General features: G+C 38.9%; 6 protein-coding genes and 1 long non-coding RNA gene across 13 annotated transcripts; 2 read left to right on the forward strand and 5 right to left on the reverse strand.

Moving 5' to 3' along the window:
• Window positions 1–1,321: 1,321 nt before the first annotated feature.
• LOC114664831 (uncharacterized) lies at window positions 1,322–46,462 on the reverse strand. The gene is made up of 8 exons (XM_028819118.2): window positions 45,746–46,462; window positions 44,067–44,114; window positions 34,001–34,120; window positions 27,466–27,601; window positions 26,071–26,089; window positions 25,693–25,852; window positions 11,286–11,456; window positions 1,322–3,032 (listed from the first exon to the last, which is right to left on the reverse strand). The coding sequence occupies exons 1-8, from the start codon at window positions 45,752–45,754 to the stop codon at window positions 2,184–2,186; spliced, it is 1,512 nt and encodes a 503-aa protein (XP_028674951.2). The 5' UTR covers window positions 45,755–46,462; the 3' UTR covers window positions 1,322–2,183.
• Window positions 46,463–58,574: 12,112 nt separating this feature from the next.
• On the reverse strand, window positions 58,575–63,002 carry LOC114664832 (uncharacterized). The gene is made up of 5 exons (XM_028819119.2): window positions 62,836–63,002; window positions 61,405–61,517; window positions 60,193–60,284; window positions 59,640–60,019; window positions 58,575–58,824 (listed from the first exon to the last, which is right to left on the reverse strand). The coding sequence occupies exons 2-5, from the start codon at window positions 61,452–61,454 to the stop codon at window positions 58,696–58,698; spliced, it is 651 nt and encodes a 216-aa protein (XP_028674952.1). The 5' UTR covers window positions 61,455–61,517; window positions 62,836–63,002; the 3' UTR covers window positions 58,575–58,695.
• A 3,628-nt stretch (window positions 63,003–66,630) lies between these two features.
• On the reverse strand, window positions 66,631–73,130 carry LOC127530145 (uncharacterized). 2 transcript variants are annotated; one of them, XR_007936653.1, is made up of 6 exons: window positions 72,960–73,130; window positions 72,396–72,558; window positions 71,067–71,268; window positions 70,894–70,969; window positions 70,498–70,562; window positions 66,631–68,846 (listed from the first exon to the last, which is right to left on the reverse strand). It is a non-coding gene; the product is annotated as an uncharacterized LOC127530145 (long non-coding RNA). The 2 variants fall into 2 exon arrangements; XR_007936652.1 differs by having other exon boundaries at window positions 70,894–71,268.
• A 22,647-nt stretch (window positions 73,131–95,777) lies between these two features.
• On the reverse strand, window positions 95,778–173,334 carry LOC114664845 (cAMP-dependent protein kinase type I-alpha regulatory subunit). Its single transcript, XM_028819130.2, has 11 exons — window positions 173,174–173,334; window positions 134,012–134,199; window positions 131,973–132,146; window positions 129,990–130,081; window positions 129,386–129,447; window positions 125,835–125,881; window positions 122,786–122,944; window positions 119,046–119,106; window positions 108,309–108,430; window positions 102,890–102,971; window positions 95,778–98,481 (listed from the first exon to the last, which is right to left on the reverse strand). Exons 2-11 carry the CDS (start codon window positions 134,183–134,185, stop codon window positions 98,309–98,311), a joined length of 1,146 nt encoding a protein of 381 aa, XP_028674963.1. The 5' UTR covers window positions 134,186–134,199; window positions 173,174–173,334; the 3' UTR covers window positions 95,778–98,308.
• A 99-nt stretch (window positions 173,335–173,433) lies between these two features.
• zgc:86896 (uncharacterized protein LOC415190 homolog) lies at window positions 173,434–228,785 on the forward strand. 2 transcript variants are annotated; one of them, XM_051936252.1, is made up of 12 exons: window positions 173,447–173,554; window positions 186,741–186,800; window positions 190,590–190,691; window positions 191,484–191,602; window positions 196,928–197,032; window positions 207,307–207,529; window positions 208,350–208,457; window positions 208,652–208,858; window positions 220,868–220,943; window positions 224,622–224,815; window positions 227,813–227,903; window positions 228,065–228,785. In XM_051936252.1, exons 4-12 carry the CDS (start codon window positions 191,539–191,541, stop codon window positions 228,068–228,070), a joined length of 1,074 nt encoding a protein of 357 aa, XP_051792212.1. In that variant the 5' UTR covers window positions 173,447–173,554; window positions 186,741–186,800; window positions 190,590–190,691; window positions 191,484–191,538; the 3' UTR covers window positions 228,071–228,785. The 2 variants fall into 2 exon arrangements, with proteins under 2 accessions (XP_028674962.2, XP_051792212.1); XM_028819129.2 differs by lacking the exon at window positions 186,741–186,800 and having other exon boundaries at window positions 173,434–173,554.
• Window positions 228,786–237,623: 8,838 nt separating this feature from the next.
• On the forward strand, window positions 237,624–324,798 carry wipi1 (WD repeat domain, phosphoinositide interacting 1). 4 transcript variants are annotated; one of them, XM_028819140.2, is made up of 13 exons: window positions 237,624–237,977; window positions 251,631–251,713; window positions 251,889–252,058; window positions 261,308–261,404; window positions 288,732–288,829; window positions 290,668–290,760; window positions 295,300–295,370; window positions 296,684–296,791; window positions 309,403–309,570; window positions 311,726–311,833; window positions 319,701–319,828; window positions 322,675–322,775; window positions 324,258–324,798. In XM_028819140.2, exons 1-13 carry the CDS (start codon window positions 237,901–237,903, stop codon window positions 324,306–324,308), a joined length of 1,353 nt encoding a protein of 450 aa, XP_028674973.1. In that variant the 5' UTR covers window positions 237,624–237,900; the 3' UTR covers window positions 324,309–324,798. The 4 variants fall into 4 exon arrangements, with proteins under 4 accessions (XP_028674973.1, XP_028674974.1, XP_028674975.1 ...); XM_028819141.2 differs by having other exon boundaries at window positions 251,892–252,058; XM_028819142.2 differs by lacking the exon at window positions 237,624–237,977 and having other exon boundaries at window positions 251,681–251,754; window positions 251,892–252,058.
• A 5,773-nt stretch (window positions 324,799–330,571) lies between these two features.
• On the reverse strand, window positions 330,572–493,105 carry arsg (arylsulfatase G). 2 transcript variants are annotated; one of them, XM_051936241.1, is made up of 13 exons: window positions 492,933–493,105; window positions 450,542–450,784; window positions 448,896–449,083; window positions 433,733–433,780; window positions 433,473–433,584; window positions 428,040–428,177; window positions 405,302–405,495; window positions 397,051–397,131; window positions 395,753–395,861; window positions 389,767–389,887; window positions 358,678–358,768; window positions 348,638–348,754; window positions 333,471–333,563 (listed from the first exon to the last, which is right to left on the reverse strand). In XM_051936241.1, exons 2-12 carry the CDS (start codon window positions 450,760–450,762, stop codon window positions 348,663–348,665), a joined length of 1,395 nt encoding a protein of 464 aa, XP_051792201.1. In that variant the 5' UTR covers window positions 450,763–450,784; window positions 492,933–493,105; the 3' UTR covers window positions 333,471–333,563; window positions 348,638–348,662. The 2 variants fall into 2 exon arrangements, with proteins under 2 accessions (XP_028674965.2, XP_051792201.1); XM_028819132.2 differs by lacking the exon at window positions 348,638–348,754 and having other exon boundaries at window positions 330,572–333,563; window positions 492,933–493,098.
• Window positions 493,106–517,779: the final 24,674 nt, after the last annotated feature.

Raw genomic sequence — 517,779 nt, forward strand, 5'->3', positions numbered from 1 at the left:
CATTTTATCCATTGCAACCTGCACATGTGATTCCCTCCACTTACATATCAATCCCTTACCCCATTCACTATTACTAAAGAGTTGTACAACTGGCAAAAGAGCTAATGTATTGAAAAGGGCTTAAATATAGTAAATAATTGTTCCATGTTCTCTAATTGTATACTTGAATTGGGTACTTATGCATTTCCATTGAGAATTATAACAGGGGTTTCGGTTAAAATTAAGTTGGTTCTTTAGTAGCAAGTGTCGGGAGCCACTTTTGTTGTAGGGGAGCGTGTGGCACACTAAAAAAAAAAAAAAAAAAAAAGAGTGGCCACAATAGTTTATCTTATTAATGTAATCACCAAAAATGAATACTGTTTGGTAAACAAAGGGTCCCTGTTGTCGACTGGACCATGAAAACGAACTGTGGCATGAGCAGTACTTGGTAGGAACGTGTTTCACACTGAAGTGGTTCCGTCAGGGTTGCAGTAAAGGGACGAACTTCGGCCCGCCCCTCAGACGCAACTTGGACAACAAACTGAAAGCGGTGTGTTCTCATTGCTGCTCCACTATTTCACAGGGCCAAAGACTTAGATTACGTCACCATTGAGGGCCAGTGGAGTTCAGTTCCGGACCTCGTTGATGTAGCTCATCCTCTGGTGGAGGCAAAGTTCGCGTACACTTTGGGATTTGCTACTTTTGTCATTTCTGTTTCTGTGGCCCACTAGTGGGGCCCGTAACATTCAGTATCCATGATTTGGATTCAAAATTTGAAAAGCTTTATCGTAGGCAGGTATCTCAGTGTTTTTGGTTCCCATCCCTTACTGTTCTTTTCAAGTATGATTTCTGGACAGGGTTTTGACTTCTGGTTTCTGACTTTATGGTTTCAACCTCATTCAGTTTTCTGAAAACATATAAGTTTTATTTCCCAGTCCCAGGTATCCCAAAATTTCTCTTTGCTCAGTTCCCTGGTAGAACACATGTTCACATAATCCCATATGAACCCAAAACTCCTTCACCTACTGTTTCGCCACAAGTTTACAAAGTATACAAATTGTAAAAGGTAAAACAAAACAAAAAAGAAAAATTCCAGCAAAATGAATAATTTACATGTTTATCTTGTCGTGGAAAAGGGATTTTGGCCTATGGGGAAAATTTCAGCCCTCATTTCTTCCCATATTATCTACTGCATCTAAAAATAAAACAATTATAAATAATAACAATGTTCTTCAAAATATCTAGAAGCTCAAATGTTGGTACTTCTTTGTAAAGACACTCAGATTTTTGTCACACTGAGGCATACTCCTCACGGAGAAAAAACACAAAACAAAACTTCAAACTCCTTTTAGTAGGGCTTTATTTTTATTTGTTGTTTGTTCCAGTACAGTTAACTTTAACAGTAAATAATGAACAGCGAGAGAAGGATGCTACATTTTCATAGCATGTATACTTTAATTTTTGGCGTGCATATGAACACAAATAAAATTATGTTTATAGCATAACAGAAGTCAATACTGACAAGTACTGTACAACTCCAAACAAGGTGAAAGAAAACAAAATCTTGAGTTACTTGTGTCGCAAAATCCACATGTCTGTTATCGAGTCACTTGCTCAAAATGTGTACAACAAATGTTTTTTTGCTAAAATATTGGTAAATGGTTACTTCTGGAATTATCAGTGTGTATATAAACAGGAAAGCTAAAGACTCACAGTGGAAGGACTTTTTGAATTGAGGACAGGAATCTTGACCAATGAGTGACTAAGAGAGGCAGGTCCTCAAGTCAAACAGTCTCTTCTGTGTATCTTTTTAGGTTCCTTGCTTAGATGTGCATTGATAAATCTATATTTTGCTAAAAAAAACCAAAAACTTAAGTTTTGAGCAAGCGACTGCATAACAGATTATCATTTTCTATGGACGTTTTTCACATCATTTGCAGCACAAGCCACTATTGAATTATCTTGTATCATAATCTTCCTGCTCTCCAATCTGCATGAAAATTACCACTACAAAGTACATGGGGTAAATAACATATATAAAATATATATATAAATTTTGGGTGGCGTATTCATTTAGTGCTTTAGCTATGTGTACTAAAAGACACAGTTTTCTACATTACAGTATGTCTAAATATGTAAATTCAAATACATTAAGTTAAATAACACATTTGAAGATTAAAAAGCTCTGTTCATCACCAATGCTGTTAGCTGACAGGCTGCACTGGGACAAGAGCAGCACTGTTATTGCAAAAGGATGGATCAAAACAAAGAAGAGGTACTCCCAACTCAAATTTAGTCTTTTTCAGATTAGTAATTAACCTCATTGATCTTTCATACATTAACTCCTCAAACAATCTTCCAAACCAGACTTCTGGGTAACCAGTCAACGATGTGTGAAAATATACCACATCAGGCATTGCCACTCTCATATCAAGGATCCTGTCGGCATTTAGCAGTTTACTTACAGATTCACATTCGGCACAATTTCCATGCTCCCATTTTGGAGGATGATTGTCTTCCATTCTTTCTGGATTAAATGTGATATTAGGAAATATTTCAAGACATCTGTCACAAGGAGGCATTGGCAAATAGCCCTTCATTGGTCTCAACTCCAAATCTGCCTGTTCAGAGGAACTTGTTTCCAATGACCGCACTACCTCTTTTCCATTTCTCCACAAAGGGTTGTTTATCATGCGATATGCAGTAGAATGGACAGTTGGAGGCAACCGCAGGGGCTTGTTTCCCTTAATGGTAGCAGTAGTTACACCAATAGCCACCTTCTGATTCCATGTCTTCATACATGACACATCAATGAGGATCTCTCTTTGGACTTTACCTTTGCAGGCGATTGAAGCTCCAAAATACTTTTTGGTTCTGTTATTCGTAACCACATCTTGAAAATAACAATAACTGATGACGCGAGAGGCAAAAGCAAAGTCATTTCCACACATCTGCTCTTCATTTTTCACCCTTGGTATAAGCATTTTCTCATTTAGTCCCCAAAGGCAGTTAAGGATGTCCATTTCTTCATCCTGGTTGAAGCTTTCAACAACCTTAATAGAGAATAAAATACATATGTGAATTTGAGTCTTGTTTTTGCTAAAAAAAAAAAAAAAAAAGTACTTCTGTTAGTCAACATGTTTTATGTGAACACAGTTTCAGCCATTATGATTGACAGAGTGTGTAAATTTTTTATTTACATTTTTTCAACACCACTGTTCTTAATTACTTTTATTTTGAATACCGTTATATTAAGTACTGTTAAAGCCATATTCCAGGAGCAGTTATGTTCATTTGCAGTGCACCGTAGGCAGCAGTCTAATACACAAGACAATCAGAGATTATCCTCACTTCGAACTCCCTTTGCACTGAATAACTAAATGAAATCAAAACTAAGATTAGCCATGTTGTGAACGGACATGCTGGAAGCTGCTGTACATGTACAACTGCTTGTTTACTGAGACACAATGGAAAACAGGGGTCTTGTGGTCTCATTTAAATGAGAACTTTTGAAGGGCAGTACGTTTTCTTCTAACATCTACATATCATTAAAAATAGAAATAAAAGAGTCATTAATATTAAAAGAAGATTTATTAGGTACAGTGTTGCATTGGTGTATATACTGCTCTGTGTAAGCTAACGTATTTCAGGGGTCAGGGCCGGATTTACACATATCTATGCCGTAGGCCAAAGCACATAATTCTGCGCCAAAAAACAAGTTGATTTATAGTTTTCAATTTAATATGTAATACTTTATTTTTGAAATATATAAGCACTTAATACAATCTTTATAATCTTTGAACCAGATTATATTTTTAATTCAAAACTACACTACTACACTACTTATGGAATTGCATAACATTAACACCTACAAAAAAACTTTCCATTGAATTTCTTCAAGTCATCTTAAATACCTACTAGAATTTCTTCCTCTGCGGTTTTGTCCATGAAAAGGCTTCACTTGTTTCATTGAAGTCGACGGATCTTGTTAAATCTGCTTCATTGCAAAGAAGTGCAAGGGCATTCAGCTTATTTTGCTGCATTGTAGATCTTAAATGATCCTTGATGCTTTTCAGAAAAGAAAAAGACCTTTCAGCCGAGGAATTCATCACTGGCATGCAGACAAAAATACTTAATAAAATGTCAACGTTTGGATAAACTGTTTGTAGTCGTTTTTCTTGTAGCCACTTGCAAAGTGCTAAGGGGTTTTTAGTCCCAATGTTGCAATCAGTTATGTGAGATTTCAGATGGACAAGTTCATCGCATAGAGCGGGTTCCAGATCATCTTTGAAAATCAAAAGCAGGTTTCTTCCCTCTTCTTCAAGTTCAGGAGAAGTCAGCGACCAGAATTTTGTATTAGCACCAAATCTTTTGGCAAACTCTTTGTAAGCAACTGACTATTTCTCAAGTTCTGTATTAAGGTTGTCAGCTATATGGGTGTACATTTAAAAACAGCATTTTATATGGCCTTTCAAACTAGTACTAAAAAATTTGTAAATATTTGGTTGATATTTCTTTTGTATATATGCCCCCCCCCCCCCCAAACTGCTGCGCCCTAGGCCATGGCCTAGGTTGGCCTTATGGGAAATCCAACCCTATCAGGGGTTATTCATAGGCTTTAGCACTGCAAAAATATGCATTCACTAGATTAGAAAGAGAATATTTGTTAACATTACTTTTAGTTTTTAAGCATTGTTTAGCCAATAGTAGAATAAGTAGTAGAATATCTGGAGTCTAAATTTTTCTTTAATTGAGGAAGACAAATTTATTAGGAAACACTGTCTGTTGGAAGTAAGAAACAAAGAAATACAGATTTTAAGAAACATAGTAACAAAAGATAATATCAACAGTAAACATGTTAGATTTATATGTTATTATATTATGTTATATATTTATATGTTAGATTTTAAATTTACGCCTGGACAAACTGGTGAGGAAGGCAGGCTCTGTAGTTGGCATGGAGCTAGACAGTTTGACATCTGTGGCAGAGCGACGGGTGCTCAGCAGGCTCCTATCAATTATGGAAAATCCACTGCATCCACTAAACAGTGTCATCTCTAGACAGAGGAGCAGCTTAATATTGTTTTTTGTATCAGTAAGGTGCTGCTGGAGTATGTGAATTTCCCTTTGGGATTAATAAAGTATCTATCTATCTATCTCATCAAGTTGTACAGGAACATACGTGTTATTGCCAGTTGTTTGACTATTACATTCAAAATGCCTTATTTTCAAGGAAATTCTCAGTACATGCATTTGACACATGTAAGGGTCAGTTTATACTTTACACTCAGGGTGGCTGCCCTTGTTTCCAATATGGCATTCCCCAGGCACCTGCACTCTGCATCTGTCTCAGCTTGTGTTTTGTTAAAATCCTAACCTCAACTTTTTGACACTCAAAAGCCACATACCAGTTAATTACGTCAGGTTTTTTCATGTGAAACATTCTCACAGTGTGTGGCTCCCTTGTCACATTTTATTTATTTCACGATGTTAGACAAAAGCATTGCTGATGATTTTATCATATTTAACTAACAGACATATTTAAATAAACATGTTTTAATTGTTGCTGAGAGGGAAAGTAGTACTACACGCATCTACCCCACTTAATCAAGAAACTTTAACTTTTACTCTTTGGTTGTATATGTCCCTCAGTAAATTTTGCACTGTTTATATCACCTGTAGTGTACACACATAACCAATTACTGTAATAGCTGGATTGGGGGGATCTACAACTGTATTTTAGTTCATGGCAGCATTTTTGGCAGTGGTTTATTTAACAATATTTTAGTAAACATACATGTGTTTAGGGCATTGTAAGCATACAACTGGTTGACTATTTGGATTATGTGACACAAGTAACATGAGATGTTTTCTTGATCATTTTTGACATTGTTTGCTGTTGCCCAGAGAGAGTCTCCATAGTCACCTATTCCACCAGAAAGGTAGTTTTCTCCATTCTAAGTGAAAACATGAGGTTAAGCATTTTTCTTGGCTCACTATAAACTACATAGAGTAAATAACAAATAAAAAAATCATTTTGGGTGGAGGATTCCTTTAATTCAAAATATTGTACAGAAACTGCACATAACAAGGATTGCCTGTAATAAAGTCAGCAACTACTTTCACGGTTTGGCCAGGGCTCTGTCCTTGACTTTAGGTTCTTTTTTTATGTTTGTGTTTTGTTATTTTGTCCTTTTTTATGGATTTTATGCTTTATGTTTCTAAATATACTTGTTTGTCTTGAATGTCCTTTGGATCATTAATCATTGTGTGTTTTCTTTTTGTTATCTTATGGTTATCATGCTCATTATGCTCCTTGTGCTTTGTATAATTGAGCCCAGGGGTGGCCTACTGTATATAAGGACTGAAATGCCTCAGCCTTATGCTGAGGTATTATCTTTGTGTTGTTCAGTTCTATTTTTACATTTTGTAAGTTCTCAATTTGATTTTTTGCTTTATGGATTTGGATTGTTAATTTTGGAGGCAACATTATTCTCATTTTTAACTTCTTGTTTAGATTTTTGATTGTTATTAAATAATCTTATTATTATTACAGTAATCCCTCTCTATATCGCGCTTCGCCTTTCGCGGCTTCACTCCATCGCGGATTTTATATGTAAGCATATTTAAATATATATCGCGGATTTTTTGCTGGTTCGCGGATTTCTGCGGACAATGGGTCTTTTAATTTCTGGTACATGCTTCCTCAGTTGGTTTGCCCAGTTGATTTCATACAAGGGACGCTATTGGCAGATGGCTGAGAAGCTACCCAACTTACTTTTCTCTCTCTCTCTCTTGCGCTGACTTTCTCTGATCCTGACGTAGGGGGATTGAGCAGGGGGGCTGTTCGCACACCTAGACGATACGGACGCTTGTCTAAAAATGCTGAAAGATTATCTTCACGTTGCTATCTTTTGTGCAGCTGCTTCCTGAAACAACATGCTGCACAGTGCTTCGCATACTTAAAAGTTCGAAGGGCACGTATTGATTTTTGCTTGAAAAACAAACTCTGTCTGTCTCTCTCTCTTTGTCTGCTCCTGACGGAGGGGGTGTGAGCTGCCGCCTTCAACAGCTTTGTGCCGCGGTGCTTCGCATACTTAAGCCAAACAGCCCTATTGATTTGTTTGCTTTTCTCTATCTCTGTGACATGATCTGCTCCTGATGCGCACTCCTTTGAAGAGGAAGATATGTTTGCATTCTTTTAATTGTGAGACGGAACTGTCATCTCTGTCTTGTCATGAAGCACAGTTTAAACTTTTGAAAAAGAGACAAATGTTTGTTTGCAGTGTTTGAATAACGTTCCTGTCTCTCTACAACGTCCTGTGTTTCTGCGCAAATCTGTGACCCAAGCATGACAATATAAAAATAACCATATAAACATATGGTTTCTACTTCGCGGATTTTCTTATTTCGCGGGTGGCTCTGGAACACAACCCCGGCGATGGAGGAGGGATTACTGTATAATAGGGAATATTTTGTTTTTTGAGCTTGGTGTTTTTACAGTTCACCTCTAATTTTTACATTGTGTACACTTGGGTGTACTGTGTATACTTTCTAACTCATTCGTAAGCACCCATAAAAGTCTGATTATGGAGTTTTACAGAATGGTTCAATAGGAAATCGTGATGCATCTAAGAATTGATTTTACCCCCCAGCTCCTAATACACAAGTAGCCTTTTAGCCATTATGTAAGATATACCTGGAATGTACATTATATTCTAAATGTGCCTCTATATGTATTGTCACACACGGCTATTGTGCAGACCAGACATCCGAGCCGCTTCCGTATTATTCCTAAAACCCCCCTGATGATGTCACCTCCAGTCACTTACAGATAACGTCACCACCGTCCCAAGATCCTCAACGTCATCTTCCCAGCATTCCTACTTCCGTTCTCCATCACATAAGTTCTTCCATGTTACTACCATTCTCTGTCAATTATATATTACAAACCTGATCGTTATAGAGAAATGTCAAGTTCTTACTGTGGTTTACAGTATATGGGGACGTCATCCCCAACCCTTAAACTGCGTTTCTTCACTATATATATAATGCAAAGCTGACTCACCCACTCACTTAGTCATCAACAAAAACACTATTTCCAGTTAACCTACAAAGCTGAAATTCAGCAGAATGGAACATCTAGGGCAGTAGGTATCCACTATGAAAGGACACTTTGATATATCAATATTTAGGGGTAAAAAAACTACACAACAGAAAAACTATTTACCACAAAAACTCAAAAATACTTTTATTGATTTGGTTGAAATATGATGACATTGTACAAAAATGAAAATTAGCCATGAAGTCTTTATTTTTTTTTTTTACCTATTTATATTTCTTGTCAATAACACACTTGTAAATGGGGCATGCTGGTTTATGCAAATGAAGACCATCTGCAGAAACAAAGTTAAAGGAGGAAAGTTGGGCGAAGTTCAAAGAAGACATGTTTAGCAAATGTTTGCCAGGCACTGCTTCTGTGAGCATAGTCAGTTTTACACAGCTGATCTTGTAAGAAAGGTATTAAATATATACTGTATTACCCTCCCTTCATCTTTCCTGCAAACCTTGTGAAAATGCTGACATGGGGACTACAATTTCCATCAGTCAGTTCACTGCTCCAGAAGATTTCATCAGCGTTCACAAAGTTTAAATATGAGCATCACTAAAAGCAGCATGTCATTAAAGGTTTTTTTCCTTAACCACTTTATGATAACGATTTAACTGTCTCACTTGACACCTAGTTTTACCTATTTAAGTTCCTTGACGAACCACAGACAGCATCTGAAAAGCAGGGTGCTTTCTCCCTTTATTAATCAAGCACAACTAGAAGACCATAAGGAGGGAGGTCCCCTTGGTAAAACGAGCGCATTAGGAAAAGGGAAAAAAAAAAACATGCAGCGCTGCCAATCACTTCAGTGTGTCACAGCAACTCCAAGTGTGTTTGCAACCTAAAGCCAGACATTTGTGATCCTCCGGTGAGAACCTGTCCAATCCGGTGGTTGAGAAACACTGTCCTAGAGTACTTCATTTTACCTCATCTTGGATTGTGTTTAGACATATTGCTTTTACAAAAGACACTTTTTCCTGTTTATCTGGACCCTGTGTTGTGTTTGTTTCTACACCCCCCTCCCAAAAAAACTTAAACTCCCAAACCCAAATACCATTTAGTAAGTTCCATTATTGCAAACTAGCATGAGAAGCATAACATATTCAAAATGAATCTAAACTGTGTTGCTTATCATCATTGATTATTGTTATATCTGATAATCTACAAAGCGAGATTTGGCCAACTGGACAACGGTGGCATGATGCTCTTGGACAAGCACGCTCTTTATTGTACTATGTCTATCATATGTGACAATAAATCTGAGATAAACTGAGTACTGTATACCACATTTTTATTAGTGCATACATAGCCTTGTGTTTCTGAAAAGGCCAAAACTGTTGCCCATCTGCATATAATCATTAATTTCATAATACTAATATATGATCAGCATTAAGCACTTTTTGAAGATAAAAAAACAAGAAGGAAATAAAAAATGAAAAACATAAATCACAGCAAATTAACTGATGGAGCCAAACCATGACTGAACAGAATGAAGCATGATTTCTTTTGATGGAGAATCTGTTTTTAAGCATTTAAGCAAGAAGAGAACAAGAAGTGCTTTTAAGTGAGTAAAAGTAAGTAGTAACTTTTTTTCTTTTTTTTTTTTGTTGGTCGACATTTATTCTAACCCACTGCATACTAAGGCAGAACTAATTTTAGGCTGTAATGACTATGCAGAGTTGTGATTTTGAGCAGTTTTGAGCATTAAATGAATCACCTTTAAATTACCTTAGTAGCATACCACTATTGGTGATGTTCTTAAAGTTTTGTTGCAGTATCTTTCACACCAACACCACCAAGGACTGTATGTAGCATGTTCTACAATGAGCATCTCAAGTCAACTAAAAATATTAGCCCCGGTAAAAAAAAAAAAATGTAGTTGGCCCTCTGTATCTGCAAGTTCCACATCTGCACATTCACTCTGTAAATCAATTAATTCCATTCTCTGGCAATCGCTGACTTTATATAAGAAAAGCTCTTTCTGAGTCAAAGACATTGTCTGGAAACAGCTTGGACATAGACATGCTGCCTGTAGGTAATCAGTATAATGTAAATTAAATAGTAAAGTTTCAACCAACAATACTGTTATTATTGACAGGAATAAACACGCACATAGCCGCAAGCGCAATCCCGACTGTAAGGCTCTGCAAGGCCCTTGGCTTCACATTGTGGGCACCCTTTATTTCTGTGAAAAAATGGCTCCTAAAAAGCAATTATATGGTCAATGCAAATTCACAAAGGCTAAGAAGGAGCATAAAGGCTATAAAATAAAAATCTCAGATTTTTTCAAACGTGGCATGTTGCATGCCAAGTCTTTATTCCCTAAAAAGTACAGAATAACAAATATGTACATACTAATTACTATTGTATTAGGCATTATAAGTAATCTTGCAATGATTTAAAGTATACAGGAGGATGTGTGTATGCTATATGTAAATACTACATCATTTTATATAAGGGACATGAGCATCCATAGACTTTTGGAACCAATCACCTGGATACGGAGTGCCAATTGTATTGTATACATAAAAGTACATAATCACACAGTACTTGTGATAAATCTGATTAACCAAAGGCACTATAACTGCGCCCAATGACTTAGAACATTTTCCAGGTGAAACTGGGTAACACAGCTGGTAAAGAAATAAAACTCTCATTCATTTTCTAATCCTGTTTTATTCTTAGCAGGGTCTCAGGGAAGCTGCACCCGATCCCAGCAAGCACAGGGTGCAAAGCAGGAACAATCGCTGGATAGGGCACCAGCCCATCACAGGCTGAATACATATACATACACATACACACACACATGCACATACATTGGGGGCAGTTTGGCAAAGCCAATCCACCTAGCCTGCATATCTTAGGACAGTGGAAGGAAACCAGAGCAAACTGAGGAAACCCACGCATACATGGCAAGAACATGCAAACTCCTTGCAGGGAGGATCCAGGACCGGAACTCTGGCTTCCTTCTTGTGAGGCAAGAGCTACCACTGCACTACTGTGCCACCCCCAAAATAAATATTTTAAGCCATTTTGTTCTCTGTTGTTAACCATCAAATGAAATTATTTTTTAAACTACACTTATCAGTTTCAGGTTGATTATTTGAGAACCAGATGCTGACTGGAAACTGATCCTAGTGTCACACTATGCCCAGGGGCTGCTTAAACTGTACAACAGAAAAGAAGAAAAACTTACCAAATCTAGCAGGACTGAATATGGCGACCTCAAAGGAAGATGAGTCTTATACATGTAAAACACATCATAGTAAAGTTTGGTCAAAGTCTCCAGCATTTTCCCTGGCATGACGTCATTGGGCTGAATGGATGGCATGTTGATATGTAATAAAAACAAAACTGCATGCATCATCTGTAGGTAAAAAAAAAAATTATTATATATATAAAACACAATAGGCTGGGATTTGCATATTTATACACAATTACTGTTTTACACCTACATAGCATCTTCTAATTAAGGTTGCAACTATGCTTATTTACATTACTATGTTTAGGATACAGATACGGATGCTCCGATCGTTCAGCCACTGATCTAAATCACTAAAAACAGCTTGATCGGTGATTGGTAAATTGGCTGATCACAAAAAATGATCTTTTCAGCACCTGCTTTTCTAAGCTTTACTCCAAATTAATTGCTGTGCTTCTTTACACAAGGTATTACAGTAGTTTTTTTATATTTTTTTTTGTGCAGATATATGTTCAGCTTTTTTAAACATTTGTACTGTGTTTATTGTTTATTGCTGTGTGTCATACAGCATACGTTTTCGTAAGAAACAAGTACTACATAATTAAAATGATAATCCATATTTATAATTACACCTCAAGAATTGCTGATACATAAAGAAAAAAAAACACTTGTATAAACATAGTAAATGTATATTTTAACAGCAAAAATCTGTAGTGCAATTAATAGTTTAAAGTGATTAAATCCTATAATTGCAGGTATATTTACAATTAAGCAGTGTTTAATTGCCAATATCAATTAATTAATTGTGTGAGTATATATATTGTCACATACGTGCGAGTAGGGGGACGTTGTGTGGACCAAGTAAAGGTAATTCCATGCCAGGCCAGGGGAGGGCGGGGTGCACTAAACCTTCTCCTGTTGTCTCTACAGACCAGCCGCGGAAAAACCTACCTGAGTCAGTGATGTCCAGTTTGGCGCCCAGAAGAACGTCACTTCCGGTTATCTGACATCACTTCCGGTCTGATCATTTAAAGCCGCCATCTTTCCTAACTCTCATCAGTTCGATCTTGGACTCAGTGCTATCAACAGCTCGTTATAACTTAATTTAACTTAATTAAAAACATTTGCAGCCAGGAATATTATATGGGTGGCTGCCCCAAACCTTTTTACGTGTGTCGAGTCTGTTCATTTACACTATATATATATGTTAGAGAAATTGTGAAAACTACTTTTTTTAAATTAAGCCTTGTTTCAGAAAGGTACTTTACAGAAAAAAATTAAACAGTATGACAGCTTGTAATTATGAGAAACATTTTATTTTTCTTTTAAACCATATGTATTATGGATACATATTTGTGTACATATTTTATTAGTATGCATTTTAAGGAAATGTTATTTAGTATTTTGATGGTTACTGAACAATAAGCCTGCAGAATTTAATTTTGTTAGTAAAAATGAACAGTTAACACCTGTAGTCTATAGTTTAATTATAAAAATACACTTTAATATAAGACTTAAGGCTTCTATGCATCTGGTTATGCAGGAGCTTGGGGTAAAAAATGTTTTAAAGGGATAAAGGAAAAAAATCTAAATCAAAATCAGCCAATCAAGCAAAATGAAATTGGTGATTGGTATTGGTCTTAAAAACCTGATCGGACCATCCCTGGATACAAACTGCCGAGTTTTGTCTTCTGGACATTTATTATATATTTCTGCCAATTTTGAGTAATTTTCAAGTGGCAATAGGTTTTTAAAGGCTGATTGGGCATGGAAATTGTAACCAACAACAGGCACAGTGGGGTCTGTATTTTAAAAGATGATCCCATATTGGTGAATGGAGAGCTAATCCAAGTACCATTGTGAAAAACGAGAATATACGCTTTGGAAAAGTTCAGCCTCTCTTCACTTTATAGAGGGTGGGTTATCAGAGAGCAACAACGCGAGTCAAGCCTTTTAATTATAAGAAATGCAGGGATACCTGGGGCACCACAAAGAGGGTGAATGGTCCTAGGTGTTGATGACCCCATTACTAAACTCCTGAGTGTAGCTTAAACATCACTCTTTGCCAGTGACCCCTTCAGCTTAGAGTCAGTAGCAAGAGATAAACTGGCATGGAGGAAGTCTGACTAGATTCTGGAGAGGGAGAGACAGAGCCATTAGGGAGTGAGTGAAAACTTGAAGCATTGTATTTGAGGGCATTGAGCAAGCCACCTAAACCGACAGACAAAGAACTGAGCTTTTAAAGTCAGGACCCCGAGCCAGGTTTCTGTTTATTGGATTTGTTGATGTTCCTCCTGTGATAATCCCTTGCAGTGTGTATTTTTTGTGTGATGAGCAAAAATATTATTAATGAAGATTTCAATTTCTGTTTGTTTTGTTCCATGTTATAGAGTCTCTCAGAAATGCTCACATCACATTTAAGTAGTTGCAGGATAAATCATAGAGAGTATCAAAAGCTATGTATCACTGTTAGAAGTGAATAAGAAATGTTGTCTTTAGCCAAACAACTTTCTCAAAAGAGAACAGGAAAGAGTCACCACACTGTCTAGTACCAACAGGAATCTGAGCTACTGTGTGTTCAAACTTAACCAATATAACACCTTATCCAGCACCCCCATCACCAACAACAAGAAAAACAACTATTAACAGAATAAAAGTAATGAGATGTCTAGCAAAATGACACCTTTTATTGGCAAACTGAACAGATTACAATATGCAAACTTTCAAAGCAGCTCAGGCCCGTTCTTCAGGCAAGCTGTAGTCTACCTACTATTACCATACTATTACAGAATAAAAGTAGAAAACAGGGAATATATTAAATTAAGCAAAGGATGAGGCAATAAACAATGCACAAAACAAACTGTATTCCCCACCAAAACCCTATCATCCACACACGCATAAAACAAATAAATCACAAAGTCCACAGTTGACACACAAGAAAGACAGTACGGGTTTTTAAACAGTTAATGAAAGAAGGACAGTAGAGTTGATACATTGTAAAGACAGAATAAACCTGTCTTTAACTAAACTGGTGGTAACTGTGTAAAAATGAATGGCAGACAGCATAATATTCAAGAATAGCATCTGGAATGATCTTGTTGTGCAGATGCAGCAAGCCATAGAGTACTGTGGGAAACAATAATTCAGGAGGCCACCTTCCTGGCTGCTTGAGGTAAATGTGTAGCAACAATGAGATAACAAGAGTTGATTCACAGGCTGTTGTTATTCTGATGTGTGGATATAACGGGGGTCATCATACTTTGCTGGAAGACATTTTAAATCCTAATAACCAGTACAGACATAAGAAGCAAAACAGAAGCTTCATCATAAAGCAGGTAAAAATGCTGTGAGTACTGCCATCCCATTCCATCTCCTGTTAATGGGCATAACAGCCCCCACAACAGCCACAAACAATTTAAAAACTGGACATAAACAGACAGTTATATTTAAGTAGCAGTGCTATAACACTGCAATGCAATTTACTCCCATGAAATGAATAGCAACATCAATGAGACATATTTAACCTTTGTTTCAATGGTTTTTCGGAAATTAAATATGCATGGCAAAGGCGCATATGTGTAGCTGCCAAACAGGAACAAGAAAAACAGTAATGAATAGTATGACCTGGAATAAAGTACTGAAGAGATGTGTAAGAGTAGTTACAATGTTTGGCCACTAGATGACACACTTGATCAAGAAAAGGACTTTCAGACACCATATAATACTTCCAGGTTTTTAAAAAAATCTAAAATATAAATAATCACTTTCTGACACTGAACACAAACATATATTACTAAGATGTGCAATGAATTACTCAATACTAGGCTCTGACATCTTTTATGATTTTTGTCTAGTTTTGTTTTGGAAAAACAGGCAAGAACATTAAACAGTGAAATTGCATTCATTTACTTTATGTGATTTTAGTGCAGATCTTATTTGTTTCACTTACTCCATCCTTCAACTCTTTTTTCTCTTCCCATCACAATTTGTAATCCCCTATTGAGTACATTTTCATTTCCCATACTCTTGTTCTGTTGGTTTTAGATGCATCATTAGTGTCATATGTGTTATCAGACTACAACATTTAACCACTTGCAATTGCAGGTGCCACTACTTACATCCCACACACTCAAACTAGATGAATCTCTGGTGTTTAACTGCCTCTGAAATTAATGCCAGTGCTACTTGCATGGCAGTGAAAGGCTTTAATTCAGGGTGTTATTCGAAGTTTTTCCTTCCAATTGGCACACTCATCTCACATCCCTGGAAAGGGAATGCCCTCCTGTTGTTAATAAAGATTACAAACTTTGAAGTGCCAGCACTAGAACTGCTCTTAAAAGCCTTTTAGTTTGCTCTGCTCTTTCTTCACCATACTAGCCAAATAAGCTACTTGTTTTCAGAATTAAAAATGCCTCTTTTGCCTTCATACCATCCGTCTATATTAAATCTCTCTATTTCATATGATTTACAGATAATCAATAATTCATTTTTTGATTACTATTCCAAACCACAGTATTTACTGACACCTCCAGTACCCCTCCCTCAAATATCAAATTATTACAGGTAAAATTCCGTTACAACGAACTGCCAGGGACCTAAAAAATATTTAGTTGTAATGAGATTCTGTATTTGTTGCTATAGTTCTTTCTTTTACTTGCGTCCAGGCGTTTGCAATCATTTCAATAGCTTCTTTCGCGTTAGTTTTAATCTTCTCCTGTCTACAAGTTATGCTGACGAGAATTTTTCTCAGCATTTCCTTGCGATAATACACTTTCAGGGTGCGAATGATGCCCAGACCCAATGGCTGAAGCACTGTTGTGCAATTGGATGGGAGGAATTCAACACGAACATTATCTAAAAGTGGAAGCATGTTGTGGGCAGCACAGTTATCAATTAGAAGCCGAATCATCCTTTTCTTTTTCTTCATATTGTGAAGTTTATGAACTCTTTTGGGACCCCCTTCTCCCCACCCAACGGGAACGTCACGCTGAAGTGCGTCCCGAAGTGTGATTACCTCATCTGTGGAAGATTGTTTGTCCGTTGCTGGGGCAGGGCAACAGCAGACTCACAGTGCTGCAGTGAAGCACCACAGAAACGAATCCTAAAAGATCGTGGGTGTGCTATAAGTCTCTGTCTTACACCCCAAAACACGAGGCTGAGTCTCAGTACTTTAGCAAAACCAGCTTTATTAAGCTTGAAACAGGAACAGCAGGGTTATTTATTGTAGCGTGATCTGCCACTCTCCTATACTCAGACACAGCAGTCAGTCAGGGTCGTGGCCAGGTTAGTGGCCAAGTAATCCTGTTCCCTGCAATTGCAATGTTCCATGCATCACCCATCGAGATCTTTTCTGTTTGTTTCGGTGAAGAGACACAGCTGAGCTGTGAACCTGCTGTTGCCCCGGCAACATATTAAACAGTCTTCCAAAGACGCGGTGATCACACTTCGGCATTTGTCCAGTTGTGGGAGGTCCCAAGAGAGTTTAGTTTAGTGAATGAGTGCCTCATTAGTAGGAATGTTTCTTGAACGAGCATCACTGAACCACATAGAAATTGCTTTTTCTACGTCTTCAAATGCAGTAGTGCGCATAAATTTGCAACCCGAGATTTTTCTTCTTTTTTTGCTTGGTCTTTCAAGAAAGCTGACAGTGTTGATGGCGAAATTCTGAATTCACTGGCAATGTCTTTTTTCTTTTTGCCACAATCGAGAGCTGCAAAAATTTAAAGTTTTTTTTCTAATATGAACTGTTATCATTTTTCGTGTCTGCCGTTTCTATAGCAGGGTGACAATGAGTTAAATTCCAATGGATGTTTTTCAAATGTTGATGAGCAATAAGTAAAAGGTATCACTGAAAACCACAGAAAACAAAAACAGCAAAAAAAGTACAAGGAAAGTTAGAATTATTTTTTTTTTAACAATGTTTCTGATTGGGGATCATTGTGCAAATGTGCACAACTGAGCTGTGACCACAGAACTAACTGCTCTGTGGATGATTCATTCAAGCATTTCAAGGTCACTGCGTTGTAATGAAAGTATCTGCTGAATATACTTTGTAGTAACGAGATTTCTATACACTCATGTCATACAGTGGTGTGAAAAACTATTTGCCCCCTTCCTGATTTCTTATTCTTTTGCATGTTTGTCACACAAAATGTTTCTGATCATCAAACACATTTAACCATTAGTCAAATATAACACAAGTAAACACAAAATGCAGTTTGTAAATGGTGGTTTTTATATTTAGGGAGAAAAAAAAAATCCAAACCTACATTGGCCCTGTGTGAAAAAGTAATTGCCCCCTGAACCTAATAACTGGTTGGGCCACCCTTAGCAGCAATAACTGCAATCAAGCGTTTGCGATAACTTGCAATGAGTCTTTTACAGCGCTCTGGAGAATTTTGGCCCACTCATCTTTGCAAAATTGTTGTAATTCAGCTTTATTTGAGGGTTTTCTAGCATGAACCGCCTTTTTAAGGTCATGCCAGCATCTCAATTGGATTCAGGTCAGGACTTTGACTAGGCCACTCCAAAGTCTTCATTTTGTTTTTCTTCAGCCATTCAGAGGTGGATTTGCTGGTGTGTTTTGGGTCATTGTCCTGTTGCAGCACCCAAGATCGCTTCAGCTTGAGTTGACGAACAGATGGCCGGACATTCTCCTTCAGGATTTTTTGGTAGACAGTAGAATTCATGGTTCCATCTATCACAGCAAGCCTTCCAGGTCCTGAAGCAGCAAAACAACCCCAGACCATCACACTACCACCACCATATTTTACTGTTGGTATGATGTTCTTTTTCTGAAATGCTGTGTTCCTTTTACGCCAGATGTAACGGGACATTTGCCTTCCAAAAAGTTCAACTTTTGACTCATCAGTCCACAAGGTATTTTCCCAAAAGTCTTGGCAATCATTGAGATGTTTCTTAGCAAAATTGAGACGAGCCCTAATGTTCTTTTTGCTTAACAGTGGTTTGCGTCTTGGAAATCTGCCATGCAGGCCATTTTTGCCCAGTCTCTTTCTTATGGTGGAGTCGTGAACACTGACCTTAATTGAGGCAAGTGAGGCCTGCAGTTCTTTAGACGTTGTCCTGGGGTCTTTTGTGACCTCTCGGATGAGTCGTCTCTGCGCTCTTGGGGTAATTTTGGTCGGCCGGCCACTCCTGGGAAGGTTCACCACTGTTCCATGTTTTTGCCATTTGTGGATAATGGCTCTCACTGTGGTTCGCTGGAGTCCCAAAGCTTTAGAAATGGCTTTATAACCTTTACCAGACTGATAGATCTCAATTACTTCTGTTCTCATTTGTTCCTGAATTTCTTTGGATCTTGGCATGATGTCTAGCTTTTGAGGTGCTTTTGGTCTACTTCTCTGTGTCAGGCAGCTCCTATTTAAGTGATTTCTTGATTGAAACAGGTGTGGCAGTAATCAGGCCTGGGGGTGGCTATGGAAATTGAACTCCGGTGTGATACACCACAGTTAGGTTATTTTTTAACAAGGGGGCAATTACTTTTTCACACAGGGCCATGTAGGTTTGGATTTTTTTTCTCCCTAAATAATAAACACCATCATTTAAAAACTACATTTTGTGTTTACTTGTGTTATATTTGACTAATGGTTAAATGTGTTTGATGATCAGAAACATTTTGTGTGACAAACATGCAAAAGAATAAGAAATCAGGAAGGGGGCAAATAGTTTTTCACACCACTGTATGTGGAAACTGTTGGGACCATAAAAATACTTCGTTGTAATGAAATTTTCATTGTAAGGATATTCGTTGTAACGGAATTTTACCTGTACTTGATAACCTTCCTAATTTCAGAGTGAAAGAGGATTCACTTTCAGATACTTCCAATTCTTTGCCCAAATGTAAATAGTCTTTGGACTCTATGAGTCCTGGAAGAGGTTCCTGGAATGGACTGGCTCCCATCTGAGCTAGTTTTCCTTATTCTGGAAACAATTATCCATTCTATTTTTTCACATAATCAAAGAAGCCAACTCTTCTGCCTATTCAAACTCTATGCTGTTATTAACATGGCAGTTATCACTTTATTTTAAAAACATGGTGAGAACCCTCTCTTATTAACACAGACACAAAATTATTACGTAAATTTCAAGTACTGGCCCATCACTTACAGAAAGCCATTAGAAAGTTAATCAATACCGATTACCCTGTCTTCATACACTTATAATTAGCTTCTGATGTGTAGACTTATGTACATCACTGATTCTGTTCTTTCACTTTCAAGGGTTGCTGCTCATCCTTTCCTTGATGCTGAGAAGGCATTTAACTACATGAGCTGCCATTTTTTTATGGAAAGTAATGGACAGAATGGCTTTGGTGTGTGTTTTGTAAATTTAAGAATCTTTACTCTCCCCCTCCTCAGTCCTTCTGTCCAATTTAAATATCTCACATCCTTTCACCATTAGTTGATGAGCCAGGCAAATGTGTTATCTGTCTCTCCTGCTCTTAAATGTATCTCTTGAACAACTTGCAATTGTCATACATATATAACAAAACAATCTTGAAAGAAAAGGTGTACACTACATAACAAAGAATGAAAATGACCAAGGAATGAAAAACAAAAGCAGTAGTTCTAGTCATGGTTCTAAACACAAGCTGGTAGGTCCATTACCAGAAAGCTAAAAATACTAACATCGAAGAAAAAGTAAAGTCAGAATATGTTGTAAAAGATTAACCCTTAACAAAAATTTATTTTGAAATATTTTAAAGTTAGGATACTGACCCTAATGTGTCAATTCTGTTATAAGTCAGCCTGATAACATAATTTTTTCACATTTCTACCTCACTTGCATTTTCACTTGTAGCATGTGTCACATGTATAATCAACCTTCTGTCAGGTTTTGCAGTCTTTAATGTTTATAGAATAGATCGATCTGTGTGGTATTACCCAATACCATAATAAATGGGTAGGTATGGAAGGGAAAGTGAAACAGCAATAAATGTCCTGTCCAACAAATATAAAGTATATTTCATTATGAATCTAATTTTGTCTGATTTTAAGAAAAACAGCATATCCAGCTGTGTTATGATAGGTAGGTTAGGATTTATCCTATTGAATAAGACAAAGCATCTTCCTAAAAACATAATGCAATTTAACAAAATCGGTTGTTCATTAAGCAGTAATGCTCCAAAGAATATTACTCTGACTTCAAAAGGTGCTCATAAAAATTAGGAATTACTGTAAATCAAAAACTGTCTGATAAACAAGTGAAAAGAAGATGTGAGTGTGTGACATTCCTAAAACATGTGGCTTAATAAGGCAAACAATAGAATTATCAGTTAGATTACTTAACCAGGAAAATTTAGAAGCAGAAATGTGTGTGATTTGCAATATTGAGCTGGGTCATTACTTGAAATTGAAAGTTCCCATTCCCAAATAGACACATATCACCTAAAGATGGTCTCCTGAAAAAAACTGCTGAAGTTTGGATATATCTTCACCTCTGCTAGACAGCACTGTCTTCCATAGCAGATACTGGGGAAAAATAATGAAGTTCGGCAATTAAGTTGTCTATGTTGCATGTACTAATGAAGTTATAATTGAGGCACAGTTGTTCAAAGGATGCAAATATACTGTCAATATAAAAATTCATAAAGGTCCCAATATTAAATCTACAGCTTTCCTACCTTATGGGAATTTCAAAGTCTTCAATCTCAGGAAGTCTTAAAGCTCAATTTAGTTCATTTGTTGTATATTTGATTCTTGAACTTGGTGTAATTTTATTTTATCACAACATATCCATTTAGAACCATACTTTAATTATATTCTGATGTATCGAGTATGTATAGCATTCCTTAAATTTCCTTATTTGCCTGTGTACGATGACTTCCAACTGAATTATTAATTTCTAAGATGATGCTCTGAACTTCCTTCTGACTAGCATCTTATTAGCCTCTTCCCCATGTTCAAACTAAAAATTAAGTGATAGCTGCTCTGTTTGTATAACCAGTCCTTATCGTGAAATCCAAGAGGGGAGATTCTGCACTGATTTTGAAAATATCACTGATCAGTTCTGCTGCTTTTGTGGGTTTGCATTTTATTTTTGTGTGAAATGTAAAACATTATTTGTCTCCTCAAATAAGTATTTTCCAGAGGGCCCCAGCAAAAGTCTCTATAGACACACTTTCTATATATATCTATATACAGTGGTGTGAAAAACTATTTGCCCCCTTCCTGATTTCTTATTCTTTTGCATGTTTGTCACACAAAATGTTTCTGATCATCAAACACATTTAACCATTAGTCAAATATAACACAAGTAAACACAAAATGCAGTTTTTAAATGATGGTGTTTATTATTTAGGGAGAAAAAAAATCCAAACCTACATGGCCCTGTGTGAAAAAGTAATTGCCCCCTTGTTAAAAAATAACCTAACTGTGGTGTATCACACCTGAGTTCAATTTCCGTAGCCACCCCCAGGCCTGATTACTGCCACACCTGTTTCAATCAAGAAATCACTTAAATAGGAGCTGCCTGACACAGAGAAGTAGACCAAAAGCACCTCAAAAGCTAGACATCATGCCAAGATCCAAAGAAATTCAGGAACAAATGAGAACAGAAGTAATTGAGATCTATCAGTCTGGTAAAGGTTATAAAGCCATTTCTAAAGCTTTGGGACTCCAGCGAACCACAGTGAGAGCCATTATCCACAAATGGCAAAAACATGGAACAGTGGTGAACCTTCCCAGGAGTGGCCGGCCGACCAAAATTACCCCAAGAGCGCAGAGACGACTCATCCGAGAGGTCACAAAAGACCCCAGGACAACGTCTAAAGAACTGCAGGCCTCACTTGCCTCAATTAAGGTCAGTGTTCACGACTCCACCATAAGAAAGAGACTGGGCAAAAACGGCCTGCATGGCAGATTTCCAAGACGCAAACCACTGTTAAGCAAAAAGAACATTAGGGCTCGTCTCAATTTTGCTAAGAAACATCTCAATGATTGCCAAGACTTTTGGGAAAATACCTTGTGGACTGATGAGTCAAAAGTTGAACTTTTTGGAAGGCAAATGTCCCGTTACATCTGACGTAAAAGGAACACAGCATTTCAGAAAAAGAACATCATACCAGCAGTAAAATATGGTGGTGGTAGTGTGATGGTCTGGGGTTGTTTTGCTGCTTCAGGACCTGGAAGGCTTGCTGTGATAGATGGAACCATGAATTCTACTGTCTACCAAAAAATCCTGAAGGAGAATGTCTGGCCATCTGTTCGTCAACTCAAGCTGAAGCGATCTTGGGTGCTGCAACAGGACAATGACCCAAAACACACCAGCAAATCCACCTCTGAATGGCTGAAGAAAAACAAAATGAAGACTTTGGAGTGGCCTAGTCAAAGTCCTGACCTGAATCCAATTGAGATGCTATGGCATGACCTTAAAAAGGCGGTTCATGCTAGAAAACCCTCAAATAAAGCTGAATTACAACAATTTTGCAAAGATGAGTGGGCCAAAATTCCTCCAGAGCGCTGTAACAGACTCATTGCAAGTTATCGCAAACGCTTGATTGCAGTTATTGCTGCTAAGGGTGGCCCAACCAGTTATTAGGTTCAGGGGGCAATTACTTTTTCACACAGGGCCATGTAGGTTTGGATTTTTTTTTCTCCCTAAATAATAAAAACCACCATTTACAAACTGCATTTTGTGTTTACTTGTGTTATATTTGACTAATGGTTAAATGTGTTTGATGATCAGAAACATTTTGTGTGACAAACATGCAAAAGAATAAGAAATCAGGAAGGGGGCAAATAGTTTTTCACACCACTGTATATATATATATATATAAATTTCTTCTCACATTTCAAATGGAAATTACGTATGACCACGCAATATGGAAATTACGTATGAAACGGAAATTACGTATGACCATGCAATATGAAAATTACGTATGATCACAGAACATATTATACAGCAACTAATCACTTTGTTTGTGGACGCCATTTTTATATCGTCTTTACGAATTATTATTTGTGTGAGAGTTATTTTACTGATATTGAAAAGAAGTAAACACAAACTCGCCGATCTATCCCATAGAAGTGCGCCCCGCGTCGTCCTCTGCCAGCCCTCCTCTCTGGACTACAGTGCTGAGCCGTCCGCCACCAGGCGCGTTCTGACAGAGAAGTTTTATTTATTCGTCCATGTGACTGTCGCGGAAACTGCCACATTGTAACTTTTTTTTAGTTGACAGTACTTGATAGTAGAAGAGATGAGGAAAACAGCTTTGCGTCTTTCTGCTTTTTAACTGTGCCGAGCTGTAAACAATGTCAAGACGAGACCGCCTTCAGTGGCCAGGGGTCGTGAGAACAATGTGGACGCTGGGAGATGCGGAATGTCAGGCTGCTCCGTCGGGTCGAGAGCTTCGCATTTTCGGGCAGCGTCCTCTCTTCTCGCGTTGTTTGTGACACTTCCAAGTGCCCTGTCGGCTCCTGGGAGAGTGGAAATCTTTGCGAATGAGTGTAATCGGCACCATCAAAGCAGGACTCTGTCTGTAAATTGCCCTGCACAACTACTTACTGTCCCTTAAGGTGAGTTTGGGTCACTAAAACCCCGCAACATTCAAGGTTGCTTTTGTGATCAGTTATTATAAGAAGTAAATCACAGGCACGTAGTGCAAGGTTGTCAGGCAGAAATTTGGATGATCACATAGAAAATGTAATTTCTATACCACAGCGGTCGTGTAGCGCCTTTCACAAGGGATCTACTACCGAGAAATGATCCAAATACATTTTAGCTGCTGTTAGTACTACTTACCTGTTGTGTTATAGCGCCTTTAAAATGTAGTTTACCCGAAACCACTCCAGTGATGCTCAATGTATCTTTACTTCTTAAATGTTAATGTTTTACTGTTTAATAACTTATAGACTACACTTTATTTTTTTCCCTTGCACTCAGTGAGCGAAGCCACTGGGTAATCAGCTAGTTTTCCATAAAAATATCACCTTGTCTAGAGCTATTTAATAAAATCTTCATCTGCTAGTAATAATGGGCAAAGTCAATGACTGTAAATTACTTGTGCTTAATATTCTAAGTTCCAGGGTAAGTGGAGCTTGATCAGGAATAGCAATCACATCTTAATTGAAAAGCTAGAGCTGTCATTAAAAAACAGTCATTCCATGATTAACTATGACACATTGATGAAAAAATGTCTTCATGAGAGGACAAACCTCCAAAAGGTCCAATAATTTACTATCCTTCATGCAACAATAAATTGTTGAGGCAATTGTAAATAAGACAGCAGAATTTTAATTCAATCTCATTCTCTATATCAAGCAAAAGAATTATCAGCATCTGTTATCAGCTTTACCAATTTCTTGGTTGACCTGAAGGCTTCAGATTCTATGATTCAAGTTTGCTATTAAAGTCTATGACTGAGCTCACAAGCAACTATGTAATCTCTCTTGCTGTGCACCAATTACTAACAGATCCATTCTTTAAAGCACTCTGTTTTTGTGATTTATCCCAGTACACCTTTGCTCCAATCTTTTAAATCAAGAGTGAAGACATTCTGAAAGTGACATTTTAGTGTATTTCAATTTCCTCTGTCAGATCTGTTTTCACTTTGATAGTAAAGAGTCATTCTCTGTTTATCAGTGTTAAAAAAGCCTAATTATAACCACTGTGATTCAAAGTTGTATAACGATAAAATGTGAAAATGGAATAAATACTTTTATAGACACTGTATATTCTTCCTATCTATATGTTTTCATCCATTTCCTCTAGTTTTCCCAGCGGTATAGGTTAGTGTAACAACATTTCTCATTCTTTTGTATGCAGGATGCAATTTTCAGTTATTCAGATTGTAGTATTGATTTGACACGAGTCATCTTCTAACACTTCAACAACTTTATTTTGAACAACAACAAAATAATCTTATAACTCAGTTAATGTAAATGTTAAGACATGGTCAAAGTCTGCATCACTTCATTTCCTTCTGACCCCAAACTTCCCACCTTCCACATCCAGAAACACATAACACCTTTCTCACATTCTCACAAGAACTCTCATTGAAACATCTGAAATTTAACAATGCTGAATTTACAAAAGCAAAGCTACACTTGTTTAAATGAAAAGGTTCACTTACATTACAGCTCTTACAGTTAGATTAACTGGTGATTTTAAATTAGCCCTGCATGAATGTGTATGTGGGTGTGCAGGAGTAGCCCCTGTAGTAGACTGATGCCCTGTCTAGGTCTGATTCCTTCCTTGTACTCAATGCTGCTGGCTCCTGTGAAGTTAAATTGGATTTAGCGAGTTTGAGAATGTAGTTATAACATTACTTGCTTTGCAACATGTTTTTATAATAGCCACTGTGAAAAATGCTATATAAAGTAAAGATTCATTCAGCTGTGCAAAAATATAATCAGGCAAAAAAAATTTAAAAATGCCTTACCTCTTTTATATACATTTTTGCTCTTTCAGAACTGAGCTTTCCATCGTTGACAACAGAACGAACAAATATCAAAGTCTCAGTAATAAACTGGGATGCACTTCTCACCAAATTCTGTGTCATAATGTGATTTGTTTTTGAAAATTCTGTTTTACCCCTCTGGCTAAAAACAAGAACAAAAACATATTCAGCACCAGCAAATACTACTTTAATTGATTGATCAATTTAATTTTCCTTTGCATATGTATCATAATTTTTAAGTGATTATAAATTAGTATATAGTAACTAAGATAAAGACTAAAATAAATTATAAGAAAACAATTATTAAAGCTACCATTTTGGATATTTTATTTCCTTCAACTTAAATTTTATTTTCCTTACCTTTTAGCTTTTCTTGGAACTAAATTGTAAAAAAAGAACAGAGATAAGTAAATTAAAATAAGCAAATACTATTAAATATTTCTTCTAATATGAATAACTTTTGTTTGTAAATTTTTTTAAGGATGGGAAAGTGATAATGTAATTGGAAAATTCATATTTTATTATTCTAGCATGTGTAAACAGTTTGGGTGAGGAATAGAAGAAGAAATAAAAACTGTAAGTGCACATCTAAATTGTGACTTTGGCATATTTAATTGCATATATCTATTATATGAATAATATGACTTCTTGTCTTTCAAAAACAATTACTTTGACTCATCTGTACAGTACCTAGAATCTACATCATATTTCCTGCATAAAGTAAAACAAATGACTAGTAGTAGGTAGGGTGCCAATTTAACCTGCATTTTCATAATGAGAACCATATAGTCATGCTGATAACCTTTCTATTTGAAAAGCATAGTTTAGTTAACATCTGACATCTAATTTAGGAATCTTTATTTACTTACATTATCATTGAAAACTTTGGAATCATCCAGAAACTTTCATGTTTTTAAGAAAAACAACTGATATTGTTTTTACCAAATATCTGTGTCATCTGCAACAGTGAAAAGGTATCTTCAAAATGCTGGCCTTGCAAACCCAGGAAAGACAGTTTACTTGGTATATTGAACAGAAAAATTGGTTTCAGCTCTGCTAACACGATTACAATGATTTATCTAATAACAAGTTAGCATTTAAACATTGTTAATTAAGGATGAGCTATGTGACTTTACCACTAGGATGCTGGAGAAATGGCTGCTGAAAAAAGGTTTTGCAGTCATATATGAAAAAGAAATTGTAAATCAGTCATTTTAAGCAGTACTGGCCATTTGCAACATTATTAATGTATTGGGTATCTTTTTAAATCAATTTATTGGTATGTTGATGAAAAAGTATCAATTCCTAAGAAAAACATGAACATTTCTGTATGATTCCAAACTCCTGAATGATGTATGTTACTGTATCAAAGATACAAATAATTTGTTTGGTAAGCCAGGACTTGATCAAAATTCAGCGTAGACTGTAGACTGGAAAATCATGCTAAATGCCAGTGTGGGAAAATAAGAGGTTATATTTAAGTCCTGTAAGTTTAGAGAGCAATCAATTGGAATTTTTCTGTACCACTAATATGTAGTCAGCATTTGTTTTCCAATACCAAAAGATGACAAAGAGAAAGCTCAACAACAACAAAGAAAAAACATCCACGCTTGCCAACTAGAATTTGACCAATGTGTCACATTGACAAAGCTAAAATGAAACTTTCTCAGAAAATTGGTAAGAACTAAAGTGACCTATTAACACAGTGAAGTTCACTCTGGATTTTAAAATTAATGATGAAAATGATCCAACCACCTGGGTTAGGAGGTAAAGTTATACTTGAACCACCGTCATCATAAATGGTACGATGCTTTTCATGATATTGTAGACAGTTTGTGATTTTACACTCCCCATTCTTCTCCAATCGACACAGGAAAAATCTTCTTAAGGCCTACAAAAAACATGTTAGATTTTTACCTGTCAGAATAGCCTGGTAAATTGGTATACTCAAGCCTGAATAATAAAAAGCACAGATACAATAGTTTTGTAACACTTGAAGTATACTAAAATTACAGCAGACTATACAAAGCACTATTCAGTGGTGTAATAAGCAGCAGTTTACAATCCATGAAAACTAAACTAAAAACATATGTAGTTTGTAGTGATAACCAGGAAAACATTTTAATCCCATGTTTCCATGCAGAATGGAAATAACACATTTTCTGTTAGAATAGGTATTTATGGTGACCAATGCTGGACAACAGCAAACAGTATCAAACATCCATGAAAAAAACTCTCATGTTACTCATACAATGTAATCCACAATACACAATTCACAATATCCAAAACATAACATTTTACAAAAATGTTTGTTAAATGATAAAAATGTAAATTTTGCAATAATAAATGTTACAAACTTAACAGAGTTGGTGTCTGACAAACCATTAGAACAATCTGGACAAGAACAGGCCATTCAGACCAACAAAGCTATCCACCTAATTCTTCCAAAAGAACACTTAGTCACATTTTGAAAGTCCCTAAAGTACTACCGTCTACCATACAAATTGGAAACTTATTCTGTAGTATTTGTCTATGGTTCTTTGTATGAAGGAAAACTTCCTACTGTTTGTGTGAAATTTACCTTTAACAAGTTTCCAACTCTGTCCCCCTGTTCTTATTGAGCTCATTTTAAAGTAACAGTCTCAATCCACTGTACTAATTCCCTTCATAATTTTAAATACTTCAATCATGTCTCCTCTTAATATCTTTTAGGTTAAACTGAAAAGGCTCGGGCTACAGTGCTGGAATTAGCCTAGTCGCTCTTCTCTGGACTTTTTCTAGTGCTTTTATGTCAGTACTCCACATGAGGCCTTACCAGTGCGTTATAAAGCTTTAGCATAAACTCCTTGGACTTGTGCTCCACACATTGTGCTAAATAATCTAACATTCTGTTAGCCTTCTTAATGGCTTCTGAACATTGTCTGGAAGTTGATAGTGATGAGTCAACTATAAGTCCTGAGTACTTCTCATTAGCAATTTTTTCAAGTGTCAGTCTTCTCACTGTGTATTCAAATCTCACATTTTTACCTCCTACATGTAATATGTTACATTTACTTATATTCAGTTTCATCCACCACAAATCTGCCCAAGCCTGTATGCTGCACAGGCGCCTCTGTAATGATTCGACGGATTCTAGATTATGTAACAATCCACCTACTGTAGCTTGGTATCACCTGCAAACTCAAGCAGGTTGTTATTTATATTTCTATACAAACCATTAATATATTAAACATTTCAGTGACCCTAGCGCTGACCCCTGTGGGATACCATTTTTAACATCAGCCAATTTTAGATAAGTTTCCTGTGTTTTAGCCATTTTCTGCCCTCATCTACACACCACACCCTGAACTCCCATTTCTTTTTGTTTGATGTCCAACCTCTAACGTGGCACCTTATCAGATGTGTTTTGAAAGTCAAGATAAATAACATTATATGCACCACTTTGATCATATCCTTTTGTTGCTTCCTCATAAAATATGACCTCTGAACCCTTGCTGACTATTCAGTAAACCTCCTCTTCTTACCACATGTTGTTCAGTCTTTTCCTTAATAATTTCTTCTATTAATTTAACTGTTGTAAAAGTTAAGTGACCTATAACTGCTTGGATCTGATCTATCACTTTTATATATAACAAGATCATATTTGCCATTTTTCAGTCATTTTGAATTGCCCCAGTCCACAGTAACTTCCTAAAAATATGCATCAAGGGTTTATACTGTATATGTACTAACCTCTTTAAGCCATCAACGATAAATATTATCTGGTCCTGGTGATTTATTTGATTTCAGATTATTTAATCTGAGTAGTACTTCTCCTTCTACAATTTCCAAATCACCCAGTATCTCCTTACTAGTCCCAGTTATAGCTGGAAGGTTACCTACTTCCTCACATGTGAAGATGTCAGAAAAGGTTTAGAGCATAAGATCAGCATTGGAGTTGTTAGTCTTAAAAGTCTTATACAGCTGTTTTTTTCCTTTGCATCTTCTTTTTCAACCCCTTATTTTCCCACTGCTCAGTATTTTTCAATTTCCTACTAATTGTAAATTTTGGGACTCACCTGTCCTGTATTATATGTGAAATGTTTTAAAACCTGTTCAATTGTTTCTTAACTGTCTCCACACTTAAAAGCTTATCCCAGTTTATCCCTTTTATAATTTGTCGCATCTGTTCAAAATTTGCCGTACCAAAGTCAAACATAACAGTTTTGGTCTTTGCAATTGTGCTTTTCCAAAACAATGAGAATTGTATTGCGGTATATTATGGTCACTTGCCCCTAAAGGTTCAATCACCTCTACAACCTAAATTATATCCTATTTATTATAAAAAACGAAATCTAGACAGGCCTCCCCCCCAAATTGGTTCTTTAACATACTGTGTTAAAAAGCAGTCGCTGATACATTTAAAAACTCCTGCTCTTGTACTCCACTATTTGCAAAGTTAGTCCAGTTAATATTAAAGTATTTAATGTCCCCATGACTAAAATATCCCTCTGCAAATTTGCCATTTTAATATTACAAAAAACATGCATACTGAAATTACTGCCTGCATTGGGGGGTCTACAGCATACTGTATATAAGGCCTCTTTTCTTATTGCTTTCCAGACAAATCCAGACATCCTCACTAAGATGTGGCTCATCATCCAAATGAAGAATACTTGCATTTAAATTCTGCTTGTCATGAATGGCAACCCCTCAGTCTTTTCTGTTATGACCGTCTTTCCTAAAAAATTGTAACCATCTATGTTATATTCATAGCCACCTTTGTTATTTAGCCGGGTTTCAATTATTGCTATAATATCATAATTATGCTCAGCTACATACAACTCCAACTCCCTTGCTTTATTTTTAATACTTCTAGCATTAGTGCAAGTGCTTTTTTAAAGTGTTAACTTATTTACTTTTGCACTTAAATGTTTGATTAGAATTTACATTACTATGCATATTTATTTTTACATTCTTGTTTGTCACTTTATGTTCAATTGCAAACCTGGCCTGTCTTAAATTCTCTGCCCCCCATTTCATAGTTTAAACAATCCTCAATTAACACAGTCATATGCCTCCCCAATACATAGGTGACCCTCTGATTCAAATGTACTATAACTTGTCACAGCGGAACAGATCCCAATTATTCCAAAAGGAGTCCCTTTGCCCCATACACATATACCCTTATACCCTACACCAAGATTTGAACCACACATTAATAATAATAATAATAATAATTCATTACATTTATATAGTGCTTTTCTCACAACGACAACTGGATCCCCCACCCCTACGGCCATGAGCCTATCAACCCTTCCAGGGAGGTCTCCCATATGTGTTCGAGGTGCACCCATATGTCAAGACATTGCATGAGATTCTCAATTGTGATCCCTGCCTTTAAAAAAAGACTACAGTTTTTGCCAAACTTTTTTTATTTCCTCGATCTATTTTTCAGTTTCTTTTGCTCTCTGTCTCATCTGAACACAACTATTTTAAAGGTAAAAGGAACCAAAACAGAATGTAGAATAACAAAATATTAAAAAGTCAAAAAGATTATATTTTTAGTTTTCTACCTAGAGTAATTAATGTGGAAATACAAGAACTTAATAGAGACATTTTTCACTCTAACTATGGGAAGAAGAAAATTTTGATTCATAAAACTATTAAGACAACATCAGCCACTAATGGGCACTACAATAGGGGTGGCCAGGAAAATTAATTAACTTAAACTATTTTTGGCTAAAATATATACACTAAAAATGTTTGGTCAGTCCTCTCTCTTCAAATCCCAATAGGTGCTCTCATTGAGGCATTGGGAGGGGTTCTAAAATTGATATACACATAAAAGTATAGGATGTACGATTGAATGTGTCCTTGAAATGTATTTTTTATTTCAAATGATGTCACAAATCTCTCTATTATAAAAAAAATCCTGGAGAGAAACAGTAGGGCGTCGAGACGTGATCTTAACGTTAAGATCACGGAAAACAGTTAAAAGACCCGCGAGGACCTTAAACATCAGACATTGTGCCAAGAGATTGACCAAGGACCGTCTCGCGATGACGTAGAACATGAGATTCTTGCAAGACATGCCCTACTTAATCAATATCAAATAAGACAACGGGGCAGCAAAACATTCAGTCTTGTGAAGGATTTGAGCACACACAGATCCAGGATCTCAGCGCATATAAAGCGTAAAAGGACAATACGTTATAAATAAAACGTCGACTAGGCGAAGAAGAAAGCAGCGCGGAGAAAACAGACTCAAAAGTGTTGGAGAGAAAAATGAGCAAAAAAAGAAAACATAATCTAGGTGCAAATTCAGAAAATAAGGAAAGTAATTATCAGCCCGCAAGAAGCGGAATTGAAACAAAGCACTTCATAAATACGTTCACAAACTTTGGTGCTATACACATGCAGAGCAGATTATGAAAGCAGTGGAATTCGAAAGGCTCAAAAAAAAAAAAGTATGCACAATACATATGTGGAGAAAGTTAAAGAATATGAAAGTAGAAAAATTAGAAAGTATTAAAAAAAAAAAATAAAAATAAAGATCGCAATAGTGCAAAAAAACGGAAATTATTACTCGAAAAAGGGAAAATAATCACCACGGACCAGGTGTCATTGAAAAAAAAGCAGGACAAAGCGAGGTCAGAAATAAAAGACAGAGTAGAAAACAAAGTAAAACGTCTTAAATTGGTTACAAAACAAAGGGGCCAGACACATGCAGAGCAGATTAGAGATAATGAAAACTTGAATTCAAAAGACTCAAAAAAAAAAAATGTAGGGCGAAACACATGCAGAGCAAGATACAGAATATGAAAGCAGAAAAAAACCACAGTGTCAAAAAAAGAAAGTAAACATCGCATTAGTGCAAAAAAAGAGAAATTATTACTCGGAGAAATAACTAAAAGGCAAATAGAGATCGAATATATGGACATAGGTGATATGTCAGAAGTATGTAGGTATTGTAAGGCTTTGAAGTTTAAGTCAGAGAATTTCAAAAACGGAGTTTACCTCACATGCATTTATTGGTTACTTTACAAAAAAAATTATTAACTGCTGATGATGTGGATCGTTTTATCTGTGCTGAAATTCCAAACAGAGAAACCTATCCTGAATTATGGTACAAAGTCATTAAACACAGGTCTCACTGACCTCATTTAAAAGATTCAGCATACTGGAACTCAAAAGATTCCAAATATTGTTTTTACATAAGTTCTGAAATAAAAGTGAAACTAATGAAATAGCAACAATTCAAAGAAAAAAAAAATCTTAAAAGTGTGTATCTGGAAAACCAAACACGGGGGTTGGCGAGCGAAGCCCCCTAGTCTCTAATAAAGATAACAAAAGTGCAACAGCAATACTATTTTGTGCATGTGTGTCTTTTGGTTGTTACTGTATGAATGTCAATATTCTGAGGAGACATGCAAGTTGCAAAATTCCATTATACAATGCACACATAACAATAAATTTGAACTTGAACTTTCATTTTGAAAAAGCTGAGAAAATATTTTAAAATGAAAATGTTCTAATGTACAACAGATTACAACAAAATACAAAAAAGTTATCCTTAAGCACACTTACCAAAGAGACTGCATGTAATGTGGACACATTAGTCAAAAAAATATATAATGGTCAAAAGACAGAAAATCACTGAATGAAGTGGACCTAAATGAAAATACTACTTATTTTTTAATCCTTTAATTACCATATACAATTTCTCGTATTTGGAATTTCTTATTTTACACATACCCCAACTTTGTCTCCAGAGACACACACTGAGGTTTTTTTAATTTTAGGCATCCGAGTGCAGGGTCAGCTATTTGTACAGTGCCCCTGGGTCAATTGCAGATTAAAGGCCTTGCTCAAAGGCCCAATGGAGTAGAATTCCTTGTGTCACTGCTGGGATTCAAACTAGCAAAGTTATCAGCCCAGATCCTTTAGCCAGAGATTATTACACTGTTATGCAAGAACAAAAAAAGCATCCAAGAAACACCCATCAATTTTCTTAATTTGCTTTTTTTGTTGCACCACTATTATGTGCTGAATCACAGAAAGCATAGTCCAGAAGCAGTGAGTTCAAAGCAGAAAGATCATCTCTGGAAAGGACGTACTTATGTTTATTATATAGTTTACAATAAAACATCTATCACATTGTTAGAAACTTTATGCCTAAACCCCAATGTCACATCCAGCTAATTATACACAAAATAATTGGACAACAGCAAACAACATCAAAACGATTTTTCATTTTTATCCTAAGAACATTCATGTTTTCAACATCTGCTTTATTGAATCATCATACCTCCTGGTCGTAATGTATGTTGGTGCACTGTTTATTCCGGCAATTCTTTGTTCGCCTCCAGTTTTCACATATTTCACTGGTATTCAAAGCGAGATCACGGTGCTGAAACCTGCATTTTTTCTGTAATAATAAACATAATAGTAACTGAACCTGAAACTGAAAGGTACATCCTCATGTACTACAAACATTTGTAATTCATTACACTATTTTGTAACATTATCTTCTCAACTTTAGTTGAAGATGTTATTCAAAAGCATTACCCTTTCATAAAATTTCTAACAATACAATATCAAATTCTCTATCATGTGTGGCATACTGAAATAAAAGCTTTTCTCCCCTTTTCCTGTTTTAATTGTGATATTCTAAACCAAGGTTGTTAAAAGGTTGCCCAAGTGATACTGTAGTAAGGCCTAAGGCTCACAACACTGATTCATTTTCATACAGTACAGTAACATTTTTTAAGAAGTGTTGGAAAGTGTCATAATATACATTATTTTTTCTATTTGTTATTGTTTGGAAGTCATTTGGGAGCAATTTGAATGCATTTTCCCCATTTATTACTTCCGCAATGTGAATTACAAGTCATGTGGCTGTAAACAAACCCTGGACATGTAACCAGCCCATCGAAGGGCAATCAGACACACCAGGGCCAATTTACCACCACTAATTCACCAAACATACATGTCTTTGGACAGTAAGAGAAAAGTGGAACAAATCCACACAGACATAAACAGGCAAACTCCATGCAGGGAGGACCAGGGACGTGAGTTCTGGTCTCTTTACTGTGAAGCAACAGCACTACAACTGCACCACCATGCCACCCAATTTTCCTTGACTTTGGTTTCAAAATATTTTTTGCCAGTGACTTTGATTTTTGGGTTGCCCTGGTGCTTTGGTAACTCAATATATTTTTGATCTCTTGGTACTGGCCTTGCCTGGCTCTGACTACCAATCTCGTTCATGTTATTATCTCCTGGTCCTTTCTCCACTTATATTAAATTCAGTGATTCTGTCTCATCACAGAAAATAACGATACACAAATCTCACAAAACAATACTTATGTATTTTGGATCCATAACATTGTATGTTTTGAACATGACTTTGTCCATTAATAATAATAATAATAGAAATAATTTCAATTATGTAGCACTTTAAATAATGGAGTTATCTTTAAGTGCTTAACAAAAGATAGTAAAAAAATAGCAACACAATACAGTTCATAAAATTACAGAAGCATATTAGGGCCATGGAGAAGAAAAAAAAATATGGACACATTTTTAATATATGCTTTAATGCATTTCATCATGAAAATGATATCAAGTATTTATCTTAGGATTCTAAATGTTTAGAGAGCAGGAATATCATGAAATTAGTGTATGCTGCGTGGCATAAGGTCAGTAGGAACAAGACAGAATACATGTGTGTAAATGAGAGGGAGGTCAGTAGAATGGTGAGGATGAAGTGAGAAGAGTTGGCGAAGGTGGATGAGTTTAAATACTTGGGATCAACAGTACAGAGTATTGGGGATTGTGGAAGAGAAGTGAAAAAGAGAGTGCAGACAGGGTGGAATGGGTGGAGAAGAGTGTCAGGAGTGATTTGTGACAGACAGATATCAGCAAGAGTGAAAGGGAAGGTCTACAGGACGGTAGTGAGACCAGCTATATTATATGGGTTGGAGACGGTGGCACTGACCAGAAAGCAGGAGACAGAGCTGGAGGTAGCAGAGTTAAAGATGCTAAGATTTGCATTGGGTGTGACGAGGATGGATAGGATTAGAAATGAGTACATTAGAGGGTCAGCTCAAGTTGGACGGTTGGGAGACAAAGTCAGAGAGGCGAGATTGCGTTGGTTTGGTCATGTGCAGAGGAGAGATGCTGGGTATATTGGGAGAAGGATATTAAGGATAGAGGTAAGAGAAGAGGAAAAGAGGAAGGCCTAATAGGAGGTTTATGGATGTGGAGAGAGAAGACATGCAGGTGATGGGTGTAACAGAACAAGATGCAGAGGACAGAAAGATATGGAAGACCACTTTTCAACACCATTCCCTGGGTTTATTATCTTAATACTTTAAGACTGCTGAAGATTATACTTTATTCTTATAGTTGGTTAATGATTATATTTTAGGAATATAGTATTTAGACTTTATTGGTAATAGATATCACTACTTTTTAATCATCAAACACCGCTGTGGGGGGGCTTGTTTTGTTTTGGACGTGCTCTGTCTCTAGGTATGTCAGAGGACCAGGACTTTGTGAAGTGGGGTTCAGCCTCACGTGGGGAGGCAAAAGGGGGGGTGGGGGATAAGGGGGAGAAAGAAAGAGAGCTGGCTATATCTAATCTATACTTTTAATTCTTATAATTATAGCTACCAATGTAACAATAGGCTGCATGGCAATAACTCGTGGGGAAATTGGAAATTAAGGTTAAAGCTGTCTCACTTCCAGTTAAGACTATAAAATGGCATCAAAAATTCAGTCTCCATGTCTCTATGATGGGACAGTTAACTTTGTGAGCTGGAATGTTAAAGGCCTGAATAACGAATTAAAGAGAAAGAAAGTATTCTCTCACCTAACAGGTTTAAACGCTAAAATAGTATTTTTATAGGCGACCCACTTACTAAGCAAGGATCAGTTCCGGCTACAAAAAGACTGGACTGACCAAATGTTCAATTCTCATACATAGAACAGTCTCATTTGTAGCATCAGATGTAGCATCTGATCCTGAAGGAAGATATGTGATTGTCATGGGCAACTTATTTAACTGTAAGATGATTTTGATAAATTTTTATGCACCTAATTTCGATGATAAGGAAATCATGCAAAATGTATTTGCATCCATTCCCAATGTGAACACTCATAAAATTATAATGGCTGGGGACTTTAATTGTGTTTTAAATCCACTCTTAGTTAGGTCTCCTGTCACAGGGGGGATGACATCTAACACTGCAAAGACAATTACACAGTTTGTAACTGACCACAACTTATCAGACCCCTGGAGGTTTCTAAACCCAAACTCAAGAACATATTCATTCTACTCACCAGTACATCATTGCTACTCAAGAATTGACTATTTCTTTATAGATAATAATTTCTTGCCTACGATTAAATCTTGCAAGTACAACGCTATTGTTATTTCCGACCATACACCTCTGATCTTGGAGCTAAAGTCATTATACCCCACACACTCACCTCGCAGATGGCGTCTTAACCCGCTTCTATTAGCAGACGAGAACTGTACAGAATTTATATCCAAACAAATCAGTTTCTTCCTAGAGACAAATATATCCTCAAAGGTTTCTGCAGGAATACTCAGGGAAACTCTAAAGGCCTCCTTAAGAGGACAGATTATTTCATATCTTTCCCACAGGAATAAATTAGAAACCAAGAAAGTATCAGAACTAAGAAGTGAAATTACTAGAATAGATGAAGAACATGCCAGGCGTCCAAACGAGGCTCTGCATAGGAAAGGGCAGGCTCTGCATTCAGAACTCAACCTCTTGACAACTAAAGAAACTGAACAACTAATATATAAATTAAGACATCATTACTATGAACATGGAGAGAAAGCTAATAAGCTTTTAGCTCAACAAATCCACAAGCAAGAAGTTCGCAATGTAATCCCAGTAATCACCAACACGAACAGAGATGAAATCATTGACCATAAAAATATAACACACACATTTAGAGACTACTATAAATCCTTATATTCTACTGAGTTTAAAGAAGACAACACACAATCTAATGAATTTCTGGATACATTACAGACACCTTCGGCCACCACCCAACTCACACTGCACCCGACCTCCTTGGCCCCTCCCATAGGCGAAGCTCTCAATTTACCAGTCGATCTATGTTCCTACCCTCACCTATGGTCATGAGCTATGGGTAGTGACCGAAAGAACGAGATCGCGAATACAAGCGGCTGAAATGAGTTTCCTCCGCAGGGTGTCTGGGCTTTCCCTTAAAGATAGGGTGAGAAGCTCAGTCATCCGGGAGGGGCTCAGAGTAGAGCCGCTGCTCCTCCGCATCGAGAGGAGTCAGATGAGGTGGCTCGGGCATCTGATCAGGATGCCTCCTGGACGCCTCCCTGGTGAGGTGTTCCGGGCACGTCCAACCGGGAGGAGGCCCCGGGGAAGACCCAGGACACGCTGGAGGGACTATGTCTCTCGACTGGCCTGGGAACGCCTTGGGATTCTCCCGGAAGAGCTAGAAGAAGTGGCCGGGGAGAGGGAAGTCTGGGCATCTCTGCTCAAGCTGCTGCCCCCGCGACCCGACCTCGGATAAGCGGGAGACAATGGATGGATGGATGGATTACAGACACACAAATAGATACTTTTAGTGCGGAGGAACTGGATAAACCTCTGGCACTATCAGAATTACTAGATGCTATAAAGTCACTTCAAGGCGGGAAATCAGCAGGTCCTGATGACTACCCTGTAGAATTTTATAAGAAATTCTCCACTCAGCTAGATCCCCTCCTATTAGCAACATTTACAGAAGCTAGAGACAATCAAATTCTACCTCAAACGTTTCGCCAAGCATTAATCACCGTCTTTCCTAAACAAAATAAGGACTTATTACAATGTGCATCATACAGACCAATTTCACTTCTGAATAATGATGTTAAGATACTCTCAAAAATCATAGCTAGAAGGATGGAGAAAGTGCTGCCTTCGGTAATATCACAAGATCAAACAGGATTTATCAAGGGTCGACACTTATCTTCCAATCTTCTACGCCTGTTTAATGTAATATACTCACCAACAAAGTCAAACACCCCAGAAATATTATTATCACTGGATGCAGAAAAAGCATTTGACATGATTGAATGGAAATCCCTTTTCACTACATTAGAGAAATTTGGGTTTGGCCCGAACATTTCTGCATGGATCAAACTACTGTATACCAATCCAGAAGCTTCAGTTTGTATTAACATTTGTTCAGACTACTTTAAACTAGAACGTGGTACCAGACAAGGATGCCCCTTGTCACCACTACGATTTGCAATCGCCATTGAACCACTGGCGGTTCACTGTCGAAATGCTTATCAGATAAAGGGGATTATCAGAGAAGGACTGGAACAAAAAAATTCTCTATATGCAGATGATATGGTACTGTAATATATCAGACCCACAAAATTCTGTGCCTGTGGTCTTACAGAATTTCAAAAGATCTCTGATCTCAGAATTAATCTGAATAAAAGTGTACTCTTTCCAGTGAATTCTCAAGCATATAATATTAGATTGGACACCCTACCTTTTATCATTGCAAATCAGTTTAAATACCTAGGGGTAAATATCACAAGTAAACACAAAGCTCTTTATCAACAAAATTTTGCCGTCTGTATGGAATAAATTAAGCAAGACTTGCATAGATGGTCAACCCTTCATCTCACTCTAGCTGGAAGAATTAACGTTGTTAAGATGAATATTCTTCCTAAGCTTCTTTTTTTACTGCGGTGGGTTGGCACCCTGCCCGGGATTGGTTCCTGCCCTGTGCCCTGTGTTAGCTGGGATTGGCTCCAGCAGACCCCCGTGACCCTGTGTTCGGATTCAGCGGGTTGGAAAATGGATGGATGGATGGCTTCTTTTTTTATTTCAAAACATTCCAATATACATTAATAAATCATTTTTAAGCAATTAGATTCAACAATAACTTCATTTATTTGGAACTAAAAACATCCGCTTATCCAAAGTGCGACCCTACAAAGACCTAAGGCAGAAGGTGGCATGGCTCTACCCAACTTTCAGTTTTATTACTGGGCAGCAAACATACAAGCTATAAAAACCTGGACACAAATAGATGAACATACACAGGCTTGGTCCACAATAGAAGTAAAATCCTGCAGTACTTCTTTATATTCCCCACTTTGTGCCCCAATAAATGCAAGTTATCGCCAATATACTAATAACCCAATTGTGCTTCACTCATTCAGAACATGGAACCAATGTAGAAAACATTTTAAGATGGAGAATCTTTTATCTGTGGCACCTCTGCAAGAGAACCACCTCTTTCAACCCTCGCAAACATATGCAGTTTTTAATATCTAGAAAAGTTGCTTAGAGATCTTTATATAGACAATATATTTGCATCCTATGAACAATTACATTCCAAATTTAACTTTCCAGCAACACATTTCTTTCACTATCTTCAAATTAGGAACTTTGTTAAACAGAACCTGCCCGATTTTCCTCATCTTGCACCCTCCTCCATGCCAGAAAAAATATTGCTCAATTTCAAGGACTTAAACACCATCTCTGCAACATATAAAATTATTTTACAGTCCCTCCCTTTTAAAGATCCAAGAGGACAATGGGAAAAAGATCTCTTAATCAATATAGCAGAAAAGGAGTGGAAAGTAGCAATACAGAGAATTCACTCGAGTTCCATATGCGCAAAGCATACAATTATTCAATTCAAAAAGTTATATATTGAGCACATCTGTCTCACTTAAAACTGTCCAAAATGTTTCTAGGGCAAGATCCAACCTGCAAACGCTTCAATCAAGTCCCATCCTCACTGGGTCACATATTTTGGGCCTGCACCAAATTAACATCATTTTGGACCAAAATTCTTAAGTGCCTTCGTGTCACAATCCCTCCTAACCCATTAACAGCTGTGTTTGGTGTTCTTCCAGATGAATTTCAAGTGGAGAAGGACAAACATACCGTGATTGCATTCACTACACTTTTGGCACGCAGACTTATTTTGCTAAATTGGAAGAATCCTAATTCTCCTCTTTTAAATCAGTGGGAAACCAATGTTTTATACTATTTGAAATTGGAAAAAATCAAATTGTCAGTTAGAGGATCTGTACAGAACTTTTTCAAAACCTGGCACGATCTAATCAATAATATTTTAGAATAAGCTCTTAAAGCAGTGAGGAAGCAATTCTCTCAAGACATCTCCACATTTCTTTCTCTTCTCCATTCATCTCTACTGACCTATTAAACTCATCAATTTAGGTATGTTTACAAGCTTTAAGGTTTACCCCATTGGCCATGCTCTCTTTCTCAGGGGTGGGGTTGATTTGTTTTCAATCCTATTTTTTGTAAAAACTGATCTATTTGTATGGAATGATTATAATAAAACTAATAAAATTAAAAAAAAAAAAAGAAAGATATGGAAGAAGATGACCTGTTGTGGCAACCCTTAACGGGAGCAGCTGAAAGAAGAAGAAGAAGAAGAAGAATGTATGCTGCGTGGTGATCGCTGCCCGTGCCTCCTCTCAGTCAGTTTAAAAAGCACGTATCGATTAACATGGGTCGGGTAACACTTAACACAAAGCATTTAATGTGCTACATTAAACTTATGACAGGGTTTGAGAAAATCTAGTAAATTAACATTGATTTTAAGATTAAATTTACGATGTTCTACTTTAATGACAAAATAAACTATGAGAATAAAGTCAACATGTCGATTTTAATCTTGACATAAGCGTTGAGATTAAAGTGGAAATGTCGAAACAATAAAATTAAAAACTCTACATTTCTTTTAAAAGCAGCCACTGTTGTGTATGCCGGGATAGATTGTGGAGGTTTGCTTCAAAGATGTGGGCCAATAGAACTGAAAGCATTATCACATATAGTTCACTGCCTTGTCTGCAGGCCAGCCAAAAGATTCCTCTCAGATTCAGCCTTTCGTAGTTCAGGATCAGGAATTGTGAGGTGGTCATTGACGGCATTGTCTTCATGGACGGGATCTGGAAGGCCCGACAAAAAAAGAGCCAGTTGACAACCAATGAAGGGTCTGCGCGCCAAAATTAAAACCAGCGAGAAGGAAGTAAATAGGAATAGTTGCTTTGCATCGCAAGGGAAATAAGACAGACACTAATCGACGATGAGGGAAAAAGGTAGAAACGTCTTGTCCCGATGCTGGGACAAGGTTACTGAGGTGGCCACCTGCACGCCTTTTTTCTTTCTTTCTTAAGACTGTCCCTAGGCCTTAGATTGCCGATTTCGGAGGATGAGATCAGTGGCCTTTTTTTTTTTCACTTTCGGTATAGTGCCATCATCCGTCTTCCCTCGATCTGTCCTAATCTGATTGCCATCTTCGCACAGTTCTCCTTCTTTCATGGACAATAACCCTTTTGGACTGGATTTGTATGAATATATTGTGGCACCCGGCTGGGGTTGTCGCCCGGCCGGGATGCCCAGGAGGACCGGAGGAGGGCTCATGCCTCCTCCAGAACACCGCCAGGGGGCGCCCCGATGCCTTGGGAGACCTGGACCTCAGCACTTCCGCCACACCCAGAAGTGCTGGGGGGGAAAGAAATTGGGGACACCCGGAGGACTTCCGGATACGCCGCCAGAGCTTCCGCCACACAGGGGTGTGGCTATAGAAGCTCCTCCGGATACACCTCGAGTCCATCCAGGGTGGATAAAAGGGGCCACCTCCCTCCAGTCGTGGGCAAGAGTCGGGTAGAAGAAGGACGAAGCTTGGTAGAGAGGAGTGGAGGCAGTCCAGAGACTGAGAAGGCATTGTGTTGTGGCCAAGGACTTGAGGGGTGATTGGTGCTGCAGCACTGGGATTGTGCACTTCAGTAATTGTAAATAGGAATAATAAACGTGTGTGTGGTGAAACTATCTTGTCTACCTGTCTGTGTCCGGGCTGTTCCCCACAATATATATCTGTCTCTAGTGTTTTGTTTATATTTGTGTGTGTATATATATATATATATATATATATGTGTGTGTGTGTGTGCCTCACCTGAACAGAGGCATCTTTTGTTTCTTCAAGTTGCATTGAGAGTTTTGTGTATATTTATGTATAAAGATGGGGAGTTTGTTGGGACTGTCCATCCTTTCTAACGAAAAGTGGGAATTTGTTGTGTTTTAAGAGAGTGTCTGTGTTATGGGATGTACATTTGCTTGAGAAACAGTTAACAGAAACTTTATTTTGTTTTTGCTGTTGTAGTAAGAGTGTGTAATTGTTTAGTTAAAATACTGTATATCTATGTATGTAACATTTTCTCTTGTATTGTTCCATAAATGGTTCTTTTTGTTTGTGTCTTTACTAAGCTTTGATGGGAGAAGTAGAAGAACAGCCAAGTTCAATGTGTTAATAAGAGCTTGACTAATTTATTGTTAATGTAGCATTACCCTCTTTGAGCCTAGGGTAATCATTACAAAATAATTAAAATTAAATAATGAATAGTGTAGACAAGGGTGTAAGTTACACTGAATGTTAAAGGGGGCAGCTTTTTCAGTGTCATGTACATGTTTGTGCTAATTAGAAAGAAAAGACTTGACTCCTTGATTCTCAAGTTCAGTCTCATGGACCAACTTGACTTCATTAACAAAACTGTTATTTCCTGATTTGTCCTGAATGCAGAAATTATAAAAAAAAAAAAAAAGGTTTGCTAAATTTTTATTGGAATGCAGCAAACAATTGTGTGTGTTATATTGCCATGCATTATACTTTTCTTTCATGCTTTTTAAGATTTTTCTCTTTTTTAATGTACTGGTTATTTCATCCTTTTTCTTACTAATAAGCATGCAAGTCAATATGACTTTAAAGTTGCTACGTTGCCTTAGAGTTCTGTGTCATTTGCTACTATGTCTGCACTGTTTGTCACTAAAAGTCAGTTTGTATATACAATTAAGAGAGCAATCTCATCAGAAAAAAGTGAATTAAAACAAACATGATAAATGAAAGTTAAGTATTTAAATCTACAGCAAAAACAAACATTTCTGAATTTTTAGGTATTTACATATAAATATCATTCTAGCATACTTTGCTCAATGTAAAATAAGAGAAAATGGGCTAACTAATTAAACAATGAGATCAATTAGAAGTAAGAACCATTGATACAGAAAATTGCCTGGAATGAATACCAGCAGCCGCAGTGGTAGCCCAGGACTGAGCCTGAGAACTCCTGGTCTAGACATTTACAGTATTTATGCACAGGGTATCCAAAAAAAAGTAATTCAAAGTTTATATTTTTTATATTCTTGCATATCAGTTAGCAATTATGAGTTCATTTGGAACAATCTTTAATGCTGCATAAGTCACCATTGTAAGACTGCTGGGTATCCATATGGACCTGAACTTAGTATAACACATACCTGCTTACATTGTCCTTGGAGAAAGTAGAAACAGTCAACATTCTGTGGCTGTAAAAATGCATTAATTGAAAAGTTATGTCAAACATAGAAATGCATCAAATACAAAATTTGCAAATATAAGACTGTATTTGTGTTATTCACATTCTTAATTGTTTAAAGAGGAAAAGGGACATGTTAAAGAAAAAGTACTATGTAGGTGAGTATCTGCCCTGAGCTGACAGCCCTCGGTTGTAATGTACCTTGTTTTATTGCAGTTTAATTGAGATTTACCTTCTGCCTCCAATCATCTTAAAAGGGACCCCAGTGACCCTGAACTCTATTAAGCTGGCTTGAGATTTATGTGCTATATGTTACATAACTTGAGAATGTCTCACGTTGTTTTTTTTTAAAACTGTATCCATTTTCTGCCTTTAAAATGTAGTCTACATTACATTTATTTCCTGGCTTAATGAACATAATAATATAAATAAAATAGCTGCTTACGCATACATCATTTCTGTATATTTTCAGCCAATATGAAACTAAAATAATCATCTTTCCCCTTGACTTTGTTGTATATTACTGCTTTACTTAGGCATTTAATAATTTTAAAATCTTTTCTTCTCATTGCCACAAGTTCATTTTAACTTTCTCCATCCAGATGTCATTATCAACACCAAAGAACTACTGCATAGTAGTAAGCTTTGTGAGGACTGTCACTTTCCCTTGTCAAAGGTGCTATACTAAACAAATAAATGGGACAGCTGCGATCAAGAGTCTGACAGTAGGAGAAAACGGCTAGTCAAGCAATATGTTCAACTTCCCATCTCTGTACAGCTTGGCTCACTGTCGCTAATAGCTGCCGTGTCAATATGCAACCTTGGGGTGGTGGCTGATGAGCAGCTATCTTTTTCTGACCACATTTCTTCTGTTTCTCGTTCATCATGCAGGTTCACTCTGCATAACATCTGTAAGATCAGAGCTTATCTGACAGAGGATGCAGAACAACTTCTGGTCCAGATGTACCTGCGCGTGCTATCAAGCTGCTGCAGATGGTCCAGAATACAGCAGCCCTTAGTTAACAAGCCGAGTCGGGCATATGTTACTCCTCTCTTCAGGCTGCTACACTGGATCACCTTAACAGAACGCATTAAGTTCAGATCCCTGATGTTTGCCTACAGAGCAGCAGTAGATCAGCACCTGCATATATGGAGACACTGGGGAGATGCTATACTCCTTCTCGCACCACTCAGGTCTGTCAGCGAACAGTGTCTATTGATGGTACAAAGTCTCAATCCAACTTTCCTGTGTAGTTCCTAGTTGATAAAATGAGCAGCCCACCGCCATTCATACTGTTGACTCCCTCAATGTATTTAAGAAGCAACTGAAGACCCGTTTGTTCTGTGAAAATCTGACTACTTGAATGAAGAAAAAAATATATGCTCTGTGATCTTTTATATTGTTCGTTATTTGTTGTTTAACTTTAACTGTTGTATCGATTGTTAATCTATGATTGTAAATTATTAGTTATTACATCTTTTCACTTGTAGCAATCAACTTTTGTTACCTTTCCTTTACATTTGCTGAACAAACAGGCTCTAGCCTAATGTTACTGGATTATGTTTACCTCTGTTGTAAGTCACTTTGGATAAAAGTGTCTGCCAAGCAAATAAATGTAAATGTAAAACAAAATAACTTACCTGGGCCATCCTGCAGAGTTTTACTTTGACTAAAAGTAAAAGAAATCAACAAAAAAAAAGGTCGGGTTCCAGTTTCTTACAGGAAAAAAAAATCCAGGAATCAGCGATGGCTTTTCTAGTATTAAAAGTCTCACTACAGTATCGCCGTAATATAAAATAACGACAATGTATTGTTTGTTCGCTGTCGCTTGGTGTTCAAATTCAAAAAGATTGTCTTAAGTCTAATTAAACTTAAAAATAAAAAACATTGTTTCAAGCGGAGACAGAAAACCTCCTCTTAGGAGCGTATCATCCTACACTGTAACTGTATAGCCCCGCCCATAAGGTCAGGCGGGAACTGAACACAAACAAAAACCGGGAAACGAAACCGAAAGTTAAACGATAAGGGGCGGCTAGTAATGGAAGGAAAAAGAGCAATCAAAGCTGACCAAATTCTCAAATTCCGAGCCTATTTCGCTCAGTTCGTCCAATTCCGCTATGGCGCAGAGTCACAGCTCGTGCCAGCAGCTGCTCAGTTTGGTATTCGTTACTTTTTGCAACATGTCTTCCTGCTCTTCAGGTAGTTTAAGAGACTTCAGCCCTCCTCAGTTAACCTTTTTATTTTTTAAATCTGTTGCTAGCCTCGATTTGTTTCAATAGACAGACGCGACGTTTGTTCATTGTTAAGTGAAATTAAGTCGTTGGCCATGTGAAATGTGCCACAAAATCATCAGCTTTCCGCCCAGTGGTATGCAGGGCGGGGCGGCGCCGTCCGAGTCTTCCGTGATGGCGCGCGCCCGTCTGACTGAGTGTCCCCCAATAATATCCACTTGCAGAGCCAGATTCCTGCCTTACGTCTGCTGCTATTTTCACATACCATGATTTGGTGTTTAAAAAGTAATCATTAATAATAGTAATGATTATTATTCAGCCAGTTTTTATCGTAAGTTGTTTCTCAATCAACTATGTAGTTATTGTATTGTACCATACAAGGGCTCTGTACACCAATGGTGCTCAGGTTCAGTTCTGGGGCCCCCTGTGGCTGTAAGTTTTTGCCTCAGACAGTTTCTCAGTCAATTTGACTTTTTTAATTTTAATTGATCTCATAGTTCAATTAGCTGACCATTTAGTTCTATTACCTAGAAAACAAGCTGATATTGGGCCAGCGTGGGCAAAACATATTGGCCCTCTGTAAGCAGGCAAGGATATCCAATCAAGAAAACATTGGCCACAAAACAGTGGACCAGAGTAGGAGCCCAAATTTGGACATGAACTTGAAAAAAGTCCATAGTCCATTAGTCCATCCATCCATTTTCTATACCCACTTTTCCAGGATAGGGTTGCCAGAGCTAGGTTATTTTGCGCCGTGGGTGAAGCTTACTAGTGCACCAACCAACTGTTCGGTAGCTAACCTGTGCAGCTGTGTTTTTCCCCACACTTATGATCTACACCCTAGGCCAATACCTAATTTGCCTTAATGGTGGTGCCAGCCCTGCCCAGAGCCAATCCAGACAAGCAATGGACAGGCAGGAACAACCCATACACAGAACACCAGACCATCACTGCACAGGGCCAGTTTAGCAACACCAGTCCACATAACCTGCATGATTTTAACCAGAAAACCCAGAGGAAAGTAATATGGACACAGGGAAAACATGCAAACTCCACACATGGAGGACCCAGAATGTGAACCCCAGTCTACTTTGTATAAGACAGCAGTGCTAACAGTGCACCACTCTTTACCTGTCTGTTTCATGAAACTTTTTTATAGCATTGGTATTTTCTTATCAATTACATTGTAGGTAATTATGAAGATTTTTAATTTATTAATAAGAAAAGGAAAAAAACACAGGACTAATGTGGCTTTAAACTATTTATTCTTGCAAAACACAAATAGCTCTTTACATTTATTGGTATTAGCCCAGCTTTTTTTCTTTTTTCTGTGGCGTTACAACCCTAAAAACAAAAACATTACCAACAATATATTAAAAATTGTACAATGATGCTTTTTGCAGTAGTTCAAACAGTTATTTATGGTACTACAATCAAAATTTAAAACCCACTGAAAATACACATTCACTGGGCTACTTCCACTGTGACAAAGTTAAACAGTAGGAAACTAATGGAGTAGTGATTGCAATGGCCAGTGTTACCAAACTATCACTGGGACGACGAGGGACTTTCTGAACTTGTATTGTCAGCCATTTGGGGCCATTTGGGAAACTTTGCTAAGGGGTCCCTTGTAGCAGCCCCCACATTGGGCCAGTGCGGTATTTAATTGTTTTTTTCCCTGAGCCCACATTGCCCATGGTCTGCCCACAGTAGGCCACGGTGTGTATTTTACATTTAGAAAAGTGCAGTGGTGTGAAATGCACCTTTGTGAAAATTTACAAAATATTGATGTTTTGTAATATCTTTAAATGCTTAACATCTTTTGTATTTTGTTATTTCACTTCTTCTGTGATTAATGATAAGCAGAGCTGACACCAGTGCACAACGACAGTGATGCTAGAGGGAAGTTATTTCTGTAAATTTAATGTTCACTCTCCACAATCTTGTAATGGGATTGAACAATATCATTGTACTTGTATATATACATACTCGTTTGTCCAGTCTTTGAAGAAATGTGGTTCAAGCGCTTTTTTCTCTTGCTTATTCTCACTGAGTCGTTCTGAAAGATGCTCTTTAAATTCATGCCATGCACTGTGAAGTGTGGAGGCTGTCTGGCGAGACGATGGGCCACAGTGTTAGTGAGCTGCACAACACCTCCATATTCAGGCTGACATCTCTCTTTGGTAGTGTCCTACAGTGTCATCGCTTGTCATTCTTCGTCAGTGAAACGGCCACTGCTTTTGGATTGATGCTGAGGTGAGCATGTGAAATTTTGTTTTTTCATGGCATAGCAATGTGCATAACTGTGTTTTGCAATCAGAGTGTATGACAACCAGTCTGCTGTAAAGACCTGAACAGGTGTCAGTGTGCAGAGGCCTGTGCAATATGCTTCACTCTCAGCAGATGTCACCTCTGCTCTTTTCATGTCAGCTATATGTCATAACTGTGCCATGGCACAGTGCACATGGTAGAGATAGCCTGCACCTCCACTTCTTTGGTTGTGTATAGCTTTATTTTGCACTCAAAATGCATGATCTGTGTTTGCTATGAAAATGATCAGTTGGCCTGTGAAACATGGTTTAGTGTCAGTAGATGTGGCAGTGGCTCTTTCCCTGTCAGATATGCCATGTTCCCGTGCCACTGTCCTTCTCTTGTCAGCCATGGTGTGCAGCCACACCTTCTGCTTAACCCAAAGCCCAATTGCATGTCCACAGTTGCGCTACAAGCATTACATCATCAAACTCTCAATTAAGATCAAGAACAAAGTTTGAGGCCCAGTAGCTCCCAAGTTTTTGTGTGGCAGATGGACAACCCTTGCCATTCTTTTATATATATCCAGATTACAAGCCCACTGAGTGTCTGTGTTGATTTGCAGGAAAAACAAGTCTGATCCATGGAAGCCCACCTTGGAACTTACAGGACTTAAATGATCTGTTGCTAACATCTTGGCACCAGATGCCACAGGACAGCTTCAGATGTCTTCTGGAGTCTTTTTCTGTTGATCAGTGTCAGCAAAGACAAATTAAATTCATTGTGGTTTAATGTTGCATAGTAATAAAATGTAAAAATTTCCAAGGGGTGAAAACTTTTTAGAGGCACTGTACAGTGGTTTCTCTCAAAGGGAACCTCCTTCCCACTGAGAGGAAGGCAGGTGGTGATGTTTGCCTCAATTAAATTATCTCTGAACAAAATCAAAAAGATCCCACGGTGATAAAATTGGCATAGTTGGCAGGATTCAGATACACGGATTTGTGCCCGTATTTATCAAGAGTCTCAGAGTAGGTAAACCATTCAAACTGGCTCAAAAATCTCAGACACAAAATTGGTCAAAATTTTAAGAGTAAGAGTAAAAACTGCTTTTCAATTTTCCCAACTTCGAAAACTACTTCTAACTTCACTAGGATTTAGGAGAGTTTGTGAGCTGTCCAAGCTAACTAGGAGCACCCAGCAGATGCCATTTGGACAGAGCTCAGCATGCACAGTCCAGGAAGGGCTGTTTTGTAAACACTGGACAACAATAAACTTTTGAAAATATATTGATTTGACAGAGATTGAAGAATACTTGTAACATTAATTTACGTTAATTGTAATTTTGAGTGATCAACCCATATATATGGAGAAACCAAGTGCTGTCAGCCAAAATTAAAGCACTGGAAACAGGGAAAAGGCAGCTTTGAAATAAGTAATGCTGGAATTTTGCACCAAACATTAAATGCCCTTAAAACATGTGGGGTAATGTGCAGATTATATATTTATTCTCCACCTGAGATAATATTAAAGCAAGCAGCATTCATTCAAATTCGCATGCACGTAAGACCACTTCCCTAAGCGTGGATGAACATGCATATGTGAATCGCAAACGGTAGCACAGCGCCATCGCAGAGGTGCTCATGGATTGTAGTAGCCAGCTTAGCCAGCTCTAAAGATAAGCAGGGCTGGATGGGAGATTGACATCAAAATGTCACACACATACACTGAGCTCTGCATTCCACAAACCGTTGGATCATTTGTGTTACACTTTACAAACTAGAAAGGTTCAAAAAGGCAGGCGGAGACTTCCTGGGCATTGGATAATTACAGCCTCACTGAGACACAGGATCGTGCAAGCTGCCAACTCATTTGCCCCATTTAATATAATGAATAACCCCAAAGTCACCCGATGGCTGACAAAACAGATAAGAAATTCAAGTTACAATCATGATATGGCCACCGCAGCTCACAAAGGATTTAAGATTTGCTGGAGCTCCATCCTGCGGTTCAACCAGATCACCAAGTAACGACTCCTTCCATTGCAGTCAGGTTTTATGGCGCTCTGACTGGAAGGAGCGTAAGTCAGGTCCGTCAAAGGATTTCTTCTCAGCACTATCAGTAGAGGAGATGACAATGTTAGTGATAGCGCCCCTTCTCACCCCGGGGCGGTACTACATACCTTGGATAAGCCCGGAAGGTGATCCTCTGAAGCCCATGCATGATATATATTTTCGTACTTCTTTTTCAACTTTAAATATTATAACTATTAATATTTTTTGTGGTGAAGCCTTGGGATTATCAGAAAACTAAAATACGTAATCAGGAGTGTTAAGCTGTGGCGAGTGTGACATAAAATTGTGATGTCATTCATACTCGGATGTGGCCTTCTATTTCTTGCTAGGACTGGCAGTAGGATACTTTGTAACTTCTTCTCTTCTCCTACTCTGAGGTAGGACCAATTCTTATCCTAATCAAACTTAAAGTGGAATTACTTGGAGTAATTCTGAGACAATCGACAAATACAGCCCCTGGTCATGGCGTTAAGTATGGATGCAGAAGAAATTGTGGAAAAATTTAATTTGCACCCCAGGTTTCCCATTGTCTGGAAGATGGCATCCTATAGCTGATTGTTTCTCTCACTTTTCTCTAATGGTAGCAGCTATGCCTGTGCGTCAGGTGATGGACTCTGCAGCTACAAGGTAGGGAGAGATGTGTTGACAGCTAATTTGTCTCTTAGCTACGGAGAGCTTTAGATAACTCTTTGAGTAGTTCTTCCAGCTTAAGACACTGTAACGGCCGACCCCTTTACCCAGCCAGCAGCTACACCTCCAAGACCTGTGGCCTGGATAATTTACTGAGAAATAATCTAACTATCAAGCTGTACTTCTAACCAATTAAACTTCTCCCCACAATCGACGGTGAAAAGATAAGTACACAAAAGCAGGATGTAAAATTAAATGGATTAAATGTATTAAATGAAACAAGACATGCAAAAAATAGAAAACAGATATAAATATACCTCCACCCCAGCAACAACAAGACACCACCAAATATAAATACAACAAAAAACCCTCCCTTGTCCCTGTAACATATAAACACACAACACGAATAACAAGAATTGAATGATATATGGAAATGAATGTGAATGTGAGTCCGGTAATAAAAAAAACTGTCCTGAATGCGGTTGACTGAATTAGTGAAAATGAGTCGTTTGGTTTTCCCCGGAAAAAATGGAGCAGCCTCACCGTGAATCCTCGGTGCGTGGTGGATGATTAACTCCGACCCCGGGGTCTCCCGTGATGAGGTTCTTGAAGCAAGTCCGGTGGATAGAAAAACAAACTGGATGGAAATGCGCGATGTGGAATATAACAGGTACAGATGGCTCGTGGTCGTGAATGTGGAAAAAAAAATCTCCTTCTCTTCTCTCCTCTCTTTCCCTTCTCCTCCTGCTGGCTTAAATAGTCCTGTGACGGCTGTGATTGATTAATTAAGGACAGGTGTTTTCCAGGTTTGCGGATGTGGTCTCCTTCCATCATCCGTCCCCCTTCACAGGGACGGCATTAACTGATACACATACAAACAGCAAACGGGACAATGAAACGAGACGCACTCAGAACTGACATTTACAACACTAACTATGTGGCCCCGCTACAACACTTTAGAGAAGAAAGAAGAGGACAATAATTGAATTGACCCTTTTTAGTCATCCAGTACCATGCAAGACATGAAAGTTAAGTGCCACAAAATAAAAGATAAAGGAAGGGGTGTACATATTGCCAAAATAACAATTCTGATGGCAGGAAATGTCACACTTAAGAGGGACACCTCCAAGTCCAAGGTCACGATCCTCTCCTAGAAGAGTGTGTCTTATTCCCTGCAGGTAAGGAGTGAACTGCTAACCAAAGTGAAGCTCTTCAGGTACCTTGTTCATATATTAGAAAATACAGTGATCATATTGATCAAAGAAAAAAATACAGTATCAGCAGTTTTACAAAGCTCCTTCTAATCATGGTCGAAGCTGTTGACTTACTGCTCAGAGTATATCCCCATCAGCGCCTTTGGTCACTAGCTCTTGGTAGTGCCTGAAAGCACAAGCACAGGTGGCATTTAGATGGTGGAAGACAATGGAGAACTGGAGGTGATTTAAATGTATCTGTAGTATATCCATTTCTTGCACACCTTACCCTTAATTGTATTTCAAGTGCCATAACTGGATGTCACGCAAAAAAGTAAACTAAAAAAATAAAGAACACAAAGAACAACCTTGAAGAAAAACACAAATAAAGTTAATATTCTTCCCCATAGTCATGAAGTGTGCCAGTGCCATTAACAGTTTGAGAACACTAACAAGTGGGAATAGCACTTAAATAGGCGAACATTGCAAGTGTTATCACTCAAAATACATGCTAATCTTACAGACACTGCATAAAAGCATCCACACACAATGTCTCTGGATAACTCAAAATTTGTCAAAATTCATTCTAAATAAACTTGGTTTCTTATGAAATCATTGCATTTTCCTCCACAATTCGCTTTTACCTAATAGGAAACATCTTGTCTCAACCATTTTCCCCACTTTAAATGCTGTGTGAAATAAATGACTGGACACACAAAAAAGGTTTGGGGCAGCCACCCATATAGTTTCCCTGGCTCCAAAAGGGTTTAAGTTTTAGTACGTGTACCGTTTCGAGTCTAAAGTAGAACTGCTCAAGTATGGAGGACGAGGGGTTTTCATAGTCGGTTCCCAGGAAGTGACATCCTCAGGGCCAGGACAGGTATGATTTCTCACATTTGGTCTCCTGAGGAAAAAAAAAAGGGGTTTAGCGCAACCTGCCGCCCCCCGGCCTGGTGTGGAATTGCCGTTTTCTGGTCCCTTTGGTTGACTCCCAAGTGCACGTGTGAGACAGCTGAAATGCTAATGCAATGGTTTTACCACTTCAATTTCTGCAAGTGAAAATTGTTGTGGTATGCAGTAGGCCGCACCAGGATTCAGAATGCCATTGCCCAAACTTAAACAGTCCAACTACATTACTTCTCAGCTAGCTTGTCTACTTTGAACCACAGAGCAAGTGAATCTGTCCCTTTAACCTATTTTTCCAGTTCAGAGTTGCAGGTAGCCAGTGCTTACACCAAAAATGGATGTTAACACACCAGAATACCTACCTGCAATGCCATCTATAACTCAGTTTCAAAAACCAAATACTTAATCATTGTCAAACACTAGTTAAGCTTTGTGGGATCAGCTACATAGAAATCTCTTCTCATTTTTGTTCACAGAGTCGTGAGACGCACAACAGATGTGCTAAGCCACAAGGGGTCCCATCACACTTTTCATTTGAACCAAAAAGTTTCAGTTTTGCTACTGGCTCAAAACAACATGTCAGTTTACTTCACTGCAGGCTGATAATCTATTTTGACACAATTACCAGTTTATCTAGAACAAACGACAACCATTAGAAGGGAGATCCTCAATAAGCATTATGCAATTTAAGAGTAATTGCACAGAAGCACACATGTGAACTACACTATGGGGTCTTTTTATATTTTTTGGACAGAAATCTATAATAGCCAGCAGGGTGATGCCCTTCTGACATTAATAAAAAGCTAATGGTGCCTCACTGAATTTTTACTTCTACCTTGTAGCATCATTGCAGAGCGTTGCAGGTTATTTTCCCATTCTATCTGCATATTTCTAAACTAGGTGCTCCCAGACAATGTTTTGGACAGCCTTTGTACACACAGAACTTACCATTTCCCAGTCTTTTGGCATTCTTCCAAATATTTGCTGGCTGTATCCGTTTTTATCTTCAACGACACAATTGGCTACCAAGGCATCTTCTTTATAGCCTGCTCTCCACTCCAGGTAGCACTGCCAAATCTGTTATGAGAGCTGCGAAAGAACTGTTGACCTATTACTCTTTAATGTCCTCAAAGATTCAGGCCTTTGGCACACACATTGGTTTAAAGTTTAAATGGCCCTTAAGTCACTTAAAATGGGATTAACACGACCAAACCCTTCAGGACTGCCACTGTTTATTTTCAGTACATACACGGATAATGTTATCCTGTAACCCAGACTCAGAAATCTGGTAAAATACACCATAGCAATTCAAATACTTACATGCAACTCTTAATTGCTTACACTTTTGGGCACCTGTGGCCAAATTATGTATTTTGTTTTCCGTCATGTCCACGAAATTCAGCCTTGACCACGCCCCTCCACACTGCTAGCCCAATCATTACTTCTGCTGTGCGCATCCTTTCTCCGTACCACCCCATGAAACTCTCAGTGCTGCTAACTGGCACTTCAATGCAGTTGCTTATAATGGCAAGGCAGAAAAGCAACTTATCTATTCAAGAAATTCTAAATTGAATTTTAGATTGTGATAGAAAAAACAAGGCAACAGCCGATGATTGTCAAAAAAAAAAAAATGAATGAAAAAGAGGTGCATATAATAAAAATGAAAAACAAAGATGACTGTTCAATAAATGACAGGGAAAAATATCCCGAACAATAAGTAAACAGAAATGCAAAAAAAGCCATGTTTACAGAATGTAAGTTAGAGGATAAAGTACTTCATATTATTTTTGATGTGGCATTAAATGTAATTTTTTATTTACTTTTTATTGTGTTTTACTATGTTTTATTATTCATTCGTATTTAAAATAGTTGTGGTGAAATACTCAAGTAACTGTTTTTCTATCTATAGTAACTAATGAGTGATGTGGGCAGGGGATGGAGCCCCCTTGATAAGTATTAAAAATAAATACTTAAAACTTCCAACAGCAAACTAGCAATTTTATAAAAAGGCCATCAAGATTATGAACAGTTCTGTAATTTGGTGAGTTGAGTCTGCATCAAACTCTTTCAGCCAGGTCAAAAGAAAAAAACATTCTGAGACATAGCACCTAAGCCATACTGTAAATTAATGCTACTGTACTCCCCAATGTAAAAATTTGCAAGAAATGTAATGAGTTTGGGTTTTGGATTCAGCTTAGTTAAATAAACATCTCCTCAAGAGTAAGAACACCAGGGGGTATTTTTCATACGTGGATTACTCGTTTAGCCAGATGTAATTGTTGATGATTTGGCATGATCCTGGATCTGTCAGTTTTTCAAAACTCTTGCTGGAAGTGTCATAGCAACACATCCTAATCCTCAAACCTGCTCGGAACAGGTTTGTTCTACGTAAACAAGGATTAGCTCACACACTTAAATCAGTGTCCGTGCGTGGAATTCATTCAGTCATGGCTTCATCGTTCATGAATGAGCAACCAATTGATATCGGTACGCAACTTATAAGAAGAGAATTTCATAAAGAGAGGGGATTGCGTGATCGGCAAGATCCTTTATTGCTCCCAGAGGAAATTCTTTTCAAAAGATACCGCTTTAGCTAAGGGGGAATATTGTACCTCAAAAATGTATTCGGACCTTATACTCGAAGTCAAACTCAGCGACGTCAGGCTCTCACAACCACACAGACAGTAGTCATTGCTTTGAGGTTTTTTGCAAGCTGCACTTTTTTAATACCAAAAAAGAGGGCTATATGGAACATACCTATGGCACACATTGAGGACAAATATATGCAATGACCATCCATTACCTGAAATGAAGTGACCACTGCATCCTGCCACTGGTTCTGAGGAGGAGCTTCCCCCTGGAATGCTGTCAGAAACAGGGCGATGAGCATTTTGCTGGAGAGCCAACTCTTCTGCACCATGTGGACCTCCACCTGTTTTTTGCTTGTCTGCCTTATTAGCTTTAAAATTAATGTTCCTTAAATTATATATGATTATTTATGTCAACAATTCTTTCAACAGTTATATACCAATATTTACTAGTTTGAAGTATATTCTTGTACTTCACTTTAACCTGTTCCCATGTTCTCCTTGTGCTCACGTTTGATCTGGAATTATGACATATTAAATAATAATCTGACACATAGGAAACGAAACGCTGCTTTCAGTAAGTACAATGCACACGCGTTTAATTTGTCGGCCACTTTTTGCCAGCCGCCTTGTGCATATTAAAATCTTGAAATTTTTCATGTCCTTCGAATAAAAGGTCTTGCTCCACTTGTGTGAGAGAAAAAACATGCGCCCGTTCTTTTGTCATTTTGTTACAGCCTATCAAAGACTTGCTGATCATGTTTTCTAGACTCAATATATATGGGCTTTTCAATCAGCGTGGGCGCGCGCATTCATCTTGGATAATTAGATCCAGCTCGACTAATCTAATACACGGCTGCGTTCGAAAAACTGACTTATCTGGATGAGTTTCACCGGCATTAACTCATCCAAGATGAGGCATCTGATCTCGGAAGATTTAAGCGACGTACGGAAAATACCCCCCAGGGACTGATCTGATGGGCTTTAAAAAGGTGAACAATCATGCTTTTCTATCATTTAATAGCCAAAAAATACTCTTTCACGTGGTAAGCTTTAGGAAAGAAAAAGCATAAAGCAAAAGAGACATTTTTGTAAAAATGATCTACAAAGAGCAGCTGGTATTGAGTGAGCCTAGGTAAGAGCTGAAATCTTGGAATTCCATGTAGCACCCATAAAGTGCCTTCTACCTAACAGCTGCAATGACTTTTGGCATTTGAGTTGTTCCTCAAGATAAATGTTAGAAGTGACTACACTGGTCTGCTCTTATCAGGTGACATACAGAAATGACTATCATTTCATGCTGCAATTTTTTTAAAAGCTCCTACATAAAAAAATGTTTCTACTATTAAAAGATATAAAAATATTACTGATCCACTTTAACAATAGAACACAAGCTCTTACGACAGGCACAGTGGGCTAAATGTGTAATTTTTTAAAATAAAAATATTTCTTAATTAAATTTAAATCATTAACATTTTATAGTCATAGAGCTATGAAGTTTTTTTTTTTCCTCCTTTTTACTGAACCGGTTTTTTATGATTTGATCTCAAAAATCAATTTCACACCTCACAGGCTCCCACTAGCTGTTGTCTGCATTTGATCTCTAGTGGCAAATTGCAGCTTATGCTGAAGCTGTGGGCAAACTTATCCGAAAAACCTTAATTAGAACAAAAAGGCTGGAAAAGAAAGCTAACAAAATGCACACACAGTACACCCTTTAAAAGGGTAAGTTTGGTCATTTTCAAGCCAAAGTCATTTTTTTCACTATTATGCATTCTATTGTTCTTATCGTACAATTGTATGCAAAATTCATGGATTTTTTGCTAAAATACTGTTAAATAAATGCTTCCTGAAAAAAAATCAGCACTAGGTATAAGCAAGAAATAATATTCACATAGGACTGATACGCCTCTCCTCCTTCACATTCATGGGTTAAGTGTCCTATCTTCAAGTGTCCTTCAATTTAAAAGCTCAATTCCATGACAACAGTGTTTCCAGTTTATGACCAACACTGGTTTTTCTGGAAGCATTAACCTGCTTAGTGTTAGACCCAAGCATCACTCAAGCAACAGAGTAGACACGTCCTGCAGAAAACCCAAGGTTTTCCAAAAAGCGTGCCAAAAGCGTTAGCGCCAAATGTTTCCCAGGCAACGGTATAGGTGTGTCTTGTGGAAGCATCAGACCCGAACGTTACCTGGGCAGACATCTTCTCCTAGCCTAGTTTATCTTTAAACTAAATATTCTTAAGGGCTTCTTGTGGTCTGTTTTGTCGATTCTGTAGTTATTTCTCTCACAATTATTTGACTTAAGTGTTCTTTTTCAGGATTTAGACAAATACGCTTGTCATTTTACATCAGTGTGGCCAACTATGAAGACTCATCACTGAACCATACTTTGTAATCCTGAGTTTATGCCTCATTTCCAATTTAGAAAAGCCACCCTTTTTTTTTTTTTAAACTGAGAATATATATGCTTCACTTAAAAATAATTTATTACAGCAAGTTATTGTATACCATATTGTGAAAAAAAAAAGTCAGGGGAGAGCGGGAGATAAAAACAAAAACTTACCCTTAAAATCAGGCTGCAATAATTCTACCTATTAGATTTGATTAACTTTATTAATTCCACTGTACAATGTTCATATTTACAAATATGAAACAAAGGATTTTTTTTTAATCCATTTTCTTGAAACTGACTTAACCAAAATGACACCATGGCAATTAAAGATTTCCCAAGAAATCAATCAGTTCACAAAATTCCTTCTCTTTGCTTTCAACAAATACTCTGGTACTTTCATCAATCTTGGACAGTCCTTGTTCCTGGAGAATGTTTAGATACTCCTCTTCTGACTAAAAAAAATAAAGGAACAACTAGTTAAAAAAAAAAAAAAAAATTTACTGCACCTTTTTGTTAATTATGAAAAAAAATAGAAATTAGCATCTTAAATGATCAGTTTTTGTTTTATAAAAGATGTCTTGTGGATTTGGTTTCTATCTGTACCTAATATCAATATACTTTCAGACAGACTGTTCATCTGCATAGACAAATAAGAATAGTCTGCAGTTCCTATCATATCAGCAAGATTACGGGGATGATGTGATAACCAGTGATTACAGGAAATTTAAAATACATATAACGATGACAAAACACATGTTGGCAATCTGTATGCTTTCTGCAGCTAGTGATTTGAGGCCAGATATCACATTCCAACAGGAGACACTTTCTGCAGTTACACCAAAAATAAACAGCCAAAGCAAAAAAAAAAAAGGTAGGGATGATCCGATCAGGTTTTTAAAGACAGATACCATTCACAGATTTCATGTTACTTGATCAGCCCATTCCAATGTTTTTCTTTATGCTTTTAAAAAACTTTTTACACTGATCTCTTGCATAACCAGGCAAATTCCAGGTTTATGTCCTTTATTATTTTTGATCTGTGGTTCGTTAAATCCGTGGATACGAAAGGTGACTGTAGTACTTCTGTGATATATACAAAGTACAGTGAAATTAGATTTTTTTCCTAAATATAATCATGGTTACCATCATCATTTATAATAAAAAATATTCAAACTCATTTACTACATTCTTTTCCCCAATTAATATAGATTACTATATATTAACTGAAGAGAAGTTAAAAATGGGATGATAAAAACCACACACTTACTTCTGGCTCTGTAAATTGCCCATAAGCATAACTTTTAATTGGAGGAGAAGGTAGCACATCAGTAAATAAATCCTTCAAGCTCTTTGCAAAAAGATGCAATTCTTCATTGTCATATACATAAACTGAACCATTAGAACAAGCCAATACTATACACTGCAGTCCTAGAGCTAAGGATGGAATGTTGTCAACAAAACCAAGCACTGCCATCTTCACTTGCTGTTGTAGGTATAAACGACTCCAAGCTTCCTGCATCTCTTCTCGTCCAAAAAGCACAGTGTCATCAAGAATACCTATTTCCAGTGGTAATCCTCCGAAAATCTTCAAGGGCACTTGTTTTCCTCTATGTTTCAGCACAAGTTGAGATACTTGGTCAAGATATTCTATAAAAGGAAAAACACTTCACTATTTCTAGTTTAGAAAAAGTTCAGAATTACTCAAAATATATTAAAAATATATGCAGCAAAAGCAACAGTTCATTAAAACTTTAGTAGGTGCTTACAAATGTCAAAATTGAAAAGTTTTCTGATATTTAAGATTATACTTTAAAACTTACCAGGGCATTCTGTAAGCTTACAGAAATCATTTTTCACTTGTTTGGAATCTCTGTCATCATTGTAGTGGTCATCAAAATCACTCCTCTTTCCCCTTTAAGGCAAATGCAGTACAAACAATACCATAAAACATGAGGCATTAAGTAAAACTAATCTATAACATGCTGTCCTTTTTGTCACACCAGCATTCATCAGCATGTCATTATAATTTTGGGGGGAAAAAAAGCTTAAAAACAGGTGATATTTCAGATAAAAATCAATTCTGTCAATCTGCATGTAAATGATTTGGGGATTTTTTTTTTAATTCTTTAAGTTTCAAAAAGAAATACAAGAAGAAAACCCATGTAGGCCTACCTTTAAATCCTGTGTTAATAAACAATAGTGGAAGGCAAGACTAACAAACAGATTAAATGCAAAGTATTTTTGGCTTTACCATTTCAAGGGAAAAAAGATTTTGCAATTCAAAAATCAGAAATTAAAACGAGAAGCATATTGATTTATATTAAATTCAAACTGGACATTAGTGTTAATAATAATAATAAAAAAATAATAATTTATTATTATTATTTTAACTTCACCTGTTTGTTGTCTGGTACAAATCATGTAATCGATATTTAACCCACTTCCTATTGTCCAAATGACTTGAAATTTTGCACACTTACTCATTTCCAATGACAATAAATGAATCAATAATGAGTTTCACTAATTGATCAATTAATGCATGTTAAGAAATGAAATTTTCATATTAAGAATAGTTAAAGATTTCACCAATAGATGGCGCTAGTAACAGACAGAAATATTAAATGAAGTGTTAGAATATTGATTACAAAATTATACTAAAACAAACCCAAGACTAAAAAGTTGAAAATATATATTTAAAAAAATACTTTTTAAAAACCATGCTTATATTAAGTCAAAAAGTGTACTAAAAAGTAAAAAAATAAGTCTCATACATCACTCGTAAAATAAAAGCGTGGGTGCTTTTCATCAATCAACATTCAAAAAACACTTAAAATCTTGGCAAAAGCACCCACGCTTTTATTTTACGACTGATGTATGAGAGACTTATTTTTTACTATTTAGTACACTTTTTAACTTACTTGAAATTGCTGAATAATGACATTAAATAAAAACAGACGACCTTTTCTTGGAATAAAAATAAATTGCCTCATTCAAAAAAAAAAAAAAAATTCTGAAGAGATAACTGAACTCACCTTGTTAGGATAGTCCGACAGATGTCTTTCTGAATGTAAGCTACAGACATGTTCTTCAATGTGTTAAAACAAAAGTATATCGGGATATAAACAAAAGTGCTTCCTGGTGCAACCTAAGAGACACAAAATTGTATTTCCATTAGTACATTTTGAACTAAATACTGATAGGAGTATGTTAAAAATGCTAGATAAAACTTAATTTGTCCATCATGAAGGAAATCTTGGCTTTTTACAAAAGCTCATTAAAGAAATACCTATAAACGTCTGATAATCTATCAAATCAAACAACTGTTTAAAATGTTTATTTTCAACTGTACATTTGTTGTAAATTATACAATAACATAACTGTGGCATTACATTCAATCTCAGTACAAATTCGAATCACAGTGGCAACAGTCACTTGCATTGTCTCAAAATTAAACCTATCACGCATTACAGAACACGGCAAAGAGTGCAAAGAATTCCAACGTATTCTGTAAATACAAGTATGAGGACCATACCACTGGCGCATCGAACATACCACAGTGGAAGCAAGTCACGAGAATACCGAACTGCCTGAACATTACTAGATGTGTAGTCAGTGTGCTCGGAGACAGACTGTAAACTTAAGCTTTCTGGTGGGAAGTTTGTCGAGGCGCCCTTGGGATGGGTGGTTCCCTGCGAGGAAATTCGTAAAAAAATCAAAGCTACCCGGGTTGCGACGTGATGCTAACCTAAAAACAGCGTTCTAGTATGTCAGATATTACGCCGTTATCGATTTGCTGTTAAATTTACAAAAAAACGAGAAAAGGGATTTGTCAAGCAAACTAAACATGAGTCAAAATGGGAATACAACAGTGACATTGTTGTCTGACATCCCGTCTCATGCTTTTTCTTTCTTTTTTTTTTTATTCATAATAACGAAGCAAGAGATAACAAACGACAGTCGTTTAGCATGCACATCTATTCAAAATGTCGGCCAGACTAAAGAACTGTCACATGATTGGATGTTGAGTATCCACCAATCACTGTCTGCTGTCTTCCTAATGTCATACACAAGGGCGTGTTAAGTTTCGTTATGAATAATCTGGTCCACTGCCAAAGTCGCCATTATGTTTGTTTCCGCGCAACGTCCCGATTACAAAAAAACATAAAAATAATTAGAGAAAACTAATTTAAGAAAGTAAGGCAATCGTTTACAACAACATTAAAACAAATACATATAGCGTGAATGTTAAACATTCTATAACAAAATAGTGGGCTCTGGCTACATTATATGACGACAGTCCTTCGCAGGAATATATATAAAAATACGCCCTGATAAACCCCGTTCTTTTTCACGATAAATACTTTTAAGTCACGATAGTATAACCTTGTTACCAAGTAAAAAGATTAAAAATAATAATCTTACCTTTACAAATATTTTACTTATAGAAATAAAAATAATCTTACCTTTAAGAATATTTTACTTATAAATATAGACAGATATAGCTATCTATCTATATTTTTATTTATCAATATAGACAGATAGATGTATCTATCTATATTGATAAATAAAACATTCTTCTCGACTGCGAGCAGGTCTTTTTACAAAATGTCTACTTTACGGAAGTTGACGCAGCTAAATTTCTGAGAAGGGTATTGCTGCAGACCGGAGACATTATGGGCGGATCTGAAGGCGGGATAACTGTAAATGGAAGTGGATAGTATTGGCTAATTCAGAATTTCAACGAATGAGATTGTTGTTAAAGTATGACAATCAAAAACTCACTCAACGTTTGAAGTTGTCTATCAAGTGTAACTTCCACCAATCTTTTCACAGTTAGTGATCCCTACCGCTTTGAGGTTCCGCCTCATAGAGTTTCTTTTGAAATAGCAGCAGCGAAGAAACTCTATTAGACCAAAGAACAAGCGACGAAACGAATTGTTATTTCTGACAATGGAAGTAAATTTGCTTCTAAATTAAAACGTATGAAATTTGCAATTGCTAAGTTTTCTTCGTGTTTTTCAAATAACTTTTTGTTTCGTTGTTGTGATTGTACGTTTGTATAAATATTAATAAATATTGTATTCACGTTTGTATTAATAATCATTTTCGCTGTAGTAATTGATGCATATTCAGTGCTTGAAGTGGTCCGGCACTCAGCGGTGCCGGCAAATCTTCAAACGACGCAAAGCAAGTTTCACGGGCAACATCCACCCATACCCACCCCCTCTCTGGTGCTCAGTGGAATGCTAGTAGATCACCACCAGTAGTTTGGTTCCCTATTAACTCTGTGCATATTTACATTTGTGAGATGTTCGATTAAAACGCTGTAATGTTATTTTACATTTTTTTAAACAGGATCATATCACGATCAAAAATACCACAGACATTCCGTCCATACTTCAATCTTCAGATGTGTTTTTGTGCCCTTTCTGTCATCCGCGACTGTATTCTTCACGCTCATATATACGAGCAAATGAACACTTGCGAGATCACCGCAGAACAGCAGTTTCCTACGGAGGTACATGTATCCCACTTTTCCCATTAACTCAGGCTGAGTATGGGTGGTAAATATTCAGTGTTTCCTTTTTGTTTTGTTAACAATTTATCCCATAATTTTATGTGGCCATCTCCTATGGTCTGGTTTGGTGGGTGCCAAATGACCTGTGCCTTGTTAGAATAATTTACAGATACTGGTAGGCCTACTTGCTCTGAGTGTACCATTGCTGAGTGCCGGTGCGGGTACCCAGCTTTTGGAGACGCGCCTTTTTGGGATGCTTGGACAATCAAAGGTGACACCTCACATCCAACCAGGGGAAAATAGTTTAAATAAGCTTGGAATTTTACATTTTTTAATGTCTAAATAAGTTCATATAGTGTTACTTTAAATACACCAGTGTGTGTTTTGGTGTATACAGGTAAACTTTTACTGGCACTCTTTTTTTTTTCTGTTAAATGAATAACATCAATATTTTAATGTCTAAAAGTCAGGACCAAGAAGATCATGGCAGCAGTGAACTCATTGAGGAATATACTGATACAGCCACACCAAGGTATTAATGTAGAACTTAGTCTACCACTGTGGTTTGATACTTGGTTCAACTTGAGTAAAAACCTTAAAATTGAACATGGTATGAAGGATTGTCATAAGCTTTTTGACCTGTTGTCACATGGGGAGTGTTAGTTTGGTTATTTTGATGGTTAGAATAAAAATATCTTCAAAGCTTTTCTGTGACTTGCATATTACTTTAGCCAGTGTCCGGACTGGTGCAATCATACTACTCTGAAGTAATGGATGTATTCAGAAAAGCTAATGAGATCACATCCAACAGGAGTTTTTGTAGTGATCCACAGAGTAATCCTCAGTTTCAACTGTCTTCCAATGTGTCCACTTTTCCGAGAAAACACAACTGTTCAGACCAAAACCAGACAGCTTGCATACGACAAATACTACATGTGACAGTCTGGTGCATTTATTTGTGTGTGTCCACAGTGTAGGAGAGCAGGCTGGCTGTGTGGCTGCAGAAGGGCAGCTGACTGAAGAACAAGTGGCTCAGATTTTTGCAGCTGCAGAGATCAGCAGGGCCTACAGGAGGACTCATCATGAAAAACAGTTAGAGTTCATAATAAAGGACCATGGAGCAGATGATCACTTGCTGGTAACTTAGTTCAGATGACAAGTAAAACTTTGGTATTGTAATCTATCTGGCAGCAAAGAGCTATGATGACTTTATAGTGCCAAACACTTGTATTTTCTTGTCCAACAGGCTGTTGTATCTCGTAAGGTATCGTCCAAATGGTTAAAAAATTATGAAAATCCTAAAGGTCACCTGTAATGACTTATATAGAAGATGAGGAGCTGATAGATGGCCTCTACAACTTCTTGGATGAAGTGCTGTGAAGAGCTGTAGGCACTTTTGAGAGGATTGACAGAGTTCACATCATTCTGGATGTGCTGATGCCAGAGGTTAATTAGCCTTCAGTAAATCTCTAATGAGTACAGAAAGTGTGTCTATGAGTAACATCCTCTATTTTTCTGTGTTTTTGATGGGCTCTTATTAAAGCTGTACAAACAGTTGAGAGGACTTCTCTGCCAGAGGCAGAAAATCTGTTCATGGATGGACCAGTAGACAGTGAGTGGTACGTCATGTGGAAAATAAACAGTCCTTTCTTTTTCTTTTCAGCGCCATTATTCTGATAAACAGAATACCCTATAGTTGTTGTGAATTTAGACAAGAATATAAACTAAATATATATAAATGTGAATATATATGTTTAAACTGACATTTAAACTGTACATTAGTACATTTTTAGTATTGGTAAAATTACATTTAGAAGTATGCCATATGTAGCATTTATTCTAAACTTTACAAGGTCAAGAATTGTGGTTTCAAATGACAAATGCAGAAGTGTTTCTGGTTGGTATGATTAGAATTTGTTCATTTGTGTGCTTGTTTTTGTTTTGTTTTTTTAGTGAGAGGGAAGAGTTTGACAAACTTGTTTTACAACAGTTGGAAGTAAAAGGAAAGCAACACTGAGGTATTTAAACTCAGGATTACATCTCAACCCTACTCAAATAAATGTGTCTCTTTACTTCTCTTTTGCCTTTTTTATTTCTGTGTGTTAAAATGACTGTGCATAATAGAGTTGTATATATTTAATGTAACTATTGATGTAAATAATAAAGGACACTTTCTGTTATTGTTAAAGATTGTTGATTAAGTTCTGTATATTTGAAATTGCTTGTCTGTTTTTAGACAATTGATGTCATCTGGAGTTTTTTCTTTAATTGTTATAACTGCTTTGTACAGTTGTTATGAATTTTACATTGTTGTTTTATTTATATATAATATATAGAAGCGGGCATGCTGTTGTTTTAATACTTCAGTATATTCCTTGATCAATTTGTTTGTTAAATTTAATCTTTGTGCATTCTTTCTTTCAATTCAACTGACCAATCATTATTGATAATTGTAAATATTTCTTGAAATTGTTGCACAATTTTTATATTGAATAATTATTAATAAAATCTTGTTTTTGGTAGTGATAATACTGAGTGTTCTGTTTAAGAGGTGCTGGTCCAATCACCTTGCGTATTAACACTGTTAGAACTGATAGATATGACCAGAGCCTCCACTTGTATCCACATGGTTACAAATGGTGTGCGCTTTGCTAGTAATCCCACAAGATAAAAGAGCTTGGAAACTGAGCATCCTGATCAAGGCTTTGCTGTTCACTTACAAACTTACTCTAGAATAATATGGTTCTTACTTATCTTTTATTAGGAGTCACATTTTCAATAACACTTGCATTTTTAACTTAAAATACAGGTTTTACATATGGGAACAAAATTAAAAGAAAAGGATTGTATACACCTGATAAATAGTCAAAACTTTTGAAGATCAGTATTTTAAAACCATGACTCACAGCTAGGACCTTGTTATTCTAAGGTCTTGACATTATATATATATAGATATATATAGATAGATATTTCTTCTCAAAAAATGAAAGGAACCCTTTTTAATGAGAGTATAGCATCAAGTCAGTGACACTTGTGGGCTATTGATCTGCTCAGTTAAGTAGCAGTGGGGCTTGTTCATCAGTTTCAGCTGCTTTGGGGCACTGGGGGGGGGGGGGGGGTTAGAGCAACAATGAGACGACCCCCAAAACAGGAATGAATGGTTTAACAGGTGGAGGGAGGCCACTGACATTTTTCCCTCCTCATCTATTTTGTCACTCGTTTTGCATTTGGCTACAGTCAGTGTCACTACTGGTTGCATGAGGCCATACCTGGACCCTACAGAGCTTGCACAGGTAGTCCAACTTCTCCAGGATGGCACATCAACATGTGCCATTGCCAGAAGGTTTGCCATGTCTCCCAGCACAGTCTCAAGGGCGTGGAGGAGATTCCAGGAGACAGGCAGGCAGTTACTTCAGGAGAACTGGACAGGGCCCCTCGTAGAAGGTCCTTAACCCATCAGCAGGACTCACCAGTTTCTGCTCCTTTGGCCAAGGAGGAACAGGATGAGCACTGCCAGAGCCCATAGAATGACCACCAGCAGGGAGGCCACTGGTGTGAATGTCTCTGACCAAACAATCACAAACAGACTTGAGGAGGATGGCCTGACCTCCTCTAGTGAGCACCATGGAGCTCGATTGGCATTTGCCATAGAATACCAGAATTGGCAGGTCTTCCACTGGTGGGCACCCTGTGCTTTTCACAGATGAGAGCAGGTTCACCCTGAGCACATGTGTCAGATGTGAAAGGGTCTGGAGAAGCCATGGAGAATGTTATTCTGCCTGTGGCGTAGTTCAGCATAACCGGTTTGGTGGTGGGTCAGTGATGGTCTATGGAGGCATATCCATGGAGGGACACACAGACCTCTACAGATTAGACAACAGTGGGCACCTTGACTGCTATTAGGTATCTGGATGAAATCCTTGGACCCATTGGCAGACCCTATGCTGGTGCAGTTCCTCCTGGTGCACCACAACGGCCGGCCTCATGTGGTCAGAGGATGAAGGAATTGATCCCATTGACTGCCCCAAAAACACCTCTGGGTGGGATATTATGTTTCAGTCCATCCGACGCCACCAGGTTGCACCTCAGACTGTCCAGGAGCTCAGTGATGCCCTGGTCCAGATCTGGGAAGAGATCCCCCAGGACATCATCCTTCATCTCATTAGCAGCATGCCCATACCCCCCCCCCCACACACACAATATTGTCAGGCATGCACACAAGCACATGGGGGCCATACAAATTACTGAGTGCTATTTGGAGTTGCTGCAATGAAATTTCGGCAAAATGGACTCGCCTGCCTGCCTGCCGCATCGTTTTTTCCCTTTGATTTTCGGGGTGTCTTTGAATTCAGCCCTCTGTAGGTTCATCATTTTCATTTCCAACAAATGATGTGCCATCCTGTTGTTTCTAACACATCAGTCCATAGCAGCAGAGACAGCCAGCAAGATTTTTTCCCATTAAGATCTCATGTGCTTTCAAAGTGCTCCTTTAATTTTTTAATATACTATATATGTAATACATACTATTGAAAACTACATTGATGTAAACCACATTTTCAGTATAAACCAATGAGAAACGACAATATAAAAATGCCTTACCAGAAATATCATTGCCAAAATAAATTTCCAGGTGTTCAGATTGAATTATTTAATGGCTATGACTTGACAGACTCAGTGCAGTGTGTGCTAAATGACCAGTTAAGTGGAGTCGTTTACAGCTGTACAGGTGGTTATGTCAGGGCCATACTGGAGTATACAGACTCGGTGTGCTCTGAATATGCTGTTTGCTTGGATACTCATATAGGATTATGTCCAGCTCAAATATCTGCCATCTCTATCTTGTTACCAGTCGTGATGCTGATGCTCATCAGTGCCTGCTGTACAGTTGGACTCCTGGCCTCCTCCAGTCTCAGAGACCCTAAAGACAGGCTGACGTGTTCAGCACACCAGTAGGACCTGATGGAGTCAAATGGAGGAAAAATGAGATATGAACAAACATCTGTCATGTTTTAATCTCTAAATGTAACTTTTGCTTAAGTAGTATGTATTATAATAAACACATATTTGATGATCTTAAAGAGGTATTTAAAATCCAAAAGTAATAAAGGTCCAATTACGTCAAATAATTGAATACCCTGATTAACAGGTGCACAGTCACAAAAACTGCAAAATTATTACTCTTTTAAAAGGCATAATATTTGCTCTTCACAGATCGTTTAACATAGTAAACTTCATTGTAAAAATAATAATTGAAAGGTGACTATTAGCACTATGACAACTGTGTTTCTTACATTTAACATTGATAACACAGAGACAGCCAATGGATTCTTTAAAGTCACAATTTTTTTAGGGTCCAGGTATGGCCTCATGCCACCAGTAGTGACACTGACTGTAGCCAAATGCAAAACGAGTGACAAAACAGATGAGGAGGGAAAAATGTCAGTGGCCTCCCTCCACCTGTTAAATCATTCATTTCTGTTTTGGGGGTCGTCTCATTGTTGCTCCCCCCCCCAGTGCCCCAAAGCAGCTGAAACTGATGAACAAGCCCCACTGCTACTTAACTGAGCAGATCAATAGCCCACAAGTGTCACTGACTTGATGCTGTACTCTCATTAAAAAGGGTTCCTTTCATTTTTTGAGAAGAAATATCTATCTATATATATATCTATATCTATATCTATATATATATAATGTCAAGACCTTAGAATAACAAGGTCCTAGCTGTGAGTCATGGTTTTAAAATACTGATCTTCAAAAGTTTTGACTATTTATCAGGTGTATACAATCCTTTTCTTTTAATTTTGTTCCCATATGTAAAACCTGTATTTTAAGTTAAAAATGCAAGTGTTATTGAAAATGTGACTCCTAATAAAAGATAAGTAAGAACCATATTATTCTAGAGTAAGTTTGTAAGTGAACAGCAAAGCCTTGATCAGGACGCTCAGTTTCCAAGCTCTTTTATCTTGTGGGATTACTAGCAAAGCGCACACCATTTGTAACCATGTGGATACAAGTGGAGGCTCTGGTCATATCTATCAGTTCTAACAGTGTTAATACGCAAGGTGATTGGACCAGCACCTCTTAAACAGAACACTCAGTATTATCACTACCAAAAACAAGATTTTATTAATAATTATTCAATATAAATTGTTCAACAATTTCAAGAAATATTTACAATTATCAATAATGATTGGTCAGTTGAATTGAAAGAAAGAATTCACAAAGATTAAATTTAACAAACAGACTGATCAAGAAATACACTGAAGTGTTAAAACAGCAGCATGCCCGCTTCTATATATTATATATAAATAAAACAACAATGCTAAATGCATAACAACTGCACAAAGCAGTTATAACAATTAAAGAAAAAATCCAGATGACATCAATTGTCTAAAAACAGACAAGCAATTTCAAATATACAGAACTTAATCAACAATCTTTAACAATAACAGAAAGTGTCCTTTATTATTTACATCAATAGTTACATTAAATATATACAACTTTATTATGCACAGTCATTTTAACACACAGAAATAAAAAAGGCAAAAGTAAAGAAAGAGACACATTTATTTGAGTAGAGTTGAGATGTAATCCTGAGTTTAAATACCTCAGTGTTGCTTTCCTTTTACTTCCAACTGTTGTAAAACAAGTTTGTCAAACTCTTCCCTCTCACTAAAAAAACAAAACAAAAACAAGCACACAAATGAACAAATTCTAATCATTCCAACCAGAAACACTTCTGCATTTGTCATTTGAAACCACAATTCTTGACCTTGTACAGTTTAGAATAAATGCTACATATGGCATACTTCTAAATGTAATTTTACCAATACTACAAATGTACTAATGTATAGTTTAAAAGTCACTTTAAACATATATATTCACATTTATATATATATTTATTTTCTTGTCTAAATTCACAACAACTATAGTGTATTCTGTTTAACAGAATAATGGCGCTGAAAAGAAAAAGAAAGGACTGTTTATTTTCCACATGACGTACCACTCACTGTATTCTGGTCCATCCATGAACAGATTTTCTGCCTCTGGCAGAGAAGTCCTCTCAACTGTTTGTACAGCTTTAATAAGAGCCCATCAAAAACACAGAAAAAGAGAGGATGTTACTCATAGACACACTTTCTGTACTCATTAGAGATTTACTGAAGGCTAATTAACCTCTGGCATCAGCACATCCAGAATGATGTGAACTCTGTCAATCCTCTCAAAAGTGCCTACAGCTCTTCACAGCACTTCATCCAAGAAGTTGTAGAGGCCATCTATCAGCTCCTCATCTTCTACATAAGTCATTACCCGGTGACCTTTAGGATTTTCATAATTTTGTAAACCATTTGGATGATACCTTATGAGATACAACAGCCTGTTGGACAAGAAAATACAAGTGTTTGGCACTATAAAGTTATCATAGCTCTTTGCTGCCAGATAGATTACAATACCAAAGTTTTACTTTTTAGTTAGCCAATAAAAGGTGTCATTTTGCTTGACTACTCATTTCTTCATCAGAATAATCTATGTTAAAACACTAATAAAACCACTAGTTCTGTGCATAACTGAGTAAACATTGTACATATATACACATCTGTGATAAATTAGCTTTCTGTTTTAGACTTTACCCATCTAATATCCATGGTATCTGGTGCTCATCTGTGACCCTAACCAGACTACCAGGCCAGGGCAAACAGCAATTACTGAAATAGCAAACCTATTTTTAAAAACACTTTAACTGTTTTAACAGTTTACTGAAAATAGACATGGATCTTTGTACAGACATGAAGTTTAACCTATATACTCTTTAGCCAACTTACATCTTAAAATAAAACTGAAAATACTAATTTATATTGAGCTAATGTAGGTTGCAGGTTTGTTCTCCTAATGTTGTCTGTTGTCATTAACAGCACAGCAAACTACATCAACCACTGCAGTGTTTTACATACAACAGAAAAACATAGGCATTTGACCTGTATATGAAAAATATGACACTACAGCTGGTTAAAGTGCTGCAAGTGCCAAACAATTTCTTCTTCATCATCATCACTTCCCACTTCTATGTGGGGTCAATGTGCTTGATCAGCACTCTCCATACAGCTTAGCCCTGAACTTACTCCCCTCAGACCCTTGCCCTTCAGATATTCTTTTACTTTATCCATCCATCTCTGCTTATGGCCTCACTAGCTTTCTCTTCCCCTGTACTTCCATTTTTATCATCTTTTTACCCACATACACATTATCTCTACTCATTACAAATTCAAACCACCTCAGTCTACTTTCCAGTATTTTCTTAAGATACCTCTCATTTGTGTTGCTCCTGGGATTGTCTCATTTCTTATTCTGTGCATAAATAAAGTAGGTGAAAAAAGTCCAAATGAGATTAAAAGAAAGGACTGGATACCATACGTGGTAATTATCAATACAGAAAAATTAATTCATTGATAAATTGGTTTAAAGATTACTCAGCCTGAGTTAATTTAAAAAGTGAGATACACGTACCTCCGTAGGAAACTGCTGTTCTGCGGTGATCTCGCAAGTGTTCATTTGCTCGTATATACGAGCGTGAAGAATACAGTCGCGGATGACAGAAAGGGCACAAAAACACATCTGAAGATTGAAGTATGGACGGAATGTCTGTGGTATTTTTGATCGTGATATGATCCTGTTTAAAAAAATGTAAAATAACATTACAGCGTTTTAATCAAACATCTCACAAATGTAAATATGCACAGAGTTAATAGGGAACCAAACTACTGGTGGTGATCTACTAGCATTCCACTGAGCACCGGAGAGGGGGTGGGTATGGGTGGATGTTCCCCGTGAAACTTGCTTTGAGGTGTTTGAAGAGTTGCCGGCACCGCTGAGTGCCGGACCACTTCAAGCACTGAATATGCATCAATTACTACAGCGAAAATGATTATTAATACAAACATGAATACAATATATATATTAATATTTATACAAACGTACAATCACAACAAAGAAACAAAAAGTTATTTGAAAAACACGAAGAAAACTTAGCAATTGCAAATTTCATACGTTTTAATTTAGAAGCAAACTTACTTCCATTGTCAGAAATAAACAATTCGTTTCGTCGCTTCTTCTTTGGTCTAATAGAGTTTCTTCGCTGCTGCTTTGTCTTCTTTACTTTAACAGAGTTTCGTTGCTTAGTACAGAGCAAGGCTATTTCAAAAGAAACTCTATGAGGCGGAACCTCAAAGCGGTAGGGATCACTAACTGAAAAGATTGGGGGAAGTTACACTTGATAAACAACTTCAAACGTTGAGTGAGTTTTTGATTGTCATATTTTAACAACAATCTCATTCGTTGAAATTCTGAATTAGCCAATACTATCCACTTCCATATACAGTTATCCCGCCTTCAGATCCGCCCATAAAGTCTCCGGTCTGCAGCAATACCCTTCTCGAAATTTCTGAGCGTCTCACATGTAGCCGCCTGCGCGAGGGTTTTGCGTGTACGTCAATCATTTTTATTCACCAATTACATTTTAGGATGGGGGTGGGATCGTGGTATAACAGGTTTGATTTACCAATCATTTTAAAGGCGTATCATCCATTATTTTGTTATTGTCTTAGAAACTAATCGTCTTTGTATCTTCCTGCAAATTAAATTTAACTTAACCAATCTGTGTCATTCACGGTTTAATTTTCCATGAGAAGAACAAACCCGTGTAACGCTACTTGCTTTCTATAAGTAACACAAATATAAATCACAATACACAAACAGGAGTCAATGCATTGTTAGGTCATATAAGAATAATTGCAATAACAAAACGCATCAGTTGCTTTAAGTGATTACTGTTTTATATATGTGGTGGCTCTGAGGCTAGGGATCTGCACTGGCAATCAGAAGGTTGACGGTTCGAATCCCGTAAATGCCAAAAAGGGACTCTGCTCTGTTGGGCCCTTGGGCAAGGCCCTTAACCTGCAGTTGCTGAGCGCTTTGAGTAGTGAGAAAAGCGCTATATAAAGAATTATTATTATTATATGTATGTATATATACACTTACAAAATTACTAGGTAAACTATAGTACTAGGGTGTTGTACCGTGTTAGCCATTATGAATGTAGAGAAAAGCCAAGCAAAATGACACCTTTTATTGGCTAACTAGAAAGATTACAATATGCAAGCTTTCGAGGCAACTCAGGCCCCTTCTTCAGGCAAGATGTAATACAGAAACTGAAGTTTCCTATGTTTATATACACACTCTAGGACAAGAAACAACATTGGTAAATCTTTAAATGAGAGATTTTGTATGTATACTAATACCATGTAGGGCCTCCTTTTACTCTCGAAACAGCCTCAGTTCTACATGGCTTGGATGCCATAGGACGTTGGAAACATTCCTCTGAGGTTATGGTCCAAGTTAACATTATTGATTTGCGCAGTTTCTGCAGATTTGCCAGCTGCACATTCATGCATATTTTTTACATTCCAAAGGTGTTCTATTGGATTCAGAGCCAGTCACTGCAAAGCACTGAACTCATCATCATGTTCATGAAACCAGTGTGAGCCGACTTTTGCTTTGTGACATGGCACATTATTAATTTGCTGGAAGCAGCAATTAGACGATGGCTAAATTGTGGCCATGAAGGGGTGCACATGGTCAGCAACAACACTCAAAACAGGCTGTGGCATTCAAGTGATGATAGGCTCAAAGTGTGAGAAGAAACATTCCTCACACAGTTACCAGCAGAGAACATTATTGGGTTGCCTCTCCCTTCACTACAGGACATATTTCACAAGTGTCCACAAGGCCTGCAGCATTGTGCAGGACCCCTTACACCCCTCACATGGACCTTTCACACTTCTGCCATCCAAGAGAAGATACTGCAGCATCAAAGCCAGCTCTGCCAGGCTGCAGGAGAGTTTTTACCCCCAAGCTGTCAGACTCCTTAACACCAGGCTGCCCCCTGGGATCTTCCACATGGGCTCAACTACCTCTAAAAACAGAACTTTTATACATGTGAGCCACTTTCCTGCAAGGATGAGTGTGCATGTAGAGAAGGACTGAAAATCTCCTACTGACCTTTAAGTATTTTGACATTCTTGATATCCTTCTGCTGTGAAACGTTCTGACCTGTCATTGTTTACACGTCTTAAACAACTATTACCATACACTGATAATTTCTGTATTATCTATATCTATTATTTATTTATTATATTACATATTTATTGACTATATTTATGCATCTAGATTGCATAATACCATACATTGCATCAATGTTCATATTGCTTACTACACGTCAGTATTGCTGCTACTTCTTTGTCTTGTTTTTGCACAATGTCTTGACTTGTTTGTGTTTTAATTTTAAATTCTATTTTTAATTTAATTTTAATTTTTTATTTGCACTTCATGTTGTTACACTGTGGACCCTGAGCTTTACAATTTTGTCTATCTGTATACTTGTACATGGTTGAGATGACAATAACGTTCGCTTTGGCTTTGACTTGGCTTGACCACCACCACCAGCCAAGACACTTTGAGTACATGGAATAATGCTGTCGGTGCCAAATTCTGACCTTGCTGTATGTGCAGAAATTGAGGTTCATCAGACCGGGCTTCATTTTTCCAGGTCTCCAGCTGTTCAGTTTTGGTGAGCCTGTGCCCACTGCAGCCTCAGCTTTCTGCTCTTGGCAGGAAGGAGTAGAATCCAATGTGGTCTTCAGTCTCAAGGTTTGATGTGTTGTACATTCTGAAACATTTTTCTGCTCACCATATTTGGACAGAGCAGTTATCTGAGTAAGCATAGCCTTTCTGTCAGCTGTCAGCTCAAACCCGTCTGGCCATTCTTTTCTGATCTTTCTAATCAACAAAGATTTTCTGCCTGCAGAATTGCTGCTCACTGGATTTTTCTTCTTTTTTTTTTTTGCATCATTCTGTGTAAACTCAAAAGACTGCTATGTGTGAAAATCCAAAAAAATGAGCAGTTATAGAAATACTCAAAGCCACCCATCTGGTGCCAACAATTATGCCACAGTTGAAGTCACTGAGGTCACATTTTTCCTGTTCTGGTGTTTGATGTTAACATTAAGTGAAGCCCCTGACCTGTATTTGCCTGCTTTTATGTATTGTGCTGCTGCCACGATTGGCTAATTAGATAACTGCATGGATAGGCAGGTGTACAGGTGTTCCTAATAAAGACCGCACATAATAACCATCAATCCATTAATTCCTTCATTTGCTAAACCCATTTATTCCAGTATAGGACTGCACTTGTCAAAAAAGAAGCTCACAGGGCACACTGGTAAGTGCATTTATCCTTATTGTTTAACCAGACTAGCTAGTTCAGAGTTCCCAGTCAACCTAATCCCTGGGGAATATGGGAAAAGATCCAACACAGAGACAACAGGGAAACAGACAAACACCTCATAGGTAGTGACAGGGTCTGTTGGAGCTGTGAGACAATAACACGTCATCACACATGCTTAACATTAAAGTTGTCTTTTATAGGAATTTTTATATATACTATAGAAGAACTGAAAGAAATTATCAAATTTAAAAAAAAAATAACACTCTACAGAATTACCTGAAACATAAAGAACAAGAAAGTTAAAAGTTTTAAAGGAAAAAAAGTATTAGCTGACTCTTTCGTTTTAGTTTGTGTATTGTTGTAAGCATAGTGGCACATGTTTACTGACATACTTTCTCAAATATGCATAAACATAAATAATAACATAAAAAATTAACAGTCTTTAGCAGGCACATAATAACAGTTTACATAACAGCAACAAAGCTCACAACACTCAAGCATTTTCAACAAAATGTTTGTGTCAAGGATCGAATGGATTGAAGAATAATACTGTTGAAAAGTAAGGAAGAGTTTTCTTTTATATCCATGTACTGATCAACTGAAGCCTGCAGGAGGATAGTGGTCCTCAATTATGGGGGAGGCAGCTTGAAGGATGAGGCCTCCAGGACTACACAAATCCAAATCTTATTATGGGATATATCATCTACTGTTAAATTCTGCTCTGTACTTCTAAAATTTTTATTTTTATACTGTATTGAGGATTTGTTCTGTTCTGTGAATTGTATTGTATTGACCCCCTTCTTTTGACACCCACTGCACGCCCAACCTACCTGGAAAGGGGTCTCTCTTTGAACTGCCTTTCCCAAGGTTTCTTCCATTTTTTCCCTACAAGGTTTTTTTGGGAGTTTTTCCTTGTCTTCTTAGAGAGTCAAGGCTGGGGGGGCTGTCAAGAGGCAGGGCCTGTTAAAGCCCATTGCGGCACTTCCTGTGTGATTTTGGGCTATACAAAAATAAATTGTATTGTATTGTATTGTAATTATGATGTCTGTCTTCAGGTATAGCATTCTGTAAAAAGGAAGTTCTGCTCTGGTTACGGCTCGTGTGGTCTCTCCAGCCAGTCTGCAATGCCTCCATTAGTATTTGAGCATTGAGTGTACAAGACTGTCATTCATCCAGAAAAACGGTGTGTTGTATACCCGCATTAAATTAACACGTGTAAAGACATGACGGACTTTCCTAGTCAACAACTTCTTTAGCTTCTTTTTTACCCTATAAGAGAGAAGTTGCTCATTTTCATTGTTATCAGATAGATAGATAGATAGATAGATAGATAGATAGATAGATAGATAGATAGATAGATAGATAGATAGATACTTTATTAATCCCAAGGGGAAATTCACATTCTCCAGCAGCAGCATACTGATACAAAAAACAATATTAAATTAAAGATTGATAGTAATGCAGGTAAAAACAGACAATAACTTTGTATAATGTTAACGTTTACCCCCCCCCGGGTGGAATTGAAGAGTCACATAGTTTGGGGGAGGAACAATCTCCTCAGTCTGTCAGTGGAGCAGGACAGTGACAGCAGTCTGTCGCTGAAGCTGCTCTTCTGTCTGGAGATGATACTGTTTAGTGGATGCAGTGGATTCTCCATAATTGATAGGAGCCTGCTGAGCGCCCGTCTCTCTAGTATTCAAGCAAATGATGATAATGTTCAAAGAAAATGTATTTTTATTGATTAAACTGGTGATGTGATCCATCATAAAGTCACAGGTAAATAGACAGGAGTACAAGTTGAGTGCAAACACAGAAAAGATAAGACCACCACCTTTCATCTCTAGATACTATATAGTAGCTCTTTATTTTTAAACCAGTACCTGTCATGATGTGTATTGTCCTCTTTCTCCACTTCTCTTTATTCTCTCCTTAGCTTCTCTGGCAATAGCTCTCCACAATTCATATTGATTTAAGATATACCTCAAAGAGGTTCATTGTATGCTGATGAAGTTCTACTCTACTTTGGTAATGCCACTGCTGATCGTCCCCATGACCCTGACCTTTTTAACATGCATGAGGCCCTGCTCAGCTTTCAGTTTCACCAGTTTAAATCTGTTCTTTTCCAAATGAATTCTTTCTGTCATCTCTCAACATTCCTGAGATGGTGTCTTTCAGAAATCTGGCAATGGACATCTATGCCAAGTTCTGAAGGATGTTAGAGACTCCCTTTCCTCTTGGTCTCACCTCCCCATCTCATTCTAGTCCAGACTGGCAATTATTAAAATTAATTTGCTCTTCAGAATGAATTTTGTAAGCTCAATGCTATTCCATTCTTCTACTCCTTCCAACCACTGATAATCTGTGAGGTCTCTGGTGTCTTCATTTCTTTGGAATCACAAGAAGCCATCTATTCCACTCTGATCCAGGACAGGGGTCTGATGAAAATATCTCCATCCCAGATTTTACACTAAATATATATACCACTTTGTTTTTACTCTAAAGCCAGTATGGACCTGGGTCTACCCTTCAAAGCATTCTCCTTCTAGGCTTCCCATAAAAACATACTGTATTATATTTTCCCTTATTTCTCAACTTCATTTCTATTTCTTTCTCTTACTGTTGGCCCCATTCTATCAAATCCCCTTCAGATGAGGAGTAGTGCTGAAACATAGATGAATTCTGGGTTCGCTGCTGAGATGGCACCTCCACACTCCTTTATCACTCCTGTATTCGACTATTCTGTCCTAAATATCAGAGGCAATGCTAATTCCTCCTGCCCTTGGTGTAAGTGTAGCATATTTGTGCTGTGAGATATATTTAATAAGACAGGGCTGGAGATGTTCCTTTCTCTTCGATCTAAGCATCCAATCCTTCCCATTTCCTCCTTTTTCTATTTGAAGTTGAGATCCGGGCTGAGGAAATGTGGAGCCTCCTCTCTCTTCCCCTCTTCCATTTTATCCCCTGTATTCATTTGCTTCAACTTCCTTCTGCTAAGTCCAAACCTGTGTTTGGTCTCCACTCCTCCCTCTGCAATGCTTCCCTCAAACCTCTCCCAATTATGTGTGATTGGCTAACAGACCTTTCACCATTCTCTTTGTTGTTTTCACAAACCATCCATTTAATATCAAAAATTGCTCTAAAAATCCAAATCACAAACACACACAACTTAAAAGTGTCCATAGACAATTGCCTACCCTCTGAAGATGTTACGTAATGGGACTCAAACTAGATCCTCCATGTCATCTTTGCTCTCTTAAAGTCCCTGGAACCTTCCTCTACATGTTCTGGAAATGGCTTTCGGCTGCAGCTGAGCTCTCTGGCACTAGGCTGTTGTCACCTCAAGTTCTTCTCCTCCTGGACCATAAAGTCGTGCAGCAGAGCTTTTAATGACTGTAACCATTGCAGCTACAAATCATCCATTCTGCTGTTGCTAAACTGCAAACACAGCACCCCGAGGCACTTGTGCTAATTGCTGGAGACTTTAACCATGTGATGCTGGACAAAACATTACCTGCCTTCTCCCAGTACTGTATGTGGATTGTAACACCCAAGGAAATAAGACTATTGATTTACTGTATGCAAACGTTAAAGACGCATACAGCGCCACCCCGCTGCCTGCGCTTGGGAAAGCAGATCATAACCTGGTTCTGCTTCAGCCTCACTACAAACCAAGAGTGAGAGTCCTACCTGTAACCACACGCTCATTCAGGAAGTGGTCCCCTGAGGCACAGCAGGCTCTGAGGGACTGCTTTGGAACTACGGACTGGGATATCATGCAGGGCTCATATAGTGAGAACATTGAGGAGGTTGTTGACTGCACTACTGACTACATCAACTTCTGTATGGACATTGTAGTTCCAGTAAGAACAGTATGCTGTTATACTAACAACAAGCCATGGATTAAAAGTGACATCAAGGGCCTTTTGAACCAGAAGAAAAGGGCATGAGCTCAAGTGTGTGCAGAAGGAACTCGGAGTCCAGCTCAGGGTGGCGAAGGAGCAGTACAGGAGAAAGCTGGAGCAGAAGTTGCAGAATAACAGCATGAAGGAAGTGTGGGATGGGATGAAGATCATCACTGGCTGCAGCTCGAACCGGGGTGCCACCATCGAAAGAGACGTGGAGAGAGCAAACCTGATGAACAACTTCTTTAACAGGTTTGACCACCCTAACCCACTCTCACCTCAGAGTACTGCACCCTCCACCCATCCATCTGCTGATGCCAGCATAGGAGAGAGTTTCCACCAACCCACAATTACAGCAGCCCAGGTAAGCAGAGAGCTGAGGAGACTTTGTGCCAGCAAAGCAGCGGGTCCAGATGGAGTATCGCCACGACTGCTGAAGGCCTGTGCGTTGGAGCTGGGAAGTCCTCTACAGTGTATCTTCAACCTGAGCCTGGAACAGGGGAGAGTCCCAAGGCTTTGGAAAACATCTTGCATCACCACAGTCCCAAAGGTATCACTTCCTATTGAGCTGAATGACTTCAGGCCTGTCGCTCTGATGTCATGTGATGAAGACCATGGAGCGGCTGCTGCTTCATCACCTGAGGCCACAGGTCCGCCACGCCCTCGACCCTCTGCAGTTCGCATACCAGGAGAAGGTGGGAGCGGAGGATGCCATCATCTATATGCTACACCGATCCCTCTCCCACTTGGACAGAGGCAGTGGTGCTGTAAGAATTATGTTTCTAGACTTCTCTAGCACCTTCAACACCATCCAACCTCTGCTCCTTAGGGACAAGCTGACAGACATGGGAGTAGATTCATACCTGGTGGCATGGATCGTGGACTATCTTACAGAAAGAACTCAGTATGTGCATCTTGGGAACTGCAGGTCTGACATTGTGGTCAGCAGCACATGAGCGCCGCAGGGGACTGTACTTTCTCTGGTCCTGTTTAGCCTATATACATCAGTCTTCCAATACAACTCGGAGTCCTGCCACGTGCAAAGGTTCACTGACGACACTGCTATCGTGGGCTGCATCAGGAGTGGGCAGGAGGAGGAGTATAGGAACCTAATCAAGGACTTTGTTAAATGGTGTGACTCAAACCACCTACACCTGAACACCAGCAAAACCAAGGAGCTGGTGGTGGATTTTAGGAGGCCCAGGCCCCTCATGGACTCCGTGATCATCAGAGGTGACTGTGTGCACATGGTGCAGACCTATAAATACCTGGGAGTGCAGCTGGATGATAAATTGGACTGGACTGCCAATACTGATGCTCTGTGCAAGAGAGGACAGAGCCAACTATACTTCCTTAGAAGGCTGGCGTCCTTCAACATCTGCAATAAGATGCTGCAGATATTCTATCAAACAGTTGTGGTGAGTGCCCTCTTCTACGCAGTGGTGTGCTGGGGAGGCAGCATAAAGAAGAAGGATGCCTCATGCCTGGACAAACTGGTGAGGAAGGCAGGCTCTATTGTTGGCATGGAGCTGGACAGTTTGACATCTGTGGCAGAGCGACGGGTGCTGAGCAGGCTCCTGTCAGTCATGGAGAATCCACTGCTTCCACTGAACAGTATCATCTCCAGACAGAGGAGCAGCTTCAGCGACAGACTGCTGTCAATGTCCTGCTCCACTGACAGACTGAGGAGATCGTTCCTCCCCCACACTATGCGACTCTTCAATTCCACCCCAAGAGGAACGTTAACATTGTTCAAAGTTACTGTTTGTTATACCTGCATTGTTATCACTCTTTAATTTAACACTGTTTTTATCAGTATGCTGCTGCTGGAGTATGTGAATTTCCCCTTGGGATTAATAAAGTATCTATCTATCTAACTATCTATGTAAGTTGCTTTTAGCCTCTCACTGGAAGCCTCCTGCCCTTAATCAGCTTCATGCTGTTCAGTTAGTAAACAGCTGGTTAGGTTTCGCTCCGTGTAGCAGTTCCACTTTTTCTTGTTTTCTTTTCCTTACTTTGCTGTGTGCTCCTACATGGAGTGTGTAAGTGCCAATTTACCTCTCACCTCTTTTTATTGTGTTTCTGTTTAGGTAGCTCTCTCAGGTGGGTTAGGTGGTTATTGTTGTTTTTGTTCTTACATAACCCAAAAAAGCAGTTATTGTTGAATTTCCTTTTATTGTGCTCCTTTTTCATTTTATCATAAAAAAATTGATCACAAAAAAAACACAAGAGAGACGACATATATGAAGGTTTGCTGATAAATGAACCTTCACGATTTTGTTGTATCACTTAAACATGGACGATTTTTTCCATAGAATTCCAGTGAGGCTGGGTGTCTCTGTGCTTCAGAGGGTGTGGCGGTCTACAGCAGACAGGCAGGCTGCAGTGCCATTTCTGTATCAGGAACTCGGTAGTCATACAAAAAAAACAAAGTGCCCTTGTTAAAAACCGGAAATATTTCTATACGGCATAGCAAGCAGAAGCCTCAGTAGCTTTAACAAGGCACATTGCTTACTGCTGATTTTTCTTGGTTTCTTACTATGCAAGGGAGGCATGCATTCCTAACAGGAGATAAGGGTACTTTCGCCAACAAAGGAAAAGGGGCAGAAGCTTGAGCCCACCACATTCACCCCTTTGTGCATGTCCCTGATTAATGAGATTTTAGTGATTGGCAAAAATGTATATAATGAGGGTATTAGAAATAAACTTGATCCATTAGGATTAAAAGTCAAGACAAAGGTAAAGAATTTAGGGGTAACTATTGACTCTGACCTAAATTTTAAATCACATATTAATCAGATTACTAGGACAGGAAATATATATATATATATATACTATAGAAATATAGCAAAAGTTAGATCTCTTATAACATTGCAAGATGCTGAGAAATTAGTTCACGCTTTTGTTTTCAGTCGGCTAGATTACTGTAACGCACTCCTCTCAGGACCACCCAAAAAAGACATAAATCGATTGCAACTCATGCAGAATGGAGCTGCTAGAATCTTAACTAGGAAAAGAAAATCCGAGCACATCTCTCCAGTTTTGATGTCACTACACTGGTTACCTGTGTCATTTAAAATTGACTTTAAAATACTGCTTATGGTTTACAATAATTTCACTCCATCCTATATTTGAAAATGTCTTTCACCTTACACTCCAAATCGTAACCTTAGATCTTCAAATGAGTATCTGCTTAGAATTCCAAGAGCTAATCTTAAAAGAAGTGATCTTTTTCTGGTTTTCTCTGCTGTTCGATCTGCGCCATCACCACCTGATCAAAGCACCCTGATGTCCCTCCATTGATGGATTGCAGGTCAGAGGTCCACATGACCGTCATCATCAAGTTCTTCCACGTGAAGCCTGAAAACCATGAGGACTGATTGAGATCAATTATGTTAGGTAGAATGCCTAGAGGGGGCTGGGTGGTCTTGTGGCCTCGGAACCCCTGCAGATTTTTTTTTCTCCAGCCGTCTGGAGTATTTTTTGTTTTTGTTTTGTTTTTTCTGTCCTCCCTGGCCATTACTTTTATTATATGTTAATTAGAATTGCCTAATTTTATTTATTTATTTTATTTCTCTTCCTTCTTCCTGTGAAGCACTTTGAGCTACATTATTTGTATGAAAATGTGCTATAGAAATAAATGTTGTTGTTGTAAAAACCTAACATAACCCAAAAGCACAGCTGACATGTGAAATAATACAAATGTGAAGCCAGCCAGGGGCATTTCTAGGGAATGGTCGCGGTCTCAGCCCCAATCTTTCACTCGCTGTGTTACACATTTTTACACGTTTTTAAGAGCTGGGTTGAGAGCTTGTCGAGGGGGTGTTTCCCCTTGGGGTTTTGTGTGAGTTATACGTGTATATAAAATTGAAGAGTGGTGTTCGTTGGGGTTTCAAGCTTGTTCTAGTAGTAGAATTTCATTTCTAATCTTATACCCAAGATCAGCCCAAGATCAAAAAGATCAGGAGCCGGGGTGGTCTTTAAGCCCTATTTGTAAGCAACAAGTTTGCGGAATAGACTGCACAACCATGGAAAAGATGATTCAGACCCTAATTCAAGCTTTGTGCAGAGACTCCAGAATCCTCCAAGTCTGTTCAGAAATAGTGGATTCCATGCCAAATCGCATTCAGATGCTTCTCAAGAGCAGAGGAGGTCATATCATGTACGGATTTGAATAGGGTTGCCAGATTAGAAAATTAGAAGGAGACGATACGTGATCTTCTCGGAAGACAACGTGAGACAAGGCAGTGAGATAAAAGGCCAGCTGCTGCACAGGATTTTAAATGATCAACACACAGCTCAACAAGCAGAACATGCAGCAAGGCAGCAGCAGCAAAAAGACAGCAGCTGATCAGACCGCATCTCCTCAGGGTGCGTTCAGCCCCCTCTACCCCCCCACCCCCCTCCATTTGATTATGCGAGTGGCAGAGACACGAATTGGCTATGCCCCCTACACACCCAGACCAATATATTATATAAGAGTAGAGACATAAGTTAAAAACAAAAAGCAAGGATTTTAATGGGTTATGAGGAAAACAAAAGTAAAATCATTTGAAAATTATTTAATACAAGCTAAAAAATTCTGTAAAAGTGAAATTATTTGAAAATATTTATTTAATACAGACAACAGAGAAATATTATTATTTAATACAGGCAGTTAGAAAAAAGTGGGCGTGGCAAGTAGTAAGAACACACTTTGTTGACAGTCAACTGAACAAGTTGCAAACAGGCAGCTAACACTATTAGTTTCCTCGTTACATTTGGGTTATTTTCATCAAGATAATCTAAGAAAAAAAAAAAGTATAATTGCTTATAAAGGTACAACTAAGTACTGTAAGAAGGTAGTAAAAATATATTTTTATTACGAAATTTGAAAATGAACCAAATACGGGAAATTTGGGTGTCCCTGAAAGGTCAGTACTGGACAGGGGACAAAATTATCAAATATTGGGCATGTCCCGTATATAAGGGACGTCTGGCAACCCTAGATGTGAGTATATATTATTCATAATAAAAAAACTGAGCAAAACTGATTTTTGTTGTTTTGTTTGTTTCAATTGATTTGCTTATTAATTTATATTTAATTCGTTACCTATAAATATATGATTAATTATATACAGTGGAACCTCTAGATACGAGTTTAATTCGTTCCAGCACTGAGCTTGTATAGCGAATTTCTCGTATCTAGAACAAACTTCTCCATTGAAAATAATGGAAATCCAGTTAATCCGTTCCGCACCCCAAATATATTAACATAAAAATCCATTTTCCTAACAAATAACACTGATAAATTATATATACTGTAGTCTACCTTTAATAAATAACACTGGTAAATAATAACTGATTATTAAAAGAATCAGAACAGGTGTCCAAAGTGCAGTAGAGCATTCAATAAATCTTTAAATAAATAATCCTTAAAACAGTTGTGAAGTGGAGGTTTAAAATACACAAGAATAACAATCCTTTAACACGAGGTTAAAACGTCAAAAGGATGCAGTCTTTAAAAAACAGATGACAATCCCCGGTGCTTCTTCTCTGTTAGCGTCTCACCTGCGGGCTCTGCAACAGGCGAGACACTCTTAATGCAGCTGACCTTCTCTACACCGTCCTGCTTCAGCTGTTTGGCTCGCCTGTTCAGCTACACGCGAGCCTGCGCAGGCTCGCTCTCCCGCACCGACTTCCTGCCCGCCCCCTCCCTCTCTCTCTCTCTCTCTCTCTCTCTCTCTCCCTCTCCTTTTACTTTTTCTCCCCCTTAACCGGCTCGCGCTTCTCTATATATGCGGGGAGGACATGGCAGCTGCAGCCCATCAGCCACAGGAACAATCATGGATGTGGGCAGTTTCCCACCTGTGCACTTAAGTGAGAAACGCAGACACCGCAGATCGCGGCTCGCAACTGCTACCACGCCCCCTCGCTAAGCCGCGAGCTATACCCACAGCCTGGCTCGTGGCTCGTTACGCGAGCCAATGCTCGCATTTAGATCTGAATTTTTCGCTCATACTTTCCTCGTATTTTGAATTTCTCGTATACAGAGGTGATCGTATCTCGAGGTTCCACTGTATAAACATTTAATTCACTATGTATTTAACATGATAATTCATATGCCATTGCCCTATTTCCGTTCACAAAGCCTAATAACACATTTAAAATACACAGTTAAAATAAAATGTTATATTACAGAATCACAAATGAATGCAAATTGTGCAACTCATAAACGTGAATGATGAATCAAATGGCTCGTGACTCAGGCGGTTCTTGCGCATCCGGTTTACACTTCCGCTAGCTGACAAATCACGACGTCACGCAGGACACGTATGCGCCTTAGCACTAGTGCCTTTGAGCGCCACTGAACCGAGTCGTTCTCCCTCACGGTTCATATGGTTCACTGAAAAGAATCGTTCAAAAAGAACGAATCGTTCATCACCATTTAACAGCACAAATCCCGCCACTCTCTCTGTGTGCTGCGCTTTCATATTACTGGCTGTCAGCAGCACAGAGAGAGAGAGAGAGGTGACGTAAGTGGCCCTCTTTGCGCATGTCCAATCACATGATCGTACTAATTCTCGACACAGCTGCCCTGCTTCGATGCAACAAGAAAAAGGAGCGAGACAAGCGAACTGATGGAAATATTTTTTTAATTTAATAAACGAATTAGCGGTTTATGTATAAGGGACTCCAGCAGAGTCAGCGTGTAGAAGTGGCCACCACAATGAAGTTTGTACTTTAACGTCACCTCTAAACGCTAGACGAAAGTACAATACAAAATTATTAGCATGTATAGACGTTAAGTAATTTATTAATCAGCAACCGTAGTTGTAAAAGGTAACATGAAAGATTATGGATGTACTGTACGCTGTTAACAACACAATGTCATCATAGTCAGAAGATTTCTCTTAGAATTCATGCACCTGCATTGTTTAAGCTTTTTTTTTCGGGATGCCAACGCTGACAAATCGCGAACAGACGTTTATAAAACTTCACTTCGTCCATGTTAATGTTAGACCGTCACACATTTTAAGTTTTTTTGTAAGGCCTAGTGCAGCAGAGCTGGGAAGAGGCAGGAGGACAAAGCAGCTCCTGTAGGAGAAGGTGGCATCTGCACATCCTGGGTGTGTCTTAATGGCAATGAGCCAATAGTAATAATAATAAATGTTATTTATATAGCGCCTTTCTCATGCTGAAGGCACTTATTTAAACAGCAGGATATATGTTACACTGGAGCTGCATACAACAAAAAACAGGTAAACACAGGATATATCCATCCATCCATTTTCCAACCCGCTGAATCCGAACACAGGGTCACGGGGGTCTGCTGGAGCCAATCCCAGCCAACACAGGGCACAAGGCAGGAACCAATCCCGGGCAGGGTGCCAACCCACCGCAGACACAGGATATACACAGCATTAAATAGAATACAGGAAAAAAGAGACCAGAGTATAATACTAAAAGTAATGCCTGAACAAATCACATCATTTGTGATATAACACACGCACACACACATTATCCTGAGCTTCTGCATAGAGAAATAAAGTGAAAAAGGGTCAGAGTGTCAGGTTAAGTTAAATGCCTTCCTGAACAGATGGCTTTTAAGTTGTTTTTTAAAAGAATGAATGGAGTCAGCTGATCTCATTAATTCAGGAAGGTCATTCTAAAGTCTGGGTGCTTTACAGCGAAAGGCCCGGTCACCCATAGAGGGCAGGTTAGTGTGGGGCACAACAGAATCAGAGGACCTTAGTGGGTGAACAGGAGTGGAGTGATGGAGAAGGTCACTGATGCAGTCCGGTGTGAGGTCATTTAAAGATTTGTGGGTTAATAATACAATTTTATACTCAACCCTCTAAGACACAGGCAGCCAGTGAAGGTGAAGCAGGATGGGTGTGATGTGCTTGCTGTTGCTGGTTTGTTTAAGGACTCTTACAGCAGAGTTTTGAAGGAACTGGAGGTGTGATATAAGATTTGAAGGGGCACCTGCCAGTAGGGATTTACAATAATGTGATAAGAGCAGGGACAAGTTTTTCAGCATTAGAAAAAGGAGAGGTAAGAGCGAACACAGTATATGTTATGGAGGTGGAATTAAAGTTTCTTAATGTAGTTTTTGTGGTTGGAATAAGAAACTGAGGAAATCAAAAATGACACCGAGATTCCTTGCATCAGAAGTTCTGAGGAGATCACCGTCAAGAGTGACTGAGATAGAGCTCATTTTCTTAAGTTGTGCTTTAGTGCCATTTAGCAGGAGTTCAGTTTTGTTGCAATTTAATTCCAAAAACTTCTGCTCCATCCAGGTTTTAATTTCACTGAGGCAAGTTGTGAGCTGAGAAAGCTCTGATGAAGTTTCACTTTTAACATTGAAATAGAGATGAGTGTCATCTGCATAAAAATAATAACCAAGTCCAATGCTACGAATAATATGGCCAAGGGGAAGCATATAAATACAGAACTGCAGAGGGCTGAGGACAGAGCCCTGAAGAACTTGTGTGACTGGTGCTGAGCTGGACCTGCTGTTGCCAGAGCTAAGAAACACTTGCCTGTCAGATAGGATTTAAACCACTGGAGGGCAGAGCCAGAGCTACCCAGCATGTTCTCCATTCCAGACAGTAGAATGTCATATCTCAGTGTCAAAAGCTGCACTAAGATCTAACAGAATTAATATACTGGGTTTGTCCAGAGTCTGCTGCCATAAGCAAATTATTGGTTACTCAAAGCAGAGCAGTTTTATAGTTGTGCTGTGCTCTGAAACCAGACTGAAAGGGTTCCATCAAATTAGTAGAATTTAAGTAATTGGCGAGTTGGGAGGCTAAAATACACTCAAGAACCGTTGATAGAAGTGGTAAGTGAGAAATAGGCCAAGAATTGTTAAGATTTGTCAGCATCAAGTCCAGACTTTTTTTTTTTTTAACATTGGGGTTACAGAAGCGATTTTAAAAGTGGCTTTCACAAAACCAGTGTCAAGGGTTGTATTTATTATTGATGTAACAGTCTGGATCAGGGCATAAAGGCAGGATTTAAGAAGTGTGGTGGTGATGGGGTCCAGTACACAGGTAGTCGGCCTCATCTTACAAAGCAGGTCATAAACAAATGTAGATGTTAAGGTGAGAGTTTAGAAAAGGTGCTGGATTGAGTGGGAAGAAAGGGAAAGATATAAATGGATTTAAGTTAGTTGAATTATGTAGATCTTAAATTGTATGAGGAGTGGACATTTTCCACTTTTTCACAGGCTTAGGTAGAGGAGATAATTGGGCCAGATGAAGGTTAAAGCAGTTTATGAACTACAGACAACAAAACCCCCAGGTTATCATGACCACTTTCTTTTATTCTGCCATAATGTGTTCTTGGCTACAGTGGTGCAACCCTGTAAGCCCTTTGATGGGCAGAGAAAGCCTGGATTGGCACAGTGAGGTCAGCCTTACGTGACCTTATCAGTGGTCCCAAGTTCAGTCCTTGGTTGGCTCCCTGTGGCTGCAGGATTTCCTCTAAAACATCTTTTTTTTTTTTTACCACGCTTATATTAACTTCACCCGTTTGTCTGGTACAAACCTTGTTATTGATATTTAACCCACTTCCTACTGTCCAAATGACTTGACATTTTGCACAATTACTCACTTCCGATGACAATACATAATCAATAATCAGTTTCACTAATTGATCAATTAAGCCATGTTAATTAAAAAATGAAATTTTCATATGAAGAATAGTTCCAAGATTTCACCAATAGATGGCGCTAGTAACAGATAGAAATATTAAAGGAAGTGTTACAATAGTGATTACACAAGTATAATAAAACAAACCCAAGACTAAAAAGTTATATATATATATATATATATATATATATATATATATATATATATATATATATATATATATATATATATATATATAAACACTTTTAAAAAGCCACACTTATATTAAGTTCTGAAGTGTATTAAAAAGTAAAAAATAAGTCTCTCATACATGACTCGTAAAATAAAAAATGAGACTTATTTTTTACTTTTTAGTACACTTTTGAACTTAATATAAGCTTGGTTTTTAAAAAGTATTATATAAATATAAAATTTAATCAGACTCTTAACTCAAAGTTTCTATCTTTTTTGGTACAAATTCAAAAAGTACAAACTGATTTTTGCTTTATATTATTTTGTTCGTTTTAATGTTCTGGTTATTTAAGCCACTATTTACTAATAAGAATTTGGATACAATTAAGAGAACAAACCCACAAAGTTAAAAAGAAAATGACAGAACAAAGTTAAACATTTAAAATTTGGCAAAAACACTTATTATTTCTTTATTTATCAGATGCCTGTAGGCAAAGGCGACTGAAAGCAAGTTGCAATATATAAAAGAATGAAGGGGTACTGTATGCATTTAAGCAACAGAGAACAAGATAAACAAAGCAAACACAAGGGAGTAGACGCACTGTTACATAATTGTACCTACAACTAGACTGTGACAAAATCAGTATCCCCCACTCTTTGTCCTGTCGGAGAGAAGCTAAGCTGACTCCAGGTCACTTTTATTAATGTTGAGTTCAGATATTTTTTCCAGCCTACACGGTGAATGTTTGAATGATGTATTCAATATGTATGAGAACAATACTCCCATAGACATCATTAAAATTACCTGTGATCTAAAGCCCTCCTGTTGGTTCGTACCAGATGAGATGGCCTTCACTGACCTCCTCCAGTAATACGTTGTTTGTGGTTGTTTTCAATTTGGCCCTTATCAAAGTCATCCAGAGGTTTATACCTGCCCATTTCTTCTTGATCTATTGACTAATGTCAGCTTACCATCTAATTCAACCCTGACTTGACAGGAGCCATTTTTATGAGGCATTCAACGTTATTCGCTTCATATGGGAGAGGTCAAATTTTAGTGATTGGCAATAATGGATACAATGAGGCTATAAGAAATAAACTGGTTGCATTAGGATTAAAAGTCAAGACGGAGGTAAAAAGCTTAGGGGTAACTGTTACTGTAATCTGAATTTTAAATCGCATATTAATCAGATCACTAGGACAGCATTTTTTTCACTTAAGAAACATAGCAAAAGTTAGACCTCTTATATCATTGAAAGATGCTGAGAAATTAGTTCACGCTTTTGTTTTCAGTCGGCTAGATTACTGTAACGCACTCCTTTCAGGACTACCCAAAAAAGACATAAATCGTTTGCAACTAGTGCAAAATGCAGCTGCTAGAATCCTAACTAGGAAAAGAAAATCTGAGCACATTTCTCCAATTTTGATGTCACTACACTGGTTACCTGTGTCATTCAGGATTGACTTTAAAATTCTGCTGATGGTTTATAAAGCCTTAAGTAATCTCGCCCCATCTTATATTCCAAATCGCAACCTCAGATCCTCAAGTGAGTGTCTCCTTAGAATTTCCTTCTGCTGTTATGCACCTAAAATCTGGAATAGCCTGCCAATAGGAATTCGCCAGGCTAATAGAGTGGAGCACTTTAAAAAAACTGCTGAAAACACAGTATTTTAACTTGGCTTTCTCATAACTTCATTTCAATTTAATCCTGATACTCTGTATATCCAGTTCATTATAATAACTATCCATGGTGGCTCTAAAATCCGTACTAACCCCTACTCTCTCTTCTGTTTCTTTTTCCGGTTTCTTTGTGGTGGTGACTTGCGCCATCTACTCAAAGCACCGTGATGTTCCAGCATTGATGGATTAAAAGCCAGAAGTATGCATGACCACCATCATCATCAAGTCCTTCCATGATAACCCTAAATACAAAGAGGACTATTTCATTTATGTTAGGTAGAATGCCCAGAGGGGACTGGGCGGTCCTGTGGCCTGGAACCCCTACAGATTTTATTTTTTTCTCCAGCCGTCTGGAGTTTTTTTTGTTTTTTTCTGTCCTCCCTGGTCATCGGACCTTACTCTTATTCTATGTTAACTAATATTGTCTTATTTTAATTTCGTACTTTATCTTTTATTTTTCTGTTCTTCATTATGTAAAGCACTTTGAGCTACTTTTCTGTATGAAAATGTGCTATATACAGTGGGGCAAAAAAGTATTTAGTCAGCCACCAATTGTGCAAGTTCTCCCACTTAAAAAGATGAGAGAGGCCTGTAATTTTCATCATAGGTATACCTCAACTATGAGAGACAAAATGAGAAAAAAAAATCCAGAAAATCACAGTGTCTGATTTTTGAAGAATTTATTTGCAAATTATGGTGGAAAAAAAGTATTTGGTCAATAACAAAAGTTCATCTCAATACTTTGTTATATACACTTTGTTGACAATGACAGAGGTCAAACGTTTTCTGTAAGTCTTCACAAGGTTTTCACACACTGTTGCTGGTATTTTGGCCCATTCCTCCATGCAGATCTCCTCTAGAGCAGTGATGTTTTGGGGCTGTCGCTGGGCAACACGGACTTTCAACTCCCTGCAAAGATTTTCTATGGGGTTGAGATCTGGAGACTCGCTAGGCCACTCCAGGACCTTGAAATGCTTCTTACGAAGCCACTCCTTTGTTACCCGGGCGATGTGTTTGGGATCATTGTCATGCTGAAAGACCCAGCCACGTTTCATCTTCAATGCCCTTGCTGATGGAAGGAGGTTTTCACTCAAAATCTGATGATACATGGCCCCATTCATTCTTTCCTTTACACGGATCAGTCGTCCTGGTCTCTTTGCAGAAAAACAGCCCCAAAGCATGATGTTTCCACCCCCATGCTTTACAGTAGGTATGGTGTTCTTTGGATGCAACTCAGCATTCTTTCTCCTCCAAACACGACGAGTAGAGTTTTTACCAAAAACTTTTTTGGTTTCATCTGACCATATGACATTCCCCCAGTCCTCTTCTGGATCATCCAAATGCTCTCTAGCAAACTTCAGACGGGCCTGCACATGTACTGGCTTAAGCATGGGGACACGTCTGGCACTGCAGGATTTGAGTCCCTGGCGGCGTAGTGTGTTACTGATGGTAGCCTTTGTTACTTTGGTCCCAGCTCTCTTGCAGGTCATTCACTAGGTCCCCCCCGTGTGGTTCTGGGATTTTTGCTAACCGTTCTTGTGATCATTTTGACCAGATCTTGCATGGAGCCCCAGATTGAGGGAGATTATCAGTGGTCTTGTATGTCTTCCATTTTCTAATAATTGCTCCCACAGTTGATTTCTTCACACCAAGCTGCTTACCTATTGCAGATTCAGTCTTCCCAGCCTGGTGCAGGTCTACAATTTTGTTTCTGGTGTCCTTTGACAGCTCTTTGGTCTTGGCCATAGTGGAGTTTGGAGTGTGACTGAGGTTGTGGACAGGTGTCTTTTATAATAACGAGTTCAAACAGGTGCCATTAATACAGGTAATGAGTGGAGGACAGAGGAGCCTCTTACAGAAGAAGTTACAGGTCTGTGAGAGCCAGAAATCTTGCTTGTTTGTAGGTGACCAAATACTTATTTTCCACCATAATTTGCAAGTAAATTCTTTAAAAATCAGACAATGTGATTTTCTGGATTTTTTTCTCATTTTGTCACTCATAGTTGAGGTATACCTATGACGAAAATTACAGGCCTCTCTCATCTTATTAAGTGGGAGAACTTGCACAATTGGCGGCTGACTAAATACTTTTTTGCCCCACTGTAAATAAATGTTGTCGTTATTGTCATTAATGTTGTAAAATAACTTGGCTGAATGTTAATTTTTATACAGTCTACAACATTCCCAGGTCATTTTGAACTAAAATATTATACAGGCCTCTTTCAGGCAAGTAATATTAATGTGTTAACAATGGAAAACAAAGCAAACACGTCAGAGTAATCAATGAGGAAGAGTGTGTCATCCCACACAACACCAAAAAGCAAGTGAGGGTGGAAAGACTTCTGATGACAACATAAAAATGGAAATCCAGCAATGGCTCAACTGAAGGCAAAACTTGTGTGTAAGGGAGGCCTATGCTCAATAGCACCTCAGGCAGATGGGACATAATCCTGAGCAGGTTTTTACAGAGGTAGGCCCAGTGTAAGGGTTTTTATTGGATAAAAATACACATGTAAAAAATTCAACTGCAAAAGTATTTGAAGAATGTTTGTCTGCTCATCATCTGTTGCTCATGCAGTGTATACAATATTTGCTTAAGGACAGTAAAGGTGAGTTATCTTGGTTGTTTAATGGAGGTGTTTATATAATTGGAAAGCTAAAGCGTACCACAATGAACAAAACCTAATTTACAATTAAAGGGAAGAGTGTCCTTGCAGACCATTGCATTGAGTTGTTTGAATGACACAAAATATTATTGAATATTCAATTCTATAAAGATCTTGGTGCTCTTGCAGGAAGACTAAATGCAGAATTCCAAATTTCACCTATGGGATTAACAAAGTTTGCTCTAATATTTCCACAAAGGGTGAAACAATTTACTTTTAAGTTCGCCACTACGGATAATGAAATCCAATTTCTGACTATAATGGTACCAGTCTCTCAATGTTTTTCAAACTTTTATATTTTGTGGATATTAAAACACACAGGAGAGCACGCACAAACAGAGTGGTTGAAATTGATATGGAAGAGAGAGAAATGATTAAGGTCTGGATCTTAAGGCCAGAATATCAACGTGCCTCAAGTGAATCAGTTTCACGTTTCATAGTTAAGGAGAATATTCCTCACTCCAAGCATTACATTTATCTAATGATGCAAGCAGGAATAAGGACTAAAAAAATATGCCTTTTAATTGAGATTTTCCTACAAGTGATTTGGTTTGTTAGTTGAATTGAATATAACAGTCACATCCAGCCATTTCTGGACCAAAGTTGACACTACCAAGTCGAACAGTCCTATGTCATGCTGATTATAAATGGATTTAGGCGATATGATGTCAGTCGGGTATTGAAAGGCAGACTTTAGAGCCAAAGGACAATTGCTTTTGAAAAAAGCTTTGAGTGAAAAATCTAAGTGTTTATAAGGGTCTTTAAGATTCACAGTTTTGAATGGTTTCTATGTTTTGGAAAAAGAAATCTGATACAATATTCTCTTATTTTAAAAATGTAAGCACATTATCGTGCTAATGTATTTGTGCATGCAAAATTATTCTCAGGCTCTCTCTCTTTACAAGTAGACATAGTCATTTTTTGCTGAAACCAGTTTTGCATATAGCGCAACTGCCACTATTTTTTTTTTTTCTAAATTCAATTTGCACAAACTTTATTTTGTGTCACAAATTAGCAAGGATATGTAGAGATTAACAAACAGCCTTATAGTTGCATAATTTCATGCTCTCCTCAGTGAGTTCAAATTAGAGGTTAACTTGTGTCAATCAGGAGCAGGCAGGAATAGTTACATGGAGCAATAAATTGTTATTTGCACTTGTATGCTGTGCTGTATGTGTAACACCTACTTGAAGATTAGACTCTTGGGATATTTGAATTCACAGCCTATAACTTGGTTATTAATTTGATGAGTTAAATTTATACATTGAGACATTTGCCAATATCACACTGCTACTAAAGAGAACCACATGGCTGACCTGCATATTTAAATAAATACCAGGAGTCTCTCTGCAGTTGTAAGACAGCTATTCAATTGATCTTGCATATATAAAGAGGACATTAAATTTTAAACACATTAAAAGGTTCAGTGTAGTTTTTTCTAGTACAGCGTAAACACCAAAAAGTAACATGTTGGTTAAGAGTCTAAAATAAAGAAAACTGACATACACGATAAAGCAAACATTCATAGTAAAAAAAAAATGGAAAAGTCTTTTTGTTAAGAATTTAAATTTTTTATTGCTTGATCTGCCATTAGGACAATCTATAACAAAAGGATTATCATTTTAGCACATAAAATAAATCAAATCGTATACAGTCATTGAATAACAATAAAAAAATGGTCCATTGCTGATCTACAGCTCATAGAGAACTGTAAATACATGCTTGCTGAAGACTGGGCCAGAAGTAATAATTTTTAAAGCCCCGACCACATAAGCTAAGGCAAACTATGTCAACTGTGTTTTCCAAACATACATACTTATGATTTCACACACTGGTAAAGCTATAATTTTAATAAATGCTTAAATTAAAGCAACAGATTGACGCATCATAAAATAAACTGACTAAATAAAACCTGGGAGTGAAAAGCAAGTCAAAAGGATGGGGAGTTGTGGACATTAAAAAATGATTTTTTTTTCATTTTTTTTTTTTAAAATAATGCTCAGAGTAAAATTTGATTCAGATTTTTTTTTCCAGGTATTGCCTCTTTTTAATACTAACTATTGAATCACATCAATTTCAGGTGTCATATTATACTAAGAAAAATTTGCCACATAAAAATCCTAGGAAGATCAAGTCAAAATATTTCATGTAACATGGCACCTAAAAAGTTGTCCATACTGGTAAAACAAACATATCAAGGGTGGTGCAAGTACAAGAATTTTACGGGGATTTCAAGGTTTTATTTAGAGAAATACATTTTTTTTTTGTAAAGACATACTTTGTCCTTAAAAATAGTAGTAACTGTTTTAAAATTAAAACTATGTTTTGAAAAATAAACTGCCAGCACCAGATTTGAAATGCATGGCTTTTTAGTCTCCAAAAGACAAAAAATAGCACACAAATCTGTTGGAATTTCTAAACTGTACATGTTAACAGGAAAACGCACGTACACTTTGGTCAACAGAAGGATTAAGGTTTCACAATATGTATGCTGTAACTAAATAAATGTCAACTATGTATGATGTTAAACAAATCCATATTTAAACAATGACAAGTGCAGTAGACATGCGATTCTGTTCGTCTCATGAAATGTGACCTAATAGTTTTAGTAAACCATGATGATACCCTGTAAATAACACGTATAAAGACATACATTTAATGAGTTTTTTCTCCTTAAACGTCTTATGGGATTATCTTAAGAGCTTGCTGCCACTCCCACCTACAGTACTGTCCTACTTTACCTCATTCTGTACAAGAAATAATTATATATTTTGATTAAATACATCAATAAACTGTGACGTTTCATAAAAAATAGCATTGGTACACATGAAGTAATTAACACTTAACTGTAAAAATACTGTAATATCTTTAAGACCTTCTGAATAATTCTTGGTAAAAGAGGGATGAAATAAATCATCTTGATAAGCTATAACAGAAACCTGACAAGTCAGTCTTCACACTTCTATAATAAGAATATTTGTTGAGCAGTTATGGTATTAACATTTTTTGAACTGATCATTAAGCAAGTGTCTCCACCTTGTCTTTCAAACCATAACTGAGAAAAATTCACTTCTGTTCTCTTTTGATCTGCCTCATGTCCACAACAGCACTTATAAAACTGCAATGCATTACACAGATACTGTACAGTCTTTACGGCAAATATATAAAGTTAGAAAAGTAAATATTTTTATGAGAAGCACCATCCGCCAATTGAACTCTTCACCCAGGCACAAAAAAATCAAAATTACTAGCACAAATCCTTGGTGATATCAATCATCAATGTAAAAAAATTTCATGAAGTGACATTATTTCAACGAAATAAATGCATATACTATTTAAACTTCTGGCTTATAATGGTTCTTATAATGGTACTTATAACCATTAGTTACTGTTTGGCACTAGATTTATAGTCAAAATATTAAGTCTGTTAAAATGGACATTTCTCCAACAATCAGTGAACATTTATGACATTTTGAAGTTACAGTGTAAGGTACACTAGCTTTTTATCAAACTCAAACTCCTTTCTTAAAGAATAATTCAAGGAAAAAAATGTTTCAAGCTACGTATGTGGTGGTGGGATGGGTGCAAGTGTGTATGTGTGGTGGGTGGCACTAAACCAAATGGGAATGGATGGGGATCTGTCAGAAGATTTTGAAACGTTATAATTTTCAATCCTTTTTTTTTTTTTTTTTTTTAAAACAAAATGCAGAATAATTAAAATCAAGTGGCTTCATTATTCAATTGATATAAAGTGATAAAGTATACACTTTATACCTGTTAGCTTTGTTAATAATTCAAATTGTATTTTCACACGTAGCAAGTCTGAACTACAGACAACTTGAATAGTTTTATTTTTTGTGTATATGTGTTATGTATGTACACACACACATGCACACACGCACACAACTGAATAATAAAAAAAGTAATGCATTGGAAACCTGATTCGAAGCACTGAGCTGGACACACAGAAACCAACACTTAAGAAAGCATAATGCTGGTGGACCAGTAGATGTCATAAAAATGATAAACTAAGCAAACTGCATTTCTGGACCTTGCAATCAGAGAAAGGGTAAAGATTCTTTAGACAGACAGGGATACAAAGCTGTTATACTGTTGAATGTTTCGTTTGAGAATATCTGAACATGGCCCCAGCACACGTTCAAAGCGAGGTCTGTCAAGTTTTACGCACTTCAGGGGACCACGAGCTACCACAGTGGCTGCCCGAGGGCGATTCATTAGAAGAGCTATTTCACCTGAAGGAAAAAGAAAAGGTTGATAATAGGTAAACAGGTGAAAACAAAACAAGGCATTTTAAAAAACAGAATTACAAAAGTCTTAAAATACTCAAAAATTAGATTATCAAAAATAAGAACAGAGTTTCATAAATACAATTTAAATATGTTAAGATAATTTGCAATACTTTGTTAGGCACACAGATTTTACATAGGAATGTAAATGCATGATTGTTACTGTCATGTAGTTTATGAACACTAAAGGTGACAGCAGATCAACTGCTGGATATTCAGAGAGAGTGGTTATGGTACATTTTTCAAATATTAATGGGGTATTAAACTCAATTTTTTTTAAATTCATAGTCCTATTGGAAGACATATTAAACAAAAAACTTAAAATTTAGTCAAATTAGTATTATAATCCACATGTGAGTTTCCCTTTTGGGTTTGCTGTTTCACTACATAAGAACCTCTGAACAGTATCCTGCAGTCATCACTCGTGACACTCTAATACAACATATGAGTAAATGTGCATTCACTGCGGAAAACAGTATGCCTATTATCTCAGGCTTAACAGATGATATGCCTGCCATAAAATAGTCTGTGTGTGACATAGCTGTAACATAAAGCTCTCTTTTGCCAGGTCCAAAATGCCAGAGAGATATACAACAGTAGACAACCGACTATCTTTCACTGCTTTCCTGATGCCATTCTTCATTAATTTATCATGGCATCATCATTTCCCATTGTGTTTCTACCACTGTCACTGTTGGCATAAACATCAATTAAACTTGAATTATTTACATTCCAAGTTTTACATTTACCACAGACTAAAGTGGCCTTTAATAGCAAATTAACTTTATCTTAGATTTTTTAATAGTGAGAAAAATTACAATAGTTGAACAGGCACATTACAATTTAAAATACTCTACGAAATATTAATGAACTCACACTACGAGTGATTAGTTGTGCAAATTTCAGTCACGTCTGTGACGAGAAACAGTTTTTCTCATATTATATGATCAGACAGATTTATGACATAAATAATGTGATTCAAGTATACAGTCCGTTAGAATGTGACAGTTTGGATCTGTGGGATAGCAGAACATTCATTATGGCGCACAGATTCCTTTTCCTGATGCCTTGCCAATTGAATCAGCCTCTCCAAGACCCATTTCTGTCAGAAGTAGCCCTGTGCTAGTTATATACTGTACAAGCTGTATGCTAAGATCTAAATAAATGGAAGCTTCTGTAAAGAGGAAGAGCAGAGGATGGCAGGCTATCTTGTAACCCTTTTGGAGGGAAAGTCACAAGCAGATTAGGTAAAAGAAAAAAAAGCACTAAGAAAAGGGCAGTCCTTGTTTAACATTTACCACAGACTTAAAACGGCTTTTAATAGCAAATACACTGTATTTTAGATTTTGTTTATTGTAGTGTAAAAAGTTTTGATAGTGATTGATTTAGGCACATTATGTAAATTCACACAATTTATACAAAACTCAATTAAGACTGCGATCAGAAACTGTTTTTACTCATCATATGTGATCAGCCAGTGTAAATGACTGATTGTTCTATAAGTTTGAGATAAACAATGTGAGCCAAGTAATAGACCAAATGCCTTTAAATCTTTCAAATGTTCTTTGATAGTCTATAAAGTAAATGTAGAAAATGGCCTACTGAAAGCTTTCTCTTGTTGAAATTGAATTAGTTAAGCTTTTGTTTGGTAGTACAGTGGAACCTCGGGTCACGACCGCAATTCGTTCCAAAACTCTGATCGCAACCCGATTTGGTCGTGACCCGAAGTAATTTCCCCTATAGGATTGATTGTATGTAAATACAATTAATCCGTTCCAGACCGTACAAGCTGTATGTAAATATATATATTTTTTTTTAAAGATTTTTAAGCACAAAATTAGTTAATTATACCATAGAATGCACAGTGTAATAGTAAACTAAATGTTTGCTTACTTCTTCTGCTTGGGCTCTCTCGCTCGCTCTCTCCCTCTCTCGTTCACACTCTCTCTCTCTCCCTCTCTCACTCTCTCTCTCTCGCTACACAGGGAGAAACTGAACACGTGCGGAAATCAGCGAGTACGAACCGGAAGGGAAACTGGCTTGTTTGTCACCCGAGTGTGTGGTCGTGAACAGATGCAAAAGTTTGGCAAACTTTTTGGTCGTAACCTGATTTGTACGTGGTCCGAGACGTTCATGACCCGAGGTTCCACTGTATATAGTATAAGAGCACATCATCAACAAATTCCAAAAAGTTTCAATAACTTGTAATCCCTTATCTATTATATAAAGATTTTCTGTTTCCTCTAGATCAGGGGTAGGCAACGTCGGTCCTGGAGTGCCACAGTATGTGCAGGTTTTTGTTCCAACCCAGTTCCTTAACGAGAACTCAATTATTGCTGATGAAGCACATATTGCTTAAGTGACATTTTAATGCTTCATTTTAGTGGTCTCGCTTGTTAAGGTTCTCCAACCTTAATTGCTTATTTCAATCTTAAACTGCTGCATTCAGTGTTTTAATTGCTCCTTATTAGCAATAAGATGTAAAAGACAAAGCAGCCAGCAGTTCTCCAGTTAGCTTTTTTCCAATTACATCTGTGTGTGTTCATCATGCACGGTTTGATTTAATAAAACACTTAATAGAAAAATGTGACAGACTGAAAATGATCTGTTTTAGGCTTCAAATCATTTGGATGATATCCTTGGAAAGGAAAAAAATCTACGATATAAAAGCCTTACATTGCACAGACTAACAAGCCATAAAATTAAATAAGGTCTGAGATTGGCAATGATTGGTTTCTAATTAAGCAATTGGGTTGAATGAAAACCTGTAGCCACTGCGGCTCACCAGGACCGACATTGCCTACCCCTGTTTTACATCTTATTGCTAATAAGGAGCAATTAAAACACTGAATGCAGCAGTTTAAGATTGAAATAAGCAATTAAGGTTGGAGAACCTTAACAAGCGAGACCACTAAAATGAAGCATTAAAATGTCACTTAAGCAATATGTGCTTCATCAGCAATAATTGAGTTCTCGTTAATGAACTGGGTTGGAACAAAAACCTGCACATACTGTGGCACTCCAGGACCGACGTTGCCTACCCCTGCTCTAGATTATATGTACAATGAAACAACCATCCACTGCTGGAGCAAAAGTAGTTATTTGTTAAACATGTAATTTCTGAATTTGTCTTGAATTATGAAGATAACCAACAAACAATCCACTAAAGGAACATTGTTAGTTATCACTGAAGTATGTGATTCCTGTATTGTTGCTTCATGATCATTACACATCATAGCTATTATGTGAAATAATTGCACGGTTGACTTGACAAACCACATTTTCACAATTCTAGGGCTACCAATTATTATTCAGATTCTACTGAATAACTCTTGGGCGGCACGGTGGCGCAGTGGGTAGTGCTGCTGCCTCGCAGTTGGGAGATCTGGGGACCTGGGTTCGCTTCCCGGGTCCTCCCTGCGTGGAGTTTGCTTGTTCTCCCCGTGTCTGCGTGGGTTTCCTCCAGGCGCTCCGGTTTCCTCCCACAGTCCAAAGACATGCAGGTTAGATGGATTGGTGATTCTAAATTGGCCCTGGTGTGTGCTTGGTGTGTGGGTGTGTTGGCACCCTGCCTGGGATTGGTTCCTGCCTTGTGCCCTGTGTTGGCTGGGATTGGCTCCAGCAGACCCCCCGTGACCCTGTGTTTGGATTCAGCGGGTTGGAAAATGGATGGATGGATGAATAACTCTTCCTGACTATTGTGTATAATGTATGAAAACATAATATTGCTTGTTCCTACTACTAAATCTTAAGTGTCAACCTGTGAATATTTTACTTAATGAGAATAATCAATGACACTGAAGTCTGCTCTGAAATGATGGACATAGAGCTCACTTGATAGAAACAAAAACATGCAGGCACCGCTACACTGTAGAAACAGAGTGCAAGACTTAGGTCAGACACTTTTATTAGTTCTATTTGTTTTATCACTAACACGATGCTGTTAATTTTTGGTATTACATGTTTTTCTGGTGGATCTTTAAACATTTTTGAGTTTATGTTTATTCTGAATTTTAAATTGTGGCTTTATTTGAACAAATAAAATGACAAATAGTTGAATTAAAAAAATCTTTGACAAAAAGCTCTACAATTAAATAGTTTAGCACTACTTAAACCAAATCTAATGTATCATTTACCTTAATGTCTCCAACAAAACTATTTTTAGCATAAAAATGCAAACATTCTGAAAGTACTGTATGTAACACTGCAAAAGCTCAGTAAATGTTTTAATTGGGCATTATTATGAAGTTTAACTTCATTTCATTCTGTCAGTCATCTCAGCTTCTTACTTATAGAACATTCTAACCCATGCATGTGTAAAGCACAATATAATCAATATTTAATGAAAATTCACCAAAGTAATCAGATGGTCCCAACCGTCCAACTTCTACAAACTCTTCATTTTCTGACCTACGCTGCAGTACAGCTGCTGTACCCTGCAACAGGAAAAAAAAAAAATATTTGTACTTGCCATATTTATAAAAAAACATTATTTTAAATTCAAACACATGCAATTTAAATATCTAAAATATGCAACTGATTTTATAAACACAAACATGCGTAAATACCTGTCAGATATATATATATATATATATATATATATATATATATATATATATATATATATATATATACACACACACACACACAGCCATATGAAGTAAAAGTCACCAGGAGATCACAGAGGTGTTGTTTTCACTGTGTTTGTTAAACTTTAGGCCATGGCACTAATATTAAACAAGCTAAATATATTGAACACTGTTTGGTTCTAATTACTATAATCATTAATCAGAAAAGAGAAAAAATACCCTGTGATGCTCCTTTTAGATTATTTGGGTACGTGGAGGAAAATATACTTTTTTTCTCTTTATGCAGGTTTATATAGTCACTGTGCAAGGGTTTATACCATTTATGATTTTTCCAATTTCTTAATCTCAACCATATACAGTAATTCCACCAAACAGGTGGAACTGTAGTGTGTAAGAAATATAAATCTTAACTATGATGTAAAAAAAAAAAAAAAAAAAAAAAAAAAAAAAATCAGCACATGCATTTTAGTGAAAACGAGATAATGGGGACCAAATATACTTTTTTTCCCCTCTCTTTTAAAAGTGAAAAACACTCTTTCATGTGGGAGCTTTAAGGTAAAAAAAAAATCACAAGTTGAAATTATGTTTATAAATTGCAAGAGAAGAACAGAATGCTGACATCACTGTTCTAGTACTGATTTGGTAATCTATGTGGTGGTGTGAGCTATGCTGTGCGCGGCTAGCCTGTACTCGAACAGTCATGTCACCAGTCCAATTTTTTTTTTGGATATGGATTTGATATACTTTGTTAATCCCCAAAGGGAAATTGTCTTTTTATCCGATTTTTGGGGGTCAGAGCGCAGGGTCAGCCACTGTAGAGCGCCCATGGAACAACTTTCAGCTTAAGGGCCTTTCTCAAGGGCCCAGTGGAGTAGGATCCCTTTTGGCCATAATGGGATTTCAAGCAGCACCCTTCCAGATATCAGCGCAAATCCTTACTTTTTTACATAATTTTTCAGGAATCATGTGTAGCTTACATGCATCAATCCATCCACAAAATGCCTTGGAATTTGAGGGATGGTTAACATATTAAACAGTTCCTTTCCAAAACAATTGAAGAATGGCACATTTTCTAAATTCATTATTGTTATTTTGGCAGTGGCAAATTGATATTTAAATTAACACTGGGTGTCCACTGACAAAGACTGAACCTTGCAAAACATGTACTTTTGCCCTTACAAGATACTAGAATCTATCCTTTCCCCTGTTCTTATTTTCTAACTTCAAAGCATGACTATATAACACCAATACACACAAAAACCTTTTGCAGTTGAAAGTCATTACGGTAAAATAACAAAAACTAACAATAGGATACTGGACCTTTTGTGGAAAATAAAAGAGTTCTATGCAATAAGTTTATGAACAACGCAAGTCAAAGTTATGAATAAGTATTGCAAAGAAAATGGCAAGAATAGTTTGATTACTCTCTGAGGAAGGCAGAACATATTGAATTTTAAAATAAAAGGTTATAGCAGAATGACACATGAATAAACAGACAAGAGACTTAAGAAACCTGCTGATGTCTTAATAAACTCACATTACACAACTTTTCCAGGAATTGTCAGACAGACCTAATCTACATAATCTGAGTGTGAACCCAAAAACTCCCCCCACCCAGTCCTGAAGTCTGACACACCCAGTAACTCAACCGAAATAGTCTGCCTATTGCCCCAACAAAATCAAGCAGGTTTAAGTCTGCCTTATGTGTAGGGGCAGGCTTGGGTATGTGCGAGAGCTGACAATGAGTGCTCACCTCGAAGTAAAATGCATATAATACAGCTACATGGAACAACTAACATGGGTGTTTTGGACTGATGTCGTGTTACTGGTTGTCAGAAAAAGGGGTAAGCTTGTGATACTCTAAGAATGTGAAAATATGCTAGAAAGATGTTTTGCGATTATCTAAGATGACATACCCTGCAATTTCCTGTTGTGTAATCTGACATTCTTAGATGAGGAGATAAGCAAGTTTGACATCCCCTTTGACTAGAAGTTGTGTAATGCGACATTGGCTTAAGAAAAGGAGAGGAATAATTTGATTAACTTCTGGGATAAACAGACTACTTCTTCTTCTTTCGGCTGCTCCCGTTAGGAGTCACCACAGCGGATCATCTTCTTCCATATCTTTCTGTCCTCTGCATCTTGTTCTGTTACACCCATCACCTGCACGTCCTCTCTTACCACATCCATAAACCTTCGCTTAGGCCTTCCTCTTTTCCTCTTCCCTGGCAGCTCTATCCTTAGCATCCTTCTCCCAATATATCCAGCATCTCTCCTCTTCACCTGTCCAAACCAACACAATCTCGCCTCTCTGACTTTGTCTCCCAACTGTCCAACTTGAACTGACCCTCTAATGTACTCATTTTTTAATCCTGTTCATCCTCGTCACACCCAGTGCGAATCTTAGCATCTTCAACTCTGCTACCTCCAGCTCCATCTCCTGCCTTCTGGTCAATGCCACCATCTCCAACCCATATAACATAGCTGGTCTCACTACCATCCTTTAGACCTTCCCTTTCACTCTTGCTGATACCCGTTTGTCACAAATTACTCCTGACACTCTTCTTCACCTCTCTTCCACAATCCCCATTTCTCTGTACTGTTGATCCCAAGTATTTAAACTTATCCACCTTCGCCAACTCTACTCCCTGCATCCTCACCATTCCACTGACCTCCCTCTCATTTACACACATGTACAGTATTCTGTCTTGTTCCTACTGACCTTCATTCATCTCCTCTCTGCTCCCTACTATCGCTACAGATCACAATGTCATCAGCAAACATCATAGTCCACGGTGACTCCTGTCTAATCTCATCTGTCAACCTGTCCATCACCAATGCAAATAAGAAAGGGCTCAGAGCTGATCTCTGATGTAATCCCACCTCCAACTTCAATGCATCCGTCACTCCTACTGCAGACCTCACCACTGTCACACTTCCCTCATACATATCCTGTACAACTATTACATACTTCTCTGCCACTCCCGACTTCCTCATACAATACCACAGCTCCTCTCGAGGCACCCTGTCATATGCTTTCTCCAGGTCCACAAAGACGCAATGCAACTCCTTCTGGCCTTCTCTAAACTTCTCCATCAACATCCTCAGAGTAAACATTGCATCTGTGGTGCTCTTTCTTGGCATGAAACCATACTGCTGCTCACTAATCATCACCTCACTTCTTAACCTAGCTTCCACTACTCTTTCCCATAACTTCATGTTGTGGCTCATCAATTTTCTTCCACTGTAGTTACTGCAGTCCTGCACATCCCCCTTATTCTTAAATATCGGCACCGGTACACTGCTTCTCCACTTCTCATGCATCCTCTCACTTTCCAAGATTCCATTAAACAATCTGGTTAAAAACTGCCATCTATCCTAAACACCTCCATGCTTCCATAGGTATGTCATCTGGACCAATGGCTTTTCTATTCTTCATCCTCTTCATAGCTGTCCTTACTTCCTCCTTGCTAATCCGTTGCACTTCCTGATTCACTATCTCCATATCATCCAACCTCTTCTCTCTCTCGTTCTCTTCATTCATCAGCCTCTCAAAGTACTCTTTCCATCTGCTCAACACACTCTCCTTGCTTGTGAGTACGTTTCCAACTTTATCCTTTATCACCCTAACCTGCTGCTCATCTTTCCCAGCTCGTTCCCTCTGTCTAGCCAGTCGGTACAGGCCCTTTTCTCCCTCCTTAGTGTCCAACCACTCATACAACTCATCAAACGCCTTTTCTTTAGCCTTCGCCACCCCTCTCTTCACCTTGCGCCTTATCTCCTTGTACTCTTGTCTACTTTGAGTCTCTGACTATCCCACTTCTTTGCCATCCTCTTCCTCTGTATACTCTCCTGTACTTCCTCATTCCACCACCAGGTTTCCTTTTCCTCCTTCCAGGTGTCACACCAAGCACCCTTCTTGCTGTCACCCTTACTACATCTGCAGTAGTTTCCCAACTGTCTAGTAACTCTTCACTGCCACCCTGTGCCTGTCTCACCTCCTCCCTAAACTCAACCTTGCAGTCTTCCTTTTTCAACTTCCACCATTTGATTCTTGGCTCTGCCCTCACTCTCTTCCTCTTCTTGATCTCCAACGTCATCCTACAGACCACCATCCTATGCTGCTTAACTACACTTTTCCCTGCCACCACTTTGCAGTCTTCAATCTCCTTCAGATTGACTCTTCTGCATAGGATGTAATCTACCTGTGTACATCTTCCTCCACTCTTGTACGTAACCCTATGTTCCTCCCTCTTCTTAAAATACGTATTCACCACAACCATGTCCATCCTTTTGGCAAAATCCACTATCCTCTGACCTTCTTCATTCCTCTCCTTGACACCGTACCTACCCATCACCTCCTCGTCTCCACTGTTCCCTTCACCAACATGCCCACTGAAATCCGCTCCAATCACCACTTTCTGTCCCTTGGGTACACTGTTCATCATTTGATCCAACTCACTCCAAAAATCTTCTCTCTCACCAATTGCACACCCAACTTGCGGTGCATATGCACTAACAACATTCATCATCACACCTCCAGTTTCCGGCTTCATAATCATTACTCTGCCTGGCACTCTTTTCACCTCCAAAACACTCTTGACATACTGTTCCTTCAGAATAACTCCTACCCCATTTCTCCTCACACTGTCACCATGATAGAACAATTTGAATCCACCTCCAATCCACCTGGCCTTACTCCCCTTCCATTTAGTCTCTTGCACGCACAATATATCAGCCTTCCTTTTCTCCATCATATCTGCTAACTCTCTCCCCTTATCAGTCATACTACCAACATTCAAAGTTCCTACCCTCAGTTCCACTCTCTTTACCTTCCTCCAATCCTCCGGACAAGTCTCTCCCCCCCTCTTCTTCTCCTTCTTCGGCCAACAGTAGCCCAATTTCCACCAGCACCCTGTTGGCTAACAGTACTGGTGGCGGTCGTTGTTAACCCGGGACTCAACTGATCTGGTATGAAAAATTCCCTAAAATGTCCACAAAATTTGGGCTTTACAGTAATATGACAGTCCAAAAGGAAAGCGGATTGATTTTGGAAAACTCGATGAAAAATAAGTGCACATCAGAAACAATTTTATTTTTGGAATTGTATTTGTTTCAATAGACAGATCATTAAGCAAAACACTACTGGTCAAAAATCACAAAAAGAAATACTGTAAATAATACCTCAAGAATAATAAAGAATTCATCTCCAGGTTCTCCCTGCACCACAATCTTTTGTCCATCCTCAAACTGCACAGGTTCCAGGGCATCAGCAACTGTCAAGCGTTCCCACTTATCCAAAGATTCTGTTTAAAAACGGCAAAGAATTGTTCAACAAAGCACTTTTTTTAAATACAAGCATTTTAATCAGTTTAAGAAACAAGGCAACTTTAAGTGTGTCATTACAAAGTAATGGTTCTTAAAAGAAGTAAATATCATAGCTAAAATGTGGTATCTAATAAACAAGATTTATAGGACACTGTTTTAATGTTGGAAGGATTTCATCCTATTCATACAGACGAAGACCCAGTTTGATGTGGAAAAAAGGCAGGAGGAGGTCTGGACATAAATGTGAATGAGGAATGAAGAAAAAGGGAGCACATTACAGCTAAAGCTAATATTCTACAACTCTGTGATGCAAGCGATGACGTAGTGTGCTGGGCTGAGAACATCACTTCAGGAGAGACCCACAGAACAAACAATCTAATTAAAAGGCATGTTCAGTTATGGGATGCACTCTCTACCCAGGTAGTAGCAGATGAGGAAGAGAAGACAAAACAGAGTCATTATGAACAATGCTGCACACACTCTCTTTGACACACTAGCATCAAATACTTTTAGCAAAGTAATTATTGAGAAGTGTGCTAAGGAACGCTACTGGTACTCCTTTATACCAATAACATTTTTTTTTAAAAATTCTTGACTGTTACCGTCAGTAGTTTTTCTTTTTAACAAAATCTTGTATGTACTTGTTATAATATTTATGCATTTATTTAATGAATTTCAGTAAAAAAAAAATAAAGCCAAAATTTCCTCCTTGGGACAAATAATGTTTTGTTTATTTCTCGACTAAAATCTAACACCTATGTCCTTAACCCAGTCTGAACAAGGTTTTTCAAAGAAATCTCAGATGTGCTAATTATGGTGTACTTGCAATAGTGAATGTATCATTACATACCAGTGTCTTCCCAGATAAATTTCATTTAGGTTTTAGAACATATACAGTGCATCCAGGAAAGTATTTACAGCACATCACTTTTTCCACATTTTGTTATGTTACAGCCTTGTTCAAAATTGATTAAATTCATTTTTTTCCTCAGAATTCTACACATAACACCCCACAATGACAACGTGAAAAAAGTTTGAGGTTTTTGCAAATTTATTAAAAATAAAAAAACTATTTAAGACATTGCCAGAGTGGCCCACCAATTGACTATAGCGATTTATTGGAATACTGTGGTCTAAGATGTCAAATGCTATGCTAAGATCTGGTTGAACAATAAAAGATACATGGCCTCTGTCTGTATTAACTGGTACGTCATCTGCTACTTTAAGCAGTGCAGTTTCTGTTCAACGATTTACAGTGCATCCAGAAAGTATTCACAACGCATCACTTTTTCCATCTTTTGTTATGTTACAGCCTTATTCCAAAATGGATTAAATTCATTTTTTTCCTCAGAATTCTGCACAGAACACCCCATAATGACAACGAGAAAAAAGTTTACTTGAGGTTTTTGCAAAATTATTTAAAATAAAAAAATTGAGAAAGCACATGTACATAAGTATTCACAGCCTTTGCCGTGAAGCTCGAAATTGAGCTCAGGTGCATCCTGTTTCCCCTGATCATCCTTGAGATGTTTCTGCAGCTTAATTGGAGCCCACCTGTGGTAAATTCAGTTGACTGGACATGATTTGGAAAGGCACACACTTGTCTATATAAGATCCCACAGTTGACAGTTCATGTCAGAGCACAAACCAAGCATGAAGTCAAAGGAATTGTCTGTAGACCTCCGAGACAGGATTGTCTCAAGGCACAAATCTGGGGAAGGTTACAGAAGATTACAGAAAAATTTCTGCTGCTTTGAAGGTCCCAATGAGCACAGTGGCCTCCATCATCCGTAAGTGGAAGAAGTTCGAAACCATCAGGACTCTTCCTAGAGCTGGCCGGCCATCTAAACTGAGCGATCTGGGGAGAAGGTCCTTAGTCAGGGAGGTGACCAAGAACCCGATGGTCACTCTGTCAGAGCTCCAGAGGTCCTCTGTGGAGAGAGGAGAACCTTCCAGAAGGACAACCATCTCTGCAGCAATCCACCAATCAGGTCTGTATGGTAGAGTGGCCAGACGGAAGCCACTCCTTAGTAAAAGGCACATGGCAGCCCGCCTGGAGTTTGCCAAAAGGCACCTGAAGGACTCTCAGACCATGAGAAAGAAAATTCTCTGGTCTGATGAGACAAAGATTGAAGTCTTTGGTGTGAATGCCAGGCGTCACGTTTGGAGGAAACCTGGCACCATCCCTACAGTGAAGCACGGTGGTGGCAGCATCATGTTGTGGGGATGTTTTTCAGCTGCAGGAACTGGGAGACTAGTCAGGATAAAGGGAAAGATGACTGCAGCAATGTACAGAGACATCTTGGATGAAAACCTGCTCCAGAGCGCTCTTGAGCTCAGACTGGGGCAATGGTTCATCTTTCAGCAGGACAACCCTAAGCACACAGCCAAGATATCAAAGGAGTGGCTTCAGGACAACTCTGTGAATGTCCTCGAGTGGCCCAGCCAGAGCCTAGACTTGAATCCGATTGAACATCTCTGGAGAGATCTTAAAATGGCTGTGCACCGACACTTCCCATCCAACCTGATGGAGCTTGAGAGGTGCAGCAAAGAGGAATGGGCGAAACTGGCCAAGGATAGGTGTGCCAAGCTTGTGGCATAAAATATTCAAAAAGACTTGAGGCTGTAATTGCTGCCAAAGGTGCATCAACAAAGTGTTGAGCAAAGGCTGTGAATACTTATGTACATGTGATTTCTCAGTTTTTTTATTTTTAATAAATTTGCAAAAACCTCAAGTAAACTTTTTTCACGTTGTCATTATGGGGTGTTGTGTGCAGAATTCTGAGGAAAAAAATGAATTTAATCCATTTTGGAATAAGGCTGTAACATAACAAAAGATGGAAAAAGTGATGCGCTGTGAATACTTTCTGGATACACTGTAAATCGTAGAACAGAAACTGCACTGCTTAAAGTAGCAGATGACGTACCAGTTTATACAGACAGAGGCCATGTATCTTTTATTGTTCAACCAGACCTTAGCATAGCATTTGACATCTTAGACCACAGTATTCCAATAAATCGCTATAGTCAATTGGTGGGCCACTCTGGCAATGTCTTAAATTGGTTTCAGTCTTATTTAACAGGTTGAAAATTCTGTTATTTATTGTGATTGTAGTTCAGACATCCATGATCGGGCATATTGCATACCATAAGGATCTATTTTAGGCCCGCTGTTATTTTCAATCTGTTTGTTCCCATTAGGCCAGATTATTTCAAAACACAAGGTGAACTACCACAGCTATGCAGATGACAGACAGCTTTACCCATCTATAACACGTAATGACCCCAACACTCTGGGCTTTCCGACCCAATGTCTGTTCTGTATTTTTGAGTGTATAATAGTAAGAACATTTAAGACAGCCAGAATGCCCAGTGGGGGCTGGGTGGTCTTTTGGCCTGGAACCCCGACAGATTTAGTTTTTTTTTTTTCCCCCTGTAGCTTAACTGGAGGTTGTTTTTTTTTTTTTTTTTTTGTCGACACTGGTCAATTGATCTGATTATTGCACTGTCATTTAGTGACTTAAAAAAAATCCATGTTTAATTATTTCTCTTTATTATATACCTATATTATGTAGCTGTGCATTATTTTTTGTGTACTATTTATGCATTGTTTATCAAATTTTAAATCTGTTTTTCTTTGCATGTAACTACTTCTTTATCATCTTGTACAACACTTTGAGCTACATCATTTGCATGAAAATGTGCTATTTAAATAAATGCTGTTGCTGTTGTTATACATCTATCCATCCTTACACATTTACTTTCCAGAACAAATGCAATATCTATCTTTTGCCACAATAGTAATCAGGTACACTACATCCTTTGCTATTGAGACCCAGACACTGCACATTCCAAGAGACTATTGATTGGTTGGGCATTACAGGAATGGGGAGTACTAAAAAGTGTAAAAGATCACACAAGACAGTATTAACTGGTTACAGTGATCCCTCGCTATATCGCGATTCGCCTTTCGCGGCTTCACTCTTTCGCGGATTTTATATGTAAGCATATTTAAATATATATCGCGGATTTTTCGCTGGTTCGCGGATTTCTGAGGACAATGGGTCTTTTAATTTCTGGTACATGCTTCCTCTGTTGGTTTGCCCAGTTGATTTCATACAAGGGACGCTATTGGCAGATGGCTGAGAAGCTACCCAACTTACTTTTCTCTGTGTCTCTTGCGCTGACTTTCTCTGATCCTGACGTAGGGGTTGTGAGCAGGGGGGCTGTTCGCACACCTAGACGATACGGACGCTTGTCTAAAAATGCTGAAAGATTATCTTCACGTTGCTATAGGGCTGCACGATAACAGAAAAAATGATTATCACGATTATTTTGCTCAAAATTTTTATCACGATTAATAATGACGATTATTCCTTTGGTAAATGAAGTCTGTGACCAAAGCAGTGTAGCCTCGGCCAGTTATTCACAGACGCTGCCCTAATCATATTAGCTGCGTTGTCCGTTGTGATGCACACAAGTCTTTCTTCCACCAAGCCCCAAGCGGACATCGCTTCTTTGAGGCCCACTGCAATAAACTCCGCTGTATGGTCTTGTGGGAAAAACGAAGTTTGCAAAAGCTTGCTTTTCATCTCAAACTCGCTGTCAATAAAATGAATTGTCAAGCTCAAATACGGTTCCGCAGTTCTGCTTGACCATAAGTCGGTCGTGGCAGCAAAATATTCAAGGCTGAGCCTGAGAATTTCTCTTTCTATTTCTTTTCGGCATTTCGCATACAGCGAGGGCAGCGCAACATTGGAAAAATGGTTGCGTGAGGGAATGCTATATCTTTTATCAAGTGTTTTGTTAAACCCCTCACTGCTCACGGTGGTTATTGGACACATATCCTTGGCTATATGGTACGTGATCGCCTCTGTTATTTCCCGGTGTCTTTGCGAGCTAGGCAGATATGGTATTGCGTTGAACAATGTCCCTGATATTGTTGTCTGTGTTGTGGATGGCTGGTAATTTTTTGTTGTTGCCGTTTGTGCCTTCAGTCGTTGAAATTCTTGATAGTGTACTTTGTGGTGGCTTTTAAGGTGGTTGATGAGGTTTGTTGTGTTACCTTGGGACGTTTGGATGGAACAGGAGCAAAGTTTGCACAAGACTCGTACCTGATCACATCATATTCCTCGAAATCGAAATAGTTCCAGACAACTGAGTATGACCCCTTTTTAGGAACTAACGATCGCACTTCTGCACCTTCCTCACGTTGCTCCGTCATCATATGTTTATTCTGACTAACTGTTATTGCTGCTATTGACTTCTACTGCTTCAGAAAGCGCTTGCAATCTAGACGCAGTAACGTCATAGTGACGCAGTCCAATCCGTAAACTCAGCCCATAAAAAACAGTTTTGTCTTTATACTGTAAAATCGCGACGATATTTATTAACTGATCGTGGGTCATAAATATCGTTATCATGAGAAAAAAAGATTAATCGTGCAGCCCTACGTTGCTACCTTCTGTGTGCAGCTGCTTAGTGAAGCAACATGCTGCACGGTGCTTCACATACTTAAAAGCTCAAAGGGCACGTATTGATTTTTCACTCTTTGTTTTTATCTGTCTCTATCTCTCTCTCTCTCTCTCTCCCTGCTCCTGACGGAGGGGGTGTGAGCTGCCGCCTTCAACAGCTTTGTGCCGCATACTTAAGCCAAACAGCCCTATTGATTTGTTTGCTCTGCTCTCTGTTTCTGACAGCCTGTGCTCCTGACACGCACTCCTTTGAAGAGGAAGATATGTTTGCATTCTTTTAATTGTGAGACAGAACTGTCATCTCTGTCTTGTCATGGAGCACAGTTTAAACTTTTGAAAAAGAGACAAATGTTTGTTTGCAGTGTTTGAATAACGTTCCTGTCTCTCTACAACCTCCTGTGTTTCTGCGCAAATCTGTGACCCAAGCATGACAATATAAAAATAACCATATAAATATATGGTTTCTACTTCGCGGGTGGCTCTGGAACGCAACCCCCGCGATGGAGGAGGGATTACTGTATTTGGAAATATTGGATGGGAGAGATGGCTGGGGAGTACTTATCCAGGTGGGCTCGTGTTTGTATCGTTGAGCTGTATTGTGAATTTGGTGTAAAGCGTTCAGCAGTTTGTACAATCCCAAGCAGCACATTATTCCTAACATCACTCCGCAGTAGTGCCACACACAATATGGCGGTGATGCCTGCGCCTTCACTCCGCAGTAGTGCCAATCACAATATGGCGGTGACGCCTGCGCCCTATCTTTGTGGACCTGTGGGGCCTCCGTAGCCTCTTCCGTTTGAATCTGGGCTGCAGCGCAGAATCCTCTTTTTTGTGTGGATGTGTCGTTAGTCATTAGCTATGGGCGCGTTGTTGCTTCATTTCTCATTCACGTCAGTTGAGCTCTTTCGTTTTTGGGCCGTGACTCCTTCGTTCGCGGTGGATACGACTTCGCGTGCGGTTTATGAGACGCGCGCTGTACGCGCCTGCGCAGTATGTCTCATGGTCCCATTGCTGTGTACCTGCGTCCATTCCATCCGGTTTTCGCCATGTGCCTGCGTCCATGCCATCCAGTTTACTATTCTCGGTTAGTAATATGGATAAAAGCGTATTTGTTTTGTTACGCCTTTGGTGAAAGTGTTTCTTGGATATTTGGGCTTCATACATCCTACATTTCACATCAAAATGATGTCATTACTATAACACATGAAAACATTTTCTGTTTCAGCTGTGTGTTCAGCATTTCTTGTACTGCATTTCTTCTCTCATGCTATATTTACACATTGTTGTAGACATGGAATACAAATGAAATATATATATTTCAATTCATGGCATTTCATTACCTATATAATTCCTTACAAACACAGGGCAATGCTTTCATCTGACTGAATGGGGGGGTAGGTTATAGCAGGCTGCATTCTGCTAATCACATTTGCAAAACAAAAGTGGGCTATTAGTGCAGTGTATAAGCAGCTTCGAGGTTCTTGGCGTATGTCAGGAAAATTTAAGGTGGTCAGGGACAATGAAAAAAATCATAAGCTTCAGGAATTCTAGTGTTAATTCACTTCAGACAGTCAAGTTCCATCTAAAAAAATACCTGCAGAGTATCACACATGGTTGTTAACTCCTCTGCAATAAATTGAGTCTTATGTTAACTAGTAACACATCCATATCTGTTGTAGTGGATCACTTTGCGTCAAAATATACTTCTTTGCTGGAGAAGAGGCAGCAGGATATAGTCTGTTTGAACAAGATGGCATAGCCAAAGTTCAAGGGGTAAGATATGTTCTGGAACTTGAATTGAGAGTTTCTGCATATTTAAAAATGTAAAAAAAAAGTGAATGGCACCACTGAGCGAAACTGGCAAAAAGCCTTCAAGGGTCACATGATCTCTGCCATTAATAGACCTAATAGAATCCAAGAATAAGACTGAATAAAAATATGGTTCAAATTCAGTTTTATTCAAAAACACAAGAAAACTGAATAAAAAAAAAATGTTCAAATGACATGTTGATGTGAATGTCCACGTGCGAGGAAAACTAACTAACATACACCATAGACTTTGCGGTGTCTGTTTGCTCAACAAGACACCAAGAAGAAATGACTGAGCTGCATTTGCATGTCTGCTTTTATCCCTTCAGCTGTAACTATTACAATTACCATAAATTTACACAGGATGTTACAGACTCACATCAAATGTATGTTTTTATTATGTAATAATAATAACAGCAGCTCACTACTCAAAGCTCTAAATGCTACGACGACACGAGATTCAAACCTGTGACCTTGAGGTTGTTAAGCAGTACCTCTTCCACTGTACCATCTGAGACGGAACAGTGTTATCACTCTGACAACTGGTTGAAAATGAAAAGTTCAAACTTCTCTTACATTGTACCGACTTACAGTTGGGATTCAGCAACATGTCTATTGAGCAATTTCTTTTTCTTCAGTTTTATTCTTGAAAAAAAGCATACTTATTTTGTTGCATCTTTTGTGAAAGTGGCTGCATTCTGCTAATCCACACATTTGCAAAACAAAAGCTTTTCGCGCAGTGATAAGGAGCTACAGCTTCTTGTTGTATGTTGGGAAAATTTAAGGAGGTCAGGGACAACGAAAAAAATCGTAAGTAGTGCTGGGCGGTATACCGGTTCATACCGAAAACCGTTTTTTATTTTTTTTATGATATGGATTTTTCTTATACCGCAACACCAGTTTAAATTGTCTAAACATTCGGAATGTGGCGCAGCGGGAAACTGTTCAAGTGGGGACCTTTTTCACTGCTACACCGCTAAACACAGATTTGTTGCACTAGGGCTCTTTTTCACTGCTACACCACCAAATAGTGGGCGGCAGCATAGGTATGCCGCACGGTGAAAATGGACAGAGAGCCGAAAAAAAGCAGTCACGTCTGTCGCCTGGAGATGCTTTAGTTTTAAAAGGTCAGATGTGTAAATACTGTTTCTATACTACTGGATAATACTGCAAGCCAAGTTGTACTTGTTTTATTTGTTTTCAATACAGTGTAATGTACCTGGGTACTGTGTAATAGTGTGACGACATTTTGACTTTATTCTCGACATTTCCACTTTATTCTCGTCATAAGCGTCAAGATTAAAGTCGACATGTTGACTTTATTCTCGTAATTTGTCATTAAAGTAGAACATCGTAAAATAAACTTCATCATAAAATGAATATTTAATTTACTAGATTTTCTCAAACCCCGTCATAAGTTATATAGCACATTAAATGCTTTGTGTTAAGTGATTCGTTCAGAGATGGGCGCAACTCTGAATGGATGGCATAATTAAACATGTATAACGAAGATATTTTTAAAGTTCTGAACACTCCATGGGCTAAGTTTATAACTAGTTTTAATTTCACAAAGACGTTTATCGTATGGTGTTTGGTCATGTGGTGAAAGAAAAAGGAAGGATAGGAACTGGAGTTTTGGTAGCCTACATCAGATAAAGACAGCATGCATGCAATAAAGATAGCCCGCTCAGAAGAACATGCATTGAATTCTGTGTTCGTGTCTCCAACCAGCAGATCACAAACCCAACATTTACACAATATTTAAGTTAAACATGTGCGATAGCTATTCATACATCCAGTTTTTTGGAGCCTCGTCACAGCTGCCATAAAGTTCTCTACACTGAACATACACCTGGGGACCCCTTACTGCGAGGGAGCAGCACTACCGCCTCACTACCGTGCATGTGTAATACCTGCTTTAATGCATTTCATCATGAAAATGATATCAAGTATTTATCTTAGCATTCTAAATTTTCAGAAAGCAGGAATATCATGAAGTGAATGGATTCTGTATGGTGATCACTGTCTTCTCTTAGTGCGAAGGAAGTCAGTTTAAGAAGTGTAGTGATTAACCACTGGGTCGGGGAACGTAACACAAAGCATTTAATGTGCTGCATTAATTTATGACGGGGTAAATTAAGTAATTGATTAAACATTGATTTTAGGAAGAAGTTTAGTTTACGACATTCTACTTTAATTATGAAGTAAACTATGAGAATAACATTGATTTTAGGAAGAAGTTTAGTTTACGACATTCTACTTTAATTATGAAGTAAACTATGAGAATAAAGTGGAAATGTCGACTTTAATCTCAACATAAACGGCGAGAATAAAGTGGAAATGTCGACTTTTATCTCGACATAAACGACAAGAATATAGTAGAAATGTTGACTTTGTTCTCGACATATAGTTTGTTTTTTTCTTTCCAGTATAGCTTAGCTTGAAGCAAGGTCCATATTAATGCAGTTTGCCTAAATGATGGTTCAGCTGGTAAAGATGTCATCACCAAGTTGCACTTGTTGTATTTTATTTTAATTTGGTGAATACTGCGTAATGCACCTGGGCTTGAAGTCTTGAAGTAATAGTGCAACTATCAGTAATAATACTATTATTTATTTTATTGTTATTATTTATTAGTTTAAATATTATGCAGTTTAATGATGATAAAGTTGTTTAAAAAGTCACTTTAACGTGTCAGTGGACAGAGATTGTTAACATTAACAGAAAGTGTAGTTGGTTTACAAAAAATATTTACTATTTATTCCTTTTCTAAGACATATTCGGTGCAATACAATTTTTGACAAGCACTTCTGGATATTTTACTAAGTCTAAATGCCTCTTTGTATGGTTGAAAATATGTTGTCAAAATTATAGTTTGATTTTGCAAAATTTGTTCAATAAAAAGGTTCTATATTTTGACTGCATCTGTCATGCAATGTGATACCTTCTCCATTAGTGCCACCCCCTTGGAAACTTTCACTTTATGGGGCAATGCAAAACTATATTAATACTTGTGTGCACATTAAAATGTTTTTTTTTTTTGTACAATGTACAATACTCTTGACAGTGGAATAGGTTATTCTTAGCCAGTAATTGCAGTGGAAAATGTGGTTAACATCCACTCATGCATGGGGAAAAAAATACCGTCGAATACCGTGAAACCGGGATAATTTAGAAAAATACCGTGATATAGAATTTTGGTCATACCGCCCACCCCTAATCGTAAGCTTCAGGGATTCTACTCTTAATAGGACACAGTGAAAAATTGCACTTTGCAAGTATCCAATCAGTTACTTAAAAATATTCTTACCCAAAATCGACACTTTGCTGAGAAATTCTTCATACATTTTTCTCTTTCTCAACGTACTTCCCTACAAAAAAAAAAAAAGTTTTAAGTTAGATTGCATTATCTATAATATCAAAATTTAATAAAATTTACAAATATAAATCTTAAAATGAGTGAATAGTAGTTTCTGATACAATGTACATTTTGGGTTTAGTTACTTTCTCCAAGAATCTAGATTTATTGTTAAAGGCAGATAAAAATCTGACAGAAATGTTGAAAACTAACATCTTTAATTTTTTATTTATTTTTAATTTTTATTGATTTTAATGAAATCACACGACATTCCATACAAATACATCAATTTTACAATAGGATTGAAAACAAATCAACCCCCACCCCTGAGAAAGAGAGCATGGCCAGCAGAATAAAATTTAAACCTAGTAAAAATAAGCAAATAAATAGAGTAATAAGTGAATATAGATAAATGGAGAAGACAAAAAAAAAGGGAGACAATCTGCTTCCTCAGTGCTTTAAAAGCTTACTTTAAAATGTTATTGATTAGATCCTGCCAGGTTTGGAAAAATTTCTGCACAAATCCTCTAAGTGAGAATTTTATTTTTTCCAATTGCAAATAATATATAACATCAGTTACCCATTGACTTAGAAGGGGAGAGTTAGGATTCTTCCAGTTGAGCAAGATAAGTCTACGTGCCAATAGTGTAGTAAAGGCAATTACAGTTTGTTTGTCCTTCTCCACTTTAAGCCCCTCTGGAAGTACACCAAACACAGCTGTTAGTGGATTAGGAGGGATTGGGACACCAAGGCTGTCTGAAAGTCATTTAAAAATCTTGGTCCAAAATGATGTTATTTAGTTCAGGCCCAGAACATGTGACCCAGTGAGGCTAGAACTTGATTGCAGCGTTAGCAGGTTGGATCTTGCCCTGGAAACATTTTGAATAATTTTAAGCAAGACAGATGTGTTCGATATATAATTTTTAGATGAATAATTGTATGCTTTGCACATATGGAGCACGAGTGAATTCTCTGCATTGCTACCTTCCACTTCTTTTCTGATATGTTGAGGGAGAGATCCTTTTCCCATTGTCCACTTGGATTTTTGAAAGGGAGGGACTGTAAAATGGTTTTATATATTGCTGAAATTCTAAGTCCTTGAAACTGATGAGTATTTTTTCCAGCATAGAGGGAGGTGGGAGATGAGGGAAATTGGGCAAGTTCTGTTTAACAAAGTTTCTAATTTGAAGATAATGAAAGAAATGTGTTGCTGGAAAGTTAAATTTAGAATGTAATTGTTCATAGGATGCAAATACGTTGTCTATGTACAGATCTCTAAGGGATTTAATCGCAAATGTTTTCCAGACATTAAAAATTACATATGTTTGCGATGGTTGAAAAAGGTGGTTCTTGTGCAGTGGTGCCACCAATAAAAGATTCTCTATCTTAAAATGTTTCCTACATTGGTTCCATATTCTGAGTGAGTGAAGCACTATTGGGTTATCAGTATATTGGCGATAATTTGCAATTATTAGGGCGCAAAGCAAGGAATATAAAGATGAACTGCAGGATTCTATTTCTATTGCAGACAAAGCCTGCATATGTTCATCATATGTCCAGGTTTTTATATGTTGTATGTTTGCTGCCCAGTAGTAAAACTGAAAGTTAGGCAGAGCCGTGCCACCTTCTGCCTTTGGCCTTTGTAGGGTTGCTCTTTGGATACGTGGATGTTTTGAATTCCAAATAAATGTGGTTATGGTTGAATCTAATTTCTTAAAGAACGATTTATTGATGTATATTGGAATATTTTGAAATAAAAAGAGAAGATTAGGGAGGATATTCATCTTAACAATGTTAATTCTTCCAGCTAAACTGAGATGAAGGGTTGACCATCTATGCAAGTCTTGCTTGATTTTTTCCATACAGACAGCAAAATTTTGTTGATAAAGAGCTTTATGTTTACTTGTGATGTTTACCCCTAGAAATCTGAACTGATCTGCGATGATAAAAGGGAAGCTGTCCAATCTAATATTGTGTGCTTGAGAATTCACTGGAAAGAGCACACTTTTAGTCAAATTAATTTTGAGACCAGAAATTTTTTGGAATTCTGTGAGTGCTTTTAGGACTGTAGGCACAGTATTTTGTGGGTCTACTAACATCTTTAATAATGAAACAACAAACTTAAAATACTGTGATAGCTTGCCTACAATACAGCCTTAATTTCTGAAGTTTTTACATTGTTATGCTGGTGTAATGCACTTACCAGCTCAGTTCAAAAAGTTAACTATAGCTATTCAATTATATTTTCAAAAAACCACCACTGAAAAAATAGCACACAACTGCTTTGATCACTGCACACATCACTCTTAAAACATTTTATAACTGAAATTGAAATCCGGCTCTAATGTTCCAAGGATCTCAAACTTCTTGCAATCCACTGTCAAGCTGAAGTAGCAGACTGGATATGCTTTGTACATTCACTTGTATTTTAAAAGAGTAACAATTATGGAACTACCCCTGAATTTGGTAGTTCTGCAATGGTGATAATCCTTTTGGCTTACACTTTAGGAAATACACAGATTTCATGCATTTGGAAAATATATTTTAGTACTAAATAAACCTACTCCTGGACTAACGCAGTAACCAGTCATCTGTTATGTAGGTAAGGTCTACATGAGTCATTGTTACAAATTGCATTTTGTAAATTGCTACATTATCAACATATTTTTCTGATGCTACAATATTTGTTTAATTTTAATTATTGAGTGTTTTTTCTCGGAATAAATTATTGTTTATGAGCAGCTAATCTTTTAGTTGCCCTCAAATATGACGACCTGCCTAGCAAGCAAGGTGGTGATGATGAGGTTTAGAAGTGGCCCCTTGCATCAGTCTCCACAAGTATAGTAGATAAGCTTTTAGCCCTTGAACAAATAAATTATAGAAATGCCTCTATAGGTTCTAATTCATTCCAAAAAACTCAGACAGGAAATAAAGGTAATAAGGACATATAATTCATTATGAAAACAGACCTGAAGTTTTATTTATTTATTTATTTTTTTATAAATGTGTACTTACCATTATGTAAATAATTTTAAATGTGTGGGGCACAACACCAAACAAAGTCTTAAAACTTAACTGGTGCATGCAATTTGAAGTAGCAATGTTTTAAATTCACAAAATTACTTTTCTGTGTTTCGGAAGGTGAAATTGAATTTGAGTAGATTTCTTTGCAGAAATCCGCAAACGTCCTACAGCCATTGCTGAACTAAAAAGGAGGATTGAAGAGGAAATCGCCTTTTGACAAGTTACGTCAAGCAATGCAGAATTTCCATAACAAGCTGCCAGAATGTGTACGGAGAAATGGACAAGACCTTCATGATGTTTTCTTCAAAACATAAAATGAATATTGAATTAATATACAGTACACTTCATCATTAAATATATTTTGTAATGTGCATATTCGTGTATTTAACGTCAATTGAAAATTTCCCATGTCCCTGTGCCACCATGTACATTTAAGGAATGTATCATTTAAACATAAACCTTAACTGTATACAAGTTATTCAGCAATGGAACCAATATTAAAATTTAAAATGTTCAATCCCAAAAAGTAAAAGCTGTAAGAGTGATTTTGGCCAAAGCCAAAAATAAGACATTTTAAATTTTTAATTCAATACAATCTACCAGATACCGTATACAGTACATTTGTTAACAGAAGAAGAAAATAAATAAACACGAAATTATTACCGTACCATTAATATTCTCCTGTAGCTGTCTCTGTCGATTCCCCATAGTTTCACATTTGTCTTTGCTTTAACAGTAGCAGCTCTTGGTGTCCCATATATCAAAGCAAGCTCCCCAAAACTGCCACCCTCACCAATGCTGGTAACCCATTCATTGTTCACATACACCTAAAAATGAAAATATACATTGAACAGTGACAAAATGTAAAACAGCATGTTAATGAAAAGTTAACATTTTAATAATAATAATAATACATTTTATTTATATAGCGCCTTTCCCATGCTCAAGGCACTTACAGAATATAATAAAGAACGGCAGCGTATACAGTATATAGCATTGTACAAACCAGATAAATAAATAAAGAAGATTAAGACAGTGAGTTCTGAAAAAAAGAAACAGACAACATAATTGATGGTCTAGCACACACACACAGGTTACATTAGCATCTTGACAGAGAAGTAAACTGAGAGAAGGGTAATAAAGTCAGATAGAGCTAAAAGCCTTCCTGAACAGATGAGTTTTGAGTTGTTTTTTAAAAAATTCATGGAGTCAGCTGACCTGATTAATTTTGGTAGGTCATTCCAGAGTCTGGGCGCTATACAGCTGAAGGCCCTGTCACCCATGGAGTGAGGGGCACAACAAGATTGCCAGAATCAGAGGATCTTAGTGGGCGGACAGGCACATAGTGATGGAGAAGGTCACTGATGTAGCTTGGCGCAAGGTTATTTAAGGCTTTGTAAGTTATTAGTAGGATTTTATATTCGATTCTGTAAGACACAGGGAGCCAGTGGAGACGGAGCAGGATGGGTGTGATGTGCTCGCTGCTGCTGGTTCGAGTAAGGACTCTTGCAGCTGAGTTTTGAATAAGCTGGAGCTGTGATATAAGATTAGAAGGGGCATCTGCCAGTAGGGAATTACAATAATCGATGCGGGATGTGATAAAGCATGGACAAGTTTCTCAGCGTTAGAAAAGGAGAGGAAGGAGCGAACACGGGATATGTTATGGAGGTGAAAGTAAGAAAGTTTCTTAATGTGATTTATGTGGGCGGAATAAGAGAGGGAGGAATCAAAAATGACACCAAGATTTTTTACAGTAGAGGCAGGTCTGATGAGATCACCGCCAAGATAGACTGGGAAGGAGCTCATTTTATTAAGTCGCATTTTAGTCCCAATTTGCAGGAGTTCAGTTTTATTGCAATTTAATTTTAAAGAGTTCTGCTCCATCCAGGTTTTAATTTCACTAAGGCAGGTTGTGAGCTGAGAAAGCTCTGATGAAGTTCCACTTTTAACATTGAAATAGAGTTGAGTATCACCTGCATAAAAATGACAACCCAGTCCATAGCTACGGATAATATGGCCAAGGGGAAGCATATAAATACAGAAGAGAAGAGGACCGAGGACAGAGCCTTGAGGGACTCCTTGTGTGACTGGCGCTGAGCTGGATCTGCTCTTGCCAAGACTAACAAACTCTTGCCTATCAGTCAGATAGGACTTGAACCACTGGAGGGCAGTGCCAGAGATACCCAGCATGTTCTCCATTCTGGACAGTAGGATGTCATGTCTGACAGTGTCAAATGCTGCACTGAGGTCTAACAGAATTAATATGCTGGTTTGTCCAGAGTCTGCTGTCATAAGCAAATCATTGGTTACCCGTAGCAGAGCAGTTTCACAGTTGTGCCACGCCCTGAAACCAGACTGAAAGGGTTCCATCAAATTATTAGAGGTTAGGTAATTGGTGAGTTGGGAAGCTACAACACGCTCAAGAACTTTTGACAGGAAAGGTAAGTGGGAAATAGGCCGGAAATTGTTAAGATTGTCAGCATCAAGACCAGACTTTTTTTAACTTTGGGGTTACAGAAGCAATTTTAAAAGTGAGCGGCACAGAGCCAGTGTCAAGGGATGAGTTTATTATTGTTGTAACAGTCGGATTATGGCATGAAGGCAGGATTTAAGTAGTGTGGTGGGGATGGGGTCCAGTACACAAGTAGTCGGCCTCATCTTACAAAGCAGGTTATTAACAGACGCAGATGTGACTGGTGAGAACTTAGAGAAGGAGCTGGATGGAGTGGGAAAACACAGAGAGATATAAACAGATGATGTATTTATGTTAGTTGAATTATTTAGATCATTAATTTTGTTTACGGAAAAAGTGGAGGAATTCCTCACAGACTTCAGTAGAAGAGGTAGTTGGGCCAGATGTGGGTTCGAGTAGTTTATGAACTACAGAGAACAGAACCCTTGGGTTATCGTGGACACTTTCTATTATTCTGCCGTAATGGGTGTTCTTGGCAGAAGTTAGTGCTTCTTTGTAAGCTCTTTGGTGGTCAGAGAAAGCCTGGATGTGCACGGTGAGGCCAGTCTTACGTGACATTCTCTCAAGGCGTTGGTCAGCTGCTTTCATAGATCGCAATTCTGAGTTATACCAAGGAGCTGAACGTTTAAAGGAAACCTCGTTATGTTTTAAAGGAGCTGTTTTATCTAATGCTGAATGAAAGGCTGAGTTATAGTGGTCAACAAGACTATCTAGTGTTGGTGGAATAGGTGAAGACAGTAAAAGATCAGAAATGGATCCACAAAGGATAGAGGGACAGATATTTTTAAGGTTTCTGTAAGAAATTTGTTGTTTACAGGTAAGAGGAGGGAAAGGCAGGGAAACAGTGAAAAATACTGCTTTATGGTCAGAGAGTCCCAAATCGGTGCTGTAAATGTTGGCAACAGATAGTCCAGAAGTGCAGATCAGATCCAATATATGACCGCCAGAGTGGGTTGGAAAATCAACATGTTGTGTCAAGTCAAAGCAGTCCAGTAAGGATAGGAATTCATTCCTCAGTTTAGATGTGAGGATGTCAATATGGATGTTGAAATCACCAAGAAGGATAATTCTCTGAGAGTAAGAGCTTAGATGGGTCAAAAGTTCAATCAGATCGGATAAGAAGGATGCATTGTATTTTGGGGGACAATAACGAACAATGAGTGAGACAGGACCTGATTTCGTTATTAGTTGAAGAGCCATTTTCCAACAAGAATATTTGGGTTAGATAAGTCTGTTACACTTACATCCATTTCACCTTGGTCAATTACATAGAAATTATCGCCTTCATCACCTGCACAAAAAAAAAAAAAAATTACTTAAACCTTGCAAAAATATAAAAAAATATTTTTCTGACATGCTTTATTATTTTTATAGTTCATTCCTGTATTCATCTGCAGCATCCTTGGGTATTGAAGCCTCATAGTCCACTAGCCAACACACTGTAGCTCTATGGTGTCAACAGATGATGTGCACAAAGTTTTTTTACCAATATCTACCCAGCTCTTATCTATTACATATAAACTATTATTTGGTTTTATTTTTTTTCTTAGGTAAATCAATATTTCTTCTTTTGCTGTTATAACCTTAACACTCTCTGATATTTCTGTATTTTTAACCCATGTATTTAAATAAGGTTTATTAATGTTAAAAAAGGTATATACATGAAATACTAGTGTACTGTTCATGGAAGCAGCACCTATGTTTCCCAGCATTATACAAGGCTCTCTGGATATTCTCCCTGATCAAATTAATTAAACGTTATTGATGTTATGGCACTTGTAATTGTTTATAAGATTTCTGGCAACCAGAAAGAATCATGGAGCAGTAAAATTGTGTTAACAAATAAAAAAAAAAGAGAGGACAGCATGAAAGACAAAAAGCTAAGCATCAGAATCACTATGTTTAAAAAGAGACTTTGTATTTACAACTTTAAGATAAGCAAGACTAGACAATTGTTTCTTTTTCTTACCGTATCATAAATAATATCTTCTTAGTAATAGCAAATAAAGTAACAACCCACATTAATACAATTAGCTCCTAACTTTTCATCTCCTAAACAGTGTGATTTTTTAATATTAAAATTATTAGACTAGTTATAAATACTTCTTCTGACAAATGAATGAAAAACACTGGAGGAAAAAATGAAGCATCATAAATCTTCTACCTGTTGGCCTGCCAGCTTTCCAAAAAATAAACAGAGGTACTGTTTTCTGCTGCTTGGAAAGGGATCTGAAAATAGCGAATGTCTCACCTTTATTGGGCATTTTTCCCCAAAGTTCCTGAAAATTGCTGTTATTAAGCCCCTCCTGAAGAAACAGCAAGTTGGATGCTTCCATGCTTATTAATTATAGACCTCTAGGCCAAGGTTGTGAACTTCAAATTATTTTTATTGACTAGCTTTAAAAAGATTTTAAAAAAAAATGACACTGTATCCATTGAGCCCCTGAAGTTAGATAGTAAAAGTGAATCAAGCAGATTCACATTCAAATCTATGGAGTGCCTCCTTTTACATAAACGGTTTTCATTTTTACTTTCATTTGTATATACTCCTACTCTTGCCAATAAATGTTTATTTAAAAACCAGAACTGTAAACAAATGTAGAGTCCTATAAAGTTCAAAATGACAAATTACATGGCTACCCTAGGATTTACTGTATATGATATAACATACCAAGCTGAAATTTTAACTTCATTGTATGCTTCTCTACATATCTCTAAAACAGATTACACTAACGCTGGATATATAGTTCACGTGACGTGACACATGTGCCTGCAGATACTACTGCTATGCAAGAGGTGTACGGTTTATACTTGCGCATGTACTTTATGTAAATCTGCAGGATTCCAGCAGGTGGCAGAGCGAGACATCAGCATGATGAGAAAACACGTTCGGCTTCGCTGTGTTGTGAATTGCCTGAAACATCCATTAAATTCTCAGGACACCTTGCCACAATATCGCTTTAAAGGATGGATGTTTAATGATTACATCAATCTGGGGACATGCCCATTTCAGCAAACATCGGGCACGAAGAAGAAACTGTCCCTGGACGGGGCATTAGCTCATCGCAAGGAGAATATAAGCACATACATACATTAGCGTCATTTTAGCGTCATCAAATCCCCACACCTGCATGTCCTTGGAAGCACATAGCGATTAACAATCAGTTTTAAGAGGATGTTTAAAATGTTTTACTTTAATGACAAAATAAACTACAAGATTAAAGTTGAATTTTCTACTTTAATCACAAAATAAACATTTTATCGCTACTCGTGTCCCTAATTTTTTCTCTCTGTGGTCACAAATATTCTTCTGTACATTTGGATGCTGTTGCGAAGGTGCCAAAAAAAAAAAAAAAATAAATAAAAAGACCGCACAGAAGGTGGTATGTGAGATCTTTAAAATGTATAGTGTCATTACGATGGGGAATATGCAATGCTTGTATTGCCTATGCAAGAAATAGATGAAGAAAAGCACCACAAATACATTTGTATGTCAGCATTTAAGTCTGATTATTTGCTTGACCGGATCGAGCCATTCATCAAACATTGAAGCACGCAGCAGCTTGCTGGCACAAGCTGGCAGTAAACAGAGACTCTGACATCACATTCCGACCACATCACACTGTGACTCCCAATTTTTTGCTGGTACTGCAACTCACACACGTCACGTTAATTTTTGAGGACGTGCTCAGAGGATATGTCAAATGAAAGCTGGGAACACGTGGCAGCCATGATGAGTGCATATATGCGTTCTGAGCATGAAGTACAAACTGGCCCTAATTAATCCATTGTGTCTTTAAATGGAAAAGAGTACATTATATCAGCTACAGGAACATACAGTATATATTATACACTATATGATGTATAAGTATACATATAAACCTTTTAAACAGTAAAACTAACCAAACAGGCACAGGCAGATATTTTATTATACAAGCACATGCAAAATGTGAAAAGTGAACAAAAACATTAAATGGAATTATAATGTATATATATTTAATCACGATAAACAGTGGTTATTACAAAATCAAAACTGTAATGAGCTGACCTAAAGTAAAAATCTGATAATTTACGATTTATGTTGTCATCTACAAATTTAATCTAGATGATATATTTTAAATACTTCAAAACGATACAATTGGAAAATAAACTACAACTACGATTGAAAGCAGAAATAATTTGTTCCACCTAGGATAAAGGAAATTAGGACCAAACTTTCCTTGCATGTTGCAGATCAGTTAATGATTCAACCTATGCTGAAAACAATATTACTTATTGCCTGGCTGACACCTTTATCTAGGGCAACTTAGAACATTTGAGAGATAGAGCAGGTAACATTTCTTTTAGGTCTCCAGTATTGGCTCATTCAGGAGAAGCGGCTTGATCATTATCACATACTATGTCAGTAGCTGAATATGAACCCACAACATCAGGGTTTGAAGTCCAAAGCCTTATCCACAACACCACAATGCCTGCATTATATTGCCTTATTTTTTTAAACTTTGCTTAGACTATTATTAAGGCTTACTGCTATTTTCATATATAACACTGTCATTTAAATGAAACATCAATTACTTCATGCAATCAACACAATTTATCTGAAATTAATGTTAATTAATATTAGGAAATAAATGTTTTCTACTGTACCACAATAACTTTGTCTGTACTCAAACAACACATTGTACCACAATAGCGTTGTCTGTGCTCAAACAGTGGAAACAGATATAGCAATTTCTGAAACAGCACCTGCTTAGACCAATTATGAAATTAAAATAAATTATGAAAAAAAAATTACCTTGCTGAATAACAGTTTCACCAGCAATATAAGTAACTGGAAACATAGCATCAAAAATATCACTAGAAGAAAAAGGTTTACAATAAAACAAACAGTGAATAAATAATCTGTGGTAGACATAGTTAGGAAAAAATAAAATATTGGTAAAATAGCAGATATATACATTTTCAAGAATACTTTTCAAACAATATTCAAAATATACAAGTATTGCAATCAAATAGTAAGGCAGAATGGTAATATGAATGGTCATCAAAACACAAGCATTTTTGTGAGACACAATGCGCAATACAAAATTAATACCACTAATAAAATATCAGATTATTCAGATAGGGGTAAAAATTTTACATAAATTTGTTGAAAATTCTTTACATATATACATATACATACATATATATACACATACAGTACATATATACACATATATATATACATACATATACACACACACACACACATACATATATATACATATGTACATCTATTTTTTAAATTTTTGATATGAACATTCATTATCAGTAATACCTTAAATTATCTGTTTAGCATTATATTTTCAAGGACTGTGATCAGTACTAAATTGTAACAAATGCAAACATCCCTTAATTACCTTCTTTCGTTATCATCAAGATGTGCAAATAACACATTTTTTTCAATGGCTTTAGCCAGAGCTGCCATTGTTTTATAATCCTTAGGAATAACCTGAAAGAAATTAAGGGGAAAAATATGCCAAAGAACATTATTAATGTCAATAACAATGTCATTTCAAATATTAAAGTTAACATGAATTAATAATTATTTCCCTTTATTCATCTTCATTGTATATTTTGTGATAAACCAGTCAAAACAACACATTTAATGTGCCAATTAAACTAAGAGAATGTTAGGCTATTTATATCCAAAAAATGTTCAGGTTCAGGAAAGTAAAACTTTATGTTAATGAAAATCCATTTCCAAAAAAGTTGGTGCTATATAGAGTCAAATGAAAAAATAATGGAGTGGGTGTTAGGGCATATGAATGTATTACCAAAGCATTATCTCTCCATGTATAGCATGTATAGTACACTATATTGTCAGAGAATACTATTTGATTTTCATCTGGCCATAAAATTTTACTTGAACAGCTAAGTGATACCTTTCTTGGACTTTAAATTGAATGGCTGCATCTTGGATTTTTTTTAAACAACAGAACACAGCATGTGCTTGGATGACTGCTTTTCCAGCTGAATTGTATCACAAGCAGGTTAAAGAGATGACAACTTATTTCTGTCAGAGAGCTGTCATTCTCTGTTTCCAAAGTTTCACTTGTTGCAGTGAACTGTTAGAGTTCAGTCTTCTTAAAGTATGAAACCTAGGTATGTGTACTGGTTGGTAAGAAAAGAAAATGGACAGAGTCAACTTTTTTTATCCATGGGAGTTACATTTCTGAAAAACCCCGCAGACATGGCAAATGTGGATACTGAAACATTGACCATGTGGGAAAAATGGGGTTAGTTTCCAGACGAACACCAGTTTTGAGAGAGAACTGACAGTCACTCTGATGCTTGATAATGATCCTTCTGCAGATTCACCTATGGAAATCTTCTAAAGAATTTTACTCCCTTTATTGTTAAGTTTGATTTGTCAACTAGGTACTCCTTCAGAGGCTGTGAGCAACCACAGCAGAGCCAATGAGACAACCTCACTAAACCATTAATTGGTAGTACCGATGAGTGGTGGTGTATATAAAGGGCAGAGACTTAATCAGTGTGAACTTATTACTTGCACTTAGGGGGAATTCCTTATTTGTGGGGAAAAAAATCGCAAGCCCCAGTCCCCATCATGAACATGGTTCAACAACTTACCAACACCTTATGGCGCTGGTTAGACACATGTTGATCCATCAAGAGTAATGTAGTTTTGGACATCTACAAGCATCATGAACCGGTTATTGCTCAATATCATTTGTCACTCATGTGTGATAGTCCTCTTCTGTTGAGCATAGCCATCAAATACAAACCCCTGGTTGTTCATCCCTGCCCCATCTTGAGGCCTGTAGCAAGGACCTCATCCATCAATAGGCACAATTAGGCCACTGATGTTGTGAAATGGATAAGTGGATAAGCAAATCACGGGCAATGGAATCCATGGAGAGTGAGGATTTATGGTACTATTTTTTCCTCTTGGCTTGTTTCTTTTATATATGGAACAAATTTTTAGGTTTGTGGATTTCCATTTGCAAACAAATGTTTCCTTAAGATAACAGTGTTTACCCAAACAGCCTAACAAAATTTCAGTCCTTTGTGGGCTTGTTAGTTGGAATGTGTGGAGATTTCTGGATTTTTTATTTTCTCAGCTGTTCATGCAAAAAATAAATAAGTTCATAAATAAATAGAAAATGGTTGCATAGCCAACTAAGAAATAAATTATCAGCCCAGCGCCTAAATAGTAGTAAACTGATATGTTCAACCACTAATCACTGCATTGTAAATGACATTATTTAAAGCAAGAAAACACAATCTATAGGATAACTTCTAATTAAATAAAAATACTTGTACTATTGTGAAATAAAAAAAAAGAGAATTCTTCACATAGGTACCAAAAAGAGACTTACTTTTCTAACATAGGATGCAGCATCCTCTTCAGTATATACCTCAGCACTAATGGCTCCACGTCGCCGACGCCCCTTTACAACCGGATTCATTGGTGGAGGTGGGGAGATTTCATCTTCCCGAGAATCTGAGCGAAAGCTTGATTTTTGTTGATTTATTATCTGTTTGGCCTCCTCCTGGTAAAACACACACATTAAAGCGAAAACAGTATTGAAAGCAACTCACTGAACTAAAAGATAAATTATTCAGAATTAACAGGTAATGTGTAACTAATTATGAATTAATAAGTCCTCTAGCATTATTTGCATCCACAATCTGACCTAGGCTAAAATATAATATATATATTTTTTTTAATCGTTAAAAGTACTATAAATAAAGTACTATAACAACTAAAATAACATTACACAGTGGTTTACATAAATATAGGTTTAATACACATTTCATTTTTGGAGTAGTTCATTCTTTTCATGTTGAAACAGCAACAAATTCCATTATTCATGTCCTTGCCGTGACCAAAGGTACATATATTCCTGCTGTTCAGTACAGGTTCTTCTCAATGATGCACCTTTTGAAATGAACACATCTATAGAATTTTTCTTAATTTTATCTGCAAGAACATCAGTGAATATACTACAAATGATGTCTAATTCTTTCTTGAGCTATGGAATTGTGAATGTTTACCCAAAATGGAAATAGGTGGAAATAAAAAGAGTAAGTATGCATGACAGGAGAATAACACATTCACAGATCCTGCATAAAAAATACAGGAGGATAGAGAGTGGCAGCATTAAGGGGTGTATATATGGCTTTTCAGCTTTCAACAAAATAAGAATTGAGGAAATTCTCCTAGTTACTTGTTCTAACATGTAAAAATGATGAAGTGAAGCCTCTACACATATAATGCAACTACAGTAGAAAAAGTGAGCCTTTTGTAAGATAAACACGAATAATCACAAGCAGGACATAAATGGGAATTTCTCTTTGCCTTGACTAGCTAAACATTGTGTCCAGAGAACTGTGAGCAACTCGTAGCTACTTGCTGGCTGTGTGAGGCACGCACAGGGTTCCCAGGTACCAGTCTACTTTCCCTTTGTAGGATTTTGTAAATGACTAGTGTGTTTGTGTTGGTTTACTGCAGAGACTGTTATCATCATAAATGCTTAAGGACCTAACTGGCCTATTGCACATGAGCTTAATGAATTGTGATGGCATTATATTTAGAGGAAGTTTCTGATTTACTTCACCTGCGCACCATGAAAAGAAAAACAGATAAATTGCTTTCATTATGTCTGCTACAGATATTTTACCAAGTAGTAAAATATAACACAACTATGAAGTATACAGCCACTCATTAAACAATAACAAGTGTGCAGGTAGTCGATGCTAGGAAAGTAGTCAGAAATAGTAAGTGAAAAGCTCCAGCTCAAGCTAGAACATTCCAAATATTCCAAAATCAAAATCAGCCCATATTTACACTAATCTCTTAATTGATAACATCATTATTTTCTTGGTAATTACAATACTAATGGGCTAAAATGTATCAAAAATGTAATGCGTGAAAAATCGGCAGTTAATAATTACCCTAAAGTAAATCTCCTACAGTAAAATAAGCAGTCATACATTGTATACTATATTTCACAATGCATCTCTGTTTTTTGGCATTTTTTCATCAGTATTTCTAATTGGTAGATAACTTACCAGGATCATAAAAAAAAAAAAGATTCTCATGACCTTAAACTGGGTAAGCAGGTCATAAAATGGTAGTTAGGTATTAAGACTCTACTTTAAAATAAGTTAAGTTGCATTCCCTTAAAAATGTTTCAATAACTTATTTTCACTATTAAACTTACTGAAGGCATACTGTATTCACAGTAGTACAGCGTTGTTCAATAGTGAATACAATAGGTGTAGAAAAGAAGAATATTACAGTTGAAACATTTCAAAGGGATTTTCAAAAGCAATAATAAAACAGAAAAAAATACTTTAAGAGAATATTAAATTCTTAAGAATGTGCCAAAAAACTAGTCAGACAGCACTTTACCTTTTCCAGTCTTTCAAAATACTCTCTAAGAAATGCCATTGGCCTTTCTGGTCGGGCTGTACACAGCTGAACAATGCAGTCCTTCAGAAGTTGCTGAATGTTGTGTTTCTGTACATACTGCTCACACTCCCGCAAACTTCTTTCCTCGTCGCTGCTAGAACTACCTGATGCCATTTTCACCTTACAATCTACATGGTTAAAAAAAACAAAAACAAAAAAAAAACAAAAAAAAAAACATAAAATGACATTTATTTATATTCATCAATTATACATGTTATTATTTTTGTGGCAACTTGACATTTCTTGAGGATTTCTTTTTATCCTTCAAGAGAATTCCCACTGTAAATTACTGGTGTACAGTGTAATGTGAAATTTAAACACAGAAGCAATATTAATTTTCAGACAGTTGTCCATTCAATATACCACCCAGAGCATATTTTTCTCCCCACTTTGTCTTCTTACAACTTAAAAGTCCTCTTTGGTGTTGTGCTCTATGGAACTCCATGCTCAGTGTTCAGTGTTCAATCTAACCTGTTGAACACTGTTGACCCATTGAGTAATTTTCCTTCACTGGAAGATCTAGTTGTATTGTTTAAAACAATCTTTCAAGAATCAAAACAACTACTTTAGAAAGTATGAAGGGCATTCTTGGAAGCAACTAACTACCGACTCATTTTATATTAAACACCATAACCTCTTGTGTTTTGCAAAGCATGCTGCAGAATAAGGAAAAAAAATAATAATGTGAGTGCCATTAAAGAACCTATAAGACGAGCACCAGGGAGACAGTACAAGTAAACAGTTTAAGGAAATTAAATTTCAGAGATCTGCTAATTAGGTGGACAACCTCAGGCACAAAGACACACTGTTCTACACTATGCAATGAAACACCTTGTATTATATCATAAAACAGTACATTATCAGGCACCATCACTTTTAGAAGCATGGCATATTTGGTTAATCTTACCCTCGTACACTGAGGCCCAATACAAGAAAATCAAAGTCTTGGAAGCAAGAAAAAATGATAGCATGAAAAGACTCATCCGTTCACTAACTCAACAAGAATGAGCAACAAGATAGATACTTCCCATGCTAATTGTGTTGAATGTGCTTCCACTGCATTCATTAGTTGTTACATTAATGAACATCACTTTGGCTTCAATGCCCAGCAAATGACAAAAATGCAGCACCCAGTAAAGTATGCTATCTATCTGTCTGTCTTGGTAATTATATGCTTCTGGTAATACATTTAAGATTGTATCAGAGTGGTCTGCTTTGTGCTTCAAAGTATTAAAAGCTGAGCCATATAAACACCAGCCAATGGAAGTGTAGTGTTGCAGGCAGTGTGGTGTAGTGGTTAAGGCTTTGGACTTCAAACCTTGAGGCTGTGGGTTCAAATCCTGCTACTGACACTGACCATAAGCAAGTCATATGACCTGCATGTACTCCAATTGGAAAACCAACAACTCACAAGTGATGAGTCACAGATTCACATCACCTAACTCTCAAAGAAGGAACAACTCATGTATTTTTTATTTCTAAACTAAACTAATTCAGAAAGGGATAAATGTGGAAATAACAAAAGCCTTTTTGCCTTGAAAGAAAGCATAATTGCAGGATTTTTTTTTTTTTTTTTTTAATAGGTGCAACACCTGCAATTGCACACTGAAATTAATGTGAAGCAAAGCTAAAGCTAAATTCTGATGCTCTGTATATTCAAATAATTATCATTATTATTCATGGTGGCTCCAAAACCCAGCCACAGGGGATGCACAAACCAGTGCGTTTCTTTGTGCCAGTCCCAATCCCAGATAAATAGGGAGCGTTACGTCAGGAAGGGCATCCAGTGTAAAAGTTTGTCAAATCAATATGCGGACAACAATACAAATTTCCATACTGGATCGGTTGAGCCCTGGGTTAACAACGACCGCCACCAGTAATGTTAGCCAACAGGGTGCTGGCGGAAATTGGGCTACTGTTGGCCGAAGAAGAGGGGGGAGACGTGTCTGGAGGCAGGAGGAGATGTGAGGAGAGAGGACATGCAGGTGATGGGTGTAACAGAAGAAGATGCAGAGGACAGAAAGATATGGAAGAAGATGAGATCCGCTGTGGCAATCCCTAACGGGAGCAGCCGAAAGAAGAAGAAGAAGATTCAAGGTGGCTCCAAAATCCGTACTAACCCTTACTTTCTCTTCTGTTCTTTTTCCGGTTTACTGTGGTGGCGACCTGCGCCACCACCACCTAATCAAAGTACCGTGATGTCCTTACATTGATGGATTAAAGGCCAGAAGTACACATGACCATCCTCATCAAATTCTTCCATGAGAACCCTGAATACAATGAGGACTGATTGAGGTCATTTATGTTGAGTAGAACGCTTAGATAGGGCTGGGCGGTCTCGTGGCCTGGAACCCCTGCAGATTGTTTTTTGTTTTTCTCCAGCCGTCTGGAGTTTTTTTTTTTTTTTCCCTGTCCTCCCTTGCCATCGGACCTTACTTTTATTCTATGTTAATTAATGTTCCCTAATTTTAATTATTTATTTTGTCTTTTTTTCTCTTTCTTCGTCATGTAAAGCACTTTGAGCTACATTGTTTGTATGAAAATGTGCTATATAAATAAATGTTGTTGTTGTTGTAAACCTGGAATTACTTAACTTTTCACATGAGTTGAGAAACTGTCTTTCAAACCCTCTGCAAACTTAATTTTACAGAGTCCTGGGGCCTCATGTATAAACGGTGCATACGCACAGAAATGTTGCGTTCTAATGTTTTCATGCTCAAATCACGATGTATAAAACCGCTCGGTTTTGCAGACTGGCGGTACCCAGCGTCAAAACAGTGCTACTGTTCCAGTGTGGTTTCCCTTTCTTTTTCAGATCCACATCCCTGACGTGGCTTCATAAATACACTGAAATTAACCGTATATTGCTTATTAGTTTAATGCATCTGATTGTAATTAACCAGTAACAATATAATGGTCCACGGAATGGTCAAACTATTCCAAATACCATAACTGCTTTAGTGTTGTTACTCTCACTGCACCCTCTTCTTCTGCTTTCAGCTGCTCCCGTTAGGGATTGCCGCAGCGGATCATCTTTTTCCATATTACTCTCACTGCACCACTCGGAGCAGCTGATGGGTAAGAGAATTATCGGTATACAGCATCAAGCACATGCTGCCTCAGCCATGCTTCCTATTGGAACTGCTTCTCACACAGTAAACGCTTCAAAAACTTTCTTGTACGGACCTCGCGGTTCAGAAAGAGTTTCATCCCAAGAGCTCTAAATGCAATCAATCAGTCCATCAAGTGCTCCTTGTAGAACTGTTTGGACTTATAAGTACAATTACCTCACTGTAAACTTGCGATACAGTTATAATATTGTACAACCTGAGCCACTTTATAAAGCGCGTATTTACATATGATGACGATATCATTTTTAAGATGAAATGCAGCAAAATATGTTTATTATATTATACAGATAAAACTTTAACTTCATTTAAATAATCTATATTGTTAATAATTAAAGGACACTGTGTCACTACGGTAGAAAGGATCTGGCGCTCCGTTCATGGATTGTTCCTGCCTCGCACTGTATGCTTCACTGGGACTGACTGACGATGCAGGTTCGGCTCCACGCTCCCATCGGTTGAGAAACGCCCTGCGGCTTGCTACAGCTACCACACCCAATCGCTAAGGTGCAAGCGCAGTGATTACATATTTTAAACAAACTGGCCTTTGCTGGGAGAGCTATGGACCCATACCACCACACTGGTGTAAAGGATAGAATAGTTAAACATGTACTACGAAGATATTTCAACGTTTATTAAAAGTTTTGAAGAATCGGCGTTCTAAGCTTACAGATGGCTTAACGTCTATTACAGAGCTGATTGTGTATTTGGAGAAAGAAAAGTAAGGACAGGAATTGGGGGTAAGTACGTTTGAAAGAGACAGTACTGCTGTAATAAATTATTTCATTGAAGGTCACGCACAATCACTGCGCCACCGTGTTCCCATGTTTAATAACATGCTTTAACTCCTATCATCATGAAAATTATATCACGTATACATCTCAGTATTTAAACTATTCAGAGAGCTGTAATATTACGAATGTAATGGATTTTGTGTCCGGTTGGAGGAAGAGAAAGCCGGTGATTCATACACATAGAGCACAAAGAAGATCAAATACAAAACAAAGCATTTAACGTGCTACTTTAGTTACAATGGTATTTGAGAAACTAGTAAATTAAATGATTTTAAGATGAAGTTTATGATGTTCTACTTTAATGACAAATAAACTACGTGATTAAAGTGGAAATTTCGAGATTAAAATTGACATTTCGTGCTTTTTCCCCACTTTGTGCCTATTTTTTTTTCTCTGTACCCTAATAAGCTTTCATATGACACTCAGACGGTGGGCTATGACTCGGCTTTTCACGGCGACTTTGATATCTGACAACTTTTTTTATTTCGGGCACTGTGCGACTTTGTGAACTTGAGCTTTCGAGTTTCTCCGACATGCTATGTCACTTGATCAACTTCCATTTCTTGTTTATACCACTGTTTAAACCAACAAATAGTACGTTTTTCTTTGCCTCCACTTAGTATTCACTGAAATTCTTATATTTTCCCCCCATGCTTTTTCCATTGTTTTTTCACAGAAGGCTGAGTTTAAGGGCTATTTATATTGATTTGCATATTTAAAGAGGCTTAATTCTGGGAGGAGTTGGGGCGGGACAGCAGGCGCGTGCACGTGCGTTACTTTTCACGCTGATCGGGATTTATGTAGCAGAAGAACGTGGAAGTTTGCGCACGTACAGATTCCTGCATCTGGATTTTTCTGTGCGTATGCACAGTCCTGCTTTTGCCATGTTATAGTGTGAGTTCTACGCACGGCGTTATACATGAGGCCCCTGATGTTTACAGATTTTACACAATTAGATTAATAAATAGTAACAGTACATTAAGAGCAGTTCTAAGATAATTCTGGATGAGAATCAATAGCTAATATTGGCCTGCTTGCTGCATAATAAAGTTAACATTATTTAAAATTTAGCCACTCTTCAAGTTATTAAAAAAAATACTGATGTTGACTCATGTACAAAGACTTCAAACCTTTCTGAATGAGAATTTGGTGCTAACAAAAGTGCCATGTTCAAGAAACCTTTATATAAATTTCATTTTTATTAAAAATAGGCTTACTGTATCAAATTCTTCAATTCTTACCAAAGATTCCTACATTAGTCTATGTGCTGTGTCATTGCAGAGAAATCCTTTCAACAAATTAGTCTTTATTCCCTGGCAACGGATTGCACTATATAGACTAAACTTATGCTGGCTTAATTTATTTCAGTAAGATCACTATGATATCGAAAGGTTTCACTTTTTACAAAATAGTAAATTTGTTTTCCAAAGACATATGACATTTGCCTGTGTGCTGTGTCACAGAAAGGGTGAGAGGATCTGTGCTAAAACCAGTTTCCCCATTTGCCTTTCAGCATGTTAACAATCAACTTTATTTATTACAGATAGCCTTAATAGATGATTCATATTTCATGTAAAAGCCAACATTTTGAAACTTGCATTGAAGCTTAGCAGCTCCCTGTGACAACTACCCATTGTTGGTATGGCTCTCATATTCTCGGGAAACCTTTGTATGTTTAATGATGTCATTATCAACTATTCAAAGTAGTCAAGTCAAGTCAACTTTATTTATAAAGCACTTTACATACAACAGCCGCTGACCAAAGTGCTGAACATAGGCTAAAATAAATTTTAAACAAAAACAAAAAAATAAATAAGTAAATAAAATACAATAAATGAAACTAATTAAAACATAGTAAACACAACTAAACAGAGTAAAATCAACTGCTCACACAGGATCAAACGCCAAACCAAAAAGGTAAGTCTTAAGAGCAGACTTAAAAATGGGCAGTGAGGAGGCCTGTCTAACGTGGATCGGCAGTGAATTCCAGAGCCTTGGAGCCACAACGGAAAAAGCCCTATCTATGTTTATTTTACTGTGTGGGATATGGCCGGCCTTTCATCCCAGCCAATACCCCCAGGCCGCCAGATGGAGCCCTCCCTGCAGCATGGAGGTGCCCCGAATGCCAGCAGGGAATTATGGACATTGGAGTTTTCATCCACAACCCTGCTGGATAACACAGGGGCCCCTAGAAGGCACTGCAGGGAGGAGCAGCAAGACTTTCGCATACAACCCGGAAGTGCGTCATAATCATATGAACAAAAAGACAGACGTACGTCCGGGATGAAAAGAAGACTTTTGGATCTGACCCGGAAGTGCTAAGAAGTCACATGGACAGGGGTTCAGGAGCACTTCCGGGTCACGGACTATATAAAGGACTGTGGGAGATCCCAGAGTTGAACTGAGCTGGGTGGAAGGGTGGCAACGCGTCTGGGAGAGTGGAGGATTGTGTATTGTTTATGAGTATTGTGGAGAGGAGGGTGTCTCTCTTTATATAAAAGAAAATCCTGAAATGGAAAGCAAATGCAAGGCTACAATATGTGATCCTCTCGGAAGACAATTTTAAAGACCCGCAAGACCAAAGACACTTGCCACGGTGCAAGACACGCCCTACTTACAAGATAAGACCATGGGCAGAAAAAAAAAATCAGTAGTGTAAAGGCAGTCAGGCAGCACACACAGCTCCATGGCTAAGTGCATATAAAGTGTATAAGGTCAATAGGGTAGAAATGAAATGAATAGGGTAGAAATGAAACGTTGACGACTAAACGAAGACGAAAGAAAAGCGCGGAGAAAAGGCACCCAAATATGGTGGAGAGAAAAAAAATGCTAAAAAGAAAAACAATAATCTAGGTGCAAATTTAGAAAATAAGGAAAGTGATAATCAGCCCAGAACAAGTGGAATTGAAAACAAAGCACGTCCAATAGGGCTCAGAATTAAAAGATTAGAACTTCATAAACGGGAGCAGCGTTATATGTCCTGCAAGAAAGAGATTTAAACACGCCCGGGCCGGAAATAAAGGACAATTATTGTTTTTACAACGTCATGCGAGATAAGTCAGTGAGCCATCATTTAAAACAAGTCCACAGACCTCTAACTAAGCAGTTGTTGGATTGCTTTTGGCAGACATGCACAATGTGCTCCCGGCTCTTAAAACAACGACATGCGACAAGCAGAACAGGCAGCTCGCCAGCAGGTTGAAGCCTTTTTTGTTTTAAGTGACTGATAGGTCCGATTGATGGGGGCGGAGTACAGCATGGAAGACTGATAGCGGGGTACTGATTGATTCAGTAAGGGGGAGGCGAGGTCGGAGAGGGTGCTAGACAGTTGTGTTTGGGTTACGAAGTCGGCGATTGTTCAAGTAAAACTTTTGTGACACTTTATTACGTCGTCGCTACAGTATCAAAAAAAAAAAAAAAAAAAAAAAAAAAAAAGATAGTAAAGATCTCATTAGCGCAAACAAAAGGTGATTGATCATCAGAGCCAGGTGTAATTGAAAAAATAGCAGGACAAAGCAAAGTCGTCCCACAACAGTTAAAGCAACAACAAGTTTAATTTCAAAGAACACACAATTTGGTCAGGTGTATATTTATGATGACGGAGAAGCGATGCAAATATTAACAGGCGACAAGTAAGGTGATATATATATTCCGCGAATAACATTAGACACCAAAGGAGATCGTGATATGCCATTCGTATTAAAATATTTACAGTTTACCATGAGAATAGCTTTTGCTACGACAATTAAATCAAAGGGACAACCATTAGAAAATGTCGGATTATTTATTAGAGAAACAGAAACAATATTCACTCACTGGCGATTATATGTTGCGTTGTCACAATGTATTTCCAAAAACGGATTCAAAATTCAATATGATCTTGAAGAAAAGGTAATTCCATATATTGTTTTTAAAAAAACCTTTAAAAGTAAAAAGTGCAACTAATGAAATTGAAACAATTCCAAAGAAAAAAAGCTTTTAAAATTGTATATCCGATTAACCACACAGCAGCACGGTGGTGCAATTAGGATATAGGATATAGCAGGTTGGATGATGGATGGATGGATTAAGCAAACAAAGGGGTTGGCGAGCGAAGCCCCCTAGTTTATTAATAATAAAGTCAACTATTGGACTTTTACCTGGTGTCTGGCATATAGTCTGAGGGGTCAAGGGAGCGATAGCGCCCCCTATCTGTCACAACTGTTTTTCTTTTAGTCTATCAACATATGAAGTACTCACTTTTTTCAACCTTCCAGATATAAATTAAGACTTTGGGAAATAACCTGAGGTTGGGCACAGAAAATGTCAACAACAGTAACAAACCAAGAAATGCTTTTGCCATGCAGTAATGAGTTGAAAGCATCTTTTTACCAGCACTGTATTGTGATTTGTGAGGAACTGCTTACAGAAATTGCAGGGCAAGACAAAAGATGCACATGAATGAGATTGTCAAACTACACAATGTACTCCAAAAAAGTAAGTCAAATAGTCCAAAATACCTTTCCTTAGTACCTGAAGCAAAAAATAAAGGGTTTTATCTTTGGTCAATAAATGGATGCTTGAAACTGTGTGTTAGGTTTAAAAAAAAAAAAAAAATGACAAAAAAATGTTAAAAGTCAGAAATAAAATTGTTCCCATAGTAGCAACCGTGCACAGTACCAAACAACAATATACCCATGGCCAAGTCAAAAGAGAAAATAACTGTGCCAGCAAAGCAAATGAATAAGGGGGTACTTAAAAGAAGTTACTGTTACAACAGCTAAGATATTTAAATAAAATATACAAAACACCACACTGTTGTCTTGGTGACAGCTGCAATCTAAAAACACAGGTTATATGCAAGTTGTTTTTAAGTTAATGCATCTTTTATCTACTTGCAATTTTCATGCATATTTCATTTTATTTCTGTATGCAAAGAATACAATGCTCTGTGGCTGTGCCAGTCATGCAGGGTTGGTAAAGTACTTTGCTTGATGAGTCATCATCCTCTGTTGCGCCCTTGGGCACATGACAAGTGTGGTTGCTGTGCATAATTACATTAATATATGTTTAGTCAAGATCCTATCATGTTCTAATCAACAAATTGACAAATCCAGACATGGACCCCAAGGTTTTGCTCCACCCAATTTCTCAAACAGTGAATAATTTTACCTTTAATAGATCTCATTTAATTGGGTGACTTTTTTCTTATTTGGCATTCAGAACGGGTATCAGTGTGAGATTTAAATTTGAAGAAATTAAGAATTACTTGTCATAGCTTTAAATGATTAACTTTGTTTTGACATTTTAAATCACATTTTTTCTAAACATGGATGCAATTAATACTAACGGGCAACAGCAACTTCAGTGTAATCCACTTATGTACTTACTAGCAAATAATGGCTGCAAAAGCCGAACATTAACAAAGAACAAAATGCTTAAGACAGCAAGATATAAAGATCTCTGCCTAAAGCACACACAGTAGATGCTTGCCTTATCCAGTAATCAAAGCACCTTGTAATTTCTGTAGTAGCAGAAGAAAACAGAAACTGACAAACGATAACCTTCATAATTAACAGGAGTCCACTTAAAAGAAGACATTACTTGAAACATAATGTCAAGTAATTATGTTACTGGAGTCAAAAAGGCATGCCAGGACTAAACTTGAAAAAAAAAACCCTGTTGTAATCTAACAGTGGTGACAGTGCTACAAAGAAGTGGATGTATACTGCATATACTGTACTGGGAAATAAGTTTGTCATAGATTGAATTAAAACTGAAAAAGTTAAAGTCAATGTTTTTCCCCTCTCATTCATTCTGTCTACATTGTCTGTCTATATATAAAAGGAAATCGTGGAATGGAAAGCAAATGCAAGGCTACGATACGTGATAATCTCGAAAGACATTTAAAAGACCTGCGAGAACAATGACACTTGCCACGGTACATCTTGCGGGGACCGTAAATATGAGACTTGGTGCCAAGAGATTGTCCCAGGGCTGTAGCAAAAAGGACAGTGGCTGTACAGGGTTTAATGAGATCGAAGGGCAGCGCGACAGAGAAACCTGTCCTGACCTCATTAAAACGATTCAGCATATTGGGACTGGCAAGATTACAAATATTGTTTTTACAGAAGTTCTGAAATAAAAGTGAAACTAATGAAATAGCAACAATTCAAAGAAAAAAAAAATCTTAATAGTGTGTATCTAGAAAACCAAACACAGGGGTTGGCGAGCGAAGCCCCCTAGTTTCTATAATGTGTGAAAAATTATATTTTTGTCTTTATTGACTCTTTGCACTTTAATATTTTATAGCAATGTATATAGCCTAACTCTTACATAATGTCTGACATGAATAATATGCTGAATTTGTTCTGAATTACAGGGCATAAAATACTTGATGATAGATACACTATTTCTGCGTTACATTCAAATATAAAGATATTCTTCATTTTACTTTGATTTCATTCATTCTGTGTACTTTTATTGTTCTTGCAATGAAAATGAGAAGGAAAAAAAAAAAAGTCTTTTTAAGCAACAGTTACACGTTTTGTAAGAGGGATAGACAGAGAGAACAGACTGTCATCCACCACAACTGAGAGTGGTGTCAATATTGTAACACTAGTTCAGCTGAATGACTGGAGGAGACTTCCAAGCTTTGGGTAGAGGCTTCAGTTAGCTTTGGATGAACTTGGATTTTCACATGGATTTAAGTGAAATATAGCCTACATGTCCTAAAACTAACAATGTTTTTATTTTAGAGACTGAATTTAAATAACCACACTGTAATGCACAAAATGCATACCATAATAATAATAATAATCACTAATCATGAACTATGTAACTGAATGGCATTAGGGTCAAGGCTACTTTTGCTTTATTAATAATTTTTATTCTGTAGTGTTACGTTTTGTATGCATTATGACATGATGATGCCACATTACATTTTTTCGTATCAAAACTTGTAACTAATTTCTGAAGGTTCAAATCTGGCTATGGTTACTTCGCACTACCAATTAATGCAATTTATGCAGAATGCTCAAGTATTCAGATTTACATGCAAATTAAACATATTTTGGAATTTCTTCATTTTATTAAAACGGTCCTAATGAAAAGTAAAGAAACATCACAGTACAGTCACCCACTGTTACCATATAAAGCTTCTAATAACCAGTTACAGAACAGACAAAACAAGGTATAAAAGTAAACAATTTAAATTACCATATCCTATAATACTGGATATTTTCGTATACCAGCTTTTCAAAGACCAAGAAAATGGCCTATTTAATACCATATTTCAGCATTTTATCAAAATTATTAAATCAGTGAAAGAATACTAAATTTTGTAACTTTGATTGATACCTGGGTCAGTACAGCTACAAAGCTTATGCTTACTAAAGTGGAACCCATGAATATAATTTCTTTTATTCGGTTCAACAAAATGGAAGCCAGTTCTCTAGCCAGTTTACTGTTCTGTATTTTTACTTCATTTGAATATCTCATCATCACCTTTTTGCGTATTATCCATCTAAATCAGTACTTCTCAACCTTTATTCCTCAAATATCCCCCAGAAATGGAGAAAATTGTGTGTGTGTTTGTGGGGCTACACAACCCATGACATTTTTCACCCTTGTATATTTGCTGAAGTCTTGATAAAGGTGCTTGTTTTTGAACTTGCATTTCTTAAAAAAGAATGTTTGCTGCTAGTGCTATTACATTGCCTGTATTTTTCAAATTATAATACAAAATTAAGAAACCATTTCAAAAACAAGCATGTGTTTTTATTAAATAAAAGTTCTTTCTGGTGCCTGAATTTCTTAATTATAACTTAAAACAAGACTACGTATTTCTGAAAGAAAAAAAAAGTAAATTTTAAAATATAGAATTAAGTCACTGCAGACATTTTAGCAAATTTGAACATAAATGGAAATGCAAATGTGTTTTCTATCAACATATAGCAATCAAGCCAGTGGAAATGGGAAAAGAATTGCACAGGGCTGGGGTAGAAGTTAGGTAAGCCACAGAAGGGTAGCTAGCCCCAACACCAGTGAAGTTTTAAAAGCGAGTACAGCAGTAGCAGCAGCGCATGTCAGGCTGGTTTTAAAACACAAAATTTCATTATGATATCGTAACTTGTTATAGTTTGACTATTTCTTGCTGAGTATCGTAAAGCAGCCCTTTCCCATTCTAACTATATCCAGGACAGGATTTAATGATTTGGGAGCCTAAAGCACATATAGGAATGGGGACTAAATCAATCCCATTACTCACCCTTTTCTATACTTATTAACCTAACGCAGAGGTGGGTAAACTTTTTGGAGGCAGGCCAAATCGATAATAATGACACATGAAATGGGCAGTATATAAAAACTGTGTGTACCTATCAACTCTGGAAAACTAGTACATATGCTAATGAAAAACTTCATTTCATCTCATGAACAACTTTTCCTGGTAAGGGTCACGGCTTAATGGCAAACATTAACTTTAAAAATATTTGTTCTAACAAATGATTTAATTGCAAAATGTTTTATTAAAAGCTATTATGAGCAATGCTCAAACACCAATATATGGTCTGGTTTATACTTCATACGACGCGATGCATACGCCTGTGGAAGGAAGAATGCATCATTAAGAAAAGCTGCTGAATTTTTTGTCATTTTAAATTAACTACAAGTCAGTACTGCTATCAGTACCACAAGCAATTTACATGACAAGTTTAACATATTTAAATGCTAAGCTTTAGATTGATGTTGATACTGTTGTTCCAGAAAGACTCAAAAAGAATTTGACAAATCCTCTTGTTGCATGATTAGGAGCATAATCAGAGAAAAAACAAGTTTATAATAGACTGTAAAATTCCTTAGACACAAACTTAACTATAACGATGTAGTCTGAGCTGAATGAATCATACTTCTGATGAACTTTAAATGAAAACCGAGTGCATTTACATGCACTTTAATAACCTGCTTATTAACAGAAAACCAGTTTATAAAATGCTGCGTAAACACTTAGTACTAAATGGGATATTGGTCTCTGAGAAACTAGTTTAACACACAGATTTCTTCATGAGTAATCCAGTTATTTGGCCATACACCGTGTTCCAAATTATTATGCAAATTGTATTTAAGTGTTATAAAGATTAAATATTTTGTTTTCAATTAAACTCATGGATGGTATTGTGTGTCAGGGCTCTGTTGATCACTGAAATCAATCTCGTGATAAATCGTGTGATAAATAGTGTGCCAGGTGAGCCCAATTAAAGGAAAAACTACTAAAGAAGGATGTTCCACATTATTAAGCAGACCACCATTTTCAAGCAATATGGGAAAGAAAAGGGATCTCTCTGCTGCCGAAAAGCGTGAAATGGTTGAATGCCTTGGACAAGGTATGAAAACCTTAGATATTTCACGAAAACTTAAAGTGTGATCATCATACTGTCAAAAGATTTGTGGCTGACTCCGAGCACACACGGGTTTGTGCAGATAAAGGCAAAATGAGGAAGGTTTCTGCCAGACAAATACATCGGATTAAGACAGCAGCTGCTAAAATGCCATTACAAAGCAGCAAACAGGTATTTGAAGCTGCTGGTGCCTCTGGAGTCCCGCGAACATCAAGGAGCAGGATCCTCCAGAGGATTGCAGTTATGTATAAACCTTCTATTCGGCCACCCCTAACTAATGCTCACAAGCAGAAACGGCTGCAGTGGGCCCAGAACTACATTAAGACTAATTTTCAAACAGTCTTGTTTACAGATAAGTGCCGTGCAACCCTGGATGGTCCAGATGGATGGAGTGGTGGATGGTTGGTGGACGGCCACCATGTCCCAACAAGGCTGCGACGTCAGCAAGGAGGTGGCAGAGTCATGTTTTGGGCAGGAATCATGTGGGGAGAGCTGGTCAGCCCCTTTAGGGTCCCTGAAGGTGTGAAAATGACCTCTGAAAAGTATGGAGTTTCTGACTGACCACTTTCTTCCATGGGACAAAAAGAAGATCCGTGCTTTCCGTAACAAAATCATCTTCATGCATGACAATGCACCATCTCATGCTGTAAGGAATATCTCTGCATCATTGGCTGCTAATCGGCATAAAAGGAGAGAAACTCATGGTGTGGCCCCCATCCTCCCCTGACCTCAATCCTATTGAGAACCTTTGGAGCATCCTCAAGCAAAAGATCTATGAGGGTGGGAGGCAGTTTACATCCAAACAGCAGCTCTGGGAGGCTATTCTGACATCCTACAAAGAAATTCAAGCAGAGACTCTCCAAAAACTCACAAGTTCAATGGATGCAAGAATTGTGAAGCTGCTATCAAATAAGGGGTCCTATGGTAATATGTAACTTGACCTATTAAGATGTTTTGATTAAAATAGCTTTTGATTTCAGTAAATATGACCTCCTAATGCTGCAAATTCAACAAATGACAATTTTCAGTTCTTTACAACCTATAAAATGTTTTGAAACTCTGTTGTGCGTAATAATTTGGAACAGTGCATTTTAAGTTTTTTATTTTTGAAAAACATACTGTTATCATTAGGAGGTTTGTTCAGTAACATTCAAATCATACTCTAATGGTTGATGACTCAAAAATTATGCTGACTGCCACTTGCTTCGACTATTTAGGAAAATCAGAGGAAAATATCGTTTGCATAATAATTTGGAATGCAGTGTATAAACCCATATCCTGGTCACAGCTAAGGACTTATACTTTGTTCATGTCTGTTGTACTTTGTTCACATGTGTATATGTTATCTTTCCACATGATTTCAGAAGCCACATGTGGAAAATGGTGGAAGCGTTGACAAGATAAATTTGCTCGGGTAATCACATTATTTCCAACTTCGTAATTTTTTCTTTATTACTACAAAATTCTGAACACTTAATGTTTTCAGATCTTCAACCGATAACCATATAAAAGAGAAGGTAAATGTAAACTGAGTGAACAAACACCTCCCCCCCCCCCCCCCTAAATTTACTGGGTGAGAAAAGTAATCCAACAATTTCTCCCCTGCACTAGACTGGTGGTGCCACCTTCTGGAGACTGAAACCAGAAGCTTTCCTTAATGTTACATTAGTCTTTCATACTACTGTGGAGGAATTTTAGCCCAGTTTTCCTTGCAGACCTACCTTAACGTATATTTGATATACTTTATTAATCCCCAAGAGCAAACTGTCTTTTCACATGATCTTTGGGGATAACAGCACAGCCATCAAACAGCACTAGTGGAGCAATTTTCAGGTCAAGAGCCTTGCTCAGGCACCCAGCAGAGTAGGATCCCCACTGGCTAGAATGGGATTTGAACCAAGAACCATATTCTCTTGCATCTTATGTGACCAAAAAGGTTTCTAAACTCTAATCAAAAGTGTATAATAAGTAAATCAAGAAGAGGTCAAATCCATTTTTTTTATAGCACTGCAGAAATATTCTTATTCATCATCTAAAATGTTGTTTTTGCCTCTCTGGCACTGTCAAATTTATAATCCAATGTATCTGGAGAAAAAAATCTTTGTAAGTTTAGACAAGTGTCAATCAGAAACACAACACAGTTTAAGGTAAACCTTAGGGATCAATCCTTATTCTATTATTACTTGCTATACATGCTGTCCTTGTGTAAATTATCCAAAATACATGAGAATTTTCACAACTATGGCGATGATACAGTACAGTAGACCCCCGCAAAGTCACGGTTCAGGGTTCGTGGACTCAGTCGTTCGTGGATTTTTCCTTAGAACCTAACTATTAATTGTTAGTGGAAAGCGCAAATATCCTCCGCAATTGTTTATGGCTTTTTTCGTGGCAATACTGTGCTGTAGAGAGAACAGGAAGCAACCGCTGAAGGAAACGCGGTTTGGGATGGTGAAAGTAGCCAATCCAAGAGCGTTATTCATTTCTCCTTGCTGCTGATTGATTGCTGCCCTGTGATGCGTCTCCAGGTGAGTGGGTTTACCACTGCGGAGGGAAAAGCGGTTTGGGATGGTGAAAGTAGCCATTTCAAGAGCGTTATTCATTTCTCCTTGCTGCTGATTGATTGCTGCCCTGTGACGCGACTCCAGCTGAGTGTCCTCATGTTTTCCATTTCCATGTTATTGTATTCATTTTGTTATTCTTAAAACACACAAGATGTCGCTGAATCGCCCTGCACCTTCTAAGGCTTCTGGCACTGAGCCTAAGCGCCAGAAGAAGTTTAAAACACTGCAGGAGAAGGTTGAAGTACTGGATTTGCTCCGGGAACTAAAAAGTTATGCTGCAGTAGCACGCCACTATAGCATTAATGAAAGCACTGCACACTACATAAAGAAGAACGAAGCAGCGATCTGGAGTACCGTATCTGTAAGTTTCTGTGATAGTGCCAAAAAGGTAACAACTGTAAGGAATAAAAATATCATCAGGATGGAATCTGCCTTGGCATTGTGGATCACCGATTGCTGGAAGAAGAACATCCCCGTGGACGGTAACATCATCCGTGAGAAAGCACGGAAATCGTACCAGCAGTTAGCTACAGGAGACAAAGTAGCAACTTTCCATCACAATGTTCCTGAAACCTATAAAGAAAAGCCAGCACAAAACCCCACCAGAAGAAGACCCCGTTCAAAGATACGACTCCTCCTGAAGAAGAGGCGCCACCCTAGGAGTTTTAAATCCTCTGCATCGTACTGCACAGCTACTTCATCATCATCAATATCATTCATCATCGGTGAGTACCTGTACATTTTACTGTATTTTAATTAAATGAAATTATGTATTTACTCTACATAAAATAGCAAACGACAGCGTATACCAAAGAAAACGCACTTGCATGTATTACAGTATGTATTGAGGTAACATCGGTATTTTACATTCTAGCACCATGGGAGACACAGTAGTACAGTACTGCACAGTAGAGAGGTTTACCTTTACATTCTGTTTTTAGGTAATGTATTAAGCTGAGTTTGCAACAAAATTAAAGTGCTTTGGGGGCATACTGTATTTAAGGTTTAAACTATAAAAGTAGGCATTTAAAAGGCATTTTTTAACCACATACAAAAGTCGCGGTTTTTCACAATTCGCGGGTGCTCTAGGAACGTAACCCCCGCGAACTTTGGAGGTGTACTGTAATACATATTAGTCATTCATATGACCCAGATGTTGTTAATCTCTGCATCACTCTGTGATTCTGAACAAAGTTATTTTTTGCACTTAACATTTAACATGGAAACAGGTGAAAAATTATTTTCATTGTATATAGTGGGGACTAGAGGAACTGGGGAGTCTGGGGAACTAGAAACAAATTAGGAAACATTTTACAGATAAAAAAGGAATTTAGGTGTCATAATTGATAACCAAACTAAATTTTAAATTCCTCACTTCCCAAGTTATAAAGACGGTGGTTTTCCAGTTACAAAACATAGCATGAGTTAGTCTGTTTCTGTCATTGCAAGACCTTAAGATGTTGAAACATGCTTTTGCTTTAGTCAACTAGATTATTGTAATGTACTTTACAGGACTGCGAAAGACAGACATAAATATGTTACAGCTGGTTCACACTGTAGCAGCATGATTTCCAATCAAAAAATGAGCTTCTAAACATATAAAAAGAATTTATTCTTATTTCTTTGGCTTGCCTTTGTTGGGAAAACACTGCCAGGGCTTGCTAGCAATTTTACAAAATATAGTGAGTTGGAAAAGTATTCAACCCCTCTGGAAAGCCACCATATTACTATCTTACATCATCACAACCTATAAATATCAGAAATACAGAGTTTTACAGTGAACATTTATTTCTCTGTGTACATATTTTGAAACATTTAGAGTTTGGTGAACTAAACAAATGCAAATTGGCAGTCATTTTGTGAAAAATGCTGTTGAAAAAGTAATTGACCCCTTCACATGATACACACTCAATACTTGGTAGCAGCACCCTTTGCGGCAATAACTGCTTGCAATTGCTTTGGATAGCCATCTACAAGCTTAGCACATCTGGATGGAGGCAATTTTTCACATTCTTCCTTGCAGAACTGCTTCAACTGGGCAAAGTTTGAAGGCTTTTGTTTGTGAACTGCAATTTTGAGATCATACCACAAATTTCTCAGTTGGATTCAGATCCATACTCTGGCTAGGCCACTGCAAAACCTGGATCTTCTTTTTGTCAAACCATGCTTTGGTTACTTTTACACAGTGTTTCGGGTCATTGTCCTGCTGAAAAAGTGGTAGCGTTGTCAGAGTCCCAATTCCACGGCTGACATTTAAAGGTTTCTTCCAAAATTTGGATATACTTCTTAACATCCATTCTTCCTTCAATACGGACAAGGGACCCAGTGCCTGCCCTAGAGAAGCAGTCCCAAAGCATGATCATCCCCCCACCAAGCTTGATGGTAGGTATGGTATTTGCCAGATCATTGGCAGTCCCTTCCATCCGCCAGACAAACACCTTTGTGTGGAGGCCAAAAAGTTCAAATTTTGGTCTCATCAGACCAAAGTACATGACTCCAGAATGCAGGACTCTTGTCAAGATATCTATTAGCGAATTCTAATCGAGCTGTCAGACGACAATTTTTTAGTAGTGGCTTTTTTCTGGCAACTCTGCCATATAGCCCCTCTCTGTGCAAATCCTTCAATATTGTAGTCTTGTGCACATTACTCCAGCAGCAGAGACTGAGCTTTGGAGGTCACTGAGAGTCACCTTAGGATTGCGCTTACTTCTCTGACTAGTTTTCTTGACATTTTCTTTGTTATGTTAACAGGGCAGCCTGACCTAGGCCGGTTCACTATGCTTCCAGTTGTCTTCCACTTTGCTACGATGGCATTCTCAGTGGACACACAGAGGCTAAGGATCTGGGCAATCTTCTTGGCACAACTGCCATCTTTAAATTTCTTAATCACAGTGGTTCTCAAGTCATTAGAAAGTTCCCTTGTTTTCATTTTTGTCAGTTTTTGAGGTTTCACCAAATAAGCCACTTGTACTGACTTCTTAGTTGTATGTTCCTAAGAATTGGCCTAAATAATCACTTCTAGACCAGTCACAATGCTAAAGGATTAATAGCTTGATTGCTTATACCTGTTTTCATTACCCTTATTGCATTAACAATCATATAGTCTCTAAGCTATTAGGGGTCGAATACTTATTTGACAGCAGATTTCACTGATATGTTCTTTATCGTTGCAGCATAATTTGATTTTCAGGATTTTTTAGTGAAAATTTATTACCCAAGAGGCCCTCATTTATATGTAACAGTATGAAACTAAAGATGCATTTTCAAAGAAAATTATGACAAGAAATTTAAACTTTGTCTAGGGGGTCGAATACTTTTTCAACCCACTGTAGGTCATCATCAGACGTTAATGATTTCATGTCAGACAAGGACTTAGATAATGCAAATGTAGAATGCCCAGCAGGAGCAAGGTGGTCATTTGGCCTAGGTGAACAAAACTTGATTTCTTGAAGTAGTGATGTAGAAGGGCTACATAATCATAGTTGTTATAGTTTTATTCATTGTTGCTTCACTGCAATGTACCTGAGGGTACCCACAAATATCTGGAATAGGTCAATACCATGGTAGTATGGTGTGGTTATCGACTATGACACTAAATATAGTATGTTTACAGTCTTATTAATCACTCTGCCGACTGGTACCGTGCACAGCTGATAGAGTGCATATATCTAATATTTTACTCTACAATCGCACATGTGACTTTGCCATTTTTTTTCCTCCAAGATGAAAAAAGAATGTCCAGTCATATCAAGCAACAAGACAATGATAATCACATTTTTCAAAATTTTCAGATTTTTAATAAAGAGTTTTTCTGTGAACACACTGTTAACCAGCAACATTACACTGAATTGTTGAATTTTCTTTTGGAAAACATCAGGAAAAAAAATATCAAGAGCAGTGGCATACGTGCCATGACAACATATTTGCAAATATCAGCTTGTCAGTGAAGCAGTTTTCAATCAAAAATAATGTAGTTGTTGCTTTGTGTCCCCTGAATTTGCCAGGTCTTACTTCTTGTGATTTCCCTTTTGCTCCTGAAATTAAAATGGAGACTGAAGGGAAGACAATTTGCTGCTAAGGAGGAAATCTACAGTAGAGAAAGAGAAAAAAAAATCATTGCAGTGAGCCCCAGACATGGTAAGAAAAGACAAGTAAAGGAAAGGTTTCCAGGAATGGAAGGAGGGCTGGGGCATGTGTATTTCATCTCAAGGATAATATTTTGACAGTGATTAAAATTGAACTGCTGTAAGTTACAAAATTTTTTAAACAATTCCAGGGATGTTTGGGTACCCCCTTGAATACATATGCAAGATACTGCAGATGAAACTGAACAACAAACTGATCTGCCTCACTAGCAGATCTTTGAACTGCTCGTCATTGATGACGTGTATGATTTAATTAGTTATTCATGGGAACATCAATCTCAGATGTCTAAATCCTTCACCTTCCTCATTCACTGCTTTTGCATTTTTTTTTTTTTTTAATTAGTCCAAGTTTCAGAGGAGCCAAGAATATCTTTGCCGAGTTGACAAGTGGTTTATGGGCTACACTTCTCTGCCCAAGTACTTATAGAATTGCCAGTTCTTTTTAACAAGGCTCTTTAGCATTGCTGCCCCATTCACAAATGAAATAACAATACTTGGTATATCTGAGCTGCATTCCTAGTAGCAGTGCCACTAATTTTAGATCACCACTGATGTTCCAATTGCAGCTGTTGTTCTATACTGTATATGTATACCTATGACTGGTGAATGCAATAAATGGTATGTTATAAGGAAACCTAAAGATGAACTTTGCCAATAGCAGGCCAAAATACAGAAGATTCACCCACCCATGTTCAGGAAGCAAAATCTGTCTCCAGGCCATCCACCACCATTTAGGCAAACAGACTGTCAGCATAACAAATTTAATGTTGCTGATGACCAACACTAATTTTCAGTGTTTACAATATTGCCTTTTCTGCTTTACTGATTTCTCAGAGATTTATTACCAGAGACTCATTTGTTCACAACTGGATTCCTACCACAATAAGATCTGTTGTCACCAGAAGCACGATAGTCATCATGTTTCTAGTTCATAAAATTCCACTAATAAAGACAGTGATGAGATCATTTTAGTATTTCATCCTTAGCCAAAGTATTGTCTTTCCACTTTTTCATTAGTGTTTTTATTCTTGGACAGTTTATATGCTGGTAATGCATTTAACCATTCATTATTCTATCCAATAAATGATCATTATGAAATAGGCTGTTTTAAGGTAGTTGGTATTTTATTTTTTTGTAAAGCACACTGAACTAATTTTAATGTGCTGTACAAGATGGATTACAAAAATGTATTTTAATTTTTGTTCTATTTCTGGGAGTGGATGTACCTGACGTATCTGGCAACTAAGAGATATATTTAATCTTCATCCCTCAAAATAATTTTAAAAAGTACACACAAAAATATTAAATTACACTTGAAAGAAGATTTTCTGAACATTATAGTTAGAGGCAAACAGGGAAAAAATACATGCCAATAACACTGCACTTTATTTTACATAAAAAAAATACAGGAATCCAGTCTCAATGCTATCTTTTCTTCCAAGGCAAACAATGAGGAATTACATCTTTCAAGCTAAAATTCATTGTATACCCATCTTCAAATAAAAGTAAACTCAGATTTCTCAGTCTTATGGTCTGAAAGAAACTGAAAGAAATTATGTTTTAATTTCTAAAAACGTCACATAAAGCAAGTGTTTTATCTTGTGACAAAATGTACTTTAACCTCTAAGGTTCTTTTTATATTGGTGGGAAAGTTAATAATGGAAAGACTTAAATTGCTATCCTTAATTTACAAGTACACTCCATAGTTCTTACCTACTTGGCATTAATATGAATATACACTGTGACTGACACAGTCTATCAGTTAAGTGTCATTTAATCTGCTTCTGTACAATACTAAATAAGGCATTAAAAAGCAGCATCAAAAATGAATGAATGACAGGAGGCGTGACTGTGTATACTTTTTCAGATACAACAAAGCTCAAAGACGACTGTTTCTTTATAAAACCATGGGGGTGCTACTTAATATTTCGGATATTTCTGTATACGTATCATGAAGTGTTTTGTGTGTGATGCAAATAATCTTTTCTTTTATATAAAACTAGGGGGCTCCGCCCCCTGCTCGCTTCGCTCGCCAACCCCTGGTGTTGGGAATGACAAAGAGCGTGATGTATGAATGAGATATAGAATAGTGTGAAGGTGTAGATGATGCAAATAGAAAGCAAACAATAAAGTGTGTGGCACAGTGTAAAGGTTTATTTGAAAACTTCTTTGTACACGCCGTTTAAGTGTAAAAGGTAATTCCAGGTCAGAACTTGTAATGTCAATGAAGATGGTTATTGTTGTGATCAGAGTCAAGTTTGTCAGAGCTTAGAAAGAGTTGTGTCTCTCCAGGAAGTAATGGAATGACTTGGGTATTTATGTTTTCCACATTAATATTTTTTGGACATAATATAGCGCGTTGTGTTAAAAGGGGCATTTGGTCTAATGAGATTGCTGTTCCAAATCTGTCTGTAACTAAGTCGTCGCAGATAAAGGCTTCAGGAATTGTAATAATATGTGGGTGAAGTCCATCTGTATTGGTGAGTGTACCATCTCCCAGTTGTAATAAGCAATTGTTATGATCTGGTTCTGGACATCGTATCTTTTTTACTAACTGTATCTTTTGAAAGCAATGCCAATTGTCTGCGTATTTTAAGGTGCACTGAACAATTGCTGAGCGCATGGCATGTGTAAGAATAGCTAAGCACTGTCTAAAATCTCCTCCTAATAAAAGTACCTTTCCTCCAAAGCGAATATTATTATTCATAAACGTTTGTAGAAGTTTATGAATGGTGTTGAGTAAGTGACTGGATGCCATTGTACATTCATCAATAATTAACATTTTTGCAAGACGGATGTCACGTGCAGTGCCACCGTTAATGTTCATAGTGGATACCGATTTGTAGGATCTAATGCAGTTGATAAAGATTTCACTTTCAGGTACATCGTTAGTTAGAAGCTTCTGTAGATATTCAGGATATGAATGTAAAGGAGGCAGTCTAATTTGACCCTTTTGACAACAACGTGTAAATGTATTACTTGTATTGCCAGTTGTTTCTTCAGGGAAGTGAACTGAATGACAATGATTGCAAATGACATTCATTAATCCGAATGAATTTTCCTGGTGTATGTTTTGCTTGTGCCGTTTGAGAGGCGCGTTGTTGCATGTGTAGTATTTGGGACGTGTTGTTTTGGAGCTGTAATCGATTTGCCTGTGCTGTGTGAAAAGCCCGTTGTAGCCTTCCTTGCCGTTAACGTATGTCTGAGACGGGAGGTGTTTCGTTTTGAATCCGTGCCTGTTGCGATGCAGCACTTTGATTGATAGATTGCGTCATATGGATCTAGGATGTAGATTTGTGCATATTTGCGTTGTTGATTTGTTTCAGGGTGCACTGTTCCAATGCGATGCAGTATTTGTGCACATATGCGAAAGCAGTATGGGCCATTGCCTTTTGGTGGCCTGATATTTACTCCGGTAGATGCAAAAGCAAATGAACTATTGTAGGATCTAATGCAGTTCATAAAGTTTTTACTTTTAGGTACATCGTTAGTTAGAAGCTTTAGTTGAGCTTTGCGTTTTTGGAGCCGAGACATTTTTTCTTCTAGAAATATGGATAAGTAATAAGGAGTATTGCACTCACTCTTAATATGGAGCCTTTTCTGCGGTTGAACGGTTAATAGTGCCTTATTGTAATGAGATCCACCTATGCTGCATAGTGTGAATTGTGTTTGGTCCCGTTATCCGAGCGGTATCGTTTTGTACCTGTGATCGTGAATTCATGACTTGTTTGTTCTTGAGCGTGAGAAATATGGATAAGTACTAAGGACGATCGCACTCACTGTTAATATGGATCCTTTTCTGCGGTTGAACGGTTAATAGTGCCTCATTGTAATGAGATCTACCTATGCTGCATATTGTGAACGTGTTGAGATGACGTATGTTTAATATGGACGGTTCATTTAGAAATGGGGCTTTGTGTGTCATTTGTTATTTATGTTACTGTGGTCCTGGGTCTGAATCGTCGTTTTTGTGTACGTTTCGTGTGCTATGTCCGTAGTCTGTCCCGTTTCGTGTCCAATGGGCTTTGTGTGGTGCTCGCGGCTTGTTTTTTTTTGTGTGCTTGTGGCTTGTTGAATCCTCCTCTTTGTGTGCGTCCCGTTTCGTGTGCAATGGGATTAAATCCTCCTCTTTGTGTGTGTCCCGTCCGTTGCTTGTGTGTGTGTGTGGGGGGGTTTTGCGGTCTCTTTTTTTTTTGTGTGCCAGGGGCTTGTTGAATAGTCCTCTTTGTGTGTGTCCCGTCCGTTGCTTGTGTGTGTGTGTGTGGGGGGGTGTTTTGCTCGTGCGGCGCTGTGTGCGTCGCCTGCGTTTGACTCCTTTTTTCTGTGCTCACTCCTTTTTTCTGTGGTCTTGTCCACCTCTCGCGGCGCCTCATTTCTTGGGGCGCCTGCGCAGTATGTCTTTTTGCGGCCATGGCCCATGGCCGGATGTCCCTGCGTCCATCCGGTTTAGCATTCTCGGTTAGTAATATGGATTACACATTTTCTCAGGTTCAGACTGGCCAATTTCCAATTAAAAAGACCGGTGATCAGAACCAGCCTCAAAAATCTCGATTGGTGAATCTCTATGGTCAAGAATGATTGTGATTGGTGGATCGCTGTGCATGCACAGCCTGCATGTCACTTACTAGCATCAAACTCAGTGTATCTAAGTGCCCTTAAATTGGAGTAAATTATAATAGACAGAATTCTCATGTAGTTTAGTCATGGAAAGTGAGAACAGTGAGTTTTCCCTTTTCTGCAGCAAAAAAAAAAAAAAAAACCAAAACTGTTGCATTGCATATTTGATTTAATTTCCCTTACTTGACATTGCACGATCTGCTATGAGACTACTGTACATGTGCACATTGCACGAATGATAGTAAAATAATATACACTGCAGGCTTAATGGCTACCTCAGCATCAATACATCTAAGCAAGGACCAGAAGTCGTTCTATTTACAAACCTGTCAGGACACACAAACCTCTACCCCTGAAAGGGAAACATTTTCAAACCATCATTACAAAATCCAAGAACTGCACTCCACCTGGGACTTGCCAAATACTACATTTGAAAGGGTTGCACAGATCTAACAGAACAAGCACATATCACACTTGAACAAACATGATTCACATGCTCTAAAAGGGCTAGAAGGTTCTCCTGCAAGATTACCTTTATTCTTTGGTTTCCTGGTCACTACTTTGAAATTGCTAAACAAGTAACAAATCATTACAGCAAGTACACTAGGGTAGACTATACCAATAAACAGGACAGGTTTCAATAAAGTAATATTCAAACTTTAATTTAATCATTACTTATATTTATTTGCAGAGAAACCAAATAAGTCAAAAACATACAACCTGAGTGATTCAAATCAATGTCTATACTGCAAGCTTTGTTTCAGTATAACGGAGAAAGAATCCATTCTTCTTAATACAACTAGGACATTCTTTAAAAGTATACATCACATTGGCATAACCTTCTTTTCATTTAGTGAGGTGCATTTTCATTTTGTAGGTGGTGCTGTACTTTTGTCCTCAGATAGCATGTTGTTACAGTGGGGTGTCAAAACTGCCTACAGCCCCACTCCCATACCAATGCTTCATTTTCATTTAAAAATCTTAGTGTCATCCCTCCATTGTAAAAGCTATCTATCATCTGCCTAACTCACAAACTCTATAGCATCTGCCTCATGCCAACAAAGGTGCTTTCTGCTTTCTTTTATACTGTGGCTTGATGGTTATTTTTTTTAGTAAGTTACATCAGTCAAAAAATATCTGGTAGTTGAGTCATGGCAACTGGACTTCTTTCTTGTTAGGTAGATACGTTTCACTGCTCATCCAAGCAGCTTCGTCGAAAAACACCCCCCCCCCAGGAAAAAATATCATGCTGGGTATTTGTATACCTCTGTATTTTGGACAATGATTAAGTGGAAGACTTCTTGAACATGATGAACAGTTTATGCATTGAAGGATACGTTTCAAATAGCTGAGTATACAACAGAAGACAAGCTATGCTAAAGGTGCTTCAATTTTATGACAGTAGTCTTATCATGTAATTTTCATTTAGCTGTATGTTTCTGATTTACTCTCCAGTAGCCACAATATGAACGTAACCTCAGTTTAGTTTATCTCAAAGCACACGTCTACTGACTTGTACATTTGTTATTAATGTTTGCTTAGCATTGACAAACAATGTTAGTGTGCAAATTCAGAGGATGCCCAACCTGTGCGCAGGGTGTACTGTGTTCTTGGTGTAAGTTTAGGACATCTGATTAGCAGTCTGACAGGGCAGTGCTGTTCGTTTCTTGCCTCTGTATGTGTTCTAATTGAGCTGATCACAAGTAATTTTACACCAATTTTTTTTTTTTTTTTTTTTAGAAACTTCTGTTCAATCATGTAACCATGAGGCACAGACACTAAATCTGGTGCTGCTTTGATTGAGCATGTAACCAAGTTATTTTATGTGAATGGTCTTATCTTTGTACCTTCGTGCGTTTTTTAACCTTTTTACTGTTTTTAATGTACTGTACCATGTTAATCCTTGACTCATTATGCTATGAGTAAGACTCCCCAACTACTGACTGCAGACACTCAGCGAGACTACAGTATGGCAAGCATATAATACAGACTATTTCATGTAATTAAATCAGTCCCATGTCAAATCACATTCAGACCTCATAAGAACTGCTCCAGGGTTTACTTGGAACTGAACCAAGACCACCCTTTCCATAGGGTCTTGGTACGGTTGTTAAAATCCAGACCAGAGTGTAACTGGTGTATTCAAATCTTCCTAATCGAACCGGATTTTCAGGAAAATCTTGCGAGAGTTCTGGTCAAACAAACTAAACATGAAAATGCCTTACAACCTTTAGTTCTTTGTAAGACTATATTTTCTCCCTCATCTAGAAAGATGGCATTTGCAGCTGATCTCCTGTCACTGACAACATGATTTCATTACCTGCCTGTCAGGTCCTTATTGCTAAAATCTCATTAAATACACACAATTACAAGTAATAGATGTTTTCTCTTATGAACTGTATAAAATACTGTAATTTTAGAAATGGCCACAGAGTTTATTCACTATATCTCATCTACAAAATCTTGAAATAAAACACAACATAAATATTATAAGTCTTATTTATTAAACTGAAATAATAAACTGTAAAAGAAAAAAAAATAGCCCCCATTACAGCAAAGGACAAAACACACAGTCCAAAAAAACTCAATACTGGGGGTCATTGGGTTACGACACAGTTCTGCTCCTACAACAGTAATGTAACCTGAATTTTGGTTCAAGTTAAAACACACCCTGGCCTAAGTCACTTACCTATCCTAACACATTTGAAATATCATAATCTAGAACATAAAAACACAACTAAGCCACAGAAAAAGAACATAAATATACTGTACTGTACACTGTACTGTAGTAACATAAAAAATGGCAAAAAATGAGTGTAAAAAAATTATTTTCTTTTTATTCCTTCTCATCTCTTTACAATGTCTAACTTCACTTCCATTGTGACGGCTTTCCTCTTCTTCGAAGCAACACAAATGGTACACTTGTGCCTACTGGAACCAAACTAGTTCGCCAACTCCCTCAATCAAACGCCACATACTTCCGCCCTGCGCAACCAAACTAGTTCGCCCACATAATCTGTAAGTATGACACTAACGGTGTCAGCCGAAACACTCACGTCTCAATTTTTTTTAAAGTTTTTATATGGGAGTGAGCGTTGTAAACTCGAAACTTTTTATGAATTTCGTGTTGTAACCCGAGGACCCCCTGTACACAGTGACATGATTGGCAGAGATTCACAAAAATCCCATAAAAAAACAAGGTGCCATTTTCCAAATGCTTTAGTATTTTCACATATGTATCTTTGGTGAATTCACTGAAAATCTGAGTAAAATTTGAAATCTCTCTCTAAAGGTCGTCTTCTGCTGCAACAAGTGATTCACTGACTAACAGCAATGAGAAAAAATCTCCAATGTTGACAAAAGTTAAAGAATTCAAACATGTCCTTGTTTACTTTCTGTGCACTGATTTACATCTATCAAACTAACTGTAATGTTTAACAAATGCAACAAGATTGCTACTGATATAACTGATTGCTGCAAATATATAGGAAAAAATATTGTACACAGGTGTAATCTATATATATAATTCACTAAGCCGACAGACCAAGCAAGACAACCATGGGATATGCAAGTAAGACAACCATGGGATATGCACGGCATAGCCACGCCTGCCAACTCACACAGACCCGCCCTCCAACGCTAAGACCATGGGATACGATGACAACTCACAGAGCCCCGCCCACCAACAATTCACTAAGCAGCCGACCATGGCACACGCCTGACAAGAATTCGAGCGAGAGCGAAAGCATTTGCCAAGAATGTTTTCATTAATCAAGAACGAAAGTCGGAGGTTCGAAGACGGTTGCATACTGTCTTAGTTCCGACCATAAACGATGCCGACAGGCGATTCGGCGGCGTCATTCCCATGACTCACCGGGCGGCCAACCGGGTAACCAAAGTTTTTTGGTTCTGGCGGTGGGGTGGGGGAGTATGGTTGCAAAGCTGAAACATACAGGAATTGACGGAAGGGCACCACCAGGTGTGGAGCCTTTCGCTTAATTTGACTCAACACGGGAAACCTCACCCGGCTCAGACACGGAGAGGATTGACAGATTGATAGCTGTTTCTCGATTCTGTGGGTGGTGGTGCATGGCCGTTCTTAGTTGGTGGAGCAATTTGTCTGGTTAATTCAGAAAACGAAAGAGACTCACGCCTGCTAAATAGTTACATGACCCAAGAGCGGTCAGCGTCCAACTTCTTAGAGGGACAAGTGGCTTTCAGCCACCTGAGATTGAGCATTAACAGGTCTGTGATGCCCTTGGATGTCCAGTACTGCACGCGTGCTACACTAAATGGATCAACGTGTGTCTACCTGGCGCAGAGAGACGTGGGTAAGCCGTTGAACCCCATTCGTGATGGAGACCGGGGCTTGCAATTATTCCCCACGAACGAGGAATTCCCAGTACGTACGGGGCATATGCTCACACTGATTACATCCCTGCCTTTTGTAACCCCACCTCCCCCCACCCCGACTACTACCATGGTCGGGTGACTTGGTGGATTATATATAGAAAAGCAGCCGGAACCGCAAAGAACAATGAAAACTCAACGTGGCTCAGAGGTGCATGTGGACTGTAGTGGAGACAAAAACGACTCAGGTGAGGAGTTGGGGGTGGGCACATGAGCAGGCAATGCGTACTGAACGATGATTAAGTGATGACTAAGAAATCAGCAAACTAGAATTGCGGGGGGGCCAGGACGGAGGGGGCAGAATGGGTGTCCTTCCCCTCTCCCCCCCGTTCCGCCCTCCGCGCCTGAGCGTCGTCCAGCCCCGTCCCTCGCTCTGGGAGGTGGATGCGCGACGGCGGTCCTCCAGTTTTCAGTCATTGACAATTGTATGTTGGTTCGTAGCGTGCATTGTTGCAATGTTACTTTTCTTGGTGGTTTATTAAATTACGGATTTTTCAAATGTTCATTTTTTTCCCAGTGCTTAAAAATCATTAAATAGGCGGCGTGATTATGCAGCGTAGCATGTGGCTAGTATAATAATAATCAGCTTCCAAAGATGCCATTTAGTATGGCAACTCCAGATTTCCTCAAAAAAAAAAAAATTACAGGATTTGTACATTCAGCCACTATCAGTTTAAATATAAATTGAAAATGGTTTCAAAAATTCAAGAAGTTGGAACCATGCAGTTTTCTTAAAAATAATTAATTTAGAGGGTATAAATGCTCATGTCCTTTATCATTCTAACCAATAAAATCTAAGACCACCAAGAAAAAGGACTTTGAAAGAAGAATTCATAACTGAAACTGCTGCAATATGAAATACGGTAGTTCCTTTCAAAATATTGGGTCAACATTGAAAAAAATTACACAGCAGGGCACTGCAAGAATTAGACATTGAAGATGTGCACTGTGTGGTAAAGGCAAAGATATAAACAAAACAATTAAATGCAGTCCCTATATTCAACTTTTTGTAACAAATATTATTAATAAAAATGTTTGTTATAATTATGAATTGAGTTAAATCAGAATTTAATGCATGTTCATAAAGAACAAATCAATGGAAGCCACTGTTAAAAATACGAATATATAATTTTGTAAAATTAAACTAACAATTCTTTTAAATATAAAAGTTATATTACAAAAAAAGTGTCATTAATAAAATACACTACAATCTCAGTCAACTGACAAACAATGATATGCCACTTGCAGGCTTTTTTTTAAAATTTTTTTTTTTTAAGTGACCCCACCTTATTCTAAGGATGTTCTCCAAAGTGCTGTGTGATTTGAAGCATTAAGTGTTTTGATGGATACAGAGGTGCAACTGTATGCACAATTAATTATTAACTTGTGTTATTTAATAAATAAACATATTTCAGTCTGAAACTACATATACAAATACATTATGCCATTATCAGTTAAAAAAACATCTTAAGTTTTAATTATATCCTGACATGGATTTTTGGCCATACCACCTACTTCTACATTCAAATCAAGATATATCCAACTAAACTGCCACCTACAACAGTTAATATTAACATATGGATGGGTTCAGCTTTTAGAGTTCTTGCAAAGGATAATAAAGTATAATAGCCCTTTTATTTACAAGTGTTTCTGCGCGCTTTCGTTTGTGTTATTTGCATAGCATTTCTCCTTATGTTACACGTTTTGTTATACTACATATACATTTTATTTACATTTTTTTTATAAAAAAATCTTTTCAGTAAATAAAACTTACCCCAGAAGAATCACTAGCTACAGTCATTTGCTGCTTTGTATGTTATTGCCTTTTTGTCCGACGTGGTTTTTTTGTGCCACTTTGATTAGTAGCACTTCCACTGATACAATAAGACAAGGCTGATATGGGTTCACTTCTACATTTAAAACGGAGGACAAAATACAGTTCCTCGCTGCATTCTCCCTTCTCACTTTAAAAACAAAGACCACAACACATTTTTTCACCTCTTTTATTTGCTGTTTTTTATATTTCTTTATAGAAAACACCCCATTCCCAAAAAGGCCTTATTCCATTAAAAACCGTGTGCTACTCTCTAATCATTGTTGAGGTAACTCATTAAACTTTACTTTTAAATGCACTGCTATATCCTCATTTTTTACAGACTTTATTTCTCTACCTAAGTGCCAAGTGTCAATTTCCTATTTAAAAAGTAGAGGATCCATCCATCCATCCATCCATTGTCTCCCGCTTATCCGAGGTCGGGTCGCGGGGGCAGCAGCTTGAGCAGAGATGCCCAGATTTCCCTCTCCCCGGCCACTTCTTCTAGCTCTTCCGGGAGAATCCCAAGGCGTTCCCAGGCCAGTCGAGAGACATAGTCCCTCCAACATGTCCTGGGTCTTCCCCGGGGCCTCCTCCAGGTTAGACGTGCCCGGAACACCTCACCAGGGAGGCGTCCAGGAGGCATCCTGATCAGATGCCCGAACCACCTTATCTGACTCCTCTCAATGCAGAGGAGCAGCGGCTCTACTCTGAGACCCTCCCGGATGACTGAGCTTCTCACCCTATCTTTAAGGGAAAGCCCAGACACCCTGCGGAGGAAACTCATTTCAGCCGCTTGTATTCGCGATCTCATTCTTTCGGTCACTACCCATAGTTCATGACCATAGGTGAGGGTAGGAACATAGATCGACTGGTAAATTGAGAGCTGAGCCTTGCGGCTCAGCTCCTTTTTCACCACGACTGACCGATGCAGTGCCCGCATTACTGCGGATGCCGCACCGATCCGCCTGTCGATCTCACGCTCCATTCTTCCCTCACTCGTGAACAAGACCCCGAGATACTTGAACTCCTCCACTTGGGGCAGGATCTAATTTACAATCTTGTGCACAAATCCGATTTAATTAATTGAACAACACTGAAAAATGACACCTCACACAATAAGTCAAAGTAGGAACACTGAAAGCTTGCTCATCTTATCAGCATTTAAATTCATGATCAACTTGCAGAAAAATTATTCAAAACATTAAAGATGCCAGAAAGGGGCCAACTTACTCTCTGTACCATTTGGTATAAAAATCTCAATATTAAAATCAATATTTACTCCAATTCCCTCAATCAAAAGCATGGCTGCAAAAGTTTTGCACAACTGTTAAATCTCCAATATTTCCTGCTGATTAGAAGAGGTCCTATTTAGGATATGCTAAAACAGTGATATGAACACTCCCTTGCTCATAAAATACCAATATTTCTCTATTACAGATGTTTAAGAGAGATGGTATATCAATAATATACCATGACTATGCAATCAGAGTGTTAGTTGTTAACAAAGACTTGTACCTACCATCAACAACAAACTTACTAAACAACAGTTTACAGAAAAGAATAAGGTTTTGTGAACAAAACAGATTTTAAGACAGCATATACAGGTATAATGGTAAACAAGTACAAAAGTAGGTTCACTCAAAATTATACAGTGTACGCTTTAGGTTTTATTCTGCACTTAACAGCTGTTTACACATTTTTGCTTCAAGTTATTTTCTGTGCACTCTGACTCTTGATGTTTAATGACTTTGGGGACCTTGCTAGTATGGGAAATAAGGGTCTGCAAAGAAATGGTTTATCCAGTTAACAATATGATCATTCATTAGGTGTTACCTAAAACCCTTAGGACAACATTCATGCCAATACCTACTTTCTATTAATATTAAAAAAGGTAAGCATTATATTTTTATGGTACATATTTTTCATTAACTGTATAATTCCACTGTAATTTATCCATGGGTTCCTTGTAAAGAGCTTTTACAAAAATGTATTATTAATTTTAGCAACTATTAAGATGTGCAAATTGCACAATAAGATGCCTAAAACAGAACATAACTTAAAACGGTGGTATCCAAATTTTCCATTAAGTGAATAACAAAATTAAATAGCAATCCAAAGGTTAACATACAACACAAATATGCTGCCTGTATTTAGCAATTATCTCCTGATATTATATATCAATAAATATTACATATTTACAGTCCATCAGTATTTCTTAATAAAGGGGAATCTTATATGGCAGAAAACAGCACCTGACCCCTCAACTGGCAAAAAAGGGGTCTTAAATACTTTGAACATGTCTCCATAGGAAGTCCATAGCAAATGCACATACAACATTTGTCAGGGTCAACCAGACAATCAAAACTCTCTATTATCCCCCAAAATAAAAAATGCTCCTATGTCTTTATTGCCCAAAATTAAAAATATAAATAAAGTTTAAAATTAGTTTTATTCAATGATCAAAATTTTAAAATTAGATATAATGTAGTTTTTACTAGATGAAACAAAATGGAAGGTGACATACTTTCTGTAAATGTGTAGCATGGTATTAGGGCAATACACTGAAGAGTATACTTGGTCTACTACATTGCTCAAAAAAATGATGGGAACACTTAATCATCACAGTCCAACACCAACTCAGTTAAGCTTCAGAGATATCAATCTGTCCAGTTCGAAAGTATAAGCGATTGTGAATCAACTTCTTCTGCTTTGGTGCAAATGAGAGTGACAACAGGTGCAACAGAGAGGCAACAGCAAGACAACCCCCAAATAAGGGAAGGTTTTTAAAGGTGGTGGCCTCAGACAGTTGCTCTCTCCTAATGCTTCCTGACTGATTCTTCTCTAGCCTGGAGTTTTGCTGGTGTCCTTGTCACTACTGACAGCATAAGGAGGTACCTGCAGCCGATTCAGTTTGCACAGGTAGTCCAACTTCTCCAGGATAGCACATCCATATGTGCCATCGCAATAAGATTTGCTGTCTCCCAGCACAGTCTCAAAAGCAAGACAGAAGCCACGAGATGGGCTGTTACACAAGGAGAGCAGGACAGGGCTGGAGAAGGTCATCAGCAGGACCGGTATCTGCTCCTTTGTGTGAGGAAGAACATGAGGAGCCCTACAAAATGACCTCCAGCTGGCTACTGGTGTGCATGTTTCTAACAAAAAACTGTCATTTAGTTACAAACGGTCTGTGTAGTTAAACAAGAGAGCAGCAGTTCTCACATTGCAGTACATAAACAACTGTCAGGTTGTAAGTGAAGGGAAAACAAGAAAGTGGATAAAAAATGGGAATGAAGACAACTGTTTCAGGCGACTGCTGTGTTTTTCACCTGCTCCATTAGAACAAGAAGTCTGCACAGCGTGTCTGTCTGTTTTTAATGTGCTGCTCCAACATTACAAGATTTTTAGTTTTGGTGAACTTGTTTTTGTATGTTTATTTTTCAAACAACTTTCCAAATTGGCAGACTAAGGAAGAGGGATATATAATGAAGAACAAAGATGGATTTTAACAAATATTAATAAAATACACATGCCTAACATTGCATTTTAGGACTATTACTATTAATCAACAGAAGAAAGCAACTGTTTCAGACTTAGTTGTCAATATTTGGTAACATTTATTCTTCCTTTAAAAATAAATAAAAGAACAGGCTGAAGCTAGAAGTAGAACTGTGCTTAAAGTTATTATAACTGGAACCCAACATCGACAATAATGACCCTATAAAACAAACACGAATTTATAGGTCTGTTTTGATACAGCAATCTCATTGTCAAAGCAACACACAGAAGCTATAAAAAAGGAATACAAAATGTTGTTATATTATAAAAAGTCTTAAATATAAATCAAGGCTATATAATACACTAGAGAGATCGTATTTTTAGTACTGTGTTCAGTTCTTGCCACCATGCTACAAGAAAGACATAGCAGCACTTGAAGCTGTGCAGAATGGACAACCAATTGCATCACAGAACTTAAGGACAAGTCGTACTCTAACATGCTCAGAGATTCAAACACATTTAGCAAAACGCAGAGGGACCTACTTCAGGTTTTCAAAATTCTCAAAGGGACTTAAAGTTGATGCAGCTGGATTCTTTCAACTTAATGGTGATTCACATACTTGAGGATATCAGTGAAAATTAAGGGGAACAGCATGTAGGACTGAAGCCAGGAAGCAGTTATTTATGCAAAGAGTTGTGGGAATCTGGAACAAGCTATCTAGACATGTACTTGAAGCAGAAACCTTCAAGGATGGAATAGTCTCCTTTTGCTTGTCAGCTTTCTTATGTAAAGACATTCATCCATCATCACTGACCGAGTTATTTTTGTCCCTTAATCATATTTATTGTACTTCTTTTGATCTGGATTCATACGCAACTGTATAATTTTTGTAAATTAAAAATATGGAAATCTCATGCATTCAAATTTTTATTCCTTATCAAACCACTTTTAATACATTAAAATAATTAACAAAGCATTTGATGTAGATAAGAAAAACTAAAAGACGTACATACCCACATAAACAACCATTTGCAACCACTTGTAAAAATAACTAAGAACAATATTAGGGGGAGGGGATGGTGTTAAGAAAAATCCTTTTAGTTGTGCTTGGTAAGAGTTCAATACTTAAAAAATTAATACTGGAAAAAAAATGAGGATGCTTCAAAACATTTTAATTCATGGAGGTGGAACACCAATGAAAAAGGCTGCAAACTCCTGGTCTAGAAATACTATGCGACATTTAATCACATATGTATCAAATGTCTGCTGTAGTTAAGCATTTGCTTTTATTACTATTATACAAAGTCTTGCAGTGCAAGTACTGTTAGCAGTAACCAAGACACAAGATTGTTCTCTGCTTTGCAGCATTGTCTTTATATTAGCAGGGGATCTGAACAGATGGTGCAAAATCTTTGAGGCCTTGACTTAAAGTTTGAGAACTACTGCTCAAAGTGTTACCAATGCCTAAGAAACATGAAATTTATTATGGTTGGTTTTGATCTAAAACTTTCCCAGATGGTTTAAAGAACAAAAATTGTCAATGCTTGTTAACTTACTGCAGGCAAAGTTAAATATCACAAAAGTAGAACTTATTTGGTTTGTTACTTAGGAGCAAAACATGCATGGTGGTGCTGTTAAAAAATCTAATATTAGGCTGCAAAATATGCAGCAGACTACAATCCATTAATGTACAACTGAACTTATGTCAAAGAATGAAACAAAATCTAAAAACTACTGCCATTTATTGCAAAATGGATCACATCAGACTGCAGACCTCTAAAAATAACTGAAGATACAGAACTGAGAGACGTCATTCAGCAAGGTCAGACAATTCTTACATATTACCTTCTTATTTGTCTATTGTGTCACATATTAAGATTTTATACGTGCAGTGTGGCGTAGTGGTTAAGGCTTTTGACTTCAAACCCTGAGGTTGTGTGTTCAAATCCTGGTACTGACACTGTGTGACCATGAGCAAATCAAGAGACCTGTCTGTGCTCCAATTGGAAAAGTAAAAGAAATGTAACCAATTGTATCATAAGTATTTTAGATAAAGGCGTCAGCCGAATAAGTAAAGGTAAATATGAAAAGCACACATCTTGGCAGTTTGAACAGCTAAGACATCGTACAACAATCACATTCTTGGGACTACTGTGACATTTCTGAACTCCTTTGGTTAAACATTCAAATAACTAAGATTGAGTGATATTTTGACCATGATTTAAAATGTGAATTATCTGACAACCCTAATATAACATTTTGTTCTGCTACAGCTCTATCAGAAAGTGCAGATTAACAGCTTAGTAATTCTGTATACTAAAACATTCCTTAGCAAACGTGATGAAAGACACATGTCTACATGCTGACAGCTCAGGCTACCAAACATTGATAAGGCTCTCTATTTAAATGGGGCATTCATTTGGGCACTTTCAAAAGCTGATGGGCTGAGGACAGATTTGAAATATTTGACTGAAGAATGACACATCACTTTAACACAAAAAAGTTTTCGAAAAGCTAAAGCTGATGGGCACTTAATCACAAAACTACACAAACAATTAATTTTACATGGAACTTTTTTATTGGTTAAAAGTCTTCAGAAGAAATTCCTCCTTTCCTTCCTACCCGGTCATAGTCAGCTGTTATGGCATTAAAACAAATAAGGGTTGCGGAAAAGCATGGAATATTGTGTTTTACTTAGATTCACTTTGAATGTATAATTTAAAAAAAAAAAAAAAAAAAAAAGAAGATCACTAGATTTATCATAAAAATAATCTGTACATTACCCAATTTACAATACAGCTATTAACCATAGCACTAATTGAGTTGTCTACCTAATATATATTTGCAATGCTTCCCACCACCGAGTGCAAAAAGTAGTAGTTTTAAAAGTGAGTGAAGGAATGTTGTATTTTTACCATGTCAACAACAATCACTTATACAGAAGACTGAAACAGTGGTATCAGGACTAAGAGAATGTTATGACCCACTAAAACCCTAACTCTGGATTAAGCAGGTTTGACAATAGAAACAAAGTATAAACATTTTAGGTTATTTTGCTATTCCAAATAAACAAAAAAGCCACAGTGCAAAAATGTGTGTACCCAAAATGTTAACAGTCATTAGGTTAGTGGAAGCCTTTTAGGTTTTCTGATCTTATTAAAAATTTCACAGAAAATGCAAAGAAATACAGAATGAAGTGGTGGCCAAAAAACCTAAAAAACTGGTAGCAAACTAAAGAAATGCTACTATGTGAAAGTATTTACCACTACAAGATTAAGCAGCAGTTAAAAGCAAACCTTTAAGGTAGTGCCACTGGTCCAGGACACCCTTCATTTCCTCTCAGTTCTATTGCTATTTTGTCGTAGGTGTGTAATGTGCAAAACTGACTTCAGAAAGTATTAAAAAAAAGCTTCACATTCTATATTTAACTATGCAACCTTTGTAAGTTAACAGCTGAAGTTGGGTTCTAAGGAATTCCTGTTAACAATGATTAAAGTGATGTTTGCTTCAAAAAATATGTCATAACATAAGAAATGTGAAAAACAAGAAAAGACCAATCAGTCATCAGGCTCATTTCTTTATTTACCTAAATGTCTAAGCTGTCCCAACATCTCATTCTGGTACTTCTTAACGGCTGTCAAGGTTTCGGCTTCAATTAGGTGTCTCGTGGTTTCTTCCAGATTCCCACAACTCTTTGCGTAAAGAACTGCTTCCTAAATTTTGTCGTAAATGTACTTTCGCTTAAAATATTTCTTTTAACCCACTGACAGATCATAAGCACTGACATGCAAAGATTTCAACAGTTCAGGTCTAATGTTCTTCTGGTAAATTAGAGATTGCCCACGACAAATTCACAGGCCACAATGGCAACATTAGCAATATTTCATCAAAAAGACATTTAAACATCTAAAAAATGTGTATCCGATAAACTTTGTTGGACGAGGTTTTGAAATGCTTGCAATTGTTAATGTCAGAGTGAAAAAAATGCAGAAAGAAGCTAAAACGGGTACAATTAGAAATAGTGTGCATATCGATACAGTCTGCCCCTTGCAGAAATGCAGAGACTAACACTTGATGACAGAAACAAGATGCGATAGAACCTCTGCAGTATCAACTTGACTGGTACCACATAAATAAAATACAAGTTGAAAATAATAATAATAATAACCGGGGTCATACCTGAAATGACACACCGTTAGCTGACCATAACATTACAGAAGATTGACGACCCTCTCCTTGCTTTTCTTAAAAGAAGAGTCAACAACCTTACATAATCACATTCTTATAAAAGCGCAGTCCACAATACATCTGTGAATTGGGTATAGAACATTATTTTACAGGTCTTTAGCAGTCTTAACAACAAAGCAAAATGCATATTTAAGACTATTCAGTAAACATACTGTCAAAACGTTTCCATTTTGGTTCTGATGTTTTATGGTAAACAGAGGGAGTACAGCAGATCTTTTACAAAATAAAACAGAACAGAAGCGAGGAAAAACAAACATCTGTAAGTTCAAAGCAGAACCAATGAAAAGAAGAGGTCGTTATTAACGTGCAACCTCAGGTAAAGTAAACAGAGCCAGCACCGCAGCTGCAGAGCTCACTCTTCCTAGTGACGCCATCTTGGAAATTACAATAACAACAAACAGGAATCGTCGGCTTATGAAGCTATGGTTTCCCTACTTTAGCTCCCCTTAAAGCACAGTGCTCACTGTTTCATTCAGTTCTTGTTAAAGAAGAACACGACACACTTACTGGTGTTTTCAGATGACTCTTTGCTGTTTTTTCGTTCTCTGTTGCTCGTCACAAAACTACAGGCTTGTCTTTCCCAGTCCTTGGTGGCCGCTGCACCGGAAACAAGACGAAGAGCCAATCACAGCCGTGAATTGACGTCAATTGGCCTCGTTCTGACACGATGAGCGTAGCCCCTGGAAACCTTAAAGGGCAAGTTTACGGGATTTCGTGACGTCAGAGGCTGGAGTGCTGCGTAGCCTTGGCATTCCTCTTCTTGGGATGGCAGATCCCTCCCCGTCACTCCCCCGTTACCCTCCGGGCACAGCGAACGAACAAGGAGCGCGCCTGAGCGTTTGTCTTTGCTCAGCATATCACATATGACCTGAGGGCGCTGAAGTCAAGGTAAGAATTTCTGATTCATTTCTCAATGTACTCAGTAGAATAGACTTATCTTAAAAATAGTGGTCGGGAAGCATGAATACTTTTGCAAGCCCTTTGAAAAGGGTGCGGTTGAAAAAGTTGGGAGTAGCATCCTGCCAGCTTTCGTTCAAAACGACTGGCACCATTTCCAGTCCTAAAAAAAGTTAACGATACACACAAACAGGGTTACCATTTAGACACGAGGACCGTGCAGTTAGATTGATAATTTCTTCTGCCAGGTGATCCAATAAAACTTACACGAATTATTTTTAAAAATACCTGAAATTCATGCGACGTGAAGTACTGAAATAAGAATTGTGGAAAACTAAGCAACGAGAACCACCTGCAGTACAACATCGCAAGACAGAAGAGTTGATGGTAGACTTCCAGCATGGCTAGAGCCTCAGAGACCAGTCACCATTCAGGATGAGGAGGTGGAACTGGTACAGAGCTACAAGTCCGTGGAAGTTCACATAAACAACAAATTGGACTGGTTTGAGAGCACAGTGACAATGTACAAGAAGGGCCAGAGCAAATTGTACTTGCTAAGGAGACTCAAGTCGTTTGATGTGTGCAGCAAGCTGCTGGAAATGTACTAAAAGTCCATAGTGGCCAGTGTATCGCTCTACAATGCAGTCTCTTGGGGAAACAACATGAGTTTAAAAGACACACAATGTTTGAACAAACTTATCAGGAAAGCCTGCGCCATCACAGAGCAAACCCTGTACACAGTGGAAGCTGTTGGATGCCATCATGAAAAATCCTCTCCATCCCCTACAGGTGGTCCTCTCTTGGAACATTTTTGGCCTCAGACTCATTCCTTCACAGTGTTTTAAGAAGTGCCCCTGGGGACCTTTTCTGCCCACTTTGATTAGGCAATTCATTGCTTCCTCTGGATGCCCCAGACTAAATACTTGCACCCTAAGTTTACTTGTATGAGTTTTGCTATTTTACAATATCTATCTATCTATCTATCTATCTATCTATCTATCTATCTATCTATCTATCTATCTATCTATCTATCTATCTATTAATGGATTGTATTATTTGCTCTGTGCATCTGTATGTTTGTTTTTTATGTTTCTGCTGCAGAATGCACTTATATTTCCCAAAGGTATTAATACAGTTTAGGTAATCTAATCTGAATGCAAGACCGCAATTAACTGTAGTTATCTTCCTACAAATGTAGATTTATAGACTTAAATATTTCTTATGGAAGTACTGCTACAGTTGTTTTTGATGAGGACCACCTGGAAAAAAGATAATAAAATAATAATGCATTTTATTTACTGTATATAGCACCTTTCTCAAGGTCAAAGTGCTTCACAAAAAATTAAAAATGAACAACATCAAATATAAATTTTAGATAAACAGAACTTTATTTATCCATCCATCCATTATCCAACCCGCTATATCCTAACTACAAGGTCACGGGGTCTGCTGGAGCTAATCCCAGCCAACACAGGGCGCAATACAGGAAACAAACCCCGGACAGGGTGGCAGCACACCGCAGGGCACACACACACCCACCCACACACCAAGCACACACTAGGGACAATTTAGAATCGCCAATAGACTTAACCTGCATGTCTTTGGACTGTGGGAGGAAACCGGAGTACCCGGAGGAAACCCATGCAGACACGGGGAGAACATGCAAACTCCACGCAGGGAGGACCGGGGAAGTGAACCCGGGTCTCCTAACTGCGAGGCAGCAGCATTACCCACTGACTTGATTTATCAACGGGGGAAATTTGATGTTTTACAGAAGCTCAGTCAATCAATCAGTAATATTATATTATGGTAAAAAACACATTCTTTCATACAGTATATCAACAAGAATGACTAAAAAGAAAAAGTTTCAGTCGCAGTTTTGCCATTGGTATATAGGAGCCCCAGTAGCGTTTTTTGACACACTTCTGCTTAATGATTTATTGGTTGAAAGTCCTTGGTGTTAATGTGTCAGATTGAGGATGTGCAGCATTGCTAATACTGGCTCTCAGTTTTGATATCATTCTCTCCTTCATTTCTACCACTGGCAGGTTGGAGAGTGCATCCTAGTAACAAAGCTTGTCCTTTTAATTAGTTTATTGATTCAATGGCCGTCTCCTCAAGTGACGTTACTGGCAAAGCACACCACAACACAGAAAATCATACTGGCCATCACTGAGTTGAAGAAGGTGTGAAGGATGTCACTACCCCCATTAAAGGAATGCAATCTCCTAAGAAAAAGCCTGCTCTGCCCTTTCTTACATAGTTCCTCTGTGGTACAAGCTATGGTACAAGACCAGACCAGCCTCTCATTAATGTGAACACCCAAGTACTTGTTGCAGTACACCACCCCTATATCCACTCCTTGAAAGTGACCTGGTGTAGAGACTGTTTGATAAGGTGAAAGTCAATAATCAGTTCCTTGGTTTAGCTTATATAAAGTTGCAGACAATTCTTTCTGCCCCAAGAAACAAAGTTCTCCACCTGATTCCTCCACTCACTATGCTGTCTCTCATCCCCCTTATCGATACATCCTGTAAGAACAGAATAATCAGAAAATTTGTGCAAGTGACATGACCTGATGTTATATTTATAGTCTGAGGTATAGGAGAGAGAAGAGAAAAGGAGACAAAATTACTCCTTGCGGTGTTCCAGTGTTGCTCACTTTCATAACAGAGACACAGTCCTTGAGTCTCACAAACTGCAGTTTGCCTCACAAATTGCCCATTATTCAGGACCATATTCCTGCATAACAGGGATGGTTGGACAGTACTAAAGGAACTGTAAAAATCAAAAACAAAATCTTTACAGTGCTACCAGCTTTGATAGATAGATAGATAGATAGATAGATAGATAGATAGATAGATAGATAGATAGATACTTTATTAATCCCAGGGGGAAATTCACATATTCCAGCAGCAAAAATATTAAATTAAAAAGTAATAAAAAAAAAAAAAAAAAAAAAAAAATGCAGATAAAAAAACAGACAATAACTTGAATAATGTTCAACGTTTACCCCCTCTGGTGGAATTGAAGAGTCGCATAGTTTGGGGGAGGAATGATCTTCTCAGTCTGTCAGTGGAGCAGGACAGTGACAGCAGTCTGTCACTGAAACTGCTCCTCTGTCTGGAGATGACACTGTTTAATGGATGTAGTGGATTCTCCATAATTGATAGGAGCCTGCTGAGTGCCCGTTGCTCTGCTACGGATGTCAGACCGTCCAGCTCTATGCCAACAATAGAGCCTGCCTTCCTCACCAGTTTGTCCAGGCGTGAGGCATCCTTCTTCTTAATGCTGCCTCCCCAGCACACCACTGCGTAGAAGAGGGCACTCGCCACAACCATCTGATAGAACATCTGCAGCATCTTACTGCAGATGTTGAAGGATGCCAGTCTTCTAAGGAAGTACAGGCGGCTCTGTCCTTTCTTGCACAGAGAATCAGTATTGGCAGTCCAGTCTAATTTATCGTCCAGCTGCACTCCTAGGTATTTATAGGTCTGCACCCTCTGCACACAGTCACCTCTGATGATCACGGGGTCCATGAGGGGCCTGGGTCTTCTAAAATCCACCACCAGTTCCTTGGTTTTGCTGGTGTTCAGTTGTAGGTGGTTTAAGTCGCACCATTTAACAAAGATAGATAGATAGATAGATAGATAGATAGATAGATAGATAGATAGATAGATAGATAGATACTTTATTAATCCCCAAGGGGAAATTCACATACTCCAGCAGCAGCATACTGATAAGAAAAATATTAAATTAAAGAGTGATAACAATGCAGGTATAACAGACAGTAACTTTGTATAATGTTAACATTTAACCCCCCGGGTGGAATTGAAGAGTCGCATAGTGTTGGGGAAGAACAATCTCCTCAGTCTGTCAGTGGGGCAGGACAGTGACAGCAGTCTGTCGCTGAAGCTGCTCCTCTGTCTGGAGATGACACTGTTCAGTGGATGCAGTGGATTCTCCATGATTGACAGGAGCCTGCTCAGCGCCCATCGCTCTGCCACAGATGTCAAACTGTCCAGCTCTGTGCCTACAATAGAGTCTGCCTTCTTCACCAGTTTGTCCAGGCGTGAGGCGTCCCTCTTCTTTATGCTGCCTCCCCAGCACACCACCGCGTAGAAGAGGGCGCTCGCCACAACCGTCTGATAGAACATCTGCAGCATCTTATTGCAGATGTTGAAGGACGCCAGCCTTTCTTGCACAGAGCACTAGTATTGGCAGTCCAGTCCAATTTATCATCCAGCTGCACTCCCAGGTATTTATAGGTCTGCACCCTCTGCACACAGTCACCTCTGATGATCACGGAGTCCAGGAGGGGCCTGGGCCGCCTAATATCCACCACCAGCTCCTTGGTTTTGCTAGTGTTCAGTTGTAGGTGGCTTGAGTTGCACCATTTAACAGAGTCCTTCATTAGGTTCCTATACTCCTCCTCCTGCCCACTCCTGATGCAGCCCATGATAGCAGTTTCGTCAGCGAACGTTTGCACGTGGCAGGACTCCAAATTGTATTGGAAGTCTGATGTATATAGTCTGATCAGGACCGGAGAAAGTACAGTCCCCTGCGGCGCTCCTGTGCTGCTGACCACAATGTCAGACCTGCAGTTCCCGAGACGCACATACTGAGGTCTGTCTGTAAGATAGTCCACGATCCATGCCACCAGGTATGAATCTACTCCCATCTCTGTCACCTTGTCCCTGAGGAGCAGAGGTTGGATGGTGTTGAAGGCGCTAGAGAAGTCCAGAAACATAATTCCAACTGCACCACTGCCTCTGTCCAAGTTGGGAGAGGGATCGGTGTAGCATATAGATGATGGCATCCTCCGCTCTCACCTTCTCCTGATATGCGAAATGCAGAGGGTCGATGGCGTGGCGGACCTGTGGCCTCAGTCGCTCCATGGTCTTCATCACATGTGACGTCAAAGCCTGTTCAGATGAGAGTAGGCCTTGTGGAGCAGGAAGATAATTGAATCCTCCATTTCAGTTCTTGTTCAATAGGCAAACTGTAGTGGGTTCATGTGGTCTTCCAAAAGTGGACTTATATTTTCCAGGTCCAGCCTCTCAAAGGTCTTCATGATGTAAGACGTAAGTGCCAGTGGTCTGTAGTCATTAGGTGAAGAGGTGTCTGCCTGATATGAAGCAGGAACAAAGCAAGATTTTTTCCATAGCAGCAGCATTTTTTGCAGTCTTAATGACCAGATTGAACAGGTCATAAGATAACAGAAAGTTGGTCAACTTAATAATATGTGTATAAAACACTAAATAAAGATAAATACAGGAAACATAAAGCTTAGAATTAGAATAAGAGATAACAGACCAGAATAAAATACAAAAAATACAAAATTCTACAAGAAAATGCTGAACAAATAACATCATTTTTGAAAAGGAAATTAAATCATCCTGTGTACCTGGACAGATAAAGTGAAAGAAAAGTCAGAATGTCAAGGTAAGTTAAATGCCTTCCTGAATAAATGCGTTTGAAGTTGTTTTTAAAAGAATGAATTGAATGAACATATCAAATTAATTTACAGAGGGCATTCCAAAGGTTGGGTTTAATAGAGCTGAAGGGTCTGTTACCCATAGACCTCAGGTTAGTTTAGGGCACAATGAGATTACTAGAATTGGTGAATCTTATTGGGCAAATAAGAGGATAGGGATGGAGTAGGGTACTGATGTAGTCTGGTGCAAAGCCAGCTAAAGCTTTGCAGGTTAGTAGTAGAATTTTATATTCAGTGCTGTAAGACACAAGGGGCCAGTGAAGATGGAGCAGGGTGAGTATTATGTGCTACTCACTAATGCAGGTGTTTGTATGGACTCTTGCAGCAGAGTTTGGAACCAATTGGAGCTGTGATAATAGATTAGAAGAGGCACCGGCCAGTAGAGTGTTGCAGTAGTTGGTGCAGTATGTAATAAAATCATGGACAAGTTTCTCAGCATCAGAAAAGGAGAGAAATGAATGAACATAGGATATTTTATAAATAGAAGTACAAAAGTTTCTTAATGTGATTTATGTGGTTAGAATAAGAAAGGAAGGAATCAAAAACAACACCAAAATTCTTTGCAGAAGAAGAAGGTCTAATGAAATCACCAAGAATGATTGAAAAGAAGACTGAAAAGATGGCACTGTGCACACAGTTTTGGTCTTCGAATTTTTTAGTGCTTAAATTGCGTTTGCATTTTAAGTTTAAAAACATTACTGCAAGTCCCTCTAGATATTAAAAATGACACTACAGTACAACAAAACAAAAAATATCTCCAAAATGGTGCTTTTGGAAATCCACTTCAAATGTATTTATAAATCTGAAATACTGTATATCAATGTCTTGTTAACTTTAGCAGCACAACTGGCAAGAGCTTTTTAAATTGCTGGACAACTTGGATTTGAAGGTTCAACATGAATCCGATTGTAGACAAGTAACCTGTTGATGGATTAGTGTTCATGCATAAAATGAGAACAAACAAAATAATGAAACAGAAATGTATGAATTCAGCATGTCAACAGTTGCCCCTCCAGATTTAAAAAAAAAACAAAAAACTTTAATGTTTTTGAGTAAACAGCCCTTTTAAAGAATTTCTCTTTTAAAGGAAACTGGTGATTAACTATTGAGTGCTGTACATTTTGCATAGCAATCAGCTAATGTAGTTAAAACCTTAAAAACACAGTAGATATGATTTTGTTTTTCTGGCTTATTTTTTAATAATTTATTATGGTTGGGGGGCATGTTGTTACATTATTAGCACATCTGCCTTGCAATAAGTAGACAGGGGTTTGCTTCCTGGGTACTCCCTACATGGAGCCTGCATGTTCAGCTTGTGCCTGTTATTGTTTCCTTGTTTTCTCCCACATTCCAAAGACATGCAGGATAGACGAATTGGCATTGCTAAATTTGTCCTAGTGTGTATGTGTGTTCATCCTGTGATGGACTGGCACGGTGTCCAGGTGTTGTCCCTGATTGATAAGACTGGCTCCAGCTGCCACTTGACCTTTCCTCAGATAACCAGGGTTAGGGTTGGATGGATGGATGGATGGATAGGAAGGCTGAAAATATTTTTACTTCTGTGAAACACAGTCATGTTGGTTTTTGTGAATAACATATTGTATATATTAAAAGACAGTTATATTTGTTGGAATGCAGAAAAATATTTTGTATTCTAGAATAAAAATTAAGAAAAACTAGAGTTGATAGTTTATGAGGAATTATTTCAATTAAGTGTCACTTGCAAATTTGGAAGTTTTTGAAAGTGTCAGTTTTCCTACATCTGTATATAACTGAAGAATATGCTCAAAAGTTTTGTATTATTATGTATTTCCCTCTTTCATACAAAGTTTTGACAAATCATATGTACTTTTCGTAGCTAAATTATCATGATTTTCTCAAACTGCACAGTCTTCTTCTTCTTGTTCTGTAGCTGTTTTCATTTTTATATAGTGTCACTATTTTTTTGCCTAAACCAGTCCAGTAGAGGTTTCTGTGTGATTTTTACAGCTGGATGCCTTTCCTGACACCAGTCCTCCCATATGCGGGGTTGGCACTGGTTCCAAAATGGAGGCTGTGTTCTCATGCTGCATAGTATCTTACTGAATTTTCTTGTTTCTTCTAGTTATTTCATATAACCTCCAGGGCTGCACTGAAAATGCTTGAAATTAATATTTGGGTGTAATGTTACAGACAAAAATGTTAGTAACCCCTTTCTCCTTTCACCTGCTAGAAAATGAAAATATTTTTTCCTGCAATTTGGCATGACTATAAAACTTTTTATGTGCTTTGACACTTACTGTACAAGATAGGAAAAGCAATATTAGTTGCCATAGCAAGTGAATGCAAATGGACTGAATGTAACAATGTGTAGTAAAGCGTAATGGCCTACCTAACAGTGTATGAAATGTATCACTGGGGTGTTCCACTTGAGGTGCAAGTCAGAATATGTCTGCTTGTCAATAATGGGTCGTTTATTTTGTAAGCTGCATAGCACACTATTTCTTAACAGATAAAGCCATGCCTTCATTGACAATTATTCTCCATACTGTTTAGTAATGGACTTTAGAGAGAGTATGATCAGTATTTACCCAACAGATATCTGTAAGTATGTTACACAGCTCATTTTTATAATCAGTGAAAAAAACATTTTTAATCTATTTTTTAATGTGCACAAATGTATATATGCACTATCAATCAAAAGTTATCAATAGAAAATAAAAAATAGGTTAAGGAATCATAAAGTGTACAAAATTTTATTCAAATTTTTGATTCATCAAAGTGCCCATCTTGTGCTAATATAACAGCCAAACACATATGTGACATTCTTTCTATAAGGAAAATCAAATATTGGTCAGAAAGATCTTCCCAACACTGTTGCAAAAACTTCCACAAATGTGTTGCACTTGTATGTTGCTTTCCTTTTACCCTTCTGTCCATTTCATCCCAAACTAATTCAATGGGGTTTAAGTCTGGAAACTGTGCTGGCCAGTCCATGTTTTGAAGTGTACCTTCTTGTTCTTTTTTTTCATCGTAGTTCTGACATAGCCTGGAGGTATGTTTTGGGACATTGTCTTGCTTTAGAATGAACCCCGATCTACTAGATGCAGACCAGAAAGTATTGCGTGGTGCTACAGAATGCTGTGGTAACCCTTTTGATTCAGAATGCCAGTCACTCTGTGCATCTCACCAACTCTGCTTCCATCAAGAGAACCTCAGACCATCACACTTTCTCTTCCATGTTTGACAGTTGGTCTCACACACTGAGGAACCATCTTTTCACCAACTCAACGGTGTACAGACAACCTGTGTGATGAACCAAGGATTTCAAATTTTTATTCATCGGTCCATAAGACTTTCTTCCAGTCTGCAGTTGTCCACAGCTGGTATTTCTAGGCCCTTAAGAAATGTGTTTCTTATTGCCACTTCCCTGTGAAATCTGCAGCACAAAGTCATCTCTTCACAGTAGAAAGTGAGACTTGATTTTTCCTCCAATGTTAAGCTGTGCTTGAAGCTGTTGTGCTGTGAGGAGTCTATCATGCAAGCTGGTGACCATCAGAAACTTGCCTTCTGATTGGGTTGTGAATTTGGGGCTACCAGATCTCTTCCTATCAGAGTTTCTTCCAATTGCCTTTGGATTGTGTAGGTCAGGGGCGGCACGGTGGCGCAGTGGGTAGCGCTGCTGCCTCGCAGTTGGGACATCTGGGGTCCTGGGTTCGATTCCCGGGTCCTCCCTGTGTGGAGTTTGCATGTTCTCCCCGTGTCTGCGTGGGTTTCCTCCGGGCGCTCCGGTTTCCTCCCACAGTCCAAAGACATGCAGGTTAGGTGGATTGGTGATTCTAAATTGGCCCTAGTGTGTGCTTGGTGTGTGGGTGTGTTTGTGTGTGTCCTGTGGTGGGTTGGCACCCTGCCCAGGATTGGTTCCTGCCTTGTGCCCTGTGTTGGCTGGGATTGGCTCCAGCAGACCCCCGTGACCTTGTGTTCGGATTCAGCGGGTTGGAAAATGGATGGATGGATGGATTGTGTAGGTCACCACTATACTCACTGACACTTTGATATTTTTTGCAGTTCCTCTAAATAAAACTTCCACACTTCTATGAGTAATAATGCTCTGTCTCTTTTCATTTGTTAATTGCCATTTTCTTGCCATTATTATTGTAATATTTCCCAAGTAGTACTTCAGAGGGTGTAGTAACACAGTTTGTTCCAACTCTGCTTTAAGACAGACATAGGGGTTTTAAATAATCAACATAAATTGGGACACCTGTGCAAATTGTTTGCTTTAACTTGCAAGGTTTAATTTACTTTAATTGCTATAGAACATCTGTAGGTTGTAACCTGATCAGTTGTTCCCTGAAGAAGGCCCATTTGTAATATTCAGAAATTTTCTTTTTTTTCAGTTTTTGCTAACCTAAACTTTACATTTAAACCTCTGGCAGCTTACTGCTTACCTTTTTACCATTATAGATCATTCATTGCATTTCAACTAATTAAATTTGAAGAAAAAGTGAAAAAAGTGTGGTGTTCTAAAACTTTTGACCGGTAGTGTATGTGCTGCAGAATTGCGAGCTAAACACTGCATTTTCTGAATTAATGAACATTACTAATTTAGAATTATATATGTCCATATTTAACACATAAACACCGAAATTCACAAAACCTTGACACTAAGCATAGTTAGATTAGATTATTTATTTATAAAAGCACATTTAAAACAACAGAGGTTGTGCCAAAGTGCTGTACAAAGAAGCATTAAAATAAACACAATACAAACAATCATGCAAAAGCAGATTAAATTAAGTTAAAAATTAAAATTAAAAAATGTAAGTAATTTGGTACATTTCTTGTATAACAGAAAGCTTTATAATAAATTTGTTTCTTTTTAATAGTTCATCTTTTGCACAAATAGTGTAACACATAAAAGTTCTCATATTTAACTCAATGCTCATTAAAATAGTTACCACAGTAGAGGCTAATGTCTATATGAAGTATGAATACTTATATTCCATATCATTTATAGCTTCTTTGTGCATTAATTACAAGGGCTGTTAAGTTTATCTAACATTGCAGTTTTAAAAAATATAGCTACTTAAGTCTTCAATATGATAGATATTCCAAAGTAAAAAAAAATCCAAGGTATATTACAATGTATTATTTATATTATGTACAGTATTATGTATATAGAGGAACCTGTTATAAGAAACTCAGATTTTGAGCATTTTGCAAAAGTATTCAGTGTCTAATTTTACTGCATGACATATAATTACAGTGACATTTCATGCTTTGTGATATTGTTATTTGAAATCACTTACTCAAAATTAGTTTTTATGTGACATTGTTTAAAAAAATAAGATCATGCTGTTGACATTAAATGAGCGATAAAAGTATTAAATTATGATTTTTTATATTGGTGTAATTATTTCATTTTGCTAGATAAAATATTTAGACATTGGAAAATTTCAATATAAATGTATCTACTGTTTTTTGTTTTCTGTTTAATATGAACTGTTTGGGGAAATAAAATTATCCATAGTGTTAAGGCTGCGGTGGGTTGGCACCCTGCCCAGGATTGGTTCCTGCCTTGTGCCCTGTGTTGGCTGGGATTGGCTCCAGCAGACCCCCGTGACCCTGTGTTCGGATTCAGTGGGTTGGAAAATGGATGGATGGATAGAGTTAAGGCTATAGACACCCCCGGCACTGCATTAATATGTAATTGAGTGTGATTACACAACTGATTTGGAGAATAGCTGCATATGTATATCTTGCATTCTATGTATCATTTCTATATTTTTAAACACAGACATACACACACACTGGTGTCTTTTACTCATTTCTTGTATCTGTGATTCTTTGTTTTAAGAAAAAATTGGTAACATTTGCAGAACATCTACTCTTAAACAGGGATAAAGGGGAAAACATCAATATGAAGCTGATTAATAGGAAGTTCAGTTACCATGTGCCACCAGAACTGTATGCAAGTCACTTGGCACAGACTCCACCAACATGTGGAATTAATCACATTTTTCCATAAGGAAGTCACGTCAATTCATTGTTTGTTAATGAAGAAGGAAAGCAATGTTTCAGATGTTGTTGGAGGATTTCCTGTAAATTCTAGGTTGGGTTCTGATCTGATGACTGAGAAAGTCTAGCATGTGCAGTTTTGTTATAAAACTCATTAAGGCCTTACTGTCTTGAAAGATTCTGCTATTTGCAAGATAAGGTAAACATGATTACAGAGAATCAGCACTGACCTTTCCTCACACAAGCATGATATAAAAAATAAATCCGATTCTACAGCATAACCATTCCTGTTTAGCCTTACTCCCCAGACTAATTCAGTCAGTCAGTCATTTTATACCCAGCTTAGTCCTGAACAGGGTCACATAGATGCTTGAGCCTATCTCAGCTAGCATAGGACGTAAGGCAAGAACAAACCCTGCACAGGGCGCCAGTCTGTCGGAGGGCAGAGGCACACACACACATTAGGGCAAATTTAGTATTACCAATCCACCTAACCTGCATATCTTTGGACGGTGGGAGGAAACCCATGCAGATGCATGGAGAACATGAAAACTCCACGCAGGGATGACCCAGGACGCAAACACTAGTCTCCTTACTGTGAGACAGCAGCACTACCACTGCGCCACCATGCTTCCTCAGACTCATTCACAACATTAATATTGTATATTTCTGGCTTCAACTGCTAGTGACATCACTTTAAATACTGTTCCTTATGAAAATAAGCAAGTATTGCTGTCTTGGTCACTAAAGCCCTTGTCATATATGTGCTTTAATAAAAGCCTCACCCCCCCGATTAACTAATGTCTTCTTTTCAAGCCTTGATAACCATTTTAGTCAACATTTATCTACACAATGTGCTCTAACATATTCTCCTGCAGATGATAGCTTTGACTGTACAGTACATTCTTCACAGGTAGCTGGACTAGTCCCCATCATATACTACAGTTATTAATGTAGATGCCACTGTCAAGAGAATGATAATGCAGAATTGTAAAATGATAATGCATGAGATATTGTACAAAGATACTACAGGAATTAGGCTTTGGTAGGCTGAATCTATCAAAGAGGATTTATACTGTACATGAGTACGGTCCGTACAGGTTGTGTGCCTAGAATATTTCTTCAGAAAATGAACACTCGGTGGATCCAATGTCATTAGGAGAATCCTGAGCCAATTTAAGAAGCGTTTCATAACCAGGGATGAAACAGTCAAAACAATGGAAGTATCGTGATTGTCCAACACCAGAAATGAAATGTTTAAGCCAGTGCCAGGAGGATCATGTGCACAATGTTTTAGGGTGTAGACCATACTGATTATGTACCGCAAAGGGAAGAGTTGCAAGAAAATGTCAGTCATTCTGTTCTACTTCATGACATTGCCTCTGCTTCGACTGCAGAAGCTGAAAATTCTACCTAACAGAGCTTTATTCAAAGAGATGCCACACCTGCCTTATTCTCCAGACTTAGCCTACTAACTATTCTCCATATGAAGAGCTAACCCTGTGGTATGCCAGTATTAAAGATGTTATGTCAGCTACAGAAGTTTGGCTGCACAATCTAATCATTTTATCTGATTGGCACAGAAGAGGTTTATGACTGTTTTAACAAGCCTAATACTGCTTATGGGGAATGTATTGAAAAATGAAATGTGTTTGGTTTAAATGATGTTTCTCTTGATAGGTCAGGCTCAAAACATTTTGATGACCCCTCATGTATAACCACACTGCTTCAGTTATTCAGGTATGTCTGGAATACACAAAATGTTGTGCTCAATTTCAAGATCAATTTTATTGTCACATGTACACAGTACAATATAGTACAATATGATCCTTACATTAACGTCTCTCTCAGTTTACAGAAGTTACAATAGTACACCACAAAACAACTCACAATGAATACAATGCTACATATTAAATACAACAAATCTTACATAAAAGAAGCACATGTCAGGTATGCTTATGAAGTCCAAAGACCTGATGATAAAGAGATATACTTCCCATAACTTAGTGGGAAAACTAATGGTCTGGAACTGTTTGCTAGACAGGTTGGAGGTGAAAAATGGCCGTGCCAGATGGCTTACATATTTAATTACACTGTTTGCCTTGAATATGTTGTATTGGCCTGAACAGAAAATACCTCTGTACCAGTAATATTCTGAATTCACTTCATCACATTCTGCAGTGCTTTGTGCTTGTGAGCTGAGCAGGTGCAATTCTTGGATTTAATTTAGCCAGTTGGAATATATTCCAGTGTGAATGTTTAGAAGGTTGTAAGCATATATTGACTTTTCTCAGGCATCTGAGGAAGGCGTGGTAACCTGTTTTGATAACTGAGACGTGCTGTACCCGCTTTTGGTTAAATATTTTGGAAATCTTAGAACGCTAAAGCTGCAAATCTTTTTCATAGTATCACTGATTTAAAAGGGAATATGGTTTTCTTCCTGCAGTCTAAGACAAGCTTACATTTAACACATTTAATTAAAGAAGAGACTGACAGTGGTGTTAATTAATTTAAATTTGTGGTGCTAATTTAATGAGGAGTTGGAGCTTTGTAAAACCACATGGTCATAAATGAAAAGTAGTACAGGAGGGGGTTATCTAAATAATGTGTGTAGTGACAGATTATGACTTCCAAAATCCAGCTGCAGAAGGTGGCAGTTAGTCCAAGTCTAGCATCTTGGAGATCAGCTAGGATGAAGTAACACTGTTAAATGATAAGCTATAAGACGGTACTCTGGCACAGCAGTTTTTATTATTCAGGTGTGCCAGAATGGTATGAAGTGCATAAGATATGAAGCCAGATATGAATGGGCTGCATTGATAAAACAAGCTAGAGATTGTCCAAAGTATCTGTAATATAATGTGTCTCAGTATAGGCCTCTCAAAGCATTTAATCACAAATGAAGTGCCAGTGATCAGAAATCTTTTTTAAGACCACAATCCTCCAGTGAAGAAAAAGTGAGAAAAAGCCTACTGTGTGAATATTTTAGGTCAGAGAAAGTGAGCTCTTCAGTCAAGGAAAAGACATACAACCTTTCCACGTTTTCAATGTTCTGTGACAATCCACATAATTATTCAGTGGTTTTTAAAGTGAATTAATTCAATGTTAACTTTATTAAGTGCAGGTGACAGTTTGGATATTGGACATCTCAGCATGCCTTAATTTTGACTAGATGTGTTTAGTCATTCAGTAGTATCCAACTTTTCATGACTTCATGAATTCTTTTATGCCAGTACTATCTGTCATCCACTGCTTTTTTAAGCTCTCTCAAAGTTATTTTCTTTGTTTGAATAATATCCTTTATCCATGTCCACCTTTGATGTCCCCCTTCTCCCCTTGTCTTCGATCTTTTTCAGCATCAGAGTCCTCTCTAGTGAATCCTGTATTGTCATTATACAGTATGAGTTTTAGCTTCATTATCAGATTGTCCAGTGAGCAGGTTTTATTTCTTCCAGTATCAAATGATTTGATCTTTTAGCAGTCCAGGGAATTCCCAGCAGTTTTCAATAGCACTACAATTCAAAAATATCAATTCTTTGTTGCTCAGCCTTCCATATATTCCAGCTTTCACAGTCATATACTACCATTGGAATGACCATAGCTTTGACTGTACAGAACTTTGTCAAGAAACTGAAGTCTTTGCTCAGATCCAGAGAAACATAAACTGGTTATCTTTAGTAAAGGATAAAATAATTCTTTATTCAATTTTATACAGGCTAGAATCTATGACCTTGGCAGAATACAATGAAAATCTGACACTACTGGGTCTGTCACTATCCTCCAAGGACAGATTCCAAGGCCATAAAGGATTATTTAGTCAAGGCAGCAGCACAATGAATCATAATCAAGAGAAGAAAGATAATCACAAAGACTGCAGGCAGCAGGCGATCACTACGGTTATCACAACTATTACACAACTATTAAAATAACATAAGGCGGCACGGCGGCGCAGTGATAGCACTGCTGCCCCGCAGTAAGGAGACCTGGGTTCGCTTCCCAGGTCCTCCCTGCATGGAGTTTGCATGTTCTCCCCGTGTCTGCATGGGTTTCCTCCGGGTGCTCCGGTTACCTCCCACAGTCCAAAGACATGCAGGTTAGGTGCATTAGTGATCCTAAATTGTCCCTAGTGTGTGCTTGGTGTGTGTGTGTGCCCTGCGGTGGGCTGGCGCCCTGCCCGGGGTTTGTTTCCTGACTTGCGCCCTGTGTTGGCTGGGATTGGCTCCAGCAGACCCCCGTGACCCTGTGTTATGATATAGTGGGTTGGAGAGTGACTGACTGATGACTAAAATAACATAAAAAATGGCCACACCAGCAATTTTAAGAGGAGCATGCTATACCAATAAAATGGTTCTTCAGGTTTGATTTAAACATTAAGTTTGATGGGGCATCTTTTTATATTTTATAGATAAATGCCTGAGAATTCTACTGTGCTCTTACATTATGAAACATTTACAGTTTATGATACTGAGGTAAACCATTCATCCATCCATTTTCCAACCCGCTGAATCCGAACACAGGGTCACGGGGGTCTGCTGGAGCCAATCCCAGCCAACACAGGGCACAAGGCAGGAACCAATCCAGGGCAGGGTGCCAACCCACCACAGACTGAGGTAAACACAAAAGTATATTTTTCAGTAATTTATTGTGAATTATTAGACATAAATATGCAAAAGCATTTTTAAACACCATTTTTCATTTGTGTATAAAATGAAAAATATGATCAGAAACTTCTGCGGTGGGTTGACACCCTGCCTGGGATTGTTTCCTGCCTTGTGCCCTGTGTTGGCTGGGATTGGCTCCAGCAGACCCCCGTGACCCTGTGTTCGGATTCAGCGGGTTGAATAATGGATGGATGGATGATCAGAAACTTTTACAGTTCTTACATTGTGTTTTATTTCATATGACTTATGCTGTAGTTACCTGGAAAATATATTTTGTGTATGCTACATATTCATGTGGGAAACACAGTGATTAGCAATACTGATTCACAGGTCCAGGGTCTTGGAATCAAATCCTTTGTAAAGGCATTACTTGTAGGGAAACTGATTTTGAATAAAAAATTGTAAAATGCCATCTCTCTATCCATACATCCATCCATTTTCATATCCCCTTTTTTGGGCAGATAAAGTTTACAAGGCAGAATCAATGGGCTGGATCCCACTCCATCATACAGTACCCTCACACTTGTTAACCCAATTTAGTTTTAACAGGTAACATTTTGAAAACTAGATTACCCAGAGGAAACCAGCAGTGTCTCGGGGAGTGCATGCAAATTGCAGAGAGACAACAATTGGGCTGAAAACCTAACTAAGTGCTAACCATGGTGCTTCCCTGTGCTGAAATACTCTCAATAAAAAAGGTGAAATTACCATATGATAATTGATGCCAAAGTGAATTTGAACAGCTATTAGTGCCACACTGCTTGTCTTCTTATTAAGGTAAATCCCGCCTTCTTTGCATTTCTCCCATATAAGCACAGTCTAGCTAATCATCTCTCTCCCTCCCTCCTCTGTTATCTACACACCCCAGCACAACAAGCCCTTTCCTGCTGCTCTGACTTTATTCGTGTAGACTGTCCAGAGTCCATGATCTTCTACAATTTCTCCAAGCTCACCTGCCAAAACAAGAAAGGTATGTAGAACAGAAAATGTCAGTTGTCAGAAAGTAACTGTTATTACAAACATTTGTATCAAAACATGTACTTTGTTTTTAGTAATTAATTAATAGTAATGAACAATTTATACAGGGGTGGGCAAAAATAGGTTTACAATTGTTTGTTTGGAAAAGGACTTGTAGGTTATGATTATTACAATAGCTTTATTAACTTTATTAACTCAAAAGAATGTCACAGTGGCACAGTGCACTTAGGTACAGTCTTGTAAGTGCTCAAATTACCCAAAAAAAGATAAATTATACCTGTAAAACTACTTTTGCCCACCCTATATAATCTCATGGGTAGAAAGCAGATGCACATGATTTCCTATTTAAAATATGTATGTATATATTGAAAATGTTTTAACTGTATAATTAAATGCATCTGCACTGTGTAAATGTTTATTTGTTTCCTGTCATTTCTGCAGCTGATCAATGCATATTCTTAAGATTGGTTTGGTACTTATCCAGATATATTTGAATAAATTAATTTAATGACATGAATAGGTAATGAACAGTTGATCTCTTTATTCTTGATATAAATGATGTTTATGTTTATTAAATTTTACAAAAGTTAGTGGTGAAATCGTCCTATTTATGCTTATTAGATTTTATAAACTGTATTCAGCTGAAACGACATAATGAGTTTTCCAGTAACAAGTTTGCTTTATATAAAGCATTTTGGTTATTAAAAAAACTGCATTTTGTCAAAATGCAAGTGTGAGTCCAAATAATCAATGTTTTTTAGCCTAACCAAATTTTTCTTTGTAGGATTTACATTCCAAGAGACAAGTTCAAACACATCTCCTTCCCTGTATGTTCAAACATGTCTCTTTACAGCTTTGGGCTTGATCCTATATCCTGCCATTCTTGGAACAAAGATCGAACTCGTAAGTAGTGATGGGTTTGTCCAGCTGTCTTTACAGAAATTCTGACTATGTGGGTTTAGCATTCAGCCTTTCAGGTTGATGGCTTAATTTCATGGTGTCTTGGGGACAAGATGTCTGGAACTGTTTGCGAACAGTCAGGCATATGCGGGTTATGCTGCCTTGTGTCAGAAATTAGTTTGTCAAACAGGTTAAGATCATATTAACAAAGGATGTGACAACTCATCTAAAATGTAGGCTGCAATATAAGTATACAGGAGCACTGACCCCCAGCTCAGTACATGCTGTAAAAGTCAGGCATTAAAATCCTTCTATGACAAAAGGCAAAGTATAGTAAAGAGGCTAGTGAAAGTAAAAAATACACCTTAGAGCAAATGTGTTATAACAAGTAAGTGGAAGAATTCAAGAGAAAAATGTGAGATGATGCTTGTTGTTTGGGTGTCGTGGTTTATTCTCTACCCCAGTGAAACTCTCTGCAGAATGTCAGATACATTTAATAAGAAATCTTATTTATTATTAATGAGATGAGAAGCATTCTGCCATGCTAAACTGTTCTATAATATACATGAAGAGTTACAAGTACTTAGTGCTAAGCATCTGTTTTGTTTGGTAAAATATATGCTGTGTTCCAAATGATTTAACATAATGCCTGTTTCATGAATGTGTGATTCATGTGTACCTCATACTGCATGCACAAAAATAATGTTGTGGTTTAAAAGCAGGCTGAAATTGGAATTAATAGCTAAATGAGGATCATTTGATACTCTATTAAATCTTTTGAAACTTCAAAGATTATTTTTTTCTTTTTATAGTGGTGCCCAATCCTGGTTAAGAGAGCACTGTAACTTCAACATATCAGGCCAACCAGCTTGTAAATCAGAATTTTTTTCTGCCTAATGGAAAAATCCACGTATAATTAAATATTGAATTTTTATATTTCCCCACCATGCAGTTTGACTATTGTATAGAGAATGGGGATGAATACCATAGGAATAATTGGAGTAATTCTATGAGGGGAGTTGTGCTCCTTGTGGAGTACTCTAATGAAAGAACCGGGTAGAGTGATTTAAACAGCATTACCATTTTCACTCACATAAAATCAAACTTTGTTCCAGAAAAGGGACACAATATCTTTATTTGGAACACAAAGAAGCCATACATAAGAAAGCACATTTTTCAGAGACTAAGATGGCGGATGGGGTGGGATTTAGCTTTTAATTCTTTTATTGAGCTGCAAATGTACACACTGGATTTTGATATCATATGAGGAATCATAAAGAAATCTGAAATTGTATTGTCAGTGACAGTCATATATTTCCACCATTACTACAGTATAGAATATTTAACTGTATGGAATGTTTTGGTATTGAGACCTTTAAATACTAACAATAGATTTGAATCCTTTGAAAAATTATGTCTCAAGTATAACATTTCATTTCATCATACACATTACACAGATAAGCAATATTGAATTATATGGCCAAATTAGAATTCTAATCAAATAAAATCTGGGAATTTCAGTGCACAGCTCAAAAACTTACCACAAAGCAGATCCACAGGACAGCCAGTAAACCTTTATGTGCAAAAACAGTCCTTGATGATCATCACCCATTACAGCACAGTGAACTGAAAGTATGCAGCTGTTCTTGACTTTACTTTTCTTAATGAAGTATCCAATTGTACCAACTGAGAGCAACACTTAATTCAAAGCTGGGCATAGTTTTGTTTGATGCAAGTGCTTCTCTGTATGTAATGGAATGTTTTTGTTTACATTAATCCCTTCATAGAGCCTGTCATTACACTTGCTCCTTTTGTACAGATCCCAATATAGTTTGTCCAAAGATGTCTCCTTGATGTGATGTATGCATCTAGTGTTTCAAAAATGTAGTTGTTTGTGTCAAACTAATATAAACAAAAAAAAAATCATTAACCTTGCTCTGCCAGGTGTAACAAATAAAAAAATAGAAGTTGGGTTTGGCTGAAATTGTCAACCAACTCCTCAACCCGCATTGTGTATGCTGTTCACGTTCTCAGTTTATCAGCTATCTTTGCTTATATGTCAAGTGACATTTTCAATATTTTCCTCAAGAAGTATTATTGGTGAGAGTGGTATTTTCTGTACATCTCTCTATTATAATAAAAAAATCTTGGGAAGAGAGACGAGACATGATTTTCTCAGAGAGACACTTTCACGTCCCACGAGACAAGACTTTGTGCCAAGAGATTTAACCATGCCCAGGGCTCGAAATAAAAGACAAAGAGTAGATGACAAAATAGAACGTCATAAAGAATTCAAAAACGTTGGCATGATACACATGCAGAGCAGGTTAGAGATAATGGAAGTACAAAAAATCGAAAGTCTCAAAAAAATGATAGTAAAGATCACATTAGCGCAAACAAATGGAAATTATTACTCTGTGAAATAACAGAACAGCGAGAAGAGATCGAATATATTGTTCGGATTTAAACTTTAAGTCGGAGACTTGTAGATTGTCTAATTCGTGTTGCCATCAGGGAAAAGTAGTGTTTCTTCCCAATGAAGAGGTGTATCCGCAAGAATTAAAAGATTTGTTGTTTGGTGAAAGTGAAATCCCACGAGAGAAAATTTCAAGCTCCGCGAGACAAGACTTTGTGCAAAGAGATTTGGAAAAGTCCTGCCCACATCTAAAACATTTGCAACCATGCACATGGTTCAATCATTTCTCATTTGTGTAAATGCTATTGTCAGACACAGTTTGTGTAGAGAGAAAGAATCAATATTCACTCACGGGCAGTTACATGTTGCGTTGTCATGATGTAATTCCAAATACGGACTCAAAATTCAATGCGATATTGACGAAAAGGTAAAAGCATAAAGAGATATATATGGACATAGGTGATTTGACATAAGTATGTAGATATTGTTTGGAGACTTGTAGATCATCTAATTTGTATTGCCATCCGGGAAAAGTAGTGTTTCTTCCCAACGAAGAGGCCTATCTGCAAGAATTAAAAGTTTTGTTGTTTGGTGAAAGTGAAATCCACGTACGTAAGTGGCAGAGACGAGAAGTTGCTGACGCGTAGCTCAGGCAGAGGGGATTGTCGAGCAAAGCGAGCAGGGGGCGAAGCCCCCTAGTCTTTCATAATTTTGTGTTTGTCAAGTGCAGCAGTCAGAATTGGAGTTTAATTGATTGTGTGGACCTTTTACCTTTCACAATGTGCAGAGGCCCCACATAAATATATATGTTGTATCACCAGGCTATACCAGTGCTTTCAAAAGAGTGCACCTCTTGATAATCGTAAAAAATGAGAACAAGAAATCTTCAAATGATCAATAGAAGTCAGCCCTTGATAAAACACACTCATCAAATTGTGTGAAATATGGTCTAATTTAATTGAAATTGTAAAATGTATACATTTGTTGTCTATTCAAAATGCACCCAGGTTAATATCCTAACCGTGAGCTGTGGGATCAGACATCTGTTTCACCAGGTTACATGTTTCTGTAAAGACCCATTGCTTAGACTTTATCGGAATAACATCTTTGCTTATTATCACACAGTTTTGCATGTACAATAATCCCTAACCAAATAAAGCATTGTATGTGACAGCATCCAATGGGACGTTACTGCTTACTGTTTATGATAATGTTCATGATGCTGTTACCTCTTTGCCTTATATTGCTCAACTAGAAGAACCCTAAACTACCCATCATAGAAAAGTTGGGAAAAAGATGCCATATCTTAATACATAATTCGCCTGCCTCCTCACTCACTCACGTCCGTCCAAAGCCAAATGCGCACGTCCAAAGCTGAATGCGTAGTTGCCTTCTGCGCAGTTGCCCGAAAAACCTTACGGGACCGACATCCAACCCCAACATTGTGGCAGGCGGCGGATTTACGGCTGCAAAAATTCAAAGAGAAAGGCGACTTCGATTAAAGCTCTAGAGGCCTGAAAGGCGATTTCGACTACAGCTCAAGGCTTAATTACGCATTCTGATTCAATTACGCATTCATTCAATACACCTATATCAGGTTTGTGGTGCTTATACTTATTACTATTCCATATTGTACTGGAACATTCATCATTCATATTATACTATAGGCCTGGAAAATTCATCAACTAACAGTACAAGCCTGTACAGTAATGAGTAAAGCGGACTACAATCATTACAAAACAACTTCTTTGTTACATATCATCTGTTCTTCATACACTGCTGACACAAACTCGTGCCCGTTTCATCTTACGTTGTTGAAACGGGCTCTTTGTCTAGTTTAACATAAAATTGGAAACTTTAAAATAGTTTTACAAAGAACAGTATAAAACTTGAGAATCTGGAAGGTATTTATTGGTGATCTCCTCAATTAATTAGCATGATGAACTTCTGGCAACCATTTGTAATGTGTGAATATCTCTGACTGATTACTTCATATTAAATCTTCATTCACTTTCATCCAGATAGGATAGGATATGGGTATCTGATCTGATTTGAAAAAAGATGTAGTACTGTATTCCTAAATGATCTATTATAATTCAATCATTAAATAAACAGAAAAGTAGTAAAAAAAATTTTTTATTGTATGTGCACTGAAGAGTGCCTTGATATAAATCAATTTTACTAAATCAGCTTTACTTTTCCTGAATTCCTTTTATAAATCTGATGGCTAAGTTTACTATTGCCTCACATTTTAATTACCAGCATATGGACATTTACTTATCTTTAAACATGCTTTTAATTATCCATGCATCTTAGGTGACATTAAATCCACACTCATATCCTGTAATATTTTTGCCTGTCTTTTCTGGTCCACATTGCAGATGTCAAGATGACTAGTTTGCTGATGTACAGTGTTGTTTTTGTAAATTCCATGATCTTTCTTCCACCTTCAACTAATTACTGGCCCAGGACTGAAGTGATTATTTATGAATATGTGACAAATAGTGTAACTTTGTGAAAAGTAAAATATTATCCACTTACCCACTCCAATACAATCTGCTTTATTTAATACTATTTCACTTCTAGGGGGTCCTCTTCTAAAATCCTTCCAAGGTTCATGGAATTGTATTCTATTTTCTTGGCACTTGGATGGACATGACACCTTCACCTACTTTCCTCCTTTTAATATACCATTTCTGTTCCTTTTTACAGATTCCTTATAATCTATTTTTTTTATTCTATTCTATTCAATTTTTCACAAAATTACCCTGGGACTAATATGGGGCAGGTGTCATCTCTTTTTATTTTTCCTTCTGGTTCTTTTTCATTAAATATATTTTATTGTTTGTATAAATACAAAATGACCACAAAAATACCTGTAAACATACTATTGCATTTTTTTTATTTCCTAGAAATTGCCATCAGTCCTAACAACCATGAAGTCCACATTTATCAGAAAAATGGGAAGGAATGGGTAAAAATCCATGAACTAAGAGAACATAATGGTCGCATAACTGGTAATCTATGTTTTATTTTTGTATAATATGTTTAATGTATATACAGTGGGTACGGAAAGTATTCAGACCCCTTCAATTTTTCACTCTTTGTTATATTGCAGCCATTTGCTAAAATCATTTAAATTAGTTTTTTTCCTCATTAATGTACACACAGCACCCCATATTGACAGACAAAAAAAAGAATTTTTGAAATAGTTGCAGATTTATTAAAAAAGAAAAATTGAAATATCACATGGTCCTAAGTATTCAGACCCTTTGCTGTGACACTCATATATTTAACTCAGGTGCTTTCCATTTCTTCTGATCATCCTTGAGATCACCTTCATTTGAGTTCAGCTGTGTTTGATTATACTGATTGGACTTGATTAGGAAAGCCACACACCTGTCTATATAAGACCTTACAGCTCACAATGCATGTCAGAGCAAATGAGAATCATGAGGTCAAAGGAACTGCCTGAAGAGCTCAGAGACAGAATTGTGGCAAGGCACAGATCTGGCCAAGGTTACAAAAAAATTTCTGCTGCATTTAAGGTTCCCAAGAGCACAGTGGCCTCCATAATCCTTAAATGGAAGACGTTTGGGGTGACCAGAACCCTTCCTAGAGCTGGCCGTCCGGCCAAGCTGAGCTACCGGGGGAGATGAGCCTTGGTGAGAGAGGTAAAAAGAACCCAAACATCACTTTGGCTGCGCTCCAGAGATGCAGTCAGGAGATGGGAGAAAGTTGTAGAAAGTCAACCATCACTGCAGCACCTTCACCAGTCAGGGCTTATTGGCAGAGTGGCCTGTCGGAAGCCTCTCCTCAGTGCAAGACACATGACAGCCCGCATGGAGTTTGCTAAAAGATACCTGAAGGACTCTGAGATGGTGAGAAATGAGATTCTCTGGTCTGATGAGACCAAGATAGAACTTTTTGGCCTTAATTCTAAGCGGTATGTGTGGAGACAACCAGGCACTGCTCATCACTTGTCCAATACAGTCCCCACAGTGAAGCATGGCGGTGGCAGCATCATGCTGTGGGGGTGTTTTTCAGCTGCAGGGACAGGACGACTGGTTGCAATCGAGGGAAAGATGAATGTGGCCAAGTACAGGGATATCCTGGACAAAAACCTTCTCCAGAGTGCTAAGGACCTCAGACTGGGCCGAAGGTTTACCTTCCAACAAGACAATGACCCTAAGAACACAGCTAAAATAACGAAGGAGTGGCTTCACAATAACTCTGTGACTGTTCTTGAATGGCCCAGCCAGAGCCCTGACTTAAACCCAATTGAGCATCTCTGGAGAGACCTAAAAATGGCTGTCCACCAACGTTTACCATCCAACCTGACAGAACTGGAGAGGATCTGCAAGGAGGAATGGCAGAGGATCCCCAAATCCAGGTGTGAAAAACTTGTTGCATCTTTCCCAAGAAGACTCATGGCTGTATTAGCTCAAAAGGGTGCTTCTACTAAATACTGAGCAAAGGGTCTGAATACTTAGGACCATGTGATATTTCAGTTTTTCTTTTTTAATAAATCTGCAACAATTTCAAAAATTCTTTTTTTTGTCTGTCAATATGGGGTGCTGTGTGTACATTAATGAGGAAAAAAAATAATTTAAATGATTTTAGCAAATTGCTGCAATATAACAAAGAGTGAAAAATTGAAGGGGGTCTGAATACTTTCCGTACCCACTGTAATATAAGCGTGGCTTTTAAAAAGTGTTTATATATATATATATATATATATATTCAACTTTTTAGTCTTGGGTTTGTTTTATACTTGTGTAATCACTATTTTAACACTTCCTTTAATATTTCTATCTGTTACTAGCGCCATCTATTGGTGAAATCTTGAAACTATTCATCATATGAAAATTTCATTTTTTAATTAACATGGATTAATTGATCAATTAGTGAAACTGATTATTGATTATGTATTGTCATCGGAAGTGAGTAATTGTGCTAAATTTCAAGTCATTTGGACAGTAGGAAGTGGGTTAAATATCAATAACAAGGTTTGTACCAGACAAACGGGTGAAGTTAATATAAGCGTGGTTAAAAAAAAAAAAAAAAAGATGTTTTAGAGGAAATCCTGCAACCACAGGGACCCAACCAAGGACTGAATTTGGCACCACTGATAAGGTCACGTAAGGCCGACCTCACTGTGCCAATCCAGGCTTTCTCTGCCCATCAAAAGGCTTACAGGGTTCCACTACTTTAGCAAAGAACACATTATGGCAAAATAAAAGAAAGTGGTCATGATAACCTGGGGGTTTTGTTGTCTGTAGTTCATAAACTGCTTTAACCTGCATCTGGCCCAATATCTCCTCTACCTAAGCCTGTGAAAAAGTGGAAAACGTCCACTCCTCATACAATTTAAGATCTACATAATTCAACTAACTTAAATCCATTTACTGTACCTATATATTGTAATAATGAGCAATATATGCGCTCAGCCCGACATGGACTGACAACGGAGGCATGTTAAAATAAACAAAGAATTTATTTTCCTTCTTCAGCTGGGGCCACATGTCATCCGTGTGTCCCTCAGCCACAACACAGTCCCACAAACCATAAGTCACACGCACAAATAACTCTTCAATCCTCCACTCCTCCTTGGCAGCTTTGTCTCCCTCCTCCCGACACTGGCTCTCATAGTGGTGGCTGGTGGCTCTTTTTATAGCTCACCCGGAAGTGCTTCAGGTGCTTGACCACCTGCTTCCAATTGCATCTCCGGGTGTGGCTGAACTACGGCCCAGACGGGCCCAGGAACCCCTGCAACGCCTCCTGGTGGCCACCCTGGATACCAACAGGGTTGTGGAGAACTCCATCTCTCATGGAGCCCTGCAGGTATCTGAGGTACCAGAGTCACCCAGGGGGGTTGCCACCAAGTGGTCCGGGGGAGGTACTGTGCAGCCCATGCCTGCTCCTCTGGAACATATACAGAAGAGGCGTCCCGGCCAGGCATGGGCCCCGGCCGTACGTCACAATAAAAAGTCACTGGGGTAATGCAAATTACTGACATAAAAACTAATATCTATGATATTATCAGCAATATATCATTGCTTCTGTGAACTGGTAACACAGTTTTGTTTATAGTTTTATGAATAAAGTCTCTTAAAATGTGTAGAGGCATCATATTTTCAATTTTCATTATATCAGCAAAGTGTAAAACAAATAAGAAGGTTCATAAAACTAATGAATTTGGGCTGCTTGCTATAAATACTTTATGTATTTATCAATCACGTCTCAATGCATGCTCAATAATCCAGGTAAGGAAATCCTAGAAATTTGATTCTGTTCATCTGGACAAAGTTTTTAAGTGGGAGAAATATTTCGAGACTTATCCAAGTCTCTTCCTCAGTCTCAATTGACTGCAGGTTTCCCCAACCTTATAAACAGTACCTTTGCTTAATCACAGAGACTAGCACCATTGACAAAGGGCCAGTTGATCAGTGATATGCAAATTGTCCACTGATTAGTAGACGTCACATTAAGTTCACCAGGGAGGATATGAAAAATATGAAAAATAACAAGCTAGCCTTCTTAGACTATGAAATTTCCATCGTCAACGGGGGGACATTTGAAAGTGGGATGTGTACCGTAAAACCCACACATACGGACCAATATCTAAGGTTTGACCATCCACTAGAGCACAAACTAGGTGTCATTAGGACTCTACAACACAGAGCTAACACCATTCCCACAGACTCAGAGGCCAGGGAAGCAGAAGAACACCACGTCAAAAAGGCCCTGAGTATATGTGGATATCCCAGCTGGTCCTTTGTCAAAGCAGGGAGGACACCTAAAGAACGCTCCAAGCGATTCATGAGAGAGGAAGGACATCCACTGCCTAAGCGAAAAACCCTTAGTGATCCCGTATGTGTCAGGAGTATCGGAACAGCTGAGGCGCATTTTCTCGAAACACCAGGTCTCAGTGGCTTTCAAACCCCAAAACACGCTACGCCAAAGATTGGTCCATCCCAAGGATCGGGTCCCATGGCACAAACAGAGTAACATAGTTTACGCAGTTAAGTGCCAGGAGGAGTGCTGTGAATTGTACATCGGGGGAAACCAAGCAGCCACTGGCTAAGCGCATATCACAACACAGAAGAGCTTCCTCGTCAGGCCAAGACTCCGCAGTCTGTTTACATCTACAGGATAGTGGTCACTCCTTTAAAGATGAAGAGGTGCACATCCTGGACAGGGAGGAGTGCTGGTTTGAGAGAGGAATCAAGGAGGTCATTTACGTGAAAAAGGAACGACCATCTCTGAACAGAGGAGGGGGCCTAAGGGTACATCTGTCACCATCTTACAATGCTGTGATTGCAGCCATTCCTCAACCCTCTATGAATGGTTCACACGTCTACTAATCAGTGGACAATTTGCATATCACTGATCAACTGGCCCTTTGTCAATGGTGCTAGTCTCTGTGATTAAGCAAAGGTACTGTTTATAAGGTTGGGGAAACCTGCAGTCAATTGAGACTGAGGAAGAGACTTGGATAAGTCTCGAAATATTTCTCCCACTTAAAAACTTTATCCAGATGAACAGAATCAAATTTCTAGGGCATTTATCAATCAATTAATCAAATTTTACTTCATTTAAATTATCACACTGGCCCCTTGTGACTTACTTTATTGAATAAATGCTATTAGATTAATTAAATGGTGCATTGAAAATACGAGTATACTGTGGACACTAGAGTTAACTGTAGCTCCTCAAACCCAGAACACACATCCAGTCACACAGTCAAAAGGCTTCAATAAATGTGGGTTTATTAAATCCAGTACCTTATACAGTACATGTTTCAGTACTCCTTCAATAGACTTTCCTCCACAATAAATCCTCCGTCTCTGCTCCAGTCAAGCTTTGTCCACCTTTTCCCGACTCTGGCTCACTTGGATGAGGCCAAATGGTTCATTTTATTCCAGGACCCAGGAGTGCTTCTGGTATCAAGTGTCTACAGCCTGGCAGCACTTCATGTCAGGAGGAACCTCCTTCAAAGTATGCACCTTTCTTATAGCTCCCCCTGGTGGCACCCACACACCCCGACAGGGTTGACCTCCGAAACTACATGTCCCAAGGTGCCCTGCGGGAGTATAAATTGGAGCTTTGTCCGAGGGAAGCTGCCACCTAGCATCCTGGGGGAATAAATAACCCCCAGAAACTGTACTTCCCTGTTTTTTCCATTTTATCCCAGCCAGGAAAGGTATCGATAACACATCTGGCCGGGACGCCTGTCCATCCATCTGAGGTGTCCTGTCTGGGTAAGGAACTTTCTTCCTTCTCGGTCGGAATGCCCATTCATCCACCTGGGGCCTCCCTTCCAGGTAAGGAATATTCCCCTCTCTTGGACAGGATGCCCGTCCATCCCACTTGGCACTTACAATACAGATGTAGTCTGATTGTACCAAAGGAACAGAACATCAACATATGAAGTTTAAAAATTGATGAAAGCATGTCATCTGTAGAATTTAATAAGAAACCTGTACTTGAAGTTTGAGACCACTTGAGTATCAGTGTGACTTAAGATGATGTCTTTAGTAACATGTTGTATTTACTCTAAGATACATAGATCTGACATTCATATTATTTATAATCAGTTTGCTGATCTCTAATTTACACTGAACTATTTAATTTACATGAAAAAATTAAATTAGTTTTAAAAATATTTATATTCTGCATAAAGTTTTGACTTTTATCAAATTTGAATACAAAAGAGTAAATAGTTCAAATCTAATTATGCCAAATCACTATGAGTTCTGCTCTCTATGTTTTAGTGCTGCCTCTGTGACGCTTATTGTCACAGAGGTTTACTACAGTTACTGCACATGAACTGGTGTATGTGTCATACAGTAGATCGGCGTGCATTTTGGATTCACATTCATTCTGTGATGTTGTCCCCTATACTTTTGATACAAAAATTGAGTGGATATTGATTTTCATAAATTTATATTATATTGTGCTTATCACAAAATGTCATGGATCGTTGGCTGAAAGAAAGAGTTTTAACAAAAGTGATGCAAGCAGTTCACAAAATTCTAATGATAAGAAAACTGATAAAGTTGGTACTGACAAAAATACAGATCAAAATAGATAGATAGATAGATAGATAGATAGATAGATAGATAGATAGATAGATAGATAGATAGATAGATAGATAGATAGATAGATAGATAGATAGATAGATACTTTATTAATCCCAAGGGGAAATTCACATACTCCAGCAACAGCAGCATACTGATAAAGAAAATATTAAATTAAAGAGTGATAACAATGCAGGTATACAGACAGACAATAACTTTGAATAATGTTAACGTTTACTCCCCCGGGTGGAACTGAAGAGTCGCATAGTGTGGGGGAGGAATGATCTCCTCAGTCTGTCAGTGGAGCAGGAAATTGACAGCAGTCTGAAGCTGAAGCTGCTCCTCTGTCTGGAGATGATACTGTTTAGTGGATGCAGTGGATTCTCTATTATTGACAGGAGTCTGCTCAGTGCCCGTTGCTCTGCCACGGATGTCAAACTGTCCAGCTCCGTGCCTACAATACAGCCTGCCTTCCTCACCAGTTTGTCCAGGCGTGAGGCGTCTCTCTTCTTTATGCTGCCTCCTCAGCACACCACCGCGTAGAAGAGGGCGCTTGCCACAACCGTCTGATAGAACATCTGCAGCATCTTATTGCAGATATTGAAGGACGCCAGCCTTCTAAGGAAGTATAGTACCACTAGTGGTAAAGTTCATGTCAGATTTGAATTTATGAGAGGACCTCGCTATATTCTTCCACAATGATACATTTTCTTCAGCAGCCAAAGAAAAGTAAATTGTGATGAGCTTCTTTATATGAGTGTTGGTGTTATTTAAAAGAAGAATATCCAAATTTACTCAAAAAAGCAATTTTTTGATTGTTACATTTCTAGTGCCTACCACATATTTATATTAAAGTAGATGATCTCTCTATACTGCCAAAGAACAAAATACAGAAGTAAGTTGGATGCCACTCCTGATATCAGAATTCATCTATCCACAATTAAACCAAATTTTCACAGGATACTAAAAAGAAAGAAGGATGATAAATTAATTATATTTGCATTAATATATGTTTGTTTTTCTTTTATTAATCTGGATATTTTTTTTGTATTTTCAATAAATTATTTTAGATTTTTTAAATTGTTGTTTTATCTAAATAAAAATATTCAGGGTTCCAAATTATTTACCAAGTTGAAAAGGGATCTGCGATTAAAATAATTTGAGATCCACTAGTCTATTGAAAATTTGGCACCTTTAGATTTTGTCTACATTAGATGTGTAGCACGCCTGTTTTATATAACCTCAAGATCACTGTAGGCTACTGCTTCAGTTACAGCAATTCCATCCATCCATCCATTGTCTCCCGCTTATCCGAGGTCGGGTCGCGGGGGCAGCAGCTTGAGCAGAGATGCCCAGACTTCCCTCTCCCCAGCCACTTCTTCTAGCTCTTCCGGGAGAATCCCAAGGCGTTCCCAGGCCAGTCGAGAGACATAGTCCCTCCAGCGTGTCCTGGGTCTTCCCCGGGGCCTCCTCCCGGTTAGACGTGCCCGGAACACCTCACCAGGGAGGCGTCCAGGAGGCATCCTGATCAGATGCCCGAGCCACTCATCTGACTCCTCTCGATGCGGAGGAGCAGCGGCTCTACTCTGAGCCCCTCCCGGATGACTGAGCTTCTCATCCTATCTTTAAGGGAAAGCCCAGACACCCTGCGGAGGAAACTCATTTCAGCCGCTTGTATTCGCGATCTCATTCTTTCGGTCACTACCCATAGCTCATGACCATAGGTGAGGGTAGGAACATAGATCGACTGGTAAATTGAGAGCTTCGCCTTACGGCTCAGCTCCTTTTTCACCACGACAGACCGATGCAGTGCCCGCATTACTGCGGATGCCGCACTGATCTGCCTGTCGATCTCACGCTCCATTCTTCCCTCACTCGTGAACAAGACCCCGAGATACTTGAACTCCTCCACTTGGGGCAGGATCTCGCTACCAACCCTGAGAGGGCACTCCACCCTTTTCCGGCTGAGGACCATGGTCTCAGATTTGGAGGTGCTGATTCTCATCCCAGCCGCTTCACACTCGGCTGCGAACCGGTCCAGAGGGAGCTGAAGATCACAGCCTGATGAAGCAAACAGGACAACATCATCTGCAAAAAGCAGTGACCCAATCCTGAGCCCACCAAACCGGACCCCCTCAACGCCCTGGCTGCGCCTAGAAATTCTGTCCATAAAAGTTATGAACAGAATCGGTGACAAAGGGCAGCCCTGGCGGAGTCCAACTCTCACTGGAAACGGGTTCGACTTACTGCCGGCAATGCGGACCAAGCTCTGGCACCGATCGTACAGGGACTGAACAGCCCTTATCAGGGGGGCCGGTACCCCATACTCTCGGAGTACCCCCCACAGGATTCCCCGAGGGACACGGTCAAATGCCTTATCCAAGTCCACAAAACACATGTAGACTGGTTGGGCAAACTCCCTTGCACCCTCCAGGATCCTGCTAAGGGTATAGAGCTGGTCCACTGTTCCTCGACCAGGACGAAAACCACACTGTTCCTCCTGGATCCGAGGCTCGACTATCCGACGGACCCTCCTCTCCAGGACCCCTGAATAGACTTTTCCAGGGAGGCTGAGGAGTGTGATCCCTCTGTAGTTGGAACACACCCTCCGATCCCCCCTTCTTAAAGAGGGGGACCACCACCCCGGTCTGCCAATCCAGAGGCACTGTCCCTGATGTCCATGCGATGTTGCAGAGGCGTGTCAGCCAAGACAGTCCTACAACATCCAGAGCCTTGAGGAACTCCGGGCGTATCTCATCCACCCCCGGGGCCCTGCCACCAAGGAGTTTTTTGACCACCTCGGTGACCTCAGTCCCAGAGATGGGGGAGCCCACCTCTGAGTCCCCAGGCTCTGCTTCCTCATTGGAAGGCATGTTAATGGGATTGAGGAGGTCTTCGAAGTACTCCCCCCACCGACCCACAACGTCCTGAGTCGAGGTCAGCAGCGCACCATCACCACCATATACAGTGTTGACACTGCACTGCTTCCCCTTCCTGAGACGCCGGATGGTGGACCAGAATCTCCTCGAAGCCGTCCGAAAGTCGTTCTCTATGGCCTCCCCAAACTCCTCCCACGCCGAGTTTTTGCCTCAGCAACCACGAAAGCCGCATTCCGCTTGGCCTGCCAGTACCTATCAGCTGCCTCCAGAGTCCCACAGGACAAAAGGGTCCTGTAGGACTCCTTCTTCAGCTTGACGGCATCCCTCACCGCCGGTGTCCACCAACGGGTTCGGGGATTGCCGCCACGACAGGCACTGACCACCTTATGGCCACAGCTCCGGTCAGCTGCCTCAACAATAGAGGCACGGAACATGGCCCATTCGGACTCGATGTCCCCCACCTCCCTCGGGATGTGGTCGAAGTTCTGCCGGAGGTGGGAGTTGAAGCTACTTCTGACAGGGGGCTCTGCCAGACGTTCCCAGTAGACCCTCACAACACGTTTGGGCCTACCAGGCCTGACTGGCATCCTCCCCCACCATCGAAGCCAACTCACCACCAGGTGGTGATCAGTTGACAGCTCCGCCCCTCTCTTCACCCGAGTGTCCAAGACATGTGGCCGCAAGTCCGATGACACGACCACAAAGTCGATCATCGAACTGAGGCCTAGGGTGTCCTGGTGCCAAGTGCACATATGAACACCCCTATGCTTGAACATGGTGTTCGTTATGGACAATCCGTGACGAGCACAGAAGTCCAATAACAAAACACCACTCGGGTTCAGATCGGGGGGGCCATTCCTCCCAATCACGCCCTTCCAGGTCTCACTGTCATTGCCCACGTGAGCACTGAAGTCTCCCAGCAGAACGAGGGAGTCCCCAGAAGGTATGCCCCCTAGCACCCCCTCCAGGGACTCCAAAAAGGGTGGGTACTCCGAACTGCTGTTCGGTGCATACGCACAAACAACAGTTAGGACCCGTCCCCCCACCCGAAGGCGAAGGGAGGCTACCCTCTCGTCCACTGGGGTAAACCCCAATGTACAGGCTCCAAGTCGGGGGGCAATAAGTATACCCACACCCGCTCGGCGCCTCTCACCAGTTACAGCAATTGAACAATAAAAATGGAGGTGTACTTTTGTTGGTACTCCTAGAAGTTCTTTAAAATTTAAAATTATGTAAAAAGTATATATATGAATTAGCCCTTCTGTTTCTCTGATGACTGGAAACATACATACCAATGCCACCATGTATTACTATGTTTTTATTTTTTAGGTATTGACTGGGCTCCAGTATCTAACCGCATAGTGACATGTGCTTCAGACCGAAATGCATATGTATGGAGTCTAAAAGATGGAGTGTGGAAGCCAACTCTTGTATTATTGCGAATTAACAGGGCTGCTACCTGTGTTAAATGGTCTCCCCAAGAAAATAAGTTTGCTCTGGGCAGTGGGGCTCAGATTATTTCCATCTGCTACTTCGAAAAAGAAAATGACTGGTAAGAAGCAGTAGAACCTTCTTTAAAAAAGAAAAAAATTACTTGAGAACTGGGTTTAGCTGATTGCACTGGTAATTTCGGGAGAATGGGTAACACTGTATGCAAGATGTAACTCTGTTATACTTATTAAAATCTATATTTATTTTTTTCTTTCTCTCAGTAGCACTTAGAATAAACCATTAAATTCAAATCAGAAAAATAATCTAAAATATAATTCCTGGCTTTTTTTCTTAAACAATTTAAAGAAGTATCTAACATACTCCATGTTTTCTGGGGGTGATTGGTTTTCCCTCATATTACCCTGAATATAGCTGCTAAAAAGTACTAGCTGCTTTCACAATTCATTATTATGGCAGTTCTATTTACTGCATGGCTTCTGTAAACCAGCCTTACTGGCAATCCTGTTTTGACAGATTGCAGATTCTAAAGTTTGCCATGATCTCTAAATAGATGGGAGACCAATAGGAAAACAAAGTTGGTCCTGGATAATACACTGGTAAACAAGTAGGTGATCCTCTAAAGTAATGTAAGCATTTTAAATTCAAGCAGTCCCTGCATCAAGACATGGCATCATATACAATAGATGTTAGTCTAATAACCTGACTGCTTGTGACTAGTATACATTTAGCTGTGCTTGTAAAGAGTACAACTACTAACTTTGGTATGTTGACCTGCATCTTCAACTGAATTGCACCTTTTTTTCACTTAACACAAATGCCTGCTACACTTGGTGGATGAAATATAGCTATTTTTGATAAGACCTGTAGTATGACTAAATGCATATTTGTTATTATTACTCAGTATTTGTTTCTGTATGCAGGTGGCTAAGCAAGCATATTAAGAAATCCATCAGATCCACAGTGTTGAGTCTAGATTGGCACCCCAATAACATTCTGCTTGCTGCTGGATCCTCGGACTTTCAGTGCAGGTAAGGCATGAATGTCATGTGGGAATACTATCTTTGTATATATCGACTTGCTAAATTTATAAGTTTTCTATTGCTGATACAGATTTTGGCTATACTGTAATACATTTTAAAGGTAAAACATATTGGCTTTTAAACAAAAACATGGTCTTTATTAGATGAGATACATGTGGATCATATTTTTTGATTGCTTCTAGAATATTTTCGACTTATATCAAGGAGATTGAGGAGAAGCCTGGGGCCACTGCTTGGGGTAGCAAGATGCCATTTGGAGAGATGATGTTTGAGCATGGTGATAGTGGAGGGTGGGTGCACAGTGTTTGTTTCTCTCCTTCAGGAGACTCCTTGGCATGGACCAGTCACAACAGCACTGTCAATGTTGCTGATGCAAACAAAGGCAAGAGGTATGTACACTACAAACTAAACTAAATTACCGTATGTTGCAAATGAACAAATATCACATCCTATGTGAAAGAATTTGAAGTTTTTAGTCTACATTCACAGAGGAACTGCACACATACATATATATATATATATATATATATATATATATATATATATATATATATATATATATATAATATATATGCTGTTATCTAGTGGTTTCAATGGAATCTGGTGCTTTGCTTAACTTACAGTAGTTGCATCCACCCAACAATTTTCTTAATCCACGTTAAGAAGTGTTTGCATAAATTGAGAAGCACTTATTTTTGTCTGTGTGTATGTCTGCATGAAACAACTTGGCTCCTAGTGGATGGATTTCATTGAAATTTAGCACACTTACTCTTCCAGCAAACTTATTGGAAAAGTTAAGTTTTCATTGAAATATCTTGCATAGAGTACAATGTACAAATGTTTGAAATTTAAAAAGAAGTCGTGAATTTTCAAGATCATCTAATTTATAGCAAAGAACCATTCTCTGCAATCTGAATTACTGAATAATAACTATTTCAGATTTACCTTTCATAATATGCATTTACATATATCCATCCATCCATCCATCCATCCAGTTTCCAACCCGCTGAAACCTAACTACAGGGTCACGGGGGTCTGCTGGAGCCAATCCCAGCCAACACAGGGCACAAGGCAGGAACCAATCCTGGGCAGGGTGCCAACCCACCGCAGGACACACACAAACACACCCACACACCAAGCACACACTAGGGCCAATTTAGAATCTCCAATCCACCTAACCGGCATGTCTTTGGACTGTGGGAGGAAACCGGAGCGCCCGGAGGAAACCCACGCAGACACGGGGAGAACATGCAAACTCCACGCAGGGAGGACCCGGGAAGCAAACCCGGGTCCCCAGGTCTCCCAACTGCGAGGCAGCAGCGCTACCCACTGCGCCACCGTGCCGCCCATTTACATATATACTTTAATGAATTAAATAAACAAAAATGAAAAATGCTGCCAGTCTGAAAACAGTTAATGCACATGACTGCTACACCATACATACTGTACATATTCTAACTCGCTTCTACTAGGAACTGTTTGAATCAGCTTTTAAGGCTTAATTAACTTACATTGCAACAGAAATGCTGAAAATTGTTAGCCCCATTACTTGTTCCCTGAGCAAGACATTTTGTCTAACTTAGAAAATTATATTATTTCTCAGTTTTTGGTAACTTTAAATTATTTATTAACTTCTGGTAGTTTACTGTTAACCTTTGTACCACATCAAGTTATTCACTGGACTTGAACTGCTTTAATTTCAATTTAAACTGGAAAAATTGAGGTGTTTGAAAACCTTTGACTGGTTAGTGTTAGAGCAAACAGGAGTATCCAGAGAGCAACAAATGTGGACACAAAGAAAACTGTTGAACTGAACATGTACAGTGACCCATCTGGAAATTGAACCCATGTTTCTACAGCCGTGAAGGAATAATTCTTACCTTCATGTCGCCCTAAAACAGTCACATATTTATGGTTGTTTTCCAACAATAAAGGGCTCATACATTCATTCTAATAGACTATCTTACAATGGTAAAATTATTACTTTTATTTTTGAAATTAATTCCCAAAATAATGTGGAAGAAGTCTGGATAGAATGGTAATGCATTGAAAGAGATTCACCTCACTGCCCCAGAAATTAAAAATTCTTAATGTCAATGTATAGAATTAGCAGATCTTCTTTGCAGTTGTTACCTCCCAGTATTTTAGTTACCCTCCATTTAGAATATCTTAAATCTCAAGGCTATAATACTTTGAAGTTGCCCATACTTTCCAACCAAAGTTTGTGCTTCTTTCACACTAGTGTCTTCCTGTCTTTATGGTCAGTCTATCTAAACTAAAATTTTCCCCAAAAACCTAAGTTTCATATTTCTAATTCATTAATGCTGTTGTAAATGGCTAACATTACAATTCTTGTACATGCATAGTAACGTACTGCATAAAATCGCAAAAGTTAATGTTTAACCACTTTAACCTGGTTCAATACAACAGCAGTCCTAAATTTAGAGGCACAGACAGAGCTAAGCAACATCATTAATGAACACACAATGTAATGTCAGACAAATAAAATGCACATGCACAACAATGTAAAATGGTCATTCTTCAGCTTACCAATAAGGTGATAATAAGCAATCATTTAAAATAGGCCTATCCTTTATTAGTGTTTTTTGCAGATTCTGTAAAAAAAGACTTAGAGTTAGGACTAAGTGATTTTAGTTAGAGCCAAGTTCCTTAAGATTTCACTTTTAATCAGCATGCAGGTAAAGTGATCAAGTCTCTATTGTCTCATAGTTGACTGCATCCTGTTTGTGACCAGTTATAATTTAGAGAAAGACCATTCTTGATATGCAGTGGTCACTGCAACCTTTACATCAGGAAGCAATGATTTAAGGTTCATTTGATTAATCAAATTAATCAAGTCCCTTATCATTTTTCTTTCTTAATTTTTTTATGTAACACTAAACATGTTTAAAAAAATGTCATTGTCATGATCTTGCTCTGCTTTGCAACACTTATTAATAATATTAAGAAAAATGAAAGCTATAAATATCTGGCAGATGTTTTAAGCTGTTTCTGGTGACACATTTAGTTATGTTGTATGTGTTGACTGATTTTTTGTAAGAAGCATTTGTGAACTTTTGCCAGTATCAACAAATATTTCTGAACCAGAAAATGAAAGTTTGCTTATGGTCTGAGTCCAGGTGGGCACTTAAGGACCTACATATTCAATATGGACGAATGAAGTCTTGTTTCTTACTGTGCTAACCTTTCTTTTACATTGTCATGGACACAAATTTCTACCAAAGTTTTGATATCTTATAGTATACTGCATTTCACTAAAATCAATGTTTCTAAGTTATGCTGGTATTGTTCATATAAGTACTTGCATTATTAATCTTCTTTACATAAAAAGGAGAGTATTTGACAAAATAATTGCAAAACACTAAAAGGAATGCTTAAAACAATGTTTAGGGTACTCATCTGTATGATAACACAGGATGAAACCAATCAGTGATCTTGACATATCATGGCCTTGAGAACATCATCCTACATCTCCACATACAGAGTGGGATCAAGCTGAACTACAAAATTACTTAGATGATTTCATGAACCATTGCAAAACATAATAATGGAAAGAAAATAAGCCACTCTGGATTCTGGCACTATTTTAATTTGTTGCCACTGTCATTTTGGACCTATCAGGCTAGTCATGAAGACTGGAGACAATGTCTTTCAGTGAGATAATGAATTTAAGTGCAGACATGCCTAACTTCATTTTGTGCAGGTGCTTACTGCGATTTTAAAACAATTTAATAATAATGTTTAACACAGTTGCTTCTAGTTGGTGAAGTGTATGCGGCAGTGTTGTCAAATGTGGAGTTAAAGTATTCTGTTTTGTTGCCTAAATAATTTGCTTTAACAAATCTGAACTTCATCTTTCCTTTTTTTTTTACTCTTGGCACAGAGGGCTGGTCCCCAGGTCTCCTCCCAGAAAAGAAGGCGAGGGCACAAGATGTACCATTAAGCCTGTGTTTTTCTTTACTTAGAGACCTATTTTTATTTTCTTCAGATATTTCATTTCCAAAAATCTCAGCAACATAATTATAACAATATTGTTAGCGAAGACAATTTTAAAGTAAGATGTAATTTATGAGCACAAGTCTTGGCCAGTTTTTCAGTCTTTTTCCATACAATTGCATTATGCTACACTGATTGATAAGTCATAGCTGAATAAGGAAAAGATCACAGTTTTTAAGAAACGGAGGTAATGCAGTGTGCCTCATTTCCTAACTTCAAGCCATTCAAGCTTCTTATCTTCCCTGAATTGTGCTAAATGACTGGTTCCATCTTTTACCAGATGGTGGTGTTTTAGGGTAATAACCCTGTTTTTTATCTTTCCATTCCAGAACTTCATATGAAACGATTTTAGAGACTGTAAAATAAGGGGCATTCCCTGCAAAACATTTCTAATACCGGAGATTATTAGCTGGCATCATTGGCCTACTGCTTAGTAATACTAGAAAATCAGTTCTGTTATGTAATGTTACCGGTCTGTGATTTTCTCTTTAGATCAGTGTTTTTCAACCAGTGGGTTATGAACCATATTTGAGTCATGAGTCACTGTTAGTGTGTTGCCAGCACCCTCACAACCCCTCGGCTGCATCTGCATGCTTAAAACATCAAGGTGGACATTATTCTTCGCAATTAAATGTTTATTATTGTAGTTGTTACACCAAGGGAGCCACCCCCCTTTTTGATGGTGTATTGCATAACGAAGAACAAAAAGAAGCCAGCACCCACAGAGAGTACCATATTTCTTCAATTTATGCTGTTATTAAACATTACAGAAGAAAATGTTACCCAAGGTCATTATCAACTGAAAATAGATAAACCTGACTCCACAGGTAAAAGGTAGAGAACTGAGTCTCTACATCATGCCCATTTTGACCTGCTAATACCAGGCTTAGTCTTTTGTCTTGGTAGAGTAATATATATTGTTCTACTTTCCCCTATTGTATTATTAATATGTAGCCTTAGAATGCCTAATCTCACAGACTTACCACTGTTTATAAGGTATTATTGTATATAACTTATCCCCACCTTCCCTTCTATATCTATAACCTTAGGCAATTAGATGTAGTAAAAGACAAGCAGAAGTTAAGTTACAGTTTAAACAATGTATTAGTATTATTGATAATATTCATAAATAATGACAAAATGCAAAGTACATTTGAATATTGGCAACCATACAACCTGATTAAATGATGATATGTAGTTCAGGTGGCACACAGTCTTCTGGTTACTTAAATGTCTCTAGTTAAGGCATCATTGATGCTCAGCTTTCAGCCACATGTCTGTTCAAAATGGCTGCTGAGCTGTGCTGTTCATTGTGTTCTCTTCATCATCACAGGTTAGCAAGAGAGATGCTTCTTCATCATATGTTGATTGGTAAGAGAGAGATACTGAGGTTAAACACATACATTTATAGATGTTCTGTCCAACCCCGAGAGCCAATAGCACATCATGGCCTCTGAGACAAGCCAATTCCAAACAGCCATACTTCAGACCAATGGGGGAAATAGAACATCTTAACACCTGCCCCCAAACCATATGTTAAAGTACACCTTAGCCCATTTGCGGGGGTAGAAGTGACTTTAGCAAAGAAACACTTGCCAAACTGGTTTAAAACACACATCCCCCAAATCCTGTCGTAAAATTCAAACAGACCCATTCCTAAATTGGGGGGGGGGGGGTGGCGGGTAAAGACTAAATTACACTGCTTTGTCTAAATTACAAATAAAGATATACAGTACAAAATTTTCATCAAGTTATATGTAAAATCTCACATCACAACACTCCACCCCGATGAATGTTTTGTACAATGTCTTTATAAACAGTCTTAATTGTTTAAAGAGTCTGTTGAATAACTTTGGTTTGTAGTATTTGCTCTCCCAGTGTTAAAAGTTGTCCATGACCATTTGTCCATTACATATCTTCTTTATTTCAAAGACAATCTGAAGAACTTGGATGCGCTTCTGATGACTTGTATCTGCTCCGGCTTGCTTCAACTGTTCCTTTAGCTTTCTGCAGTCTTCATATGTCATCAGATCTGGTGGTTCAAAATGAGACAAGTCCACACCTTCCACTAAACTAGCCCACTGCAATTTAAGTCTATTGTGAATTCTTAAAACTGACCTTTGTTCTTTACTGGTTTTGTGTCTAACTGCTAATTAGACCCCTGTCCCAAACTATCTGTTTAAGCATATGCAGCTGTACAATTAATATCAAAATTTGAAAGGTAACATGCCACAGGTGCCAGTACAACCACTTCTGCCCAAGTGAGAGCACATGTGCCACTGCATAAACTGTTCACAAACCAACTTTTGTGGCCCCTCTTCACACATTTGGGGTTGATTTAGTTGCCTCTTGTGCTTTTCTACCCATGGTATAACCTTTCGCTGCCATCAGCCTTTACCAGTATAGGCTGGCATCACCACCATGAGACATCACAGCTATGCAACTCATCATTCCCCCTGTAGGCCACCCCTAGAGTTGTTTGCTCACCATATGCGTACTCGTTGTGCTAAACACCTCGGTTCAGAATTGGCCCACTGGTCCTGTGCCTGTACCACAGCTGACAACCTCAGCAGGGCTTCCATATTTTCCCAATTAGACTATACCTAAACATCGGAGCCCATATGACTTGCAAATGTACCGGCTGCACCTGCTTTCCTGAAAAGTTCACCAATTTTCTTAGTATACCTTTCCTTAATAATAGTATTAATTATATTAATTATCCCACTTAATTAATTAATACCCAGAATGTATACTGTATGAACCCAAAATTAATCCCCTTATTTTGGCATTCCTAACTGGTTTGTTCAGTTTCCATCCCTTGGAATATAAATTTGCTGCAGTAATGAACAAACCTTTCGTTTTAAACTATAGCCATTCTGACTAGCCTTATCATTGCATGACTTGTGGACTTGTTACTCACTTAAACCCCAGTAAGTGTCTTCTCCTTGCTGTCTGTTTAGTTCTTCTTCATGTCTTTGGTCTTTGCTTGTTGTCTTTTCCTGTTTCTTTTTTCATTCCGCTATGTAGGCAGGTCTGCAAAATGGAAGGTGACAAAGCAGTTTCTGTCCATCTCATCTTCTTGGTTGTTAACCTGGTGCCAACACTCAAACTTTGCTTCCAGGCATTCATTGGAACAGCTTGGCCACACTGCCACTCTGCTCCAATGTGCTAGTTGTAACCCAATCTCCTGCATGGATTTTACACTGCTAATTGCCTTCACTATTTGTTACATGCACCAACCCAAAGTCCGTAAAACCTTACAATAGAAGTAGCACTATTACAAAAGACCAGAAAATTGAAACAGAAATAACTATTTTCCCTTTCCTGTCTTTCTGTGCTAACCTTCTATTTTTTTCATTGCCTGTGTGTCCTTTTTTATTTTATTATATGGTAACTGCTACCTGAAAGTGTGGACTAAAACCTCTCCAAAATCCCAATTCTAAATCCAGCATCTCTCCTAAAACTGACCTGTGTTCTTTACCCAAGACCAGCTCACTTTTCTCCATTTTATTACTGGGAGATTCATAGGCTGTCTTTTTAAATAACTGGTCAGTCAGGTTTCGATTTACTGAACCTGAATGTGTGTGCTTTTTAATTCCTGCTGGCCCCAGCACAGCTGTTAGGACTTTCACACCCCTGTGCATTCCTGACTTGCTGCCTGAGCTTGTAAACCTTCCTGCTGCACCATCCCCCATCATTTGTTCTTTGGCTTGTCTTGGTTCATTCAAACCAAATCCTAAACTGGTGCACTTTCTTTCCAACTCAGTCATTCTTGCACTAGTACATTCAGATCTTTCACACACAAGCACTCGAATTTCTTTTATTTCCACTGTTCCTTGTTTAAATTCCACACTTTCTTTACTCAGTATCCTTATGCCTTTATCCATTTCATGCCCTCTAGTCAACAACTGCCATTCACACTCACCAGCTTCTCTGCCTTCTATCTGATTTCTTTGTCCTAAATCAAATTTCAATGCAGCACTGGTTACCTTTCTTAACAGTGGTGAAATATCTATTGGTGTAGCATGTTCTTTAACTACTGGACAGACCTCAGAATCACCTGGAGATTGTGGTGCAGTGGAGAATAATGGAAGGTAACACCCTTGCTGTTTTCCCTTCCTTTCATCTCTCTCATTTTCCTCACATTCACATTCCCACTCTTTATCTGACCACTCATCTGTCTCATGTAAGTCACCCACCCATGTTTTAGGGTTCCAGTAAGATCCCGTTACTATTGCCCTAACTTTCACCATGGGTGGTTTTACCTCCTTGTTTCCTCTGCTTTCTGTGCTTTCCACTTCAGCAGTGGGTGTTCTACATGCTAGCACTTCACAATTTTCACACCAACTGTTACGTCTTTCAAAACTTTCACACAACATTCCATTTTCACTTTCATTCACTTTGCTATTTTCTTCCTCATACTGATCTTCCTTGTTACCAATAATACAAGCTAGTAAACCTCTTATAACAGCAGCTGTCTTCTTTATACCTGATCTCTGTTTTCCTGCTTTTAATCCTTCCAGCCCCCTTCCATTTTGAGGCATGCTCAGCTCAGCTTCTGCTTTCTCTACCTGCACTACAGGTTTCCTAGCTTTAGCCTGCTTGTTTCTGCCACTCCACTGGAAGATGGCTGACTTTAATATAAATTTAGGCATTTCTGAGTCTACAATTATAATCTAATACAATTTGCCACCTTCATTATGGGTTGGCCTACTTTTGCTCCTGTAAGCAAACATACACATACATATACAAAGATTCTAAACGAATAAGTGCCGTATGAATGATGCATGCACGTCCCATCACTCCCTGGCACTTTAACCACTTAAATGCCGTATGAATGACGCACGCATGTTCCACCACTCTCTAGCACTTTAATTAGGAACTCACTACCACCAGCACTAACAAACATGCGGGTGTCCTTGTGACACACATGAAGTCTCTACACTTTGTTGGTTATATTCCATTCAGCAACCAAACAATGTTTTACTTCCACCGCATTTGTACACTGGATGCCCTAAAATTCACATACATACAGACACATATACATCAACAGTATTTGCAAACAGGGTGCAAAACATGGTTACCCCAAAATCCTGCCGACTACGGCAAATGTTTTGACTTGGTAGAGTAATATACATTGCTCTACTTTCCCCTATTGTATTATTAATATGTAGCCTTAGAATGCCTAATCTCACAGACTTACCACTGTTTATAAGGTATTATTGTATATAACTTATCCCCACCTTCCCTTCTATATCTATAACCTTAGGCAATTAGATGTAGTAAAAGACAAGCAGAAGTTAAGTTACAGTTTAAACAATGTATTAGTATTATTGATAATATTCATAAATAATAACAAAATGCAAAGTACATTTGAATATTGGCAACCATACAACCTGATTAAATGATATGTAGTTCAGGTGACACACAGTCTTCTGGTTACTTAAATGTCTCTAGTTAAGGCATCATTGATGCTCAGCTTTCAGCCACATGTCTGTTCAAAATGGCTGCTGAGCTGTGCTGTTCATTGTGTTCTCTTCATCATCACAGGTTAGCAAGAGAGATGCTTCTTCATCATATGTTGGTTAGTAAGAGAGAGATACTGAGGTTAAACACATACATTTATAGATGTTCTGTCAAACCCCGAGAGCCAATAGCACATCATGGTACTTAAAGGCTTCTGAACCAAGCCAATTCCAAACAGCCATACTTCAGACCAATGGGGGAATAGAACATCTTAACACCTGCCCCCAAACCATATGTTAAAGTACACCTTAGCCCATTTGCGGGGGTAGAAATGACTTTAGCAAAGAAACACTTGCCAAACCGGTTTAAAACACACATCCCCCAAATCCTGTCGTAAAATTCAAACAGACCCATTCCTAAAGGGGGGGGGGGGGGTAAACACTAAATTACACTGCTTTGTCTAAATTACAAATAAAGATATACAGTACAAAATATTCATCAAGTTATATGTAAAATCTCACATCACAACACTTAGTTTTTTTTTATCTGAGTCTACTAATTTTTAAATGATCCCAGTATTTAATTTCTTGATTGCCAATGTCCGATGCAAAGTCCCTATTTTTAGTAGTTTGTTTTTTGTCTTTTGCTTTTCCAGTTTAATGACATTTGATTTCTTTTAAGTGTAGTTTTAGGAGTATTTTGATGGTCACTTCTGATTTCCACTAAAGCAGTTCTGTGCCAGTCCTTTCCCTGTTAAACTTCTAGTGTTGTCCTCCTCACCCTGGTGGTCCCATTTATCCATAAAAGTCTAGGTAGCCCCGCAGGAGTCTGAATAGCATGTATAGCTGTGGTTCACTGCTGTCATGTGTCTGCATAGTCAGCATTAATTCATCTTTTCAGCTACCTCAGAGTATCTCACTGTGCACTGGGGAGATTCCGATGGACTGGAAAATGGCAAATATTATCCCATTATATAAAAAGGGTGACAGGGCAGATCCAAGTAACTACAGCCCATTAAGCTTTAATATGCATCACAGGAAAATTTAATAGAAGGAATTATTAAGGATAATAGTTAGCAGCACACGGCAAGTAGAGGAGTTTTTCTGAACAGTCAGTATGGGTTCAGAAGAGGGAGGTCGTGTTTTACTAACATGCTGGAATTCTATGAGGAAGCAACAAAAGGGTATGATCAAAGTGGAGCATATGATATTATTTATCTTGACTTTCAGAAAGCATTTGATAACGTGCCACATGAGAGGTTGGGCATCAAACTAAAAGAAGTGGGAGTTCAGGATGATGTTTGTAGATGGGTGCAGAATTGGCTCAGACACAGGAAGCAGAGGGTTATGGTGTGAGAAACCTTATCAGAATTGGCTGATGTTAAGAGTGGTGTTCCACAGGGGTCAGTGCTGGGGCTGCTGCTATTTTTAATAATAGGATAGGAATTTAAGTAACAAACTGGTTAAGTTTTCAGATGATATCAAGATAGGTGGATTGGCAGATAATTTGGAGTCCATTAAATCATTACAGAAGGACTTGGACAGCATGCAGGCTTGCGCAGATTTGTAGCAGATGAAATTTAATGTCAGTAAATGTAAAGTATTACACATAGGAAGTAAAAATGTTAGGTTTGAATACACAATGGGTGATCTGAAAATCAAGAGTACACCTTATGAGAAGAATTTAGGAGTTACAGTGGACTCAACGCTATAAACTTTCAGACAGTGTTCAGAAGCCATTAAGAAGGCAAACAGAATGTTAGATTATATAGCGCCCTGATGTGTGGAGTACAAATCTAAGGAGGTTATGCTCAAGCTTTACAATGCACCGGTGAGGCTTCATCTGGGGTACTGTGTTCAGTTTTGCTTTCCAGGCTATAAAAAGGACATAGCAGCACTAGAAAAGCACTAGAGAAGAGCAACTAGACTGATTCCAGCACTACAGTGGATGAATTATGAAGAAAGATTAAAAGAGCTGAGCCTTTACAGTTTAAGCAAAAGATTACAAGGAGACATGACTGAAGTGTTTAAAATTATGGTGGGAATTAGTACAGTGGATCGAGACTGTTATATTAAAATGAATGCATCAGGAACATGGGAGCACGGTTGGAAACTTGTTATAGGTGAATTTCGCACAGAAGTTAGGAATTTTTCTTTACACAGAGAACCATAGACACTTGGAATAGACTACCAAGTAGTGTGGTAGGTAGTAAAACTTTAGGGACTTTCAAAACTACACTTGATGTTTTTTTAGAAGAATTAAGTGGATAGGACTGGCAAGCTTTGTTGGGCTGAATAGCCTGTTCTTATCTAGATTGTTCTAATGTTACACAAAATGCAATTTAGGCATTTTTTATAGTACATTTTTGTAATAAAGTAATTAATAGAAAATGGTTTTGCATGCAAATCTGCAAACATACTGGCTTTACCACTCATTACTTTATTAAGCGTTTCATGTCTAAACAACAATGGCTATCTGAAGAAGTTAAAGGCTGCATCAAAAAAACTTTTATTATTAACACTGGAGAATTCACTGTTTATTCTAATTTTGTTATGCTTCTGGTGGAATTTATTTACTTTAAGAACTCACTTATTACAGTGGTTGTAGACTATACAGGGAAGCATCAGGTGCAAGGCAGGAAACAGCCCTGGACTGAGTGGTCCATCACAGGGCACATTCACAATCAAGCTAACCAGCATGTCTGTGGGATATAGGAGAAAAGCAAACATTTGCCAAAATAAAAATCAATGTTTTTTTTTTTTTGAGGAAATTAAAATTGGTTTCCACTTGATTTAGTTTAGTGCATTGAACACACCTGAAAAGTACCACTGTTTTTTGTTATTCCTATCAACTGTTTTAATTACTATTCTATATTTTACTTTTGTCATTCACTTACAGATGTTTTTGTGTTTTAGCATTACTCAGTTCAAGACAGAATTTCTCCCTCTCCTGTGCTTGCTTTATGTCAGTGAAACAGAAATAGTGGCAGCGGTAAGAGCATCTTTTTCCCTCATAAACAGTCCTAATTACTCAAAACTATATACTGATATTATTCAACTTTAAAATCTAATAAGTAGCTTTATGTGTCATGATTATCATTTTAAATATATGCTGCATGGCTACACCACATTATTATGAATACAAAGGAAAAACCCAGTTTGATTAATTTATTTGCAGGGAATGTTCCTTTGAAATAAAATAAAACCAAGCTACAGTGATAAAAAAAACAATTTTTTCCCTAATATGACTACCTACAACTTCAAGGGGGTATTCATGCTTTTTGCCTGGAAAATGTGTGACATTCCCTGCAAATGTTTTGAAGGAGGACATGTCTGTCTTCAGTTCTTGCTCTCCTCTTGCGATGCATGGCACAGTCCCCTGAGAAAGCAGACTGGTAGGGCTAGTAAGTGGTCTCTAGATTTACAGTGGCATTATTGTTTCATGTACAGAGTATATTAAAATTCTTACCTACACACAGATGTTCAAAAGTAGATGCTAGCAACCATCTTGAAGCTTAAAAGCTCCTGCTTCCCCTTTGCTTATGCTTTAACATCTCTAAAAATGCTAAAAAAGCTTGGGCACATCTTTGAAAATAAGTTGGATGTCCCAGCTACAATTTGCTTTGTGTGTTTTTTTTTTTTTTTGGTTTTAAATTTATGGTAATAAATTAATTAGGTCCTACTTCTGACAGTTCCAGTACTCAAAAGTGACATGTCTTACAGAAAGTAGGTGATTTGCCACAAAGTGAGTAAGAAAAATACATCTTTGTCCTAATATTTTGGATACAGCCAGAATGTACAGTACCTTGATAGTTGAATAAGGAATATAATTTGGATATATGCCCCATAACCATGGCCGGATTAAGGTGGGTGCTATTAATGCTGCAGCATTAGACCCATTCCTGAAATAGGCCCATATGAAAACAGACGAGAATTTTCCGGAAGCTGAACAGTTTTCCTTTGCTATATTAACCTCAAAATAATTCTTAGAATTAGAATTCGGATGCCTAGACACAGCGTTACTTATTATACAGTTACTATTGTTCTTTGCCCATTTATGCGCACTCAGAAACCGGTGACTGTGAATGAATCAACACAGCTTACCATGTACAGGCTTTTGTCATCGCTGAATCTTTCTCAGACATTTCCAAACGTCGACATTGGGTTGCACATCTATCTGTGCATGATGGTGTCCAATGCCTCCAGCGAGCGGAGCTTCTCAAAGTTGGGAATAGTCAAAGGAGAGCTGCGGTCCCTCAATGGGGCAGGAAAGGCTAAGCATGCTGGCGCTTATGAGCATTGAGCATGAGCTGCTGCGCAGCCTTCCTTGACTTCACTGACATGATCAAAGAATTTGCGCTTGCTAAGGCTCGAAAAACAGCAATATAAGTAAGCAGCACTAGCGCAGTAGTTAGGGTGACAATATGCCTTGGTTAAGTTGATCTGGTTTAGCCTTTTCTGCATTAAGTGCACTTTTCAGACAATTGCTATTGAACGTTGATGTCACATAGTTTGATGTTAATCTCGAGTTGTTACGATACTACGTCGTTATTATTATTATGTTCAATAAAGGCTGGCTGGTTGCGTCGCAAGCAATTAAGGCTCCTTGGTCGGTCTGAGTGCGCATGTACGGTGAGTGTCGAATGCACATGCACCAATGGCGAGAAAAAATAGACCTTTTTTACGCTGCAGCATCAGGCCCAACATCGTCTTAATCCGGCCCTGCCAATAACAAAGAAATAACTGATGGCTTCAAACCTGCAAACATTTCAGCTCCTCAGGATTGAAGTTTCCCATTGATTGTATGTGGTTAATTTTACATTCTTTTTCTTAATTCCTACAAAATAAAAACATTTGAAAGAGCCTGGCAGGAGCAGAATAAAAAATAAATGTCACAAACTATAGATTCATCAGTCATGGACAAAGATGCTTGGTAGATCTGCATAATATGTATGTAGAAGTAAACACTATATACTTTTAAAATAAGTAAATGATCAATTACTGCATTGTAGAAATGTCATATTTTTGTAAAAGCATTTTATGCCCCTGAAATATGGCATAACCATGTCTCTTTCACAGTAATGCATACAGAATGCATACTAGAAAAGTCCTGAATTCGTGCACAGCCTTAAATTTCTAGGTAGGTTTGTCAGATGCAAACTGTGCTGGAGAAAGAGAAGTACTTGCACAAATATGTTGACCTTCTTACAGTACTGCTGTTACAAATTTTCATTTCATTTTTCAGTCTACGAGAAATTCTTAATGGGACCCACCATTTTGAGAAAACATTCATTTTAAATAGTACAGCACTCACACACTTTGTGTCATTTATTGTTTGAAAAATAATCAGCTGACAGTGTAAATAAATTCAAAGATCAGTGATTACTCACACAAAAGGCCTTTTTAGTTACAGTACATAAATTCATCCATCTTCTGAACCCATTTATCTACTACAGCATAGGGTTGCATTCTGAAGGAGAATATCTTTGCAGCACTAAGTATAAGGCAGGCATTAACCAGAAATTTGGCACCAATCCATTACATTTCATTCAGATGTGAAGTCAACTTAATGTTAGCAATCATCCTAAAATAATTTGCTTTGGACTGTGAAAAATCATAGTATCCTTTGAAAAAAAAAACACATGAACATGGAGATAACATGAAAACTTCAGAAAGAAGGTCCCTCTACTGAAACTGAAACATTGGTCTAAATGTTGTGCCATTTGCTTTATCACTAGCCTACCAACATAAGGTACATTTCTTTAAAAAATGATGATGCAAAAAGTAGAAATGTCCAACCTACTGTGGGTATCACAGGTTGCACTGAAATCTACTGTGTAATTGTATTAATGTCATAATTATGCAGTGGGTTATGGCTATAATTTATGTGCATACACTGGCCTTCTCCATTAAAGATTTAGTGAGAAAGGGCACAAAATAAGTATACTAGTACAATGAGAAACTACTTATCAACATAAATCATGTAATGGAAAAATCATCGATTGGTGGAAGTAACCAGTTCTTGTAAAAACAGGAGCCATTAGGCATTATGCTTCCGTCACATCTTGACTGCTTAATTTCAAATGCATTGTGGTGGTATACAGAGAGAAAATTACAAAAATTGAACCAAAGTCCCTATACTTATGGGCGTAACTGTATTAATGGTTATTTATTAACTCCTGTTCATTACAAACAGCTTTGTTTATTCCATTCTTTCAATTATTTCAGTTCAGCTTCTTGTGTCACAAGATGTGTGATGCATAACTCAAGAACTGTTGCCAGCTAATCCATCAAAGTAAACCCTATATTTGGTGTTGCATAAGCCAGGACATCCTTGGCGGCACTGAACACAAGGCAGGGACCAGTCTTGAACAGGTATCTTTCTACCTCATGATGCACACTCTAGGCCAATTAATCATTGCCATTTCATGTAAATTAAATAAAATATAACAGGAATACAATGCCCTGGGGCATGCCTGGGTTAGAATGTGCCTAACAGAATTGTTGACTCTGGCTATCGCTCAACAATATATTCAAGAGCAACTGTGAAAGAACCTATGTCTTAGCTTGATGAAATGAATAATTCTGGAGATTTGACAAAAATTTTGATCTCCAGTCAGGGTCATGGTAACAAATGTGTAATTCTCTTACTTATCTGTTTATTCATTAGGGTCATGATTGCAATCTATTCCAGTTTTCTTATACCGCACCAGACAATTTAGAGTTTGTTGGGAAAATTGATGGTCAGAAGCAGAACCTGAAGGGAAATGTATCAGCTATGCAACACTTTCGTAATCTGGATAAGAAAGCAACCAAAGAAAATGATAACACCGATCTGGAGACAGTACATCAGAACAGCATCAGGTATTTCAGCCGATGACCAGAATCTGCAGTGCTTATATAATATATGCAGTAGCTAACCTCCCACAGTCCAAAGATATGCAGTGTGTGCTTGGTGTGTGTGTGCGTGTGTCCTGCGGTGGGCTAGCGCCCTGCCCAGGGGTTTGTTCCTGCCTTGTGCCCTGTGTTGGCTGGGATTGGCTCCAGCAGACCCCCCCGTGACCCTGTGTTAGGATATATGGGTTGGATAATGAGTGACTGACTGACAGTGTATACAAGTAAGTCAATTTTTTAGCTTTTTGGCATTGATCAACACACAAAAGACAACTGAGTAAGTGAAAACAACATCTGCCACTTACCTCTTTATAAGACACAAATAATCAAAACTTTGTTGCACCCAATTATCATTGCAGAACATTAATGCTTAAATGGAGTTCAACTGTGTTGCATGTGATCAGAGTAAATAATATCTTTCTAAGCAGTCCTACAAATTGCATACTGTAGCTCCACAAAAACTAAAATTATATTCATCATAAAGACAATAGAATATTCAAGGCAAACTTGATAAAATAGGGTTAAAAACTTAACATTGCAATAGGCATCAGCTGCCTGCAAATTCTATATAGGAAAAATGGGACCAGAAAATTAATTAGTGAATATTGTCTAGCATTACTCCCTTTGAAGTTAATTATTTTGAGTTTGGAAATACTGTAACCTTCAATATGCATATCAATTAAGTTTCCAAGTTATCTACCTGAGAATATGTACCACAGGACTGGATTTGTTTTGCAGACAACATTTGCAATGTAAATAAAATCTTTCCCATTTTATGCTAAAGAAATTAAAATTTTAATTTCTGTGTTATTCAGGTGCCACAATAAATTTTCAGTATTGATTCCAGTAAAAATTAAGATATTTTCTAACTATTTAAATTAATGCAGAATTGAAAAACCACAAATTTCTTTATGAAACGTTGAATTGACCATCTCCAAGAATAAGCAAACATTAATTTCTAACTCTAGGAGATGTGTGAATTGAATTCTGTAGAAACATAACTAAAATCTTTGTGAGCTACAATGTAAAATAATTTTATAACAGCACTGACTCAAATCTTCCTGAACATAGCACAGTAGAAAACATAGGATGACAAATGCAAATCTATATACATCCATCATCCATAACATTAAAACCACCTGACTGGCAAAGTGAGTAACATTGATTATCTCATTACAATGACACCTATCAAAGAGATGGGATATACTAGGCAGCAAGTGAACAGTCAGTTCTTGAAGGTGATGTGTTGGAAGTAGTAAAAATGGGCATTGGTAAGGATCTGAGCGACTCTGACAAGGCCCAAATTGTGATGGCTAGACGAGCATCTCCAAAATAGCATGTGTTGGTGGGTGCTCCTGGTATGCAGTGGTTAGTACCTCCCAAAAGTGGCCCAAGGAAGGACAACTGGTGAACCAAAGTGAGGGTCATGGGTGCCCTATGCTCACTGATGCTCACAGGGAGTGAAGGCTGGCCTGACTGGTCTGATCCCATAGAAGAACTACTTTAGCACAATTGCCAAATTGCTGAAAAACTTAATGCAATCAATGAGAGAAAGGTGTCAGAACACACCATACATTGCAGCCTGCTCTGTATTGGGCCGTGTAGCCACAGACCAATTAGAATACCCATGCTGACCCCAGTTCACTGTCGAAAGTGCCAACAATAGAGATGTGAGCATTAGAAATGGACCTTGGAGAAATGGAAGATGGTGGCCTGGTCTGATGAATCACATTTTCTTTTAGATTATATGGATGGCTGGGTGCGTGTGTGTCATTTATCTGGGGAAGACATGGCAGCAGCATGTACTGTGGGAAGAAGGTGATGCTCTGGGCAATGTCAAAGTAACAACCACGTAGATGTTACTTTGACATGTACCACCTACCTAGAAATTGTTGTAGGCCATGTACACCCCCTAATGGGAACAGTATTCCCCAATAGTAGTGGCCTCATTCAGCAGGATAATGTGTGCTGCCATACTACAAAAATTGTTCAGGAATGGTTTGAGGAACATTACAAAAATGTTGACTTGGCGTCCGAATTCCCCAGATCTCAATCCAATCAACCATTTGTGGGATGTGCTGGACAAACATGTCCAATCCATGGAGACCCCACTTTTCAACCTATAGGACTTAAAGGATCTGCAGCTAACATCTTTGTGCCAGATACCACAGGACACTTTCAAAAGTCTTGTGGAGTCCATGCCTCCACGAGACACAGCTATTCTTGCAGCACAAGGGGGACCTACACAATATTAGGCAGGTTGTTTTAATGTTGTGGCTGATCAGTGTACTGTATTAAGGGTGACTAGGCAGGAACCAACTCATTGTCATCCATACATAAGTCAGCAATATCTTCTATTGGTATAATTTAAAACTCCCAGTTATCTAACATTTATCTTCCAGAATCTGACTGGGAAAAAAAAAGTTTCCTGAAGTAGTGAGGTAGCAGTGCCACTGTGTCACCTTGCTATAATTTCCATCCACTTTTATGAACCCACATTCCTATGCATGCTTACAGGGAGAACTGTGCACCACGCAGAAATAAATTTTAGATAACATTTCATCCAGTGCAGGACACACAACCACACACCTGCTGTAAGGCAATTCAGAGTTATCAATCAGCCTATCGCCTTCAGATTGTGCAGGAAACTGGATAGTCAGAAAGAAATAGTCAAATAAGGGAAGAACATATAAACTCAACACACATGGTACATCTGCCAAGTATTATATGGGTTTCAAGCCACTATAAAGTAGTTGTGTGACTTGATAGTAATGTACAGGAATTCAGACAAAAATAATTGGTCCATTTTCCACATTTCACGTCTGGTTTATCCAAACAGAGGTTGAAAAGCAGTGGCATTTGTACTGATGACAACTGTCACAAGGTATGATCCATTCTGGGCTGCATGCCAGACCTTCACAAGGCCTCAATTTAATTGTTCTGATGGTTTTACTTTTATTGTTCCAGTCAATTATGCATTGTGGAAGGAGATAAGTCAAAGGTCACCAAGTTCAGTAGCATTGGTATGGACGGAGCTATGGTCATCTGGGATTTCAAGGTACAGGACCTAGTAAAATATTTCTGTTCAATATTTTTTACATTCATATTAAACTCTTTAATAGTTTTAGTCTTGCATTAACCATGATGTTTAAAGGATGTAATTTTCTAAAATTACCTAATCAAAGAAAACTTTTTTGCTGTTCTTTTTTTAATTTACAGCTCTAAGAAGAAGATGCAGTTCCCAGAAAGAAGACAGCTATATGTGCTGGTTCCAAAGATGTTATGCTGAAATTTGAAACAAAACACCTATCTGTTGGATATTATTTGTTGGACAATTGTTTTTAAGAAAGTGTATGTTTTTTGTGCATAGAATGTATTAACTGGGGAAAGGAAAATTTTGATTATCACAAGAATGATCTGTGTCATAAAATATGCCAAAAAATGTAATTTCCTTTACAGCAGGAATGAGTAAGTTTGCTCCTCAAATCCTGAGGGCAGGTTTTTGTTGCTACCAATCCCCTTGTCGGCGCCTCATTAGATTAGATAAACTTTCATAATTAATTTCTATAAACAAGCTCTTTGCCTAATTAATTTTATGGTTTAGCTATTTCTCAATTCAAAGCTCTTGGTAATGAGAGTTTTATTTAACATGCCAATGTGTGAACAGTTATGAGCACCTCTTAGGACACAAAAATCTAATTTTTACATTCTCCTGTGGCCTATCATACAAACTGGCCATACTTCAGATAGATCTAAATTTTAATCATTGCCAAACTAAACAGATTAAATACAGCTAAATAATCCGAAAAATAAAACTAAAACTGGACATGTAGCTTATAGTGCCAGTTATTTTCTAAAGCAAAAATCAGGACAAATGTTAGTAGAAATTAAATAAGTTTCAAACAGAAATTATACAAAGATAAAATGTTTTGTACCAGAATTTGTTATCTCTGTTTCACAATAATATCTAAGTATATGAATTTACATTTTAAGATGCTGTTCATTTTATTCATGCTGTATACTACTAAAACTACTAACAAATTGATTACCCTGTTATGCAAATATATAAGTACACTAATTTTTTGCGCGCATTTTCTCAAAAATTTAGCTAGTATTATTGTTTAAAACTGCAAAATACACAAAACACTATTTGTAAAATATTTTCTACTTATCAGAATATAGTCTTACATTTGCTTCAAATATGGATACCCTGTTTCAATGTACTGTATTTGCAATTTAACTCTGAGTGTTTATAAGAGTATTTATCATTATTTAAAAGACCAGGATACTCTTTGTCTACTCTTTATCCATTTCAGCCTTAAACCTTGGTGATGAGACCATCACATCCATCCATCCAGCCATTAACCCTTCTTTATCTTGAGCAGGGTCATGGGGAAGCTGGAGCCTATCCCAGCAAACATAGACCACAAGGCAGGAACAATCCCTGCACAGGGTGCCTGTCCTTCAGTGTGAACACATACACACATCATATGCACACACTAGGGTCAATTTTACATCTTTAATCCAACATTTAAACATATACACTCTCTTAGGTTTGACTTTCAACCATGCTCTTTGGTATGTGGGTTGATGCTTATGTCCTTATTGATGGTATATATTAGAGAAAAGAATGCTTATATAGAAAATGAAATACTGTATAAATTATTATATGAGACCACACATTCAGTTCATTGTATTCTGTCTGCCAATTCTGCATTAATTTATGTTTAAAGTTCAGTTAGTAAAATAAAATTTACTGTTTTTAATTCACTGTCCAAAAAGAAGAGCCTAGATATCAAAGAAGAGTATCATTCAGTGACACATAGATTTTCTCCAGGCCATTGTGAAATCAGAGTTTGATTAAAACGGGTCGAGTGCATACTAGAAACTATGAGAACCAAATTTGTTGCAAATGTGATTTGTACACTGTTATGCATTGATTGATTCCTCAGAATTACATGAGAAACTAACTGTCAAAGTAAAGAAGAATTAAGTAACGATACTGCCTCTAATTTTAATCTAAACAACCACACTCAGCCACAGGAATATTTGGGATTGAGATTGCATATATTTTTATGCATATTTGCTTCTATCCATCCATTTTCCAACCCGCTGAATCCGAAAACAGGGTCACGGGGGTCTGCTGGAGCTAATCCCAGCCAACACAGGGCACAAGGCAGGAATCAATCCCGGGCAGTGTGCCAACCCACCGCAGGACACACACAAACACACCCACACACCAAGCACACACTAGGGCCAATTTAGAATCGCCAGTCCATCTAACCTGCATGTCTTTGGACTGTGGGAGGAAACCCACGCAGACACGGGGAGAACATGCAAACTCCACGCAGGGAGGACCCGGTAAGCGAACCCAGGTCCCCAGGTCTCCCAACTGCGAGGCAGCAGCACTACCCACTGCGACACCGTGCCGACCTATTTGCTTCTAACTAAATAGAATTAGAAAATATTTGTTGTGTAAGAGTGCAGGTCCTTGTTCTGGAGGGACACTGACTGCTGGATTTCATTTTAATCAATTTCCAAATGAAAGGCCAAACTCCTTCTTGTTTTTTTCCATTTCCCATTTCGTAATCTGATTCAGAAATCATGTTTGTTTTATATGCAAGAACCAATTTACTCTTGTGAACCAGCTGTGAAACTTTAGATTTTTATGGAATTTTGAAAATAAAAAAACAAGATTCTTTATTTTATTTGTCACATGCATAGTTATACAGGACAACACGCAGTGAAATGCATCAGTAATAATGATTGCTTGGTGAGCACTTACACAGAATTAGTGTATGTTATACAATGGGTTACTTTGGACCTTTGAGTAAGTTGTTTGCAATTCAGAGATAAGTCCATCCATCCATTCATTTTCCAACCCGTTGAATCCAAACACAGGGTCACAGGGGTCTGCTGGAGCCAATCCCAGCCAACACAGGGCGCAAGGCAGGAAACAATCCCGGGCAGGGCGCTAAACCACCACAGTCAGAGATAAGTAAGAAATTTTTAAAAAATAATAAAAATAAGGGACCAAGTAAATCTTATTTAATGGGAAAAACAATAATGCAGAGTAGGAAAAGGTGAGTGATGCAATTTTGGCTCCTCTCTTAGAAGTAGGAATACATTTTATCAAATTCCTTAATTTAGGAAACTACTCCTAACTTCACCAGAACTTAAGAGACTTGTGAGCTAGCCTAACTTAATAGGAGCTGCCAGAAGATGGTGTTCAGGCAGAGATTGTTTTGCATATCCAGAGAAAGGCCGAATGTGTTGAAATGCTAGACAACAATACATTTGTAAAACGATATTGATCTGACAAAGGTGGAATAATATTCATAATAACTCTTGTACATTACGTGATCACTTCATCTACACAGCCGAGCACTGTCAGCTGAAATGAAAGTGTAATGTGTGATGTATAAAATGCAGCTTTGCAGTATCAATAGTTTGTATATGTCACAGCCAAAATTTCTTGAAATATGCAGAAATACTGTATATATTTGTCCAGCACTCTGTTTGAAATAATGTTAAAGCAAGCTGCATTCATGCAAATTGGCACGTACATAAAGATCATTAACCCAAATATGGATGAGCACACATATGTGAGTAGCAAGTGATATCACAGTATCAATACACAGAAGGTCATGGATGCAAACTGTTTTGTAGTAGCCAGCGTATTACCATTAAGATAAGTGGGGTTGGAAAAAAATGGTGTTGGAGACTATCAGAGCAGTGGATAAATAGAGTATTACAAAAAATAATGGGGAATCATGGGGATCACCCATCCATCCATCCATTTTCTAAACCCACTTTATACTGAGCAGGATTGAGAAGAAGCTGGAGCCTTTACAAACACTGGCATTTTGGTGGGTAGTGTGTTATCCAGGCTTTTAGCCCCTGATCTCTGGCATGTTGCTACCTCAGTCATCAGGTGTTTAGTAATAAGATTGCGTTAAGATGGACATAATTGTTGCCACTTTGCAAAATCATAGATAAAGTAACCATGTGCTGAACAAGTGCTGAAGCTAACAACTTTCATGGTTACACCATTTCAAAATATAGAACTGTTGCTTCATTAGCTATAAAGGCATTTTTTCAAATCCCAACCCAGCAACTTCTGTGTGGAGTCTGCATGGATCTTCCTTCATGTACTCTAGTTTTTTCTTTCCCAGATAACTCTGTTAGCTGACAGCTCTAAATTGGCCCAATAAAGCTGAGTGTGGGTGTATGCTTGAGTGTATCCTACGAGAGAATCAAGGTTGCTTCCCATCTTGTGCTCAGTGCTGCTATATTAGGCAGTTGTTCCTTGCAACCCTGATTTGGATAAGAAGGTTAAGAAATGTAAAAACATGCAGCAACTTAACTATGTCTTAAAAGTAATCTTAATATCTTCTACATTTGTGCCATTCTTTAAAAGGTGTAGTGTACAGTAGATTAAAGTTGCAATATCCATCCTCGTTTTTAATGATCTACAAAAATGGTCTTTTGCGTGGCATCTTTTTTGCATCTTTTTGCCTCAACATGCTGATTTATGATTACTGAATTCAACTTTAAAATACACACAGTATAGATTTTTTGGTTCTTTTAGAAAAAATATGCATCTTACATCATGACATCATTATGAAGACCTTTGAGAGGCTGGTCCTAAAACAGCTACGGCCCCTAGTTTCAGAATATCTGGATCATCTGCAGTTTGACTACCAGACACATATGTGTGTGGAAGATACTCTCATCTATATACTTCACAGAGCCTACTCCTATTTGGACAAAGTTGGCACCACAGTCAGGATCATGTTATGTGACTTTTCCAGAGCTTTTAACACCATTCTTCCTCATCAACTGGGAGAAATGCTCAAGGCTTTGCATCTTGATGCCCCCAAAGTCTCCTTGATTATGGACTACCTGACCAACAGACAGCAGTTTGTGAGGCTATGAAACTGTGTGTCAGAAATGGTGTTGTGTAATAGTGGAGAATTTCAGGGATCTGTCCTGTCTCCCTTCTTGTTCACCCTCCACACAACAGATTTCCAGCACAATACCAGCCCTTGCCATCTACAGAAATGTTCAGATGACTCGTCCATCATAGGCTGCATTAATAATGGAGATGAGTCAGAGTATAGGAAGGTTGTGGAGGACTTTGTCTTGTGGTGCATGGACATCAACATGACAAAAGAGTTGGTGGTGGCCTTCTTACGTGCCAATTAGCCTCTTAGACCAGTCACCATTCAGAGGGAGAATGCGGAGGGGGTTCATATAAACAACAAACTGGACTGGTTCGACAACACAGTGGCACTGTACAAGAAGGACCAGAGCAGGCTGTACTTGCTAAGGAGACTCTGGTCTTTAGATGTGTGCAGCAAACTGCTGGAAATGTTCTATTAGTGCATGGTAGCCGCTATGGTGCTCCATGCTGCAGAAAAAAAGCACAATGTCTGAACAAACTTATCAGAAAAAGCTGTGCCAACACAGGACAAACCCTGGACACACTAGAAGCTGTTATAGAAAAGAGGAGGCACTCTCTTTGAGTACATTGAGCCACTGGCTCATTCCTCCATGGTGTGCTAAGAAGTGCCTCTGGGGATTTTTTCTGCCCACTGCTATCAGGTATTTCAGTGCTTACTCCCTTGTTACTCATTGAGTTTATTTTGAAATACCATTTTGAAATATGAGAGCAATATACATTTATTTATTTATTCGTTCATATCAATTGATTGATTGGCTTATATGTCCTGGGAGTCTGTATCCTTGTTTTTATGTTTCTGATGATGTATGCATGTGAATTTCCCCATGAGACTAAAAAAATTATTTTATCTAATCTAATTTAATCTAATCTAATCTAATCTAAAAAAACAGAAATGTCATTATGAATCATTCAGTGCCTCACAAGCAATCCTTTAAAACACATTACTTACAAGCAAACTGAGACATCTTTAGTTTTTGTGCAACACCACTACTGATGTCCTTGTTTGTCTAAGCATGTTTTAGATCTTAAGATTTGCAGCTCAGGTAATTACAGCAACTATCATAAAGAAAAAAACCATGCCCATATTTTTTCAAAAATTATATTTTTATTTCTAATACGCATTCTTCAGCAACACTCTTTTCAGGCAGCATTAATGGAGATAAGACTAGGCTTGGGCAGGAGATGTTGCTTCCAGTACAACAGCAGCAACATTTCTCTATAAAAAGAGGAAGGCAAAATTAGCTGTTGAGCTTTAATCATGACATATGCATACATCATATTTAGCTGATATGAAGTTATGTTACCCAACTCAATCTACTCCACCTTTCAACACTTCTCTTAACAGTTAGCAGTCTTACCTGTAAAGCTATTTGCTATGTTTAAGACTTTTAAGAATTGCCAGTGTGCACACGTCATACACATAAGCACAAGTGATTTTAAAGAGACATACTGACAAATACATTTATGTGTTATGCACCAAAAAATTACATTGTTACAAGGTACCAATCACCTGGATTCAGCTCATTCTCAGTCTATGTGGAGATGCTAATCACACAATCTAAATAAACACCAGCACACTAAAATTACATTTGACCTATGTAACATGAATAACACCAAAGATTTACTTACAATCATGATCTGGACATACATTTGGCACAGCCAGCCCAACTGCACCTCAATTTCTGGATGTTAAGGTATTTTCAGAAAGTTAGTTGCAATTTTCATGTATCCTCCACAGCTCCCTTCTTTCAGCATCTTCATCTCACCCCTGCTGGCTCCAGCCTTTCAACACTTCTCACAGTGCACCTCCTCACCCCTTTAAACAGCACTGCCTCTGTCCCGCTATCACAAAGCATACTGCTTCCATGTCCATCATTTCTATCGAGTCTGTACATATCTCCCTTTCCCAATAGCGAACCATCTGATCATCAACATCCTTGTCATGTCACACTGTGCCTCATGTTCCACTTTCCCTGGTTATGTCTCACACCCTTACAGCCTACATCTCTGCTCAGTCCTTACAAAAACTTTTCCATGTTGGGGAACTTACGTGCACACATCATCTTGGCTGCGGCTCTTCATTACCTGCTCTATAAAACTAAAAACAAGATAGGATCCATGCTTACTCCTTATTCATAACACCAGTCCACTGGTTACACTAATTTGTATCCCTTTCTCTCCAAAACTTGTATGTCAACTTACAGCTATGCTTTTCCATTTTTCTCACAAACAGTATATTTTTGTTTCTACTTTCCTTTCTCATTTTGTAAGTAGTTTGCATACTGTATAAAATTTCATAAAAAGAGTGCTTAAAATATACTTATTTTAACTTGGTTTATGCTACACAGTAATCATACTACTGTATATTACTTTGACAAAAAATAAAGTCAAGAGAAAACCAAAGTAATTCCTATTTGAGTTCTGTGGTTTCACATGTCAGGTTTCCTCCCACAGTCCAAAGACATGATGGTTAGGTGAATTGGACCAAGTGAATGTGTGTGTTTAACTAATATGCAGCTAGACTTGTTCTTGCTTTGTGTTTTTTCTCGGTTTGCTTAGCTGGATGTCTGATTGCCTGTCAATGCAGCAGCAGGTAGAGCATGAAGTGTACTGTGCTGTTACATTTTGTTGGCCAATGGCATTCACGCATGGGTCAGTGTCACACACAGACATAGGATAATGTCACGGGACAGAAGCCCATGCGCACGGACCAGTGGCCTGCTCCAACAGGCCAATGGCTTGCCTTGCATGACAGGCTACTGGCATACCTTTACACACTACACATGACACTGTGCTAAGGCACTATATGGGCACAGGATGCTTATTACAAAAGCTAGTGGCCATTAGTAAGATAGATAGATAGATAAGATAGATAGATAGATAGATAATGACTAAAAACAAATTGAAAGAAAATTTCTGATTTCACAGCCACAGTAAAGTATTATGCAGGTATACTGCTGGTGGTATAAGGGGCCCCAGTAGCATTTCTTGACACAGTTGCCATTATCACACAACCTTATCCCTTCCCCCAAATTCAAACAGCATTACAAAAGAAAATTAGAAGGGGGTTACAGCATTAAGCATACTGCACTGTTATGTTTGTTCTGGTCAAACCCCCACGTTCATAGATATTTGTTCAAGTTTGCTGGAATGCTTGCTCACAAGCTGATGCACCAAAGTTTGCTTTACTTAGTTTAGGCATAGACTAAAGAAGTTACAGCTGAGGGCCTCACAATCTGTAGGAGCCTTACAAAATTAGATTTTTAAAAATTGTATGTTTTTTTTAATGTGCACAGTAGTTTTAAATGTGCAATTTGTAAATGCACTAATTTGAAAATAATTAGTATTTTTAACTTTAAATATCTTGCTATTAAATAATTAAAAGGCATATACATGTTTTCAATATTTTTGTGGCTATACAAGGTCCTGTTCCCTTGTGAGACCTTCCAGTGTAACTTTTTAACAAGGGGCCCCAAACTGTAAATCAGATACTGCTCACCTGCCCCTCTGCCAAAACACTGTGACTTTTATTCTATTATGCTTACTTGACCACAGTATTTTCACTACATGCTGATTTCAATCCCGATTATTACAAAATACTAAATCAAGACAGGATGCCCTCCTTGACAATGTTTTAATATTAATGTGCTAACAAAGTGTCCCTGATTATATCTTAAAACTCTTCCTGCTGTACATCGCTTTTTGTAAGGTTAACACAGTTAATATTTGGATAAATAAAATCCTCCATGACTTTAATAGCCCACTCTAAACTTTCCATTACAATTTCATAAAAAAATGTACCTACTGAATTTACTACTAGCATTCAAGGCTATGTCTATAACACAGTCTAAATATCTGGCCCCTATCCCCAAATGCTTTATAATCTAACACAACGATCTTCACTAAGCTGTGGCTCATCACCTACTTGAAGAAGGTTTGCATTCCAATTTGGCATTCAACAAGCCATTCAGCCCAACAAAGCTTGCCTATCCTATTCACCTAAAATTCCTCCAAAATAACATCAATCTGAGTTTACAATGTTCCGAGAGTGCTACTGTCTACTACTCTACTTTGTAACGTATTCCATGTGTAATGAAAAATTTCCTAACGTTTGTGCGAAATTTACACCAAGTTTTAACACATCAGACATGCCACTTCTTAACCTCGTTTTGCTTAAGCTGAAAAGGTTCAAAGCTTCGGTATGTCAGCTTTTCAGCAAGTTGTACCAGTATCTATGAGTGTCAGCCATGGCCTGTACAAATTTAACAGTACTGTATAGTATACCTTCACTGCTGTAAGCGATCTAAATTTTTCTTATTAAAATAGCAAAGCCTATACATGTGGCTGTCATCAACACAGAATAACGATGGAGACCTCTTGGCTTACCATAAACGCCTCGCTATTTTCACTTTACAAGAAGGAAGCCTCACTGTCTACGGCGTCGGGCAGCCTATCTAGTCACGCCCCACCGTTGTGCCACGCCTTTTGAACTGTTTTTCACAACCGCTACTGCTCTAGTGCTTTAGCTGTCTTTAAGATAAGTTATGTCGAAGTCTCGCATACATTTATATGTATTGTTATATATTTCTATATTAAGAATATGCCTTTACCAGAAATAAAAACAGACGAGCTTTGTGCTCAAAGTCAGCAATCCACCAAAACAAGTCCTCGTGCTCAGCCTCGAGTACCAATAATCCAATCGCAGCTAGCCCTGCTGGACTGGGCGTGGCCACTAGACTCACACCACGTACTTCAGCACTTCTGGGTCACAGCCGTTTGGAGCCCCTCCCAGTATGCGATAGCCAATTGGAGCTTAATGTCGGGCCTCCAAAGGGCGGGACTTTAGCGTCACTAGCTGTCAGCTGTTTTTATTTTTCTAAACATTTTTTTTTCTTTTTTTGTTTTGTTTCAGTGGAAAAAGATGGTCGCCTTCTGTTTGTGTTAGTGCTTTTGAAAAAGGGGACCCCTACAACAACGACTGCTTTTAAAAACGCTGCTCCCTGGGCGCACCCAAGGGTTGCTAAGAAAATAAAGAGACGCCGAGAGAAGCCAGCAAAGGCCCCCCGGCGCAGAGGAGCTGCAAAGCAGGATGGAGCAGAAAGAAGGAGCGGGAGGCTCCGGGGGACCAAATGGGATGATCTGCGCTTCGTTCAACCAAGATTTCACGTAAGCTGAGGCGCTTCGCCAAATAGTAGACGCCGCGGCACGTACACCGTTTACAATAGGCGTCACCGCCTCACGTTTTTTACAATAAAGTTGTGTGTTGCGGAAAAACTCGGGACAGATAAGGCACCTGAGTCAAGTGGAAAGAGGGCATATGCTTTACTTATTCTGCTGTGTGGGAACAACTAGACGAAGGGTACGATAACAGTAGCCAGTGGAAGGCAGGGTGCCACCCAAATAACTTACTTAAGTACTGGTGTACACACGGGAATTTTAAACTTGACTTTCCCCTCCCAAATGTCTGCCTTGGGGTAATATCAAATTGCTTGGGTGTTTTTGCTTTTTTGAAAACTGAATATTTTAAAGGTATTGTTTTCAGGTTAATTCAAATCCTTACTTTAAATAGCAACATTAATAACACGCCATTTCATCCAGGCGCCTTACAGAGCCAACAATAAAAAGTCAAAACAGACAAACTTGTTAGATGAGTAAAATTGTTAGGATAAGCAGCTAGAGTATTGCAATAGATATAAATAAGAGGTTTAAAGTTACCTGTCTTCAAGAATAATGTTCCTTTGAAACAAGGTGCCTTAGAAGTTCTGTACTGTAAGGCCACTAGTAAACATTGGGATTAGAGTGCGATGCTATAGTGGTGAACCTGCCACCTTGTGCCTTAAGGGCCTGCTGTCCTATCCAGTTGACCACACTGTCTGCCTGCCAGCGTGTCTTGGTTAGCTACATTGTAGAGAATGTGCTGGGGGCATAACCATCTGTAAACGCTTTGCAAAGCCAACTAGATTCAGATAAAGTATATGTTAACAGTAGAATAGAATTACAACTAATAACAAATGTATGCATCTTGCACAAAATATATGTCAAAGACTTGTGATAGAAAAAGATTCTTTTGGATGGCTAAGAGTGAGTCTGATTTTGAGTAGTGGTCATAAGGTGACTTGTGTTTCATCTTAAATCAATTTAATTTAGCATGCTCGACAATTTTGTGATCCTTTCTACATTGAGAGATTCTGCTTTCCTGTCTTTAGGACCATCTATATTTCTTGCCCTCTGTGACCTCTTTTAACACCTTATCAATAAAATGAAGTGACACTCCTTTGGAGATTTGCTCCAAAAACAATCTTTGTGAGGTAATTGATTGATTAATTAAGAATTTGTTTTCTGTAACGTTACACCTTAACAGCTATATTTGAGCTTCCTTACTTTAATTATATGCAGCGTTGTGCTATACAGTTTAAGAAAAGGTACTTGCTCTTTGGCAGTGACAGAAATTCACAGATTTAGGCATTTCAACCACTGAACAGTTATTCAATTTAACTGAGAATTAACATTCACCCTTTACCACAAACAGTAAAGACTCCTTTCAGCAGCAGTGCCTTTTCTTGAGATTACAAGCACATTCTCCTGACATCTTTTCTCTTCGGAGTGTGTGGCACCCCTGTTATAAATGTTTGTAACTACCATATGGTTTTACAGCAGTTTAAATTTTAATTTCTGTTTAGCATTTTGCCAAATGACGTTTTCTAAGTAGTTGTTTAATGTATACTGCATATTTTGTAGCTTAATTGGAAGTTGAACTGTACCTTTATATGTCTGATACCTTAAGAAGTGGAGTTGTATTATTATTTATTGGTTATGTTTGATTTGGTGAAGACAACACACACAGCCTTCATGTAAAATAATCTGCTTTCATGCATACTGACATAAATTAGTCATACTGTACTGTAACTGAGGCCAGCTGTATACCATTTCCTCTTGGTGCTTAACCTGGCACTGGGACTAAGTCCATTTAGTCATCCATTTCATCACTTGCTTAAACACGTTTCTTGGATTCCAGGGAATTAGACTCTCCTGGGTGAAAAAGTGCAATGCAGGATGCAGTAATTGTCAGAGTGCCATTGCATCGTAAGGCACACATTCATACTGGAACAGTTTGGACACCTCAGATGCCCACATCTAGAGAAAAAAAACTGAAGACGAACACATTGAAAATGCACATGCTTCACAAAGACAGTGACTGGATATGGATGTGAATGTAGCCTTCTGGGGCTGTGAGGTAGCACTGTTAATCTCCATGTATCAAGCTATCATTAAGTTTAGAGTATTTTTCTAAGGCATCTCTTCTTATAATACATTATGAACACCTGTGACCAAAAGTGGTCAAGGCAGTAAACTTAGGTGTAATTATTTGCAGCATTATTTTATATTTGGTGCAGCCATTTTTTATGTACACTGTAAACCTAAGTCAAAATTGAATTACACTGGGCTTTTTTTACTAGCATAAAGAATGAATCTCTTAGTTTTAGCACTGTTCGAATTCATAAGCTCACAAAGCAGAAAATTAAGAGTTTTTTTTTACTTCAGAATTCTAGGTCACTCATTTTTCTATGGTGCAGCAGGGCTGATTAACCGTAGAATCTAAACTAAAACACAGCGTACGAACAAAAGTGGAAATCTGTGTACGCACAAAAAAATTCAGGTGCACAAAATGGTTTGTAAGCCAACTTCCACGTACTTCAGCTCCATAAATCCTGGTCATGTGCGTGTAGTCCCACCCTAACTCCTCCTAAAATTGTGCATATTTTATTATGTAAATCAATATAAACATCACCTTTCCCATTCAGTGTTTAGTTAAAAGACCATGGCAAAAGCATGTGAAAAAACAGAATTTCAGCGAATGGAAATTGGCGGCAAGGAAAAATGCACTATTTGTTGACTTAAATAGTGGTATAAACAACAAAAGGAAGTTGATCGAGTGTTACAGAGTGGTGGAGACACTCTGAAGTTCAAGTTCAGAAAGTCACATAGTGCCCAAAATAAAAAAGAATCCGATATTAAAGTCACGGTGAAAACGTGAGTTTGTGCCCATTGTCTTGAGTGTCACACAGAAGAGTTTTAGGGTACAGAGAAACAAAAAAAAAAAAACTTAATCTTAAAATCAATGTTACATTTACTAGAGTTTCTCAGATCCCTAATGCCTTTCTGGGCATATCTAACAATTGGATTTGTACCTTTATTTCCTCTTGGCCAGTTGAACCCTTATTGGCAACCCTATATATATATATATATATATATATATATATATATATATATATATATATATATATATATATATTCGTAGTCTGAGTCCCGACCTGATTGTATGGGTGGTTACCTACCAGGTAACGCATGTGGTTGGTCTGCCATTCAGCAAACATCCGCCATGGAGCCCTCTTCAGTTGCAAGAAGCAGATCATGGAATGTTGCATAGTTTACTATCAAATAATGCAAAGAGTACGTGACACGTGTTTCACCCTTAATTTGGTACTCTTTACATTATTTGACAGTAAACTATGCTCTCATATATAAATTTTTTTTTTTTTTGGTGATTCCAGATGCTTCTGCTCCTAGTAGACCCCAACTACTGTTTAAAGTGGCAGGGAACCCCAAATAACTTCTACTCTAACTAAGCCATCAGGGTCTGTACATAGTATTTTGGACCCTTTTGTTACATCTGCTAGACTGTGTGTCTTCTAAAATGGTTCCACACTCTACATCTCTATCCAGTTCTTTGTCCCGGGAGTAATTAACTCCTGGACCCCACTACTTCCCCCTTGTAGCATTTTAGTTTTGCCTCTGTAATATTGGTGACTCTTCCTACTGCCAGAGGCTGTTGTTCTTCAATCAGAAACTTGAAAGATTCTGTATCTGTCCAGTGGCAGATACTCCTTCCACTCAACCCTGTTTGCCACACAACCACTATATGCTTATGCTACAGTACTATGGTACTGACACAGCAGTGAAGCTATGGAGAGGTGAGTACATGTTTCATGGAAAATGAGGCCCCTGAAGCTTTCAGAAACAATAAATGCAGTAGCATACATGATTGACTTCATGTTTGGCAGCATCATTTTTCAGATTTCCATCCGTTTTTTTTTTTTAGTTTTTTTTTTTTGTATATGACTCAGATGTGCAGTAGTGATTTGAGTGCACTGTGTAAAATAATTGAAATACACAAAAAGGAAAAAAATAAACATTCAACATCACTGCTTGCTAATGTATTTTAAATACACACACACACACACAAACACAAACTACAGATATTTGCACACCTTTTAGAATTATCCATACATGGAATGATAGGTTCATGTGTGAAATCTGTTGATCTAGGAAATTTCTTTCTTGCTCTGGAATGTGTGACTAAACCAAATCCCTTTTACTTAATCTGGGAAGCAATATGGGAATTCCCCACTAACGGTGTTCAAAAAGAGTATCATCTGCTAGATTGAAAAGACCCAATTATAGATACAGTAATCCCTCCTCCATCGCGGGGGTTGCGTTCCAGAGCCACCCGCGAAATAAGAAAATCCGCGAAGTAGAAACCATATGTTTATATGGCTATTTTTATATTGTCATGCTTGGGTCACAGATTTGCGCAGTAACACATGAGGTTGTAGAGAGACAGGAACGTTATTCAAACACTGCAAACAAACATTTGTCTCTTTTTCAAAAGTTTAAACTGTGCTCCATGACAAGACAGAGATCACAGTTCCGTCTCACAATTAAAAGAATGCAAACATATCTTCCTTTTCAAAGGAGTGCGTGTCAGGAGCACAGAATGTCACATAGATAGAGAAAACAATCTCTAGCAAACAAATCAATAGGTCTGTTTGGCTTTTAAGTATGCGAAGCACCGCGGCACAAAGCTGTTGAAGGCGGCAGCTCACACCCCCTCCGTCAGGAGCAGACAAAGAGAGAGAGAGAGAGAGAGAGACAGACAGACAGACAGACAGACAGAGTTTGTTTTTCAAGCAAAAATCAATACGTGCCCTTCGAGCTTTTAAGTATGCGAAGCACTGTGCAGCATGTCGTTTCAGGAAGCAGCTGCACAAAACATAGCAACGTGAAGATAATCTTTCAGCATTTTTAGACGAGTGTCCGTATCGTCTAGGTGTGCGAACAGCCCCCCTGCTCAATCCTCATACGTCAGGATCAGAGAAAGTCTGCGCAAGAGAGAGAGAGAAAAGTAAGCAATCTAGCTTCTCAGCCATCTGCCAATAGCGTCCCTTGTATGAAATCAACTGGGCAAACCAACTGAGGAAGCATGTACCAGAAATTAAAAGACCCATTGTCCGCAGAAACCCGTGAAGCAGCAAAAAATCCGCGATATATATTTAAATATGCTTACATATAAAATCCGCGATGGAGTGAAGCCGCGAAAGGCGAAGCGCGATATAGTGAGGGATTACTGTAATCCTTTCATATGGTATTTATCACGCCAACCTGAACTTTTATCTGCGTGCTTCTCTCTCTCTCTCTCGCGGGCGCGTGCGTGCCTCTCTCTCTCGGGCACGTGCGTGTCTCTCTCTCTCTCTCTCGGGCACGTGCGTGTCTCTCTCTCTCGGGCACGTGCGTGTCTCTCTCTCTCTCTCTCGGGCACGTGCGTGTCTCTCTCTCTCTCGGGCACGTGTGTGTCTCTCTCTCTCTCGGGCACGTGCGTGTCTCTCTCTCTCTCGGGCACGTGCGTGTCTCTCTCTCTCTCGGGCACGTGCGTGTCTCTCTCTCTCTCGGGCACGTGCGTGTCTCTCTCTCTCTCGGGCACGTGCGTGCCTCTCTCTCTCGGGCACGTGCGTGCCTCTCTCTCTCTCTCTCTCTCTCGGGCACGTGCGTGTCTCTCTCGGGCACGTGCGTGTCTCTCTCTCTCTCTCTCGGGCACGTGCGTGTCTCTCTCTCTCTCGGGCACGTGTGTGTCTCTCTCTCTCTCGGGCACGTGTGTGTCTCTCTCTCTCTCGGGCACGTGTGTGTCTCTCTCTCTCTCTCGGGCACGTGCGTGTCTCTCTCTCTCTCGGGCACGTGCGTGTCTCTCTCTCTCTCGGGCACGTGCGTGTCTCTCTCTCTCTCTCGGGCACGTGCGTGTCTCTCTCTCTCTCGGGCACGTGCGTGTCTCTCTCTCTCTCGGGCACGTGCGTGTCTCTCTCTCTCTCGGGCACGTGCGTGTCTCTCTCTCTCTCCGGGCACGTGCGTGTCTCTCTCTCTCTCGGGCACGTGCGTGTCTCTCTCTCTCTCGGGCACGTGCGTGTCTCTCTCGGGCACGTGCGTGTCTCTCTCTCTCTCGGGCACGTGCGTGTCTCTCTCTCTCTCGGGCACGTGCGTGCCTCTCTCTCTCGGGCACATGCGTGCCTCTCTCTCTCTCTCTCTCTCTCGGGCACGTGCGTGCCTCTCTCTCTCTCTCTCTCTCTCTTTCGCGTGCCTCTCTCTCTCTCTCTCTCTCGGGCACGTGCGTGCCTCTCTCTCTCGGGCACGTGCGTGCCTCTCTCTCTCGGGCACGTGCGTGCCTCTCTCTCTCTCTCTCGGGCACGTGCGTGCCTCTCTCTCTCTCTCTCTCTCTCTCTCTCTCTTTCGCGTGCCTCTCTCTCTCTCTCTCTCTCGCGTGCCTCTCTCTCTCTCTCTCTCTCGGGCACGTGCGTGCCTCTCTCTCTCTCTCTCTCTCTCGGGCACGTGCGTGCCTCTCTCTCTCTCTCTCTCTCGGGCACGTGCGTGCCTCTCTCTCTCTCTCTCGTGCGTGCCTCTCTCTCTCTCTCTCTCTCGCGCGCGTGCGTGCCTCTCTCTCTCTCTCTCTCTCGGGCACGTGCGTGCCTCTCTCTCTCTCTCTCTCTCGCATGTGCGTGCCTCTCTCTCTCTCTCTCTCTCTCGTGCGTGCCTCTCTCTCTCTCTCTCTCTCTCTCGTGCGTGCCTCTCTCTCTCTCTCTCTCTCGGGCACGTGCGTGCCTCTCTCTCTCTCTCTCTCTCGGGCACGTGCGTGCCTCTCTCTCTCTCTCTCTCTCGGGCACGTGCGTGCCTCTCTCTCTCTCTCTCTCTCGGGCACGTGCGTGCCTCTCTCTCTCTCTCTCTCGGGCACGTGCGTGCCTCTCTCTCTCTCTCTCTCGGGCACGTGCGTGCCTCTCTCTCTCCTCTCTCTCGGGCACGTGCGTGCCTCTCTCTCTCTCTCTCTCGGGCACGTGCGTGCCTCTCTCTCTCTCTCGCGTGCCTCTCTCTCTCTCTCTCTCTCTCTCTCTCTCTCTCTCTCTCTCTCTCTCTCTCTCTCTCTCTCTCTCTCTCTCTCTCTCTCTCTCTCTCTCTCTCGGGCACGGTGCGTGCCTCTCTCTCTCTCTCTCCTCTCGGGCACGTGCGTGCCCTCTCTCTCTCTCTCTCTCTCGGGCACGTGCGTGCCTCTCTCTCTCTCTCTCTCTCGGGCACGTGCGTGTCTCTCTCTCTCTCTCTCTCTCGGGCACGTGCGTGCCTCTCTCTCTCTCTCTCTCTCGGGCACGTGCGTGCCTCTCTCTCTCTCTCTCTCTCGGGCACGTGCGTGCCTCTCTCTCTCTCTCTCTCTCGGGCACGTGCGTGCCTCTCTCTCTCTCTCTCTCTCGGGCACGTGCGTGCCTCTCTCTCTCTCTCTCTCTCGGGCACGTGCGTGCCTCTCTCTCTCTCTCTCTCTCGGGCACGTGCGTGCCTCTCTCTCTCTCTCTCTCTCGGGCACGTGCGTGCCTCTCTCTCTCTCTCTCTCTCGGGCACGTGCGTGCCTCTCTCTCTCTCTCTCTCTCGGGCACGCGCGTGCCTCTCTCTCTCTCTCTCTCTCTCTCTCTCTCTCTCTCTCGCGCACGTGCGTGCCTCTCTCTCTCTCTCTCTCTCTCGGGCACGTGCGTGCCTCTCTCTCTCTCTCTCTCTCGGGCACGTGCGTGCCTCTCTCTCTCTCTCTCGGGCACGTGCGTGCCTCTCTCTCTCTCTCTCTCTCGGGCACGTGCGTGCCTCTCCTCTCTCTCTCTCTCTCTCTCTCTCTCTCTCTCTCTCTCTCTCTCTCTCTCTCTCTCTCTCGGGCACGTGCGTGCCTCTCTCTCTCTCTCTCGCGGGCACGTGCGTGCCTCTCTCTCGAGCGTGTGTGTGTGTGTCTCTCTCTTGCAACACAGGGAGAGACTGAACACGTGCGGAAATCATCAGTGCGCACAAATGAAAGGGAAACTGGCTTGTTCTTACCGAGTGTGTGGTCGTGAACAGAGGCAAAAGTTTGGCGAACTTTTTGGTCATAACCCGATTTGTACGTGTTCAGAGACGTTCGTGAACCGAGGTTCCACACTATTAGGTTCGTAATGTGTAAAATTATAACATAGTTTGACGTTTAATAGGCTTTTTATTAACTCCTCCCATTATCCATTGTTTTTTGCTTATCCGATGTTCTGCCGGCCCGTTTATGTCGGATAAGCGAGACTCTACTGTATTAAGTATCATTTTGGACATTGACTATTAAATGAGTCTGAAATGAGAGTGGCCTGATGCACTTATTATTTTCATTATTTAGCTGACGCTTTTGTACAAAACTGATTAAAAAGCATCCAACTCTATAAAGACAACTCTTCGGAAGCAAAAGAACATAAAATAAAAATTATTCCATAAGAAGAAGTCAACTATTTGTTAAAGGCATTCATCCACTTTTTTTGTAAGCCTGTTTAAAGACCTTAAACTCATCAAAAACTAAAATAGCAGTACTCAATGTAAAAAAAATAAAAATAAAACAAATAAATAAAATGGGCTTAAGCCTCTTAGTTTTTTTGTTTTTTTTTTTAATGAAAAATTATAGTAGAGTTAATGATAAGTAGTATTGTATTTACTTTAATCTGGTCCACTATCCACCGTTGTGGTTAGCATTAGTGACACTTAAAGTAAGCTGTTGGCTATCATCATGTTGTGTTTGCAGTTTTTTGACAGCACTGTTGCAGTTGAAATCAAGGTCAGTGGGGTAGGATTAAGGATTTAAAAAAAAAAAAAAAAGAAGGGTGGCATAGTGACATGATGAGTGGATTTTTACAATGCTGACCTCCAGTTGTGGTTTCAGATCTGGGGCCTCAAGCATAATGCTGCGAGTAGAACTCACACTTAAATGTGGCATACAGACAAATGTGGAAATATGCGTACGCACAAAAAAATTCAGATGCACAAAACCATACGTAAGCCAGCTTCCACACACTTCAGTTCCATACCCAGTCAGCATGAAAAGTAACACACATGCACACACCTGCTATCCCACCCCGACTTCTCCCAGAATGTAGCATATTTTAATATGCAAATCGATATAAATATCACCTTCCCCGTTCAGTGTTTGGTTAAAAGACAATGGCAAAAGCACGTGAAAAAACAGAATGTCAGTGAATGTGAAGTGGAGGTAAGGAAAAATGTACTATTTGTTGGTTTAAGCAGTGGTATAAACAACAAAAGAAAGTTGATCAAGTGATACAGAGTGGCGGGGAAACTCTGAAGTTCAAGTTCACAAAGTCGTACAGTGCAAGTATCTTTGGTATAGAGGGTCTTTGCATGTTCTCCCCATCTCTTGTGGGTGTTTATTCCCACAGGCAGTCCAAAGAGGTGCTGTTGACTTGCAGTTTCCAAATATTCAACCTTAATGCTCCTAGAACTCGCTTGTATGTCCAGTGTAGGTCCTGGAACAACAACATTTTGAGATAGTTGCCTGTGTGTACAGGGAGGGTGGGTTTTGCTTGCATGTCTCACAGATCCAGAAACATGTGTTTAAATCCCCATCCTAACAGATGTCTGTAAGGACTTTGCTCTTTCTCATTAGAGCTACATGTTTTCTTTTTCCAGTTAATCATCTTATTTCTTTCCAGATATATGCAGTAATAGACTAGGGTAATATGTGAGCACGCTGCAAAAGGTTAGCATCTCGTTTACAACTGGTTCTTCCTGTCTGCCATTTTTTTCCAGGTTAGGATTCTGTTCCTTGCACTTATACAGTACTCAAATAAGCAGAGATAAAGTTTACACTTTACAATATATTGAAGGTGACTGGGGGCAGGGGTGAGTGGGTGCTGGATGATGATTTTGTGTCAGGAGTTGAAGAGACATTTAGTGTAACCTGTATGGAGACTTAAACCTTTTTTATTTTTAAGAGAAATCATATATCCCTCAAAACATGGACAACAGCTGAAAGGGCCAGAATGTGGTTGGCAGCAGAGAGATTCAGCTGACAGCAGTGTGTGTGCCGCATGTAGGCATTGTTAGGTAAGATATATGACACTAAATTGTCAACTGTAATTCCATACATCATGTCTGCTGAAATTAAAAGATCAAATACTCTTACAATAACCCGAATAGTAAAAAGAACTTTCTTGAATTTGATACTGCACTCTCAAGGTCAAACTTCAAGGTGTCATAAATAATAGTTGCTCATCATAGCTTTGTGGTGGCAGATGCAAATACTGTTATAGCAATAGCTGAGGTGACAGTACCAGAGATGGAGAACACCTATATTTGTTAAAACAATGTACTGTTGGTGAAGGAGAAAAAAAAACACCAGTGGAAGGGGTGTGAGTCCAGTAGCACTAATCTGCAGTCCAGAGTGCGCTTCATTATTATGCTGTATGGGATACTGTCATTAAATGTGCTATACACAGTTGATGGTCTGCTAGCTGTGCACTTGGGTACCATGAAAGGCAGAATGAGTGAATGCTGGGAGAGCCTACATGTCTGTTGCTGGTGTGGGCATGGGAGTCCAGACAAATGAAAGTACAATTTTTTGCTAAGAGGACATTGGGGGGTGTGTATTTGGATTTTATATGGCAGACTGTAATTGCCGCTGGTATTTTAGGCTGGAGGCAAAAAAAATAAGTATAAGCCTTTCTGAATTCTTGTTACTACAACAACAACAAAAACCTAAAATACAAAGATCAATGTATCTTATGTGTTTTCTCTTGTGCTGTTCGATTTAACATGGTTACCCCCCGTGTGTGTACTAGCTTGATTGCTGGCTGTCAAACGTTTACCCCAAGCTGTGTACTAAATTTTCTTCTCTGACTAGGATTTTGTTCTTGGTTCCTAAGGTCATCACCAACTATGATATAAGACTTGGAAGTGAAGCGAGTGGTCTATTGTTGTGTTAAAATATCAACACAGGAGTTGCATCTAAAGCCACAGATTATTATGATTTGTCAAAACGCACACACAGACATCTTTTGGACATACCAGTACTCTGAGACATCAAGTTCACATTCACAGTGATTGTCACATATGAGCAGAGTAAAATTAATAATCTACAGTACTATATAACACTACGGTCTGTATGTGCAGTTCCTAAGAGCAATCTGATTGGCCAGTTTGACTTTGGTGATGAGATGAAAGAGAAAGTGTGAGCAAGAGATGTACATGGTGGATTAAAGCCATATGAGGTATGCTGAGGGAGTCGCCTTCAAAGATGACAAATATAAAACCAGACAGATGGTGAGAAAGTTACCTAGAAAAAAATGAGAAGCAGTCTTTACGGGAACATGCTTGAGAGACGGAGTGCTGGTGAAGAGATGTTCACACACATACGAGTAGTGAAGAAAGATGGTGAAGGTACATGTAGGGTAAGAGATTGCAGATATGTTTTAATAATTCTTTTGCTTGTCTTTGACAGGTACCATTGCTATTATTAATAATAAAAGTTTATTTATATAGCACTTTTCATACATTTAAAATACAATGCAAGGTGCTTCACACATATAAAAAGACAGAATAATAATAAGAAACAAATGGTAAAAGCCAATAAACATAAGCATACAGAAATTATTTATATCAGAAAGAAAAGAAGTATAAGCTTGTTTTGTGTATGTGTTCCAAATCTTTGCATAAAAATTAAAGGCTGTTTCACCTCTTTTCTTGTGTTTAACTCTGGGCACAGTTAGAGGACCAGCACTCAATGATCATAAATTTCTATATGGGACACATTCAGTTAAGAATTCTGAGATTTGTGGTGGTGCTAAACCATTAGTGCGCCTTAAACCAGTGGAAAAAAAAAATGTAAAAATTAACTCAGAATGAAATGGGCAGCCAGTGCACAGATGCCAAAACGGGTGTAGTATGATTCATGTTTTTGGTACGTGTCAATACACTTACTGCTGCTTTCTGGACAAGCTGTAACCTTTCTGTTACATATTTAGGTACGTAAAGAAGGCATTACAGTAGTATGGCTGTGAAAAAAAATGTATCGGTAAGCATCTGAGCATTTTGAAATGGGAGCTGGAGTTTAACTCATGCAATGTTCCTTGAATGAAAAGGACCATTTTTATTATATTATCAGCATGGGGTCTGAATGTTAATTAAGCATCTAGAATCACTCCAAGATTTCTAACTTTGTCTTTAGACTGTTTAAGCAGACTAGGAAATCTGGCTAATGTATTTTGTTCATTGCAAATTGAGAGTACACTGGTGATTAAAATTAGTGAATCTTTCAGAATTTTCCACATTCTGATGACATTTTAAGTTATATTTATATAGGAAAGTCCTAAAGTAGGTACAGAGAACCCAGCTAAACAAATGAGACAAAAATATCATATTTGGTCATTTATTTATTGAGGAACATCACTCAGTAATACATATCTGTGAGTGTCAAAAGTATATGAACCTTTACTTTTATTATTGGGTGTGACCCTGTTTTACATCAGTAAATGCAACTATGCAATACTGGCTGATTTTACTCAATAAATAAATGACCAACTATTATATTTTGTCTTGTTTGTTTAGCTAGGTTATCCATATCTAGTTTTAGTACTTGTGTGAGAATCTGTTAATGTTTTAAGTCATATTTATGCAGGAATATGGAAAATGCTGAAGAGTTGACTAACTTTTAAGTACCACTATATTTCTGTTTTCTCTTCATTTAACTTTAAAATATTCATATTCATCCAGTTTATAATAGACAATACACAGTCAATTATGTAATTGAACTTACTGTTGTTATGAGATGCTACAGATGTGTAGAGTTGACTATCGTCTCCATAGCTGCAGAAGTTGACCCCATGATCACTAATAATTTGACTCAATGGCAGCAAAGTACAATGAAGTTGTTTCACTGCAGTTCATGGCGTATTTTTTTAAGATTCTGATCTTGATGTTTACGCTTACTTTAGGAACTGTAATATTTAGGTTTAAGTTAGAGCTGGAGAAAAAAATGTTAACCATTCCTAGTTGGAGCAGAGTCATATAAAAGAGCACAAGCAGTGAAAATGAGATGACATTGTGGCCCCCAGCATGCATTCTTAGACTTGCTGATAACATGCTGTCAGGGTGGTGCTGGCAAATTGTTGCAAGTTCATGCACATGCAGTGAGGAAGTGAAACCTCTGAGCTCGTTAGACAAAAGTGCTAAGTTTGCCCTAGCCCCCTGCCATATTTCCTAGTTAGAAGAACATGACATTTTTTTTTTATAATGTCTGCTCACAAAATTTGAAAAGTGAACACATCCAATGAAAGGAAACCTTGCAAAATCCATATTTATAGTATCATGTTCTATGGCACCACACAATAAAACACATTTATTTTCTGTTCAGCATTAGGCATGTTGGCTAGAATGCAAAAAGTAATTGCTGTAGGTTAGAGTTTTATGTTACATGTTTAATTTTTTTTGCCTTTTGAAAATTTAATCTAATTAAACTCGGGTAATTTAAGCTGTAGGGATGGCCTGAAGGATTGGAATGTTTCTTTATTAAATTAGGTATGAATGAAATGTATCAAGCCATCATCATAATGGCCAGCTTTGACTTCCCACTTGATGTCGTACTTGGTGATCTACCTGGCTGCTGTATTCATGAATGTTTCTGAAACCTTGATAATTTTCCCTATGGTCTCTTCTCTTCTTTAGGTCTCTCGCCATTGGGACAACAAATGGCTACAGACTGTTTTCTGTAACGTCAGTGGAGAAGCTGGAGAACATCCATGACAGCAGTAAGTGTGCTGTACATTGAGCTTCACTTCCTAAGAGGACGGTGAGCAGCTCTTCTGTCTGCACTGAAGTGTTAAAAGTTTCACATTCTAAAATTAACGAAGTGACATAAGAAACATTTAGTGAATGGAAAAAGTGTCCTTCTCTACCACTGACTGGCTGTGCATTTTTCCTTAGCAGAAAGTCCAGATGTGTATATTGTGGAGCGCCTGTTCTCCAGCAGTTTGGTAGTGGTGGTGAGCCTTGCCATGCCTCGAAGGATGAATGTTTATCATTTCAAGAAGGGAACTGAAATCTGCAACTACAGTTACTCTAACAACATCTTGGCTGTGCGCTTAAACCGTCAGGTTTGTGGCCTTTCATCTGCTCTTTTGCAAAAAATGCCAAGTGAATGGTACAGATCACTACACATTAGAAAGTATTTGTAGTTTTTATTAGAAGAAGGTGCACAGTATGTCTGCAGAACAGTCCACACTGAAAACCAGTTGGTTTAACACTCATCCTTTTTTGGTGTTTTGATTGTGATTTTTCTTTTCTTCCTCCTGAGGGCTTATTTGGTTACCTTAGTTTTAATTTGAATTCTTCCTTGAATTCTCAGGATATACTGGGCTTTGGTGTTAGATATGTCAAACAATTGTAATTTATATAGCAGCCCTTCTTGTTTTGAATTTAGAATTTTACATAACTAATCAGAGGTTTCAGAAGGAGAAAGTGTTCTTGACTCAAGTGTTGCTTAAATGCTACAAATTCACTTCGTTTTGTTGTTGCTGGTGTTGTATACAGGGCAGAGCTGTGCCGTCTACTATATAACACATTAATTAGAGTTCATGTATTTGCCGCTCTATTCCATAAACGTATGTACATTGCCCTCTGTAATGTTTCAGACAGACAAATTTTTCATTGATTCACCCCCCTGCTGCACAGTTTAAAATTACAAATCAAACAGTTCAGATGTGATTAAAGTCTGCACATTGCAGACTTTAATTTAAAGGTATTTGCATGCACATTTCAATCAAGACATATAGAAATTACATTTTTCTACGTGTTCCCCGCAATTTCAGTTCCCTGTAATGTTTGTTACATTTCAATGGCAAGTCTATTAAAGCAGTCCTATTTAGGACTTTGACGAATATCCCTTACATGCATGCATCACCAGGTGCTGAGGAACTTCTCTGGTGATGCTCTGCCAAGTCTCTAATGCAGCCATCTTCAACTCCTGCTTGTTTCAGGGGGCTGTACCCTTAAGTTTTCTCTTTAGCATTTTTAACGACTCCTCAATTGGATTTAAATTGGGTGACTAGCTTGGGTACTCAAAAATCTTCCAGTTTTTAGCTTTGAAAAACTCCTGTGTTGCCTTAACAGTATGTTTGGATCATTATCTTGTTGTAGGATGAAGTGCCGTCTGGTGAGTTTAGAAGCATTTACTAGAATTTGTGCAGATCAGATGTTTCTCTACACCTCTGTACTCATTGTGCGACTGCCGTTAGCAGTTCTATCATGAATGAAGATAAATGTGCCAGGGCCTGTTGCAACCGTACATGCCCAAGCCATAACACCCCCAGCACCATGTTTAACAGATGAGGTGGTGTGCTTTGGATTTTGGCCATTTCCTTTTCTTCTGCACACTTTTTGCTCTTGTCATCACTCTAATACAGGTTCATCTTTGTTTCAATTGTCCACAAGATCTTTTTCAACAATTGTGCAGGCTCTTTTAAGTCCTTTTTCACAAATTGTAATCTGGCTAAACAGTGGTTTGTATCTTGCAGTGTGACCTTTGTATTTTTGTTCATGAAGTCTTCAGCGGATAGTCTTCTCTGACACACCCACATCTACCTCCAGAAGATGTTTTCTAATTTGTTAGACTGGTGCTGGGACTTTTTCTTTACCATAGTGAGGATTCTTCTGTCATCAGCAGTGGAGGTCTTCCTTGGCCTACCAGTCCTGTTGTGATCACCAGTGCATTCTCCCTTCTTAATCGTATTCCAGACACTTGTAGGTTGAAGCAAGCCCAGGTATCTTATGCCTCACTAAAGAAGCAATGAGACATACCTGTGTCACCAGTTGTTTCAAACATCATGGTTCCCTGAAATGGGTGGATCATGTATAAAAAAGTGTTGTAATTTCTATATGCTGTGACTGAAACGCATTCAAATACCCTTACATTAACGTGTGCAATGTGCACTTCAATCAATTCTGAAATGTTTGATTTGTAAACCTTAAACTGTTGAGCAGAGGGGTAAATCAAGGGGGGGAAAAAAGTGCCTTTGTCCCAAACATTCTGGAGAGCACTGCACATGTATTTGTGTTGTACCTAGGTATGAGACCAAATTTCATTGCATTAAATTTGTGCCGTACAAAATACCACCAATACGAAACACTGCCTAATATTTTGTATTGTATGACATTTACCACATGACTGAAAGTCAAACAAAAAACACTTTTGTTGAAACATTTAGAAGTGATTTTAAGAAGTAGAACTAAGGTTTGACAAAACTGCCTTTTACTCTCTGTATAATTATGTCAGCCCACAACAAAAATATCACTGTATGAGAAAGTGGGCAGAGATCGCAAATTAAGTGTTTTCACGCGCTCACACATAATTTAATGTGTCGCATCTTCAGGCAAGTATGGTGAATTTCAACATTGTTTCATAGATGCACAAGTACATCCACAGACCTGTTTTCAAATCATTTGAGACTGCTAAACTTCCAACCTATCATATTAGAACAGTTCTCATGATACACTCATGCCACTGAGAGCAGGAGGCTGCAGTTACTGCAGGTGTCATGTACCATGGATGTAAGAATGAGTGATTGAGAGATCAACACAACTTTCACATGGTATTGATTCAATAATAGGGGTAAGTTATAGCAAGGAGGATTACGCAGCAGTGGATCTTGCATTGCTGTTAACTGCAGTTCTCCAGCATGGTAGAGCGAGAAAGCAGCCATATTTCCAGTGCATTGGATGTATAGTAGAGAAGTCTGAGGTGTCATTATTCTCACTTTTCTTAAAATATTGGTTAAGTTTGTTGTCGATCCAGTGAGGACCCATAGCTAATGGGGTCAGTAATTAAGTAGGAAAGTAAAAGGACCAGCAGAAAGTCAAGCAAGAAATACATGTAACAGTTACTGTTGGAGCAATGTTTGATGTTAACTTGTAAAGCATCCATCCATCCATTATCCAACCCGCTGAATCCGAACACAGGGTCACGGGGGTCTGCTGGAGCCAATCCCAGCCAACACAGGGCACAAGGCAGGAACCAATCCCGGGCAGGGTGCCAACCCACCGCAGGACACACACAAACACACCAAGCACACACTAGGGACAATTTAGAATCGCCAATCCACCTAACCTGCATGTCTTTGGACTGTGGGAGGAAACCGGAGAGGCCCAGAGGAAACCCACGCAGACACGGGGAGAACATGCAAACTCCACACAGGGAGGACCCGGGAAGCGAACCCGGGTCTCCTTACTGCGAGGCAGCAGTGCTACCACTGCGCCACCGTGCCGCCACTTGTAAAGCAACAAAAAACAATTAAACTTGGATGCTTTTGTAGTGCAGTAACATTACAGCTTTTATAGGGTCATTATTGTCACATGTACAAAGTTCACTAGAATTCTTACATGCATTACATTTCTTTTATGAAAGTTTCATTTCATAGGGATATTGTGAAGCTTGAATCGTAATATGCTATTGAATATATCTAGTGTCCAAACCTCTTGTGACTGACACCTTCAGACAGGAGATGTTGTCATCCAGTGGCACCCAACTTTCATTGACTGTTTCAACCCAAAACCACAACATCCTCCAGTTGGTGTGGTGGCAAGTGACTGCCCCTCTTCTCTTGGCTTCCAGCTCATCTCCTACCACCTACTCCAGAGCCAACAGGAAGTTCTTTCTGCTGCCCACCACAAACTGCAAGCTGCTACTTTCCATTTTATTCCCAGGGCTATGAACATCTTCTACATCGATTATGCCAGGAAACCCCTGTAACCTACCTTGACTATAAATAGTCAGACATGATACCCTTTGTCCCTGCATTGTTGGACCAAATCCTGATACTTGGTGGGCCTCCTCTCTCAGGCCTCTTCACATCCATCTTCCCACGGAACAGTCATTTCTATCAAGATGATTCTCTTTGCCTCCTCTGACCATATGATTATATCAAGCCTTAGAGCTGTTTGAACGACCTTTGGAAAATGTATCTCCCTGCTCATGTCCACCCTCATCTCCCATGATTGGGCCAGCAGCAAAAGACTCTTCTTGGTCTTCATCACAGAAGGGAAGAAGCCATCTTCCTCCAAGAACTGGATAGATGAACCTATATTAATGTGGATTGGATGCTTGCTCTGTCTGTCCTGCTCTGAAATATCTACCAGAACCTTGCCATGGGTGACATATATATATTCCCTGGCTAAATGCAATCTTGCACCCCATCAGTATATGTGCCAGTGTGCCTCTCTCCCCCTGCATAGCCTACACAGTGGGTCCTCCCTCATTCTCCTCCTGTCCTTTAGTTGGTGTTGGCAGGGGTATACTGATCGGAGCAGGAAAGAAATATGGAAGTGCTTCATCCTCCAAAGTTCTGGCCATGTAATCTTCCATTTTGGTAGGCTCCACTTCTTCCAGGCTCCTTGTGATCTCAGTTCTGTGGCCCTTGCCATTTGCCCTTCCTCCTCTAGGCCTCGGACCTCAGCTTGGATCACATCTCTCGTTTGCTTTTGGTCTGCTTTCCTGATTGCTGTAGATGGGTGGTTCCAAGCCATTATCTCCCCAAGCATAGGTTCAGCATACTTTCAACCAGTGCAACGGTCGCGTCTGCTGATTCCTTCGACTGCTATCATTGTTATTTCATAAATTGTCAGTAGCCAAACCAGTCTTGGTAGCAGACCAGGCTAGAAGAGCCAGGCCTTGATTTTCCTGGTAAACCTAATGCCTCTGTCCTTCACAGCAATGTCTCCACCTGTTTTTCTGTCCTGATTACATTGGTTTTGTCAGTGAGAGAGGCATCCTACTACTTCCTTAGGCATTCTGTTGTATTGTGGGCTAAGATTATTATGTGCTGTGACCAATAGGGGCATTGTAGCACCCCAATACCCAGACAGCACTGCAAAGTCCCAGTATAATAAAAGGATTATTTTCACCAATACCTTACACAAAGGTTCCAAAAGTGGAATGAATGCAATACAGCACAATACAATTCCCTCTTTTTTTCTCTCCTCCACACCTCCCAGGTGAGCTTTGTCCATCCTCCGCCTCATCCAGGTGAATTGGAGTTAGGTGTGGAGTGGCCTCTTTTATATTGGGCCTTGAAGTAGTTCCAGTGCTAGGGCATAGCTCATTGGAAGTACTTCCAGGTCAAATGGAAGCCCCACAAAGTTTTGATCATTAATCCCAGCAGCTTCTGCTGGCTGCCTCCATGGAACCCAACAGCCCTGTGAATGTCCGTATGAGATTCCTGACCCAGATGTGCTGCCATCTAGAATATCTGGGGGACCCTATCAGGACTGCAGGCTATCTCCTCATGTCCTTCTGTCACACTGGCCTCCTGGCCAGGTATTGTTCTTTGGTCTAACCCTGCCAGACGGCAGCATGCCAATTTTTGTGCTGACATCTTCTGCCACCCTCCTAGCTATTGTGCCCATTTACCACCTGCGTCGTCCGGCTAGGCAATGGAAGGGAGACCATCCTGGCAGGGATGTCAGTCCCTGCATACCATCCATTAAAGTGCATTGTGTTGCTGAATAGAAGGCTGGACATTCTAGCTTAAGCAGGGTGAATGAAGACAGCAGTTTTGTCATCGCCACATTCCATTCACGTGCTGTTGTTAATTACAGTTAGATGTCAAATTAACATTGTGGCAAACCTGAAACTCTGCTGGATGTAAGCTCCACTGGCAGTGTAACAATATTAATCAAAGCTTACGGGCGCTTCCTTCTTAAATATTTTGTTATACACAACCATTCCCATTGCATGACCAGGCTCCAAAATCCTGTTTAGCAAAATCTAATCCCTTAGAAGTCGCTCGGAAGCAACATTAATGGCTCCCATTTGTCTGTTCAGTTCACTGCACACAGCAAAATTGTATGTCCCTGTTGAAACTAGGGCATCGTTAGCAACTGTCTGTCCAAATCTTACTTTAGTCATCACTTCAGCCAAGTCGTGAGGCACAATTGAAGATTATATTCATCAGTCCTTTATGGAATGACTTCTTTAACCCTACATTTCAATCTGTAGTCTGTTTCTTCCAACTGTTTTGTAAAAACAAGCTCATCAACCCCATGTCCTGCATGAGTGGAAACACTAGTCTCTTTCACCATCCCCACTAAATCTTGTCGCACATTTTCAAATCCACACTGCAATAAACAAACTTTTTTTTTCTGTTCAGCGCCTCCAACACTTTTAACAGGTCTAGAACTCCGCTGTGGCCTGGTCGTGTTTCCCTTTGTCCTTGACAGATATAAATGATACCTAGTCCATGGTTGGTGTCATTCAGTTTGGAGCACTTCAATATAATAATAATAATAATTCCTTATATTTATATAGTGCTTCTCTTACTACTCAGAGTGGTTTTTATAGTGAGTGGGACGCCAGTTCAACCATTATTTATGTGTAGCAGCCATTTGGTGCCACTATGTTCACCCTACATCAGCTGCTAGGTGGTGAAGGGGTGAGAGGTAGTTAGCCAGTTAGAGACAATGGATGATTAGGGGGCCAGAATGACCAGGCCGTGGTGGGCAGTTTAGCCAGGACATCAGGATACACTTTCTCTTTCCAAAGGATGCCCAGGCATCTTTTATGTCCAGAGAGAGAGAGGACCTCAGTTTTATGTCTCTTCTAAAGCACAGTGCCATTTTTACACCCCACTGTCCCAATCACTGCAATTGGGTACTAGGGTACACATTCAGTTCTCGGGGTAAGCACTCCCTGCTGGTCTCACAGCAGCAACCCAAGCTTTTATTCCTGGTTGGTTTCCCATCCAAGTACTGGCCAGGCCAGAACATGTTTAGCTTCAGGTGCATAATCTGAATTGCATGTAGTATGGCTGTTGGGCATAAAGTTTTTATAGCACCATCTTCCTGTGTTACCCTTTTTAGTATTCATGCATGGTGCCCCCATTCAATTCCAGGTCAAAGGGAAATTTTATGTATAGAAATCAAAATGTTCTTTCAACATGCAAATTAGAAATTCTCTGTTCATGTGATGTAAAGTTGAAGTTGATGAGTCTAAACAATAAACTAATAGTGGTGACTGAAAAAGCTGGTGATAACTTTATGGATCTTTGTTTTGGTTTTGTTGTAGTAACACTTAAAGCTTTTATGTTATGTGCTACATTTTGTGGCTACACCCATCTCCTCGAAGCACCTTGTCACTTGTTTCAAAGCTTTTTATCCCACAGGTGATTTAAACCTCTATTTGAACTCCAAAAATGTCAGATGTGTGTGCTGAATAAAGGATGTTTAAATACATTATTATATAATTGGTAGCTTCCAGCTGATGCCTAGTACAGTGTTGTTTTCTGTCTTGCATCCGACGCTTCTGCTGTAGCCCCATCAAAACTTAGAAGCTTATCAGACAGATCCAAAATTGGATGACTGGGTGGATGTTTACTATAAGCTACTCCACTACTCCATCCATGTTCTTAACCTTTTTATCTCAGGGCAGGGTTGCAGAAAAACTGGAGCATATCTCAAGCATCAGGTGCAAGGCAGGAGCAATTCCTGGACTGGGCACCAATCCATGACGGGGTTTGCATGTATGCATGCACACATGGGCCAATTTTTTTTAACAACAACAACATTTATGTATATAGCACATTTTCATACAAATAATGCAGCTCAAAGTGCTTTACATGATGAAGAAAGATAAAAAAATGACAAAATAAATAAGAATTAAAATAAGGGAACATTTAATTAACATAGAATAAAAGTAAGGTCCGATGGCCAGGTAGGACAGAAAAAGCAAAAAAACTCCAGACGGCTGGAGAAAAAAATAAAATCTGCAGGGGTTCCGAGGCCACGAGACCACCCAACCCCCTCTAGGTATTGTACCTAACATAAATGATCAGCCCTCATTGTATACAGGGTTCTCATGGAAGAACTTGATGATGACAGTCATGTGGACTTCTGGTCTTTAATCCATCAATGTTTAACAATGTCAATTCACCTAACTTGCATGTCTTTGGACTGTAGGAGGAAGCTGGAGCACTTGGGGGAAACCCACGCAAACTCGAGGAGAACATGAAAACTCCACATAGGGAGCCCCAGGAATGTGAACCCTGGTCTCCGTATTGTGAGACCGCAGTGCTACCATTGCCACTGTGCTGCCTATTTACTAATCTATTGATATTTTATATTCATATAGCCTATGTCAATGTGTGATGTGTAAATAAGTGCCAGTCAGTTTTAAGTCAAACCTCAAATTGAACCAATATGGCAGGCCTGTTTCCATGTGTCCCTGTGATGAGAGGTCTATCTTGCAGATAAATAATCGGGCTCAGATCAGGCATTGTTGTATGCGAGCACGCTTTGCTCCGTTGATGACTGGGGTGCGTGGTTGATCCTGCATTCATGTGCAAAGGAGAGTGAATCATTCAGGTGACTTATTCTCACCTCGGAGGTACAGTAGCAGTGTATCACACCTGGACCCAGTCAGGCATGATAAAAGGGGAGCCTGCAGAGTGGAGAAGGGGACAGAAAGACAGAAAAGAGGCAAAGTGGTTAAAAAGATGTGAATAAGAAGGCAGGATCTGGAGAAGAGAGCTAGCATGAGAGAATGGTGACAGGCAGCTGGGTAGAGTCTTACAGGAGAGGAGCATGTGACCTTTGCTTCAGAGGGGACTGAGTTTCACTCCTGCTGAGCAATTTGGGGAACAGGAGTGACCAACTGCTCCAGGTGGGCTCTCTCGCAAGGCCGAAGAACGGCAGTGGGAGTTGAAAGTGCGAGGCTCGGTGTGGCACCCTGCTGGGAGCTTGTGATGGCAGCAGGTGCCCGAGCCAGTCAAAGGGTTGGTTGTGCCCGTTGATAGGACATCCCTCTGGCTGCAGGATCCTATCTAGGTTAGCGGAAGAGACGTTGGTTTTAAGAAGGATGCACCAGGGCTTGTGAGATTTTATAGGACTGCTTCCTACCTGTGATTTTAATCTAGTTTTTATGGAATTTATTTATTGCTTTTAACCCCATCTGGACACTTTGGTTTTATTGGATTTTTTATTTATTAAAGAGGAATTTGAAGAACTACACTTTTGAACACTGGTAGTAATAAAAGCACTGACACTTCTGCACCATCCCCTTGCTAAACGTGTGTGTCCTCATTTGTTCGGCTCATCTTGGTGACTATTGATGGTTACGGGTTTGAGAGGCTCATGGAAGTGATAAGGGAGCTCGGAGCCATCCCAGACCATCACAATACCCAAAAGGTTTACATTCTCATGAGCATATCTAAGTATTCAAGAGTGGTGGACACTTTCAGCTCCAGTATAACATGTACAGTATATTATAAACAATATTTGTATCATAAAACAAGGCAGTAGTGTTTGGGGCTCACATGAAAGAGTTTTACAGTAGTTTTTGCTTTCTTTTTTCCTTTCAGAGGCTGATAGTGTGTTTGGAGGAATCAATTTACATACACAACATAAAGGATATGAAACTATTGAAAACCCTCCTGAATACTCCATCTAATCCCACAGGTAGGCTACAAAAAACTATAACTGTCAATATACGAATTGGTGTTTATGTTGAACAACAGGAGTTTGTATAAAGCCTGTTGAGCTAAGCTTCTCTAGAAAATGTTCAAAGAGTGACGTTTTGTAGAAATAATAGTGTTCTGTGCTGCAGATAGCTTAGTTTAGTTTTTCAGGGGATGACATCACATGATTACTTATTCTGTGTAAGATCTAATTGGCATTTCAAAGAGTTGTAGATTACACATAATGGCAGGATGTCCTGTGTAAAGTTAAGGTGTATTCCTGTTAGCAGTCCAACAGGTTTGTAAGTCAGTGTGATTTGAAATAAAATATCTAGGTTGATGTCTCCTATTTAGTGGTGTGACGCATAGAAGGGCCCTAAACAGACGGTCCATATCAGTACACAACCAGACTTTGATTTACAACATTTCTATTTTACCAAGTGCTCACACACAGTGGGGAGACAGTTGGTACATGGGTGTATTTTAAAAGCTGTGACATTGTTCATTAATGAAATATTTTTGATTTTGATTTGATACACTTTAATGCTCGAGGGGAGATTGTCTTTTCACATGATCATTGGAAGTCAGAGTGCAGGGCTGGCACTTCTACAGCTCCCTGGAGCAATTTTCAGGTTAAGGACCTTGTACAAAGGGCCAACAGAGTAGGATGCCTTCTGGCAGTAATGGGATTTGAGCTGGCAACCTTCCAGATACCAGTGGAGTTCCTTCGCCAAAGAGCCACTACTACCAATACATCACTTTTGCATTCTGCCAGTTCACAAATTGCTCTTGAGGCTGTGCTGGGAGACACGGCGCGTATGAATGCGCCATCCTGGGGGAGCTGGACTACCTGTGCAACCTGAATTAGCTGCAGGTACCACCTTATGCTACCAGTAGTGACAAGGACACTAACAAAACTCAAAACTAGAGAAGAATCAGTCAGGAAGGATAAGGAGAGAGAAACTGTCTGTGGCCACCACCTGCAAAACCATTCCCTTTTTGGGGCTTGTCTTGCTGTTGCCCCTCCAGTGGACCTGATGTCCCAAATCGGTGAAGTTGATTCACAATCTCTTATGCTTCCTAACTGGACAGATTGATATCCCTGAAGCTTCACTGACCTGGTGTTAGACTGTGATGATTAAGTGTTCACTTCATTTTTTTTCAGCACACACACACACACACACACACACACACACACACACAGTATATATGTGTGTGTGTGTGTGTGTGTGTGTGTGTATGTGTGTGTATATATATATATATATATATATATATATATATATATATATATATATATACAGTGGAACCCCGGGTTACGAGTTTAATCCGTTCCAGAACCGAGGTCGTAACCCGATCTGCTCGTAAACCGAACAAATTTTCCCCCATTTAAAATAATGGAAATGAGATTAATCCGTTCCAGCCCTCCCAAAAAGTCCCCAAAATATCATACATAATGGAAAAAAACATGTTTTTAAATAAGAAACAAACATCAAAATACTGTATTAGTAAATATAGTTAAATAAAAGATAAACCAACTTAAGAAAATGTAATCTTACCTTGGCGGCAGATAACGGAGAGTTGCTGAGGAGGGAGGGAGGGAGGACTGGCTGCATTTTCGGCACCTTCACATCAAAAAAAACTAAAATTGCACTTTCTTAACTGTACGTACGTACATGAATTGTAAAAAAATAAACTTTCTTAACTTTAAACTTAGCCTAACACTTAACATTACGTACGTATGATTTTTTTTTTATGCTAATCATCTGTTTTTGCCTTTTTGGCTGCACTTTCGGCACCTTCACTTATAGCAGTTTCAGTTTTAGTACAAAGATACCTATGCAACGACGTTTGCTTTTGCCTGCTTTTTAAAAGCTTACGGAAGTGAGCCAAGCAGGTGTCATCATAATTTGCTGCAGAACGACTAGTTGCAACTTTTTCTGGATGTTTCTTTTCAATGAAACTTGTAACCTTCTCCCACATTCCCAGCACTTCTTTAATTTCACTTGTCGAAATTTCCTCTGTCTCGACCTCCTCCTCACTACCGTTGATCTCTTGCAGAGCCTCTGTACGTTGCATGTCCTGCAGCTCAAGCAACTCCTGTGTTGAGAGTTCCTCCTCATGTTCCTCGACAAGCTCGTTGATATCACCCTCGTCAACCTGCAGACCCATCGACTTGCCGAGGGACACGATTTCATGCACTGGATCTACGTCGGGCACGTTGGTCTCGGTCTCGGTATCAAGACCAAATCCTTCAAAGTCCCTCGCTGCAACCGCATCAGGCCATAACTTCTTCCATGCAGAATTCAGTGTTCTTCTGGTCACTTCTTTCCACGCCAGGTCAATCATGCGTAGGCATTGCACGATGTTGAAATGTTCTTTCCAGAACTCTCGGAGTGTTAGCTCCGTATTTTCTGTCACATCGAAGCATCGTTTGAACAGATGCTTCGTGTAGAGCTTTTGAAATTGGAAATGACCTGCTGATCCATCGGTTGCAGGATTGAAGTCGTGTTGGGTGGGAGGTAGAGGACTTTTATGAATTGATATTCTTCCCGGATGTTGTCTTGGAGACCGAGCGGGTGGGCTGGAGCATTGTCGAGGACGAGTAACGCTTGCAGAGGCAGTTTGTTTTCTTGAAGATACTTCTTCACCGCAGGTCCAAAGCAGAGATTTACCCAGTCGATGAACTGCCGCGTAACCCATGCCTTTGGATTGGCGCGCCACATCACTTGCAGTTTTTCTTTAAGAATCCTGTGAGTCTTAAAGGCTCGAGGATTCTCTGAATGATAGACTAGCAGTGGCTTCACTTTAAAGTCACCGCTAGCATTTGCACACAATGCAAGGGTGAGGCGGTCCTTCATCGGCTTATGTCCTGGCATCTTCGTCTCCTCTGCTGTGATGTATGTCCTACGGGGCATTTTCTTCCAAAAAAGCCCCGTCTCGTCGCAATTAAAAACTTGCTGGGGGATGTAACATTCTGCCTCGATGAGCTGCGCGAAACGTGTGATGAACTCGCCAGCTGCCTTCTGGTCTGCACTTGCTGCCTCGCCATGTCTTACGACAGAGTGAATGCCTGATCGCTTCTTAAATCTGTCGAACCATCCATGACTAGCCTTGAATTCTGGTTCTACTACATCCGTAGATGTGGATGGTTCTTTCTGCTTCAGGTCATTGTAAATGATGCGAGCTTTCTCGCTTATGACTGTTTCAGTAAGTATATCTCCTGCCAACTCTTTCTCTTTTATCCACAATAACAGCAGGTTTTCCATTTGTTCGTGGATAGCCGACCTTTGCTGTGTAATTACGGTCATGCCTTTTGCTACTTTTACACTCTTTATGGTCTCCTTTTGCTTTAGTATTGTGCATATCGTGGACGTACTGCGGTCGTAAATTTTGGCGAGTTCCATCACACGCACACCTCTCTCATGCTTTTCTATAATTTCCTGCTTCAACTCGACTGACAGCATCCTTTTCTTCTTGCTGCTGTCCTTTCCACTTCTTGCCTTCTTTGAAGACATGGTTAATGCCCAATATGTATGATATGGCTCTGGGTAGAAGGGGTAGAGGTTTCCGGGTAAGAAAGGCGAAGCGGAAACTAGCAGTGACGTTTCGGAGCTCGGCTCGTAAAATGGGCAAGCCTCGTAAACCGGGCAGAAATTTTGTTCGGATCGCGGCTCGTAAACCGAATTACTCGTATACCGAGCTGCTTGTAAACCGGGGTTCCACTGTATGTGTGTGTATGTATATGTATATATATATATATATATATATATATATATATATAAAATATTCACGGCATTCATAGTCTGAATCACAGTCTGATTGTATGGGTGGTTACCTACCAGGTAATGCTTGTGGTTGGTCAGCAAGTCGGCTAACATCCGCCACGGTGCCCTCTTTCAGTTGCGAGAAGCAGATCATAGATTCCCTCTCGGGAATCGGACGTCAGGGCTTGAGGCGAAGCCCCTAACGTTGCGCCACGGCGTGTGGTTCGTTCATTTGACAGTATGTAGATCGGGGTAATTACATTCACAGGAGTGCAGTGAGTGTGTACGCCTGATGAGCCCAGAATTAGGGCGAAACACGTGTCGCGTACTCTTTGCATTATTTGACAGTAAACTTTTTCATCCATTCTATGATCTGCTTCTCGCAACTGAAAGAGGGCACCGTGGCGAATGTTAGCCGACTTGCTGACCAACGACAAGCGTTACCTGGTAGGTAACCACCCATACAATCAAATTGTGATTCAGACTACGAATGCCGTGAATGTAATTACCCCAATCTACATGCTGTCAAATGAATGAACCACACGCCGTGGCGCAACATTAGGGCCTTCGCCTCTAGCGCTGATGTCCGAGGTTCGATTCCCGATCCTAGACATGAAATAACACCCTTTAGTCAAAAGTTTAAACTGTGCTCCATGACAAGACAGAGATGACCGTTCCATCTCACAATTAAAAGAATTAAAACATATCTTCCTCTTCAAAGGAGTACGCGTCAGGAGCAGATAATGTCAGAGAGAGACGGAGAGAGAAAAGCAAACAATCAAAAATCAATATGTGCTGTTCGGGCTTTCAAGTATGTAAAGCACCGTGTGGGTAGCATATCGTATATCATTGAGGAGTTTTATTTAATACGTAATATATGCTCTGGTTGGATAGCTTCTCAGCCATCTGCCAATAGTGTCCCTTGCATGAAATCAACTGGGCAAACCAACTGAGGAAGCATGTACCATAAATTAAAAGACCCATTGTCCGCAGAAATCCGTGAACCAGCAAAAAATCCGTGATATATATGTAGATATGCTTACGTTTAAAATTTGCGATGGAGTGAAGCCGCGAAAGTCGAAGCGCGATATAGCGAGGGATCACTGTGTGTGTGTGTGTGTATGTATATCTATCCATATATATATTAGTGCTGGGCGGTATACCGGTTCGTACCGAAAACCGTTTTTAATTTTTGTTATGATATGGATTTTTCTTATACTGCAACACCGGTTTAAATTGCCTAAACGATGTTCGGAACGTGGCGCAGCAGGAAATTGTTCAAGTGGGGACCTTTTTCACTGCTACACCGATAAATAGGTAGTGGTAGTGTAGGTATTGCGTGATGAAAATGGACAGAGAACATTCACGAAACTGAAGCTGTAGCTGACGATAACGTTGAACATGATGACACAGAAGAACTTTTGCCGAAAAAAAGGAGTCGCGTCCATTGCCTGGAGATACTTTGCTTTTAAAATGTCGGATGTGGACCATTTATGTTCAAATGTGTAAATACTGTTTCTATACTACTGGATAATACTGCAAGCCAAGTTGTACTTGTTTTATTTGTTTTCAATACAGTGTAATGTACCTGGGTACTGTGTAATAGTGTGACGACATGTTGACTTTATTCTCAACATTTTTACTTTATTCTTGCTGTTTATATCAAGATTGAATTTGACATGTTGACTTTATTCTCGTAATTTGTCATTAAAGTAGAACATCGTAAACTTCATTATAAAATGTATATTTAATTTACTAGATTTTCTCAAACCCCGTCATAAGTTATATAGCACATTAAATGCTTTGTGTTGTGTTCCCCGAGCCATGTTAAATCGGTACGTGCTTCTTAAACTGACTTCCTCTTGTACTGAGGAGGCGCCCGCAGCGATCGACGCACAGAATACACTCACTTCATGATATTCCTGCTCTCTGAACATTTAGAATGCTAGGATAAATACTTGATATAATTTTCATGATGAAATGCATGAAAGCATGTATTAATCATGTGGGGGCACGGCGGCGTGAAGGTTGCACTGCTGCCTCGCAGCAAGGGTGTCTCAGGTGTACCCTGCCTTGCATTTGCATGTTTTTCTGGTGGGTTTACTCGGCGTGCTTCAGTTTCCTTTCAAAGTCATGTAGGATGTGGGGTTTTGTTATGCTATATTGACCCTGCTAGTGTATGTTTTGCTCGTATTCACCCTGCGATGTGCTGGCGACTCATTCAAGGATGGGCGCAACCCTGAATGGATGGCATAATAAAACATGTATTATTTTTAAATAGATATTTTTAAAGTTCTGAACACTCTGTGGGCTAAGTTTATAACTAGTTTTAATTTCACAAAGACATTTATCGTGTGGTGATTGGTTATGTGGAGAAAGAATAAGGAAGGATAGGAAGTGGGGTTTTGGCACGTCAGATAGAGACCGCACGCGTGCAATAAAGAAAGCCTGCTCACAAGAACATCCATTGAATTCTGTGTTCGTATCTCCGACCACCAGATCACAAACCCAACATTTACACAATATTTAAGTTAAACCTTTGTGATACCCATTCATACATCCAGTTTTTCGGAGCCTCGTCACACCTGCCATAAAGTTCTCTACACTGAACATACACCTGGGGACCCTTACTGCAAGGGAGCAGCACTACCGCCTCACTACCATGCATGTTTAATACCTGGTTTAATGCATTTCATCATGAAAATATCATCAGGTATTTATCTTAGCATTCTAAATTTTCAGAGAGCAGGAATATCATGAAGTGAATGTATTCTGTGCAGTGATCGCTGTCTCCTCTTAGTGCGGAGGAAGTCAGTTTAAGAAGCGTAGTGATTAACAACTGGGTTGGGGAACACTTAACACAAAGCATTTAATGTGCTGCATTAACTTGTGACGGGGTTTCAAAAATCTAGTAAATTAAACATTGATTTTAGGATGAAGTTTAGTTTACGACATTCTACTTTAATTATAAAATAAACTATGAGAATAAAGTAGAAATGTCGACTTTAATCTCGACATATAGTTTGTTTTTTTCTTCCCTGTGTCCGTATTTTTTTTTTTTTCCTCACCGTGGCCCTAATATGATTCCGTAGGGCTATACCACAAATAGCATTATAAATGCAAGTTACAGTTTTATGCATATAGCTTAGCTTGAAGCAAGGTCCATATTAATGCAGTTTGCGCAAATGATGGTTCAGTTGGTAAAGATGTCATCACCAAGTTGCACTCGTTTTATTTTATTTTAATTTGGTATATATATATATATATATATATATATATATATATAATATATATATAAATTATATATATATATATATAAATTCTCTAAGCCGCCGCCACCAGAGCGGGCAAGACACCCATGAAAGCACGCAGGAAGGAGCCACGGCCACCAACTCTAAGACCATCGGATACGACGAAAACTCGCAGAGCCACGCCCACCAACTTGGGCGCGACGCCTCGGAAAACATGGTGTCATTTCTGTTTGTCTGTGCTACAGTCCACATGCAGCTCTGAGCCACATTGACTTTTCGGTTACGATGCACGACCACGTGCAACATCGCAAACTGTTTTACACGTTACATACAGCATTCGCATCCACGACAAACATGCGTCTTCTTAGATGGTCCTTCAGGAACACGGAAAACGTTTCCCCGCCCACCAACACTCCTTATTCCCCGGCCCGTGTCCATCCTCGCTCTCTAGGCATTCCCCCTGCTTGCTCATGTGCCCGGATGCTACAACTCACTGACCACCCCGTAAGTCGCTTTCATCTGTGTCTAGGAGTCCACATGCACCTCTGAGCGATGTTGACTTTTCATTATTCTTTTCGGTTACGACACCCGACCGCGTCCACCATCGAAAACCATGGGAAAGGAACAACGAGGCCCCGCCCAGAAACTCTACCCCTCCTCCCACGTGATAGAGAACGCACCTCAGAGCACTGCCCGCCAACTCGTACAGCTCATCAAACACATACTCACTCGCTTTGGTCTGTGCTGCGGTCCAAATCCAGCTGTGAGCCATGTTGACTGTTCATTTGCCCTCCATGGCTACCGCTTCAAATGTATTTCATGGAAACAACACTTAAGCCGCTGCCAGAGCAAGCAAGACATTCATGAAAGCACGCAGGAAGGAGCCACGCCCACCAACTCTAAGACCATTGGATACGACGAAAACTCACAAAGCCACGCCCACCAACTCGGACGCAGCAACTCGCATCACAGGGCGTCATTCACGTTCGTCTCTGCTAGACTTCACATGCACCTCTGAGCCATGTTGACTTTTCATTATTCTTTTCGGTTATGACGCATGCACCACCATCGCAAACTGTTTTACATGCCATGGTCTTAGAGTTGGTGGGCGGGTCTCCATGACTTGCTCTTGCGAGCAGGATGTTTTGAGAATGAGGGTGGACGCGGCAGGACCATGTAAGAAGAGGCATGTTTGTCATGGATGTGAATTGCTGAATGCAGCGTCTAAAACAGTTTGCGAGGGGTGTCCCACGGGATCCTTAAAACAATCCTTTAAAACTGAGGTTAAAACACAATGAAGGAAGCATTCTTTAAAAACCAATAAGCCCTGTGCCTCCATTTCATTAGCGTCTCGCCTGCTTCACCGATGCAGGCCCTGCAACAGTTGAGATGCTCTCTCAGCAGCTGACCTTCTCTGTGCCTGACTCCACTATAGGCTGCAACAAAATTATGAAAGTATAGGCGCATTTTGTTTCACACAAGCTATGTGTGTGGGTGGGTTGGTGTTAGTTAGTTAATTAGTTACTCGAAGGATTTCAAGATTTAATATGCACAAGCGGTAACACTGCAAAAGCAGCCCAAACCAGGAAAGACGGCTGGCAAAAAGTGGCCGACAAATTAAACGCGTGTGCATTGTACTTACTGAAAGCAGCGTTACGGATTTTGCAAATGTTCATTTTTTTCCCTCTGCTTCAAAAAACATTTAAAAAGCGGCGTGATTATGCGGCGTATACAACGCCGCGGGTTGGTATGCAGCGTGTAAAACAGTTTGTTTGTCGCGGATAATTTGCCTTTTACTATTACACGAAGACAATTTCCTGTTAATACTTTGTTACATTGATATAGCGGTGTTCTCAGTATTCAAAGCGCTATCCACACAGGGAGGAACTGGGAAGCGAAACCACAATCTTCCACAGTCTCCTTACTGCAAAGCAGCAGCACTACTACAGCGCCACAAGGCAGTTAAAGAATACACCGGGCTCGATTTTGTTTTCACTTATGTTTACAGAGATCGGTTCGTAGATAGCATTGTTGCAATGTTACTTTTCTTGGTGGCTTATTACATTACGGATGTTTCACATGTTCATTTTTTCCCCTGTGCTTAAAAGACATTAACAAAGTGTTTCTCAACTGTGACTCCGGAACATCTCAGTACGCAAGCTATATTAAGCGTCAACAACGAAGACTCTCTACACCTTAATCTACAAGTACTGACACTTATCCCTACCGATGAAGTAACTTTCACCAGCGTGGCCTTCTTCGTCACAGACGATCCCGCTTTCAGTCACGGACAATTATATGTTGCTCTCTCCAGAGGTCTATCTTTTCATTCACTCACAGTGGTATCCACAAACCCACCCCATTTGGACAACTGTGTCGTTCAGGAAGTGTTCACCCATCAATACATAATTATGCGGCATATGCTACGCCGCGGGTTGGCTAGTCAGTAATAATACTATTATTTATTTTATTATTACTATTTGTTTAAATATTATGCAGTTTAATGATGGTACAGTTTAAAAAGTCACTTTAACGTGTCAGTGGAAAGAGATTGTTAACATTAACAGAAAGTGTAGTTGGTTTACAAAAAACTCTATTCCTTTTCTAAGACATGTTCAGTGCAATACAACTTTTGACAAACACTTCTGGATATTTTACTAAGTCTAAATGCCTCTTTGGATGGTTGAAAATATGTTGTCAAAATTATAGTTTAAGTTTTTGCAAAATTTGTTCAATAAAAAGGTTCTATATTTTGACTGCATCTGTCATGCAATGTGATTCCTTCTCTTCATTAGTGCCACCTCTTGAAAACTATCACTTTATGGGGCCATGCAAACCTGTATTGATACTTGTGTGCACATTAAAATGTTTGTTTTTTTTTTGTACAATGCTCTTGACAGTGGAATAGGTTAATTTTAGCCAGTAATTGCAGTGGAAAATGTGGTTAACATTCACTCATGCATGGGGGGAAAAAAATACCGTTGAATTCCGTGAAACCGGGATAATTTAGAAAAATACCGTGATATAGACTTTTGGTCATACCGCCCACCCCTAATATATATAATATATATAATCATCTTCGGCTGCTCCCGTTAGGGGTTGCCACAGCAGATCATTTTCTTCCATATCTTTCTGTCCTCTGCATCTTGTTCTGTTACACCCATCACCTGCATGTCCTCTCTCACCACATCCATAAACCTTCGCTTAGGCCTTCCTGTTTTCCTCTTCCCTGGCAGCTCTATCCTTAGCCTCCTTTCACAATATACTCGGCGTCTGTCCTCTGCACACGTCCACACAATACAATTTCACTTCTCTGGCTTTGTCTCTAAATCATTCAACTTGAGCTGACCCTCTAATGTCCTCATTTCTAATCCTATCCATCCTCGTCACACACAATGCAAATCTTAGCAACTTTAACTCTGCCACCTTCAGCTGTACCTCCTGCTTTTTGGTAAGTGCCACCGTCTCCAACCCATATAACATAGCTGGTCTCACTACCGTCCTGTAGATTTTCGCTTTCACTCTTGCTAGTACCCGTGTGTCACAAATACTCCTGACACTCTTCTCCACCCATTCCACCCTGCCTGCACTCTTTTTCACCTCTCTTCCAAACCCCCATTACTCTGTACTGTTGATCCCAAGTATTTAAACTCATCCACCTTCGCCAACTCTACTCCCTGCATCCTCACCATTCCCCTGACCTCCCTCTCATTCACACACATGTATTCTGTCTTGTTCCTACTGACCTTCATTCCTCTCCTCTCCAGAGCATATCTGCACCTCTCCAGGGCCTGCTGCACGTAAAGGTGATTCATCTGGTCATCATTCAAATATGTGGCATCACAAGCTGAAACAGCCATAGTCGACAGCTGTCACATCATCACGCATTCATGGGTAGTTTTTTATTTCAGAATCAGCTCCACAAAACCTTAACAATGAAACCTTTTTTTGTTTTGTGTTCACCCATGTGCCACCCTGTAACTCCAAACGTTGAGAGCACTTTTCTAGAATTCCATTACAGACCAATAAAATGACAAATTGGGAAAATGCCACTTAATTGTGACCAGTTACAGAATACTGCAATTTGTCACCAGGAGTCTCTGTGACACCAGAATAACAATATGCAGCACTTGGTATGTATGGTTGTAGCAAATTAAAAACAATGACAACAAGGGTTTGCCTGAAAGCAAAATCCACTGCTGTACCATTCTTGGCTGGAGTATGCTGTGCTTTCATCTAAAACAACTTGCAAATAACATTTTATTGATTTGTTGGTAAAACCAAAGTAATTACGAAAGGTCAGAGGTGTTCTAAGGAATAAAAATACCCCTTTTAAGAAGTCTGCTCTCATTTCAGTCACCAGTTTATTCAAGAAGTAGGTTGCAACTTGCATATGAATAAAGTATACCAAATAAAAAGAAGCACTCAGCTTCCATATCTGTACTCAGATCAGCAGATAAGACACAGGAAAGATGGACTGTCAGCATGAGCACACAGCTTGCATATCGGTGCAACTCTGAGTAACTGCTGTATTTTTGCATACACACTGAAAGTAGTCTGAATAAATATGAAATTAACCAAGTAAGTAAAATGCAGTGGTCGGCAGCATTAAAAGTCTCGCTTAAGGATCTCAAATAAACTGCCTCTTATCTCATCATGACAGCACTTCTTCAGAGAGTAACGTCAGAGGCTACTTTTGAAATTCTGTTTTGACAGATAAAATGCAATAGCTCTGTTAACCATTAATATTGACCACTGATATGAATCATCTTAAATTTATTTTTAAGCTAGCTTTAATAAGAAAGCACAAACATTCTTCCATTAAGAGAGTAGAGTAGTGCAGTGGTTAGCACTCCTGAGCCACAGCTTTCAAGGTTTAATTCTCAGCCCGGAGTTGGCACTTTCTCCTTAACCATATGTGACTTCTACATGCGCTCCAGTTTCCTCTCCTTTTGCAAAAATGTGGTGGTTCTAAATTAGACACATTTTCTAAATTGGCCTTGTAAGACTGAATGTGAGTGTGTGCTTGGCTGTGCCCTGTTATTGATTCATTGCTAGATATTTTTTGAAGCATTTATTATTATTGTCATGATAGAAGATCAAGTTCTAGCTCCACTCAACTCCCAGTGATGGGATCTAATGTGTGTGTGGTTTTTTTTTTTTTTTTAAACATGTTTTGCAGAGTAATTAGTTAACTAAAAGTCCTCAATGACAGTGCATTACAGAGAGGATGTGCAAATTTGTTCATGATGGCACAGTTTTGTTTTAATTCTCTCCTATGACCTCCAGGAGGTCCAAAGTGCATCCTATAACTGAGTTTGCCCTTTTAATTAGTTTGTTAATTCGGTGGGCCTCTGTTAAAGTGATACTACCAGTTCAGTACATCACACTGTAGAAAGTGACACTGATCATCACAAAGTTATAGAAGATGTGAAGGATGTCACTTCCCATATTAAATGAACACCGTCTCTTAAGGAAAAAGAACCTGCCCTTTCTTATATAGTTCCTCTGTATTACGAAACCAGTCCAGGCTGTTATTGAGTACTTGTAGCAGTGCACCACCACAATATCCACTCCCTGAATTGAGACTGGATATAGTGGCTCTCTGGTGTGGCAAAAGTCAATAACCAGTTGTTGAGTTGATGACAATACTCTTTGCACCAAGAAGCAAATTTCTTCACCTGACTCCACTTCTCTGTCCCATCTCCTTTATCAACAAACCCAATAAGTGCAGAATCATCTGAGAATTTCCACAAGTGACATGACCTGGGGCTTCATGCATAACGCCATGCATAGAATTCACACTAAAACATGGCGTACAGACAAAAGTGTAAAGTGCATATGCACAAAAAAAATCCAGATGCATAAATCTATGTGTACGCCAACTTCCACGTTCTTCTGCTACATAAATCCCGGTCAGCGTGAAAAGTAACGCATGTGCACGCGCCTGCTGCCACTCCCCAACTTCTCCCAGAATCACGCCTCTTTGAATATGCAAATCAATATAAATCGCCCTTAAGATCAGCATTCTGTGAAAAGACAATGGCAAAAGCACGGAGAAAAATAGAAGAATTTCAGCGAATACCAAGTGGAGGCAAGGAAAAACGTACTATTTGTTGGTTTAAACAACAAAAGGATGTTGATTGAGTGACATAGTGTCGGAGAAACTTGAAAGCTCAAGTTCTCAAAGTCACAGTGCCCCGAAATAAAAAAAGTTGTCAGATATCAAAGTCGCAGTGAAAAGGTGAGTCGTAGCCCACTGTCTGAGTGTCATATGGAAGCTTTTTAGGGTTCAGAGAAAAGAAAAAAAATAGGGACACAGTGGGGAAAAAAGCTTGAAATGTCAACTTTAATCTCGAAATTTCCACTTTATTCACGTAGTTTGTTGTTTTGTCTTGGTAGAGTAATATATTGCTCTTCTTTCCCCTATTGTATTATTAATATATAGCCTTTGTCAGAATGCCTAATCTCACAGACTTACCACTGTTTATAAGGTATTATTGTATATAACTTATCCCCACCTTACCTTCTATACTGTATCTATAACCTCAGGCAATTAGATGTAGTAAAAAGACAAGCAGAAGTTAAGTTACACATAAGATAATGTGTTATTGATAATATTCAGAAATAATAACAATATGCAAAGTACATTTGAATATTGGCAACCATACTGTAGCGCTGCCACATAAAGATAATGTTTTCTGCTGTCGATCGGTTGTTGGGGGGGGGGGGCAGTCTTCCGACAGAGATTGACAGCGGTGAACCAGAGGTGGAACTTCCGGTTTGTTCGAGGAGTAATTTGTGTGGACACTTTTTGTGACTGAAGACAGAGAAGAAAATTAAAATTAGTCAAAACCTTTTATTGATACATACCAGACTAGGGTAAAATGTCAGAGAAACACAGTCCTAGGACACCGCGCTTCATCTGCCTCGAGCGCAGATGTCCTTGTTCTTTTATACCTTTCTAATCTCCTGATCGTTGACCACGTAAGCAAAAAATAGCGTCCTGACTCATTGTACTTTTCCAATTTTGTAAAGTCATTACCCTAAAGGTATATTTTCTTGTCACACACATCATCAAAAGAAAACTTCCAGAAAGTATACATGCTTCTTGTCACGTACGCAAAACACAAACAAGTTTCATCATTCTGTCCTATTTTCTGTACACACATACATTTTGTTCAATTACATCTTTTTATGTTTTCACACTCCTCCCTTTTTGAACAAAATGATGTGGGCAATATAATTCTATCTTGAAATGGTTGATGAAGGGGAAAGGGAAGAGAAAATGGAAGAAGCTATACGAGACATGCGCTCCTCATGTAGCATATATGCCCTTTCCATAGAGGCGGTAAAGTACTTAGATATTATATAGCGAAACAAAGGGATAATACAACAACCAACCAGGAGGAGGAGACAAAATGTCACAACCAAAGAAATGAAAACAGATCTTATCCATTGTCCCCAGGATCCGAAGGAGGATGTAAACCACTGATCCCAAGGATTTGTAATGCCAGAATTAGTGGAAAGTTCTTTAGAGAGAGCAGTGAGGCCTGCCAATGCACGAGTTATTGATCCATCTGGCGCGGTATTATTTGGAATATATGTACAACAAGCATCACCAAACATAGCACAGACACCTCCCTTTTTCGCAAGTAACATGTCCAAGGCTAGACGATTTTGCCAAGTCATCAGAGAAGTACGATCAAGCTGTTCATGTATGCCTTCAATAGCGTCTTTGGTGAAGTTAAGGAAACGTTGTTGGTTATAATAAAGGTAATTAATCCAGTCTACATTCTTATTAATAGTAATTTGGGGTATGATAGATTCAAAACCGGCAGCAACTTGATCCCTAGCTTTAAATCTGTCTGGGACACCCCTAGGGACTCCAATAGCATCTATGTATACTCCAGGGCCATGTAAGGAGATATTAGTAGGCGTATGGAAAAGGGAGCGGGTATGTCGGAAATAAAAAGGAGGTGTGGAATAATATGGGGAGTGAGAGGGAGGTAAGGATAGAAGTCTAAAAGGCATAACTAATTGGATTGGAGCACAGGTACCAGACCAATTAGGGGGAAGGGTGGCAAATAATTTGGACCTACGACACATCCACCAAATATCTGATCTAGGAGTGGTTTGGGAGAGAAGAAAGGAAGACAGAACGGTGTTCAGAGAAAAGTTAACCTGAAAAGTTGAGAACAGAAAGAAAATGGTAATTCTCCTACCCATGTCGTTCCATAAGATTTGAAACATGTATAATTTCCTTCGTGAGTTTGAAACATAGGGGTATCCATGTGACGGGTGGGGGGAAAAAGAATAGATAGATTAGAACACTTTGAACCAGAGAGGGGTTTCTTGGAAGTAGTGAATAAGTACAGAAGGCAGGGCAACCCCACGGGGTCAGAAATGTTAGATAATGGGAAAGGGACTGTAGCTAAATGGGGACGGGCTGCAGCGCACGCATAACAATGAGAGAGAACCCACTGCAACCATCTATTCTGATCCCCATAACCAGTTTCTACTGAAAAAGTGGATGAAAGGGTGGAAATATTCATAATCTTAACAGGAGAAAAATCTGAACCAAAAGTTGGGGAGATGGGTGTGTGTGCCAGAGAATGAGGGGTGTTAGTAACAGGATTGTCAATCTTAATTAGAAATCTCCCTAAAGGGTCTGTTCCAGATACATATGCCCCTAATACATAAATACCTGAGTCATGTAAAGAGGGGTTCTTCAAAGTAATGATCAAGGGGTTACAATGGTTGTCAGCACATTCATGAGAGGCATGTCCTTTTATGATAGAAAACCGATTTTTCAAACCGTATTTTTGGGCCTCAAAAGGTTGATAACCCCAGTCCTCGGTTCCAGTGTTAGCAAAAACCCATTGCCAGTTGTCGCAGTCACTTCCCCTCATACACACGTATTTGTCAGATCCGGTCCACTGGGCTTGTCGACCAGTCCCACAGTTGATAATAGAGCAGAAATCAAACTGCACTGATGTGGTAATTCCTAACGGGAAAGTCAAGGTGACCAGGGCAGTAGACAAGGGAAAAGAAAAGCATAGTAGCACAGCAATCAAGGGTGCCATCTCTTGCAATGTGAGGCGTGAATCCAGGCAGGCAGTCCTTCAACTTTCACGGCGTGTGGTGTGGATAGAAGAATTTGGAATGGTCCTCTCCACCTAGGCTGATGCCAGTGTTTCCTTCGAGTATCTCGAACCAGGATCCAGGTGCCCAAAGGAATTGGTAAATCCTTGGAAAGGGGGCTGGTCCTCCAGGCTTGATTAACCTGCTGGTGGATTTCCTTCAACGAGGTTCGCAAACCTGCAAGACTAGAGAGAAGATCATTGTCCACAGTATGCAAATTCACATTACAACCATGCCAACGGGCATGGGACGTCCGGTCAGAATCTCAAACGGCGATAGTCCCAGTTGTCGGTGTGTCCGTCCCCTTAGTCCCATTAAAGCTAAGGGTAGTGCATCCGGCCATGATAAATTAGTTTGTTCACAAATTTTTTGCGAGTTTAGCTTTTTAAAGTGCCATTGCATCGCTCTACGATGCCTCCGCTTTGGGGATGATATTCACAATAGCCAGGTGGTTAATTCATTTATCTTGGAATAATCTCTTTAATTAGTGCTTTAGCTACTGTTTTGGCATCGCTGTGTTTTGAAGGGAAAGCCTCTATTCATCGGGAGAACACATCGACAATCACAAGACAATATCGGTACCCTTTAGACGGGGTTAGTTCAATGAAATCCATTTGGAGGTGTTCAAACGGACCCATTGGATTAGGGGTAACGGCGGGGACTTACCTGGGTACCTTTTCCCACATTAAACTTTTGACATATTGCACAGCATCTGCAAAATTGCTCTGCATATGTAGAGAAACCTACAGCTTCCAATGTTTTTCAACATCTCGAACCATGGCATCTCTTCCTGCGTGATCGAGGCCATGGGCGATTTTTGCCATTCCTGGGAAAGAGGCTTTTGGGGAGAAAAGGTTTGTTAGTGTGTTTATGAGTCCAGACTCCATCAGAGAGGGACCCTTCTTTGGACCATTTTCTCCTTTCGATATCCGTGGCTGCACTCTGTAAAGAAATAATTTGATTATCAGGGTCCTGGTCATTTCTCTGTTGGAATAAAGAAATTGGTGTGTTATTATATGCAGCCTCTTTAGCAAAGTGGTCAGCTAATTCATTTTCTTTGCTAACAGGATCCTGTGTGAGCTATCATTTAACAATCGCTAGCTTCGATGGTTTGGTTATGGCTTCTAAAAGGGATTCGATCAATTTTCTGATGTTGGATGGGTTTGCCAGTACTGGTCTTAAATCCCCTTAGTTTCCATAGTGCTCCATGATCATGGCAGACTCCAAAAGCATACCTGGAATCTGTATAAATTGTTACGATCTTCCCTTCGGACAGCTGACATGCTCGAGTGAGTGCTATGAGTTCAGCTGCTTGTGCACTTAGCTTGATGAAATTCGATTTGCTTCCAGCAGGCGGTCCCCTTGGACCACTGCGTAACTGGTTGAGGGTGCTCCATTTTTCAATTGTAACATTTGACAAAGTACAGAGTACATTCTGATACTCATAGGGATCCCTTTAATACACTCTATAACACACAAAATCACCCAAACCATTTTCAACACACTTCACCCCAGTATTATTCTATATTTACACTATATTTGGAAACAATGCAGCAAAGGAAACAGAAACAAATGGACTCTGAAGAAAAGCAAGTTCCACTCTTCAGGACAAACAAACATAAAACAGCCTCTCATGATGTTAGCTGGTGTTAACACAATCCTGCTCAGCTAAACGGCGCCGGTTTCCAGATCAAGGAGGCTCCGTTGGCGAACTGAGTCAGCGACAACAAGGAAAAAACTTCCGTGGCGATCCAATCCTGCGACAACAAGGACAAATCCAACTATCGAGAAACCACACGGTACGATACCACAGCAAGACCGCATTCCCAGAAAAAGGCTACAGTCACAGAGAATATTAACTCAATGCACAACTTTAAATACACACGTCACAAGAAAAAAGAAAAGGACAGAAGAAATTTCATGAGAACTACATCCGTGCTTGCTAATACAGCTTCTGTTGTTGCAGCCACAGCACGAAGACACGGAGGAAGTGCTGCGGCCACTGGATCCAGTTTTTTAGAAAAAATAAGTCACCGGTCTTTGTTTTATCTCCATGTTGTTGCGTCAGTACTGCATTCATAAATCCCTGCTTTTCGTCCACAAACAAAGTGAATGGACGAGAATGATCAGGCAAACCTAGCACGGGCGCAGATAAAAGAGTAGCTTTGAGGTCACAGAGAGCCTTCTCAGCCAGTTGTTGTAACGGCTGTGCTCTTTCAGTAAAATTTAGAACCCACTGTCTGCAGTAGCTGTAATGCGATCGCTAGAGAGAGCTCTTGTTCCATACGTAATGTCATGACCTAGATATGTTACAGTTGTTTTGATTAGCTGCAGCTTAACCTTAGAAACTTTATGGCCATTTTTCCTCCAGAAACAGCAACAATTTCTGAGTATCAATTGTACAATTTTCTTCCATAGCGCTACATATCATTTCCATCTACATACTGTTTCAATGTACTACTTCCGGCCAGACGCCTTCTAAATTTTGGGCAAGAGCTTAACCATAAACACAAAGGGCTTCTCTGTATCCCTGAGGCATGACGGTCCATGTCTAACGGCGGTACCGCGTTTGACGAGATCGGGATGTACGGCGGAGATGCCAGCCTCTGTTTCGGGAGACAAAGGATATTGGGCACGGTGCGGGCGGAAGGAGGATTTCGGGTGGATCACCAGAGGCTCACAGTGGGCTATCCTTTGAAACACTACTTTAGTTATTAAATGGTCAGGAGTATCAAAAATACCTGGAGTAACTTGTAACCAGTCTGTTCTTTTAAGGCATTTTTCCACCCATGGTCCTATTTCCCCCCATTTAACAGTGTGTGATTTGGCTAAGGAAAATATGAGGCACTATGCTGCCAAGATAATATTTATGCTGTGAGCATGTAAGATGAACAGAAGCAGCTGCCTTTGTGGATGAAATAAAAACACAGTAGATGTGAAGGGTTTCGGGGCAAGTACCAGAAGTAAGGAAAGATTCTAGCCAGATGGTGTCTACTTCTATAGGGAAGTATTGGGCAGTACAGTGTAAAATGTCAGGGGCCTGTAAATTGGGAAAGAGACAAAGGGAAAAAGAGTGTAGGGCTTTGAGGAGAATGGTGTGTGGGGAAATATCTAAAGTCCATGCTGCAAAAGAGGGTTTGGGGTAAGGGGTAATTTGACACAACAACTTTGGGGTTGAACAAGGTATGTCCGCCAGGACGTGACTGGACTTGAAGAGGTTTTGATACTTGAAGAAGGTGAGGTTGTCCAGAAGCAGTAAGCACAGTAACAGTTTCGTTCGAGGTAGGGACCTTTGCCAGCGAGCGAGTGGCACCAGTGTCGATTAAGAAAACAGTCTCAGTGCCATCAACGAACAATGTCAGTAAAGGATCAGTCTCTGAATTATGGGTGAGCAAAGGTAGTTGAAAAGAGTGGCTGGAGGTCCCAGCGTTTTCCTATGGCCAGTATTGTTAGTCAGGGGTGTCAGAGAAAACAGGTGGAATAAGGGGAGGTGGGGGCTGTTGCTGTCTGTGAGGGCACTCCCGACGAAAATGTCCAGTTTCACCACAAGCGTGGCAAGAGTAGGAATTAACATTGGGATTAAAGGGAGAGGGAATAAAAGGATTCTTAGTGTGGTCAACAGGAGGAGCTCTAAAACCACCTCGTCCTCTTCCTCGTCCTCGTCCCCTTCCTCTAAAGCCATATCCTCGACCTTGGTCAGGAGCATTCCTGGTATAATAGTTCATCTGTGCTGCCAATAATTTGGCATGAGAGTCCGATTCGGCATGTTCAGCATGTCGTTTGACTTCATCAAACGTGGCACTTTCCCACTCAATACAGGAAGTGCGGACCTTGTTTTGTATATCAAGGCGCAAACCGGAAACAAAAGGTGGAACTGCAGCTCGGGTGCGGTCATCAGCATTTCCCAAGCCCGAGTGATTAGCCATAAGGTCTTGAATCCTATGTGCCCATTCATCAACCGTCTCGTCTTTCTTTTGTTTTGCAGCAGAAATAAGGGACCAGTCCGTTCCTTTTTTATATTTTTCTGCAATATTTTGTCTCAACGCCTCCCATTGTGGGTTAAAATCGCCTTCTCCACCTATCCCCTGTCCTCGAGTTAAAGCTGGGTTCCATACCCATGGAACGTCATTGCGGACACCCCTGCTAACAGTGGCCCATGTGGTCCCAAGCTTTCGACAAAGTACCTGGGTCCATTCAGCAGCATTAGGCTTATACATGCTATCTAACTGATCAAGTTGTTCAACAAATTTTAGTCCTCCTACTTCCTTTGGATCTGGAAGTGCATTCACGACATCTTTTAGTTCTTGGATGTCCCAATTCCGATTTATCATAACTGTTGTGGGATTTTGGGGTCCAGCTGGATGGGCAGGGTTATAATGGGGATTGGGAACTTCTATTAAAGGGCAAGTAAGTGAAGGTGAAGGATCAGAAGAGAAAAAAGTTGGAGCTGGTTTGTGAGTGGAGGTTTGACTTCGAGTGCATTTGGAGACGGGGGTTTGTCTAGTACAGGGTGGGTCATCACGATGGGTTGAGGGGTCATAGTGATCTGTGCCTGGGGAATCATCAGGGGAAACTTCTGCTAGTTGTAGTGCAGGGGGGGGCAGTCGGAATAGGGGATAGAGGAGGGGATAATAGAGGTGCCTGAGGTTGGTTCTGAGGAGGGGAAAAAAATAATAGGATAAATCTAAACCTGTCTTCTTTTCTATAAATTTTCTAGGAGACCCATTTTTACGGGGCGTCTGTTGATCCTCCGAAAATAATTCTTCCAGCATTAATGATTTTGATCCCCCTGTGCGGCGATTAACAGGCTTACTGTTATAAGTTCCCATTATGTTCCCTTGCCCTCCCGGGTTCTGTATTTAATTTTCCAACTATATACTGATTCGCCTAATCCCTTGTACGTATGAATCAGCGAGGCATTAAGTGTGCCACTCACTAAACCTAACTGTTCCCTTCTTAGTTTCAAGGGGAGACACCTAACTATCGGTCCAACTCCAGTTCCCAGGAGAACACGGTATTGTTGCTTATTCCGTATGTAGATTTATTTATTCCTTCCTAACAGCAATCCTGCAATCTGTGCTCTTTTCGGTTTATATTTCCATACCACCCCGTTACTCGTCCCGTTAGCCTGTCCGCTCACATCCCCGGATTCCAGCTCAGGTGACTTCGTGTCCGATTCGGTTCAGCAGAATACTACATCAATACGTCCAGCCGAGTCTAGGATATGGGTGAGGCCAGTATCCTTTCGTCAGACCTTTCGTATGCGTCAAACTGCTTGGGTCAAGTCTCCATCACCTTAAGCAACCCGTTGAGATATGAGTATGACTAGACGGTCAACAGGAAACTCGCCCTCCCGTTATTTAGAAAATAAAAAATATTCGGAAATCCCCCGGTGCTTACCCCAGTCTGGAAGTGTGCAAGCTCTGTCTGGAAATCCGTTCAGTCACTGTGGATGTAGCAAAGAGGAGACCAGGGACTCCTCACGCAAGAACTGTTTCAGGACAGGGCAGTCCTAACTTTTGCCGGAGCTGCATGCTCTGCTGCCGGAGTACTCAAATTGACGGCAGTCCGCTGGTAAGACGGATCACTGAAATGGTCTCGCTGGAGGAGTCGACCGGCCGTCTCTTGCCCCACGTCCGGGCGCCAAAAACTGTGGACACTTTTTGTGACTGAAGACAGAGAAGAAAATTAAAATTAGTCAAAACCTTTTATTGATACATACCAGACTAGGGTAAAATGTCAGAGAAACACAGTCCTAGGACACCGCGCTTCATCTGCCTCGAGCGCAGATGTCCTTGTTCTTTTATACCTTTCTAATCTCCTGATCGTTGACCACGTAAGCAAAAAATAGCGTCCTGACTCATTGTACTTTTCCAATTTTGTAAAGTCATTACCCTAAAGGTATATTTTCTTGTCACACACATCATCAAAAGAAAACTTCCAGAAAGTATACATGCTTCTTGTCACGTACGCAAAACACAAACAAGTTTCATCATTCTGTCCTATTTTCTGTACACACATACATTTTGTTCAATTACATCTTTTTATGTTTTCACATTTGCATAAAACGCGCCGTTTTAAAGAGAGAAGGGAGGAGAGAGAAGAAAGGAAAAGAAAAGCATTGGATAACAGTAAAGGCAGATCAGCTTCTGCTCTGGCCATGGGAAAAGCCTAGGAGCTCCTATCAGTCTTGTCAGAAGGTGGATGGTCTTCTCTTTAGTACCTGGGAATCGATCGTTCTGCTATTACCTACAGACTCGGGTGAGCTATCAAAACGGACTTACTTTACTTTAATCATGGCGCAAGTCTGACTGTATGTCTTTTATGACGAAGTGGAGATTGGATATATAGTCTGCTATTTTCAGGACTATCTCTGGAACCGGAATGGGGGGAATGAATACTGTTGATGTGTACATACATGTATATATGTGTGGCGCTGCAAATTAAGGGTTACTTAGGTTCGGGCGGGGCGATCCATGTGTAAGGGATTGTTTTTCTATTTGTTGTTTGTTTGATGGACTGCAAGGATAAATATGGACTATGGTGTGCAGTGACCTATAAATGCATTGATATTAATGGATTGTTTTTATTAGTATAAAGGCTATACGGGTAATTTATTAAGGTGTGATATTGGCCTATCCTTTTATCATCTGCCTTTAGCTAGGTCAGAATAGTGGTAGCAATAATCTCAGGCTAGTGCTCGAGACGAAGTGTTACAATACAACCTGATTAAATGGTGATGTGTAGTTTCAGGTGGCACACAGACTCGTACTTACTTAAATGTCTCTAGTTAAGGCATCATTGATGCTCAGCTTTCAGCCACATGTCTGTTCAAAATGGCTGCTAAACTGTGCTATTCATTGTGTTGTCTTCATCATCACAGGTTAGCAAGAGAGATGCCTCTTTCAGATGTTGGTTAGTAAGAGAGAGATACTTCTACATCATCACAGGTTAGCAAGAGAGAGAGATTGTGAGGTTAAACACGTACATTTATAGATGTTCTATCCAACCCCTAGAGCCAATAGGACATTCCAAACAGCCATACCTCAGACCAATGAGGGAATAGAACATCTTAACACCTGCCCCCAAACCATATGTTAAAGTACACCTTAGCCTACTTGCGGGGGTAGAATGACTTTAGCAAAGAAACACTCGCCAAACTGGTTTAAGACGCATCCCCCAAATCCTGTCGTAAAATTCAAACAAATCCTTTCCTTGGGGGGGGGGGGTAAACACTAAATTACATTGCTTTGCCAAAATTATAAATAAGGACATACAAAACTTCAAGTGTTATGCAAAATCTTGCATCACAACATTTGTTTTGTCATTAAAGTAGAACATCATAAACTTCATCTTAAAATCGTTTAATTTACTAGCTTCTCAAATCCCATCGTAACTAAAGTAGTGCATTAAATGCTTTGTTTTGTATGTGTTCTTCTGTGCTGTATGTGTGTGAATCACTACGTGCTTCTTAAACAGGCTTTCTCTTCCTCTTGACAGGACACAGAATCCATTACCTTTGTGATATTACAGCTCTCTGAATAATTTAAATACCAAGATGTATACTTGATATCGTTTTCATGATGATAAGAATTTAAGCATGTTATTAAACATGGGGACACGGTGGCGCAGTGATAGTGACGAGCTGGCGCCCTGTCCAGGGATTGTTCCAGCCTCACACGAGATGCTTGTTGTGCTGTGCGCGACCTTCGATGAAGTAATTTATTGCAGCAGTACAGTCTCTCTCAAATAACCCCAATTCTTGTCCTTCCTCTTCTTTCTCCAAGTACCCAATCGCCACACAGATGTCAAGCCATCTGTAAGCTTAGAATGCTGATTCTTCAAAACGTTTAAGGAACATTGAAATATCTTCGTAGTACATGTTTAGTTATTCTGTCCATCTATCCTTCCAGTGTCACGCCAGCCTCAGCAAGAATACAGCACTAGGCAGGAACAATCTCTGAACGGGGCGCCAGCTCGTTGCTAGCACTGCGACACCGTGTCCTCACATGTTTAATTATTAACAATGTAGATTATTTAAATAATGTTAACATTTTATCTGTATAATGTAATAAACATATTTTGCTGCATTTCATCTTAAAAATTATATCGTCACCATACTGTATGTAAATATGTGCTTTATAAAGTGGCTCAGGTTGTGCAATATAACTATCGCAAGTTTACAGTGAGGTGATTGTACTTATAAGTACAAACAGTTTTACAAGGAGAACTTGATGGACTATTTGAGTGCATTTATAGTTCTTGGGATGAAACTGTTTCTGAACCGTGAGGTCCGTACAGGAAAGGCTCTGAAGTGTTTGTCGTATGAGAGCAGTTCAATAGAATGTGCGCGTGGCTGAGGCAGTGTGTGCTTGTTGCTGTATCCCAATAATTCTCTTTCCGATTAGCTGCTGTAGAGCTGTGATTCCACACTCGGATACAGTGATATAAATATTCTGAGTGGTACAGTCAGAGTAACAACGCTAAAGCAGCTATGGTATTTGGAATAGTTGGCCATTCCGTGGACCATTATATTGTTACGGGTTAATTGCAATCAGATGCCTTAAACCAATACACAATATACGGTTAATTTCAGTGTATATGATAAAGTCGTGTCAGGGATGTGGATCTAAAAAAGAAAGGGAAACCACACTGGAACAAAAGCACTGCTTTGACACTGGGTGCCGCCAGTTTGCAAAACTGAGCAGAGAACTTGCATACGACAGGGACTGAGTTGGCGTGAAAATGTGCGTTGCTTTACGCCAAGTGTAGTTTTTATACATCGGGATATGAGCATGGAAATGGGTGTATGTAACATTTTTGTGCTTACGCACCGTTTATACATGAGGCCCCTGGTGTGTTATGTGTAGTCGAAGGTGTGAAGAGAAAAGGAGACAGGACTGTTTCTTGTGGTGCTCCAGTGTTTCTCACATCCATATCAGACCCACAGACAGTCTCCCACACTGCAGTCTGCGCGACAGTCAGTCCATTATCCAGGACATAATAGGCTCATCCACCTGTATATCTCCGAATTTACCCCTAAGTTGAATGGTATTGAATGTGCTGGTAAAAAAAAAAAAAAACATAACGTAATTCTCACAGTGGTGCAAGCTTTGTCCAGATGAGAATAAACCTTATCGTTGCTGATAAACTGCAGTAGTTTAGCACTGTTTCTTCTCTGATAGGCAAATTGCAGTGGTTCCAAGTTGTCTTTCACAAGAAGACTAGAATAGTCCAGGACCAGCCTCTCCAAGGTCTTCTTGATGTGGAACATAAGGGCCTCTGGTCTGTAGTCATTTGGTGAAGAGGCACCTGCCTTCCTAGGAACAGGAATTGCTTTCCACACAGGAGATAATCTATGAAGCCTTAGTGACAGACTGAACGCATAGGAGAGGTTGGCACAAAGTTGGGCTTATGGGAATACTCCACCCAGAATCATTGTTTTATCTATTGCTCACCCCTTGTTGTTTGTAGTAATGGCTGCTTGAGGATTCACTCTATCCAGTCCTGTGACTGTGTGTGCAGCCTCCTTAACCCTGGTTTACACTTACTGTGTGAAGCTGGTGCATAGACTAATGCCACATTGAGGGGATCATCTGGTATAGTACGCAGTCTATTCAAACCAGGGCAACCAATTTGTGAAAGCCGATTCTCTGTAACACTAGTTGATGCTGAGAGGCACATGTGTAAGTGTGAACTGTTTGGCATTTCTATTGCTGCGCAGGCTCATGGCAGTGCTCAGCACCATTTTAATCACTGTCAGGTCTCAGCAGAGAGTTGTAAGGGAGGTCTTCAGCTGGTGAGAATAGAAGCTCCTCACTTTGGCTTTGGTTAGAATGGAGTGCAGTGCAGTGCAGTTGGTTCAAGGGTCTTTCCCTCCAGAAATGTATGAAGCAACAAGGGAGATTAAATTTAAAAATGTTAAAATTTCAGCGATTTTTAAAATCAAATTAACAACTCAATAATGTGTGCAGAAAGTGAAGGGACTGAATATGTGACTTTTTGTTCATCCTAAGCCAAAGCCGTGGGCATTAATATGGAGTTTTCTATTATACTAGCTGTGTAAGCCTGTGCTCTAAAAAGCCTAGGGTCCTAGAAACTAATGAAATAGGGAAAAAAAAACTGAAATGTAGAGATGTCAGGTAATTGAAAGGAACTACACTGGGCATCTCTTTCTCCTAGGAGGACTTGTTTTGCCGATGTGCTCGCTTCGCTTGTGTATTAGCAGCGGGATGAAAAAGTAAAAGGGATACCGTTTTGCCGATGTTAGTGGCTAAGTGACGTCGTCTTTCTTCTGAGATTTCGTTTTGCTGACGTGTTGGCCTCGCTTGTGTTATTAGCTGCTAAGCGAGTTTCCTCTGAGGCGGAGCCCTTACCCGACTCCATCTCTCACTTCTGGGCCAGACAGACACACACACTTCCACGCGTAGACATTTGTATATAAGATATTAATACAGAATTTCATATTATAAGGCTGTTATTTTCACATTTGGAGTGGTGTCCTGTAGATACCACTGTAAACTACAAGAACACAGAAATCTTTTAAATTTATAAATATAAAAAACTGCACTTAAGGACACAATTTTCCAAGGCAAATTAATATATATACTGTAATCATGAAAAAAAAAAAAACCAAACTTGTCCTTTAAACCATAATAATGTTGTGTTACAATAGTTTCAGAAATTAGCATTAACTTTTCAATTCATTAATGCCCAGACTGTTGAGTCTTATTTGCTGTACTTCATATTTCATATTTTTACTTTGCAGTTCTTTTCTGTACTTTATGTACACGCTTTTTTTTTTTTACTTTTTATTATAGAAAAAAATAACACTACTATTTCGATATGCTAGTTGCTTGCAAGTTAAACATGAATCTGAACATGAAACTTAATGTGACAGCTTTCTCCCAATTCTATCACTCACCTCAAACACCCCCTGTGACTCTCAGTAGGTCTGGTCAGTGCTCCAGTTGTAAAAATGATCTGGAACTGAATGTTGTGACGCTCCTTCAGATGGTGTTCACACTAGAAAGATGCTGTATAAAATGTACTTGGTTTATTTGTACTGTGAAGGGTAAATCCCAGTTTATTTACAGTGGAGCTGGTTGTTCTTAAGGTCAATATTTGCTTCCATCTGTAACTCACTGTGACTTCTCCATGTTTTCCTAGGTATTTGTGCACTCTCCACTAACCATTCTAACTCATACTTGGCTTATCCTGGCAACTCGACTATTGGTGAAATTCTGATCTTTGATGCTAACAATCTGGTAAGTTACGGCAAGCTGATCTGCTACTCTTCTGTTCCTTTGTGAGAAAAAATTTGTGAATTCTTTGTGATTTTTCCAGATTCACTTGTGACTGGCTCTTAAAATGTCATCTAATCTTCACATAAATTATAATAATAAATAGATAGTCTGCTTAAACCAATCGCCTGTCTTTTCTAAACATGTTGCCTAAATATTCAGTGAAAAGGATAAAATATGTAAGCTGCAATACAAAGTTAATAAAAGCAAAGTATGAGCTTTTGTATTTGGTACACTGTATTGATCTCTGAGGGGAAATTGTCCTTTTGCATGACCTTTGGGGGTCGGAGAGCAGGGTCAGCCATTGTACAGTGCCTCTGAAGAAATTTTCAGATTAAGGGCTTTGGCCCAACAGAGCAGGATCCCTTCTGGTAGTAATGGAACTGGCAACCTTCCAGGTACCAGTGTAGATCCTTCGGCTCAGAGCTACCACTCTTCCTTGAGGTGCCCTGCTCTCCACAACAGAGGTCTGTTAGAACACAAATTAGGAAGATCAAAAGAAATTTCAGAGGATCTCAAGAAAAACAGTTTGTCGAAGCCCATAAAGACGAAAAGGACTACACAATTTCTGTTCAGCCCCTGAATATCTACAAGTCCACAGACAGGCCCTAAATGTTAGGAGTGAGGACACTGCAAAAGAAATCTGTACAGCACTCTGTGAGGTAAGAGCTTTATGATCATAACTTCATGAAAAGAAAAACATGAAATGGGAAAGGAGGTCATGGTGTATTACATGTAGAAAAAGTCTGCTGTCCTTAAAACTGCCCATTTCAAGTTTCAAGCCCACAAGAATATTCATATGTTTTTCATTTTGTGGAGAATTATGTAGAGTTAAGTTTGAGGAAAAAAAAGAACTGCAGAGCAACACCAAACTGTTATTGCAACAGTGAAGCATGATGGAGAGAACATCATTTTTTGGGCAGCTTTGAGAGAACAATACATTTGAAGTTTGTTTTTTTTAGGACATTCAAAAGGTAAGCCATCTTGTCTGAAGATTAAGGACATTGTCCATGTAGCATGATCATCACCTCAAACAGAAAAGAAAATCAACAACAGATGGGCTTAAACAAAAGAAAATCAGCATTTTTAGAATGTCTAAGTTTGAGTCAGAACTTTAGTCATTTTGAATTGTTCTGGGACAAGCTGAAGCAAATCATTAATGCAAGACATCACAGACGTGTCTCTGGTCATCTGATGGACCTTGCATTCCAAGTGAAGACTTGCCGGTACTGGATAATTAAGCAGACATAATGTATACTCACCTGGGCCCATTCTTAGTTGCCAGTTCATGTTTATTCTTTGTGCCTTTAAATCTTTAGAGTTCTGACTGCCTGTTTCTCCAAGCCTCTCTTTGCACATAGTGATTTGCTGCTGCAGGTCTCCTCTAATTCTAAACTTTATGAATAAAGCACTTTGCAGTATGTTTATTGAACACAGTAATGGGACTCGCATTGGCTTGTTTGCTGACCAATGGCTGCTGTTTGTGTTTGTCTCTGTCTCTCAGTATGGGGTAAGTCTGTCCACTGTAGTACATTTCTTTTTTCATTGTGCTTATGCTAAGCCTCATGACTCACTTGCACATATTTCAATCCCATAACCAACCTTCATCAGCTGTTTATTTTGATTTTTTACTACTTCTAAATATTTTATAACTTAATGATATTCTGAGGTGTGTTGGTCTTATGGATTAACTTGTTCCTTGAGCAGTTGTTTTTTGTAATCTTGTTGCTTAATTAATGTACGACAGAAAATAAAATTTAGCAAAGATCTATTTGTATTAACTTTTTTTTTATTTTGTTTAGAGAACGGTGACTATGATTCCTGCTCATGACAGTCCTCTCGCTGCTATAACTTTTAGTTCATCAGGAACCAAACTTGCCAGCGCCTCTGAGAGGGTACCTTTCCATTTATGTCAATTTTTTTTTTTATTTCCTGAACTTGTAATCTTTTAAATAACAGGGTTGGCCTACTTTAAGTATAAACTGGCAGCTTTCCTTTAAAAAAACCTTCAGTTTTTAGGGGCTCATCTCTTGACAAATTGGAGCCACATAAATATATAGAAAGTATGGACCATTGTTTGTTGTTTCAAAGCATAAGCAGTCATACACAGAGGTGGAGTAGCAGAAGGTAACCATGCAAAAACATACAAAACAACACTGTCTGTCTGTTTGGGTCCTCCTGTATACAGGGACCACCATAGCTTTCCTTAAACATGCCAACCTGCCTGCCTGACCTTGGATCTTGTAATATTGGGCCGTCCTCTTCCAGATAACATTCCATACAAGCAAGTCAGACTTAACAAAGTGACCGATCCTTTCCCCAAAGTATTCTTGGATCTTTGAAAGGAAAAGACTTCAAAATATAAATTGTAGAGATGCTATCTGAGTCTTCAAGACTTATCAATATTTATTCTGGAATAGAACAAGGTAGGAGGTGAGGAAAATTAGGCAGGTTCTGTTTAGCAAAGTTTCTAGCTTGAAAGTAGTGGAAGAATTGTGTTGATGAGAAGTTGAGTTTGAAGTGCAATTGTTTGTAGGATGTGAAGACATTATCTATGTACAAGTCTCTAAGTGTTTATTCCTGGACATTTTCCAGACATTGAATAGTGTATATGTTTGAGAGGGTGGAAAAAGGTGGTTGCCATGTAGAAGTGCAACAGATAAAAGCTGCTCTGTCTTAAAGTGCTTCCTGCATTGGTTCCATATTCTGAGAGAATGAAGGGCAATTGGATTATTAGTGTTGACGGTTAATTTGTATTAACTGGGGTACAGAGCAGGGAATATATAAAGAAGTACTGCAAGATGTTATTTCTATTGTAGTCCAGGCTTATGTATATTTACCGATTTGTGTCAATGTCCAGATCTTCATAGCTTGTATATTTGCTGCTCAGTAATAAAATTGAAAGTTGAGTAGTGCCATACCGCTTCTGCTGTATTGTTGTAGAGTCGCCCTTTGGATTTGTGGATATTTCGAATTCCAAATAAATGAAGTTATGATTTGAGTCATCGTTTTCTTAAAAAATGATTTGTTAATGTATATGGGGATGCTTTGAAATAGGAAGAGAAGCTTGGGAAGGATGGTCATCTTAACAATGTTGATTCTCCCTGCTAATGTAAGATGGAGGGTAGACCATCTATTCACATCTTGTTTAATTTTTTCCATGCAGACAGCAAAATTTTGTTGAAAAAGAGCTTTATATTTGCTTGTAATGTTTACTCCTAGGTATTTAAACTGATCTAATAAAATTAATGGATTGATGTCCAGCCCGATATTGTGTGCTAGAGAATTCACTAGAAAAAGCACACTTCTATTCAAATTGATTTTAAGTCCAGGTATCTCTTGATATTCTTCTAATGCTTTTAGGACTTCTGGCACAGAATTGTGTGGGTCAGATGTATACTGTACCATGTCATCTGCATATAGTGATATTTTCTGTTCAAGTCCTTCTCTGAGAACCCCCTTTATCTCTGATGCATTTCTAAAGTATACAGCTAATGGAGCAATGGCAATTGCAAAGAGCAAAGTTGATAAGGGGCATCCTTGTTGAGTACCATGTTCTAGTTTGAAGTCTGAAATAATGTTGTTAATACAAACTGAGGCTTCTGGACTTAGCGTAAAGTAGTTTAATCCATGCACATATGTTTGGGCTGAACCCAAATTTGTGCAGTGTGGTGAATAATTAGTTCCATTCAACCATATCAAGTGCTTTTTCTGCATCTAAAGATAATAAGATCTCTGGGGTGTTAAATTTAATGGGTATATATATTATATTAAAGAGTTGTCAAAGGTTAGAAGTTAAGTGTATGCTTTTAATAAATCTAGTTTGGTTTTGTGATATTACAGAAGGAAGTACTTTCCAAACTTCTAGCCAGAAGAATTGAGAGAGTATCTTAACATCATTATTCAGAAGTGAGATTGGTCTGTATGATGTACATTGTAATAGGTCCTTATTTTTGTTAGGAAAGATGGTAATTAATACTTGGCGAAAAGTCTGAGGTAGAATTTTGTTGTCTATAGCTTCTATAAATTTTGCAAATAATAATGGAGCTAACTTGTTTAAAATTTTTTTTTATAAAATTCCACCGTATATTTCAATTTGAAGATAAGCTGTTCCATTTATTTCATAGTCAAGAGGTTAAATTCTGATTGGAAAACCTGTCTTTTCCTATAAAGTGCCTCATTTTGAGACCTGGAGTATTCTAGATCTGTTCTGGTAATTTCGCTGATTAACTTAGACGCCGCCTTGGTTTTCAATATATTTTTGTGAGAAAAATATGAAATAATCTGTCCTCTTAAAAATGCCTTCAGTGCCTTCCTAGAGTATTCCCACAGAGACCTTGGAGGATGCATTTGTCTCAAGAAAATAGTCAACTTGCTTAGACATGAAATTTGTGTATTTTTTTTTTCCAGCTAATGACAGAGGGTTTAGAAACCAGCTATGATATGAGCAAGTAGAACGCAGTAATTTAAGCTCCGTGATCAGAAGGGCATGGTCAGAGATTACAATAGCATTGTACGTACAAGATCTGATAGTGGGCAAAAAATTGTGAGAAAATAATTCCTGAGTAACAGTGATGTATGGCTGAGAAGGAGGAGTATGCCCTTAGATTAGAACTTTAAAAACCTCCATGGGCCTGATTAACTTATGATCCATTACATACTGTGTAATTATCTTTGCAGTATCATTAAAGGAATACTCCATCCACAAAAATATATATTTTGTTGTTACTTACTGCATGTGTTTTGCAGTGATTACTGTCTCTTATCCAGTCACTTGCTTGAAATGTTAAATAGTTACTTCCAGAATCATCACTGCATACATAAACAATACAACCAAAGACTCGACAAAAGGACTATTTGACTTTGAAGACCTGCCTTTCCCCGTCACTCTTTGGTCAGGAGTCCTGTCGTCAATTCAAAACGTCCATTCCGTGAGTCTTCAGGTTTGCTGTTTATGTATGTGCTGGTAATCCTGGATGTAATAATTTAATGATATTTTAGCAAAAAAAAAAAAAAAAAAAAGCATTTGTTTTGCACATTTAGAGTAGGTGACTGGATAACAGACGTGGATTATGTGACGGGAGTAGTGTGAGAATTTATTTTATTTTTTTCATGCTTGTTCTCATTGATTGTTGTTGTACAGCACTAGCAACCATTTAGTTCTATTAGTTGATAAACCACTGGAAAATACTTTGAGTAAGCAACACAAAAAAAATCATTTTTAGGTGGAGTATTCCTTTAGGTGCAGTAAATGCAACAAGACCAGCATGCACAAAAAATAACCGGCTTGAAAACAAAACCAGACAGATCTAACAAACGTCGGGACACAAACAAGAAAAGAAAAAACATCTTTACAAAGACATAAAGGTGGGTGAACGTCTCCCACAAAGCCATTACTCATGGAGGGGGTTAAGCTCTCATAAACACGTTTTAGTGATACTTTTTTTCTTTTCCACGTGGTCATCACGTACTGATGGACTGTTGAGACAACTGATTTATTTATAGTCTGAAAGTGAAGGGAAAAAAGATGGTCCTTTAGTTTAGTATTGCTCAACTGAAAACATTTTTTTTTCCGGTGTACATATATTTTCTGTGCTTTAAAAATAAATTCACAAGTAAATGGAAGAAAAGGGGAAAACTTTTGCTTTTACAATTAACTGGTATAACAACATTTATTTCTATAGCATGTTTTCATACAAAGATTGAAGCTAAAAGGGTCTTAGAAGAAAAAAGCTTGAAGAAAAGAAAAAACAAATAAATTAAACAGATATGAATATGAATGAATACATGGCATACAAAAAGTAGTAAATAAGAATAAATGAATATGCATAACACAAATATGCAAGTCATAGATGAAACAGAGATAACCACTTTAGTAAAGGGAAAAAATGTACAAAAATAAGAAGAAAAGAAAATGACACACCAAGTATGATAGTTAAAATCATGTTATTCTCTAAAGACATACTTGTGCAGGAAATTTTGCATTCTCTTTAAAACTGATTATATAAAATTACAAAATGTTTTTACACTACATGTTCAACAAATGAACAATTTTTAATCACTCATTTTAATAACTGTTGAAGAACTTAAAACAGAAATGGCTCCTCAGCTTTCTCCAGTTTGCCTTTTTAGGTGGTTTAGCCGTGATTGTGAATAGCTGGCTAAATACTACATGCTATTGTCCTGTTCTGTGGGTAGACTCCGATTGAGATTATTAAAGGAAACTGGGGTTTTGAGGAAAATAACTGGCATATAAAGATGAATAGTCGGTTACTTAAATAAAGTATAAAAGATAAATACAACTGCAGTGTCACAGGTAGGAAAATTATCACATTCTGTACGGTAGCCAAGATGACATGTAAATCCAAAATGAGGGCCCCAAAAATTAAAGGGAACAGTCAGTTCTTTTTCTGAGAATTTCTTTTCTGCCACAGGGTACTGTTATCCGGGTGTTCACCATTCCAGAGGGGCTAAAACTTTTTGAATTTCGCCGGGGAATGAAAAGGTAAGAAGCTCATATGCTGTTCGTTACCCAAGAATCACAACATTAATTGGTTTAGCATTATTTATTCATTACAAAAACTCAAAGTCCACATCAGTGTCAAACTGCAAATACCTTCATTGCTACATTACTGGACTCGTTAGGATTATCTGTTAAGAAACAATATAGTGTCTAATAAAGAACTATTCTAGGTGGTTTGGACAGTGAAGGTAACCTCAGTAATGCGCATACATCGGCTTAAATACATCTGTAAACACATGTCAACTCAAAGCGTACCTTAACCAGTTCCAAGTGACATCCAAGGTATGATTCTGTGATTCTTATATATCAGTCGTCATACTACCCTTCCTCTTTTGCCAGTGGTCCTTTAGTGAGTTCTTTAGGTGGTGTCTTAATCTTTTTTGGTCTTTTGTACTCCTTTATTTTCTTCCTTTTGAACTTCTTCACTTGTTTCTTTATTCTTTTCCTTGTCTTCCGGCTTGAATCCTCAACATATCCATCAGCACGTGTTGTGTTTTTAGCCTAAACGGTGCTACACTTCATGCTAATGTCTCTGTTAATTTCCCTATCACGTTGTCCACTTCTCCAGCTTTCCTTTATCTTGTAATTCCACACCCTCTGTCTACTTTGTTTTACTGCCAGTGGGATTTGTACACTCTTAGGGCCTGTTGTCGTTCTTTCTGCCCCATTACAATATAATTAGCTGTACTCTTCTCCTTTCACATTTATTTAGCTGTGTGTTGCCTTTTTTTTTGCTTTTTGTTTTAATTGTAATAGCTATTGTCCAATAATGTATCTACTTGAGGTATTCCGAAATTTAGTGTCCTTTATAGTTTAATCTAATCAGATTTTATTTCCGTTGCTATCAATGTCAAACCATATAAATTATGTGCCAGTGACAAAAACTAGATAGATAGATAGATACTTTATTAATCCCAGGGGGAAATTCACATACTCCAGCAGCAAAAAATATTAAATTAAAGAGTAATAAAAAATGCAGGTAAAAAACAGACAATAACTTGAATAATGTTCAACGTTTACCCCCTCTGGTAGAATTGAAGAGTCGCATAGTTTGGGGGAGGAATGAAAATATGTTAAGACAATATGCATATAATTTTTACCTTGCATCAAGAAAAAAGTAAGTCTTTGAGGCAAAATTTCAAGTTAAAGTGAAAATAAAAATGATAGAAATATATGAATTGTCACAAAAAAAGAATTTTATAGGGGCTTAGAGAATGTTGAAGAATCTCAATCTTACAATAAAAGCTTTTATAATGCATAAAAAGATTCTTATTTATGAAATATGTCCCTTGCAGATATGTCAGTATCAGCTCCCTTGCTTTCAGTACAGACACCCAGTTTCTTTGTGCATCCAGCAACACAGAAACCGTTCATATCTTCAAACTGGAACAGCACAGCCCAAGGTAAGGATTGTCTGTCTGTTTTCTTTTCCTGGACCCCACCTGCCTTATCTGTGACTTGCATGCCTGGTAGGGGTTTCCTATTGTTATACAGTCATGTGAAAAAGTAAGTACACCCCATGGAATTGTTGACTTTTTCAACATATTTGAACAGAGAAACAGTCGATCTTCATGCTAATTATGCCTACAGATAAAGGTGATAAAGTTGAATTAAAAAAAATAAAAATTTGCCAAATCGATCATTTATTCAACACAAATATCAAGAGATGTAATGGTGTACTAGGGGAAAAAAGTAAGTACACCCTTTGCCTCAGAAGCTGGTTTTGCCCCATTTAGCAGAAATGGCTCCTTGCAGGCATTTTGCATTACTGCCCACCAGCCTCTGATATCAATTCAGTGAATCTTTTGACCGCTTCTCTATGCAAAATTCCTTCAGTTGCAAGATGATGTTGGATTTTCTTGAATGCATTGCCCATTTCATATCCCCGCACAACATTTCAATGTGACTCAAATTAGAACTTTGACTTGGCTGGTTCATAACCATACCTTCCGTCTTTTTGAGCCATTTCTTGGTGGATTTGCTAGTGTGCTTCAGTTCATTATCATGTTGTAAGACCCAATTCCAGATCAACTTCATCTTTCAGATTGATGGCCTCAAATCTCCTCAAGCACACTTTAAGATCATTAAATCATTGTTCACTTGATGACTGCAAGCTGCCCAGACTCTGAGGCAGCAAAGTAACCGCAAACCATAATATTTCCATCACCATGCTTCACATTTGGTATGAGGTTCTCTACCTGAAATGTTGTCTTTGGTTTGCATCAGACATGTCTACTGTTACTATGGCCAAACAACTGTTACCTTTTGATTCATCTGTCCAGAACACATTGCTCCAGGATGCCTGGTCTTTGCCTATATTTTCAATGGCAAGCTGTAGTCTTGTTCTAATTTTCTTTTTAGACAGCAAAAGCTTTGACCTGGCACATCATTCACGCAGGTCACATTTCACAAATCTCTTTCTGATTGTAAATGCATGCACCTTGATGTAAACTACTGCAAACATTTACTGTAGATCTTGCAATGAACGTTTGAGGTTCTTAGAGACAATCAAATGGTCAGCTCTGGAATTTTGTTGGACGGCCAGTCCTGGACAAATTAATAGTCATTTGAAATTTGCACCACTTGTGGATGATTTTCCTTTCAGTGGAATGATTGATTTCAAATAATTTGACTATCAGACTCATAGGCAAGCTTCTATCTGAGGGCTTTGGGAAACTCTTGATCTTGGCATGATGACATCACACGTGCATTTGACAAATCAGCATTTTTTTCAAGTCTAGATTATGAGAATAATTGCACCATGTGATTTATTTTTTTTTTTTATGTTTTGTTTGTTTAAGTATATCACCTTTATCCTTCGGCACTGTTTGCATAAAGATCTATTGCTTGCCAGTTCAAATACACTGAAAATGTCAACAATTTCTATGCGGTGTACAGTGATCCCTCCTCGATCGCGGGGGTTGCATTCCAGAACCCCCTGCGAAAGGTGAAAATCCGCAAAGTAGAAACCATATGTTTATATGGTTACTTTTATATTGTCATGCTTGGGTCACAGATTTGCACAGAAACACAGGAGGGTGTAGAGAGACAGGAACGTTATTCAAACACTGCAAACAAACATTTGTCTCTTTTTCAAAAGTTTAAACTGTGCTCCATAACAAGACAGAGATGACAGTTCCGTCTCACAATTAAAAGAATGCAAACATATCTTCCTTTTCAAAGGAGTGCGCGTCAGGAGCAGAGAATGTCAGAGAGAGAGAGAAAAAAGCAAACAATCAAAAATCAATAGGGCTGTTTGGCTTTTAAGTATGCGAAGCACCGCCGTATAAAGCAGCTACAAGGAAGAGAGCAATGTGAAGGTAGTCTTTCAGCATTTTTTAGAGGGGCGTCCGTATCCTCTAGGTCAGTGTGCGAACATCCCCTCTGCTCACACCCCCACCGTCAGGAGCAGAGAATGTCAGAGAGAGAGACAGAGAAAAACAAACAATCAAAAATCAATACGTGCCCTTCGAGCTTTTAAGTATGCGAAGCACCGTGCGGGAAGCATGTCGCTTGATAAAGCAGCTGCACAGAATGGAGCAACGTGAAGATAATCTTTCAGCATTTTTAGACGAGCGTCCGTATCGTCTAGGTGTGCGAACAGCCCCCCTGCTCACACCCCCTCCGTCAGAAGCAGAGAATGTCAGAGCGAGAAAGCAAACAATCAAAAATCAATACGTGCCGTTTGATCTTTTAAGTATGCGAAGCACAGTGCGGGAAGCATATCGCTTGACAAATCAGCCATATGTAAGCACAGCAAGAAAGAGAGCAATGTGAAGGTAATCTTTCAGCGTTTATTGAGGAGCAGCCGTATCCTCTAGGGGTGCGAATAGCCCCCGTGCTCACAATATATTTGAGGAGTTTTATTTAATACGTAATACGCGCTCTGGTTGGGTAGCTTCTCAGCCATCTGCCAATAGCGTCCCTTGTATGAAATCAACTGGGCAAACCAACTGAGGAAGCATGTACCGGAAATTAAAAGACCCATTGTCCGCAGAAATCCGCGAACCAGCAAAAAATCTGCGATATATATTTAAATATGCTTACGTATAAAATCCATGATAGAGTGAAGCCGCGAAAGTTGAAGCGCGATATAGCGAGGGATTACTGTACTTACTTTTTTACGTAGGTATACAGGCAGTCAGCATTGGTTTTAGAGTCTTGTCAGTTTTACAGTGTCTGCCTCTGGTTGTTGAATATATCCTTTTTAAAGCCGACTTCACTTGTTTTGCATTAATGTATTAAGTTGAATGTATGACACTGTCTAACTAGATGCGGCTCACTGTAGAAAAATGGATTGAGCAGGTTTAGATGGACAGATTTTCTCAGGATTGAATTTGTATAATATTCTGTCTTTGGGGTTTTTTTTTTTTTTTGGGCGTTGCGGTTTATATAATATAGCACCTTTCTGTAGTGACCAGCATATTAAGGTGCTGTACAAAGCAGAACTTTTATTGGAATTGTTTGCACTTTTAGTTAGTGCAGTGGCACATTAGTTGGCACAGTGTAAGGTGAATACACTTGTGATGACAACAGTTAACAGCACTAAGAAAATGCAGTTACTGAAGCCACTCTGCATGGCTCTTCTGATACAAAAAGCTGTGCATTCAGCACTGCAAATGGCAGGATTGCTTCTGCAAAAACAGTATATACAGTGGGGCAAAAAAGTATTTAGTCAGCCACCAATTGTGCAAGTTCTCCCACTTAAAAAGATGAGAGAGGCCTGTAATTTTCATCATAGGTATACCTCAACTATGAGGGACAAAATGAGAAAAAAAAATCCAGAAAATCACATTGTCTGATTTTTAAAGAATTTATTTGCAAATTATGGTGGAAAATAAGTATTTGGTCACCTACAAACAAGCAAGATTTCTGGCTCTCACAGACCTGTAACTTCTTCTGTAAGAGGCTCCTCTGTCCTCCACTCATTACCTGTATTAATGGCACCTGTTTGAACTCGTTACCAATATAAAAGACACCTGTCCACAACCTCAAACAGTCACACTCCAAACTCCACTATGGCCAAGACCAAAGAGCTGTCAAAGGACACCAGAAACAAAATTGTAGACCTGCACCAGGCTGGGAAGACTGAATCTGCAATAGGTAAGCATCTTGGTGTGAAGAAATCAACTGTGGGAGCAATTATTAGAAAATGGAAGACATACAAGACCACTGATAATCTCCCTCAATCTGGGGCTCCATGCAAGACCTCACCCCATGGGGTCAAAATGATCACAAGAACGGTGAGCAAAAATCCCAGAACCACACGGGGGGACCTAGTGAATGACCTGCAGAGAGCTGGGACCAAAGTAACAAAGGCTACCATCAGTAACACACTACGCCGCCAGGGACTCAAATCCTGCAGTGCCAGACGTGTCCCCCTGCTTAAGCCAGTACATGTGCAGGCCCGTCTGAAGTTTGCTAGAGAGCATTTGGATGATCCAGAAGAGGACTGGGGGAATGTCATATGGTCAGATGAAACCAAAAAAGTTTTTGGTAAAAACTCTACTCGTGTTTGGAGGAGAAAGAATGCTGAGTTGTATCCAAAGAACACCATACCTACTGTAAAGCATGGGGGTGGAAACATCATGCTTTGGGGCTGTTTTTCTGCAAAGGGACCAGGACGACTGATCCGTGTAAAGGAAAGAATGAATGGAGCCATGTATCGTCACATTTTGAGTGAAAACCTCCTTCCATCAGCAAGGGCATTGAAGATGAAACGTGGCTGGGTCTTTCAGCATGACAATGATCCCAAACACATCGCCCGGGTTAACAAAGGAGTGGCTTCGTAAGAAGCATTTCAAGGTCCTGGAGTGGCCTAGCCAGTCTCCAGATCTCAACCCCATAAAAAATCTTTGGAGGGAGTTGAAAGTCCGTGTTGCCCACCGACAGCCCCAAAACATCACTGCTCTAGAGGAGATCTGCATGGAGGAATGGGCCAAAATACCAGCAACAGTGTGTGAAAACCTTGTGAAGACTTACAGAAAACGTTTGACCTCTGTCATTGCCAACAAAGTGTATATAACAAAGTATTGAGATGAACTTTTGTTATTGTCCAAATACTTTTTATTCCACCATAATTTGCAAATAAATTCTTCAAAAATCAGACAATGTGATTTTCTGGATTTTTTTTTCTCATTTTGTCTCTCATAGTTGAGGTATACCTATGATGAAAATTACAGGCCTCTCTCATCTTTTTAAGTGGGAGAACTTGCACAATTGGTGGCTGACTAAATACTTTTTTGCCCCACTGTATGTACACATAAAACAAAGTGTAGCATTATTAAGGTAACACATTCAAAAGGAAGACACGCATTGGAGTAGATGGAATTCTAGATTGGAAGCATTTTTTTCTTTACTACTTCACGTACATCATAAATTGTATAACATGCTATTAGTATTTTCAGTTTCAAAATGCCAGCTTTAGAATAGTTAACTTTGGACTGCTGTCAATTCAGTAGTTTATCACAAGAGGGCAACAGAGATCTTTCATTGTGGGCTTTCTTGGCGGTAACGCTGTTCATTACATTTTAACTGTAAACAGCACATTACTGTAAATCAAAGGTAAAATGTATGTTACTTTTATTTTTGTGAATTCAAAAGTTAAACCAATGTTTCATTCATGAATATTGAACTTCTGTTCTTTCATCCATCCATACATTGTCTAATCTACCTGTCCAGTTCTGGTAGAAGGGTAGGCAGCACCTAATCAGACAGCAAATGTACACAATACAGGCATGAATCCTGGACAGGAAGCCACGTCATCGCAAGACACACTTAACACGCAGTCATAGTGGGCCAGTTTAGTCCTTGTGTGTACTTCCATGGTCTGAATCCAAATACTCCACTCAGATGGTACAGGGAGCCAGAAACGGTCAAGGAATAGGAGACCAGTTCATTATAGGCCACTCTCACAAACACACACCATGTCAGTTTAGAGATTAATCGAAGCAACATCTCTTTGCCTGATACCACTAATTTTTTTTTTTATTAACTACATAATTAATTATCCTTAGTAATTACATTGTTACAAGTAATTCATTTTAAATTTTTAAGATGCCCCTTCTTATCTTCAAAGGAGCTATTTACTATTCCTCTGTGTGTGTGTGTATGTATGTGTATGTGTATATATATAATATATATATATATATATATGTATGTATGTGTGTGTGTGTGTGTGTGTGTGTGTGTGTGTGTATAATATATATTTCATTGCATTCGTAGTCTGAGTCGACGACCTGAATTGTGTGGGTGGTTACCTACCAGGTAACCCTTGTGGTTGGTCTAAATGAACCACACGCCGTGGCACAGCGTAAAGGGACTTTGTGTCTGACGCTGACGTCTGAGGTTCGATTCCCCGAGAAGGGAGCAGTGGAGTGTGTACGCCTGATGAGCCCAAATGAGGGCGAAACACGTGTCGTGTACTCTTTGCTTTATTTGACAGTAAACTATGCAATATATAATATATTATACTTTATCTTAAAGGATACGCTTGGTGTTTTGTCAATTCAAAGGTGTATCTTCATAATCATGGCATATATTAATCTGCCACAAAAAACTGTGTTCTTGTTTTAGTTTTATAAATTTTAAAAGTACCATGTCTGTTCTTTTAGTTTACAATGGGGCTGAAGGGTACCAAGGTTCAAACATGGAAAACGACCAGCTTATCAGTTACGTCCATTTTTCAGGGCAAGAATGTTATTAGATACTAAACTGCGTCTTGAGATTGCATAGATATTTTAAAACTGTGTATGCATCACTTTAGAAAGGAATTAAGAAAAAGTAAAGAAACCCTTTGAGATGTTCAGCCATTTTAAAAGAAAACCAACTTTTCAGCTCATCTCACTGATTGTCTCTCCCTCTACAGCAGTGTGCGAAAGGCAGTAAAGTGGTGCCATCCCATCACAGGAACAACTGACACACACACACACATGTACACATATAATTCAAGTCACATGAACGTGGAATCACCAGTTCATATTATCTTTATGGTTTTGTATATGTGTGGAAGATAACACTACACTAAGTAAGGGAGAACATGCAGACTCAACATGGACAATGACAAGACACACAATTCAAACCCATGATGCTAGATCCATGAAGTAGCACCACTAATGATTGTTCTACCTTGCTGCCCTACATAAGAGGTACTCATCTCTACAGAATTCAGTTTGCTAGTAAACAACATTGCCATTGTTATTAATCTACAGCTCTGCATTTCAGCCCACTCCACTTGCAACTGCAGTGAAGTGGCTCACCCAAAATATGTTTGGGACAGCAGTTGGCTTAAGTGATGGGCGACCAGGAACACATTTTCTTTTCTACTTAAGCTGCAAGTAGTCCATGGAGAAATGAGCTCTACAAACTCACAGGCTGGCTTTCAGGAGGTCTTCCACTCAAGTGTCCACATCCAGCCTGAGCGCTACAAGCCGTAACTTTAAGCTATCGTGATTACCACTGGATAGTTGATGGAAGCTGTAAATGCTTCTTCTTAAGTTTCTGTTCACTTTTTTTGATAAGGATGTTCCAATCAGGTTATTTAAGGCTGATACCGATCACCGATTTGATGTTACTTGATCAGACCTTTAAAAACTTTTAACATTTCTATTTGTCTGGTTATCAGAATCAGAATCAGAATCGGCTTTATTGGCCAAGTATTTGTACACATACAAGGAATTGGACTCCGGTTTTACCTAGTATTGTCCCTGATGCTTAAGTGTTCATGAGAGTGATGGCCTGAGGAAAGAAACTGTTCACATGTCTGGTAGTTTTGGCGTACAGTGCTCTGTAGCGCCTACCAGAGGGAAGAAGTTGAAAAAGGTTGTAACCAGGGTGTGATAGATAGATAGATAGATAGATAGATAGATAGATAGATAGATAGATAGATAGATACTTTATTAATCCCAATGGGAAATTCACAATGGGTCTGCAATGATGTTTTCTGCCCGTTTCCTGACTCGATATCTGTATAAGTCTTGAATGGAGGGCAGATCAACACCAATGATTTTTTTCTGCAATCCTGACTGTCCATTGAAGTCTGTTCCTGTCCTGTTTTGTGGCTGAGCCAAACCAGACTGTGATAGATGAACATAGAACAGACTGGATTACTGCAGAGTAAAATTGGATGAGCAGCTCCTGAGGCAGGTTGAACTTCCTGAGCCGGCACAGGAAGTACAACCTCTGCTGGGCCTTTTTAACAATTGTGTTTATGTTTAGTTCCCACTTTAGGTCCTGGGAAATTGTGGATCCCAGAAACCTAAAGTTTTTCACAGCAGACACAATGCTGTTGAGTAGTGTGAGAGGGGGCAGCACTGGGGGGCTCCTCCTGAAGTCCACTGTCATCTCCACAGTTTTAAGCTTGTTCAGCTCCAGGTTGTTTTGACCACACCAGAGGGCCAGCTGTTCGACCTCTCGTCTGTATACAGACTCGTCACTGTCCTTGATGAGGCCAATGACTATCATATCATCTGCGAACTTCAGGATTTTAACAGACGGGTCTCTTGAGGTGCAGTCATTTGTGTAGAGGGAGAAGAGCAGAGGAGAGAGGACACATCCCTGGGGGGCGCCAGTGCTGACTGTTCGTGTGCTGGATGTGATTTTTCCCAGTCTCACTTGCTGCTTCCTATCTGTCAGGAAGTTTTTGATCCACTGGGAGATGGGAGCTGGTACAGTGAGCCAAGTGAGTTTGGTGTGGAGGACTTCTGGAATGATAGTGTTGAACGCCGAGCTGAAGTCCACAAACAGGATCCTAGCATATGTCCCTGGAGAGTCGAGATGTTGCAGGATGTAGTGCGGTCCCATGTTGATTGCATCATCCACTGACCTGTTTGCTCGGTAAGCAAACTGTAGGGGGTCAAGCAGGGGGTCTGTAATGTCCTTCAGGTAGGTCAACACCAGTCTTTCAAAGGATTTCATGACCACAGACGTCAGGGCGACTGGTCTGTAGTCATTTAACCCTGCAATGGAGGTTTTCTTTGGAACCGGGATAATTGTGGAATGCTTAAGGCAGGAAGGAACTTCACATAGCTCCAGGGATCTGTTGAAGATCTGTGTAAATATGGGGGCCAGCTGATCAGCACAGACTTTAAGACAGGAGGGTAACACACCATCTGGACCTGGTGCCTTCCTGATCTTCGGTTTCCTGTAGTTGGTGATGTCTTTCAAACCTCTCCACACTGATGCAGGGTCGTTGGCTGTAAACCTATTTTCCAGCTTTTCAGTGTAGCACCTCTTTGCTACTCTGATCTCCTTTGTCAATGTGTTTCTGGCTTGATTATACAGGATTCTGTCCCCACTTCTGTAGGCCTTCTCCTTAGCCTTACGAAGCTGCCTGAGTTTTGTAGTAAACCAGGGTTGTTTGTTGTTGTATGTGCGAAGTTTTCATGGGCACACACATATCCTCACAAAAACTGATGTAGGATGTCACAGTGTCAGTAAGCTCATCCAGGTCTGTCACTGCAGACTCAAAAACACTCCAATCAGTACAGTCAAAGCAGGCTTGTAGTTCCAGCTTTGCCTCGTTGGTCCATCTCTTCACCGTTTTCACCACAGGCTTTGCAGATCTTAAGTTCTGCCTGTCAGTTGGGAGAAGATGAACCAAACAGTGGTCAGAGAGTCCCAGGGCAGCACGAGGGGCAGAGCGATAAGCATCCTTTAATGTAGTGTAGCAGTGGTCCAGTGTGTTTTTGTCCCTGGTAGGACACTTAATATGCTGACTGAATTTTGGCAGTTCTTGCCTGAGGTTTGCTCTGTTAAAATCACCAAGAACAATGAGCAGGGAGTCCGGGTGTTTGTGCTCCATGTTAGTTATCTGGTCAGCCAGGTGTTGTAATGCTTCACTAACACAGGCCTGAGGTGGGATGTAAACACCAACCAGAATAAACGAGGAAAACTCCCGCGGTGAATAGAACGGTTTATAGTCAATGAAAAAAGACTCTAAGTGAGGGCTGCATGTTTTGATTAGTACTGTGACATCTGTACACCAACCTTTGTTTATGTAGAAACAGATTCCGCCTCCTTTCGTTTTCCCCGAGAGCTCCATGACGCGGTCCGCACGGAGAAGTTGGAAGCACGGCAGGTATAATGCGCTATCGGGGATGTGCTCACCAAGCCAGGTTTCAGTGAAGCACAGGACGGAAGATCTGGAAAAGTCCATGTTTGTTCTGTTTAACAGAAGCAGTTCGTCCATCTTGTTGGCCAAAGAGCGGACGTTCGCCAGGTGTATTGAAGGGAGCGCAGTTCGAAATCCCTGGTGGCGCAGTTTAACAAGTGCTCCGGCTCGCTTCCCTCGTCGGCGTCTACTTCTAATTCCGTAAAGGGCGGCTGCTCCTCCGACTAAAAGTTCTGTAAAGTATTCTGTTTGAGTGAAAGACGGTGAAAAAATTTCACCAGCGAATTGACCGATGTGTAAGAGTTCCTCTCTGCTGTATGTGATCAGAGGGGGACCGCTTATCACGGAACAAACAAACAAAAACAGAGAAAGCACCAAGGAACGAGGCACCGAGGCTGCCATCTGCGGTGCCATGATGATACTATATTAAAGCATGTTTTTAGTATTAAACTACTTCAGTGTATCAACTAAACATTCGTAATTCTCGAGGTGTAATTATATAATATGGATTACCATTTTAATTATTTAGTAGTTGTTTCTTACCAAAGCTTACGCTGTATGACACACAGCAACAAATAATAAAACACAGTACAAAAAGCCTGCCGTTTACTAAGCAGCAATTTCAAATTCGTTTTTTCTCTTTCTCCAATTAAAAGTGTAAGCTCCTCCATTTTAAACAAGCACACCGTCCACACTCAAGCAGTGTCTGTTTTTAATTTAAAGGACAAAATAAAGGTCTGAATTCATTAAAACAGATTTACTTGCTGCTTGTCAAGTTCCACAGGACCACTTCTCTGATGTCTTTTTATTCTCAGTTTATTACTTTACTTTTTTAACTTAAAGGCTAATATATCAATCATCTCTCGTTCACTGATAAAACAAGCTTCCACTTTCTGCACTTTGTTTACGCAGCAAGAACTTTGCTGCAAAAAGGAGTTGGGGGGGGGGGGGGATTTACACACTGGCTCAATTCCCATAATACCTTGCGTGAAGGAGCATTACAACTAAATTACCATAAAGCTTAAAGCTGAGGCTGAAAATGTGGTGTTTTTTTTTTTTTTTGCAATTGGCCTTTTTACCGATCACCAATCGAGTCCTTTTAGTGAAAAGTGGATGATTATCGATCAAGTCCTGATCGATCAGAGCTTCCCCAATCCTTGATATGTGCATTTTCAAACGATTTTCTCAGAACAGCTTCAGACACAGGTTTAGTTTTGTGCTCATGAAATTCCTTATTTAGGTCTAAACTACCATGATGGAGGCAGTGAGTGGACAAGCTGACAGGAAATGTTTCTTACCAAAAAGAAACATAATTATCTTATCACTGATTCTTGGAACTATTTAGCACAAGGATGCCTCATACACGTAGAAAGCATGTGTTCTTAAATCAAAGCCTTTGCTCCTTCAAAGTGGACTTGTATGGTACGTTTTAAGGCTTTTGCATTCACCTGTGGACCCGTGTTCCCTTTAGCTGCATTGTAAGCTGCAAGAACAGACAAGGAATTTTTAAAATGTATAATACAGAAAATCTATTCATGGCTTGAAATATACCAAACATGACCTTGAACAAGGTAAGGTTGTTTGCATGTTCAGTATGTGGATTATCCCAGGGTGTCAGTCGTACATTTGGTGCAACATGAAACATTGTTGTTAAAGTTGACTGCATAATTCATTTCACAATACTAAAGCTATCCAATCAAAAATGTACTATTACGAAGCAAAGAAATAAATATTGAATACATTACTGTAGAATTAAATGAGGAACATTTTCTGAAAGGAAATAACCAAGCAAACACAATTTCTTCTTCTGTGTATTCCTCTTATGTGCACAGTTAAGAACAGAGGCATCCACGTGTATGTATATGTGTGTGTATGTATGTGTGTGTGTATATATATATATATATATATCTATATATATATATATATATATATCTATATATATATATATCTATATATCTATATATATATATATCTATAATATAATATAGGCAGTTATATTTAAGGACAGGATGGGTGGTCTTAGATCTACCAAGAGGGACATACAGAGTACATAGAATGAGGGAGACAGAGATGTCCGTGTGGGTTGAGACTGTATAGTGTAGTGTTTTTGCTTCTTCCTGGATTTACTTGTTACAGGTATCATTCAGAGTTTCTCTTGTGTATTTGTGTGTACACACTGTGGTAGAAATGACATTGGAAATATAGTAAATAAAGAACCTTTGTTCTCAATTAGGACATCTTTGAATCAGGAATCCGGCAGGAGGAAACTTGATCATTACATCTTTAATTCTCTGTTCATTGAAGACACCCCATCATAACAGTATGCTAAGGGATGGCTCACTGAGCAGAGGCTGCCACAAAATGGTCACAGTTCAGAGACAGAGAGACGCATTAATAGACAATTGAATTTGCATAGCAGAGCTGAATCAATGTGTACACAACATCTGACATTTACTCTGATCCGTTCATTATTGTGCACATCCAAATACATTCCCAAAGTAAAAGTCTCATTTCACTACATTCTTGTCTTCTCCAATACTTTTCAGTACTTTTGAATTCAACTCTTATTCTTTTATGGAGTTTCCTGTGTATGTGACACTGTCAAATCTTACTGGGTATGTGACAGCCAGTTTTGAAACCATCACCCAGAACCCTCTTGTTCCTTGCTGTTCACTGGAACCTATCTGGTTTTCCTGATATGCTTGAGCAAGTTTCTGACCTTTAGTAACCCTTTATGCCTTCTAAGAGAGATACTATATTTCTAAATTGAAAAGCATACCAAAACTCTTCATACACAATAACTACATTTCCCCTAAATGACTATGCGCCCCCTAAGTCTGATTTTTTTTTTTCCTCCACAACGTACACATATATTTAGTTATTTTATTCTGTTTGTTCTTTGAGTGGCTGTGATGAGAACTCGCCCACATGGTCTTCGTACATGGGAAAGATGTTTACTGCTGCTAGCAACTACCTCCCATCTCAGGTGTCTGACATGATGAATCAAGACCGGGCCTTTGCCACAGTTCGCCTGAGCATGACAGGAAAAAAGAATGTGTGCTGCCTTGCCACGTAAGTATGTTTTCTTCAGATCAGAATGAGGAAAACAAATGGTAGTTTTGTCTACTTTCTATTAATAATAAAAGCTTTCTTTTTCCATTGCCTCACATATAATTATTTATTTTTATAACCTGTGCAGTAGATGTCTAATTTATAGAATTTTATTTTCCAACAGTTTAATCAAATCTTGGCACCTTGCAGGAATCTAGTAAAAAACTAGTAAATCTTTGGGAGTATTTCTCATTGCTGTTAATTGTTTGTTGAATTTACTAATCAGAGTGGTAGGTGGGAAAGGTGCCTGCTGCAATAAAGCTTGAATATTTGTGTTGATGTAGTAGAATTTGCAGTCTTTTAGGGGACCACCAAAAGCAGGGGGTAGTGACTGGGAAAGAAACAAGTCTGTGACTTCCGAGAATTTACTGAGAGAGTCGTCCAGTTTAAGCAGTTGGGAGGCTGTTGTCTCCTTTAGGTCTGACAAGCCTATTAATACGTATTACATACAAAATTATTATGACTCACTAAAGCACATGTTTAGCGACAGCTATGCAGAATATTCTGCTTAACGGGTCTAACTTTGATAATTACAACAAATCATCAGCAGGACTGTATTCCCTAGGGCCCCATTTAAAGATTTGTTTCAGAATAGATGTCCCATGCTTCGGTCCCTCTGGCTGGGGCAGAATGCATTCTTGGAAATTCTGTGAATGGGTCAAAATGTTTATGCAACACGTGCTGGCCAATGTCTTAGGAAGTGCTCTAGAGCGCTATGTGTACAATGCAGTGTAGTGCCATGGCCTGGATGTTCAAAATGTCATGAACAGCCTGCTTTCACATTCCAGAGGGAAGGACTGGCAAGAGCTGCAGTGGCTTCCTGATGCGACACTTTCTTTTAAGAGTCCGAGTCATTTTGTCAAATATGTGAAAGTATGTTAAACATGCCAATGACTACATGGGCATCAACACATACTTGACAGTAGCAAGGAGATCTTTAGTGTAGTAAAGAATGTGTTAAAACTTTCAAATATTTACCAGATTGTGATTCTTTGGTATTCATCCCAATATAAATATATTTAAAATGATTAAATGTAGTCCCAGGATGTGGAGTGGCCTGTGCAGTAGTAGCCAGGAACGTGCTGTGTAAGGAGGCCACTGAGTGCTGGGAGAAGGTCCAAAGACCTTTGGGCTAACCAAGGACAACTTGTGGTCACAAGCTGGGAAAAGTATGTGTGACAGTGAAAGGGCTGACCTGGAGACATCAAGTACATGAGCTCAGCGTCTTACTGGAAAACATGTCCAGGGATTAAAACAACTCTTACTGTAGAATTTTTAGCATTGTCTCACTGTAAAGAATGGTGACTGTCACTTAAATGAACAGTTTTCTTGAATGACAACAGAATACAACTTTTTCATATGTCCACTTTTAGTCCCTGATATAATACATCTTTAAATTATGGATGAGAACATAAACAATTTCATATGTGACATGTTTAGGCTTTCAGTGGCACATGAAACATGGAGGTTTGTGTTCAGCCCTAAATCTCAAGTTAAAATTGTTCATAGTTGGCATCCTTGCATTGTCCTTCACAAATGTGGCCCAAGGTGTAGGCTGAGATTGCTGTGTATAATAATTATAATAATTCTTTGCATTTATGTAGCGCTTTTCTCACTACTCAAAGCACTCCGCAATTGCAGGTTAAGGGCCCAACAGAGCAGAGTCCCTGTTGGCATTTACGGGATTTGAACCAGCAACCTTCCGATTGCCAGTGCAGATCTCTAGCCTCAGAGCCACCACTCCGCCTCAGTATGTCATGTTAGCAGCTTGCCTTTGCACCTTTTATACTGTACACTGTTCTTTCAAGTAACTACACTGCTAAAAAAGCTACATTTTATACACCGTATATTTTTGACATCCCCTACTTACTTTGGTAGATTTTTAAACACAGCTAGTAGAGGTGAAAGGTAAGGATGTTGTATTAACTATTGTGGTTTAAGTACTAGCTAAGCAGTGCTTGTGGGTAAGACGCCTGTAATTTTCTGCACTCTTCATTTAAAAAGTAACTACAGAAAATAATTTCGATACCCAGAAAAAAAGTGATTGCTGTAATGAATTCATATTATTTTCACTGAGACAATAAAATTGGCAATCTTTGTTGACCTTATTTTGTAGGATTCAGAAGATACCCAGATTACTGGTGGCATCCTCAGAAGGACACCTCTTTGTTTACAATGTGGATCCCCAGGATGGCGGCGAGTGTGTACTGGTGAAGAAGCACAGGTTATAACCCAGTTTCACTCCTATAATATTAGATTTATATATATATATATATTTTTAAACTTCAGAGCCCCTTGGTTTCTTGTTGTTTTTCTAGTGGTAGCTCAGTGTGTGCCATAATCGACTAAAGCCATACTTCTACTTCTTGTTAGTGTCTGTGAAAGCCGCTGTCACAATACACGACTTTCCAGAAATTTTAGTCCTATTCTTTCCTTTAAATAATTAAAAATAATGTCAGCAAGTCCTGGGTAATCACAGTACACACGCATGCCCATCAGACGTTTAGTACTTGCTATAACAAAATCAAACTAGTTTAGAAGTTGCCAGTCAAAGGGTGGGCTCCTTAATTGGTAGCCAGTGACTACTCGAGCAGAAGTTCAGTGCTTATAATGTCTACAGACAGTGCAGAATAGGAGTGTCTGAAAGACCAAAAACGAAAGCAAGTATCTCAGACTGTAAATGGAGGAGAGGGAGAACTGAGGTGAAAAGTTGTAAGGTCCTGGTGGGCCGCAGTGAGTGCAGGTTTTTGCTTTACCCAGTTTCTTAATTTGAACACATTTATTTACTACTAAGCACCATATGTTTTGGGCATTGTTTTAGTCAACACAACTCTTAATGGCTTTTTTTTAACTTTAATCTGATGCATAAAATTTTTAATTGTTTCCTATTTTCTGTATCAGGCATCAGTTAATAATGATGTGCAAATGATAAAGGAACCCCACCAGCTAACGTGCTTCCATTTTAATCTTGGTGTATGAACCATGGACTATCAGTATTACTATAATATTTTGATATAAATGAAACAGAAGGGAAGGACCAAGACGTGCAAATCTGTTGCAGTCCACAAAAGATACAGAGAAAAAAAAAAGAAATGTGATGAAGATTTGCCTTGGAAGAATGAAAGCACTAACAAGCCATATAATTAAATACCAAGTTTTATTATCTGTTAGGCCTGGCTTCTAATTACGAAACTGGTTGGAATAAAAATCTGTAGTCCCTTCCAGGACCGTAATTAAGGCCCACTGTTGTAAGGGAATCCTGTCATCAGTCAGAGTGCTGGCTCTGTTGCTAAAGGATTTGGGCTGGTTGCCGGTTCAAATCCCAGCAGTGACAGAAGGAATGCTAAGGCCCTTAAACTGCAGTTGCTCCAGGGGTGCTGACCCTGCACTCTGCCCCTAAACCTCTGAGTAAGTTGGGGTATGCAAAAAAAAAAAAAAAAAGAGAATTCCCTCTCGGGTTTTAATACAGTATTAATACAGTATACCTCCTGTGATTCCTAATTATATAATGTGCAGTATGTGCCCTCCCACTAGACACCATGTCATGCTGGGTAGTGTTCTGCTGGTTTGGCTTGCATCTACTTATTTGGCTGACATCTTTCTCCAAGGCTAGTTAGTTAACCCATTATATCTCAAATGTTGCAAATTTCTTTTGTTTTTCCAAATGGAGTACAGGCAGATGAAATGACTTGCTCATGGTCACACAGCGTCAATAGTGGGATTTGAACCCACAACCTTTGGTCCAAAGCCTTAACCACTACGCCACACCAATGGTCCATCCCACCTAAAAAGAAACTAATACGTTAGTGATGATCAGCCTTTTTTTTTTTTTTTTAATTTTTAAAATTCAACACACTTGTTATAAAAGTAACGAAAATGAATTCTGCTTACGACAAAAGAAAATGTCTAAAACTAACTACTCAGTAATGTTGTTAAAACATGAGCCCTGTGGTATTTCAGGAGAGACTTGGATGAGATGTCATTCAGTGTTCTGCTAGCTAACCCTCTGTCTGTCTGAGCTCAGCCCAGTGACATCCTAAGCCGTACACCTTTCAGTATCCTCAAACACAGAGGTAGCTGCCAGTAAGTCCTTGACAAATGATAGAGGAAACAGTAGTGCCGGCTGCCAAAGTTGACCTTTTTTTAAATTGTTGGAAATACTGACCACTTGCTTGTTTGTTTTTGTCTGTTCTCTTCCAAGTGTAAACGGTGAAGAAATCTGACATGATTGTGGACACTCTGTGCTGACCAGCAGGTCTCAGACTTAACCTTCTCACCTGCCTCATAGTCCAAGAAGCATGTAACATTTATGTATTTAGTGTCTTATTTTTTCCAAATAGACTCTGCAATTTGGTCTAATAGGACTTTTCAAAATTTTATTTTTTTTTATTAACTGTAGAACGATCTCAAATGGCCTCTATGGTGCCAGGGTCATCTTGTAGCCGTATCATTTAATGAGAAGAAAAACAAACTTTGTTTAATTAGGTAACCAAGCAGTATGGGCGCAGCAATGAAAAAGACTGACCGTTTGCCCCTCTATAAGTTGGCTTGGATACTTCTGCCTGCCAGTGAACTGCACGGGTTTCTCTTATCATTCCCTGCTCTGTTGTGTCTCCCATTCATTTTCAACCCAAGACCAAGTTTTACAATATCTGAAACACGCTATTTGAGTACAGTAACTTAGAATCAATCTTCCTTTCTTTAAAGTACATTGCCACAAGAAGTTTCCAGTTTAGACAAACCGTACACTTCAGTGTAACGAGATAAGGTGCAGTGTAACACGTTATGAAGAATTTCATCACAAGGTGTGACAAACGCCATATTTCGGTGGTATAGGAAGAGTCATCATATTTAGAAAAATGTGACCTACTTTAGTATCCAGCATGGCAAGATGAATGCTTTCATTTTAGGATATGATAAAAGCCGCTTCCTTTCTAATGCAAACTGTTGTAAATTGTTTCAGTCAGTCGGACCTCCTAAACATCAAACATGGTGGTGTTACCCAGAATGATTCATTTATTAATTAATTATTGACTTGATTTCTTGTTAATCAGCAGTAAATACACAAGCCTTGTTAGTTGTAATCTTTTATGAAAAGCCATTTAGGTTTTTGTTCATTCTTTGCAGTACATACAGACTATCCTGAAGCATGTACAGTACACCTTCTACTGAGACTTTATCTTATACTTTATATGCAGGCATTTTGTTTTTGAGATATTTATTGAGTCGCCAATATAAACACAATCATTTGGTGTCTGAATTGTGTGTGAAGGTCCTTCTCAGACTGCTCTTGGTTTATATCACCATGTCCAAGTGGCTGCTCGTCTTCTTTTTAGCAATTATTATATGTTTCAGACCAATTAAATCCCCAGTTTCCTAATGCTGATCATGGGGGCACAAGGTATTGTATATCGGTCAGATGTGCAAGTGGGAATCTTCAGTGTGCGCGAGTGACAATAAACGTCAACTTCATTTAATAAAAAAACTTTTATTGAATTGGTTGGAACAGACTTGCACGATGTGAACTTAATTTCCCAGGACCTGGCAATTCAGAAACTGCTAATAAATTAATGCGGTTGTGAATTTGCATGTGCTGTGCTATACTTTTTAAAAATGATGTCTCCTATACTATGTTTACTCCGAATAATGATTTTACTGTATGTTCTGACTCCTCATAAGCTTTCCTTTTGTTGATTTTGTGGATCTGGTTGAGGCCATCTATATGTCTTCATTTATGTGTTTCTAAAGGTGCTCTTTTTCTTTTCTGTGTACTTTTGTCCTTTTCTTATTAAATATGTTAATGTATTTCCTAATCCTATTACATATTTTCATTGGTTTTGCAGACAGGCAGTGTCCTGTGTTGTTGGTTATCTTTTTATTTATTTTTTACAAAAAATGTAATTCATCTTCTTGCTGAAAAATACATTTTCCCCCCTTGTTTTAAAAAAATATAAAAACTAGTCAAAAGTCTTAGAACACCTCAGTTTTTATGTAAATGCATGCAGTTTAATGTCTTAATATTTCATGAAATCAAGGCAATGAACAAATAAACAATGGCAAATAATAATAAAGTTGAGGGATCATTAAGTGTACAAAATCTTACTCAAACCTATGATTCATCAAAGTAGCCACCTTTTACAGATATAACTGCCAAACACAAACGGCATTATTTCTGTAATAGAAATCAAATATTGGTCAGAAAGATCTTCCCAACACTGTTGCAGGAATTTCCACAATGTGTTGCACTTGTATGTTGCTTTTGTACCATCTTATTTTCTTTCAGTGTAGTTCTGACATAGCTTAGAGCCTGTTTTGGGTCATTGTCTTGCAGTAGGATGACACCTTGACCTACTAGACGCAGACCAGAAGCTACTGCATGGTGCTGCAAAAGGCTGTGGTAACCCTTTTGATTCTGTGCCTGTCACCGACTCCAGACCATCACACTTCCTCCTCCGTGTTGGACAGTTGGTGTCACACACTAAAGAACCATCCTTTCAACAACTCAACGGTGTACAAACATCCTGCATGATGAACTGTACAAACACTCTCAAACCTGCAGCACAAAGTCTCCTCTTCACAGTAGAAACAAGACTTGTGTTATTTTGACCACCGTTATGCTGTCCTTGAAGCTGTTGTGCTGTGAGGCGCCTGCCATGCAAGCTGGTGACCCTCAGAAACTGTCTTCTGATTGGGTTGTGACTTTGGGTCTGGCAGATTTCTTCCTATCAAGAGTTTCTTTCGGTTTCCAGTTGCCTTGGAATTGTGTAGGACACCACTGGACTTGCTGACACTTTGGAGAAAAAAAAGAACAAAAAAACCCAATTTCTTTAAATGAAAGGCCTACATTTCTAAGGGGAATAATGCTCTTTCTTATTACATTTGTTGTCATTTTCTTGCCATTATCACTGGAATTTTCAACTTTTTACAGTGTAATATTATCAAAGTAGTACTTCAGCAGTTGTAGTAACACAGACAAAGGGTTTTTAAGTAATCACCAGAAGTTGGGACCCCTGTGCAAACTGTGTGCTTCAACTTGCAAGGCTTAATTTGCTTTAATTGCTGCAAAACGTCATCTGTAGGTTTTAACCTATTACTTGTTCCCTGAAGAAATTTGTAATATTCTAAGATTTCCTTTTTTTTTCAGTTGTTGCTAACCTAAACTTTAAATTTAAACTTTTGACAGTTTACTGCTTACCTTTTCACCATTTTAGGTCATTCAATGCATTTCATCTGACAAACTGAGGTGTTCTAAAACTTGACAGGTAGTGTATATAGGATTTAGGGATGAAACTCTTCTTATGCGTAATAACCGAACCTTACATTTATCTTGCTAAACTGTTAAGCTTCAATTTAGAGATCTGCTCAGTACTGAATTTTCAGTTCTGTTCCTGCAAAGTATCATCCCGTTCATGGATGGTCCCCAATAATTTCCATCCAAAGTCCACCTGCTTTCTCCCACCAAAAAAAATCCATTTCACTGCCAACCACATTTTCTCTTCTGCAAGGCACTTGAATTGAGCACAGAGCTGAATGTTTTAAGGGGAAAGACACGAGTAAATCTGGTTAGGACTTTTTTTTGATTTTAAAAGTATGGTTGTTGTTAGTCTATTTCTGTCATTTAAAAAAAATAAAATATAGATGAACAGATCTAGAGGGTTCAAAACACACTGCAGACCCTGACCACATGAAAGTAACTCGATAGATATACGAGGGGGGACCCAAAAATAACCGGAATTTTGTTGTTGTTAGGTTGGTACTTGTAGTATGTGGTTGGGCTGCTAGGGCGATCTAGTTACACTCCTCACAAGTCAGTCTGCCAAGTGCCATCAGTCTGGAAGGTTGTGCTTGTGTTCAGTGAATTTTTTTGTAAAAGTAGGTTGCACAACAGTGTGAGAAGGAAACGCCCTGATTTGTGGGAGTCGGGCGATTGGTTCTTTCATCATGACAACACTCCATCTCACACTGCTCTCAGCATTCGCCAATTTATGGTAAGAAACAGTATGACAACCCTGAACCACCCACCCTACTCACCGGATTTAGCTCCGTGTGATTTCTTTTTGTTCCCTCGGATGAAAAAAGACTTGAAAGGAAGGCATTTTGCTGACGTCGAAGAGGTAAAACAAGAAACGACCAGAGCATTAATGGGCATTACTTCAGACGAATTTAAAAAATGTTTCGAACAATGGAACAAACGGTTAGATAAGTGTATTTCCGCCAATGGAGAGTACTTTGAAGGAGACTAATTGTAGTTTGTACAGAAAATTAAATTAAACACGTTTTAAAAATATTTCCGGTTATTTTTGGGTCCCCCCTCGTATGAAGGACAGTTTAAAAAGGCACTCCAATCAGTAACTGCTATCGCCTTACAAGCTGCTATGCAGATGCACCACAATGCCTGGAATAATTAAACTCCGTCTTTATCAAAGAAAAAAAAGAAAACGAGACCCCACCACATCACAAACATATAACAAATATACACACAAAATATAGTGTATTACATGCCATCAATAGTGAATTTATAATCGTCAAATAACTATTATATAAACAGTGCTTACTGTGTGTGTGTGTGTATATATATATATATATATATATATATATATATATATATATATACTATCCATCTATTATAATTTAGCAAGAATTTTCTCAGGGGTTCCTCTACACTCTGACCACCTTCTCCCGACCACATGCATAAAGTCTAATTGCCCATGTCTGCTCACTACACTTAAATTTTAGTCCCAAGCTATAAAAAATTGAGTCAGGTCCCGCGGGAGTGCAGACCTCTACTTCAAAGTAAGCTGTTGCTGGCCAGACACCACACACATTTTTATGAGCTACACTAGCAAACACATTGCTTATATACAAGTGAGCAGTGACCAATAATTCAGTCCATCGAGGTTCTTTAGCAACTGCGTCACAGAAGTGGGTGAGCAAGTTTGGAAAATCGATGTTTTTTCTAGGCAGGCTGTGTAAGGGTCTCCTTTCTTCCCATTTCATAAGCCAGCTAGCGGTCTCTCTCATCAGTATGATCAGGCAGTTTATTCTAGGCTCCCACTATTCTGTGTTTATAGTAGCACTTCCATTTTCCATCATAAATACACTTGTCTTTTAAATTTCGCTTGAGTCCGTGTGTATCAAGTATAAGAATAAGAATCTTGAAAGTTTGTGTAAAATCTTCCCTGACCAAAACAGAACTGACTGTGTTACTTGAGCGTGTTCAGAGTGCGTCTCACTGATGAGTGTAGGGGCTGTGCAGACTGGACCGTGGTGAACAGGACAGCACATGACCTTCCTGTTCCATTACCTTATTTGCACTGCAGCATTTACTTGAGCTGTTCTTTGATTTTACAGCCCAAACCTGGTGTTGCTTAGCATTTAATTATTTCTGCACATTACAAAGAGCTTAGAATGCTTTGGACACTCTGCTGTGTTACAATCAACCAGACCAGTTCTTAAAAAAATAAAATCCACACAGTAATGCCTCCAAATACATTACTGAAGTAAAGTTTGAGATGTGTAGAGCCTGCGTTCCATAAATGTTTTGATACAAAGAAGATTATTCTTTGCTATGCCAGAGGAAGAGACAGCATAAGTGCCATTTTACTTAAAGATTATACCCAAAAATAAAGACAACAGACAAATCCAGAATAACTACACACAGAACCAGACTTTTATGACATCAGGAGTATAGAAGAGGAACAGTAGCAGATGAGGTACTTGCCTTCTAGTTAGTGGTTAGTTTATTTTATTCAGAGGTCAAAATAAGATTCTTGAGATCCAGTAAACATCAGTATTATAAGAAGAGCATTGCAGACAACAACAGAAATAAATACAATGATAAATCCATTTTATTTTTGCAGCTGGTAGTTGGCTCTGAGTTGTATCACTTACCAGTAAGCAACATCTAAGTTGTGCTTTGAGTTGCAGGGAATAAATACAATTGATTTGTGTATATGGTCTGCACTTATTTCAGAGGACAATAAAAGATGGAACCCTCACAAACTGATTGTACTTTGTAGTCCTGAACGCTCAGCAGTATATTACTGGTTGTGTTCCACTTTTATTAAAATTTGGTTTGGTTACACAACCAGGTTGTTTGGAGTGATACAAGAGGAGAATGAAGACGCTCCGGAGCCAGAAGTAAACCCCCCAGCAAGTCAGTCTTATGCTGCCACTGTGGCTAAACCTAGTATGGTGCCTTCCTCTTCAGCTGTCAAAGGTAAGGGAAGTGTTTGCACTAATCTAATGTATTATTCATAAATTTTGAAAATTTAAAAATAAAAATACACACAGACGACTATGTTCTTATAGTTTTTCAGGTAAGGGAGACGTTATGTGTTGTGGTAAGGTCGTTACTCACTTATCATAGTACTGACATGTTGATTAGCAAGTGAGAATTTGACCGTACTCTGTGCATTTGACAATAATGACCCTATAAACTAAAAGCAAACATCTCTGTCTTGCCTCTTGGGACACATCTTTGCAGACTGAATATGCTCCAGTTTTTTTATTTCTTTAAATACCTTATGTGTTGTTGATTAAAAGGTGTGTAGAGTTGCATGCATGTGACTTGATAATTATTGGGATAATTGTTATCCCCACCCGTTTGCCTCCCCCCCCGTTTGCCCCCCCCCCCTGTTTGTTGTGTCAAAGCAATGCACATCAAGATGTGGTGGTTTTGAGTCAAAGTAAACCGGGTATTGTATCAGGTAGTACAAAAAACAAAAAAGAAATTAATTTTGCACTCTCATGCAAACTTAAGGAGTGATTGTCAGCCGCATTGTACGGTTTAACACAACATGCTCTTGCAAGCCCATTCTCATTTAAAAGGACCAGTTGGCCTCATTTCCCTTTGATACTTCAGAACTCTATGCTTCCTTCTTAAACACATACCCAACCATTGTCATTGCATTTTCTTCATTATAATAAATTAGATGAGTGATTTTCAGCCACCTAAAGTACTGTAGTTACTGTAAACAATAATTTGGCTGGACCCCCTGCAGACTAGTGTCTGCACGCACCACTATACATTGCCAAAAATATAAAACACATTTTTTTCCCCTTTTTATAGTGCTGCCATTGTTTCTGACAAAAAGTTTTATCAGTGCCATGCCACAGTCCTGCTGTTGAAATACCACTGTAGCCATTTCCTGTTTATGAAAATGGTCTAGAAATATTGTGAGATTTTAATGGTCTTATAATGTATGTACATTATATTGCCACAATTCTTCTCCTGAATGACTACTAAATTGAGAGCCTGGCGAAACAGGTTTGAGATTCAGCCCATCTTCATCACCTATATCATAAAAAGAGGGTTGAACCTGGTCTGTGGGATTTCAATCCACTTAGTGTGTACTACTGTTAAACATGTAAAGAGTATGTGTTGTGTTCATTCTTCAGTTGCTCAGATCATTCATTTTTTTGGCATTTGTAACGAATTAGACCTAATATGCTGAAAATGGCTTGATCACTACCTCTCACCTTTTTAAAAACTGTAAGGCAACAAATAATAAATAAAAAGAATGTTATAAGACAAGTAAAAGTGTGTTTACAAAGCCTGACACAAAGATGGAAACAGCAATGATTATTCCTCCCACAACACAAAATAGCCCCTACAGTGTGTAGAATAATACAGTGGAACCTCTGTTCATGAACATCTCGGTATACGTACAACTCGGCTTATGACCAAAAAGTTCGCCAAACTTTTGCCTCGGTTCACGACCACACACTCGGTATACGAACAAGCCAGGTCCCCTTTAGGTTTGTACATGTCCAGTCTCTCCCTGTGCATTTCCTGTGCAGCGAGCAAGAGAGAGAGAGCGCGACACACACACACACACACACACAGGCGCTCCAGGCTCACAAAAGAGAGAGAGCGAGCGAGGGACGCATAAGGTAGAGAAGGCTTGTTTTTGTTTTCAGTTCTATTTACAGTGATCGGTTCGTAGCCTGCATTGTTGCAATGTTACTTTTCTTGGTGGTTTATTAAATTACTGATTTTTCAAATGTTCAATTTTTTCCCCTGTGCTTGAAACTCATTAAAAAAAGTATTTTTAGCAAGCGGTTCCTAGCACTATAGCGTGAACTATTGCAGTGTTAGTTTTCTCTGTTGTTCAAGGTTTTCTCAGTGTTATTCAATGTTTTTACATTTAGTTTACTATTACGCTGTGCATTCTATGGTTTAATTAACTATATTTGTGCTTAAAAATTAAAAAATATATATATGTACATACAGTTTGTACGGTCTGGAACGGATTAATTGTATTTACATACAATCCTATAGGGGAAATTGCTTCGGTTCACGACCAGAGTTTTGGAACGAATTATGGTCGTGAACCGAGGTTCCACTGTATGTGCAGTGAATTACACACTGCAGCCCTTCCTGAAGTTCGCACAATAGCCCTATTTTATTTATTTAGTCTTATTTTATTGGGTGGAAGAAATGTACTTGTAGAAGCCAGCCAATCAATGCCTCTGAATTTTTTAAATGTAAAATGTTTTCACAGTCAGCACTGCATCATAATAAATAAAAAAATCTCTCCCTGGACTGCTAGATGGAAGAGTAAAGCAGACTTCAGGGGATTATCACTCCTGTTAATGATTGCTAATCTTTCCCTAACTAGACAGATTTTCATAGCTGTAGCTTCTCTAGATGGCCAAAGCAGTTGCTGATCCGTTGAGGTAGTCTGAAAATCATTTATCTCAGAGTACTGCTCTCCCTTGTTGATTCTGAAATCTGTGCAATTTATGCAAGTTACTCAAACCGATTCAGGAAACTGGGAGTACAACCAGACTTTCTACCTTCAAGGGCGCTGCTCTCAATGTCCAGCCTCCTTCATGATGGCATGTACAGGTTATCGGTTTTGCCTGCAGAAACAAATCACAAAGACAAATGGCAAACAAGTAACATTTCAATGTGGCGGTGCTACAAGCTGAACCAATGTTAATATCAAACAATGAGCATATGCTATTTAAGTTAGGAAGATGATAACTTCCTTATAAATGTAATATGAAAAGCTGGTGGACAATCTGCAGCCTTTAAGTGAGCTTTTTTGTTTTTTTTAGGTTATTCTGAGGATGGAGGTGCAAAGAAAGGAGAGGTGATTCCAGAGCACGAATTTGCAGCCAGTCCAGTGTGTCTGGACGACGAGAACGAATTTCCTCCTGTGAGCATTCAGAATAACTAAATCTACTTGCTGTGTCATCTGTGTGTCACTATGACCGAACCTTTTGAGAGTTCAAGTGTTGGCCAGTCTAATGGGAATTCTTTGGAGGAGCAACACATTGCCATTACCGGACAAGACGGTGCTTCCTTAAAGATGAGCAGGGAGAACATCTTGTACCTTTCTAATATACAGGAGGCATTTGTGTTCTGTGCAGAACAAATAATCATTGATTAATATTAGCAAAGCAGAACCAACAGCTATTGAAATCATTCAGTGTAGAACACATTAGTAACATTTGAGATCTTTGGTAAAAATACAAAAAAAAATTAAATAAAACTAACTTCCCGAATTCTTAATTAAAAAAATATACTGAAAAAAGTCATTTAAATAATATCTTAGAAGATAAAACTCGTTACAGTTTTTTATTTCTAATACTTAGAATTTTAAAATGTAATGAGAGTGATAGAATTAGAAAGATATATTTTAATATGTTTTTATAAGTACAGGGAATCACATTATATTTCAAGTTTTATGAGAATCACCTTAAATTTGATATCTATACAGTAAAAATGACAAATGGGAAAGAAGGGGCAAGGATTGGTATGGCGGGGGCATTATGTTTTTTGAAACTGTTTAAACATAATAGTTTCAAAGGTTTTATTGGTCAAATTTCCATTGATTATTTTGTATTATAAATAGAGAAATTGGAACATTGAATCTAAAAAAGGATAAAAAAAAATAACATGTACAATGTTTTAATCACACTGGGAATAAAGGTTGGAAAACAATAATGTAAGTTACGGTACATACTTCCTGTTAGGGGACATATACAGTACATGATGCTGGTTCAGTATGACAGCATCTTACCTCACTAAAATAATAATCGCTACCTGTCATGTTTGCACATTGCCATTGGCTGTCAAGGGCCCATTAGAGCATTAGAATGTCAAACTAGTAACACAATAAGAGAAATGAAGTTTAAGGTTCACAAGATACCTGCAATTAATAAACACATGACATTTCTGGTATTGGGGAAGGGCAGTTTCATTGCAAATCTCCTTGGTTGAATTATGATTTATATTTCAGACATTTACTAATACTTTTCCACTGTTAACCCGATTTGTAAAATTTTACAAACATTCATAATTGAGAAGAGGCTGCTTGTCCTTTTTTTCAGTTTTAAGTTTACTGGTTAAATGTGCGCTGTAAAATATCTACCAATATGATTAACAGTGTGCAATGATGATGAGGTATGAGTTACAAATAATGAAGGACATTATCATGTGCTTCATGGCCTCCGGTTGCTCAGCCTACTCTCTACTACACTACCGGGCGTAAACATTGGGGGTAGCAATGAACAATATGGATAAGCAACCTCATAAAATAGGGTTATTTATTTGCGGACACGTACTTTGTTCTGTTGTATAACACGCCCCTCATTGAGGACACCAGTACAATAAAGTTCTGTTTTGGTTTTGGTAGATAATTTCTTGCCGGGGTGGAAGTCGGAATGGAAAAGGGAGACGACACTGAGGTTAAAGGAAAATTGACACCATTTGCTGTGGAATGAGAGCTAAGCCTGAAGCTGGAAGACTTGACGGTGCATGAGCCAGGAAAAAAAAAAAATGAAGGGTGCTAAATAGAAACATGAAAATTTTTGGGTAAAGGACTCTAGTTACATTAATTAGCTCAGGTCGGGTGTTTTTTATATATATGCAGGTGCATGACTGAACTAACATGGACTGAGTTAACCACAATGCAAAAGATACTTGACCAATTTTTTTAAATAGTGTATTTTATTCTACAAATAAGGCATAAGTGCTAAATGTTTTTACATGTTTTATTTTTTGTTTACTTATGTGCTGTATGTAGCCATTTGTCAGACTGCTTTCCTTTCATGTGTATGTGCCTATAAACATTTATGTTAATCAGACCAATGTATTTTGCAGAAAGTTGCACAAAACCAAAAACAGTGAGCTAAACTATTTTCATAGTTCCAAAATACAAGTTAGCAAAGCACTAAGACTTGTTTTTGTTTTCTTTCTTTTTTAACTGGCGTCTGACTGAATTATATTTTCTTATGTCTAGAATCAGAATGTTAAAAGATCCAGTGATGTTGGTAGGATTTCCATTCACTTGTTTGAGAGTCAGAAAGAGAAAAATGTGTGTGCGCGCGTGTGTGTGTGTGTGTGTGTGTGTGTGCGTGTGTGCGCGCGCAACTGTAAGTCTGGCAAGGAAATGTAGAAAGTTGAGAATGGTCAGTGGTCGTGTCCACAGCAGATCAGTCATTGCTAAGTACACCTGCTTGAGACTATACAGCTAAGCTATTTTTTAATTATTAAAAGCAAACTAAAAAAAAATTGTAATCATTAACATGGGCAAACATATGCTTGGATTTCTCTCTTTACTTTATTTGAAATTTTTTTTCCTTTTCATTTAAAATAAGCTTACTTGGACAAGTCATTCTATTTCAGTCAGTGTGCAGTTACTTCTTGAGTTTAAAAATTGTCAGAGCAAAGAATGTAATATCTTTATATTAAAATTAGAATAAGTATATATGTAGTAAATGTTAATCTACATGCTAATAACGCAATTTCAGATTACTAAGAGATTCCACAATGGACTGTACTCCAGAATGGTTCCTGCCAGTGTTGCCGGGGGATTCTCAGGTCCCCAGCCAACCTTGAAGTGGATTAAGTCACTGTGGGACAGCTGGCCAAATTCAGCTGCCTTCTATAAGGTAACGCAGTTTGGTTGTAGTATCAGGTTCCATTTTTGACCATCTACAGGTGCATCTCAATAAATTAGAATATCATTGAAAAGTTAATTTATTTCAGTAATTCAATTCAAAAAGTGAAACTTGTGTATTATATAGCTTCATTACACCCAGAGTGATAGATTTCAAGCGTTTATTTCTTTTCATTTTGCCAGTAGGTCTGTGAGTGGGCCAAGAAAATCTAATCATGGGAAGTGGCTGGAAACCGTAAGATGCAAACTAAAAGAAGTGGCATTATACGTTGTAATTAAAGTCAATACAGTAAGGGCATTACAACTGCCATCCACGCCATGGCGTCATACAAAAAAGCACAGCCAGCACACTAAAATTTATTATGCAGTTTTTATGGGATGAATAGTAATAATTGTCATAGGTCATATTGTTCCATGGGGATAGTAAATGGTAGCTCACCTGGCTTTAGCAAATCATGTTGCTTATTCCTGCATTTTCTCCATTTCTTACAATGAAAAGGTGGCATGCCCTATTACTTAGATCTTAAAAGGGCACCTGGGCCAGTGAAGGGAAAAGGGCACATCCTTGCTTATATTCCTCCAATAAGTATTTTAATTGACAAGCAAAGTATTTGAATAATTTATTTTAAATGTAACTTGTCAAAATTATAGTAGTTTATACCAATGTGCAATAAGAGTAAAGGACACATTTTCTAGATGTACTGTACAGAACACTTTGTGCAGAAGTCATTAGCCAGGCTGTGAATCCAAAGATTAAAGAATTTACAAGAAAAGTAATTCAAATGTATAAGTCATGAAAAGTGTACATAAAAACAATATCCTAAATATTTGGATTTGCCAGTCAGCACTATTGAATCCATCATCAGGTATCACACCACTCAGTCCCTGTGTAAAGAAGGCCAACCCATCAAAACAAGCAAGATGTAGTCTTGTTATAAAGTGGCAAAGAAGCCATTCATCACTTTAAATAAACTACAGAAGTCATTTGCTGAAACAAGTCCATAATATCAAGATCTCTTCCTAACAACTGCCCAGTTGGAAGGGTAACAAGAAAGAAGCCATTACTCAGGACAGTGCCACAATGCAGAAGATGAACCAGATAGGATGTGGGAAAAGGTTTTGTGGTCAGATGAAACCAAAATTCAAAGCATTATATATGATGCAGACCTAACAATGCCAAACCCGCCAAAAAATGCCATCCCTATAGTGAAGTACAGTATGTTGGTGGTAGCATAATGCTTGTTAAGACTGATGGAAGAAAAGATCAAACTAAATACAAAGAAATACTGGAAGAGACCTGCTACAGTCGTTTGAGAAACTGAGGTTTGGGAGAAGGTTCACCTTCCAGCAAGACAAAAGTGGACTAAATGAATGTCATATAATCAGTGCTGGTGCCAAGTTATTTTGTGCCCTAAGACAAGCTTATTAACCACATGTTTGGTAGATAACACATGCGGCTCTGTTTTCCCCACCCTTATGATCAATTCTCTAGGCCAGTGTTTCCCCACCTCGGGCCTGGGGGCACACTGTGGCTACAGGTTTTCGTTCCAAACAGCTCCTGTTTTTAATTGGACTCCTGGGCTATTTAAGTGATGTGTTATTTCCCAAGTTCTGTGTTTTGGGAACAATATAGAAAACTAGCTATGGTAAAAAAAAAAAAAAAATATATATATATACTGTATATATAATATACACACACACAGTAGAGTCTCGCTTATCAGACATAAATGGGCTGGCAGAACGTTGGATAAGCGGAAATGTCAAGATAATGGGAGGTGTTAAGAAAAATCCTATTAAATGTCAAACTATGTTATAATTATACACACTATGAACCTAATACAGTGGAACCTCAGTTCATGAGCGTCTCTGAACACGTACAAATCGGGTTACGACAAAAAGTTTGCCAAACTTTTGCCTCTGTTCACGACCACACACTCGGTGTACGAACAAGCCAGTTTCCCTTTCGGTTTGTGCGTGCCAATGATTTCCGCACATGTTCAGTCTCTCCCTGTGCAGCAAGACAGAGCGTGAGAGAGACACATGCACACACGATGGTGAGGGCTGGCCACATAATCCAGTGTAATCATGTTTTACAACAAAACAACAGAAAAAATTAACTTGGCAACAAAAAAATAGACTACACTCGCAACTTGCAGTTCTTGTTGCCGATTGATGCGTTTTTTTTTTTGCGGTGGGATGTCGGATTATACGGAATGTTGGATAAGCGAGACTCTACTGTGTATATATAAATGTACTGAGCAGTTATATGGGAATAATGTATTTTTTTCTTTTTAGCAATATTTTGATTTTCATTCTACTTTTCTAAGTGTTCTAATTGTTTAATTAATCCATTATTTACTAATTGGGTCTGACGCTAAAGTAGTTGCAGCCTGGGATTATTCAGTGTTGTTTGCCAGCATGTCTCCTCTGCTCATTTTCAATTGTCATTAATAATATACAACAAAGGGGGAAAACTGCACAGAGAAAGGGCAAAATATAAAGAAATCAACAAAAGAGAGTTAAGCATTTAAATCTCTAGCAAAAGCAGAAATATTTCTAAATGTCTTATAAATTTAAAAATCATGCTGCTGTGCATTTCTGAATGTAGAATAAAATAAAAATAATACCAGCTAATTAAATGAGATCAGTGCTATCAGGTGCTGTCACTGATTAGGAATCTGGTTGGAACAAAAACCTACAGCCACAGTGTGCCCCCAGGATCGAGGTTGGGAAACACTGGTCTAGGCGAATGCTTAATTCACCTTAATGGTGGTGCCGGCCCTGGCCTAGTCAAAGTCCTGATCTGAAGCAGTTACTCTCTGAAAACTGCAGTTCAGAAGTGCCATCCAGCCAAGCTGAAAATCTGCCAGGAAGAATGGGAAATCTCACTCCTGGGCAATATGGAGAGCTGGCACAGAGTCGCCCTAAAAGACTACGGCTGTTATTGCAGTGCAAGGAAGCTGTGCTAAATACTGACATATAGGGTTTGAATATTCATGCAAGTGCTGTTTTTTTCCAGTTTTTATATTTTTAAAATACACTTTTGATAAGTGATTTTCTTTGGCTTTAAAAATAAACATTAGAACATTTAGACTGTCAATAAAAACACCAACTGAAGCAATATCTTTTGAAAACCAATCCTCTTGAAAGCCATCATGCAAGGCAACTGTATTTGCTCACTGATAAGTTATCAGTTACTCTCCAGACATGCTAACTTATGTCATCAGTTCAGCCTCTTAACCTGTTTTTTCCCCCAAGTGGCCATTGGAGAGTGAATCCCTTGTTGTGGAAGCATGATTCATAAAGAAAAGAGTGGTTCTGGTCCTTGCAGGATACATTTGCACACACAAACAATTTAGAGACGAGACACCAGTAGATATAACAACATGTCTTGAAGGCCGTGGGAGGAAGTCCCCAGGGGAAACCTCCACAACCTCAAGCAGAGGCTTCAAACTAAACACACAAAAGCCTTGCAGTTGTAACTCCAGCCGGGGCTGAACTGCTGTGAAGTGGTAGCCACTTTTTTTTTTTTTTTAACATGAATGATATTATAAAAATAAACCTGGAATGTGCAGTTTATGAATGAGGCTTGATCCTGAAAAAGTGACCGGTAGAGCACTCTTTACAAATATACAGTGTTATAAATTGTGTTTGATGGCTTGGTGGACTAGATAAATAGATTTATATAACTTTTCTCTGGGGGAAATTTGGCTATTTACTGGAGCTCATTAAACAAATAACTAAATGCTTAAATACAAACACACACACACAATATGGTCTGAGCACACACCAGCATGACTAAAAAAAAAGTAAGTTGGCAGTTACAGTGCCTGTGAGGCATCATGCAGGTGTATTGATGTTGGTATACAGTAATCCCTCCTCCATCGCGGGGGTTGCGTTCCAGAACCCCCTGCGAAAGGTGAAAATCCGCGAAGTAGAAACCATATGTTCATATGGTTATTTTTATATATTTTAAGCCCTTATAAACTCTCCCACACTATTATAAACATTTCACGCACAATTATACAGCATAAACCCTTTGTATTCTCTTAGATATTAGGTAAGATTCGTTGAAATTATGTATGTAAACACAGTTTATATACAGTAAAACCTAAATATTATTTTAAAGATATCGAACGTCTCCGATATCACATATGTTACAGCCATTACGACAGACAGGCCACCAGCAATAAATACGTACAATGCAAGAAAACTTGTATACAGCAAAATGTGTGTACAGCGACACTACACTATGTACATGTAATAAGTACTGTACGTAAATAATTATGGTTACTCACCAACAATGACACGACGACTTGTCCGATAACGATGAGTTTAATTTTACTGCACAACAAAGGATAGCGTTACAGCTCTTCTAAAGGAGCCTCTTCAGGCGACTGTTTAGCACCGCCATTGTTCTTCTTCCAGCACTCTTCAATCCAAATCCCTAAAGCAGATTCCATCCAGACTACTGCCTTATCACGTCCACTTGCAACTCGTTTTGCACCCTGGTTAAAGGACACTGCGGCCGTAGATCTTATATGCTTTTCCTCCTTTTTAAATAAAAAGAATCGTGGACTCATTGATGCCATAATGGTGTCCTGCAGCGGTGTAGCTGTTCCCTTCCTTCAACATATCCAAAACTTTTACCTTTTCTGCAATCATTTGCATCTTCTGTTGGCGCTTGGACATGGCCCCTGAAGCAGTAGCAGGAGCACATTAATGCTGAATGAGTGAGATGAGACTTCCTGGTTAATGCAGCACTCCGTCGCTGAGCCAATCAACAGCACACAGGAACTTAACTGCGTGCTCTGATTGGGTAGCTTCTCAGTCATCCGCCAATAGCGTCCCTTGTATGAAATCAACTGGGCAGACCAACTGAGGAAGCAAGTACCAGAAGTAAAAAGACCCATTGTCCGCAGAAACCCACGAAAAATCTGCGTTATATATTTAGATATGCTTACATATAAAATCCACGATAGAGTGAAGCCGCGAAAGTCGAAGCGCGATATAGCGAGGGATTACTGTAAAGGAACCCCAGTGGTGCAGTAGGGGACCACTGGCAGGAGCAAGGCACACCAAGACCCCCCAGCATAATCTCAAGTGAACAGGCTCTCTGTTTGTGGACCCTCATCGTTTTCTGGAGGTATAGGTATGTGTTCAGTATTTCTTGCCTCGCACTTCCTTTCAGCCTGCACTTACCCAGATCTTTGTAGACACGGAACACACATGAAATGCATGTATTCCAAATAACGATATACTGTATTATTTACCCAATACAACTCCAGATCTCACACGCAGATAAAGAGCCTTGGCTTCAGCTGGGAGAGCTGAGCTCCGTCAAGGAGGGGATGGGACAGCAGGCTCCTTGTGCTGATTCACACATTTACAAAACAAAAGACGCTGATGGTGAGGTGCGAAGAGATTTAAGGTGGGCCGAGATTATGGAGTTTTTTTTGTAGGCTTCATGGATTCTAGTGCTGTTGCTCACCATATCCTCCCATTATATCAAAAACATTTTCATCTCTGTTCTCCACGAGATTAAAAGTTTTTCTTGGCCATCACTATAAACCACATGGGGTAAGTATCACATAAAAAAAATCATTTTTGGTTGGAGTATTCCTTTAATATCCAAGTCAGATAACTCAAAACCAGTTATTAAATTTAGCAAAGTAATCTTGTATGCACAATGCTAGCTGAGATATTTAATATCAAGTGGGTAGATATGATATACATTCCCTCAAAATAAGAAATGTGTACTTGTTAAGATATCATTTTTCACAGTATTCTCAAAGAAAAGAAGGATTGTTTGGGCAGATTAATTCAATGCTTCCTCACAATAGAGTTTTAGTGTCAGATGAACGTGAATCTCTCTAGCAACAGACAGAAGAACTCCTGCTTGGTAAGAAGTAGTATGTCATTCCAAGCAAGTGGCACCATGCTGCAATTGGAACTGGCAGAACCCCAGCCATGAATATCGCTAGTAGGAGATTGAATTTCCTCAGCTGGCACAAAAACAGCATTCTCTGATGGGCTTTCTTGATAAGAAGTGTGATGTTTTTTTCCTGCTTAAGCTTTTGTTACAGCACAGTGTCCAGAAACTTGAACGACTCTGATGCCCCACCAGCTGAGCCATTTAGAGGAAGTGATAGTAAGCAGGTGGAAGTTTCTTGAATTCTGCTACCATCTTCTGAGTTTTATGAAAGTTAAAGGATACATTTTGGTATTTTTCAAGTCACAGCTGTTTCTTCACAAACATGGTGTATATGCATTTGGCACACAAAATTGTGTTCTAAAGTTAAGCATTTTCTGTAAATTAAAAAATCAAACATATAGCTAGTCCTAGCATGTAAACAATGGGACATCGTCCATTACCGAAAAACTAACCCTAAAAATTTACCAAATACACCCTCTTTGAAGTGACAACAACAGGGGCCTGTCAGTAATCATTTTATCGCTTATTCCTGGTACTGTTTCTCTCTCAGTGAGGGTGCACTTTCTGTTTAGTTGTGTGATACCAGCGGCCTTCCTGGGGGGAGTTCTTGCATAAATGGCACAAGTAGAAACCAAATTACTGGGGCAGATTGTTGTAGAAGAAGAAAGCGCTAAGGTTGTGTGCACAGCTGGTCTTCTTTTAAAGTGTCTGAATCTCGTAATACTGGCGTTTTTTTTTTTCCTTTGAAAATGAAATGTATAAATAAGCTTTTTGACAATGTGTGCTGTGTGTAAATCACAAGACATGGATCAATGCTCGACAACTTTCTTGGCTTGAAAAATGTTTTTGTTTTCTGTGACATGTGCCCCATAAGATGCCATTATAAAATGCCAGGAGCGGTTACATTATTATTTTTTTTAATTTATAGAAAACAATTTAAGAACAGTTTTCCTTAGCAAATGCATAAATACAATGGTTGTGTAGAAATAACTTGCACTTGAAAAATACCAAACTTACCTTCAAGGTCTAAATTATTATGGCTACTCCAAACTGTTCTGTCCCTCATCTGTATTTGGACTTCTCACTGTTTGAAGTGAGGCCTATTAGTGTGATATCTCGACAGTCAAATCAGCAGAGGTCCAGTCATTTGGAAGTAGTTAGAAGAGTAGAAGTGCAAGGACAGACCGGCCACTGGCCCACTTTTTAACTGTTCTCTTGCCTGGCTTTGTAGTTTTCAGCTTTTGTTTGTAAGCATCAAAACGATGAATGAACCATAGAATTGGTCAGAATTGCCCAAGGAGAAGGAACAGTAAGCATTCTTAATAGCTACATACCAATGATCTACAATATTTCCAACTCTGGTTGGACATTTTATTTATTGTTGATATTTAGGGAGGAATTGGTTTAAATGTGTACGGTGCCTGAACTAAAATATAATGGTAGCTTCAAGCTGATAGTATTACTCCAATTTTATTTATCTGTCTACTTCCAAATTTCAACAGTACTTGTACTATGGGGATGTCTTCACCGTCCAAAGCTTATTCTTAAATTCTTCCATTCTTTAGAGGTATCTTTTCAGTTGATCAAACTGACCGGTGATTAAAAGGGAAAGGCATTACCAGAATATTTCATTCAGCCAATTCAAACATGACAGCAAGCTGATTATCACCTGCAAAGCTGAAAAGGAATGACACTAATGGACAGCTCAGCAGGTGTTCATTCTTAAGCGCTTTACCCATAAGAAAACCAAATACTGCACATGATGCACAAATAGTACACAAACTTCCTTTTCTTCAAGGTTAACTTGAACCCACGACAGATGTTGTTCGATCCTTACCCCCAGCACCTGCAGACAACATGGTGCTCATTACAGCAGGGCGCCGCCGAAGCCTTAGTGGTGTAATCTGCCTGGGACGTGTTATCGTTGGCTATACTCTGCAGCATTGCCTTTGTCTTGGCAGCAATGCGGTCTGCGACTCTCCAGTACTCTGCACTGCTTTGGTCCAGGGGTACGCTTTCGGCAGGATCCTGGGAAAGATCAAAAATGAGCGGTGGATTGTGCAATTTTTCTGGTCCTATGTCACCCCTGCAGGCTTGTGCTCCCCCTAAAAGAAAGGTGGATATAAAAAGCACTCAATACAAGGAAAAAAAACCATTGTATTATATAAATATGTACAGTATAAAAGGGGCCACAGCAGCGCTCGGCATCTGGACTTGCTCCCTTTTCATACACATTCTCCATGCTTTATTGTTTAAGCGAAGGCTCCCTCGAGACTCTCCGAGTTCTGTACTACTTCAGTCACTGGCAGTAAAATCTATTATTTCCCAAAGACAGACTTTTGAGATGCTCATCATTTTTATGGTTACATAAAAACAGAGTAGGTAAAGATAGTGAGCTCCAAGCTTTGTAATTCTGCATGCGACTCTGTTATTATGATGGACTTGTAGTACGGCATCGTCATTCACATAAAAAAAAAAAAAACAGCATCTGTTCCACATTTTAAAAAGCTCTTTTTGTTCTGACTACATGACTTTCTCATAGACGACCACTGTGATAATCTTCAAATACACTTTGAGAGGTCATGGCATTTCTGAAGAGCCAGACAAATGCAGCCTGGGTGTTCATAATAAACTCTCTTAAAATGATCCAAGTTTAAAGAGGATAATTAAACAGGCTGCTTAACTGCCTGCATCACTCGCCTTATATGGAAAATTCATTGAGCAAAACATATAGAAAAGAAAATAATGACAAGTCTTCTTCATTGTGTTTGCCTTTCATTATTTCTTTAAACACAATGAATAATAATTATATTTCATTAAAGGATTATCGGATGAATGCACAACTTTTTTTTGTTTAGTAACTGGACTCTTGAAGTTATCATAAATTGTCTGTTTCCTCTATCTCTTCTTTAGCCATAACCTCTTCAAATAAAAAAGCAGAAATCATTAACATCAAGTATGGCGTCCCAAGTTCAGGCCTGGGGTTCTACTGTGGCTGCAGGTTTTCATTCCAGCCAGTTTCACAAATAAATGGGTCACCCTTACATCTAAATGATCTAATTCTTTAATTAACGCTTTTCTTTTTTTCATTCAGAAATACACACCTTTATATTTACATGTAAATAAAATTCAGAAATTTGCATTTTTGCCATATCTTTAAAAAGGTTATTTTATCATATTCTTTTTTATTCATCTTATTTCTGTGGACTTTGCTCCTTAAATTGTATCCAAATACTGATGATTAAGTGATGAGAAGTGCAGACACGGGTGCAAATGATGCTGAATGTTAAAGCAGAGCCGCTACTTCAATGTTCCTTTCATTTGTCTGCTGATTAGTAATAAAAGGCTCAACTAAGCCGTCCTTGAGTCAAGTCCTGTGGACCACCTGAAGTGCAGGTGTCAGTCCCAACCACCTTCTGCTTTCAGCTGGACTCCTGACTTTTTTATGTCAATCTAGAAATTACAAAATAGTTTTGCTTCATTTTTAGGGGAATGTAGAAAGCATGTGTGTGTGTGATATTGTTCTTTTTCTTGCTTTTTAAGATTTTACTCTTTTTTACGTTCTGGTCATTTAAGCCTTTTCTTATTAATTAGCTCACATGTGCTGAAGTAGCTGCTTCCCATTAGTATTCAGTGTCATCTGCACCCGTGACAGCACTGCTCACCACCAGGGACATGAGGTCAGGGGAGGCAAGTGAAGCAGAGCCTCACCTGTCATCATGAAAAGTAAGAAAACTAATGATGATAACAGAAAATAAATTTGTCCACTGGTCTGTGCTACATATTTGTTGTCTGTATAATTCCAATAACTTTGATCATTTTTATAGTCAAAATCACTGAAATAGCACATTTCCTGTTCAAATACTGGGGAGAAACGCGAGGTGCTGTGGCGACGAGCCTCACCTCACCTCCGACTGCGCTATCCTTCACACACTGGGCTGATGCCTGCAATTGGCGTGTGCCTGTTGTGGTCTCTCTGTATGTCGACAATGTCATGTCTGCAGACACTTTTATTATACACCCTGACTCTCCACAGTCTGTCTAATATCTTTAATAAATGTGTGTGACGTACAGTGCATCCGAAAGTATTCACAGCGCATCACTTTTTCCACATTTTGTTATGTTACAGCCTTATTCCAAAATTGATTAAATTCATTTTTTTCCTCAGAATTCTACACACAACACCCCATAATGACAACGTGAAAAAAGTTTACTTGAGGTTTTTGCAAATTATTAAAAATAAAAAAAATTGAGAAAGCACATGTACGTAAGTATTCACAGCCTTTGTCATGAAGCTCAAAACTGAGCTCAGGTGCATCCTGTTTCCCCTGATCATCCTTGAGATGTTTCTGCAGCTTAATTGGAGTCCACCTGTGGTAAATTCAGTTGATTGGACATGATTTGGAAAGGCACACACCTGTCTATATAAGGTCCCACAGTTGACAGTTCATGTCAGAGCACAAACCAAGCATGAGGTCAAAGGAATTGTCTGTAGACCTCCAAGACAGGATTGCCTCAAGGCACAAATCTGGGAAAGGTTACAGAAAAATTTCTGCTGCTTTGAAGGTCCCAATGAGCACAGTGGCCTCCATCATCCGTAAGTGGAAGAAGTTCAAAACCACCAGGACTCTTCCTAGAGCTGGCCGGCCATCTAAACTGAGCGATCGGGGGAGAAGGGCCTTAGTCAGGGAGGTGACCAAGAACCCGATGGTCACTCTGTCAGAGCTCCAGAAGTCCTCTGTGGAGAGAGGAGAACCTTCCAGAAGGACAACCATCTCTGCAGCAATCCACCAATCAGGCTTGTATGGTAGAGTGGCCAGACGGAAGCCACTCCTTAGTAAAAGGCACATGGCAGCCCGTCTGGAATTTGCCAAAAGGCACCTGAAGGACTCTCAGACCATGAGAAAGAAAATTCTCTGGTCTGATGAGACAAAGATTGAACTCTTTGGTGTGAATGCCAGGCGTCACGTTTTGGAGGAAACCAGGCACCGCTCATCACCAGGCCAATACCATCCCTACCGTGAAGCATGGTGGTGGCAGCATCATGCTGTGGGGATGTTTTTCAGCGGCAGGGACTGAGAGACTAGTCAGGATAAAGGGAAAGATGACTGCAGCAATGTACAGAGACATCCTGGATGAAAACCTGCTCCAGAGCGCTCTTGACCTCAGACTGGGGCGACGGTTCATCTTTCAGCAGGACAACGACCCTAAGCACACAGCCAAGATATCAAAGGAGTGGCTTCAGGACAACTCTGTGAATGTCGTTGAGTGGCCCAGCCAGAGCCCAGACTTGAATCCGATCAAACATCTCTGGAGAGATCTTAAAATGGCTGTGCACCAACGCTTCCCATCCAACCTGATGGAGCTTGAGAGGTGCTGCAAAGAGGAATGGGCCAAACTGGCCAAGGATAGGTGTGCCAAGCTTGTGGCTTCATATTCAGAAAGACTTGAGGCTGTAATTGCTGCCAAAGGGGCATCGACAAAGTATTGAGTAAAGGCTGTGAATACTTATGTACATGGGAGTTCTCAGTTTTTTTATTTTTAATAAATTTACAAAAACCTCAAGTAAACTTTTTTCACGTTGTCATTATGGGGTGTTGTGTGTAGAATTCTGAGCAAAAAAAATAATTTCATCCATTTTGGAATAAGGCTGTAACATAACAAAATGTGGAAAAAGTGATGCGCTGTGAATACTTTCCGGATGCACTGTATTTAGTCTTGCTGATCGGACATAAAACCGCAGAGAAAAGGCACAAGGTGAGGCAGACAGTACCGTGCCGCCCTGAAGGGGGCGCCTGTGAGCCCAACAGGTGCTCGTTGCTGCTGCTTGGCTCCAATAAGTTAGCATATCAGAAAGTCAAGTGCACTGCCAAAATGGAAGATTAATATTTTTAAAATAAAAAGAAAATAAGGAGGACTATTACAAGAAAGTGACAGAGATTTTCGTGGAGAAGGATAAGCGCATGGACTTCATTTACAAACAAAGGTAAAACCATAAATGGTTTACAATGTTATAAAAAATGGAATCAGACTAAGAAAAAAACCAATCCAATACTTAAAAATTAAATTTTGTCCTTAAATAAAATATTTTGTTTTTTCTTGTTATCCTTTTGTTGAACCGTCTGTATTAAAATTAATTAATGCATCAGAATTAAAAACTTTTAAAAACAACTAAATATTTCAATTTATGTCAAAATTGAAATCCATTTTTTTGTACACTACTCTATACTTTCATTTGTTTTGAATGAGTATGAATTGAGGAATCGCAAATTTAGAACACACGGAGGGTGAGGAGCAAATGCGCTCTCTCTCGCTGCTATAAATGTAACGTTCTTTCACAGCCAAATATGTGCCTTACCTGTGTGTGTAAAGAATGCTGATGAGATATGAAACATAACCAGTAGGCCATGTGCATGCTGGCTGCCAACTGAATAGTGAATGAGCTACTCTTTGGGGTTCATATGTTTGTAAATCTGACTCTGAAGGAGTCACCAGCCATGAACCTCACCGCATGTCACTGCTCACCACTAATTGTCAGTATTTGGACTGAGTTAAGTGGGTACACTCCACAGGAAAAGGTGAAGTAAAAAATATGATAACAGAAAGTGAACATTTAAAGACATGGCAAAAATGCCCATTTCTGAGTTCTGTTTACATGCAAGTACACTGGCACATATTTCTGAATACAAAATAAGAGAAGACTAATACAACAATTGGATCATTTAGAAGTAAGACAGAACCGTTTACTTGTGAAACTGGACGGAATGAAAATCTGCAGCTCCAATGGTGTAACCAAAGACTGCACTTGGGAAGCCCTGGTTTAGAGGCTAAGGAGCGGGACATGGAACTCTGAGATCACACAAAACTTTTAAATGGCCTGTGCACCTTTTCTCTTAACCCCAATTCCAAATCCCAGTTAGTGCCTTTATGAAGCTTCACGTTAATGTAACTGGACACGCTGAAGTGGACGTGCTGAGGCCGCCCTCATAGTCGGCCCCTGCTGCTCCTCTGCTCGCACCTGAATTGGCCAACTGCATCTGACAACTGATTGATGAATGGAAAACGAAAAACCTGCGCATGTACAGCACTTCAGGAAGATAGTGAACTTAAAAAGGAACAATAACAAGTAATTAACTTTATTTATTCTTATATACTTCTAATCGAGCTTAGTAATTAAATACAATATAGCTAAATGAAAACCCAATATTAAATGAAAAAAAATCAAACTACTGCATGATCTTGAAATGCTATTGAGTATATTTAAAGAAATACTTTATATTGTTCAGTAGTACTAGGGTGTTGTACCGTGTTAGCCATTATGAATGTAGAGAAAAGCCAAGCAAAATGACACCTTTTATTGGCTAACTAAAAAGATTACAATATGCAAGCTTTTGAGGCAACTCAGGCCCCTTCTTCAGGCAAGTTGCCTCGAAAGCTTGCATATTGTAATCTTTTTAGTTAGCCAATAAAAGGTGTCATTTTGCTTGGCTTTTCTTTATATTGTTCATAAACTAGGAGAACCTCTCATCTCAGTTTTCAGCCTATATCTGGTATCAGTATTAGTACATCGTTGTTTACGACTTTAGAAGAAGTTGTAAATTGGGGATAAAAAGGAGGAGAATTTTAAAAGTGGCTCTGAACTCAATTTGAAGCAAGTGAAATGATTTAACAACTGTAGTTTTTTAGGATCAATTATTTATTGAGAGTAAGATAGAATATATAGCAATGTAAAAGAGAAAACATGTAAAATTACAAATAAGCTGAAAAAAAAAATTCAAAACATGTTGAAAAAAATCATAATCTTAAGGATATTAGATGTTAGAGAAGTCATAAACACCAGCCCCCAACACCCCCCCCCCCAAGAACCCATGTCCCCAACCCTAAAATGCCCACTCACCTATGATAGCCAATTACCAATTATCTATAACATGCAAGTCCTAATAGAAACAAAAACCTCAAACACAGCACGGCTGGCTTTTAATTTTCTTAGTGATAATCTCTCACTTTTTAATGCATCAGATTATAAAAAGAAAACTTCCAATGATCAAAGGTTACATTATTCGAGTCTCTCCACTGACACACTAGTAGAAGTTTTAAAGCAATACAAGCAATGGAAATAGCTGAGATCTCGACAAATGACAAACAGAGAATGTAATAAAATTAGCAATTGTGGTAATACGTGTATAGGTATTCAAATATCCGGAATGGAGGCCAGAGCACTAGCAACAAGACTTCACAATTCTACCACCCCAGGGCATTCTGAAAAGTCATGCATAATGGTGCCAGGCATCATAGATGGGCAGAAATGACATTCTGAAGAATCTACCTTTCCCATAAAAAAAATCCTTACGTTGTGTATATACTGTATGTACAATGAACAAATGTAAATTGCACATACCGACAACCTGGACTTCTAGAGGAGGCCTTTATGGTGTCAAATCTCTGCAGCAGGCAACAAATCCCACAGCCAAACCTTTTGAACAGCTAAGAGATTAGCTGGTGCACTTAGCAGCATAGCATACAATTCAGGAACAGGTGTGGAATCGGAGCGAAGTGGAAAGGCAAACTGAATTAGCGGGTGATGCCCTGTGCTTACCTGGAGACAGAAGTCAAAACAAGAGTTTAGGAATTCCCTGCATAATAACTGAAAGGCTATAAGACCACTGGAGTCAAAAATGTCACCTAATGTACGGATACCTAATAACTGCCATTAACTTCTAGTCAGTTTTTTTTTTCTTTATGAGATGACTTTGTCCATGGCAACACACTTAAACTAGTCAAACACACAATACTTATTAACTCTAAAGCAATAAGAAAATGATTTAGACAGATTCATTTATGAAGCTCCTGTAAAAAGCCTTATTTCCCCATGTGGACAAATACAAGGTCTATTTATCCATCAATGTTGCCTTATCTATCTATCTATCTATCTATTGCCTTTCATATCTGTCTTGTGTGGTTCTGTCTGTCTAAACTTCACGTTCTTTATCTCCAGGTCCCAGTGGTAAACTCACCTGAATTAACAGCACAACACTTACAGTACTTAATGTACAGTAATCGATGCAAGTTGACAGACTCGTTATTCTCAATTTTTCTCACAAAATCAATATCAACTGTTGAATTTTAAAGCTTAGAAAAAAAAAACTAATCCTGTAACTTGAATCTTATTTAAAAGAAATGAAAGGTGCATGAGAGATTTCAATCTGGCTTTGATAACTGTCACAACACAAAACAGCCTTCGCTCTAGTACTCTCCAAAGCAGGACATACTCTTACTATGGTGCTTTAAGATTTAAACAGACCTTCTGTTTCTACTAACAGTAATATTCTGCTGCACACAACATAGAATTTTGCTATACTGTGAGGACATATCAAGTGGTTTGCGTTAAACTCCCTAAGCCATTTTTAACATGTGCACAAATCTTTCCTCATTCCTATCTACTGCTACATAAATGGTTACTTAAGGTTCTATAGTGACATCAATTATTTGTTGTTTTTATGTGTTGGGCTTAGGAGATGTAATTCAGAAAAGATTACAATTTGTCTGTTGATTATACTCATCTGTGTGTCTCAGTTTAACCAAAAGACGTTTCTTCACTTATGCCTATAATTAACTTATTCAATGATGTGAAACAGAAAATGAGTGAAATGTTTCTCTTAAATTCAGAGCAGAGCAAAAACTATTAATGTACCTGGAAAGACTAACTGAAATAAAATAATTTACTAAAAATATGTTTAGTTTTTGTCACAACTGGACTTATACAAGGGCTGACATGGTATACGGGGTCCTTAAATTAATTAAAGAAAGAAAGCAAGTCTGTTCCGACTCCGATTTTATTCTTGGCTTTAGTTTACTTATTGGGATGACTTTTTTGGTTTTTGTCTTCTCCACAAATGCACTGGTTTTTATTGTTTTACTTATTGATGAACATTGAACTGCACTGCACTTTTTGGACACTGTTGCTTTGATGTTTGAATCAATGCACTTTGTACCAATAACTAATATAGTGCCTTACACTTCTATCTAATATAGTGTAGCGCTGCCACATAAAGATCATACGTTTTCTGCTGTCGATCAGGTGTTGTGGGGAACATTCTTAACGCCAGAGATTGACAGCGGTGCCCCAGAGGTGGAACTTCCGGCTTTACTGTTTTTTTCGGGGAGTGATTTGCATAAAGCACGCCGTTTTAAAGAGAGGAGGAAAAAAGTAAAAAAAAAAGAAAAAAAAAAGAGCATCGGATAATTAAAAAACAGATCAGCTGCTGCACTGGCCATGTAAGAAGTCTTGGAGTTCCCACAGTCCTCTCAGAAGGTGGAAGGTCTTCTTTTGATCGGGGAATCGAACGTTCCGCTAATTTCTACGGACTCGGGTGAGCTATTTCAAAGGACTTACTATACTGTATCATGGCGCAAGACTGACTGTATGTCTTTTATGACGAAGAGGTGATTGTGCTTGTAGTCCGCAATTTTCAGGACTCCTCGTTTGCCTGCCGGCAGTTGCGGGGCAGAACAGTGGACAAATGTGGATCTATTTATCATCTCTGGAAGGGGAACTGGGGGAATGAATATTGTTATTGTGTATATATATGTATATATTTGTGGCGCTGCAATATAAGGGTTATTTAGGGTGGCGGGGGGTGCATGTGTAAGAGATTGTATTTTTTTTTGTTGTTTATTTGATGTAATGTGATGATAGATATTGACTATAGTTTTGGTGGGCTATAAATGCATTGATATTAAGGGACTGTTTTGTGTAGAATAAAGGGTATATGGGAAATTTATTGGGGTGTGATATTGGCCTATCCTTTTATCATCTGCTGTCATCTAGGACAGATTAGTGGTAGCAATTGTCTCTTGTTAGCGCTCGAGACGAATTGTTACAATAGTGCCTTACACTTCTATCTATCCTGCCTGTCTTGTAAGGTGCCATTCTAATCTGTCTGTCATGCCTGCCAATAAACATTAATAACAGTCAATTGGATTTCTCCTAGTAGCAGCATATTAATCTACTTCTGCTTCCAGGTGTTAATATGTAGTTCTAGGGTGTTGCACCTTGTTAGCTTTACATCTCGCCTGAAGAAGGGGCCTGAGTTACCTCGACAGCTTGCATATCGTCATCAATAAGAGGTGTTAATATGAAAAGACCAGAGCTATCAAGGTAGGGTTCAAGTTTCACTGTTCATACTTGCCAATAATGGAGTCTGGAGATAGAAATGTAGTGACGTGTGACAATGCTTGGTACAAGTGAATGAATGTGCTTCATAAGGTGGTGTAAATTAAACAGCTGGTTGGGTTAATGATGCAGGTAAATAATGGATGGATTCAGTCAAAGTAACATCCAGTCCTTTTGAGTTGTGAGTGTTCATTGTTGTTTTACTATTCACAGAGTTACAACTCACAAACAGAAACTTCTGAACATAAGGAAAAATGCCGTTCACTTGTCCATCATTTCAGCTCACCAAAACAGAACATAACCGCATAAGAAGCTTCATCCGGTTGAACCAAAATCCATAATATAATATACAGATATGTAATATTTTTCTATTGGAGAATACAAGGGGGAAAAAAGTAACACTATATTAAAATGGGGATAGCTATGGAAGAAGAAGAATGAAAGCTAACACTGCCTTTCTGAATGACATCTTTAAGAGGATGAGAGATGTCATGTCTAATAAGAGATACAAACAAGGAATTGCTGTCTTCACATTTCACCACATATTGAAAACTTTTTGATAAGTAAAGCAGTGAAATAATGAAGAGCCATTGCCAACAGTCCAATTTAGCTCTCAGCCCCTGTGATGATGAACAGTACCAAAATCTGTAAGTCTGAAAATGCAGTGGTGGAGGATAATGGGATTTCTAATACAACACAAGTTCAGGCAGCTCCCATACTGTGACTGGGGCAAAAAGCCAAACTGAAATATTTCATAAAGATGATTTTTAAAATAACGTAACATTTTCAAGATTATAATTCTCTTGAAAATGATAGAACCAGCTAAACTAGCTGGCCAAACCTACAACAAATGGTACAGAAGTGTCATGTCAGTGAAATGAATTCACTAGAGCGTACCTGCACTCGAGACGCGTGTCACCGCTCATTTAAGGGTGTCATTCTCAACACAGCCATTTCAGAGTGTTTGTCGAATGTAATAATAAAATGCATTGCACTTTTCATTTCAACAGATTGAGTAAAGGACAGACACTGCAACCAAATAGGAGATTTTTAATAGAAAAAAACTGAGAGAAAATACAAAAAACGCTGAGAGAGGAAGTACTAACGCCATTGGAGTCCACGGACTGTCACAGAGTGGGAGTAGAGGATGTCACTGTGGGGGTCTGAAACTCTGGTCCTGGGAGACCAGCATGCCCTCTTTATAGCTGTTAATAGAATGTATTTATTTACGTGACTTATCCCTGCTCTCAGTTTACTGCATTAAAGACGGCAGATCACCAGAACGGTTAATGGACTCCAGTGAGATTAGCATTCCCTCTCTCATTCTCTTTTTCTGTCCAATATATTTTCCTTTATTAACTCAAGAGTGGCTTTGGTGACGTGATGAATGAGGAAGTGCGATTGTGAGATGCACGAGGAGGAGTAAAGGGATATGAGGCATGCTTATTGAGTTGCCTTCAAGCACGGAAAATATAAAAGTGGACAGGAGTCAAGAAAGGCGCCTTGAAAATAATGAGAAGAGTCTGAGCAGCAGGCTTTCCAGGAGCGCGCCTGACAGTCAGAGCACTGGTGAAGAGGCGATCACACACGCAAATACAGAGGAAAGGCACTGCAGGTACACATAGGGCAAGAGATGGCAAATAGTTTTTAGTTATTTTACTACTTGACTGTGACAGGTACTGTGGCTAGTAAATATATAAAATGCTAAGGGTTGTTTCCGTCTGTCCCGTGATTAATTGCGAACCACTGGGGCTAGAAGCTTGATCTTATGGTGAAACAAAAAATGTGATAGTGACAAGCTCCATGACTTCCTTATGGCTACCAGCCTAAGAAGGTGACACAGCAGAAAGGAAAAGAACAGCAGCGACATCTCCTGAGCATAAAGCACATTGCAGAAATCAATAATGTGACAATGAACACCATCATAAGAATAAAAATAGGAGCGGCGTATGTGCTGAGCATCTTACTGGTGCGTGGAAACGTTTATTGTAATATAACAACTCGGTGCTCACAAGCCCACCAATTGATAATCCCCCAGAACACGGTACATATTATTACAGATAGGGGGCGCTGTTATCCCCTTGAACCCTCAGATCAGACACCAGACACCAGATAAAAGTCCAAATGTTTACTTCATTATAATAATAAATGTGCACAAGCACCTCCACCTCCACTATACTTAATAAATCACTAATAATCCCAAATACACAATACTCATAATCCTCCACACCTCCCAGCAGCTCAGTCACCCTTCCTCCTAACTCAGCTCAGTGCTGGGATCTCCCACAGTCCTTTTATACTTCTTGACCCGGAAGTGTTTCTGTCCCTCAGTCCATGTGAGTTTATAACACTTCCAGGTCGGGTAAAAACTCCTTTTCTTCAGCCCAGAAGTACGTCATTTCCTCTGTCCCCTCGACTGGGAAGTACTTCTGGGCTATAAGGCAGATAGAAGTCCCTGGGCCTCCCTGCAGCGTCCCCTGGCAGCCCCCATGGTATCCAGCAGGGCTGTGCATTAAAACTCCAAGGTCCAGGAGTCCCTGCTGGAATTCGAGGCACCTCCATGTTGCAGGGAGGGCTCCATCTGGCAGCCTGGGGGTTTTGGCCGGGATAAACTGCCGGCCATATCTCACAATATACAACAACAAACACAACAACTATTTCTTGTATGGCCCACAATCAGACAGGGAATGACTCAGAGGGCTTTAACAGGCCCTGTTGTTTGAGAGCCCCCCAGCCTCGACTCCCATGTTCAGAATTCATAATCAACAGTTAAGTATTGTGGTTTATTGATCTTTGATGGCGACGAGGAACTCTGTAATAGGGCTTCATACAGGATACAGAATGCAAGCCAGAATGGAAAATGTCAGCTTGCTCTTCATGAACCACCTTTATCTGAGGACCAAAGGTCTGTGTGTTTCCTAGTAAACAGAGATAGGAAATAAGCAACACATTACCTGGTAGAGTCATTGGTACAGATTTAGCATTTTTGAAACTTTAAATTTGATATTTTTGGACACAAGGTGAATGGATTTGAATTGGAAAGCTACGCTGAACTCCTTATATAAATTCTACTACTAATGCACATTTAGGTATGACACATACAATATTATATAAAGTACTTTTTCTTTCAAATGCATGTTACTTTGCATAGTATACAATAAGAAAAGGACAAAATTTGCAGTTACCATATTGCTGCTTTCTACCATCCAGATTTATCAGTTTAGTCCGCCTTTGTATCACTGAAGCAGTGTGAGCCACCTCTGACTGGTATGCCAACCCATTATGGCCGACACATTCCTGGGGAGGCGGTGTACATTACACACTCAAACCTCAAGGACGCTGATGTCTCAGTGTTGTATTCATTTAACAAAAGGATCTTTTGTTTGTTATAATAACCTACAGTCCAGTCAGAACACAGAGTTCCTAGCACTGACCTGTCTGGCGTACATTCAGGCATCAAATCAAAGCTCACATTTATTGTGATGTACACAAAGTAACCAAAAACTCTTTACTTGCCTGTCTGACAACTACGCAATACGTCACCACTCACTGAAGCCAAAATCAGCGAGCAGGAAAAATCAAAATTGGACCTTATCTGGAAATCTGTGTTCTTCATATTACAATCTGTAAATGGATAGAGTTTAATACACTATATGGCCAAAAGCATGTGGACACCGGTCCAAATGATTGAGTTATTGTGTTAAGGCCGCACTCATTATTAACAAGTGCATAAAATCAAACACCTAGCCAAGCAATGACAAACATGAGCCGTGCTGAAGAGCTCGGCTTCAAAATGTCATAGAATGCCGCCCTTGCCACAACTCAGCATGTAACGTTTCTGCTCTGCCAGATCCGCCCTGGTCCACTGTAGGTGCGATTATTGTGATGTGGAAACATCAAGGAGCAACCACAGCTTAGCCATGAAGGGGCAGACCACGCAAACTATGCATAGCGTGTAAAAACCGTCTATCCTCTGTTGTATCACTCACAATAGAGTTCCAAACTGCCTCTGTGAGCAATGTCGGTACAAGAACTCTCTGTTGGGAGCTTCCTGAAATGGGTTTACATGCCTGAGCTGCTGCACACAAGTCTAAGATCACTATGCCCAATGCCAGTCGCTGGCTGGACTGGTGTAACAATGGTGGACACTTGTTCTCTGGAGTGATAAATCACACTTCACTCTCTGGTAGTCTGATGGATAATTCTGAGCTTGGCATGTGCCTGCAGAACACTATAGGGTGGTCTAGATCTAATTATACAATTTTCATTACGCTATAACATATTAAGTTTATTACATAGAGAACCTGCCCTGAACATAGAGATTTCACTTAAAATTCTTTTTGTTGCCAATATATGGCAGCACCTGCCCTGCATTCCAAAATGGCGGGGAGACGGTTGTCAGTTGAACAGTTTGGTTAAAGTTAAAGTTTGGTGGAGCAGGAACAATGGTGTGGGCTGATTTTCAGGTTTGGGATAGGCCCATTGGTTCCAGTGAAGGGAACGGTTACTGCTATAGCATACAATGACATTTTAGGTAAGTTGTGCGGGTCCAACTTAGTAGGAATAGTTTGAGGAAAACCCTTTTCTGTCCCAGCATGATTGTGCCTCTGTGCACAAAGCCAGATGCATTTAGAAATGGAGAAAGTCCAGTGACCTACACAGAGCCCTGACCTTAGCCCTACTGAACACCTCGGGTATTAGTTGGAATGCCAGGTCTTCTCATCCAACTTCAGATGATCTTTTGGCCGTATAGGTACAAATTCAAGGTAGGAGGCAACGGGGAGCTACTCTCACTACAAACAACAGGAGGAGGTCTCCCTGGAAACACCTCCTATCATTTATTCTGAGCATTTCATAAAAAGTATCAAGAACACGGCACATGAGTCTGTTTTCCTAAAAACTCCCATTCTCCCATCCACTTTCTGAATCTGCTCTCCTCTTACAGATCATGATTGTGGGAATCCAAACATCCTATTAAAGTAATACAATGAAGTTACAGAAGTTGAAACTCGCCTGTTCATGAGAGAAGTTCCACATTTGTGGCTAGTGAAGTGTTGGCACCACATACAGAACGGCTGACTTCATCTGAGCTGAATCTGGACTTTGAATGCAACTACCACAGATAGTAAGTAGCAGTGTGTGTGTGAGGTTCTGGGTAGACAAGTGTAAGGAAAAAGTGGCTGAAACTGCCTGCCTGTTAAACTATAACATCCGGACATCATTTGTGCCAGCACACTTACAGTACACATAAGATCATATAACATTAAAACTTTTCAATTTTGTTATTTACATACAAGAAGTCTCATTTTTTGAACCAGATACTTATTTAAGACTTTTAAATGAGTAATGGTTCTGGGACATTTAGATAAATGGTACTGAATAGCATGGAGGTGTTTTAGAAATATGCCATTTGTCTATGAGCTGATTGGCATAACTGAAATACTTTCTAGCTAGTGTCTGTAGTACTAGGGTGTTGTACCGTGTTAGCCATTATGAATGTAGAGAAAAGCCAAACAAAATGACACCTTTTATTGGCTAACTAGAAAGATTACAATATGCAAGCTTTCGAGGCAACTCAGGCCCTTTCTCTAGCTAGTGTATGGAAATGGACCTAACTGACAAACGAAGCTGTTCTCTTAGCATAGATTAGTGTGCCACGTTGCACTGAACAAGAGCACCTGGAGGCTCCACTGCCGCTAATGTAATAAAGGACGTCCATCTGGAATTTCATTTGTAACGATGACTCAAGACTCTTCTTTATTTATTCAGAATTTTCCCTAACAACAAGTCTACATTAAATCTTTTCCTTGCTGCAGGACTGCATGCTTGAATCACACATAGGAAAAAAAATGTAAAATTTATTGTCAGTATTGCAAGAGATACATAAGTCTTGTAATATTTTGAAGTAAGAAGCGGATTCAATAAATCATGTAACACCTTCAATTGAAAAATGGTAGGACTACTATTAATATGGTGGGGTATTCAGTGTCGGAACAAAAAGCTTACTTGCCTGTCTGATGATGCTTGTACTTTACGATTCAAAATGGTTAAGAAGACTGGTTAACAACTGCAGGGAAAAAAACGAGCAAGCTAGCCAGCTACTGCAAGTTAGTTTGTCGTAACCTTAGAGGAACAAAACATAAATTAGAGGGGTACACAGACTTACAAAAAGAAATACTCCCCTACAAAAACTAAATCACACAGGTTTGAACTTGTCTTCTAAAATTTATCTTGAAATGCCATGTGAAAATGGGAGAGGGAGAAAAACAAACTACATGCTTCTATAAAAGGCCCCATGTAATTCACATTTAAAGTTTCATGTTCAGCTTGTAATTCAAATCAGAAACAAGTTTATTCATAAAGCTAGACTGTAAGGCTGGCACAGGAGGCCCATAACTCACCCCCTTGGAGACACCCACTTGGAGCGGACTGAATTCATTGTACGCAGAAAATAACATCAACAGCAGGACTTTAAGGGCTGCATATTATTAATACCAGGGATATTTTTAACTTTCACCGCAAAAATCTTTGTTCTCAAAACCTGTGCAATGTATAGCATTAAATGATTATCTAACATCAAACAGAAAACATATGGCCTAATGCACTTTAAATCAGACAACTGCCCCATCACTGATGATCAGCATAGCGATTGATCTCTCACTGCTCCAAAAGAACAAATGGTGAAACATTTGCAACACGCACTCATGATCTCTAAGCCAGTGAGGATAAAAGCATTACCTAAATATGTAACAGCCGACTCATACTCCAAAACCGGCAGCTACACCACCAAAAACCGTGGCCTGGCAAGTTGAGGACGTTAGAGCCAACAATCCGTACTTCTTCCAAATAAACTTCACCCAACTGACGATCAAAAATAAGGCAAAAAACAAACCATATGCAAAATAATAAAGTGAGTATATATTAATAAAAATAGAAATGAACAAACTCCAAACAATATATATATCATACCCCAACCAACCCCGACATACCATTCAACCCCAAAAGTGACTGGTGGAAAGTAATAATAAAAAGAAAAGGTTCAGCACAAAGTTAGTATACAATACAAACCCTCCTTTGACCCCACACTGAACATGAACTCAGTAAGACACACGGAAAGTACGAAATGCACATAAAAGTCCAGAACATTTAATGGAAAATGGTGTCTTAATCCACTTTTATTAGCAGATGAGAACTGTGCAGAATTTATAACCAAGCAAATCAATATTTTTTTTAGAGAGAAATATATCCTCAGAGGTCTCTGCAGGAATACTCTGGGAAACCCTGAAGGCCTTCTTAAGAGGACAGATTATCTCATATCTTTCCCACAGAAATAAATTGGAAACCAAGAACGTGTCAGAGCTAGTCAGCAAAATTACTAGAATAGATCAAGAACATGCCAGGTGTCCAAGTGAGGCTCTTCATAGGAAAAGGCAGGCTCTGCAGTCAGAACTCAACCTCTTAACAACTAAAGAAACTGAACAACTCATTTTAAAATCAAGACTTCATTACTATTAACATGGAGAGAAAGCTAATAAGCTCTTAGCTCAACAAATCCACAAGCAAGAAGTTCACAATGCAATCCCAGCAATCACCAACACAAACGGAGACAAAAATCATTTACCATAAAAATATAATGCAAACATTTAGAGACTACTATACATCCTTATATTCTACCAAGTTTAAAGAAGACAAGACACAATCTAATGCATTTCTGGATGCATTACAGATACCACAAATAGATACTCTTAGTGCAGAGGAATTGGATAAATGTTTGGTACTATCAGAATTACTAGATGCTGTAAACTCACTTAAGAGTGGGAAAGCAGCAGGCCCCGATGGCTACCCTGCTGAATTTTATAAAAAATTCCCAACTCAGCTAGCTCCCCTTCTATTAGCAACATTTACAGAAGCTAGAGACAATAAAATTCTACCTCAAACTTTTTGCCAAGCATTAATTACCGTCTTTCCTAAACAAAATAATGACTTGTTGCAATGTGCATCATATAGACCAATTTCACTTCTGAATACTGATGTTAAGATACAGTAATCCCTCCTCCATCGCGGGGGTTGCGTTCCAGAGCCACCCGCGAAATAAGAAAATCTGCGAAGTAGAAACCATATGTTTATATGGTTATTTTTATATTGTCATGCTTGGGTCACAGATTTGCGCAGAAACACAGGAGGTTGTAGAGAGACAGGAACGTTATTCAAACACTGCAAACAAACATTTGTCTCTTTTTCAAAAGTTTAAACTGTGCTCCATGACAAGACAGAGATGACAGTTCCGTCTCACAATTAAAAGAATGCAAACATATCTTCCTCTTCAAAGGAGTGTGCGTCAGGAGCACAGAATGTCAGAAAGACAGAGGAAAGCAAACAAATCAATAGGGCTGTTTGGCTTTTAAGTATGCGAAGCACTGCGGCACAAAGCTGTTGAAGGCAGCAGCTCACACCCCCTCCGTCAGGAGCAGACAAAGAGAGAGAGAGAGAAAAACAAGCAAGCAAAAATCAATACGTGCCCTTCGAGCTTTTAAGTATGCGAAGCACCGTGCAGCATGTCGCTTCAGGAAGCAGCTGCACAGAAGGTAGCAACGTGAAGATAATCTTTCAGCATTTTTAGACGAGCGTCCGTATCGTCTAGGTGTGCGAACAGCCCCCCTGCTCAATCCCCCTACGTCAGGATCAGAGAAAGTCAGCGAAAGAGAGAGAGAGAGAAAAGTAAGTTGGGTTTCTTCTCAGCCATCTGCCAATAGCGTCCCTTGTATGAAATCAACTGGGCAAACCAACTGAGGAAGCATGTACCAGCAAAAAATCCTCGATATATATTTAAATATGCTTACATATAAAATCCGCGATAGAGTAAAGCCGCGAAAGGCGAAGCGCGATATAGCGAGGGATCACTGTACTCTCCAAAGTCCTAGCTAGAAGGATGAAGAAATTCTTGCCTTCGGTAGTATCACAAGACCAAACTGGATTTATTAAAGGCAGACACTTAAGCTTCCAATCTTCGATGCCTGTTTAATGTAATATATTCACCCACAAAGTCAAACACCCTGGAGATATTATCGGATGCAGAAAAAGCATTTGATATGGTCGAATGAAACTACCTCTTCACTACATTGGAGAAATTTGGGTTTGGCCCAAACATTTGTGCATGGATCAAACTACTGTATACCAATCCAGAAGCTTCAGTTTGTATTAACAACACTATTTCAGAATACTTTAAACTAGAACGTGGTACCAGACAAGGATACCACTTGTCGCCACTGCTTTTTACAATCGCCATTGAGCCACTGGCAAAATGTCAAAATGTTTATGAGATAAAGGGGATTATGAGAGGACTGGAACAGAAAGTTTCTCTATATGCAGATGATAGATAGATAGATAGATAGATAGATAGATAGATAGATAGATAGATAGATAGATAGATAGATAGATAGATAGATAGATAGATAGATAGATAGATAGATAGATAGATAGATAGATAGATAGATACTAATAAAAGGCAAAGCCCTCACTGACTCACTGACTGACTGACTCATCACTAATTCTCCAACTTCCCATGTAGGTAGAAGGCTGAAATTTGGCAGGCTCATTCCTTACAGCTTATTTACAAAAGTTAGGCAGGTTTCATTTCGAAATTCTACGCGTAATGGTCATAACTGGAACCTGTTTTTTGTCCATATACTCTAATGGAGGAGGCGGAGTCACGTATCGCGTCATCACGTATTACGCCTCCTACATAATCACGTGAAGTGAAAACAAGGAAGAGATTCACAGCACGAGTCAAACGCGGGAACGAAGGTAAATGACATTAATTGTTGAGTGTCTTTTAATACTGTGTAATTGTTGAGTGTCTTTTAATACTTTGTAAGCATACATATTAACAGATGTGCAATTAAACGTGTGCATTTACGGGGTGATTTCTCAGGCTTAAAGCTCGAAGTGATCACTCGAGTGAAGGCAGCTTCACAAAAAAAAACAGATCCTTAAACTGTTATTGGTATATTTTCCCTCAATTTTAAAAGGTTTTCTTTTCTTCTTAATAAAAATTTAAAAGCAGAACTTCGCCGGTGCGAACCGTGGGGATTTGAGCGACTGATGCATACAGACATATTCATGAGTGCAGGTACTTCGGAAAGAAAGCAACGTGTAAACCTAAAGTTTAAATTAAGTTCATAGACCTACAAAAGGTTGCCATTGATTTGAGGCAAGATTGCTTTTCTCCTGTACAACTATACGTTGCATTCTCAAGAGTGTGCTTGCACAGCTTGGTCATATTACAACCAGAGTGCTGAACTGACAATGTGATATACAAACAGAACAATCATAAAAACAGGATTAAATAAAAAGGCTGCTTCCGTTGGCAAAGCAACGAAAAAGGAAGACCTTATATGACGTTCGTTTATAAAACAGCAGAGAGGCTGTGTGAAGTCAGTTTCACAAAAAAACAGATCCTTAACAAATTGTTATTAGTATATTTTCATTCAATTTAAAAAGGTTTTCTTCTTAATAAAAATTTAAAAGCAGTACTTCGCCGCTGCAAAGCACGGGGAGATAGATAGATAGATAGATAGATAGATAGATAGATAGATAGATAGATAGATAGATAGATAGATAGATAGATAGATAGATAGATAGATAGATAGATAGATAGATAGATAGATAGATGTGCAATTAAACGTGTGCATTTACGGGGTGATTTCTCAGGCTTAAAGCTCGAAGTGATCACTCGAGTGAAGGCAGCTTCACAAAAAAAACAGATCCTTAACAAACTGTTATTGGTATATTTTACCTCAATTTTAAAAGGTTTTCTTTTCTTCTTAATAAAAATTTAAAAGCACAACTTCACCGGTGCAAACCGCAGGAATTTGAGCGACTGACGCATACAAACATACTCATGAGTGCAGGTACTTCGGAAAGAAAGCACCGTGTAAACCTAAAGTTTAAATTAAGTTCATAGACCTACAAAAGGTTGCCATTGATTTGAGGCAAGACTGCTTTTCTCCTGTATTACTATACGTTGCATTCTCAAGAGTGTGCTTGCACGGCTTGGTCATATTACAACCGGAGTGCTGAACTGACAACGTGATATACAAACAGAACAATCATAAAAACAGGATTAAATAAAAAGGCTGCGTCCGTTGTTAAAGCAACGAAAAAGGAAGACCTTATATGACGTTCGTTTATAAAACAGCGGAGAGGCTGTGTGAAGTCAGCTTCACAAAAAAACAGATCCTTAACAAATTGTTATTGGTAGATTTTCACTCAATTTAAAAAGGTTTTCTTCTTAATAAAAATTTAAAAGCAGTACTTCACGGGGAGATAGATAGATATATAGATAGATGTGTATGTATGTAGATATGTATGTATGTGTATATATATGTAGATATGTAAATATGTATATATATGTGTCTGTATGTGTATATATATATATATATATATATATATATATATATATATATATATATATGTGTGTGTGTGTGTATGTATGTATGTGTGTATATGTATGTGTATATATATGTTGATATATGTATATATATGTGGATGTGTATATGTATATATATATGTATATATGTAGATATATATATATATAAGTATATATGTTTATGTATATATATGTTTACATAAACTCTTTAACACACTACTTCTCCGCCGCGAAGCGTGGGTATATTGCTATATTTATATATATATATATATATATATATATATATATATATATATATAGATATGTAAATTTGTATATGTATATATATATGTGGATGTGTATATGTATATAGATGTATATGTACATGTGTGTATATGTAGATATGTATATATATGTATATATGTTTATGTATATATATGGTTACATAACCTCTTTAACACACTACTTCTCCGCTGCGAAGCGCGGGTATTTTGCTAGTAGATAGATAGATAGATAGATAGATAGATAGATAGATAGATAGATAGATAGATAGATAGATAGATACTTTATTAATCCCAATGGGAAATTCACATTCTCCAGCAGCAGCATACTGATACAATAAATAATATTAAATTAAAGAATGATAATAATGCAGGTGAAAAACAGACAATAACTATGTATAATGTTAAATGTTAACGTTTACCCCCCCCGGGTGGAATTAAAGAGTCGCATAGTTTGGGGGAGGAACGATCTCCTCAATCTGTCAGTGGAGCAGGACAGTGACAGCAGTCTGTCGCTGAAGCTGCTCTTCTGTCTGGAGATGACACTGTTTAGTGGATGCAGTGGATTCTCCATAATTGATAGGAGCCTGCTGAGCGCCCTTCATTCTGCCACAGATGTTAAACTGTCTAGCTCCATGCCAACAATAGAGCTTGACTTCCTCACCAGTTTGTCCAGGCGTGAGGCGTCTTTCCTCTTAATGCTGCCTCCCCAGCACACCACTGCGTAGAAGGGGGCGCTCGCCACAACTGTCTGATAGAACATCTGCAGCATCTTATTGCAGATGTTGAAGGACGCCAGCCTTCTAAGGTAGTATAACCGGCACTGTCCTTTCTTGCACAGCGCAACAGTATTGGTAGTCCAGTCTAATTTATCATCCAGCTGCACTCCCAGATATTTATAGGTCTGCACCATCTGCACACAGTCACCTTTGATGATCACAGGGTCAATGAGGGGTCTGGGCCTCCTAAAATCCACCACCAGCTCCTTGGTTTTGCTGGTGTTCAGGTGTAGGTGGTTTGAGTCGCACCATTTAACAAAGTCATTGATTAGGTCCCTATACTCCTCCTCCAGCCCATTCCTGATGCAGCCCACGATAGCAGTGTCATAAGCGAACTTTTGCACGTGGCAGGACTCCGAGTTGTATTGGAAGTCCGATGTATATAGGCTGAACAGGACTGGAGAAAGTACAGTCCCCTGTGGCGCTCCTGTGTTGCTGACCACAATGTCAGACGTGCAGTTCCCAAGACGCACATACTGAGGTCTGTCTTTAAGATAGTCCACGATCCATGCCACTAGGAATGAATCTAATCCCATCTCTGTCAGCTTGTCCCTAAGGAGCAGAGGTTGGATTGTGTTGAAGGCGCTAGAAAAGTCTAGAAACATAATTCTTACAGCACCACTGCCTCTGTCCAAGTGAGAGAGGGATCGGTGTAGCATGTAGATGATGGCATCCTCCGCTCCCACCTTCTCCTGATATGCAAACTGCAGAGGGTCAAGGGTGTGTTGAACCTGTGGCCTAAGGTGGTGAAGCAGCAGCCTCTCCATGGTCTTCATCACATGTGATGTCAGAGCAACAGGCCGAAAGTCATTCAGCTCACTAGGACGTGATACCTTTGGTACTGGGGTGATACAAGATGTTTTCCAAAGCCTCGGGACTCTCCCCTGTTCCAGGCTCAGGTTGAAGATGCACTGTAGAGGACCCCCCAGCTCCGATGCACAGACCTTCAGCAGTCGTGGCGATACTCCATCTGGACCCGCTGCTTTGCTGGCACGAAGTCTCCTCAGCTCTCTGCTCACTTGCGCTGTTGTAATTATGGGTGGGGATGTCTTTCCTATGCTGGTATCAGCAGAAGGATGGGTGGAGGGTGCAGTACTCCGAAGTGAGAGTGACAGTGGGTTAGGGTGGTCAAACCTGTTAAAGAAGTTGTTCATTTGGTTTGCACTCTTCACGTTTCTCTCGATGGTGGTACCCCGCTTCGAGCTGCAGCCAGTGATGATCTTCATCCCATCCCACACTTCCTTCATGCTGTTATTCTGCAACTTCTGCTCCAGCTTTCTCCTGTACTGCTCCTTCGCCGCCCTGAGCTGGACTCGGAGTTCCTTCTGCACGTGCTTGAGCTCATGCAGATCACCGTCTTTAAAAGCCCTTTTCTTCTGGTTCAAAAGGCCCTTGATGTCACTTGTAATCCATGGCTTGTTGTTAGCATAGCAGCGTACTGTTCTTACTGGAACTACAATGTCCATACAGAAGTTGATGTAGTCAGTAGTGCAGTCAACAACTTCCTCAATGTTCTCACTATGAGATCCCTGCAGGATATCCCAGTCTGTAGTTCCAAAACATTCTCTCAGAGTATTCTCAGCCTCCGGGGTTCACTTCCTGAATGATCGTGTGGTTGCAGGTAGGACTCTCACTTTTGGTTTATAGTGAGGCTGAAGCAGAACCAGGTTATGATCTGCTTTCCCAAGCGCAGGCAGCGGGGTGGCGCTGTATGCGTCTTTAACGTTTGCATACAGTAAATCAATAGTCTTATTTCCCCGGGTGTTACAGTCCACATACTGGGAGAAGGCAGGTAATGTTTTGTCCAGCGTCACATGGTTAAAGTCTCCAGCGATTAGCACAAGCGCCTCAGGGTGCTGCGTTTGTAACTTAGCAACAGCAGAATGGATGATGTCACTCGCTGACTCCACATCTGCCCGAGGAGGGATGTACAAGATGACAACAATGACATGTCCAAACTCGCTGGGCAAGTAGTAGGGACGTAAACTTACGGCCAACAGTTCGATATCCCTGCAACAAGTGGAGATTTTGACGTTAACATGTCCAGAGTTACACCACCGTGTATTAACATAGAGAGCGAGTCCTCCTCATTTGTGCTTTCCACAGGTACTTGCATCTCTGTCCGCTCTAACTGTGCTAAACCCGGGTAGCTCCACGTTGGCATCTGGGATGGTGTTATTTAGCCAGGTTTCGCAAAAACACAACAAACTGATACGGTAATGTATATATCAGATCCACAAAATACTGTTCCTGGGGCCCTAACAGCACTAATTCTCAAGCATACAATATTAGATTGGACACCTTCCCTTTTATCATCACAGATCAGTTTAAATACCTAGGGGTAAACAACACAAGTAAACACAAAGCTCTTTATCAACAAAATTTTGCTGTCTGTATGGAAAAAATTAAGTAAGACTTGCATAGATGGTCAACCCTTCATCTCACTTTAGCTGGAAGAATTAACGTTGTTAAGATGAATATCCTTCCTAAGCTTCTCTTTTCATTTCAAAACATTCCAATATACATCAATAGATAATTTTTAAGGAATTAGATTCAGCCATAACCTCACTTATTTGGAATTCAAAACATCCACGTATCCAAAGGGCGACCCTACAAAGACCTAAGGCAGAAGGCGGCATGGCTCTACCTAACTTTCAGTTTTAATACTGGGCAGCAAATATACAAGCTATAAAAACCTGGACACTGACACAAATAGATGAACATATACAGGCTTGGTCCGCAACAGAAATAAAATCCTGCAGTACTTCTTTATATTCCTTGCTTTGCACCCCAATTAATACAAGTTATCGCCAATATACTAACAACCCAATTGTGCTTCACTCACTCAGAATATGGAACCAATGTAGAAAGTATTTTAAGATGGAGAAGCTTTTATCTGTGGCACCTCTGCACGAGAACCACCTTTTTCTACCCTCCCAAATACACACAGTTTTTAATGTCTGGAAAACATTTGAGATTAAATCACTTCTTCCTACATGCAATTACACTCTAACTTTAATTTTCCAGCAACACGTTTCTTTCATTATCTTCAAATTTGAAACTTTGTTAATAAAAACCTGCCCAATTTCCCTCACCTCCCACCTACCTCTACGCCGGAAAAAATATCGATCAGTCTTGAGGACTCAGACAGCATTTCTGCAATATATAAAACCATTTTACAGTCCCTCCCGTTCAAACATCCAAGAGGACAATGGGAAAAGGATCTCTCACTCAACATATCAGAAAAGGAGTGGAAGGTAGCAATGCAGAGAATTCACTTGAGCTCCTTATGCACAAAGCATAGAATTATTCAGCTTAAAATTATATATACTTTTATTCAACTGGTAGAGACCCTAAACATGTTCAGAAGTGTGGCTTCATAACACTTTCAAATCCAGTGAAACGGTCTGTTCTGCACTTCTTGCCTAGCCAGGTCAAAATTTAAGTTTTTAAAATAAAATTACCATATATTTCATACACCCCAAATATTTGTGTCTACTGCTCAAAAGCTAAGAAAAATAAAAAGGCAGGCTGTTGGTGTGTTCACTTTTTATCACTACTACAAACAATATATTTTACCTGTAATATAAAAAGCTTTGTACTTCTCCAGTCGGACAGTTTGGAGATCCCCAAATTTGCCAGCTGCTCCACTATTCGGATGAAATAACACCTTCAAAACAAAATTAGTACAGTTACTTAAACAAAATAACTGGAAAAATGTACTTAAACATAAAAAGCTTTTTAATTACTACAGCATTTTTGATAGCCAAAAAACACTTCCAAATAAATAAGGCAGAAATTGTTTAAAAACAAGCAAAAAAAAAGGTTTCATGGTTTACTTGTCATTTATGCATACGTCTCACTAGAAGACACAACACTAACACTCATTTGCCGTGTTGAGTGCAAAGAGGATTGCTAATCCTTATGATGATGAGTATCCTTTAATTTCACATTTTCTGTAGCATTTGTGCAACAAGTAATCTGAGTGGGACTCATTTATTGGAATGCTCAGTGCTGAGCATCTGTTTTGAAATGTCAAACATTTACCATGCTACGTTTACTCTGGTGCCACTGGAGAAGAGCGAGGGTCTGATATTTAACTTAACACAAACACTGTTCACAGAGGAAATCCTATAATCATTTCACAACATCAGTTAGATTTCTAAAGGTAGAAACTACTAGCAAATCAGCCACATACACTCACAGAGCCAATTCTTAGGACCACTATACTAATATTCGGTTGGGCCTCCTTTAGCTGACAAAGCAATTCTTCACGGCACAGATTTCACAAGATGTGGGAAAAATTCCTTTGAGATTCTGCTCCATGTCAACATGATATCCTCATGCTATTTCTGCCAATTCGTCAGCAGCACATTCATACTGTGAATCTCCCATTCTACCACACAGAACAAAGGTGCTCTACTGGATTCAGATTAAGTGACTGGGAAGGCCACTGAACTCACTTTCAAAATTCATGCAGCCAGTTTGTGGCCATTTCTGCCTTATGACATGGTGCATTACCACGCTGGAAATAGCCATCAGAAGATGGGTAAATTGTGGCCATGAAGGGATAATCATGATGAGTAACAATACTCAGATAGGCCATCACATCCAAACAATGTGGTACAGTAAGACATTCATAGCATAATGTGCAGCTGACAACTCTGCACAAACTGCCTGATGCAATCGTCTTAACATGGACCAGAATGTTTCCAGCATCTTGTAGAGTCCGTGTCATGAAAATCTGAGGCTGTTTTGACAGCAAAATGAGGCCCTACTCAGTATTAGTATAGTGGTCCTAAAAATTTGCTCAGTTAATTTATACAGCTTTTCTTTTGTCATCTGTTCAAATAAAGAAAACACACCAAAAATTGTTAATTTTGGATATTTCATTACCTTTAAAATTATTTTATATTTAATTTTTTCCTGTACTATGCTCTGTCCTGTTGGGTAGGGGAAATAAAATGATCATCCATCCATCCATCCATCCATCCTCTTCTGCTTATCCTAAGTCGGGTTGCGGGGGCAGCAGCTTGAGCAGCGATACCCAGACTTCCCTCTCCCCGGCCACTTCTTCTAGCTCTTCTGGGGGAATCCCGAGGCGTTCCCAGGCCAGCCGAGAGACATAGTCCCTCCAGCGTGTCCTGGGTCTTCCCCTGGGCCTCCTCCTGGTTAGATGTGCCCGGAACACCTCACCAGGGAGGCGTCCAGGAGGCATCCTGATCAGATGCCCGAGCCACCTCATCTGACTCCTCTCGATGCGGAGGAGCAGCGGCTCTACTCTGAGCCCCTCCTGGATGACTGAGCTTCTCACACTATCTTTAAGGGAGATCATAAAAAAAAAAATGATCAGAATAAAATAAAATACTGTGTGCTTCATTAACTTACAGTACTTTATGTGCATTGTAACCAAAGTCTGAAGTCAATAAAATATAGTAATTACAGCTGGGAATACCTTCTGGGCTATTATCTAGCAACTTTATTCAGAAATTACCTTTTTAATGTATCAATGCAATTTTCAGAAATGTTCATCAATGACACAGCCTAAAAAACACTTCTTTCAAAAGAGTGGATAGCATTTTAGTTAGTAAGACATCTTAGATCTCTTCTTAACAAATTCTTCTTTAAGTGGGCAAAGTTTACTTTCAATTTTGTTATGGTTTAATGCAAGAATATGTAACAGTTCTTTTGGTAGAAAAGATCTGTGAAGCTGATATTTATTTAAACAAGTTTTAAATTATCGTATATACTCACATATAAGTCAGGTCTTGAAACTCAAAAAATCGATCATAAAATCAGATCCCGACTTATACGCCCGTTCAAAAATGCGACTTTTTTTTTTTTTTTTACATCTTCTTGCCTCCTCCAATCTCACATCAGTTTCTCAGATGCATCGAATTTTGTTGCAGCAGTGTAGTTACCAATTTCTTTCGCTGCTTCATCGATGTTTAATTTAAAACCAGCTTCATATTTTCTTCTGATCGAACACTCCGTCATAGATAAGGATGCTCTTACGATAAAGGTGTATGAGGGTGTGAGATACAAAAACCACAAATCAGTGCAAACGTTGCTTTGGAATAGTTTGGGTATTACTGTGTGGTCACCTGGGCACAATACATAGGAAAAAATAAGGCAGTGTGCTCCGTGGTTACTCTCTCAGTTGGGCGTTAGCATATCATAATCTCTTTGACCAATAGCGCAAGTTTTCTGCATTGGACTTATATGGCTGACATTATAAAATACCAGAAATTATACGGTAAAATCAAGTCCTGACTTATCTGCTGGAGAACCTATCCACGAGTATATACGGTATATGATCAGCAAAAATACAAAACTGTGTACTCTGTCCTGTGCAACAGCTCCTCCTGAAACTCCCCAGATGGCTACAATCCTGCCCAGAAATATACTTCTTCTAGTGTGCCATTGTGTGGCACACATATTGAGGGAGATGCCAAAATGACCTCCTAATTACGTATCCAAAATGTCTAGACTAGCACCTCTCAGTCAGGAGAAGCAGTGGGTCTGTGCTGAGGTCCACCCATATTGCAGAGCTCCTTAGTCTATAAAGGAAAGTAAGCATAGCAAACACATTTTGGAGTTGTGAGCTACCAAACTCATTTTTTCACTTACTACCCAAAACACATGGCCTTCGATGAAGACTGACATGTAGACTATCTGTTAAATCACAAGCTTTTTTTGAGAACTTACATGCTGCTTCAACATCCCGGACTGGTACAATAGCTGTAAATCTCTGTAAGTCTCTGCACTGATTGGTTGATCAATCTCATGATCACTTGTCTCTCTTGACGTATGTTAACTATTCATCTTGGCATAGCTTCCTGCCCCTTGCTGGCAGGCAGCAAAGCCAATCTTTTCCAGAAAAGGACCCTGACCTCATTGTCATAGTGAGAATGTCATACTGAGCTATGAACTGTTCCAGTAAACTTAATAAGGCCAAGGGGACAACATCACTCATAAATAGTGGGAATGCAACTCTTAGTATACCAATCTGGGCATTTGCCAAGGATCTGCTGCACCTTGATACTCTGCCCATGAATATTAATAGAAACAAGACGTATCGCAGGCAGACACCCATACCAACATCAAATGGACGTAACTAAACATCAAGTATGGGTATAGAATGCTTGCTCTGCAAATGCAAGAAATGAAATAAACATGTACTGTAGCAGTGCTACTGACCAGTCGACTCGGTGCTCTACTGCACTGCCACTTCTGTTTCTTTACTGGAAATGTCTGCGGTTGAGAATGCCTAACAAATCTAAGCCTGCTAAATGAAATTTCAGTAGGAAATGTTGTAAATACTATGAGTATATAATGAATAAATCTTAAAAGCAAAAGTTATGCACTTAAATATCAGTCAGTGGGGAACCAATACATTAAGAAACTTGAAGATTTTATTAGAAAAAAAAAATCAAAGCATTATTAAAACAGTGGGTGGTGAAAAATATTTCTGTCTAAACTTGAAATCTAATAAACTAACCAATCCGGATGAATGTATGAGGAAAATTCAGTAAGCCTCATTAATTTTTTTCCAATGAGTTTCCATGCAGTAATAGGACAACCCAGCAATGTATTATTTATAAACATTAAGTAATGAAATAAAATACACAAAGATAAAAGATATAGAATGTTTTATTTTTGTTAAAGCATTTACACAAACATATATAAAAAAAAATCTATCATGGTATCAGGCAGATCTTACATTTTTATTTCACCGACATGTTAATCAACCCACTAATCTATAAAGCCAGTCTACTCAAGATAAGAACGGACCTCCTGAATGAATAAACAAATAAATCCCATAGTGCCTTCTGAAAGTATTCAGACCTTTCCACTTTTTACACATTTTATGTTTGCAGACTTGTGCTAAAATCATTTTTTTTTTCCCTAATGAAGCAACGCTCCCAAGAATGAGAAAACAAAAACAGGATTTTTAGATATCAGTCAGTCAGTCATTACCCAATCCGCTATATCATAACACAGGGTCACGGGGTGCTGGAGCCAAGTTCGCTTCCCGGGTCCTCCCTGCGTGGAGTTTTCTTGTTCTCCCCGTGTCTGCATGGGTTTCCTCTCACAGTCCAAAGACATGCAGGTTAGGTGTATTGGTGATCATAAATTGTCCCTAGTGTGTGCTTGGTGTGTGTGCCCTGCGGTGGGCTGGAGCCCTGCCCAGGATTTGTTCCTGCCTTGTGCCCTGTGTTAGGATATAAAGGGTTGGATAATTGATGGATGAATTTTAGAAATCTTTGCAAATTTATTAAGAGTAAAAAGCTAAAATATCACAATGACACAAGCATTCAGACTCTTCAAATCTGGCTCAGGTGCATCTCATTCTATTGCTCATCTTTGAGATGTTTCTACACCTTGGCCAATTCAATTGACTGCACATGATAAAGCAAAGGACACACCTGTCCATAGAAGGTCCTACAACTCACAATATGTGCAACCAAGCCATGAGGTCAAAGGAACTGCCTGCTGAGCTTAGGGACAGAAATGTGTTGAGGAGCAGATCTGAGGAAGGGTGCAAAAAATTCTGGAGTACTGAAGGTTCACAAGAGTACAGTGTACAGTTACCAGCATAATTATTAAATGGAAGAAGTTTGGAACAATCGCAACTCTTCCAAAAACTGTCTGCTTGGCCAAACTGAACAATCTGGGATGAAGGGCCATGGTAACAGAAGTGACCAAGAACACCCAATGTTCACTCTGGCTGAGCTCCACAGAACATGTGTGGAGATAGCACAACCACCACCACTGCAGCACCCCCTAACATGGGTTTTTTGGCAGAGTGGTCAGACAATATTTGAAAGCCTGCTTGGAGTTAGCAAAAAGACATCTGAAATACTCTCAGGCAAAGAGAAACAAGATACTCTGGTCTGATGAAACCATGATTGAACTGTTTGGCCTCAGTTCTAAGAGTCATGTCAGGAGGAAACCAGGCCAACAGTGAAGCACAATGGTGGTAGCATCCGAGACTAAAACAGAGTTGAGGGAAAGCGGAACAGAGAAAAGTACAGAGATATCCTTCATGAAAACTTGTTCCAGAGTTCTCTGGTCCTCAGACAGGAGTGAAGGTTCACCTTTAAACAGGACAATGGCCTTAAGCCCAAAGCAAAGACAACAAAGGAGTGGCTTAGGGTCAACTTTGTGAATGTTCTTGAGTAGCCCAGCCGCAGTCCAGATTTCAAGCAAAACAAACATCTCCAGAGAAACCTGAAAATGGCTTGAGAGGATACGTGGAGAAGAATTCCCACACCCAGGTTTGAGAAACTTATCAAGTCACACCGAACAAGACTCCAGAATTGCTGCCAAAGGTGCTTCAACAAAGTCCAGACTAAACAAAGTTAATGCTATACAGTGATCCCTCCTCGATCACGGGGGTTGTGTTCCAGAACCCCCCGTGAAAGGTGAAAATCCGCGAAGTAAAAACCATATGTTTATATGGTTATTTTATATATTTTAAGCCCTTATAAACTCTCCCACACTCTTATAAACATTTCCCGCACAGTTATACAGCATAAACCCTATGTATTCTCTTAAGATATTAGGTAAGATTCGTTGAAATTATGTATGTAAACACACTGTTCATATACAGTAAAACCTAAATATTATTTTAAAGATATTGAGCGTCTCCGATATCACATATGTTACAGCCATTACGATAGACAGGCCACCAACAATAAATACGCACATTGCAAGAAAAATTGTATACAGTAAAATGTGTGTACAGTGACACTAAACATACGTACATGTACTAAGTACTGTACGTAGAAAATTAATTATGGTTACTCACCAACAATGACACGACAACTTGTCCGATAACGATGAGTTTAATTTTACTGCACAACAAAGGACAGCATTACAGCTCATTTAAAGGAGCCTCTTCAGGCGACTGTGTTGTTCTCCTTCCGGCAGTCTTCAATCCAAATCCCTAAAGCAGATTCCGTCCGGACTACCGCCTTATTATGTCCACTTACAACTCATTTTGCTCCCTGGCTAAAGGACACTGCGGCCGTAGATCTTATATTATTTTCCTCCTTTTTAACTAAAAAGAATTGTGGACTCATTGATGCCGTAATGGCGTCCTACAGCGGTGTAGCTGTTCCCTTCCTTCAACATATCCAAAACTTTTACCTTTTCGGCAATCATTAGCATCTTCTGTTGGCGCTTCGGCACGGCCTCTGAAGCAGTAGCAGGAACAGATCGTTTTGGAGCCATAACGAAGGGCTTGACTATGCACAAAGATAAACACAAAACAGCACAAAAGTTAACTCTTTACACAGCGAAACACTTCCTAGTTAACGCAGCGGAATCAAATTCGGTGCTCTGTCTCTGAGCCAATCAGCACACAGGAACTTAACTGCGTGCTCTGATTGGGTAGCTTCTCAGCCATCCGCCAATAGCGTCCCTTGTATGGAATCAACTGGGCAAACCAACTGAGGAAGCATGTACCAGAAGTAAAAAGACCCACTGTCCGCAGAAACCCGTGAAGCAGCGAAAAATCTGCGTTATATATTTAGATATGCTTGCATACGGTATAAAATCTGCGATAGAGTGAAGCCCCGAAAGTTGAAGCGTGATATAGTGAGATATTACTGTATTCAGTTTTTTACTTTTAATACATTTGCAAAAAATTGTAAAATTTTGTTTTTGATTTGTCATTCTGGGGTACTGAGTGTTGCTTGATGTGGGGAGAAAACAAACGTAAATGATTTTAGCACAAGGCTGCAACATAACAAATGTGTAAAAAGTGAAGGGGTATTAATACTTTCTGAAGGCAATGTACCTGCAAAGCATAAAAAACAAAAATACACAGCACAATATGTCACACTAACATAATCACAACATTACAGTACATATAATAATAGAAAAGAACAATACAGAACACATTACTGAATAAATACTGACTGACCTGAATCGATATGACAGTTGGTAGAAGGACAGCTAAACACTTGCTCAGTCCTATTTAACAAAGCTTAAGCTGGTGATACAAAGAGAGGTGAAAGTCTGCACAAGGCAGCGGTGTACTCAACATTTTGATGAAACGGATTAACTAATGCTGGACACTGACATGACAAGTGTTCTCTGGTCTTGATCATCCTGAAATGGTTTCCATGTAGTAAAACTGAAAGGGCTGCTGAGTCCACCAAATGAAATCTTTAACTACTGTATATACTCTGCTCATTTATATTAGAAAAGAGGAACCAAGGAGGAAACTTGAAATGCTTGCACAATGGTCCATGGTTTCCAATTGCTCAGCTTGTGCCAATGATGCCTATCCTGCCTTATACCAAAACAAAGGGGGGCATGGTTTTACAGAGGGCTCAAAGAAGGTTAAAAGATCAGTAGTTTGACAGAATGCAGTAAAATGTCCCATGGTGGGGCACAAAAAAGCATCTAATAAGTCTGGCAGAGACAGCTGTACTCAGGATTTGAACCCTGTGGTTTTTATTTTATACTTTGTTTGCTATTTTATGTTCTTCCTACAACAATTTGTTACTTTTTCATAAATAACGCCTCTATGTTATGTTGGTCTCTTTGGTGTTATACTTTGTTGGAGGGCCACTATAACTGTAAAACTCCAACTACTTTCTAGGTGTGGACACCATATAGAAGCCTGGGAGCAGAAGGTGAAGAGCTCCCTCTGGTTGCTCTGGTGGTTGCCCTAGTGATTCCTGCAACTCCAGAGCATTTGCACCACAGAAAGAATCTAATGTATGCTAAATAGGTGGACAACCATATTTTCTACACTGATTTTTGTCAATATGGGGGGGATGCCTGGCACCTCCAGTGAAGATTGGCTCTCCATGACCTTCATTATTTGTTAAAGTGCCCAATAAAACCCTGTGCTCCTGTCATAGCGCCTCCTGCTGGTAACAGAGACGCCACTTCCATTTGCTAAGTAAAGTTTGCACTTTCACTCAGCATTAATTCAAGTGATATTCAACACGCTTTAAGTGTATTAAAGATGTTATGATGGAAAGAAAAACGCAACAACAACGTGTACAATTGCACACCAAAATGTTCCCATATTGAAATTCACTGTTTTTACTTATTTTATATTGTAAGTTGTAGTAGTTTTTAATACCATAAAATCAAAATCATTACATATTTCTGCATGTATTTGTAAAATGAACATGATGATCTTTTCAAATGTGCATGTTCAGTTATAATTATTAATACAGTAATTTGGTAAGAGCATAAACTTTTTGGGCAAACTGGGACAGTATTTCTGCTAAACGTTCTAACTTTATAAGTGCATTTTACATAGCTTATCCCTTTCTTGAATTTCACCCAAAATGAATATATAGTAATCAGATCTGCTCAAACCTTTACAGTGAATGCATTCATATTTCAAAGTAAAATTACACATTAAGAACTACTATTTTAAAAAGGGCTTACACTTTATGTATACGATTTCAGTATTTTGTTTTCATAAAACAAAGGGCCCTGAATAAACAGAGTGACGGCACCTTACACTTTATGGGTTTCGACGACTAAATTGTTTTAATGAAATGATACATCAGTATGTCATCAAACAGAAAGTAAGTGCAGGCGTTCCACTTACCATATTTTACAACAATGCACAAGGCTCACCCGACCAGCTGAAGAAACAGCTGAAGGTATAAAGGCGGTGGAGAACTTGACCTTTAATGTTCAAATGCTTACACAACACTAGGCTAAAGAATGAAAGAAGATGGCCAAAAACCAGACGTGGCCAGAACAGGCGGTCTGAATAAGATCTAATGACAAAGCTGGTCTTAAAATGAAATGCATGCTGTGACACAGAATGCTGTGTAAACTTTGTCCCTTGTTAGTTCATTAACTATTCATAACCCCACAAACTTTATTTCAGTAAAAGTTTGAAGACAAAGATTACTAGTTAATGTAACAGAACCAGGACAAAACAAATACCATGTAGAATATTAGACATTAACAGCAAATCCTACACCTGGTGTGGCATATGGAGTGGAGTGCGTGTGAACTCATTTTAAAAAGCAGAACTTCTGAGCCTCCTCACAAAAATGGTTCCTCCGATGTGAAGAGTATTTGCCTTTTACAAAGAGAAATGAGGCTTAGTATAATTTTAGCTAGTCCCTAAAGGTCTTTGGATAATTCTTTTAACTAGTAGTGTGACGAGATCTCGTGGTACGAGATCTCGCGAGATCAGATTTGTCTTGTGAGATGCGTCTGGTCTCGCGAGAACGTGACGATATCCTTGCGTTATTGGCATGATGGAGTGTGAGGGAGAAGTAAGGATAGAAGATGCGCCCGTGACATTTAAATCGTTGGTGTGGCAACATTTTGGATTCCTTGTGGAAATAAGAAACGGCGAAAAAATGACAGACAAGACAAAGACAATTTGCAAACACTGTAAGAAATTAATACCGTACACCTCTGCTAACACAAGCACTATGCAAAAGCATTTAGAAAACAACCACAGCTCGTTACTAAAAGCTGCGCCTGTGAAGAAAACGGAAAGCAATTCAGTTCACATGAAAGGGCAAACAACCATAACAAATGCCTTTGCAGCTAAACTTCCACCATCCAATGCAAGAGCCACGGCAATAACAAGAGACATCGGCGTTTTCATTGCAGCCGATATGAGACCATTTTCTGTGGTGGAAAATCTGGGATTTCGGAGACTCATCCACACACTGGAACCAAAGTATGCCATCCCGTCACGCGCACATTTTACTCGCACGGTGGTCCCGACCCTCTACAGGGAGTGCAAGGTAAACGTTGTACAGGCTCTGAAAGAGGCAGAAACCATCGCCATAACTACTGACGGTTGGACTTCTAGGTGTACACAGAGCTATATCACAATTACAGCCCACATTATCAACAGTAATTGGGAAATGGTACATTTTGTACTGCAGACGCGCCCACTTTTTGAATCACACACAGGGGCAAACGTCGCTGAAGTTTTACAAGAAGCTGTCACACAGTGGGGTCTTAAAAAGCCAAACCATTGCATCGCTATTGTAACAGACAATGTGCGTAATATGGATGTGGCTGTGCGCGAGGCAGGATTTGAGCCGCACATCAAATGCTTCGCACACACAATAAATCTCGCTACATAGGCTGGTCTCGGTGTTGCGCGTGTCGCTCGTTTGCTCGGGCGGGTGAGACGTGTAACTGCTTTTTTTCACTGGAGTTCGACAGCTGCCGCGGTACTGACGTCTAAGCAGAAGCTGCTACAACTGCCACCGCACAAATTAATAATGGACGTCACCACGCGATGGAATTCATCATTGAATATGCTGGTTCGTTACCTGCAGCAGCAGGCTGCTATAGCAGCAGCGCTCACCAGCCCAGAAATAAGCCAAAATGCCCGAAACATTGACACACTGGATACCTGCGACATTGTCAATGCCGAATTTCTTGTGAAAAAATGTAGACATGCTTATATTCTTAAAAAAGAACATGACCATATCTTAGGCTGTTCTGTATAGGTCATTACCTCATTACCTAGGTCTTAGCTCTTTTTCCATGCTTAAGAAAATTTTGTTCATTGTTTTGCACTGAGTTTTAAGACAGCACTACTTTGATAGTTACACTAATTATGGTTAATTGCACGTAAAGGGATATTTGTGTTGTTTATTATTTATTTTTATTTATACTATTTAATTTTATTGTGCAATTAATTGCCTGTCAGTTTGTGGCAAAATATTTTGCAGTGTTTACATGTTATTACTGCATATCATTCATCAAAATAGAAGTTTTATTTCATAAAGTTGATTTCAAAATGGACATGCATTTTTTGCATTTTGTGTTTTTCAGTTAAATAAAAGGCTATTTTTGCTATACTGTATATTTAAACATTGAGGATTTCTTTAAAAAAAATGTCTAAAAGTCTCGTCTCGTTCTCGTGAACCCAGTCTCGTGTCTCGTCTCGTGGGAAAAGCGTCTCGTCACACCCCTACTTTTAACATAATGCTGAATCGTGTACTTGAACACACCAGTGGAAATTAAGGGGAAGTGCATTTAGGACTCAAACCAAGAAGCAGTTCTTTATGCAAAATGCTGTGGGAATCAGTAACAAACTACTGAGACTTGCAGTTGAAGCAGAAACCTTGACAACCTTTAAGAAGAATTTGCATGAGATGTTGGGACAGAGGTGGATTGGCGATTCTAAATTGGCCCTAGTGTGTCCTTGGTGTGTGGGTGTGTTTGCGTGTGTCCTGTGGTGGGTTGGCACCCTGCCCAGGATTGGTTCCTGCCTTGTGCCCTGTGTTGGCTGGGATTGGCTCCAGCAGAGCCCCGTGACCCTGAGTTCGGATTCAGTGGGTTGGAAAATGGATGGATGGATGTTGGGAGAGCTTAGCTATTAGCTAAACAAACTGGCCTGATGGACTGAATGGTCTCCTCTCGTTTGTCACATTCATTTAAATAGTACAACTGGACTGGTAAACTATTATTAGTATCCATATCTTTGCAAGTGTGCTGGCTACAAAAAGATAAATTACAGAACAAAAAATGAATACACATGCAAGAAACAAGCAAAAGGAACTGAATGGCAAATAAGGAGAACACGGGGTAACACAGACACAATGTATGTGGGACATTAAACTCCCTCACCAAAATGTCTACAAAATGAGACCAACCACAAATCTATAACACAGGCAGTATAAAAAAGTCAATGTATAATCTTAACCTATGACTGTGTGAGCAATCAACCTTCTGCAGCAAGACAGTCCAAAAGGAAATGTCTCCATGATTCAATGCACAGTTAACCACACTTTAATGCACTATCCAGTGGGATACTCATTTTGATTTATGATAAAACAGTGATGATTTCACTGCCTACAAAAAACTACCATCGTTAGTAAGAAAAGAGAAAAATTTGAGAAGTGACATGTGTTTCACATATACTTAGGGTGTGCCCTCAAACCACAACTTATGTGATGTAAGATTTAGCTTGTTACAAAGCAATCTGTGGCGCTTTTGGACTTTGCCATAACACATCTGTTTCACATTGCTGTTTGTAAATGTAGTGCATGTACAGCAATTACAGAGGCAGGGATCTCAGGAGATGGCAGCTACCGAGAGATGAGTGATTTGATAGGACATCCAGGTAACTAAAGATGATCTTGAAGTGCAAGGGCATCTCTTCAGCCATCATGTTGCATGCACAACTGCTTGGTTATCAGACTATTTGAGTGAAGAAGCACTATTATAATACTACAACATGGTGGCTTTACACTGCCTGAAACAAAGATGGCAGCACACGTGAGCTAAGACTCACAAGACCATTAAAAGCTGATGTCAATGAACTGGAAACAGTGTCAGGGTACTCAGTCAGATACCTCATCGATAAACTGCTTTAGGGTGCAAGACAAGAACTAGCTCTGGATGGAGTGTCTGTGCATTGTTAGGCCAAACACTTTCATACCAGGTTTATGTAATGTCAGTAGCCACCTTTGGATGTACATTTTTGAGACTGGAGAACAAAGCCAGAGTACATAGAGAAAAACTCCAAATATCCAGTAAATAGACAGAGAACCAAAACTCACTCTATGAAAGACTGCATGCCTACCATTCCTCAGCATACCAAAAAGCATAATGTCAGGAAAAAAAACAGGAAAACACAGTATCTCTACTCCATAAAATATGTTTGATAGCCTTAGATACTGGCAGATAACTGCATATTGGACAATGCATTGATATTTTCTGCAACCACACGACATACCAGGCTCTTGACACCTCACTATATTAATTTCTTTCTAGTCTGCTTGGTCATTCCATATTGTAGCGCATACTGGGTTGCCTAAACACCTAATGGTAGACAACAAGGCATAAGAGACAAGAGGCCCACTTTGTGTGTATCAGAGTAGGAATCTGTAGAATACAACCTGCTGGAATATCAAGGAAAAGAAAAGCATCTCCTTGTGGGCTAGCCAGGGTTAATGGCATTGGACAGACACAGAGTTAGAGGTTTGTGCCATTGTGATATTTTGCCATGAGCTCAAGTCCCACTGGCATGTAAACTCACTCTTGCCACCAACCATTGTAATAGTTTCCTATGTATAGTAGCAACACTTTACCACAGCGTTACATTTCCAGGCTCAATAAATTCTTTAGCTCAGCCAGTTAGGTAGTCTATAGGCCTTCACTCCAGATAGAGAAATGCTGGGTACTAACCAAGAACTCAGCTACTCCCTAAACCTTTCATGTAACAAGCACACAACACACTGTACCCAACCCACTACACATGTGCATTCATTTACTGGACTGTTACGAGTTTCTTCACTCATGTCTGCATGCGATCTGGCCTGAACCATTGTGTAGTTATCCTGTTCTCTATAAAAATAAAGGGCTTGAGGTGCAGGTCAGAAAGAGTGCATCGTGTGTGAGTGTTTGCACAAGTGTGAAGACATTCTGTATTGCATTTCTTGGTGCAACTGCCAAGCAGGATGAAGAAGCCAGTAAACAGCAGGTTGGCAGCACTTTTAAACGGTTTTCAGTTTCACTTTTCAGGTTTGGTTACAATATGTGGATGATTCATTGGCCGAGGAAATGGGAGTTTTTCTTTGTGAATGTAAAAGTCATTTTCCTTACTGTTTAGTCCACTTCAAAAGAAACAGATTGGTATATTTTTAACTTTTGCCTAGGTATTGCAATCAATTTATAAGCTAGTGTTTTATTGGATTTTATAACAGGTATACACACTGTATTTTTAATTATTTATATTTCATCAATCCATTAAATTTCCCATAACCTGATTTACAAGATCCACTACTGCTTATCTTAAGACTGAATGAAAAAGGAGGATTAGGCACAGGGCGAGACATCCCAGATCAGTGTAACATTCAGAGTGATCAGTGCAGGGATGAGAGTTTACACACTAGAGCAGAGGTTCTTAAATCTTTCAATCTGAGGACACAAATAGGAAAATCGGTACTGTGGGCCCAAGAAAAGAATTATTCACCAGATAACATAAGAGCTATACATAGACCAATAACAATGGTCATGTAATAAATATAGTAAAATTTTTGTTTCAATTTAAGCCTATTATTCACACAAATATGACAAAAAGAAAAAAATGGAAATCAAACACATTGTTAAGAAACAATAATTATCATTCAAAACAGGGAACAGACTTCTGAGATATGTTACTGCAAGTGTAAATTCTTAATGTAACGTTTAGTTAAGCAGAGAGAAATCAATTTAAGTTTATATAACAGGTGCAGCACAATGCTATGATGATTTCTGAAAGGACAGTGTGACGGGCACTTAACTGAATCACTTGAACTATTACACCGGATAATAAATAAAAGTAGAGAAAAAATACTTGATTGGAGTTTTTTATTTAGCTTATTTTAAATAAACAGGTTTTTCAAATGAGGTCCACCTTTAACACATTATTCTAAATGTGTTAAAAATTGTTCTTCATAGCCCAGTTTTCATTTAACAAATCACGGCAAGTGTTTAGTATGACCGACTGATGTTGTGCTGAAAGCGGAAGTCCACTTTGCAGCTTGTCCTTCCCTTTTGATATTTTTTGGTGTTCTTACAGCTCTCAATGGTTCAACAAACACATCATTCACAGCATCACTAGACTGAGATGTATCAAATCATTTTACAGCAGTGTTAAGAGGCGGAATTTGTCCTCACTGAGTCGCATTACACTTAATACAAAATCTTCTTTGAACCTCTGTTAAAGATTAACTGTAGATTCAATGTGCTGCATGCCATAATGGAGACCATGCAGTGAGTCACCGACCAGTTGCATGTGACCACTGAAACTGCATTTAGTATACAATACTGCCACTGAACTATATATACCCCCACCTTGCTATCTCAACCCCCACAAAAATCATCACATCCTTCCTCACCAATTCTTTTTGTTCTGACATTTCAAACTAGCGCCATGGTCCCTTCACCTCACAAGCCTGTCTGTGTCATTCCCTCCTCTCTCTCCCTTTATTATACCGGTCTTTGCTGTCATTTCAGTTTGATTGTTTCACCGGATTGTGCCATGAGGAATATTTTTTGTATTTTCATACCACAGAAATGAAAGCTCTCTGTAAGGCATCAATGGTGTTGCTTATATGATACATTTCAGCTCATACACTATTGCAATATATAGCAGGCTAAATAGAGTATGGTGTATCACACACAACAGAAGTTGCACTTGGACTTGGCTAATTTTACTACACAAGCATATGGTGACTCATCACGGACATGTCCACAACTGGAGAAACACTGCTCTAGAGTGAAACCCAAATGTTCAGTTAATGATGAACATCTCAATTCTGAATGGCAAAACAATCGCAAGAAATTGAACCAAATGTTCAGTTAATGATGAACATCTCAATTCTGAATGGCAAAACAATCGCAAGAAATTGAACTTGAAACATAAAATCAATGTATAATAAAAAGTCAGTACATGACTGTGATTTGTACTTTAAGTCAGTGGTTCCCAAGTTCACTCCTGGAGCAACACAGCAACTGCACTAGAAGACACCTCCTGTCCAAGGCACAGAAGCAGACCTACCGTATATATTCGTGGATAAGTCAGGAGTTGATTTTAACGTATAATTTTTGGTATTTTATAATGTCAGTCATATAAGTTGAATGCGGAAAACTCACGCTATTGGTCCAAGAGATTATGATATGTTAACGCCCACCTGGGAGAGTAACCACGAAGCACACTGCCTTATTTTTAGTGACCACACAGTAATACCCAAACTATTCCGAAGCAACATTTGCACTGTTTTGTGTTTTTTTTGTATCTCACACCCTCATACACCTTCATCGTAAGAGCATCCCTTATCTATGATGGAGCGTTCGATCAGAAGAATATATGAAGCTGGTTTTAAATTAAATGTCGTTGAAGTGGCGAAAGAAATTGGTAACTGCGCTGCTGCAACAAACGTCGATGCGCCTGATAAACTGATGTGAGATTGGAGGAGGCAAGAAAATGTAAAAAAAAGATAAAAAAAAAAACAATTAAGGGTCGTATTTTTGAAAGGGTGTATAGGTCGGTGTCTTACATTATCATTGATTCTTCGGGTTTCAAAACCCGACTTATACTTGAGTATATATGGTAATTCTAAGTTCTCTGAGATCACACTCCACGCCATTGTTTGGACTCTGCAACACAAGGTTTCATGTCGAGTTCCAAAGAGTGCTGCAGTGTTCTTGTGTAATGTGACCCTCTACAGGAAACATCCCAGAGGTAACAGAAGTAAAGCAGAAAATGTAATATATATTGATTTAGGTGGTCTAAAGACACAGACTGTAATTAACTGAAAACATTTGAAAGTGGTGGCTCAAACTGACTCGACGGAGTTACTTTTTAAATTGGTGGGGTGGCTTAAGGGTCTTGAAACTTGAACATAATGCCTAAACATTTTTTCACTTTACTAGGAAGATTTTGAATAGCAGATATGTAGGTTAATTCAAACTGTATTTTCAAAAAAAAAAAAAATGTTTACTGACTGTGATTTTTCTTAATGAATGACCCATTTTGCTGCTAATTAACTTCTTTTGAACTAATTTTAATTGACTTGTTCTTGAAGACTCAGACCCCTTGTTTCTTTTAATTAGCAGCCAAACAGTAATGAGATACAGAATGAGCCAAAACAACTGGTGTCCATCATACAATATCTGAAAATAAAGAACGATGAAGGTCTCAGGAATGTCTATCTGTTCATGTCCCCAAAACATTCTAACAGTGCTCTTAGAAAGAGAAAAATCAACAATTTTGGAAATATCTGTTAATGCACCACAAGAGCAGCAACAAGCCACAAAATTAAAGAACTGGTTTAATTAACGACAAGAATTGGCACCTCATTATGCAACTGGTTGGAGTGAAAGTGGTTGGAGTTTGAGGCCCTGACTTAGTTGGTCTTCTGTTGGCTCCTTCACTTCACATTTCATTTCTGTCTGGGTGCTATTTAAGGAAAGAAATGAAGCAATTCAGAGGAACGATGGGAGAAATTCAGGGGAACCAATCTTAAAAAAGCAATTCAATTAAAATGAATTCACAAGAAGTTAATCAGCAGCGCAAACAGGGCACTCATTAAAAAAGGGTTAGAATGAAAACCTGTAGCCACAGTGGTTCTCTAGGACCCCTGATCTATTGCACATTCACAAACATTTAAAAGCATTTCAGTCTAAACCAAATTCTCTCCTTTCTAGTCATGATTAAAGTCTTTATCACTATACGGGGCTACGACTCTTATTGAATGGCAAGCCCTTCTACACCAAAACATTGATTAGGCCTGCAGCACAGAAACAGACAAAGCAAAAGAAACAATATGAATCACTCAGAGCCAGCTGAACCCCCAGCCTTTATTTCTTTTAGCTTTCATAGGGCACTTTACAGCTGGAGGACAGATAGTGACTTTCTCAGGGTCACATGGTAGGTCAAATGAGGGAAATGAAACAGAAGCCTTGTGGTTTAAAGTCACGTTTCTTAGTCTCAACACCACATTTACTGTTGAACTATATGTAGCTGTATTGAGGTGGGTTTTCTCACTTATATATTGTGACTTTCAAATATGTGTGTGTACTGGAATGACAAGTTCCCTTATACGGTATTTGAGATTTACGTTTAAGGAGCTCAAATGTTATGAAGACACAAGTACAGTACTGTATATGAAAAGGATAAAGTTTGTAATTCTTTTTCTTCCGATTTATATTTTATATTAAACCACCACTACTTAAAGTTCAAAATGTAAACAAAATTAGTGAATGTGCTGCCATCACACTTGGCAGCATTGTTAATCTACCACCTTTTTTATGACTGCCTGTGGATTTAGTTGACACTACTTTACTTTGAGCCTTCAGAGTTTCTGATTACTGCTAGGGGTTAGCAGGTACATTATGTCTGATTTCTGCTCTCTGCTCTAATAAGTTTATTACTACATCAAAACAGAAGTCTTAAATTCAGAGAAAGAAGAGCTGTGGTCATTTGAAGACAAACTGAAGTACAAAAAGTTAACAGTGAGAATCTAACGATCTAGGAAAATCCATGGTCTATAAAACAAAAGAAAATAAATAAATAAAACAAAAGGTGACTGCTTCATACACAGAAGACAAGAACTGACTTTCAAATGTATTAATATTGATAACAAAAGTCAAGTTTGAGGATGCATGCTCTCCATTGAACAACAGGAGTTACCTGAAAGTAAGGTGTTGACAGGCGATGGAGGAAGGGATAAAGTCAAAGTATTACATTACTTTAAACAAAAATGATGATTTTGTGATACATATTGCTGTCAGAAATGTCATTTGAGTATATCTCGATGCATGCTCAATAATCCAGGTAAGGAAATCCTAGAAATTTGATTCTGTTCATCTGGACAAAGTTTTTAAGTGGGAGAAATATTTCGAGACTTATCCAAGTCTCTTCTTCAGTCTCAATTGACTGCAGGTTTCCCCAACCTTATAAACAGTACCTTTGCTTAATCACAGAGACTAGCACCATTGACAAAGGGCCAGTTGATCAGTGATATGCAAATTGTCCACTGATTAGTAGACGTGTGAACCATTCATAGAGGGTTGAGGAATGGCTGCAATCACAGCATTGTAAGATGGCGACAGAAGCGAAAACCCTTAGTGATCCCGTATGTGTCAGGAGTATCGGAACAGCTGAGGCGCATTTTCTCGAAACACCAGGTCTCAGTGGCTTTCAAACCCCAAAACACGCTACGCCAAAGATTGGTCCATCCCAAGGATCGGGTCCCACGGCACAAACAGAGTAACATAGTTTACGCAGTTAAGTGCCAGGAGGAGTGCCGTGAATTGTACATCGGGGAAACCAAGCAGCCACTGGCTAAGCGCATGTCACAACACAGAAGAGCTTCCTCGTCAGGCCAGGACTCCGCAGTCTATTTACATCTACAGGATAGTGGTCACTCCTTTAAAGATGAAGAGGTGCACATCCTGGACAGGGAGGAGCGCTGGTTTGAGAGAGGAATCAAGGAGGCCATTTACGTGAAAAAGGAACGACCATCTCTGAACAGAGGAGGGGGCCTAAGGGTACATCTGTCGCCATCTTACAATGCTGTGATTGCAGCCATTCCTCAACCCTCTATGAATGGTTCACACGTCTACTAATCAGTGGACAATTTGCATATCACTGATCAACTGGCCCTTTGTCAATGGTGCTAGTCTCTGTGATTAAGCAAAGGTACTGTTTATAAGGTTGGGGAAACCTGCAGTCAATTGAGACTGAGGAAGAGACTTGGATAAGTCTCGAAATATTTCTCCCACTTAAAAACTTTGTCCAGATGAACAGAATCAAATTTCTAGCATTTGAGTATATAGAATAAAAGTCATGTGATGTCATTTATGAACCTGCTTAACCTTAGACCAGGGTCACTTGGGGAGCTGCAGCCTATCCCAGCTAGCATAGGGCATAATGCAGGAACAAACCATGGACAGGGCAAACACACACACACACACACACACACACACACACACACACACACACACACACACACTCGCTGGGGCCAATTCAGGGTTGCCAATTCACTCAGCCTGCATGTCTCTGGACAGTGGGAGAAAACTGGAGCACCTGGAGGAAACCCACACAGACATGGGGAGAACACGGACACACAAACCTAGGTCTCCATACTGCAAGGCAGCAGCAGTGCTACCACTGGGCCACTGCAGTGTTTGTTCATTCAAGTGCAATCAAAGTCACATACCTAAATGAAGTATGACAAGTGCACCTTACCTTTTATAAGTTTTCTATTACTTTTTTATTCATTACAAACTGGTTTAATCATTTGACCCTTTGTTCTTGAAAGTTAACGGGTATAAATATTACTTAATCATTTACTATACATACCAAATTCCAAGTCAGTGAAATCTGGTATCATTACTAAATGTTAACCTTTGTTGTCCCAGGTTACGTAACCATGAAAGCACATTTACAATTTATTATAAGAGTTATCATTCAACGTAACAGGCACGCACACATTCCAGTAATAAGATCACTATTACATCAGTATTGCTTGAAGATAAATCAGCTACACTGAATGAACTTTATATTAAGGTCATGCACACAAGTAGAATTAAGTTACGGGTAAATCACTGCATTCACAGTAGACTAAATACTAAAACTGTGGTACTTGTGTGATGCTATCAAATATAGTAAATCTGTAGTTTCTAGGCTTTCCTTTGAAGCATAAGATGTGTTGTTGATATTTATATGTTACTGAATTTATGTATTTTTTTTATAAATGACACTTATGATGCAGAATTCGAGGGACACTCATGGCTTGCAACGCCATGACATGATAGCAAGATCGAATTTCTTTTCCCTTCATCCACACGTCATTTCAAGTCTGAGCAAAGGGCACTTCATTAGTTGTCACTTGACAGGGCATGGATTTCTTTCTGAGATTTTAATTTGGAAATTAAAATATCTGTAACATGTTTGCTGGCATCTAACTTATAGGACTGAGTGACTTCACCTAATAGATTTTTGTTCTTGGAGAACTGTGTCATGAATATGCCAATAAAATTAAGTTAAAATTAATTCACTTGAGTCACTCATTTTGCACTTCTGTCTTTAAGTGTTGCAGAACATAATTAAGTATTTATCCATTCTGTTCCTTTCTGAGTGTAAATGTTATGTAGATTGGTGATGTATTTGATGCCTCTGTAGTAGTGTGAAGTTTTAATAATATCACAGTTTAAAATGCAAGATCAGACCCCAACCAATCTAACTTACATAGGCTCTGTTATGCTCATTGTGAATCCTGAAGTGTACTTCATGTGAAGAGGAACTTGAGCAAGTGAATGAAGCCAAACACAACAATATTTATATATTTAATGTCTGCTCCCTTTCAGTCTGAGTGAATGTTTGAGCACTACCAGCTACACCAATCAAGAAGACAGGAACCTACTGAAAGGAATGAGGCCCCCCAGACAAAGATTTACTGTAATGGTTTTTGTTTTGGGTACTTATCCTGTTGGAGGATCCATGAACTGCGGCTGAGACGGAGCTTGCTGACACTGGGCAGTACGTTTAGCTCTAGAATGTCTTGATAGTCCAATGATAGTACCATATGGGACTACAAATATATGAAACGTGCTAAAATAGAGTACAATCCTTTAGTATCTGTAATAAAAATGCCTATTAAGTTAGTAAAAATCACTGAATCTGATCATCAGTCAGTGATGAAGGCAGGCCAGTCCTTATTAAAATAAAATTTAAAAAAACGAAAAAGAAAAAAGTTTTGCTGTTTGAAGTCATGGCTATATCATAGATGATATTGTTGTCCATGGTGTTTGCAGAGCTCTCAGTTCCTCTGCCCAGCAAGTGAAGAGATCTTCAGCATAGCCCCTTCACACCATGGATTAAAAAATGCCTTTTCTAAGGAAGCCGAAATGCTGCTAATTGTTCTCTTCATCTTTAGCTATACACTTAGTTACACAGTCACAATAAGTCTAAGTTTGCTCCTGACCTTGTGCTTTTATTGCACATTAACACAAGTAGCTTTATTAAAGCTATATCGCATGTAAGTCAATATTTTCACTGACTATCATGTTCATATCTCTACTGTTATTTAATGTATGTATCCTGGTTAACTCTGTTTCCAGGTCGATCTTTGCTGTTGAAAGAAAAAAACATATTATGAACATTACTGCTTCTATGACAATTGAAATTATTTTAAAATCTAAATAAAACATGACTAGTAATTGATGGTTCCACCAAAAATGCTTGTGATACCTCAGGTACCAGTAAGTCCTGGGCCTCTACCAATTCTCATGACATCGATAGCCATAACCAAGATGGACTAGGGCAAATCAGAGCACAAACAACAGTTATCTATACAAAGTGCATTGATTCAAACATCAAAGCAACAGTGTGCAAAAACGTGCAGTGCAGTTCAAAGTTCTTCATCAATAAGTAAATCGATAAAACCAGTGCGTTTGTGGAGAAGACAAAAACCAAAAAAGTTATCCCAATAAGCAAGTTAAAACCATGAACAAGATCAGAGTCATAGCCAAGGTTATTACAGTTTTGCCTTTTTATATTAGTTTTTATTTCTGTATTATTTTCGACCTTACTTGGAAATTCGGTATAGTTTTAGTTTTCCTTCAATGTGCATTTTTAGTTTTAATTTAGTTTTTATTTCACAAAGACACTTCTATTTCATTTTTGTATCTATTAGCTTCAGTTTTAGTAATTATGATATATTTAAAGAGCTATTATGGAGTTTAGTTTTGTGTCACAATCAGACAGAACTGTACACTTAACAGGTTTGGATACGAGTTTAATGTTAATGGAAGCTTACTACACTACATGGTTACTATCTGGTTTTATTTTTGTCTGTTAAAAATAAGCAAAATCCATACCAGATACTGAATATGAACAATTTTATAATTTGACAGAGATAGAAAGATATGGAAGAAGATGATCCACTGTGGCAACCCCTAATGGGAGCAGCCGAAAGAAGAAGAAGATAATTTTTAAAAGATTTTCTATGTCATTTGTGCTGAACAAATGTGAGCTGGCTGTTGGCATGTTTCATTTTTTCCTTTCTTGCCTAGAATGGGCCAATCTGTGTTGAAATTTAGGTGAATTTTAAGGTTTGTGGGTTTTTTTTTACTCTAAATGTCTATAGCAGACAACATGTCCTGCACCAAGACAATGTGCTTACAATTAATACCTTCAATATTGCATTCACAAATCTCACATGCTGAGCTCTGTTATTTTCTACCAGCCAAGTAGATCTCTGATTCCACCTCTGGCACATACAATTTATAGTGAGAATCCTGCCACCTTAATACTAGAATTACCAAAGCCTACGAAAAAACTTGTAAATCCGTCCCACCTTAAATCCTTTTGCACCTCTCCGTCAGCGTCTTTTGTCTTGTAAATGTGCTGATCAAGACAAGTGGCAAGCAGCCTGCTATTCCATCCCCCCACCGCCGCAGAACATGCACAAAGTTCTCCCAGTTCCAGCCTTCATTATCTGGGAGTGAAGTGCTGGAGTTTTAGAAGGGAAATAATAGATCGTTATTTGGAACACATGCATTTCATGTGTGTTCTGTTTCGACAATAATCTGTGTAAACACATCATTAAAACATAAATGTTTTTCATATTTTAGTAATAATGCCAAAATGTAGACATAAACTATATCATGTGTGAAGCCTGAAGTCCAAAGATCAAATAAACACTTTCACAAAAGGTTCAAGGATGATACAACAGTTTCTGTGGCACAGCGAGAAGAATTGCTGATCTTGTAATCAAAAGTCCCTGGTTCGATCCTGAATGCATCGTACATTTACCATTTTGAGTAGTGAGCTGATCTTATTGTTAATATTATACAATAAACACATACATTTGATTTGCGTCTGTAACAGCCGCTGTAAATTTATAGTACTTGTAAAAGTTAGCTTTTTTTTCACTTTTATTCTCTCAGTCACGATCACGATACACACTACCACCCACCCCAGGGATCGGACGCTGTTAGTTTTTATTTGAAACTGGGAATAACTGTAGATGTGAGTGGTGTTTTGAGACAATGGAACTGGAATTTCTCTGATCTGGATGGATAAAAGCTGACACACAAACACTGGCTTATTTCTGCCTTATTTCTATATCATTGTTACTTGATTTTTTTTTTTTATTCAGTTTTATTGAGTGTTCCTGCTTACGATGAATTAGTATGCGCCTTATGGTCCATGATGTCAAAGCCGCACTGACAAAAAACAGAGACATAGGTATATATGATATTTGGAATTATTCATTTTATGACCTGTATACTACATTTCGGAAAACATTGTGGCAGTGATGCAACATTATTCATATTATTCATATTCACTCGCATATCATCTTGTGATTGTAATCAGTGACCATGTGTTTTGTTTTTTATGATCTTGCCCAGTCTCCACATTTTGGTGCATGGTGCGGTTTCTTTTGTACTCCAGGATATGCAGAGGAAAGAATAGTACAGTTCCGCGCTATATGCAATCATCAAATTCAAATGTTAACAGTTCCCACACACCCAAGGACCATCCTTTATACATTTATGACATGTGTACCTGTTGCAATGTACAGACTTCTCTCTATGATGTGGTTTCTATTACAGTACAATCCCTCTTAACCTGCCACCTCGGAACTGGACCAATGGCCGGTTGCCATATTGGTCGGTTAATCCGATGCATACCTATTTTCATGTAGAAAAATATTCTCTTCGCCAGTCGTTTACTATGCTTTTCCCAACACCAAGTCCGGCACAAATTTTCACCACGGAATCACTGTTACCCAACCGCTTTAGTGCCTTAAGACGCATATCCATTGAAACTACAATTCATTTATGTTTTGTACTCATCGTAAAGGGAAACAGTTTGGTAAAAAAAAAAACCAAAAAAACAAAAAAACAGAAAATACTCCGTCCTCCTTCTCCACTTTAAATTCCGAGAATGTTTGCTTCAGTCATACAAAAGTCACGTTCTTTTATTCGTTCCACGTACTCCGACGTACTCTTTTTAACTCCAAATCGTTGTTTTATTACCCCCTCCACTTGTACTTGCCTTACAACTTAAATGTAGCCTGGGTGCGTTCAACAACGATTTGGCACTCCACCCTACTTCTAGAATGAATAAAAGAACTCTGCTATACTCGTTGCAAGCTAGCCAAATTGATTCGTGGAAAATTCATAAAGGTTTATGTAAACGGAAATCACTCTAGAGCATAGGAGTGCTCCACGCTCCCATCGTCCTTCCGGAAGCCCTGAACCCGACACCGTTCGTAATGTCACCGAGATGAGCTGACAAATGAGGACAATTGTCTGATGAAGCCAGGGGATAGTGCCAAAGTGCTTTTATTATTCAAATATTAAAACAGTGTTCAAACACAAAGTGCAGTGCATCATAGTTTCAATAAATAATCCATTACAACGGGTGAAAGGTGGAGGTTAAAATCCAAAAGAAAAAAAAATCTTTTAAACACAGATGAGGTTAAAACAATGGCTAGAAGCAGTCTCTTAAAATCCAAAGCATGGTGCCTTCTTCTTTCTACCTGGCGGCTCCCCTGCTTCTCCCATTGGGCTTCGTAACAGGGGAGTCGCTCTATTTGCAGGTGCAGCTGCCTTCCACACTGGTCCAGTAGCCCTCCGATCTCTGGAAATGTTGGGCTTCATCCGGACCGAGACTTGGGTTCTTTCCCCAGTGGCCAGGGTGCTTACGCTGGGGCTAAACCACCCCAAAGCCTCCATGACTGCCGCTGCCTTTTGACGGCCAGTCGTCTTCAATACCGGTCACTCCAGCTGAGTGATCACTGCTTTCTTCAGCCCTACCGAGTGTCGGCCAAACACTCCTCTGTAGGTGCTCACCTCCCAGCTGCGTTCCTTTGTTCCATCGAGCATGCTCTTGCTTGCTTGCTTGCTCTCACACTGGCTATCCTCTCTCTCCCTGCTTCCTGCCGCCTTCTTCCCTGCAACCTGTCTCTTTCTTTTCTTTTTCCCCCCCTACTAGCCGCCTCGCGCTTCTATATATCACGGGGACGTGGATCAGCTGTGGCAATCGGCAGCTCCCGGGAACAATTACGGATGCGGACGACTCCTCACTTGTGCATTTAAGCGAGGTTCGCCCGCACCACGAATTCCCTCTGAACCGATCTGCCACACACACCACGCCTCCTCGCTAAGCCGCGTGTGCGGCGATTATTTAAACAAGTGGCCCTGTCAACTTGAGCTGTGGACCCACTGCACCACAAGGAACCATCTCACCTTCCAGGAAAGTACATACATATGATATAAAGAAAAACTCAGAATTAAAAAAAAAATTTTTTATTTTATTTTAACAAGCCGGTTAATGCGTCGGCCAGTTAAGAGGGACTGTACTGTACATTGAAAGGGTGCCTATTAACGCAGACTCATTTTGCTTTTCTGGGGGAAGCAGGTGAATTACTGTCAACAAAACACAGGCACGTGACAGATAAACTGAAACGTTATTCACTCGTGATTTTTCTGTCCATACGGTAAAGGTTTTGTTGACCAGCACATTCCAACCTCAGGAGTTTGAATTACATCTTGATATACAGTGCATTCGGAAAGTATTCACAGTGCATCACTTTTTCCACATTTTGTTATGTTACAGCCTTATTCCAAAATGGATTAAATTCATTTTTTTCCTCAGAATTCTACACACAACACCCCATAATGACAACGTGAAAAAAGTTTACTTGAGGTTTTTGAAAATTTATTAAAAATAAAAAAATTGAGAAAGCACATGTACATAAGTATTCAGAGCCTTTGCCATGAAACTCAAAATTGAGCTCAGGTGCATCCTGTTTCCCCTGATCATCCTTGAGATGTTTCTGCAGCTTAATTGGAGTCCACCTGTGGTAAATTCAGTTGATTGGACATGATTTGGAAAGGCACACACCGGTCTATATAAGGTCCTACAGTTGACAGTTCATGTCAGAGCACAAACCAAGCATGAAGTCAAAGGAATTGTCTGTAGACCTCCGAGACAGGATTGTCTCAAGGCACAAATCTGGGGAAGGTTACAGAAAAATTTCTGCTGCTTTGAAGGTCCCAATGAGCACAGCGGCCTCCATCATCCGTAAGTGGAAGAAGTTCAAAACCACCAGGACTCTTCCTAGAGCTGGCCGGCCATCTAAACTGAGCGATCGGGGGAGAAGGGCCTTAATCAGGGAGGTGACCAAGAACCCGATGGTCACTCTGTCAGAGCTCCAGAGGTCCTCTGTGGAGAGAGGAGAACCTTCCAGAAGGACAACCATCTCTGCAGCAATCCACCAATCAGGCCTGTATGGTAGAGTGGCCAGACGGAAGCCACTCCTTAGTAAAAGGCACATGGCAGCCCGTCTGGAGTTTGCCAAAAGGCACCTGAAGGACTCTCAGACCATGAGAAAGAAAATTCTCTGGTCTGATGAGACAAAGATTGAACTCTTTGATGTGAATGCCAGGTGTCACGTTTGGAGGAAACCAGGCACCGCTCATCACCAGGACAATACCATCCCTACAGTGAAGCATGGTGGTGGCAGTATCATGTTGTGGGGATGTTTTTCAGCAGCAGGGACTGGGAGACTAGTCAGGATAAAAGGAAAGATGACTGCAGCAATGTACAGAGACATCCTGGATGAAAACCTGCTCCAGAGTGCTCTTGACCTCAGAGTGGGGCGACGGTTCATCTTTCAGCAGGACAACGACCCTAAGCACACAGCCAAAATATCAAAGGAGTGGCTTCAGGACAACTCTGTGAATGTCCTTGAGTGGCCCAGCCAGAGCCCAGACTTGAATCCGATTGAACATCTCTGGAGAGATCTTAAAATGGCTGTGCACCAACGCTTCCCATCCAACCTGATGGAGCCTGAGAGGTGCTGCAAAGAGGAATGGGCGAAACTGGCCAAGGATAGGTGTGCCAAGCTTGTGGCATCATATTCAAAAAGACTTGAGGCTGTAATTGCTGCCAAAGGTGCAAAGTATTGAGCAAAGGCTGTGAATACTTATGTACATGGGATTTCTCAGTTTTTTTATTTTTAATAAATTTGCAAAAACCTCAGGTAAACTTTTTTCACGTTGTCATTATGGGGTGTTGTGTGTAGAATTCTGAGGAAAAAAATGAATTAAATCCATTTTGGAATAAGGCTTTAACCTAACAAAATGTGGTGATGCGCTGTGAATACTTTCCAGATGCACTGTACAAGAAATGTGGCAGCTCATCATAACAGACATCAGACTCATATACAGCCTGAAATTTGGCTTAGTGTGTGGTGCTGTTTAATAGATGCTGTGTACATTCTGTATCTTGGGCTCAAAACATGCCATCATTTATGATTCTTTAAGGGATTATCTGTATCTAATTTTTTTCTCTCGAGCCCCGGAGATCCAGTGAACAGTAGCTTTCAAAGCTACCAAGCACATTCAAAGCAAAAATCATCACCTTGGTATGCTTCACTAACACGTGAAAAAGAATCTACTATGCTGTCACTATCAGCTCTTGAAGAACTGTCAATATTATCACACAGTAAATCGCTTTCTTCGTATTAAACTTTACACACCCATATTTAGCTTGCTCTGTCACCACAAATGCTGTGTCAACACCCACCCTTTGTCACCAGTCGCCGTTCATTGGATGAATATATGTGGGCGGCTTGTGGTGGATAACTTTGTTTTAGAGTTAAAAATTACAAGGGTTAAAGACTAACGGCAGGAATATTTATTCAAAAACCAAATATACAATTCTAATTAATACAATCTAATTAATTTCGGTAGGTCATTCCAGAGTCTGGGTGCTATACAGCTGAAGGCCCAGTCACCCATGGAGTGTAGATTAGTGTGGGGCACAACAAAATTACCAGAATCAGAGGATCTTAGTGGGTGGACAGGCACATAGTGATGGAGAAGGTCACTGAAGTAGTTTGGCGCAAGGTCATTTATGGCTTTGTAGGTTATTAGTAGAATTTTATATTCAATTCTGTAAGACACAGGGAGCCAGTGAAGGCGAAGCAGGATGGGTGTGATGTGCTCAGGGTGTGTGGCACTCCTGATATCTCTGCAAAACGATGAAGGTCTAAGTTTTTAGAACCCTGCTGTTTCCTGTTTTGCTATATGGTTGCGAAACATGAACACTATCCAGTGACCCGAGGCGAAGACTAGACTCCTTCGGTACTATGTCTCTTTGGAGAATACTTGGGTACAGCTGGTTTGACTTTGTGTTGAATGAGAGGTTGCTCATGGAGTTCCAAATGATGCACAATACCTGCATTGTGAAGGAGCATCAGTTACGGCACTACGGCCATGTGTCGTGAATAGCAGAGGGTGATCCAGCTCGCAAGATCCTTATTATTTTGGAGCCGAGCAGGTGGACCAGGTCAAGGGGATGCCTACATAACACCTGGCTGCGGCAAATAGATGGTTATTTTCCCGGGTATGGGGGGACTGGACCTTGTGTCTTAATGGGGATTTGTTTTGTCGTGTTGTGGGTGTAGCAATGCGCTGTACCAGTGCATGCTTCCCCAACCTAATCTGACCTGATGAGACCAAGTCTGTTGTAGTATTCTTCACAACTTACCTATTTAAGTAAGAAACACAAAACTTAACACTGCCATAACTGAACCTAGCAAACATGCAGCCAACTGTTAATTTACACTAAACAAAACTATCCAATTTAACAAGCCTTATAAAATGCAAATCAAACTATGGTGCCAGCACTATACTGCACAATTAGAATGCTAATGTTTCTATGATGTAATATGAAGAATACTTTCTAAGAAGAATTTTCCTTAACAGTATCAGAATTACTAGCATCTGGAAAAAGTGACCAGTATTTTTAAACTCTGGCACAAGTGGGTTCTTTAACAAATCTTGTAAAACTTTTGCCCTTGACATTGGGACTCCTCTAGCTATAGGCATCTAGAATTATATTAGCAAAAACACCAAAACATGAAAGATATTTGTGGATGGCTTTCACAAAAAACAAAGTTCAGAAACACTATAAGAAAGCAATAATGTTTACATTATGCCATTATATTTTTTGTTTTCTGATTAAAGGAACACACAGTTCAGTATTGATCAGTGTTCTCTTAGATGTAAGCACAGCATGTACTGTAATATCATTTTAAGCCAATTGTAGGCTGCTCCATTAAAGAAAATATGAATAGTCTGGTCCTTATAAGCAGATGTATGCTTTAGCAAAAAATAACAACATAGCCTAATGTGTCTTTGAGGTACAATACAGCAATCTCCAAGTCAGAAATTAAGTACTAACTAGCCTAACTTGAAATTTAGCTGTTTTTGATTCAGACTTTCCTTTAAATTGAATGTGAAACAATTTCTCCAGGTCTTCCTTTTCCATTTATCAGGCCATCTTTTATAAATCAGATGATTACTTCAAAAGTATACAAGTCTGCCTGGAACTTCACTGGGAGCAGAACAGCCCATCTGTCATTTATGTCACAAGACTCTGACTAACTTACAATGACAAATACTTTATACAGCATTTCACCCATAAACTGTGAAAAGATTAACATCAAATGGGAAATCTTCAGTCTTAGGATTCAATACAACGTGTGAAAAGTGCAACAACTTACAAAAGACAACATAGATTGCCAATTCCATTTACAATCCATTGCTAAAGTAATTTCAAGTCAAGGTTTACCTAGAAGCACAGCAGACACACTGTTATCTACTAATAGATATAGCAGTGATTTTTATATATACAGCCGAATATTTCTTTCACATTTTATTAAAAAAATGAAATTGAAGTAAGAAAGCAGTTACAATAATAGACAATGCATGCAGAACAAATGGCATAAGCTCTGTTAGGAGAAAAAATGGCCAATGGATAAATCTAGATGACAAATGATAGCCTTAAACCCAACCGCAATTTCATGTTAGAAAATGCCATGAAGAAGTTTATTGCGATCTGAACGCAATGCATCAACAAATGCGTCATTTTCTCTTCCTTGGTATGTGTTCGCATAGCTTTGTAGTTTGTCATGGTAAGTTAATTTTACATGCATATTATTTAGTTTTCCGCTTCTTTTTCACACACGTATTTCTTATAATTACATAAAGCTATTGCACAAGAAACTGTAGATGAGAAAGCAAAGCATAAAGCAATGTTAAGATAACAAGCACTAAAAACAGTGCAGTTCAGTTTGTGTCATATTATTGGATGAGCAAAAATGATCACAGTACCTGATGCCCTGATTGTGAATGGCCAAAGAGAACTTGACTTATATCCAGTCCATCACAGTGTCTATCCTTGGGCAGACTTATATGAGCAAATGAGAGCAAAGTGGGGAAAATATCCAGCATACTAAAATACAAATTAACAAAAAAACATGAAGTGATTAGTTTATTTAGCACAATAAGGCACGATTCAGGAACTGAAAATCAGATCAAACATGACTGTGCTAAAGTAAACAGTAAAGTTTAGATGTACACACAACATATTCAAAACAACCATTACTTAAGATGCATGTGAGAACAGCAATCTTAAAAAAAATTGAAGTACTTGACAACATGAGCATCCACAGTATTTCTTGCAATGCTTTACCTCCTACAGCGAGGGGAATGGAGATCCAGTTACAGGTCACTCCTGTTGCTGGTGCCAATTTTTACAGCACAGTGTCCCGTCACTGCACTGGGGCTACAGGATCCACACACAGACTAACCTAATGCCTTCATCAATACTTCTTCTAGAAGCAACCCAAGCCTTTCCTAGATGGCGTTCTATTCAAAGCACTGGCTGGGCCCAAACATACTTAGCGTCGGGTGGATTACCTGTTCTGAAGTGAAGGCTGTATGGCTGCTGACTATGTAAACACAAGTGTCCTACTTCAGTTTCTTCCCTATTTATCAGTAGTTTATGATTGTAGCATTGTTCCTTGTTTTGTGTATGAGCTACTGTAATACATTCTGTAATTATTTTACTACACCATTAATATATTGTGCACTATCATTATCTAAAAATATTCCACTTATCCATTTCCTAACCCTCTTATCAAGTTCAGGGTCACAGGGAGTGCCTATTCTGGCAGGATTTGTCAGAAGATGGAAACAGTCCTGAACAGGATAACAGTCCATCACAAAGCACATTTATATGCACACTAACACTCATTCATATGAGGCCACACTTAAGTTAGCAGTACATCTAACACTAGTTTTTAAGATGTGGAGACAGAATCCATGCAAATACAGTAAGAAAGTGCAACCTCCAAAAATTCACTGCTTGAGCTGAGATATTCGCCCGGGATTCTACAGCAGCAGCAGTCAACACTGCCTTACAGATCTATACATAGTTCCATAAACAGTGTTTGTATCCACAGCTTTGTAATTCCCTTGCATTTGTGCATTTTTTTCTGTTATGATTTTATACATTTTAAAGCTTTTATCTGGTTTGGTTCTACCTATTTTCTTGCTTTTCTATTCACTATGAGGGTTGTCAAGCATAGAAAATTCAATTTGTTAATTGTTCTATGTATGCAAGGTCATTTTAAGGAACCTACAAATATTTCCTGTCATGGTGTGCTGCCATTTTGTTTTCAGTGGACAGTGACATTTCTGGATGGGATTTGGGGATATTGCTACCCTTTTCACTACTACATGACAAATGGAAATTGCATTGCATGTTGCCACTGTTGCAACAGCATAAAGGTCAGTGTTGACCAGTTTCTGAATATTTGAGATTGAATTCAAAACCACAAAAATTTCTTTGGAGTGTTAGTTAGCGTATGAAAAGACTTTGAAGACTTAGGAACTTGTGCATCTCCTCATTTTTGCTTTCAATTAATTTTTGCATACTGGGTAAAAATGGTTTGGTAAATTTCAACTTTGTTAATGACCCTTGCTTGGACTAAGACTAAACTGGTATCTCATTCATCTTCTGGTCATGTCCCTTCATTCTATTTGACAATTCCTCTTCCATAGCAGAACAGATGCCACTTCCACATGGGGTTTCCTCTAAGTATTCCCATTTTTCTCAAACATCAAGGATAGGTTAACTGCTAACTCTAAACTTGCCCTGTGAATTTTCATTTGTAAGAGTGGGTCCTACAAAAGACTAAGATCAGGGAGTTTGAAAATGGATTGATGGACAATATTTAAAATACAATTAATGAAGACTAACTGAATACTTAAATCAGCACTGCACATCAAAAATGGTGAACCATCATTTTTTTCACATGTTTTGACTTCATCAGAAGATCACTGTGATTACCAGTTTGTTATTTCCATATTAATTAATGCCAACTCTGGCCCCATGTGAAATGCAACTTTTTGTTTAACACTATTATAGTGTACAACTATTCATAAAAATATTTAATTACATGTTCCAAAATAGGATGATGGATTTTTTTTTGCTAAGAACAATTACTGCTTAGCAAAGATCATTCCATTTTCCTAAGCGCATTAACTTATTTGTTTGGTAGGAAAAGGGAACACTTTATTTTATTTTCCAAAATTAACTAAATCGGTTCCCATTTTGCTTGCCAAGAGCTCATAATCAACACCAACTAAAATAGAACATTAAGAACATTGCTGAATTTAACTATTGCTTGAACTTGCCACTGCTTCCACCTGGTAGATTGGAAGGGTTTGAATCTGACATCTAACTATCATCTTTGAGAAGTTTTCACTTCATCTTACATCCAGCTATCATCTTTGAGAAGTTTTCACTTCATCTAATATCCAGCTATCAACTTTGAGAATTTTTCACTTCCTATGTCTGTGTGAATTTTTCTCAAGTGACTCCATTTTCCTCTTACATGCAGAGATTAAAGTGCAAGGGTAACTAAGGATTCAAAGCTACCTTTTGTGGTGGCTGGCAGCTTTTGAGGGTTGGTATCGGACTTTTCCCAAAAGCTATGGTGATATGACTAGTTGCTGTTGCTCACATTAAGAATAAGGGATTGGTACATGGGGCAAGCCAGTTAAAAGTAATTTTGGGCAGAAATGTAACATGCCCGCATGCAGACTGCATTTCTAGTTCTCCATTTCTGGCAGTAAATGATCTGCATTGTGAAAGTACTTTAACATGTTCAAAGTTCTAGTATGCGTGAGCCTTAAAATAAAAATAAAAAGTAATACTCTGGAATATGATAACAGCTGGACATTCCATTGCATCTACTGTCCATATATAGGACATGAATAGTCCACAGTTTGCTACATTAATAAGAAATAAAAAGAAAATTGAGAATATTTTTCTGCTGGCGCACTAAAAGCAGCAAAGGCAGTGTCTAGCATGCCTGACTGAAAACATCTGACCACGTTTAAAATGATTAAAATGGAAGGTCAAAACCCCCACAGACACAATAAGAACATGTGGTGAGCCCCACACACAACAGGTAATATTTATGATTTGTACAGAGGCTTTTAAATTAACCATGTGTATATTTTTTATTAAGACTTGATTAAGAAGTATGCTTTTAATGTTATATTATGTAAGACTTTTATAATGTACAGTATGTAGCCTAGAGAGCAATGATCATCACTGTGCCACAGTTGCTATTACATATAATAGGTTTGATTTTACTAAACCACTTTTAGGTGTTTTGGTAAGAGTGGTTGGTTATCCGATATTCATGGATTTCACTTTTTTGCAGAAGGAATTAGAACGTAGTTCCCATAATGAGCAAGTGACGACTGGTGGAAAAGAACTGTTTGTTATTTTTATAGATTTCTCCTTTAACACTGAAGTAATTTACAAAGATGAAAACTCTATTAATGTTAATTAATTTTACATAGCAGCGCATAGTGATGTACATGTGCTTTATAAACTGTTTCCTGCTCGACACTGTGCAAAACAGAGAGAGCCTAAAAGCGGCAACTACGCGTAGCTAGCCTAACACAATGGACACATTGGCTTTTGGGAGATTGAGTTCTTCATCAAGCATAATACTAGGCCAGTGAAATCATAGTACATTTTTTTTTTCCAAGCTCCTAAATGAAAGACTACTTTTTGCTGTTAAAATATAGAAAATCGTGAATGTTCCCCCTTTAAGGGTGTACTGTATATAGCTGTCAAAACTGGTTTCAAAAATTGCTGAATAAACAAATTATACCTCCTCAGACTTCACAGGTTACCTTTGAATAGACTGCATGACACAAAACATGGGGGTGCACACAACTGGCTATATTATGGTTAAAGTCTGAAAAAGGTTTTTAAATTATTTACATTCAGAATGCTAGAAATATGCACATAGAGGTATACGAGTGTTTTTCATGTGCCAGTGTTCACACAATGATAATTATACTTATAACCACACTGAGCATGGAGTTTGGACATTTGATCTCTTTTGAGGATTAACCAAAAGAGCTGCTACTAGCACAGATACCAGCATATCAGCATTAGACGTTGCTAGAAGAGCAATAGCAAAGGAAACTGCAGGCCAGTACAGGGTATAGATCCCATGTCTTAGACATGATAGGACGCAAGTCTCAGAACCTGTTAATCCAACAGTAGTTGAGCTCAGACTCGAGAGTGAAGTTGTGGTTTTCACAAAAGAAATGTCATGATGCAGTAGAATATACAGTGCATCCGGAAAGTATTCACAGCGCATCACTTTTTCCACATTTTGTTATGTTACAGCCTTATTCCAAAATGGATTAAATTCATTTTTTTCCTCAGAATTCTACACACAACACCCCATAATGACAACGTCAAAAAAGTTTGAGATTTTTGCAAATTTATTAAAAATAAAAACATTGAGAAAGCATATGTACATAAGTATTCACAGCCTTTGTCGTGAAGCTCAAAATTGAGCTCAGGTGCATCCTGTTTCCCCTGATCATCCTTGAGATGTTTCTGCAGATTAATTGGAGTCCACCTGTGGTAAATTCAGTTGATTGGACATGATTTGGAAAGACACACACCTGTCTATATAAGGTCCCACAGTTGACAGTTCATGTCAGAGCACAAACCAAGCATGAAGTCAAAGGAATTGTCTGTAGACCTCCAAGACAGGATTGTCTCGAGGCACAAATCTGGGGAAGATTACAGAAAAATTTCTGCTGCTTTGAAGGTCCCAATGAGCACAGTTGCCTCCGTCATCCGTAAGTGGAAGAAGTACGAAACCACCAGGACTCTTCCTAGAGCTGGCCGGCCATCTAAACCAAGCAATAGGGGGAGAAGGGCCTTAGTCAGGGAGGTGACCAAGAACCTGATGGTCACTCTGTCAGAGCTCCAGAGGTCCTCTGTGGAGAGAGGAGAACCTTCCAGAAGCACAACCATCTCTGCAGCAATCCAGAAATCAGGCCTGTATGGTAGAGTGGCCAGACGGAAGCCACTCCTTAGTAGAAGAAAGAAAATTCTCTGGTCTGATGAGACCAAGATTGAACTCTTTGGTGTGAATGCCAGGCGTCACGTTTGAAGGAAACCAGGCACCGCTCATCACCAGGCCAATACCATCCCTACAGTGAAGCATGGTGGTGGCAGCATCATGCTGTGGGGATGTTTTTCAGTGGCAGGGACTGGGAGACTAGTCAGGATAAAGGGAAAGATGACTGCAGCAATGTACAGAGACATCCTGGATGAAAACCTGCTCCAGAGCGCTCTTGACCTCAGACTGGGGTGACGGTTCATCTTTCAGCAGGACAACGATCCTAAGCACACAGCCAAGATATCAAAGGAGTGGCTTCAGGACAACTCTGTGAATGTCCTTGAGTGGCCCAGCCAGAGCCCAGACTTGAAACCGATTGAACATCTCTGGAGAGATCTTAAAATGGCTGTGCACCGACGCTTCCCATCCAACCTGATGGAGCTTGAGAGGGGCTGCAAAGAGGAATGGGCGAAACTGGCCATGGATAGGTGTGCCAAGCTTGTGGCATCATATTCAAAAAGACTTGAGGCTGTAATTGCTGCCAAAGGTGCATCGACAAAGTATTGAGCAAAGGCTGTGAATACTTATGTACATGTGATTTCTCAGTTTTTTTTATTTTTAATAAATTTGCAAAAACCTCAAGTAAACTTTTTTCATGTTGTCATTATGGGATGCTGTGTGCAGAATTCTGAGAAAAAATGAATTTAATCCATTTTGGAATAAGGCTGTAACATAAGAAAATGTGGAAAAAGTGATGCGCTGTGAATACTTTCCGGATGTTCTGTAAGTCTCTCCACTTTTCACAGTATGAATTCAAATAATATCATGTGATGTCATTTTCTTTATAAGATAGACAACTATACCTGAGTAGAGCAGTAGTTGTGACATTAGCTGGTATTCTGCTTGGCCAGTAGGCAATAGCTGGTACTCTGTGGCCACCTTCCCAAGTGGTCCTCTTGGCTGAACTCCCACCTGCATTCACACACAATTGCATAACACAACATTCTTAACTTTTTATGTTTTTGTAATTTTGTTATTTACCTTTAACAGGCTTATGTAACTTTGTCTTATATTCTATAGTTACCTAACAGTGCATAATATCTTAGTGTAAGGTTAAAAGAAATTCAATCCTTTGTTAAAGCATTGATATTAAGCAAGTGAGACAATATCCAATAAAAAGACTTTATTAGAGAGGCTTTACAATTTTCTGTTAATGATATTGTATAAAAAAATGTGCTTTTCCACTGTTGCAATGCAGCTAAAGTAAATTTCCTTAATGTTCCAGAATGTCAAAAATGCACAAACCAGGCCACTTCTCAAGTCTGATGATTTTTTTCCATGGATGTTAGGATGATGACGCCGATAACATTTCAACATTTACGGTCTTGTTACACCCTAATGGGCACTTATCTAACCAAGTTCATAAACTCACTACAAATTTTAAAATTACTTTTGTTTTTCTGCTTAATTCAAGTATATGCTGAAAACCTCCTTTAAACTCAGATGTCTGTTGTTTTGCAAACTGGTGCTTTTCTCTTAAGAAAATGCTGTAGTGGCCTTTCTTCGTTCCTTTTTTTATATGTATATATTTGCATTGTCAAATGAACCAAACTGGTCACCATCTAGTACTGTGGCCACACATGTCTCTTTTTAAGCATTTCTGCAATTATGCAACATAAACAGAACAGACGCTGCCTTCAATTCCTCTTTTAATCAGCAATGATGGACTTCATTTCTTACAGGCTTACAGCGGTGTTTATACCATTAATTCCTGAACAAAAAAAAATCTGCTATTTTTCCATACCATACATGAAAAGTTTGAGATACAATAAATAGGCATTTATTTAGCCCAAATAAATTATGTTTATATTGATATACTGCATCATACTGTTTCAAACCAAAAATACTTATAATCACCTGGGCTGACTCATTACAATATTTAATTTTCTAACCATTAATTTTACTCAAAGAAGTTTTAAAAAAAAGCGTCCATGTATACTTTACAAGCATAACATAAACAACGTGTATGAACTCTCAAGTGCTAATGATGTACAAAAGATTTCATCCTAAGCAATGTGATAAAAACCACAAGCTCTAATTACGATACAGGGATCCTTAATCATAACATTAAAAAGAATAGCCTGTTTTTCAAACTGTTTACCTCTCTGCGTCTGCCAACTCCCAACAAAGGGGCCAACACTCCCTGAAAATTCACACTTCTCAGCCCATGGTCCATTGTCACCTAAAAGTGAAAAATACTCTTCAAATAACAATGTAGAGAGTACTCTAATAATATTTGCCAGCAAAGAGGTGTAAAACATAAACTTGACATACAGTATCTTTTGATAGAGTAAGTAACCTATGAACTAAATTAGTGCATACAAAAATGTCAAATTAATCCACAAAATCCATTAATTACACTAACATTTTAAATGAGCTCTTGAGTGTAATAAAAACTAGATTAGACCATGATACTGGACTACAGCTAAAAAAGGGTGCTTTTATCTACAGGACATTGCCACATTCAGTATACTGCAATTAAACTTTACATTTGTACACTCAGATTTTTGAGTGCTAAACCAAAACCTGTTTAAGCCTTGATACTTTATGGTAATTATAAAACAGGTAGCATTTGCTTTACAGTCTGCACACTGCCGACTAGACAATGTTTTTTATAATAGGATTCTAAATCAAGGTTTCCAGATTTTTAAAGAGCAAGCTAAACCCATTCCACTTCCTGGCTTTCATATGGAAAGACTGTTCAAGTGGAATATTGTCCTTTCATCCCACCACTTATTATATGCTCCACAACAGGACACCACAGTTTTTTTCCCCAGATACTTCAAGGAAACACAGATAATATTTCCACAGACTTTTTATCCACATGTAAATTATAAAAGCTAAATTTATAAACTATGTACGGTAGTAGTACTGACATTATACAGCACGCTGGAAACAGTATGACTACATGTTTAAAAATAGTTTAAAAAGTTCCATATTCACTTTGTCATAAAAGGGTCTGCTAATGTATCCTGTGCTTTATTTCCAGCATGGATGTGCAGCAAATAAACAGCAGAAAACTGATATTTTCCTCTTTTTTAGGCCTGATTATATCAACATTCAAACATAAACTAAGGAAGTAACTTTTTCCTAATGTCCTCAAAAAGTGAAACACTGAATATTTATCTATGAACATGAGTTTTCTGTTATACGCTACCCTTAGGCATGTTTGCCCTGATGCTTTTGTGAAGGGCACCACAGGAAAAAAAAAACTGATTAACAAATCAGATTCCCAGTTAAATTCACTTTTGGACTGGTCTGATTCTTTTCTGTTTTTTTTTTTTTTTTTAATTTCTTGATTACAGAAAAGAGTTTCTAGTGCTACAAAAGTTACATTATAAAAATTCAAGATTGACAGAGTGAAACGGGGAAAAGCAACGTCAAGTAAGTCCACATTATCAACTCCTACTGACCACTGTCCATCTATTGAATGGTTTACCCGAGTAATTGTGATATAAAGTGGAAGATCTTTCAAATTCAAACATGAAAAAGAAAATGACTAATGAATTTGAGGAAGGAATCATGACTCCATCAGCATGGATGAGACATCAGGAGAAATGGCTTGAACCTTTTGATTCCTAGGGTTACAATTCTCTGACAACCTGGCTTGGACTTACAGAAACAGCAATAAAGAATATTGGATAATGTACATTTGGCATATTACAGTATACAGTACTGTTTTACATTTACGGCATCATAGTGGTCCAATGAGTTGTACTTTTGTTCTACAGATTCAGTGTCCTGGATTTAAATCCAGAGGTTGTGTGTTGTCTATGTGGAGTTTTCACATTGTCCACATGTCAGTTTGTGTCATACCCCCACATTCCCAAAATAGTGTGATGACTCTATATTCTGGCCGGATGCGATTGTGTGATCCATAAAAATGATCCATTTGGTTATCACTTAAAGGAATACTCCACCTAAAAAGATATTTTTTATATGTTACTTACCCTATGTAATATGTAGCTGATGGCCAATAAAAAAGTAATCTTATGTTTTCATGAAAAACTAGAGAAAAAAATATATGATATAATAGAGCCCAATGATGATCAGTGCTGTAAATGGCAAACGTGAAAAATCTCAATGGAAACAATAAAAAAAATTCTCAAATTCCTCATGTCACATAATCCATACGTCCGTTATCTAGTCATATGCTCAATACACGCACAATGCACATATTTTTTGCTAAAATATTATTAATAATTACTTTAGGGAAAATCAGCCTGCACCATAAATAGGAAACCGTATACCCATAATACTGTGCTTTTGAAATGAAGATGGGCAAATGGCTCATTTAGAAATCTATTAAATATAGAGAGATTAAGTTTTACAGTCATACGTCCTAGCTTTGATTATAATCTTAAACTAAATTTCGAGTAAACATAAAATACAAACAGAACAACAAATGGACTGACAGTATGGTATTATAATACTGTAGTAAATCTTCCACAACATAAATGAAATAACAAAATTTACTATATCCTTACTATCGATTTATCCTTCACTGTACTAACTGAACCACTTAATCCAATTTATGGCAATGGAAACCCAGAGCCAATCCTAGCATGGATTGTTAACCCATCACAGAAAAAACTCAGTGAACACAAGAAAACTCACTTATACTAACGGAGAGTCACTCGATTACCTAGCACATATATCTTTATGACGTGGGAAGAAAAATGTAAATAACCTGCTGAAACCCCTATGTAAACACTGACCAGGCAGGGATTCAAACTTAGCACAAGGGAACTGCGACACAGTAGCATGGACCACTTTGGAGTTAATCGTAAGCACCATATCTAAGCAAGACAACAAAGAACTCAGATGGCACTGAAATGTCATGACAAAAGGTTAATTAGGTGTCTAGATATCTTAAAAATACCCTCTTCTCAGAGGCACCATAAATATAAAAGACAATTCAATAACTACATACATTTAATTGTAATGATGGGACAAATATTGAACTGACAGTTTTTAAGAAAAACTGTGTTTATTGACTGTGAAAATGAACAGCTGACATACTTCATTAAGAGCATCATGTTGATGTATGAAGGCTACCTCAGCAGACACAACACCATCTATATAACACTATCATTTGGAAATGCTCTATCTTCAGATAATGGCTTCTTTACTTGTTTTATGGCTAAATGATGCCTGGCTGGCTGAATTAAAGACTCTTAACTCAAATCTGAATACTTTCTCTAGTGTTTAATTATGCCCTTCCAGCTAGTGTTTTACATGTATATAATTAAGGCATATCTCAGCTTAAAATACATTAGCAAAAGCACCTGACCATAAATTTGGGCAGCTCACAACTGGACTGTGGTAAGAAAAAATAACGATGGCAGAAACTCTGTTCCTTTTTTTAATCTTTTGTGTCTGCCTTTCGAATTACATTTCATCTTGTGACCTTTCTGTCACCTTTTGCTTACCACAGACTACAGAAGAAGGAGTAAACTCCTTGAAACCCTTCCCAGAAGCTACTACACAAGTAAGACTAAAATGATTATGAAGTTAAATGCAGTTTTTGTCTTGCATGGAGTTCAATTCACTCACGATTTCAAATACATCACCTATAAAAAGTATTGACCCCTTTGGAAGTTTTCACTGAATCACAGCGGATTTAACTTATATTGGTAATTACTTTAAACCACTTTGCTGAGATTTGTTTTCATGTTGATATTAAAAAGTCTTTTTTTGTTGATCAATGTCAAAAACAGCCAAATGAATTCACTGCAATTCAACACTGTATGATATTTAAAATGTGAAAACTTCAAAGATTTTTTTTTATAGGCACTGTATCTCTGCAGATAAAAGCCTCAGAACAAAATTTTATTAGGCATCTACTGGCCTGAAAACTACACATAACACATAAAATAACACTTTCACTTGCTACTTAATTTAATCTGAGCAGTGCAGTACGTGCTGTTCTGACCAATACGTACCATACTTTTGTGGGGTACTTAATGTGGCTACGGATTTTAAAAATAAGTTAGCTTCCTAAGGGCTGCCATCAAAAAACTCTTTAAAGTCTTACTTAACTCCTAAAGAATTAAAATAACTTTAGAATGATGCTAAAAATGTACAGAAACTAAGTAAAAATACAACAAAAAACACAATGTTCTAATATAGATTTGACAGATGTTCAAACCATAATGGCGTCAGATTTTCTGACCTTCTCATTTTTCTATGCTTCAATAAAATATAATTAACATCTCAGCACAATAACTGTCTCCTGTGCTTGGGAAATAATGGAACGCAACGTAATGGCTATAATCTTAGGCTTCCGTGCCTGAAAGTCACACAAGCAACAAGAGTTTCAAATGTAAGAATGTAATAATACATTCCTTGTACATAATCCGTAATTTAACTAGTTGTTCAGGCAGCATAGTGGAACAAAAGTGAACTCTGCTGCCTGACAGAATTTAAATCCTTGCTTGTCTTAATAATTGAGTTTTCTATAAGAAGGACCAGAGCAGAATGTACTTCATGGGGTGATTCTGGTTATTGATGTGTGCAGCAAGCAGACAAGCAGGCTGAAATGTTCTATCACTCCATAGTAGCCAGTGTGGCATTCTGTGCTGTGGTCTCCTGGGGAAGCAACTTCAGTTGAAAGGACACACAATGTCTGAACAAACCTATCAGGAAAGCCACATATTGGAAGCGGTTATGGAAGAGAGGCTGGTAACAAAATTGGATGCCATCACAAAAAATCCGCTTTCTCAGTGCACTTTTAGCCAAAGGCTCACTCCACCACGGTATTCTAAGAAGTGACTCTGGGGTCTTTTCTGCTCGCTGAAATTCAGTGCTTTCTCCCGTCGTACTGTTTAAGTTCATTTTGAAATTTCTGCATTGGTTGATTGATTGGTTGGCAGTATTATCTGTCTTGCAAGTCTGTATCCTTGTTTTTTTATGTTTCTGCGGCTGTATGCATCTGAATTTCACCTTGGGATTAATAAAGTTTATCAATCTTCATAATCATGAATCTTCTGATCTTCATGATCTATCTGAATTCGCAATGGTTTAAAATTGAAAATTCTGGCTTGCTCCCATGACAAAGACACGCTATGAAGATGACTAGAAGCTCTGTGGAGTCCAGGCTTGTGTGTGAGTGTACTCTGTGATGATCTATCTGGAGACGGCTTCTACCTTAGTGAAGTTATTGTGTTAAGATCTAGCTCTATTGGATGCTAAACTGTTTAATTAATGAAAACTAATGAAGGTAATAATGTCTGCAAAAAATAAAAGCTGTTTAAAAAAAAAAAAAAAAACTTTGATAGGATAACATATTAAGATAAACACTAATATTCTTTTCTTGGAGAAAAAAAAGCTTATGTGTTTTGTAAGACTATCCTTCAGTCCCTTTCTACAAGCAACAAACTAGTTCAGATTATACCGTAAGTTAAAATACTTTTACAGCAAATTCAAGCTGCAACAATCTACAAACCCGCTCTGGTGCTCTATCGTGACCACACCCCTATCAAACAGCACAAATACACTAACTTCTTCCATTATCTAATTAGGTTCCTACAGCACTGATAGGCTGGCTGTTAAAGCGGGCAGTGTGCACTTGAGCGACAGATGATGATTCACAACCTCCTTTCTGATTTACGACCAATTTCTTTAAATAGCAAACAGTATTTATCTCTTGAATATCTGAGGGTGGACTAACCCTTTTCAGATTAATTGCAATAAAAAATAAAATTAGACTGCAATTTAGCTAAACAGTAAATCAGGATTTCTGCAACCAATTTTCTTAACATTTTTATGAGTTTTGGTTTTAAGAAACCACAGTGCCTTCATCGGTGCAGTTTTATTGCATTTTGCAGCTTTCTTTCCGAATTTTTTTTTTTTAAATCCTCTTGGGTTCACTTGCTTTTGGCATGGTGTCTGAAAGCACAGAACAAGCATTTCCAAAGCCACGCATCTGCTTTTCTTCCGCCTAATGCAAAGTAGGCTGTGCTATGTGCACTGAGCAGACAGTACAATTATGCACTACATGACATGACTGTCATAGGTTCCACATAAAACAACGCGGTTAAATACTCTTCTTTTATTTTTAATATTAATATTCACCTTCAATGAATTCTTGGGTAGTAAATCTAGAATGGTAAATGTACGCAGCAATGATTACACATTTTCCACATCTGCTCCCAGAACTTTTTATCAAGACCCATTCACTTTCAGAGCAGTAAGTAGCACTGTTTCTTGACAGACATTAAAACGAGAATAAACTGAATACCAAAAATATTCACTTTGTCAAGACAATGGTTTACCTGTCACAACATATAAAAAGTTAACATCTAATTTAAAATTATAACAAACTAGAAAATGTACACATGGCACAACATTCAGGTCCATTCAAGAGCTGTGTAAACACTGATATCCTGAGTGGATTAAGTTCAGTAGGTAGGTTCTAGAAAATTCTCAATGCATTTCAGGGTGGCGGGATTGGGCAAAAGCCTGAAAACAGGCCTGGACAGGACTCTAGTCCACCACAAAGACCACTCTCAAACACCCACACACGCCATATTCACACGCAGTGACATCTTGCAATTTCCAATTAACACAATCTAAATTTTAAAAAGTAACTGTCATTAATCCATTCTTTGCTTGAGTATGACAACCACATTATTTTCATGAAATGGGACTTGCAAAGATATTCAGTTATCACAAATGTGAAAGACTAACTTCATTAACAGAACTGAGACAGCGACAAACTATTATCGGCATCAAATGAATGTGGCACTCTGATGGTAAATTATAGGGTGACCTCATTTTTGAAGTCCCAAACCTGGACACTTGTGTATCATGTATGCCCATGCATAAAACCCATCCTTGTTTGTTCAATGCCTGCTTTATCTCATCATCAACAGAAAGGGTACAGGGCAAAGAAAAAAAAAATCACTTTCACCAATGAACATATACAGTATGATTCTGCAAAGTGGTTGATGTGGAAACAAATAAATGGCAGTACTGCCTATTTCTCTCTGCTTTGTTCTCCTCATGATAATGTTCAAATTTAACACAACTTCTTAATCAAGCTCATCTGGTCTGGGTTTTTGGGGGTTCCCCTGATTTTCTGTACATGCTTTTCTAAATATATTGTGAGAAAGTTTTGGCAGAGCAAAGGTTTGCTGGGCAACCTGTTAAAACCTGTTGATATTGTTCAGTTATTTATGATATAGCCTAAAATGGTAATTGTCCTGGTCACTTGTACATCTGGCCATCCTAGTAAATTATAGTGACAGTGAAATAGAGAATTGTTACAATCTGCGGATAATGGAGCTGCGAGCTTGCTTTAGTGTAAGGAAAATATTACTGACTCAATGTTTATTTGCTCTGTGCACAACAGCTTACACACCACAGGGTACTTCATTCATATCTAGATAACACTTTGCTTTTCTTGCCTGAATGTAATACTTTTACAGTTAGCAAGATCATTGTATTTAGTTACAATTTAAAGTAGTAGAGTGGGGGGATGCATTCAGAGCTTTCTGAATGCACCATGGTGGATTTGTCAATAGAGGGTTGCCATTCCACTAGCGCACAATCAAGCAGCAACAGCGATTTCTTACCCCAAGCATGCAGTTTACTGGTGTTTCACTAACTTGTACTGGGGATCTGTTTGCCATCAGTAGATGCTATTGGAGGTAAAAGAGAGAAAAATCTACAAAATATGCAAGTTGATGTCAAAGTAAAATTGAAACAGTAAACTAATTTGTAGTTGAAGTCACATAGAATGTTTCTCTGTTTTAAGACAGACAAGTATGCAAATTTTCCAGTGTTATTCAAAGGACATTTTGAAATTTTAAAACTGTACAGCTCAATCAGTTCAAGATATCTCAACAAAATTAAGCTGTCCCAACAAATTTCCTTGAAGAATAAGTGTCATATTTAAATAAATTATTCAGAGGGGACAGAGTTTTTTCATGCAGACTTATAGATATGCAGACAAACATGGTTACTTCAGTAGGTGTTTCACACACTACATGCCAATGCACCTAAAATGGAGTTCTTATTACTTTTAGTTACTGAAAGACATTTAGTGGTCCTGGAAGCATTGGTAGCAGCAGGAATAGTTAGGGAAGTAATGGAATACCTTTAAACTTTTGAAAATACTTTAAGCAGATAATGTCTAACACATATAGCAAAATATGACAAGGAAGAGTAAATACAGCTGCAAATGCATGCAGTATGGGGGCAATCCTTTTTACCATTTCCGTTACTTTCTCCTTTTTCCTAAAGAGGCAATATAAAAGTTCATATGCCTCAAAGGACTGAACATGATTGTTTGGTAATTAATAATGTAAAGAAAGCAAATGCAGTTCACATCTTCTGAACAAACTTACCAGTAAACCAAATGAGGGTATTCTCTTTATGTATGGTATCTGAGATTCTCCGTATCTGGCCAATAAGACTGTCCATTTCTCTTAAGCTGGTTTTAAACACGTCAGTGCTGTTTTCACTCTCAAAACCATGTGGAGTAAGTGGAACATGCATATGTGCAAGAGCCACATATAAGAAGAAGGGCTTTCCACTTTTTCTGTAACAATAAAAGTAGAATAATATTTTTGAGAACTACAATAGCACTTAAGTCCATTATTTAATTATTCCATTAAAACTGTGCATTACACATAATTATCCTCATGAATAAATCAAATGTTCACTTCTGGGGCTGTTTATTTGGATAAACGTTCTGGCAATTAAGAAGGTATAATATCTAGACAAACATTTTGCAGATCAGACAATGACAGCCACACTTCTCATTTAGATATGCCATATAATTAATGGAAATGTATGTTGCAAACAAACCCAATACTAGTTCCAAGTTGTTCTTAGTTGACTGTTTTTAATTATAGGTTATCAGATATTGAAGAAAGAAATCATATAGTACTTGAATTTAATGAACAGGTTGGAGATGTTTTCTAAAAAATGTACACTTTTTAATAGCAAGCAGAAGAATAGCATATATTTTAACGACAGTTAACCAAAAACACTTTATAACACGATCTTTAACTGTTAGTATAGTAATACCGTAAAAAGAAAATGTATTCATTTAACATTATGTCTACAACACAATAAAGTGTGCAGAAAGTGAAGGGGTTTGAATACTGTCTGAATTCACTGTAAATTCATTGTGAGGGGCGTCTGCCTACTTTCTCCACCCATTCCCATGTTTTTCTAACCTCTCCTTTCTCCATTCTGGCCACTGTAGCACATTCACCACATTTAAATAATGGCACACCAGTAATGCACGGTTTACTGTAAGATAGTTTTTGTTTCCATACTTTTCTTATATACTCCGGATTGCCACTCTTTTATACCAACAAAATGTCAAAACTTTTCCATGACTTTTTCTTAACTTCTAACCCTATTTCCACAACTTTCTTTTTACACTTTTGTGAATAACTTGGCCCTACAGTTGTTACAACAATAATGCAAATATGACAGGCTTGTGGGATTTATAATGGTGTTATTCAATTCACTCCTTGGTCCTGATTCCACACATCTTTCCTCTAATCAAACTCTTGTACACCTCATTCAAGTAAAGGCTTTAATCATCTAAGTATTAGTGATATTAAATGTGCAACAGTTACTGTAAATAAAACAGAATAAATGTGGACTACATCCTACAGAAAGACAAATATACCTGAAAGGGCTAGGTTAACGTTATGGCTTATTTAAAGGAGAAAACCTCAAAACAAGAAATAAGATGGTTCCTACAGAATTTTCAGGGTCGAAACTTTCATTTCAAATACATATTTATATTACTCTTTTTACTTGAATGACTTGGCCTCATTTAATTTTGCTAATATTGAAGGTGTAAACAAGATAAATCCTGTTAAAACTTACTCCACCTTTATTACAAAAATTGCAATCTATATAAAGAAGTTGAAAACAAAGCAGAAACTGTTTAGTGAAAAATGGGAAAAAATCCTACAAAAACCTGGTATCATTAGTGTGCACACCCTTTAATATTCAAGGATGTGGCTGTGTTCAGTATCAGCCAATCACAGTAAGTCTTATCTTAAATAGTAGATACACTCCTGACATTAAACAAACTGTCTCCGATTGAGCTCATAAAATGAGGCTGTTCCTCCAGGATTATTCTGATAATCCTCTTGGTTGTAACATATTCCAAAAGCCATGGTCCACAAAGAGCTTTTAAAACATGAACGGGATCTCATCATTGAAAAGTACAAGGACAGGGGTACAAAAAGGTATCCAAAGCATCAAACATCCCACAGAACATGGTGAAGACAGTCAAGTGGAGAAAATATGGCTCAACAGTGACTCTACCAAGATCAGGACGTCCCTCCAATATTGATGAGAAAACAAGGAGAAAGCTAGTCAGGCAGGCCACCAACAGGCCTACAGCAACATTAAAGAGACTGCAAGATTTCCTGGCAAGTACTGGCTATTCCCTACATGTAACAACAATGAGTCGTATTCTTCATATGTAGGGAGTTGCGGAGTAGGATAACAAGACAAAAGCCTTTTCTCACAAAGAAAAACATTCAAGCCCGGCTAAACTTTGCAAAACGGTGGAAAAATGGTTTATGGTCTGATAAGTTAAACTACTGGGCCATAATTCCAAAAGGTATGTCTGGGGCAAAAATAACAGCACATCATAAAAAGAACATCATACTCACAGTGAAGCATGGTGGAGGCAGCATCCTGCTTTGGGTCAGCTTTTCCCCAGCTAGAACTGGGGCTTCAGTCAAGATGGATGGAATCATGAATAGCTCCAAGTATCAGTCCATTCTGGCACAAAACCATTCTGACAACAACCCAAAGCATACATCAAAATCAACAAAGCAATGCCTTCATCAAAGGGGGATCAATGTTCTGGAATGGTCCATCTGAAAATCTGTGGGGTGACCTGAAGAGAACTGTGCACAGGAGATGACCTCGGAATTTGACAGATCTGGAAATTGTTTGCAAGGAGGAATAGGTAAAAATCACTAAGGCAAGGTGTGCAAAACTGATAGCTGAAGCAACTTTTGATTCTAAGTATTAGTTTAGGGGGTGTACAGACTAATGCACCAGATTTTTGATTTTTTTCCTTTTTCCACTAAACAGTTTCTGGTTTGTTTTCACCTTCTTTTTATAGATTATAGTTTTTAAATAAAGGTGGAATAAGCTCTGACAAGATTTCTCTTGGTTTCACTTTTTATCACACAAAACCTGCTATTAGTGGTATTAAATGGACCTCAAAATTGCTGAGCCCCAGACATGGCTGATGCTGAACTATTGAACCATGAGACTTAATTTCTGGCTAACTGCTGTGTTCGCCTTTGTCCACTTTAATAGTGGATTACCTGACAGGGTCTGATTGTGGATTTGTATGCTAAAAGGATTCTTTAATACAAGCTAAGAGTACACTTATTATTTGTGTTGTGATCAATCTGTGGTGTTGTTGCTGTTTTAAGGCAGCAGTATAAGCGGAATGACTTTTCCACAGTACGTTTCCCAGCAGTGAACACAGCAAGATAAGAACCATTCCTTAATGGAACACACGGCTGCATAATAACTCATTAGAAAAAAAGCTATTTAGAGCTGTCAATTAACTTAACCTGTTCATTTTTGGAATACTGGAGACAACTTGTATATCTAAAGATGTTCCACATTAGCACTGGAAGAACATGCACACTGCACAGACAATAACTAGAGCTAGATTCAAATTTTGGTCCCTGGAGCAATGAAGTAGCCATACTGGTGACTGCATTACTGTACTGCCTTTGGTGCTAATACCCCTCGTAAAGTTTCAGTATATCCCCCTAAATGAAGTCTCTGTTCTTCTTTGTTTTTTCACCTGATTGTCCTGTTTCCTGCTACACATGCTACAGTAAAAATGAACAATGTTTCCTCAGATCCTTGCTTCTAGGGTGGAGAATTAGCTTCCTATGATTAGATTATCAAAACTAATCATAATCTATAGACATTCAGGTGCCTCATTAGCTCACATCTCTTTTAAAGCATCTCATGGTTGTTTGGTCTTTCTGCTCTATGTTAACAGTCCAACAACTGTGGTTTTGTTGTTTATCATGTATTTAACAACTAGTTTATTGTCCATTCATGACATTTATTTAATTTTACAAGTTTCCTTGGACAAAGGTGAATGACACATAAAGGATAATAATAAATGGTTCATTGCAATGTGGTGCAGCAGCTTCCCTAATGTAAGAAAATCCACTCAGTCATTAGATTAATAATTATATTCACAGTAATTTATCCAGATATTTTATTACCTGTATTTAAAGCAGATTCTTCAATAATGCCAACATTAAGTTAAATTCATTCTTTGTGTTAGAAATATGTACTATGAGGACAACTTTAATTCGCAAGGATCATATTGCCATTACTCTGACAACTATTGTATGTTTCTTAAACCAGGATACAGCTGGAGCAGGAAAGACAGGAAAATTAGAAGTAATGCTTCTAAAGTACTTTCTAAAGTTACAGACCAGTGTAATTAGAGCACTGAGATGATACAAATGCTCTTTTCTTAAGACACGAGAATGGAATTTTTTCCTTGGCAAAATTCAATGTGATCAGTATTCTTAAGCTTTGCGGCATGTTAACAATAGAATGGTACCATTATAAATACTTCAGAAAAATGTTTATCAATAAACCTATGTTTTTATACAGGTGACATTGCTGTTAACACAGCTTCAGGGACTCTTAGGTTCAAATCACAGTTTTCAACTTTTGGTGTTGCTACACCAAAAGGGTATCTACGCTTAATCATTATTCAGGGACTGGATATAGAGGTGGTGAACTTAGGGGTTCACATCAATAACAGAGACAGAGGAGTTATACAAGAAAGGGCAGAGCAGGCTCATCTTTCCTTAGGAGACTGCATTTCTTCAATGTGATAAGTGACACCTTTCACACTTTCTACAACTCTGTGATGGCTTTTGCAATTTTCTGTGCTGTAGTGTACTTTAAGAGAGGCACACCGAATCAACAAGGTGATTAAAAAGACAGGTTCCGTTAAAGGACACCCTCTCAACCTGGCCTAAGTTAGATACAAAGGACAGAATGAAAACTAACTTCATGGCCGTTATGAACAATGCTGCACATTGTTTCTATAACACACTATTATTAAGGAAACTAAATATTCAGCATAAAAGTGAAAAGAAATACTAGTGGAGTACTTAAATACCAGCAACAATGTGCCTTTATGATTCACTGCGACAGATCATTTTATCTATAGTCAGAAGTTTTATTGCTTTTCTTGTCATTAAACATTAGAACAATCTAGACGAGAACAGGCCATTCAGCCTAACAAAGCTCGCCAGTCCTATCCACTTATTTCTTCCAAAAAACCATCAAGTCAAGTTTTGAAAGTCGCTAAAGTCTTACTGTCTACCACACTACTTGGTAGCTTATTCAAAGTGTGTATCATTCTTTGTGTAAAGAAAAACTTCCTTATGTTTGTGCGAAATTTACCCATAACAAGTTTCCAACTGTGCCCCCATGTTCTTGATGAACTCATTTTAAAATATCAGTCTCGATCCACTGTACTAATTCCCTTCATAATTTTAAACACTTCAATCATGTCACCTCTTATCTTCTTTTGCTTAAACTGTACAGGCTCAGCTCTTTTAATCTTTCCTCATAATTCAACCCCGTAGCTCTGGAATCTGCCTAGTCGCTCTTCTCTGGACCTTTTCTAGTACTGCTATGTCCTTTTTGTAGCGTGGAGACCAAAACTGCACACAGTATTCCAGATGAGGCCTTACTAGTGCATTATAAAGGTTGAACATAACCTCCTTGGACTTGTACTCCACACATCATTCTATATAACCTAACATTCTGTTAGCCTTCTTAATGGCTTCTGAACACGGTCTGGAAGTTGATAGCTTAGAGTCCACTATGACTCCTAAATCCTTCTCATAAGGTGTACTCTCAATTTTCCGACCGTCCATTGTGTATTTAAACCTAACATTTTTACTTCCTATGTGTAATACTTTATTCTGACATTAAATTTCATCTGCCACAAAAGTCTGTATGCTATCGCGGTCCTTCTGTAATGTAATGATATGATATATAGATAGATAGACACTTTATTAATCCCAAGGGGAAATTCACTTACTCCAGCAGCAGCATACTGATACAAAAAACAATATTAAATTAAAGAGTAATAAAAATGCAGGTAAAAACAGACAATAACTAAGAATAATGTTAATGTTTACCCCCCGGGTGAAACTGAAGTGTCGCATAGTTTGGGGGAGGAACGATCTCCTCAGTCTGTCAGTGGAGCAGGACAGTGACAGCAGTCTGTCGCTGAAGCTGCTCCTCTGTCTGGAGACGACACTGTTTAGTGGATGCAGTGGATTCTCCATAATTGATAGGAGCCTGCTGAGTGCCTGTCGCTCCACCACAGATGTCAAACTGTCCAGCTCCACGCCTACAATACAATCAGATCACTAGGACAGCATTTGTTCACTTAAGAAACATAGCAAAAGTTAGACCTCTTATATCATTGAAAGATGCTGAGAAATTAGTTCATGCTTTTGTTTTCAGTCAACTAGATTACTGTAACGCACTCCTCTCAGGACTACCCAAAAAAGACATAAATCGTTTGCAACTAGTGCAGAATGCAGCTGCTAGAATCCTAACCAGGAAAAGAAAATCTGAGCACATTTCTCCAGTTTTGATGTCACTACACTGGTTACCTGTGTCATTCAGGATTGACTTTAAAATTCTGCTTATGGTTTATAAAGCCTTAAATAATCTCACCCCATCTTACATATCGGAATGTCTGACACCTTATATTCCAAATCGTAACCTCAGATCCTCAAATGAGGTGTCTCCTTAGAATTCCAAGTGCAAAACTTAAAAGAAGTGGTGAGGCGGCCTTCTGCTGTTATGCACCTAAAATCTGGAATAGCCCGCCAATAGGAATTCGCTAGGCTAATACAGTGAAGCACTTTAAAAAAAACTGCTGAAAACACATTATTTTAACATGGCCTTCTCATAATGTCACTGTAAATTAAACCCTGATACTCTGTATATCCAATTCATTATAATAAGTATTCATGGTGGCTCTCAAATCTGTATTAACCCCTACTCTCTCTTCTGTTTCCTTTTCCGGTGTCCTTTTGGTGGTGGCTTGCGCCACCACCATCTACTCAAAGCACCGTGATGTTCCAACAATGATGGATGGATTAAAAGCCAGAAGTCTGTATGACCATCAGCATCAAGTGACTCCATGAGAACCCTAACTACAAAGAGGACTATTTCATTTATGTTAGGTAGAATGCTCAGAGGGGACTGGGCAGTCTTGTGGCCTGGAACCCCTGCAGATTTTATTTTTTTCTCCAGTCGTCTGGAGTTTTTTTTTGTTTTTTCTGTCCACCCTGGCCATCGGACCTTACTCCTTTTCTATGTTAAGAAATTAAAATAAGACATTAGTTATGTTGTGTTTTATTTTTCTTTTCTTCATTATCTAAAGCACTTTGAGCTACTTTTTTGTATGAAAATGTGCTATATAAATAAATAAATGTTGTTGTTGTACAATAGAGCCTGCTTTCCTCACCAGTTTGTCCAGTCGTGAGGCGTCCTTCTTCTTAATGCTGCCTCCCCAGCACACCACCGTGTAGAAGAGGGCGCTCGCCACAACCGTCTGATAGAACATCTGCAGCATCTTATTGCAGATGTTGAAGAACGCCAGTCTTCTAAGGAAGTATAGTCTGCTCTGTCTTCTCTTGCACAGAGAATCAGTATTGGCAGTCCAGTCCAATTTATCATCCAGCTGCACTCACAGGTATTTATAGGTCTGCACCCTCTGCACACAGTCACCTCTGACGATCACGGTGTCCAGGAGGGGCCTGGGCCTCCTAAAATCCACCACCAGCTGCTTGGTTTTGCTGTGTTCAGGTGTAGGTGGTTTGAGTCGCACCATTAAACAAAGTCCTTGATGAGGTTCCTATACTCCTCCTCCTGCCCACTCCTGATGCAGCCCACGATAGCAGTGTCGTCAGCGAACTTTTGCACATGGCAGGACTCCGAGTTGTATTGGAAGTCCGATGTATATAGGCTGAACAGGACTGGAAAAAGTACAGTCCCCTGCGGCGCTCCTGTGTTGCTGACCACAATGTCAGACCTGTAGTTCCCGAGACACACATACTGAGGTCTGTTTGTAAAACAGTCCATGATCCATGCCACTAGGTATTAATCTACTCCCATCTCTGTCAGCTTGTCCCTAAGGAGCAGAGGTTGGATGGTGTTGAAGGTGCTAGAGAAGTCCAGAAACATAATTCTTACAGCACCACTGCCTCTGTCCAAGTGGGAGAGTGACTGGTGTAGCATATAGATAATGGCATCTTCCGCTCCCACCTTCTCCTGGTATGCGAACTGCAGAGGGTCGAGGGCGTGTTGGACCTGTTGCCTCAGGTGGTGAAGCAGCAGCCTTTCCATGGTCTTCATCACATGTGACGTCAGAGCGACAGACCGGAAGTTGTTCAGCTAACTAATGGATTCCAAATTATCTGCTAATTCACCTTTCTTGGTATCATCTGCATACTAACCAGCTTGTTACTTATAATCCTATCTAAATCATTAAAAATAGCAGCGGCCCTAGCACTGACCCCTGAGGACCACCACTCTTAACATCAGAAATTTCTGATGAGATTCCTCGCACCATCACCCTCTGCTTCCTGTGTCTGAGCCAATTCTGCACCCATCTACACACATCACCCTGAACTCCCACTTCTTTTAGTTTGATGCCCAACTTCTCATGTGGCACCTTATGAAATGCTTTCTGAAAGTCAAAGTAAATAATATCATATGCTCCACTTTGATCATATCCTTTTGTTGCCTCCTCATAGAATTCTAACATGTTAGTAAAACACAACCTCCCTGTTCTGAACCCATGGTGACTGTTCAGAATAACTCCTGTCCTTGCCAAGTGTTGCTCAAACTTATCCTTAATAATACCTTCCATTAATTTTCCTGTGATGCATGTTAAGCTTACTGACCTACAGTTGCTTAAATCTGCCCTGTCACCCTTTTTAATATAATGGGATGATATTTGCCATTTTCCAGTCCTTTGGAATCTCTCCAGTATGCAGTGACTTCCAAAAAACAGAAAGCAGTAATCCATACTCTCTTGCTTTGGCTGTCCTTTAAGGATTTGTATTTGACCCAGTTTTCTTGGCCATATGATGCATTCTCTGCATTACCTGATTTAATTAATTAAATAATATTATTCTGCAGAGAGTTTGGGTTGAGAGCATGTGCTGATAGCACACAACAAACCATTTGGATTGGGACTCGAGTGCAGCGGCTGTGGGTTTTTTTTTTCTTTATTCTGCAGAATATAATAAAATCTTAACCCTTGTACTGGCCAAAATAAATTGGCTTTCTGTTTACTTCAGGATTAACATTAAATCTTGACTAGTTAGTCATAAATCTAACCTGAAAAACACCAACCCTCACAATAACAAAATAGACTGATGTAGCACTGAAGAAAATGTGTAAGCAAGTAGAATATTTCAGCCTCCAGATCTACAGGATTGAGCCATACAAATTAGGCCAATAGCCAAGTGAAACCACCTTTGCCCATTAAAAAATGGCCTACCCAATAATTGTTCTGAATCAAAGTATGGTCTCCTTTTCAAGTTCTCGGAATCTCAATGAATTCCAAACCACACTTAAATCCACATCTTTCCACCTTCTAAAGATCTTTTTGGGAATGGTGGATGTAGAGAAAAGCCAAGCAAAATGACACCTTTTATTGGCTAACTAAAAAGATTACAATATGCAAGCTTTCGAGGCAACTCAGGCCCCTTTGTGTCATTTTGCTTGGCTTTTCTCTACATTCATAATGGCTAACACGGTACAACACCCTAATACTACGGAATGGTGGATGGATAGTTTTACATGTCAAAAATGTCTACTTAAATTATCAGTTGGTCAGAAAGATATAAAAACTGGTGAATTGTGCAAGGACCCTAAGAAACTATATACATCAAAACACTAAAATGATTTTTGAAGATAATCATGCAAGTTCTCATTTTTGTCTGCCTCTTAAGACAAAGCATAGTAAAATGTCTGAATCAGGAATGCCAAAAACTCTGACCAGGGTCTAAGGCTGGAAATGTTGGTTATTTGGCATATACAGCACAAGTATGGCCATGCTCTGACTGATAACATCAGGCAGAATTAATAGCTATAGACGTCCGGCCTTGAAAAAGAATGTCTGACACTGATAATGAACTGAACGCTGTAAATGGCAAAAAGGTCTCCGTCCTAGTCTTTATGTACTTCATTACTATCATTTCTTATCATTTGTTGAACAGGAACTTCGTTTCGATGTATAAAAAAAAAACTAAATTCTTCCGTTCCAATTAACTTTAACAGTTAGCCATGTAGTTAGAAAGAAATTCAGGAATGTATCATAACTACAGTACAGTTCACAAAGTATGACCACTGGGGGCATAGCAGCATCCCAAACCCCCAGACACAACAGAGTCCAGGTTCAAAACCACAAGGTGTTTTTTCCACACAATACCCTTTCAGGATGCCAATTTCTTCCTTTTCCTTCCACACCTCCGACATAGTCTCATCCATCTCTTCTTGATTCTCACACTCATGTAGGAGACATGGTTTATTTTATGCTTCAGACATATCCTTTGCACACTGGAAGCACTTCTGGGTAAGGCAGAAACCCCTCAAAGAAGGTTCAACGCTTCTATCCCTTCAACAAGACCTTCCTTCCAGGAAAGGTACTAGCCCCCAAACTGGACAGAACGCCAGTCTATCTCTGTTCTTCTCTTATGACCTACGTTCCTGGTATGGAACTATCCTCCATTCTGTATGGCACTCACAAAGCTGTAAATATTCTATCAGAGTACAACTAATATGAACGTATTAGAGTTACCTTTTAAATAGTGAAATTCCTCAGCACTGTCAAATCCCTGTTATATGCCAAGAAAAAGCATCAATATGGAGACAACTATGGTGTCAGACTCATGTAAATGGAATGACAAGACAACATAAAAGTACAATAGGATGACACACACTGCTGTCATCTGACAAAAAGAGCAAAACTCACTTTAAAACTGTGCTTAATTTCTCTCATTCACCACATGTTCTTCATCAAGTCTATACATATGTATTTTGTGCAGACCATTACCAATAAGGACTTGTCCCTGCTAAGTTACAGAAACTGAAGCAGCATGCTATGAAGCCTCATTAAAATACTACTCTCTGTAGCAACCTGACAAAGATTTCACCAGCTGAATCCAACCTCCAGATACAAGAGCAAGCCTGTTTTGTGCAAAGCAAATAAATCATCTTGCAGAAGAAGGACAAAAAGATGAAGAGAAAGCAAAACACAAACAGGAAAGGAATGTTCTAAAGAAAGTGTCTGAAAAATATTAATCAAAAAATGGTGTAAAGCACATTAAGTCCTTCTCATCAGGCATACATTCAAGTTTCAAACCACCTGAAATGCATTCACATCCACATTTTTATTTCCTACATGTCATACCTTATATTTACTGATATTAAATTACATCTGTCAAAGACTTGTCCAAGTCTGAATGCCATCCAGGCCCATCATCAATAATTCTGCTGATTACCTACTGTATCTTGTTATTTATAGTTTTATCAACATCAGTTATACAGTGACCCCAGCACTTTTAGTATCACCAGATTCTGAAAAAACACACCATTGTATTTTGCTTTCTGTTTTTACATCAATCTTGCATTCACCTACAAATTGCACCTTGAATTCCCACTTGAGTTCAAACACTATCCTCTCTTGTGGCATCTCTGCAAAAACTTTTTGAAAATCCTATACACCTCTCTGATAATATCCTTTTTATTCCTTCCTTACATTATTCCTTCATAATAGTGAAACTTGAACATTCCCCATGTTGACATTTCACTGCCAAACCTGCTTTGACACATGTAGCTCAATCTTTTCCTGAAAAGCTTCTCCCATGCATGTGATGCATGTTAAGCTTCCTGGCTTATAGTTACTTGGTCAGTCTGTTCTGCTTCTTTATATAATGTGACAACATTTCCTAGCTTACAAATTGTAGGAATCTCCCCATTGTGCAGCAATTTTTGAAAAATACAAATCAATGGTTTACATGTATTTACTCACTAAATTCCTAAATCTCTCTAAGATAAATAGTATTTGATCGATTTGTTTGATTTTTATCTAAGCAGCACTTTTCTCACCATAATTTAAATATCACCTAGTCAATTTTAAGTTTTAATTCTTTGCTTTTCTCATACCATAAAGCTCTGAACCTACTTCTTGCCAGCAATTCAGGAGTTTTAGCTATGATAAAAATATATAAGCCATCCGTCTACAGTGGACCCTGGGAGAGTCTCAGGCTACCTGCCTCTATTACCTAAGGAAAAGAGTCAGAATTCTGGAAATAGAGATCACCTTAGGACAGGGGTTCCCAAACTTTTCAGCTCACGACCCCCAAAATAACCGTGCCAGTGACTCGTGACCCCCACTATCCTCGGAAGTGGTTAAAATATACAAATGTTGTGCACAGGCCTATCCAAACATGAGCATGACAACACGAAAGAACACAATGGTCTAACAACCATATAATTTTTTTTAATACGTGCACATGTCGGAATGTTTAACATCCATCCATCCATCCATTGTCTCCCGCTTACCCGAGGTCGGGTCGCGGGGGCAGCAGCTTGAGCAGAGATGCCCAGACTTCCCTCTCCCCAGCCACTTCTTCTAGCTGAATGTTTAACATGGTGCTGTAAATTGATCTGCTGCAACTGACGCCATTGATGTGTCGTTAAACTGTCGTAATCACCTCAGGGGTCGCGATCGAACGGAAAGAAATTTGAAAGGCTGATGGCTTTTTAATATGCATGTTTTTTTTTTAATGTAACTATTAACTACTAGTTTTTATCTTTTGTTAGTTATGGATAAAATGTTATTTCTAAAAAATTAAAATTTAATTAATTTCTAAAAAGTTTAAAAAAAGTATTTGATTTCTTGGAAATCATCTCGCGACCCCCCCCCCCCCAATGTCTCACGACCCCCTAGAGGGTCGCGACCCCTACTTTGGGAACCACTGCCTTAGGACACTTCAAGTTTATCTTGTAATTCCAAGCTTCTAGACCAGGTGTTTAGTGATGGGGTCTTAAGAGTTTTGGGCTTCTTGAATTTCCTAGGAGCCCCACAGTTCTGATTTCTGAACACTCATTACTCTTCAGTGGAAACCCTTGGTTGATGGTTCCACTCCACTTGAACGTATACAACCAAAAAAAATTTAACAGTATATGTCTTCCTCATATTTATTTAGGCACTCAGCAAAAAAAACAGTAAGGACATGTGAAAACTGTGCGCGTCTGTGTATTTCCCAGCAATCAATTAGTAAAATGTACTCTTATCACATAATATAAGAAATTTACAGTGTTGTAGCACTGTGAAAAAATTTTGTCCTCTTATTTTTAAGATGTGGAATAATTTAAATCAACATTTCACTTAATTTACATTTTCAGCCATACATCTTTCCTTATGATTTCTAATTTATTTAAAATATGCAACTTCTTCTGACAATTATTTTTAAAGTATCTGTGCAAGTCTGTCAAACTGGACACAAATCTGCTCTGTTTATGGTATTTCTTCATTTTTGCTCAGCATATGCAATTACAAAATGATTTTATTTAGCATTAAAATACATTTTACTAGTTTTAATCTTTTAAATCTTTGCCTACTACTATTGGTTATATGCAGGAAACTGTTAAGTGTGAAACATGACTTTCATGTAAAGAGTGCTCATTATCTTTGTAGAGACATCTGTTCTAAAACTTTATTTTTTTGCACAATTCACACTAAGCAGGGTAAAGAAAACTTTTGTATCTATGAAAAGCCACCAGTAATTACTCAATATTAATTCCCAAAGCAGTCTTGTTTGGTCCTTTTCTTCAATCTTTAAATATTTGATTAGTTGATCTCATTTTCTGTCTGTTCTCCCTTTGAGACCCTACTTCTAGTCTACTTCTGACACTATTTGATATATACTAAGATGAGACAGTTTTTCAACATAATATTATTTTGTATACATTTTATTTTTCATTTCTAAAGCAAAAAAAGGTTTCCATCTATTTACATCAAATGTTACCAGGAGAACTTTGCAAATAAATCCACTCAAGTTGTTTTATTACTCTTGCTCCCAGAAAGAGCTGTCATAAAGTTCTCCTGCCTATCAGGATGGAGAGACACAACATTTACTTTTTCCTGAGACAAATATTTATTTCACAAAAGAACCTGCAAACTCAAAGAACCAACTAGCAACTTAACTGGTGTCTAAGCAGTGTAAGACAACAACTTTAGATGGTCCTCCATTATAGTGCCTGAAAATCCTTAATTTCCATTTTGATTAAACAGTTTCCAAGCTGTGTCAAACAATACAGTTATGCAAGAACTGAACCCGAGTACATTAACCTTTTTGAGAAAATGAATAAAGTAGATGAAGAAAGTGACAAACAGATATTAGAGGAAGACAGTTCTGCAAGTTTTGGAGAAAGTGAAACCGAAGAGAAAAGTGAAATTTTGGATAACATTGCTGTAGAAACATTTAAGCTTACTACAATTCAACATATGCATTGTGCTGTTCATACTCTGCAACTTGCAATAAGAGATGGATTGCAAGATCGTCATGCAGCTACTCTAAATGGCAAATTGAGGCAGGTAACTGTTGTAGCCAGGGTCTCTAAAACAGATGCCATTTTGGATCAGACAACATGCTGGGGAAGCACTTATTTGATGGTAAAGCGTTTGCTTGAACTAAAAGACTTTCTTGAAGAACTGGACAATGAAAATGTTTTATTAACTGAAAGCCAGTGGGCACAAGTAAAAGAACTGGAAAGTCTACTTTCTTACCCCTTTACTGTCACCAAAAGGTTGCAATATGAAGATTTAACACACTGTAAATTTTTCTTGGAATGGAAGAGCTTGATATATTGACTGAACAAAAGTGGAGGGATAATAGCTGATGGCATCGTATCTTCAATGAAGAAAAGAGAGAGTCTCTTACTGGATAATCATATCTTGTTAGCTGCTATTTATGTTGATCCAATGAGCCAAATTTTGTTGAGCAGTGACCAGTGCTAATGGAAAAAAGACACTCTATGATGTAACAGTTTGCATGAAGGGATTACTGCCACCTGAAACACCACCACTGGATGAAGCTATAAGCACTGGTAACTCAAGATCATCCTCTTCAAATGAAGAATTAGACTTTGATTTCTACTTGGACAAAATGGAGAGTATAAATTTTGCTTTCTGAGGTCACTTAATTGTCCGAGTTTGTGGATTTTTCATACAAAAACTAGCAATTTCAAAGTATAATGATGTTTTGTTTCTTCAGTTTTTGACTACATGTTTGAGTGCTGATTTGGGCTATCTTCAAACTGAAGTCCTTGTGGCAATCTTTGCTTTGTTTCATCACCTGTTTATCTCCCTGTCCTGCCATTTGCCTATGTGGTACAAGGGGGCTCCGCCCCCTGCTCGCTTCGCTCGCCTACCCCCGGCGTTTTGAACCCGTGCCCGCTGGACAGCCACGTGTGAGGATGATGCACGTTTAATACGGAGAGTTCGCCCGTGTCACTCTGGGGCCCCCCACTGTTAATACGGAGCTCCGTCCGTACTATTATGCGGTGCATTGTGGACTACTGCGGACCCCGTAGTGTTTCCCGTTTCAGTTTGTATCTCGGTCAGTCGAGCTTTGGTTTTTGAAGCTTTTGAATTCCAGTCTTCATTATCAGTAACTTGCTGTCCATGTGTTTGGCCCCCTCGTTTAACCTGTTTATGACGTCTTACTTTGCTTTCTACTCTGTCTTTCATTTCTGATCTCGCTTTATTCTGCTTTTGTTTCAATGACACCTGGTCCGTGGTGAATATAATTTCCCTTTTTCGAGTAATAATTTTCATTTGTTTGCGATACTGTGATGTTTATCTTACTGTTAATAATACATCATTGTAATGTGATTCACCTATGCTGTATAGGTTAGATGTGTGAGGATGACGTATGTTTAATACGTAGCGTTCGCTCGTGTCACTCTGGGTCTCCCCACTGTTACTACGAAGCTCTTTCCGAACTATTATGCGGTGCATTGTGGAGCACTGCGGACTCTGTAGTGTTTCCCATTTCACTTCGTATCTCGTTTAGTCGAGCTCTTTCTTTTTGGAGCAGTGCCTGCCTGGTCTGCGGCATTTCAGACGCACGTTGTAGGCGCCTGCGTTCATTAATTATATCCAGACAGGCGTGTGTTTGTATCTCAGTCACTGGAGCTGTATCGTGTTGAATCCGTGCCTGCTTTGCCTACGCAGTTTGAGACACGCGTTGTAGGCGTCCACGTTCATTAGATCTGTCCACGCGGGTTCGGTGTCGAAGCTATGTTACTTGTTGAGCTGTTTGGTTTTGGAGCCGAGACAGTTTTGCTTCCGCGGTTTCAGACGCGTGTCCATACCATCTCGGGTTTGATGTATGAACCTTTGTGGACTCCGTAGGGGGCGTTGACCCCTTGTTTTACTATGTCTCCTCCTGCTCTTTCAACACGCATTAGTGCCACTCACAATATGGCGGTGACGCCTGCGCTTTCCGTATTATGTCGGTTTTTACCATGCTGTGTACCTCCGCTGTGTGGTGTGGACATTTAACTGTCGTTGTTTCTGTCTTTATATTCTGTATCTCGGTGTGCATGTGTTTCGTGCCTAGGTTTTTTTGAAGCTGTTGCATTCCAGTTTTCATCATCTGTAATCCGCTCTCAGTGTGTTCGTCCCCGTTCTTTAATCCCTTTATAAAGTTTTACTTTGTTTCCTACTCTGTGTTTTATTTCTGACCTCGCTTTATCCTGCTTGCGGCATGTCAGACGGTTCGTAGTCTTTCTCGTTTTACTCTGGGCAGGGGGGCTTTGTTCTGTAACCTGCTCTCCATGTGTTTGTCCCTGTTCTTTAATCTCTTTATGAGGTTTTACTTTGTTTCCTACTCTGACGGTTCGTAGTCTCTCCCGTTTTGCTCTGGTGGGGTGGGGGGGGGGGGGCTTTGTGTGGCACCTGCGCACGTGTGTAGTCTCTCCCGTTTCACTCGGGGGGGGGGGGGGGGCTTTGTGTGGCACTTGCGCACTATGTCTTTTGCGTCCACGGGCAGGTCCCTGCATTCATATCCGGTTTACCATTCTCGTTTAGTAATATGGATTACATTGGCAACATTACAATAAAGCATGTTCATACAACAGTAACTTTTACTAATAACAACTTAAAATGCATTTAAATTTTAAATAACTGTAAGGTTCTATAATATATATAAAAATCTGAATTATCTAAATTATAGTTTCTTTTGCGCAAAAATGTCAGTCTTTATACTGTGAAAAAATACTATCAAAAATAAGATTAACATATTTACCATTATTAAAAGTAACTTTATACCATGTTGTAATTAATTTTGACCAGAGCTTTGAAGAGAGTCTTTATATATAATATGCTACCATGGTTGTTCGTTTGTCTGTCCAGGATTTTAAATCACCTGTAGCTCACAAACCATTTGACCTGAAATTTGGTACACATATACCACGTGACCTCTACTATCCACCTTCGGGGTGATGATTGACCTCCAAGGTTATTCCTCTTTTAATTTTTATTTTATGTTATTGTAGAATCAACTCTCGGCAGCGGCCAGCAGGGCAGCCATGCGGCACCTGCATACGGGCACTGTTCTCATCCCCGCCACCTTTGCCGTCACTTCCCCTACCACTTCATATCTTAAATCATTCTTGAGGCAGATTGAAGACTTAAGTGCAAGATTAAGTAAAAAATACTAAGTAATTGCAACACAAACACTGACTTAATCAGTTTTAACGCGAAAAGATACTGACGAAAGAAGAGAAGAAGCAGGCCGCTAGGGTGGAGAAAAGAAGAGCTGCTCAGGAAGCAGCAAGTGCATCAACTTCTGAACAAACAAATGCTAAACGTACAGAGAAAGAGTATGAAAACTATCAAGTCAAGTCAAATGTATTCACTGCACATTATCGTGCAGTGCGCCGTTACTAGTATTTTATATAAAATGTAATTTTTTTAGGTAAATTTTGTTTTCATTTGTATATAGGATAAAGCTGAAGTTCTTTCAAATGTAAAAATGCTTTTAATGTTACTAAATCTTGTATATTACTGTTTTAAACACATATTAAAACTTTACTGTGGGCAAGGATTTGGTTTTATTTTTATATTGCTTTGTTGTGCCTCTTTCTTGTCTCAATAACTTGGTTGTGGTTTGATGCACTGCATTTTAATATTCCTAAAATGAGAAAAATCTAATCCTCCTCTCCCTTCACTTATAATTATGAACTGTTAACTATGCAGTTCTACAGCATGGACACTCATATTTATGGAAAACAAACTGTAAAGTCAAATAACGTCTTTCTAACAGAAATAACAGAATAAACTGTTGTTGTTCAAAAAGTTTAGAATTAACATTTATCATCAGTTCCAGATTTCTACTAAAATACATATTTCTGTCTTCCGTCTGTTTAATTCAAGGTCAAAAACTATTACATTATGAGGACAGAGAGCAAGCAATCATGATTCAGTACCTTACCATTAAGTTGAGTGTTCAGCTACAATCCAAAGAAATAAAAGAGAGGAATAGAATGATGAATAATGTAATATTAAGATTTACCAATGAGATTTAAGGAAATTTACAAACGATCCATGATCTGTGAATTTCCCATTGGGATTAATAAAGTATCTATCTATCTATTGTTCTTTGGAGACAAATTCAAAGAAAAAACTTAGATATTTTTATTTTCAGAAATCCTGTCATCAGTTCTTCCATAATAACATATGGATGAAAATATGGTGTGAACAAGAGGGTTCATCTTCTAGACAATTGGAAAGTCTTTTCCAAATTTAGATCCTTTACTGAGGAACTGGATTTCATCAACAAAAACAAAGGAAGAATATTCTGGGAATGAGGATATTTTGAGAGGCATACAAGGATTTAAACTAGGCTGCGTGAGTAGAAACAACTAACAAGACAAAAAAAAAAAAGAACTACATAATGTTAAAATAATTATTGCTGTGTGGTTAAACATCCTTCAGAAAAGATGGACAAGGTAGAAGATAAGGTAAAGTGTCAGCATTTCCCTTAAATAATATTCAGGCACAAAGAATCAACAAAGTATAGTTAACATGTCTTAATCACTGCAGGTTATATGTTATGAAAGAAGAAGTTGAGAGCTTGACTATTTTGAGTTTTTTTTACAGGCCTTCATATTCTTTTATTTTTCAAACACTTTATTTTATATATATTACAACTTAGTCCAATAAATGACTGGGAACACCCTCTCAGAAATGAATCATTTGATTTGTTACTGTTCCAGTACTGGGTAACAGATTGACACTTTGAACACAGCAATTCCAAAGTTTACAGTATATACCAAAACAATCTTATATGAGAGTCTTGTTAGAAATATGGACATTTTTTAATGCTTGATGCTTGAAATCCCCGCTAGCCAGACCAGCTTTTAAATGGAATCAGAAGCATTCAGCATGGAGACAGCTTGCAAATCACCATGAACAAGATAGTAAGTATACTTCTGTGTGGTATTCAGTGATATGAAAAAAGATTCTTGCATAAAACACAACAGTTTTGATGAAGACAGGCAATTCAGTTTGGTCAATAAATTAAAGTACAACCCCAAATCAGAAAAAGTTGGGACAGTGTGGAAAATGTGAATAAAAAAAGAAAAAAGCAAGTTATAAATTCTCCTCAAATTTTATTTCATTGCAGACAGTATGAACACAAAATAATTCATGTTTTGTTTTGTCAACATCATTTGATTTGTAAATAAATATCCATTCTTGCCATTCAGGCTTGCAACACATTCCAAAAAAAGTTGGGATGGGGGCAATTAAGGGGTAGTAATAAGGTATAATAACTAAATAATGATGTGATTTGAAACTGGTGATGTTAACAGGTGACTGCAATCATGATTCGGTACAAAAGCAGCATCGAGGAAAGGCCTACTCCTTTAGGAGCAAAGATGGGCAGAGGATCGCCAGTTTGCCACCAAGTGCGGGCAAAAATCTTTGAAATGATGAAGAAAAACGTTTCTCAAACACAGATAGGAAGAGATTTGGGCATTTCTCCCTCTACAGTGCATAACATAGTGAAAAGAATCAGGGAATCTGGAGAAATTACCGTGCGCAAAGGCCAAGGGCGCAAGCCTAAACTGAATGGCCATGATCTCCGAGCCCTCAGACGGCACTGCATTAAAAACCGTCATTCATCAATAAATGATATAACTGCGTGGGCTCAGGACTACTTCAGGAAGTCACTCTCAAGCACTACAGTATGTAGTTACATTAGGAAATGCCACCTAAAACTGTACTGTGTCAAAAGGAAGCCCTACATAAATAGTGTCCAGAAGCGCCGTCGACTTCTCTGGGCTCGGAGGTATCTGGGATGGTCCATTGTGCAGTGGAAACGTGTACTGTGGTCAGACGAATCGGTTTTTCACATCTTTTTTGGAAGAAATGGACGCCGTGTGCTGCGGACCAAAGAGGAAAAGGACCATCCAGACTGTTACCAGATACAAGTCCAAAAGCCAGGGTCTGTCATGGTATGGGGTTGTGTCAGTGCCTTTGGCAAAGGTAACTTGCACTTCTGCGATGGCACCATCAATGCTGAGAAGTATATCTCAGTTTTGGAGGAACAAATGCTGCCTTCAAGACGACGTCTTTTCCAGGGACGCCCATGCTTATTTCAGCAAGACAATGCCAAACCAAATACTGCGCGCATAACAAAGGCATGGCTGCGTAAGAAGATGGTGCGGATGCTTGACTGGCCTGCCTGCAGCCCTGATTTGTCTCCTATAGAGAATGTTTGCCGTATTTTGAAACGAAAAATGCGTCAACGAAGACCCCGTACTGTTGCGCACCTAAAACTTTGTTTGCAGGAATGGGACAAACTAACACCTGCAACACTTAGTCACTTGATTTCAGTTATAATTTGTCTACGGCATATGTAAAAAGGTGTAGAAGCACTGCTGTACAGTTTGTCAAGCATGAACCTTGTATTAGATGAATAAATGAGCTTATAATTTAAACCTTTCACAAAGAACCCACAGTCCACTCAAACACCTCAATGATGAGAACAGGTGCACTTGGTCTACCTCAGGCGTAGGCTGAACATTTGTTGTTATCTTTCAGTAGGTACAAAAAACTTTTCAAATTAAAAAGGTACAGGTGATATTAGCAAAATATTAATTTTCTCAGCAGGACATGCTACTTAATATTTGACCAGTGGCTAGCCCAAAACTGTAGTGACTAAGAGACAATTTTGTGATGTAAAATGTTAAAGTTCAACCCAGTTTTGCTCTAATAAATTCTTTGGTAAGGCAGTAAATGGGAAAGAGAGAAGCTAATTAGAACAGGATTTAATTTACAGCAATGAATTAGCCAATGATTAACAGATGACTGAAAAACATGTGTAGTAAATGCAGCTGTCCAGGGCTGAACTTACCCATCTGTGACTCATTTGTTCAAAATGCTTGCTTCTATACATCACTGCACTCACTGCAACAATTATTGCTGCATAGTTGTAGTATTTTATGCAATTTAAAAGAAAATAAGTCTTTTTTTGTCCACCACTGAAAATATTAATTGTTGTCATGTGCAGACTTATTAATAAGAAAATAAACATTTGCTTTTAATTAAATAGGCACCAGCAGGTAGATTCACAAGAGGAGGAGAAGTAAACAGGCACAGAAAGCATTCATAAGTTTATGTTGCTGAAACAAAAACTAGACTAAACAGGAAGATATTAAGATATACCGCAAATATTAATCAGCATGCCCTCTGCACCATCAGGTATAGCTCACGACCTCGCCTAAATCCAGGTGAAGTTAGGAGTCATTTCCTAAATTAGAAAAACTAATAAAATGCTTTTACTCCTACCAAGTTTGCATTGCTCTGACATTTTCCTGACCATTTTCCTATTCTGCTTTATAGGTATGGCCAATGATACCCCTTTCACCCTGGATCATATTTAAATGTCAGTGAACCCAGACTACTGGGAACACTTTGAGTGTCCAGAAGTGATTTAAACTTGAGACAATTTTATTGTCATTTGTGATTGCCAATTCTATCATTTAATAGGCTTGCATATTCATGAGGTTTTACCAGATTGGTGCCTCAAAACTTCAACATGTCTTTGCATTTTCTTTTAGGGCATGTAAGGAATCTTTTTACCTTCAATTGCTATCACAAAAAAAGTATATTATTGTACATTTTATAAATGTTTTAAAAAAACCCACCAAGAAGCAAAACAACAGACCAGCTCATTATTATGGTAAACTGAAATTGTCATTACTGACATATGCCACTGCAGCTAAAATATATGCAATCACACAACTTTTCATATGTCCATGATATGTTTGATTAGTGCTATATAAAACCAGAAACAATGATTTGGGTAACCATTATGTACGCATTAACTCTTTAGCTGCCTTTTCATTTAGGATTTAGGAATATAGCAAGTGTAGCTCACAGCTACAGCTATCAAGGAGCAGGCAGAAAAATATACAGAGTGCGATACTGAAAGAGAAAAAGACTTGAGTTTTGTAATTCTTGAGAAGCAGTACTAAGGGTTCTTTTGCAAGCAGAGGGTAAAGGCCACAGACATCTTTCTTTGTTATTTTTATAATAATCCAAGGATACAGGATAGAGAAGGTTAATGCATTACCTATTGTGTGTATCATGTTATCTCCAGCTGGTATAAACATTCAATATAGTTTAGTTATTCATCAGGGATTAATTAATGACAATATATTTTTACCACAAAGATATGTAATCATTTGCTATGGTATTCCTCTACAAGTGACAAGACCGATTGTCTTATTTAGAAATGTGACATGACAAAAACAGATATTTGTTCGTTTACTTCTGAAATATATGAAATACCTACAAGGTTACTTTAAAAATTATAGCTACAGAAACATACTAAACTTCACACCAAATAAGACAAATGAAGCTATACTTGATCATAAACATTTGAAGCATCAAACATTTCACCAAAGTACCTTGCATCCTGGATGATCCCAGATATTCTCTCAGCATACAGGTGTGTCAGCATTTTTAGATTCACAGGTTGCTGCTTAATGTCAAAATTTTCAAAAAGTGGAAGGGCCACATTTGCAGAAACATTCTTGCATTTAAAACTGAAAGAGAACAAATCTTACTTGCTTTTAAAAAAAAAAAAAAAAAAAAAAAAAAAACATACTCTAATATTCAAATGCCATCACAACATTATTTAGACCTAGATAATGCTAATAATACCACAAAAAAAGATTTTCAAGATGCTAGCCAGTGATTTGTGAAGTGTTAATATATGGGTTTTAAAGCAAGCTATGACATCCTCTTTTAAAAATACTAATAATAAAATCTCACATCATAATGATAGCACTTCTTAGTAAAAATGTAACAATATGTAAAGCAGGAAATAAGTCTGCTTGTCTGTCTGTTTTTAAACATGTTGAAAGGTGGTGATGCTAGCAGATTTACAGTTTGCAGAATGACACAATAAGAATAAACACAGCATAGGTCACACAGTATTTGCCCAGATCATTCAACTTAAAACAAAGTGCTTTGTATAATTTAAAGAACCTAATGGCTGTGAAGTCAGTAGTTAGAGAAAGTGAATTAAACTGATTTTGGCTTCTCGTTGAGCGCTGCAGCAATTTCCATCAGCTGGTGACAGAAACTCAAATATAAGCAAGAAATGTTGTTTTGTGAAACCACCTATCTTTAGAAAGATGAAGGAAAAAACTCAACAGAAAGGCAAGAGCATGCATACACAGACCCAGTTTACCCATGTTGCACAATTCTCTCTTAAATTCCTTTGCTCCACTATTAATGGTCATTAATTACCCCTACATATTAAAACTACTTTATATTTTATATTGCACCACTTACATCCACAACTACTTCTCTTCCCATATAAACTGGTTTGGACATGCATGAGGTTGTTCGGGTAGTATCCCTGTTGTACCATTCATTAAGGAAGAACTAAGGTAAATGTTTTCTACATTATATCATCCTCTTTAGTTGCCTTTTGGACTTGGAATAATTGTTTCTTTTAACCTCTAACTTATTCTAATAAAGAAATAGATATGTGTACACTAATGAAAAGAGCTGGGTCTTTAAACTAGGAGGCTATTAAAGGGAAAATAATTAATTCACTATTATGTGACATCAGTCCAAATAATTATTACATGGAAAATACTGAAGTACTATTTTAAATATAGTAGAGTTTCTCTACTATTTGAACTTTTTGCTGAACTGAATTTCCTTCATGACGAAAACTTTTGCATTTTACAAAGAAGCCTTTTTAAACACTATGAATGGTTATCTCCTAGCATTAAACAAGTATCCTGAAGGGCCTGCTAAGTATATTTAGACAGTATTCTACCGGAAGGAAATGATCCATTCATCCATCCATCAATTTAGAGAATACAATTAACACTAGAATCACCACGGCTAAAGCCAATTGAAATTGTACAGGGTGAGGCAGAAAGGACGGACGTTTTTTACAAAATCATAAAATTGTTAATTTTTTCTTATAAAGAAACTTATTGAAAGATTTGAGTTCATATTGAAATAGCATTTGACAAAATCAAGTGTGGAAAACAACATCTCCCATGTGGTGTCCGTTATCACTGATACATTTCTGAAGGCGTTCATGGAAGTTGGCTTCCACTCTTTTCAACATCGCTCTGTCGATTTGGGCGACTTCCACATGAATGGCTTCCTTCAGTTCCTCCAATGTATGGGGCTTATGCTCGTATACATGTGCCTTGAGGTGACCCCACAAGAAATAATCGCACATGGATAAGTCAGGGGACCGAGGAGGCCCATGAATGTCACCAAACCTGGAAATGAGTTGACCAGGGAAGAGAGGGCGAATAACATCCATTGATGCTCTAGCTGTGTGGGCTGTCGCCCCATCCTGCCGAAACCACACACACCGGATGGGAATACGTTTTCGTCGTAATTCAGGTAAAAAGAAGTTGTTTATCATCTCGATATAGCGCTCCGAACCATTACTGAGGCCAAGTTCAGAAGAATGTTTCCAAGCAGATCGACTTGGACTGCGCAGCAGGGCCAGTCGTACGCTTTCCACATTTTCAGGGGTACGTGCCGTTGGTGTAGCCCCCGGCAGTCTTTTGTTCATTAGTGTACCTCGTGTACGAAGTGCTTTAACCCAACGTAGGATAGTGTTACGAGTGGGAACAGCTTTATTTCTGTGGATATTGAAATGGCAACGAAACTCACGCTGAACTGCAGTAACAGATTGGTTGCTCTTGACAAAACAGTCATACGCAAAAACGTGGTGTTCTATCGTCCACGGCTCCATGGCTTCAACTAAAAAGAAAATAAAAAAATGCTAAGACTTCGCGAACCTAACGCCACCTACCACACATCTGTCACTCAACCTAGTGGTGAGTTCTAGCCATTTCAAAGACGTCCGTCCTTTCTGCCTCATCCTGTATATTTAAGTCTTTAATTATTTCATTAGTTTTCATGTTATGCTCCTGTCCAACCATAATTATTAGTAAACGACTACACTTCAAATGTTTATATAGTTGGAACTCTTCAGTTCTGTTCAGAAAATGTGATTTATATTGCCGCTACAGCCAATGCCACTGAAAGCTGGTAACATCATATGCATCACTGTCTTTCTCTTCCAGTTCTCACTTGATTGCATTTGCATATCATTTTTATATTGACAAATCCTCTCCTGCTGCTGTTATTAACATTGCTAAAAATTGTTTCCCAGATGTGAACTGCTGTCTGTCTTCAGCATACAACTGGTCATCCAGTTATTTCATTTATGTAAAAAATGACTATAAACTCACTTGCAATGGCATCAAGATATTTTTCACACACAATGGTATACAAAGAATACAGCCAGCATGAATTTAACATGGGGAAAAGGAGAACATGCAAAGATGGCACATTGTGGATAGCAGCTCACTTCACAAAGTTTTCACAGACAAGGCAGATGCTTTCTTTGTGAAAATGGAAGGACTGGTGCAATATGGTACTGGACCCTTTAAGGAGGAAAAAATATGATTTGAAGACAGCTACACTAAAATGCTGGTGCATGTATTGAATTAAATACAAACTCGACAATCAAGTACTGAAACACATGCATGGTTTGATGGTGGATGTGTAAACATATAAATTTAATTTTTGTATTCGTCTATGTTGCTAGGTTTGCCATGTCTGTGACATCATTGCACGTGAGCTTCATTTACTTACAGATCTACCCGCCCACAATGTACCATCTCACGCGTTCTCCTTTCACCATGTAAAAATGTTGTTGGCATTGACTTTGTAGATGGCCAGCTTTGCTGCTATATCAGACACTTGGCAAACTTTATGGAAAACTACATCGTAAGTGATAAGTAAGTGGCAGACATTCCCACTGATGAGCAGTTTATCTTGATGGAATGTTGATGCCCTTTCCTGCAATGAAAGTCAAATAAACCCGACAAGTCTGGAATCTAATTTTCTGGAATCTGAAAAGAGTAACAAATTTACATACATGACACTATTCCCTGTTTGGAGAAAGATCAAAATTGATTGCCATGGAAAGACAGTGTGACTGGTGATGTGACTCGTGAGACTTTCACAGGTAATACGAGAAAATTCACAGGCAATATTTTCATATCACTCTGTATGCCATAAAAGCTACTTGCTCAAAAACCAGCCTGCTCAGTACCAAACTGTAAATAAAATGAAATCGGAGCTGCCAGTCCAATGTAAAAGGACATAAAAGGTGATCAAGGAGATGGACACTGATCAAGCACAGAGGCACTGAGAGAATACACTCACAGCAAAACAAAAGTGAACTCAGTACACCCATTTCTGATGTGCAAACCACTCAAGTTGCAAAAATGATAAGACGATTGGTGATATCGGCAGTATTATACTTCGTCCATCATGCCACCTGCCATTTACCTACATGTAAATATGGTACATATGAAAGTAATGCTGTAATTTTATAAACTATTTACTGTATATAGAAAAATATTGCTTTGACTTGCTATTTTATGCTTCCAGCATGAAAAGTGCTGTTTTTCTTTCTGTGATTAAATAATGAATTGGTTTTATGCAAAGTTGAAATGTAACTTTGGAAAGCCACTTGTGTCATAGCATCCCTTCCTCCAGGCTGCGCAACCCTGGGACTTTTTTTTCTTTCATTAGATGAAAGCGTAAGCTAATATTTAACATGAAAATATATGTAAATAATATATGCTGTGTACCATAAAATGAGTTATGCATACATTTAATCAAACTGTAGCAGACTCTTTGTGGCTTTTGGGTGTAGGGATGGGAAAATGTGCTATCAGCCATTAGTAGGCCATTAGTGAGAACAAAAGAACTCACATGCCACTTGATGTAATCTTGGTGGTTTCAGTACTGAAAAAATGTGTGGCAGTTCTACTGTTAATAATTAGGGAGGTAGGTAGCTGGAGTTACCCTTGCAGCACTAAGCACAAGGAAGACAATCTATCAGCGAATACGAATACACACACACACACACACACACACACACACACACACACACACACACATACTCATACTGAGCCAATACTGGTGACATCAGCCCATGTAAACACAGGCAGAATGTGCAAACTCTGGAATTCAAATACAGTTTGCTGGAGATTTAATCCAGCAACTTTAGCTACTATTATTAGAATCTGCAGTTTTGTTTATAACACACTGAGCATTTGCATTTCTTCTATGTACATCTGAAAATTCACATTTGTCTTTTAGATAAGCTTTATCAGATTATGATGTTACAATAACCAGTAAATTTTGCCTTTGTAATATCCCATCGAGAAGTCAAATAAGATCTGGCCCTGAAAATAAGGCCCTTAACGTTATCCTCCTTCCTTTTGTAATCAGCAACTTTAAGTCTTCAGATAATGGAAAATGCAACAAAACATGTAAAGTGCTCACCTCTGAAATTAAAAAACACCATACATTCAATGTTTTACAATAAAATGTTATCTAAAATAAATTTTGCAAAGTCTGATTGGCCATAGTGTATGGTTGGGGTGGTTTGTGTGTGTTTGTGGATGTGCGGCATGTGAATGACTGGTGCCCTGTCCAGCGTTTTGTCCTGCCTTGCGTCCTATGTTAGTTGTAATAGGCTCCTGTGGTTAAAAGGGATAGAATATGAATGACTGATTTACTTCTATACTTTTTTAAAAAGATAATATTTACATTTTGTGTTTGTCTGTGCAACATTAAGTAACCCAAAAGATAAACAATAAATTGGTAAACTTAACTGACATTAATGTATGCATTATTTATTCAACATTCACATTGTCACACCCTTCCACTGTACCTTAATAAACATTCAAACTTTTATGCAAAAAAAAAAAAAAAAAAGAATAATTAACAGCCTCTACAGCCATTTAGTATTATGTAAGATAACATACCATTGTGTCACTGAATCTTTGGGACATGGTGGGATTTCAGGAATGTCATATCCTGGATTGTCTGTACAGCCCATGTCGTTACTATATGGAATACCATAATAATAATCAAATCCTGTGAAAGGGGAAACATTTTACAATACTGCACCTTGTTATGAATTAAAAGAAATCAAATAGGCGAGTAAAAAATTTTTTGCATTTTGTATATATGACAATGCTGCTATTACTATTATTATTTAGAGGAATACCAGAATAAACAGTACCTCGATTTCCCGGATGATACTGGTCATGGTGTCCAAGATGCCACTTTCCTGCATGGGAACAAACATTCACATTATATACTGTATATGAGTATATATATACTGTACATGTGTGTATATATATATTAGTGCAAAGTTGACTAACTGACTTACTCACTCATCAACAGACACACTGGTTACTCTTTACTTAAAAAGCTGATATTTGGCAGGATGGTACATCTAAGCCAGTAGGTATCCACTAAGAAGGTCATTTGATATATATCAGTATTCAGGGGTAACCACCAACCCCCACAACAGAAAAACTAAATACCCCAAAAATCTCAAAATGCTTTGACTAACTTTGATTGAAATTTGGTTACATTGCAGAAAAAAGAAAATTAGTCAACACGTGCTTTTTATTTCTTGATATTTGTTGGTAAAAGGCTACACGAAGTGGGGTATTCTCAGACAGAGTATCCTTTTTTCACCTCCACTTTTAACGCATAGGGAAATGGGTCTGGCAGCAAATAAGGAAGGGAAGCTGCCATGCACAAGAAAAAGAAATAAGAAGTGAGCGGCATGGAAAATGACATGTGAAGTGGATGAAAGAAAGATAGTCGAAGCTCAATGAAGATGTGGTTAATAAGTGGCCTCCTTGCGTACAAGCAGTACTCCTTATTCCATCAGCTTCTTCTTAATCCACACGATGCAGTGTAAAATACATACAAAATCAAGCCAGACAAGTTTGTTGAGCACTCTTATATGCATAAGCTTGGAGTGTGGGAGGGCCACCTCATGGCAAAATACATGCAAAGCTGCATAGGGCTAAGGTGTACCATTGTAAGTAAGAGCATTATGTGTCACTACACTCCGGTTTGCAAAGCACAAACAAGGACCTGCTGGTACAGCATATGAGCCCACTTCAAGCTGTATATACAACACAAGCTGGAGGCAGACTGTGTGCTTTGGTCAGTTTAAAACGCTTGAACAGCTCACTAAAGGGGTCTCGCACAGACAGAACACAGAGGAGATGGACACTGTACATAGTTCAAAATATTGTTTCTTTTCACCTGTACTTATCTGTATAGTGCTTAAAACATTCCGTTCATTATGCAGGCCATGTAAATGTGCAGCCTATAAATGTCAATGCTATATGTAATAAGTAAAAGGAAGCCACAATTCAGTGTATATTGCTTTTGATCTAAACTCTCTAAAACATTGTAACTACAGGATTACAGATCAAAGCATTACATTCAAATCTGACTGAAGCTACCACTTTTACAAAATCGGCTACAGGGGGAAATTATATTCCCATTATTCCTACTAAATACTTGTTTGAATTCAAAGGTATATCAAAGGTTTACTCTAAAATGTTGTTTTGCAATAAGCTAACCATGAACAAATGCCAAGGTCAGTCAGTAAGACAACCAGTAACTGATACACAGCAGAAATATTTTACTTATGTGCGACTGTATGTAGCATGTTTGACAGTATAGAGATCCAGTAAACTAAAAATAACTCCTGGAGAAAAAAAACAAAAAACAGCAAAAATTGCATATAGAAAAATATATATATTGGTGGACACCCTGATTATGGAAGGACAGGGGGAGACAATACTTCCAGGACAGTTTTTCCCACCAGACCAACAGAGGGCAGCCCCTTGGTTTCCAGCAGGGCCACAGGTCATGAGCATAGAAGCTCCGCAAGGGGGTGCATGGAAGTTTGTGGGGCCCTATTTGGCAGCAGTTCTGCCACACCCAGATGAGGATTGTTGGGCACCTGGAGTTCTTTTGGGTGCCCTATAAAAAGGGGCTAATCGCCAGCATCCAACAGCCTGAACTGGGAGGAAGTGCTTACAGCTTGTGAAGGAGGAATGGAGGCAGAAGGACCGGCTGGAGAAAAAAGGGACTCTGTTGTGGAGTGCAAATATAAATAAACCGTGCTGTGTGGCAATTAGGCTTTATTATAATATATATATACTGTATATACACTGCCTGGCCAAAAAAAGTCGCCACCAAAAAAAAAAAGGTCACACACTCTAATATTTTGTTGGACCGCCTTTAGCTTCAATTACGGCACGCATTCGCTGTAGCATTGTTTCGATAAGCTTCTTCAATGTCACAAGATTTAGTTCCATCCAGTGTTGCATTAATTTTTCACCAAGATCTTGCACTAATGATGGCAGAGTCTGACCGCCTCTCTTCTTACCCTGATGCGCCCATCACTCTGGAACAGGGTAAATCTGGACTCATCAGACCACATGACCTTCTTCCATTGCTCCAGAGTCCAATCTTTATACTCCCTAGCAAATTGAAGCCTTTTTTTCCGGTTTGCCTCACTGATTAGTGATTTTCTTACGGCTACACAGCTGTTCAGTCCCAATCCCTTGAGTTCCCTTCGCATTGTGCGTGTGGAAATGCTCTTACTTTCACTATTAAACATAGACCTGAGTTCTACTGTTGTTTTTCTTCGATCTGATTTCACCAAACGTTTAAGTGATCGCCGATCATGATCATTCAGGATTTTTTTCCAGCCACATTTCTTCTTCGAAGACAATGGGTCCCCACTATCCTTCCAGTTTTTAATAATGCATTGGACAGTTCTTAACCCAATTTTAGTAGTTTCTGCAATCTCCATAGATGTTTTCTCTGCTTGATGCATGCCAATGATTTGACCCTTCTCAAACAGACTAACATCTTTTCCACGACCACGAGATGTGTCTTTCGACATGGTTGTTTAAGAAATGAAAAGCAACTCATTGCACCAGTTGGGGTTAAATAACTTGTTGCCAGCTGAAAGATAAGGCTCGTACCTATTTGCTTAGTTAAATCCAGGTGGCGACTTTTTTTTTGGCCAGGCAGTGTGTACATATGTATATGTATATATATATATATATATATATATATATATATATATTAGGCTTGGGCGGTAATACGGTAATATGGTATCCCGCAGGATCTAAAAATAGCAATGGTATCAGTTTCAATACCGTTATACCGTCATAAAAACAATGCACTTATATGGGAGACAAGGATTAAATATTAAATATAATTTATTTAATGCCTAGAAATGCGTATGCATGGTTGTCATCACGTGACAGTGTGGAGGAGAAAGAGAGAGGTACGGAAAGATGGCGAGTCGCGCACCAAGTGACCTGGTCTCGAAAAAGAACACAACTTCTGCAGTTTGGCAGTATTTTGGGTTTCGACCGAACGAGAAGGGAGAGGCGGTAAATACGGACGAGGCAATTTGCAAATTGTGCAACAAAAAGGTGATGGCGAGAGATGGAAATACCTCGAACCTAAGGTTGCATATACGAAACCACCATCCACTCACTGCTGCGAGGATGGACCTGAGTTCACTCAGTGCAACAGTTTCAACGCCTCCCGATGCAGGACCAACAACATCTAGGTCCACCGCCAGTACGCAGCCGACGATAATGGGGGCCTTCGGGAAAGCAACAAAGTACAAAAGGGACAGTGGCCGTTGGAAAACCTGTACTGATGCAGTGACAAAATACTTGGCGAAGGAAATGGTCTCTTTCCACACAGTGGAAAAAAAAGTCCTTTACGGACATGGTAAAGGTCCTAGATGCCCAGTACGAGCTGCCTGGACGGAAATATTTCTCACAAACAGCTGTCCCACATTTATATAGTAAAGTTAGAGACAATGTTCAAGTGCTGCTGTCAGCAGCAGACAGTTATTCCTTAACAACTGACATATGGTCGTCAGTTAACATGACACCATATATGTCTCTGACTGTCTATACTATTACACCTGACTGGAAACTTGAATCCAAATGCCTCCAAACTACGTATTTTCCTGAGAGTCATACAGCGGACAATCTTGCTGCTGCGCTCAGAGCTGCACTTCAGGAATGGCAATTTGACGGGAAAAAACTTTCAGCCATAACCACTGACAACGCTGCCAACATTCATGACGCAATCAGGTCCCTGCATTGGCCGTGGCTATACTGCTTCGGTCACAATCTAAACTTGGCTGTCACAAATGGATTACATGACCAGAGGCAAAAAACCGAGTGCGCCCTTGGACTATGCCGTAATATTGTCGGGGCCTTTTCACACAGCTGGCAACGTAAGCATGAACTCCACAAGAAGCAAGTGGACTTGGGACTCCCAAAACATAGTCTCATAACGGTAAGCATAAAATGTGCAGAGAGTTCCTCAGGGGCAGGGGCTCAAATATAAAAAAAGGGGCATAAATATATATATATATATATATATATATATATATATATATATATATATATATATGCTTTGCATCACATAAATAAATTATATTAAAAAGTAGGCTATATTAAAATAGAAAACCATTTTTTAAATTGTAATTTTTACCTGTATTTTTTATCAAATAAATGGAGGCTTGATGCGCATAAGGGACTTATTTAGCCTAAAATAAATGTGCATGCAAATTTGACCAAATGGAATAATATACATTAATGGACTTATTTATTTATGCATTCATTCGTTTATTTAGGCCTATTTATTCATTCATTCATTTATTTATGCCTATTTATTCATTCATTTGTTTATTTAGGCCTATTCATTCATTTAATCGTTTATTCATCATTCATTAATTAATTCATCCATCCATCCGTCGGCAGGACTGCGCAACTCGCTGGGGCTCCAAAATGGCAATGGTGGAGCGCATCCTCGAGCAGGCCCAAGCGATCAGACACGTCCTGTCTGATGACAGAAGGAGCAGCCTGTCCCTGACCTGGCAGGACATGGATGTCTTGAAAGCTGTTCACGAAGCACTGAAACCAGTCGGTGACTTCACTGATATTTTGTCAGGAGAAAATTATGTGACCAGTTCCTGTATCCTCCCCATACTACAGCTCTGCAGGGACAATGTGTTGGCTGCGTCAGAAAATGACCTCCAGCTAACAAAGTCAATCAAAACTGGAATTCTAACAAAGCTGGAGGCCAAGTATGAATCCAATTCAGTGCGCAAAATATTGCGAAAATGCACTTTACTCGACCCTCGTTACCGTGGAGGATATGAGACGGATGACAACGCATTGGCTGAGACCAAGGCTGAATTACAGGCTGAGATCGTGAGCTTAGAGGCAGCAGGTCCAGTGGCCATCAGAGTGGAAGAGGGAGTGGCGCAATCTGCACCCTCACGAAAAAAGATGACTCTGGGAAGTATGCTGCAAAAAAAATCTGATGCAATGGCAGGTCCCGTCAGCATCGGCACCGTAGAGGACCGAGTCGGAGCTGAAATAACAGCCTACTGTTTGGAGCCAGTTACTCAAGGAGACGAGGACCCACTTCTCTGGTGGAAAAATGCTGCCGGCGTTTTCCCCAGATGTCGCGAGTGGCACAAAAGTACCTGTGCGTCTGTGCCACAAGCACACCATCGGAGCGAGTTTTCAGCACCGCAGGTAAAGTTGTCGGTCCACAACGTGCCCTGTTAAAGCCGGACAAAGTAAACATGCTGGTTTTTCTAGCGAAAAATCTTGACTAGATTGATGCCACTTGCCATTCGTTCCTATTCGCACTGTGTTTATTTTTATTTATTTAATTGATTCAGGTATTTTTATTTGGTTTACGTTAAAAACAATATTGGAAAGAAGACTGGAAAGAAGTTTTTGTTTAGGACTATTGCTTTGCAATACTTTTTATAATATGGATGATGTTTATGTTAATTCAACTGTGGTTGACTGTTGTGGGTCTATTTGCACTTTTTTATAAGCTGCTCTTCTTTGTTATTAAAAGTTGTTCAGGCGGTGTGATTTAATTTAATTGATTTGTGTGCGCGTCTCCGCGCGAAAACTGTTCTGGATGTTTATGTTAATTTAATTCTGTTTGAGTGTTGTATTTGCACTTTTTTTATAAACTGCTATTTGTTGCTAATAAAAGTTGTTAATATTGTTCTGCATGTTATTTTGTTATTGTTTCAGTATTAGTGTTTGATATTCAGTTTCTGAACGGTTTAGGCACAAGCCAACAGTTTGGTGACGCTGTCTGAGCCTTACGTCACATTTTTTTTTTATTATTCACGGTAATACCGTATACCGAGGTAAAATAGGGAGGAGGTTTGACGGTATCAAAATTTGGATACCGCCCAACCGTAATATATATATATATATATATATATATGATGAGCCCAGAATGAGGGCGAAACACGTGTCGCATACTCTTTGCATTTATTTGACAGTAAACTATTTCAACCATATATATATATATATATATATATACACACAGTGCATCCGGAAAGTATTCACAACGCATCACTTTTTACACATTTTGTTATGTTACAGCCTTATTCCAAAATGGATTAAATTCATTTTTTTCCCTTAGAATTCTACACACAACACCCCATAATGACAACGTGAAAAAAGTTTACTTGAGCTTTTTGCAAATTTATTAAAAAATAAAAAAACTGAGAAAGCACATGTACATAAGTATTCACAGCTTTTGCCATGAAGCTCAAAATTGAGCTCAGGTGCATCCTGTTTCCCCTGATCATCCTTGAGATGTTTCTGCAGCTTAATTGGAGTCCATCTGTGGTAAAGTCAGTTGATTGGACATGATTTGGAAAGTTCATGTCAGAGCACAAACCAAGCATGAAGTCAAAGGAATTGTCTGTAGACCTCCGAGACAGGATTGTCTCGAGGCACAAATCTGGGGGAAGGTTACAGAAAAATTTCTGCTGCTTTGAAGGTCCCAATGAGCACAGTGGCCTCCATCATCCGTAAGTGGAAGAAGTTCAAAACCACCAGGACTCTTCCTAGAGCTGGCCGGCCATCTAAACTGAGCGATCGGGGGAGAAGGGTCTTAGTCAGGGAGGTGACCAAGAACCCGATGGTCACTCTGTCAGAGCTCCAGAGGTACTCTGAGGAGAGAGGAGAACCTTCCAGAAGGACAACCATCTCTGCAGCAATCCACCAATCGGGCCTATATGGTAGAGTGGTCAGACGGAAGCCACTCCTTAGTAAAAGGCACATGGCAGCCCGCCTGGAGTTTGCCAAAAGGCACCTGAAGGACTCTCAGACCATGAGAAAGAAAATTCTCTGGTCTGATGAGACAAAGATTGAACTCTTTGGTGTGAATGCCAGGCGTCATGTTTGGAGGAAACCAGGCACCGCTCATCACCAGGCCAATACCATCCCTACAGTGAAGCATGGTGGTGGCAGCATCATGCTGTGGGGATGTTTTTCAGTGGCAGGGACTGGGAGACTATTCAGGATAAAGGGAAAGATGACTGCAGCAATGTACAGAGACATCCTGGATGAAAACCTGCTCCAGAGCGCTCTTGACCTCAGACTGGGGCGACGGTTCATCTTTCAGCAGGACAACGACCCTAAGCACACAGCCAAGATATCAAAGGAGTGGCTTCAGGACAACTCTTTGAATGTCCTTGAGTGGCCCAGCCAGAGCCCAGACTTGAATCCGATTGAACATCGCTGGAGAGATCTTAAAATGGCTGTGCACCAACGCTTCCCATCCAACCTGATGGAGCTTGAAAGGTGCTGCAAAGAGGAATGGGCGAAACGGGCCAAGGATAGGTGTGCCAAGCTTGTGGCATCATATTCAAAAAGACTTAAGGCTGTAATTGCTGCCAAAGGTGCATCGACAAAGTATTGAGCAAAGGCTGTGAATACTTATGTACATGTGATTTCTCAGTTTTTTTATTTTTAATAAATTTGCAAAAACCTCAAGTAAACTTTTTTCACGTTGTCATTATGGGGTTTTATGTGTAGAATTCTGAGGGAAAAAATGAATTTAATCCATTTTGGAATAAGGCTGTAACATAACAAAATGTGGAAAAAGTGATGTGCTGTGAATACTTTCCGGATGCACTGTATATAGTCTTAACAAATTGTAAACAATGAAAAAAATAAATGAATACCTAAGTAACAAATTAAGCAGCACTAAAGAAATAGTACTTTTAACTCTTTCAGGGCGGATGTCGACTTTTGTCAATAGGAGAGGTTGCGGGTGACAATCAACAGTAAATGTTGACCAGACCTATATATATATATATACATATACATACATACACACACACACACATACAGTAGAACCTCTGGTCACGAACGTTTCCGAACATGTACAAATTGGGTTATGATCAAAAAGTTTGCCAAACTTTTGCATCTGTTCACAACCACACGTTATGGTGGTGAACAAAAACACTGGTGGCCAGTTTCCCTACGCGCCAATGATTTCCCATTCTCTGTTTCCCATTTTCTTTTGTTTGCGTATACAAAGCAGCTGATGTTGCAAAAGGAGTTACAATGTTAACTAAGCAGAGGCCTCAAGTGCTGGAAGAGATGGAAAAACTGTTGCTAGTGTGGTTGAACAAGAAGCAACTGCAGGGGATAGCGTAAGCGAGGCAATCATATGCGAGAAAGCCAGGAAGATTCATGGCGATCTGCTGAAAAAAAATCCTTCTTTGAGTGGCGAAGGTGAGGAATTTAAAGCCAGTAGAGGATGGTTTGAAAAGTTTCGCAAGAGCAGTGGAATTTAATTTTGTTCCCTGTGCTTAAAACTCAATAAAAAGGGTTTACAGCGAGCGGTTCGTAAGAGTCTAGCGTGAACTCTTACAATGTTATTTATCTCTGTTGTTAAAGGTTTTCTCAGTGTTATTCAATGTTTTTACATTTAGTTTAGTATTACACTGTGCATTCTATGGTATAATTAACTATTTTTGTGCTTAAAAAAATATATATTTACATACAATTAATCCATTCCAGACCGTGTGGACTGTATTTACATACAATCGTATGGGGAAATTACGTTCAGGTCGCAACCGAATCAGGTCGCGTCCAGAATTTTGGAACAAATTAAGGTCGTGACCAGAGGTACCACTGTACATATGTATACACAGCATAAATTACGATATATGAATATACTGCATGTGTGTTTAAAATAAATTAAAACAAATGCCTGTTTTTGAGGCTGCAGAAGTGATTCTCTAGAAACTAAGTATAATAATATTTTTCAAAGGTTGTGTTAGGGCACTGCAAATCCATGCATGCACATCAGTGCAACGAACATAAATTTTTATGCTTTTAAATAAATCTGGGCAAAGGAAACCTTTTTTTGTGTGAATTAATAAAGCAAAACATTTAAAGTAAACTTTTTTCTAGGATAATGTTTAAGTAAAGCAATATTGTAGCAGCGTTAATCGAAAGTTACCGAAGTTCTGCAGGTTTAGTTTGTTTCATGGGATTTTGGCAATAGTGTGACACGTGTTGAAATATTTTCGTTTTTAAAAATTTTAGTAAAAGTTCAAAGCAAAACAGTGCACACAAAAATAGAGAAAAAATTGGTACTGCAAAGTAAAGAAAAGTCCTTGTTTAAAGAAAACTATGTTTAAGGCTTTTATCTTGTTTCATTTCTCAAAGTTTGGTCATACACTTCAGAAAACTGCATGCCATCCCATTTACAAACTGCAAATGGGTCTATTAGTTCATGCTAGCTAGCAATGAGACCAATTCCAAACTGGCTTATGTATCACTCTATATTATAGAGAAAAGCCAAGCAAAATGACACCTTTTATTGGCTAACTAGAAAGATTACAATATGCAAGCTTTCGAGGCAACTCAGGCCCCTTCTTCAGGCAAGATGTAATGAAGAAGGGGCCTGAGTTGCCTCGAAAGCTTGCATATTGTAATCTTTCTAGTTAGCCAATAAAAGGTGTCATTTTGCTTGGCTTTTCTCTACATTCATAATGGCTAACACGGTACAACACTCTAGTACTACTCTATATTATAGGTATAGCCAAGAAGGTTCAATTTCACATTAACTACAGGGGGTAAAAGGCTATACCATAATCTATACCTATTCTATTCAAATTAACTTAAAGCATTATCTTCTAAGATTGGCTCTTACAAATATGAAAAAGAATATGTATTCTTATTGAAAGTGGGATCTTTGTGTTCTTTTTGTAATACAACAAGGCCTAGTATGCAAGTATTCCCTGCTATTGAGTAAAGCCCCATCTAGGGTTGTTTAGAAATTGGCATCCAATGCTGCTAGGATGTGCCCTCAATTTGATAAGTAGGACAGAAAACAGTGGACCACTTACAGCATTGTGCATATATCTACAACCCAGCCACAGGGGATGCACAAAGCAGTGTGTTTCTTCATGCCGGTCCCAAGCCCGGATAAATGGGAAAGGCTATGTGAGGAAGGGCATCCAGTGTAAAATTTTGCCTAATCAAAATGCAGACAACAATACAGATTTCCATACCGGCTTAGTCGAGGCCGGGATTAACAACGGCTGCCACCAGTACAACATGGTGCTGGCGGATATTGGGCTACTGTTGGCCGAAGAAGGAGAAGAAGAGGGGGGAGACGTGTCCGGAGGAAAGAGGCCAGGTGGATTGGAGGTGTATTTAAATTGTTCTATCATGGTGTGAATGGGAGGAGAAATGGGGTAGGCATTATTCTGAAGGAACAGTATGTCAAGAGTGTTCCGCAAGTGAAAAGAGTGTCAGACAGAGTGATGTTTATAAAGCTGGAAATTGAAGGTGTGATGATGAATGTTGTTAGTGAATATGCCCTATAAGGTGGGTGTGCGTTGGATGAGAAAGAAGATTTCTGGAGTAAGGTGGATGAAGTGATGGACAGTGTACCCAAGGGACATAGAGTAGTGACTGGAGCGGATTTCAATAGACATGTTGGTGAAGGGAACAGAGGAAACGAGGAGGTGATGGGTAGGTATGGTGTCAAGGAGAGGAATGAAGAAGGATGGATGGTAGTGGATTTTGCAAAAAGGATGGACATGGCTGTGGTGAATACGTATTTTAAGAAGAGGGAGGAACATAGGGTGACATACAAGAGGGAAGGAAGATGCACACAGGTAGATTATATCCTATGCAGGATATGAAGGAGAGTGAAGATTACAAAGTAATGGCAGGGAAAGTGTAGCTAGGCAGCATAGGATAGTGGTATGTTTAATGACGTTGGAGACCAAGAAGAGGAGAAGAGTGAGGGCAGAGCCAAGGATCAAATGGTGGAAGTTGAAAAAGGAAGACTGCAAGGTTGAGTTCAGGGAGGAGGTGAAACAAGCACTGGGTGGTAGTGAAGAGTTACCAGACAGCTGGGCAACTACAGCAGAAGTAGTAAAGGTGACAGCAAGAAGGGTGCTTGGTGTGACATCTAGACAGAGGAAGGAGAAAAAGGAAACCTAATGGTGGAATGGCGAAGTGCAGCTGAATACACAGAGGAAGAGGTTGGCGAAGAAGAAGTGGGATAGTCAGAGAGATACAGAAAGTAGATAAGAGATAAGAGGCCAGAAGGAGGTGCATTGCGTTTTTGTGGATCTGGAGAAAGCATATGACAGGATGCCTCGTGAGGAGTTGTGGTATTGTATGAGGAAGTCGGGAGTGGCAGAGAAGTATGTCAGAGTTGTACAGGATATATACGAGGAAGTGTGACAGTGGTGAGGTCTGTGATAGAAGTGACAGATGCATTCAACGTGGTGGTGGGATTACATCAGGGATTGGCTCTGAGCCCTTTCTTATTTGCAATGGTGATGGACAGGTTGAGAGACAAGATTAGACAGGAGTCTCCGTGGACTATGATGTTTGCCGATGACATTGTGATTTGTAGTGAGAGTAGGGAGCAGGTTGAGGAGAGCCTGGAGAGGTGGTTATATGCTCTAGAGAGGAGAGGAATGAAGGTCAGTATGAACAAGACAGAATAGATGTGTGTAAATGAGAGGGAGGTCAATGGAATGGTGAGGATTAGAGAGTAGAGTTGGAGAAGGTGGATGAGTTTAAATACTTGGGATCAACAGTACAGAGTAACATGGATTGTGGAAGAGAGATGAAAAAGACAGTACAGGCAGGGTGGAGAAGCGTGTCAGGAGTAATTTGTGACAGATGGTTATCAGCAGGAGTGGGATGATCTACAGCAGGGGTAGGCAACGTCGGTCCTGGAGTGCCACAGTATGTGCAGGTTTTTGTTCCAACACAGTTCCTTAACGAGAACTCAATTATTGCTGATGAAGCACATATTGCTTAAGTGACATTTTAATGCTTCATTTTAGTGGTCTCGCTTGTTAAGGTTCTCCAACCTTAATTGCTTATTTCAATCTTAAACTGCTGCATTCAGTGTTTTAATTGCTCCTTATTAGCAATAAGATGTAAAAGACAAAGCAGCCAGCAGTTCTCCAGCTAGCTTTTTTCCAATTACATCTGTGTGTGTTCATCATGCACGGTTTGATTTAATAAAACACTTAATAGAAAAATGTGACAGACTGAAAATGATCTGTTTTAGGCTTCAAATCATTTGGATGATATCCTTGGAAAGGAAAAAATCTACGATATAAAAGCCTTACATTGCACAGACTAACAAGCCATAAAATTAAATAAGGTCTGAGATTGGCAATGATTGGTTTCTAATTTAGCAATTGGGTTGAATGAAAACCTGTAGCCACTGCGGCTCACCAGGACCGACATTGCCTACCCCTGTTTTACATCTTATTGCTAATAAGGAGCAATTAAAACACTGAATGCAGCAGTTTAAGATTGAAATAAGCAATTAAGGTTGGAGAACCTTAACAAGCGAGACCACTAAAATGAAGCATTAAAATGTCACTTAAGCAATATGTGCTTCATCAGCAATAATTGAGTTCTCGTTAAGGAACTGGGTTGGAACAAAAACCTGCACATACTGTGGCACTCCAGGACCGACGTTGCCTACCCCTGATCTACAGGACAGTAGTGAAACCAACTATGTTATATGGGTTGGAGACGGCGGCACTGACCAAAAAACAGGAGACGGAGCTGGAGGTCACAGAGTTAAAGATGCTAAGATTTGCATTGGGTGTGACAAGGATGGATAGGATTAGGAGTGAGTACATTAGAGGGTCAGCTCAGGTTGGACAGTTTGGAGACAAAGTCAGAGAGGCAAGATTGTGTTAGTTTGGACATGTGCAGAGGAGAGATGCTGGGTATATTGGGAAAAGGCTGCTAAGTATAGAGCTGCCAGGCAAGAGAAAAAGAGGAAGGCCTAAGAGAAGGTTTATGGATATGGTGAGAGAGGACATGCAGGTGATGAGTGCAACAGAGCAAGATGTAGAAAACAGGAGGATATGAAAAAAGTTGATTCACCTGTGGCAACACCTAACAGGAACAGCCGAACAAAGAAGAAGACAGTGCATCTGTCTATGTTTTATATACAGTGGTGTGAAAAACTATTTGCCCCCTTCCTGATTTCTTATTCTTTTGCATGTTTGTCACACAAAATGTTTCTGATCATCAAACACATTTAACCATTAGTCAAATATAACACAAGTAAACACAAAATGCAGTTTGTAAATGGTGGTTTTTATTATTTAGGGAGAAAAAAAAATCCAAACCTACATGGCCCTGTGTGAAAAAGTAATTGCCCCCTGAACCTAATAACTGGTTGGGCCACCCTTAGCAGCAATAACTGCAATCAAGCGTTTGCGATAACTTGCAATGAGTCTTTTACAGCGCTCTGGAGGAATTTTGGCCCACTCATCTTTGCAAAATTGTTGTAATTCAGCTTTATTTGAGGGTTTTCTAGCATGAACCCGCCTTTTTAAGGTCATGCCATAGCATCTCAATTGGATTCAGGTCAGGACTTTGACTAGGCCACTCCAAAGTCTTCATTTTGTTTCTCTTCAGCCATTCAGAGGTGGATTTGCTGGTGTGTTTTGGGTCATTGTCCTGTTGCAGCACCCAAGATCGCTTCAGCTTGAGTTGACGAACAGATGGCCGGACATTCTCCTTCAGGATTTTTTGGTAGACAGTAGAATTCATGGTTCCACCTATCACAGCAAGCCTTCCAGGTCCTGAAGCAGCAAAACAACCCCAGACCATCACACTACCACCACCATATTTTACTGTTGGTATGATGTTCTTTTTCTGAAATGCTGTGTTCCTTTTACGCCAGATGTAACGGGACATTTGCCTTCCAAAAAGTTCAACTTTTGTCTCATCAGTCCACAAGGTATTTTCCCAAAAGTCTTGGCAATCATTGAGATGTTTCTTAGCAAAATTGAGACGAGCCCTAATGTTCTTTTTGCTTAACAGTGGTTTGTGTCTTGGAAATCTGCCATGCAGGCCGTTTTTGCCCAGTCTCTTTCTTATGGTGGAGTCGTGAACACTGACCTTAATTGAGGCAAGTGAGGCCTGCAGTTCTTTAGACGTTGTCCTGGGGTCTTTTGTGACCTCTCGGATGAGTCGTCTCTGCGCTCTTGGGGTAATTTTGGTCGGCCGGCCACTCCTGGGAAGGTTCACCACTGTTCCATGTTTTTGCCATTTGTGGATAATGGCTCTCACTGTGGTTCGCTGGAGTCCCAAAGCTTTAGAAATGGCTTTATAACCTTTACCATACTGATAGATCTCAATTACTTTTGTTCTCATTTGTTCCTGAATTTCTTTGGATCTTGGCATGATGTCTAGCTTTTGAGGTGCTTTTGGTCTACTTCTCTGTGTCAGGCAGCTCCTATTTAAGTGATTTTCTTGATTTCTTGGGTGGCTACGGAAATTGAACTCAGGTGTGATACACCACAGTTATTTTTTAACAAGGGGGCAATTACTTTTTCACACAGGGCCATGTAGGTTTGGATTTTTTTTCTCCCTAAATAATAAAAACCATCATTTAAAAACTGCATTTTGTGTTTACTTGTGTTATATTTGACTAATGGTTAAATGTGTTTGATGATTAGAAACATTTTGTGTGACAAACATGCAAAAGAATAAGAAATCAGGAAGGGGGCAAATAGTTTTTCACACCACTGTACATCTAAGTTGATCAAAATAAGACAGAATCCATGAACAAAGAATTTAAATTTTTCTGTTATGTATTTCCATCTGTTCTTAGCTTAATAAATTGCTAATTTAAACATATTTGTTAATGTTAAATTACTTTAACAACTTAGTTTAAAAACAGATACACTTTCAATATTATATTGTAAATAGTATATTTCCATGCACATAAAAATATGGCACTTTTTTTGTTGCTGCATTTTGCTGTTTTGCTATAATTATACTACATTTTTGAATATGTACAGGATCAGAGGCATGTAAAATGAAGTAAAAGTATACTTAAAAATGGACAAAGTAATATACATCCTGGCATATCCTTAACAGGCAAGAATGAGAATTTTACCAAAATACTGTCTGTTTAAACAGAAACTAATAAAATATTTTCACCTAAAGCATTTCCAAATGTACCTATAATTGCTGTGTAATAACCCTTTTTCTTGAGTTCTTCAGCAAGGGTTGTTTCATTTAATGGTAGTCCGCCTATAGATCCTACAGCGAAGTTCCTTGTTACTCCATTTCTAAGTCCCAACCTTCCAGTTAATAAAGATGCTCTGGATGGGGAACAGGTGGATGCCGCAGCATGGAAATCTAAAAATCTGAACATGAGGCAAATGGTCATTAATATAAATTGACTTCAAGATAAATCAATTTATATGCAATACCCAGAGGTTGGAATTACACAATAAAATCCAATCAAACTCATGTTTAACAGTCTTCCAGATTGTGTGAAACAAGGTCTTTCTATATAGTTTCATCTCTATATATTAGATAGAAGAATACATATAATTAACATAAATACTCATACCAAATTATAATTACATTTGTAGCACATTTTACTTAACATAAATAAATTTTTCTTTAAAAAAGGGATGTCAATATAGCCATGTTTTTTATGGAATAGAAAAAACTAGAAGCTGAAAAACGTAAAGCAATGGAGTGATCCGCCTCCCCCCTCTGCATTCACTGGTCAAGAGTCCGCTCTTCAATTCAAATCCCTGACCCCTATGAAGGGGCTTCCTGTTTGTGGACTACTTTTATTTTCCCTAAGTATTTATTTGCCCATATTGTACCAAATAATGGGTATGTTTTGACATTATCAAAACAGTACTGAATGACTTGATATGTGGATTATGTGGTGAGAGTAATGGGGGATTTTTTTTTCTTGATTTGATTTAAAATTTTGTATTCTGTTGTCCATTGCTTGTCACCATAGGCTCCTGTTCTATCAGAAGCTTTTTTATTTCTAGTTTTCCAAGAAAATGTGAAATTAACATTTTATCTCTCACATTATTGCAAACTACAAGCAACATAAAAAAATATAATTTATGGGTAGAGCATTCTTTTCACCACTGCAAGCCTCCTATGCAATCTGGCATTTCTAACTTACTATGTCTTAGTGCACTCCTTGAAATTTGGTGGTTTAAGCAGATTTGAATGTGACTGCTGAACAGGGTACTCAGCATGTTAATATGTGTGTATTCCACCAATAGTTTGAATCACATAAACACAAAAAGGAGTCCTGAACATTCAGGTTCAATGCTCCTTACAATTAAAACGTGTTTGGATAACATAATACTAAGGAAGAAAAGAAAAATATTGTTTAATAATATTTGTGGATAAAATTAAGATTTGGGCAACCTCAGCCCCTTGGAAAAGACAATGTTGAAATCTAGCTGAACTAGGTCAAGGTCAAGACACTGTACAGAAACCCTAAATATTAAGAAATATATTATGTGAAATAATAAATGAGTAAGCCTCATACTTAAAGAAGAACAGAGCAGAATGGCTGTCACCTTGTCAAGGGCTGCCTTTTGTGTCCACTGCTGTTGGTACAAACTTTAGTTCCTACCGTATATCCCTGAATGGATACAAGGTAATACAAATGACCTCAACAGACAACATTCTCTTCTCACCAGTGATGATGAATAAGAAATGGCAAACAAGTCCTGATCTGAAATCTGCAGTATATACTCCACAAACCATTTTGTTTCACAAACTTCATTGATAATCCCTAATGAAAAATCTGAAAAAAAAAATTGAGGAGATTCTCATACCTCATTCCATCTTCTGCCATTTTGTCCAGGTTAGGAGTCTCAACTGTACTTGGCCAGTTTTGATGAACATCTCCCCATCCAATATCATCTGCCAGAATGATGATAAAATTAGGCTTTAGCAAACTATTCCTCTTTTCACCTGCCAGCAGGTCAGAGTGATAATACAGAACACTGGCCAAGAAAGCACTTGACACCAGAAGTGCAGCAGAACATCCTTTCATTGTGAAATCTGTTTAGACACAACTGTGGAAAAGAAAAAAAAAAAGATACTACGAATATTAACTTAAAATTCTTAGAACAGACATTTTAATTTCTTTTTATTACATATGTTGAATAGTAGCTGCTGTATTTATATCAACATAATTTCAGTTTCAATACTGTAGATCTCTCTAAAAAAGTAAAAACAAGAGTGTGAAGAGTAGATTTACAGCATGTGATATTTTCACATTTCTAAATAATAAATATTGGGCCACAAATTAAGAATAGAAGTGTCTTTCTTATGCAAAAAAAATGAAGCTATGCTTAGAAATGCTTCTATTAGGAGTAACAACTAAGAAGGAGTTCCAAGTTCTTACAACTAAAGAACTTCAAATGCAGCACATTACACATTAAGTAAGTCAGCACATGACAAAGTTAACACACCAGTTATCCAAAAGGTGGATAATACGGAGAATGTTATTCACAATGCTTTCTCAAAGTTTCCTACTTTTTCTGTGCCATAAGACTTGATGATAAATGAACAGGACAACCTTATAGACTTGGCAATGACTAATGTACTTAAAATTGATTATCAGAAAAACATTTACCAGCTGATTTTAGACACCGCAGTTAAACTTTAAATGAAACATCATTTACTATAAATGTATCATACCTTTCAGGTATGTGGGATCATTGATCACACAACATTAAGGTGGACTCAGGGAGGCAATATGCACTAACAACACACAGATATACAAGTAATAGAAAACGTGGAGTCTGTATAAATACATATGTTTTTAAATAGATATATCATTAGGGGGATAAGTGAGACTTAACTAGGTTGGTCTACTATTAAAACCAACACACATAGATCCTATTCACACAACTACATATAAGTGATGGCCAACTGTCAATCACTCTGTAGTATTCTACAAAGAATTAAGTACATATGAGTGATGCCTCATGCATGTCACTCCTCAGTACCCCACACAGGGACACACTTTCTCTGGCTCTAACAATGTATGGATGTCCCCAAGACAAATGAAGGCTCAATACCCACTGGTTATATGCCACTTACCAACCAATGTTGTCTTACTTCCACCGCACTCAACCAACCTCTCAGCCATGAAAAACACTGAAAGTCAGAGCAAATGGCAACCTTTCCTGCACCAAGTGCTCTAATATTTACTTTATTACTTCAGTCACTTTAGATATAAAGACAACATACAGAAATGTAAAAGCAATGTGGTATTTAAAAAGTATAATAATACCAATGAAAAAAAGTATTATAGAAAATAAAACATATTAGAGGCTAGATAAATATAGTCTTAGGAAAAAGTTTTCTGAAAATCTGCAGTGTCAAGAAGGATGTTGTCCTGAGAGGCTTTTTTATTCAGCAATTGATGTGATGAATTTTTATACTGTTCGACGTCCACATGAGATCATTCTCTTTCATTCAGATGTGACCTGGTCTCCAACGTTGTTTCCAATGTAATTCTGCTACCTCTTGGTCCTTTACATGGGCCATTATTAATATTGTAATCACACGTGGGATTCTGGGATATTGCCTACATGTGACTGATAAGCTATCCCTGGTGATTGATGGCTCTGCCCCAAAGCTTTAAACCTGTATGTATCTGTACAACCTCTTACTGTGTACATTTTCTTTTACTATCTTTCCAATTTATAAAGCATACAGATGACTCACATGGCAAGTAGAACAGGTTTCCACCTATACCCTGGGACTGGACTGGATTCATTGCAGGCTGCTGTGATATTTGACTACTGGAAAGGCCTTCTTTCAATTGATAAATGTAACCACTGCCAGACTTACCAACCACCGCTTGATACACTGGATGGCTCATGACTGGCCTTGGGATACCCCTGTAAAATGTAGTAGCTGCTATTTCCAGGGTAGAATCGGACTGGACTGGATTCATTGCAGGCTGCTGTGATATTTGACTACTGGAAAGGCCTTCTTTCAATTGATAAATGTAACCACTGCCAGACTTACCAACCACCGCTTGATACACTGGATGGCTCATGACTGGCCTTGGGATACCCCTGTAAAATGTAGTAGCTGCTATTTCCAGGGTAGAATCCATATTACTAACCGAGAATGCTAAACCGGATGATGGACGCAGGCACATCCGGCCATGGGCCGTAGCTGCAAAAAGACGTACTGCGCAGGCGCAAAAAGAGTCCGCGAGAGTCGGAGAAAGGCGGAGAAAAGAGGGCGACAAAGGCGGATGAGGGGCTGCGAGTGGCGGACAAGACCACAGAAAAAAGGAGTGAGCACATACAAAAAGGAGAAATGACGCGCAAAGTCAAACGCAGGAAAAGCACGAAACACATTGCACACGAAACTAGACCCGAAAAAAAAAAAAAAAAAGAGGCTCGCGCACAACAGCAAGGCCCCCCCCCCCCCCCTACAGGCACCGGACGGGACACACACCAAGGGGGGGATTCAACAAGCCCATGGAACACAAAAAAAAGAACACAAAACCACCCCACAGACCCTACACGCGAGGGACGGGACACACACAAAGAGGGGGATTCAACAAGACACAGGAACACAAAAAGAAAAAAGACGCTCGCACAACAACAATCCTCAACAATCCCCCCCCCCCCACATCCATAAGAAGTCACACCCAAAGCCACATATTCTAAAGTGAACGTCAGCACCTTCACACTAGACAGCATAGGTGTCAGCATTGGTGGATCTCCTTACAATAAAGCACTATTAACCGTTCAACTGCAGAAAAGGAAACATGTTAACAGTGACTGCGACCCTCCTTAATACTTATCCATATTTCGGATGCTGAGAAAGAAACAAGTCATGAATACACGGTCACGGGTACAAAACGAAAAGGAAAGGATAACAGGAACAAACACACGAACACGAAAGAAACAACAAAATAGACGGCTATGCAGCATAGGTGGATCTCATTACAATAAGGCACTATTAACCATTCAACCGCAGAAAAGGCTCCATATTAACAGTGAGTGCAATACTCCTTATTACTTATCCATATTTCTAAAAGAAAAAATGTCTCGACTCCAAAAACGCAAAGCTCAACTAAAGCTTCTAACTAACGATGTACCTAAAAGTAAAAACTTTATGAACTGCGTTAGATCCTACAATAGTTCATTTGCTTTTAGTGAATATCAGGCCACCAAAAGGCAATGGCCCATACTGCTTTCCCATATGTGCACAAATACTGCATCGCATTGGAACAGTGCACCCTGAAACAAATCAACAACGCAAATATGCACAAATCTACATCCTGGATCCACATGACGCAAACTATCAATCAAAGTGCTGCATCGCAACAGGCACGGATTCAAAACGAAACACCTCCCGTCTCAGACATACGTTAACGGCAAGGAAGGCTACAACGGGCGTCTCACACAGCACAGGCAAATCGATTACAGCTCCAAAACAACACGTCCCAAATACTACATATGCAACAACGCGCCTCTCAAACGGCACAAGCAAAACATACACCAGGAAAATTCATTCGGATTAATGAATGTCATTTGCAATCATTGTCATTCAGTTCACTTCCCTGAAGAAACAACTGGCAATACAAGTAATACATTTAGACGTTGTTGTCAAAAGGGTCAAATTAGACTGCCTTCTTTACATTCATATACTGAATATCTACAGAAGCTTATAACTGACGATGTACCTGAAAGTGAAATCTTTATCAACTGCATTAGATCCTACAAATCGGTATCCACTATGAACATTAACGGTGGCACTGCACGTGACATCCGTCTTCAAAAAATGTTGTTTATTGATGAATGTACAATGGCATGAAGTCACTTACTCAACACCATTCATAAACTTCTACAAACGTTTATGAATAATAATATTCGATTTGGAGGAAAGGTACTTTTATTAGGAGGAGATTTAAACAGTGATTAGCTTTCCTTCCAGATGCCATGCACTCAGCTATTGTTCAGTGCACCTTAAAATACGCAGACAATTGGCATTGCTTTCAAAAGATACAGTTAGTAAAAAAGATACGATGTCCAGAACCAGATCATAACAATTGCTTATTACAACTGAGAGATGGTACACTCACCAATACAGATGGACTTCAGCCACATATTATTACAATTCCTCAAGCCTTTATCTGCGACGACTTAGTTACAGAGAGATTTGGAACAGCAATCTCATTAGACCAAATGCCCCTTTTAACACAACGCACTATATTATGTCCAAAAAATATTAATGTGGAAAACATAAATACCCAAGTCATTCCATTACTTCCTGGAGAGACACAACTCTTTCTAAGCTCTGACAAAGTTGACTCTGATCACAATAATGACCATCTTCATTGACCTTACAAGTTCTGACCTGGAATTACCTTTTACACTTAAACGGCGTGTACAAAGAAATTTTCCAATAAACCTTTACACTGTGCCACACACTTTATTGTTTGCTTTCTATTTGCATCATCTACACCGTCACACTATTCTATATCTCATTCATACATCACGCTCTTTGTCATTCCCAACACCAGGGGTTGGCGAGCGAAGCGAGCAGGGGGCGGAGCCCCCTAGTGAATGGAGAAATGGTTTGGATGAATATCCTATTTTGAATTAAAGAAAAAAAATGAAAATTTCAAATTCATCCTCTTCCTTTTCCAATCTTTCTCTCTGATGACACTGTGTTGTGTAGTACCAGAAAACAGGAAGTGCAGAGGAAGTTGGATGAATGTAGAAGAGCTTTGGAAAACAGAGGACTTAAGATAAATAGGAAGAAGACAGAATATATGAGGCTTAATGATGATTAGGATTCAGAAGTTAGCCTGCACAGAGAGCTATATAAAAGAGTGGATATAATTAAATATATAGGATCAGTGGTAGCCGAAGATGGACAATTAGATGCAGAGATAACCCACAGAGTGCTGTGTGGACAGAACAACTGGAAAAAGGTATCAGGAGTATTGTGTGATCATAGAATTAAAATGAAGGTTAAAGGTAAGGATTTTAAGGCAGTCGTAAAATAAGCAATGACATATGGAGATGAGACGTGTGATAAAGGGAGCTTAGAAGAAGTCAGATGTGGCAGAAATGAGAATGTTAAGATGGATGTGTACAGTTACAAAAAAAGGACAGGATAAGAAAAGAGGCAATCAGAGTACAATAAAAGTGAGAGATCTATCTAAGAAAATACAGGAAAGTAGTTTGAAGTGGAATGGACATGTGATGAGGAGAGAGAAAGAATATATGGACAAAAGTGTGCTGGAAATGGAAGTACAGGGGAAGAGAAAGATAGTGAGGCCAAAGCGGCGGCGGAGAGATAAAGCAAAAGAAGATGAAGGAAAAGGGTGTGACTGAAGAAGAGATGCAAGACCAAGCCGTATGGAAAAGGTTAATCAAGCAAATCAACCCTCATAGAAGTGGGAAAAGATAAAGAGGACGAAGAAGGAGGACATTGAGGAGAAGTTAAATACTGGCCACAATAACTTTTATTACCTACCCAGTGTTATGATAGAGACCTATACATTTCTTCTGTGTTGCAGCTTTTCATGTCCAATTTACCACACCCCTCTCATCAACCCAAAACAGTAAAGAAAAAGAATTTCCTTCACTGTCAATATGATTTTTATTTTGTGACAAACAAGTAATAAATGTAATCTTGGTTTCAGTATAAACAAATCTGTTTGCTCTGGAATCATGCCAAACTAAAATGCCTAAGTCAAGCCCATGCACAAATCAAAATGTTTTGTACACTTGCCTGAAATCACCAAGTTGAGCTCCTGATAGTACTTTTTGCAAACATTCTATAAGGAACTGTTATTATGAGATGGTCCTCTACCTGCTTAGTTGACAGACTGCCCATGAATAAGCTCGCAAGTTCCACTTCTCTCTCATCTTCCTTATCCCTTCAGTAAACAGTTGAATGCAGCAGATTGCACTCAACACAGTTAAGTGGAGGTCAACACCTTAATACTTCTAGGCTCCAAAGCACATTGGCTCAAATAGTGGCCCTGTGAGCATGCAAAGCTTCTTCTGGAAATGTTTCAAGTTGTATTTTTAATGTACTGAATGTAAGCAAATGTATATGCAGTATTCTTAAAAGTTTCGTAAAGGAGGTCCACCCTTCTAAGTTTTCATAAAGCAATTCTCCTGACTGCAGAGTCCTGTATTTCTTCTCCAGTTCTTTCCCATCCTGCAATATATTGAGTTTGGTAAATCTAACAAAAATGCCTCTAGGTGTTATAAATTCAATAAAAACTTGCCAGAGACTGCTAAAATACACAACAAATAAAACCAAATGCACTTTATTGCTGCTTGATTTTTTTAAGTCATTTTCACATTTGTGTTCATTAAAAATGTCCACTTAGTTTGTCTTCTGTCAACATTGAATGATAGGTGACATCTCTGCTACTTTGTGAAATTTAAACTTTATTATATTTTAATCAGTGGCAAGTAACTGTTATATGTCTAATCTCCTTTTGTTAATTTAATGATCATAAACATTTCATTTTTAAAGCCTTTCCCATACTGGCAAAAGGTGATTTAGCAGCATTCATTTTCTCACTAATCCTACTGACAGAAGAATATGCAACTGACTGCTGTGTTGGCAGACACCGCTTGAAACAGCAAGGTGCAGTTTAAAAACGATTTAGATTTATGAAGCAAATTAAAGGAACACTAAACCTTTTTAACAACTATAGTTATTTTCATTACCACATGTCATTCCTCAACCACACACTCCCACCCACAGCACTAAAATTACTCTAAAAATATCCTTCACTGCAAACAATTAGGTCATGTCGTCCAGGGTTAACATAGTAATGGAGGTCTTTACAGCACATTACTTTACATAAAGTTTCAAGTATGCAGTGGAGTGCTACAATGGCTATCAACACAGAAGTAATCATCACAAAATGTCAGAGCTTTTGACATGGCAGAACTCAGTTGGCAGTGCTTTTCAGTTGTTCCTCAGTGTATTGGATCTAATAAGAATATCAAATGGTTTGATTGCCTCTATAATGTAATGCTCTTAAATTGTCACATTGACGAAATGTCACAGAGCTAAGCTGCAAAAGTCAAACACCTTTTTTTTTTTACTGTACAAGTTGGAAGATAAACCAAGAGCTGCCAGTGTTTTTTCATAGCTCTCTGTTGAGCAAATGTTTGGTAATTTGGGAAATAACGTACCATAAGTTTGGCTCTCCAGCACCTTAGGAATTACATTTCAGTCCAATCCAGCCCTTGCTCTGTTGAGACCTTTCAAATTAAGGAGAAAGCTCAGTTTTGGCCACTGTCCATGCAAAGATGCATTTATTTCCTCTATACTATGAGACACCAATTGTTAAATTAGTAAAATAGAGTAAAATAGAAATGACAGGTGGCCTGCTATTGTTTGTGCCTACACACTTAAGAGCATGCCACATTATGTGATTTTTCCATCGATTTTGAGTCGCGGCCTTCATTTACGTAATCTTAGTGGCACACTCCTACCATGACCAGATGCGTTATGTGACCTTCCCAGTGACTTGCCCCAACAAAATCCCACTGTCTTTAGTCACACTGGTAGGCTCTGTGTACATGAGAGCTGTGAATGCTTATCTAGAAGTGTAATTCATACAATGCAACAATGAGAAATAAGGAACAAAGGTGGCTTTGGACGTCATAAACAGAAGAGAAGCTTGTGTGTCTGATGTCTCATGTTTTATGTGCCACAACAGAATGTAAAAAAGAAAAAAAGGCCAGAGATTGCAGCTGAACTAGCTATACTTGTCAACCCTTCGTACAGCTCCGGCTACATCAGGCAGCATGTGCTGGCTATGGCAAAAAGGAGCTAACAGGACTGAGCTGGAAGGTAGGAACTCAATTGGCAAATGTGACATGCCCAGCAGTTATCAGTTGTGTAAACCGATATGGTTTGGCAAAGAGATCAGCAACTGCAGTCAGCAAATCAGACATATCCAACAACCAGAAGGTGCTTTACGGAATGCGGTATTTATGAGTTTTACGGTGGTGTTTTTGAGCCATAGGATTAAGTGCAGCCATACTTTCAGCATTTTCTTCTTCTTTGGTAGAGAGGTTCAGAAATTAATTGCAGCACATCATCTCATAGTCAGAATGCCAGCATATCAGTCATTTGGCTACTTTCTCTCCTAACTCATCTCCTTCATACTATAGAAATAAAACAGGCTCATAAGAAACAGCAATCCTTCATAATAAATGTTAGTGGACCATCTAAATGTGTTTTGAACACTTACCAACACAGCAGATGGGGCAAAGCTGTTGCTAATGCTTGCAAACTTGCATATAGTTTCATGATGATTTAGATTTTCTCTGAACAACTAAAAAGAATATACGACATGATGGTTACTTATACACAGACATGCTAAATCCTGTATATTAGCAAAAAGGCTATGCAGAAATAGACACAGCAATAATAAAACTAAAATAGCATTTGAACGACAACATTTTTTTAATGTGCATCACTCAAAGAAATACTGTATACTAAATAAAAATGTGTAATTGGAAAAATCATGCATAAAACTACCTGCAAGAATATTCTGACAAATTGCAATGTTCTCTGATATGTTTTTATATTTTTTTTTTGTTAAATAAATATGGCAATCATCTGTGTTAGACTTAAATGGAGACACAGACCATACCACACTCTTTCCTCATGGGTAGATAAAATTTTGACTTTTTCCAATTATTTGTAATTTCTGTAGGGTGGCAACTTTTAACGTAAGGAATTTTTGATAAATTGCAACAAAGAAACTAAGAGAAACACCCAACAAGTTCTGGTTTAGGAAATATAACGGACTATGAAAAAGAATTTGATTCAGATTAATGAAGAGTATAGCTGCAAGACGGCGACATCAAATCAAGCCAGCAGTATCAAAGACAAATTTAGAGCACTCCTGCAGAGAAGGTGAGGGAAGTACTGTAACTGAAACAGAGTTAGTGTCTGTGTTCCTAAAGAGGCTGTGGTAGAAGACAGTTAAGTAGTGGCCCAATGTGATGCCCAGGGTGTTTTCAGCCCTGTCATCTTCTTGCTTCAGTGGGTCAACGATAGTCGTGACTGGAATGGACTAGTGCAATGAGGACACAAACATCAAGACTGGTGCAAAAGTACAAGTTTATTCTTAAATAATTCAAAACAGTATTTAAAGTGCAGGTGCAAATATCTTCAATAAATTATTTAAAAAATCCACACTGCTGTGGAGTATCCTAAAATCAAAGCAATCACCTAAATACTTAAATAGATCAAATCTAGGTTAACATCAGACTGAACACAGGACCTCACTCTGCACTCTAGCACTCTCTCCTTTAATCTATTTTAATAGTCTCCCATATTCAACCTGAAGTCTAGTCAGCAGGGCTGATACCCCAACTATTAGTTATCCTTATTTTGGCTCTTATCCTCACCACCTCCCTTGGTGTCCATTGGGACCAACACGGTGCACGCCTCCAAAATCCTATCACCTTCCTTTAAGATCTGCAGATATCTGGGAAGTCCATGATTGCTATGCTCCACCAGCATAGTACAGATGATCTCCCTGGTAGAGCCATTCCCCTCACTCCCCAGCAGGGCTCCCCTGACTGCAACGCCTCCATCCCACAGCACTGGCTTGATCTCCTGATTCTCATTTCTTTTCTTTCAGTGTGTTCCTTCGACTTTTCTCTTCAGTTCTCTTTCTCATAACCTGTATAGCCCTATAAGTATTGAAAACTAAAGAAGGCTGGCTGAGCTAACTGCACTCTCACACATGAAAGGACAATCAGCCAACTCCCTCATTTAGTGTCTAACAGCTGTATGGCTTTTCTCCCATATACCAACGCTCACAGAGTCTGAGCTGTACTATCAGCTGGACCAGCATTGACCTGCCACAGACCCAGGACATGCTTTACTACATCCAGGTGCTCAGACATTGCATAAGCAGCAGTTGCAAATAGAGGTGGGTGGAAGAATGTAGGCTGATTCTTAGTATCAGCCACTGCTACATCATAAAATGCATTTCAGAGTGTACATAATTACAATATAATGCTATACCTCATAACTTTGATCTCCCCTTGAAACCTATGGATTCCTCCTACTTGAAAACTTGTAAAAGCTGCAGTCAGCTTAACGACCTAATTTATAGGACTATGTCCTATAAATCATTTAAAAAGAATGTGACAGACTGGCTAGCTAGGAAAGGACTGCAAACAGCATATCAAATATAGAGCCTCCTCCAGTATCAATGTGGGCCAGGGAGTGGTAAACCCTACTGGGAGAAATGGTATCAGTCAGGTTCTAAGTAAGAATAAAAGTGGTACAGAACCAGCAGGAAGCTTTTCACAGAGTAACTGGTGACAATCATGAGTTTTACCATAACAGAAGTGGGACTAAACTGCATATTACTGAGGGAAGTTAGTTTAATGTGGTGATCAATAAATAACTAAAATTATTACTGAGATTTTGTTTTAATTCAGATATTTGTGATTTTTTTTGGCTTCAGTTATAAATTTACACATAGATTTTGCTTGTATTTATACCCATATGAATGTTTTTACCTTGTGCTAGGAAATCATATTACTTACTGAAGACACTACACAGTAAGCTTATTTAAGATGCAATACAAGACAAAAGTTCAAGAGGAAACATCTGGAGACAAAAGTTCAAAAGATGACTCGGCTGAAGGTCAGTCTAAAGATTATTTTACTGTAAATAACCAAAACCTGCCAGAATTTTCAAGTTAAAGAGATAGGCAGGGAAAAGAGGAGACACTTGGAACAACTGAATCATGTTTTGGCCTAATTTTTCATAGCAGTAAAACAACAGCTAAAATACCTGCTGACTTTCTGTCTGCAAGTCTGACACAGTTGAATCCACTAATTCATTCGGCTGCTTCTGTCCTGTGTCACATCATCAATAAACACTAGTGTCCCAGTGCCACTAGCAGCCATGCACGCCCAAGCCATCACACTGCCTCCACCGTGTTTTACAGATGATGTGGTACGCTTTAGATAATGAGCTGTTCCATGCCTTCTCCATACTTTTTTCTTGCCATCATTCTGGTAGAGGTTGATTTTGGTTTCATCTGTCCAAAGAATGTTTTTCCAGAACTGTGCTGGCTTTTTTAGATGTTCTTTAGCAAAGTCCAATCTAGCCTTTCTATTCTTGAGGCTTATGAGTGGCTTGCACCTTGCAGTGCACCCTCTGTATTTACTTTCATGCAGTCTTCTCTTTATGGTAGACTTGGATATCGATACGCCTACCCCCTGGAGAGTGTTGTTCACTTGGTTGGCTGTTGTGAAGGGGTTTCTCTTCACCATGGAAATGATTCTGCGATCATCCACCACCGTTGTCTTCCGTGGACATCCAGGTCTTTTTGCGTTGCTGAGTTCACCAGTGCTTGCTTTCTTTCTCAGGATGTACCAAACTGTAGATTTTGCCACTCATAATATTGTAGCAATTTCTGGGATGGGTTTTTTCTGTTTTCGCAGCTTAAGGATGGCTTCTTTCACCTGCATGGAGAGCTCCTTTGACCGCATGTTGTCTGTTCACAGCAAAATCTTCCACATGCAAGCACCACACCTCAAATCAACTCCAGGCCTTTTATCTGCTTAATTGATAATGACATAACGACGGACTTGCCCACATCTGCCCATGAAATAGCCTTTGAGTCAATTGTCCAATTACTTTTGAGCCCCTGAAATGAAGGAATTGTGTTAAAAAAATGCTTTAGTTGCCTCACATTTTTATACAATCGTTTTGTTCGCCCCACTGAATTAAAGCTGAAAGTCTGCACTTCAACTGCATCTGAGTTGTTTCATTTAAAATTCATTGTGGTAATGTACAGAACCAAAATTAGAAAAAAGTTGTCTCTGTCCAAATTTTTATGGACATAACTGTATATGCCACCTAAAAAATGCATCTGAAAACTCCCCAGCTGTCTGGTCCTTATAAATTAGAAGAGGGTTTAATGAAGAAGGAATACCTGGGTCCCATAAAGAGAGCCTCTCAAAGGTCAACCCATGGACTCTTTAGTGGTTTTTTTGACCCTAGAAGGTGGGATGAGGCAATGGCAGAGTAACCTGAGAAAATCAGGAGATATATAACATAAATTATAAGGATAAGCCATCTACACATTAGCACAAATATTACAATTTATATTGTCTGATGCTCTAAAAAGACAGAAATGCATTTTGCATACTATATCATACTTATGTGCTGCTTGAAGTGGAATGGTACAGTAGCAGCCTTAATTTATTTATAAAGCCACATGTCACGAGAAGTCATCAAAAACAGCTTCTCTTCAATGTGACTTATGCTATCAGGTTCTTCTTTAGTGTGTTGGGAGTATGGAGTATGCTACTGTAGAGCAGAGGTTCTCAAATGCACTCCTGGGGACACCATGAGGTTGCAGGTTTTTGTTCCAACCATTTTCAAAATCAGTGAGTCATTTTATATAAAACTAATCTCATTGTTTATTTAGCTGGTCTTTTGTTCTCTTCGCTTATACAGAAAAAGCACAGTAGTGTGATTATTTTTACATTTACAAAACATTTTTATTTGCATTTCTCTCTATTACAAAAGGAAATCCTGGGATGAGACTTTCTCTGAGATAATTTCAACTCCCGCAAGTGATAATTCAGGCCCCGCGAGGGGAGACTTTTTGACAAGAGATTTTGACAAGTCCCGCCCTCCTCTCAAACATTTACAACCACACCTACGGTCCCACTCACTTCTCATTCATGTGAATGCTTTTATCAGACATAGTTCCTGCACTCTCAGCTCCAAGCGAATTCGGAAATAAAAGACAAAGAGTAGAAGACAAAGTAGAACGTCATAAAGAGGTTCAAAAACGTTGGCACGATACACATGCAAAGCAGGTTAGAGATTGTGAAAGTACTAAAATTCGAAAGTCTCAAAAAACTGATTATTACTCAGAGAAATAACGGAACAGCAAAAAGAGATCAAACATATGGACATAGGTGATATGACAGAAGTATGTAGTTATTGTTCGTTTTAAACTTTAAATCAGAGACTTGTAGATCGTCTAATTTGTATTGCCATCAGGGAAAAGTAGTGTTTCTTCCCAATGAAGAAGCATATCCATGAGAATTACGGTAAAAGATTTGTTGTTTGGTGAAAGTGAAGTTCACATAAGCGAGCAGCAGAGACACGAAGTGGTTGTTCATGTAGCGCAGGCTTGGCGAGTGAAGTCCCCTAGTTTACTATAGATTTAACTGCTTAATTCTCTTTTGTTTTTCCTATTAGTTTGACTTTTCTGTATTTTGCTCCCTTAATTGTATCCTAATAATGACAATTAACAACAAACAGAGCAGAAGTCCAGGCAGATGTCTCTGAATACTGACAGGCTGCAGCTACTCCAACATGAAATAATGAATGAAATAACCAGACAACCTGGAAAAACAGAATGAAAATCAAAATAATAAAAAGCTTAAAAACAATGTAATAATAAAAATATATAAGCAAGATGCAAGATTTAAGTGGTTCTGAATTTGGCATGGCAGTGGTCACAAGACATGACGACATGATCACATTGTAATGATTTTTTTCCGCTACACTTCACACCCGCCTATCTTATCTTCCATATTTTCAAATGACAATGGGATTTTACATAGAGAGAAGAAAAAAAAACATATACTGTACATTTTTATGTGGCAATGCTACATAATTCCCCACCCTCAGCCTCTCTCAGAGGGGGTCCAAAGTAGGGCTTGAGGTTGACCACATTTACTGTCTCTATTTTCTTTTCTGGTTCTCTATCCTTTTGTATGTGGTATTTGTTGGACCCAAGTTGTTTTATGATCAAAGCTGGTCCTGTCCGCTTAGGCGCGAGCTTTGAAGAATACTTTTTACTGGCATCACAGAGATGGTGAGCCCTAACCCAGACCAGATCACCTACTGAGTAGTGCACTTTACTACGGCGGGCATTGTAATACCTGCCATGTCCGGCTGTCGACCTCACCAATCTCATCTGAACGTCCCACCTAAATCGATTCAGGGTGGCAAGTGTATTATGTTGAGGAGTTTCAGGTAAGGGAGCTGTTGTTATTAAACGATCAAACGAGCCCTTTACCTGTCGTCCCAAGGCTACCAAGGCAGGCGTAGCACCAGCAGCCTCATGGCTCACCGTATTAATGGCAAATCACATTTCCGGGATCCATTTGTTCCAGTCTTGGCGGTCTCCAACACAGGATGCCAACATGGTCTTTAATGTCCGATTTACTCTCTCTGTCAAATTAGTTTGAGGATGATAGGTCGTAGTCAGTTTCTGCTTTACACCCCACGCCATACAGTTTCTCCATTAACTCACTGGTGAACTCTATCAGACATAATATATTCTGGCACCCCCCCAGCGGGTAAATATTTCATTTTACAGGGTGGTGCAGATCTTCTGCGCTTTGGCATCTGTTAGAGCAAACAGCTCCACCCACTTTGAAAATTAATCAACTACGACCATCAAGACTGTCTTCCTGGTGGAAGTAGAAGGTAAAGGTCCCATCAGGTCAACTCCCAACATTTCTCCAGGTTCGGACACCACAGTTGACTGTAACTCTCCAGGTGTTTTACCAGGTGGAGTTTTCATCATCTGACATGTCTGACATCTTTTCACATGGTCCCATATGTCCTTCTGCACAGAAGGCCACCATGCTACTTTCAACACTTTTAACAGGGTTTTCAATCTACCCAGGTGTCCGCCAAAAGGGCTGTTATGATAGTATTAGAGGAACACAGGGACATATTCTTGAGGGACCACAAGTTGTAGTTTATTCCCCCCAAATCTTGCCGGCACAACTCATTATAATATACCTTGTAATTCCTCAAAATAAATGCAACCCAACCCTTTTTTGCTAGAGTCCTTCCGATATTGTTGGCACATCTGCCACATCTGTTGTGCTTTAGCCAAGTCTGGTAAGCTCAGGGGCAAACGCGTCTCCTGACTTTGGGCCGTGGCAAGACATATCATACCCGTTGACTCTGGAATCCATGACAACGCATCGGGAACCACGTTGCCACATCCTTTCCTGTAAAACACCTTGAAGGTGAAACCCTGGAGACGTAGAACCCATCTTGTCAACCGGGAGGACGTTTTGGGCTGATTGAATATCCAGGTCAGGGCACTGTGATCGGTATAGACCTCAAACTCAACTCCCTCCAAAAAAATTACGCCATTTCTCCACCGCCCATACCACCGCCAAACACTCTTTCTCAGAGGTAGAATAATTTACTTTGGCACCACACAGACTTCGTGACGCAAAAGTGATCACCCTCTCCAGTCCATCTTTCTTCTGAGATAAAACAGCACCAAGGCCAAGGTTGCTGGCATCAGTCTGGACTTGGAAAGGCAGCGTGGGATCTGGTTGAACTAGGATGGTTGGAGATTGAAGAGCCGCCTTAAGTTGATCAACCGCCTCTTGGCATTCAGTGGTCCATTTCCTGGGCACATCCTTTTTCTTTAGATGGTTAAGGGGGGCCGCTAGGTCAGCAAGTAGTGGAATGAATTTGTGGTACCACCCTACCAATCCTAGGAACCGCTGCAAACCCTTGAGATCCACCGACGTAGGATAGTTCTGTATAGCACTGGTCTTTTCTGGGTCTACTTCAACTCCTTTTGCTGACACTATGTGGCACAAAAAATGGAGGTGAGGTTGTGCAAGTTGACATTTATTTACATTTAGAGTAAGCTGTGCCTGTTGGAGCCTCTGGTCAACAGTGTTCAAGTCCCTCAGGTGCTGTTCTAGAGTGGGAGAGTAAACAATAATATCATCAATGTAAACAGAGTTTTCCTATTAATCCTCCCAGTACATACTCCATAAGACGCTGGAAAGTGGCCCCGGCATTTTTCAGGCCAAAAGGCATGACCCGGAACTGGAACAAACCCTCAGGGGTCGTAACTGCTGTTTTGTGCTTGCTGTCTTCTCCCAATTGTACCTGCCAATATCCACTACGCATATCCAACGTGCTGAAAATGGTAGCACCATGAAATGATTCCAATATATCATGTACTTGAGGCATGGGATAAGCGTTGAGGTGAGTTTTCGCGTTCAGGCCTCTGAAGTCCACACAAAACCGGAAAGACCCATCAGGTTTTTTTCTTTTACTAAGACCACTGGAGCGGCCCAAGATGATGCTAAAGGCTCAATAATTCCGTCTACAAGCATTTTGTCATTGTGCTCCTTTATAATTTCCCTCTTCTGAGGATCTGTAATGATTTTTTTCCGCCACACTTCACTAAGTTTACACTGAAAAATTATACGGATGATTGCAGGTCAACCTCAAACTGCCAACCCCTTCAACCTTCAACCCACAGCGCCAAAAGATGATTTATAATAATAAATGTGACATTAACTAAACCACACAGAGAAAAAATGCAACAACAAAAAAAACTATAATTAATACATTTTTACAACACCCCCACTTCCAATACAGTGATCCTTCACTATATCGCACTTCAACTTTCGCAGCTTCACTCCATTGTGGATTTTAAATGTAAGCATATCTAAATATGTATCACAGATTTTTTGCTGGTTCGCAGATTTCTGCGGACAATGGGTCTTTTAATTAATGGTACATGCTTAATGAAATCGCAATGATAGCCCTGTACCTCCCAAAAGGTCCTCTATATCCAACCCGTCTATCTTATCTTCTGTATTTTCAAATGACAACGGGATTTTACATAGAGAGAAGAAAAAAAAACATACATTTTTATGTGGCAATGCTACAACATACTCAGCAAATTTGGTGGATTATTCAATGGCACAATCATATATGGTTGGCCTGCCTTATCCACAGGTTTGGCATCAGTAATTTTAATCCAATGCAGTTCAAAAATTACTCAAAAATAGCCACAATATCCTCAAAAAAGAACATCTGACATAGCTTGTGCTGCGCTGCATGAAAGTTAAATGTCTTATCAAATTTGTACACCAAATAACTTTGATTTAGTTCCATAATGTCTGACTTTTTCCTGGCACATGTTGCAGTTTGTAATCTTTCATATTCACACCAGCATTGCAAGGTCAGAGAAAATCAGAGCCACAGGGTCAAAAATATAATTGAATTTTTTATTTGATTTAATTTACTATAGAAATAGGTTTCCACAGCTTCCATATTTTCCCCTCCTCGAAATGCTTGATGAAAGCCTCATGCAGCAATAACCAACATACTGAATACTGCAATGACCACCTGTTATTGCTTTGCCCAATCAACTCAAAGCTTGTGAATCATTGGTTAGGGGTCGAAGTGTACTGAGATTGGCAGGCCATCTGACAATGGCACACTTATTCCGTCGTCTCAACCTGTATTCATCTGGTTAATTATTTCAACATTATTAACAAGATCCAGAGATCCAGCTAAACATGAAAGCAAATCTAGGGCTAGCATTCACTCACAGACTGCTGTGAAGTTGGTGGCTTAGCTTCATGATTAGAATCAAATCATCTGAATAAATTTCGTTGTAACAATTACCATTCGTAATGACAACTCCCAAAATACTGAGCTACAGGCAGAGATTCAGCAGTAAATGTAACATTGAACAAAAATCTATAGATACTGTCTTTATTATTTTACATGGTTATTTTTGCTTTTCTAAAACTTTTTGCCTTGGAAGTGAAATAGTGATGGCATAGTTTATTTTGAAATTAACAATATATTCAGTTATTTCATTTTAAAAATGAAAATGAATGAAAAAATGAAACAGTTCATCACGGAGCACAGAACACTGCCTTTAAATGTTTAGAGTAGTGTTTCCTATGACAGGTTCATATGCAATAAGTTCAGTAAACTTTAATATTATTAAGGAATAGAATTAACATGATTGTTTATGAAGTTAAGAATTTTAACCTGTTTTGGATAATAAAAATGTCCATAATTTGTGAAACTCTCCATGTAGCGCAAAAACATGCCATTCTTTTGTAAATAGTGTATAGGAATGCACATTGACCTTAAGAAAGTATTTTTCATTAGAATAATTTAAAGTATTTAGTTCCAACAGTGGCTGGCTAAATAACTGGAAAACTAACTTATACAAGTGACAAGCCCTTTCTTTATAATAGTGTTCTGTTATTTGAAGCAACAATTATTAAGGATGTAAAATAATCCAGTACTCTTAAAAGATTAAACAATGCTTAATGCTCAAGGCACTTTTTAGTACCTAGCAACCCCGCTTTACATGCTTTAATGTATCTTTTCACAAGACACAGTAGCAGCTGTGGGTTCTGAGAGATTTTCCAGCCCTTCATGTTCATCTCCGATAGGTTGCTCTGATTACAAGACAAGGATATAACCACACAGCTACGTGCACAGCCAGCACCAAAGGCTTGCACAGCAGGTAGTTGTTACACAAGTTTTTAACTTATTTTACCAGCATAATAGAAAGCTATGAAGTACAGCAAGCATGAACACAGTTTACATTTGACCTTAATCATAAAACTGACTAGCAATTCACTAAGCTGATCTTTCGATTACACACAGTAAGTAAAAACTGATCAATTCTGATCCATCGACTAAAAACTGGTGCACCACTAAAGTAGTTGCCACTGATATTAATCAAAAGCCAAGAATTAGTTGCCAACTGCCTCAATGTGGTTGCCAATGTCAACTGTAAACCGGTAATATTTAGCCCCTCCTAAACAAATATAAAACACATGGCTTCAATTTAAAAGGTTAAAGATTGACAGCTGAAAGATACTATTAATTTTAACAAGTGGTTAATACAGTACAAAAGCAGGAGCATGTCACTAATTAATAAACAGGCTGAAATGAAAACCAACATGTGTATTTCAGAACTGAAGTTAAAAATGCACCAGTACTATAGCCACTATGCAGACTGGTTTCCTGCAGTTGCTATAAGCAGTCTAGTCTGACACAGTACAGAGTGAAATGTACCTTTCTTATGAACTGAAATGAATCTTACAGCTGAACTGAAAAAAGGGAACAGAATCGCTGACTTGCAGTCTGATAAGACAAGATTATTGAAACTTGAAAACTGCATAGAAGTACACCGAGGAAATGACCCATCCAAGTTATGCAACGTAGCATAAAAAAGCAATTTTAAGATAGGCTAGTGTTGGTTTTAAAATTAGATACACTCATACATGGGCATACATGTAAGGTTTTCACTCTGGGAATTTCAGAGCTAAAAATTCACGTGGGTTAGTGTCCTGTAAACTATTTGTTTTGTTTAATTTACATCCTTGGGTTTTGTTAAAGGAATTCTACACCCAAAAATGATGTTTTGTGGGTATTTTATGATTTTTTTTTATATATTGTATTTTAATCTCATGTTTTCATGAAGAACTGAGATGAAAAGTTTATAATACAAGCCATGTATAACAGCTAATGATATGAAAAAACATCCACTGAAGAAAAAACACATATTACATCATAAAATCTATATAAGCTATCAAATCATTTGCTCATGAATCAGATGGATCTGCCTCTCCCCCTCATTCACTGGTCAAGATTAAAGGTTCAATATTATTGGAAAACGTTTCCTGCTTATTATGTGCTCTGAATTGTTCAGAAGTATCTGTTTATTAATATTTTGCAAAAAGTTTGTGTGTTCTGCATGTTGTGAGAAAATGACTGTATTACTGACACGTGGATTATACAACATGAGTAATACAAGATTTTTTTTTTCCCCCATGTACATTTTTCATATAGTTTCCTGTTATACAGCATTGGTCACCATTAGCTTCTACTGTATCGTAAACATTTTTTAAATCTTTTTTCTCCATGAAAACTTGAGATTAAAAATTTTCTGCTAACATTAGTAACATTTTTTAAAAGTATAATTTCTGGGTGGAGTATTTCTTTAAAGCTTTAAAATTGTTCCTTGTGGTTCCCTGGTGATGTGCTGGAGCTTGTCCCGAAGTCCCCGGAGTTGCAGGCACACAAACTGCTTGGGAACAAGGAGGAATGCAGGTGGAGGGGTTGGTGTGCTCTGACTAACCCCTTGGCAGTCCCACACACAGGCGTGGTGATCGTAAACAGGTACAAGACCACAGCCTTATTCGATTCCGGTAGCAACATTAGCATTGTTGCCCGCCGGCTTGTGCTACCGTGACAGTGGTTAAATATTAGGACCGGTATAACCTGTGTCCACGGAGAATTCTGCAGGTACAGGTCCGCCACCTGTGTCATCAGTTGTGGAGGATCAGTACAGAAATTAACCATGGTGGTCCTCCCAAATCCACCACATCTGGTGATACTGGGACAGGACTGGTCTAAAATTAAAAGCGTTGAGACACATACCACTCCTGGTTTTAACTTAGGCGTAGTTATAGACGGGGATGAGCCATTTCAAGCTGCCTCCACGCCGTGTAACCAGCACACGAAGAGAGACGAAGTGGCCTCCCTGAGTGACATGGCAACTCCCGGACTGTCGTGTGCCGATACATCATCCACCAGTGCCAAGATGGAACGGGAGGAAAACACGCCCCTTGAGGTCAGCCCGGACCCTGTCTTCATTTTGCAGTTTTAATTTAGAGAGATGCCGGCTTCTTTTAAAAGGGAGCAGTGGAATGACAATTCCCTTAAGTTCTGCCAAAAATGCAGTGGTCCTGGTCAACGGCCAACGCACTCACCAGTCGATGCCACAGGGTCCTCACTTTGTTTTGGCAAATGACCTTCTGTATCGCGTAGCAGAGCATGATGGACAGGAGCGAAGGCTAGTGCTAATCCCGCAGACCTTCCAGCAGCAGGTCTGTGAGTTAGCACATGCCCACCTCCTAGGTGGCCATTTGGGCACAGAGAAAACCCTGGAGCAGATCAAGCTCCGCTTTAATTGGCCAGGAATCAATGAGGAGGTTCGTCGCTTTTGCACTTCCTGTCTGTAGTGTCAATTGCGACAAATTCCTAGGAAGGACCATGCTCCTCTCGTTCCTATTCCCCTAATTGATGACCCATTTCAAAGAATTGGGGTCGATTTAGTCGGACCCCTAGAACCCTCAGCCCGAGGACATTAGTACATTTTAGTCCTCGTGGATTATGCTACCAAATATCCCGAAGCTGTTCCATTGCGCTCAGCTACTTCTAAAGCCATTACAAGGGAATTGGTAGGGGTCTTTGCACGAGACGGCATCCCTAAGGAAGTCTGACCAAGGGATGCCTTTTACCTCGGAGACGTTCATGGAGACTGCTAAGTTACTTAAAATAAAGCATCTAAAGACCGCAGTGTATCATCCTAAAACAAACGGCCTGGTAGAGAGATGTAATCAGACTCTCAAACAAATGCTTCGTGAGGTGGTCAACGAGGATGGAAGGAATTGGGATCAGCTCCTCACTCTCGTCCTTTTTGCCTATCGGGAAGTCCCACAAGCCTCTACAGGATTCTCCCCTTTTGAATTATTGTATGGGCAACAACCCCGGGGCATATTAGACATTTTAAAAGAAGGATGGGAAGAAGAGGCCCTTCCCTCTACAAACATATTGGAGTATATCACGCAATTATGCAATAGATTTGGTAAAATTCGGCCCCTCCTTAAAAGTCACATGGAAGAGGCTCAAGCAGCATAGGTCCGATATTACAACCGAGGCACGTCTCAACGGGAGTTCCGCCTGGAAATTCGGATCATGGTCCTAGTACCTACCTCCCACTCTAAGTTACTAGCCCATTGGCAAGGTCCATACGAAGTTAAGGAGAGGAAAGGACTCGTCGACTATTTGGTGTGTCAACCCAATCGTCGGCCGAGGGAGCAGATTAATCATGTAAATCCGCTGAAACTGTGGAAGGATAGGGATCCCGATCCCTCCTCCGGTCAGCCCAGCTCACTCTTTGCTCATGTGAGTAGCCTTAACTTTGGTGTGGATTTAAGTCCCAGACAGCGACGGGAGCTGGAAACAGTTATCCTGTCCGTCCTGGAGGTAGTGAGTGAAAACCCCGGAAGGACCTCTCCGATTGAGCACGACACTGTGATACAGCCCGGGGTTATAGTCCTTAGAATGTCCACATCGCCTTCCCAAGGCAAAAAGAGCTGAAGTGGAGCTTGAGATAAAGCACATGCTGGAACTAGGAGTAATAGAGGAAAGTCATAGTCCCTGGTCCAGACCCATCGTCTTGGTCAATAAGCCTGATGGGAGTTGGAGGTTTTGCAATGACTTCCGTCCAACTAATCAAGTCTCCCAATTTGATGCTTATGCAATGCCACGAGTGGACAACCTCCTCGAGAGGCTAGGACAGGCTCAGTATGTGACCACACTGAACATGACAAAGGGGTACTGGCAGGTTCCTTTAACGAACTCCGCAAAAGCTTAAGACCGCGTTTAGTACCCCTAGTGGACACTGGCAGTATTGTGTCCTTCCATTTGGGTTACACAGGGCTCCGGCAACTTTCCAGCGTCTGGTGAGCAAAGTGCTCAGGCCCCATAACTCATATAGTGCTACCTACCTGGATGACGTGGTCATCTATTCCAGCACATGGACGGAACACCTACAGCAGGTAAAAGCGGTATTGCGGACACTTGGTGAGGCCAGACTTCGGATTGATCCGAAGAAATGTTTCTTTGGATTGAGCGAAGTCAAGTATTTAGGCTACCTGGTGGGTCAGGGTACCGTGAAGCCACAGTGCTCCAAAATAGATGCCATTTTGAAATGGCCCTGTCCGCGAACCAAGCAGCAGGTCCAAGCCTTTCTTGGGCTGGCGGCACCCTTGACTGATTTGAAAAAGAAGAGGGTCCCAAACATTGTGGTATGGATTGACAAGACAGGAGCTGCATTTAGTGACTTGAAGCAGGCCCTTACGTCTGCACCTGTTTTGAAAGCACCCAACTTTTCTTTACCTTTCATCCTCCAGATGGACGCTTTGGACACAGGCCTGGGGGCCATGCTGAGCCAAAGCGTTGACGGTGTGGAACACCTCATCATGTTCCTGAGCCAGAAACTGTTGGACCAGGAGACCAGGTTTGTGGTGGTGGAGAGAGAGGCTTTGGCGATTAAAAATGGGTGATTACTCAGCTGAGGTACTACCTGTTGGGCCAAGAATTCACCCTTGTCACGGACCATGCACCTTTACAGTAGATGGCCCTACACAAATTTCTTTTAAATTTACTATTTAAAAGAATTCAATTTCATTTGTATAATAATTAAACATCTGCTTATTTTGCATGTTTAATAAACAATGACCATTAACTGAAAATATTAAGTGCATTAAAAACTAAAAGCAGCTTCTCCACTCTTGATTATTTCATGTGGCATTTAAAGAGAAAAGCATATAAAATATATAAAATTACACACCAGAGAATACTGTGACTGTTAAGCCATTAAAAGTTTTAAACACAGGTGGAAAGAACTACAAGTACAAAAATACAAAGAGATGGACTACAAAATCGACTTTTTAAACAAAAAGAGCCTAATTTATTGCAGAAATTATTACTGTGCCTTAAAACAATATGACCTATGATGTTAACTGCTGCAGTAGTTGCATGCAGAACAAGGACAGGGTTAGTAGCTGCCAGGGCACAAAGCCATGCGGAAATTACATCTCTGACTACTACAACATTAAGAATGATGGGAAAAACTGAATGAAAATTTTCAAATATATCATTATATACAAGATAATCAGAAAGTTGAATAAAGACAGCATTTTCAATAATCTTACTTAAAAAGAGAAGGCTAGAAATGGGTCTAAAATTACTAAAGACTGTCTGATTGGTGTTTGACATCTTGAGCAACCGTGTTTCACAGCAGTCTTAAAGGAATAGAGAAAATCACATCACCTGCAACTAGAGAAGAATTCACAATAGCCAAGACATATCAAAATACTCATAAGCCTTCTTAAAAAAATGAGACAGAAATGGGATCGATTTCACAGATAGATGACCTACATTTACAAATAACTCCAAAAACAGTACTTCCACATTTACAGTGGTAAATGAAGACACAGTATGGTAGTTGGTTGATCCACACCTATTTGAAACATGTCCTGCCTGATCCTATTCATTTTGCCCTAAAATAAACTTAAAGTAACTTATCACTACCTCCACACACACTGTCTTTTAATAGACTGTTTTACAAGATTATTAATAAGCAATACTTAAAATATACATCTGTCTGGCTAACACCAGATTTTTTTCTAATGATCTAGAATTAACATTTTAGTGCATCAAAAGCTAATGTAATTAAATGTGTCATTTTAGTTGACTTCTCACTACATTTTAATGTGAAAAATATAAATGTTAAAGCTATCATTTAACCTACAATTTATTGATAAGCTAAAGAACTTTCATCAAAAGCATATTGTATTCCAGCAAATGAGCATGACAGCACCATTACTATAAAACAATCTTTTTAAATGTACATACCATGTAGTGCTGACATCATTAATCCATTTTCACTGCTACTTTTTTTCACTCTCCGGTTATGTGACATAACATGACAGTTATAATTGTATAATAACCCTCACTTATTCTGATTTTCTTCTCGGTACTCAAATGTGGCACTTGGTGCCACGGCCCACCTGTCAAGTTGTTTTGCCTGCCTAAGGAAAAGTCATCCCAGATGGAGGATCGCAGGAATCGTGGGAAAGAGGGGTCCTTTCATCGGATTGGCTGGCCCAGCACTGTTTCAACCGTGGAATGGCCAAATGGAGGCAGCTTGAAGGATGAGGTCTCCAGGACTCTACACAAATCCAAATCTTATTATGGGATATATCATCTACTGTTAAATTCTGCTCTGTACTTCTAAAATTTATATTTTTTATTTCTTACTATATTGAGAAATTGTTCTGTTCTGTGTACTGCATTGTATTGTATTGACCATCTTCTTTTGACACCCACTGCACGCCCAACCTACCTGGAAAGGGGTCTCTCTTTGAACTGCCTTTCCCAAGGTTTCTTCCATTTTTCCCTACTAGGTTTTTTTTGGGAGTTTTTCCTTGTCTTCTTAGAGAGTCAAGGCTGGGGGGCTGTCAAGAGGCAGGGCCTGTTAAAGCCCATTGCGGCACTTCCTGTGTGATTTTGGGCTATACAATAATAAACTGTATTGTATATTGTATTGTATGTGCGCTTATTACAGGTACAAACCAGTAATGCATACCAAATGGGATGGCGGCCTGTCAGAGGACACATAATATTTAAAACACAATAATTATGCTGCCACACCAACATATTTTGCTAGAAAATCCTATTGTTCCTGCATGCTTTGCTTTATTTTCTTACTTTTTTTAAAGAAGATACATCACAGATGCAAAGCTCCGAGCAAAATTCCATGTCATCCACTCTCTCTGTTATGTTTCAATGTGTACTTAGTTTTGAAAGGGTATTCTCTCATAGTGCAACAATTTTCCAATACCATGCAGGTTATCTGGCAATTCTAAATTGGCCAGGAAGATGATGTATGGGTACGAACATTGTTGTGCCTTGGGAACCATCTTGGGCCCTGCATCAACTAACAGAATAAGCTGAGGTGTCGCATGACACTGTACTAGACAACAAAAGTAAAGAAAAGGGAATGCCTTATGGATTATTCTCTTTTTAATTGTCTTCATTACATTCTGGTTTTCTTGCGTTACAACTTGGGGAAGGATTGTGTCACACACATGTGCAAAATGTGTCTCTTCCAGGGTCTGTGATGGCGATTACTCAGGGGAACGAAGTGAAAGTCACAGTTGGCCAACTATGCTTTGACTCCACCTTCAGCCAAAAAGACCATGAGCTAATTGAGCAAATGTAATGTTTCAATGCACCACCTCTTCTAATTCCTCAGGCACAACAAAATGCCTCAAAGATGCCATCATTTTTAAGACCAGCCAAGCATGAGAGACCGTGTTGTCATGGGCATCTATGGTTTCTTCCCTAAAAAGTTATCGAACACCACTAAACAGGGTAGTCCATGTCACTCTGACCTGTTTAACATCTTCCATTGTGTTTTGGTTACATTAACTAGTTTACAAATGACACTCTCCTAAATTGTGTTTGTCCCCTGCTCACTTTGTCCACCAACCCCCCGTCCCCCCCAGCGCTATGCTTGGAGACACGGCTGCTCCTCCAAAACCCCCCTTAAATGGTGATACAATGGGAAACAGTTTTTTTTAACCTCCTCTTTGCTCAATCAGCTGCTGGCTTGCTGCTGCTGCCGTACCACATGATCTGCATTTCATGTGGTGCTTCAAACGTTTAAAAGCCTGTACAGCATCTGAACTTTTGTCTCACTGCCTTGTCTCTCTTGTCCCCCAGACATCCTCAAACAATATTCGATCTCTTTTCGCAGTTCCATTATTTCACCGAGTAATATTTTCTGTTTGTTTGCGCTAATGCAATCTTTAATCTAATTTTTTTGAGACTTTCGAATTTTCCCACTTCCATTATCTCTAACCTGCTCTGCATGTGTATCACGGGACTTGCTTCCAAAGGTTGAAAGTATGACGTGACTTGTCCGTCTCGCAGGACGTGAAATCGTCTCTCTGTCTCTTTTCAAAAGATCTCTCTTCCAAAGATCACATCTCGTGTCTCTGTTGTCGCAAGATTTTTTTTTTTATAATAGAGAGATAATCTAACAAACACTTTGGGGGAAAAAAAAATCAGTGAGGTTGTTCATTTAACAAAGACTTGGTATAACTGGGTCACTCCACTAGCATGGAAGTCTGTGTGAAGCTTTATGAAGCACACCAAATACATCAACCTCAGACAACAGTAAAAACAGTGATAAATAAGAGCTAAAAAGGTGAGAAGTTCACTATGAAGCAAGTGGGATGCAGTCACCGACACAGCAAAGAACATTAATGAGTCAGCTGCAGCCCTCACAAGACAGATATGTTTCAATGAATAAATATTGCAGTCACTGCAAAATAAAAAAACAATTATCAAAATGTCCCTAATCAATAAACCCTGAGTAGACAATAAATTAAAAAAAACTGCCTGTTTTCATGTGAGGAGAAAAACATTGAGCATAAGATGATTAAGAACAAGTTTAAGAAATGCAAGGAAATATGAAAAGACAAACTAGATTTTATTTCATAATAATATAAATAAGACTAGATAGGTATTATAAATAATTACAGACTATAATTCCAAAGGATATGGACAATTAACTTCTCTTGCAAATAATCATAAATTCTTATTACTGACTTATAATTCTGTTTTAGGAGAAAGGTCATAAAAAGGAAAAAATAAATAAATAAAACTAACCCCCATCTGTTGCAAATAATGAAATAACTACTGATGTTGTTCAATCACAACTTAAATGAGCAGAAGTAAGCAAGTACAGTATGTTGGGCCAGACATTTGGAAAAGATTATTGATCATCCCAGTGCCCAAGCTCAGTAAACTAAGGAAATAAATTATCAATATTTAGTTGCACAATCTTTATTACTAGTGAAGTGTTTACCAGCAGTCACACACCTCCAGTTCCATCCTATCATATAGCAAAGGCCTTTAATAATGGCTCAGATATTAATAGTGTAACTAATTACGCACACTACAAATCCAGTTACTATTTTCCTAATTGATTTCAGCAGTTTTATTCGGCTGTTCTGTTGACTAAGAAATTAGCAAAACTGTAAAGGTAATTCAAAACCTATTTGAAGTTTTCTTGTGACTTGCGGCCAGCAAATTAGATCATAACTAGAACTAAGCAGTATGGCTATACAACTCCAGCTCATCAATCACTTCACTGGCTTCCAATTAAAGTTACCACTGATTTTAAATTTTACAGAACTTGCTAGTGCCTATACTTCGTGGCATTCCTTGCAGTCTCAGGACAGAGGAATACTTAATATTCTGAAGATAAATAAAATGGGTAGAAAGCTGAGCCTTTAGCTGTAGGGCAACCAAACTCTAGAACAATCCACTACCCAATATTTGAGACGCCCCATCAGCATCAGGATTTATATTAAGTCTGAACACACTATGCTGAAACTCGTTATTTTTACATAGCATGTACTGTATTTACTGGAGCTGCTGCTGAGGTTGTCTTGTATTATTTCCTTATATTGCTTTTTAATTACTTGTAGTAATTGCTTCTGATTGACCATTATAAAGTCTTTTCCATTCTGTTTCTCTTCTTTTTATTTACGTTGGCTCTTGGTCTGCTTTGTAGGGGATGCATCACCAAATATGATGGACCTATTTTCATTCTTCTATATGAATGAAATTGTGGTTTGCCTTTTCAAAATGTAGCTGAAATACTGTAGGAAGGACAGTTTTAGAACCAGCCTGTATATACTGTATTAGCAGATGCAAGTTAGAATTCTTCTATACGCTATGCGTGTGACAATATTGACCTTATAAACCTATATTGCTTGATGCCTTTTTATGTTGCAATGTTTTTTTATATTACTCTATAACAGACTGGGTTTATAAAGGAAAGGTAGCTTAATAAGAATAAGCTGAATTCAGTTTAACTTAAATGTTCTCAGTTACCCTTAAATACCATTAATACAGGTATACTACTAAGCTGAGAACCATTTGTTTTTTTTTTTTTTAAAGAGGCAGATGATACTATACCGATGGGACTAATAAAAGCTGAAACTTCATGTTAACAATGACAAAACAAACTTTATTTAATGAGGATTTGATATGTTTCTTGAGGTCTTGGAGGTAAATGCAAAAAAAATAAATAAATAAACAAATAAAAAAATCAAGAGATGACTACAGGCTTAAGAAGTAAAAATACAGTTGTCTCATCTATTCAAATAAAATGTGGGTTGCCTGAATCACATCCTACAGATATTTAGGAATGTAGGCGGATGTTCAATTGAGATTTTCTGATCATGCCCAGGAGTTCTTTTCTTTTGGTCTGACTGATTAGCATTTTAATCATTCAATAACTTTAAATTAAGACATATGTATGATTATAGCCAGTGGCTATTTCTTTTAAATCTACTCTCTATATATATAAAATCCTAAGCCTAAAAGTGCAATGATTTTATGTGACATTTTTGTGTCACGTTTTTTGTCACACTTTAAATCGGGCTTATTTTAAAACCTACATATATATGTTTGGTATCATTCTTTTCAGAATTTATCGAACTTTAATGTGATGTTGTTAGATTTTCAGATTCTTATTCCATTATCAAATTGAAAAGTAAAAAATATGAAGAACTCACATCCCACGAGACAAGATTTTGTGCCAAGAGATTTAAGCTTGCCCGGAGCCGTAAATAAAACATAAGCAGTAGGACGGATAGCTAGCTAGGTAGCTAGATAGATAGCTAGACAGATACTTTATTAATCCCAAGGGGAAATTCACATACTCCAGCAGCAGCACACTGATACAAAAAAAAAAAAAAAAAAAAAAAAACAATATTAAAGAGTAATAAAAATGCAGGTAAAAACAGACAATAACTTTGAATAATGTTAACGTTTACAGCCCCCCCCCTCCCAGGTGGAATTGAAAAGTCGCATAGTTTGGGGGAGGAACGATCTCCTCAGTATGTCAGTGGAGCAGGACAGTGACAGCAATCTGTCGCTGAAGCTGCTCCTCTGTCTGGAGATGACACTGTTCAGTGGATGCAGTGGATTCTCCATAATTGATAGGAGCCTGCTAAGCGCCTGTCCGTGCGTGAGGCGACCTTCTTCTTTATGCTGCCTTCCCAGCACACCACTGTGTAGAAGAGGGCACTCGCCACAACCGTCTGATAGAACATTTGCAGCATCTTATTAGTTGCTGTACAGGCTTTAAAATATTAGAAGCGCCGCACGAGATGCAGATCACGCAGCACGGCAGCGGTGGTAAGCCAGCAGCTGATCGAGCAGAGAGGAGGTGTAAAAAAAAAAAAAAAAAAAAAAATGTTTCCCATTGTATCACCGTTTAAGAGGGGGTTTCGGAGGAGTGACTGTGTCTCCTTGGGGTGCGTTTAGCCGCCATCTTCTCAACACGAGAGGCAGACACGCAAAGTGGCTGGTGCGTGGTGCAGGCCAAGGGGGGTGGGTTGGCGAGCAAAGCGAGCAGGGGGCGAACCCCCTAGAACCATATAAACAGACTTAAAATAATTTATTTAAAAGAGAGAAACACAAGGTGCTGAATGTATCATCACAAAAGAGTGTCTTTTATAAAGGGTTTTTAAGTTCTATCCAATGGCATGGGCTTTGGGGGCACTCCAACATCCTCCCACCAGCCCCACATACAGTACTTTCAAGCCAATCAGTGTTTTTTTTTTTTTTTTTTTATAATTACATCTGCAGTATATGAGTATGTCTATATAGCAATTTGGGAATAACTTGTACAGGTATTCTGATGTATAGCTGGATCCTAGTTTGCATTCCACTACTGCTACTAGGTATGTTATGGCTTCCAGAAACTCTGATTAAAAGGATAAATATAAATATATCTTAACAAATATACATCACTGTCTTAAAATTGTAACATAATTTATATCTCTGAGTACTCCATTTCATAACCTCTCTAAAATAAACTCTGATATAAACTTTCAGCAATATACAGTTTTTCAGAACTTTAAATTCCTTCTTGAAATTGGGGAGGACGGCACCCTTAAGTTTAACACTGGGGTCGATTTCAGAGTTTATGGGGGGAGTAAAAGTTGTTTGTTTTTTTTAAACTGTAGGGTTTAAACTTCCCAATATGATGTTAATGTTTTGAGCATTTTTTATATGTCACAATGTATTCTTCATGATGTTTACAGTAGTTTATAAAATTGAGTAGATACAGTTATCAGCCCACCTTTCAATTAATTTATTTCTGCTATTTTAACTTTAAATACAAAATTCTTTAATTTACATGTAGGGATTTGCACTTGTATTTTGCTACAAAGCCACACTGGATGAGAAAAAAACTGCATCAGTAGAACACAAAAAAAAAATTCACAGAATATAAAATAAAATAAGCTGGGAAAAATAAGCATTTTTGTTATCCATACTATACCGTTTATGCTGTAAGATTACCATTTGTTGTACTGTAAATGTAAGGCTGTAAGTGTAAACGCTGTTAATTTAACAAATTTGAGATATTAAGTTTAAAGATAGTTAACAAGGTCTTAGCTAAGTAAAATAGTAATGCAGAATGATTATCACTGCCCCTTTACAGAAACAAGCACCTCATTGCGTGGAGTTGGAAAATTCGCCGTGTCTTGTGGTTTATTTCTAGGTACTCCAAGCTTACCACCCAAATTCTCAAAGCTATGCAAGTTTGGTTAAGTGGCTCCAGCTTGAGTGTGGGTGGCTGTGTGAGTGAGTAGACTCTGTGAGGACTGTAACTCCCTGCTCCTCTGAAGTGGAGCAAGCAAGTTTGAGAATAATAATAGTCATAGTCAATTTGCCAGTGGGGCTGTTATTTTTGAGATTACCATTAGCTGTTGCCAAAAATCAAAGGACATTTCTACCAGACCATAAAACAATGTAAAAGTGAACTGTGGTATCATAGGAAAAAGCTTCCTACTAAGTTCTCATTTTTCAAATGAAATTTCCTTCTTTTCAGAATTAAGAGCGGTGGCCACCATGGCAATATCAGCAGCTGATTTCCTTGCAAGTTACCTTTGAGCATTGCTTATTACCTTTTTGTGTGTCCGTCACCGATTTTATTTTTCACAGTTGTGCAGAAACAAAGAGAACAGAAATCAGGGTTGCGAGTATCTAAGCATCATAATGCAGCGGTCAGTTCGTCAGAAAAAGAAAAAGGTGTCGCTAACAAGGATGTGGAACCTTGGATTTGGAGTGAAAAGCAATTATTGGGTTACTGGAGTCAGAGTTGGAGTCAACGTTGACTAAATATAATTTGTAATATGCGCTAAAATTTCCAATTTCACAAATTCTAATTTGATTAAACAATTTTTTCTTCCAGTGTTTTGATATATAGCCTATTTTTTCATTTTGCAAGTTTTCATTTGTTTAATTTTACTCAATGTTTGTAACTTCTTTAATAAATAATATTAAAAAAAAAACCCACAAAAGCATTGCTACAGCCTTTAAAACCAAACTTTAGGGTGCTAAAACGTAGCCTGATGAGTCAAGTTGGCAGTGATGAAATGCCTTGTATCTTGTATATTATGTACTAAATATATGAGTAATTACAACTAGAAGAGTTGGAGTTGCTGGTACCATAAATTGAGAAGTCGGAGTCAAAGTTTTATGTACCAACTCCATAGTCTTGGCCGTTAAACCATCCAAGTCAATTTCCTGAATTTCTGCGTTGATCTAAACACAAAACTGTTTTTAGTTTCTAGTTTAACATAGTCAAGTTCCTACTAAAGACACATGGCATTGTGCACTGCCCATGTCTTTAACTCCTGCTCTACTTTCGTAGCTCTACTGAGCAGCTGTCTAGACTGCTGAATTTTGCAGCTGTATGTTCCAGTCCAGAGCAATTGAAATGTGTAGGTGACATCTTATTTTACATATACAGTGCATCCGGAAAGTATTCACAGCGCATCACTTTTTCCACATTTTGTTATCTTACAGCCTTATTCCAAAATGGACTAAATTCATTTTTTTCCTCAGAATTCTACACACAACACCCCATAATGACAACGTGAAAAAAGTTTACTTGAGGTTTTTGCAAATTTATTAAAAATAAAAAAATTGAGAAAGCACATGTACATAAGTATTCACAGCCTTTGCCATGAAGCTCAAAATTGTGCTCAGGTGCATCCTGTTTCCCCTGATCATCCTTGAGATGTTTCTGCAGCTTCATTGGAGTCCACCTGTGGTAAATTCAGTTAACTGGACATGATTTGGAAAGGCACACACCTGTCTATATAAGGTCCCACAGTTGACAGTTCATGTCAGAGCACAAACCAAGCATGAAGTCAAAGGAATTGTCTGTAGACCTCCGAGACAGGATTTTCTCGAGGCACAAATCTGGGGGAAGGTTACAGAAAAATTTCTGCTGCTTTGAAGGTCCTAATTAGCACAGTGGCCTCCATCATCCGTAAGTGGAAGAAGTTCGAAACCACCAGGACTCTTCCTAGAGCTGGCCGGCCATCTAAACTGAGCGATCGGGGGAGAAGGGCCTTAGTCAGGGAGGTGACCAAGAACCTGATGGTCACTCTGTCAGAGCTCCAGAGGTCCTCTGTGGAGAGAGGAGAACCTTCCAGAAGGACAACCATCTCTGCAGCAATCCACCAATCAGGCCTGTATGGTAGAGTGGCCAGACAGAAGCCACTCCTTAGTAAAAGGCACATGGCAGCCCGCCTGGAGTTTGCCAAAAGGCACCTGAAGGACTCTCAGACCATGAGAGAGAAAATTCTCTGGTCTGATGAGACAAAGATTGAACTCTGTGCCTACAATGAAGCATGGTGGTGGCAGCATCATGCTGTGGGGATGTTTTTCAGCGGCAGGGACTGGGAGACTAGTCAGGATAAAGGGAAAGATGACTGCAGCAATGTACAGAGACATCCTGGATGAAAACCTGCTCCAGAGTGCTCTTGACCTCAGACTGGGGCGACGGTTCATCTTTCAGCAGGACAACGACCCTAAGCACACAGACAAGATATCAAAGGAGTGGCTTCAGGACAACTCTGTGAATGTCCTTGAGTGGCCCAGCCAGAGCCCAGACTTGAATCCGATTGAACATCTCTGGAGAGATCTTAAATTGGCTGTGCACCGACGCTTCCCATCCAACCTGATGGAGCTTGAGAGGTGCTGCAAACAGGAATGGGCGAAACTGGCCAAGGATAGGTGTGCCAAGCTTGTGGCATCATATTCAAAAAGACTTGAGGCTGTAATTGCTGCCAAAGGTGCATCGACAAAGTATTGAGCAAAGGCTGTGAATACTTATGTACATGGGATTTCTCAGTTTTTTTATTTTTAATAAATTTGCAAAAACCTCAAGTAAACTTTTTTCATGTTGTCATTATGGGGTGTTGTGTGTAGAATTCTGAGGAAAAACAATGAATTTAATCCATTTTGGAATAAGGCTATAACATAACAAAATGTGGAAAAAAGCGATGCGCTGTGAATACTTTCCGGATGCACTGTATATAGTCTTAACAAAATGTAAACAATGAAAAAAATAAATGAATACCTAAGTAACAAATTAAGCAGTACTAAAGAAATAGTACTTTTAACTCTTTCAGGGCGGATGTCGACTTTTGTCAATAGGAGAGGTTGCGGGTGACAATCAACAGTAAATATTGACCAAACCTGCTATTACGTTATGCCGTTCAACTCTGCGCGAGAAGGAAAGTTAGCTTTGCTGACTTGTCCGAAATTCCCTGCACTTGCATGAGTAGCGAAGAGCAAACAAAGAGCAAGCAAAAATTACATTGACCTGTGGCGAGAGATTGAAGTGAATGCACAAACCCAAATACTCCATATACAATATTTTACATGTTATCTCTGAATTGGAATCTGACTTGTCGGACTTTTGATGCAAGTGATCCGGAGATCGAGACTGAAAACGAAAGTGAGGCAGCGGCATCAGCTGGTCGCATGTATGGCAACGTTCACCTGGGAGGACCGCCGCTTACGATGACAAGATGTACAAACCAGATTGCGTTGCACAGCGAATATGACCTCCGCTGCCACCCCTGCCTTGTGAATACAGCCTGGCAACCAGCCTGCTATGCATTCCTGCCAGCCGTCGTGCTACCTGTGATAGGCTCAAACCACAAGAGATGGCAAGCTGGCGGCCATCACATGCAGCAACAGATATTGATTTTTGTGTGAAACCACTGCTGCATTGTGTGCTTTTCTGAAAAATGTTTTTTTTCGGAAAAAATACTCAGCCCTCAAATAGTTAAAGAAGATGTTGAATATTCTTGCAACATGAGAGACAGCCAGAAAGAAATGTATGCATTAAAAATGAGACTTTCCAGGAATTACTAAATTTGTGCAGGATACTTAGGAGAATTTAAAGGTCAGGACTTTATAGGACATTAGTATATTAATTATTGCAACTAGGTTATGAAAAATGTGTATTGAGATTTTTCAGGTAAGGAAGACACTTTTGAGGTAGTAACACATAATGTCAGCTTACAAATAATTGTTCAAAATGTAGCAAGTTTAACAATTAAGGTCCATTGACTTTCTAATCGGATAAAATTATCTACTATCATCATATTAGTGTTTCCATAATAAAATAGAGACTGATCAACTGTGTGACTTTAGTCATCTTCTGTTACAGCTAACATTTAATTACTTTGTGCAGTTATACATGTTACTAAAGGAAATCTACTTTATTACGATATACAGTATGCACAAAGGACAAAATTTAACATTTGTAAACCATTTTTAAATGACAAATTTCATTTTTTTTTTTTTTTACTATTTAGCCATGAAGTCTATGTTGTTGAAGCAACAGGGCAATGATTAACATTTAATGCAGGAGAATAATTAAACAAATTCAATTCAAACCTCTAGCAAAGAATGCATGTGTATAGCTAGAAAGGAGAAATAAATCCTGTACTTTTAATAAGCATACCTCAGTCTAACCCTTTATAAAGCATTAGTGTATGCTGTACAATTTCCTTCAAATTACTAAACAAAACAATTTCAAGAAAAGGGAAAGAGAATGTAAATGCCAGAACAAGCAAGATCATTACTGGACCTTGCAAACTTACTAGGAAGAATAATTAACACTCACAATAGGCTGCCCGTGGATACATTCCTATCTCTATAGTTTTTGGGGAAAAAAATAAAAAGAAAATGTCTTTCAACAAATTACTATGGGCCTGAAAGTGATTGCTTTATTTAAGACAGCCTGTACAATTTAAGGGTAATTTTCTTAACTGACTTGGTTGCTACACATACAGTATATCAGAATAGTGCATTTCTATAGGTCATCAGTTTCAAGACTTTTGCCTCGATACTAAGAGGTCTACGGGGCTACTATTTTTTCTTATTACAAAAATTCCTTAATCTGCAGCTAATTCCTTGCTTTGTGCTTTGTATTTTATGTAAATTAAAACAGTTGTTTCCCTCCTTCTGTTAAATAAATCTTACATTTCATGCTTAACATGGTGAAAACCAAGCTGATTACGATCAAAGTGTGAGACTTAGGAGAATTTATTCAAGAGCTCAGTGCAATGCAGTAACTGACAGAAAAATAAAATAATAAAACCACCTTTTAAAATGCAATGTAAGGCAATTTCATATACATAGCCTGTGCAATTAACAGTTATTTGAAATATACAATAAATTGTTTCAATAGTAAATTTCATAAACGCACTGCCCTTATACACGTGTATTATGAACCTACTCAGACCTCACATGACAAACTACTTCTGCATATTACACCCTTTTCATTGAAGAAATGCTATTGTTAAGGCAGATTTCCAATGTCACTGACATACAGTATAAACAAGTTAATTCAAAATGGAAACCAGCTCTACTTCACATTGATGGTATCTGAAACACGTTTTCGAGTCTTGTGGTTGACACAGAAATCATGACAGCCTTTAAAAAGGTATCTGTATGATACACACACAACCAAACACCCATGTCAATATGTATTTTTCTTGTTAGTTTCTATAGGATGCAAGCTTTGTGTTAAATTGGTGCAGACTGTTGTTTAAGTGAACCCCTTATTTAAAAACATAAATTAAATATTCAGTCATTCTCTCAAGCAGCCTATCATTGGTTGAACTGGCTTCAAGACAAATCATTAGGTGTACAGATGGCATCTCATTTCGAGCTGTGCTCACCTGTGCCCACCCAAATTTTTTGCTAACCTGACAAATACATTTGTAAAATATGGCAGGAAACTGATGTATGCCATGGGGATACTCAGAGTGGTGTAGGATTAGCTTGAGGGAGTTGCTTCCAAGTTCCTCGGGTTATGAAGTACAGTAATCCCTCGCTACTTCGCGGTTCACTTTTCGTGGATTTTATATGTAAGCATATCTAAATATATAACACGGATTTTTCGCTGCTTCGCGGGTTTCTGCGGACAATGGGTCTTTTTACTTCTGGTACTTGCTTCCTCAGTTGGTTTGCCCAGTTGATTTCATACAAGAGATGCTATTGGCGGACGGCTGAGAAGCTACCCAATCACAGCACGCAGTTAAGTTCCTGTGTGCTGCTGATTGGCTCAGCGACGGAACGCTGCATTAACCAGGAAGTCTCATCTCACTCATTCAGCATTAACGTGCTCCTGCTTCAGGGGCCGTGTCCAAGCGCCAACAGAAGATGCAAATGATTGCAGAAAAGGTAAAATTTTTGGATATGTTGAAGGAAGGGAACAGCTACACCGCTGCAGGACACCATTACGGCATCAATGAGTCCACGATTCCTTTTATTTAAAAAGGAGGAAAAGCATATAAGATCTACGGCCGCAGTGTCCTTTAACCAGGGCGCAAAACGAGTTGCAAGTGGACGTAATAAGGCAGTAGTCTGGATGGAATCTGCTTTAGGAATCTTTGCAACAAGGTCGACGACGTCATGACCGCCTACAAGCTGCTCTTCGACCGGAAAAAGAAGCAGTGGCAGCAACTGCCGATCACAATGTTTTTGCAGCCTCGCAAAAAACAGCCAGTTCCTACTACTACTACTACAGATACACCTTCGGAAACCGTGGAGGAGGTGCCCCAGGAAATGGCACCGCCGTCTGAAGAGACGTAAAATACAGTCATCGGCTGCGCAGTAAAAGTCATCATCACCTTCATCGTCATCATTTTTACTGCGCAGCATATTCATCACAATCATCACGTCATATATAGCTATGTGTACTTCGCTATACAGTAAGTGTAAACTTATCTACCGATTTCATATTGCTTAGCAGTTGTCCCTGTTATTAATAGAATAAAGCGTGGGTTGTAAACAATACAGGGAGGGTTTAAAAACGTCCAAATACACGTTAAATAATTAAATAAATATGGTGTCCCTACTTCGCGAAAATTCAGTTATCGCGGTCGGCCTTGGAACCTATATCCCGCGATAAGTGAGGGATTACTGTAACAGCACAAATTACTGCACCACCTCGTATTAAAAGAATACGTAGTTACAGATGAATGTCACAGTGAATGTGATGCAGTAGGAAAATTACTTTGGAACCAGAGGTGTGTGGAATAGCACGTGGTGATGGGCAGGCACAAATGGATGTGAAAGCCATCTAGATAATGAAACCATTTGTAAGTCAATACAGTAAAATGACTTAAGTATATAAAACAAAAGTATATACAGTACATGAGGAACCTATTATTACAAACTACTCTGGAAGAAGGAATTGGAACATCATGAATGATGACTAGAAAAGGTACTAATATGGAGAAAAATGGCCAAGTCTTTTGCCGAGTAATTTATCTCAACTGAATGGCAGGTAATTCCTATACAACACAGCTCCAAGAATACAGTATATCTTATCAGTATAACAATTAGGGCAGGCCTGGCAGACTAAATTCCTGGAAGGAAAGGTACAAGTTACAAGTAAAGAGTATTTGAAACTTTACAAAAGCAATACTAGGGCAAAGGCATCAAAGATAATGCTATGTTTTACTTCAAATTATGTACTTTATTCTCTGGCACCTCTTGAAAGCCAACATTTTTTTTATATGAATGCTAAAAAACCTGTGTGTCAAGAATGCAAAATAGATTAGGATAGTTGCCACTGTGATATAAAAAAAATGGCACCTTGGGGAATATTCATTGTTCCAATGTGTTTTAGAAACAGAAGCTGAATAACAATTGATACAATAAGCTGTTTTGGGAATAATTAATCCTCAGCTCTTTTCCATCCTGTGCTCTGTAACATCAACAAAGGTTCAAGCTCCCTTCAATGCTCACTTGTGTTCAGAAAATGGATAATGCTGGGCCTCTACTCTTAGCCAGCAGTAACAAAAAGTGCATGTGTTTTTATTTTCTATGTACACAATAAATGTGTGTTGTAAGATTTTAATCTCCAAGACCGTTTTAATTTATGACTAGAGATGTCACAAGAACCAATAGTTCAGTACAAAGTGCATATAAACTTCCAAAAACTAAAAGTTCTAGCTTTTTTAACAGTATCAGTAGTATCAGGTGAGAGTCCATACTGCACTCATGCGTGACTGAAAGGCACAATATGTGAGGAAAAACTACATATGAAAATGGCCCACAGTGGTGATGATGCAGCACCACATCAACACATGTTGGAAAGAAAAACAGACTGTGGGCGTCATGCATTTATTATAAAAAGAAAAGAAAAAAAATTGGAGTTGTATTCCTATAACCTTTAATGTCACAAAGTTGCAAAGGAGGGAAAATGATGGCAAGATTAATCACATTTTAATAGCGTCCTACACAGTCCCTAAAAAGGAACAGAGACTTTGCATTCATTCTCTGACTGCATCAAGCAAGTCTACAGATTGGCATTTAAGTATTAATCCATTTTCTAACCAGTTTATACCGTTCAGGGTCACGGGGTAACCTTGTATGCATCCACAATTACATATATAGGATTGTGCACACTGGTAGTGCCAACAACAGTTTTAGCAAGTAAAAATCAAGGCAAGTTTCAGACGAAGTGGCTATTTGAAATGAGCAACTCCATTAGTTAATACCAAAAAATGTATTAATCGCTTCGAAGCACAAAGCACTACAATAATGCTGCTTAGAAAGATGGTCAAAACGGCAGACTTCTTTACTAAATATAAAACTTCAAACACTAAAATTGTGTCATTTGTTTGTTTTTGAATCCAAAGGAATGTTCAAATGTGAGTGGTGGCTCTGAGGCTAAGGATTTGCGCTGGTATCCCGAAGGTTGCCGGTTTGAATCCCCGTCAAAGCCAAAAATAAATCCTACTCTGCTGGGCCCTTGAGCAAGGCCCTTAACCTTCAATTGCTCCAGGGGCGCTGTACAATGGCTGACCCTGCGCTCTGACCCCAAGGGGTATGTGAAAACTAACAAATTCCTAATACTGTACAAGAAATTGTATAAGGCGAAATAAAGAACAAAAAAAAAAAAACTGTGAAAACACGTCATCTATTTGAAAGGTATATTGGCAAGTGTAACGCAGCTGACCAGTCACACTGCAGGCCCAGTTAATGTTCTAATTCTATATTAATAAAGAGGCTAAACAATAACAAATCCTATCACTCATATAACAGACCTTAAAAACAGCACAACCAAGGGTGTTTTACAGGAGGTCTCAATCAACTGATTCATGTAAAACAAGTTTGATTCCACACAGGAAATTGAAGTTTGCACAAATGTAAAGGAAACGAGGCACAGATTTAAAACATTAAAGTACCAGGGTTTTGTGACTTTTGAAAATGTAGTCAACTGCAGTCATCCATTAAATATTACTCTTTATTTCAACAAGCTAATGATGTAAATATAAACCTGACAAAAGCAAATGTTACAAAGGTGAAAAAGGGATTCTCTGATAAACCAGATTTAAGAAACATGATGTTACAGAAACAAGTTTAAAATGTTTGTTTAAATTAAAATATCCTGAATTATCTATATATCTAATAATTGACTAATTCAACACTACATAAATAACAGCTTTTAAATATTAGTTCTAGTATTTATTTTAAGCAGTATGTACTGGAAAGAAAATGTCAGAGAATAAATCTGGAATGTGCACAGGTCATCTATGATGATATCATTATTTTTAAACCCTGGGCTGAAATCCTCCAACAACACTTTAAAATTTCCCCCATTTGTTGCTGCCCACACATTAAAATTTAAGCCCTGTATTGCATTTTGATATTTATTACTTTTAATACTTGTTCACAGTACTTAAATGATTGCTGGGTAACTCCTTGAAGGATAAACCACTACTGTAAAGCTGTTATTGTTAGTATTAATATATTTTATATTCTATTACAGAAAAAGGGCACAATATTGTTCACTTGAATAATGGAGGTACTTTTAATAAAAAAAGCCATTGAATATGATTTCTGTTTTTGTTGTGGTATTGACTGGTATCAAGTATCACAAAATTTCACTGGTATTGGTATCAAACACCAAACTTCTGGTATGGTGATATCCCTATTTATGGCATTTAATACTTCATGTATATACCACCTTACGAAAGAGCATGACTTTAATGGAGCCACATAAAAACTGATTACCTTTCTAAGGATGACTTCACTTTGTCTTTATGCATCTATTTTAACCGTTTTATAACCTGAAAGAACTTCCAGTTGCAAATGCAACAGCAAACAATTCAAAATTGCACATTTTATATTATGTATGAATTATTACATTTAGGATTTTAAAAAATGGAAGGCATAACAAGGTTAAAATATATATTGAGAAATTTGTTAAATTACGAGGAATGTTCTTCTTAAGTTAATAAAAAAAATGAACTACATTTTTAATTGTCCTCTTAATTACAGAAATCAAACAGGCTGGCAGTGTGCCATAGTAGTCAAGGCTTTGGACTTCAAAGCCCGAGGTCGCGGGTTCAGATCTGTGTGACCAAGAAGAGCAAGTCACTTCACCTGCCTGCTCTCCAATTCGAAAAACAAAAGAAATGCGATAAATCGTAGCTGAAATATTGTAAATTGCACTAGATAAAGACGTCAGGCAAATAATAATCTTGATAGGCCAAAAAATGCCGACTTTACCAAAGAAATAATTTAACAGAAAACCAGTGAGGCACAACGCAATTATTAATGGACAGGTAGTGACCCAGTATGGGTCGAGCGGGTCTGACAATGTCGGCTTTTTAATGGCCGATTGAATGTTTGCGGTGACCGGTATACACGAAGGGGAATGACAAAAATGCATGTATAAACACACACACTAGCGACTGTGCAGTTAAATAAATAAACCATCCTTCCAATCCCGGGAGGCGCGCCGGCACGACACCACGTTTGAAATTAAGAGAAAATGCGAGGGCTGGCGCTATTAAAACTCGTTGGATGGACTATCAAATAAAAACATTAATAACACACTTTTAACCTCAGTAATCAAGATTTGACTTAAACTGCAGGCTGTCCACGGCAAAGGCGCAGGACTCGAATCTTAACTCCTCAGAGTCTCCCACGGGATGCGTCTAAACGAAAGCGGCTGCTTCTCACTAGAGCGGATGGGCGGCGGGGAAATCCGCAGCTTTTATTTTCTCGTGTTGGCACGACGTATTGTACAGGGTGGTCCAGATCTAATTATGCAATTATTGCATTGCATTAAAAGTTGCGTAGTTAGATCTGGACCACCCTATGTACAAGTCGACTGTGTTTCCAACCCATATTCGGAAAAAAATAAATACAATCGCATCACATTCTTCCTCAAATGTTTTCAAACATGTGACTATTGACGGTTTTCTGAAAATCAAATTCAAGCCGTAACCCTGCCCACAAAGAAACTCACAACTCCTCCTTCCTCTTTCCTTACGTGGACTTTATTTCATTTATCAAACTGGAACAAACCTGCTCAGCCCGGAATGAAGCTCACCGCTGCGAGCGTCCTCACTCCGAAGACAACACGTGGAAATTCACCTCTACGCCACTAGAAAGCAAGCGGGCACCCGCGTGCGCGCGCGCCCCCGTCAGTGACGACATCCCAGACAGACTGCCTCGAGCTCGTGCACGTGCGACGCCTGCGGTAGCGGCACCTACACTGCGCTGAGGATTCCGCAGTTATCGAAGGCCAGCTGCATGATAAGGGGGTCGGGTGTGACTGAGTGCAGGAGCCACACCACAGGGAACGTCTGAAAGGCGGTATGCCAAAGAGGCGAAGCAAGTACATACGTAAAAGATTAGTGTGTGTGTCACCAGGAAGGCGACCGGATGACTAGCTGTCTGAAACTTAAAATAAATACAATCTATGAGTAATAATATAAAGGACGTGAACATCTGCTCAGCTTTCGTCGTGACTGTATGAAATGAAGAAACCTAGATATACGTTTTAAGATGAATTATAACTCACCGGTGTAGCCTGTCATAATGTACAAATTGCCTTTGCAAAATCTGGGATGCCTTCACAGTTGAAGCTGTGCAGATAATCACAGCTCTCAAAGAAGACACTGAAACAAAATTATAATTTTTTTTGGAATTATTTCTATAATACTTCTGCTGATGTACAAAACCCTAAACGACCAGGCTCCATCCTATCTTTCTAAATATCTACACTTATATATTTCTGTCTAGCAACTCTGATCCTCTGAAGCTGAGTACTATGGATGATGCAGCCTTCTGTATGTCAACGCCAACCTTGTGGGACACTCTTCTTCAGAGTCTTTGTGAAGTCAAATATCACTACTAGCTCTTAAAAACAGACTTAAAATGCATCTTCTTCTTTCGGCTGTTCCTGTTAGGAGTTGCCACAGCGGATCATCTTTTTTCATATCCTCCTGTTCTTTGCATCTTGCTCTGTTACACCCACCACCTACATGTCCTCTCTCACCACATCCATAAACCTCCTTTTAGGCCTTCCTCTTTCCTGGCAGCTCTATCGTTAACATCCTTTTCCCAATATACTCAGCATCTCTCCTCTGCACATGTCCAAACCAACGCAATTTCACCTCTCTGACTTTGTCTCCCAAACTTCCAACTTGAGCTGACCTTCTAATGTCCTCGTTTCTAATCCTGTTCATCCTCGTCACATCCAATGCAAATCTTAGCATCTTTAGCTCTGCTACCTCCAGCTCTGTCTCCTGCTTTCTGGTCAGAGCTACCGTCTTCAACCCACATAACATAGCTGGTCTCACTACTGTCCTGTAGACCTTCCCTTTCACTCTTGCTGATACCCGTCTGTCACAAATTACTCCTGACACTCGTCTCCACCCATTCCACCCTGCCCGCACTGTCTTCTTCACCTCTTTTCCACACCCGTTACTCTGTACGGTTGATTGCAAGTATTTAAACTCCTCCACCTTCTCCAACTCTACTCCCTTCATCCTCAGCATTCCTCTGACATTCCTCTCATTCACACACATGTATTCTGTCTTGTTTTTACTGACCTTAATTTCTCTCCTCTCTAGAGCAAATCTCCAACACTCCTGGGTCTCCTCAACCTGTTCCCTACTCTCGCTACACTCGTTTTTATAAATCCTATGTAAATGTATTTCACTTTCCTTCATTGCTGTTGTTAAATGTATTTTTACCTAGTTGTTGTTATATATTCTGTGTTCCTGGGCTCTGAAAGGCACATGTACAATATACAGTGTACAAAATAATAAAACAGTAAGGTCTGTATGTGTATCCGGTTCCTGAAAACAATCGGAATGGTCAGCTTGGCTTTGGTGATGCAAACAAAAGAGGAAGTTCAAGATTGAGACACGTGGAGGAGTAAAGCCATAGGAGCTACACCGTGTGTTGCTTTCAAAGACGGAAAGTATACAAGCGGTCAGGAGGCGAGTGAGGCACCTCAGATATAATGGAAAACACACTTGACAGAGGGTGCACCGGTTAAGAGAGGCTGAGATGCTAAAGGATACCGAGGAAACATGCTGAAGGTACACATAAGGCAAGAGATATCAAATATTATTAAATTTATTCTATTACCTGTCAAAGGTAACATGGCTAGTTGTAAATAAAATTAGTACTATAGTAATAATAATAATTACTATTATTGTGACCAACATTACACTGCATTTTGTATGCCACTCGGTCCAGACCTGTTTGAGTGTGCGGGACCATCTGGAGAACCCAACATAAAAGCAGCTGTGTGAGCGGTATTGGGGGGAGGGGGTGCAGACACGGCACTCAGGGAGCACTTCGATTGCATCTCCTAGCTGTTAAAGTCCATCGTCCCTGATGCATAGCCATCAGTGAGTTGTGGATATGGACCCTGGCCTTGGGTCAGCTCACAGAGGCAGAGGAAAGAGTGCATCTGACCCTGGATAAGTGGATTGAAGTAGAGCTGGGCAGTGGGTATAAGCAGACAAAGGTACAAAGCAGCCGGGAACACACAGAACCACAGAAGTGCATGCTGAGAAAGCCAAAGGTGTTTGTTATGGCCACTCACTAGCAGTTGGAGTAAAGTGGCTAAATCCATTCCTCTGTCTCTTGCAAAACCCCCTCTCCCCCCCCCAAAACATTACAGTATTTAGGAACCTATTTTTTTATTCTAAAGTAAAGACTTGCTCAGGCTCATACAGTAAGTCAGAAGTGGAGGCTGACTCAGCAAAACCTGTGGTTATACGTAGCACATTAGCCAGCCTGTCACACTTCATGTCAAAAAGATAGATATCGAGGCCCAAATCCTTCTAGATTGTTCGGCTTTTCAAATCATACATCTGGACCTACAGTAAAAACATGAATAGCTTCTGTTAGAGATTCATTCATTTGAAAGACTTGTTCATCCTCCTAGAATCCATTATTCTTTTTTATTTCAATATATGTAATGAGAAATGCATTCATTATGTGTCACTGCAGCAACTTCCATTGTATTTCTCAAACTATTTTTTCATACCTCCTCCCATGCTAAACAGATGAGACTACTGTATAATCTGTAGACAGTATAATTTGTTCCAGACTTAATAGATTAGAGAATAATATTAATGTTTCCAATGTCATTAAAAATATATTGCAATTTTATATTAATTTAGTGGCAGTACACCTGATAGATAGTTAGATTTGAAAGACACTATATGATAGATAGATAGATAGATAGATAGATAGATAGATAGATAGATAGATAGATAGATAGATAGATAGATAGAACTTTCTTTGTCCCTGGGGGAAATTTGGCTTTTTGCAGTAGTATGATACATCCATCTGGATGCTCTGGGATGCTTCATCAGAGATGTACTTTGGGTTCATTGGGATTTTCAGGTGTAATGGACAGCCGGGATGCTTACCTGGTCAGGACACCTCTGTAAGGGAAGGACCGGGGAAGGAGCTTGCACAGGGCAATACTTCCCCCGGGATGACAGAAGGCAGCCCTCCTGGCTTGCTAAACTGCCATGGAGCAAGGAAGCTCAACCCTACTGTGGCCCATGGACACCGCCTGGGGACGTGTGGAGAATGTCTGAGCCCTCCTGTGCAGGGCTGCCATCACACCAGGAAGTGCAGCCGGAAGGTGATCATGGAACAGCTGGAGCACTTCTGGGTCCTCTATAAAAGGAGACAGCTGCCACGACTCAGGGTGCTAGAGTCGGGAGGAAGGAAGACTGAGCTTGCTGGGAGAGGAGATATAGGCAGCTAGAAAACAGGAAGAAGGGACTGAGTATTGTGGTGATTGGTGCATTGTGCTGTGCCAAGAAAATAAATGTGTGTTGGGTGGCACAGTTGTGGTGTCTGTCTGTGGTCTGGGCTTCTGTTACACAGGTCTTTCAACAACAGACACCATCACCCTTGTGACCAGGCCAGGGTTGATCAGGCCCCAACTTGGATCCCAGCAGCATCAGTCCATGGTTTATCCCTCTTAAACCAATGCTATCTAGACTCTAGATTCTAGAGGTTCTTTTCTGCAGCTTTTGTGGTGGTTTGGATGACTTCCTTCTTTGCGACTCCAGTGATGCCAAATAGTGTATATACTGTACTATGCAGAGTGAGCAACCTGCAAAGCCTCTACATACTACTTCAACTGACTGGCATCAAGATCACCAGCTCTGCCTCCTGCACTGCTCCAATAGTTCCTGATACTTAGCAAGCTTCCTCTCATACACTTCCTTCATGCCGTCTTCCCAGAACACTGTCAATTCTATCACAACCTGTTGTTTTGAGGCCTCTGACAGAAAGACTATGTCAGACCACAGTGATTTGTTGTAAGGTCAGTCAGTCATTTCCCATCTCGCTTTGTTGTGAACAGATGTGTGGAGATCTGCTGGAGCCTATCTCAGCTAGCATTAGGCACAAAGCAGGAACAAAGCATGGACAGGGCACCAGTCCATCGTAGGTTGAACACACACATACATACACACATCCACCCCATGTACACGTGAGACAGAAATTTCAGTTGCTTGCCCAAGTCAAACTTTAGCTGCTGCCTCTAAACATTTCACTGTGCAGTTGGGTTTTTAAGTTGACAGTCAGACCCCGGGTGGTTCATGTGGGTGGCCACAGTTCATCCTCCCTCACGCACAACACAGGGGCTCTACCAGGCTGTGTTCTGGACCCTCTGTTATACTTCCTCTACACACATGACAGTATGGTTGCACATGACTTTAACATCTTTATCAGGTTTGCTGATGAAACAGTTATTGTGGGCCTGATCTAGTCCAACAACAAGAAGGCTTACCTGGATGAAGTGGAAAGTCCACTACACTGCTGTCAGCAAGACAAAGGAGATGACTGTGGACTCTGGAGAAACACAGCAGATGCACTACCACTTCCTCATAATTAACTGCATTCAGGTGGAGAAGGTGGGCAGTTTTAGAAATCCTAGTGTCAACATCGCAGAGAAACTAACTTGGTCCAAGCACAATTACACCTTGGTGAACAAAGCACAACAACGTCTTTACCACTTCAGGAGCATCAGGGATGATAGATACCCTCTAAGTTATTAAAGAACATCTACGTATCCACCATGAGAGGTATCCTGACAGCAGGTATCACCACATTGGTTTGGAAACTGCATGCAGCAGGACCACAAGGCTCTGCACAGAGTGTGGCAGTCAGCTGAATGTATCACTGGTTGTGCACTCCTTAACTTGTAAGTGATGTCAGACAAGGGCAAAGAAAATAGAGATACCAACCATCTATTTCCTCTGTGCTGCATTCAGAGAAATGCTATGGCTGCCTGAGGACCAGTTCAGAAAGTCTGAGGAGGAACTACTCTCCACAGACTATCTGCATCCTAAGTTAGGAGAGTGCCTAAAGCTACATGATGACCTGTTGTTAGTTCTCTTATATTAAGTTATTTTATTATATATTTTTAATATAATGCATACTATTGCTGTCATTTGTCATAATGACACTACTCAAATCTTTTAGTGAGTGGGGAGCCACTTCATGTACCACTAATGTGTAGCATCCATCTGGATGAAGCGATGGCAGCCATTTTTGAGCCAGTACATTCACCACATATTAACGATTAGGTGGTAAAGTTGTGAGAGAGAGTGATAGCCAGTTAGAGACAGAGGATGATTAGGGGGCCAGAATGACCTGGCTGTGGTGGGCAATTTAGCCAGGTCATCGGGATACACACTTCTCTTTACAAAAGATGCTCAGGGGTCTTTAATGACCACACAGAGTCAGGACCTTGGTTTTACATCTCATCCCAAGGACGGCACCATTTTACAGCATAGTGTCACTATCACTGTATTGGGGCATTGGGATTCACATACAGACCACAGAGTAAGTGCCCCATGCTGGCCTCACCAAAATCTCTTCCAGCAGTAACCCAAGCTGTTCCTAGATGGTCTCTGACGTAAGTACTGGGCGGGCCCAAACATACTTAGGTTCAGGTGGATGACCTGTTCTGAAGCGTATCTGGTATAGATAGTGGAGATATCTCCTAAACAGTTCAATTATATCAAATTATCACTTAATATCAAAAAATCCATTAATATTTGAAGATGCCTTTTCCTTTACAAGATTATAGCAGTCTGGCATCCAATATTGTAGTTCAAAAGGCACAAAGTAGGAAAACACTCCTGAAGGGATGCCAATCCATCACTGGACCCCATCACTTGTACAGACCTATTAAACACACAGGTCTGGTGAAGACACAAAATTACCCAGAGATAATCCTGCAAACATGGGGTGAGCATACACAATCCATTCCATTGGAAAGCTCTACATAATTTTCTTTCACAACAAAATAAAAAAAATGAATGCCTGCTTGCATAAAGTTGAGTTCTAATGTGGCAATACAAAAAAGTAGTGAACACTGTCTGTTTATGGTGCAAATGCTGTCAAAAGGCCAAAAAAACCCACTAAGAGTTACATCCTCAAGTTTCTCTAGTACTGTGGCCTGTAGTGATACACAGGAAACAAAAATGGACACTAGTGGCAAAATGAGTGACTTAGTAACATTAGTTAATTCTTTGAACCAACAATTTTGAGTCCTGGGAATGAATAAAATAACACTTTTCTGTTGCAGGACTGTTCCTTCATAGCATTGCCTGTCATGTGGATGCTGGATGATTGCAGGAAGTGAAGTGGTGGACAATAGCAATCAGGCACACATGTACCAAAACATCCTGGAGTATAGTCCCAGAGAATTTCCTCAGTGCCTTGAGAACCCTGCAAGAAGCCACACTAAGGCACCTATAACTCACTGCATCATCCCTGGTGTTGGCAAGAAAGGCTCTCAGAGAAGTGCTGAGATGAAGACCTTTCACCATGGAGAACTACCCTGGTATGGAGAACAACCACCAACTTGACTTGGGTTAACTTTTTTTCTCGTGACCCTTGTGCCCCTGATAACCCAGTCATAGTGGTGCAATGTCGATTGCTTAAATAACCCATCACGAGACACTTTGCAAACCATATGCGACCCATTAACATTAAATAGATAGATAGATAGATAGATAGATAGATAGATAGATAGATAGATAGATAGATAGATAGATAGATAGATAGATAGATAGATAGATAGATAGATAGATAGATAGATAGATAGATACTTTATTAATCCCAATGGGAAATTCACATTCTCCAGCAGCAGCATACTGATACAATAAATAATATTAAATTAAAGAAAGATAATAATGCAGGTGAAAAACAGACAATAACTTTGTATAATGTTAAATGTTAACGTTTACCCCCCCCGGGTGGAATTGAAGAGTCGCATAGTTTGGGGTAGGAACGATCTCCTCAATCTGTTTGTGGAGCAGGACAGTGACAGCAGTCTGTCGCTGAAGCTGCTCTTCTGTCTGGAGATGACACTATTTAGTGGATGCAGTGGATTCTCCATAATTGATAGGAGCCTGCTGAGCGCCCTTCGCTCTGCCACAGATGTTAAACTGTCCAGCTCCATGCCAACAATAGAGCCTGCCTTCCTCACCAGTTTGTCCAGGCGTGAGGCGTCTGTCCTCTTAATGCTGCCTCCCCAGCACACCACTGCGTAGAAGAGGGCGCTTGCCACAACTGTCTGATAGAACATCTGCAGCATCTTATTGCAGATGTTGAAGTATGCCAGCCTTCTAAGGAAGTATAGTCGGCTCTGTCCTTTCTTGCACAGCGCATCAGTATTGGCAGTCCAGTCTAATTTATCATCCAACTGCACTCCAAGATATTTATAGGTCTGCACCATCTGCACACAGTCACCTTTGATGATCACGGGGTCTATGAGGGGTCTAGGCCTCCTAAAATCCACCACCAGCTCCTTGGTTTTGCTGGTGTTCAGTTGTAGGTGGTTTGAGTTGCACCATTTAACAAAGTCATTGATTAGGTCCCTATACTCATCCTCCAGCCAATTCCTGATGCAGCCCACGATAGCAGTGTCATCAGCGAACTTTTGCACATGGCAGGACTCCGAGATGTATTGGAAGTCCGATGTATATAGGCTGAACAGGACCGGAGAAAGTACAGTCCCTTGTGGCGCTCCTGTGTTGCTGACCACAATGTCAGACATGCAGTTCCCAAGACGCATATACTGAGGTCTGTCTTTAAGATAGTCCACGATCCATGCCACTAGGTATGAATCTAATCCCATCTCTGTCAGCTTGTCCCTAAGGAGCAGAGGTTGGATTGTGTTGAAGGCGCTAGAGAAGTCTAGAAACATAATTCTTACAGCACACTGCCTCTGTCCAAGTGAGAGAGGGATCGGTGTAGCATATAGATGATGGCATCCTCCGCTCCCACCTTCTCCTGATATGCAAACTGCAGAGGGTCAAGTGCGTGTTGAACCTGTGGCCTAAGGTGGTGAAGCAGCAGCCTCTCCATGGTCTTCATCACATGTGATGTCAGAGCAACAGGCCGAAAGTCATTCAGCTCACTAGGACGTGATACCTTTGGGACTGGGGTGATACAAGATGTTTTCCAAAGCCTCGGGACTCTCCCCTGTTCCAGGCTCAGGTTGAAGATGCGCTGTAGAGGACCCCCCAGCTCTGATGCACAGACCTTCAGCAGTCGTGGCGATACTCCATCTAGACCCGCTGCTTTGCTGGCACGAAGTCTCCTCAGCTCTCTGCTCACTTGCACTGTTGTAATTATGGGTGGGGATGCCTCTCCTATGCTGGTATCAGCAGAAGGATGTGTGGAGGGTGCAGTACTCCGAGGTGAGAGTGAGAGTGGGTTAGGGTGGTCAACCCTGTTAAAGAAGTTGTTCATTTGGTTTGCTCTCTTCACGTCTCTCTCGATGGTGGTACCCCGCTTCGAGCTGCAGCCAGTGATTATCTTCATCCCATCCCACACTTCCTTCATGCTGTTATTCTGCAACTTCTGCTCCAGCTTTCTCCTGTACTGCTCCTTCGCCGCCCTGAGCTGGACTCGGAGTTCCTTCTGCACGCGCCTTGAGCTCATGCTGATCACCGTCTTTAAAAGCCCTTTAACTATAAATACAATTTAAATACAACAGTGAGTGGAGACCCTACTTGACCCAGTGGCTGAAATCCATAGTTAAAGAAACTATGCTCTAGACAGATTTATGCACATCTACACCAAGAATGTCAGTGCCGGAATCTTGAGAGGGACCCAGGAAGCAGAGAACACAGACTCTCTCGCTGGCTTTAAATCCACCAATTTCAAGGGTGAAACAGTGGCGATTCAGACTGGTGCAGGCCATGTAGAAAACAGCCCTGACACCCCTAAAAACAGGGGTCTTCACAGATGTCCTGACTGTCCTGCAGGCCCTACAGTCTAATACCTGTAGGTGACAAGGAGCTGAACGTCCTGTCAGTTGCTCTCATTTCCCTATGAAGAATCCACATAGTCACTCTACAGTTGGCTATTTCCCACTGCAACATTCTAGGTAATGAAGTGTGTGTCAAATTGGCAAATAAAGGATCTATAAAAGAATGGGAAGAGAGGTCTATGACTTTTCACAAAGCTAGGACCATCATCATGGCCAATCAACACACCAAGTGGTTGAATCAGCATTCATGCTATAATAGGAAAGCCCTATAGTACCTGAAAGTGGAGCAGGCGGCAATCTACTACATCTACACTAAATTCTAGATTGGTAGTCAGACCAGTACCCATGCAAAATGGGCAGCCACAAAACAGAACTTCTACTGTAAGACTGTTTGTTGCATGAGACCAGATCGTGATGGAGGAGACACCAGTAATACAGAAGCTGTATGGCAGCTTGGTGGACCTACATTGTACAGCAACATTCATCCGGGACTCTGGTGTTTCCATATGAGTGAATATCAAAAAGAAGAAGTGAAGATTAAGCTGTAGAAAACATCCTATGTTGTCCCAGTGTCAAAGAAAGGGTATTGCAGTAATCCCAAGATGTTCATAACAAGTGCTCTTGCTTCATACATCATTGGACCTTTGAGAGTCTGGTCATGAAACAGCTCTGACCCCTGGTTTCAGAATATCTTGTTTCTTTGGAATTTGCCTATTATGCAAATACAGGTGTGGAGGATGCTCTGATCTACATGCTCCATAAAGTCTACAATTGGACAAAGTCAGAACCACAGTCAAGATAATGTTCTTGGGTTTTTCCAGTGCCTTTACCACCATTGTGAGGCTCAATGACTTGGGAAGAAGCTCAAGGCTATGCACCCTGAAGCCCCCAAAATCTCCTGGTCATGAACCGCCTGACTAACAGACAGCAGTTTGTGAGGCTCAAGGACTGTGTATCAGAACTGGTGGTGTGTAATACTGGAGCGCCCCAGGGAACTGCCCTGTCTCCTTACCTGTTTTCCATCTACGGTACACAACAGACTTCCAGTACAATACCAGATCTTGCCATCTACAGAAAGTCTCAGATGACACCTCCATCATAGCCCAAATTGCTAAAGGAGAAGAGTCAAGAGTACAGGAGAAACACCTACCACTCAACATCAGCACAAGAGTTGGTGGGGAATCCTCAAAGTGCCAAAGAACCCCTGAGACGAGTCACCATTCAAGTGGGAGGGCGTGGAAGTGGTGTAGAGCTACAAGTACCTGGGGGTTCACATAAACAACAAACTGGACTGGTCTGACAGCGCTGTGGCACTGTACAAGAAGGGCCAGAGCAGACTGTGCTTGTTAAGGATACTCAAGTCTTTTGGCATGTACAGCAAGCAGTTGGAAATGTTCTACCAGCCCATGGTAGCCAGTGTATTGTTCTATGCTGTGGTCTATTGGGGAAACAACTTGAGCTCAAAAGAAGCACAATGCCTGAACAAACTTATCAGGAAAGCCTGTGCCAACACAAGGTGAACCCTTGACACACTAGAAGCTTCTGTAGAAAAGAGGATGATGGCAAAATTGGATGCCAACATGAAAAATCCACTTCATCCCATCCAGGAAGTGCTCTCTTGGAGCACAGGTTCATTCCTCCACAGTATGGCTAACAAGTGCGTCTGGGAGTCTTATCTACCCACTGCTATCAGGCAATTCAATGATTCCTCCAGACACCCCAAACTAAATGCCGACTTTCTTTATGTGCATTTTGCAATTTCTGCATAATATTCTCTGTTTATTTATTATCTATTGATTGATTGTATTACTTGTCCTGTGCATCTATATCCTTGATTTTTTGTGTTTCTGCTGCTGTATGTATCTAAATTATCCCTTGGGATTAATAAAGTTTATCTAATCAAATTCAAATGTTAGATATAAATGACCCTATGTGAATGGGCTTTGGAATGGACTGGTGCCTAAGCCAGGACTGGTTCCTCTAGTCTGCTTCATACTTCCCAGTGACACTGATTTGGATTAAGTTGTTTTCAAAATGTTATCAAAATATTATCAAAGTCAGTTAATTGAATTCAGGGTTACTAGGGGCCCAGACCCTATCACAGCAATATCAGCCACAAAGCAGGAACTTATCTTGTGGTCTGTCCTTTGGAGTGCCTACTGACACACATACACCTACATTCACACTACTTCTGAGCCAATTTAGAACCAACAATTTAACTTAATGTTCAAGTCTTTAGGAGGAGTAATTAAAACCAGAGTACCAAGAGAAAAACTCATACAGACATGGGAATAACATGAAAACTTGGCATAAACAGGAAATGGACAAGGGATTTAAACCCAGAATCCTGGATTAATAAGGAAACAGCACAAAAGTGCCAAATGACTGGATAAAAGGATTTGCTTTATTTTAAAAGCTTGTTACTGGTACTAATTAACTGGAGAGTTTAAAGTCCATAGCTTTAGAAAAACTGAACAAACACAATGATAAACATTGACAAAGGAAAAAAAAAATTACAACAAAACTACGTGCCTTGCATTCAAAGTGCCAAGAGTACCCTAATTAAGCAAGTGGATCTGAGGATTCTTTAAATTCTCTGGCTTTCATAGTTCAAAGTCTGTCTTCATCCATTGCTTCCTGTTGGGCTTTCCATTGACTATTATCTTGTGGAACTCAAAAGAATTTTTATTATTGTCATTCATGACAACACATATTAAAAGATGTTTAGCTTTTTGTTAAGGTGTCCATGAAAATCCAAATGTCAAATCTTAGATAGATAGATAGATAGATAGATAGATAGATAGATAGATAGATAGATAGATAGATAGATAGATAGATAGATAGATAGATAGATAGATAGATAGATAGATTGCTGTAAAGAGCGGTCCTGAAGGTTGTACAATTAATGTTTAAAGCGCTACTATAAAGTTTCCTCTAACCCAACGATAATACAGTATAGTATGGGCTTTAACTCAACAATACACATTTAATGCTGGATTCTTTTGCCAAAGCTTTCACACATTCTCTATGAGTCTCTGTTGAACATATTAACTTCAGTTACTGATATCTGGCTTCCAGAGTAGGTGAAGTTTTCCAAATATCTACATTCAAATTTGAATAACCATCTCTCTATTTTAATAAAAAAATCTTGGGAAGAGAGACGAGACGTGACTTTCTCAGAGAGACACTTTCACCTCCCGAGAGACGCGACTTTGTGCCAAGAGATTTAACCATGCCCGGGGCCGGAAATAAAAGACAAAGAGTAGATGACAAAGTAGAACGTCATAAAGGATTCAAAAACGCTGGCGTGATACACATGCAGAGCAGGTTAGAGATAATGGAAGTATGAAAATTCGAAAGTCTCAAAAAAATGATTGTAAAGATCACATTAGTGCAAACAAACGGAAATTGTTACTCGGTGTAATAATGGAACAGCGAAAAGAGATCAAATATATTGTTTGGATTTAAACTTTAACTTGGAGACATGTAGATCATCTAATTCGTGTTGCCATCAGGTAAAAATTGTAGTGTTTCTTACCAATGAAGAGGCGTATCTGCGAGAATTAAAAGATTTGTTGTTTGGTGAAAGTGAAATCCTGCAAGAGAATATTTCAAGCCCCACGAGACAAGACTTTATGGAAAGAGATTTGGAAAAGTCCTGCCCACATCTAAAACATTTACAACCACGCACAAGGTTCATTCATTCCCCATTTGTGTGAATGCTATTGTCAGACACAGTTTGTGCAGAGAGAAAGAAACAATATTCACTCACAGGCTACAGTTAGGTCCATAAATATTTGGACAAAGACAACTTTTTTCTAATTTTGGTTCTGTACATTACCACAATGAATTTTAAATGAAACAACTCAGATGCAGTTGAAGTGCAGACTTTCAGCTTTAATTCAGAGGGGTGAACAAAACGATTGTATAAAAATGTGAGGCAACCAAAGCATTTTTTTAACACAATCCCTTCATTTCAGGGGCTCAAAAGTAATTGGACAATTGACTCAAAGGCTATTTCATGGGCAGGTGTGGGCAAGTCCGTCGTTATGTCATTATCAGTTAAGCAGATAAAAGGCCTGGAGTTGATTTGAGGTGTGGTGCTTGCATGTGGAAAATTTTGCTGTGAACAGACAACATGCGGTCAAAGGAGCTCTCCATGCAGGTGAAAGAAGCCATCCTTAAGCTGCGAAAACAGAAAAAACCCATCCGAGAAATTGCTACAATATTATGAGTGGCAAAATCTACAGTTTGGTACATCCTGAGAAAGAAAGCAAGCACTGGTGAACTCGGCAACGCAAAAAGACCTGGACGTCCACGATAGACAACAGTGGTGGATGATCGCAGAATCATTTCCATGGTGAAGAGAAACCCCTTCACAACAGCCAACCAAGTGAACAGCACTCTCCAGGGGGTAGGCATATCGATATCCAAGTCTACCATAAAGAGAAGACTGCATGAAAGTAAATACAGAGGGTGCACTGCAAGGTGCAAGCCACTCATAAGCCTCAAGAATAGAAAGGCTAGATTGGACTTTGCTAAAGAACATCTAAAAAAGCCAGCACGGTTCTGGAAAAACATTCTTTGGACAGATGAAACCAAGATCAACCTCTACCAGAATGATGGCAAGAAAAAAGTATGGAGAAGGCGTGGAGCAGCTCATTATCCAAAGCGTACCACATCATCTGTAAAACACAGTGGAGGCAGTGTGATGGCTTGGGCGTGCATGGCTACCAGTGGCACTGGGACACTAGTGTTTATTGATGATGTGACACAGGACAGAAGAAGCCGAATGAATTCTGAGGTGTTCAGAGACATACTGTCTGCTCAAATCCAGCTAAATGCAGTCAAATTGATTGGGTGGCGTTTCATGATACAGATGGACAATGACCCAAAACATACAGCCAAAGCAACCCAGGAGTTTATTAAAGCAAAGAAGTGGAAAATTCTTGAATGGCCAAGTCAGTCACCTGATCTTAACCCAAATGAGCATGCATTTCACTTGTTGAAGACTAAACTTCAGACAGAAAGGCCCACAAACAAACAGCAACTGAAAGCCGCTGCAGTAGAGGCCTGGCAGAGCATTAAAAAGGAGGAAACCCAGCATCTGGTGATGTCCATGAGTTCAAGACTTCAGGCTGTCGTTGCCAGCAAAGGGTTTTCAACCAAGTATTAGAAATGAACATTTTATTTCCAGTTATTTAATTTGTCCAATTATTTTTGAGCTCCTGAAATGAAGGGATTGTGTTAAAAAAATGCTTTAGTTGCCTCACATTTTTATGCAATCGTTTTGTTCACCCCACTGAATTAAAGTTGAAAGTCTGCACTTCAACTGCATCTGAGTTGTTTCATTTAAAATTCATTGTGGTAATGTACAGAACCAAAATTAGAAAAAAGTTGTCTCTGTCCAGATATTTATGGACCTAGCTGTATACGTTGTGTTGTCACAATCAAAATTCAATGTGATATTGACGAAAAGGTAAATGCGAAAAGAGACTGAATATATGGACATTGGTGATATGACAACAGTATGTAGATATTGGCTTTAAACTTTAAGTCGGAGACTTGCAAATTGTCTAATTCGTGTTGCCATCAGGGAAAAGTAGTGTTTCTTCCCAATGAAGAGGCCTATCCGCGAGATTAAAAGTTCTGTTTTTTGGTGAAAGTGAAATCCACATATGCGAGCAGCAGAGATGTGAAGTTGCTGGTGCATAGCGCAGGCAGGGGGGTTGGCAAACGAGGTGAGCAGGGGGCAAAGCCCCCTAGTAATAAACATAAGGTCAAAAACAATGTCTGACCATACTTAAAATTAAAAACATATCTTTGTTTATAAAGAATATTCTATAGATATTATTAAATCAAGTCATACTGTTGATCACCCATCCACTTGTTTATTTAGCTGATCCTTTCTTGCCAATCACATGTAAATGGTACGGTTGTTCTTAAATTTTTACAGCTGATACAATGTCTGGTTAAGGGAATGCTAGGAAGGGAATCAGCAACATTGTGGTAACTTAACCACTAGGGAGCCAGTTGTGATGTGGAGCCACAAACATGACATGAAATGGTGTGAAACATCCTTAAAGGACTATAAACGCAGGGCCACAATCTAATAAGCCTTCCATGAGATATGATTTCATTGCATCCTACTTATTTAAGACTGTGGCACTCAGTATTCAGCATCCACGTTTTTGGAGTCAAAATAAAACAAATGCCAAAGATGATTAACTAATTATTTTGAGGAGCAGTGCTAATGGTTGATTAATACCTCATTCGGACAGGAATAATTTTATGTCAGGAGGTGGGATAAAATAATTTATTACTGGAGTAATCAATCATGTCAGTAACTTTTTACAGACTGCATTGCACATTCATGTCGCAGTAAAGATTACTGCACCTTTATAAAAAGTCAGTAAAAGGAAAAAAAAAAACGGTTACACCAGTCCAGTGCACATCAACATATCTGTAAATCCATCATTTCGGTGATTTGGATGGAACTAAAAATTACAGAGATCTTCTGGTAAGAATTATTTTACCCAGTATTTGAATTGGAAAAAAAGAATGGCCAGTACTCCTTGTTCTGCACAGTGAATAACAGGAGGATGGGGTGCCAACCTTGTTGGTCTGAAGGTGCACTGATATACACGATTTATATCAAAACATCGGAGTGGGGCTCCCATTTGGAGGTGTGAACAAACATACCGTTGTTATAAATAAGGGTTGCCAATGTGATCAGAATTGATAGTACGCACCAGTACCCATATACTAATTAATGGTACTCATAACGAAATAAGAAAATGCTGGTGCAGAGTACTGGTGCATACAGGCCCACTTCAAGTTGTGATTTTGCCCCACCTCCAAGTGCAAAACTAACCTCGTCCACGTCAGGCTTACGACAAGGGTTTAGTGCTTCTAGCTTTGATGATTGTCTTCGTCTTTATTTTACTTTTGCCATCTGCTGATCATTTCTTCTTATATTTTCCTCCAGGCACTGTTTTTTCATATAACGCAGACAGAGGAGGGAGAGAATGCCAGACAGAGAACTAGACAGTTGGGAAGGAGAGTTTGAGATTAATTTGGTGCATGTAGCATTGTTGTTTTTCATCACTGTCAAGAACACTGAGTAGTCAAAGACTTAAAAGACTTTAAACTGTACATGTAGGCAAAATTGATGCAATGTGTTTTGTTTCTGTACAATCATTTGTTACTTTGTATCCTTCTCTTGTGTTACCTTTATATTAATAAACCAGCCTCAGGCCCAGGCCCAATAACACCCAGGCCAATCAACATGACAGCATATTTTTGAGTAACAAACCTCTTCACAGAATGCTCCCCAGGTCAGAGTCAACATGTGTTGTGGGTTGGTTTCAATATTCACTAAGCTCACTATTTCATTACTATTTACAACATTACACAGAACTTGTTTACTTTTATTTTGGCAACTGGCCACACGTGCCTTTCATATGCACACCCTGCATGTGTCTTTGTAACTATTTGCACAACTACTCTGATTTGTATCCAGAAGACAACTGTAAATTACCTGATGATGAGGGAGTGTGGCCATGAGTTCTTCGATGGTTGGCTCTTGCTTTGTACTGCACCCAGTACTTGCAGGATTAGCTCCATCTCCTGCAACCACTAATTTGATTAAACAGGCTTAATGAATATATGAATTAACACACAAATGCACATATATATTGCATATTTTTAACAGTACCCTAAATTAATGCAAAGGTCTGAGTCAGGGTATCTAAAATGGTACAATATAGAATTAAAGTGAACTGGGTTTGCAGCATGCTACACTATAGTATGCAGTACATTGTCTACATTAGATAAAAACAGTTTCTTGATTATATAAACTTTGGGAGACTTGAAATTCACAATATTCTGTGCTTTCAATTTATCAAGAAAGTAAAAGTTTTTTTGTTCTTATGACTTTTTATTAAAATTATCAATGTTTTCAATTATGTTATAACCTCTTATTCAAAATAAAATAGTCTGATATAATCTGTCCTGATTTCAGCCTTTACATCAACCAAAGCTGAATTTCAAGAAGTGTCCATATATTATGTACACCAATTTAGTAGTTTGTTGTGTCTACTTTGGCATTTAGAACAGCATGAATTGTAAAAGATGTTGGATACATTGTTCAGGATTGTTGTAACGTGTCAAATTGCATTACACGGCACTGCAAATGTAATGGCTGCACGGTCTTGCAGTTTCCACTTGAGATTTGTGGACTCTCCAGGTCACTGAATTAATGAACACTCGCTGGAACCAGTCAGTGATGATACACGCTTTCTAACGTGGCAAATAATCATCCTAGAAGTGCCCGTCTGAATGTGAATGAACTGTAGCAATGAAGTTCATTCAAACATTCTTCAGTGGGTGCCAGGGATGCATCCCACATCCTCACAACTGCCATCACCAGCCAGTACTGTTGATATTCAACAGGATAGCTCCATGGAATCATTCTGCTTGGTCCAAATTCTGATCCTTCTATTAGCATAATTAAAACATGAACCTGGATTAACCAAAGTAAGTGCCTTTTTCAACTTCTGGTTGGTCCAGTTTTGATTAATCTGTGCCCACTGGATACCCACTTTCTTGATTTTCTAGGATAACGTTGGCCCCAACTGTGATCTTCAGCTGTTGTAGCCCATTTGAGACAAAGTCCAATAAGTATTACTTTTGAAATGACGTTCTTTGAACCTATGTTAATAATAATAATAACACATTTTATTTATATAGCACATCTCTCATGCTGAATGCTGAAATTGACTTATATGTGATTAGCGAGGTGGTGATCTATCTGTTTGCTCATATGACCATTCTCCTTTGACCCCTCTGATTCACAAGCTGTTTTCATCCACAGGATCAACCACTACTGATAAGTTTTGTTTTTAGCACCATTGTTGGTATACCCTTGAAAAGGCTTTGCCTTAAAAACTCAGCTATCTGGAAGAGGCTCGAACCAACACACCTAATACCAACTACTACCCAGTAGTTGATTTTCTCATGGCCACCTTTATTTAGACTGTTGATGAGGTAAAAAGAAAACTTTAACTTTTTTCATTAACCCAAAATTTAAAAAAAGTATATCATAAAGCATTGGAATATACATTTAAAACAAAATATATACAAACTTAAGGTTCAACTACTATTATTATTTGGCTGATGCCTTTAACCAAGGCAACATTTGAGATACAATTGCTTCCATTTCCTTTTTCAATTTGGAGCACAGGCAGGTGAAGTAACGTGTTTATGGTCATACAGTGTCAGTAGCAGGATTTGGGCCCACAACCTGACAGCTTGAGGCAACACATATTACTATGAATATACACTTACTGAGAGGTCACTTTGCTGGGTACTTTTTTTCTAGTACATCTGGCCTGTTTCTTCTCAGAATAGCATAATCAGTCTACATTCATCACAGTTATGGATTGAACAATGAGTCAAAAATGTGACACAGATATGCTGGTCCATGTCAACTCTTGTGTTCCAAAATTATTGCAGATTACCTGTTGGTGAATCTCTAACCAAAATATCATGATTTATCTCATCCCAGAGATGCACAGTTAATTTGAAACCTGGTGACTGGAGAAGCCACTCCATTAAGATGAACTCCTGAAACCTTCTTGTGGCATGGACCATTCACCTGCTAAAAAGGACCATTTGCAGATGGTTTATATTCGCCATTGAGAAATGTACACGTTCACCAGTGATTTCAAAAATCCCCTATCCAAAAAATATACATCTACATATATCCAGGCCATCAATGTGTGCCACAAAAACAACACCAACACCATCACTCTGTCACTGCCAATCTGCACTGTTATGCCATTGCTAATCCACAACAGACTTTTATGTTAACAGTGCTGAACAGTCCATGGGCTCTGGGTTTTTAGTCATATCCTGTTCTCTATCTCATTAGCAGGAATAGGAAAACAAGTGGGTTTCATTATTTCAGTTTACTAAGCCCATGGGGCCAAGTGTTTGTTATTTATCCCACCTGAATTGTGCCTTGTTTTTCATTGACCAGAATGGATGTGGTTGATTCATCAGATGACACCCCATTAATGACAATGTATACTGTGATGTGTATTTGCTCACTGTCATAGAAGTATGAAAATCCCACCAGGGTTATATATGGTGGGTTCAAGTGTTTCTGCACACTTTATGGTGTTGCAGATTTAATTTTAGATGGAAAAATGTGCCATCTTTGCCCGACAATCTACAATAAACAACTCATAATAACAAAGTGAAAACATATTTTCAAAGGTTTGCAAATCAAAAACTGAAACCACTCATTCATAGTTCAAAACTTTGTAGAAGCCCCTTTGACAGCAATCAGAACTTGGATAGGAAGTGTCTATAAACTGCCATCTCCAGGGCTCTCCACAAATGATTTATGGAGTTTAAGTCTGGGCTTTAGTTTGGTCACTCACATAGTCTGAAACCTATCCTGAAGTCTTACCAGCATTGTTTTGTCTGTATGCTGTCATACTGAAAGGTGAACTGTCACCCCAATTCCAATGGAATCTGCTGAAAGAAATGTGGGTAGGGAAACAGTTTTTTGGGGGGGAGGTGGGAAGTGAAGCAGCACTTCGTAGCTCAACAGAAAAGATAACAAAAAACACACACCCAAACTGTAATGTTGCCTACACACTACTCAGCAGCACTACTTGAACATAAATATTGCCCTCCTTTCCTTCAGGCCTAAAATGTCTCAAGTACTTTCTGATTTAATGGAGTCATTTCAGTCACCAGCCTCCTTTTCCATTGACACCATAGCTAATGCAATCAGCCTCTTCTGAGTCATGGTGTTTCTGAGAAAGGTTTTATGAACTTTGGATAACTTCCTAATATGTAGAAAAATTATGTAAATCTCTCATGTTTGATAGGCTGCAGGACACCAACAGATTAAGAGTTTGAAATTTAGGCATCTTAAAGGGTGTCAGACAAACCATTTTAAAAATGCATATTTTTGGAGTCACAGCAGAACTTGAACATATTTACTTCATATCTCATAAATTGTTAATGATATAAAGTTATGAACCCTAATCTCATTAAAAACAGCATGTTTAAAACTTTGACAAGTTCCATTAGTGATACTGAAATGACACTTTTCTTAATGTACTTGTGTCAAAATAAACACCTTCTTGTTTTTTTTAAGTAAGTCAAGTCAAGTTGGGGAGCATGCACTGGAACAGTGCGTTGCTGCACACACCACACGACAAAAAAACTCGAGATCCCGGTTTACAACCCCCCCAGGCAGACACGCGGTCCAGTCTCACCCTCCAGAAATGACCCTCTATCTGCCACAGCCAGGTGTTATGTGGGCGACCCCTTAGCCTGGTCCAGCCACTTGGGTCCCCAACAATGAGGATCTTACAAGCCGGATCACCCTTGGGGAAATGCACCACATGGTCGTAGTGCCATAACTGATGCTCCCTTACAATGCCTCACTCGGGACTCCATGAGCAACCAGTCATTCGACACAAAGTCAAACCAATGGTACCCAAGCATTTTCCGGAGAGACACAGTACCAATGGAGTCCAGTCTTCGTCTCAGGTCACTGGATAGAGTTCATGTCTCGCAACAAAATTGCAAGACAGGAAGCACCAGGAATCTAAAGACTTGGACCTTCGTCCTTTTGCATAGATATCGGGAGCGCCACACACCCCTTTCCAGTGACTTCATGACCCCCCCATGCTCTCCCAATCCATCTACTGACTTCATAGGAAGAGTCACCAGAGACATGAATGTCACTACCGAGGTAAGTAAACCTCTTGACAAGGTCAACACTCTCTCCACAAACAAACACACTGCTGATGGCTGTGCCCAAGAGATCATTAAAGGCCTGGATCTTGGTTTTTATCCAGGACACTCGCAAGCCCAGACGCCCAGACGCTCAGACTCCTCACTCAGTCTCTCGAGTGCCCCGATCACAGCCTCCATTGACTCCACGAAGATCACAGCATCGTCAGCAAAGTCAAGATCTGTGAATCTTTCTTCACCAACAGGTGCCCCACAACCGCTGGACTCCACGACCTTGCCCAACATCCAGTCCATACAAGCATTGAACAGAGTAGGAGCAAGAACACACCCCTGATGAACCCCGGAATCAACTGGGAAAAACGCAGAGGTCCTGCCTCCACTCTGCACAGCACTCACAGTACCAGTGAACAGGTCAGCCATGATATCCAGCAACCTCGAGGGGATCCCACAAACCCTCAGGATGTTCCACAGGGCAGCTTGATCAACTTTGTTGAACACTTTGCATAAATCGACAAATTGTCCAAAGAAACTCTGCCGATAATCGCGTTTGTGCTCCATGAGAACCCTCAGTGCCAGGATGCGGTCGATGGTAGACTTCTTAGGCGTAAAACCAGACTGTTCCAGACGCTGGTAGGTGAGCAAGTGATTACAGAAGTGATTACAGATCTTATTGAGGACGACCCTAACAAGGATCTTACCTGGCACTGAGAGCAGTGTTATCCCCCTGTAGTTGCTGCAATCCAGGCGATCACCCTTCCCTTTCCAGACAGGAACGACAAGTCCTGTTTTCCAGTCAGTTGGGATGATGCCAGTCTCCCAAATGGAAGCAAAGATTGCTTGCAATGCTAGTAGGACAGCCTTACTACCAGCCTGGAAAAGTTCACCCCGGATACCACAGATCCCTGCAGCCTTCCTCCCCCTCAGCTGGTTCACCACCTGTGCAATTTCAGTGAGATTGGGTGGTTCACAGTTGGAGGATCAGCCTCAAGAACCGGGGACCCAGAGATATCCAACGTCCTAGCCGGAGGATCAGGATTTTTAAGTAAGTAAGTAAAAAAATATTTATAAAGCGCTATACAATAAAACATAAAATAAAATGAAATATTAAAACAAAATACAGAGCAACAATAATATAAAAAACATCCGCAGATGACAGCGCTACCCAAATGCCAGTCTGAACATATGCAATTTTTTTTAATTAGGTTTGAAAATGTATGCATGGCACCAATTGTACTGGGCTGTCGAAAAGCTTGTTTTGTACAGTTTTTGAAATTCCCTTAAATACAGTGGCATTTTTTCAACACTCCACCGAGAAAGGCAACAAACTCCACCAACCCCAGAAAATCCCGGGCTTATCGGTGTTCTTGCACTTATCATAGCTATACAAAGCCAATACAAATGCTCTACAGAATTTCACACAGTCTATTATTCTGGACAAGATGTGTCGATTTTTGGCCACCTCTTCCATGTGCCTTCTAATGGCAATCCTGTAGCCTTCACCTAGCTGTTTAATCTGCAAAAACAATTAGTCTAAATTTAGTCTAGCTTACTGTGGCTACTTTAATGCCGCTCGCATTTTTCAGAAAGATGTTTTAGGTCTTGTACCCCTGTCGTTCTCCATAATGCTTCAGTATCAACACTTTGAAACAGCAAACAGGGAAAGCAGAAAAAGGCATTACTTACACCACATCCAGTTGGCCAACTCCGTTTGTCATAACAAGAGCAGGAAAAAGTCCACGTATAAGCTCGTCCTCAATTTATAAATGGGTGTTTCATTAAAGAAATAACCAAATTTTCTTTAATTTCTTAAGTTCCACTTGAAATTGCCATCTCCCTAAAGTCATGCTCATTCATCTGTAGTTACATTAACAGTGGGTGTGAACTGTGAACTTGAAATAGTGTGTTGATGATTGTCCAATCATATTACATTAAAAAACCTAAAACAACACTAAGTTGCTGCCAATAAATATAGGAGTGTCCGGGGTGTCGTGAGCTGTGTCCCTAAAAAAATCGGAAAGCAACAAATTAATGGGGAGCTTCAGGTGACCTGCTTGCCAAAAGTTCAAGGTCTTGCATACATTCTAATTTGGCCAGCACCTTTCACTCAGGAAATATAGGTATTCACATAGAAATTCAGAACCAACTTTTAATGGATGTTGACATGCACTGACACCAGGCATGTTGTGCAAATAAACAAATTTATTTCATGATTATTTCACATTACCTAATTAATTGAAGTGGTGTTTTTAAATTATTTGGGGCGGGGCGGGCACCCCACATTACAAACCGCCACTGCCCCAGTCTGAGGTTGTGTGAACTCTGAAGCAGGTTTTCTTCAAGGACCACTCTGTATGTGGCTGCATTCATCCTTCTCTTAATTCTGACCAGTCTCCCTGTCCTGCCATTGAGAAATACACCCATAGCATGATGCTGCCACCAACATGCTTCACTGTAGGGATGTTATGAGGCAGGTGGTGAAGCAGTACCCGGTCTCTACCCGACATAAGGCATGGAGTTCTGCCCAAAAGGCTTACATTTTGTCTCATCGGACCAGAGCATCTATTTATCTCATGCTCTTAGAATCCTTTAAACTGTAATATGCCTTTTACTATTCCGTCCAGCCACTATGCCATGAATGCCTGATATACAGTATATATATGTGTGTGTATGTATGTTTGTATATATATATATATATATATATATATATATATATATATATTGTCACACACATGTGCATGGAAGGCAGCTAAAGGGCTTGAGTAAGGGCAGTTCCGAGTCATACTGGGATGTAGCAGAGTGCACTCTTTTTCTCCCTTTCCTGTAGACCATTCATGGGAGATTCCACCTGGCCCTCTTGACGTCACTTCCGGGACCGAGCCTATGGAAGGAGACCTTGCCAGCTCCGGCCCCTCTGATATCATGTCCGCGCTCGAACCTATGGCTGAAGACCATCATGAGCCCGACCCCTTTGATTTCACGTTCTGTCTTCCCCTTTAAAAGCCTCCACCTATTCCTTATTCCCTCAGTTCTGCTTTGGTTTTGTGCACAGCAGTGCTATCATTTAAACGACGATTTGCAGCCAGGAAACCAAATATACGGGTGGCTGCCCCAAACCTTGCTATGGCTCTTGTGGCTTTTGTGGCAATATATAACAAAATTTCTATAAAGTAGTACAGTTGTTTGTATGGAAAAAGACACGCAGATAATGATTATTACAATAGCTAATAACAATAATAAGAACACAAATAATACAATAATAAATAAACTGTTTTATGTACTCACAACTGTAAACCTACTTTTGCTCAGCCCTCCATATATATATATATATATATATATATATATATATATATATATATATATATGCACAATTTTTAATTCACGTTTGTGAAAGATCACCACAGGACAGACCTACTTAAATACTGTCATTTACTCATAGTGGACACTTACAATAAAAATGTTACCCAATATAAAGAACGACCACGAATGACGTAAATTTGAACCAGACCTTTAACTTACATAAACTTCCCGGAAACGTTTAGATCAACAAGTTAAATCTCGTATTTTTTCCAGTTCCTGAGCTGTCAGATCAGTTCCATTCCCTGACAGTACTGTGTGCCTGAGGTGGACGTGACGAGTATAATGAATATAGTTAACGGCTTACAAGTCTACCTATTTGTGTGAGGTTAATGTCAGCATGTTCTCTGATTTAGATACGGCGAAAATGTAATTATGAAAATTGTACTTTTTTTTCTAGCCCCGCGACCCTGTCCTGGATTAAGCGGGTTTAAAGGATGGTATGGATGGTAC

This window comes from Erpetoichthys calabaricus, chromosome 14 (genome assembly GCF_900747795.2).
Source record: "Erpetoichthys calabaricus chromosome 14, fErpCal1.3, whole genome shotgun sequence".
Taxonomy (NCBI): domain Eukaryota; kingdom Metazoa; phylum Chordata; class Cladistia; order Polypteriformes; family Polypteridae; genus Erpetoichthys; species Erpetoichthys calabaricus.

Bases quoted from the DNA above. Each gene is read 5' to 3' on its own strand.
- LOC114664831 (XM_028819118.2), bottom strand. The intron at 27,602-34,000 runs GTATGATGATTC...TGTTTTTTGTAG, and splicing joins ACATACATTACGACCAGGAG to GCCTTAAGAAGATTTTTCCT. The intron at 11,457-25,692 runs GTAAGGCATTTT...TTTTACCTACAG, and splicing joins CAAAAATGTATATAAAAGAG to ATGATGCATGCAGTTTTGTT.
- LOC114664832 (XM_028819119.2), bottom strand. From the start codon at position 61,454: ATGTCTGTAGCTTACATTCAGAAAGACATCTGTCGGACTATCCTAACA. The intron at 60,285-61,404 runs GTGAGTTCAGTT...TTTGCCTTAAAG, and splicing joins TGTCGGACTATCCTAACAAG to GGGAAAGAGGAGTGATTTTG. The intron at 60,020-60,192 runs GTAAGTTTTAAA...TTCCTTTTATAG, and splicing joins TAAGCTTACAGAATGCCCTG to AATATCTTGACCAAGTATCT.
- LOC114664845 (XM_028819130.2), bottom strand. From the start codon at position 134,185: ATGGCATCAGGTAGTTCTAGCAGCGACGAGGAAAGAAGTTTGCGGGAG. The intron at 130,082-131,972 runs GTAAGTCTCTTT...AATTTCTTTCAG, and splicing joins CTGCATCCTATGTTAGAAAA to GTTATTCCTAAGGATTATAA. The intron at 129,448-129,989 runs GTAATTAAGGGA...TTTTTCTTCTAG, and splicing joins CTTGATGATAACGAAAGAAG to TGATATTTTTGATGCTATGT.
- zgc:86896 (XM_028819129.2), top strand. From the start codon at position 191,539: ATGTCTCTTTACAGCTTTGGGCTTGATCCTATATCCTGCCATTCTTGG. The intron at 208,458-208,651 runs GTAAGGCATGAA...GATTGCTTCTAG, and splicing joins TCCTCGGACTTTCAGTGCAG to AATATTTTCGACTTATATCA. The intron at 208,859-220,867 runs GTATGTACACTA...TTTGTGTTTTAG, and splicing joins GATGCAAACAAAGGCAAGAG to CATTACTCAGTTCAAGACAG.
- wipi1 (XM_028819140.2), top strand. From the start codon at position 237,901: ATGGAGCAGAAAGAAGGAGCGGGAGGCTCCGGGGGACCAAATGGGATG. The intron at 261,405-288,731 runs GTAGGCTACAAA...ATGTTTTCCTAG, and splicing joins TACTCCATCTAATCCCACAG to GTATTTGTGCACTCTCCACT. The intron at 296,792-309,402 runs GTAAGGATTGTC...TTGTTCTTTGAG, and splicing joins CTGGAACAGCACAGCCCAAG to TGGCTGTGATGAGAACTCGC.
- arsg (XM_028819132.2), bottom strand. From the start codon at position 450,762: ATGAAAGGATGTTCTGCTGCACTTCTGGTGTCAAGTGCTTTCTTGGCC. The intron at 389,888-395,752 runs GTATAGTTGTCT...TTTGTATTTTAG, and splicing joins ACAACTACTGCTCTACTCAG to TATGCTGGATATTTTCCCCA. The intron at 358,769-389,766 runs GTACTGTGATCA...TTTGTTTTGAAG, and splicing joins ATTCACAATCAGGGCATCAG to GTGTTATTTCATCCGAATAG.